This window comes from Meriones unguiculatus, chromosome 19, assembly GCF_030254825.1.
Source record: "Meriones unguiculatus strain TT.TT164.6M chromosome 19, Bangor_MerUng_6.1, whole genome shotgun sequence".
Classification (NCBI taxonomy): domain Eukaryota; kingdom Metazoa; phylum Chordata; class Mammalia; order Rodentia; family Muridae; genus Meriones; species Meriones unguiculatus.
This window is the reverse complement of record NC_083366.1, coordinates 53,540,616-54,117,331: the sequence shown is the minus strand read 5'-3', so window position 1 is coordinate 54,117,331 and position 576,716 is coordinate 53,540,616. Positions and strand designations below refer to the sequence as shown.

At 45.0% G+C, this 576,716-nt stretch overlaps 6 protein-coding genes, 3 long non-coding RNA genes and 1 other non-coding gene across 13 annotated transcripts; 5 read left to right on the top strand and 5 right to left on the bottom strand.

Annotated features, from left to right (window-relative positions):
• Positions 1-68,170: 68,170 nt before the first annotated feature.
• Positions 68,171-82,371, top strand: Eef1e1 (eukaryotic translation elongation factor 1 epsilon 1). Of its 2 annotated transcripts, XR_009587804.1 has the most exons (5): positions 68,184-68,308; positions 71,258-71,458; positions 72,409-72,504; positions 80,115-80,315; positions 80,770-82,371. XR_009587804.1 is itself a non-coding variant. In XM_021633097.2 (4 exons), exons 1-4 carry the CDS (start codon positions 68,222-68,224, stop codon positions 80,253-80,255), a joined length of 525 nt encoding a protein of 174 aa, XP_021488772.1. In that variant the 5' UTR covers positions 68,171-68,221; the 3' UTR covers positions 80,256-80,741. The 2 variants fall into 2 exon arrangements, 1 of the variants encoding a protein (XP_021488772.1); XM_021633097.2 differs by lacking the exon at positions 80,770-82,371 and having other exon boundaries at positions 68,171-68,308; positions 80,115-80,741.
• Positions 82,372-92,262: 9,891 nt separating this feature from the next.
• Bloc1s5 (biogenesis of lysosomal organelles complex 1 subunit 5) lies at positions 92,263-127,911 on the top strand. The gene is made up of 5 exons (XM_021633120.2): positions 92,263-92,414; positions 96,468-96,550; positions 112,188-112,317; positions 118,442-118,500; positions 126,522-127,911. The coding sequence occupies exons 1-5, from the start codon at positions 92,303-92,305 to the stop codon at positions 126,699-126,701; spliced, it is 564 nt and encodes a 187-aa protein (XP_021488795.2). The 5' UTR covers positions 92,263-92,302; the 3' UTR covers positions 126,702-127,911.
• LOC132649402 (U6 spliceosomal RNA) lies at positions 101,330-101,432 on the bottom strand. The gene has a single exon (XR_009587838.1). It is a non-coding gene; the product is annotated as a U6 spliceosomal RNA (small nuclear RNA).
• Positions 127,912-154,598: 26,687 nt separating the features above from the next.
• LOC132649262 (uncharacterized) lies at positions 154,599-205,738 on the top strand. The gene is made up of 4 exons (XR_009587700.1): positions 154,599-154,612; positions 155,078-155,185; positions 160,948-161,035; positions 204,969-205,738. It is a non-coding gene; the product is annotated as an uncharacterized LOC132649262 (long non-coding RNA).
• Positions 205,739-210,110: 4,372 nt separating this feature from the next.
• Txndc5 (thioredoxin domain containing 5) lies at positions 210,111-239,429 on the top strand. The gene is made up of 10 exons (XM_021633098.2): positions 210,111-210,402; positions 214,743-214,892; positions 221,559-221,664; positions 227,287-227,383; positions 229,971-230,086; positions 232,169-232,255; positions 232,822-232,962; positions 235,667-235,749; positions 236,917-237,046; positions 237,945-239,429. The coding sequence occupies exons 1-10, from the start codon at positions 210,182-210,184 to the stop codon at positions 238,065-238,067; spliced, it is 1,254 nt and encodes a 417-aa protein (XP_021488773.1). The 5' UTR covers positions 210,111-210,181; the 3' UTR covers positions 238,068-239,429.
• A 93-nt stretch (positions 239,430-239,522) lies between these two features.
• On the bottom strand, positions 239,523-383,220 carry Bmp6 (bone morphogenetic protein 6). The gene is made up of 7 exons (XM_060372682.1): positions 381,717-383,220; positions 270,489-270,681; positions 254,687-254,835; positions 253,710-253,907; positions 241,926-242,002; positions 240,802-240,912; positions 239,523-240,710 (listed from the first exon to the last, which is right to left on the bottom strand). Exons 1-7 carry the CDS (start codon positions 382,396-382,398, stop codon positions 240,561-240,563), a joined length of 1,560 nt encoding a protein of 519 aa, XP_060228665.1. The 5' UTR covers positions 382,399-383,220; the 3' UTR covers positions 239,523-240,560.
• Positions 383,221-491,556: 108,336 nt separating this feature from the next.
• LOC132649189 (uncharacterized) lies at positions 491,557-499,734 on the bottom strand. Its single transcript, XR_009587631.1, has 2 exons — positions 494,635-499,734; positions 491,557-493,615 (listed from the first exon to the last, which is right to left on the bottom strand). It is a non-coding gene; the product is annotated as an uncharacterized LOC132649189 (long non-coding RNA).
• A 100-nt stretch (positions 499,735-499,834) lies between these two features.
• On the bottom strand, positions 499,835-521,324 carry Snrnp48 (small nuclear ribonucleoprotein U11/U12 subunit 48). Its single transcript, XM_021633114.2, has 9 exons — positions 521,130-521,324; positions 516,691-516,804; positions 516,414-516,474; positions 515,493-515,567; positions 510,211-510,399; positions 509,475-509,596; positions 504,665-504,753; positions 504,039-504,197; positions 499,835-500,018 (listed from the first exon to the last, which is right to left on the bottom strand). Exons 1-9 carry the CDS (start codon positions 521,280-521,282, stop codon positions 499,970-499,972), a joined length of 1,011 nt encoding a protein of 336 aa, XP_021488789.1. The 5' UTR covers positions 521,283-521,324; the 3' UTR covers positions 499,835-499,969.
• LOC132649358 (uncharacterized) lies at positions 515,017-518,973 on the top strand. Of its 2 annotated transcripts, none has more exons than XR_009587795.1 (3): positions 515,017-515,148; positions 518,147-518,216; positions 518,884-518,973. It is a non-coding gene; the product is annotated as an uncharacterized LOC132649358 (long non-coding RNA). The 2 variants fall into 2 exon arrangements; XR_009587796.1 differs by lacking the exon at positions 515,017-515,148 and adding an exon at positions 517,733-517,791.
• A 7,557-nt stretch (positions 521,325-528,881) lies between the features above and the next one.
• Dsp (desmoplakin) lies at positions 528,882-575,360 on the bottom strand. 2 transcript variants are annotated; one of them, XM_021633100.2, is made up of 24 exons: positions 574,910-575,360; positions 561,969-562,071; positions 559,272-559,420; positions 558,236-558,410; positions 554,086-554,214; positions 553,143-553,193; positions 551,851-552,012; positions 550,643-550,747; positions 550,136-550,231; positions 548,268-548,393; positions 547,645-547,797; positions 545,660-545,814; positions 544,782-544,908; positions 543,888-544,089; positions 543,048-543,274; positions 542,095-542,261; positions 541,649-541,787; positions 540,532-540,725; positions 539,570-539,732; positions 538,951-539,034; positions 537,646-537,753; positions 537,033-537,131; positions 533,833-536,127; positions 528,882-532,776 (listed from the first exon to the last, which is right to left on the bottom strand). In XM_021633100.2, the coding sequence occupies exons 1-24, from the start codon at positions 575,134-575,136 to the stop codon at positions 529,543-529,545; spliced, it is 8,670 nt and encodes a 2,889-aa protein (XP_021488775.1). In that variant the 5' UTR covers positions 575,137-575,360; the 3' UTR covers positions 528,882-529,542. The 2 variants fall into 2 exon arrangements, with proteins under 2 accessions (XP_021488775.1, XP_021488776.1); XM_021633101.2 differs by having other exon boundaries at positions 535,630-536,127.
• Between the last annotated feature and the right edge of the window lie 1,356 nt (positions 575,361-576,716).

Below are 576,716 nucleotides of genomic sequence, written 5' to 3'. Positions count from 1 at the left end.
AGCAAGGAAGAAATAAAAGAAAAAGAAGAGCGAAAAGGGGGAGTATCACTCATGTGGGGACAGTTTCATGGGACAGATAGTCACAGCAGCACATGGAGGAGCCCAGCTCCTTCTATGTTTTTTTTCCCATTCTCTTTCACGCCTCTCGTCTTTGGTTTCACAGCCACCTTAGTCCACGGGCTTCCTGACCAGGCCCCTGCTCCTCCCAGTTTCATTTTCATTCGGTGTTTTGCCTGGAGTAGCCTTTCACTATGCCTAACCTTCTGAAATTCTGTCCAGTCTTCAAGACTCCAATTAAACGCCCTCTTTCTCATAAAGCTTCCCCTCTACCTCCTGGAAGCTAAGCTCTCTTTACCTTTTCAATAAAGCTGCACATTGTACTTAAATAATCGTTAACAGTATTGTCCTCAAAAGAGAATTTTCCGAATTAGAAGAAGATATCAGAAGATGGAAAGATCTCCCATGCTCATGGCTTGGCAGGATTAACATAGTAAAAATGGCCAACTTACCAAAAGCAATCTACAGATTCAATGCAATGCCCATCAAATTACCAGCACACTTCTTACAGACCTGGAAAGAAAAATTCTCAACTTCATATGGAAAAACAAGAAACCCAGAATTGCTAAAACAATCCTCTACAATAAAAGATCTTCTGGAGGTATCTCCATCCCTGATCTTAAGCTGTACTATAGAGCAACAGTAATAAAAACTGCATAGAAAGAGAACGGTGGATCAATGGAACCGAACAGAAGACCCAGAAATAAACCCACACATTTATGGACACCTGATCTTTGACAAAGATGCCAAAACCATACACTGGAAAAAAAGATAGCATCTTCAACAAATGGTGCTGGTCTAACTGGATGTCTACATGTAGAAAAATGCAAATAAATCCATACTAATCACCCTGCACAAAACTAAAGTCCAAGTGGATCAAAGACCTCAACATAAAACCAGACACATTAAATCGGTAGAAGAAAAAGTGGGGAAGACCCTAGAACTCATTGGTGCAAGAGACAACTTCCTGAACAGAACATCAACAGCACAGGCTCTAAGAGCAACAATCAATAAATGGGACCTCATGAAACTGAAAAGCTTCTGTAAAGCAAAGGACACCGTCATCAAAACAAAACGACTGCCTACAGATTGGGAAAGAATCTTCATCAACCCTTTTTCTGACAGAGGGCTAATATCCAGTATATATAAAGAACTAAAGAAGCTGAAAAGCAGCAAACCAAGTAATCTAATTAAAAAATGGGGAACAGAGCTAAACAGAGAACTCTCTGTAGAGGAATATAGAATGGCAGAGAAAAACTTAAAGAAATGCTCAACGTCATTAGCCATCAGGGAAATGCAAATCAAAACGACCCTGAGATTTCACCTTACACCCATAAGAATGGCTAAGATCAAAAACTCAAGAGATAACACATGCTGGAGAGGTTGTGGAGAAAGGGGAACCCTCCTCCATTGCTGGTGGGAATGTAAACTTGTTCAACCACTCTGGAAATCAATCTGGTGCTTTCTCAGACAACTAGGAATAGAGCTTCCTCAAGATCCAGCCATACCACTCCTAGGCATATATCCAAAAGAGGCTTAAGTACACAATAAGGACATTTGCTCAACCATGTTTGTAGCAGCTTTATTTGTAATAGCCAGAAGCTGGAAACAGCCCAGATGCCCCTCAACTGAAGAATGGATGCAGAAATTATGGTACATCTACACAATGGAATATTACTCAGCAATGAAAAAATAAGGAAATCATGAAATTTGCAGGTAAATGGTGGGACCTGGAAAGGATCATCCTGAGTGAGTTGTCCCAGAAGCAGACAGACACACACAATATATACTCACTCATATAGACATGTAATATAGGATAAACCTACTAAAATCTGTACATCTAAAGAAACTAATCAAGAGAGAGGACCCTGACTAAAATGCTCAATCCCCATCCTGAAAGGCAAAGAGGAAGGACATCAGAAGAAGAAGAAAACAGAAACAAGCTAGAAACCCACCACAGAGGGCCTCTGAAAGGCTCTGCCCTGCAGACTATCAAAGCAGATCTTGAGACTTATGGCCAACTGTTGGGCAGTGTGCACGGAATCTTATGTAAGAAGTGGGAAATAGTAAGATCTGGAGAGGACAGGAACTCCACAAGGAGAGCAACAGAACAAAAAAATCTGAGCACAGGGGTCTTTCCTGAGACTGCTATGGAGATAACCTAAGACCCCTGCACAGATGTAGCCCATGGCAGTTTAGTGTCCAAGTGGGTTCCATAGTAATGGGAAGAGGGACTGCTTCTGACATAATCTGATTGGCCTGCTCTTTGATCATCTCCCCCTGAGGGGGGAGCAGCCTTACCAGGCCACAGAAGATGACAATGCAGCCACTCCTGATGAGATTTGCTAGACTAAGATCAGAAGGAAGGAAAGGAGGACCTCCCCTATCAGTGAACTTGGGGAGGGGCATGCGTGAAGAAAGGTGAGAGGGTGGGACCGGGAGGGGAGGAGGGAGGGGCTTACGGGAAGATACAAAGTGAAAAAAGTGTAATTAATAAAAAAAAAAAGAGAGAATTTTCTTATCTGCAGTTTCCAGTATCATTTCCTCACGGGATTGTCACACTTCAGGTACGTAAAGCAATGTTTTTGGAGTGACTGAATCAGTAACAGATTATATGTATTTGTAGAATAATTTTCTGTAAACTGTCAATGACAGAAGTTTAGAGTATCTGAATGGAACCAGAAACTATTTTCCATTTTACTTAGTATACATACATTAAAGAATCAACACATGCTTACCAGCAAATTTAGGAAGGTTTTTAATGGCTTCCTTCACTATTGCAAATATTTCATAGTTTCTCATTTTCTAAGGAGAAAAGCAAATTAATTTAATTATGTCACTTTCTAGCACTAGACAGCTCTGGGATTTCATGTATGAGAAATCAAAGTAACCGGCACTTTCATTAATCTGGTGGAAAACATGTCAAAATATCACCTGTCTTTGTACACACTCGTGAATTGACTACATTTTCCCTCTTTTAATTTGTTTGGGGTCCTACAAATGGCATATTAAACACAGCTAATGTACCTAGTTTCCCAATAGTCTCTGTGAATCCTTAAGTTCTGTTTCAATGTCAAAAAAAAACTTTAATATCTTAAAAAATACTCAATGTAAAATTTTCAGAGTTATAAACGGAAAACAACACTTCCTTAAAAAGCTCAAAGACTGGGAAACGGAGCCAACACGTAATTTCTGCCATCCCGACAGAAAGGCATCTCCAGCATCTCGTGTAAGCACAACAGAGCCCTTCTCTCCAACGCACGAAAGTCAGTTCTCTACTAGGACACGGCGAGGAGGAGGATAAAATCAATACCTCCTCCTTGTCCATTTAACCTGCCTGAAGACAGGTCATCAGCACCACACTGTGAGGGTCCCTGGATACAGAATGGAAGCTGGAACGTTATTATTTTTTCCACCACATTGTTCAGGTGTTGCAGGTTGTCCTCAGGGAGAATCGCAGCCCTGTGGTGCTCTTCCTGGGCTTTCTGTGTCTGAGGAGAGTGTTAACAGTCTCGAAACGATGATCCTACCAGCCTGGAAGCTAACCCTGTTTTCTTCTATGCTATAGAGGAATCTACAGCCTCTGACACATGGAGCATAGGATAGTGTCTGTCTTAAAACTCTGGACCTCAGGGCTAGAGAAATGGCTCAATGGTTATGAGCGCATGCTGCTCTTCCAAAGGAATTATGTTTGATTCCCAGAATCCATGTCAGGTAGTTCACAACCACTGCAGCTCCAGCTTCAGGGCATCTGGCGCCCTCCTCTGGACCCTGCAGGCATCTGCAATCTCTTGCACAGCCACACACAAACTATATCACACATAATTTTAAAAGTAAAATAAAATCTTAAAAAAAAAAAACTCTAGGGAGTCATATTTTAAAAGAAGTTGTAAAATATATATTTTAAATGGAATTATTTTTATTGTTAAAACGGTGAAAGGTTTAGGGATTGGTGCCATTTTATCAGTATTGATCTCCATGATATTTGATTGTCCTCAGTCTCTCTTTAGTAATAACAGTGTTTTCTGCAAAATAAAAATAAAAAATAAAAACCCAGTGACAATGCAACAGCTCCATTAACATGGCAAAACACAGCAGTCCACTTGACATCTGGGAGTAGCCCTTTTACATGGCTCTTAAAATTCACCACTATCAGCATGAAAGGAAGACGTGATATGGGCAAGGTGTCACAGTCAGGAATTCCAGGCCTTCATTTGTCCACAGAAGTGCTAAAGAAATAAAACCAACGAACACTTGACAGTGACCTAAATAACCTTAAAGGAATTCTGGAAACCAGCCAAAGATCTAAACCTTATTTGCTCGACGTGAGTATCCGCCAAGATTACGAAGATAATGAAAGATAATAAAAAGGTGTGGCACCTATATCCAACAGAACATTATTCACCCACAGAAGGAGAATAAAATTCTATCATTTGCAGCAGCATGGGTGGAGGTGGAGGAGACGGTGCTGAGTGACTTGATGGGTGGGACAGGGAAAGATGAGCAAGCACATTGTCACTCGTATGTAAAGGACACAAAACCTCACCTCAAACAGACACCAAAATGAATATCAGTGATCGGAATTCCGTGCGGGTTTAGTCAAGGAAAGGGTGGAGAGAGAATGGGTGATCACTGCAGAGATGCTACGAGAGGAAGCAAGAATAGCTTCTAATGTTTTATTGATCTGGAGGGCAACTGTGAGCGACAATAGTTACCTGAATATTTCAAGACATCTGGCCGGATTTTGAATATCTGGTAGGATTCCCCAGTACAAAGAAATGATGTCTGAAAATGACACATCAGCAGTCACCTGATGTGGTCATTGATGTGACTAAGCTGAAATGGCATGTTATACCCTAAGTATGAGTAATGACAATGTTGTAAACATATTTTAAGAAAAATTAGTAACATGTCTTTTGTCAAATATAGACCAAAAAGAAAAAAGAAAAAAGAAAACCTATTCAAAATGGAAGAAAATTGCTGGCATCTTTGCTCTCACTTCTTCTGTCCCCTTCCTGGTGAAACAGTGAGGAAGAAATGCTCCATTCAGCTCAAGGGTGGGCAAGAAGGAGCAAAGTGGAACTTAACTACAACACTGTGACATGTCTGAACCAGACATGAAAGCCCCCCAAAGCCCCCCACCTGAACCAGAGATGAGACCAAAATGACAGCATTGCACATAGCTCATGGCAGCAGAAAGAACAGAAGGTGTCTGTGGGATACTCAGTGTTGGGCAACTGTAAGGAAGTTACAGACATGCACATATGTGTAAAATGAAATTTATCGGCAGAAGAATTCAAGAGCACATCTGAGGTCCAAGAGTGAGACTATAGCTCTTAAGACATTGGAAAGCAGTTATGGATGTGGGGATTTTTTTTTTTAAATAACACACACAAGCCTGGAGCTGGTCCATGGTGATGCATGCCTTTAATCTCAGCACTTGGGAGGCAGAGGCAGGCAGATCTCTGAGTTCTTGAGGCCTGCCTGGTCAGCAGAGTGAATTTCAATACAGCCAGAGAGATGAGTTATTAAAAAAAAAAAACTCAGATGAATAACAAATAAAATAAAATAAAAAATAACACAAATAAGTTATTTTAAAATATGGTCAAATTTGAGAAACAAGAAGAAAAATGGACAGAGCCAAGGGGACTTCTACCATGCAGAAAGAAAATAAATACAAAAACCCAAAAGCAAGGAAGAAAATGGGCAGAGATGTTACTGAAGATGGCTAAAATGCTCTCACACATGAGAAAAGACAAATCTATGAGTCTAAGAGATTAACAAATTTCAAGTAAGATAAACTTAGAAAGTTGTACCAACATGTGTCATAACTAACAGAAGACACTCTGACGACGGGACCATTAGGGGCAACTGGCTCATCATCATGTCTCAAAGAAAATTCCAACAAAATCATTGGCAATTATCCTGGTAAATAAGCTTACCACCCAGAGGCAGCAACAGCAGCATGAAATATTTAATGTGCAGCAATGGAGACACGTCAACTAAAAATTCTATAGCTGTGGCATGTGAGGAAACCATCCTTCAAAGATGAGGGAAAACCCACTACAGTCCCAGCAAACAGAAGCTGAGGGTGTTTATCAGCACCAGACGCTACAGGAAGGGCTATGAAGGAGTCATTCAAGATCAAATAAAAGGATAAGGGAAAAAGTTCTGATAAAGGTAACACTGGACAAATCATTTTTAAATCCATGCCGTCGTAACCTTTATAATGCTTTTTATTGTCTTCATGGGCCAAAAGACAATATCTGTGAGACACAAAAACTGTGAATCTATGTTAATAAATATACACTATGTGAAATTGTCATTGACGACATCATAATATAAAGTAAGCAGACCTGTACAGGGGTGGGGATTTGTATGCAACTGCAGTCAAGCTAGTTTCAGTTTGAAACAGTTTGTCGTAACTTTAAGATGTTATAATGTGATGTTTGTGGAAAACAACATACAGCATATCTAAAGAATATACACAAAAGGATACACATAAGAGGATCCAATGTATTATTAAAATTAAATGAACTAAATGCTGAGAAAGGCGGTAACTGTGGAAATTGGGGGGGAGCAGTATTAAAATCTGTAAGATGAATGGAAAGTAAATACAAAAAGGCTAAAGTAAATCCTTTCATATCTAGCACCACAAAGAGAGAGAGAGAGAGAAATGGATATAAATCAGTAGACTGGACTGAATAAGCAAAAATGGAATCCAGCTATAGGTTCCCTGTGAGAGAATTGTTAAAGATGTAAAGACATGCAGAGACTAAGAGCAAAGGCAGCCTTCAGGCCGCTCTGGTCATCTTCCAGTAACTCACCCAAACGACCAACACAAAGAGAAAGAAGAGAGGCACTGCTGTGCGTTCTCTAGGCCGCTGGAGAAACAGGGCCATTCCTTTGGGCATGCACATGCCAATCTGCAAGAAAGGTCATACTGTTGACATGAGGAAATGGCAACTGCTCAAAAAGGAACAGCTCATAAGTGTTGCCCTGGCAAAACTGGAAGAATTGACGCCGTCACTCAGCATGCCATGGGCCTGGTTATAAAACAAACATGGTGGGTGCTTGTTGGGAGAGCGGGTGTGTGGACGGGGCCTGTTAAGCACTCTAAGAGGCCTTACTGAAATGGATGAAAGAAGATGACCAGAAAAAGAGAGGGAAAAAGACATCTGGATTCATCTAAGTGTGGCCTGTGGCATACATAGAAGCATAACTTTTGAGCACTAGTAGAAAGGAGCTCATTCCCTCTGAATTCACGGTTAATGTACAAGAAGAAATAAGGACCTAGACAGTAAAGTATTTGTCTTTAAAAACAGATGAGAGGATGAAAAAGATAGAACACAAATAATGCATTCAGAGATGGCAATCCTATGCCAGACAAAATAGACTTTTAGTCCCAAAACGCAAGGAAGGGCATCATGTAGCAACAACAACAAAAAAACCAACTAATGCAGAATGCGAATTGTAAATTTTTAAGGATCAAACACTAACAGTTTAAGTTACATGAAGCAAATATCAATAGGTCTGAAGGACAGTCAGCTCTACAGAACTAACGGGAATCTTCCACAGGCCATATTCATTATAAATAGTATAACTAGATAGGAGATTAGTGGGAAAATACTGATATGAAGAGCCCAAATGTACATATTTATGTATATAAGTATATGTATATATATATGTATGTATGAAATGCACCCCATCCAACAACAGCAGAATACACACTTTCCCATGTCCATGTGAGAACTTCATTAGCATAGACCACTCCTAGAACATAAACATGTTTGTGCAATAAATAAAGATGGAGCTGAGTGTGGAAATGTGTTACCCAGCACCTTGGAGGCAGTGGCCAAAGGCTCTAGAGTTCAAAATCATCCTCTGCTCCTAGGGAGTTTGGCCAGCCTAGGCTGCTTGAGACTCTCTCAGAAGAAAGCAAAAAGAGTGGACTCATTCGGGACATCTTTCCTAGTTCCGGTGGGCCAGCATCAGAGAACAGCAAAGCAAGAAAAGCCGTGAAGGTGTTGAGCACACCAAGAAATTGACAACGTGTTCTCACACAATCCGTGAGGCAGAATAGAAATGACAAGGAAAATGCACACTATCTTGAGATAAATAAAAATAAAACACATTATCAATCAAAAACAGCAACTGAGGGCAAAGTCATAAGCAAATACGTCTGTACTAAAATGAAAGATCTCAAACCCGCAATCTAACTCTAGAGCTTATGAACTAAAAAATTAAGTTAAATCCAAAGCCTGCATGACCAAGTAAAGAGTAAAAACCAGAATAAAAACTGTGACTAAAAACAATTATAATAAAATCAAGAATTGATTCTTTAGGAGATGTACAAACTGGCAAACAGATGGCTAGATTCACTAAAAATAAAAGAGAAAACTCATTACTAAAATCAGAAACAAAAACATACATCATACTATGATTTTTACAGAAACAAAAATAATTATGAGAGTTCTAAGAACAATTCATTGACAGCAAACTGGGCAAATGATAGGAAGTGTGAAAATTCCTGGAAATAAACAAAATCTCATCCTAAGGAAACTAAATCAGTAGTCACAACCATCCACAGAGGGTTGGAGAAATCTGGACCATATAGGTACATTGGTGAGCTTATAAATTTATAGAGTTATGGACATCTTCTCTGGACTTTGTGTTTCTCAAAAAAAAAAAAAAAACATACAAAATGGCCAGTGGCCAATTAGGATGAAAGGATGCTAATTGTCACTTGTTATTAAGGAAATGCAAACCCAAAACCAAACCCAAAACATAGCAGCATACATTTTTCTATCCATTTGGATGGATGATTGATTGACTGAGTGATTGATTAGTTGATTGAGTGATTGATTGATTTTGAGGAGGTTGGATAGGGTAGGCAGTGCTTTGTGTGTGGAACTCAGAGAACAAGTTGTGGGAATTGGGCCTCTCCTTCCACCATGCAGAATCCACGGATCAAAGTGTCTTAATGTATAGACCCATCTGGCCAGCCCCTGGATAGTTATACTTAAAAAGCAATTATAATAACAGGAATAGCAAATATTAGTGCAAATAAAGAGAAATGGGAACCCTGCACTCTGCTAGTAAAAATAAAAAAATAGCACAACCAAGCCACTGTGGAAAACAGAAAAGTATACTTGAAAAAAATTAAAAGTTTGTCATCTCACTTCTAGGTGTGTTTCCTGAAGGAGTGGAAAGTGGGTCCTGGGCAGATACTTGCATGTCCACATCCATATCGTTATTCACAACATGCAAAACTTTGAAGCAACCCTTGCCTAGTAACAGATGGATAGGGAATACACCAACATAAGGAATATGCGTGCAAAAAAATATAATTCAGGGTTTAAAAGCAAAGAAATCCTGTCGCATGTTTAAGAGAAACATGAGCAAGGGCCTGACGAAAACAAAATCAGCCTGTCACTGTGTGTCTGTTCGCATGACCATCCGCAGTGGTCAAAGAGTGGTTGCCAGGGTTTGGGAAGGAAGCAGAACGAGGACCCTGTATTGAAGGAGAGCAGAGTTTCAGATAAGGAAGACAGGAAAGCCCTGGAGATGAATGATTGGCGACAGTTGCACAACAAGGAGGTACTCACTTACATGGACACATGAAAAGAGCTGAAATAAGAAAAGGCATTGAAAAAAGACTCACAATATGTGGACCCCATTCAAATTGTCAACATCAGTTATAAAAACACTGCTGCCGAAGAAATTTCATATTACAAAGATTAAGCGTTCCTTAAAAGATGAGCGCGCAGTGGGCTTGTGCGAGCTGCTCCTGGCTGCCTGTGATTTGCATCCAATCCCGTTCACAGAGTGACCTCATCTGCATATTTTCCTCCTTTGCTCAAAGATTTTATTAAGCTTTTAACCTGATGTCAGGGTTTCTAAAACTTGAGAGCAGATAGCTTTGAGTTATTGCAATCAGAATGAATTTGCAGAACATCTCCTTGATAGAAACATCTCTTAGGCCACTCGAAGTTAAGATCTCAATTTCACGAGGACTCCTTGCAAAGACAGTGTCAAGTCATTCAGAAGGCAGCCATGAAAGAGTAGCAGGGGTTCTGAGGAGATTAGGAAACTGTGTTCTCTATGATTGTGGTAACGGGCCCCTGAATCTGTACATGGGCCGAAATTCAGAGAAATGAGTTAGAGTCATCAAAAAGTGACTGAGAGATGATTTGACGGGTAAAGGTGCTTGCCAAACCTAATACTTTGGTTTTTTGATCCGCAGAACTCGCCAGGTTAAAGGAGAGATCAGACCCCTGACAACTTGTCCTTTGACCCCTACACACACACACACACACACACCCCAAGTGTTATATAATACTTTAAAGTGTTTTGTTGTTGTTATTGTTGTTGTTGTTTAATCAGCAACGTTTTTTCAACAGCACAGATCTCCGCGTCTTGCTGGGCCCTCTGGCTGCTAGAGTGACACCTGCCCTTCCAGAGCACGGGAGAGAGCAGCCAACAGTCACCTTCACAGGTCTCACCCTCCTCAGTATCCTTGAGCAGCTGAGAGCCGATCTGCATTAGATGTGTGATACTGCTGCTCCGATCTCGGTCTCTCCTCCTTCCACTATTGATCACTCTCTGGCTTTAGAAGTATGCGCCCAATAAATATTAACCACCAGACACATGCCAGCAGCTCCCTGCTACAGAATATGCCTCTTGTCAGCTCTCCCTAGGAAATAATCAGACCTACACTTAATATACTTGTAACAATAGCGGAGCGCCTCGGGGATACGACGTGAGAAGCAGGAGTCAGAAATCATCTTTGCTTTATTTATTATGCTGTCATTTACTGTCACGGGGTAAAGACCAGAGAATCTAATCCCTTTCCCTCCTGGGAATAGGAAAGCTTGTCTTTTTTTTTTTTTTATGTAGATTATAGATTTGAACAGTGCTTAACTGGGCCCTGGTGTGGTCTTTTGTCGTCCATGTGCAATCTGAGTTTTAACCGGAGAGAAATGAATTTTGACCCAGATCATCTTAGCTTACCTAATATCCTTTATTTAGGCTTTCTATCTGTGGAAGAATTTGAATATAACAGATCTGGGGAGGTAGTTCAGTTGGTAATGTGCTTACCACGCAAGCATGAGGACCTGAGTTCAACACCCAAGGCCCAAGCAGAAAAGCAGGGCAAGACGGCATAGCATGTTTGTATGCTGTGTTTGTATGTGGGGAGGAAGAGGCAAGTGGTTCTTCGGGCTCCCTGGGCAACCAGCCTAGGCAAATTGGTGAGTGCCAGGCCGGTGAAAGACCACGTCTCAAATAAAAAGTGAGGCCATCCTGAGAAACAGCACGTGAGTTTAATCCATGTTTACACCTTATCTCAATACATATGAACATACAAATACATGTACAATCACATAGACATACAAAAAAGGCTTTAAAAAAAACTATAGCTCATATATTTAAGTCTATGTCCCCATTACATACACTTTTTAACATACTTGTGTTGCTTGGATGCTGACAGCACCAAGCCGGGTGATAGTAGGGTTAGAAGAAAAACGTATTTTTTGATGAATCATAGGTTAAATGTGGTTGTGCTTATGTATAATCCCAGAACATGTGAGGCTGAGCCAAGAGGATCACCAAGCCTGAGCAACATAACAAGACCCGGTTTGTTCGTTTGTTTGTTTTTTGTTTTTTTTTTTTTTCACTTTACATCATTTTTTGTACATCCCCCTCCCTCATCTCCTCCCGGTTTCACCCTCCCTCTCTCTTCCCCCATCCTCCTCCACCATCCTCAATAGGGGGGAGCCCTCCTCCACAGACTATCAAGTCTCTTCAGGACTGCCTGCATCTGCTGTGGCCTCGCCAGAACGCCTTACCGGGGGCGGGAGGGGGCAGGAGGGTAGGTGAGTGATCAAGGGGCAGGATATCAGAGTCCATGTCAGAACAGGCCCTGGTCCCCTTCCTCAGGGACCCACATGGAGGCTGATCTTCCTATAGGCAACATCTGAGCAGGGGGTCTGGGTCTTCTCCATGGGTGCATCAGTCTCCACAGGCCCCTCTGGGCCTGTTGGTCTTCTTGTGGAGCTCCTGTGCCCTCCAAGTCCTTCTATCCACCCCCAACTTTTCCATAAGAATCCCTGTGCTCTCGGGGGTCGCGTAACTAGTTAGCATGCCAGAGTCTCATTCGTTATCGGAATTAACCAGACAAATCGCTCCACCAACTAAGAATGGCCATGCACCACCACCCACGGAATCGAGAAAGAGCTATCAATCTGTCAATCCTGTCCGTGTCCGGGCCGGGTGAGGTTTCCCGTGTTGAGTCAAATTAAGCCGCAGGCTCCACTCCTGGTGGTGCCCTTCCGTCAATTCCTTTAAGTTTCAGCTTTGCAACCATACTCCCCCCGGAACCCAAAGACTTTGGTTTCCCGGAAGCTGCCCGGCGGGTCATGGGAATAACGCCGCCGCATCGCCAGTCGGCATCGTTTATGGTCGGAACTACGACGGTATCTGATCGTCTTCGAACCTTAAGTGAGGGGAACAGGGACTATTTCTAACAGGAACTCAATGACTGGCTCTTTGGTCTCCCCACCCCCGAAGGGAGGAGCAGTCCTGTTAGGCCACAGAGGAGGGCTTTGCAGCCAGTCCTGAAGATACCTGATAAAACAGGATCAGATGAATGGGGAGGAGGTCCCCCCCATCAGTGGACTTGGAAAGGGGCACGATGGAGATGAGGGAGGGAGGGAGGGACTGGGAGGGAATGAGGGATCGGGACATGGCTGGGATACAGAGTTAATAAAATGTAACTGATAAAAATAAATAAATAAATAAATAAATTAAAAAAAAAAAAAGAATCCCTGTGCTCTGCCCAAAGTTTGGCTGTGAGTCTCTCAGCATCTGCTTTGATCCCCTGCTGGGTGAAGTCTTTCAAAGAACATCTATGGTAGGCTCCCATCCTGTTCCCTCTCTTCAGCTGCTTCTACTTTATTCGCCCTTCTGAATGAGAATTGAGCATCTTCACTCGGATCTTGTGACTTAGCTTCTTTAGGTCTGTGGATTGTCGTATAGTTGTCCTGTATTGTATGACAGATATCCACTTATAAGTGAGTATATACCATGTGTGTCCTTCTGGGTCTGGGTTACCTCACTCAGGATGATCTTTTCCAGATACATCCATTTGCCTGAAAATTTCATGATGTCTTTGTTTTTAATAGCTGAGTAGTATTCCATCGTTTAAATAGATATCTGGGTTGTTTCCAGTTTCTGGCTATTACCGATAAAGCCACTATGAACATAGTTGAACAAATGTCCTTGTTGTATGTTGGAGAAGCTTTTGGGTATATGCCCAGGAGTGGTATAGCTGAAAACCCCATCTTATTTTTAAAAACATCAGGAATAGAGAGATAGCTCATCAGTTAAGAGTTCACACTGATCATCCATATTACCCAACTTTTATTTCTAGAATCCCACTCACAACAGCTTATAGCTTCAACTCTAAGGATCCAACACCTTTGACCTCTATAGCATCTACCCTCATGTACACATACATTCCTGCACACACACACACACACACACACACACACACAATTTTAAATAATAAATATATAAATCAAAAATTGTATTTAAATGTGAAGACAAATTCCTATTTTCTTCACCATTGTCTTTTGAATCTTTTGAATATTTTCAGATATTTATCCTTTTCACTGCTGTGTTCCAGAGGTTCCTTTAGTCATGCCTCAATAGCTCTCTCTAAGTCCAGATAACAGTAAAAGGTTTAAGTCAATACAGTGAGAGATGACTTACTAGTTCCACCATTTCTAATTGTGCTTGGAAGCCATATTCTAGGGCTGCAATAAAAGAACTCCACAAACCTGATTACTTCCTGATTCACAGTTCTAAGGGAATTCTGGGCTCATGAAGTCCTTGAGGATATATGGTTCTGAAAATTCTAGAAAGAATCCTTCTAGGACCCTGGGTAGGATGATCAGGAAGGTAAGCAGGACAGACATTGGAAGAAGGAGAAAACAGGAAACAGGAGCCTGCCATGGAGGACCTCTGAAAGGCTCTAACTAGCATTGTATCAAAGCAGATACTGAGACTCATAAACAAACTTTGGCCAGAGTGCAGGGAATCTTAGGAAAGAAGGGGGAGATAGTAAGACCTGGAGAGGACAGGAGCTCCATAAGGATAGCAACAGAACCAAAATATCTGCGCACAGGGGTCTTTTCTGAGACTGATACTCCAAACAAGAACCATTCATGGATATAACCTAGAACCCCTGCACAGATATAGCCCGTGACAGCTCAGAATCCAAGTGGGTTGCCTAGTAAGGGAAACAGGAACTGTCTCTGACATGAACTCAATGGCTGGCTCTTTGACCGCCTCCCCGGAATGGGGGAGCAGCCTTTACCAGGCCACAGAGGAGGACAGAGAAGCGAGTTCTGATGAGACTGGATAAACTAGGGTCAGATGAAAGGGGAGAAGGACCTCCCCTATCGGTGGACTTGGAGAGGGGCATAGGAGGAGATGAGGGAGAGAGGGAGGGGATTGGGAGGAGAGGAGGGAGGAGACTATAACTGGAATACAAAGGGAATAAGCTGTAATTAATATAAAAATAAAAATTTAATAAAAAAGAAAAAAGAGAAGCCTTCCTTGTCCCTTCAAGTCTCTGGTGGTGCTAATGACTCTCCAGGCCTTTCCATTTTTCAGCTGTGTCCCTCCAAGCTCTACCTCTGTTGTTATATGGACCTCTCCCTGCAGATCACACACTATTATATGAAGACACCAGGCTTGAAGATCCCACCCCATTCGTGTTTGACCTCTTCTTATCTAATTATATCTATAATGATCCCATTTCCAAATAAGAACACAGTGCAAGGTAGAAAGGGCTGGGACTCCAAAGTGTGTTTATAGAGTCCATAGTTCAAGCCATGACATTAACTAAATCAGTTTATTGCTCTTATTCTTATTTTTTTCTTTTGGATGGCTCTATCATCAAATTGTATGTGTGATATTTGTGTGGGATGTGGTCCCCGTACTGATGACAAATTAAGGTCTCACTGCTCAAGCGATAGGCACAGTGTCCTTTCAGCTGACCGACACTCTCCCTTCGGGCTCTCTCTTGTTTTCTTGATCCTCTTTTCTTTCTCTGCTCCTTCTTTGACTGTTACTTCCTGTCCTCATTCTACCCTATGCTCACTCACAACACAGTCACACATCTCCTGAATTAGTTTATTGGACACCAATGCCAAAGACACATGACGGGTGAAGAACGTGTGGCTGACCTAAATAGTCCATCCTTCTTTGACAAACTAAGTCCTATTTGTGATGGTTTGAAAAGAATGCCTCCCTCCCCATAGATTCATATAATTGAATGTTTGGTCCCTAGGATGGAACTTTTTGGGGAGGGGTTAAAAGGTGTGGCTTTGTTGGAGGAGGTGTGTCACTTGGAGCTGTCTTTGAATGCGCCTGTTCCTTGCTAGTTAACGCACTGCCTCATGCTTACAGATCAATATGTGAGCTCTCAGCTACTGCTCCAGTGCCAAGCCTGCCTCTCTGTGCCTTGCGCCATACCATGAAGGTTGCAGATGTACCCTCTGAAACTGTAAGCCCCTCCCCCCCAAAACTCAAAAGAGTTTTATAAGTTTTATAAGAGTTCTATAAGTTGCTTTGGTCGTGGTATCTTATCTTGGCAATAGAAGAATAACTGAGACAGCATTCTTATCCAGTTTACCTAAGTCTCTTGCTCAATTTATCTGTCTCGGCTTTGGAAAGGCCTGGGTTAGATATGACTAGAGTGGAATCCCATATGGCAAGTCTTTTCCTCTATGTGGAATGCTGAGAAGGGGTAGGGTATTTATGAGGTAGAGCTTAGTACCGAGTGATGAGGGTACTGGTGGCACTGGCGTTAGAAGTGACTACAAGAGCAAGTTGTTATGAAAGGGAGCTCAACAGTTAAGAATGTTTACTCTTCTTCCAGGGGATTTGGTTCCCAGCACCCAAGTCATGTGGCTTCCCACCATCTATAATTCCAGTTCCAAGAGATCCAGTGCCATCTTCTAGTCTCCAAGGGTACACACATACACAGACACAGACACAGACACAGACACAGACACAGACACAGAGAGAGAGAGAGAGACAGAGAGAGAGAGAGACAGAGAGAGAGAGAGACAGAGAGAGAGAGAAACTGTTTTTTTAAAAAATAGAGATTTCCTTTGGGAAAAGTAAAAGCGCAGGCCTGACTCCTTGAATCTTTCTCAGTCTTTCCTTCACAGCCTCACTCACTGGTGCTCCGGCAATGATGATGCCGGAAAGCTCTGGCCAAACTCTGAGCAAATAAACGGAGTTGCTTAACTTGGACTTTCAGCCTCCAAAATGGTTTATCCATCCTTAGGCATTTTGTTATAGCGAATGGAAAACTGACTAATACAAACTTGATTGCGGACCTAGTATGCGTGATGCATTTGCATCCTGTCTGGTTCCCAGTGGTTTATTTCCCTTTTAGTGTGAGCTACTGACTCCAGAGTCCAGAGGATGGACCAGTGAGATGGACCAGTGGTTAAGAGTACTTAACGATCTTGCAGAGGGCTCAGGTTCCACCACTGACCTGGCAGCTTCCAAACTGTTTGTAACTCCAGTTCTAGTGTATCTGACACCTTTCTCTAGCCTCTGTGGTGCACATGTATTCATGCAGGATCAAACACATGCACACGAATTAAAAAAAAAAAAAAGAAAGAAAGAAATCTCTTTTTAAAAGAATCCACAGGAGTGAAGGAAGCCACAGAGGAAAGCAAAGGACTGAAAATGCGACATTTCTCTGCCTTCCCACCATCCACACTCTCCCCATTCGTATGCCGCCACCACCTTAGAGCAGTAAACCATTTGTTTAATCACTATGCTTTTCCCTGACTACAAGTAATAAAATGCTGTACCCTCTAAAATAATTTCCTAGCTACTTGCTAAGATTCATCTCTGACATTTCATTAAATATGATCATTTAGCTGTACAAGTACAAATGCATTTTTAATTTAGCTTGCTGCAGATATTACAGATGTGGGGGAAATGAATTCCTGTTGCTGTAGGAAATATATATCATTCACATATGCATGCCACAAAAGAACAAATTATTAAAAATTACTGAAACTTCTATGAAGATTTATACTTAACTTCTGCGTTTCCAGTCTCTGTGTCATTGTGGAAACATAGCGTTTCAGTTTGTCGCCTGTGATTCTATGAAGAATTGCGGGAGGCTCAGCAGGGATCTTGATCAATGGTGCTCACCTCCACCACTGACACGCTGTAGTACTAAAGGGGGTGGGAACTGAGTTTCGAGTGGGGAGTCACGGAGCTCGCATACTTATCACTAAGCTGCCGGTTATTGGTCTTCTCTGTGCAAAAAAGAAAAATGGAGGGAAACTGGACCTATCCAGGTAGTATAATACAACTGTAGCCCAGGCTGAAGCTTCAAAGGAAAATACTAGGGTGTGAGCTCATGCCCTTCCCTTCGTGTTTATGGTCACTGGGTTCAGAACAGCTGAGGGAAGAATGGGCTGGGTTTTAGCCTTGAGCTATGAAATCAAGAACTTACAACCCTGCAAACCAGCAATTATTGCCTCTTGTGGTTCCAGGTACTTCCTTTACCAGGCCACAGAGGAAGATGATGCAGCCAGTCCTGATGAGACCTGATAGGCTACAATCAGATGGAAGGGAAGGAGGACCTCCCCTATCAGTGAACTGGGGAAGGAGCATAGGAGAAGAAGAGGGAGGGAGGGTAGGATTGGGAGGGGATGATGGAGGGGGCTATCAAAGGGAATAAACTGTAATTAATTAAAAAAAATTAAGGAAAAAAGCAAACTTGTCGACAAAAATCTTTACAATGCATTTTAGAGAGAACCAAAACAAAATAATACAGATGTGAAATACTTACTTAGGAGAAAATCTGTTCTGAGAACATGAGAGGCTCAACACTTCTGTGTATTCATAAGCTAAGGGGAAAAAAAATCAGTGCAAACGGGTAAAACCAATAAAATAAAAATGAAGAGTGAATGGTAATGAGTAGCAAACTTTCTTTTGAGTTTGTGCTTGTACATGTTTTGGGTCCATGTTTAGACTGTACATTCAGTGGGTAAGACTCCACTCCCCTTCTCTGTGTACTTTCTGATGTAATAAGTTCAAGATTTTAAGTTTAGAAGGGACCTTTGAGATTATCTGGGTTAGGTCTGATATTGGCACTTTCTGTCTCTTGATAGACAAAGGCCATCCCTCTTTCCTTTACCAAAATAAGAAGGAGGAGATCTCCAGTGACCATTGGGAAAGCAGAAGTGGTAGGAAGTGATCACCCTCAAGTTTCCAAATACTTAGGTGTGATAACAGAAATTCTCCTTTGTCTTGGTTCATTGTGTGTTGCTATACCAAAAGGCCCAAGCATGGGTAACATATAAATAAAAGAAATTGATTCTTCTCATGGTTCTGATGCTTGAAATTTCCAAGGTCCCTCATGGCACTTTAGGGCGAAAGCACAGGCAAGAAGGTTTACACGGTCAGAGAAGAACCAAAAGTCAGGTGAGGGACCCGCCTTATGTCACAGCAAACAGCTCTCTTAAGAACTAATTTACTGAGGCCTGCACAGATCCTTTAATGAGGACAGTCATGACCCAGTCACCTGATCACCACCCAGCAGACCTCATTTCTTAATGGTTCCCCCCTCCTCCACCTCACTACACTGAACACCAATTCTGCCTTCGAGCCTTTGGGGGACAAAAACCACATCTAAACCACAGCATCTCTGCCACTTGATGAAGCACTTGGGCCAGCCAGGAAGAGCTTTAATTTGTGTGCTGCGGGCTCGTGCAACGCTGCCACTTACAAATGTTATGATGTTAGTCCTTTTGCGAGTGATGGCACGGAGTGGGACAGTGTGCCTTCGAGGAATGTAGCTGATCAGCGGCGGTGAGGGGGAACGCGCCATCCCAAAGCCATTGGGTTGAAATGAGATTATCTTTACAAAGATTTTTCTCTTAACCACAGAGGCAAACATGTCGTTTTTCAAAAGCAGAACCCATAATCCACTAAATCAAATAGCTTTTGAATGCAATGTGTCAAAACATTGAGACTCCATTCTATGTCTGCAAGACCTAGCAAACAGCTAGACTAAGGGAAGCACTGAATAACTCTTCTACTATAATTGGTTTATGAATACTTTTGGAACACACATGTGCAGCATTGAGACACACATGACGAGGTTTGCACTGTCCCTTTAATTCAAGTAGATTTGCACCGTACCTTTAATTCAAGTAAGGCACTCCTCCTTGTCTTACTTAAGGACAGTAACATTTTTTTCAGTTACTTCTAGAATACAGAAGGACTAAGTCCCAGTTGTTTAGGTATTTTCCTTTCTACCATGAGTGAGAACAGAGCCAGCAGCTCTGCTCTGAATAAGGCAGAATTCAAAGGCACTCACCTGACGTGAGATATGACCTTACTCACCTACAGCAATTCCCCAGACGATCACAGTGAGCTCGCCTTTGGTGCGTTTCCACCATATCCTCCCAGGGCTTCTGAATGCCCAGCAAAGTTATGTGTGGTGTATGGCTTGGATGTGGTTTGAGTGTCTGCACAAAGGTTGATATTCTGGGGGCCTGGTCATCAGTGTGGGAATATTAGGAAGTGGTGCCTTTAAGAGACAGGGGTCTACTAACAGATAATTAAGTCACTGCCTATGGGATGCATTAATATTCACTTTGCATAGTTCATTCTCTCAAGCGTGGATGGTTATAAAGGTGAACTCACACTTTGGTTTCATGTAGACAGCCTGTGTCTTTTTTTTTTTTTTCATGGCCGTCCTGTGAAGGTGTAAAGGATAAAAGGAATATCTATTCACCCCAAATAACTGAGTTTATCAGGGTTACTTACACAAGCGTGGGTAACTCATGGATAGACAGGCCCACCACCCAGAAGTCCCAGCTACTGCTCATCAGACTCCTTTTGCTGTGGCTCTAAGTTACAGGAGAAGCAACACACACCTAGCTTGGGAGCAGTGATGACCACAGGCTCATACAACGTAAGACAGATAAAACCTAACACTGAGAAGGTTAGTATCCTTGCTCACATCAGGAATTCTGCAGGCATCTCAGAAAACACTGCCCACCCATGAGAAAGACCACTTGTTTGGTTGAATTTTAGCACATACACCAGCTCAAAGATACCTCCACCACACCTTTGCATTTATTTGTTTATTTACTTACTTATTTATTTATTTACTTTTATAATGTGTTCACTTGCTGTCCCGATTGTAGCCCCTCCCTCCTCCCATCCCCCTTCCCTAGACCACAGAAAGGGGGAGCTCTCCTTCCGTACCATCTGACCCTAGCTTATCAAATCTCATCAGGACTGCCTGGATCCTCTTCCTCTGCGGCCTGGCAAGGCTACCCTGCCAGGGGGAAGCAATCAAAGAGTGAGCAACGGAGTCCATGTCAGAGATAACCCCTGTGTTTCAAACTACATGATGTAGCCAGGATGCAAAGCTGTTTGGACCCTCTGGCCACGAGAATCGTGAGCCAAATAAATCTCATTTCTATGTAAGGGTAGCCAGCATCAAAATAATTTCATAGCACTACCAAATACCCTAAGGCGTGTGGAATGCCAGATTGACCCCTTCGCCATCCTAGTGAAGCGAGAGACAAGCCTCACATTAAGGGACTGCCTGCATTTTCCTGACCTCTGTGCAATTTGTGCCAGGCTCCTGCATTCACCCAGTTACTCTCTAGTCCATATCTTACCTGCTACAGCTCTTCACTCGTTTGTCTGTTGCCTCCCTGGTTCCATGCCTCTCCTAAGCTTGATGAATAGCGTAGCGACCTCCCAGAGTTCTGAATACCCGTCTTTTCCCTCCCTCCAGAGAACACAAGGTCCGTAAGTTAGCCTAGAACCTGTAATGATCTCACAGTTTGGAAGCCACCTCCCAGTGTGAATACAGAGCTGGAGCCTAGATCTTATTAGAAACAAGTCATTCTTTGGACAGTAGGCCAATGTGTTCTCACAGTAGAAGACAGTGAAAGAAGGCTTTCCACGCAATGCAAAATCCACTCTCCCTACCCAGTTAAAGGAGCCATAAGCAACCTGAAAAATATCTAGGAGCCCTGCCACCTTCTCCTGAGGTCCTTCAGCCTATGAAGACCTGCTTCTCCTATCCTGCCACCTCCACTACCAACCCCTAAAGCAGGCAGGCACCAACAATCTCATAGCCTTTCTGCGGTTCCTTCACATTTCTATCATGGTCTGCTCTTGAGAAATAATAACTATCACTCATTCACAGCCCAGTGCAAAGCCAAGTTTCTGGATCAATTCACAGAAATAACCTCATATCCTTAAAAAACATGCCTAAGATAATTAATTAACAAATGTAACAATAGAGCTGAAACATCATATCAAGCAAGAAACCTGACTGCCTTTTTTCAAAGTAATTTCTGCCATGATGCTCTCTCTGTCTCTTACCTAATTCTCATTCTGAGAAACAGCTACAGAGGTGAAGCCATCCTTCCTGCCCTGCTGTGAGTGAAATACACAGCATGTGTCACTGTGTTTCACTTCTCACGCTTGTATTTTAATGTTTTGAGTCAGGATCCCTCTACCTATCCCTACTAGTCTCAAGCTTGTGGTGTAGCCCAGGCAGGCCCTTCCTGCTTTAGCATCATAAATTCTAGCATGACAAAAGTCTTAGCGAGGGTCTCCAATGCAGCGATAAACACCAAGATGAAAAAGCAAATTGGAGAGGAAAGGGCTTATTTCACCTTACAGCTGCACATCACACCCCATCACTATGGGGAGTCAGGACCCCGAAGGGAGAACCTGATGCGAAGGCCACAGTAGAGTTCTGCTTACCCATTGCTTGAGTTAAGCTCCCTGTTGCTTGCTTAGTCCATTTCCTGATGGCACCCAGGAAAACCAGACGCCAGGTGGCATCACCTGTGGTGAGCTGGCCCCTACCCCATCAATCATCAATCAAGAAAATGCAGCACAGGCTTACCTGCAGGCCAGACTCCTGGGTACATTTTCTGGGTTCCTCCTCCCAAATGACTCTAGCTTGTGTCGAGGTGACATAAAACTAGCCAGCATAAGTATGGGCCACTAAACCTGGCACACTTTTCACATTAAAAAAAAAAGAAAAAGAAGAAAGTACTATTTTAAAGAAAATATTTCAATTGTTTTCTGTAAATCTGAGCTCATTTGGTCTCTCCTCAAAACTTGTTTTTAATTTACATTTAAATCAAGCTTCTTTGCCTTAAGTTGCGTTTGTCAGTGAAGCCTGTTAACCCCATTTTTATGGCATGTTGGACGTTACATGGCCTACACAGAATACCCAGTGGTCCTGAAGCAAAAATAATACTATTGAAAACGTGGTCGATTAGGAAGATGAAGGGGATGACAGCTCACAGTAGTCAATGACAAACCCTTCCTCTTCTACAATGTCTGCATCACAGAGCAGCCATTCCCTGTGACTTTCACATTTCTTCCCTTGCTTGTAATAAATATCAAGTTTCACTGAAAGCCTTTTATCTACTCTTTGAGACGATTTGACAGGATGAAAGAAAATAAGTTTTCCATGGCTGAAGAACTCCTGCTTTATCACAAGGGAACTTAGCAAGAAAATACGTCAAGTAGGATAAAAGAGAAAACTGCAGAAGAAAAATACATCCTAGTAAGCCTCAGATGACCTCCTCTGAGTCGAAGAACTATTAAAATATAGAAGAAATATAAATCCAAGAAAGTTAAATGTGGCCAAAAGATGTTTGAAGCTTGTGTCTAAGGAGATGCTGAAGGCGAAGATGAACTGAGCCTGAAAAGGCAGGTTTAGGTCACCTCTCCCATCAGCCGACCTGGGGCTGATTACCCATGGCAGATAGCTACAAATAATTGCTCTGATCATTCCAGTGAGTCCCTTCCCTTGTCCTAGCAAAGAAGCAATGCATTAGCCAGCTTCAGAGGCCAGGCACCCCAAACCTGACATCTCTAAGAAAGGCACATCTATTCTAATGAAAGCATTCCTGGATGCTGTCCGCTGGTGAAGAGTTCTATAATGGCTTCAAAGCTGGCGGTAGATAAGGGTCTCGTTAAATGATTTGGGAATTTGTCTTTGCAGGTTGAGCTGGGATGATGACCAGTGGGTGGAGACTGTTAATAGCAAGGAAGGCGAAAGACATGTCACCCGGAATTGTGTTAAGGATTCCACTCTTGCAGAGAGCACAGGATAATTAGGGCTTTGTGTCCTCAGAACTTTTCATGTCAACAATGAAGCACACCCTCCCTAAATAAGAAACTGTCAGATCCTGTTAAAGCCAGAAGTCGGGACTCCTTTCCAACCTGCACCTTCTCGCTGGATAGGCCAACTTATTCTAGAAGGCTAAGCAAAAAGGTGTTTTACTTGGATGCTTATATGTGTGTTTGCTTTAGTGGAAAACTTTTTTAACCCTTGAGGAAATTGTCTACAATTTGTCTTCTTGCTCAGATCATCTTGACAAAATCTGTACAAGTCATTCTAAACCTGAGCACAAATTTATCTAAACAGTGCATTCGATAACAAGGAATTTTCACAGGAAAGGGAGTATCATGGGGAAATCTCTCTAATGTACAAGACTAATAGTGAACCAGATAAATTCATGAATTTCATGGAACATCGGGAGTCTAGGCACAATCATGTAGCTTTTTTTCCTACATAGAATTTAGCAGATCTTGCTAGAGATACTCACTTCATGTCTATCTCTCGGCGTAAAGCTGAGATGCTGGAGGGCTGAAAACAGTCCATCCTTTTACTCCTTAAAGTCTAACTGCCACTTAGCCAATACTGAACAAATGTCGTAAATGAATTTTTTCTTAAAACTCTGAAGCAATTGCTAATAGTCATTTTAACTAACTTTTTTTTTCTGAACCGATTTTCATTTTCTATACCTATCTACCTACAGCCACTTCAAAATTCCCAGGTAGGAGGAGTTCATGCTGAAAAATGTTTACAGATCCTGTTGCAGAAAACCATGCACACCTACACAGAGCGCCTTTGCCTTTTCTCTAGGGCACATGTAGATTGTAGCTGTTTTTGTAGAGGAAAAGACAGGTGATTAAGGAAGGAATAGGACTCCATCTTTCTTCAGGTAAATCTCTAGCCTGGAACAAAGGATTCTCTGACCCATTCTCTCAGTTTACTTGTAGTAGAAGTTTTGGTTATGTCGTGTGGGTATATTTTTGCTGTAGTCCCAAGTATGGGATCCAAGAATTCTTTGTCCATAGCTGATAACAGCCTCATGAGAAGTGCATGATCTTTGCCAGCTGATAAACAGCCTCATGAGAGGGCTAGTGATCCTTGTCAACAGAAACAGCCTCGTGCTGGGGCAAAGAGGCATGGTTTCAGACCACTGAAAAACAAGATGTGGACTTTAAGAAGATATAAATAGGAGCCCACAGACAGAGATCGCTTTGCATCAAAACACTTAGCATCACTTGGCTACGCTTCGCTCCTAGAGAGAAAAGCCCAAGGGAACTCTTCCTAACACTTCTGCTGAATCATGCTGCTTCTGCTGAACCCTGCTGCTGCTGTTGCTGGACCTTGTTGCTGCTTTGACTATTGCTGTATTGCTTGTTTGCTGTTTGACTGGATTGATGAAGAAGAGTGAACTCACCCCAAGGAACTATGTCTAAAGAGGTCCACATCCTCCATCTCTATTAACCTTCTTTTTCTCCTACCTGGTACTGGAGTGTTGGAAGGGACTGGGGTGAAGAAGGAAGAAGGAGAAATCCCAAATAAAGAAATCCCAAATAAAATAGGTTTTAAAAAGTCAAAGCCTACAATTAGCCATCTGCCCACGTACAGGGCCAATCTCTGCTTCCAAACCTTCTGCAGTTTCCCATAGGGATTAACCGTTGTTGTCAACTTGACTGGACTGAGAAACATCTAGAAAACTGCTCAACCACTAGTTTTCAGAGATGATGGACATATAAACGGAGAAAGCAAGAATTTTTCTGAATGGTGCCATCCAATGAAACAAATTAGAAGAAGGAGGCTTGCACACACGCGCACACACACTTCCTTATGTATACACAGTTCCTCTTGAGCGGGTGCCTTTCCTGATACCTGTGAAGATCAGACTCCACAGTTCTCAGCCTAGGAATGTCAAGTTTCACCAGAGAGCTCTCCAGGAACCTTCTAGGCTTTCACCTTCTCACTGAAGCCACGGCCTTGGCTCCACTTGTTCTGAAGTTTCCAAGTTCTGGTTTCTGCAGCTTCCACTCTGCACCCTTCCACTGTCATGAAAACCACTAATCATGAAAACCAAGCGAACACATCGCTTCTTCTGGTTAGAAATATAAACGTCAGGATGCAGTTCAGTTAATTGAGTGCTCGCTATTATGTACAATAGCCCTGGGTTTGATCCAAGTACTACATAAAATGTATGGTGCTTTATACCTATAATCTCAGCATGTAGGAGGTTGAAGCAGGAAGAGCAGGGATTCAAGGTCATCCTTGGATAAATAGTTCGAGACCCTGTCTCAAAAAATAGATAAATGCGCTCTCTGGGTTCTATATATTTATAGACCACTGACTAATCCTTGTTCCCTTGCTCTTGGCCATGACTATGGTGACCATGGTTGCCATGGTCACTATAACCCATCTTGACTTGGTCCCAGTTTTATTGTCAAGCCTCATCTCTCTCTTTCTTTTTTTTTTTTAAATATTTTTGTAACATAACACTTTTATTGATGTTTTGGGAATTTCACATTTCCTGGTCACACTCATAGCCTAGTCCTTCTGTGTCCACCCCCAACCTTTGTGACCTCTGCCCCCCCCAAAAAAAATAAATGAAGAAAGAAAAAGAACTTTTCTAAAAAGAAAACATCCAATTTGGTTTATCTATATACTCACTAGAGCATAGTCAAACTCTCAGTGGCCTGCTCCATAAATAGAACTGAGTCATTCCCTTCCCGCACCCTGTCAGAAGCCATCAATTGTGGAGAGCTAACTTCCACATCCTTATCCTACTTTTTAAAAGTTCTCTCTGATAAGCCTCATCTCTTAATGTCTCTGTCTCCACCCCCACATACCTTACTTTACTTATCAATCTCTCAAAGAGAAGCAAACCTGCCAATGAACCCTCTCATGTGATGTATGTAGGCCCCATTTATCTGTGGTCTCGTTTTGCATGAGTTTAGTTACTCAAGGTCAACTACTCACTGAAAATGTCAAATAAAAAATTCAAAAACAAGTAGTTGGTATGTTTAGTTTGGATAACATTCTGAACACACTATGAATTCTTGCACATTTCCCCTCCATCCAGCTTAGGACCTGAGTCATCCCTTGGCCTAGTATATCCAAACTGTGCCAGCTGTCTACCTGCCTTCTCTCTGAGAAGCCACAATTGATAACAGAGCAACCCATGGAATTACAGTGCTTCTATTCAAGTAACCCTGTTTGCCTGATAATGGTCCCAGAATACAAGAGTAATTATGCTAGCAATTCAGATATGCCAAATGAAACTGGAAAATGCTTCCTTAGATAAAAAGATGAAAGTATGTGGCTTAAGAAGAGACAAAAAAAAAAAAAAGCCAGTCAGTGGTAGTACACACCTTTAATCTCAGCACTCAGAAGGCAGAGGCAGGCAGATCTCTATGAATTTTGAGGCCAGCCTGGTCTACAGAGTAAGCTCTAAGACAGCCAGGGAGACAGAAAAACTCTGTCTTGGAAGAAAAATATGAAGAAGTAGAAGAAGAAGAAGAAGAAGAAGAAGAAGAAGAAGAAGAAGAAGAAGAAGAAGAAGAAGAAGAAGAAGAAACAAAAAGAACCCCAGGCTGAGATCTACAGTAAATAAGAGATTCTGAAAACCGGAGGTACATTCACATAAACTTACTACAGAACATTGTGATAATTGTCCTATTTTGCAATTACTTATTACTATGCTTAATTCACATATTTAATATAGATATTTGTATAGAAAAGTGATGTTATCCATATATGTGTTACATATCATATGTGCAGATTACATATAATATAATGTACATTATGTATCAACATGTAAGATAGATAGATAGGTAGATAGACAGACAGACAGATAGATGGATGGATAGATAGATACAGTTCAGTTCTAACCACAGCTCCAGGCTCCATAGGGGCAGTCTGGGAATGTGTCTCCCATGAGTAAGTATCCATTGCTGTTGCATGCATTCCTCCATTCCATCCCAAGTCTCAGGAAACGCACCATTCTTGGCTTGGCCAATTATCTCTTACGTATCTCTCAGGTTGCAATTGGAGAGCAACTTCACACAAAATTTGGGCCCAGTGCCCCTAATTTACACACTGATGGTTGGCAAGCATCAGTTTTCACCCAGGACTGGCCAGCTGCCAGAAACAGCACATTATTTACCAATTTTGGAGCCTCCATCTTTATAGATGTGCTTCTCTGCTCAGTGCTCTGTCTGTCTGCATTTTATTCTCACCTCCTTTTCCATCATCTGGCAGTTTCACCAGACTCTTCCTTGAAAGCACTGGGGGTACCAGTGGCCCAGGAAAAGCTTCTGGCAAGATCCAAAAGGATCTTGGTGCTCCGGAAGGATGTTATTCCCCAGCTGGCATTGGAAGAATGGCCAGAGACCACGCAGGACCTAACAGAGTATGGCACTTCTGCACAGGGTAAAAAGTGACCAGGAGGACCAGGATGTCTGAGCTCCCAAGATATTCATGAGAATCTCTTTCCAGCATATCTTGGGGGAAAGGAGTGGGGAGGAGGAGAGAGAATTTGAAATTTTTTAATTGACCCAATTTGTCCAAAAGGGACGATTTTTTAAGAAAAAGAGACCATTCTCTCTAGATGTCAAATGTAAGTCTTTCAGAAATCAATGGAAATGGAATTTCTAGAGTAGTACATGTCCTAGTTAAAAGCAATAAGGGAAACTTCAAATTTTTTTTTTGCACATCTTCATTATAATCTAGTAAATTGGCCTGGTTTTATCAATGAGACAAATTACCAACTCAACACCCCTGCCAAAATTAATATGTGTGAACATGATAGATATTTAGGGAGTCAGTAAATAAATTGTTGGTATAATATTCTTGTGGAATGTATTCAATTTACCCTTGTTCATTCAAATGCTGACTTCTCTACCCCACTATCTGGTTTCAATCTGGACATTGCATTGTGACACTTATTCTAAGCATCACCTGTCTCAAGTTTGTGTAAACATGCCATTTGTTCTCTGTAATTGTCAATTAAACAACCAGCTTGGCAATGGAGAGAATAGGGTGGGACATCCTGGTCCTGGATGGGAAGAGAAGGAAGCAAGTAGTAGGAGGAGAACAGAGATCAGCAGGAGAGGACTTGGAACCAAGAGGAAAGATGAACTGGACCTAAGCTATGACTAAAAGCAAGTATAATGGATGAAAGCTGAACGGTAGAAACTATGCGGGCTTGGAGGTTTAGGATGGAGTAACTATTGCTCAACATTGTGCTCTAGGTTAACTAAATAAACCCTAGTCTCTGTATGGTGATTTAGGTATACAGCCGGATTAGGAATAACTGCTGCTTAACTAAAAGGTAAATCTATAATAAATATTAATATTCAACAACAAGAAATGTTTAACATTCTTAGCTTAGTGGTGGCACACGCCTATAATCTAACCGCCCAGGAGGCTGAGGTACAAGGACTGAAAGTTCAAGACCAGCTAGGTCACAGAGGAAGACCCTTCCTCATATAAGAATTTACACCAAAGGGGCTTGGGGAATGGCTCAGCCTGTAAAGTTCACTGCACAAGCATGAGAGCTGAAGAACTTCGGGCACGGATGTAACTGTGGGATGCTGCAGTGTGTGTCTTCGTCCTTTCTGAGTCTTCCGGGTACAAGAATAACTGCACGACAGAGCCCTCTTCTTCGAGGAACAGGAAGAGGGACCAGAGGAGAACACGCACATTTCACAGCACAACAGCGCAGTATATTGAAGGCCGATGATCCCGTTCGTTAAACCCCAGCTAACAGGAAAGCAACTTTGTTTGATCATAGTTTGCTGTGAAAAACATACTTTCCCTACACTTCACATTGAATTAAGCTGACAAAGATTTAAAAAGAGAAAAAATGGTTGCACAGATAATGTGAACCAAGCCCGAACCATCATAAATATCTGTCACTGTTCTTCAGGATGTCAGGCACTGCCTGTTGGCTAGAGTGCTGTCAGCCAGTGTTAATAGCAAAACGGAACAAGAAGACTTCTTTATGTACTTTTCAGAAAGGCGTACTTGAGGTTAAATCAAAAAATCATTTTTCTTAAAGAAAATGAATCATCGAACACGAGACTATGGCGTACACCTGATTTGTATTTCCTATCTACATTGCTTTTCAGGCCCTCTAACACATGCCTGACGCCAGCACATACATAACATCTTGCCATTTAAAGCACATTTTAAAATTAAAGTGAAAGAGCCATTTCGATAAATGAAACCTAGATAAAGTTTCCTGGCGTTAAAGTTACAGCCTTTGCTCTTTCAAGAGGCAGATTTTCTTAGAAGGTAAATTTGAATTGGACAGCTGTGTGATAAAAAAAAAAAAAAAAAAAAAAAGATACAATATTAAGTAAGGCTGCTGTAACAGAGTTGCTAATAAGGACTGGGGAGATGGCTCAGTGGTAGAGCACTGGTCTAGCACTGATCTAGCAGAGATGGAGGTTCTATCTGCAGCACTGTGTGTACACGCACAAAAGCAAACAAAATTCCTGGTAAGTTTATCTAACAGTGATAGACATAAAAGCAAGTGGCTATGATTGTGTGGATTTAGTTTTCCAGCACACTCCCTGAAGAAGGTGGGCTGGCAGGTTACATGCTGTATTTACTGATTATTCTCAGAAAGCCTCTCAGAAAGAGCAGTTATTTTCTCAAAGTACTATTTCTGCTAAAGCAGGGAGCATTTAGGAAAAAATTAGATTCTGTTTCAAACCTATGTCAGTCATTTACTCCTCAGGATGAATTTTTCCCCTAAAAGCAAAACACTGAAAACATGAATATGCCGTGAGGTAAAGCCAGCAGAGATGGAAAGAGAAGAAGGTGCTTGTCCACAGGTGGCATCTACAGCCCTGAGAGGAATTTTTCTCCAAGACTTGCCTCCTGACGGCAACTTCTCTGACTCCAAACAACCTAACCTACTGCTGAGTGATTTGAACAGTTCCCAAGTAGCCTTAAGAGACATACAATCCATTCTTTACTGTCTACTTCTTTCTAATTCTGCTTATAAAAGTGATTAAAGGTCTAACGTGGTTCTGTCACACTAAAGTTCACCTTTGATGAGTTTTGGGCAAGAAAACCAGAAGGAGCCAGAAACACACACACACACACACACACACACACACACACACACACACACACTTGGATCTGTATCTGATGCATGGTCGTCCATGAAGGAAATGGAACGTCCTCTACCTTCCTCACTGTTGGATGCTCAGCACCAAGAGTAGACCTATTGGACAGTCCTGTGTGGTCATTGGCTGGCCACGTTAACAAATATCAGGAGGCCATCCACTTACACTCTAACCAAACAGTCAGGATAAATATGATTTAGCCAATGAAGAAACTGAGGCTGAGAAAAACTCAGATTTGAATTTGAGTCCCCAAATTCATGCAGGAACTGTCTGGGAGAGGCAAGGCAAAATAAATGTTTTTCATTCTGCCAACAGGCCCAACTCCTTGTTCTCCAGGTGCCCTGCAAATACTTCAGGGACTTTCAGGTCACCTTCGATGATACACCTTGGTCACTTCTCTCTACGCGAGGCACCACCACACTTTGCCACCTCAGAAACTGTCAGATGGAACGCAGATGCACCACTGTTTTATGCACACTAAGAAGAAAACCACTGCTCACTTAGACAGGACACGACGCTTCCTTCTTACAGACCACGCTCTCATCTTCGCTAACGGAGCTTTATGTGATCTATTGGGCTCAAGCGTTGCTGTGTATCATACACAGCCCTGTGAGTGCATTTTAAAGGTAGAAACTTAATGAAGAGAGCTGAAAACATTTGCATTGAGCTCCACCTGCCTGGATCAGTGTTTGATCCCTTCACATTTTTTGCACTTCCTAAAGAGACCACGACCCCACAGGCGAGGGGCAGAGCAGGGCCTGACGGACTCCAGATTGCAGAAAGATGCTGCACACACACACACACACACACACACACACACACACACACACACCCCAGCCTTGGAGAAGTCACTGCTGCCCCTTCTGTCCCATAACCATTTGCTCGTAGAGATCAAAGGAGTTCTCCATACTGTCGCTGGGATTTTTTTTTTTTCAAGCCACTCAGTGACCATCCTGAAACTGTTTACATCTCATGCTTTTGACAGTGATCAACAGTGATGTAAACTGCATTCAACTATCAGAGGCTTTTTCGTGTGGGGTTTTTAATGCATTCGGAATGGATGAGAGACAATGTACATTGATGTTCTGCCTGCGCCCTGTGTCTTCCCACAGGATTCTAGGGCAGGGATTTCATCTGATGCATGCACGACTTTGTCTCCAATCCCAGACAGAGCTGAATGGCTAGGCAAATCAGTGTACGCTTACCAAAAATATGAATAGATTAATTCATAAAGCCCATTAAGTTTCTAAGTTGAGGGCCTTTGTTTACAGTTAAAATTTTTCTTCTCCAGCTTAGGGAGAGTTAAGTGCTTACCTAGCATTCAAATGGGGCCTGAATTCAATCCCCAGCACTAAAAATAAAAGCATGAAATCAGGTTTTATTTTCTTTGTTTAAAAAAAAAAACAGTATTTAGAGGTTCAGTGTCTATCTCAGTGATAGAGTAGCTTGATGCTTAGGTCTAAATGCTTAGCTCTAGATATAAGCTGTCTCTCATATATATAGAGAGAGAGACAGACAAACAGACAAAACAGAAAATAGGGTTGTGAAGATGGTTCCAATAGTAAAATGTTTTCTGTGCACACATAGTGACCTGAGTTTAATCTCCAAGAACTCATGTGAAAATCCTGTAAAAATCTCAGCACTGGGGAGACAGAGACAAAGATGATCGCTGAAGCTTCCTGCGCAGTCAGTTTAGCTGAATCAGTGAGCTCCACGGCTAATGAAAGACCCTGTCTCAATAAATAAGGTGTAACGCGATTGAAGAAGATGCCTGACATCAACCTCTGACCTCCACGCGCACACGTGCTCCTGCCCATACGTGTGCACATATACAAACACATACACAAAAAAAATAAACCAAAAAGTATGTTTTCTTTAGTGTTATAATACAATCTTTTTCTTTTGTACTGTGTTTTGATAGCTAGAAAGAAACGAAGAGGCCGGGCAGTGGTGGCGTATGCCTTCAGTCCCAGCACTGGGGAGGCAGAGGCAGGTGGATCTCTGAGTCTGCAGGCATCTTGGTCTACAGTTTCCAGTGAATCTAGGGCACACAGGGAAACATTGCCTCGGGAAACAAACAAAGGAAGGAAGCTCTACAGTAAGTTGTTCATAGCTGATTTTTCTTCCTTTCGTTTACTTTCTGACATGAGTTTTATTGTTTATCATTTATAATGAGGCCATGTTATCTGCGTGCTATTTAAACACATCTGCCTTATTTTTTATGTATCAGAAAGTCAAAACTCCATATTACAGGCAAAAGCATCTTGTCAGTTATTTTTGCATTGACCCTTCCTTCAATAAGCTAATTTGGGGGCATGTTGATGGGAGGGCGTTTTTTAAAACGCTTTCACGGCCCTAAGATACATGAGAGGAGGCCAACTTAGCATGCACTGGGCTCAAATGAAGCTCCCCACAAGCCACAGGCTTGGGCTGTGTTCTCCCAAGTCTTGGCGTGTGCAGAGAACCTTCCCAGGCATGAGCCGAAATTCTCTTTGATCTCACAGTTCTGATGAGGGGCCGCCGTGGGCTTGCGGCTCCTCTCTCTGCTTTATGCAACTCAAAGAGGCACAGCCAAGCTAAGAAAAATGGAGATCGGCTGGTCAGCATCTCAGATGGGTCATCTTCCACCTAGACTAGGAAGGGGGCATTACAGGTTACTTTTTTGTCAGTGTCAAACAATCTGACGGGAGCAACTTGAGGGAGCAAAGGTGCATCTAGGTCGCGGCTCCCTCCACAGAGGTTTCAGCCCACTGTGGTGAGGCAGGCGCGGCCACACGAGCAATTCCACCCGTGATGGCGGAAGTGCCGGGGTGCAGCTCATCACATCTTGGTGGGTCCACGAAGGACCCACTTCTGCCGACCGAGCTTTGCCCGCAGGGCTTACAGCGCCCCCGACAGGCACGAGTTAGGGGGCCGTGCACTCAGAAGAGGGACCCGTAGAAAACATTTTATACCCAAACCAGAACAGGCGGAGTATTTGCAGAGGGGTCTTTAAAGAGGGGGTTGTGCTAAAAGTGAGGTATTAGTGTGGGCCTTCACCAGAACGGATAGTATCTATGCAAGAAAGGCTTAGGCTGCAGACATGGAGAGGGAAGACCGTGGGAGGGCGTGCAGGGAGATGGCCGGCCACTCTAAGCCACTCTAATACTGTTGGCACCTTGATCTGAGACCCTCAGGCTCTAGGGCTATGAGGAAATCCCTGTGCCATTTAAGCCACCACCCCTATATGTGGCACTTTGCTATGCCAGCCACGCTGATTATTAGACATGAGAGCTTCTGCTCATGCACATGACTTGGGAGATCAAAGCTCTCTAGTAGACGCCATTAGAGACCCGAGTCAACAGGGTCCCTCTTTTTAACAGACTCTAAACATCAAAATGTTTATCTAGCTCCCCATGACCTGCCATATGGCTTTACAGTAGAGATCAAATAGGGAGGCGGCCAATTTTTCTATCAAACATTAGTTTCAAAAGTCTTAGCTGGGCTTTCCGGCACCTTGGACTACCAAGCCCCTACAGTTGTTACAACTCAGAAGTGGAAATTCTAAGTCCAACCACAACTCTTCTGATGATCCAAATAGATGAGGGATCAGGCAAGCACAAGAGGAAATCGGACACCTGGAAAATCTAGGAAAATCTAGCACTTGGTTAATCGGCCCTTTTGTAACTAGCTCTGAGCTCATGGTACCTAACAAGATGGAAATGAAAGGGCATCGCAGAGGAAAAGGGAAACTGGCAGATTCTTAGCTCTCCATTTGCTAAACATAGATAATAGATTCACAACTCTCCCCCCCCCCCCATTCCCTCTTCAGCAGTGTGGGTTTGATTGTCCTCTTGCCTACAGGTAATTCTCCGTCAAAATTAAATCCGTCAGCGAGTTCTCAATTTTATAAACTATGCAGGCAGGGGAAGAGATGAGGTCAGGCAGCTGTGGGGAGGAAGGAGTTTATCTTTCCCAGGGCTACAGCACCAAGCCCAAGCTGTTTCCTTTTTTTTTTTTTTTAACCTGGATGTGGGTGTATTCGTGGTCACACAGTGACATCAGCTGGTCAGATCCCCAATAGCAGCCTCTGAGAAGAGGCGCTGGCTCAGAGCAACGCTGTGCTTTCTCACTCTGCCTGTTTGGATTGAAACATGCGCGGGAGAAGGCAAAGGTGTTTTCGTGTCTGTGATCATATGCACATGGCACAGAACTTTGGCGTTAATGTCTACTTCAGTCCTCAAAACTTAGTGAGATATTGTTGATACTTAATTGTCAACCAGCCTTTTTCTCCAGGACAATTGCATACCCAATTGTCTCCTGGACCGAGGTCAGGGTGCTCTCCCACACAGCCAGAAGACGCAGTTGTGAGAAAGACCGCAAAGCCTTGGGATTTTGTCTGTGCACAATAGGTGAAATTAAAATAATAAAATAAACAAAAGATCAAAAGATGTCTGGACTCTTCCTTCAATTTCAGGGCTACTTGATCTCCAAAGTCCCTCTCTTGCACAAGCCCAAAAGGCCTCCTAAGGATTCCTTTACAAACACATTCACTTTTGCTTCTGCTTCTGTACCCATAATTTTGTAACAGGGTTTCCCCCTTGAAGATGGTTCCTTAGATTATATAAGCTTTAGATTATATATATGTAATGAGATCCATACCTATAACACTGTGTGGGCTGATACAGCTATGAGATGGACATTCTTCTGCCCAATTCTCTACTAGGTACCATAGAGTACACAGAGAAAAAAAACTCTTTGAAAAATGTCCTGCTTCATTAAGGGAGCTGTAGAAGCACATGAAACAACTAGGCTTTAATTAATGACCAAACTGAATGGTTAAGATGATAGACAGGTCGTTACCTGGAAACTCAAGGGACAAAGATAATGGAAGTTACTGAAGAATTGAAAAGCCAGGCACGGTGTAAGGCGGCAGTCGCAGCCCTTGGAAGAGGTGTCTGATGGTCACAAGTTCAATATTATCTCCACTACAAATTAAGAGTCCAGACAATTGGGCAGAGTGCATGGAATCTTATGAAAGAAGTGGGAAATAGTAAGATCTGGAGAGGACAGGAGCTCCACAAGGAGAGCAACAGAACAAAAAAATAATAATAATAAGCACAGGGGTCTTTCCTGAGACTCACTCTAACCAAGTACCATGCATGGAGATAACCTAGAACCCCTGCACAGATGTAGCCCATGGCAGTTCAGTGTCCAAGTGGGTTCCATAGTAATGGAAACAGGGACTGCCTTGACATGAACTTATTGGCCTGCTCTTTGATCACCTCCCCCTGAGGGGGGACCAGCCTTACCAGGCCACAGAAGATGACAATGCAGCCACTCCTGATGAGATCTGATAGACTAGGATCAGAGGAAGGAGAGGAAGACCTCCCCTATCAGCGGGCTTGGGGAGGGGCATGCATGGAGAAGGGGGAGGGAAGCTGGGATTGGGAGAGGAGGTAGAAGGGTTTATGGGGGGATACAGAGTGAACAAAGTGTAATTAATAATTTTTTTTAAAATGAATAAATTGTTTTTAAAAAAGAATCCAGACGAGGCTATGAGAGTCTGTCTTAAAATAAGTAACATAAAAGAAAATAAAATGCTGCCATGAAATTATGCACAATGAGTAAAAAGAAGTGTTTGATCAGGGGAGGAACATGAGTGGGAGCCTTAGAATGCTGAGGAAGAGGCAAGTTTGTATACACAAGTACAGAGCAACGTAGGGGATGCCAGGCAGCCAGGCTGCATGCTGGGAAACCGTAGTGCCACTGGGCTAAGTGACATGTGGCTCAGATGACTGAGAACCAGGGAAGCCTCTCAAGAACTCGGACTTGAGTCCAGAGCAATCTCGAGTGCAGGTGACCTCCAGGATGACCAGCGGCATTGGCCACAACCCCTACATTTTCCTAAGGACTGGACAGGAGCAGCGTGAGTACTGCAGTGTCATGAGACACCGATCCAGTAGGGGGAGCTGGAAAATGCCCTGGGCATTCTCTTCAGCTTTGGCAATAGCACCGGGTGTCTAGTGACCAGGACTAAAGCGCCAGATCCTTAACTCCTCCTGCTGTGTAGAATTGCCGCTGTGCACAGTGACAGGCAGCCTTCGGGAAAGGCCTGCAGGTCCCGGCTGCAGTGTCTGTGGAGACGCACTGCTCCCGCTTCACAGCGCCCACTCCCTTTGCACTGCCGCGAAATCTGCTTGGGTCTCCAAACAGTGCACAGACCCGCAGTCAAATACCTATAACCTGTGCCGATTCTTTAAGGTTTATTTTTACTATGTGGTCTATGTGGTGTGTGTGTGTTTGTGTTTGTGTGTGTGTGTGTGTGTGTGTGTGCATGTAAGTGCAGGGGTCCACACATGCTGGATTTTTTTTAAGATTAATTTTTACTATGCTTTAAGAATATGTGCACATGCACACACACGCGTGCCTGTGTGCATTCACATTCATGCATGTGTGCATGCGTATGTATTGTGTGTGCACACACAGATAAGTGCAGGTGCCCACAAAGTCCAGAAGAGAGTGTGAGATCCCCTAGAGCTGGAGCTACAGGCAGTTGTGGACTGACCAACACAACGTGGGCCCTGGGAACCAAACCTGGGTCCTCTGTAAGAGCAGTACATACCCTTAACCAGTGAACCATCTCTCCGAACTAGGCTTCTAATATTTACAACTAACATCGTGCTTCGTGTTAGATAAGGCCTTATGTGTCGGTATACCAAGATTTGCAAATATTCCCTGAAAAGCATAACTGCCTCCTTTAACAGTACATTGAACGGCTGGGCTCCCAGGGTATCCCATTGGTCCCTGTGATGAATCCAGTGCCACATGCAAGCTTCTTAAAGTCGGAGCTTGTAACTTGTTTTCCGGTATACCCTGGTGTGCTGGTTAGTTTTTGTTGACTTGACAAAGACTGTAGTCACCAGGGAAAGGGGAGCCCAGTTTCAGGTATTGCCTCAGACAGGTCTATGGGTATTGTCTTAGTCACTGTTCTATGGCTGCGAAGAGACACCACGACCATGGCAACTCTTGGGAAACGAAACACTTAATTGGGGACTAAACTGTGGAGATTTAGTCAGTGATCATCATGGTAGGAAGCAGACAGACGTGACACTTGAGCAGAAGCTGAGAGCGTGATGTCTGTAGGTAGCAGGCAGAGAGAGAGAGAGAGAAGGCCTGGTGGGAAGTTTAAAGCCTCAATGCTCACCCCCAGTGACACACCTCCTCCAACAAAGCCACACTTCCTAATCCTTCCAAATAGTTCATCAACTGGAGACTAAGCATGAAAATATTTGAGCCAATAGGCCACATTCTCCTTCAAATAACCACATATCTGTGATGCATTTTCTTGCTTATTAATGTGGGAAGGCCTAGCCCACAGTGGCCAAAGCCATTCCTGGGCAAGTGGTCCTAAACTGTATAAGAAAATGGGCTGATCAAGCAAGCCACAGGGAGCAAGCCAGTAAACCCTGTTCCCCTGTGGTCTCTGCTTCAGCTCCTGCCTTGAGTTCCTGTCTTGACTTCCTCTAGTGAGTGACTGTTACCTATGAGTGTGAACCCAAACAAACCTTTTCCACTCCAAGACAAGTTTAGTCAGTGTTTTATCAAAGCACCAAAGAGGCAAACTAACACACCAAGTGCACAGCCATTGCCCAGCACACAGGCAGATGTGTGGATAGATATGTGGGTATATGGGTCTGGAATAGCTCAAACATAATGAGAAGCTGGAAATCTTCACGGGGTAGTTCTGACAGCAGTGAACCCATCTACAGTAAGGATCAAGATCCCAAAGACATTGAGCAAATGGGACCAAAAAGAGAGGATGAGCAGTAAATACTGGCAGAGAAGACCAGATGGTACGAAGGGAGAACTGTGGAAGACAGACTTCCCTTCTCTGCTTGACCCTGGGAGAAATCACAGCATCATCAGACCACCTCTCAGGCCCACCGTGCAGTGGTGAATGCATTAGTAGGTCCACACCCAGCGCTCAGCACACAGTGGGACAGTGTGGGCTGACCCACCCCGCTAAGCCTTCACCTGCCAGGCTCTGTTGTCCAGGCTCTGTCTGCATGTACACCCACAGGCTTCTACACCCAAGAGTTTCACACCCGCAGAATGGAGCAACTTTAGGTTGAAGACATTCAGAAGCAAACAGCTGAGCCCGTACTGAACGCGTACAAGTTCTTTTCTTGTCAGAAATTTCTAAGCAACTACTCACAAGGCATTTGCCTGCTCTTCGGCATTACAAGTAATCTAGAGGTGGTTTGAAAGACACAGAAGGGTACACAGAGGTGATGTGCAAACGTTAAGCCCTAAGGGGCTTGTTTGTCTCTGAATTTTGGTTTCTGGGCAGGTGAGATCCCAGGAACCAATGCCCCTTGGATACCAGGAGACAACTCTATTAATTCCTTTAGTCCTGGTGATTAATACTATTTCAGAACTATCTCACTGTGCAGGTGAAACAAACGAACAAACAAACTAAGAATTCTTCAGAGATAGGAAGTAACTTATAAGTAGCAGGGAGACTGTAAAGCAATATAAGCCAGATGCCAAAATGTATTTCCTAAAAAGAGAATGGGAAAAGCGCAGCATGCAAATACAAAGGAACAGTAGTCAGCAATCAGCAATAAGAAGGAACAAAGTAATGATACCCAGGCCAGCAGAGGTAAATCTCAAAGAAATTATGGGGAGAGGGGGAAAAAAAAGTAGATTTCATATTATTCTAGTTAAGTCATATTGTAGATGACTTTAATGTCTAGTGGCAGGAAGCAGATCGCTGGTGGCCCGGGGAGAAACGTGGAGGGTTGGGTAGAGGGTAGATAAGGAGACTTTGGGGGTGATGGGTATGTTCATTATCTTGATTGTGGTGATGGATTCATGGGCATATTCACATGTCAAAACACATCAGATCGCACCCCTTAAATATAAGAAATGTAGTGGGTATCATTAGGCCTCAACAAAATGTTAGAATTTTTTCAAAGATTTCTTAGTAAGTGGTGGCCTTTGTGAAAGTTTTGGCAGCAGGAAAAAAAAAAAAGAAAGAAAGAATAAATGCAGTTTGAAATCCAAGAAGTGGTTGATTCCTCTTGGGATGAATGACTAAGGAGATTAACAAAGGGATACAGGTGCTGCCTCCCCATCCAGGTACTGCTGCCGAGACAGCAGTGTTCTGTGGAAGTTGGCTAAATTGAATGTTTCTGATGAACACACTTATCCCTGCACATGCTATCCAGCAATAAAAAGAGCTGAAGATATGGAGAGATGGCTCGCTGGTTGAGAGAACTGGCTGCTCTTACAGAGGACAGGGCTTTGGTTCCCAGCGCCTACAGGGTGGCTGACAACTACCTGTAACTACAGTCCCAGGGAATCTGACATCTTCTTTTGGCCTCCTTGGGTACCAGGCACACACATGGTGCAAACATACATGCAGGCAGAACACCCATTTCTATAAAATAAACATAAAGAAAAATTTAAAAAACAAAAACAAGAAATAGAAGCCAGGTGGTAGAGGTGCACACCAATAGTCCCAGTACTAAGGAGGCAGAGGCAAGCGGATCTCTGTGAGTTCAAGGCCAGCCTGGTCTACACAGTGAGTTCCAGGACAGCCAGAGCTACACAGAGAGACTCTGTCTCAAAAGAAGAAGAAGAAGAAGAGAAGAAGGAGGAGGAGGAGGAGGAGGAGGAGGAGGAGGAGGAGGAGGAAAGAAGGAGGAGAAGAAGAAGGAAGACAGGAAAGAAAGGAAGGAAGAAGGAAGGAAGGAAGGAAGGAAGGAAGGAAGGAAGGAAGGAAGAGAGAAATGAAAATTCTCCAGACAGTATTTTTTAAACCACTCTTATAGTTTAGTGGTATTTTTAAAAGAAAAACCTATTTTCATTGATTGGTTAACATGTGAGCAGCATGAACATGTACCCATGGGCACATGCTTGTGTATATGTGTGGTGTGTGCTGCATGCTCAAGTAAGGGGTAGGAGATACATACACAGAGGATTCTATAACTTTCCCCCTTATTCTATAGCCAGCGTCTCTCACTAACCTGAAGTAGGGCTGACAGTTGGGTATCCCCAGTAAGGGTCCTGTCTGTGTTCCATATGGTGCTGGGATTAAAGCAGGACAGCTGTTTATATGGGTACTGGGGATCTGAACTCGAGTGCTGCTGCAAGGTATACAAGAGAGCATTTAGGCGCTTTCAAAGGTGAGTCCATGACCACAATGGCAGGGAGCGCAGCAACAGGCAGCAGGCATGGTTGAGCAGTGGCTGAGAGCGTACCATTTAATTCACAAAGAAGGCAGAGAGAGCACGGATGGGGAATGGTGTGGGCTTTTAAAACCTCAAACCCACCCCTGGTAACACATCTCCAACAAGACCAAGCCTCCTAATCCTTCCCAACAAATCTCACCAAATGGGGACCAAGTATTCAAATATATGACCCTAAGGTGGCCATTCTCATTCAAAACCACCACTGTAATTTCTTTAAAGGGAGGGAGAGGACATGAAGTTGAAAGAACGTGTGCTGGATAAGGCAATAAGGATAGAAGGAGAGAGCAGAAGCAGATAAGACTAAGATATAATGAATGCATGCTTGAACTTTTCAAAGAACATAAAGTGGGGAAAAGAAAAGAAATCAAGGACTGGACATTGAGTCCTTATCAAGCAGCTGCTTATCATAAACTCTAAGTAGAGAGAGAAACTGAGCTAAAAGAATGTAGGTGTATCAATTACTTATCTATTGCTGAGATAAGACATCATGACCAAGGCAATTTATATAAGAAAACATTTAACTGAGATTATGGCTTCAGAGGGTTAGAGTCCATGATGGTGGAGCAAAAAGGAACAGCCGAGAGCTCACGTCTTGAATCAAACAGGAGACAGAGAACACCCTGGGAATGTCATGAGTCTTTTTGAAACCTCAAAGCCCATCCTCGATGACATACTTTCTCCAGTGAGACCATGCCTCCTAATCCCAACTGGGGTCCAAAAGCCTAGGACTTATAGCGGACACGTCATTCATGCCACCATGGTATGTAGTACAAAGAAAGCTAGGCCTGTGCAGGGAACATTTTGGAAGAGTCTGGGAAGAATAGAAGAACCCAGATGGGACAGGAGCTCCACAAGAAGACCAACAGAGCCAGCTAACCAGGGTCCAGGGGAGACCTGTGGAGACTGAAGTGAGCTGAACACCAGCACCATCCTGTTCAGGATGGTACATATATTTAACCAGTTAGGTGCTGTGATAACTAACCTCATCAGCTATATGACGTTTTCAGTTACCATGGAAACAAACCAAGTACCATGCATGGACGGGACCTAGGCCCCCTACACAGTTGTAGCTGATCGGCAGCTCATTCCTCATATAGGTCCCATAGCATGGGACATAGAGGCTGACTCTGGACTCTGTTGCCTGATTTTTGATCACTTTTTCCTAGTGGGGCTATCTCACCATGCCACAGGGGAAGAGGATGTACTCAGTCCTGATGTAATTTGATGTTCTGTGGTAGGTGGGTGAAGGAGCTTCCCTTCTCTGAAAAGTAGGGGAATGAGAAAAGGGGAAACAGAGAGGGAGGGTGGTACCAGGAGGAGAAGAGGGAGGGGGCTACAACTAGGATGTAACATGAATAAATAAAAATTATAATGAAGAAGAAGGAGCAATCAAAGGAAGAGAAGAAGAAGAATTTAGGGCTGGCTATGCTTTAAAATAAAGCTATTTCTTATTCCTAGACTGTCTGATATCTGACAATGTACATATTAAGAAATACCTTCCAGATTCCCGTTTCTAAGATGGCCATCTAATAGAACAGCTCACCAATATACATAAATATACTATACCTATAGCCCTATGGAATGGTTGCTCTTGGTTGTTAACTTGATAAAATTTAGAATCACCATGGAAACAAGCCTCTAAGCATGCCTGGGAGGGATTTGCTAGAATAGGTTAATTGAGTTGGGAAGACTCACCTTAAATGTGGACATCATGGTTCCATGGGATTAGGTCCCAGACTGAATAAGAAGAGAAGTGATCTGAGCACCAGCGTCCATCCATCACTCTCTGCTTCCTGTGTGCACAAGTACCGGGAAGCGCCACCTCCTGTCTCCTCTCCATCAAACCATAAACCCAAACAAATCTTTCTTCCCTTAAGTTGCTTCTTGTTAGGGATTTGGTCACCGTGATGAGAAAAGAAAATAGCACATCCTATAATGTTTTAAAGGAGTTGTGTTAGCTCAAGTGAAAGGGATGGACTCTACACAATGAAAGGAAACCTTCAAAATTCCCAAACACAAACCAGTAGGAAACAAGTGAAAAGATGCTCAGCTATAAACCACACCTACAGGATGGAGGCAAAGATCACAGTGAAACTGAGCTTTAATTGAGAAAGTGACAAGATGTTTTGGATTTCATCCTTGTATCCTACAACCAGTGTGCTCTCACCCTTTCTTTATGATTTAAATTGTTATTACATTTACCCCTTCATTGTGTGTGTGTACATACAAGCTTGAGGAAACTTCTGAGAGCTGGTTCTTTCCTTCCACCATGTGGGTCTCAAGGGTCAAACTCATTCAAGTAACCAGGCTTAGTGGCAAGAGTCTTAACCCACTGAGCCATCTCATTGACCCTGTTTTTAGTTTTTAAAAAGGTCTCTGGAATATACTTAACATGCCAAACTATACTGTTTAAATTGTTTAGTCTGCTATGTGATCATAAGATCATCGCCACCATCAATGACATGAACATAGACATCCTACAGCAGTCATGGCATGAGCCTTGGTCAGAAAGATAACACATCTCTTCCTCTGCCATGACAGACTTAAGTTCTGACTTCCTGGGGAGTCCATTGAAACCTCACCATCCTGTCCATGATGGTTCACGTACTTAACCAGTAAAATGCTATATGACATTTACAGTCACCATGGAAACAAACTTGTGGGCAAACTTCTAAATTGCATCAATAGAGTTGGGAAGACCTACCCTAAATATGAGCAACACTATTCCATGGACCAGGGCCCTGGACTGAATAAGAAAGAAAGGTGAACATCAGCATTCATTGCTTCCTACTTCCTGACTGTGGACACATGTAGAAAGCCTTGTGCTCCAGCCACCACGCCTTCCTCAACATGATGCGCTGTACCTTCAAACCAGGAGCCAGAATGAACCAATCCTTTCTTCCTTCCTTCCTTCCTTCCTTCCTTCCTTCCTTCTTTCCTTCTTCTTCCTTCCTTCCTTCTTTTTTTCCTTCCTTCCTTCCTTCCTTCCTTCCTTCCTTCCTTCCTTCCTTCCTTCCTTCCTTAAGTTGCTTTTGCTGGGTACATGGTCACATGATGAGAAAACTAAGTAATAAAATTTGTCTCCAAATCAGACAGCTGCTTCCAAGGGTATGTGGTTAAGACACCCTGGCAAGAGGTCTTAAAGCTCACACATTGACCTGAGGCTCACTTTAGTCCTGTCTTCACCAATACTACTACAAAGAATGCTCCTTGCTAGCAAAGACGTCTGGTTTACAAGGTCAATGCTTTGTCTCCTGACTTCACCTAAGCTGATCGGGTGTTTGGTCTCCAGGGAGAAAGCTGATGAACTAGGTTTTTGTTACTTTCTATCATTCTCCTAAACCCACATTTCCCTGGCAATCAGTTTTCTGTTTCAAAGGAAAGTGGACAAAGAGCCATTACAAACATTTCCTTTCAGATCAAGCAACAGTTGCTAAGGATGCTTCAGAGGTAGACCCTCAAAGTCCATGTTTCTTTCAAAGTCTTCCACTCTATTCAAACAGACCTGTAGTGCCGTCCCACACCCATTTCACCATTGCATGTTAGAAGAACATGCAGACAGCTTGTCACTCCCACTGTGAGTCATCTGATCACCAGACACGGATTTCTGGGAAGAATTAGAAAGGAATGACTCAGAGAGACCCATCTACACCTAGACCTGGTTTAAGTGATGGGTCCCTGGACATCCAGGAGGAGGCTGAAAGCAAAACAAGGTGACAGTTTCAGGGCAAATGTATTCCACATCTCAGTCTCATACCCATTGCTATGGCCACAAGATATATACTACAGCAGATTGCATTCTGTAAAAATGGCTGTAGCCCCAGTTCTAGCCCTACAGTAAGTCCACTTCTAGGGCCTTCCATCTCCCTTCTCCTTGATTTGAGTGGCCTTGATAAATAGGACATGATAGAAATGTCAGTGTGAGACTTTCCAGTCTGGGCCATTTTAGAAGTACATCTTTCAAAGTGTCACTGAACTGTATAAAAGCTGCAACTCTCTTCTCATGCATAAAGCTTTAAGATTCCTCCCGTAATACCCACCAGGAAGAAGAAATATAAAACATAACCACGAGCATTGCTTGAAATGAAACAGAAATGAAAGGAAAGGCCGTGTTGAAGCCAGATTTGGATACTCACCATTTGTCTAGAACTGTGATCAAACTAGTAATGACAAATAATTTCTTACTTCAATAGTTCACTAGATCTACTTTCATTAGTTCAGACATCAGGAATATGATCTAGCTCGCCGTTAGGACATAATGTAATAAATAGAAAGATGCTTTCATATAATGCTTTAGACAAGAAACAAGAGAGCAATTCCATTGTTCAGAAAACAGCAATAACTCTATAAAAGGTAAACAATATATTTGAGTTAACTGTTTAAAAAAATAAATAAGAATTTGCCCAGTAGGCAAGGGACGTTCTAATAAATAATAGCTGGGCATGGCTATCTAGGTGACGGAGAAGCATACAACCCACCAAACAATGATAAATAGCCAAAACAAAGAAGTATCTAGAACCGACACCGCAACCTGAAACCATCAGTGAGTTAGGCTTCTTGCTCCCCCACTCTGATCTCCTCGTGCTTCACGGGTGGTTAGTCTCGTATACATTTTAGTTAGCAGAAGAAAAGAAAGTCAGAGAAGGTCGTGTCGCTTTCCTTCTGTAACCCTTGAGACTAAGTCCTATTCATTGCAGCTTAGCTACCCAGAAAATGTTCTTTGTTCTTTTCGCTCGCGAGCCCACATAAGAGCCAATGGTTATATAACTCAGGAGGAAGCGGGAAGTGTGAGAAGGTGGCACGGCTGGAAACTCGGCCTGACCAGAACCCTCCACAGGTAGGAATTCTGGAGCTTTGGCAACTGGTCCTGAGCATCACCGGGGCCGAGTAGTATTGCCATGCTTTTTCCAATTCTGTTTTCCTCAAAAATGCTAACACATACGTTTTCCTGTTAAGAGAGAAGGCTTCCACTGAGAAGTGCCTTTTCTCTTTGGCCTTTTGTCTCAATGCAGAGGTGATGGAGAAATGGCAGCCATCCCGTAACCATGAAGACAAGGGAACCCTGCCCCAGTAATAGAACAGGAAGGCAGAAATAGTCCAAGCTCTGAAGGGCATGGTTAGAATGGCCACGAGTTGCTATGGACAACCCACCAATTCCTGCTGAAGCCAATGTCCTTGGGTTTCTGATATAATCAACCAAATATGATCTTACATGATTGAACAAGCTTTCATAATCCCACTCCTGAACCACAACGGGTCACTCCAAACCATTTCCCTACTTCTGCTCATCTACTCTACCGTGTGTCTTCCTCATATGATGTAGCTGTCGAAGAGTTCTTTTAAGATAAATGCCCCATCACCCATAGGCCTGCTTACAGCTTCTGAAGGTTCCTTCATGTGATGGGAAGGCCCTACCAGGGTCTAGGACAGTGGTTTTCTTTTTTTCTTTTTTTTCTTTTTTTTCTTTTTTGACATGTGGGTCACAACCCCCTTGGAGGTCGCATATGAATTATTCTGCATATCAAATATTTACATTATGATTCATAACAGTAGCGGCATTACAGTTATGAAGTAGCAGTGAAATAACTTTATGGATCAGGGGTCACCATAACATGAGGAGCTGTATTAAAGGGTTGCAGCATTAGGAAGGTTGAAAACCGCTAGCCTAGGATGTCCTGGTCTTTGCAAATCACTCTGCACTTGACTTCCATCACCTTCCTCTCCATTCACAAAGTTCTCCTCCCACTCTGCTCAGTGAAGATCTGTTTGACTTGAGGGTTTTCGCTTACTGTGCCGATGACCCTTCCTCAGAGCTGGCTCTCACAGCCTTTGGATCTCATGACGGGCACTTTATTAGCAAGGACTTTCCTGCTTGCTGTTTAGTTTACTCACAGCCATTGAGATATGTAAATGATTTACTTTTGCTTGTTTGTTATTTCTATCTAAAGACAAAGCCACAGAGATGAACCTACTTTTTAAAGAGTGAAGTTAAAGAAAAACACAAAAAGTTAAAGTTTGCTTGATTTCAGAGATCTCAGGAGCAACCTACTCACGGAAGAGCGTTAACAATCAAGCCCTTGAGTCACTTCTTTCTCTCTGTTCGCTTCCCTGACCCTTCCAGATACGGAGATCAGAAACTGTCTTAGCTAATAAATGTAGACTTCAAAGTCTCATTCATTTAGGGACTTACAGAGGTAGGTGAGTCATCTAGACATTTGAGGTCTGCAATGAGCCTCTTAAAAATATCTTTGAAAGACTTGATCAGACAGACTCGAACACACAGGATATAGACATAGAAATGGACTAATGCTTCTCTGTATAATAAACTGCAGCCAGCACAGAGATGCTCACAGGAAGTCAGGAAAATACTACTTTTCTCTATGGGTTTTTATCTGAGGCCACAAATTAAGTCCATACAGAGGCCACATACAAAAAAGAAATATAAAATAGGGTCTAGCAGGGATAAAACATGGCAGCTAATCCCCTGCCTCAGCCGTGGGGATGGTAGAGAGACGCTGGGAGTGTTGCTGGGCCTGGAAAAGGATGGTCACTCATCCAGGGAAGATGGAGATACCCAGCCATCTGCTTGGCCCAAGAAGGAATGGATCTTTTCCTCCAGAAAAGCTAGTCTGGGTTTTTTTGTTACCTTTCTGAATTAAAAACTTTTATACTGTCTAAGCCAGTATTGTGCTAAATTTAAAAAAAAAGAAAACAAATTTAAACACCTTCAGGCAGAGCCAGGCTCACCGGCTTCAACTTTCTGACCTTCCATTTCAACTCTACAACCCTGAGCCAAAAAATGATGTTGGTCTTTAGAAAACGAGTACATGAGTTTGCTCCTCCAGTTACTCACTGGACAAAACTGAGAACAGCAGAGGATAGTGGCTGCACTGGAGAGGTTCACTTAGAATGTTCATGTCTTCCTGGAACCACGCAGCTACAATCGCAGCATCAGGACGGCGACTCCCAGGCTGATAGCCTAGACTGGAGGATTCAGACTGGGAGAAATCTGCTGATGGCGAGAGGACAGCCCCAGTGACTATCCGTGGGTCTCTATTTGGTTTTTATTTTTAAAAAATAAAGTATATAAGAGATGCAACAGACTAATTCCTCATGGGACTCTATTGTATTATTCCCTCTACTTCTTGCTATGTGTATATAGACATATATATGTGTGTGTGTATGGATATATATATTTAAGAAAATGTCTATTGTAAATAATTTTGAAGGACTATTACATGGACATTTAATGTACAAAACAGACCGTGTACAGAGTTTAAGATTTGTCAGACATCCTTCCAGGATTTTGCATCCTCGCTAAGAATCATTTCCAGGAAGTTGTTGGTGTGTGATTTGCAGTTGCCTAAACAATTCTGATGCACAGGAGCTTGAGAGCTTTGAAAACAGCCACAGCTATTTTCAAGAAAATGAGGTTGGGTGTGGTGGTGCTCGCCTGTAATCCCAGTACCCGGGAGGCAGAGGCAGGAGGATCTCTGTGAGTTCGAGGCCAGCCTGGTCTACAAAGCAAGTACAGGACAGCCAAGGCTACACAGAGAAACCCTGTCTTGAAGAACAACAACAACAACAAAAAGAAACAAATTATGTTTGTCTGGATCCCAAATATCCCTCCCCCACTCCTTTTAACTACAAGAGAAAACGAGATGATCTTTAATTTCAGGAAAGTATTTTTAGCGTTTTAATTTTATCTAGTGCTTTTTCAAATAACTCCGCCTAAGTTTCAGAGTCTGGTCTTCTGCCTCACACCAGCATACACTGCAGAGTCTGCTAGACTGGTGCTAAGGGCTATGTTTCCATCCTCTGGGTCTAAGAGACGTGAGCAAACTGTTTAAACAAAATTAAGATACCTACAGGCAAAACCTGACAAAGCGTCGCACACTGAGCTACATAATAGATTGAGAATTTTTTAATATCATGACACTCTCCATCTTCACCTACCTGTCAGCTCCACATCAGTTGTTATTAATTTAACACCAGAGAGCCTGGCAAGAGCTGCCAGCTAGCGAGAGCGCACAAATCAGGAGCGGGGGTGGCAAAACCTCCTCAGAGATTCTTGAGCACAAACTTTATGGGAATTTGAAAAATGCCCCTCAATTTGCAGGATGCTTGATGGGAAATCAAAATAAAGGTTGGAAACACACGTTTCAGAGCAGGGACAGCTTTAAGACACGGGCGGGCAGGTCGCGTGGTGGAATTCCAAGCAGGGACACCGGTACAGAGACCTGCCTTCCACACTCCTGCTAGCATTACCCCCTTTAATTAAAAGTTCCGCTCGCAGCATCAGCTGGTTCTAAGACACGGCCATCCAGGTGCAACTGAGCTGGACAAAGGGAGGGCAAAAATGAATCTACTCTACTGCAAGCCAAGACTAAGGACCACTTTGAGTCCTGCTGTGATTTAAACATCGACAGTGCCCCCTGAAAATGTCCATGTATTAAAGAGAGATATTGCTTGGAGGCAGTATAATTTTTACAAGGTGGAGCCTGAAATCAGGTCTGGTGGCACACACCTGCAATCTCAGCACTCAGTGGTGGAGTGGGTTTGTTCTTCCCAGCCTCCTTGGCATGGGTACTGGGTATCAAACTCAGGTCACCAGGCTTGTGAGGCAAGCTCCTTTATTCACCAAGCCATCTTGCAGGACTGCTAACCTAAAAAATTTATCATTCTTCTAAGGAACTACTCTTTATATGACAACCTGAAAATCAGTGTCTTCACCCTTCTGTGAGTACCAGTCTCTTCTTCTGTAAACAGAGATAACATTAAATTTGCTGCACCAGCGGTGGTGGTGCATGCCTTTAATCCCAGCACTCAGCAGGCAGAAGCAGGTGGATCTCTGTGAGTTCAAGGCCATCGTGGTATACAGAGAGTTTCAGGGCAGCAAAGAAACTGTCTTGAAAACAACAACAACAATAACAATGATAATAGTAATGATAGTAAATAATAGAATTTGCTTCAAAGGCTGTTCTGAGAATTGATGTGTTGATACCAAAGAGTTTAGAACAGAACCCAACTGACAGCAATGATCAATAAATGTTTGGAAACCCAATGAGAATGACGGTGAGGAGAAAGAGGAAGGAGAGGAGGATGGGGAAGAGGACCATGATGATTGTGATAGATGAATCATGGCCATTCCTAAGTTCAAATGTAGTTTGGGTGGGCCACGAATGACTAATTTGGGGTTTGGTGGACGGAATGAGTTCTTTGATAAACCGGTTACAAACTCCTGGCTAGTAGTTTCCTGAGACACTTTTGTTTGCAATGCTCTACTGCACAGAAAAAAAAGATTTTGTGGTTTTGGGTTTATAATGCTTATCCAAAGATAAGGCTTAATGCTATCTGCACTGTTCATCTCTTCATCCACTCATCCTTGTTCTGTGTCTTTGCATGTTTATTGGTTCATTCAGCAAATGTACTCATCCGGTGCCTACTCTGCACCAAATGAGATGCTGAGCAGAACAAAGTCTGAGTCCTTCGAAGGTTATAGACCAGAGGCAGAGAGGTCAGAAGCAGGTGTTCTCCATGGATTTGGGAAACAGGATGTAGCTCCATGTGTGTCAAGCAGGCATGTTGGTCAGCTTTTTATAACTGTAACAAACACCTGAGATAACATTCTTATAAACAAAGACGGCTGATTTTGGCTCTTTTTTTTTTTTTCAGCATCTTAAGGAGTAAAGGTTTGTTCTGGCTCACAGTTGAAGGGTATAGTCTGTTATGGTGGAGGAATCAAGGCAGTGGGTACCTGAAATAGTTGGTCATGTGGCACCCACATTTGGAAGGCAGAGTGTTGAATGCATGCCAGCATTCTGCTTGCTTTCTGTGTCAGGATCCGGGCAAGAGGAATAACAAACAGCTCTGTAACTCATAGAATGTGGCCCACCTGTCAGCACAACCATGACGAGTGTGCCTCGGGGTGTCAGAACCCCAAGAACTATGTGTCCTGAGGACTTCACGCTGTTATGGAGCACAGCTCTGCTTGTGATCCTTGCAGCCCTTATAATCTTCCTAATATATGAGGACTCTGACCGCACAGTATCACTGGCCCTCACAATAGCAATGCTTGATCTCTTTCAGGCATTGCTGCTGGGGCATATTGATGATTCAACCACCATCCTTGAAGAGAAGCCACAGATGTAGATGATTAGCAATGACCACTACCCTTAGAAAGAATTTGGAAAACTAAATTGTTAAGCAAGGCTAGGTAAAGATGTTTTTCCTAGTGGCTCTGATGTAGAAAATCTTAGAGAATGATTTGAAGTTAAGAAAAGCACACTCTTTATAGTAAAACCAGGGACTTTTTGAGGTTGATGAGCAAAAACCTTACCCCAACTAGCACTAGCTGGTGTGACTCTCTCACTGAAGCTGGACTTAAAGGTGATTAGGTTCTTGTACTCATTTTTGCCCTCAGCTTCCCGTTATGATTTAATAAACATTATTAATGGGTAGACGCTCACCTTAGAGATTTAAAATGGAAATAGCTGATTGTCTTTTATATAAAAGTTTAGATTTGTGATTCTTTCAAGATTTTTATAAGATTACCTTTTAAGATAATTGATTCTTTCTTTGTAACCACAAATTGCAGCCTGCCGGTAAAGAAAAAGCTGGCTGAGAAATTACCTTGCTTGCTCACACCTTGTTAATCTATAACAAGTGTCTTAGTTACAAATGTATATGGGTTCTTAGAACTAATTTGTTTTTCATAATTGTTTCTCACCCGTAACACATAAAGCATCTGATCATGTGAGGGTCCTGGAAACATGTTTTTCTACATATAACCATTGAAATTGTTCACTTAAAGAAAACTAGAATGTAACTACGCTGTGATTTTGGTACTGCGTGAAAGATCTTGTTGGGATATATAAGCTGTGGGAGAAATAATAAATGTTACTGGAATTTATCCTTCGAAGTTTTGTTTTATCCACCAAATGTATATATACAGACATGTATGTATGTAAGGTTGAGTTGGAACTCACTCTTTGGAGTAGGCTCCATCCACACAATGTGTGACATGTGTGTGTGTGTGTGTCTATGTGTATGAGTATGTGTAAAGTAAGAGAAGCTTGAAGAAGCTTGTTGGAACCTACCTGCTGGAGTCTGTCTTACTTCATCAAGTGTGTGTGTAGTGGTATGTGGTCTTTTCTTTCTCTCCTTCTTTCCTTTCCTTTTTAGATGCTTGCCACTACCAGTGGAAGCCTAACCCCACCCTCTCACCCTCCCACCCCTCCACCCCATCACCCGTTCACCTTTTCCCCACCCCTGATAAGATCACTAGCCACAATTAAGTAAGTGGACACCCCCACTAGGTAGCTACCAGCTCTGGTCTACTGCCAAGAACAATTAAATTCTGACCCCTCAGTTTGCTACTATCAGTGGAAGCCACTGTAGGTAATAATCAGTTCTGGCCTGAAAAGTTATCCTCAGAGAAAGCCTTCTGGGTGACCATCCAGCCCTGGATCTATGGCCCGCCTCAGTTTCCCCTGTTGATGTCAAAGCTGGTCTTCAATATTTCTCCATTTTTGTAAAGTTCAGGATCTCCTGCCAGGAAATGGTCCCAACAAGAACAGAGATGGGGTTTCCCACCTCAATGAACATAATAAAGGCAATTTCCTACAGGCATGGTTTGGGGCCAAGCCCCCAGCTGATTCTTGGTTCTGACAAACTGACAGTTAGCACGTATCATCATAGTCATTTTTTGTGATATTTTCTGCTAAAGAGTTATCCAACAAGATCTGAAACATTCTAGGATAAAGTACTTGTATAAATCTGTCCGTATTTTGAGAATCAGGATTAATATTGAAAAAGGGTAAACATGCTACATGGAGAATGGAGAAAACAAGCCCCAGAGGCTGACATTGAAGCCATCCAAGAGTTAATGATTTCTAAAATATATGTGCTCATCTATACATAGAAGTTCTGTGCACAAGGCATATGCCTGTGTCTGTGCGAACATGTTTATGCATATGTACATCCTTACACATATATGGAAACAGCTTAGGGTAAACATCTTAAATGTGTTCTTTAGGCCCAATCCTAGACAAGCACAAGGCTTTCTAGCAATTACCGTAGAGTAAAACTAAAATCTGGCTCCTCATTTTTATCAAGGGATCAATTCCAAGCACTCAGTCCAGAAGGGATGAGAATGTCTTGTGTGGGAGCATTGCCAAAGGCTGCCGTGACAACACACGAACGCAGCTCTAAGAGAGAAATACAGGAAGCTGGCCAATCTTGGTACAAAATCTCGCATAGTCCCAGAGGCCTGAGAGCACCTAAAGTTTCCAGAAGCTGCAAAAACGAGGACTGAGACAAGACCTGTCAGTCAGGAAATAAAATCAACAGAAATAATACAAATGAACTGTGTCATCAGGCTAAAGTCCCTCAAAATTCTATGTCCTATCAGGGAGTTTAGACACCTTTTCCTGCAGTAGAAATAGAATGGTAGGTTGGTGGCTTCAGAAGTCTGGGTGGAGGGCTGATGGCATGGTACTACTGGAACCCCAAGAAACAATAGAGGAATTTCACACATCCTGTGATGGTGGGTGTGCCAGGGCAATGGAGAGGCGGTTAAAAAGGCGGGTATGAAAGGAGAGTATTCATTAGCATGTTATTGCTGTAACAAGCTCCTGAGATAACTCAATCATCTGGCTCAGAGAATAACCAGGTTGTAAAGAGAGGAGCTTGATTTGGGCTCTCCATTATGGAGATTCCGATATGTGGTTATTGCCCCTGCTGCTTTGCGTCTGTGGTAAGGTAGCAAGCTGTGTTGGGACTACATGGTAGAAGAGTCTTGATTATAGATAGATGATTGATAAGTAACAGATGATAGATAAGGAGGTAGATCGACAGATGATAATGACAGATGAAATAAAAACTTATTGTTAGAGAGAGATAAGACAGATAGGTAAATAGATGATAGATAGATAGATAGATAGATAGATAGATAGATAGATAGATAGATACATACATACATACATACATACATACATACATGGATGGATGGATAGATGTGTGGCAGTACACATCAATATCCAAGCTCTTAAGAGGCTGATGAAAGAAGACTGTAAATTTTAGGCCAGCCTGGGCTACATAGTGAGACCCATCTGACAGAGATAAAGTCGGTGGCAGGGAGGTCTTTACATTACCTCAAGTTTCCAGTGACCTAAGACCTGTAGGCCCCAGCTCTGGCAGGGTCTACCACCTCTCGGTAGCCCCAAGCTGAGGAAGCGTCCTTTAAACCCAGAGGCATTTAAGGAACACCCCAGATCTAAACAACAGAGGTCAACGGTGACCCAAAAGCAGTATGGGCCCAGACACAAATCTAGCTTCCCTCAAGACACCCAAGCTTGATGGGATGGTTGCTCATTCCCTCGTCCCCAGTGTCTATAACAGTGCCTGGTGCATAGAAAGGCTCCATAAACAAGTGGGCTAGATAAAAGACATGCCCAGTCATGACAGGTGTCCATGACAGAAATAATAGTATGCACAACACCTGTGCCATCCTCCTTTCATCAACCACATATCTGGTGTCATTTAAGCCCTAACTTTAAAGCCCAGCACAGTCTGAGACAGACGAATAATCATGTAAGATGGAGCCTTGTCAGATGATGGCATCGCTAAGAGCAGTCCGATGCGGGAACAGTTTCTGGCACACACAGCTCATTTTAACACACACTGCAGTGACATGCAGAGAGATGTCATGTCTGCTCCAAAGAGCAAACCATTCAGTTCATGTTCCGCTTGCCAAATTGATTTCATCTGACGTTTCCTTTGTATCCTAAGGTATCGTGGATTTCAAACTTGGTGGTGACAACAGCACATTAGAGCAGTGTTCCATTTGGCAAAAATCAATCCCTCAAATTATCTTTATTATAAAGAAGGCTGTCCTGATAGCCCCAAATCAAATAGACAGAGCAGCTAAAAATATACTTATTGATTCTTGTAAATAAAATATAAGCTTCCTTTCTTTCTCATGTTTTAATATTGAGTGAAGCATGCATCAATTCTCCATTACAACAGAGAAAGAAAGTGTAGGAAGCCAGGGCTCTGTGGGCTTGAGAACCAGAAAAACTAGGTGAAAGTTCTATTTTGTAGTTGGTCTCAAGTCTGGTTGTATGTTAGAATCAGCTAGGATTGCCCCCCCACCCTTAGTGTCCGAGCCTATCCCCTGACTACATAAAATAAGGTCAGTTCTCCAGAATGGCATGACGTCTACAGCTTGTAAAACGTCCAGGTGCCATATGAGCAGCTCTGTTATCTATGTGAGACTGAGCAAATATAATTTAGTGTTATTTATATAAAACGAAATAGAGCCAACATTCCATGTAATTTGTAATTTGGATCTAGAATATATATACATACACACATTATGAGAGGCATATTGCTGTCATTATGGATAATATATAGGGCTACCAACCTTTTTTTTTAATTTTACTAGTTTATTAGAGTCAGGATTGAAAATAAATCAAACCCAAATGAAAAGGTTGTGTCTTATTTAGGGTTTCTACTGCTGTGACATTGTGACCACAGCAACGCTTATAAATGAAAACATTTAATTTGGGCTGACTTGCATTTTCAGAGGTTTCGTACATTGGGAAGCATGGAAGCATGCAGGCAGACATGTTGCTGGAGAGGGACTGAGTGTTCCATATCTGTATCCACAGGGAGCAGGAAGAGAGAGAGACACTGGGCCTGGCTTGAGCTTCTGAGTCCCTACAAGCCCACCCCCCAATGACACACTTCCTCCAACCACCCCACACCAGCCCCAAAAGGCCACACCTCCCATTAGTGGCATTCCCTATGAGCCTATGGGGCCATTTTCATTCAAACTACCACAGGTCCACACACTGCAATTAACTCCATCCCTTAGGACTCTCAATATATAGTACGCTTTCCTAATGTTTTGATTTTTCCTTTAAATTTACTAGATGAAGCCATTGGAATGTCTGGTACATAATTTCTTAACATATTCCTCCTTTTGCATCGAACTTGTTAGATCAAAAGGCCTAGGCAACCCAACTCGATGGTGGGCAGAGTGAGAGACTTTGGAGCATCCGGTCCTAAACAGGATGTCTTTATCAGGACGCTCCCCTCAAGGCTCAGGGATCTATGCTGAAGCAGCATAGAGGAGGAAAGACTGTAAGAAAGAGCCAGACATGGCGATGACGCAGAGTAAACAGTGCCTTCCAGAAACAACAGGACAGAAGCACAGATGAACTCACAGAGACTGTGGCAGCATGCCCAAGACCTGCACACATTCAAGCCAGAAGGGGATCCAACACTGAGAGGGAGAAGTAGACCCAGAGACCCCCCTCATCCCAAAACCAAGAAGCCATCTGCAGCTGATACCTGCTGGCAGAAGGCGAATCAGCCTTTTCCGATGGAGTATCACTGGGCATATCAGTCACTCTCCAGGGCAGACCCCATGCCCAGGAGTGGTGGAAAACACAAAATGAACTCCAGGGTTTGTGTTTGTTTATTTGTTTGTTTGTTTGTTTGGGAGGTTTGAGGTGGGTGTGGAGTTTTCCTTCCTTTCCCTTTGTTGAGCTTTTTTTGGTGTGTGTCTTATTGATATTTTGGTTGTTCATTTTGATTTTCGTTTTTGTGGGGGGGTTGTTATTTTGGGTTTTTTGATTATTTGTTTTTGTATAAGAGAGAAAGTACATAAAATTGGGTGGACAGGGAGGTGGAAAGAATCTGAGAGGAACTGGGGGAGGGGAAAAAACCCAGTCAAAATATATTGTATTAAGGGCTGGTGAGACGGCTCAGAGGTTAAGAACACTGGCTGCGCTTCCAGAGGTTCTGAGTTCAATTTCCAGCAACCACATGGCTCCTGACTATCTATGAAGGGATCTGATGTCCTCTTCTGGCATGTAGGTGTACATGCAGACAGAGCACTCCTACATTTAATAAAACAAACAAATAAACAAACAAATATTTTTATAATTTTAAACTGAAAAATAAAATTAAAAGCCATGCATGGTGGCACCTGCCTTTAATCCCAGCACTGGAGAGGGAGAAGCAGGAGGAAAGAAAAGAAAAGAAAGACAAAGAAAGAAAGAGAGAAAGAAAAGGAAAGAAAGAAAGAAAGGAAGGAAGGAAGACAGGAAGGAAGGAAGGAAGGAAGGAAGGAAGGAAGGAAGGAAGGAAGGAAGGAAGGAAGGAAGGAAGGAAGAAAATTAAGTTAAATAAAAAATGTTAAAGTTCTGGTCAAAGTCAGACTCAGTCAGCAAGATATCTACACAGGTAGGCAGTGCTAAGATGACTCTCAGAAGCACATTGTGTTGGTCAGGGTTCTCTGAGGAACACAGCTAGCAGAATAAATACATTCTGCGTCAGAGAGACGTTCAGTAGGTAAAGGAGCCTGCCACCAAGCCTTACATGCTGAGTTCCAGTCACAGGTCCAAGTGGTAGAAGGAAAAAATTCAATCCTGAAAGTGTTCTCTGACTTCCACACAAGTACGATAGCGTCCATGAGTGTAGAGAAACTCTAAATTAATGATAGATAGATAGATAGATAGATAGATAGATAGATAGATAGATAGAGTATAGCATTAAAATTAATGTATATTATGGGGGTATTTATTAAATTGGCATAAACACTGGTGCTATCTGCAAATTAGAGAAGTTGAAAACCCAGTAGCTGGATGCCTCAGCAGTCCCACTATGGTGCTGACAGCCTGAAGGCTTCCTGGAAAGCCACTGGCTTTTAATCCACATGGGAAAGCTGAAGGAAATTCCTATGTTAGCAAAGCATGGCGACAGCAGAGCAGAGTAGATGCACTCGCCAGCAGGGGGCAAGAGCGAGCAGGCAACGTGGCTCTCTTCCCTCCCTTAGAGCTAATAACGCACAGGCTACCTAGGGAGAATGCAACCCATTCTATAGGACAGTCTTCCCCCTACCCCCTCAAGTGATGCTTCCACAGTACTCTCACAGACTCTTTAGTTGATTGCAGATACAATCACATTGATAACCAAAACTGATGATGACACACATTACTCCTGTCTGTATTGGGGGTGGTGTGCACACACACCCATATAAGGAGTGAGTTCGTGCCCACGGATGCGCATGCAGCCAAGGAGACCAGGTGTCTTCCTCATCTCCTGCATTTCCTGCCAACATCCAGAAGTGGCCAGTCTCCAAAGAGCCCCATAAGTTCTTGTGGGAAATGGCACCTGAAGCCAGAATCTAGTGGCCTGGGGAATGCTCTGTATGCCACTGAGCTGTGTGATTTGAAGCCTTGTGACTAAACATATTGAGGCAGGAGAGACTTTTTCTTTTTCTTAAGACAAAAGCATTCTAAGTTCGTCTGGATATTTTCATTAAAATTCAGGACAAAAGAGTTTGATTTAACCTGGCCTATCTGATGCCTGCAATGCCAAACCCTGACTTCCAGTAATACTCTATAACCTTTGTTTTATCCCAAAGTAGACATGCAACTCTGTCAGAATAACACCTGATACTCTAACACTGTCAAGAGGCTGGTCAAACAGCATCAGCAACAAAAAGACAGAAACATTTTCCTTCATGTATATAGACTTAACAACACACTGTTGATCATTCTATAAAGTCAAACTAAACCATCCCCACTCCCAGGGCTAGAGGGATGGCTCAGTGATTAAGAGCCCATGCTGTCCTTTCAGATGACCTGAGTTCGATTCCCAGCAACCACATCAGCTGGTTCACAAACACTTGTAACTCCAGCTCCAGGAGATCTGATGCTCTCTTCTGACCTCTGTGGGCACATACATACACAAAATTAAAAATAAAATCTTAAAAAAAAAAAAGTTTCACAATGAGATGATCTCATAATTGACATCCAGTGTATCTTGTTTTGCTTTTCCAGAGATTCCTTTTTCAATCTGATAAGTTGATAATAACATAAAAATATACTGCTTCCACAGACAAATCTAAAGACAGGGGATAGCCTGGTTCTGTTTCCCCTCCCTCCACACTTTTGGTACAAAATTTGGTTTAAAATAAAAACAAAACAAAACAAACAAAAAAAAAAACAGTGCTTACATTTGCAGAACACAAAACTTTATTGGAGGGAGATTATGCTCTAAATTCTTTCCTGCCTTGCTTTTTCCACTGACATATCCAGGAAGCCACTGTTACCCATTATAGTAGGGTACTATTATACTGGGATGCTCCTAATTCCTGGTGGGAAGTTCACACCACTCCCAGGATGCTAATGCCAAGGTGGCTTCAGTTAGTCCTTTATTTAGGAATATTTGAATGTTCACAAGCTTGTTTTCATAAGCAGGATAGCATGTAGTGGTCTCACATGGTCATCCTTTTAACAAAACACTGCTAGAGTAACTGTGTCCTCAGAGCAGCCAGCCTGAGCACGCTGTCATTTTTGGACGGCCACCCATCGGCTGGGCGAGTAAGGGTTGCTATTGCTTGTATTTGGTAACTCTACAATTACCCCTTTGAGCACTGTTGGTATAACATTCTTGTGGAATGTATACAATTTACCCTTGTTCATTCAAATGTTGATTTCTCTACCCCACTATCTGGTTTCAATCTGGACAGTGCATTATGATGCTTATTCTAAGTATCACCTGCCTCAAATTTGTGTGAACATGCCACCATTTATTCTCTGTATTGTCAATAAAGCAACCAGCCACAGTGCTGAGCAATGGAGAGAATATGGTGGGACATCCTAGTATGGAGGGGAGGAGAAGGAAGCAAGTGGGAGAGGTAGGAGAGTAGAAATTGGCAGGACAGAGATTGGAACCACTAGGAGAGATGAACCAGACCTAAGATATGACTAAAAGCAAGTATAATGTGGGAAATCTGAATGGGAGGAAACTATGCAGGCTTGGAGGTTTAGGATGGAGTAACTATTGCCCAGAATTGTGCTCTAGGTTAATGAAATAAATCCTAGTCTCTGTGTGGTCATTTGGGTATACAGCTGGTTTAGGAATAACCACTGTTTAACTAAAAGATAAATCAATAGTAAATATCAATATTCAACAACAGAGCATCTTTTTATAACTTTAAGAATAACCGTCTTATGAAATTGCTATCCAGGAGTCCAAGATGGCAGCGGCCAGTGTGCACTGTATCTGAGGAGCACAGGATCTGAAACTCCAAAATCGGTGAGTGGAGGAGCAGCTGAAGCCAGAACATCGACACTGAGGCTTCCTGGGCAAGAGGGGATAAGCCGTGAGCTGGGACAGTTTGGATCCTAGTCACCAGGGGGCATATCCGGGTACTGAAAGTGGCGAATATTCAATCCCCCTGCACTTCCCCTTGCCCCAAGCTCAGGCCTTCCTGCTTGGCAGAGGCAGCAGCGGTTGCCCCAAGCATGAACTTCTGTGCTCAGTGACTGAGACAGCAGAGGAGGTTGCAGTAGGGGCCTCCCGGGTCTGCCTTGCAGCAGCTGTAGCCCAAGCAGGAACCTCCGTGCTCTGGGACTGAGAGGGCAGAGGTGGCTGCCCTAAGTCTCCCTGCGCAGCGGACAACCAGTGGACACCACTGAGCTGACAGATCTCTTACACTCTCATTTGCCCCTGCAGGCCCAAATCTGAGAGTAGAGAACAGGGGAAATCCCTGTGCTTTCCAAATAGGCCCGAGAGCGAGTGAGTGAGTGTGCCTTCAAGTGAGTTCGTGCAGAACCCCAGATCCAGGGTCCCTCTATGCTAGCAGCCAGACATTGGATCCCTCCCACTCACACATGCCTGTGGGCAACATAGGGACCCTTGGGACAGCATTCTCAACATTGAAGCCCCTGTTCTGTGGGTCTACCAGTGGAGTCCAGGCAAACAATTCCAGGAGCCCAGACAAATCTGAATACCAGGAGGACAATATGACAGGCCTATACGCCACTGAGGTTTTCAAGGCACATTCACATGCTCACTGCAGCCATAAAGAGCGCCAGCACCCCCTCCTGCACTTAAGCTCCACCCTCCCAGGCATCTACATGCTCTAGAACCCTGTCCTTCAAGGCACACTTCCACACACACCCATGCTTGTGCACATGCACCTGTGACCTTCCTCCCTTAGCTACAGCTGAAACACCAACATACACTCTCTAACTGGTGGTCCTCTCGCATCTTCCTGAAGAATACTCCAGACACCCAGAAACAGTCGGGCCAAGCCTGAAGTACAGACTCCAGGAACAAATAGCGAAGGTTATGGATAAGCAGATGGTTAGAGGTCAGCATAAGAACACATCCAACATGATAATTTCCTTAGATGCTGAAAAAATATTTGACAAAATCCAATACCCATTCATGTTTAAAGTTCTGGAGAGATCAGGGATACAAGGCACTTACCTAAAAATAGTAAAGGCAATATACAGCAAGCCTATAGCCATCATCAGATTAAACAGAGAGAAATTTAAATCAATACCACTGAAATCAGGGACAAGGCAAGGCTGCCACTCTCTCCATATCTTTTCACCATAGTTCTTGAAGTCCTTGCTAAAGCAATAAGACAAATAAAGGAGATCAAGTGGATTCAGTTAGGAAAGGAAGAAGTCAAAGTACCATTATTTGCAGGTGATATGACTCCCTCTTAATCTCCAAGCCCTCATAGTTTCCTAACATTTAGATTTTACTCATTATACTTGCTTTTTTTGTGAAATCTTAGGTCTGGTTCATTCTCCATGTCATTCCCAGATCTCTGCTACTGCCTCTGTTCTCCCAGCCCTCTTCTGCCCTTCTCTCCTCCTCTGCCTCCCACCTTCCTGTCCTCTGGCTCCTTCTTCTCTTCTTGCTTCCTTTCTATTGCTCAATATTGTAGCTGGTTGTTTATTTTGGCATGTTTACACAAAGTTGAGACAGGTGATGAGGTTCAAGACCAAATAGTCATAGTGCCACATTTAAGCTTAAGTTGTTTAGAAGTTAAGAAATCCTTTCATATAGGTAATACCAATAAGGATAAAAGTTAATTTAGTTAGGTATAGAACTTTAAACTTGTCAAATAGATAGGATGATCAGATACTTTCTCCTAAGTTGCTAAATACACATGGACTAGACATTGCACGTGTAGATCTTACCTAACAGTTTTCATAATTTCATAATTATTATTGTATTGAAAGAAAAGGAACCTTTTATTGGACTTAAAGGGGGAAATGTTCGTATAATGTTCTTTTGAAATGTATACACGTTACCCTTGTTCATTCAAATGCTGATTTCTCACCCCTACTCTCTGGTTTCAACCAGGACTTTGCATTGTGATACTTATTCAGACACATATGGGAAGCAGGAACTATTTAGGACTTACTTACCCTGTCTTGGCAGAGTTTGGCAGTCGACTTGTCCTGCATTTAAGTTTGCCCATTTTGGGCAGAATTTGTCTGTCGTGAAACAAGGGTATTTTCTTTACCTGAGTGGTTTGTTTGCCACATTTAAGGCCATCTCCATATGGAGTTCCTTTGATGCTCATCATCTTCTTTGAGGTAGGCAGGGTGCTGCCAGGAGATGACTTGTCTCATTGTCAAAGAATCTTTAAGATAATAAAGACACTTTTAAATGCCATATTCTGTAGGTCTCTAAAGTTTCTGAAGACTACCTATCTTTATGTAATCGATCTGTCTACAAAAGCATATCTATCTGTTAAACTAGGATGTATACTCCTGTGATAAATTAGACTAGTGTCTGACATGACTATGAATTAAATAACTAGCAATTAACTTGCATTACCTAATACCCTAACCCATTTTTAATAGCAGTTTAAAAGTATTGGAAGTTAACCTTGAAATTGTATCAATATACTAGCACTTATACCAAGTATCAAAAATAGACTTATTTTTGCATCAATATGCAAAATCCTATACCAGAGTTAAAATTAACCTTATTTGGGAATAACAAATGAAATCTTAAGTTGAGTAGATTCAATAATCTACCTTTTGTCTTATTCCTATAAGATATCCCTGTATACTCCTTGTTTTACTCTGAATAAGACCATTAATAATTATAAACAATGTCTCCCAATGACAATGAACATACATAACCATAGAAAATAACCAGAAACATACCCAACCCCCTGTAAGGATATTGGACGTCGTTCTCATGGATTTCTTCCAGCCGACATTTTGGACATGCAGAAATCCTGTTATGGGGCCCAAAGAAAATGGGGAAAAATTGGTTAATTAAGCAAGCAATAACATTTGGGGGGCCAGTCTTTGAATGTTGAGAAATTTCAGGCTTAATAAAAGTCCTCTTTGGAACAGTCTAAAATGCTGGACCAATTAAGATTAGCAGCTTTCTTCAAAGTTCTTTTGGGAGCAGGCTTTGATGAGAAACAGCAATTGAAGCAGTTGAGCAAGAACAAGCAGAATGCTGGAACATGCAAGATGCTGGAACAGATGTGTCAATGTCTCAGCATGCTGAAGGATGAATCCTGTCAGGTTTGATCCAGCATCTCTGGTGTTCAGCTTTTTTGTTCTGCAAACATGTAATTTCTCACAAGTATTATAGAGTTCTAAAATTATAAATGTATGAGATGTGCAGGATGAAAGTAAACTCTAAGCCAATTTTATCTATACAAATTAAAAGGTTAGCATGATACATTTTGAGGATATTATAGCCAAGGATTTATTAGCCAAGTATTGTTGGAGTTCTGAAGACACATTTTTTTTTATCTCAGTTAGTTTTAGAGTTGGTATAATGTTCTTTTGAAATGTATACACTTTATCCTTATTCATTTAAATGCTGATTTCTCTCCCCTCTGGTTTCAATCTGGACATTCCATTGTGATACTAGACATCACCTGTCTCAACTTTGTGTAAACATGCCAAAATAAACAACCAGCCACAATGTTGAGCAATAGAAAGGAAGCAGGAAGAGAGGGAGGAGCCAGAGACAGGAAGGTGGGAAGAAGAGGAGGAGAGAAGGGCAGAAGAGGGCTGGGAGAACAGAGGCAGTAGCAGAGATCTGGGAATGACATGGAGAATGAACCAGACCTAAGATTTCACAAAAAAAGCAAGTATAATGAGTAAAATCTAAATGTTAGGAAACTATGAGGGCTTGGAGGTTAAGAGGGAGTAATTATTGCCCAGCATTTTGTTCTAGGTTAACTATATAAACCCAGTCTCTGTGTGGTGATTTGGTTATACAGCTGTTTAGGATTAACAGCAAGCTTTCCCAGAAGATATATCAATAGTAAATATTAATCACCTACAACAGAGTGAAAACAAGGAACAAGGCAAGAGTCACAGAGGGCCTCTGAAAGACTCTACCCAGCAGGGTTTGAAAGCAGATGCTGAGACTCCTAGCCAAACTTTGGGCAGAGTGCAGGGAATCTTATAAAAGAAGGGGGAGATAGAAAGGCCTTGAAGGGACTGGAGCTCTATAAGGAGAACAACAGAACCAAAAATTTTGGGCCCAGGGGCCTTTTCTGAGACTGATAATCCAACCAAGGACTATGCACGGAGATAACCTAGAATCCCTTCACAGATGTAGCCCATGGCAGTTCACAGTGTCCAAGAGGATACCCTAGTAAGAGGAACAGGGACTGCCTCTGACATGAACTCAGGGGTTGGCTCTTTGATCACCTACCCCAGGTCACAGAGGAAGACAAAGCAGCCAGTCCTGATGATACCTGATAGGTAGGGTCAGAGGGAAGGGGAGGAGGACCTCCCTTATCAGTGGACTGGGGAAGGGGCATGGGAGAAGTAGCAGGAGGGAAGGCAGATAGGGAGAGGATGATGGAGGGGGCTACAACTGGAATACAAAGTGAATAAATTGTAATACATTTTTTAAAATTAAAAATACTCAAGTGACAACGCATGGTATATACTCACTTATAACTGGAGAGAAAGAGAGAGAGGGGCTGATTCTGGGTTTAGCAAGTGCTTTTAAAACCTCAAAGCCCACTCCCAGTGACATACTTCCTCAGCAATGCCACACCTTTTAATCCTTTAAATATTTGCAATCCCATTCACTCCCTGACTTTAAAAGAAAAATTAGGCCATAGGTCATCAATTCTAGGAACAAGACCATAAAATCCCACCCAAGAAACAGCCTAGAGATAACAGTGAGAATGGGAAGGTATTTTATCTCAGAGTGGGATGTCTGTGCTGTGCAGCCCACTGACCTTGTAAGAACATGGCACAGACAATACCTAACATTCCTGAGGTCCATAGATAGCTCCCTCAATGTTAGTTATGTTAGTTAGCCAATCACTCTGTAACAAGCTTGCCCTTGCTGAATGTCACCCAATCGTGTAACTGCTAAGCTGGAAACTCCCAGTCCTTGCTCAAACCCCAATAAAACCCTTCCTTGCAGCTGCTCAGGACTCTCCTCCCTGATCCACTGTACTGGTGATGGTGAAGAGAATGAGCTTAAGCTCGAATAAAGCTCTTTGCTCTTGTATATGTGGTCCATCTCCTGGTTTGGGGACACTAAGATCCAGCATAATACAGTCTCCGCTCTTAACCTCTGCGCCATCTCTCCAGTCCATCTCTCCATCTCTAGACTGCAATCCTCTGTAAAATCAAAATCAAAAGGGAGATCATATACTTCCAACATACAATGGTACAGAACACACATTATCATATCAAAAGAGAAGGAAAGAGAGCATAGTGAGGAAATCCTGGAACAAAGCAAGACCAAAAACCAGCAGGGTAAACTCCACATTCTGCATCTTCCTGTCTGTCTTAGAGTTTCTATTGCTGTAAAGAGACACCATGATTACAACAACTCTTAAAGGAAAACATTTAACAGGGGCTGGCTTGAGGTTCAGAGGCTTAGTCTGTTATCTTCGTGGTGGCATGTAGGCAGACATGCTACTGGAGAGGTAGCTGGGAGTTCTACATCTGGATCTGCAGGTAGCAGGAAGACTGTCACAGTAGATCTGGCTTGAGTATCTGAGACCTTAAACCTCACCCCCAGTGACTCACTTCTTCTAACAAGGCCACACCTACTCCAACAAGCCCACACCTCCCAATAGTGCCAGTCTATGAGCCTATGGGGCTGTTTTCATTCAAACTACCACAATGTCCGATGTCAAAGCACTCTTCAAATCTCTAGCTCCTTCCAGCTTTGTTGACTGCGGCACATTTCTCTCACTTAGGCTGTTTCCACACCTGGTCTGCAGCATTCCTTGCCAGGTATCCGACTTCAACAACCTGGAGTCTACATAATCCAGGCTTTGTTTTCAGAGCTTCATGGAACAGCCGCTCAGGGCCTCCATTTATTTTTGCCTTGCTGAAATTGTGCTTTGTATTGCAAAATATGATTAGGGGTGATTGACACAGTGGGAGAGGGTAAGGAGGAAGGAAAACTATTGGGGTTTTTTTTGTAATGAGGGGGCTTATGTGGTGCTGATGTTAGGATTCCTTTAAATAAAATAACCACTGACGTCACTGCTCAGGCAACCAGGATTATGATTGTATAAATAAAGATGGCTCGAGCTATTCCGGACCTCTTGCTGAAAGTCAATAAGTGGTCAGTGTCTTGACTTTATGCCAACGCCCTTTCCATGTCTCAGGACCTGCACCCTTGAAGCTGGAACTGGTTTCTGGCAGTTTTCATCCTTGTTTAAGCTTTTCTTTAATTTCTTTCACAAGCTGGAGGCTTAGCTGTTTGAGGGTTCTTGCCCTGAGGTCACCACTCCCTCTATTCCATTTAGCATCAGGCTTTTCTTTAAACTTTTTATCTCCTTGAGTACTGACTTGGCTCCAACATGACACATCCTAATCTCCTTTTCTTCTCAAACTGTTAACTTTTGTATTTTTTCTTGTCGGGCTTGCTTGCTCCTTTTCATCATAGATATGCATAAGGATGACCATTAAAAACCACACAACCAATACTGGGCTTCCTTAAAATCTCCTCAACCAACATTAATCCAAAATCTTCAGTTTAGCTTCAGGCAGATTTTTAGGTCAAGGGCACAAATGAATTACCTTCTTTGCCAAAATATTATAAGAATGGTTTCTAGGTCATTTACTAATATTCTTTCTCTCTGAAATTTCTTGACCTGGGTCCCTGAGAGGTCCAAAATTTGAAATGTAATTCCTAGGGCAACATGACTGTGGTCCTGGGTACAAGTTTAGACAAACAAATGGACAAGTTAAGACAGACCCACTTGCCCAGCCTTGAGGGCCTTGAAAAATATCATCACTTGGCAACCAGACCAGAAGACCAATGTCCCCCACCCAGATAGTCCTGCCTAATTAGCACATAACAGGACATTCTAGGCACTGCTCATGATATCTCCCAGATGGCCAGGGCAGACCACTGTGGCCTTGGCACCTAAAACAGACCTGTTATTTTAAAGATCAACTTTCCTAAAGACCCTCTTACCCAGTCCTGTAATGCCAAGGCTTGGACTTTCCTGCTTGCATTTTTTTTCCCCTTCAAAAACCTTGTTCCCCTAGATAGCTGGGCCGCGTTCCTCTCCTGCTTCCACAGGAAGTTTGTGCCCTGGCTCAAGCTTGTAATAAAAAGATCCTCATGTGTTTTGCAGTGGAGTCGATTTCTGGTGGTCTTTTGGGGTCTCACGAACTGGGCATAACACCCCCACAATTTAAATCACCCTCAGCACTGTCTTCCATGCTCCTATGGATGGCCATTAAGTCCCATTTAAAGCATCTAACGACTTGTCTAGTCCAAAGGCCCAATGTCATCCATATTCCTCCAACAAACAGCATAATCAAGTCTGTTATAGCAATACCTTGCTCCTTGGTATCAATTTCGGTCTTGGTTACTGTTCTATTTGCCTTATGGGAGCCATTCTTACTCAAACCACCACATCAGAATTGAACTTGTCTTCATTAGGGTCTCAATTGCTGTAAAGAGACACCATGACTGCAGCAAATCTTATGAAGGAAAACATTTAATTGGGACTAGTTTACAGGTTCAGAGGTTTAGTCCATTATTCTCATGGTGAAAAGCATGGTGGAACATAGGCAGACATGGTGCTGGAGAAGGATCCAAGAGTTCTAATATCTGGACTGGCATGCAGCAAGCAGAAAGAGTGACACTGGGCCTCGCTTGAGCATCTGGAACCTCAAAGCCCACCCCAGTGACACATTTTCTGCAACAAGGCCACACCTACTCCAACAAAGCCACACTTCCTAATAGTGACACTCCCTATTGGCCTATGGAGGCCATTTTCATACAAAGCATCACAGAACTCAACTCTTCTTGCTTGGTCACTGGCCCTTATTTATGTTTTTAACTGAGACTGTTCTATAATTTTTTTTTGAAGGGTTTGGGAATGGATGTTTTCTATTTATAAAACAAAACGTAAAATTGTCTTCTATGTTCTACAATAGCTTCATAAGCATTGCAGTGATTCAGTCTTTAACATTCTGATATGCTGTTCTGTGAAACCACCTGCACTCAGCGTTTTCTGTGGGGAAGGTTTTCACTATCTTAGAGAAGGTATTTGATCCTCGCATGCCAGCGACCTGTCTCAGAACGCCTAGGCCCCGCCCATTTCTTAGATCCTCCCCCTGCCCGGCGCTGACTCCGCCCCTTTGCTCAGGCGCTCTTCCGTCTATCCAGCCAATCGTGGGAGACATCTGTGGGGGCCGGACTTCCTCCTCAACCAATGCGCTAGCAGTTCGGGCTAGCCCCGCCCCTCCGCCCAGGAGCCGGGCCGGAAGATGGCGGCGGCCGCGGAGCTGAGGCTGCTGGAGAAGTCTCTGGGACTGAGGCCTGGGAATAAGTACAGCGCCCAGGGCGAGCGGCAGGTGAGGCGCGGCGGCAGGAAAGCCGAGGGCTGGCGGAGTGGCCCGGAGCCTACGCGATCCGGCCGGGGCGCGAGAGTGGACGCTACTGCCCACGTGCGTGCGGGGCGGGCCGCGTGTCTCGGCGTAGACCGCCAGGCAGATGTCATCCTCGCCCTCGGGGAGCAGAAAGCCGGTTGGTGGGCTGAGATCCCTCCGGGCGGCGGTGGGCCGGGACTGCAACCCTTCATTCAGCGACCGCCCTACAAGCCGTCGCGGCTGTGGGGCGGCTGTGAGGCTGGGGACTCGCCCTCCTGGAAGCCGCCTGGTGGAGAGGACACGGAATGGGGCCCTGTTCGTTTTAGGTACACACCGGCTTGGGTGCGCGGTGTGCAGAGAGTTGAGGAAGTTTCCCGGCGCGGGGCTGTGGAACGCCTGGGGAGATGGAAGGATCCCCCATGCCCTGCAAAGACTGTGCTAGAGGAGGAATGGCCGTGGGGAAACCACTTCGATTGTGCATTTGGGGGAGTGGTTCCAGATGGCTTGTTCTTGTTTGGACCCTCGTGGTTTATTTCCTCCTGTACAGGTTAAGTTTTCGTCCAAACCGTAGCGGTATTGTGAAGTTGACCTTAACTTAACGTGACGCCTGGAAAGGTTAAGCGACTTGCCTGTGATAGGCAGCAAAGGCCGGCCTTTCCCGAAGTGATGCGCACCCTCCTCATCCTGTTTTCTTTTGCCTCAGCCACCACATCCTTGTTTGGCTTAGGAAAACATTGCCAAGACATGGATGTTGCCTTCAAGGCTTATTTAGTGTGAAGCACAATCACCAGCCATTAAGAGCCCAACAGAACAAGCGACAGAGGAGGAATACAGTGAGGAGTGTACAAAGGAAATGGGATTTAAGCTTCAGTGAGACAGTGTTCAAGGGATTAGACTTCAAAAGATGGGGAAACCAAGGGATTATTATGAAAGTTTGGGTCACACAGGTCACGCAAAACAAAGTAGTGCAATGGAGAGTAAACCCAAGTTCAGTATGAGACCAAAGTGTGAGTTCAGAGTCCAGTTTTAGGGTCTTGCTTAATTTAAACATCGTACGGTTAGCTAGGGAGGTGGAGGACAGCCAAGGCTACACAGCAAATGTTGTGTTGAAAACCAAAAAAGAAAAAAAAAATTAGTGAGTCACAGTTGAAAGTTAATGAGAATACAGAAAAAGGATAGAGATGAAATTGGGATGTTTCATTGGTTGAAAGCTAACAGCAAAAACACCAGCAAAATTACCAATGATAATTACAAAGCAAAAACAGTCCAAGGATCCAGCGGTAGGCAGGGGATACATTAAATTACGGTACATCATTACATGAGAAAGTTACCTAGTCATCTATTAAAAGTGGCTCACATCTGAACTTGGGAAGCTGAGATAGGAAGGTCACCAAGAGTTCTAGGCTAGCCTGGGCTACAGCATGAGACCCTGCCCACTCCCCTAAAATATGATAACTTCGAAGACTGTAGAACCCCAAAATTGATGTGAATTTTTTTCTGTTCATTAAATCTTTATTAAGAATATATTAGGTTGTATGGAGGAAAAAGAATGGCCTATTGAAGCCAGGTCCTCTGGAAGAGCAGCTAGTGCTCTTGTCCTCCAAGCCATCTCTTCAGCCCCCACATTTGGTTGGTTGGTTCCTTGGTGGTTTGGGGCTTTGTTCTGTTTTTGAAACAGGCTCCCTGTGTAGTTCTGGCTGGCCTGGAACACAAGTTGATCCAGCCTTTGGGTGTGCTGGAATTAAAGGCATGCCTAGTCTTATTTAATACTTTCTCGGAGTGTGGTTTTCAGCTTTCCCGAGGATCTGAGGGCATCTTCTGGTCTCTAAGGCACCCATGTGGTACACAGGCATACACGCAGGCAAAACACCCATTCACACACACACAAAAAAATTTAAACTAAAAAAAAAAAAAAAAAAAAAAAAAAAACAGACAGTAATCCTCAGTCTTGTGGAATTGTTGGCTGTAAAGGGGGAAAGAAATCTGTTTCCTTTGTCTCATGTAGGGATTCTAGAGTTGGTGGTAGGTGACCTCTGTGAGCGTTCTCAGAGCATGTCTCATTGGTACATTTACCAATTAGGATTACATTTCCCATAGTATCAGTCTGTATAGTTTTGAGTGACCTGAGTAAGTCTGCCTGCAGGAAGAGGTGATGAGCCTTGCTTCAAGCAGGAAACATCTGATTGCTGGTATAGGTCTCTCAGGCCGTTGTGGTTTTAGAGATGCTTTAAGACGATTGCTCAAGATAAAAGATTGCTAGGCCGCTGCTACAGATAGTCTCCCCGAAGTCTCTCTGTAGACTTTGCTTAAGTAACAAGTGAACTTTTATGGGGCAAGGGATGTGGCTCAGTGCAAGGCCCTGGATTCTCTCCCCAACACCACAAAAATAATATATAAACTTACTTTACTAAACCAGTATTTAGACTTGATAATCCTGTATAAACTAATTTGACTGCACAGGTATCATTTGGTTTGTGGTTAAGGATAATCTGTTGTTGTCTTGTTTTTTGTTTTTGAGGCAGGTACTCCCTGCATAGCCCAGGCTAGCCTGAAACTATAAATAATCCTTTTGCCTCAGCCTCCCAATTTGCTGGGATTATAGGGGTGGACCACTTCATGTGGCCAAGTGTGGGGAATCTTGAAGGAAATTAATAAAGTATTGTGGTTTCTGTCTTTGGATGTTATATACGCGTGGTTCTGAATTACTTTGGTAACATTTAGTCAGCTTTTGTACTGTTAATGCCAGTTACGTCACCCAGCATGCTATTACATTATAAACCTAATGGCTGCTGTTATGCTAACTTTCATTCATATATAATTCAGTTTCATAAGAGTATTTCCACAAATGGAGGATTTTAGTGCTCACATCCAGTGTACAGTCATGATGGTCTCTGTTTTTAATTTTTTCCTGAAGCATTTCTTTTTCTTTTTAAGATTCCAGTTCTACAAACAAACAATGGTCCAAGTCTAATGGGATTAAGTACCATCGCGACCCATCTAGTCAAGCAAGCCAAGAAGGAACACTTGCTGGGGAGCACTGCAGAAGAAAAGGCAGTAGTTCAGCAGTGGCTAGAGTTCAGGGTCACTCGAGTAGACGGACACTCCAGTAAAGAAGATACCCACACTCTGCTGAAGGTACCCTGACTGTCTGTAGGCTGTACTGCGGGAGCCGGAGACAGGTCCTTCCCCTCAGGATGCTCATTCCCCTTCACATTGAGTGAAATACGCGAGTCCTAGTACTCGGCATACTCTGCTCCATGTACATGAGGCACCTACATACATAGAGACCTAGCAGGTCACTGGTTACCAGTGCCTGGAGGGAAGGGAGATGAGGAGCCATTTAATGATAGCGCTTTAGTTTTGCAAGATGGAAAAGCTCTGGAGATTGGCTTGAAACTGAACATGCTTAATTCTGTAGGCTCAGCCTTCCAGGTTTTTGTGTTGTGTATGTTATCTCTATTAAAGCATTTAGATAGATGTGTGTATAGCAAAGTGTTTAACATTTTATATATATTTATAGGTATGTGTGTGTGTATAAGTATGTATGTGTGTATACTTATATGTATACACAATCCAGGAATCCACCTGTGTCTGCCTCCTGAGAGTTAGGGTTTTATGGCATATACCACTGTGCCCAGCTTTTGTGTGGATGCTGGGGATCTCAACTCAGGTCCTCATGCCTATGTGCAGGCACTTCCCTGCTGAGCCATCTCCCAAGCCAGAGTGAGCATGGTTTATACAGAGTAAGAAAACATTGCACTCTGACATGGCCATAGATGGTGCCTAGAATGATGCTTCTGTTAGCAGTTTGTTTTCTTTTGCTGCTTTTAGAGGATTGGCATCAAATTGGTGATTTTGAACCCATCTTTGTTATTGTCAGTTTTTTGTTTGCTTCCAAAAGGGTCACCTCAGAGCGCATCTCTCCCCCAGTCCTCCTGCCTCACCCTCCCAAGTTGTGGGATCACTTATGTTTATGAAATGAAGTCTCCGTGCTTTCGTCTTGAGTAGCCTTCTTAAATGTTTTACGTCCTATGCGACAGCAGCTGCCTGTCACTGTTCTTAAATATAAACACTTTTTCCCCTAGGATCTTAACTCCTATCTTGAAGATAGAGTCTACCTGGCAGGACATAGCATCACGCTGGCGGACATCCTGCTGTACTACGGGCTTCATCGCTTTATAGTGAGTATGTGGAATTAGGCTTTTTTTCTGTAATACTCAGAGTCACTTTTTTTTTAATGTTGTGAATTTTAATCATATCTACATTTCAACATATCAAGTTAACAAAATGAAAGTTATTTTAAAACAAGACACCGTAGGCAAAACTTGCCACACAGACTATTTGCCGAGTTGTTCTCTCTCTCTCTCCTACTCTTGACTGCTGTGTTTTCAGCTCTCACTTCTGCCTTCCTCCACAGCTTTTTGCCTCCGACTCCGTCACCCTCCCCTCCAGCACCCCATCTTCTGTGCACCTTCCTACCCAGGCTCTTGAGTCAGGTGTCTTGGTCGCTAATGGTAACCTAATTGGATGACTAGTTACTTAAATGCTTTCCTTGTCAAGTGTCACCCATCCTGCTTAACTTCAGCCGCATCTTACTGCCGCCTTGAGCTTCCTTGCTGGGCCGTGTGCTTACCGCCATGTTAAATGTCTTCATTTCGTGTACAGAGAGAGCTCTGTGTTTGAAATGACCTAAGTAGAGATTGCTAGCCTTCGGCTTTGCAGAGTTGTCGGCCTCCTTCCTCCCAAGTATCTCTAGATCCCTACCCCTCTGACTTTATTGCCATAGAACCATCCTCCTTCACAGCCCCCTCCTCATTGATTGAATTCTTTCTCCTTCAGCCCACCTACTTAAAAATCCTCAACCACCTCCTCTCCCATTTCTGGTCTCAGAAGGAAATTTATCCCAGCCTCTCACCTCAGCTCCCCTTCCCTGCCAGCCCTTCCTGAGTCATCTCCCAAACTCTCATTCCTTCATGTTTCTTCTCTAAATACTTGGATAGTCTCTACATTTTCAGTCAGTTCCAAAATTTATTTACAGTTAGACACTCCCTGTTTTCTTTCCACTATCCTTTATTCTGTCTAAGTGTCAGCTCATTACTCCTGGTAATATTCCTGTGAGGTAGGTACCAATAACCGAGACACGGTGAGGTCAGTCAAGTATCATATAACTAATTGGTGGACCCAAGTCCCGAACCTGGACAGTTTGTCTTCAGTTCTTGCCTTCTTAGATCTTTTTCTCTGCCTTAAAGAACCTCTCAGCTCCCCGCACCAGCAGCACCCTTCTTCCATTGTGGGAAAAGACCTCTTAATGCTTTTCTATATTCTCTACTTCATACACCCATTCAGGGCCTGGGGTTTCCACTTGCTGGGTCCTCTCACTCCTATCCCTTCCTTCCTCAGATCCTGGGTGAATTTTGCCTGATCATCAGTCAGTTTCATTATCTCTAGTCAATAAAAAAGAAATACGCATAAGGCGTCTGTATGAGATGAGCTTAGTGGCCACTAGGCCAGTCTTCCGTAAGATCAAGCTCTGTAATCCCAGCAAGTACAGTTTGGCAGCCAGGGAGCACTCCCACGCCCTTGCTGGCTTTGTCGCTGTCTCCCTGCCTAAGCTGTAACATCCCAAAGCCTGTTGGCTTCTGGGCCTTTCCTACTCGTGTCTTTGCATTGATCTTGTCTATTGCATTCAGATCCTCCCGGCTCCTTCCTCTCAGCTTGTTGTATTTCTTCATACAGTCTCCGGTCCAGCTCTGACTTCTTGCTTAGGGCTGTCTCAGACTCCTGAAGCATACCGAAATGCTCCTTTTGTTTCTGTTTGACCCTTGTGGAGGACTTCCTTCAGCTTGAGTTTATTTTGCTTGTACTATAGTTACCGTTTGAAAATCTCTGTCACAAACTGCTTCAGTCATAGATGTAGACATTTTTCTGTCTCGCATGATTCCTGCCATACCTTATACAGTCAGACTTTCATAACACCAAATATATGTTTTGAACATTATTATATACTGTTCAAGAAATAGGATACATTTATGCACGTGTAGGTTTATTTGTAAGGACAAAGGCAGGTCTCTCCTAAGTGTCGTAGTGCGTAGAGAAGCCTTTATAAACTGTAGGCTACCACAGTAAGAAGTGATGCAGTTAGATTCTGCCCTCTGAAGTAGCGGATTCCACATTACCATACCGAGCCAACCACAGAGCAGAAATACTGGAAAAATTGTCATCAACACTGAGCATGCACAGACCTCACGTGTCTTCACCTCGCCACTACAGTGTAACATGTACACACACTAGCACTCGCTCTGTATTAGATAGCTCCAGCCTGCTGCAGAAACTATTGAATTGTTGTATAGCTAGTCCACCACTTAACCCATACCCCTCGGTTTGAATTTACTTGATTTTATTAACAGTTACTCCCCAAGCTGGGTATGGTGGCATACACACATAACCCCAGCATTTGGAAGGCTGAGCCATGAGGGTTGCCACAAGTTCAAGGTTAGCCAGAACTACACGGTGAGAGACAGGACAAAGGGGGCTTTTTTTTTCCCCACGTGGGTGCAGTCAGTCTTCCATATCACCAAATAAACGTAACATTGTAGTGGCCTAGTTGATTAGCTTAGCACAGGGCTCGCTGTTACACGCTTAGATTTACCAAGAGCCTCTTGTGCGTGCTCACTGTTCTGTATTTGAGAGGGCCATAAAATGAGCATAAACCTTCATTTTCAAGGAGCTACTAATCTCATGGCAGAGATAAGTTGTTTTACATAAAAGTAGCGAATTAGAGAAAACAGAACCAGGTACTGATTATTTCTGTTCAGAATAAAAGACTCATGACAGATGTGTACGGAATATGATTTTTCTTGACTAGCCAAAGGAACTTGTCATTGTTTTATAAAGTTCCTACATTGGCTATAAATGTTTCTAACATGTAGAATGGCCTTAGAGTTTCTCATCAAAAAGCAGCATGTTTAGCTGCGAAAGGACGCTTTTCATCCATCTGTTAGCACAGTGAAATGTAGTGGGTGAATGGCCCCTGATCTTGGAAGGAATATGGTTTATCTGCGCAAAGCCAGGAAATGGTGAAGTGGGTGTCTTATTTGTTTGTCCCCTCCTGGCTCTTGGCATAGTGGCTTATCCGGGAGAAAGCTTGTGAGAGTAGCAGTTTTCAGTATTCTGGACCCATTATGTGTTCCTGTTTTAGGTTGTACATCTACATTAAATGAAGTTTTTGGTTGTGTTCCTCAATATATTTAGAGTAACGTATTTATACATGAAGAAAGTTTCATCAGAGCTGAAACATCAATCACAGCAGCCTCTTTCTATTCTATTCTATTCTATTCTATTCTAGGTTCAATATGTCTTAGTAGCTTTTTGAACTTAGAATAATGACGTGGTACAACTTACCTCATTTCAAAACGAAAAAAGCCTCCAAGGTAAAGAGGATTTGCTACTACAGTAGCTAAGCATCTCCTGGTGGCAAACATTCAGGGTTTCAGCTTGGGGGACCCCTGACCTGACCTAAGCAAGGCTGCGGCTGTGATGCAGCTGCCTTGCCCAGGTGCGAGGTGGTCGCTTCCCACGCTTAACCATGGCATGTGTTTTGCTGTTATTTAATATTGAAAGCTTAAACTGGGAGAAATGCGAGGCGACTGTAAGCAAGCTGGTGATTGTCTGCAGGCCTCTCGGGTCTGGCTTCCTATAGCATGACGCCGTACTTAGGGAAGATTTCTCCCATGTAATTCAAAACAAAGATGATAGTAAACTGTATGGAACTTACACCTTTTCCTCTGCTGGCTCATGCAGATCTTAGACAGGCAAGGTCACTCTACCAGAGCATCGAGCACTGTCACATTTCTGTAATGTGCATAGTCACTTGAGTATGAGTCAGGCATCTTGGAAAGCTTTTGGCTTTCAGGAGACTTAATGTTTCCCTCAGTTCTAAATATTGAAATTGGGCCTATCTTAGTCTTTACCCATCTGTATCTACTTACATTTTCTATTCTGGAATATGTGTTTCCTGTACTTGTAACTGTGTTGTGATTAAAAATATTATGGTTATCATTTTATTTATTTATTTATTTATTTAATTTTTTGGGGAAGGGTTTCTCTGAGTAGTCCTGGTTATCTTGGAACTTACTTTGTAGACCAGGCTGGCCTAGAACTCAAAGATCTTCCTGCCTCTGCCTTCTAGGTACTGGAATTAAAGGCATACACACCATCGCCCAGCTTATGGTTATTATTTTCAAAGCAACATTAAATAGAATTCTTACTAAATCTCTGACTGTTTATACAAGTCAAGGTGTGTGTCCTCTCCCAGTTGAGGGGCAGGCAAGGTATTCACAGGCAGAAAACCCTTCTTAAGGAATAGGCCTCAAACTGAACCCTTGAGGTAATAGGGTTGCACCCTGGTGTTAGGTGACATGGGACTTGGCTCTGAGTGCACACAGTGTGAGAAAGGAGACTGCTGGCTATTGAGTATGCGTACTGAGAAATGCTAAGTCTTCCTTGCCGCCTGCTTGTATGTCTCAGCTTCTCAGGCTTTGGTCACATTAGCAGTATATTAGCCAAGCCCTCATTCCTTAACTTACTCTCTCATGTTGTTAAGTCCTTACTCTGTAATCAGCACAGTGTATGAAACAAAGCCTTCAGTAGTTGAGGAACCTTTGGGTCATCAAATCACCTCTTAGATTGTTCCTATTGGAAGCCCAGAGTTACATGTGTGGTTGAGAAGTTCTGAGGTTAAGTCAGGTCTGACTTAACCCTTCTTGGCATGTTATAGTGCACTTTTTCAGTAGTTCCCGTGACTGTGTTCCAGCACTAGTGACCGATTACTTTCTTCAGTGATTCCCCTGAGAAATGGTCCCTTATGAGCAGATACCTTGAGATTGTTAGAATCCTTTGTGAATGCTGTGGCTGGTGCGTAAGATTTTTCTGAGCTGAAACGCACTTGTGCTGAGCCTGGAGCACCAGTGGAATATGGATTCTTTGAGAAGGAAAGGGAAAGAAATGGCTGTGAGACGGTCCTTACCATCTTGACTGTCCAGGAACAGCCTGGGGCCAGTGAAAGGATAAAGCCAGCACTAACACCAGGCTGCAGAGAGTGGACTTGAGTGTTTCCTACATGTCTTTGTGGAAAATAAGCACATCAGAATGTTATCTGTTTGGCTTTAAGGTTCAAAGTAATCACCGAGTTCCAATATAAACAAAAATGAGTAAGTAGGAGAAAGAGCTGGCACCACCAGATTCACTGCTGTCTAGACCAGTGGAAGCAGGAAGCAGCATTTGCATTGTGTTCCTCGGAAAAATAAAATAAAATAAAATTACTAGGAGGAAATGTTGGAAAGCCAATGTTATACAAATGAAATAGCCCAAGGATCACCTCAGAACCATTTTTTAAAATAGTGACTTTGATAGAGAAAAATCTCTTCCTTAGTTTGTTGACAATTTTACGTGCAAAATGTTTACCAAAAATAAATAACAGAGGTGGTATGCTAAGTTCAGTCATCATTTTCTCAGACTCAGAGGGACAAATTCCAAGGCCTAACGTGTTGAAAGGCACTACAGTGATGCTCTGACTCATTCAGGAAGCCTGTGTGTTTCTAACAGGAGAGTAAGTTAGCTTACTCTCAACTGAGAGTACAACTGAGAATACTATGTAATAGATCATCTATCCAAAATTTGTTGGGTTAAATTTGAAACTATTAGGAGATTAAGCCAGGCATGGTTGCACATTCCTTGTACTTGTAATCCCAGCATTCAGGGAGGCAGAGGCCAGTCTGGTCTACACAGAAAAACCCTTTCTCAAAAAAAAAAGAAAAGAAAAGAAAAAAAGAGAAGATTAGAAAATTTAAAAGCTGTTAGAATAAAAATTACTTCATCCTGAGTTTGGACTGTAGTTCTTAGAGACTCCAGCTGTGAAGTTTGTATATTGGAGAATATTTATTTTGGTTTATGTCAGTTTTAAATAATAGGCCTGAGAGCAACAAATAATGTTTCACAAAATAAATATGAAATACGCATATTTCTTTTGACCTGGTTTAAAAATCTCAGTGCACAAGCTAAAGACCTTAGTGCTTGGGAATGAATGTATTACTATGTATATTAGTTCATCCTGAAAAGCAATGTCCCATGAAATGGCTAAGTAGAGGTTTGTTGTAATGAAATAGCCCTAAAATTCTCAGGTTATTGTTTATTCTTTCATTTTGCAGTCAGTATTGGGAGGGAACCTTAAGGCCACCTAGACAGGAGTACATTCTGCCCCTGAGCTGCACCCCCATCCCTAACTTAAACTTTCTTAAAACCTTGCATTTAGGTGTCTTAATGGCATCTGTCAAGGCCCCATATTCAATCCTTGAACAACCAAAGAACAAAAAAAGAGCAAACAAAAACACAAATTTTTCTTGAAGTCTTTGGAGATACTTATAATATATTGGTAGAATCAGAAAAAAAAAATAATAATCCATTTACAAACTAAATCCCACAAGTGAATACTTCATTCTCTGCTGTGTAAATGTATCTCATGCTCCTTTCTTTCCAACCTAAAAATCAGGAATGTGTGAAACCATGAACTCTTATAATAAAAATTAGTCTTTACACTAAAAAAGATTTTCTTGCTCAGTCGTCTTGACTAATACTTAGGGATGTAATGACTTTCTTCCTTTAATGTAGACCAGCAGTGATGGCGAGGTCTTTGTGATAACTAGTCACAGACCCACTCCTCTTGAAACAGGGTCAGTGCCCAGTTCGGTGTTAGGATTTGTTCCGTGTATGCAGCTCACGTGTGACAGCAGTGAGACTGGATGATTCAAGGAAACTGAGCTGACAAAATGTCAAGCAAGAGGCAGTTTACTCTGTCATTGTTAACATTGCTTTGTGTTTTGTAAGTTACTGCACACTAGTTTGTCCTTCACTCTGCTAGGGCCTGTGACTTGGCACACCTGCCCACAGCCTCAGGACATCCTATGGCTAAAAGTGCCTGCAGGCGTGCAGGCCTCCGATTGGGTGGAGACTGGTGGGGCCCACGCTGTTTGTATTTTTATTTTCTTCGTGAGATTGAGGATCACATGTCCTTTCAGTAAATGTTGAGTTAAGCAGAAGGGAAGGGGCTACCCTGCCCACACTGGGGTAATGCTTCCAGTTCTTCCGTGTTGCTTCTGCTTTACTGAACAACCTAATTCCGAAATCTGTCTTAGAGAAAAATCTTGAGTCGCCACCTTCTTTGGCGTCTGATCTCAGGGGAATGATAAACACCTCTGTCTTTGCGTCCTAAGTGATGTGAGTACCGCTGCACCCACTAAAGCATAGATCTGTACTGCCCACAGATGGAGGTGTGTTGTGTATGTAATCAGCCTCCTTTCTAAGTCACCTGCCACCAGACAGAGCCTTTTCTTGTATTAAACTGTAAGTGCTTAAAACTAACCAGGTTGCAGCTGGACAGATAGCTCAGCAGTTAAGAGCATTTCCTGTTCTTCCAAAGGTCCTGAGTTCAATTCCCGGCAACCACATGGTGGCTCACAACCACCTATAACGCTATCTGATAATAATGTCAATGTTTATATGTATGGAAAGCTTGATATTTTCCTAGAAAGTACATCTGGTTTTGAACTGAACATTAAAATAGTCAACAAATGTATTGCTGTCACAACTGTCTGCAGCTTTCACTTCTGTGTAAATACGTTGGCTTTGAAGACTGGGTAATTAGGTGTTTTTCAGTTTCTGTCAGTCACCTCCCAGTGTTGACAGCTCTGTTTATATATGGTGAATAGTATATGCTGTGTTTTTGATCTCTACCTAGGTTGACCTGACAGTTCAAGAAAAGGAGAAATACCTTAATGTGTCTCGCTGGTTTTGTCACATTCAGCACTACCCAGACATCAGGCAGCATCTGTCTACTGTTGTCTTCATCAAGAACAGACTGTACGCTAACTCCCGCTAGAAGCCCCTGCTGTGCAGCAGCCAGATTAGACGTATGATGGAAAGCGTATTTTGGACCATGGTACTAATGTGAATTAATATGACATCATTGTTTCTTTGCTAATGTTGGTGGAATTTTTAAAGTGTAAGCCCAAGTCGGAGTGTTTCATTTGTCCCTTGGTTGAAGCTTTGCAATTTTTTAATGTAAAAATTCAACTGTTAGCCCAACAAATCACAGTCAGATTACAAATTATCTCAGTTTTTTTAGGCGAAATTGATTTTAATAAAAGTTGCAAATCAGTGGCTCAATCTTTTAAAAAGTCACTCTGTCAGTGGTTCCCATCTGGCTATTTACCTCTTTCAGGTTTTTAAGATTCATTTTCCTCTTAGATATTTATAGTAGTTTGTTAAAACATGGTAAATTATGCTGAGGATTCAGAAAGGGAAGATAGATATATTTGTTCTCAAAATATTTATGTGCGCTAGTAAATGTGGTTTTAAAAATCAACTCTTGTTTGTCTGTCTCTTTCCTGTAGGCACTGTTTACTGAGGTGAAGCTAACTGCTGGAGGGAATTAAATGCATTCCTCTAAAGCTAAAGACTTCCTCTTGTTAGGCATATTGAAAGCTGGAGTGACTAAACTGGGCTTCGCCATCTCATTGTTTCAGCGAGAGCCCACAAGCCCTCAGTCTGCATCACAGCACCGAGCATAGCAAAGACGCTGTTAGCCAAGGCTCCGTTCATGCTGTAGCTCTCACTGGTATAATAGGTCATTGACAGTTAAAGAGTTTGTCTTTCCAAATAAGAGAAGTGGAGTCAGGCATAGCGTGGCCTCTCATGTTTGTGTGGCTAAGTGAGAAAGAACCACAGACCCAAGGCCAGCCTAGACTGGACAGGGAGACTTGCACTTAAAGAAAACAATGAAGAGCTGGAGTGTAAATCAATAATGGATTATGTGCCCAGCATGCACAAGGTCCTGTGTTCAGTCCCCATTGCCAGGAGAGACAGAAGGGAGAGAATTTTAGGTGTTATGATTCAAAGTTCCAGGGAAAGAGCAAAAAAAATTATGAATATTGAGCACTTTGAGTCCTGTTTTTAATCATTAAACATGATTTTAAGCAAAGCAAAATCCCCACTTTGTTTTTGGTCTTTCAAGACAGGGTTTCCCTGTATAACAGCCCAGGCCATCCTGAACTCACTTTGTAGACCAGGCTGACCCCACACTCAGAGATCTGCCTGCCTCTGTCTCCTGAGTGCTGGGATTACAGGTGTGCATCACCACTTCCCACCAAAAGCCCCACTTCTAAACATTACTACAGTAGAAACCAAGTTTTCAACCCTTGCACTTTGGGAGACATCTTAGTTCCAAAGTGTAAGTGTTCTGTAAAATAAATGTATTTAAAAGTTTAAAGACCAAATGAAATGGGTACACACCCATTGTATAGCTCAGTAAAGTAGCTTAATAAATGAGAATTGGACAGACTGCTCTCAGCCTCTCTCAGTGATGGGACGCTGGCTGAGTCAATGAGTCTGATGAAATCCGTCTCTTGAAGCAGAGGTAAAGATCACTAATCTTGCCTCACTACCAATGATAATCATAAAAACTACAGCCAGCCTCTTCCCACCCGCCATCCCTAAGATGCCAGGCTGCTCAGTGTGTGAATCCATCTGAGAGAAGACAAAAAGCAGCAGCACATCATATAATTGTGGGGGAAAAAAAAAAAACATTCACATTACTGCCGTTATAGTCTGGTCCTTGCTTCCTTCAAGATGCCGAACGAGAGACCATACGATTGTCTATAACTCGCTTCTGCAATGTCTGTGAGATGCACCCAAAATGTGGCCACTCAAATGTATGCTGTTCCTTTTTGAAAAGTAAATGCCTCCTCCCACCATTTCTCTCTGTAATGCCCCAAAACCTGCTTCACTGACCATTCAGTGATTGCCCCAAGTGTGTGCTCAGCTCTTGCCATTGATAGGCTTCAAGACTTGGGCATACCATACAGCACATTCTTGCCCTCAAAGAATCTACAGCCTGTCTTACCTGTGAACGGGCCCTGAGGCAGGGCACACAAAGCATTCTTTTTGGGGGCTGCCTGACCCCACCATTCTCTGGAAATAAAATACTAAGTATTGAATGTAACTGTCTACTGTGTTCTGGGCCCTGTCCTGGGAACTTCATGTTAACTCATGCTAACTTCCAAAGCATGGAGGGCAGACGCTGTCATATGCTAAACAGCACCTCAGACTATAATAGAATAAATGGGGATTGTATGGCCTTTCCAGGTTGGTGACAGCCTATCCACCGTATTGTTCACAGATGCTCTTGTCCTTATGAGTGACCTGTCTTTATTCCACGTTCAGTCTTCTGAATCAGATCAAGAACTGCATTGTTCTTCAGTCGGGAGTCCCTGATTTATTCATTCATTGGACCAAGTACTAGTTTAAAAGAAGGAAGCAATACCAAAAAAGACCATTTGTTCATAGACACAGTTACGTGAAATTTATTTATTATGAGCTGACTTCCCTGCTAAATACCTCATCCAGTTAATGGATTTCAGTAAGGGTTTGACATGCATAGTGTCCCCTACCATCTATCTGCAGGCAGATAATGGGAAGGAACCACAGCTCATAACTGAAGCTACAGATAGTACCAAATTCCTATATATATATAATATATATATATTATATATATATTCCTATATATTCATGTGTTTGGTGAAAATTATAAATTAGGTAAGGTAAAAGACAAATGATTGAACAATTACAATAATACATTTCTGCCATAAATTACTCTGGCAACCAGGATGACTAAATGACTAATGGGTGGGTAGAGTATACAGTGTGGATACACTGGACAAGGTAATTGGCTTTAGGGCAGAATTCCATCCCGATGCTCTGAACTAGTCACAATGTAACGTGATAGTTTTGGACTACACTTGGTAGTTGGTAACTGAAACCAGAGAAGGTGAAATCGTTTATAAAGTGGGACTGCTTTATATGGAATTTTCATTTTTTTTTACTCCCTGTTTTCAGCTCTTTATACCTGTAGTTAGGGTCAGAAACAAGCACCAAACAGCGTCGAAGGCAAGGTAACAGCAGAATGAATGGAAAGGATTACCCATTGCCAGCACAGTGTGCTCATTGCCCCTTAAAAGTAAATTTATGAGATCCTTGCTTAAAGTCTATCTACAATAGCTTCAAGATAGAATGATAAAAATTTAAACAGATCTACAATTAGGAAAGTACAGAACTGCTCTGTAATCAGCTGCACACATCACTCCGAAAGATAAAGTGCAAAACTGAATCACTGAACTGTAGCCTATTAAGTTATATTTTTTCCTTAACATTTGACTTCATTTCATAACAACAAAAAAAAAAAACAAGACAAATGTTACATGAACTTTAATATTAATCTAGCTTTGGTGGAGATGTGGTGAGTGAATGGATTAAAGCATTTAGCTCCCCCTTCCCCCAGAGAGCAGCGTTTCTTCTTTCTTTCCATAATTAGATAATCTGCTACTACCCATTACCAGGGCACTAAATTCCAGATTCTCTATACACCTGAACAGGCTGCTACATATCTGGCCATTTTAATTTTTGTCTTGATTTATGGAAGCTGAATTACATTCCTAACCCTTCCTGGAGCTCTGGGTGGATTTTATTGCGAAAGCAATGGGGAGAAAAGTTACTGTCATATATCTCTTGCTGGGCAGAGTCTTAGAGACACAGGGGCCCCCACATCCCCCTGTTCCGTGTCTTGGGTGGATTGATAACACCATAATGCCCAGCTCTAGGGTTACACACAGCGTATCGCAGATGAGTTGGGGAATGTGTTCCTTGCAGTAACGATTACTTGCTGTGGAGCCCAGATTCCTGCAGGCTCTATTCCCAATGCCGCTGGTGAATAAAACTAATTCCTACCATTCCATAATTTAGCAAAACTCATCTTTCACTGAGGAGAGGGAGGCCAAAGGAAGGCCGATGGGAAGTCAGGAGAATCTATGGGGTTGGCCGTTTTTTTGCTGTCATGTCTCAAGGGGCTCTACTTCCGTGACCGTACTTCCTTTAGGAACATTTTGATTTTTAAGGTGTTTGTTCCCTTGTGAGGGATAGAAGCCCTAAACCTTTTCCAGCTCAATGAGTTCATTTGATAGCTCCTTCGTGCTGTCGCTTCCACTTCGACAAGGCCAGGTCCCTAGGGCTTGCCGGTTATATTATGGATCGTGCAGATTTGGCCTGCCGTTCCTGCAGAGTGTCATCTGTCCTTGCAGTCTCGCCGTGGATAAAATTTATTCTCCCTCACATCATCTGCTTGAGAAATCTGTGCCTGGCAGGCCTGTCTGTCCACATTAAGGTTGAGCTACAGTATCCATACAACTAATTTGACAAGGCATAGCTTTAAATAATAAGGCCCCAGGCTTGCTTTGACCAAGATGAGAAACTCCCAGCCCCCAGATTAAGAATTCCAAAGCTCGTTTGGTGCAGTCTCTGAACTGCGCTGTTCCTGTGGTGTAAGCTGTCTGTATGGCCCCATTTCTCCTGCCCTGCTACAGCACTGACAAGCCACGTCTTAAAGATCCTTAGAGGCTTTTAGTTTGCAGACTGGTCTCTCCAGTTGCTGTTTTCAGCATTTGAGCCCCATCCGCTGGATTAAACAAATCACTATAACACTGTCCCTTACCCACAGAAGACATGTTCTAGATGCCTGGAGCTTCAGGTACTGCATAGGTAGCTTTCCATCACACACGACGAAAGCGTAGGATCATTAGCTCAGAAGATAGACTGACGGTGCTTACCAGCTTTGGGAATTCTGGTCCACCGTCACTCGGGCCCTTTGCTCTCTTTGCTTTAGCACCTGGAGTGAGGCAACATAGCAAGGCTGAGAGGGCGTGAGTCAAGCTGCTCACCTCATAGCCAGAGGGTGGGGTGGTGAAGACTCAGGAGGGGAAAAAAGGGAAAGCAAGTCCCAACATTTACTTCAAGCACATACCACCAATGACTTGATGACCCTCCCTAAGGCCCATCTTCTAAAGGCTCCACCACCTCACAGTAGCACTGAGCCGAAGTCTGGAGTCCTTATTGAGTCATTTGAGGGACATTCCAAAACCCAAACTATAGCAGTATGGTGGGGCCAAGGTACTGTGGAAACAGGAGGACCCCGCCCAGAGCAGGAGTGAGGTCAAGTCCTACCCTGGAAATGTCTGGAGAGCAGAGGGAGTGAGGACCGCTCCCTCCCCTATCCTGGGCCTTCATGCCCCAATGCATGTAGTCTTGTGCCCTCCCACCTTTGCCAGCAGAGGAGGTCACGTAGTCACAGCCAGGTTAAACGGCCCCTTTCCTTGTATGGTCGTGTCCAGCAAGCGCCTGGAACCCCTCTGTTGTCAAATAAAGTATTCTCAGCACCTTAGCCATGCCAATGATGCATATTCACCCCGAAAGACTCTACCCACTCCCCGGAGGTTTAAATACCCTTGGTTCACCCCAATTAAAGGAGCAGGGGAAGCTCAGCCAAGCCGGAACGGCACAGTACCGTGCGGACTATGGATTTTTCTTTAATACATGTACATCCTTTATTAAAGTCCAAGTGAAACATTAGACATTATCAGTTGTTTTTCTTTTGCTTATAATAAAAAATATCATGACCAAGACTTCATTTTATAAGCTTATGGTTTCAGGGGAAAAGAGTCTTCATGGTGGGAAAGGCATGGCATGAAAGCAGGAACAGGAAGCTGGCTCGTCACTTTATGTCTGCATTCAGGAAGCAGAAAGTAGGAAGTGGAGTGAGGCTGTAAACACCACACACACACACACACACACACACACACACCGCCCAAATCAGTGAGATAACTCCTTAAGATCCCATAACCTTCCCAAATGACATTAGCAACTGGGGACAAAGTGTTCAATTACCTGAGCTCACGGGGGCATTCAAATCCTCACAGGCAATGGTAAGAAGTTAATCCTAACTAGAAATGCGAACATCGTAATTCATTTAAAGCATGAGTTATTTGTCCGTGGGGCCTCCGATTTTATATTCTCAACCTGCGACTGACTTCAGGGGACTGAAACGGTGGAGCAGCCACAGAAAACGAAAACACTCATCAACCCCTGTGACCAGGGAACTAGGAACAGCCTTGGCCCTCCGCGGAGGCTCTCTGACTCTGGCGCGCTCAGAAACCACCTGGGGCTTCTTTGAACGGTGTCCCAGGTTTTCAATTGACAGCATCTAGAGGAGTAGGGCCTGGGAACGTGTCCATCATGGTCACGCTGGCGTGGTAACTGTCCTGTGTCCTGGATACACTAGTCCGGGTCAGAGGATCGCCAGGCTTGGAGGTAGGCCGCCCAGAACTCAAGCCTTCCTTTCTGTGTGGCTGGGCCAGGTTTTACATTTTCCAGCGTGACCGAGGTGACTCCTTGGAGGACTTCACAGATGCGTTTGCTCGCGGGAGCTTCCGCTGGGTCACCAGAGGCTTCTCTCGGGGGAACCGCTGGGACCCAGGACAGACAGGGTTCAGCATGAGATCTCTGGGATTGCTGCCGCCAAGAAGCCTGGTGACCCTCGTTCGCAGCACGCCGCTTTGCGCCACGCTGGCCTTCACACTGAGCATGCCATATGTGCTTCCTAAACTTCAGGAAGTTAATACATACAAATTTATAGTCTCTTAACCCCAAGACCAAAGATCTTCCCATCTCTTCCCTTGCGTGAATGCACAGGCACAGAGAAATATAGCTAAATAAAATGTAATTTTGACATTTTCAAAAATATTATTAGAAAGCAAACCGCTGATCCAGAGGCAAGAAAGATAATAAAGTCCCTTCAGAGGAATGATAAGGGTCCTCCGCTGTGGTTTTGATGTGACACGTGTCCCCCACACTCCTGTATTGGACACTTGGTCCTCGGGTGGTGATGCTCTTTTGGGAACTTTAGCAAGGGGGGGTCTGGTTGAGGGAAGCTGGTCACAGAGGTTCACTTTTGAAGAAAGAGTATAGGTGGCCTCGCTCCCTTCGCGGCTTGCAGACTTTCTCCTGTCTGCTGTGATGTGAGCTGCCCGCCTGTGTCCTCAGATTAAACGTTTCTGCAAAGCAGAAGGCGCAGACGCATATGCAGACTTCTGCTGTCCCGGAGACCAGGTCAAGTCTGCGGCATAATAAAGTCTGACCTGACGCTCACAGGTCAGGCTCGGGTGAAGCTTGACGCATCAGCATGGCAGGAAAGCAGTCTGTTCTTGTCTCTTCTTGTAGACTGAGTGGGCCGTGAGGGAAGAAAGAGGTGGGATCTGCCTTGGCCTCCACTCTATTTCAGCTCTTATTGTACTGCATGGAGGACACAGTGGGTGTTCAATACGTATTTATTGGGTGTTTACCTCAATTCATGGCACGTATCAAGTGCTGTGTGAACGTTTGCTCAGTGGTGATGCAGTTCTGACACTGGCTATCCAGACTTAGCACACACTTCAGAAGTGGAAAGCACAGTCCTCCACAAATTCCTCATATGTTAGATCGGAGCCACAAGCTCCAGGGTTCCTAAGCCACCCATGGATTTGCTAATTCTCTAAAATAACTCTGTATCTCAGGAACATGCTACATTTACACTGAGTTTTGTTACAAAATTGCGCTGGATTAGCAGCCGAAGGAAGAGGCCCATGAGGAAGCTTGGAAGACTCCCAAAATTGTAACTCAGGCATCCTCAGCAAAGCATCTTCCTCCTGGCACGTGGACATACAATTGCCAGACAGGAAGTCCACCTGAGCTCCAGTTCCCAGGAATTTTACTGGGGTGCCTTTGCAAAGGCACAGGTGATCAAATAATTGGCCATGTAGTTAAGCTTACTTCCCTTCTCTGTGCCCCCTTCAGGAGTGGAGCAGCACATGAGGGTCAAAGCCCCAGCCTTCTAACCCTGGGGCCAATCCTTTCAGTTGACCTATAAGCCCACCTTCAGTCTCCTTGCTAGCATAAATTCAGATCGGTCCTGAGGTCTGTGAATAACAAAGACACTCCCATCACCTGGAAAGTTTAGAGATTTATGGGATTAGCTTCCAGAAAAGAAAGAGAAACACCAGGCAATTTTTTTAAATTAAAATTTATGTCTATGGGCGCTTGCCCGCATGGAGGTTCTGTGTACTGCATTCAGGCTTGGTGCCCAAGGAAGGTAGAAGAGGGAGGGAGTCAGATCCCTTGGGACTGGTGTTACAGACAGCTGTGAGCCACCATATAGGTGCTGGGGATTGAAACCAGATCCTCCGGAGAGTAGCCAGTGCTCTTGAGACATCTCTCCAGGCCCCTAGCCAGATTCTTTACCATTCAACTTGGTGGATTGAAGAGGCAGAGGGAATAAAGAGAGGGAAGGCTAACAAGAAATGTGGGGAAATGGCAGAGCAGGAAGGCCTCCCTGCCCCTGGCTTTTCTATATTGAAATCTAGTCAGACCACCACTTAGACCTAGGCTCTTCTGTTGACTACTTAAGAATGTCATCCTCTCTCTCTCTCTCTCTCTCTCTCTCTCTCTCTCCTTCTCTCCCTTCCTCTTTCTCAGTTGCACACACACACACTCCACACACACATTGTTTAAAATAACAGATTCCCCCCTCCTCAACTGATCTGGCAGTTTCTGACACTGCACAAAGATTATGTGACTACATTTGGCTGGCTGGCTGGCTGGCTGGCTGGAAAGGTCTCTCTCACACCCCTGGGGCGGGAGTGGGGACTGTTGGACTGCCTCAGTTTTCACCCTTGCAGGCTCTCTCTACATGTGTCTAAATTAACAGGCTTCTACACACAATGGCCACTCTCCAGCAGGACAGCCTGAGTATCTTGGCAAGAAAATGAAATCAGAATGCTGGTAGATCCCCTGGAGGTACATTTATGAGTACAGTGTGTTCTGCTGGTCAAAGCAAGCCACAGGGCCAGCCCAAATTCAAGGTGAATGGAGACAAACCCATCTCCTGACAGGAGGTGCTAATAACCTCATGGATGAGAATAGGACCACTACCAAAAATTCTGAGACAAATCTGAAGCTAGCTTTATTAAATAAAAGCCAGGACAATTGACCCTGGTCAGGTCCATACCAATGATTCCCAAGGAATGGCAGCGAATTAAATTAATCAAAGGCTTATAAAGGCAGAATCCACAAGGCTGTGTGCTTTCCACTTTCATCCAATCAGGGGTAAACATATTTACTGATGGACTTCCTGCCTATGTTCCTCCCATGTATGTGTGCTCAAGCATGTCCTGTGGGAGTTTGGGCAAGTAAGCTTGTTTGAATAACAGCTCCCAGGATTCCAAGAAGTTATCTGTCCCTGGGCAAGTGAGGCTTAATAGGTTAAAGGCCTTTTTGTTTTACAGATCTCTTGAGCACAGTAATTTAAACTTAAAACACAACTTTATCCCTCACAGTACATCATGTGGCATGTTTCTACAGAGAAGGCAGGAAGTGCTGGGGCTGATCTGACCTTTGGTCTCATCTGGACATAGGGATTTTCATAACTCAGCCTTCATTATATTCTGCATCCGCAGATCTACTCACACAGAGAAAGTAATTTTTTTGGAGGTGGGGGGGGCAGTTCCAGACAGGGTTTCTCTGTGTGTAGCCCTGGCTGTCCTGGAATCACTCTGAGAACCAGGCTGTCCTCCATTTCACAGAGATCCATCTGCCTCTGCCTCCTGAGTACTGGGATTAAAGGCCCCTAGACAGTGCTCCCACCTCACCCCACCCCCCACCCCCGATGCCACTGACACCACCACCACCACCAGATGAGAACGTATTTTTTAAAAGTCGCGTTGTTGTTGCCATGTATCATATAATTAAGCCTATAATGACTGCAATCTGTACTGAGTATTATCCTTGTTATTCCAGAAATAATAGAGTATTGATGAGAACAGGAAATAGCAAGTGGTGAACAGGGCAGGGATTTCAAAGCAGTGCTTCTAAAAATGGCCCTGCTGGAGGGCAAGAATGTAGGAAGGGAACGCTGGTTCCTGGTTCTTTGCTGTCTCTGCCCCTTTCCTGGAAGCTGTGGGGACTCAAACAGACACCAGAGCATCTCAGTTGGGCCAGCTGGACTGACCAACCCAACCTCATCCCATGTTTCATCCCCCTTTCAAGAAACCCCAAACTAACAGCTCGGTGTTACCCAAATTTTTCGGGACCCTCCTTATATAGGAGCTATGAACTCTTCCTTTCTCCTCCCTCCTCCCTGGCCCTCTCCAACTTTCCTTCTCCATCTCCTTCCTCTTTTCTTCCCCCTTGTCTCTCCTCTGAACCTATAATAAAAATTCTCTCTGAAAATCACTTTCTGTGGTCTGTGAATTTCATTCTTTGAATTTGAGGGGAAAGAACCTTGAGGTGACTGACTCAGTGGAAGTTTTGTGTTACTATGAGCATCTCATGAGTTAAAAGCTCACCCAAGAACCAAGGGAGTTTGCTGTTCTCAAAGGCACTCCAAAACTTTCCTATATCAGTGTAACAGGTTGCATTGTATAAGGTATCATAAGCAATCTGCAGGTGATGTAAATACTAGAAAAAGATATGTACTAGTTCTGTACAAATACATCATTTCTTTCAAGATACTCGAATATCACCCCTCTTGGTTTTCCATGGGGATTCTGTAACTGGTCTTCAGATCCTTGATTAGATTAATGACAGGCTTAGGAAATCTAAGAGATGCCATGGAGTTTTATATATTTTAACATGTTAGAAGATAGTCTAGTGGTGGTGATGCAGAAAGGTGAAGTGGGGGAGGAGGGCTGGAGAGGTGGCTCAGAGGATAAGAGTACTGTCTGTTGCTCCAGCAGTCCAGAGTTCAATTCCCAGCAACCACATGGTGGCTCCTAGCCATCTATAATGAGATCTGGTGCCCTCTCTTGGCGTGCAAGCATACATGTAGCCAGAACACCGTATACACATAGTAAATACATAATTTTTTTTTAAAAGAAAGGTCAAGGAGAAGAATTGAAGTATAATATACAACGTCCTAAAAGCAGACCAGGAGTGATGGTACACACTGCAATCCCAGTACTTGGCAGACAGGGACGGTAGAATCAGGAATTCAAGGACACCGTTAAATACCCAGCAAGTCCATGTCCAATCTGAGCAACATGAGACTCTAAGAGGTTTTTGTCATAAGATATTTTTGAGGTTTTACTTATTATGTGCCAGGCATTACAGTGATTGCTTTGTATTATTTTTGTTGTTGATTGTTTGCTGGCTTGTTTTTGAGACAGGGTCTCATGAGCTGGAGTTCCTTTTCCATGTGTTGGGATTGCAGGCATGAACATTATGTGATTTATCAGACGTCAGGAATTAGGTGCATGGTAACTGGGTGCTTGTCTCTTCTTTTTCCATCAATTCAAGCAGTCAATTCTTTTCATAGTTATACAGATTTTTAGTCCATATAACACATGGCTAAAATTATGTAAATAGGAAAACAACAGCAGACCGTTTTTTTCTTCTTCTTCACATGATCACAATTGAACCTCATGAAAATAAAGCACGGAGGCATAGGGCTGTAATTCCAGGTAACAGGAGACTGAGGCAGGAGGATCCTCAGTTCAGACTAGCCCAGAATGCAGGGTGAATCTAATTTAGAGAGACCATCCCCCAAAACAAAACAAAACCCCAAATCAAACCAAACAACAACAAAGAGTTACTTAACCTCTAACCATGCTCCTTCATTTATTAAAAACTATGATCTGGCTATCCAGGTTGCTATGACGACCCAATGTGCCAATTCATGTTAAAATGCTTTATAAAGTAGCGGTGGCCACTACAATGTAGAAAATACATATATACTATTACTAATGTTATTTTTCTGCACTCCGCTCCCTGCCCCAGCCACAGTGAATTAGTTATTTCCTGCAGGCGTAGGAAGGAATGACAGAAAAAGCTGTTAACTTTCAGGTACCTTCCCTACTCAGACCATCTGCCCTAATCCATCATGGCGGCATCGGCTACGCTCCGAGCGCCTTCCGGGAACCCAACGTCTCCGACGCCTTGTGATGACGCAGCACGCCGCGAGGTCCGGGTTCGCGCCTGCGCCGCGGAGGCCGCGGGTGGGCGGAGCTGGTCGGGATGAGTGGCGGAAGGACGGAGAACCCGGTAGCGTGCGAGGCCGCTCAGGGCGGCCGCAGCAAGAAGCGGGACTCGCTGGGCACCGCGGGTGCGACGCACCTCATTATCAAGGGTACGGAGCGAAGGGCGTGGTCCTCCGCGCGAGGTGGGGGAGCGTGCCGGGCCCGCCCCACCCGGTGCCCCCGGCTCCCCCGCCGCCTGGCCTGTCTCTCTCCGCCCCAAACCGAGGTCCCAGCCCGCAGGACCCACTTAATGCAGTGGGCGAAGGGCGCCCACGCTGTCGCCTAGTAAGGTGACTCGGTCCTTCACCCTCTCTCTCTCTCTGTCCCCTCTGCGCCTGGGTCATGCCAGGAAGAAAGGACGACACTTGGGGAAAACGTCCTGAAACACTTCGCCCAGCACCGATCCGACCTGTCTCCTCCGAGCCTTAGAAGGCTGCGATCTGAATGGTTGCAGTAACTCAACGAGGTTTAATTGCCGAACCGCAGAAGTCCCTGTTTTCCCGCGGAGAAGCCTCCGAAGGCGTTCGCCGCTGCTAACCCCGCCCACCCCACCAACTTTGAGCCGTAGCCCTCGCTGCCCGGGGAATCGGTGCGGTTCCCGTTTCAATCTGACCGGATCTGCGGGCAGCCCCCGCTGAGCTGGCTGTCACTGGTTAGACTGCTTCGTGTTGGCTCTTAAAGTTTAATTTTGGGTCGGGTAGTATTGTGTGTGTTTTAAGACTAAGTTAGAATTATTTCTGTTCGCAGGCGTAGTGAAGAATTTAGTTGTTTTGTGACTGTTGTTGGGCTACCACAATTGTTTTTCATCCGCAGATGTTTTTCATCATACAAAACATTGTGCGTTTTAACTGTAACTCCTCATACCGCCTCTCGGACTAAAACGGATCTGTCTGTGAATTTAACTGCTCCAGTGTCCCTGTGGACTTGGGCAGCTCCATATTTTGCTATTGGAAATAATGCTGCTGCAAACATGAATGCACAAACATCTTTGAAGGGCTCTGTGTTCAGTTCTTGGGGGATATATCTCCAGAAGTGGATCCCTGGGTCATATGATGAGTCTTTAAACTTTTTAAGGAATTGACGCGTTCTGTGTTTGCTACACCATTTCCTTTCCCCCACCCCCACTTTGGTACCGGTCACTCTAACAGGTATGAGATGATGTCCCCTGTTTTGATTTGCATTTCCTACAATATTTGGTTTTCTTATGTACTATTGACTACCCATTTTTAGAAAAATGTCCATTTTAAGTCCTTTGCTCATTTTAGTTGATTCTGTTACTTAGTTGTAATTGTGATATATTCTTGGAAGTCGGCTACGCTGGCCGTTATAGCATTCATCAATGCTGTTCTGTCTGTGTCCTTAGTCCCTGTGAGCAAAAGTTTGCAGAGATTTTCCTCCCACTTGCCTGGTTGCCTTTCCTTGGGTTGATTGGGTTTTTTTGCAGCGAAAGTTTTAAATGTTGAACTAGTGCTGTTTTGTTGTTGCCTTTTCCCCAAGGCCTCCCAAGATCACCCCCAAGGCCTCCCAAGATCACACCCAAGGCCTCCCAAGATCACGCCCAAGGCCTCCCAAGATCACACCCAAGGCCTCCCAAGATCACGCCCAAGGCCTCCCAAGATCACCCCCAAGGCCTCCCAAGATCACCCCCAAGGCCTCCCAAGATCACACCCAAGGCCTCCCAAGATCACCCCCAAGGCCTCCCAAGATCACCCCCAAGGCCTCCCAAGATCACACCCAAGGCCTCCCAAGATCACCCCCAAGGCCTCCCAAGATCACACCCAAGGCCTCCCAAGATCACGCCCAAGGCCTCCCACACGCCACCAGAGGCTTCATCACCCAACACTTTTTTCTGTATCACTTATTTTGAGACTGGTTCTCGCTTTCACACTCAGGACCCAGATACACAGTCCTCCCTTTATTGGGTCCTGAGGGAGCTGCAGCACTGTTTCTTTTCATCTCGTAGCCTCAAGGATCTTCCATCATCAGAGCACTTCTTTGTGTCTTTGTGAGAAGGCATTTGTCTAACTTTCACATTAGGTTATGAACATGTAGAGATCTGAAGATTATATGTATCAGTAACATTTTTTGGTATGCCAAACAGTAAACTAACCTGGCAAGAGTTGGATTTCTATAGACATCTGTATTTTACATATATATGGTTAAACTAGAATTTATATTTAATATTTGGACTCTTAAACACTCCAAAATAATACAATGGACTTGTTTGTTTTACTGTCACTAGGTAATGTTTTAATTTCTGTGTTAATGTGTAGTTCATGGTGTGGCCCCCCTCATGATTTCCCACAGTTGAGGGTTTAGAAGTGACTGATAGTCTACTTCCACGTAGACCTGAATTATCTGCAGTTTTAAGTGGGCCTGTGCTGCATCATCAGGCTGCAGAAGCAGATGTCTGCACACCGGCGAGCCTTAACTGCTCAGTCGGTGGAAAGAGATGGTCCCACATGTGTGCTGTGTAAATGTCACGGGCAGCTCACTCTAGGAGAGACTCGCCGGGGAAGGAGTGACCTGGGAACTTTGTTGTGCATGATACTACCGAAGTGGATGTCCCTGGTGCTTCAAGAACACAGCGTGTGGGTGTTCTGAAACCTAGCAGGAAGCTGGTGAGAATGAAGGACGGTGTCAGGGAAGAACGAGGGCTCAGAAGCTGTAGAGGAAGATGGGCATTAGGGGAAGTGAATAGTTGGGTTGTAGGGTTCCAGGCCATGCATGGCAACTGAGGGAGCTGCATCAGGATGCCTGAGGCAGCATGATGTTTTTAAAAAATAAACTGCAGCTGCTTTGGAATTAGAGAACCTTAGATGGACTTTTTTGGAGCCAAACTGTATGTATCCTGTTGGCCATTATGCTTCAAAGACTCTTGTATTCTCAGGCTGCAAATAGATGCTCTCTCTTGTGACTAGATTCTCTGCACAAAGTCCATGAAATCCTGCATATTCTTGGTATCACCCAGGCATCCATAATTCTTCATACCCTAGAGCTCCAAGATCTGAATAAAGAACTCTGCATACTCTGTTGTATACCGTATGTCTCAATAGAACATTCTTCATTAAACTCCAGATACCTTCTTACAGAAATGATGTGGATAATAACCTACTGAGAGATTTAACTAGAAATTGCCCTTCTGCTTATATTGTTCTCTTAGCATATTCACAAGATATATCCTAATGAAACTTATAAAAACAGAATTGGAATGTTCATATATATATACATGAATAATTACCAGCACATGTACATATACATATAAAATATACATATTTTAATTTGGGCATTTAATTTCTCTAGCTATTTTGGGGTTTATATCTTAAACTAGTTATTGCTAAGAAGAATGATAGACCCACTTACCCAAATAGTTAAAATTCAGAATTCTCTCATAGCTATTGATTTTTAAGACCTAGTATAAAGTAAAGATGCTTAAAACTAACATTCACCACCCACCCTCACAGATAAGTCACAGGTCCGCTGGAGAAACTGAGAATATAGCTCAGTGGTAGAGCACTGGCCTAGAATGCACAAGGCCCCAAGTTCAATCTCCAGTAGAAAAAGCTCCACCATGCACTGTGCTCCACTTAGCTTTCATCACCCTCTTCTCTCTGATATCACCCTCCATCCTGAATTTGGTGTGTTCTAGAGAAAATTTCATTTTACATATCTTTAAAGTTTATGTAAACAGATTTATTCCTTCCGAAGCTTGCTTTTATTCAAGGTCATATTTGTGAGATTTATCCTTGTTACTAGGTGTCAGTCTGGTCTGTACATTTTTACTCCCTGTTCATAATATCCCATTGTGTGACTGTTTAGAGCATTTCCCTTTTAGTTGTTCTTCTGGTGGTACACACATACCTAGCAAACATCTATACATCCATGTTCATTTGTATAAGATTTTTTTTCTAGGATATATATCTCATCATGGAATTGCTAAGGATATGTATCTTCAGCTCTGTTAGGTATCATTAGGTAGTTCTCAGAAGACATTCTATCAATTAAAACACACCGAAGGCGGGGGTGGGGCTCCCTCCTGATCCATGCTCTGGACTGGATTTTAACCTATCTTCACCTGTTCATAGAGAAGGGGAAGAGTAAAACAGGCAAGAGATTGGACCAGTGAATGTGAGTAATCCTCCATTCTAACTTTATCTTTCTAGATCTTGGAGAAATTCATTCAAGGCTTCTGGATCACAGACCAGTAACCCAAGGTGAAATTCGTTACTTTGTAAAAGAATTTGAAGTAAGTATCTAAAACTTGTTTTGTTAAAAGCATTGCCCTAATTGTAAATGACCTGCTATACAGAAGGGTAATTCCTGAGGTTTAAAACCTGACTTTATTTTATGACTTCTTAGAATATATATAGTTAAAAAGTATGAAAAGATAGAAGTACGTGCTAACTGCAAGAGCAGACAACAGGAGATTGCAGGCCACATTCTGGTACCTACTCTAGACTATTTAGAGTTTGTCAATTGCAAACTTTTTTCCCCTATAAAATTGGATAGAGTGGAAAAAACAAAAGAACTTTTAGGAACCTTAACCCTAACCCTAATCCTTAGAACTGTTAGCAGTTTTCAGCATCTTTGTTTTATGTTTAGAATAGTATAGGACACAGAAAACTTACCGAAGGAATGTTCTTTACATGTTATATAAAAATCATTACCAATCCTTACAAACTTGCTATGAATCCTTTGTGTTGCATGAATATGTTTAAAATATTAAATGTTCCGTATGGGATGAGGCCTTAGTTATCCTTAAGTCCTGGCTGAACTCCCTATGTAGAGAAGGCTGGCCTTGAGCTTTTAGAAATCTGCCTGCCTCTTTGTCCCGAATGCTAGAATTAAAGGCCTATGGCACTGTGCCTGGCCTTCGTTACTCTTTTCAAAAATGTGATACATTTGTTTAACTTCAAAAGCTTTTTCAAATTCTAAACATACAGAAAATAACAGTCTTACAAAGCATCTTTGAGGACAGAATGTGCTTAGATACAGCAGTTTTTCACTTTGCTGACCATGACAAACCTACAGCTTGTTTAAAAAGTGTAAAACCTACTGCACTTAACTAAAAAATCTAAACACTTCCTCTGCCAGCTTAGCAGCTGCCTTTTCCCTTTCTCACAGCTAGTAATGTCAGCAGAGTGCTGTGCCGTTGTATATAATAACAAGACATCCTGAAGCTAAAAGGATGCCTACCACAGTATCAGCAGACCCATCCAGTACATTCCATGGGCTATGGCTCCTCCAAAAGTCGTCTTCCCCACAGCTTCCATGACAAGCAAGGAGCAACAAGAGTTCGTCTTAGTTGCTTTGTTTTCTTTACAAACTGTAGATATGAACAGCTCTGGATTTCTATCCTGTAACCATATAGTTAATATCGCCTCACAGAAATACCAGAAACATCTTCAGGTGCTTCCTCACCAACAGAGTGAGGGGAACACAGGAGTGCCTCCTTATTTTAAGAATATTTGGAGGAGCCGGGGAGATGGCTCAGCAGTTAAAAGCGCTTGCTGTTCTTGGAGAGGACTTGATTTCAATTCCTAGCACCCATGTCAGGCAGCTCACAGCCACCTGTAACTCCAGCTCCAACACCCCCTTCTGCTCTCCTCAGTCACTGAATTTATATGCGCAGACACAAACACGTACATAATTTAAAACAAAAATAAAAGCAAAAAAAAAATTAAAAATGTTAGGAGGTATGTATAACTTAAGTAGTTTTAGGGTACTGTGGACACTCAAATAATCCACTGACGCTTTGAGACACTACAATATGATTATGATCAATTTTTAATTAAACCTAACTTGAGTAATAGACACACCTCAAATAAGACATGTTTTCCCATTCTAAGGGATTCATAAGAAGACAAAAATGGTTTTTGGTGGTGGTGGGGTGTATGTATGTGTTTTAAAATGCACCTTATTTTCTCCTCTTAATCGTCCTCTGCTACGTTTTTCCGGGCAACTTTAGCATGACCCTTGGCACCATCAAACTTCCCTTTAGAATTAGAGTTAGCAGCGTCCTCCTCTCTCTTCCGCTTTGTGGCCTTGGTGATGTGTGACTGATCTTCACTGTTCTTCAGTTATCCCACATCTCACTCAGACGTTCTGCCGCATGTTCAGTGGAGATGCCAGGGTTTGTGGGTTTGATGGTAAGATGGAATTCTGAGCAGAGTAAGGAAATGTGGGCCATGGTTGTGGGGCATCAGCGTCCTCTTTCCTATTTCCTCCCTCAGCTGCTCTCTAGTCCTTCATTCCCAGTCACAGTGTGCTTTATCCACCTTTGCCGTTTCGTAAGTGTGCATCCTCTTTGCTGGACATTGTGGTCCACCTCCTACAGCGCTGTTTGGAAAACTGCAAAATTGACAGAGACCTCTGCGTTTTCTTTTCGGTGTACTCTTCATGTCTGCCCAAAGAAGGTACTCTCATTAGCTTTAACGGTCAACTTGGTACAGCTTAAAGTCACCTCAGAAGGGAGTCTCAGCCGAAGAGTTGTCCAGATCAGACTGGCCTCTGGGCATGTTTGTGGGGATTGTCTTGATTGTCAACTGTGGGCAACACCACTGCCTGAGCAGGCAGTTCTGGGCCGTATATAAAGCCAGGGAGGCATGAGCCACAAGTGAGCGAGCCAGGTAGTGTTCCTCTGTGGCTTCCACCTGAGGTTCTTGCCTTGAGTTCCTGCCCTGCCTTGCCTCAGTGATGTACAGTGAGCTGGAAGGGTAAGCCAAATAAAGCTTTTCCTCCCCTCCATGGTCTTCGATGGTGTGCGTTCTGACAGCAACAGAATGAAACTTGAACGACAGACATTTTGTACTTTGGTTTCTCGGGATCACCTTTAGCCATCCTGACTGTAGTGTTCTCTGATTTAGTTATTCTTAAATGTGGAGTTAGAGTGGGTTCCCTTTCCTTCACTCCAGCAACTGCAAGGTCATCAAGTTCACCTCTGAATCACTGTTTGTTTGTTTGTTTGTTTTGAGACATGGTTTTTCTCTGTAGCCTTGGCTGTCTTGTACTCACTTTGTAGACCAGGCTGACCTGGAACTCACAGAGATCCGCCTGCCTCTGTCTCCTCAAGTGCTGGGATGACAGGTGTGCCCCCAGCTTTTCACACCACTTCTTAAACTTTCTCACTCATCTTCTGAGTGGCCCTGCCTCTCTCCTGCCCTCCATCAGCCCTTCCTGGACACCTATCGTCAGTAGATTCTCCCTAAGCACTCTGTACTCAACATTATTTCTGCAGACCAGTTTCACACACTGGGTAGCTCAGACAGTCCTTGCTGGATCCCTGCCCACATAGCTCCTCTTCCCACTTGCTAAATCCGCCTTCTTGGCCATACCTCAGAATCTCAGGTGGCCACAGACTGCTGCACAGCTCTCTACCCACAGTGCTCCAGCCCTCCTCATCTCTGTAATTCCATCTTTCTAAGACCTTTCTTCCCTCTGTTTTTTGAATGCCTCACTCTTCTATTTGAATTATCACCACTGACCTTTACTGCAAAGCAACCGCTGAAGTATTCTGTCACATTGTTCTCTGTGCTACTCTGTGTAGCACCATAATTCTTCCTCCTATCATGTGACAGTCATCACACATTCAGTAGCGTGAAACAGGGCCCATGTATTCAAGTTCTGTAGTAGAAGTCTGCATGTGGGATGGCCCAGCCTCAGCTCAGGAAGCCCAAGCCAGGGTGCTGGCCATGCTGCAGTCTCCCTTGTGGTTCTGGGTCCTCTTCCAGACCCACACGATTGTAGTTCTGTTCAGCGCGCAGAAGCTACCTGCAGTCCTTGCCACATAGCTTCTTCTGTCTTCAAAACTGGGATTGGAGAGTCTCTCTCGCTCAGAATTTCTCTTTGTGCTCTAAATCTCTGCACGAAGAGCTCCATCTGCTCCACACTCCCTTTAAAAGTCAGGCCTCCACCGATAACGAGCAGTTACCTGCTTGGAGACCTTAATACATCCCTCGTATTCAGGTCTAAAACCTTACTTCTTCCTGGTAGCGCAGGAGGGTTGATTTAGCTGGTAGATGTGTGGGCGCTGGGGGAGCAGGATTTGCAGCCGTTCAGACCTCGGCTGGCCAACCTCGTGTGCTCTTGTCATTCGCCTTGCTGGCCTTTATCACCAGTTTTGCCTCAGACCTATCACATTCTCTTCTTTATCCCAAACATCTGCAGCAGTATCTGGCAGACAATCGTGAAACTGCATCACTTTACTGGCCTTTCTCATAAGTCATCCTTTTTGTTAGTTTTACTTGGTGTAAGACAGTATTTATAAATATACTGCAAAGGGCATAACTTACTGAGATAACTGTAGAATTTTAAAATTAAGGTGGTTTCTGTTCACCAGCTTCTTACTTCATGAAGATTGAGCCCAAGGATGGAAATCAGTGAACTAGTTAGGCATTTGGCACATCATCCCTAAGATTGAGTGCCTGCTGCTGTGCCCGTGCTGGTATTCCTGAGGTAATGTAAATGTTTTCTGTGAAAGGACTACGCAAATGAAACAGATTTCTGAAAAGAAATTTTACTTCTATGTTTTTTATTATTCTGTGTTCAAAATGGCTTCCTACTGAAGACGTCAGTGCCTCTTTTGACTGGAATATAAGATAGTTGTCAAGGAAGAGTGGACATGTGACTAAGAGGACATTATTAAGCCTTCTAAGATCTTGTCAGGGAGGCAGTGTAGATAGGTAGGAAGAACATAGTGTTCTGTCATTGGTACCTGGGTTCAAGTCCTGGCCCGCTTTCTTAGTAACTATGATTGCTTGCTTTGCTTTCCTCATCAGTAAAAATGACAACAGTAATATATACTACAGAATGTGAGATTTTATGAATGTTGAATGAGACTTCATTTTAAAAATCTTGAACTGTGGGAGTTGATAAAAATGTCTATGCCATTGTTGAAAGATAGCAATTAGAGCATATAAAAATGTACTAATTTTATGGTTCAGGTTTGTTTGATTTTACAGTTTTAAACTTTTCAGTAATTCAAATGGGTTTGGGTTCAGTATTCTCTTTTCTTCAGTGTGGGCTAAAGAACTTGGAAGGCTTCGCACATTTGTACATCATCCCTGCGTGGCGGCCATGCTCATCTTCTCTGTATCATTCTGACTTTAGTGTAATCTGCCAAAGTGAGCACTGGGGTCGGTTTTAGTTTCTTTATTTTACCTTTATCTGTATGAGCATTTGCCTTCACGTATGTATATGGCCCATGTGCATGCCTGGTGCCACAGAGGTCAGAAGAGGGTGCCAAGTTCCCTAGAACGGGAGTTAGGGATGATTGTGAAGAATCGTGAAGGTGCTGAGAACAGAACCTGAGTTCTTTGCAAAAGCAATGAGTGCTCTTAACAGCTGAGCCACCGCCCAATCCTGGGCTCAGTTTGTAATAACTCTGGATAAAATAGGGATTGCCTAGACAAAGGTGTAAGCATATGCTCCCCTCCTTCTCTCCCCTATGCCACCTCCCCCTCTCCCCCTCTCCCTGTCCTCTCCTCTCTTTTGGTTTTTGTGGGCTCACTGTATACCCCACTATCTAGACCAGGCTGACCTAGAACTCACAGACATCCTCATGCCTCTGCCTCATGAATGCTGGGATTAAAAGCATGTGCCACCTTGACCAGCTTGAATAAGCCTTCTCTTAGAAAATGTTTACCAGAGGCCTGGTGAGATGGCTGTGCGGGTAAGGACCTGCTGCCAAGCCCGACAACTTGAGTTCAGTCCCCCACCCACACGGTAAAAGAGAGAACTGCTTCCTGTAACTTGGTCTCTGACTTCTACATGGGTGTGTACACACATGTAGACATGACCATATATACAGAGAGAGATAAACAAAATACATTGAGCATTGTGTAAGTCACGTGTTAGGAAATAAAACAGACACAAACACATGGTGACCCATCTCCAGGAAATAAGTCACTTAAAAAGGTTCTTTAAAGGACCCAGAAATTGAGTCTTGGCTGTGTTTGATTTGCTCTTTCTGTTCTATTAAAACAAGGACCTCCCAGGCTGCTTCTTCCAAGGGCTTAGTGTAGCACAGAAACCTTCTTGAGTGTCAGAATCTGCCCCCTCTCTGTCTACTGTTCCACAAATTAGAAGGAAAAGGTTGGGGGCCGCAGGGGTGTCGTAGCTGTTGAAAGATCTGACTGCCCTTGCAGAGGACCCATTTCAGGCCCCAGCACCCAGATGGTAGCTCACAGTTACCTGTAACTCCAGTTCCACAGGACCCAGTACTCTCTCCTGGTCTCTTTTGAGTACCAGGCATGCACGTGGTACATGTGCTGACAATAGATGCACTCATGCATACGAAATACAAATAAATCTGAAAAAAAAAAAAAAAAAAAAAGGAAAGAAAGGCTGAAAGCAGTCCAGAGACTGGAGAGTTCAGCTCCATTCCCAGCGTTTGCACGCAGACACTATAAGCATGCTCGGTGGTCCTCCCCCGGGGTACCTTCTCAGTGAGGAGAGACACAGCAGAGCCAGACTGCCGGCTGCTCGGGTGGATCCACTCCTCAGGTGGAATCACTTTAGTAACACCTAATGCTTTTTTTCTCAGTAAAATTTTCTCTCCAAAAGAGGGGAAAGTGCCACATGGTGGCAGCATTTCTCAAACTTCCTCAGGTACTGCTAGACTGTGACACCACGCTCTGTTTTCTTTGGTGTAAGAGAGCAGTTGACGGTCTTTCTCCTAACTTTTTAAGTTTCTCCCTGAATGCCATTGAACATGACGGGCAAAGCTTGGGAAGGCAAGCAGCCTCCATCAGGGCACATTCGCACTCCAACACTTGCAGTGAGGGGCAGCATGACAGTTTGCTGGGGAGAGGCATTGCTCTCTAAGTCCTTGTGTTGCTAGCTGTAGATGAGACATCATAGTCTTTCTGAGAGAAAAGGGAGGGAGGGAGAGAAAGGGGGTTAAAGAAACAGGTTCGTGAGTGTCCTACAGGGTAGGTAATCCGGTGTGTTATTAGGAAGTACTTGGCATATGCCCTTCAGTGCTTTACGGAAGCACTTAACGTACTTACCAAAAGCCCAGGCCTATCAGTAGGAATATGTTTAGTTACTAGTAACAGATACATGGGAAACAGGCCTCAACAAGGGCCTATTTTTTTTCCTTGCATAGTCCTGTGACAGATTTGGAAAGTCAGGGCTGCCATGGTGGCTCCGTGATGTCAGCTGCTTCCAGCCTCTGTGTCCTTGGCGCATTGCCCTTACACTTAAAAGTGGCTTTGGAGCCTCAGTCATTATGTCTGCACTTTGTGGTAAAAGAGAGGGCAGGCAGGAAGCAGGCAGCCTCATTGCAAGTGCTCACTGCTGGGCATTGTCTTAAGCGTGTTAATAAGCACTTGTTAATAATTTCAACTCGAGAAATTAAGGAATGAAAGTAGAGACAGTCTCATGGGAGGTCACACATCAGTATCTTATTGGTATCTTCGTCCAAGAATTTTTACCCTGGAAATAAGGTGCAACTTTCAGTGCACACTTGTTACTATAGCTTTTTCCTTTTGTGACTGATGTAGATAGCAGTCCGCAAGTTGAAAAACAAGTACTTATCAGGTAGGAACTCTCAGCGAAGAGACCATTTACAACACTGTGTAAAAGGTAGTCGCTTCCACAGGCCTCATTAATAAGCTAATTTCTATCATTAATGGGCTGAGAGGCGTAACTACTGATTCACTTGATAGAGCTAGGGATATAGCTCATCATTAGGCTGCTTGCCTAGCTTGTACTTGGTCCCCAGGACTGCAGAAAGCTGGCATAATCTCAGCACTCAGGAGGTGGAGGCAGGAGGTTCAGATGTTCAAGGGCATTCTCAGCTGCAAAGCAGATTGAGGGCTCTCCTGGCCGGCATGAGACTTGTTCTCACAACAGCAACAATGTCACCAGATGTGGTGGCGGCATGCTTATAATTTTAGCCCTTCAGAGATGGACACAGAAGGATGAGGAGTTTAAAGTCATCCTCAGCTCCTTAGTGAGTTTGAGGCCAGCCTGTGAAACCCTGTCTTCAAAAACAAGAAAGAAAGAGAGACAGTGAGTGCCAACCCAGAAAGAAGCAAAAATAAATAACAACAACCGGCTTGCTACAGAGTGATTGACAGTCAATTGTTTAACTATCTCAAGGGATCCTGCTAGTCCTCCTCCCCCATCCAGATCTCTCATGGAGTGAGAAGAGCCTGTGTCCTGTCTACAGAGCTCTGCTCTTTTACCTTAGATACCTTTGCTTCTGCATTGAGAGCATATTCCTCTGCCTGACAATAAAAATGTTAATTTACTATAAGGACTGAACTATTTCCCCTAAACTTTATTCTTCCCAGTTCCAGTGCCATATGGAAACAGCAGCATTAATGGCATTGGTTTTTTTTTAAATTTATTCACTTTGTATCCCAGTTGTAGCCCCCTCCCTCTTCTCCTCCCATGCCCCTTCCCCAGTCCACTTATAGGAGAGGTCCTCCTCCCCTTCTCTCTGACCCTGGCCTATCAGGTTGCATCAGGACTGACTGCATTGTCTTCCTCTGTGGCTTGGTAAGGCTGCTGCCCCTCTTGGGGAGGTGATAAAAGAGCCAGCCACTGAGTTCATGTCAGAGACAGCCCCTGTTCTCCTTACTAGGAAACCCACTTTGACACTGAGCTGCCATGGGCTACATCTGTGCAGGGGTTCTAGGTTATCTCCATGTATGGTATCTGGTTGGAGTATGAGTCTCAGAAAAGACCCCTGGACCAAGATTTTTTGCTTCTGTTGCTCTCCTTGTGGAGCTTCTGTCCCCTCCAGGTCTTTCTGTCTCCCCATTCTTTTATAAAATTCCCTGCACTCTGCCCAAAGTTTGGATATGAGCATCAGCATCTGCTTTAATACCCTGCTGGGTAGAGTCTTTCAGAGGCCCTCTGTGGTAGGCTTCTGTCCTGTTCTCTGCAGCTTAGATTTTTCTTCCTCAAATCTTGTCTGTGAAAACATGCAGCGAAACTTGGTCAGCAAATACAAGCAAGAGCAATAATAAACCTAAATGGCAAGATAGCTCCAGCATAACAAATGGGCAAGTCATCCATAGCCTAAAAGGCCCTGTGATACCAGAAATGCCAGAGGAATTGGGGGCATAGCAGAGGGTCTTGCTACACTCTCCAGGCTCCTCAAAATCCCCATCAGGCCTGTCTGGAAATCCTGATAGGCCATTTGAACAGCAGAGCCCAGCAGATGGAACCACAGGCTCCACCTCCACAGAGTGAGCGCTTAGGCTAAGGCTAAGCGAAGTGTGGAGGAGCTATAGAGCTGAAGACAGGAACAAAGGGAGTTCCAGCCCTGAAGTCGGAAGCTGTTCTCATCCCTCCTGAACGATAGAGGAATGTAAACTCCACTTAGAACCCAACAGAGTCGATGCAGAGCAGAAAATAGTCCTTACAGAAGAAAAGATAACACAGGATTGGTAGAGATCATTGCCTGCTGCTTTCACAAGCTTAGGGCAGAAGAAAGTTACAGAAAAAGTCTAAGAGTCAGAGAAACTGTCTGAATGATTGGGTAAAATGAAAAAATAAAAAAGCGAGGTGAAATAATTTGGAAAAATGAATTTTTTTTTTGTTTAGTTGGTTTTTTGTTTGTTTTGTTTTCAAGACATGGTTTCTCTGTGTAGTTCTAGCTGTCCTGAAACTTTTCTTTATAGACCAGGCTGGCCTCAAATTAGGAGTCCAACTGCCTCTGCCTCCAAAGTGCTGGGATTAAAGGCGTACACCACCATGCTAGCTAGGGAAAAATAAACTTTTAAAAATTATTTTTGAAGTGAGAATTAAACAAAGAGCCCAGGAGTGAATGGACAAAATAGAGAGTCCTAAAACAAGACTGAAAGATTTAACATTGACAAGAGAGGGACTTGAAAGGAAGAAATGTGTGTTGATGATGGTACCAATGACTCAAGACTGTGACAACAAGCCCAGGAAAAGAATCAACACACCAGAAAGAACAAAGGGATTCAGGAACACTTTCCTGAGATTGTTAGTGGACTCATATTGAAGTATATACTACTTTCTGGGAAGATTAACCCAGAGCAGCCAATGCTTGAGACCATTTCTGAAATCGGGAAAAAAATCCTCTGGGCATACAGGCTAAATGAATAGGCACTTTGTAAAGGGAAGAAAATCCAACTGTTAGCAGATTTGTCTGTGTTATGCTAAAACAAAGGAGCGTTGACAGTGGGCTTTGTATCTAGCCCATCTGCACCTTGCTGTGGAGATGACAGACACAGGGCTGCGCTGGGCTCCGGGGATGTTGTTCAGCTGGCCTTTCATCACAAAGCCGTGCACACCAGAATGCATGGCAGAGTTACGAGATACTTTTCTATCAGAGAGTGAGCATTAATATGTGCTCAGTGGGGCCAGAAGATGTCACAGTGGATACAGGTGCTTGCTGCCAAGGCTGAGGACCCCAGTTTGATCCCTGGAACCCCGGTGGTGGAAGGAGAGAACTGACTCCCTCAAGTTGTGTTCTGGACACACAGATGCACGTGTGCATGCATACCCCGACACACATACACCATGGTACATGTTGCCCTACCAGTAAATAAATGAAAACGTGTGTGTGTGTGTGTGTGTATGAATGTATACTTTTTATTACTTTTGGTTTTTGTTGTTGTTGTTGTTTTGAGACAGGGTTTCTCTGTGTAACCTTAGCCATCCTGGAACTGGCTTTATAGACAAGGCTGGCCTCTAACTCAGAGATCTGCCTGCTCTGCCTCCCGAGTGCTGGGATTAAAGATATCCGCCACCATGCCTGGCTATGATTATGGTGGTGATGGTTTTTTCTGTGTAGAATTTTTTTCACATGTTTAGTCATAGAATTAACACTAAGCAGTGTAGCTGGATGGGGTAGTGCAGGCCTGTGATCTTAGCACTGGGAGGTGGAAACAGGAGGGTCAAGAGTTTAAGGCCATCTCTAGCTACACAGGGAGTTTGAAGCTAAGGCTACAGAAGACCTTATCTCAAACAGACAAAACAGAGATAAGGGTAAAGTGAGGTGGAGAAAAAAATGTTTAATGCCTATGTTGGGACAGAGAATGTGGGATATGAGAATTTGGAGGGAGATAGATGAGGCCTGTGAAAAGTAGACTATCCTCTCTCAGTGATTGCCTCAAGAGAATTCGTTGAAAATGAGGGAACACAACTTCAAATCCATTTTGAGAGAAAAAGAAAGACTACAGAAAAAAACAACCAAGATCATCACCTAACACTGATGTGCCTTGCGGTGGGATCAAGTAAACATTAGGTGAGGAGGTGTTCTCTTCTCAGGACGTTAATCAAAATACCAGCGGTGTCAGCCATGAGAACCAGACTGCCAGCCTTAAAATGCAGTTAGTTTCCCGGGCTGGAGAGATGGCTCAGTGGTTAGGAGCACACGCTGAGCTTCTGGCTCCCAGCACCCACACCAGGTGGCCCACAGCCATCCCTGACTCCAGCTCCAGGGCATCCAGTGCGCTCCTCTGGTCTCTAGAGCTGGCCACACACCTGTATTCTTACAAGCATACATTTAAAAACACCTAGTTTGCAGCCTAGCCTTGTTTGCACTTGAAAAGGCGTGGAGGCAGTGCACCCTCAGTACTGGTGACCTGAGGTCCAGTTCTCTCCTGCTGTGTGGGTAGCTGAGGAAGCCATACCTCCAGGCCAGCTGCGAGACTATTTGAGGGAACAGTCCAAACTGCAGTGCGTCGTGTCTCCAAGAGAGGGTGTTTGATGAGTTTGGAGGAGTAAATACATTTTTACTTATGTGTTCAGTCTTGTATGGGTTTATCAGGAGTTAAACCCATCATAATTTGACAGCATCTGAATCAGTCAGAAAGCACCAGAAAAGGGGGTCAGTAGACCACGAAGAGAGCTGTATATGTTACATGTGCGCTTTTGAATTTTGGTAAAGATTTTATTTTTAATTACATGTATGTGTGTGTCTGGACAGATGTGTACAGTTCCTGCAGAGGCCAGAGAGGGCATTGAGTGTCCTGGAGCTGGAATTATGGGCGGGTTGTGAACCGCCCAGTGTGGGTGCTGGCAACTGAACTCTGTCCTCTGCAAGAACAGCAAGCACTCTCAACCGCTGAGCCATCTCTCTAGCCCTGTGCTTATGACTGATATTTTTGAATGATGAAACACATCTCTGTATACTGTTCTGTTTGAAAACAGAATTTAAAACTGTTTGTATGAACTCAGCTGTCTTCGTGTGTGTCATAACCAGATGAGTCTAGACACACCTGTGCATCCAGATGTGTGTCTCCTTATACTTAAACCAGTGGCTAAATATTTTAAAACACGGATAGGGAGGGAAGCTAGATTTCTCTGAATACATGTTGTCTTACAAATGTAACTTTGAAATACATGTAAATAGTTTATATAATGTGAAACAATACTGAATTTCAAAGCGCAGTCCCTAAAATCAAGGCACATAGAAAGAAGTTCATCTGCATCTCTGAGTGGCCTAGTGTTAGACATCATTACAAGCAATACTGAGTACAGTGGCGTGGCTGGTGTGGAGATGCTGTCTGTAGTCCTGGCATTCAGGAACCACACGCAGGAGGATTGTGAGGTCCAGCCTGGGCTACATAGTAAGACCTTGTCTTAGACGAACAAACAGTGATCTGACTGTGCATTTGTAGTGTAATACCCCCTCAGAACAAAAAAAAAATCCTTTGAAAACGTTTAGTTTTTATTAGTCATATTGAGAACTAAGTAATTGAAGAAACTGGAAAGAAAGAGAATAGATGGAGGTAATTTGAATTTGGTCAGTATAACCTTAACATGTAACTTGATATGAAAACTGAGTAATTTCCTAAGCCAATCAATCATGGTAGCTTGTACCTGTGAACTCAACACTTGGGAGGCAGAAACAAGAGAATCCAAAATGACTGAGAAACTGCAGGTATGTGTAAACCTATGGGGTATGTGCAAAGTCTCCTATTGCCCCTGGATGCCAGGGAACCGACTTACTACAGCTGCTGCTCCCAGTACCGCAGAGATAGTGTCTCACAGCCCAGGCTGGCCCGGAAGCGCACCTGAGGATGCCTTTGAACAGAATCCTCTGCCTCTACCTCCCAAGTGCTGTGGTGCTACCATGCCCAGTCCAACTCATTATTTTTTTTTTTTTCAGACAGGGTTTCTCTGTGTATTGCTCTGGCTGTCCTAGAATCACTCTATAGACCAGGCTGGCTTTGAGCTCAGAGATCTGCCTGTCTCTGCCTCCCTCGTGCTAAAGGCATGTACCACCACCACCTGGCTCATTATTTTTTAAATTGGCAAGTAAGGGAAGGGGGGGGTGAGTGCTTTCTTTGCTATTATATGACTGTTGCTCAGAGTAATCAAATTGCTGACAAAAGGCAGTCTTCACTTTCAGAAGTGTCCTTGTTAATAAGTGAAAATGAAATAGCACCCCATCCTGTTGCAAGTGGACATCCGCTTCTGAAAACTTCATGCAAACTGATTGCATAGTTCGTTCTAACTGCTGACTTACAGGAAAGGGGAGAGACAGCCAAAGATGCTAAATTATACCACGGAGAGTCATTCATTGAAACAGACTGTGGGAAACTGTGCAGAACAGATGACTCGCTATTTCAGTGAATTGCCAAGGAAAAATGTGATAGAGGAGAAATCTGTAGACTGAAAACATTAGCCAGCTGCAGCGTATGACTCTTATTTATATTTTGATTCAAAAAAAGCCTGGGTGAAAAGAACGTTTTTAGGATATTTGAGGAACTGTGAACACACCTCTATTTAATGCTGTTAAAGAGCTGTGTTGACTTTGTGTGTGTATGAGAGAAACTCTTAGTATAGTTTTAATTTTAATTTTTAAGAGTATTGATTTTACTTTTGTGTGTGTACCTGCATCCATCTATGTGCATCATGTACATGATACATAGGTGTCCACAGAGATCGGCAGAGGATGCTGGGAACCCTGGAACTGCAGTTACAGACGGTCGTGAGGCACCTCGTGGGTGCTGGGAACTAAACCTGGGTGCCTGGAAGAGCAGCCAGCGCCCTCCCCCACGGAACCATGTCTCCAGCTCTGTCTCTTTTATTCTAAGGAAGAGTCTGCTATAAAGGCACGTGTTGAAATGTTTACAATAAAATGGGATACTGTCTAGGCTGTGCTTCACAGTGCCCTCGGGGAGGCAACAAGTCAGTCTGAGCTAAGCTTTGCTGGGCCTTGGTGATGACGAGGGACATTATGTTCTTCTCTCTCAACTTTTGCATGAGTTTTACATTTTTCATTATAGAAAAATGTGTAAAATATATGAAACTAGGCACAGTCGCTTCATAAAGATTGCTCAGAACCCAACAAAAGCTTCAGCAGTAGAACTAATTCATTATTTTCTTACAGCCAAGCTTAGCAGCCTTCCTTTTTAATTAACATTTTGTTTTATATTAATTTTAGATTTATAGAAAAATTTCAAAGATACTACAGTATTCTCAGGTATCCTTCACCCATTTTCTCATTCTTAATGTCTTATCTTGCCACATTTATAAAAACTAAGAAACAATGCTGACAAATTGCTCTTAATAAAACACTAGAGTTTGTTTGGATTGTACCAGTTTTTCCATGGTAACACCTCACGGTCCAGGATTTACTCCATGGTATCATCTTGCATTTAATTTTGTCCCTGCTGTCACTTTACTTGGTGACTGTTGCTCAGTCTTCCCTTGTCTTTCTTGACGTGAACAGGTCTAAAGTCCTAGAGCCTCCCCACCTGAGTTTGTCTGATGTTTTTCTTGTGATTAGATTGAGCTTGTAACTCAAGAGTTGAGGTAGCCTCGGCTCGTCCTGCTCCTGCGTGCCGGCAGAGGGAATCTCCCTGCGCCTGAGCGCTGCCTTGTTGGCCCGCAGGAGCATCTGCAGCTTCCTCCACCGGGGAGTGAAGTGCCTCACCTCCCTGCGCTGTTCTTTGGAAGCAAGTCCCCGAGTCTGGCCCACACTCGAGTTGGACCGGCAAGGTGGTTAAAAGGCCCTTTCGATGAGACGCAGAGACCACCCAGGCTCAGTGACTGATTGAGACCCACAGGGGCTTGGCGCCGGGCTGTGGCCAGGAGGGTGCTGTGCCGTCACCGCAGAGGGCTCCAAACACAGAGAGCAGGGGGACAGTGGGAAATGCCACTTGGGAAGCTAGAGAGGAGCTTCAAAAAGCCCTCGTTCCTGGAAGAGGAGGACTCCACAGCAACAACTATGACAAAGCGTGGAAACCATAGAGGACCCAAACTGCTTGAGCGGAGCAGCCTAGTGGTACCCTAGCTGCTTGCACAGACAGCTGCCTTGCATGAGCCGAGATAGCACATGCCTACAGAAACGGACACAGGCATTAGCCACATTCTAGTACAAACACCTTGGGCTCAGTGGGCTGCATTCTACTCACAGGTAGAGTCAGAGCAGTGTAGAGACCTGCTTCCTGGGCTCGTGCCCAGCCTTGCAGGGCAACACAGGCCTTTCTAGAGACAGCAGGCCTTCACTGCTCATTTTTCTGTATGGTGAAGTGTCTGTATATCACTACTTTGATCGCCATTTTTATTTTGAAGAGGAAAAAGGCAATCATACAATCTGTAGCACACAGTAATGGAAGTATCATGGCCGTAAGAATGATGAATGTTAAAATCAGAGCAGAGTCTGTTTCTAATGAAACGTGTGGCCGTGTAAGTGCCTTTGTTGCTTCTCTAGTATTTTTCCTGTCCGTTCCTGAATACCACTATAAAAATGTTAGTCCTACTACAACTTTTGGAATGTTTCGTCATAAAAATGCCTCCACGTTTTGACCTCTTCTGCTAGAGAATTAAAAGAAGGCATGTGTGTCCAGTAGTAATAATGTAATAGCGTCACAGTCCCGTCCTCTTGGAACTACAGTCATTGCTAACACTGGAGACACTAGTCATTTACTTTTTCTTAATAGGAAAAACGTGGTCTTCGAGAATTGCGCGTTCTTGAGAACTTGAAGAATATGATCCAGGAAACAAATGAACACATGCTTCCCAAGTGCAAAGAGACCATGCAGGACGGCCTGGCGGAGGCCCTGCAGAGACGTAAGTCTAGCGCTGTCCTGCAGCCTTTGCCTTACATGTCCCCATACCCACGTGTGTTCTCCTGTGTGGGGCTCACCAGAGGGAAGCCAGCCACACACAGCGGCTGTCGAGTGCAGTTGGTCACTCATGTTACTGGCATCACTATTCAAATTAAGATGTGTGTACAAGCATCTCACAAGATGAGCTCTTTGGGATGGGAGAAAATTGATACTTTTTGCCTTTAAAAATTTTTCAGTTTTATCTATAAGAAAATATATGATGACCTGGAAATAAGTTTCTTTTTCAAATGCCCTTTATAAGTGTTTTTACATTTTATCAGTTTCTCACTAAGCGTTACTTTTTAATGAGAAGAGGCAGCTGACAAAAGAATATTTGTCGATGTTCTTCAATATTAGACTTTAACATGAAAGAAACATGTTGTTTCTGTGTGGTGCTGAAATATCAGGCCATCGAGGCCTCTCCTCGATGTCTGTACTAAGGACTTGCAGCTTGCCCGCGGAGGGAGAATCACTGATGACGGAAGTCAGCTGGAGTCAGCTGGTGAGGAAGGGGCAAAGCAGCCTGTGCGGGAAGCAGGAAAGAGGCCCCCTGCTGGAGTGGAGTCTTAGAGCGGCACGTGTACTTTGACAGTTGGGTGATTAGAGAGGGAAGGAGAAGGTGGGGGGACCTATATTGGGAGACGTAGGAATGGGATGCATTATTTTTACAATTTCATTTACATTTTGACAGAACAAAAAATAAGGTAAGCCCAAAGGCAACAGCTGACGACAACTGCTTTTACAGGTCAGGCAGTGGTTACGAGAAGCTTGTACTAAGGAGGCTAATGAGATGAATGCTCCAGAAGATGCACCCCCATTCTTCCCCCTGTTATTGCATTGTCTCAGCTGTTGGCAGCATTAGCGAATGCCTCTCCAGGAGAGCTGGCCGGTTACAGCTGAAGGATGTCTGGAATGGGGCCTTGACCACACCCCTCTCCCCGCCTGCCCTCTCACTGTGGAGTTCAGCTTTGTGCGGCCATGCGTTTGCTTTCTGCTCCACAGTGATAACTTTGCCGGTTCTTGCATACATGACTCAACCCCTTGTTCATTTGGTTTGGTTTGGTTGTGTTTTAGAGACAAGGCCCAGCTATATAGCCTAAGCTGCTCTGAAGGTAATGGCGCACCTCCTAGTCCAGCCTTGAGTTCGGGGTTCACCCTGTGTGCACCACATCTGGACCCTCTCCTTTTCCTCTTCCTTTGCATCTATGATGACACTGCTGAGCTCAGTGTTTCTTTAGCTGTGCAGTCTCATTTTCCCTTTCATCTGTGTTTTGTTGTCACATTTGGTCTCTTACCAAAACAGCATTGTTTAGCATGGCAAGGAAACAATGGGAGTGCTGTTGCTTTTCTCTGTCTTTGCTTTTAAAGAATAGATGACTTGCGTTGTTGTCTCATATATTCTGCTCTTTTCTCACTCGCAGTCGTGGTTCTATAGATTAAAGCATCTTAAAGTTGTAAGAGTTTCATCAACTTGTTTTCTCTCACTAAATTTTTATGGGTGAGTTGCCGCTTTGAGGAAGGATGTCCCTGTCTGAGCTTGTGTGCAACAGTGTAGCAGCTCCACTTGCCAGTCGACAGACAGTCCTCTCGAGTGTTGTAGCTCCCAGCCGAGAGTATCCCTAGCTGGGCTGAGGAGGTCAAGAGCCTCAGCCCTGCTCCCCTCTTCACTTCTTCCCTTCTTGGCTCTTTTGCTTCTTGGCTTCTTCTGATGAGAGAGTCACACCAGGCAGCAAATCTCATAAAAGAGATTTATTGGGAGGGATGAATTCAGGGGTGGCTGACTCTGTTCCCAGGAGAAGACAGGGAACTGAACAGTACGCAGGGCTTACAAAGGATTTCATAGGGGGTAGGGCTTTCCAGGGCAGAGATTTCCAGGATGACTACTAGTGAGATTTCAAGTCCTGAGCTTGGGGGAGTTTAGGGATTGGTGAGTTTTCCTGTTCAGGAATTGGTGGGATTTTTCTTGTAGGGCAGGGTACAGGCGCTCTCTTTCCTGGGGAGAAAATGACTGTTAGGGCCGCAATTAGGAACATTTGGGGAGCAGGGCCTGGCTGCTGGAGCTACTCAGGCCTGGCTACTTTCCTGCCTTAAGGTTGACAAAGTATACAAATTTACAAAGCAAGTCAACAGCAGGGAAGGCTTTCCCTGGCACACTTTTCCCTTCCTCCCCCTACTCATCTTCACCCTTTCACTGTCTTCTCTCCTTCCTCTGTCCTGCCTTTCTGCTCTCCCTCACCTCATGTTTTATTTTATTGCTGACCTCATAGAACCACAGCTTTAAATATCATCCACATGCTAGTTAATGTCGTATTTGTTTTCATCCTGGTCTGCACCCCTCCTCCCACCCCCGAGAATCCCAGAGTCTGTCTCTAGATGCCCTGCACACTTACATGTCTGAGCATTTCAGACGGGGCACTTGTCCACAGCAAACATCAAACCGGCTCTGCTTTGAGAGTGTAACAGGAGCATCCTGCCCACTTCCCACTGGCTGCTCCCACCCTGGCGTGCGCCACCGTCACCCCTCTTGTAGATTCTTCTAGTAACTTCAGGACTCATATTTTATTCTTCTCTTTCTTCCCTGTAGGCTGGTCTCCACATAGGATGTAAGTCGGAATCTTTTCTGCTTCTGTAGATTAAAAACCAAAATTCTCTCATACCCTGGGAGTCTCCACATTGTTCCCCTACTCTGACTGTATATCCTACCACTTTTTCCCTCATTGTTTCCTGGCCACAGTGACCCCCTCACTCACTTTGATGTCCCAAGCACACCCCCATTACAGGGCCTTTGCACTTGCAGCTTCCTCTAGAACATTCTTCTCTCAAGTCTTCTGCGAGTACCTGCTCAGGCATCAATTGTAAGACCTTTCTTGGCCTTTGAGACATTCCTCATACCCTTTCTTTTGGCATTCCTGCACTCTCTGCCTTGCATTTTAACCCGTCCCTCTGTCACCAGCTGACATTGCTAAATACGTATCTGCACATTGCCCCATCCTCTCTGCTGAAGCAGAGATTATCCGCCCAGGGACTTCCCTCCACTGTGCTTGAGCCAGTCGGTGTTTAGCACTTTTTTGCTGCTCTCTATTTACCTGCTTGAAATCAAGGGCTGAGAGCACAGCTCTCATCTGCTCTAATACTAGTCTGAGAGGTTATTGCTGTATGTGTAGAAGCTTCCACATAGAAAGATAGAATTTGTTTCTCTTTTCTGTGAAGCAAATCAAGACATTGCTAGCTAAGTGCAGCATAGTAACTCTACAAGGCTGCATAGTTACTCTTCAGTAACCTTTTGGAAAAATTACAAGACACTTGCCCTATGTAGCAAATGTACTTGCCCATTAGCATAGCACTGAGGAAGCTGATTAAGCCAAGAGCATCAGGAGCTTAAAACCATCCTTGGTGAATGTGAGGATAACCTTGGCGACCTGAGACCCTGTCTCAGGTGGGGGCATTTGGTAAGTGACTGTTGTTTTTCACAAGTCAGTACAGCCTCCGGGAACAGCTAGCAGAAGAGAGTGCTTCCTGCTGAAGGGTATAGCCGGAAGGTGATAGGAAGTGAGGGGAAGCCTCTACAGAGTCGGCCTTCTCTTGGTCTCACTGACCATTGAGGAAGGGAATGCTTAGTCAGGTGACTTTATTTGTTTATTTTAGTTTTTAGAGAGACAAATTTCAAGTTCAGAAAAGCCTTTTCTGAGTTTGTGAGATGGTTCCGTGTGGGAAAGGCCCTTGCTGCTAATCCTGACAACCTGAGTTCGATCCCTGGAACCCATATAGTAGAGTAAGAGAATAAAATTCAGAGTTGTCCTTTGACCTGTTGGAGTGCACGTGCCTACAAAATGAAATTAAGAAAGAAAAGTTTTCTGTTATGCAGCTTCATGGCTGAAATGTGGGTAACTTCACAGGGAATCAAATTCTGAAGATGGGTAGATGTTCTTTCCAAACATGGAAACAGTTCTGTAGAGGAGTGTAGACTTGTCATGTGCGTCTGAAGGAAGTTTTTAAAGGCTATAACAACCCACAGATGAGTGTAGTCTTCAAGCCTAATCCAAGAAACTTCATTTTACAATAGACAGACCACCACAGCCAGCTAAACGCACATTAGTAGAGCCCAGTCCCAATGGGTACATCTACGTAACAGTCCAAAGCTAAGGCCCAGGGAACACTGAAGAAGAAGGGGGTGAAGAGACCGTAAGAGCCAGAGGCTCGGAGCATTTGCTGTGAGACCGTTTCCTGTTAATGTCAGAAGCTACAACCATAAAATCTCGTCTACACGACAGCCTAAACATGAGCTGGACATGGATGACATCAGCAGACATGCCAAGGTGGACTGGGAAAGGCCCACAAGGCCTCAGCACAAATCTACAGGCAGCTAAGGAATGCTGAGAGCAGGAGAAATAGTCTTCCCAGAGAAGAGCATGTCAATTGGTCATTCAATACCAAATGGTCAGGCCTGAAGGAGGAAAGGGGAGGGAGAAATGATGTAATTATAATCTTGGGATGGGGGTGCTGTGACAGGTGGCAGCAAAAGTAACATGGTCCTTCTTCAACTTTTCTTCTAAATTGCACTCAGGGTGATCCAAAAATGCAAAGGACCTGAAGACAGAAAAACAGACTTTTAAGACCTGTTCACAGAGCCAGGAAGGAAAAAAGACTAGCAGGAAACGATAGCACCACGATTATAAATGATGATGTCATACTGCCACAGGAAGAAGGCAGATCTAATCAGCTCCTCTTGTTTTGTTTTCATACTTTTGTTAAGGAGGAAAAAAAGTGATTGGGAAGCTAATCCTCAGTCCATAGATACCTTCTGAGATCCAGGAAAGTTTGTTAACAATCGCCGAGGACGCAGCTTCTGAAAATGAGATGTGCTGACTGCATCCAGGAAGTGGAGGCTTCACAGATTTCTTGGAGAGAAATCACTGTCCCTGCTCTAGTGTGGACCTGGTTGGGTCAGCCCTCAAAGGAAAAGGAAGACAGGCAATTAGATGGCTTCCAGCTTCAGCATCTGTAAGAGCAGGTGTTCCTTTAGGGGTGTGCCTCTGCTGAAGGAGTGTCACAGTGAAAACAGGGACGGAAGGAGAGAGCACTGTGTGAGGGCAGGGGAGGGAACAGGGCGCTCAGCACACCATTACTTGATGCTGAGCGTGAGTGAAGAGCTGCTCTTTGTTTTTGCTTTTGAGATAGGGTCTTTGCTGTGGCAGAGGCTGGTCTGGAGCCCACTCTGTAGACCAGGCTGTTGTGAGTCTGTCGTTGAACCTGAGTCTTGGAGTTTTGGCTAGACTGTCTCTGCCCTCAGTATTGGGCTTGCAGGAGCAGCAGTTAGAAATCCAAATTGGGTCCTCACACTGTGTAGCCATGTCTCCAGCCCTGTCACATGATTCTTATTCATATATGTAATCTCTTAGCCGGCCTGTTTACTATGCTTGCTCATGAACGGTCATATCCACCCTGAAGTCCTGTTGTTAGTTCCTCATTTGTAAAATGAGTATGACACCAGGTTGGACACTTGTAGGAAAATTGACAGAAAATTGTTCTAGGGGATCAGGAAGTGCAGAAGTCCTGCAGTGAGAGTGTGCTTGGAAATGATTTATGAATTTTCAGGCTGGGGAGAGGTAAATGTTGAGGCAGCACCAGGATGAGTTAGAAGACAGGAGCAGAGGAAAAAAGAGTGATAGAAAGCTGTGGAGGCCATCGAGGGGTCAAGCCTTGCCTGTGAGAGAACAGCAGCATGAGAGGGAGAGAGACAGGGAGGGGCTGAGAGGTTCAGACCATAGGCTTAATTGATCTGAATGGGACTGTAAGTTCATCTGGCGTTCTCCCTTTTCAGAGTATCAGTTTAGGTGGCTGTTGCCGACTTGTCAGGGCTTAGTGTTTCTATGCCTTTGAGTTACAGCTCAGAGCTCAAAAATGGTGGTTTTTCTAGCTCTACCACCCTGAATGTGTTGACAAAATGTACTTTTCCTCCTAGCCACCCCCTCCAACTGGCAGTTAATATCTATGTTTAATATATTCCATTGAGATCTAAAGAATCCAAATAGGTATCTTTCTGAGCAGAGGCCACTGTTGAAATCCCACTGTCTGTTTTATTTCAGTGCAAGCAGCTAATGACTCCATCGGCAGACTCCAACAGAGAGAACAGGAAAAGAAAAAGGTAAAGTAGGTGACCAGAGCAAAGGGGCACATAATTCTTGGCATCTGTTATTATACTATTAGCAGTTAATTTTAGTCTGAAAGGCTCTGAACTCATTTTCTATGATACACTGACTAAAAGAGTGAAAGCTGGGGCTGGAGAGATGACTCAGCAGTTAAGAGCACTGGCTGCTCTTCCAGCAGACCCGGGTTCAACTCCTACCAGCCACATGGTGGCTCCAACTGGCAGTTACTCCAGCCCCAAGGGATCCAGTGCCCTCTTCTGGCCTCCTCAGGCACTGCATGCATGAGCTGATGCAGGCAGAGCACTCATGCACGTAACACCTACAGAGGGAATGCCAGCCAGCACAGTGCTGAGTGAACCAACGGCAGGGACTGGAGTGGACACGCCAGCATGGAGAGCAGATACGTTCCAGTCATGTGCTTCACCAGCTGTCACCAGGGCTAAAAACTTTCTTGTTTGCTAAGGTTAAGGCAGCCAAAGTTCTGGAGTCTTAAACCCATGAATGCTAAGAAAAAGAGGCCAAAGCGTGCACCAGGGCCAAGTTACATGAGCCTCATGTGATCTTAGCAAAAGGTGTGGTTAGGAAGCTGTGACTGCCCATGCCTAACCCCAGTTGCCAAGAAGAGTTCAGTTGCTGGTGGGTAGAAGGTGGCTGTGAGAGGGTAAGGAGAGGACATCAGCAAAGATAGGAGAAAGCAATGACCAGCTGGTTTGGATCTAAATGACAGCTCTGGGTGAGTGTGGAGGATCTTGGGTCCTGTGTTGCACACTTTGTCACTGGGGCACAAGAGCATTTCTGTTTGTGAGAAACAGTATCTGGTAGAATGCTGGCTACACATTTTGCTTTGTTTTTTGAGACAGAATCTGACATAGCTCAAGCTGGCCTTGTGCTTGTTCTGTAGCAAAGTATAGCCTTGAACTCCTGATCTTCCTGCTTCTAGTTCCCAAGTTCTGTGATTTATACTTATTCTCCATGACTGACTTTAAATGTGAGTGTTTTGAGGGACTGGAGAGATGGCTCAGAGGTTAAAAGCATCGGCTGTTCTTCCAGAGGTCATGAGTTCAATTCCCAGCAACCACATGGGGGCTCCCAACCATCTAGAATGAGATCTGTATACATAGTAAATAAATAAACCTTTAAACAAATTAGTGTTTTTGAATATACTGAAATGCCATTTCACCAAGGCTTAGTATAGACCCAGTAGACCTTGCATTTTTTAAGGAACTACTCTGGATTTTTTCTTTCCAGGTAGCTTAATAAATAAACAACCTTGAAGTTGTGAAAGAGGTGCATTTTCACAGACCAGCCATTAAATGAAAATTCCTTACATTTTTACAGGGATAAACCTTTAGTCTAAGCCCTAATTTAATTTTTTTTAGTTTTAGACTTGCCTAAGTACCAGAGCATTGGAAGTGTGTGGCTACAGGTTCTTAAAGTTGTTTGTTTGGTTTTACTGCCACTTTACCCCCTCCTGAAAGTTAGACAGGGCTGACGTTTTAGTAGATGCACACACACACATGTCACACACATAACATACATACATATACACATGCAATACATATAACACATTCATACACACACTACAAATACATACATACACACATACATGCACACATAGACATACATACACAAACATAAACACACATATACATACATACACACATACACACATTTGTCACAAAGGTAAAACTTAGTTCCTTGTACAGCAAGTATGTACAGATGAAAAATGACCCTTATTTGCACTTTACTGCCTAATATTATTCGTTGCCTTGGGTTATCCTTTTGGCCACATTTTGTATCTTTGAAAGGCACCCTGAACAAAGAAAGATGGGAGTAGTAATGGAATAAAATAGGCTGTTACCATTACTCAGTAATTCTTTTATGTGAAGACAATTTGTGGAATTCTGTGGGAAGTAAGTTGATAAGCGTCATTTGTGCAAATCCCATTTCCCACAATTGCTATCTAAGAGCGCATTCAAGAGAACAATATGTGCCCCTTCAGCAGTTGTTCAGCGTGTCTCAAGAACGACCCTAACGCAGAGTTGTGTTCTGGGTGCTAACAGAACAGTGAACGGAAAATACAGTGGCTTGTGAAATCTACTTGCTCTTAAAAACGGGCCATGGAGAGGTGAGGCGGCCAGGGACCGTGGCCAGGGCGTAGACTTAGCTCCATGCACACACATGTACTTGGCATGCCCAGCCATCCCAGTGACAGGGAATGGACTGTGAAGGAGGGCTTCTATCTCTTCTTGACTACAGACAAGTTCAGCCAGCTTTCTTTATGACGCTGTCCTGAGAGCAGTGGCGTCACACAGAGCCTTGGTGATAGAGTTTGAATGTGACTGTTGTTCTAAGTAAAACTGGAAAGTGCAGTAACATGAGCACATATGGCTCTAGGAAAAAGACTTGTAATAGTTTTTATACTGACACTTCTTACAGAAGTCATTGTCCTTATGTGTGTTACTAACAGATGTTCAGAATCGTCCTGATCTCACGGGATCCCTCAGGCTTGCCTTGGCCTCCAGATGCTAGGATTACAGGCATTGCCCATCATGTTGGCTTTCCAAAGACCTTCCCAGTTGCCCTGTTGAGAGTTTTCCCTTGGTAGAGTTCCCCAGCCTGGGTGCCGCTGGCACTGTAGACCAGATGTGCAATGGGGTCTCCATGGGGCTGTCCTTGGCACTGGCTTCTGTCTGCCAGCTGCCAGTAACATCTCTCCCATCCTGTGTTTCCATGCCAAACATCTCTTCAAGATGAAGAGAACTTCTGGCTTAGAGTAGTAACACGCAAAAGTGTTTCTCCTGTGCGTGCAGGCCTCGTTCACAGACGTGGTTCTAGATGTGCTTAGTTTCAGGATCATTTTCTACTTAAATGTCTCTAATGTGATACTAGTTTATTATTAACCTTACTTTTCCTGTTGTAACTTAATTCGCTCATTTGACCAAGTAGATAGAAATGTTATGATAGCCACTGACTTTGGCTGCATAATTGAAGTGCATTAACTAATTTTCTAAGCCATGAAACTCAGTACTCGTTAACACTGACTCATCCTCCACCCCCATCCTGGCATCCAGCATTTGACTTTCTGTCTGTTGGTATTAGACTCCTCCAGATAGGTCATATGAGTATACTCAGATGGGCCTTGAACTCACTATATGGTTGGGCATGGCCTCAAACTTGATGTGTAGCGGACGATGACCTTGAACCTCTTGATCCTTCTGCCTCTACCTCTGAGTGGTAAAATTACAGATCTGTATCTCCAGTCTTCTCTGTTCGGTTCTTGTTGTTTTGGTTTGTGGTGGTGCTGGAGATTAAAGCCAGGCAAGCACACTACCACCTGAGCTATCTCTCTAGCCCAGGATGGCTTATTTCTTCAGAATTCGGTTTTCAGGACTCAGTCACATGGTGGTATGCTACAGAATTTGTCATTTTTAAGGCTGAATAGGCACACAGTCATGTATGTATAAAATATGTATATATATATATAAATGTCTAATTGAAGTATTGTATATTTCAGATTAATTTTCTGTAGAATTGAATATTATTTAAAAGTTTATATTATGATAAGCATAGTATTTCTCTTAGCAGAAGATAGTGAGGCAAATTCTGTGCAGTGTTGTAGACCAGAATCCAGGGGGTCTTGTGTTGGAGTGTTTGCTCCTTCTCCTTCTGTGCTGATAGCATTTCTTCCCATCTCATTGATGGGCCCTTTCTTCTTGTTAGCTGGCTACAGTGTGTTTGATATTGGACACTTACGCCCAGGATCTTCTGAAAACGGCAATATTTGTAGTTAGACCACATAGCTTCTTTTTTCCTTCTGCTTTGCAAGTCATAACCTCAGCCGAGCTTCAGTTGATGAGCTTTCCAGTTAGCTCAGTTTCATTCACTAAGAGTATTGTCAGTACATGAGACATAACTAACATACTGAAAGCAGGAGATGAAGCAGGGGAAAGTAGAGTGACTTCAGGTACTTGGTAGGAAAGCCACAGATCTTCATTTGGGTTGGGAGTTGTCAGCTTTCAACTTAATGGTCACCTGCCTTTGAGTTCAAGGAACGGTTGGCCTGATAGCAAAATGCTACTTGTATATTTGTATGTATGTATGTGTTTATATATATGTATATACATAGTATATATTTTTTATATATTTAGTATACAATATTCTGAACCTACAAAATAGAAATACTTGGGGTTGAAGAGATGGATTATTGCTTAAGAGAACATACTCCTTTTGAGAAGGCCTAGTGGTTAAGAATCCCTGCTTGTCTTCCAGAGGACCAGAATTTAGGTCAGCGCTCCCTTCAGGCAGCTCACGCCTGCTTGTTGGATCCAGGGGATCCAATGCCTCTTTATGTCTCCAAGGGAACCCTTACACAGGCACACACACACACACATAAGTAAAAATAAATAAATAAATATATTTGAAAAGAGAGAACACATACCCCGACAGTGCCACTCACAACCTCCTATAAATCCAGCTCCAGGGATCTGATGCCTTTGGCCTCTGAGGGCACTGACTTCACACACACACACACCCACACACACACACACGCACCCATGAGCACACACACACACTTTTTTTTTTTTTTAAGAATTAGAGTGCTGATCTTTGATGCTGGCTTTACTGAGAATCTTTTTTAACAGCCGTGTGGCTAACAGTGTAGGAATTAGACTCCTCCAGATAGGTCATATAGGTATACTCAGATGGGCCTTGAACTCAGTTGGGCGTGGCCTCAAGCTTGATGTGTAGCAGCTGATGACTTTGAACCTTTTGATCCTTCTGCCGCCACCTCTGAGTGGTAGAGTTGCAGATCTGTACATCAGGTGGAGTGAGTTGAACACACAGGTGGGAGGGCTGTGACTTTACCTGAGCTAGCTGTGTTGTTTGAATTGTTACAAAACCCCATCGCTAAAAACTTACATTAAAATGAAGTAGCAAACACTTAACTGGCAGGGGGAAATAGTGGTGAGGTACGCTTTCTAGAAGCTTCCTGTGCCAGGTATAGTAATATTTACCTTTTGGTAAGTACCCAGGCACTGAGCTAGGAGCTTAACAGGCATTGCCTCCAGGCTTCATGAGCCTTGTTCACGCACATGATTTTCTTCAGTTCTTTAACGTGATCAGTGTCATGCAGCTGGTGACCCACGGTCCTAAATTCGAGACAAGGCTCCTGTGCTGCCTTCCATTCTCTCCACCGAGCTGCACTGACTGGCTGTTGTCGGCCAGGGAGGGCAGCCTAGGCAGCAGCTGCCTCATGGAACAAATCAAAAGACCAGCTAAGCCAGTTACGGTTTTTCATTTACAAAGAAAGGAGAAAGCTGACATGTGAGCGTGCGCTAATAGTCCCTGTATTTATTAAACAGAAAGATTAGGGCTGACAAGGTGGCGCACAATAAGTAAATAAATAAAGTTGAACAAGGTGCCATTTCATGAAGTGTTTATATTTTTTCTTCTTAGCATGTGGCTTTCCCTTAGACTCTCAGAGTTTTTGTGGTTTTTGTCTTGTTTTCAAATTTTTCTTCAAAGTAATTTAGCAAACTTTTCATGTTTTGTTCAGTTTCTGGAGAATTCCAGCCTGAAAGACTAACAACTTAAAACAATAATGTGCCATTAAAATGGTTGTTTAAATTGTTTCACAAATGCACTGGACGCTGGAACCCTCATGTAGCCCTCCCTTCCCACCTCTCCACTAGCTGCTCACATCCCAGTGCTCTGTGCAGCGTATTTCAGGGGAACGTTTAACAAAACCGCATCTTCACACTCATTATAATTCTTACTTGAAAACTCTTGGTTCTTGAAAATGTTGACAAACTTGGCAGAAAACCTATAGCCAGAGCCTTTTTCTGTCTTGCAAAGGAATGTTTAGCAGCCTGTGTAAAACTGCCTTTCCAGAGACCTGCTGTTCACCCATTGGCAGGAAAGGCAAGGTTCTCCGTGCTAAACAGCAGCCCAGCTGTTAGGTGAGGGACAATGAGAGCCACGGGTGTGTGCTTAAGCCTTCATTTATTTGTCTGTAAAATGGGATAGTATGAGGCTACAAGAGGGACGTTTAGAATTGGGAGGCTACACCGAGCAACTAGTTTTGGGGTGAATTTCATGGGTGCTGAGAGCATATGCCCCCTCATCCTCAAGATGATATAGAATGCTAGAAACAGTTCACATTTCCCTAGTTTTTGTGTTAGCATTCACGTTTACTCTATTCTCTGACCTCCTTTAAATTATTAAGCTATAATTACACTATTTCCTCTTTTCTTTTTCCTCCCTCCAACCTTCTCCCTCCCTCTCAAATTCATGGGTTCTTTTTCTGATATATATGCTGATACACATATATGTGTGTGCGTGAATAAATATGTAAATAAATAAATATAACCTGCTAGGTCTATTTAGTGTTGATTTCAGGGGTATTGAACACCAATTACAGGGCTCATCCCTGGGAAAGACTTAATTCTAATGCTCTTAGCAGTCATTAGTTGCCTGCAGTTCATTGTCTAGGGTTAGAGCACGATGAGATGTTTCCCCTTTCCTGTCAGCATGTTGACTGGTATTATCCTGTTCAGGTCTTTTTTTTTTTTTTTTTTTTAGGTAGCCGTATTGTTGAGATGTCATGGGCGTAGCTTCCTAGTCATTTCTAGGAGGCACAGTCTCACAGCAGCCTCTCTGGTCCTTTGGCTAGTACAGTCTTTCCATGTCCTTTTCTGAGATGTTCTCTGAGTCTTCGGTGTAGCAGTTGGGCTGTAGATGGATTCATTGGGGTTGGGCACCCCATGGTCAGTTGTCCTCTTCGTTTTGACCAGTTGTTGGTTTTCGCTGCAGAGAAAGCTTCTTTGATCAGGAGAGCAACGATCTGTAGCTAAAGATCAGTTAGACAGCTACTGGTTACGGCCCGGGTGTTAGTCCCACCACTGCACCTTTAGGGTTGTCTTGCCATGCTGGTCATGGCTGCGATTCACAGTCATCAGATGCTTTCCTCATTTGACGGCTTGCGTACGACCTCCGGGAGACCTCAGGAAGGAGGTCAGATCCAGCCCAAACCTTCCAAGTCTGTATCTGAAGTACGTGGCAATTCAGCTTTACCTTCAGTCTTTGGGAAATAACTACCAGCAACAGTAATAACCTGTCTTATTTTGGAAGTCTCTTGGGCTTTCTGGAATTGGTAAACATGGATTTAGAAGGGCTTTACATGGTCTCTCTATTTGTCAAAGGCTCTGGAGCTTGTTTCATAGAACTTAGTCCGAATCCAAATCCTTTTCTTTTTTTTCTGTAGTATTTTATCTGTAATTTTTTTGTACTCAAAAGAAAGCAAACCTTTGTTGGCATAGAAATGTTAAAAAGCCATCTTGAAAATAACTTAGATATTTGACATAAGATGGTGCTATCACTTTAAAAACTAGACTGAACCAGAAAATGTCTTCAGTTCTCCAGCAACTGCTAACCTGTGATTCTTTCTAATGTATCAAAAAAAAAAAAGCTTCAGAAGTTATTTTAACTTCTTACAGTGACTTTTCAGTATAGATTTTTAGACTTGATTAAAACAATATATAATTAATCAGAATTTTGAGAGAAAGAAAAGTGTGAAAAAAAAATTGTTACTTAATGAGACTGGACCCCTGAAGGCAGCTGTCGGCAGAGCACTTGCCCAGTGAGCTCTGGGCTCTGAGCTCACTCCCCAGTGCCAGTTCCAGTGACTAGCACTAGCTGAGCATCTTAGAAATTGTAGAAACGTGAGTATCCATGTTCACTTACAGTAAGGAAAGTTTTACATGTTTCTGACAGCATACGTGTGTTTGTTTGTTTTTGAGGCAAGGTCACTCTGTACCCCAGGCTGGTCTTGAACTCACAGTCCTCGCCTCCCAAGCGGGGTTGCAGGCCTCATGTATAATGCTCTAGTGGATGTTGAAACTTTGAGCTCTGTGACTATCTGCTGCTTGTCACAGTGACTGTCAGTTGATAAAGTTCTCTGTGTGGTTCTGCATGTGTCTGGAAGACGCCATGTGGCTTTCGTGTTTTCTTTTCTCAGGTGATTAATGAGCACTTGACAGCTAGTGAGAAGCAGCGCCTGCTCCAATGGGAGGAATTCATGAAAGGACAGCCAGAGCGGAGAGCGCAGGTGGATGACGAGCACAGGAGGGCCATGGAGAGGCTCAAGGAGCAATATGCCGAGATGGAGAAAGACCTGGCAAAGTTTTCCACCTTTTAAGAATTTGATCTGCAGAGACAGATGGATGAGAAAGCACTGGCTTCCCCCAAATCTCCCCCCCCCCCCCCCGCACCACGTAGCCTCTCCTTCAGGTTAGCAATACACTCAGTGGCACTCTTAGGTCTGAAGAGAAACTGCTGCAGCCAGACAGATGTGCAGTGTAAAGAAGAGTGCTTATGTGCCTCAATGTGGTCATTTGAAGAAGAGGAGGGGAAATGGGACAACTTTATTGCTAATCACATTTGTTCTTCTCTTCAGTGATTAGCTTAGAGAGCTGTGCATGTAGATTTCTGCAAGAGTCCACTTCATTTTCACCAAGGGTAAATGGTTTGTCATTGTGGATTACATGACAGGTGTGATAGCTGCCCAGCCCAGCATCCCTGGGGAAGGGTCAGGATAGCCTCTTCTGTGACAGAGATGCGACAGTAGGCTTCGAACAGCTTGCTTGGAAACACCAGATTTGGCAGTGCAACGCAATACCAGGTGTTTCACTGGGTGACAAGACATACATGATTGATGGCCTTGTAGCACTTAATATTTTCATCTTCTAAACTATGCTTAGGAGAAAAATCTCACCAAACTGTATTTTGACTTTTTGCCGCTCCAAGAACCATTATCTTGCCCATAGTACTTGCCTTGCTTTTGTATCCATTTCACCTTGGGCAAGAGCTCCAAAGATTGACATCTGCTCATGCTTCTCCTGCTCAGTAAGTAGTCAGCAGAATCTGCCAGAAGTTCCCCCAGCCCAGGCTATGGAAGATGGGCTCTGGGTGGGCCAGCAATGCTCACCCACACAGCACATGGTCTGTGTTAGAGGTAAACCTCTTCATATTAACATCTGATCTCCAGCAGGTGTGCTGGGTGGAACGCCACTGCCCGTCACCACTGTGATCCTCTGCACGCCCGCACCTCACCCAAGGAAGAAGCATGCAGAGTTGAATTTGCTGTAAATTAAACAGAAGGTCATGCAGTCATTTGAGGAGATGTGTAGCCAGTGGATACGAGGCGCAGATGAGGCTTTGTAGCGTTTTCTGTTGCTCTCCAGTAAAGAAAGGCAAGCAGGAAAATTCCTAACTCCCCTCTGTTATCTCAGTGTTCTCACAGCAGGAAACTGACAGTGCTGGCCTGTGTGAATGTATGGCCGCCTGTGAAAGCTTCATTCTTGGCTCATGTTGAAATGTGATTAAAGCTAATAGAGGAGATGAAATAAGTATTTGAGATTTCTTTCAGTAACACTGAACTTCTGCCAACTTTCTGCGTCTGCTACCGTGGGCCTGACAGGTTCATCAATCATCCTGTGGTCCCGGACTGAGGCGCCCTTGCTGACACAGAAGCATGCTGGAATTTTCTTAATTCTCTCTCGGTGGATGGAAAAGAACACTGCCAAAAATATCTCACACGTGAAAAGGGAAGGGAGGGGGCCGCAACTAAAAATCCTCTTTGTATCATAGGCACTTTTTGGAATGCTGTTAGTGACCACCAGGCCATTAATAGCTGCTGTCACCAAATCAGAATTCTCTGTGGCCATGGGCATGTGTGCTGTGGTCACCGCACACACAACACAGCAAAGACTTCTGGTTCTCCATCTGAGCCACACACAGATGATAGATCCTGTACCTCCTAAATTTGTATATAGCATATACCTTTCTAAGGAGTGTAGACCAGGACAGAGTTTCTAAGCTTTACTTGTTACCGTATGAAGTTTTGTGTAGCTCAGTTAAGTTTCTACAAGAGTCAGTTGGTTTGCCTTCCTGTTGTCATGTTCAGGGGTGAACCCTTTTCTTGTTTCCCTCCTTTCCAAATCATTTTTGTTACATATTTTTCTATAACAAATTTCAGTTGCATAATTTACATTTGTGCTGTATTGAACACAGATACTGTGGGTTAAGTGTGGCTCACAAGATTACAGTGATCAAATGACCTAATTTTAACCATTAGAAAATGTTGATTTGAGTGTATTTTCTGGTTTTAATTGATTTCTCCTTGACATGTGAGGTTTTCTTTTAACATATGTGGATTTTAAATTTTGCTTTTATTATTGAGCCCTCCTATAGTTGACCTCTGGTCAGAGAATAGGAACATAGAAGATTGAATTGTTCAGATTTATCAGGGTTTGTGTTGTGGTATAGACATGGTCAGATTTCACACCTCTTTCACAGCGCTTAGAAAACAGGCACTTCCGTCTGGGGTCCGTTAGGGCAGACCTGCCCTGGGCAAGTTTCTGTCCCGTCTTCTTCTATGATCTTTTGGATTCTACGGTGTGTTATAAGTTCCTTTTCTACTGGCTTTACTATTTTATCTCTAAAACTATTAATTTCTGTTTCATGTGTTTTGGGTTTTGTTGATAGCTACGTTCAGCCCCACCAGATGTGTTTCAAAACTAAACTGAGTTATTTTTCTAGTTATTTTTAGCTAGAAAGTATAATCCATTCATACCTCTTAAGACTGCTAATATATTGGCATTTACTAATATCATTTTAAACTGTTTGACATTTGTTTATCTGTTTATTGGGGGAGGACAGCCCACCACACACGTGTGGCCATCAGAGGATAATTATGGAGTCAGTTCTCTCTTGTGCCATTTGGGTTTCTGGGGACCAAACTCAGACTCACCTTATTTTATCTTGAGTGTTTTGGTCTCCCTCTCTAACTTTCTCACAGACCTCTTTTTCCATGTACCTCTCTTATACCAGTTTCAAAATCAGACACTCAATTTTTAATCTTTCATGCTCACCAGAAAATATAACACGGATTAGTAGACAAAAGCTAAACTTCCTGTCCTCCCCCTGTTAGACACGAGAGTTTTTGGACAGTGTCTCATTTCCTCCCTCAGCTTAGCAGTCTAGAACTTTAGCTCCGTCTTGTTTGACCCCAGAGCGGTTTTGTACACGATCCGCTGCGACTCTCGCACAGCAGTGTTTGATTCCCGTGGAAAGCTGGCGGGGCACAGCTGCAGGGCAGTGGTTATATTTTTCCCCTCCCTGTTTTCCCTGGTTGTTTCTGAAATGACAGCTGTCCCTCTGGTCAGCGTGTCTTTGTCCTCCCAGGCTACTCTCAAGATTCTTCCCTTTGGTGATAGTCAGACTTTCCCAGCACCACTGATCTCTCCCCCGTAATACTGCAAACTCTGGACCATTTCAAAGCCAGTTTTCCCTCTGGTCAGTCTCCCACCCTTACTGTGTTGGGCTTGAATCTCTGTCCTAAACCCACGTATTGTGATGACAAGACTGCCTAGGACTCCCTTTTACGTCTGTATGTGAGTGAAGGAGCACATGGGTTTCAATGTTTTCCTGTTATCTACTGAATATGTTTTTGGGTTCCCTGTTAAGGACAAGCTCACGTCTTCCCTGAGACTCTGCAGCTGGAGCTGTAATCCCAGTGTGACTGCGTCTGGGGGTGTCCGGGTCTGGGTGCATCAGGACTCCATCATTACCGTTGGAATGTTTCTGGGGAGCTCGCTGGCCGCCATCTTCCTGGTCATCATCCACATCTATGTCAGTATCCCCAGAACTGGCCTCTTATACAGTCTGCTTTAGCATGGGCATGGCCATCCTCAGCCTGCTGCTCAGGTCTTTGTCCTGCTGCTCTCTCTGTCACCGCCGCTGAGACACATTCCCACTTTGATTGGACTTCATTGAACCGTCTCAGGAGATCAGGTAACTGACGTGCTAAAAATGCCTTCAGAGCCTTGGCAGGCCCAGCACACAAGAGGTGAAGCCACCCCTGCACCTGGTTCCTAGGCCTGCATGACCTCTCTGTCACCTGGCAGGATACTCTCAAGTAGTGTCTTTAATCTCAGTAATTATCAGAATTACCCTAGTAAGTCGGGAGTCCTCCAGGGCTTCCCATCAGTAGGAATATCAGTTTTAGTTAGGTTCCTCTTGCTGTGACAAAAATGACCAAAGGCAATCTGGGGAAGAAAAGGTTTATTCCATCTTAAAACTTTCAGCTCACAGTCTCACTGAGGGAAGTTAGAGCAGGAAGTCAAACAGGCCATGGACCTGGAGGCAAAAGCTGATGAAGAGACCATGGAGAATGCTGTTTACTGGCTTGTTCATGACTAGCTCAGCCTGAGACCACTTGCCCAGAGGTGGTAACACCCACATGGAGATGGATCCGTGTAAATGTTTTTCTTTCCTCAGATGAGGGGACTAGATGAGACCCACTCCCAGGCCGCTGTACCTCTTTCTAAATTCTGACTGACTGGTTCGACTCAGCTGTTCTGGCCTAAACTCCTCTCCAAACTGACTGATTCAAACTGGCTTCTCTCAGCTTCTGACTGTGTTGCTCTGCCTGGCCTCAAAACTAATTCCAGCAATATGTTTTAATCTTCTGGCTCCTTCTCATTCTCTGTCTTGTTCTGTCTTCACCTGTGTCTAGTTTGTTCTTTTTGCAACCTGTCTTTGTAAAATTGTCCCGGTAATCAACTCTCGGTAAAAACTCTCCCTCTTTCTCTCTGCTGCTCTTAAGTAGCCTGTTCTTCCTGTCTTGTTCTTGTGAGAGTTGGGTGTATCCTATCTTTGGCTCATTCCGCCAAAGCTTTCTCTGATTTGTCACTTTGCTCCTCAATTAGACATCACTTTCAAACATGGGTGCTTTCTTCTGTAAACTAACTTTACCTTCATTGTTTGGGATTAAAGGTATGTACTAAGGGTGTGCCAGATCATACTGTAATCCAGAGTGTGTTTGCATTCCAGCGAGATCAAATAGACCTAGAATGTCTCTGGATATGATCCCTTGTCAGATGAGTCATGTTGCTGGTTGAAATCCTCCCACATCAATCATCATCCAAGAAAATGCCCTACAGACTTTTCTACAGGCTGGTGTGATGTGGGCATTTTCTCAATTGAGGTTCTTTTTTTCAAAATGATTAGCTGTGTCAAGCTGACATAAAACTAGTAACATATCCCAGCCCCAATTATCTGAGTCCCCTACACACAAACTCCTCTTTTCAAGACACCCTCGTTCCATAGTCTTGAACCATGATCACTTTCCTCCCATGCCCTAACTGTTCATGAAGGTCCCAACAGAGCTTTGCTGATTGTGCAAGGGAGAGCCTTGAGGGTAAGTAATGACACTACCCCCTCACCCCGTGTGTATCCCTAGCTGTGAGTTCTCACCTGTCCTATAAAGGAACAAGATGTGATGCCTCTCACTGCCTGATCGATTGGTGCCCAAGGATTCCAGGCATAGAGGTGGGAGAGTTGAGCCTCTGCAGCCGCCCTTACATTAGCTCTGGCATGAAAGTTATATCATTTTGTAGCAAAAGAAAAGAAAAAGAAAAAGACTTAAAGTCTACATAAGAAGAGGAAGAGACTCCAGAGCATGTGTTCTTGTTTTTGCTTTTTCTAACCCCGTGAGCGCAGGGGAAAAGTCACAGGGGACATCAAAAGAAGAGAGCCTGGCTATCTGATAGCCGGAAGAGGGACATCGCCACGTGTGTTTGAGCCACTCCATCGTGGACATGTTGCCGCCAGGTCTGTGAGAAGAGCCGTTTCCTGTGGTTGAGCCGTCCACCCTGTGGCGAGCAAAGTACATTGACACCATCCCTGTCTTTTCTCTTTGTCGCTCTCGTTCTCATAGACAAGCCCGCTCGAAACCCAGACTCTTCTAGCCAGAAGGGCTGGGTACACTTCAGGGCAGCTCCAATACCAGAGCTGAGTCACCCTGTGGCATTGTGGTGTCTCCTGAACCGGTTTCAGTTGTTTTCATTAATTTCCTATGAACTCAGCTATGAATAAAGAATACAGTTTAAATCATTTCTTGTAGCATTTTTGGAGTATTCCATAGCCAGAGAGATCTCTATATATGGAAACTGCTCAGGAAGTATGCGGTAATTTTGCCGCATTAAAAGTTCCTACAAAAAGAATATGTTCATTTCTTTTGATATTTGTGCCAAGTATTTTCTATTATTTTGCTTCTTATCCATGAATAGATTTGATTGTATCTATTTATGCTGTATTTTTTAACTATTCATAAGCTAATGGAAGTCAAACTGAATACAATAGCCTTATTCTAAGTCTCCATAATGGGTGGGTGAAATGGCTTAGCAGCAGGGCGCCAAGGCTATTGAGCTGAGTTCAGTCCCCAGGAACCAAACAGCAGTGGGAGAGAACCAACCCCTGAAAGTTGTCCTCTGACCTGCGCACACACTGACACACACACACACACTCACACACATACATGCACACAAAATAAATAATGTGACTTTTAAAACTGCTTTTTAAACCTGAATAATTTACGTGAATACTTAACCTTAGATTCCTTCAATTTTTAGGGCTTTGTTGTGGTTGGTGAAAATGCCCCAGGCTACTGCCATAGACATGGAGGGGAAAGGGGTCAATCTATACCTGAGTATGCCAGAAAAGTACGTTAACTCATCCAGAATGTATGAGCCTTTTGTTTGTTTTGGTTTGGTTGATTGTTGGTTTGGGGTTTTTGTTTTGTTTTGAGTCAAGGTCTCCTACAGCCCAGGCTGGCCTGGAACTGATAGTGTAGCTGAGGGTGGCCCCAAACTTCTGCTCCTTTTGCCTTCACCTCCAAGTGCCAAGGTTGTCGGTATATGCTACCATACTCCACGTATGTGGTACTGGGAGCCCAGGGTTACATCGGTGCTAGGCAAGGATTGTACAACCCAAACTCCAGCTTCAGGCCCTGAAATTAGCAGTTAATATCTATCTTTCAGTCAGTCAGTCTTAATTAATCCCTTATGTTCTAGTTTTATTCGGCTGATGTGATGAAGCACAAAAATCAAGTTAGGGGAGAAAGCATCCACATCAGCTGACAGGTCAGTTCTGAGGAAGTCAAAGCAGACACTCATTTGTGTCGTTTTTGTCGGGCAGTAAGTCCATAGGTACACTGCATGCTATGTTCTGTCCTCACTAAAACTCAAGGCTCAGGCCGTCTATGAAATGGTCAAAAACAACTCACAGTAAGGAGACACAGGAATTAATCTGTACCATAGTTTCAATGACTTTTCAATGCCTTATATATAATTTTATATTTCAGCCTCATAACAAGGAAATACTAGTCAGGTTTTTTTGTTGTTTGTTTGTTTTTAAGAAAAAGCAACTTACCTTCTGGTTGAAAAACAAATACCATGTCAGGTAGACTATTTTATGCTTTAAAAAATAAAATTTTTAATTAAAAAAATCGGTAAGTTATATCATAAAAATCTCTTTTACAGGTAGATTCCAGTTTTTTCTTCATAATTATATAGTTTTCATGAAATATGTGTGAAGCCTGGTTTTTCTGCAACATTCTACAATATTAAAGATGGCATCTCTAATGCCCAGTTTAGTCATTCTATAGTATTCATGCATATATCAAAAACATGTCTGGCATTGGGTATAGCCTCAGCTAAGAGACGAGTAAGTGCTACAGTTGGTAAAGACCTATGCGTGATTCAGTCATCATGCAGACAGTCCCTTGATCAGATGGCGCCATGTTTACTGACAGGAAGGCGAGAGCGTGTGGAGAGATATTCATTGGAATGGCTGCTCCCCGTGGCCAGCAGGTCCCCTCTGCAGCCAACAAGAACACTGTTGTCTTTTAAAATTGGAGGGAGTGGGGCTAGAGAGATGGCTCGGTGGGTGAAGGTGCTTGGTGCCGCTCCTTAGCACATGATGGAAGGAGAGAGCCCAGTTTTCCCAGGCTGTCCTCTAACCTCCCCCGTGTGCCCGGTAGCACGTGTGAACCCACACACATACACCATGTGAAAATGTAAACAAGTTAAAGCGAAGTGAATGGGGATCTGTGCTTTGCGTCCCCCCTTGCCGCCTCCCTCTCCGTCTTGATTTAACAAAAAGCATTCGGTGAGATCAGGCAGGAGTGGTTGCCAAGCATGAAGCATGTTATCACCATGTAGAACTGAAATTTCATTTAAAGGAAGCCGGCATGTGAGGCTGTCTAGACTGAGCCTCCGCTCGCGCCACGTGGGCCCGCTTCATGACTGACACATGGATCTGACTTAATGGCTTGCTCATTTTGCTAGCATTGATTTCATTTTTGTTTTTGTTGTGCTGGGAAATCTAACCCAGAGCCTTCTGCATGCTAGGCAAGTACTCTACCACTGAACTGCATGTCTGTGTGAGGCTGCCAAATCCTCTGCAACTGGGGCTACAGACACAGCTGTGAGCTGCCATGTGGGTGCTGGGAATTGAACCTGTGTCTTCTGGAAGAGCAGTCAGTGCTCTTAACCACTGAGCCATCTCTCCAACCTAGATGTGTGTGCTTTTAAAGACAATGGTTCGTGCAGTTAGAGTGAGATCGTTGTAAAATTTAGAAATCATCCCTGCCATTTACATGGTGTCATATATGGTATATTAAAGTTTTAAAAATTCAATGCACATCAGATAAATCATTAAAATAGAAGACAATGTTTAGATGTTGTTTAAAGGTTTATTTTTTTCAAATGTAAGTAATTTTTTTTTTACTTTTTGAAGTTATTTCTCTTTTCCCTTTCCTTCCTGCCATGTATCATGTATTCTTTCTCTCTTTCAAATTTATGATGTGTTTTTCATTAATTATTGGTGTGTGTGTGTGTGTGTTTCCTAAGTAATTAAAGCCAACCTGCTCAGTCTGTGTAATGATACTATGTTTTCAGGGCTGACCATTTGGTATTGAATGACCAGTGGGGTGTATTCCTCCCTGGACAAGTCAATGTTCCTTTGTTGCTTGTAGTTTTTGTGTAGACTGAGGCCTGTGGCCATGTCAGTCCCCACTGCCACTTGCCTTAGTATGTCTATTGTTTAGTTTTATTTGGGGCAAAGTCTCATGTATCCCAAACTGGCTCACACTTGCTACATAGCTAAGGATAACCTTGACTGTCTGCTCTGTCTTCCCCTTGCTGGAGTTGTGGGCGTGTACAAGCTCAGCCTCTAAGCAGTTTTGACACCAAAGAATGTCCGTCACTTAGAACCCAAAATTTATACACTAAAACCAGCAGGTGTCACTGTGAGAAAGGATTTTTATTCCCTCCTCTATTGACAAAAAAAAAAAAAAAAACAAAAAAAACAAAAAAAAACGTATTAAAATAATAAATTTATATTCACATAGCTGAACAAAGGTAGGAACTAATATATAACCTGGATAATTAGGAGAATTTTTTTATTTTTTTCCAGATTTTCTTTGTATCTTTTATTATGTAGTTTGATGTCAGAGTTTTGTTGGGGGGGGGAATAAAGGTTAAAAAAACCTGTTAATTTTCTGGACTTAACTTTATGTTAAAGTTAATAAAGAACACATATTACAAAGCTCCAGTTTGTGTAACCAAAACTGAACTGAGAACATTACCCCTAATGACATAATGACTTACACAGATTCAAGAAACTCAGTGCTTTCTTTCAAATTAAGGAAGAATTGCAGTGCCCAAAGCATCATTTAGGGGCATAAAAATATAATTGGTAGAGTATGAAGATAGGAGTTAGAAAGCTTGTTATTGTTTTATTCCTCTCCCATATGGACGCCAAAGTCGACTTTGATCCACAGTCTTCGCTAGAGCATCGAGCTGCGTCAGCATTAAGCTCTAAACCAAACCTAGGCAAGAACTGTATCCTGTCATTAAGGAGTTTGCAGTTGAATTGCACCCATATAGTAATAAATAGGAAACAGAAGCATGCAACATTCTGATGACCAGGATCAAACATGCTTAAAATAAGTGAACTCTGTGTAGAACTGCCTTTGTGAACTGTGAGTAGGGAATCATTTTCACTGAAGGGAAAACGTGAATTCATGAGGCTCTGGATCATGAAAAGATGGTCGTGAAATCCAGTAAGCATTTATGGATCGACTTACTCTAGGCATTTTTTTTACTCCTAGGGAGAAAGGGATAATTAAATATTGGTTTCTGCATATACCACACACACACACATACACACAGCTGGAAACACTACTGGGAAAATAAAACAATTTATAAACGTATTTAATGTTGAAAAATGGCGGATGAGATTGGAAGGGGAAGAAGTACCCAGTGTAGAGTTGTAACGGCCCCAGACTTAGGCCCCTAGACCCTAGCACAACTGACTCCATGATGGAAGTGCCATTTAGGCTATAAAACTCAGCATGTAGACAGCCCCACCTGCCAAAAACTAAAACAAAGGCCTAATCCATCAAAGTCCATAGTTCAGGGAAAGTCTCAAAATGTACTAACCTTGCTTTTTAGCTTCTGTACTTCTGCTTCTAGTTAACTGTTCTTGTTAACTGAAGGATGCCAACCCAGAATATGGTTTTTGTCCTTAAAAGCTCACCCTGAGAAAGTCTCAGGACTGCACTGGGATTCCCAAAGCCCAGTGTAGTTGCCAGCCAGCTAATAACGTCTTTCTATTGGCTTAAACCCATGTCCGAGCCATCTTCTCTGGTGAGTACCCCACAGCAGAGTAAGAAACCCTTTCAGCCGAGCCTCATCACTAAATTTACATGTGGACTTTAAGCAGCCCCGTTTGCCTCGTTTCCAATCTGTTTATCCTGATACTGGGTAATGGGGCTCCTAAAGCCATTGTCTCACGAAGCTTACTCTGTGGACTTAGATGCCTGACTGATGGAAGAAATTGCAGCCTCTGCGCAGATTTTTTTTTCTTTTCTTTTTTAGAAAATTACTGGAAATAGCTCTTTAGTCTAGACAGACGCAGCCTCAGTAGTGTGCACATAACACAAGTGCTAACAGCAGGCAGCTGCATTTGCTACAACTGTTTGCTGTTACACATGTATCCAAACTGGACCTTAGTTCGCTTTTGCTGCACTCTGCCAGGTAATGCTTCCAGGTGGAAAGCAGTCCCCCAGCGATGCTTCCCAGCAGCATTCTGGAATCTCTTTTGGTTATTTATTCATCCTTCACATCCAACCCATGTGTTAGATAGGTTGGCACTGGCACCACCTTACCAGCTTCCCCACACCCCCCCCCCCATTCCAGGACATCAGCTCTTGACCAGAGTCCTTGCTTTTTGCTTGTCTCCCTCTGCCCAGTTTTACACAGCAGCAGAGATCTTGCAATGGGCGCCGTTTGCTTTCTGAAAACACTCCAGTAACTTATCCCATTCCACGACATCTGGCTGTTTCATTCTTGTCTCACCCCGAGCCCTTGCTTAGTTTCATTTAGCCATGCTGGCTTTTTGACCTTCCAACATGCTTGTTTGCACTAGAGAAGCACTTGCCTCCCAGGTCTCTCCCCTAGGTTCTGTCAAGAGTCCCTCTCTCGCTTTCCTTGGCTCTCTTTACTAATGCTACCTCCCCAGATAGGATGGGAAGACTGATGGATGGGTGACCACAGGAGTAGCCAGGTAGATGGAAGGGGGTTGTCTTTTTTTAAAAAAATCTGTTTTATTGGTTTTTTTTTTTTTTTAATGCCTCGACATTCCTTCCAACCCCCAACACTAGGTAGGAGAGAGATTAGAGGGAAGCGGGACATAGACCACTGTAGGCCACTTCCTGCTGATTAGAGACAAAGCGTTCCTCGAGGCAAAGTCTCATGTTCATCTCTCCAGGATACTCCAACTTCTTCTTGTCTCTTTTCTCCCGACCACCTGACAAACCAGCAGGAGGAACAGCCACACCTCTTCTCTTGCGGCTTTCTTCAGCCCTGCCAGAGGCTGCACGAGGCAAATAGTGTGCTACTGTGGACAATCTGAAGCAGCCTCCTATCCCACACCTGAGATCAAAACAAAAAAACCTACCTGGGTTTTTGAAGACACCAAAACTCTGGCTGCAGGTGGGTGGAATCCATAGGCAGGTGAATAGATTGGGGGTAAATGGATGCCCCGAAGCCCGGCTTTCCTTTTACCCACACATCTTCACCTCTGCTGTTCTTACGCGTAATACAAAAGAGTTGCAGTGTTTCTCAGTAGCCTGACTACATTTTTTTTTTTAAGGCATTGAAAGATAATGCATTAGAACATTTAAAGATAAACTGTTGAGTGATAGTTTTAGGCATAGACACTTAAAAGCGACCCTTTCGAGAGTGAAGCAGACAGATCACTTGCCAGACAACACTAAGCCTACTGCTTGAGGGAAAACAGAACTGCCACACAGCAACTGCATGTTGAGTCGGAATACAACTGAACTGATTCACTTAAAAGTTAGCCTCTAGGGAACAAAAAAAAAAAACAAAAAAAAAAAACAGTGTTTCTCATTTCTCGACATAACAGAGAATATGTTTTGCTAGGATAGCCTTTGCTAGGAGAATATTGGACTATCGTATTATAACTGAGTTAAGACAAAACTGTTGGAGGACCATGAGAGGCGATATGGCAGAGGAAATCACGGGAGTGGGAGCTCAAATCCCAGCATTGTTCCGTGTTGGTGGGGTGACCACGGACAAGTCACATAGCCTCTCTGTGCCTCAGTTTCCTCATTTGTACACTTGAGTTGTCGAAAGCACTGATAGGCACATCACACATTTGAAGATCAGGTGAGACAATAGGTATGATAAGTTTAGAAAGAGCTGACAACGTAGGCGTGATACTCAGTGTTTGCTCAATAACAACTTTACCATCGCTATCATCGGTTCCTGGTGCCCATCTAGAAACGACTTTGTAGTAACTGTTGAAAGGCTGATAGGTCACAGCCGTAAGAAGTTTAAGCTTCTTAAGCTCAAGTCTGTAACAGCTCCCTTTGGAGCACTTAGTTGGATTACACTGCTTTCTGCAGCCTTAAAATACACATTAAAGCCAAAGAGAGACGAGTTTTCTAAATCCTTAGATGGCACACCCACACAGCTGGTGCCACAAATGATGTCACATCTCAGGAAGATCAGCTAATATATTCCATAGGATCAAAGATATTTCTCAGGACAAAACGTGTTTTGCTTCTAGTTCCCAGGCTGCCTTTGATTCAGACCCAAATGAGAGAGGAGTCTGGCCTTCCAAGAAAGTTTCTGCTGAAGCCATTTTGATAGCACTCCTCTTACCAAACGTTCTCATGAGCACATTTGATAATTTTAGTGAAATTTCTCATTCCCAAAACAAGTTGGGCTTACACCCTTTCAAAATAATGAGGTTGGTATGTGGTCAGGTTGTCTGGGGCTGTCTTATCTGCAAACCAGATTCAGAAGTCTGAGTTCAGTGTGGTGATTTACCCCTCACTCCTGGCCTTGTTTTGTTTCAATGTGCTTGGTGCGTCTGGCTGAAACACACCACCTCCCCCATCAGGAACAATGCTGCACACATCACTTCCCGAAGTAATGGAGCTGGAAGGCAATTATCTGCTCAGAAAACAGGCTGAAACAACAGTTCCTGATATTCTCCTCAAATACTTTAACTTCCCCAGGAATCCGGAAAAAATAATTCCACGGGACAGTGTTATGAATGAAGGCATGGATTCCAGTCTCCTTGACCGGGATCCAGCAACCAGAGCCCTGGTCACTACCTGCTTGGCATGATGGAAAGGGTCTCTGATTGGGTTGGGTGGCTGCCTTTTGGGATTCTTAAGATGAGGGTCTGGGAATGCTTTCTGTCCATCTTCGGGAACCATCCAGAGATGACCTACAGTTTATTGGAATGTATTTATTCTATGGCTGTTTTCCTTTTCTTTCAAGACTTCGGTTTAAAACACTCCAGATTTTCTATTTAAAAAAAAAATGCTTTTCAATGAAGAATTAAACAAGTTTTATAGCAGTAAGAGACGGTTTTTCAACTTTTTGCCTTCCTTTGAGTGTGGACTGAATTATATGCCCGAGAGCTGTCTTCTTTGTGACCCTTCATAGTCTCCAAGTCCTGTCAACCTGATGGAATTTAGAATTACCATGAGGAGGCGGGATCTGCAGACATACCTGTGAGGGTTTCTGGACTGAGTTCACTGAGATAGAAATGGCCTCCCTCAATGTGCCTGGCACCATTCCAAGGGGTGAATTGGATAAAAAAAAAAAAAGAGAAAACGAACTGAGCGGCAGCCTACATCTCTCTCTCTGCCTCCTGACTGTGGTTGCATGGGTGCCAGCTGTCTCTTCCAGCTCCTGTCACCGTCACTATCCTGCTGTTGATGACTGTACCCTACAGCTTCGACCCAAAGTCAACCGTTCTGTCCTAAGTCACCTATGTCCGGGATTTTGTCACAGCAATGAGAGAATAACTTAATACACAGTCAAAACACAACCACTGCAGCTATGGTGCCATGGCAAAGCAAAAATGAGACGGCAAATGGTAATCCATTGGCCTCTGGAGTTCTCACCGGAAGGCAAGCAGGCCTAGTGACTATTTCACCTGGCATGCAGAAAGCTTCCTTCCTGATCTCTTTAGAAAAGGCTGGGGACAGTCATCGGGTTCTTTTCAGGGCCAGCTCTCCGGAAACCTCCAGGAGATAGCTGTTTAAGCTTTATCTGAATGTTTGGCTTTGTATTGGTACATCATCTCCTAGCATAAGAGCTCAAGTATAATAATGTGTGCATGTGTCACAGAAGATCCTAAACAGAAGGTAGAGAACCAAGACACCGTGGCATTGCTGAGGGACGGGGAGTCAGGGTTTCCTCAGAGGAAGACCATCTCAACTGTTGGTACTGTGCCCGTAAAGTTCCCTCCCTGGGAGTTCCGTCAGCGACCTGATGCATTGGAATAAACCGCTCTGACATTTTCCTCTGATAGAGAATGTAGACGCACAGTGTAGAGTCATTTAAAATGGCTTCTCTTTGTCTGTGTCAGAAATCAATCCATTGTGTTTAAGTTGTGGAAGTAATTTCATGGTTTGTATGTGCGTCCTCCATATTCCCAGGTGCTGAAAGCTTGGTCCCCAGGGTTGGTACTACTGGGAAGTGATGGAGCCTTCTGGAGATAGGGGCTGGCCTGAGGCCTTTAGATCACGGGGTGTATGTATGTAAGGGGATTGTGGGATTCTGGTCACCTCCACTTTGTCTCTTTTGCTCCTTGATGGACATCTTTGCCATAGCAGTTGGTCTTGAAACAGCCCAATGGACATTTTCTCTTCATAAAGTAGCGATGCCGTGTATTTTATGATAGTGGTGGAATGCTAACAGCAGTTGTTTTAAGGTTTTGTTTTGTTTTGTTTTTCCTTTAAGATAGCTCTCCATTTAGCCTGGCCTTGAAAACTTAAGAATGAACCATGTATTCATTTTTTTTTTTTTTTTAGCTTATATCAGTGGGATCGGTTTTGGCTTTTGTATCTTAGCTCACTCCTGGGATTGGTTTGCCAATTCTATAAATTATAGCTGCCTCTCTGGGCTCTATCACTTGCCCCAGAAGGGACCAGCTATGAACAGTCAACACTTCCATCTTTTTTTTCTATTGGTTTGTTTGTTGGCTGGTTGGTTGGCTAATTGGTTTAAAATTTTAATTTAATTTTTGAGGCAGAGTCCTGCTATGTAGTCTCAGCTAGAACTCCCTCTAAAGATCAGCCTGGCCTTAAAATAAATGCTGAGATTAAAGGCATGCGCCTTCACACTTGACTAAAGCTTTTTAACAAGCTACCACATAGATCCAAGTAAACACATGTTTTCTATATGTTATTTTCTTAATAATGCAGACATCCAGGATATAATAGTATAGTTTTAAATGTAAATACCAAGAGTTTGCTGGCCTTCAACACAAGGAACATTGTAGGCTGCACACAGGCAGAAAGACAAATGACTTTTCTCCTCACTCTTACTTCATATTCTTTCTGAGTAAATAGATTTACTATTTAAATTAAACATACCTACTTATAAACAGTGTTAAAACGGAATGGATTCTTTCTAAAGCAACTGCTAATTTCAGTTGCATCCAGGGGCCTTTCTTTCTAAGCCAGTCAGCATTTGTTTAGATATTTCCATGTGCTTTTCTAAATAACAGCCAGTATAAGTTGGATATAAAACATGGCTGCATCCCTGTGAGATCCTTAAATTGAAAAGACTGAGGGGCTAAAACTTAAATAGCTGGAAAATGATTGAAAACTACACTTTGAACTTTAGGCTTTTGTAAGAGAAGAAATCTCTGGGTTAAAATGGGTCTTTGTTTTCTCCCAGAAGCCTTCATGGAAGAAGCAGGGTATAAAAAATGAGTGCACTGCAACTGGGCAGAGATGAAAAGAGAAACATCCACAGAACCTCCTGTGAGTGCCAGGGTCCTTGCCAGTAGCCCCATGTCCACACTTGTGTTAATCCTGCAGAGCGGACACTAGATCCTTGTTTATACATGAGGATGCTAAGAACTGGAGACAGTAAGTGGTTTGCTCGTGTTTATTACTCTTTGTGTATCATTGGCTCCAAATTCCAGAAGCTCTGAATTTGAATCTGAGCTCCTCTCCTGACTGACTGTCCACCCTCCCTCCCTCCTTTCTTTCCTAACTTTCTTTTTAAGAGTCTTATGTAGCCCAGGCTGGTGTTGAACTCACTACATAACCGAGGCCCATAGGGAGTAGCACTACCAAACCTTGGACCCTTGATTCTCCTGCCTCATGCCTGCCAAGTCTTGAGATCACAGGTCCACACAGCCCTACCTGACATTAGGTGGTGCTGGTCTTCTTGCATGCTAGGTAAAGTACTCTACCAACCGAACATTTCTTTGTGCTTTGGTCCTTTCTTCATCTTGGGAGAAATAATAAGAGCTACCTCAAAGGCCACAAGTAAACTACTTAATGAGATGAAGAACAAATAGTTTCATCATATACTGTAGCCACTCACATGTTTAAGCTAGTGTGTATAGTTAAGCCTAGGAGGAACGGGGCTGTACTCCAGCCCCTTGGGAGGCTGAGGCAGGTGGACTGCGAGTTCAAGGCAACCTAATGAGCCCCTGCTCTCTCCGTAGAGTAATGAGATGCAAAGGGCATTGCTTGCTATGTCAGCTAAAAGGTGAGTGTTGACCCTTTCACTGACACATATGCACGAGTCATAAAGTCATCCACAACTCTTCAGTTCTGTGTGTGTATGCGTTTGTGTGTGCACGAACGCTCACATACGTGTATGTGTTTAGACTTCCTTGCTTGGTGCTGCCGTTTGAACCCAGAACATTGTGCACACTGTGCAAGTTCTCTACCGTTGACCTCTGTCCCCAGGTGATTTTGAGACAGGGTCCCGTCAAGGAAAGCATATGCTCTGCTCCGGAGGAATGGAGTCTCCGTGCCCAAAGCGGAACTGGGTTGAGGGAGATGAGAAAAGGTACTTGGATAAGCCGGTGGCAACTGAGAATGCAGGAGTGTGGAGGGGGGTACTTCAGAGTTGGCACCCTCGGAGCAGGCAAGCCAGTCCGTGAACCAGGAGGGGGCTGATCAGAGCGTCCCAGTCGGTGGTACACGCAGTGCTGGGATGAAAGTCTGCTTCTTGGTGACTGCAGTCAATCATGAATTAGCTAATAGTAATGTATCTCGAGGCCTAACATCTCATTCTGTGTACCAGCTCCCCGCTCCCTGTCTTCACATCTTCACCCTGTGATGCCTTTCCAGTTGTATGCAGTAACAGCCAATCCATTTCCTTAACAATAGAGACTATGGCTTTTACCCGCCAGGTCAGATGCTCACTCACAAAGGCTGGTTAGCATTGTTGTGGTTTGAACAGGAATGGCTCCTGTGGACTTGTGAGTCTGAATGCTCGGCCTGTAGGGAGTGGCGCTCTTAGGAGGTGTAATCTGATTGGAAGAGTTGCGGCCTTCTTGGAGTATGTTTGGCCTTGTGGGAGGGAGTGTGTCACTGTGGGGTGGGCTTTGAGGTCTCCTGTGTTCAGGCTATACCCAGTGTGGTGCTGCTGTAGGACTCTCAGCTCCTTGTCTGTCATCATGTCTGCCTGAATGATGTCATGCTTCTCACCATGATGATCATGGACTAAACCTCTGAAACTGTAAGCTAGCCCGCCCCAATTAAACGTTGTCCTTTATAAGAGATGCCATGGTCATGATGTCCCCCTCACAGCAATAGCAATCCTAACTAAGACAGCACCTGAACACAAAGCATGGAGTGGCACCACGGTTCCTGAACAAATTGTTGTGAAGCCAGACTTGCCATCTGGAAAGGTGCTGATAACATACCAGAAGAGCCCAAGCCTGACAAACTATGAATCATTCCTGTGTGTTCGGCCAGTCACTGGAATTTAAAACACAGTTATAACACAATCATAGGAATAGTTGAATTATTCATTAGGGAAAATGGAGACAATGATTAAGACTATGAGATTGGAACTACTCACGGCACCCAGTCCTATCTTGCTCGGCCCTGGCTGTATAAATTTAGCCTGTTACTGTATTCTCTGTAAACCTCAGTTTCCCCACGTGTTTGCCAGTATCTGGTGCTTCACGAGGCTTCATAAACGCTCATTAGCACTGGGCCCCTCGTTCACCCTGACTCACAGAACCTGCTCACTTAGTTCCTTTGAACTCCTGGGAAGTGGGTGGGAATGCTGTCATCATCCTCATCTGATGCTGAAAACTGAGCTTCAGAGAAGAATCACGTAGACCAGGTAGGACTACAAACCCTGGAGCTTTTCCCTCCAGTCTCCCTGCTGCACCCAGAGAAACAGGGCATCAAGGCCCAGAGCTGGGCAGCCTCCTGGGCAGCCCTGTGTGGTGATTCTCTGCACACTCACTTTTAGTCTTAGGTCGGGCAGTGCTAGGAGTTTACAGTGAGTTTAAATAGAATCATGTTTATCCCACTGAAAGAACTGTCTTTTACTCTTGCAGTTTTAGCTTTCCTGCCTTTTGTACTAAAATAATTGTATGAAATAAGATGGACGTGGTAGCTCTCTCTTTAGTTAGCCTCTGTGCTAACTAAATAACTTGGGGAAATAACAAAGTGGATCATCAGTTTTGTTTTAGAAACCTGTAACCAAACTCTGAGAATTAAGTCGCTGTTTCATATGCCAATAATCCTAATCCCCACATTTAACAGGTGTCAGTAGTTTTGCTGTGGTCAGCCTGAGCCACATAATAAGACCCTAGCTCTGAACACAAGTGTAACAACGAGAGAGAACATAGCTGATCTACAGCGATATTGTTACTCACTTAGTAATAATTTAAGCTTACAGTGTCATTTAGTTTGTCTATATTAAGCTTAAAATTAAGTATTTGTATTTTTATGCAGTTGAAATTTCATCTCCCAGTGCTTTATTTTGCAGGCCACCAATTCTTGTGGTTTGTTGTTATTGTTGTTTGTTTGTTTTATTGTTCACAAGTCATATACCATTCTGGGAATCCGGTACAGTCTATGGATTTCTTATTCCACTTCCACCCCTAAAACTCATACACAAACAATTGTAGGTGCACACTGGATAATTGAAAAATTGGTGACACTTGTCCACGTAAGCCTTTGGTCTGTGTGTCCTGAATATGTTTCTTCATTAGCCATCAGGGTTTATGTGGGTGAGGTTGAGGTCCCAGCAGACTGGGTGAGAGACTCAGTATCAGAACAGAGAGTTGAACTTTGACCCTGGGACTCTGTTAGCATGTGCTGCCACCACACTGTGCCCCCAACCACAGGACCCGACATTTCTTTGCTTACTCACACTCCTTGTATAACCATATTGACAGGGGGCAGAATCAACGTACAATAAATGATTGTGAGGCATGATTAGAATGCACTGTGTTAGTTAGCATGGAAATGGGGACAATGAATGTTTCCATCCTACCAGGGAGTGATACGCTGAATGTTGTAGCTCTTTGGGGGTGAGGGACACCAAAGAAACAACTACCAACATTTAAAATGCATGTGCTTTCATTTATGGGTTAAGATGTATATAAAGCTTGGTGTGGTGTCTAATGCTTGTAATCACAACAAGCTGGCCATGCAGGACGTGGCCAAAAAATTTGAGGCCAGCCTGGGCTAATGGCGAGTTCAAGGCTAATGAGAGTCTGTTAGAAAAAAAAAAAAAAAAAAAAAACAGAAAAGAGGAGGAAAACAAGATGTGTGGGTGTGTACGATGGCGTATGTCTGTAATACCATTTGGGAGATGGAGACAGGAGGATCGAGAGTTTCAGGCCCTAGCCTAGGTAAGACCTTGTCTCAAAAATAAATAAATAAATAAATAAATAAAAGACAAGTGTACAAAGTGCCTATCGCTTTTCACGTATGAGCAAAATGCTGGGAACCACAGTGCCCACCAACATGAAACTGATGAGCTCAACTGTGATGGACTTAAATCAAGCTGTTACACAGGCAGGGAAAACGACAAGGCAACACTGTTCAGTGAGCTATGCAGCGACTTTCAAAACATGAGAGAAAAGTTCTGGGTACTTCTGGAATGTATGCCAGTGTGGTTCTAACAAGCGCCCAGTGGTGGGAGTGAGGCAGCCAAGGGTCTACAGGGCTTCAGTGAGAAATGAAACTTGCTGGGTTTCATTTCTTGAAGTGCCTCAGTATTTGTGGCCAGTTCCTTGCGTCGTGTACCTGGATTTTTAAAGGCTGGTTTTTAAATGGAAGTTTTCAGCACAGCAGATGCCATTGTTCTTAGTTACTCACCAGAACTTGTTGGAGAACCTATTGCCAAAGACATCACAACATACACTGGTCACCTGATGTGAGGAAAGCAAGTTGGTACTGACAAGAATGCTTCCTCTGTGCTAGCTAGCTTTCGAGATATTAGAAGGTCTTTTCTATAGAGGCTACTAAGAGAGAAAAGTCACCGGCAGTCTTGTCTAGCTGTGAACCCTGGGAAATACAGTAATGACCAATGCGGCATGATATGCTCATGCGTGCAGTTGTGGCACTAGTCTTATGGGGATAACCAACCACTTTCTGATTAGGGTTAAGGCCCACCCCACAGGGGGAAACATGTATGGTACTGTAAATGTGGCTGTGTACCCATATTAGGAAGTCACAGTCCCCACTGGTGAGCCTACTATTCTTCTACTAAATGGACATTGTGTCAAGTTGCTCTTAGACCCCATTAGAGAAGTTTCTTTGTGCAGTGAATGGTGGTTAATATGGGAACCCACAGCTGGTCAAAGTGTAGAGAGTAAGTGTCAATGGGGTACTCAGCCACAAATAAGACATCAGCATCACACACGCACTCTAGTTTCAGGGACCGTTATGAAGGAGGGGATAAAATGATTATAAGAGCCAGAGGTCAGGAGGACCTGAGAGAAAACAGTATCTTCTGGACATGACAGGACCTCATGAGCTTATCAAAGCCGTGGTTGGCTCTGCAAGACCCATACAAGACCAAGCCATTCAACAGAGCATCACGGAGGGTGAAGGGTTTACAAGCCCCCACTCCTAACTGAGGAGCTATGGACAGTTCATGGCTTCTGGGGAAGGGAAAGTCAGTTTTCTTCCAGGGTGTGGCTCCTGGTAGGTCAGCCACACTCCAGTGGATGCCCACACCCAAGGATTATGTGGGCAACACAAATTACATTCTGTGTGTTAAAAAGGGGAGGCACAAAGATGGAGGTGGTTCCAGGAGGACTTAGGATTCGAAAAGTGAGGGGTGAATATGATGAAACTTGATTTTTTTAAAAAAAAAGTATTTTTAAATGGACTTTTAAAATGACTGCAGTATGAGAAAAAAGTTAGAGGATATTTAGGTTAAATTTCACAACTGAAATGGGACAAGGAAAGAATGAACTTTCTTTCTTTGTCTCTTTCTCCTTATTTCTCTACAGTGAGAACTGGGAACTGAACAAATGAAAGGAAATAGCTTTTCTCCCAGCGTGTAGCTACTCTGCAGTATTACCAGTCATGGAGTCAAGTATTGTAGCTGGTTTTTTATTTTCTTGAGAGTCTGGTCACTATGACATTCACAGTTAAGCAAGAAAAGATTAGGACAATAAAATCTGATGGGTGAGATGCAAGCCGATCATTTCCACAAATGAAGTAATTGCTCCCCACAGCCCTTTCTTTCCTGGCTTCTCCCAACACCTCAGGATAGCATTACACAATTAGCTAGGCCTGCTTTGAAGAGCTGGCAGGCCTTCCTTTAAAGCAATGGCTGCCGTCTGTGGCCAAGGGAAGGCCTACAAGCCAGAAGAGCCGTGGAGCCCCTAAGACCTTCTGCACACAGCCATGGTCCCTCTGTTCGGAGCTTGGCACTGCGGCAGGAGACAGCCTCCTGCTGAGAGGCCTCCCAGCCACTTGGGAAGAGCACTTTCAAAGCAAAATAATGGGCTTCAGTTTTTCCACTGCTGAGTTGGCAGTGTCCCACAAACAGACCCTAGCCCTCTAAGACTGAACAGATACAGGAAAATCACCCATGCTTGTTTTCTGTCTCTTTCCCTCTTTAGCTTTAACTAGAAACTTTTGTCCACTAGCAGACAGACAGAAGACACAAAGAAAGCTTCTTGCCAACCTCACACTTCTCCCACGGCAGTTTTAGCTGTTTTAACTCTCTCGTTCGTCATCCCCATAAGCCGTGGGGCACTGCACGCATGTACGTCTGCTTGAAAAATGAGAGCAGGATGAGTCAAATGGGCTTCTATTAGAATAAGTCAATGACATATGGAATTGATCCCTGTGTCCATATGAGTAAGATAAATTATACTGACTAAAGCCCACTGATAGCCAAGTGTCCAACTGAAGTGAGACAGGAAGGAGAAATTAAGGGACATGGGAAGGAAGGAAAAGCTGGTTTAGGGTCAGAAATTTTAACCCAGCTGACAAAACCAAGATTACCTACAGAGATCCTGCTGTCTTCCTAAAGGCACAGACAAGAAAAATCCCTGCTTGCTTGTGGTCAGAACACTTGTGGCATTGAGTTTTAGAGTATTAACTATCTCATTCTTCCTTGAATACAAATGACGTGCTTGTAAAATCCCATCTTTGGGGAGGCACAGACAAGATGGTTCCCAGGGGGCTTGCTGGCCAACCATGCTCACTGTTCTAATTAGCAAGTTCCAGGCGAGTGAGAGACCCTGCCTCAAAAATAAAGGCAAATGGTACCTGAGGTGCATCAGCCAAGGCTGTCCTCTGCCCTCCACCTCCTCCCACCCAGGTGTTTCTACTGTGCTTTTAAATTTTGATTGTATTTCTTTGTAGTTAGCTACAATGCCTCTCCTTTTTGACTTCTCAACCCGTTCGTTAGCTTTGTGTTCAATCCCAAACTTTGTGCCTCTGCAAGAGGCTCATGCCATAGGGACATGGCCCAGGAATGAGTTCTTGTGAAGAGAATGGGTAGTGCCTGTGAGAACACAACGAGAAAACAAGACGAGAGTTTGTAACCTCAGTTTCTTCAGAACATGGACTTATTCTTGGAATGTAGCTTTGTGCTCTTCCCAGGTGTGTAGGATAGGAGTGATTTTACTTCAGATTACTCACTGTTGCTTGTTGATGCTATTCAATTAAATGTTTAAACAATACTTTATATGCCTCTATGGAAAAAACATGTTTTTGCTTGTGATTATATACAACTTGCACTCAGGAGGACTTTAGTGACTTAACCCTCAGAGTATAAGTTGTCTGATGCTCTGGATAAAATTCGCTAGTTTTGTCCACTTTATTTCTTGGCTCCATTCTCTCAGGTCCCACCACCTCTAGAGCAGCGACACATTCCACTTCCAAGTTGTCGAGTGATATTCCTGGAATGGAGGAAATGTCCTGTGCTTGTGCTGTGTGGTTTAGAAGCCACTGGCCACACAGGAGTGCTGAGCAGCCTGGCTGGGGAACCAAATGTCTCATGAACTGTAAACAGCAAAGCTCAGGAGCTTATATGCCCCTTGTGTAGCAGCCTGGGCTTGCTTGTTTGTTTGTCTTAACCTTTGATATAAGGCCCTGTAACTTATTATGTAGCCCAGGTTGACCTCAGACTCACAATAGTGTTGCCTCAGCCTCCTGAGTGCTGGGATGACAGGAGTGAGTCGCCGCCTGACTTCGCCAGCTTGTTCCACCTGAGCATCTAGCAAGCATTCCCGAGTAACGTAATGGTGATTTTTTCTTCTTAAAGACCATTGAAAGCAACCCCAGCATGCCATTTTGCTGCCCTTCGCTCCACTGTTGGGAAAGTAACCCAGGCTTATCATTCAGTAAGGAGCTAGTGGCTCAGGCTCTCTCCTGGGGTCAGGCTAATAACCTCACACCTCCACCAGCACTCTCGCCTTGCAGCATTCATGAGGGCTCTTCCTCTCTCTCAGTGGAAGAACCTATCCTTTTTAGATAATAATAACATTTCAAACATCTAATTTTTGCACAGCCAAGAGCAACATGGGAACTAGGAAATTCCATCGGCGAGCCAAACAACTTCTTGGCAGAGGCGGCGGTGGCGGCTCTCTGTTTCCTAGCTCGTCTTCTTGGTTCTTAGCATGGGTTTTAATAAGCGGTCCTCTGGATGGGTGGTTTAGGATAAGGACAGCCCCGTTCTGTGTCTCAGAAGGGATGAGGCTAAACACCATAGCAGAAGTTTGTCCTTGAAGTGCCAAGCACCCCGGGCAGGTGTCCTTAGAAGAAAATACGTTATGGAAGAACATGCTATGTGCAGTTATGTCTTAGACCTGTAAATCTAAAAACTGTGAACATAAAAGGGAGAGCATGTCTCTCAGGGGGAGAGCCCTTGTCCTGCCACTCAAGGTCCTGTGTTCCAGTCCCAGCACTGCAAACACAGAACCCCTCAGGCTTTAGGACTCTATGAAAGAAGTGATGCTGTGTGAGAAAAAAAGAAAGAAAAAAAGAGACCATGGGTTCAGAGAAAAGAAAAGAACACCTCCATTTCCCAGAAATTTGTACTTCTGTTGTGTTCATTAGTTGCAAACAGTGTCACCTTGTCCAGGCCATTTCTCTTCATCTTGTCCTGTTTCTCAGCAGTGCAGATAGTCACTGCCTGCTCTTACCATTACTGTGGTCAGGTTTCCACCTGTTTTCCTTACTGGTCAGCTTGCAGTGATCTGCCAGTTCCCTCACTTGGTCACCTAGCTCAGCCCCACTGTTCAAACTGTAGCTACTCCGAGGATCTCAGAATCTCACCTGCTCCATCGCCACTTCTTGCTACTTACCACACACCTAGACCCCAGATGATGGATAGATACTTCACAAGACCAACAAGCCATAAAGGAAAGAACTTGGTACCCTAGGATGTGTAGAAATGTCTTTAAAAGTCTCTGTGTGACCCTGAACAAGTTATTCCACCTTTCAGGGGCTCAGTTTCTACCCTGTGAACTGTCAGAACAGGGGATGTAATTGCCTTTTAAAAAAAATGTTATTTTTGTTTCTTTATCTTTTTCTTTTTCGATTGGGTCCTACCTATCCCAGGCTGGCTTCAAACGCTCTGTTCTGCGGAAGGGAACACTGAACTGCTGATCTTGCTCCCAAGTGCTGGGATTACAGGCAAGGTTCACCATGATTCGCTCACTGTATCCGCTCGGCCTCTCTGCCCTGTTCCTCTCCCTTCTCTGGCCCACCCCCCACCCCTCCAGTATACAGCCCAGCCTGCCCCGGAACTCCCTGTGTACTCAAAATGGCCTTCAAGTTGCAATCTTCTTGCCTCTGCTCTCCCTAGTGCTGGTAAGGGGCGTGTCCCAGGACACCCGGCTGATCCCCAGCTGTTTTAAGGTGTGTCTGTTCAAAGCAGTTTAAAGGCAAGCCCAGGGGGCGAGCGGGCCCGCGGTGCAGCTGTGCTGTTGGTACCGCAGGTGAGGCAGGGGACCGCTTCCCGCCCAAATGGAGGTGCTCTTCTGAGCATGGAAGAGAACGCTACCAATACATGTGCTGGCTTTTGAGGCTAAGAGGAAACAGAGACAGAGCCTTCACCTATGACCCTCACTACAGGATTAGTGTGAGACAGCCTGAGTCACCCCAGACAGCCCTACTCAGGCTTGGGGCTGTTTTGTAACGCTCCTCTTGGGACCTCGGGCTGTGGTCCGCTCCGTCTCCCTGCAGTACTCCCAGAAACCTGAAGGTGGCATGCCATTTCCAACAGTTACGTTCGAACCTCATGGGGACCTTTGGCTCCCGCGGCGTACTTGAGTGGCTTTTGACCCGCCCAGGATGGTTGTCCTGATACTTGGTATAAGTGCTGCATGGCAAAGGGAACTGGGCCAGGGTGCGGGGTGTAGCACCACGCACTGTCTGCAGGGGGCATGCATGGCGCAGACATCTCCACGTAGGCGCGTCTGCCCCCGAGCCGCAGCTGCCCACCGGGAGGGGCTCCACTCCGCCGCTGTCCTTCAGGAGCACACTGGCAGTTTGCCCTTCCATGAGGCCACAGTCTGGAGGATCCCTGATGGCCTGTGGAGACAAGAAACGTCTTAGTTGACTGGGGATTTCCTAGAATATAGACGTGAATGGCAAAGACAGACGTTTGCAACGAACAAAAACAGTACCCTCCGCACCAAAAATACTTTCCGAGCTATGTCAGCCAAACGTAAACATTACCCCCGATCCCCACTGATAAACGCTCACTTCCCTGCTTCTTCCATAGGAAGGCTGTGGAGTGAGATAAAGCCGGTGGTGCTACCAAGGACAAACATCTCAGCATCCAATAAACTTGAGAATGTTTCTCTTTTTGTTTGCAAGGCTGGTTGCTATTTCCTTCGTGCCTCGCGTTTATTGACGCGCCGGCTCCTCTGGTGTCCAGCAGCCGTTTCCACACCGAAGTGATGGGCCTTGCATCTCTGCCAAGCGGAGTCGGAGCGAGAGATAACAGCCAGCTACAACAATGGCCTTCCTCAGACCCTCGCCAAGAAAGCCCCTGGCACCACGGCCTGGGAATCCCTTATCGGCGTATGCCCTGGAAGGCTCCGAGGTTCTGGAAGCAGAGTGGTGGCTTGCCAGACAGTGATAACAGGCGGGTGCCACCAAGAGCCAGACAGCCGACAGCCACTGGACATCAACGCCCCCCTGGCAGACAAGGAAAAGGAAAAGGAGATAGTGTAGCCAATTCACGCAGGGTTTCCTGGTTGCTGGGGCCACACTGTCAACACAGTTGGATGCCCTTATGCTAGCCAGAAGGACTAAGTTTATTTCTGGATCCTGTAAGGAAGTTAGTTAATGCCTGCAGTTCATCTTGAGGGGAGAATGTATTTTTCTGTTGCTCGTAGAAAAGGCACATGAGCCGGGCTTGATGGTGCAGGCCATTAATCTAAGCACTCGGAAGGAAGGGGCAGAGGCATGCTTAGTCACATAGTGAGTTTCAGGCCAGTGAGGGCTACAGGTGAGGCCCTGTCTCAGAGAGAGAGAGAGAGAGAGAGAGAGAGAGAGAGAGAGAGGGAGAGAACATGATTGTATAACAGGTGTGAAGATTTTTCTATTTTTTGTTTTTAAAATAAACTTTATTGTCAATAACAATTAAATAAATTTAAAAAATCACAAATAAAAGTCTGTGGACTTAGCAAATTTACACAGTTAGAGTTGATGTTCAGAACTGAGCTGAAGCAGTGAAGTTTCACGTTAAATTTTACACTTTCGGTATGGAATACAATTTATTCGCTTATCCACTTAAAAATTTTTTTTTATGTTTGAGAATTTCAGGCACGCATTAATCAGACCCACCCCTCCTCTGCATCCCCCCCCCCCAGTTTCTTCCCCTCCTTTCCCTTCCAACTTCTTGGGCTTTTTTTCTTCTAAACCCACTGAGACCACGTAGGGCTGCCTGTATGTGCATGGGTGCAGGACAGTCAGCTGGAGCATAGAGGTTGCATCCCTAAAGTAAACTTACTCTTCTTCTCCCATAGCTTTTCTGACAAGGGCGGGATTTCATGACTCCCTCTGGCTTCCATGCTAGGACTTTGGCCGGCTTGATCATGTACGGGTCTTATGAATGCCGTCCCAGCCACTGTGAGTTCATGTGTGCAGCAGCTCTGCATGGCCAGCAGATGCTGTTTCGCTGCAGGCTATGAAGGTTTCAGTTCTAAATGTGGTTATATCAAAACCCCTCCCCCTAGGGCTCAGGGGTCATCATGAAAGAGGGAGTAGAAAGAGCAAGAAGTAGTGGGTATCTGCTTTTCTTTTTTTTTTTTTTTCTTTTGTGACAATGTCTCCTGTAAGCCAGGCTTTTCCTCGCTTTCAGGTGAGGCTGACTTAATCACCTAACCTTCCTGTATCCAACTCCAAAGTGTTGGGATTATAGGCGTGTGTCACCAAGTCCAGCAAAGGTGAGGCTTTGGCAGTCATATAAAACCTTCGTTGGCATGACTGACAGACCCTTCATTCTCACAGAATGGAATGGACTCGATCACTCAAAGACAGGAGGCCAGTCAAGTATTTTGACATGCCTAAAGAACATTTCAATTAACACTGACTGTTGACAAAATTCACTGCTTAGTGGGTATGTGGATCTCGAAGTGTCCTCCAAAAGGCCATGTCCTTGGTCCTCAGTGTGGTGCTATTGGAAGATCATGGAACCTTTAAGTGGCGGAGGCTGCTGGGGTGGGGATTTTAGCTCCTTAGCTCTTTGAACATGATTGTGGGAACTTTGTCTTTTGCCTTTCTTCCTTTGTTTTCCTCTGCTGTCCCACACAGCACCCTCACTAGAGTCTTAAAGGCAACAGGTGCACCTGATCATAGATAGAAACCTCCAGAATTAGGAGCCAAAGCAAACGGCTGCTCCTCATAAGCAGGTCATCCCAGGCGTGAAGACCCAGGCACTGGCACAGAGCTGGAACAAGGACTGATGGGATACCGATGGGAAACCCAGGCACCTTCAACTCAAGTCCTTCAACACGCAGGTAGGCATCCTCTTTGAGAGTGTTATTTCTCACCAGACCCACAGAGAATACTCCTCATGGTCTCAGAGTTTCATGGAATCATAACTGAGGTTTCGATAAAGGAATGAGTATAAAACTAGCTCCTTACTGTTGCACAAATCTCGTCACCGTTCAGGTGTCCCATAAATCCTGAATGGCAGAGTCAACGCTATTCACAGGGCTCAATTTGAGCACAGGGGGGGGGGGTAAGCTTGTTCTTAGCAATGACTCAGAGAAACCTCCTAGCCTGCTGAGTTGTTCTAACCAAGAGCCGCACCTAGTTTTTGCATACTGTTGAGTCATCGTAAAAGTGCCTACTTAACATGAGGAAACTTAATTACATTACTTAAACACCCTGGACTGACACCATGCCGCCCTCCTCAGTTACTGTGATACAGCTTCATCTTCTGGAGTATCCATTAGGCATCTGTCATGATGCTCTGTCACCCACCCATCCAAGGGCAGAGTGTTCCTCCCCCATGAGTTAGAGCACTCCTTCCTGGTGCTTGATATGTGGGTAGGTTGAGTTTTTTATGTTAGATACTTCAGTCCTCTGAAGAGAAAGGTCTCATCAAAACACAGGGCTTGCCTGCAGGGAGCCAACCGTGCTAGTTTTGTTTTTGTTTTGTTTTGTTTCCAGCAAGTTTTTGTAAATTAAGGAGAGGTTCCATTGCTCAGGCTGGGACAAGGGCTGCCCAATTTGACAGTACCATATTGACATTGGTCTCTTGGCTGAACCCCAATTGTGATTAAGCGTCTGAACTCCTGAGCCAGGCTCTTGCAGTGAGCAGTTTATTAACCTGTATGTAGACAACCCATGAACCCCCGAGATCAGCAAGACATGAACTTAACTCGCTTGTAATGGAGGGGGAGGTGCCAGTTACAGAGTCTAGAATGTAATCATGAATTTTAATTTTGTTAACATCCTTCCTTTGGGCTGGACTTCTGGAGGAGATGGGGGGAAGTGATGTGGTCATTTAGGGAACAACGAGGACACAACTCTATCCCCTGGACAGGCACCTCTGCTGTGAATCCCATGTCTTGAGGACACTCTGTGCCTCTGTTCTAGCTCACCACCCAGCTTCCTTTTGCCTGAAATCTATCTGGTATTTAGACAAGTGTGTGTGTGTGTGTGTGTGTGTGTGTGTGTGTGTGTGTGTGGCGGGGCAAGTGCCGTGGCATACATGTGGATGTTAAAAAACAACTTTTAGAAGTCAGTTCCCTCCTTTCATCAGAGGAAAGCCAGGGATTGAACTTGGGTCACTGGGCTCGGCAGCCAGTGCCCTAACCCTCTTATGTTGCACAAGACTCTAAGTCCCCTGGAGATTATTACGGCATGCAAGATGTGTGCCAGCTCTATGCAAGCTCTATGCCAGGATGCAGGCCTCAAGCATCCGTGGAATGTGGGTGTCACGGGGTACTGGAAGATCTCATGTGGAAGTGAAGAGAGGACTACATTCACACATATGGCTTCATAACAGAAGGGTCTAACTGAGGACCAGCCAGACAGAAGGGTCCGGGAGTGAGCTTTCATTCTTCCCCCATGTCACCCTCCCAGGACATCTCTGTGTTCACCAGCCAGGAAGGCCCTGATGTCCAGAGGTTTGTTTGTTTGTTTATTTGTTTGTTTTTTCCACTGCTGTTTTCACTATGCTAATATGGCTGATTAAGTTATTGGCCATATGACTGGAGTCAGCCTATGACCCCCAACTTGTCCATTCATGGATTCCTCTACAGACCACCAGCCCCATTCCAACCTTCTATTCTTTCTGGTACCCAGTCTCATCCGCATGCTATAAAGAGATGTTAACATAACGAAGACACCTCACCATTCAAGTTTTGATACAGCGGTTTGTAAGGTTCTGTACCAGGCCCTGGGAATAAAGCGATAAACAATTTACAGTTGAGGATGGCCCGTGACTTAGAACTGATCTTAGGCTCTCATTCAAGGCTCTTGGCCTTCCCTGGCTGACTTGGTGAACAGCACAGCCTCTGTAGGACATCCTGCTGTCACCTGACTCAGCAAGTCCAAAGTCATGGTTGGCTCTGCCCTCCCCGTTAGCTTGTCTTAAGTTCTCCCAGGTAGTTGCTGTCCACTGTCTCCCTGGGTATCACAGCTTCACATCTGAAAGTCATCCCTGTCCCTCTCCCTATGGTGGATCGAATTATTTGGATCACCTTCTAGCGTTTGTGAATGTAGGCCCCCGATAACAAGTGTTAGAAATCCCAAAGCAAACGAAACAGTCAAAGTCTTAAATTCTGTATCCTTTTCATCCGTTCTTCCACAGATTCTCTTGTGTCCCATCTGGTTAAAATTTTCTAGGCTAGAGATGGGCGTGATGGTTCACACCTGTGATCCTAAGGCCACGAGGGGGCTTGGGAAAGGGAACTGCAATGAGTTCCAGGCCAGCCTGGGCTACATAGTAAATTCCCAGCCAGCCTAGGCTGCCCAATAATGAGTAATTATCCGGCTCAAATAATGAGTAAATCATTGGGCAGATAAATATAAAAATAAAAGAATTTGTAGTCTAGATTATATAGCTTCTCCACAGTTTGTATGAGGCTATTTCCTAATAAATACGTCACAATGAAATATCAGAAGTTAGAAACGCATCTAACGCGCCTGACCTACTAACAATCTAGTTTAATTCTACAGTGTGCTACTACAGTGTCTGTTGTCCTTCTGGTCGCTGGCTGGGAGCTGAGGCTCATTGCCAATGCCTGCATTGTAGGAGAGGTACAGTCACAGTCCTTTTGATAGAGTGGGGTAGGGGAAAGAAAGATCCGCATCCAAAATTTGAAATACAATCTCCACCGAATGCTTATCACAAAGCCAAAAGATAAGTCTGACCATTATTAGTCAGGCACCATCTGTAGTTGAATTACAAACGTGACGTTAGTCATTCTCAGCCAGCTGGCACCAAAGTTCACCAGAACCATTTTGAGCAAACCCAGTTTCCTCGTCCCAAAACAAACTGCCACTGAGTTATCTTGCAAAGCAGGTTTTTGGATTTCAGTCTGAGAGATCTGGTGCTTAGAGTAAAAGTGGCCATGTGATATTTGGTGGACAGCGGGTGACTGTGGGTCACAGAGAAACCGATCTTCCTTCCTTCCTTCATTGAATCTACCTATTTCTCAAAGAGAAACTTCCTGGCCTGCTTCTACACGGCATGCATCCATTCATGGTCACTCAAATGGCCCCTTCATTTATTAATTCATCCAGTAGCGCTCCTCAGGGCCAGGCACCACTGGAACACCTGGATTGAATAATGTTTAATAAAAATAGGGCTGTAACTCTTGGGAAAACTCCAGACTAGTAACTGTTTGTAACAAGCACAAAGGGAGCAGATATGCAAGGAGATATCATATCCTGGACTTAGCAACTGGAAAGGATTATTCCAGCTAGGCTTGTTAGTGATGTACACCCCCTTTGAGCATGCAGTGGCTCCCTACTCCTTGCTAGATACAAATCTGCCTTAATTGTGCCTGGTCCAAGGGAGGAGCTACTGTGTATAGGTGGGAGAAGACTAGGGGAGAAGGCTACCCCATCTCATGCCGGTGTGGTAAAGGCTTTCCAGGTGTGGCCTTTAGGGAAGCAGCTCTCACTTCCTCCATAACCCCTTGCCTCGGGTCTGTAAGGAACACCAATGGTTCCCCAGAGTAAACTTTGGTGGGGTCATGTCTCAGTTTGTCATTGGGACCTCAGGAAGGAGGGGTTGATCTTGTTCCCATCTCTCCAAGGCAAGGAGTTTTAGTAACACTCTGGCTCATACGGCCTGTTTTTGTATGGGTTTCTAACCACCCAAGGGGTGTCTGCACATCTAATCTCATCCCCACTTCAAAGCTGAAGACAAACATGAGTCACTGTCTTTAACCTGTGGCACGAGAGCAGAGCCTGCAGAACATGGCCTCAGGATTGACATGTCAAAGAAGCCAGTTGGCAGAAGACTAGAATCTGGTCCCTACCTGAGCAACTTGTAGCAAACAGAGCATGTGCAAGAAAAACATTCAACAAATAAACAAGAGAGGCGGATGCTTAGTTGATGACCTATAAGGGGTCATGACCCTTGTGGCCCAGCACTTTTGGGCACATGTTTCCCCTCATTCATTTCTATTCTCAGAAGCACTCTTCCTTTCTTAATAAGTGTCTCTATTTCTGTTTGAACCATGTGATCCTGGTGTAACCCTTTGTCCTGGGACACAAGAACCTTAGTCCTTCTGGCTAGCATAAGGGCATCCAACTGTGTTGACAGTGTGGCCCCAGCAACCAGGAAACCCTGTGTGAATTGGCTACACTATCTCCTTTTCCTTTTCCTTGTCTGCCAGGGGGGGCGTTGATGTCCAGTGGCCGTCGGCTGTCTGGCTCTGAATAAAGCTCTTCTTACTGCCTTCCTTTCTGTGGCTTACGTGGCAGGCAGGTGATGCCAAGATCCTCTGTCCTGCCAACTGGGATATGAGCTGAGGCAAAGAAATGTACATGGCCACCCCTTCTTAAAACTGAGAGGCAGTTGTGGGAGGGGTTTTCCTTCGAGGACCGCATGGATCCCCTGTGGCCTAGGAGTCTCACTGAGGACCTGTGCCACCAAGTACAGGCAGAGACCAGCCAAGACGGAGACACTCATGTGGTTGCTCAGAGTCCTTAAAGTGGCTAGGTCCCCTGAGGACTACCACATCCCCACACTTGCCCTCATTTTAGGCATGCATCCCAGCCTTCCATACCCCTTCTCAAATCAGTAGAGTGTTGTTCTCATGCCAGGCTTCCTGCTCTGTTCTTCTTTGTCCTGCCTAAAGACTATCCCTCGAACTTCTGCAAGATAACCAGGGAGAACTTTTAGAAACTCAGGCCCCGTAGACTGAGCTATTGGGCCCTGGCTTCTTGATGGTCAACAACGAAGACCTGAAGGAAAGGCCCAGCCCCTGAGGTGATCACAGACAGGACAGAAAGTACCCAGTAAAGTAGACCGACAAACAGAGACAAAGGAGAGATTTCTGGGTGTCCCCAGAGGTAGCCTTGTTCTCTCTGACTATCAACAGAAGTCAGGACTTTTTACCTTGCTAAGGTCACCGTGTCATGTATGTTCTTAGTTGTCTGTACGACATTCCATGCTAAGACAGGCTGAGCTTAAGCTGGTCTTAGAATTCCCTCAATAACTGACTAGCAAGGCTTCTGGCCCCTTTAATTTTTAAAAATTCATTTTTGCTGTGGGTATAAAGAAAAAATATATACATTGGCATACCTGCTTTAGAAAGTGTGTGCATATGTGTAAATGTAAGTGTTTGGGGACATATTAAAAGGCCGACAAGTACATAGCATATAAACAGAGCCATTCTTACCTTCTTAGGGACTAGTTATATGGTATCTTTGGGTCAATTAAATATTACGTAAAATGTTATTTGTCTTTATTAAACAACATTCACTGGGGTCATAAGATAAAGGTTTTATTAGGCTATAAAATTAAACATCAGGTATAAAGATCTTGATGGTGATTTCCTTGCAAACAATTCTATTTCATGGTTTAGTAAGCATGGGTAACATAAAATAATAGGAAATACAAGGTTTTGTCTTAATCAAAGTACCTCTAGGTAATGTAAATTATTAATTCATTTAATAGATTAATTGTTTTGGATTTTTATGAATATACTTACTGTATGAGTATTAAATGTGAGATTTTATTAAGTCTGTGGTACATGCAAAAAAAATGTGTGTGTGTGCCAGAGATTTTTATATTTAATTTCCTTTTCAGGAGAGACTGCATCTTGGCCTCATGGCTGAGAACAAGCGAAAATTACAGGAGACACAATCCTAACAAGTAGCAGCGTTCAAAAGTCGTGGTAAGTTTATTCTGTATGTAATAAGATAACTGTGTTACAGAGTCCTAAAAAGAACTGATTCGGGTGCTGGGGAGTTGGCTTAGCCGACAAGTACCCGTGTTGCTCTTTCAGGGGCCCCAGGTTTGGATCCCAGCCCCTACACTGCAGCCCCCAACCTTCTGAAATTCCAGTTTCAGAGGACCTGACGCCCTCTTCTGGCCTCTGTGGGTACAGCATGCACACAACACAGACAAATGTAGTCAAGAGGCCCATTACTCATAAGATAAAAATAATTAAATCTAGCTGGGCATGGTGGCACATGCCTGTAATCCCAGCACTCTGGGGAGGCAGAGGCAGGCAGATCTCTGTGAGTCTGAGGCCAGCCAGGTCTACAAAGTTGAATCCAGGACAGCCAAGACTATACAAAGAAACCGTGTCTTAGGAGAGTGTGTGGTGGGGGGTGGGGCGTGGAGTAAATTTAAAGTTAAAAATGATATCCTACATTTTCAAGATAAATTTTAGCTTATTATAATAGTATTAAAACACAAAACTATCAGTTGTGACTTGTGTTTTCCTCTTTCAGAGGTTTGTAATCTTCATTTAAAGAGGGAAAAGAAATAAGTGTTTAAAACCCAGCTGTTGGTTCTTGCACAACCTGATTGAAGGCGCTTCCAGGTCAGGCTCCATGTCTTAAAGATCAGAGGTCTTCCTCCTTTATCTGTAGTAAGAAGCATGTCTTAGGGCCAGAAAGATAGCTCAGCAGTTAAGAGGGGACTGCGGTAATGCTCAGGCACAGGAAAAACTGCGGGCTGGAGGGCAGGCGTGACGTAACGGGCCGGGCGGAATGAATTCTGAGACTGTTTTGGAAATGAGGTAGGAGAGAGAGTAGTTATAGATGTGAGGAAAACAGGTGGTGGGCTGTGTACCTATCACCTAAACTCAAGTTTTTTTTTGTTTGTTTGTTTGTTTTTGTTTTTTTGCTTTTTAATGGTGAACGCAATGTGTTTAACTGAATGAAGAGGCCCCAGTTGTTAGCCAGCAGCAGCAGGAGGAGGGCTCCTGGCAATGATGGAAGCAGTTTTGGAGGAGTCCCCAACCTTACTTAGTCCATCACCTCACTGACACTGCATGCATGAGGGAGAGGGGAGGGAACCGAGCAGAGGCCTTGACTGAGAACTGCGCAGCCTCCTCTCCTGAGTTTTGTGCAGGCGTTTTGCCGCACATCTTGGACTGACAGACTCCTGATTGGTCCTTACTCTTTTCCTCATTTGCATACAGATGCCCAGGTACTCAATGTCTCCGTAAATAAACCCTGTACCAGCCTCTCTATCGTGGGACTAACATCGAAGGAAGATTGCCCCATATCCTGTCTAGGGGTCTGTTTGTTTGTTTGTTTTTCCCCTCGGTGACCTACGATTCCTGCCCTCTGAGAGGAGCTGCTTGTGCCACTCTGGTCAGCTGTCTGCTTGCTTTCTGCAGAGCTGTTCTTAGAGCATTTGGGTGCCTTGAGGCCTGCGGAGGGCTTGGAACTATAACATTCACAATTTCCATCACTTGGCATCCCACTGCCGCTGAATGTTCCAGTCTCAGTTTTCTGCTCGAGTCGTCACTCCCTTTCCCAGTGTGGTGACCTTTAATTTCCTTTTGAATTGTTAATTGAAGTCTTCAGTTTGTCCACCCTCCCTGTCTGCCCGCTTCATTCTTGGAGGAGGGGGCAAGACAGGACCCCTGCATTGTCTCATAGCACTGCTTGGACAATGTGGACAAAGGACGCGTACATATATCTATGTGTGTCCTTCCTGTGATAATAGTTTACCATCTCTACATCTGTATTCATGTTCACATTTTTCTTCTTCCTTTTATTCTCCTTTGTTTTTTTTTTTAAGAGACAGGCTCTCACTGTCTAGCTCAGGTTAGTCTCAAGCTCAAACGTATGACTCTCCTTCTCCTCTTGAATACTGAAATTACAGGTGCACACGCCACCCCCTGCCATACTAACATCGTATCTGTAGCTACATTTTATCCTGTGTTTTGTGACCTTTTCCTGAGGAGGCACAAACAGGTGTTTCCTCGCCCCAGACAGGGCGCTAATGACAGACCGGAGAACAGAGTCAAGTCTGACTTGACCAACCAGTGAGTTTACTGGGGCTATTTACAGGAGTACGGGTGGGCCAAAGGCAGCTTGCATCGCCTCAGTGTGGGTGACAACTCGTAAAACCACATCCCTGGAGTGCCATGAGCAACTTCCAGGCAGCACGGGGCCTGAGAATCTCAACCTGAGCAATCACTTACGGCCCTTATATCCTTGGGGAGCATCCTTGTGACTCCTGTAAGTCTCAGGAGCTTCCTGAACCTTGTAGACTTTGCTTCATGAGTCTCATGAGCTTCCATCTTCCTCTGGGAAGGGGAGTTTCAATTCAGAGGACAGAGCCACACAATATACCTCCACTGGTTTCTATTTAAATAGGATAAAATTGTCAGAAATTGGGAGAAAGTTTTATAGCCTGAGTGTGAAATGGAGCTGAGTGGAGCTCATTATGTCACTCCCTTCATATAGGAACTCTGTGATGAGATTACTTGATGAGAACACTCTGAACAAATTTCAAATATCCGTAATTGTTAACTATGGTCCATGATGTGTGTACATTAGGTTTCCAAACTTATCCATCTTATAAGATTGGACCCTTCAGCCAACATTTTCCCATTCTTCTTTCTCATACTCTTTTCTTCTACCACCCTGAAAAAAAAAATCTTTGATTCTCTGCCATTTTTCGCTGCCACAATGAGGATTATTTTTAGTCTTCTCTTTTTTGTATTTTAGCCTTTCTAGATAAAGGGTAGCCATCTCTCTGCATGGGTTTTTGCTTTGCTTCTTTTTCTCCCCCATTTGTACATCCTTTCTGGGAAGTGTCTGTTGTTTCCGTTTTCATGTTCAGCATGTGCTATCCCACTGAACTGAACAGTGAGATTTCCCTAAAGATATAAATGCCTTGTCCACTGACTCACACAATTTCGCCAAATTCTACTTAACAACAGTAAGCTGCGTAAGCATAAGATAGACGTCTCGATGAGCTTTGGCAAATTCACTATTGAAACCGCATTCATCACAGTCCAGGTAGGAATATTTGCACCAGCCTCTTGAGGAGCAGTTTCTTTGGAAACAGTTTTTTTTGTTTTGTTTTGTTTTGTTTTTTAATTCTGAAGAGGCTGTTTTTCCAGTTCTCTCTTGTGGTGAGTATATTAGGTAGGGTTCTGTAGCAGAGATTGCTAGAAAGCATTCATGTACACACACACACACACACACACACACACACACACACACAGTGGCTTACAGCCTATAGAGTGACACAGGGCAGTTTAACAATGGCTGCTCCATGCTGGAGAGACCAAGAACCCTGTAGCTGCTTAGTCCTGAGGCTGGGATGATGCAGCAGTCCCAGGTCTGGTGCTGAGGGCCTGGAAGCTCCTACAGTGCCTGCCACAGGCCAGCGCACACTAGAGGGCAGAAGAAACTGAAGTCTGCTGTCACCAGGGAGTGGTGATTAGAAAGTGCAGAAAGAATACACATACCAGCGAGAAGCAAAAGCAGGCACGAGGCACTGATCAGGGGCCTCTCTGTCAGGGCCACCTACTAGAAGGCCAATGATGCTAGGAGACCGTCTTCGTTCCTCCATTAACCCTCCCTAGAAATATCTCCCCAGGCTTCCCAGGAGACTTGTCTCTCAGCTGATTCCAGATCATATCAAGCTGACAGTCAAGATTAGCCGCACACTAAATGATTTTCATATTCCTTTTAGAAAAAAGCCAGGAAAAAGAGAGCAAAGCAATTGTTTTCTATATTATCTTTTAGAAACCTTGTTAGTTTGGGTGTACGTATTAAGTCCAGTAATCATTCAGAAAAGTAGGATTCAAAGGTCATTTTTCCCCCGTTTTCAGCTGTTCAAATACCATTGGCTGAAAATGTTTTCTCTTCACTCCAGATGAACTCGCTTTGTAACTGTCAAAAACTGGCCTTTGCTGGGGACTTGTAAGATGGCTCAGTGGTTTAGAGCACTGGCAGCTCTTTCCAGCACCCACAGCAGCTGAGGTCCCAGAGGCCACACAGTAGGAAGAGAGAACCAATAATCACAAGTTGTCTTCTGACCTCCATTCTTATGCCATGGCATATCCACGTGCACGCGCGCACGCGCGCGCGCACACACACACACACACACACACACACACACACAGACACACACAAATGTAACAAAATGTAAGGAAAAACAAAAACAAAACTAATTATTTTTGGCTCTTCTATACAGTTTGGGGTTGGCTTGCACAAAGCCCCGGTTTAATCCCTAGCACCGAACAATATTAGCATTGGCCTCACTGACTTCACAAAGCAAAAGAAAATGTAAGAAGGCTACAGGGATCTCTTCAGGCTGCTGTTCATGCTGAAGGTTAAGCCAGAGAGGATGGTTTCCTAGAGTAACTCTGAAAGCCTGGCATGTTTCTCCTATTTAAAATTTCTCATCTGTTTATTTGAAAACAAAATTAGACAGATATAAGCAGAAGGATGAAAATTTAAATGTAAGACTATTCAAAAACAAGCACAAAACAAAACACAGCTCAATGTAGAGGGAAGAGAAAGAACCACGGGAAGGGACCAAGGAAAGGAGAAACCACTGCCCCTGAATGGAAAAAAAAAAATACATAAAAGTTTAGGTGAACACAGGAAGGGAAATGACAAATAAAAATCGTTTCTCTAATTTATATTTAAAAAAAAAAACTACAGAGAAGTGAAAATCTTGCTAGGTTGGCTCTGCAGCCCAGTCAGTTGGAGAGCTTGCCCAGAGCACATACAACTGAACACGCCTGTAATCCCAGCACGCAGAGGACAGAGGGAAGAGGATCCAGAGTTCAAAGTCATCCTCAGTTGCAGAGTGAATTTGAGGCTGGCCTGGCCTATATAGGATTCTGTCTCCACAAACAAACACAACCCCTCCAAATCCTGCCCAGCGTGTAGTCTAAAGGAGGGACGGGGGTGACGGGAGCACGAGCTGCTTAGATCCCTGGGGCTGGCGGCTTCTGTTGTCCCTTCGGCTCCTGCGCTAGGTCAGTCCTGAATAAGAGTCTGTTCCCCACCACAGCCTCAAATGCCTCCTAACGAACTCACGCTTTTCCTTCAGAACACGAAGAGGTCCCTCCTCCAGGCAGGCCACATAGACCTTCTTGCCTTGTTTCCCCTGCCTCTTCATGGGGGAAGCAATTAGTTCTTATTCGTCACCAAACAAACAAGCATCTGGAAGGTAGGCGTCACCTCAGGAGCCATTAATAAGCACTGCAGAGTGACTAAAGCAATGCCACATGCATGAGTGCTTCAACCTAAGGTCTATTTGAAGTGTTTTTATGCCTTAAATAATTAGCACTATTACCCTATCGTATGGGGCCAGCCTGGAGTAACACAACCACGGTCTTCCCAACGCTTCAGCCTCAGTGAGTCAGCCACTTTAAGGACTGGGTGTTGGGGTGTTAGCCCACAGGTGCCATGTCATGGATGTGACTTTTGACTCCTCTCTTCCTATTTTATCTTGATTTACGACTTCGGGGATGGTCAGTGTTTGCTCTTACAGGTCACCAAAGAAGCTGGTCACGGCACGGGGCTCCCGGTCCTCAAGGCAGTCATGTCCTGCATTCTCCCTTGTTCTGCCCCCTTGTTAGTGGTCGATTGACCTTGTTAGAAACTACGCATCAGACGTTTGGACATTAGGCTTTCATTTTCCAGGACTCCGCCTGTTTTTATGCTATTCTTGTGTGCTTTATTTATTGATTTTTTTCCTTGCTCTCCCAACCAAGAGGCTATGGTTTCTTTCTTGGGTGAGAGTGTTTTGTTTTTGTTTTGTTTTTTTTTTTCCTGCTTTATGTAAGCATTCTTCACAAGACTAGAATGCCTTGAGCCTCAGAACTGCTTTAAATGTGTGACTCTCTGAAAAAAAATATAACCTGGTAATAGACAAAAACTGTCTCTATTAGAGCCTTCGTTATGCTGTGGGGAGCCTGACTCTAGTGCCTCCTAAATTTGGGACCTATTTGTTAGAGGGAACTTTCAAAAACTGCGGTAAGGTTGATCTTGTTCCCCGTTTTTAATGTTCAGCCAGTGGCACTGAGCACATTCATACCTCTGTATGACTGTCACCACCCTCTGTTCTCTGAACGCTTTCATCTTGAAAAGCTCTTTCATCTTCCCCTTAATTCCACTTTCCCACACAACCCAGGACTGAGGACAAGCCCAGGGCCTTACATTTGTGGGGCAAATGTACTCTACCATTGAACCAAATCCTCAAACCCTAATTCTACTTCTTAATTCTACCCCTCTCTCCCCAGCTCCGAAGCCATCATTCTGCTTTCTGTTAACAGCTCTGTGGATCTGTTGATCTTCATAAACATGGGGCCATGCGGAGTTTGCATTCCTGAGAGCCGATGGAATGCTGTCCTTATAATCCGAACAGAGTTCACCCATGGAATCATCAGGCCTGTGGGAGGGTTGTTTCATGACTACTGAAGTTTCTGTCTTGAAATTTGGTGGATTTATAGTTTCATCGGTTAAGAAGACCATTTTTCCCCTAGAAGTGTTTTCTGTTTCAGTGACTGTATTGAATGTACTGCCGTCTAGCTAGGTACAGACCTTTCGTAACTTTAGTAAGCCTTCTGGCTATTTTTAGAAACTGAGAAAAACATTAGGGAGCTTGCTCTTATGTATTTGTCCAGCAAACTCAGTATTCTCCAACTCTTGCATTGGTCCAAAGATCCTGGTTCGGAAGAGATCCCTCCCCAAAGAGGGATATAAAAACTAGGCATCGGCCATGAGGTGGCACAGGCCTTTCTGTAATCCCAGCACTTGGTGGGTAAGGCTGAAGGGCCCAGCCTGAGCTACGAAGTGGGACCTGCTTACCCCACCCACCCTCAAATACAGAAGCGTGAACAGTGGCAGAGGGAGCCATGGAAGCAAGGCAGGGTCCAGCTCCAGGGAGTTGAACTGGATCAGGCTGTCACACACAGCCCTCTCCTGGGTTATTGAAAATGGCCAGCACCTCAGCAGGCGGGTGTCTTGTCTGTCCATCCTGATGATCCAGCTGTAGAGCACCCAGGCCAAGGTAACCAGGATCCAGAGAGCATTTCCCCAGTGGGCAGCGTTGACCTATCCTCTGATGCCTGCTCAGGACATTACTGGTAGATACCTATTTCCTGCTGTTTAATGTTAGAGACAAGAAGCCAGGCCGTGGTGGCGCACGCCTATAATCCTGGCAGAGGCAGAGGCAGAGGCAGGCAGAATTCTATGAGTTTGAGGCCAGCCTGCTCTACCAAAGTGAGTTCTAGGACAGCCAAGGCTACACAGAGAAACTCTGTCTTGAAAAACAAAAATAAAAATGTTAGAGTGTTAGACATACATGTAATCCCATCATTCCTTGGAAGACAGGACTGGGCTACATAGGATATTTAAGGTCATCATAGCTACATGAGACTTGTCTCAGAAAAACAGCAAAAGATGAGTGTTAAATCAGTGGATAATCCCAAACATGAGGATTGGAGTTAAAATCCTCAGGAAAGGCATGGTAGCCTCCTGTAATCCTAGTCCATGAGAGGCAGAGACAGGCCATTCAAAATTGCTTGGTGGTTAGCTCCAGGTTCAGTGAGAGACCCTGCTTCAATGCATAAAGTGAAGAGAGACACTTGAACTTTATCTTTGATCTACAAACACACACACACACACACACCATATACTCACACACCACACACACTCACACATAGGAACAAGTAGTACCAACACAAGCTTTAACTAAGGAAAATCAAGGAAAAGTGAGAGAAACTTGTAAGAGTTGCAGGGGTTCAAAGATGTAGAGAGAATCTCTTGCGTACTGAATGGAAGCACCACCTGTCAACAAAAAAGCTGATGGCCAGTTAGCTGAAGCAGGAAATAGGAGGTGAGGGATCCAGCTGAAAGAGAGGAACTCTGGGATAGAGTCAGGGGAGATTCATCCTAGACTCTGAGGAAGACAGACACTTGAAACTAAGGAGAGGTAACCAGCCATGTGGCACACAGAGACTAGAATAAACAGGTAAAATAAGTTGTGAGCTAGTCAGGGAGTGAGGCCATAAGCCTAGGCATTTATTCATAAATAATAAAATCTCAGAGTCATTATTTCAGGAACGGGGGAGCGAAAGGGATAGCCCACAGTTACATTAAGAAAAGGAAAACCCTTTTAGAGGCTTGTCTGGGAGCCTTTTAGAGGACTTCTAAATTACCTTGGACAAAGACCGAGGTACTTTCTGTTGAGACTGGTTATTCTCTGAGCATATCATGGGTTGAGTCAATAGGAGGTTTTCATCGTCTATGCATGTCCTTGTGACCCCCCTGAGCAGATGGTCTACACAGGATGTTCAGGAACTGCTCACCCAGCAGTGGCTGGACGACGTTCCTTTCTGCCTATCTCTGGCTTCTGACTTGACATCTGTTCATCTGGCTTCTGAACTTGACATCTGGGTTCACCTGGACAGTGTTGCTACTCTCCAGCCTTGCAGATGTTGCCGGCCCCACGCCCTGCAAGGCCCACGAAGTAGCAAGCAAAGGCCTCCATTGTCTCTCCTCCGTGGAATGAGGACGAGTCAGGACCAGAGGATGGGATATTGACAACCGCAAAAACTGAGCAAAACTTTCGTGTTCAGAGTTTTTATTACAGGGGCTCCATTCTGTGGGCCTGATTTATTTCCACATGTGATCTCACTCCCGGCCTTTTTCCCTCTGGGAATACCTAACCCTCCCATTGTATGCCACACAGTTACTCTTTTTGGTGTGGCCAGCCCCGTACCCTAGGTCACACTGTTCCCATCCCACCAACCAAAACCAACAGTGCCAACAGTACAAATGTGCCAACTTTGCCATTATTTAATTAATTCCAGGACATTTCCTAACCCTCAGAAAAACTTCAGTTGTGTTGGTTCACTTCTTGTTTTCTTTTGGTGACGGGGCCACATATAGCCCAGGTTGGCCTGGAATCCCCTACACAGCTGAGGATGATCCTCCTACCTCCATCTCGTGGATGTTGGGATTTCAGGTATCAAGGAATCAAACCCAGGGCTTCACAAAAGCTATGCAAGCCGCTACCAAGTACATTCCCAGTACACACACACACACACACACACACACACACACACTTCATTAGCTGCTGAGCATTTGTCTTCACTGTGCAGTTATTATAGAAGCTTCTATACACACTTAGGTTTCTGCATGGCTGAAAGGCTCCCTTCCACATTCTCTGTCTTACGTCTTATGTTTTAAGATGGATGGCTGCATTTATTTGGTTTTCCTCTCCAATCGGCCTCATCAGTACCCCCATTCCATGTTATGTGGAGGTAAGAGCAGGTATCATGTTGGGTTCCCAACCTCAGAGCAGCTTTTGCTCTCTCTGTATATGATAATTCTGCCACGGGGTTTCCTTGCAGCTGGTATTAGCAGATCCCAGGGGTTCTCACCTACTAGCTGTTGAATGCCATTGTCAGAAAAAGAGGTTGTGATTTGCTGAGTTCCTTTTCTGGATCTGGAGAGGGGAATGTGTGGGCATTGTCCTTCCTATGCTACTGTTCCCAGATGATTTTCGTTACTGACATAAACCCTGCTTCCTCATGGTGTATAAAATGCAGTTGCATCTTGCTGGATTTGGGGTACAAATCTTTTGGGAGGACTTTGCACTCATACTCCTAGGAAATACATAGTTCCTTTAACAGCGAGATCTGTCAGTTTAGGACTAGTGTAATTCTGGTCTCAACAAGATCCAGGAAGTATCTCCATCTAATTTTCCAGGAACACTGTCAGGCTGGTGTTGTTCCACTAGGGAAGCACCCACACCTCTCCCTCTCTGTGGGTAGTTGTTACTAACCCTAGTTATGATTGTTTTTGCCTGATCTTCCCACCTGTTAGAAACATATTTGGGTTTTATACTGCTTGTCAGTTTTAGTAGTTTCTGCCTTTCTAGTCATTTGTTAATTTTATCTAGACATGTAATTATCCATGGAGTTTCTTTTGTATCTCTAAGATATGTAGTGATATACTCTTTTTCTTTCAGAATTAGTAACATTAATCCATGCTATATTTTTATTTTGATCAGTCTGCCAAAAAACCTCTTAGCTCTATTTTTTTTTCTTTATTGTTTTTCTGCTTTCATTATTTTATACTTTTATTGTTACGCCTTTTTCCTTCTCCTGGCTGGGGATTAGTGTAGTTTTTTGTTTGTTTGTTTGTTTGTTTGTTTGTTTGTTTTAGAAAAGTCTTTTTAAGAAGCAACCATGAAGAGGAGGGTGGAAAGGGGCTGTTTTTGTTTATTTTACTTATATTTATCAAATTTAGGGTTTTTTTGTTTTGTTTTGTTTTTTGTTTGTTTGTTCGTTTGTTTGAAGACAGAGGCTCAGGTAACCCAAGCTGGCCTCAAATTCAACATATAGTCAAGCCTTGAACCTAATTTTCCTGCTTCTGCCTCCCAAGTACAGCAATTGCTGGCTTGCATTTCATTCCTAGTTTTGTGAGGTGCTGGGGCTTGAACCCAGGGCCTCTTGTATCCTGGACAAGCATGCTACCAACTAGACTATGTTCACAGCCTATTGTGTATCTATTTTAAATGCAGGCATTTGCAACTATAAGTTTCCTTTTAAACATCTTTCCTCTAAGATAGCACCATAAGATGCACCTCATAAAATGTCATTTTAATTTATCTTAAAGAATTACCTCATTTCCTTTATAATTTTTAGAACATAGATTATTTTGGGATCATGCTACTTAACATTTGTATAGTTTAAACTTACCAAATTCCTTCTGCTACCGATCACTAATTTCACTGTATCGTTGTAGAAGAACACACTTTGATAATTTCAATACTCTTCATTTATTGAGATTCATTTATGGTGTAATACTATTTACAGGGATAAACTTATCTGCACTTGATAAGAATGTATATTCTGTTGTTATTGGGTGGAGTATTATATTAACACCTGTTAGATCTGGCGTTTAAAGTCATTCGAATCATCTGTATAATAACTGACCTCCTGTCTCTTTGTTTTGTCCATTGATTAAGGTAGGCTGGGACTGAGGGTGGGGCTCAGAAGGGAAACTCTTTTCTAACTTGTCACAGGCCATGAGGTTCAGCTTCTGGCACCACAGCTTAATGAGTTAATGAATGTGAAAGTGGACTGTCGAGGTCTCCAGCTGCTAACCTGGGAATGTCTATTTCTTCTTCCCGCTCCGCAAGCTTCCGCTTCAGCTTTTTGTATCTCTTGTTAGATGCATACATGTTCATAATTACCACAGTTTTGACACCTTGATCCTTTTATCTCTATCCCGAAACAAGCTTTTAATTACAGTTTACTCTATCTGAAAGTAGCCTCTCTGATGCTGTTTTCTTTCATTTATTGTTTGCCTCATAAGTTTTTCATCCTTTTAGTTGCGGCCTATTTATACCTTTGAATCTAAACATTATGCTTTCATTTTCATATGTTTTTGCCAAATCTCTGCATTTCATTGAAGTATTTCTAAACTTACATCCAATGTAACTTCTAGTATGGTCAGACTGAGATATGCTGATTTCCATCATATATATATATATATATGTTTTGCGTGCTTTTTGTTCCTCTATTTCTTCTTTTATACTTTTCTTTTGTGTTAATTTCTCATCATTTCTACCTACATATTTTAGTTATTTCCTAGTTATTTCCCTGAAGATTGCTGTTCTCTTAATTTATGATACTATCATAGAGATGACTCAGCAGCTAAGTACACTCACTGCTCTTCCAGAGGTCCTGAGTTCAATTCCTAGCAAACACAGGGTGGCTCAAAACCACGTGTGATAGGATTTGATTTCCTCTTCTGGTGTGCATGAAGACAGAACACTAATATATATATTAAAGAAATTTTAAAAAATCATTCCAATTAAATTACAATAGTATATAAAAACTTTATTCTTGCTCCACTGTTCTTGCTCTCCTATTCTATTGTTTTCATGTACATTACATCTTTATCTGTTATATGCATCTCAATACTACAAATGTGTATATATGCATATATAATGTGTAATATACATATCTAATATATGTGTGTATATATATATATATATATATATATATAATTTCTCAGTGGGGTAACCTTTAAATAAAAGGAAAGGAAAATAGTTACAAAAATATCTTTACTATACTGATTTTTACTGTATAACAGTCATATTATCCATGTAGTTCTCTTTGCTGGTCTTTTGTTCTTTGTTGTATTGTGTTTGAGCTACTGCCAGCTATCACTTTGAGTAACCCTAGAAGGTTCTCAATTTCCAAATGATTTCTTAAGTGTTTTGTTTTGCTTTGTTTTGTTTTGGACAGGCTTTCTCTGTGTAGCCTTGGTTGTCCTGGACTCATTTTGTAGACCAGGCTGGCCTCACACTCACAGAGTCTGCCACTGCCTCCCTGAGTGCTGGGATTACAGGCATGCACCACCATGCCTGGCTATTTCTTAAGTTTTTATTACATTTATTTGTTTATTGTAGGGTGTGTGCTGTGGGGTGTGTGCAGGGAGGTCAGACAACAACTTGTGGGATTTGGTTCTTTTCCCTCTACCTCGTGGGTCTGGAGATAAAGCTCAGGTTGCCAAGCCTGGTGACAAGCATCTTTACCTCAACCATATTGACAGTTCCAGAATTATTTTTTTGTAGACAAGTTCCGCTAGTGATATGCCTCTCACTTTCTAGGGAGTATGCCAATCGCTTTCATTTCTAATGATAGCTTTGCTGGGTATAGAATTCTTATTTTGATAGCTATTTTTCTTTCAGCATTTTAAATATGACATGAAAGATCTGAGAATTACTTGTCCACAAGGAAGGCCACTTCTCTTTTGGTACTTTTAAATTTCTCTCTTTGACTTCAATGTGCAACAGTTTGAGTATGGTGTGTTCATATGAGAATCTCTTTGAGTTTATCCTACATAGCACTTTTTAAACTTCACATATAAAAGTTTTGTGTTAAATTTGCAGACTTTTTATCAATTACCTTTTCACTTATTCTTTCTTCTGTTCCCTCTGATGCTCACATTCACGTGTAGTTATAGTTGATGTCCCAAGTCTCTGGGGGGTCTGATCATTTTCCTTCATTGATTGGTTAATGGAATTTTCGATTTTAGAATGGCTGTTCAGATACCTGCTGTATGTTTCCTATCTCTTTATTGATGTTTTATATTTTGTTTAACAACAATCTCAGCCTTTTATTTAGTTCTTAGACATGATGTTTTTCCTCTAAAACATTTTTTCTTTATGGCAGCCATCTCTCTTATATAGCCATGACTGGCCTGGAGCTGACCTTGTAGATGAATGGCCTTGAACTCACAGAACTCCACTTGTCTCTGCCTTCTTGGTACTGAAATTAAAGGTATGCAATTCTATGCCCAGCATCCTCAAACAATTTTTAAATATTGAAACTTTACTATATAAATAATTTATAATTAATTGTGTGCAGGTAGAATAGCCGTTTTGAAGCTGTGGAGCCTCGTGCTAGATTTTATACTTTCAATATTGAATATATTTTTATGCACTTATATACCACCAAAAATGAAAAAAATCATGACAGAATTAGAACTACCTTCCTGTCATATATATGGTCACAATGAGAAAAAATAATTAATATTTTTGTCATGCAGTGATTGTATTCTGTCAAGTGCATATTTTTTGTTCTGTCTGGCCACTGTAGTCCCTCTTCATTTGTTACCTTTGTCAACTAAAGTTTAGAAAGATTTCCTTAAGCACCTGGAACCACTAATTCTCCTAGTCTCTACAGGCTGTGACATGCCTTCAACACTCGGCCTGTTCTTCTTGCTTGTGCAAATCTGGTCATACTGAGAGGCAAGGGCCATCTTGGGTTTTTCCTAAGCTTGTGCCCATCCTTCTAGAGTCCCAGAAATTTTCAGATCTCCACTGACATCTCATTCTCTAGCTTTTCCTCTTTGAGTTTTTTTGGTCACCTTGCTCTCTCTCCAACTGTTGTCATTCTTCAGGCAGCCTCAGTATTAAACAGCAGCCACTAGCTACTTCACTAAAGGTTAGGAAGGCTTTCCATTTGGCATTTGAGTCAAATACAAACAAGCCCCCTGAGGCCAAATGTCATAGAGGTCACATAATGACTGTTATCTAGGAATGTACCTTGGAGGGACCCTAATCTGTTTGTCCTATAGGAGCTTCTTGTGATACTTTCACTGAGAATATAGGGTTTTCATTTTCAAGGTGACCATAGAGAACAGCAAAAAGTAATGGTATGAAGCAAATTAAAACACCTTAAGGTTTACTGTTTCAGCTCAAAGTTTTAAGCAGTTTTTTCTTAAAACAAATGTTCGCTAGTTCACAGTTCCTTGGTTACTTCACTTCACAGAGTTCTTAAAATGTTGACTTGGCATGACTGATCATTACAGAGGCGAGCCTCCAAAGCGCATTCCTTCACCATCTCAACCCATGTCACTCTCTTATAAATGTGTAGTCAACTTGTCTCCAAACTTCCCACAGAGGCTTTTCTTCATAGTTCCGACTCTCCTCCCCATCAGGATCCTCATAACTTCACCCTTGTTGACAGCATCTCATCTTGTCACCTATTGCTCTCAGTTCCCTCACTGTATAGCCACTCTGTCTTTTGCATTCCTTAAATACATCTGTGGTCATTTGAATGTAATCAGCCCCCATAGGCCTATAGAGGGTGGCACTAGTAGGAGGTGTGGCCTTGTTGGAGGAAGTGTGTCACTGTGAGGGTGGGCTTTGAGGTCTCATATGGTCAAGCTACGCCCAGTGTGGCTCACAGTCTCTTGTGAATCAAGAAGTAGACTTCTCAGCTCCTTCCCTAGCTGAGAAGCAAGCATGGCATGCTTCTTGCCATGATGACAATGGACTAAACCTCTGAAACTGTAAGCCAGCCCCAATGAAATGTTGTCCCTTATCAGAGTTGCCACGGTCATGATGTCTCTTCACAGCAATAGAAACCCCAACTGCGACAACATCTCAGTCACAGCTGACAGTCACCAACTCAGAGAGAAAAATGTTCCCAGCCTCTCCATTCCATTACCCTGAATTGTACAGTTATTGTTCTAATTTAGCCCTGAAGTGACTGACCACAAACTAAACGTGAGTGTAGGGTAGAAAACAAGATTTAAGTGTGTTGATTTGGTGACATGTTTCTTCCAACAAGGCTAAAACTCCCTATACTCCTTCCAAACAGGATAATAACTAGGGACCAGCTGTCCAAATACGTGAGCCTATAGGGGACATTTCTCATTCAAACCACCACATAGGTACTAGAGAGTTCAATGGTGCCAGGGGAGGCAACAGGAAGTTCAAAGTTAATGGGGCACTCACTAAGCAGGAGGAAAGCAAGACAGGCAGGACCTCATCTTTCTTTCATTGGCATAGTGTAGTCGTTCATTGTTGAGTGAACTGAAAGCCAGTTCGCTTTGCAGACAACTAAAAGAGACTCATACCAGTTCGTAATGACTGGAACTCTATGACTGATTATGAAACGTCAACCAAAGCTTCTCAAATCTGTGTTTTCACTGGTAAAATGAAGTTAATAAAACTTTGAAGATAATGGCTAAAAGTGCTTGTCCCCAGTCCTGGTCACCTGAGTTTAATCCCTGGGGCCTACAAGGTGGAAGGAGGGACCAACTTCCAAAGGTTTTCTAAACACACACACACATATACACACACACAAACTTAAATGTAGTTTAAAAATAAAGTCTCATAAGAAAACTTTGAGGAATGATTATATTTTACAATTACTCTATATGGCTGGTTATAGTCTTTATTAACTGTGTCCAGTGTATATTCTCAATATTTTTCATTTCTAGCCTCTTAAGACCTCTGTGAACTTTAGGAGCACATTTTATGCATTATCTAAAACAAAGGGTAATTTCCTTCCCTTTATATTTAAAATTTTTATAATAGGAAATTCTAAGGAATCCCTGTCCTGTTAGTAAGGAAACCATAACAACAGAAAAGAATGTGAACTGTAAGAAGCCAGAGAAGGCGTCTACAGTAGGTTGGTGGTATGTTGGGCCCTTAGTTCCCAGAGTGGTTACAGTCAAAGCCTTGGGCCTCTTCGCCCATCAGCCCTGCTCTCCCCATCCACTCTGCCAGCTCTGGCACTTTAACAGGCGAGGCTCAGCCACCTGTCTCTTGCATTCCAAGAATTTAGTGAAAGACAGCAAATGACTTACTCAGTGTGATCACATTTGGAATAGGGACCCTTCCATCCCCGTGTCCTCTTTCTGGGCCCTGACATGAGGTTTATTTAGGTTTAAGTAGAGGGCAAGAGGTATATATAGTAAGCAGTCCTGGTCAAGGAGTGGACCTCAGCCCCAGTCTCCTCTGCACGGTGGGCTGAGGACAGTGTGGGGACAGCGTGAAACCTCTTTCAGGAGACAAGGTCCTTCCGGCAGACACCAAGCTTCAGTCCCCCCCACACACACACACACCAGCATGAGACTCCTGATTAAATCTCCAAATTCATTGGGTTCATGGTCTCAACAGTCTGATAACCAATGGCAGGGGCCCTGTTTCTCTGTTTAGAGTGTTGTCGGTCCTGCCTAGGGTTGTTGCCCCTCAGGGTGCGAAGCTATCATTTACCCAAGTGCTAAACTCCTCTCAGAGAAAACAGACCAAATCTGAGTTAATATAAAAAACGCTCCCACCTTCTCTAGACACTCTAAGCTTTCTTCCTCTCAATGGCACTACTTGCAGAGCTGAAGTCTGCAATGGTGTCCATCCCTGCCTGGCGGCCTAGGTAAGAACTCTGAGGTGTGGCCCGCTGACTCACTGTGTGCTGGCTCCCCTCTCCAGGAACTGAGCCACGTGTACATCCTAAGAGCCAGATGTCAAATGTCAATGTTTTCTTAGGGGAGAAACAACTCCCTGGATGATGAAGACTTAGTAGCAATCTTCCCTGGATGGTTAACACTTAGTAGCAATCTGAATGTACTTCACAGTCCCTGCTCTGCTCTTCAGCTTGCGGTGGGGAATATTTGCTGTAGCAGCGACCTTGGAAGAGCAGCAGGTGATCGCTGCCTGCCTGAGTGGCACTCTTAAACCTCCCCAGGATTGCAGCCGGCAGCTTCCACTCAAGTGTGCTCTTTTGCAAGCAGGGAACAGCTTGCCTATGTGAAAAGATAGCAAATCCAGGAACCGCCTGGCAGTGTTGGCGTGGAAATGCTTTACACAGAGCCATAAGCCTCACCCCACCCAGCTTTTATCATTAACAAAAAAAGAGGGCAAAAGTAGCCCTGTCCTCTCCTTGTACAAGACGGCTCACCCACTTACTTCCTACTGGCCATGTCTGCCCTCACCCACCAAGCTGAGAGACAATAGCAAAAGTGCGTGATTGGCTGACAACTGCATGGTGCTGAGGGGTCAGAGGAGGCTGGTTCCTCTCAAGGAGGTTCGCTTGGATGAGAGGAAAGAACATGTCTGCCCTGTGGCCACAGCATTCTCTTTGGCGGATTCACTACATCATTTACAGCTCTGTTACCAAATCAGATTGTTGGCCCTACAGAAAGAAACCAGTCCATAGAAGCTGCTTTCTAACTCTGGCCTCTCCTTGACCCAGCCTGTTGAGACGTGATAGACAACAAAAAGTGTTTCTCTTCCAAGCACACAGTATGGCATTGACATCTCCATAACTTGATATAGTTACCTGTTGGGGGAGTAATAAGAATACTGCAGATATAAACTGGGTAAGTTTTTAATATACAGCACATTATGATTAATTATGATTACCCACGGAACATTCAGTTAGCAGAAATTACTCATCAATACAGTGTATACTCTTGAACCAAATCTCTTGTTTTGTCCACCTTCATTTCTTGGTAATTTTCCTGTTTCTCCAGGTTCAATTCTTTTTTTTTTTTTTTTTTTAGGCTTATTGTAAAGGTGGCATCAGTATCTACGGGTTGCAAATTACAGATTTCCTTTCTTTTTTATGTTTGAGTAATACTCCACTGTGAACACAGGCCTCTTTGCCCAACTTCCACAATTCTGTCAAGAGAAACTGTTTCTTAATGTGGGTGAAGATATATAATAGTAATAATAATAATAGTTTAATTCTGTACAATAAAAGAATTTTAAAGATTGTATAAAATATATTTAAACATTTGCCAACCTGTTCATTAAATCAGTATGGAGTTCATTAAATCAAAGAATACAAGGGCCAATGAGAAATCATTCCTGCCTTCTAAAAATTTATAATGTAGAGAATTTTTAGTTTGAATTGAGTGATAAAAGCTTTTTTGGGGGGAAAACAATAAACTGAGGTCAAATGAAATTCAGTTATTTTCACACAGTTCTACAAGAAGCTCCTTCCCCAATATATGAAATTTCATTCAGAGGAGTTGGTGTGTGCCTGCAATCCTAGAACGCTGAGACTAAAGGAGAATCATGAGTTTCAAGGCCAGCCTAGGCTACATAACAAAGTCATGGCCAGCCTGAGCTATGTCTTGTCTCAGCAAAGGGAAAAAGGATGGTTAGTGGAGCTCTTGCCTAGCACCCACAATGCATTGGGTGTGAACACCAGCACTACCAAAACCATGCTCTACAAATGAAATATCAGACTTCTTTCTCTTGGTGTTATAAATGAACAACAAATAAGCACCCTGAAGCTTTATTTCTGGTTTGTCCTAGCATATATGTAATTTCACATATAATGTAATTCTAGGCACTTTAAAGAGGGGACTCTAAGTAGATATTTTCTACAGGAACATAGATCTTTGGGCTGGAGAGAAGGGTCCATGGTCAAGAGCACTTCCTCTTCTTCCAGAGCTTGCACCCATAGAACTTCATGATTACCTGATCTTCTGTGACGTGGACGGTATTTGTAGGTGAAATATGGTGAACCGCATGGCTTCTTGCTGTGCTTGGATATGGAATGCTCGAAAAGCCTTGCTCCCCAAAGCGGTGCTTTGGGGTGTGGTAGTAATTTTAAGAGGTGAGGTACGGCCTGGTGTGAAGTCTCAGGCCATCAGGATCGTGTTCTAAAGGGCGGACCGTGGGACTTCAGCCTCTTCCGCTCTGTTATGTTTGGACCTTAGATGAAGTATCCATCACCATCTGCTTACTTCTGTGATGTAGTGCCTCACCACAGACCCCAAAACAACAATGCCAACCAACCATGTGGACCGCAACCTCTCAAACTGTGAGCCAAAGCAAACCTTTGTCTTCTAAAGTCTGTTGCCTCAGGCATTTGCGATAGCTATGGAAAACTCTCAAGCTCCTCTTGGCCTGCCCCTTCAGTGGCTTCCAATTTTGAGCTCCCAAATTTGCCATGATCCTAGCAAAATCATGGGGCGCTTTTTTCTGGGCTCCTGGTAACACTGGGGAAGGTATTGCAGTCGTTGTTATTCCTGCTCAAACAAATGAATTCTGTACATTTTTATGAGTCTGAATGCACAATGAAGATTTTATAAGTTAAAATCCATGATGCATTTTTTCCCCACAGCCCCTTCCTCTCATGACACTACCCAAGTTCTGAGACATGTGGCTGAAGAATCATCAAGAGAGGTGATTAGGAGAGGTGGACCCAGCCTGCCAATGGGCAGAGATGTCGGCATCTCTTAGGACCTTACTCCCTCTTTGGCTGGGGTACCTTGAGGCATCTGTATTCACCACTAGCTCCAGAGCAGTCCTCAGAACGTTCTGGAGGTTTTCAACACTGACAGCAAAGATGCCACTAATGTCTTTTTCAAGCTATAAACGATTTAAAGCAAACTATTGGTCTCTCTTATCAGTTCTCTGAAAGGAGTTAGCTAGGAAACGACTGGTAATGATGCCTCTTCTTGTTTGCAGGCTCGGGCTCGGATGAAGTGCTCTTTATCACCTGCACTAGGCAGGCGCTGCATTAGAAAGTGGGGAAGGAAGAGGTCACGTGTTTACTTGGTCCTCCTGGGGTTGCCACAAGAGTCTTATTGTGCCCCATATTGTATTGCTCATTCAGACTGGGCTTCCTGAATCAATGTATATAAAACAGAAGCACTTAGTTAGAGGCAGTTAGGAATATTTTCTTATGTGATTGTATACTTAAAGCTAAACACTGGATACCATCAATACTTCATGGTATGCAATAACATTTGGTAATAAGCTTGTGGCTTAAGGTGGAAATAAAATCATGAGTTTAACTTAAAGAGGGCATTTTTTCCAGCTTCTGTAGATTTAGCTAAGCCCAGGGGAATAGCAACCATGGTATTATATTTTAAGTCGCAATACTGAACCTTGAGTTATAAATATCGATGCTACTTTTCAAACAGGTTTTTACTATTTTTTTTTTTTGGCCATGGTTTTTATTGCCCCAACCTTATCACATGTTAGAATACACCTACAATTTTATAAGGAAAGTGACTGTCACAACAGTCTGGATAATTTCTAGGTGACCATGAAGCAAATATTCTCAGGGAGCAAAGGAAAGATACACACTTAGAGAGACCAAAAAGTATTTTCTTAACTAGGGAGGTTAGAAAACTGAGTCCGCTCCTGGAGTAAATCAATATCTGAGGCTCACAAATGGAACTGGCCACACACGAGTGGGGTTTTGGAGGTACAGACAGAAGGCCACACAGAGAACGCTGCCCCTGTGAGGGAACCGAGGATCTTCACGTCCTGGGAGGGATTGAATGAGGCTGGTAGTGGTAAAAGAAAGAATGAGGCAGAAGGAAGGAGTTAGGAATTCAGATGGTATTCTGCAAACTGTGAGAAGCCCTGATCAATTTTTGGCAACTTTAGCCCTTAGTCTCTATGAGGATTGATGCCAGGGTCCCATGGCTACTAAAACGCACTTTTCCACATACTTCATCTCTGATTGCTTATGATACGTAATACTACACAAATGTTATGTAAAGAGCTGTTACGCCTGTATTGTTGAGTAAGTAGTCATCCTGAGTTCACAGGAAAATGATTATATGTTTTGTAGAAAAACAAAATGGTTTGGGGATTTGCACATGCTGGGATTCTTCGATTCATGGCAGTAGAAACATGGAGAATAAGTGTTGAGTGTCTGTGGGGAGGGGTTCTAGTCTCTCTTTTTTTTTTTCTTGTAGGCTCCATCCTATGTGGCAAGAATTTGGATATGATTGACTTTGAATTTTACATCTAAATACAGGAGCTAATTCAGCTTCCCTTCATGCCTCCATGAACATGTTAATGTTAATGAGGTCTAAAGGTGAAGTAGAGGGAGGTAGGCTTCTGTCAAGGCCCTGTGAAGTGTTGCTTTGTAGTCTGGCATGGGCTTGCAGCTTTCAGAAGGCTGAAGACATGGGTGACCTAGGTGAGGAGGGTCATCAGGATGTCTGCTTTATCCTTACTGTTGAAAGTTTAAGAAATGAGGATGAATTAAATATGAATAATTTATTTTCTTTTATTTCTATGTGGAATTGAATATGCATATTTTTTCTTTTATTGAAAATGGATTTTTTTTTCACCTAATATATACTGATCTTGGGTTCTCCTCCCTCTATGCCTCCCAGCTCCTCTCTTCCTACCCTTCTATCTAATCTGGATTTGCCACCTTTCTGTCTGTAATTAGAAAATGAATAGGCTTCTAAGAGATAATAGTAAGATAAAATATGATAAAACAAAAATAAACACTGGAAGAGGACAAAACAAACAGGAGGAAAAGAGCCCAAGAAAACACAAAAAAATAGATACGGGTACAGAGACCTACTGGTTCACACACTCAGGAATCCTATACAGACACAAAGCTGGAAATCATAATGTGCCTGTAGGGTAAAAAAAAAAAATAGAAAAATAAAATAAAAAGATAAGATAAGAAAGGAGAGAAAGGAAGGAAGGAAGGAAGGAAGAAAGAAAGAAAGAAAGAAAGAAAGAAAGAAAGAAAAAAAGAAAGAAGAAGAAGGAAGCAAAGAAGGAGAAGGAAGGAAAGAAGGAAGGGAGGGAGGGAGGGAGGGAGGGAGGGACGGAGGGTCCTGGCACAATAGTATGAGATAAGAAACTTCCAAAGAAGCCATTGAGTTCATTTTCTGTTGGCCTTCTACTGCTGTTTATTCAGTCTACTTTAAGAGTAGTTACTTTCCCTAGTAAGACTCGTATGGAGAAAACTGAATCTTCATTTGCAAGCTGTTATCAATTGGAGATAGCTTTTGGGTTAGGGATGGGGGCATGTGTCCATTTCTCCTTTCAGCTCTAGGACCCCATCTGGTACAGGCCCTTGCAGGCCCTGTGCACACTGCCTTAGTCTCTGTGAGTTCGTAAGTGCATTGGTCCTGTTATGTTTAGAAGGCCTCTTTCCTTGGTTTTATCCTTGGTCCCTGGCTATCTAGTCTCGGGTCCTTGGTTACCCAAGTAGTGTCAGGTATGGATTCCATCTCATGGAGTGTGTCTTAAGTCAATTAAGATTTGGTTGATCACGCCCACAAGCTTTGTACCACCCTAGCACTGACATACCTTGCAGGCAGGACACCATAGTAGATCTAAGGGTTTTCAACAGGGTTGGTGTTTATGTTTCTCCTTTGGTAGCATGAACAGAACCTTCAGGTACCAAGAACACTAGCCCATAGGAGTAAAGGCTCTATGTAGGCCTCAGCTTGACTTCTCCATGTTTGGTGAGTTCTGTAGGTGTTGGCTTCAGGAATAGGGCCTTGCCATCCGTTGGTAAAGAACAACCTGTAGTCTTGGCAACAGCTTGGGTTCTTTGAGGGTTCCCTTTGGACAACAATTAATTAGGTGTTACCCAATCCTGGTACTGGAAGCTTCATTTGGAAACAAGAGTTGTCCAGTTGGAGCTCTGTTTTCTCCTTTTATTTGACAATTTCAACCAGGTCACCTTCCTATATGTCTATATTTTAGGAAGTTTCTGTTATATCAGGTTTATATACCACCTCTCAAATGGCCCTTAATTTTATCTGTCTCTTCTTGTATTCCCTCCTTCTTCCCCCTCTTTCCACCCACTCCCTGCTTGATCCTCCCGTTCCAGCCCCACAACACACATTCATCCACAACTATCTACTCTATTTCCCTTTCCTGGGTCTAACTGTTCCTCCTAGTCCCTTACTTTATACATAACTGCTGTGGTTCTATAGCTTACTTATCACTGAATTAACAGCTAATATTCATATATAAGTGAATACATACCATATTTGTCTGTCTGAGTCTGGGTTACCTCACTCAGGATGACTTTTTCTAGTTCTGCCTATTAACCTATAAATTTCATTATTTCATTTTTTAATGCCTGAGTAATATTATGTGAATATGCTACATTTTCTCTTTTCATTTATTCATTGAGTGCTATCTAGATTATTGAGCAAATGTCTTTTTGGGAGGATGAAGTGTCCTTTGAATATATGCCCAAGAGTGGTATAGTTCAGTCATGAGGTAGATCAATTCCCATCTTCCTAAGGAATGGCCCACACTGATTTCCACAGTGGCTGTACAAGTTTGCACTCCCACCAGCAATAGATGAGTGCTCCTCTTGCCCCACATGCTCACCAGCATGAGCTGTCATTTGTGTTATTGATCTTTGCCGTTCTAACAGGTGTAAGATGAAATCTCAAAAGTAATTTTGATTTGCACTTCCTTAATGACTAAGGGTATTGAACATTTCTTTAAATGTTTCTCAGCCATTTGAGTTTCCTGTTTTGAGACTTCTTTGTTTAGATCTGTACCCCATGTTTCCTGTTTTGAGACTTCTTTGTTTAGATCTATACCCCATTTTTGATTGGCTTATTTGCCTTCTTGAGATCCAGTTTTTGGGTTCTTTATAAATTTTGGATATCATCCCTCTAACAGACATATAGTAGGTAAAAATCTTTACCCATTCTGTAGGCTTTTACTCTGTTCAAATGATGATGGTTTTGCCATGCAGAAGCTTTTCAGTTTCATGAGGTCCCATTTATTAACTGTTGACCTTAGTGTCTGTATTAATGGTATTCTGTTCAGAAACATCTTTTCCTGGACCAATGAGTCCAAGGCTACTTCCCACTTTTTCTCTTATCCAGTATATCTGGCTATCTGGCTGTATATTGAGACCTTTGATCCATTTGGAGTTGAATTTTATGCATGGTGGTAAGTATGGATCTACTTGTGTTCTTCTACACGCAGCCATGCAGTATGACCTTCACCATTTGTTGAAGACGCTCTCTTTTTTTTTTTCAGTATATATTTCTGGTTTCTTTGTCAAAAACTCAGGTGTCTATGGGTGTGTGGATTTACATCTGGGTCTTTAGTTCAATTCCATTGATCAGTGTGTCTGTTTTTGTACCAATACCATGTGGTTTTTATTACTATAGCTCTATGGTACAATTTGAGGTTGGTGATACCTTCATCAGGATCATTTTAGCTATCGTGTGTGTGTGTGTGTGTGTGTGTGTGTGTGTGTGTTTCCAATGAAGCTGAAAACTGACCTTTCAAGATTGTGGAGAATTGTGTTGTCATTTTGATTGGGAATGCTTTGAATCTGTACAGTGCTTTTGGTAGGATGGCCATTTTTACTATATTAATCCTACTGATCCATGAGCATGGGAGATCTTTCCATCTTCTGATATTGTTAATCCCATCATTGAGAGTAAGACCCCTACCACAATTTAAAGCCACATTTGAAGCAAATTTAATTAAATGCTGGCCAGGTCCATCTCTGGAGTCCCAGAAAATGGCCATGCTTCCTGCCTTGCAGGGGCTTGAAAAGGCAACCCCACAAGGTCACTGTGTGTCCCATCAGGTCTGATCAGGGGCAGTCATGTACCCTGACGTAATTCCTGCCTTCATACCGGTCGCCATGCCTCCCACACACAGGTGAGCAAGCACATCTGATGCAGATGGGTCAAACAAACATAAGACAATCGGGAACTTATTCTTAACCGCAGTTAAACATGGTCTTAATCTGTAAGGTATATTTTTCCTGTTTTACCCTCCCATTAATGTGCAAGGTTTATTGTTCTTGTTCCTGTTTTGGTCTCTCAATACCGTCTTCAATTTCTTTCTTTAATGTCTTAAAGTTTTTATGGTACACGTCTTTCACTTGCTTGGTTTGAGTCACCCCAAGACAGTTGACATTATTTGAGGCGGTTGTGAAAGGCATCGTTGTCCTGGTTTCTTTCTCAGTCCACTTGTATAATAGAAAGATTGTGACAGTGCATGACAGTGTAAAGGTTCCTCCATCTTGAATTTTTGCTGAGGCCATTTTAGGTTTATCTAGAATTCGATCTCCTTAGGGAAATGACCCAACTCTATTTTAGGTCAAGGCTGTCCTAGCTAACTTATCTTAGCCTTTGTTAAAACTGCCTGTTTGTATGGAACCCCTCCAGCTAACCACTTTTTCTTGCGTTTGGTTTGTAGGTATTTTATTGAGAGTTTTTGCGTCCATGTTCACAAGGAAAATTGGTCTGTGCTTCTCTTTCTTTGTTAGATCTTTATGTGGCTTAAGTATCAGGGTAACTGTGGCCTCATAAAACAAACTGGGCAATGTTCCTTCTGTTTCTATTTTGTGGAATAATTTGAGGAGTATTGGCATTAACTCTTCTTTGAAAGTCTGATAGAATTCTGTCCTAAAACCATCTGGCCCTGGGCCTTTTTTGGTTGAGAGACTTAATTATGGGCTCTACTTTCAGCAGGTGTTACAGGTCTGTTTAAATTGCTTATCTGATTTTGATTTAACTTTGCTAAATTGTATATATCAAAAAATTTATTCATTTGTTTTAGAATTTCCAATTTTGTAGATTAGAAGCTTAAAGTATGTCTTTATGATTCTTTGGATTTCCTCAGTGTCTGTTGTCCCTTCCCTTCACCCCCTGCCTTCTTTTTTAACTTTATAAATTTGGATCTTTCTCCACCTTTTTGCTTATTTGGCTAAGGGTTTATCAATATTATTGATTTTCTCAAAAAAAAAAGACATGAATAAAAAATGAAGACGTGATTACTCTTAGGTATGATTGAGGAGAAGGGTTATATTGCAGACATGAGGGAGAATCCGGTCAGAGGCATCTGGAAGAGTCCAGACTAAACATGGCCAGCAGAATAGGATGGGCCACGAGAGAAGAGACCAGGGGAGAGTGAGAGAAGAGACGAAAAGAGAGAGAGGCAAGTGGACCAAGAGAGTAGCCGTGGACAAATCGGCCAGGAGGCCAAGAGAACACATAGCAAAAATGGCTGAGTTATATAGGGATCAGAGGCTGGGGGAAGGGAAGGAAAGATCCTGAGCTGGAAAGGTTTAGGGTGAGGGTCAGGGTTAGAAGGGCTGGGAGGAGCCAGAGGTACTGAGTGAGCCTTGTCCCTGGCTTCTTTGAGACCTGACAAACCAACTCTTCATTTCATTGATTCTTATAACTGTTTCGTTGTTTTTGTTGTTGTTTCTATTTTATTGATTTCTTGCCATCTACTTCTCTTGGGTGTGAGTTCTTCTGTTCTAGAGCTTTCAGGTGTGCTGTTAGGTTACTAGTATGAGATCTCGCCAATGTTTTATTTCTATTTTATTTTTTTATGTAGGCATTTAGTGCTGTGAACATGTTTCTTAGAACTGCTTTCATTGTGTCCTATAAGTTTGGATATGTTATGTTTTCATTCTTATTCAAATTTAGGAAATCTTTAATTTCTGTCTTGACCCATTTTTCATTTAGCAGAGAGTTGTTTCATTTCCATGAGTTTGCAAGCATTTTGTTGTTTCTTTTGCTCATAGGCAGCTTTAGTCCATGGTGATCAGGTAAAATGCAGGTTGTTATTGCAAATTTCTTGTAACTGTTGAAACTTGCTGTGTGTCTGAGTATGTGGTCAATTTTGCAGAAAGTTCCATGAGTTACTGAGAAGAAGTTACTTTTCTGTGTTTGTGTGAAATTTTCTCTAAATAGCTACTAGGTCATTTTGGTTTCTCATGTCAGTTAGTTCCAGCATTTCTCTGTGTAGTTTTTGTCTGGACGACATATCTGGTGAGAGTGGGTTACTGAAGTCACCCAACCTTACTGTTTGAGGATCAATATGTGATTTAAGCTGCCGTAGTGTTTCTTTTACAATACTGGTGCTCTTTTGTTTAGTGCATAGATATTCAAATAACATAGATATTAATGCCTTTAATCTCAGCATTCAGCAGGTAGAGGCAGATGAATCTCTGAGGTTTGAGGTCAGCCTGATCTACATGTGGAGTTCCAGGACACCCAGAGCTCTGTAGAGAGATCCTGTCTCAAAAAATTTAATTAAGAAATTGCATTGTCCTCTTCGTGGATTATTTTTTAATGAGTATGTAGTGTCTTTTCCTATCTGTTTTGAATAGTTTTGTTTTGAAGTTTATTTTGCCAGATATTAAAAGGGCTACACCTGCTTTCTTCTTGGGCCCATTTTCTTGAATTATCTTTTTCCATCCTTTTAGCCTGAGGTGATAACTATCATTGATATTAAGGTATGTTTCTTGGATGCAGCAGAAGAATGGACCCTGGTTTCACATCTGTTTCTGTGAATTCTGTGAAATTGTGTAGCCTGTCTGCTACAGCGCCCCCTGTGGTGAAGAAGACGCCCAACATAATCAGAACCGACCAGGACTGTGTGTGCGCCTCATCAAGCTGTTTAAGGGTTGTGAGCGCTGCTTCTTCACACCCATTAGCTGACACAGGAAAGCAGAACAACACAGTTTGTTTCTTAGAAAGGAGAAGGGCTCTTCAGTCTTGAACGCAGTCCTCTCTTTCTCCCCACTGGCTTGCTGTCTGGTTGTCATCCTGCTCATTATCAAGCTAATGTAATTTGCATTAAACTGATGAGGGAGTGTATTCCCTATGGGCTGTGAGCATGGCTTCCATTCTTAAAATCCTGTCAGCATCTCTATTCAGAGATCATGTATTCTACTGACTTACGCCCTCTAAAAAAGGATGAGATCTGAAATGCTTAGATTTCCCTTGACTAATCTTCAAAAGGAGCCCCTGATGAGAGTATTTGTTTTATTCATGAATTTAATGTTCGCGTTCCAGTAAGTCATTTTTATATGGAAGTTCCATAGAGATATGGAGGAAATTTTTAACAGTGAACAGAGCTTTGTTTAGTGTATTATGTAGCACAGTTTCAGTATACACGTGGTGAGAAGGGTTAATAAAAGAATAAGACTAGATGCACGAGTCACTTAGGTCTCTTAGACCACCAAATAGGCTTGCTGAAAGTATGAGAAAAGCTTTACTTCACAGATTTTTGGATTCTAGAATAATAAAGGATTGTGGACCTTTTTTTTTTTCCAGGAGAAAAACAATTGATTTTTTTTAAACATTCAATTTCTATAAGTAATTTAAAAAAAAGATTCCTCTTAAAAATATGATAGTGCAATTTCTCTTAAAATTATTCATATTTAGACATATATTCTTCAACTTCCCCCCCCATCCTTTTATCCCAGCCCCCAACTCCAGTAGGCATTCCCTAAGCATCCACATAATACTTCAGCCAGGGAAACAGACAGGCTGACTGAGGCTCTCCACTTGTCCTCCTCTCCTCCAAATCCAATCCCCCAGTTTCCCCCCAGCTCTGGTGCGCCTTCTGTGGCCTCTCCTCACTCTCTTCCACCATTCCTAGAGAACTAAGCACATCCTGGATGGCACCTCCTGCTTTCCTCCCTGCTGTGGACCCCTTCAGCTCCTCCCCTTCTAGCCTACCCCCATCCCCAAGTGTCAACTCCCAATACCTAGAAGCCTTCTTACCCAGAATCCCATTGGCCACACCTGGAGTATCCTAGAAGAACTCTCTACCAGGCAACACACAGCTGCCACAGAAGCAGAGAAGCCAGGAACGAAACACATGCTCAACAACGACAAACCAGATACCACCACCTAGACTTGTAACCATCCCAGACTCAGGTGCCTAGATAACAGGACAAGTCTCCAATAGAGCCCAGCAACCCTTCCACAGTAAGCCTTACTCTTCCAAAGGGCTCAGCCATGAGGGTTGGTAATGTTTAAATTCCGCATCTTGGTGGTTGAACATACAGGTTGTAAATACACACACACACACACACACACACACACACACACACATACAAACACACATTGAATCGAGAATAAGGAAACTAATAACTAAAGAACTAAAAAGGTTTTCTGTTGATTCCTGCCTAGGCTAGACTAAGCTCTGAGTAAAAAGAGAGTGTACACAGATTTTTTTTTTCCTTCCAAAGCCTCATTTGTGTCCAGGGGTGTTTATAGGTTTGGTGCAGATAGTTGCTTCTGGTTTTTTTGTTTGTTTTCTTTTTTCCTTTTATCTCCACATTTAGGGTTTCTGGTAAAAATCGGTCCTTAATACATGTTCTAGGGGATGCTGAAGCACATGTCTTTTTCACCGAAAAGAACCGGAGCCTAGAGAAACATGCTCAGCATCCCCCAAACACACAGGAGCAGATGCAGGCCGGAAATACTCTTTATGACCCATAACAACTTGAGCACACTGAGCAGCCACACTGCAAAGCCCCGGAGACTGGCATTATACTAGAGAAAACTGCAGAAGGAGAGACATAGAGTACCACGTATAATTTAGTCCTTTGTTCCCAGAGCCCCAAGTTGTGAAAGCCCTAATCAGAAGGAGACCTGAGACTCATATGATTCCCACACAGGGGAAGCTGTTGGCCATGGCTCCCTGGGAAGCTAATGGCTCCTTGTCGCAGCTATAATTTTACTGTGGCAGTAGTTGCCAAACCAAAAGAGAAAACAGGGAACAGAATAACATTTTACGAATACACTTCCTTTCAAATACCCAAAACTTGTCAACTTTGTCAGAGTCGTGCTCCTCCGAGTATAAGCCATCTTCTGGGCTGTCAAACCCAAAGCACTGGTGGGTGGCAGGATGACATCATTGCTGCTCAGCAGCTTGTAGTAATTTCCACTCCCTGCCCTGCTCAGAGGTTGTGATGATGGCTGGAAATGGGATTTCGGCTTTCACATGAAAGCCACACTTTTCCATTGCAATCACAACATTCTTCTCTTGAGTAGGATAACAATTGTGCTGTCACCAACATTATGTCATGCTATCTCTCTTGAAACAGCATCGTGTAAGCATGTGAGCACAGCTGTGAAAATAAAACATATTTGCTGGGCGCTCGGTTGAATCCTGCAGGCACATACTAATTGGTTTGGCCTTTTAAGAGCAATATCAAAGTTTTACTGTGAGAGTGTGGTTGCAGCAAGTGAGCTTGGAGAAAGTTCAGGAACTCGGCAGGGACCTGGATCAGGCCCGGATTCCTGTCATGGTTCCTGTGCCTGCTGTGCCTGTATTCCTATAGCCAGCAAAAGCCTCCATGGCCATGCTAACCGACCCATGGCCCCTGAGGTCTGGCTGGGCTTGGGGAACAGGCATATCGTTGAGAATCAAGAGTGGGACCCTCACATGTTTTGTAGTCTGAAGGCAACATTTATGAGTAGCTACTGTCAGGATCTGAAAACCTTGAGTGTCTTTGCAACAGCCTAGAGCCCATCAAATAAGTGTAACAAATGCAAGTGCAAAAGCACTTTTATGTACCAGGGTGTGGGAGTTTGAATGAGAAGTGTCTCTTAAAGTATTTTGTATTTGAATGCTTGCTCCCCAGTGGATGGCAGTTTGTGAAAGTTTACGGATAGGGTTTGGCAGGAAACCTTGGTAGACCAGCTACATCCCTTGGGGTGGGCATTGAGGGTGTAAAGCCTCACCCCACTTCAGTTTTACATCCATTTCCTGGTGTGCTGACAAAGGTGACCAGCCAGCTGCGTGCTCCAGCCACCTGCTGCCACACACCCCCCCTGACGTTATGGACTTTCCCTCTGGAGCTATTAGCCAAATTAAACTCTGCTGTCTATAAGTTGTTCTCGGTCATATTTTTAATCCCTGCAACAGAAAAGTAGCCAAAACACAGGGCAAACCAAAACAGCATCCTGGTGTTGGAAATAAGCTTAGATGTTCCAAGGGTGGATGGGAAAAGATTAGATATGCCTGAAAGTGAGTTGAAGAAACATTGCTTCCTTTATTCTATAAACACTAAAAGAGTTGCGCCTTGGTAATCATGTGGAGACCAGGAGGTTCTTCTTCCTAGACAGAACAGTGGCTGGAGCTCTCTTAGCTTTCTGTCTTGTTCATCCATTATCTTTTGTTGCTTTAGGAAAACTCAGAAAGAGCTGGGGATTTGGCTCCATTGGGGGAGTGCTTGCCAAGCACACACAGGTATCCCTGGGTTAAATTCCCAGCGTTGTATAAATTGGGTATGATGGTGCACAACTCTAATCCCAGAATTTAAGGATTTGAAGTTGAAGGTCATTCCCAGTTGTGTAGTTTGTGGCCAGCCTGGGATATATGAGATGGAAGAGGAAGAGGAGAAAGAAAAAAAAAAAGGAGGAGTAGGAAGAGTAGGTGAAGGAGAAAAGGAGGGTGACTGTAAAAGCCACTTCCTTCACAGAGCTGTGTATCAACAGTCCCAACCTGTGGTATCACCAATCATTCATTCTGGGAATCGATGCTTCCAAAATAGCAGCCTATCCTGGGGGTCTGTATCCAAGGGAAATGGTGGTTTACTTTGATGAGGTCTTCATGATAAAGTATAATCTAGGGAGGGTAACATCAGGAAAATATTTTTATCAGACACTGGAAACTAGAAGTTAAGCCAGAATGCATTCTTCCTGAAGCGTTTGTCCTTGGATTATGGAAGGCATCTTCTCCCTTGTCCTCTTGGGTGACCTTTTCTTCTGTGTGTATTTGTATCTTACACCTTCTTCATATAAGGACCACAAATGGCCTCACTTTAGCTTCCTTTCCTCTTCCATGGCCCTGTCTTCAGACAGTCACATTCTGAGGTTCTTGGTGCTGAAGCTCATGATGAAAGGAACAAGTTAACTTTACAGGCTTCTTTATGAATTCTATACCCCATATTAGATTAAGTTCTCCCAGTACTTTTCCAGAAAGCAGAAGGATGAAAGGAGAAGTGGGTGAATTAAGACAAGACCCACGCCTTTGCAAAGGAGTGCCAAAGGTCTCCACCCCACTATGGAGGAATGTCCAGATCTGCAGTACAAGATAGAGTTGCTTGGCAACCAGTCCAGATGGTCACAGCTCCCCTACCCAGATCGGGGCAGGACTAGATGGACTTGGCGCCTAAACTAGACCAATCATTTTAAAAGTCAACCACCCTATGGCCTCTTCACCCAATCGTGGACTGTTAAGCTTGCAACCACCCCCCCCCCCAGCTTCCCCACACTTTTTCCTTTAAAAACCCCAGGCTTTTGTCTCTTGGGGCTGTTCCTCGATGGTTTGGAGGGCAGCCACATCCCACGATGGCTTGAATAAACCGAATGGGTTTGCATCGATTTGGTTACCTGAGTTCCCTTCATCTACCTTCCTGGAAATTAGGCTCCTGCTGGGCCTAACAATTATAGACAGCAAGTTCAACAGCCCAGGGCTCTGAGCCCAGGCAGAATTATAGCTCTCTGACTAGAAAGGACTACTCCAGACTCCCAGGGACAGTCCCATGTGGGTTTGGCTTCAGACCCCTAAGGCAAAATTCTATCACTGTCTTTGTATTTAAAAACCAGCTCTTAGAGTCTTCCAAGAGGGACAAGCTCAGAACAGTAGAAACGCTTTTCCTCCCTAGGGGAAGAGTGGATTTCTTCCTTCCCTTCTACCAACAGAAGTTTCTAGAGTGTGGAGCATTAAAAAAAAAATCCATTTGAGGGCCTCATTAGCACGCCTGTTTTGCAGTCAAAAACCTCTGCCAGCAAGCCTTTGGCAGAGCCAACCTGTAAGTCAGAAATTCCACACTTGTAAGCCTCAGTGTCACAGATGTGAGTGACCAATTCTGGTGACATGCCCCTCTCTCTGCTGGGGTCCCCAGAAGCTTCCTGGCTGTACCCAGCAACTTGGTATACATATGGCTGCCATGTCACACTTCCTGGTTAGGGGGAGAGAAGCCAGTGGATACCAGGGTTTGGCTGGACAACAGGAATCATGCCATCGTGTCCATAAAAAGAAGAGACTTCTTAATCCCCTAGAAGAAGTCTTCATTACATCATTGAGGTGTGCGCACCATTACATGTGCTTGATGTACTTTATACTATGTCTGGCTTTCATGGGTGAAGCTATGGAATCATCTGTGTTTATTTTAACACCAACCAAGGAGGCACAACTGAGCAAATACCAGATACTCAAGACCTAGAATGTTGGTGCAAAGGCACACGATTTTGCAGCTCTCCGGTTATTTGTAGATCTTAAGACCTGAGACTTTAAAGTAATCCCACTAAAACTGCTCAAGACAAGCAGTTTTAACAGGGTCTGTGATGGTTAAGATTCACTGTCAACCTGGCGAGTTCCAAAACCACCTAGAAAAGCAAGCTTTCTGGATATGCCTGTGAGGGATTCTTTGGATCACATTAATTGAAATCAGAAGACCCACCCTTAGTAGGTAGTAGTGTTCCCTAGACTCCCAGAATGAATAAAAAGGAGAAGTTGAGCCAAGCAGTAGTAACCATGGGCCTCTGCTCTCTAAAAGTGGATGCAATGTGACCAGCTGTCTCAAGATCCTGCTACCAGGACTTCCCTGCTGTGATGGACTGTGTACCCTGGAACTGTGAGCCAAAAGAAATCCAAAACTCAGAAGGTAAAGGAGTAAGTAGATAATGACATACCCAGAAGAGATTAAATAATTAAATATGAACCCAAATTGTGTGTGTGTGTGTGTGTGTGTGCGTGTGTGTGTGCGTGTGTGTGTGTGTGCGTGTGTGTGCGTGTGTGTGTGTGTGTGTGTGCGTGTGTGCGTGTGTCTGCGTGTGTGTGTGTGCGTGCGTGCGTGTGTGCGTGCGTGCGTGTGTGTGTGTGTGTGCGTGTGTGTGTGTGTGTGCGTGTGTGTGTGCGTGTGTGTGCGTGTGTGTGTGTGTGTGCGTGCGTGCGTGTGTGTGTGTGCGTGTGTGTGTGCGTGTGTGTGCGTGTGTGTGTGTGTGTGCGTGCGTGCGTGTGTGTGTGTGCGTGCGTGTGTGTGTGTGCGTGCGTGTGTGTGTGTGTGCGTGTGTGCGTGTGTGTGTGTCTGCGTGCGTGTGTGTGCGTGTGTGTGTGTGTGTGTGTGTGTGTGTGCGTGTGTGTGCGTGTGTGCGTGTGTGTGTGTCTGCGTGCGTGTGTGCGTGCGTGTGTGTGTGCGTGCGTGTGTGTGTGTGTGTGTGCGTGTGTGCGTGTGTGTGTGTCTGCGTGCGTGTGTGCGTGCGTGTGTGTGTGTGTGTGTGTGTGTGTGTGTGTGTGTGCGTGTGTGTGTGTGTGTACATGTGGAGCAGAAATCAGTGTCAGGTGTCTTCCTCAGTTACTGCTCCATCTTTTTTTTTTTTTAAAGCGGGGTCTCTTACTGAACCTGGAGCTCACTGATTAGACAGGTCGAATCCACCTGTCTCTGTCTCTTCATCACTTGGGATTAGAGATGTTACCATGGTACCCGGCATTCATATGGGTGATTGGGTGCCAAACTCAGGCCCTGGTGCTTTTACAGTAGGCTCATGATATAGCTATGGTTACCAGGAAGTTAAATGTGGTGGTTTGAATAAGAATGGTCCCCATAGGCTCATCTATTTGAATGCTTAGTCACCAGGGAGAACTATTTGAAAGGATTAGGAGGTGTGGCTTTGGTTGGAATAGGGGTGGCCTTGTTGGAGGAAGTGTGTCACTGGGGGTGAGATTTGAGGTTTCAAAAGCCCATGCTAGGCCCGGTCTCTGCCTCTTCTGCCTGTGGATCAGGAGATAACTCTCAGCAGTAGCCTGCACACTGTCAAGCTCCCCACCTGATAACAGACTAAGCCTCAGAAACTGTAAGCAAGATCCAATTAAATGCTTCCCTTGGTAAGAGTTGCCTTGGTCATGGCATCTCTTCTCAGCAATAGAACAATGACTAAGACAGCACATTAACCAACTGAGAAATTCTTCACATGAGATCTTGTTTCCATGGAAATATAATTATACCAATAATTGAAGAGAAAAGGGAGCATATATTTGTGTAGGATTTTAAAGTTTAGCTTTTCTTTCAGTTTTCCCTAACAGCTCTGTTAATAAACAACTTGAGAATTTCACTGCCAGACATTTTGGCTCAGACAAAGAAAGACTGAATATGTTCCCTCTATGAAATATGTACAGTGAACAGTGAACATTATCTATCTATCTGTCTGTCTGTCTGTCTGTCTGTTTATTTACCTATCTACTTGCCTATCTGATAGACAGATATTGATATAGATATAACTTCTTTGGAAATTTGGACAATAAACTGCTGCTCTATTAGACATTTGGATGCACAGCCCTGAGAAATTTTTTTTAAGTTTTGTTTTTTAAAGATGTATGCCAATTTAGTGCAAATTGGTAGGCTAAATGAGATTTCTAAATGTTTCTAAAAGCATATTTATAAAATAACACATGACAGAAGCTGAGGTAGCCATATTGCAGAAGGAGACTGTTAACGTTTGCTTTAGCTAATTTATCTAAAGTTTCATTTTTCTTTTATGTTTATATGTGTGTATGTGTGTGGTTATGTCACATGTGTATGGGTACCCCAGGAGGCCAGAAGAGGTCCTCTGCAAGGGCAACAGGTGCTCTTAATTTCTGAGCTATCTCTCTAAGGGTGAATTTCCTAACTTAATTAAAAAAAATCTGCAAATAGATTTTCTCTAATTGTGTGGATGATGTTTAATTTGTAACCCACAGTGGATTAAAGTGGAATAAAGGAGTCTGAAAACGCTAATGTTTCCATTTCAGCGTGTGCTATTTGGAAGGGCCATGTTGTTTAAAAGCAACAACAACACAAGAAAACCCAAACAAACAACATGAACAAAACCCTGCAGTCATCACGGCACCAGAAACCTTGATGCCCTTGCTGACTACAGATGCTCAGGGATGTAATTTGCATCAAACCACTCCTTCCCCACCAAATCCAAATCTGTACCCTAAGCAATATAAAATTGGGGAGAACATCAGTTTTCACAAAAAGATGAAAAAATAAGTCATCAAATCAGCAGCAGTGGACCCCTTTCCTTTGCCTTCTGGAAAGCAAAGGGATAAAACTGTGAATTCCAGGGAGTCTGGACCTAGAGGCCTGGGTTCCAGAGATGAGGGTTGTTCATGAAAGGGACCCTGTGCCCCTAGCTAAGTCCCCTCAAAATGTTTTCGCTAAAGCCAACAAGCTGTTCTAAACCTGGGCCTTGGAGGGTGGGGGCTGCTTGACTGGGGTTGGCTTTTTGTGAATTAAGGTGGATTCTTTACAAAAGGAGTTTTAGAAGGCTACCTGCCCCTCTGTCACAGGGAAGTGATGCCTATGATCCAGGCAGTGGGTCATCCCCAGGCACTGAATATTAAGACACTATGATTTTGGACTTTCAGCTTCCAGAACTTTAAGCAAAACATTACTATGGCTGATAAGCCACTCAGCGCGTGGTATTTTGTTACAGCAACCTCCATAGATGAAGACACTCGGGAAGTGATGTGAGCAGTTTACGTGTATGAACTCGAGGGTCCCCTGCTGTGGGGTCAGTGCCATGTACAGAAATCCATGATTGTAATTAGGGGAAAATGGTGGTAAAAGTGATGGTGATTGCCTGGTAAAACTGGACTGGAGAATCTGGAGGAACCACCTTGTTGAACATGGAGCTGCTGGTCATGAGAACAGCATCCCTGGATGGTGGTTGTGATGGCTCATTTTGGCTATCAACTTGGCACACCTGAGGAGAGAGAGCCTATGAGCATGTCTGCTGGATGTTTCCTAGATTGCTAACTGATGTAGGAGGGACCAGCCAACTGTGGGAGGTTGTCCTGGGCTGCATGAAAAAGCAGGCTGAGCAAGCCAGGGGAAGCAAGCCAGTAAGCAGCACTCCTCCTTGGTTTCTGCTTCAGTTCCTGCCTCGAGATGCCTGCCTTGAATTCCTGCCATGGTGTCACCTGATAATAGACTGACTATAACCTATAACCCAAATGAACCCTTTTCTCTATCTAATTTTGTTTTGTGATTTATCACGGCAACAGAGAAGCAAACTAGAGCAGTGGTCTAACAAAAACGTCTTCATCAAACGGTAACATATATGTAGGGAAACTGGGCTGAGGAGCAGGCATGGCCACAAGCCTGGTGGCCCACAGAGTAACCACAGGAGAGATCACAGGGACAGAGTTCTTTCATCAATAGAGCTGTGGCTCGGATGCTCTCTGCTGTACTCAGACCTGATCACTCACTGTGTTAGCCAGAGAAGGCTCTTGGCTGATCAATGAATTACAGACAACATTTTAAATCTCAATAACACACAAGGAAAAGCTCCCCCATGAAATACAATAGATTGTAGGCGACTGCAGAGGAGTGAGTTGAAAAGGATGCAGACCACAAAGGGAAATAAATGGGGTATTGAACCAGTCAAATAACATCAAGTCTACAAAAAGCATTAAAAACAGCAAAGAAGAGAATCGACCTTGCCAAGAATGATTTCAGTAATGGAGAAGACAGCCTCCATTTAGAGAAGTGACACACACACACACACACACACACACACACACACACAGTCCAGCAAAACACACCCCATAATGCAAAAAGGATAAGAGAATATGAGAGTTCCTACAGTCATGCAATGGAGAACCAATGTATGAATAGTTAATATTTTTAATTATTTTATTTGCCCACTGTTTATGTAACTATTGCATGCAGTATGTATGTGTGCCATAGCCACAGTGTCAGAAGGCAACTTGAAAAAGTCAATTCTCGTGTCGCATCAAGTAGGTCTGAGGATCAAACATAGGTTCTCAGGCTCACTGGCAAGTGTCTTTACCCCTGAGCCATCTCCCAGACTATCTGATGTCTTTTTTTAAAACCACTAGCACAAATGGGGGGAAAGGATTATTTTTAAACATGTACTTAGTTATTTGTTTATTTCTCTGTGTGTGGGTGCACCTGTGGTAGCCAGCAGACAACTTGTGGGAGAGGGCTCTCTTTTTCCACCTCGTCCTGGGGAATCAAACTCAGGCAGTCAGCCTTAGCAGCAGCATGTGTCCTTACTCTCTGCGTCATCTCCCTACCCGGGGAAGCAAGATTTAAAGCAATAAAATTTCCAGGAGCTGAGGAGATGGCTCAGCAGTTAAGAGCACTAGCTGCTCCATGTTTTATTTCCAGCACCCGATGGCAAATCACAACCAGCTGTAACCCCAGTTCCAGAGGGTCCTATGCTGTCTTCTGTCCTCCACACGCACGGCACGCACATGCTGCGCAGCCTTACATGCAGACACAACACCCCTCCGAGTTCAAGGGATAGCCAGGGCTACACAGAGAAACCCTGCCTCAAAACAAAACAAAACAAAACAAAAAACCCCAATAGAATAAAATAATTCAAGACAAAGGTTTCTAGAAATCTAAATCTCCAGCAAATAATACATAGTCCAGCAAAATCAAGAGATTGAAGGACAGAGCACACTCTGGCTAAACTTCAGAAACATGTGTATAAATATAAACATATCAATAAATGGCATCATCCATGCTCTGGAGGAAGCTCCATACAGGGAGAGGTAGAAGGAAACAGGCTGGTTTGGGAGCAACAGAGGCACCCTGATTTGTACAATATAGTGCAAAAGGCAATGGAGCAATGTTGAGGGGGAAGAACTTGTGGTCCCAAATTCCTTAAAGAGTTGCCTGTCCTTCACCTATCAGAGCAGAGAGACTCCAAGAAATTCAATTCAGTGAGACCGGGGGCGGGGCGGGGCTGTGCGTATGCACCTATGTAGTCTTCATGGTGGGAAGGATGGTTAGAGATACAATCTGGAGCCACTCAAACTGCTCCACAGTACAGCAAAATCCTGCCACCTGGGGCTTCTTGGAAATGCCAGGGATCATGTAGTCATGAACTTGGTTTCTCGAGTGATTGGTGCTGCACTCATACAAATCAGGCCCTCTCGCTAGCGAGTCACCAAGGGTGGACAGGTTCATGGGGCCCTACCCCTCACGGTTGAACTGTTTGTTCCTGATAGACTTTGGGAAGGGGGCGCCGTTGTCTTCAGTTGTGTAGACACTGGTAAAATCACCAGGCTCCGATGAATAGATCCAATCCTGAGGTCACAGAGACAACTGTGGTCAAACCCAGAGGGGACACAGAACACAAGCATGTGAATGTGGGAAAGAGAAGAGAAGAGGAGAGAAGACGAGAGGGGGCCAGGACAGGAGGGAGGAAGATGAAAGGGCAGGAGCGAGAGCAACCAGAACACACGATGAATGTATATGAAATTTCCAAAGAACAAATTTAGTTAACTTTTAAAAAGTAAAACACACACGCATGTACACACACAATCCCAGGCATAGTCTCAGACCCACTAAGTAAGAATCTGAAATGTATCAAGCTCTCCATGTGATTTTACATGCATATTGAAGTCTGAGAGCTGGATGGCTCAGTGCGTAGGAGCCCTTGCTGTGCGAGCACGCGGACAGATCTTCAGCACACACTTGAAAAGCTGTGACATTACCATGCACCTGTAACTGCAGTGTTGGGGGTGTGGCAGAGACAGGAAGGCTGCTGGGGCCTGCTGGCTGCTGGTCTAGAGGAAAATCAGCAAGCTCCAGGTTCAATGGGCAGTGGCAGAGGAGGATGCCTGGAGGCCTCCTCTGGCCCGTGGGTGCAAGTGGGTGTGTACCCAAATGCATGAGAGCAGGGTGGGGAAGGTAATAGCAAACCCAGTGAGTGATCAAAATGTAAACTGAGGACGGCAGCAAATTCCCAAAGAAAGTACATAGAACCAACTCTCTCTCTCTCTCTCTCTCTCTCTCTCTCTTTCTCTCGTGTGTGTGTGTGTGTGTGTGTGTGTGTGTGTGTGTGTGTGTTGTGTGTATACAGGGCACATGCCATGACATTTGCGCGGAAGTCAGAGAACAGCTTCTGAGAATTGTTCTCTCCTTCCCCCACGCAGATCCTGAACTTAGGTGTCCAGGCTCGGCAGCAGACCTTTCTCACTGTATTGTCTCACCAGCTCCATAGACTCAGACCTTAATAAATGAGATGGAGGGCTGACTTATATGCTCATAGAACTATAGGACACTTCTCGCTAACTTGGACTACCCCGTCCACACACACCTTTCTCATATACCTCAAGAATACTTGTAGAATGTGCTGGAAATAGTCTTGAGAGAGAGAGAGAGGGAGAGGAAAAAAATAAACCTGCCTGAAATTGCCTCAGTCTTGGTCCTCCAGATGTTCAAGGTGCCATCCTGATTTAGGAACGAGCTTCCTGTGATAGCCCACACTTTGCTCTCCTCTCCAGGAGGCATGGCCTTCAAGGCTCAACCCAAACGAGTCACTTGGATCCTGAGGTATCTCATTCAGGAAGGCTGGCTTCCTCTGTTCTCCTCAGTGAAGCAAGTGAGGCAAGTGCTAATTTGGGGGCCTTGGGTACTGGTACACAGTGGGTGCTAGTCTGGGTACTGTACACAGTGGGTGCTAGTCTGGGGACTGGAACCCAGTGAGTGGCAGGCGGGGGACTGCTGCCCTAGGACGCCAGGCTTTCTTTGTCTCTTCCTATCTGAAAGTAGTCCCCTGCTTTTGGCCACTTGTTGCCTGTAAGGATGTCCTGTCCCCGACTGCAGCAGGTTAGTGACCAGCACACAGCTTTGCAGTAGCGTAAGACGATACCTTGAAAACACGTGTTGTCAAAAACACAGACTAGAGAGGTGGAAAGAGTGGGTGATCGGAAGTAAAACAAACCTGTTCAAAGATGTTCCCCAGAGGTCTTAATTTGGGGGTGTTCTACTCCTTAAGTTGGTAGACATCAATAATGTTCTTGAACCTTTTAAAGGTGAGTAAGAGTCAAATTATATTATCTATATAGAAAACTATTGGAGGGGGAGATACTGTATAATATGAAAATGAGTCGGAACATATTCTTTATAAAGCCAAATGCAAACCAGAGAATAAAAGCAGGCTGATCTCTGTGAAAAGAGCTGTTTTGTTAATCATCAATTCAAAGAATACAGAAAGTATAAGAAAGAAGCCAAAATTCTTCTAAGCTCCCATTATATTCAAATAATAGAATGTTTTAATGATCATTGCTTCCAAAAATCAGCCTAATATTTATTAATAGGATCTTGCCGCACAAAGACTTGAAACCTACCCCTTGAATTTGATGCGTAATTGCATTTGTTGCTGTTATTTATTTATTCCCCCCTCTCTTTGTGTCTGCCTGTCTCTCTCTGTGTCTCTGTCTCTGTCTCTCTCCCTCTCTGTGTCTCAAGAGTGTTATGTAGCCCAGGCTGCCCTTGAACTCCTGATGTTTCTGCCTAAACCTTCCAGGTGCTGGGATTATAAGAATGCACCACAATGCCCAATGATATACTTACTTAAATTTAAAATACCTAATGACAAACAGCAGCAAGAAAATCATCTTTAAAGTTAAAATTACAAAAATGGTAAGAAGATATGTTTATTGCACAGAATTCAAATTCAAGTGTGTATGTGGTGTGTTTGTATCTACACATTCATGAATGTGTGTATGTACATGCAGAGGCCTGAGGTTAATGTTGAGTGTCTTCCTTGGTCACTCTGCACATCATCATCATCATCATCATATCATGATTATTTATTGGAGATAAGGTCTCTTATTGAATGCTGACTTCCTCCATGTCCTTCATAAATGGGTGCTAGGGGTTGGAACTGAGGCCTCACGCTAGTATGGTGAGTATTTCAGTAACTGGGCCAATCCCCCAGCCATGTAGTTGAGGTTTTAATTGTCCCCTGTAGTCCACATGTCAATGCCTTAGTTCCCCTCCTGCACATCCACTGGGAGCTGGACAAAACTGAGGAACAGAGACGGCAGGTCCTTAGGTCCTCAAGGGTGTGCACACAAAGGGGCTGGCAGCCCCTCCCTTTTCCTTCTTCGCTTCCCAGCCATGAGGTGAGTGGCATTGCTCTAGCAAATGCTCCTGCCATGATATCATGACGTGTGTCACTTCAGGCCCAAAGCCAAAAGCTGGCAGAGAGCCAAAACAAAGCTTACCTTTTATAATTAACTTACTTCAAGCACTTGTCATAGAAGGAAGCTGACTAATGCACATAGAATATGATGTCTCAGAAAGCGAATAGGCAGGTGATTCACTGAAAGTTACTAACAGATCAAAGAGGCAATGAACTCACACATTCTATGTTCATGGCAGAGTATTACAATTTCTAAGACATCCATCAATCACATTATTTGGCGGACTTAAATTACATAGTCCAGCATTATCTCTCTTCTCATACATTCACCCTGTTGCCTCTCTGCCTCTGCCGCTCCACTTGGCCCCGTCACAAGATGGATAAATCCATCTCTCTGTATACTCTGGGGATGAACAGTACAGTACAACATAACCTGGCATTTCACAATGGCCTCAAGTGAACCCTCAAAGCCACCCAGCAATAATGTTAAATTACTCTGATCCATTCTCTGCCCCATTCATTTCCAGTCCTCCATTTCATACTTTCTCTGCCCTCCCAAACCTCAGATACTTCCTCCATCTTCAGTTTTCACTCCAGACAGTGTTTCCCATTAAAGCAAGAAAGTGGACGCAAGGAGGACAGATGCGAGCTCCCCAAACCATCATCCACCATCTCTCTGGATCTGTGCTTACCCACTGCTCACATCCCAGGCAACCACGCACCCTCAGTGGACAGCTGGCCTTACCTCCTACTCACCTGGTGACATCCCTGTACACTCATTCAGTTTCGGGTCATCATCTTTGTGATGCAAAATCAAGTGGCTTGACTTTTCCTCCACATTAAGGAAACACCCCCCCCCCGATCTCCTCACTTTCTTTTGCTTAACAAGGTAAGTTCTTGAAAGTGCCATGAACCCTCACTGTCTCCCAATCTTCTCAAAGCTGCTATTAGATTTTTATGACACCTCCTGAAACTACTATTCTCGAGGTCCCCATTGACCTACACATTGCCTAGTCCAGGGTGCTTCTACAGGATGGCCTGTCAGAGTGTTGCCCAAACTGTTCCAAGAGACCCTTCCTCAGACTAAATAAACCTAGCAGGGTTTTGTTTGTTTGTTTGTTTGTCTTCTTTTTTGGTAACAGGGTTTCATGCAGCCCAGGCTATCATCAAACCTGATATGTAGCTAAGGGTGACCTTGAATTCCTGATCTTCTTGCCTGTACCTCTCAGATGCTTGGTTCTGACTACGTAATTTAAGTCAGCCAAAGTGTGAGGGAGAGAATGACACCATACTAGTAGAGTTTATTCAAACAATGCAAAACAAGAATGATCCACAAACCAGGCCGTGAGCAGACACTGCAGCTCCAGCTGACAATGTCATCATACAGCACGTACAGGAAAACAAAAATGAGGCACAGGCTTCGCTGGCTACAGCTTAGTCAGCCAATCAGTCAGCGATTACAGCTTAATTAGATCACTGGCTCCAGGGCCTCCAGCAACCAAAGCTTAGTCACTGTGGCTAACTGCTCTGTTGGTTTGGGCCGTTTGCCCTGTGTCGGAACCCAGTTCAAATCAACAGTCTTCTTCAAGTTGTAATCAACAAAACCAAGTCACTAGGCATGAGCTGGGACTATTCACGGAACAGCAAGATCTGCAAGTAGATTTGAAACAGCTGCTCACAGCTTCCTTGCTATTCTATTTGTGTCTCCATTTGGACAACAGAGATCAGGCCTTCCTCCTAACTTCCTGGTTGCTCCTAGTCAGTCTTCTCCTCATCTGCTGGTCCTGAAACAGTGAGAGACCCCCTCCGGCTTGGCCCTTGTGCCTCTCAGACTGCAGCAGTGATCTCACCCTAACTCACAGCTTTAAATGCCACCTCCACCCTAATGAGTCTCAAATGACCTGCTACACGCCTCTTTCTCGGACTGGAAGATGCGCTTTCCCAGTTTACGAATCTGCACGCGTCCAGTTTTTGTGCTCGGTGCTGAGTAACTGACACCCATCCTTTTTGTGTTTCCACTGATGACAACTGGTCACTGTAACCAAGCCCAGCGAGTCACCGGATTCCCTCTCTGTCTCACAGCTCTTGGCCACATCTGCTCATTCAGCAACCCTGTTGGCAGCTACATCGAAACAGCTTTGGGCTCCAACTCTCGTCACCTGTGGCACAACCGTGACAGCCTCCTCGCCAGTCACCTGACAGCTGCCCTGGTGATGACATTGACGGGGGAGCCAGACCACATCATGACTCGGCTAACACTCCTCTAAGGACATCCCTTCAGTCCTGGACGCCGAGTTCACACTGCCAACTGCCGAGTCCTGTGCCCTTGACCCCTCACTACCTCGAGTGATACTGCCCCTCCATTCAGTCTATTCAGAGCTCTCTACAGTGGCTGTTCTTTGAGCGGAAGTGTTCATTCTCCAAATGCTCTTCTTCCCTTCTTCTCTTACAACTCCAAACCCTGTCATCCTGAACCCCAACCCTTAATGCCCCCTTCCCTACTTGCCCTTTATTTTTACCACCAATAAAATGCTTCCCTCCCTCTGTTATTCCACGCTCCCTTCCTCCCCACTTTCATTCTTTCTTATGTATGGACATAGGCTACATATATGTAAGGCAGGCACGTGACCTCTTGGGCTGGGGAAATGGCTCAGCCACTTAAAGCTCTTGCCTGAGTCTGAAACCCAGAACCATGGTGGAAGAAGAGAATCAAGTCCCCCAAACTGTCCCATGATCTTCAAATGCACACTATGGCACACACAGAGAGAGAATAAAAAATAAATTTTAAATATTTTTTTGGGAATAAACTCAGTATTCACCAAACATGTTTTGAATCTGAACCTGTCTCTTAAGAAAATGCCTATTCTCAGGTGCTCCTTGGTCGAGCCATAACCTTCCAAGAGCACCAGAGGCAGCACCACCAAATCTCAGTGCTTCTCAGCCTTGGGACTTGGGATAGGGCATCCATATTGTTTTCTAGACCCAAGCAATTCTAGGGCAGCCAGAGTGGAGAACTGCCATGTTAGTCAAACCATTTTTCTAGATTCTGAGTCTGGAATAGTCTTCTGGGATTCAGGCAGCCAGCCCTTTAATGCTGTCTCCTATGCAGCACGAGAGAACTGTGTCTGTATGTCAGACCAGGACATTGCAGACCCATGGAGATGGCCATCAACAATGGCTAGCAAGGCCAGTGGAAGAACCCAAGTGATGGTTGGTGAGCTTGTGGGCTGACCCTGTGTGCAGCGGCTCTGTGGAAGGAAGACAGAGGACCCTCCGTGACACCATCGGAAGAGCTGAGACACGGTGGGTGGGAAGAAGAGCCAGCGTCAGTACAGACTCATCGAAGTGGTGGGGAGGCAGCCAGGCTTCTGTGGGCCTTGCTGGGCAAGATAGACCTCAGTGCTCACAGTCCATTATGACAGAGAAACTTTCTTTATACCCTCCTCACTGCCCACAACGATCCCATATGGATTTCAAACTCTTTCTCTTCCATTAGAGTCCCGAATCTATTATGTTATACTGTGTTTGTCTGTACTTATTAACTATTCAGAAGGCTGTGTTGTCCAAGAGCTTCTGTGGGTAATGAGTAAATATTAAGTTCTGTTCGCCATTTTAAAACACTGAAAATAGCACTATATCCCTGAGTGATTCCAGGCTGGGAAATTGCTTTGTTCTTTAGATTTTTTTTTTCTGATGATGACAATAATCTACTCTTTGACCTCCTCTCCATATGCATCTCTAAGCAATCATAAAAGTTGATTTAAAAAAAAAGAACATTTTCCATCTTTAGAGGCACCTTTGATGATGCTCTGACAAAGTTAGAACAACCAGATGTGTTTACTTTCAGTCCCTGCTTAAAAGTAGCATTTTTAAGCCCAACTCAGGATGCACCTGTTAAAGTAGATCAAGTGGCGGCATTTCAGTTTCTGAGCTTTTTGTGGGGTCCTCTCTTCAGAATGCTATTTTAGGAGTACGTGGCATTGTGAGGAGGTGGAACCTCAGCGCTGTCATTTCTCCTGTTTGGGAGCGATTCCTCCTGAGCCAATTCTCACAGAACACCCCAGGACACAGAAAGCTTTGTAACTAGGGGGCTTCACCACAAACGCTATGGATGGACTGCTGCTACCAAAACCCAATATGCACAGTTAGAAGGATAGCATGCCAGTAATGTTCAGTAATGGCCACATGTCTACTGCTTGTTTATCCGGGATACTTTTTCAAAAACATCAGCCTCTGAGAGTAGACAAATAGGAGTTCCCATTTATTCATCTCATAAACAGGTGTCAAATACCTGCTGGGCATCAGACATCTTCCTCACAACCCTCACCCCACGAGCTCACACACTAAGCACCGTCTGCCCCAGAAAGGAAATGATACAACAGGCACTAAAGTTCTGTTAAAGAGCCTGGAAAGGGTAAGGTGTCAGAGGCACATAGCGCGGGAGTATTTTTCCTTCCGGAGTCACCCAAGTCCTTCTTGGTGAAAGGCTTGCAGTGTTGTCTGCATGGGAATTGTGTACAGCTATGGGAATGAATGAGGTCTCCAAGAGAGCGAGTGGGGACAGAAGGTGAGTGGGAGGCGAAGCCCTGAGAAATTACCATGGAGAGGGGCACTGAGGACCGAGAAGTAGTGAATAGAAAAGCAGATCAGAGAAGCTGAAAGGATGGTAGACTTCGGTAGAGTGACTGCAGAGAGACCCGGTGAGGTGAAGAGAATGGAGTGTTCATTGTCAGAGGGGTGGGGTGTTAATCTGCTCCCTGCCACTGCAATAAATACCCAAGACATAAAAAGAGGGAAAAGATTCTGACTCACAGGCTTAGATGATCAGTCGTGTCCGGGCTTTTAGGCCTGTGGTGAGACACCACCTCATGGTGGAAATACACCCTCTCACCTCAGAAGCCAGGGAACGAGAGGTGGGGGGGTCCCACCACCTCCTTTGAAGATATTCCTCTAGTGATCTTAAAACCTCCCACTCCCACCTCTTAAAGCTCCACCACCTTCCATCAGCACCACTCTGGGGATGGATTGCCAACACATGACCCTACAGAGGTGATATTCAGGACCCCAAACCATAGCCCCTTTAATCAGATATTGGAAACGGTCAACACTCCAGATTTCCTTCTCTGAAGGAGTTACAGACGGAAATGTCAATGTGCTATCCAGCTAGATGCCAAAGTCACCAGGAATGAAGACAGGAAAGAGTGATTGGAAAGTCTGTCCACGGGAAGGAAGTGTGGTCTTTAGTGAAATGAAGGGAGTGTCCTGGAAGAATGGCAAAAACTAAAAGAGCAGACAGGCCACACTCAGGAGAATCAATATAATGGGAGCTGAAGTTCTGTAGACAGAAGGGAGCAATTTGGTAAAGGAAGGCATCTATCTTCTGTCTCAGCTCCCAAGCGAGTCAGACAAGCATCAGCCAGTGCTCAGGAGGATTCCAGGCCAGCGGTTCAGCCATCAGCCAGTGCTCAGGAGGGTTCCAAGAGCTATGCTCTAGGCTAGTGGTTCTCAGCTTCCATCGCTGCGACCCTTTAACACAGTCCCTCACGGTGTGGTGACCCCCAACCATAAAATTATCTTTATTGCTATTTCAGAACTGTAATTTAGCTACTGTCGTGAATCGTAATGTTAATTTCTGATATGCGACCCCAAAGAGGTCTTGAGCCCAGGCTGGGAACCAGTGCTCTTTGCCGATGGAAAAGGAGTTGATATTATGAACAGTGAGTATGGGGATCTTCTGTTGGGATTTCTCAGCAGCTTAGTGAGAGAACTTGAGCAGTATGAGGTACTGAGGAGCATAAAGCTTCAGGCTTGACCATTACAGATCACTGGACAGAATCCTTGGAATTCTAGCCGCCAGTAAGTTTCGTGGGACAGGATGCATGGAGGTGAATGTCACAGGAGGCCTTGAATGGCAGACCAAGGCATTTCCGTGATAGTCTATCTGCCAAGGCCACCAGGCAGGGTTGCTGTGCCAGTCTACGTTGGAGCAACAAGCTACCATAGTCAAAATCATGGGAGCAAAGGACGCTCACGGAATGCTCCTGTGACAGGCAAGTTTAAGCCTGCTCCGGTTAGGAAAGTGTGAGGAAGTGCGTGGTTGAAATGTCCTTACTAAGAAGGTGAGGACACAAAGGAAGAAAGAGCAAGCAAGAAATGCTGCCCATAAGTCTCCCGAGAATAGGTGTTTCAGGAGGTTGGTGTTTGGCAAAACACGGTTAAACGTTTTCAGATAGCTGAAACTAAGACGAGAATAGTTAAAGATGATGGGACTTTCCCTCCATTGCCTACCCAGGCATAAAGGCTTTCAGTTTAGGGAGGCGGAGGCTCATGAAGATCAGGTGATTCTCAGAAGTGTTCCTGAGAAGTCCTAATAAAAGATTACCATATACACTTCTTGTAATGTCAATTTCTTTCTTACATCGGCATGGAACGTAGCTCTGGGAACCCTCTCAAGTGTTGACTACTGGTTTATGTCACTCTCCCTAATTTAGCTGCAGGTTCTCAAGGCAGGGCTGGGAGCTTGGATTGCCACCTGCCATCAGATTCTTTTACCGGCTGAGTTAACACATCTCAGCCCAGGCAACAGCTCTCAGCCGTCTACAAGGCCAGTTAACCCACAGCAGCTGTTGGCATTCCCTTTTGTAACCAGAGTGAGTAAGGACACCCAGGATACCAGCCAGGGCTGGAAGGAGGGGCCGCTTTGACTACCCTTCCTTTTCAGCCCAAGTGAAGGCAAGGCTGGGTATCCACTTCTTGGGAAGAGCTTTCCTCACACCACCTGAGGCCAAGCCCTCAAATCACAGTTCAGCTCTGGCTAAGATTCTGACTCATACAAGTGCAAACCCCAGGCCCTTTTGCTCAATTTCTTCCTTTCTGCTGACAGCAGCTCAACTTGGTCCTGAAATCTCAGGGGTCTTTTTGGTGTGTGATTAGCCACTACTCCTTGGCTTCATCGCTTGGCCTCTTCGTTCCTGACGGGGAAAGACTACTGAGGGCTTTGGGAAGGTGAAGAAGCTCCGCGGGATGGACAGGAACTGGACTGGGATGGCGCTGGAGGTCCGGCACGAAGGACCCCAGGATCTAAGTAACCTCTTCCTGGGGGCTTTCAGCAGAACGCAGCAAGTTGGACCCCTTTCCTGAGCCCTCCCCAAAGCGCCCGCAGGCCGGGGGGCGTGACACAGGGGCGTGACTTTGAGATGGAGGCGTGGCTATGCGGTGGTGGGAGGAGCCGGGGCGGGAGGCGGCGCCGTGGAGGGGACCCGCGGCCCGGGCGAGAGCTCGCCAGCTCCGCCGCGATGCCCCCGCGCCCAGGTCGTCTCCTCCCGCCGCTGGCCGGGCTGCCGGCCCTGGCCACGCTCCTGCTGCTGCTCGGCGCTCGCAGGGGTGCCCGGGCCCAGGAGGCGGAGGCGGACGGCGGGGCCGAGCAAGACCCGCACGCCAAGCACCTGTACACGGCCGACATGTTCACGCACGGGATCCAGAGCGCCGCGCACTTCGTCATGTTCTTCGCGCCCTGGTAACTGCAGCTCCTGCAGGCCGGCGGGACCCCGGGCTGGGGATCCGGAGAGCGGGGGCGGCCGCGGGGCCGCGCTGGCTGTGCCGGGGGCGTGGGCCGCGCTCGGGGCCTTGGCGCTGACGTGGCGCTGGCCGCCGGGCGGGGAGCGGGGAAGGGCGGGCCCTGAGGGGAGACCCGGAAAGGCCTCTCCTCCCCGCCACGCTGCTGGAGTCCAGGCATCCCCTGCTGAGTCCCCTGCCCAGCTCCCCAAACTTCCTGTGCTGGCCGGACGCGGCGGGAGCCCAGCGTCCACGTGCCCTGGAGCCTCCCTGCTGGCCCTTCAATAATGGGCTAAGACCCTCCCAAGATGTGATTTCCCGATGAGTGTGTCGAGGGTGGGAAGGGATAGCCTCGGTTAGGAGGGGGGGGTCCCTCCTCCTCCCCACCCCCACAGGAGCCCGGTGTAGTGCCAGTTCTAGAGTCCCGCTGCACACTGGAGTGCATGTGAGCTGTGTTCTCAAGGCCTTTAACTCAAGCCTGTCCTCTGCCACCTCTTAATTCTTTGCTCCTCTGGGACCCGGTCATTTGGAAACTGAGGCAGAACAGTTCTTCGTAAAAGTCGTGCCTTCGTGTTTCCATTCTTCGGTTGGAGCTTTCTGGTGCACCCCGCCGCTCTCTGAGAAAGAACTCTGCCCCAGGAATTGTTCTAGACTTAGCAGGGCTTTCCTGCTGGGGCCTAGATGCCCAGAGAAAGAAGTTCTCCGGTTCACAGCAGAAAGCGGTATTTAGAGCGCAGGCTCTCGATGTGGGCTGTGCTGGATGTGTTTATTGCTGAGCGAAGTACTCTTTCCCCCTGCTCAGTAGGGCCCTCATTAAGGAAAGGGGGTTAAGCAGTTAAGAAAAATTGTGTCTGCGGAATCCAATTTATTCAGTGATTGTGCCTTCCAAAGTGGGAGAAACTTTTGCTCTGAACCCTATAGTGGGCGATTACTGCGTTAAATTTCATTTAGTGTTAAATTAACTTTTGGGGGTCAGCGTGGCTCACAGCCATTGCCTATTAAGAGTGCAGGAACGGAATACATTGTTTTACATTGTAAACAGCCGACTTGAATCTGTAGAACAAGGAGACTGGTAGCCTGCAACAGCCAGTGTTAATAGTTACCCCTTGCCGAGTAGTCACAGAGTAGTAATTCCAGTTAAGTACACCACAGGACTTAATTGGGGCCAATTTCAGTGGAATAAATAAATCTGTGGGTTTTTAGTTTTATGAGAAAAATTGACATGCAGGCAGAGTTAGGTTCCCTGCTGTGCTGATGGGGGTGTTTTACGTTTGGAATATTTCCAATAAATAGCCAGCTCGTCTTGGCCTGTCAGGGTAGGAGGCATCACATAGGTTCTTTTTTCACTGTGTGGCTTTTTTCACATATAGACACTTAGGCCGATGCTGCTCCCTAGAGTACACCTTTAGTTGTTTGCTTCTTGCTAAAAATATTAGAGACATGTGGGTGCCCACCGTGGCCATTGAAGGTGAGGTTTTTTTTGTTGTTTGAGGGGAGGTTGAGACAAGATTTCTCTGTGTAGCCAAATTGACCTTGAACTCATGAATTATTATTAGTATTTTGTCTCAGCCGGTGGAGTGCTAAGACTTCAAAATTAGGCTTTTAAAAACAATATGGAACTCGAGGTAGAATACACTGGGCCCACTTCTCTGGCAGTTCGGGTGTCTGAAAGGTTAGATGCCTACGTGTGACGCGGGGGCAGGGACACTGTGTTGACAGCATTGACGTGTGTATTTGTTCAAAGCATGGTGGCTGCAGGACTGTCTGCTGTTGGTTTTGTGCCGGCGTCAGGTCATGGTGTCTCTAGTGCCAGTTACTGGGTCACACTGAACCTGGGGACAGTGAGGTCAAGGTTAAGGTTAAGTGCCTTTGCTCTGTCATTCGGCCCCTGGCCACCTTCTGAATGCAGCTGGCTGTCTCCACGGTGCTGTTTCCATGAGGGCTCCAAACCAGTAATGCCGGCTAGATAGAACCAGTGGCGCCATCTCTGTTCCAGGGTGCAGAGAGCCGTGCCTGCTTAGCGATGGCCCCAGATGGTCAGTTTAATTTGGGGTACGGAGGAGTAAATCTTTACCTTTTCAGATCTTGTGTTGTTCTCGTAAGAACCCTTTCAAGGAAGCAGAGCATGGGCACAGCCCTAAAATGAGCGCATCAGATCAAATTCCCCAAATGTCAGAACAGCCCTTGAGAGTCCCTTGGGGCAGCCCACCCCACTGTCTCCCAGCAGCATCTCATCATCTCATCACGGGGTCCCATAACCTCCAGTAGGACCCAATCCTGCTTTCTTTGATTAAGCACCAGATGCCACAAAGGGCAGACAGGAACGTGGGCCAGCTGGGGAGCAGCAAGTCCACGTGTCCCATTGTGTACACACTTAAGGGGCCTTCTGGTCTTGGGTTTTTGTTCTTGCTATCCTTTCTTTCCCAACCCACCTGACCTTCCTGCACTCACTTGGCTGAATTCACGGGAGTTAGATCCTCAAGTACAGTTCGCCTGTGTGGGTTCTCACCCTGTTCATTCTGCTTACGTTGCCAAGTGCTTAGTGCACACTGAGTATTCGGATGGGACAGTGCTTGCTTTCTTGGCACTTAGACCGAGTACGTTAAAAGAATACTGATGATCTTTCAGACAGAAGGGTATGATGCTGTGTTTTAGGCTTTTATTTGTTTATGAATTTTATTTTTATTTATGTGCATGTGTATATTCCTGTGCATTTGTGGGCCGTGCATGTGGGTCCCTCAGGAGGCCAGAAGAGGGTGTCAGATTCCATAGAACCAGAGCTACAAGCAGTTGGGACCTGTCTCATGTGGGCGCTGGGTCCTCTGAAAGAGAGACAAGTGCTCTTAAATGCTGAGCTCTCTCTAGTCCGATTTTATGTAGGCCTTTATAAAGTAGGGATTTGTCTTAGCTGCCCAGGAAAGTCCTGCAAGGAAGACAGGTTATCTTTAAGCTGTTTCCAGTGCCACCTTTAGATGTCTGCTTTGGAGGTCAGCTCAATAAAAGAGGCTTCCCATAGATTATATTGAGAATGTGTTTGAGAGAGAACTCACAATTGTCAGTGCTTATCACTTCTGTAAGTGGACATTTTTTTTAAATGAACCCTTCAGAAGGCAGTGTAGCAAGTAGTTACATCATAAACACGAGTAACTTGTTTGTGAGAGAAGAAAGAAAAAACAGTCCCGTGCCTTAATGCCATGGGATTGCGCTCATTCAGAAGTCAAATGTGGTACAGCATGCAGAAGAGAATGGGAGATGAAGGTCAGCCCTGCCCTTCAGATCCTGTGACGAGGGAGAGTCTGATGTTGTAGAGCACTGTGCGGAGAGGCAAGAAGCCACAGTCCTGCTAGCATTGTTTTAAATGTAGGCGATTCTCAAATGTTCGTGTATGACCGAACTCACCCAGTCAACACCAGACATTTGAGTGTACCAGCTGTAGAAGTTTGGGTTACCACAAACTCTGCCACAGCAGTACTTCGTGGGGAGCACTGGGGGGCATGACTTGGGTGGCGCAGTGGCTGCCCAGCATGCCCAAGGCCCTGGGCTGATCTCCAGCACTGCGCACACACAGTCTCAGCACTTGGAAGGTGAAGGTAAGAAAGTCACAAGTTCAGGGCTGTACTCAGCTCCATAGCGAGCTCAAAGCCACACTGGGACACCCAAGACCTGCTTAAATAAAGAAGGAATTGGAACGTATTTATTTTAAGGCCTCTGATTGGAAAAGGTGCAAAGCCGATCCATCTGGAGATGGCCTTGCTTTTGTGTACATTCGGTTGTGTAATGGAGGAGAACCGTCCTCATAAATAATGGAGCAGTAACAGCAGAGCGCTAATTGGCTGGGAGTGTAGGGGAGACTTCCAGCCAAGGAGGAAGAGAAGAGAACGGATGCCAAGTAGCCCAAGAGCTAAGGAAGACTTCTTGGAGGAAGTGATGCACAGACTGGATCTGACTAGAAATCAGGCAGGTGGAGTTTAGGGCAAGTGTCAGTAGGGTGTCTGTCAACCTTGAACTCCAGGGGTACAGCGAACTATAATTTTCAGGAAACTGAAATACTGTCTGCAGTTGTACCCAGAGACCAATTAGAAGCCAGGTTGGGTCTGACATAAAGGTCAAAAAAATTACACCTGGGTACTGGGGACAGTAGCCTGCTGAATTTAAATCAATGTGGAGAGTGGTGTCATCGCCAGCTATCCATCTGCTGCAGAGAAAAGAGGGTGGGGAGTTGATGGCTTGCTCTAGAAGCCTAAGTAATCTGGACCCCTGGGAACCGGGCCTCAGTGTGCTCTTCCTTTGGCCTCCCTGTAGGTGCGGACACTGCCAGCGGCTGCAGCCAACTTGGAATGACCTGGGAGACAAATATAACAGCATGGAGGACGCCAAGGTCTACGTAGCCAAAGTGGACTGCACGGCTGACTCGGACGTGTGCTCCGCGCAGGGTGTGCGAGGATACCCCACGTAAGTAGGAAGGAAGAGAATGCATGCCTCTTTGTGCTGGGCTTTCCACATTTGTGTGTCTGCCGTCTGTGGCCTAGGAACGTCCAAGCTCAGCTTCCAGGAACTTCCATCATAGAGCTGAGGAGCGGAGTACAAGCAGGTGGTCCCTGTTCTTAGGACAAGATTACATTGAACATTGTTCATTGTAGACACCTTTTGTATTTTGCACGGGAAAAGCCTTAATTACTGTTGGCTTTTCCCATTGATGGGAATTTGTGGGGCAGTAGTGGGCTCTGGCTGCCTGAGATCCAGCCCCTGATGATGGCTCACATAGGTTTTACACGGCGTCCTCTGGCTGCGTGATCACTTTTGGTTTGACCTTCTTGTTTGAACTGTGACCACTGCAGCAGTTCTTCTGTTTCTTCTCACCAATTAAAAATATTTCCCAAAGCTACAACGCCTGCAACTGCTACCAGGTCTGTTTCTGTAAAGGAAGGGGACAAACCAATGCAACAAGTCTCACAGGTGGCCACTGATTCCCTTGACAAACATGTACTTGGTTTTATGATACAAATTATGACTCTGTTATAATCTGGGTGAGTGCCCCCCAAACTCACGTATTAAAGGCTTGCCCGGCAGACCGGGGCTCTGGGGAGCTTATAGACCATTTAGGAGGTTGGGCCAGGTGGGTGGTAGCTCCCTAAAATTGCATCCTTGAAATGGGTACTGTGATCTCGGCCCTGCTTTGTTTGTTTCATGTCTGCTGTGAGACGAAGTGCCTGTAATGTGGTACAGACCAAAGGCAACAAATCCAAGTATCTCATGGGCCCAACGGTCCAAAACAGGGAGTCAGAATACATTGTTTCTCTTTCTTAACTGATCTTCAAGCTGACAAATTGACTTAACTCAATTTAGTTCATTTTCTGTTGTTGTAATTACATTGCAAACTGGATAATTTACACAGGAGTAAAGCTGTATTCAGCCCCCAGTTCTGAAGGGTCAAGGTTGATGGGCTCCATGTGGTGAAAGCCTTCTTTGCTGGTAGAATTCTTGCTCAGCAGAGACCTGAGGTAGCACTGGGCCTCACATAGCCTGACAGCACCCTTGCTTATTGCTTCTTTGGGTCTCTTCATATAAAATCACCAATGTAGTCATGGGCTCCCTACAGTATGATCTTCTCTAATCCTAACTGGTTCATAAGGGTCCTACCTTGTGTCCATGTCTCGGCACCTTGCAATAGGAGTTACACTTTCGATTTGGATGGGGACCATCAAATTAAAGCAGGCTGTGGGTGAGCCCCATGGATAATCAAAGAAGCCAAGAGGTCTTGGAGTTGCTTCTACTGTATCTGCTTTGAGGTAACTGAACTTTTCATCCCAGTCTCTCTCTCTCTTCCTGAGGGAGGACTTGGGCCCATGGCTGAGGGACCCTGTCTGGAGGAGTCATCCAAAACCAGCCACTGTGGTACTGACTCAAGATCTTGTAGACAACAGTATCCCTGTTCAGACCATGTGGCCACTGTGAGAGGAAAAGGCAGTTTACCAAAGAGGGTTATGCTGTTCCACAGGCCGGCAAACAGTTGGCTACTTCAACTCATAAGTATTTGTTATAGTTGGGGTGCCAAATCAAATCCCTGTAATTCATAACAGGGCCTGGATTTAAGTATGAAATCTTAACTCTCTGCTCCTTAGAAGCGACAAGGAAAAGTGGAGGAAGCCCTGCACTTTGGGGTGTGGAGGCCACAGTGGACTCCAGCTCTGCCATCCGGAACTGTGCAGCACTGTCCACGTCACTTAACCGCTAAGTGTAAGGATGCTAACCAGCCAGCCGCCTTGCTTTCCCATCAGCTCCACATTTGAGGTTTAGCATTTCCACAAAGGACTCTTGGGTTTTAGTGATTGCCTGCCGATGTAAGTGCCATAGTTCAAGCCTGTTTCAAGTCAGAAAAATGTCCTAGCATGTGTACCTTATAAACGGCACTAACTGCCATGTATTGCAAGTCAACAATGGGGCTGGCCATGTAGCTCAAGGCTCTAGACTCCCTCCCTGGAATGAATGAATGAAATAAATTCTGCTTGGTTCATTTGGAACACTCTAAAGACAGTGTTGGTAAGTATGAGGGAAGATACTCTTTTGAAAGCCTGGTGCTTCCTGGATACAGGGACAGTAGAGATGGGTTGGCTGTGCCCCCTTCCTTTCTACAGTGCCAGCCATACAAAACATGCCACGGGGAGGCTGAAACTGGGGTCATAGTGGGCTGAGGACAGGTGCTACTGAGAGGGAAGCTGTCTTAGTTTGTTTCATGTTGCTGTGATAGACTACCCTAACTAAAACAGATGAGAGGAGAAAGAGTTCATTTTAGCTCTAGGTTGCCAGGTTACAGGCTGTCACTGTGGGGAAATCCAGGTGGAAAGAAGTTGAAGCAGCTAGTCACCTTCTCAGTCAGGACAGAGGGAGAGTGCGTGCGTGCTCGTGCTCAGCCGGGTTACTGAGTAGTTGGAGAGCCTCGGCCTAGGGAATGGTGTCACCCACAGTGAGCATGTTTTACCATCTCAGTGTAATCAAGATAGCCCCCCCCCACCACATACACACACATACCCACAGGCCAGCCTACCCTAGACAATCGCACAGTGGGACTCCCTTCTGTAATGGAGTGTGTCATGCTGACAAAGCTAACCTTTCAGAAGTTTATCAGGGTACTATGTGGTTGTAGTTGGAGGTGTTCTGTACTGTTAGGTCAGCACTCCGTGGATGCCACTGACCAGTTTAAAGATGCACCTTGTATTTTGTGTCTTGACTTTCATTCAGAATATCTAGTTCCCCCGAGTAGACCAGACATTGGTTTGTGTTGTTACAGTAGATGAAAATAAGCTCAGGTAGAGTGAATGTGGTCCGAGAGGGATTTCCATGTTGATCAGGGGCTTGCAGAAGCACACAAGGGCAAGTTTCTGTTTGGTTTTGGTTTTTACAGAGTGCAAGAGCCAAGGGTGTTGCCTAGGCGTATGCATTGAGGCAGGCAGGGCTTTACCTGTGCATGCTTTTCTTGCTTTGAAATAACTCCATTGCAAACACTTGTTGCAAAGCCTCAATCAGAAGATGACTGTAGGTGCCCAGGCTTGGGATTTGTATCAGAACACAGGCTTTAAAAACAGTATTTTCCTGCTGGCACATTTAAATGGAGTGCAGGATTGGAGAGGGAGGCCATGTGGACTTCCATAGCCCTGAAGGTGGCTGACTATGTTCAGGAAAGTGTTTAAGGACTTCTCTTTGAGCTACGAAAAATTGTTGTTTGATAGGAAATGCTGGACAGGGTCTGGGCTGAGTAGGGATAGCGTCTGTATTGATCTCCTGCAGCTGAAAACAATAAAAAGCGATTTTTTTCTCAGTTCTGGAGGCTGGAGGTATTGTGAAGGCCAAATTCCTTCCGAAACCTGCTTTGGAAATCCTTCTGTGCCACTTTCATGGTTTGCTGATGTCTCAGTTTTCTGTCACTGTTGCAGAATTCTCAAGATGCTTGGAAGAAAGGTTATATAGTAATTTCCTGGCCAGTCTGAACCAAAATGAAACTTTGTCTCAACTCCTTTCCTTGCAAGAAGAAAGGTTTGATTGACAGTTTTGCCTGGTTTAGTCTATGGTCAGTTGGGCCCTGTTGCTTTTGGGCTTGCAGCAGAGTAACATGTGGTCATAGCTGTATGAGTACTTATTGTCAGGCAAGAAGCAGAAACAGAAAACAGGGGATGGGGAAGCGAGCCTGACATCATCTCAATAAAGTCTTCAAGAGCACATTCCCCGAATGACCAAGATCTCCCACTAGGCCCCCTTCTTAAAGCTGCAGCAGAGCAGAGCTGCACCGCCCAGCAGCCCCGCAGCAGAGAACACACCTTTGATGACTAGATCCAACTCTTAGTACCAACTCTTTACATCCTTGGACTGTGTATCTGTGTGTTCAAATTTCCCTTCCTTGACCTCTGTGAAGGCCTGGTTCTGAGTGAGGCCACAACCTTAGGTTGGTTAGGCTTTGAATAGCTCTGTTTTGGAGGTCACAATCAAACCCCTAGCACATCAGTTATGGTATACTTTGTCACAGCCTGTACAGAGTAACAACCAAGTGGGGAATTTTTATTTTTTCTCTGTAGCTTCCCAGGAAGAGATAGATCACCAAGAGTCACATATGTCTATGGAAAGCTTGTAGTAGAGAAATTGAGGGCTGAACTGGGGTCCAGTAGCCTTCTCTCTATCTGTCAACTCCTTCACATCTTTGGATTGAGAGTTAAGTAGAGGCTGTAGGTGAATGCGAGGGTGTGTAAACAGCTCTCCAGCTCTCCTTGGGCCCTTTCCGCTTAAGGAACAGTCTCAGACTTAAGCAGCTTGGGAAGTTTTTTTATCCAACAAGAGATTTGTATACCAAATTAAGAACCCCCCCCCAGGGGTGAGGACAGGCTAGATCTTATATTTTAAGTTTAGCAAAAAAACATCAAAATGCTTTTAAGCCCTGGTTCTTTCTGGTATTTTGAGAATCCATGTTTCCTGCACTTTGGTGTGGGGAGGGAGAGGAATGTAGAGCTTCCAGCTTCCAGGTCTCTGTGACCCTGACATTCCTTGCCAGAGCTGCAGGAGGCCCAGTGGTATATATGTGTGTGTGTGTAGTCTTCTAAGAATGACAGTGTACTTTTGATTGCTTAGACTTCGGATTTACTTCACCATATAGTATAGACTTTAGTTTTGCTGGTGGGTAGCTTTTTCTTTTCAGAAAGATTCCCACTGTATTGCCAAGATTACCCAGAAGTCTAGTCTCAAGTCTTGTGCTTAAGGTTTACCTGCCTCAGGCCCCAAAGTGCTGGGACTGTGAATGTGAGCCTCCATGGCTTGCTTTCCTATGTCCTTCCTTGGAGGTGCAGTGTAGCAGCTAATCTACTTAGACGCTAGCTCTTCCTTGTCTCGATGGTCTCAAGTTCCTGATAGTTGGACTTCAGATCCTGCAGAAGCAACCCCATACAGCCACTGCGCTCCCTGCATGCAGCGCAGTAAGGGACAGGAGATGTAGTGTCAGGTCATATTATACATCTGAGGTTCAGGTATGCATTCCAAGCACTCTCAAGCTGGATAGGATGTTTGCCAAGTGATTGTTTTCATCTTACTGTTATTTTAGCTCAGGAAGGTTTGTGAGGACGTAGCCCTTCTGTGAGTTGAGGATCATTGTCCCTGAGCTCCAGAGGAAGCAAAACATATGCTCACATGTTCTCCAGAAGGCCAGTATACCCTCCTCACTGCCCAATCTAGCCAGTGTGCTCTTCTTACTTTCTTTTTTGGTGTTGCAGATGGAGCCGAGTGTCTTGTGTGAGCTAAGCAAGCACTCTGCTGCTGAGCAGCATCCTCACTTCTCAAGACAGGATTTTACTGTGTGTCCTGGGCTTGCCTCAGATTTGCTGTCCTCCTGCCTCAGCCTTTGGACTACTACCATATAGTCTGGTTTCCCTTTATGGCCACGGAACTTCATTTTTAAGTCTTCTGTTTTAAAGCCCTTATTTAAAGGGAACTTACCTGTTTGTGAATGGGCCGAATGTTAGTGTTTTAGAAAACACCATGACAGTCTAACTCCCGGTATGTTGGTATTAGGAGGTGGGCGTTATGAAGGGGCGCCAGGGAGCTCTCCCGGCTTCCCTGTACATGAGGGCACAGGGACAGGGTGCCGCTGGGGAAACAGAAAGCCATGGTAGACATGGACGTATTACACTGTGAATGTGGACGTTAGTCTCCAGAACCATAGGAAATGAATTTCTGCGCTTTCTGGGCCGCTAGGCCAGTCATGGTCTGTCCCTGCAGCCCGCACTGCCTGTGACACTCCATCTGCATCTCAGGTGTGCACAAGTCTGTTTCTGAACATTGTATCAACTCTCAAAATCCAAATCATGACCGGGAGGTGTTGGAGGGTTTTTAGGTAAGCCACGGCCTCATCGACCTTTCCCTGTCTTCTGACAGGAGCTACGTTTCTTAGCGTAGTCTTGACAACTTCTGGGTAGTTTCTTCTAAGGCATGTTATGAGTGCAATGATCCAGGACCCGAGTATGTGAAATTCATCCTCTGCTGGTGTCTTTCGCTCACCACCAAAGGAGTTGCTTCCCCAACTCTGCAGTTTGCGCAGAGGCCAGTGAGTAGAAAAGAGTCTCGCTCTGGGGATGCAAGCAAAGAGAAGGGGATTGGAGTGGATGGAGGAGTGTGAGCAGATAGCAGCTCAGGTGCCCTCAGCAACCCATCAGTGGCTGGTTATCCATCTGCGATGGTGGCCTGGAAATATCCCTACTGCGGAACAGTGTTTTGTCTGCTGCAGCCGAAGAGACCCTCAGGCAGCGGGAACAGTGAGGGCGAACAGAAGCCTGAGGCCAGGAAGGATAAGGAGGACTAACCAGGAGAGGCCTGGGGAAGAAGCACTGGCGGCCAGGTTAACTCAGTCATGCGACCCCAGCCGCATTTTCCCAGAGTAACATCAGATACGTGTGAAAATGTAAGATCACGTGCACACATTGTCTCCTGAGACATGGTTCTGTTTCCCTTTGGAGTTTTATTTGCCCGGCAGCTAGGTGGACGGCCGCAGCCCCAGGCAGCTTCATTGCTGTTTCACTCTCTCTCCACTGCGAGCAGCTTTTCATCGCCAGATGTGTGCTTTCTGATCCGCTGTTGTCCTTTCAGCCTCAAGTTTTTTAAGCCTGGCCAAGAAGCAGTGAAGTACCAGGGTCCTAGAGACTTCGAGACGCTGGAGAGCTGGATGCTGCAGACGCTGAACGAGGAGCCGGCCGTGAGTGTCCCCTCCCCATCCCTGTGCAGCCACCAGAGAGGTGAAACATTGAAGCTGAAGTTTTTTAGAAGTTGTAAATAGACCCCTTCTACCTGTACCACTTCTGGCTGACAGAATGAGTTTAAATCTGTATGCAGGTAAACAAACAAACAAACAACAAAAAACATAGCATCCCAAGCATGTTCTCTTAAGTACAAGATACTGAGTAAACGGGAATTATCAACGCAGATGATGAATTTCCACATTGGGCTCTTCTGTGGGGTATGTCCCATTGTCAGTACAACTGCAGGTTTTCCCCACCCATGGTTTAGAACGGGCAGTCTATCACATTGATCCCCTGAAGAACTGTTCTTGATTTTCTTGGGCAAGAACCAGATACAAATTCCTCATAACAGTCTTTAGTTCTGTTTTTAAGGTTGGTCTTCTTGTTTACTGTGTTCTTTGAGTGTGTGGCCCAGGCTGGCCTTGAACTCGTCTCATTTGTCTCCAGAGCTGGGCTTATGGGTGTGTGCCACCACTTACATCTCTGCTCTGTTTCCGCCCAGTAACTTTCTTTACCTTTCCTTTGCCTACTTTTTCCCTTAGTAGTTCACTGTGATTTCCTTAGAGTTCTGTTAATTTTTAGATGAACGTTTGATTTTCAGTGGGTTTTAGTAGATTTGTAGTCTTTCTGCTCGGTTCTGCATTGTCTAGGAGTAAGGCCAGTCACAGTTCTTGGGGGCAGTTTCAGGTGGCCTTGTCACGGAGGCCACCCACAGCACTTATCTGCTTTCCTGCCTGTCATCGCCCTGAATGATTGCCCGAAGCCGCGGCTGTCCTTTGCCTATAGCAGAGCACCACACGGTGGCCGCTCTTGGCAGCCGGTGGTGTCATCTCAGATTGCTTGGGGGTTTTCTCTACTCCACTCTCCTGCAGGACTAGCAGGCTGCTAGGGAGCCTCTCACAGGCTCTAGAGTCCACTTCTGTTTAAGCACCTTTCTTAGAGCTGACTGATATTAGAACTGGCTGGTAATATTCAAACATGTACAAAAGTACACTTTTCACTGTCTTGCCAGCCTTTACCTCCCCTTCCCCCCGATCCCTCCTGTGTCCGTCCCAGGGAGTGTCATTTGTAAATATTTCAGAACACAGTCTCACAGACATGTCGTTTTTGCTTTGTAGCATAGCCGCTATGTCACCCTCTCATGAGCTGCAATAAGCACCCATGCGCTTGTACCAGTGGCTGTCTTTGACCACCTGGGGTCAGGACCAGGCTTATCCCAGAATCTTCTGTTTGAGCTAATGCTTCCTCCTGATTCTCTAGCTCCCACAGCTTATCTGGGCTTGCTCCCACTGGCTGTCCATAGTGTCTCTCTCCTTTGCTTCTTGGTCCTCAGCTTTCCAGGCCCCAGCTGGCTTTACTAATAATGTAAAACCCTTAGTAATTGCTCCTGTGTCTTCCTGCATCTCTGTGTACAGGCGCCACCAGAACACTGTAAGAGTGTTACTTACAAGGCTGATACGGAAATCTTCATTTTGTTCTAAATCATAGTGATCACACATGATTTCCTCAGTATCCTTCTGTATGTGGATGGTTAGATAACAATGGAGTGGACTTTAATGGTTTATGGTGTAATGTTGGTGGGACTGGAAAAGTAGACAGCATTCTCTTGTTTCACATCTCTGATGATGGTCAGGAGCATCAGGAGATCTGAGTACAACTGCAGTTGAGTTGTACAAGCTCATTGAGGCTGCTGTATCGTACAGTGTCGGAGCTCCACTGGCGTGAAAGGTGGTCTGTGGCTTCCTCTGGTCACAGCACTTGGTTTGAGCCCATTTCTCCTTGGTGCCATCTTCAAGGTCGTGTGTGACTCTTCAGCTGTGCCCACTACTCTGTGGATGTCCCGGTTCATTAGAAACTCGGCTCCCCCTTTAGTGCTTCGATGCCTCACATTTAAAACCTCCACTACCGTGTTGGTGGTGGTAAGGAGTTGCCTGCGGACTGCATTCATTTTAGGTATCTGGAAGCCACAGGCTTCTGGGAGAATTTGCATCTTTGTCATGCTGGAAAGCTGCCGGGATGGGGCAGGGAGGGGGTCCATATAGATTGAAACAGCCTTGTTTTCTCTATGAAAGTGGTCCTTTTTTGGAGGGGTAGGTGTGAATCCAGGGAGAAAAGTTTTAAATAGGAGGTAATTGTCTCAAAAAAAAAAAAAAAGGACTTTTAAAATAAACCTTGCAATAAAGAGGCATTCTTCTAAGGCAGCCTTGCCCTGCAGCTGGTGTAAAGTAGATGGACAGGGAAGCCTTCCTCCCCATTGGGAAGTACAGGCTAGGAGCGTGCTGTGCTAGCCAGGCTCAGCATGGGCGTCTTAAGGGTCTTTCATCCTCAGTCTAGGAGAGAGATGGCTGCTGGGAATCTCCCCTTGGCATCCTAGAGCCAGTCACCTAAGCTTGGTGTTCAGGGTCTTTGAGTAGCCGGAACTCTCAGCTGACTTCCAGAAAGAATGAGAGTGACAGTGTGCTTTCTTGTGGAAAGTTTAAATTGCACTTTTTTTTTTTTTTTTTTTTTTAGGTTCTATAAATTAAATCAAGGGCCTTGAGTCAAGGCAGCTCTATCCCGGAACCATACTCCAGTTCCAAATCTGCAGGCTTCCTATAGATTATTCATGTTCTCATTATGATGTCAAAATCACACGTATTTATTTGTGACTGTGTGTCCTTTTGCTGGGTGTGGGAGTTGGGGGATTATATTTTGAAACATTCATGTATATGTAAGGAGATAGATGGCTCAGGGATGGGCTCGAAGCCTACGGATGAAATTCAGTAATGTTTGCCCAGGACATCATATTTGTACAATGTTTTTAGTGTGTCCACCTTCTAACTTCAACCTGTGACATGAGGACACTGGGTTTTCCATTGTGGTGTCTGCTGGGACTCAGAAAAATCCAGATTGGGGAGTATTTGAGGTTGGGGTTGGGGATGCTGCATTTGTAATACAGACAGTGTCGTGACTGGTTGTTTTGTCAACTTGGCAGAAGCTAGAGATAATCTGAGAAGAGAAATTTTAACTGAGAAAATGCTTTCATAAGACTGTCCTGCAGGCAAGTCTGTGGGGCATTTTCTTGGCTGATGCTTGATGTGGGAGGGCCCAGTGCCCTCACCGAGGGGCAGTGCCACCTCTAGGGAGGGGGATCCGGGTTGTGTAAGAAAGCAGGCTGAGCAAGCCAGGAAGCAGCGGTCCTGCATGGCCTCTGCACCCGTTCCTGTTCTGACTTCTCTCCATGTTGGACTGTAATGTGAAGTATAAGCCAATTAAATCCTTTCCTCTCCAAGTTAGTTTTTAGTCATGGTGTTTATTATAGCAACAGGAAACACACTAGAATATAAACTTTTACTTAACTTAAGAATGAAGTTCTTAAACATCTCAGCTTGACTAGATACAAAGGAATTTAAAAACATTTAAAGATGTGTTGAGAAAAACCAGGATTTTTAAAGCAATGTTTGTCATCACTAAAAAGTCAATGTACTAAAGTGTCCGTGCTGCACAGGCCTCAGAGGGTTCTAGTGTATGTGGTCAGGGCCCAGAGAGTAAGCATTGGGGCGTTCATTTCTTTCATAAAAGTTTATTTACTTCTATTTTTCATTGTGTACATGCATGCGCCTATGTGCACATCAGTGCAGTTGCCTTGGAGGTTGCTGGCGCCTCTGGAGCTGGTGGCGGTGAGCTGCATGAGTTAGTGTTGGAGTCCAGACTCTGGTCCTCTGGAAGAACACTACACACGCAACAGCTGGCCATCTCTCCAGCCACCTTGCTCGTTCCTTATTGCTGGTATTTTATATTTGCTTGTTCTTGCTGAATGACTAAACTGGATGTTGGTAGAAATGGTAAGTCGGTATTTACTCAGCTTTGCCCTGCTTGGCCTTGGGAGCAGACAGGTTCTCAGCCAGAGATATGCCGTTTTTGTCTCTGGCATCTTGTGGTGGGTTCTCTGGGCATCGGTGTTAGCAAATGAATTGGCAGTGACACTTATGATGAGCTCCTTGCTGACCTTGATCTTACCTCCTTAGTTTTTCTTCCCCTCTTGGCTGTCCTTGTAGAATTGTAGACTATAACTCCCATGTGTATTCTGTCCCACTGAAGTAACCTTGCTTTGCTGAACCTGATTGTTAGTACATGTACACACACACCACACACATACACACACACACACACACACACACATTACTCCTCTCTGCTGTTGGAATTATGTGTTCAGTGGATTCTACATATGCAGTAAAGTGGGAACCTTCACCTGTGCTAGGGCTAGTGTTGTGAGCTCTCCGTCCCTTCTTCTTTTCCCCACACTCACTCTTCTAGAAATTCTGTCATAATTGTGAGGACCTCTTCAAAGCAGATAGCGTCCATAAGGGTCACAGTCTGCTGTGTGTCTGCTGCCTTGCACTGGAGCTGCATTAAGTTCCAGTCGCTGCGTCCAAGCTCATTTCTCCTTCAAACACATCAAACTGCAGTCTCTCTCCCACACCGTGAAGGTCCTTCTCAGGTTCTTTATAGTTTGCTGTACGTTCCTGTTGGTGAAAACATCTGCTTATTATACTGAGCCATTTACCATCCTCCAAACCTTCTTGGGATGACCTTTGGTCCTCCCTGGCATACGCTGCCTGGTGAGGCTGTCTGGGCCTCTCTTGCCTGTGGTGCCTGGCTTGGTGTCATGGCTCTGGGCATGGGCTGTGGCTCCTGGAACTCAGTCTCAGTGTTCTCGGATATGAAGTGGCTTTGGCTGCCTGGGCCTCCTGTCAGGTGTGATGGGAATGGGGCCAGAGTTGCTCAGGGCTCTCTCCAATCCATAGGTTTCAAACAGCTTTTATTATAGTATATTGTTGTGATTTTTATTTTATCATTAGTTGTTACTAAATCTCTCATTGTGCTTCACTTACAAATTAAACTGTCACGGGCATGCGTCCTCGGGAAATGCAGTAGATGCAGGGCTTGGTTCTAGCCATGACTCCAAGCATGGATGTGTCACCTACAGTAAAGGGCCGGCAGAGATCTTTGCAAGGCTGCACACTCCTTGCACGAGCTTCTTGTGTGAATTCCCTTCTTAAGGTTTAGCTCACAAGACCTACCCCATCTCTTTCTGTGCTTCCTGTTGCTTGTTGGGTTCTTGGTTCTTATCACTGACCTATCCGTCAGTTTCTGGTAGCTTTTCTTCCCCGGGTTCTCCCTTCCCATGTTAGGAATGGATCAGGACATGCTCAAATGTGATTTCATCTCTAGCCTTGCCTGTTTTGCTCCTTCCTGTCTAGAGCAGGAAATTTACAGTGAATACTGTGGGGAATCTCAGATCAGGTCCAGAAAGAGGACATGGTTTGGAGTATGCAGGCTTCAGCCTGTTTCTTTGTTTGGTTGAGTTTGGGATGGAGAAACTGCCCTGGAGTTCAGTCCTGTACGGTAAGCTTGATAAAGCATCCAGAGTGCTTGGTGGGCGTGACTTCCTGTCTGGCCTTGTTCAGCACAGTAAGGTAGACAGGTGAGGGCAGACAGACATTTTGGACTGTTCTGGACAAGGACAGGGCCTCCTCTATGCCTCTGCATCCTCAAGGACAACCCCCCCTCATTATGGCTTTGCTTCTTTCTATCAGACACCAGCGCCAGAAGCAGAGCCACCCAGAGCCCCTGAGTTCAAGCAGGGCTTGTATGAACTCTCAGCCAACAACTTTGAGCTGCATGTTTCTCAAGGTAAGGATGGAACTGGTGACCGTGGCCCTGGCTGGCTTTTCCTCTTGCTGTGTGAAGGCTCGTGACAGTGTTCAGTTGCATCTCATGCCTCACCAGTAGAATTTGGACTGCTGCAGGATGCAGCCTGCTGTAGGTAATAGATTTCCTCCTTTTTCGTCCACGTAGACGTGCCTAGGTGCACACAACACCCTTGGATTAGAAAGTTTATTAATAGTATTCACGTGTTTACTGGCTGGCAGCAGAAACAAGCACATTTCTGACTTGTTTGAGCAGTGTAGTAGAACTGTTAGAACTATGAGTCAAATTAGGTGTTCTTTATACTCACTTTTTGGACTTGGTCTTCTAAGTATCTACCTACCGTCTCCACTGTGAATAAAACACAAACCTCCCTTTGTTACCACATGGACGTGTTTCAGAAGTTGGCTCAACCACACGTGGCTAGAAAGCAAACACAGGTTCCTTGCTGGCTGCATTATCAAGTGCTGCCGTGGAGAGGAGCCCCCCTCTCCTAGAAGACTGGGTTGCATACACTGTGAAAAAGGATTTAGAACTGTATCTGGCCCTGAAACCTGTGCCTGCCCGGAGCCAGGTCTTCTCACCATCTCTGTTAACTCAAATGCTTTATCATGGTGTCTTCCATTGCTATTAGAATGAGTTATGTAGTCTACTGGGAAGTCAGACCTACTCAGGCTCTGTGTAGAATAATGCACCCAAATCCCTTGTCCTAGACACTCCCCTACAGGCCAGCCAAGCCCCACCCAGAGCAGATGTCTCCTGGGGACACACTCTGCAGACCCCATATGGTGGTGTTCTGGGGCTCACTGGCGCTCTTTCCTCGAAAGGCAGCTGTGGCTTCCTGCCCTTGCTGGCTTCCCATCAGAGCTGCTGAATTCTGGGAATTCAGTTTGCATCCTGCTGCCCAGGTCAGCACTCTACATGTCTCCTGCACAGGTACATTTTCAGCCTTGAAGATAAGTTTCTCATAATGTCAAATAATCGAATCACTATTTCCCTGAAGAGCGTTATTGCCATAGCCTTAGCCATCAGTGTGGCAGGTCACTGTCATACACTGTGGCCACTGCCCAACGTCCATTGGGGGTTCTCTCCTGATTTGGGGCTACTGTCAGCCTAATGTAGAAGCAGAACAACCAGATAAAAATCTCAGTGCCCAGATTATAATGTTGTGAGGACGTGATATTTTTCTTTTTTAACTAGCCAGGAGGGTTATTTAAAAAGAAAAAATCTTCTGGGTTTTGTTTGTTTGTTTTGCTTGCTTGTTTGTTCATTGTTTGTTTGTTTGTTTTTGTCAAAATATATAACTACAGAAAGCAAAATCAGGGCTTAGTGAGTTTTAAGACAGTTTTCCATGACAACTATCCAAATAAACCCACATCCCGGACCCCTCTCCTGTTCCCTCCCCAGAGGCCCTCGCCCCGTGTGTAGAACCTATACCTTTTCCTTGTGACTTCATAGCTCAGGTGTGCATTGGTAAATACTAGACTTTGTTTGGTCATCCATCGTATGACAGTTTAATGCCTTTTTTAATTTTTATTTTTTTTAATATTAATCATAGGTTATTTACTTTGTATCCTAGCCGTAGCCCCCTCCCTCATTCCCTCCCAATTCCACCCTCCCTCCTTCATCTCCTCTCTGTCCCTTTCCAAGTCCACTGCTAGGGGAGGTCCTCCTCCCCTTCCATTTGACCCTAGCTTATCAGGCATCTTCAGTACTGGCTGCCATGTTCTCCTCTGTGGCCTAGCAAGGCTGTTCCTCTCTCAGGGGTGGGGGGACGTAAAGGAGCCAGTCCTTGAGTTCATGTCAGAAATAGTTCCTGTTCCCCTTACTAGGAAACCCACTTGGATACTGAGCTACCATGGGCTATATCCGAGCAGGGGTTCTTTAATGCTTTTTTTTTTTTTTAACTTCAAGTTTATGTTGGATTTTATGTATCTTAAATTCATTTAAATTTTTTTTTTTTTTTTTTTTTACTCACTGAAGGCTGAGGGTGTCTGTGTAAGGCTCTTTTGATCTGTGTGGTCCCAGCATTTTTTCCATGTTGTTTGCTGGAACACAAATGGCTTGTGGACCTGAGGAATATCCCCCACAGTCTGGACCTGTTCATCAAACCTCTGGTGGATTCACACATTTCCTTGCTTTAGGTTTTTCCATGTATGCTTTTGGGGCTGCTGGGGTCCCTATGGCTGCTGGTGACTTAGAATGTCTGTCATCTGTGATTGGCGTGGCACTGATGGCCACTGTCTGGTCCCTCCCTCATCAGATTTGTTGGTGCTAACCTCATTTATCACTTGGCAGCGTTAGGGTGGTAAAAGAGGCAGGGGAAATGTACAATGCTTTCCATTCTGCCAGTTTTCTCTGTCTGAGTTAGTTTTCTGTTACTTTTCAAAGATGACAGATTTGATTGTGAGTTACTCAGATATAAACATGTGCTGTCAAAGTCTTTTTTTACCAGAAGGACTTGAGATCTATAAGCCAGGGAACAAAGTTGTATTCTTCATTCAGTTGAGCATCTGGTCCTGTGGTGTAAAGTGGTTCTTTCCCCTTCCTCTCTGCTTGGCCTTCGCTACAGGCAACCACTTTATCAAGTTCTTCGCTCCGTGGTGTGGTCACTGCAAAGCTCTGGCTCCAACCTGGGAGCAGCTGGCTCTGGGCCTCGAACATTCCGAAACTGTCAAGATTGGCAAGGTAAGTGCAAGCCCTTGTTAAACTGGAAACAGTCTGCTTTGGGCTGGATTAATTAGCAGAGTGGCCTATTATTCATTCCTCGTGCAAAGTCGCAAACTTGATTTATTAATTCCAGTTAGTGTGCCACTTGACAATTCATTTCACCTTCACAGATGGCAGCCTGGTTTTGGAGCCTGCTGGGTTTTCCACAGCCTGGAGATGAATTATGGCCTTGGCCAGTTTATTTTGAAGGGATGGCCAGTTCTGAATTGGCAGCCCTGGAGCTGTGCGAAGATAAGGGGGTAGAGCCTTGTAGAATGTTCACTGATGTCCATGGAGCTCAGCCAATAGCTTTCGTCAAGGGTCCTGTGTTCTGCACTCACACAGGCTCACAGCAGACCCTTCCTCCTGGCGAGGTCCACCATGCACTGCTAGCCACAGTCCCTTCTGGCTGTCCACACAGAGAAGCCAGAAGTAATGGGTAACAGCATCTTTGTGTCCAGGGTTTCTGGAACTGTCGAAACAGCCCCTGGGCATCTGGGCACGTTTAGTCTCATCAGCTTTCCGGTACCCACTGGACGCTCGCTCTTTATGAAATTCCTCCAGTGAAAGTCTCCCTCGTCCGCTTACCATAGGCCTTGTTCGCTGCCGTGTGTCTGGGGTTTGATGCTCAGAAGCAGAAGGTGGGGGCTGGGTAGAGCTAGCAGGCTGGCCCTGGTTGGTTGTCTCCCCTCAGCTGCCCCTTGTATGTCGTCAGGAAGATGAGAGTTTGCTGTTGAGCATGGCCCTGGGCGCGGGGGGGGGGGGGGGGGGAAGAGTGATGCTGAGTAAATTGAAATTCTCACTGTGACTTGTATGGATTTTCTCTTTTTGCCTGCTATGCTTGCAGTGCCATGTTCTGTTGCTGATGATTAGTTAATGGCGAATGTACTGATTATTTCAGCCATTGACCACTGTGTGGAAATACATCATCTTGCATTCTGCCTTGCCCCATCTTGGTATATATACTTACTTCACATTGTTTTGTGAGTTCACATTGTTTTAATGGGAGGTGATTTTATTCAGTAGAGGCTCTGAGCAGAAGCAGGCATGAGCAGAAACAGGCACTGAGGGGCCTTTATGGCTAGGCACTTGGAGCTACTTCAGACAGGACCTTGGAGAGTGCTTGTGCCCCTCGCAGGCCTAGCTAGAAGCTTCCTGGACTTCATTTTAATACTTTAATGGCTCTTGCTGCAGTCTTATAGCCTAACCCCACTCTGTTGACACAGTGAAAACCAGCTTAGTTCTGCTTGGCTAATTTTAATGCTCTTAGAAATTAAAAAAAAAAAAAATGCTTGTGAAAATATCAGGCAAGCAGAATCTTGATTTACATGAAGTAATCTGAGCCAGGCCAATGGTACAGGTCTCTTAATCTCTGCTGTTCTGGACTTTGAGGCATGAGGAGCACAAACTCAAGGCCAGCTGCCACAACTTATTGAGACCCTATCCCAAAATAACAGTATGTTAGCAAAAGGGCAGAGAATGTAGCTCAGCAGCGCTTGCCTCGTATGACAGAGCTCTGGGTTTAGTTCCCACCAAAATAAATAGCTGCTTTAATTCTTACTTGGACAAGCTGGAGTGCTACACTTAACAAATGTTCTTATTAAACACAGACTACTTTGCTCCCACTTGTGTGTCGGGGGTGGGGAGGTGGTATGCATAGGAAGCAAACTGCAGGGACCTGTGCGTGCTAAGCATTTGCTGTGTCCCCAGCCTTGATTTGAATCTGTAACTATGAGTGACAGTAGGTTTCCATGGCATTGGGAGCTGCCTAGGGGGTGTCCTACTCTCAGCAGCCCAGCTCAGAACCTTCTCAGGTGCCAGGTGGGGCCATTTTCAGTTGAGTTCAGATAAATCTCCTCTCTCAAGACAGACCTCACCATGTCTCCTCAGCATGGGTGTATTTGTGGGTGGCTTCTAGGCACAGTCTTTCTAAAACTTGCAGATTGCTGCCAGGGATGCTATGGAATCTGGATTAAAACTTTTTTAAAGTATAAACTGTCTGATAATACCATTTACAAGACAATGAAGAGACAGACCGGTGCTTTTCTGTGCTGTTTTCAGGTTGACTGCACGCAGCATTATGGACTCTGCTCGGAGAACCAGGTCCGAGGCTATCCCACTCTGCTCTGGTTTCGAGATGGCAAGAAGGTATGTCCTCAGCTCCTGTGTTCTGTGTGGGGATCCTTCCACCGGCCATCATGGCTGAGTTGCTGGGAGTTTCTAGGTACAGGGAATGGCCACCGTCACCTGTTGGAGGAGTGTGTTCAGTGGAATACAATGCATGTATTTCCCTTAACTGATAGACCTGGTAGAGAAGAAAACTGATACCTGTCAAACTGTTCCGAGGCATTTTTGGTAGCTTGGGTTTTCACTTGCCTTAGACACCTGTGCAGGCCCATGTTCTGGTATGAATGCTTGCTCCTGGTGGGGTTTTCTCTCTCTGCCCTCTTCCATGCCTTGTCCACGGTCAGCATCTCAGAATTCTCGAGGAAGTAGGAGGGATGAAAGCCTAGCCCCTACTTTAGACTCTGATGAGGTGTAGCGTGGGGGAGGAGAGTGTTGTTAAATCTATTTCCCATCTAAGCTGGAGCAGGCAAGTACCACGAGAGACAGACAGCCGGAGCTGGGGAGCCTGCTGGGGGCCTGCCTAACCGGACAAATGGGATGGCGAGGCGTGCGACGAGAACGCTGACAACATCCCTGTGTTTGGACAGGTGGATCAGTACAAGGGAAAGCGGGACTTGGAGTCACTGAGGGACTATGTGGAGTCACAGCTGCAGGGTCCAGAGGCGGCTCCGGAGACTGTTGAGCCTTCAGAGGTCCCCGTGCTGGCTGCCGAGCACACAGGTGACAAGGTGGGTGTTTGTCAGAATGGAGGGAATATGGTCCCACCTACCTACAGTCTGCTCAGTGCAAGGTGATTTCTTGTCTTTTTATTGTGTGCTTCTCAAGGCCAGGGTCAGCAGAGGTTTCTTTTGAGAAAACCTGAGGTAGATGTGAGAAAATCCTGAGCAAAGGCAGTGTGGTGTCAAAGGCTGCAGTCTGTCCTTCTGGCTCTAGTTGCTTGGGAATGATATAGGTAAAAGTTTGGCATAAGCCTTTTCTGCTGCCCATTTCTGGTTCCGCCAGAGCTGGCTGATGTCATTTTACTTTGACCCTGTTTCAAAGGGGCCTGAGAGATCTGCAGTAGGAAGGGCTATGCAGAAAATTAGGTGGCCAGATTGAAGAATATTTCATCTGTTTAGGCGGCCTCTGTCCAAGGGTGTTGGGTGTTAAGGTTTATATTTAATTCTGTGTGTAGGTGCCTGCAGGGACCAGATGCATCTTATCCCCTAGACCTGGCATTAAAGACAGTTGTGAGCATGGGTGGGTACTGGGAAACAGCTTGGGTCCTCTGCAAGAGCAGCATGCACTCTTAACCACTGAGCCATTTCTCCAGTCTCAAGGGATCTTGGGTTATAGACTTCGTTTTGCATTTGTCAAGCCTTAGGCACAGTCTAGGCACTGCAGTGGGCTGCCAGGAACAAACAAACGCACGAAGAAACCTTGTAACTGTTTCCCCGGCTGTGAAAGGTGCTGGGTCTCTGGAGGAAACAATGAGAAAATATATGAGCAGGTGTTGTGGCACTGTGACAAGCCTGGAGAAAGTAAGCCTAGAGAGAAGAGAAATGAGCAAGTGTTTGCAGAACCAGCAGTTCAAACGTTGCCAGAGGGGGGCGCATGGGAGCCAGATCCAGCCTGAAGAATCTGCTGTTGTGTTCAGAGCTGGACCACAGCCTGGCAGGAAGGCGCTGAGAGGAGCCTGCTCCAGTGCTGCAGTGGGGTGTCTGAAAGTGGGGAGGGATAGGAGCCTTGAGTGTGGAGCCCTAGCAGTTTTGAGCAGGTCAGCTTCAGGAGGATGACTTGCAGCTGCTGGTGTAAGAGGGAACACTGTCGTATTGAGTTCTGGATGACAAGGAGACCGAAGTAAAGGCGAGACAGTGGGGCAGGAGGAGGGGTGCCTAAGGACCCCACCACAGTGAGGACGGTTGTGGGGCGTGGGTAAGGGAAGAGGAGGGGTCCGAGGTGACTCAGATTTCGGAGTCTCTGGCCAGTGGTGGCAGATACCCAAACACAGGTAAAGAAGTGGCGAGTGGGCGGTGGCACCTTTGGTTGCCCGGGGCTGGTTTCCAGGCTCTGTGCATGAGAGGGTAGAAACGAAACAGTGGACCATCAGTACAGGACTCAGATCCAGGCTGGAAGGCCACACTGAGTGATAGGTACCAGTTAAAGCATATGGGAGGTTGTGTACATATCCACATGCCCAGTCATTTCGTGGGAGCAGACCCTGAACTGGGAATAGGAGGTCCCTGGCACCAGCACCCTGTGGGTGCCAGTGTATAACTGTATGCACATTGTTGCTTGAACCCTCACCACTGAGCTCTTCCTTTGACGGTGAGGCATTGGGGCCATGGGAGCCACAGGCAGGCTTTTGGGGCATGTCTTGTCCCCTGGGATGAGGGCAGTGACTCTGAGTACCTCACTGAATGCCCGCTATGTACACCGAGGGTTAAGACTCCCTGGAGCCATCAGTCAAGAAAACCCAGGTCTTTGGAAATTGGAAAAGTCAGTGGTGTTAGCTGGCCCTGTCTCCTGGTCAGGCAGCAAGAGGCTTCCCCAGGCTCTGGGACCCATTCCTTACGTGGACTCCTACTGGTCAGGGATAGCCCAGAGTTTTGGCTTATGAAGTGTGACCACATACAAACGTTAGGGGAGTCTGTGTGTCATCCCCAACAGGGTAATTACACACTGCAAGTGCTGCTGTCACACACCATGGCTATTTATAACAGTTTTCCACCTCTGATCTGGCCTTTCAGAGAGCATGCTGCTTATTCTGGACAGAGGATGGATGGTTGTGTTTGTAGTGGCCCCGCTTAGGTCAGTGTACCGTTGAAGACCCGGACTGTGATGAATGCTCCACAGTGCCACTTTGAGAGGGCTGCTGAACTTTTAGAGAAGTACAGATGAGATCCCCTGAGCTGTCCAGGGAGAATTGTTTTAAAATGCCTGCATGGAATCCTCCAGCCTGAGTTGGTCCACACACATACTTACTCTGCACGTCAGCAGACTTAGAAGCCTGTGAGTGTCGTAAAAGCCTCCTACTCCATCGGTGCTGCTAGGTTCCCGTTGACTAGAGGAGGTACATGCTTGAAGATAGGCAGGGCAGGAGAGAAAAGTGGCATGCAAGTCCATGCGGACCCAGAGTTGGGCCGCAGGTCTGGACTGGTCCACACTACAGAGCCCCAGGGGACGGTCCCTGAAGCCCCTAGGCTGGTCATGGGCTGTGCGGTCTGTGAAGGTCTCAGCGTACTACCCCTTCTGTCACGTCCTGCGCACCCCCTCCCCCAGCAGCTCCTGGGCATGGCACCCTGGGCCTCCCTGGGCCTTGTGCCAGCGTCTCTGCCCATCAGGAGATCTGGCTGCCCTGCACGTCACTTGTGGACTGCTCTGGCCAGGTCCTATCTTCCTGCTCTCCCTTGCTTTAATCAGTGTGTTTAAATCAGCCTTCCTTCCCTGAAGGGCACTGTGTTGGCACTCTCCGAGAAGAACTTCGAGGACACTATTGCACAAGGAATAACCTTCATCAAGTTCTATGCTCCATGGTAAGTAGCTGCTGAGACACTGTGCCAGCGCCCTGTCATAGCGTGTTTCTCAGCCCAGTGGGCAAGAGTCCCATTTACACATAGGCCATCCTGCAGGAAATGATGCCTCTGGACCTTGTCCAGCAACACTTCTTTTATAGAGAAAGACACAAAGTTACTTTAAAGCTCGTTCTACTTAGGCACAAACAGAAATGGAAGTGAATTGTGTCAGGCATAGAAACACTCAGGAGAGCTCAGCTTTCTCGTAGAGCCATTTAGTACATGACCTAGTTACCTACCTGAGCCTTCCTGCTCTGTGGTCCTCAGGGACCAGAATCTGAGTGGATGGAGAGCAAACAGACCTAGATAGCCTGGCACAGGAGTCGATGGGTTCCATGAATGGTTGTGGCTCTGTGCGTCCTTCGATGGCCCTGAATCTCAGTTCCCTTAGCCCTAAAATCGCAGGAACACTTTGTCTTCATGAGTGCAACAGTCCACTGAGCACGCAGAGGACATAGAGGAGCGTTAGATGGTCAGCCCAAACACACAGAGGTTACTGTGTCACTCTTCCAGCTTGTGCACTCGGGTGTACTGTTCATGAGGATCTGACTCATGCCTGAAATCCTAACACCAGGACAGCTAAGGCAAGAGGACTGTGAGTCCATGGCTGGCCTGGGCTACAAAGAAGAAATGCTACCCGATTAAAATTATATTTTATTTATAAAAACCCCAAGGCTGTGCAGGTGGAGTGAGAAAAAGAAGACCCTCTTGTAGGGGGAAAGGCAGAAAGTGTGTCAGGACAGAAGGGAAGATTTGAGCCTAACTTTGTTGTGGCCTCTTTGATGTGGCTGAAACATCAAGGCATCTCCACCCAGGCCGTCCAGTCTAAGCTGTCCTCGCATGGGTGTCCAGTTCACCCCTGCTCCCCCAGTGATTCCGTGTGTCAGCTCCACTCACCACGCTCTGGACGTGGGCTTAAAATCCATCTTTGCAAACCTGCTCGCCTCTGTCAAGTTACCAAATGTGGCACAGCTGTCAATTCCTTCCCAGGAGAGGAAGGGCCTAATGTGTCCTCAAGTGGGAGTACCTGGTGGTGGTTATGGATACGAGGTCACGGTGACTACCCTGTGGGCGGAACAGACTCACCGTGTCCCGAGTCTCAGCACAGCTGCCCCTGTTCTTTTCTAGGTGTGGCCACTGCAAGAATCTGGCTCCTACCTGGGAAGAGCTCTCCAAAAAGGAATTCCCTAGCTTGGCACAAGTCACCATCGCAGAAGTAGACTGCACCGCTGAGCGGAACATCTGCAGCAAGTACTCGGTGAGAATCTCGGGGAAAATACGCCTGGGGAGAGGGGCTGAAGATTCGGGTCAGTGCCCCAGGGCACTGTCACCTGGCATCATGGAGTGAGTTTGCTCGCCGTGTTCAGGTCTCCCTAGAGAGTGGCCTGTTTCTTGAGTTGTGTCTTTTGAGAAACAAAGGACACTGAAGCAGAGAAAAAGGCTGGCCTTTCAGAGTGGGGCTCGGGGTTCTGGCTGTACTATCCTGAGATGCCAGCCGTTGAGAGTGGCCCTTCAGGGACCTGCCTGCCCACAGCCCAGCAGCTGCCTTGTCCTAACCACCCAAGAGTTCAGCCTTCCATTGTGAACATGCATTGTGAAGGTTGGGGCTGAAAGCAGTTGTGATTCTACCCCCCCCCCACCTTGGAGAGCCAATCTGTTGTGAGCTCATCATGCGACATTATAGGCTATGTGCGTGCCATTTATAGTTTGCCTTTCCTATGTGTGGGGCTGGGCATGGAATGAGGGCCTCATGCATCCCCAGTGGAACTACCACTGACGTTAGCCACAGAATTTCCCAGCCTGACTGACAGCAGCTTTTGTTGTTGTTGCTCTGTATGCACAGGTCTATGAGCTCTCAAAGGTTGACATCAGATGTCTTTAGTCATCATCCACCTTAGTTCTTGAGATTGGATCTTTCATTGAACCGGGAGCTCACTGATGGGCGAGGCTGGCTGCTCAGTGAGCTCTGGGATCCTCCACTCCCAACCCCATGGCACGGAAATCACAGAAGAGCTTGCGGGGCCTGTTTTCTTTTTTTTTTTTTTAAACATGGGTGCTGGAGATCCAGCTTCAAGTCCTCCTACTTGTGTTGTGCTTTACTGACCAAACCATCCCTTCATGTGTGATTTAAAGCACCCTCCTTTTCTCTCTTAAAGGTACGAGGCTATCCCACGTTGCTGCTTTTCCGAGGAGGTGAAAAAGTGGGTGAGCACAATGGAGGTAGAGACCTTGACTCTTTGCACAGCTTTGTTCTGCGCCAGGCGAAGGATGAACTATAGAAACCCCCGTGCGTAACAGTGACGTCACACGGACACACGCGTCTCCACTGTGGTTAGTCAGAAAGCTGAATGTATCGAGCTGTGTAGCTCCCTGTGTGCTTCCCCAGCCACCACACACTGTGGACCTTAAGCTTCTCTAGTCATAGCTCCGGGTCCCCGGGCCAAGCGAATATTTTCAGTGGCAAACCGTCCTCTAACCTTCTCTCGACTAGATTAAATTGGGTTCCTCTGCTACTGAAATACAGTCAAGGAAAACCAAAATGGCTGAGCTCTGTTGGCTCCTGGGGGATGTAGGGAGCCTATCATCCAGAAGCAGTTTTGTTTTTTGTTTTTTAATTGCCTGAGTTCTAGAAAGGTGGCCTAAGGCACTGTTGATGTCCCCCTGATCTGAGGTCACAATTGACTCCATAACATGGAGGTCCATAGTGTGGAGATTTCTATCCACAGAGCTTTGAAGACCCCTTCATAGCCACTGTTGGGTTCCTGGTTGTTAATGCTTCTCTAGTTGAGAGGTAAGCCATAACAAGTGGTACTTCTGATGTGTGCCCAGAATATTCATGCTGTTCAAAGGATCCTCTTGTCTGCTTTGCATAGGGTGGGACACATAGATGCCTTCTGCAGAAAGTGAGAGGGTGGGTTCTCGCCATTCTATTTGCCTCCCCGGGCAAAAGCACCTGATAGGCTTTCACAGGTCCAAGGACCAGGGAGACTCTTCGGCTCCACTCAGGCCTTCCTAGAAACAGCTTCTGATTTTCTTCCTAAGTAGTCCCTTTTAGCAGCTTGCTCTATGACGTCCACCTTCAAGGAGGCTGACCATCCTTCTAATAATGTGTGAGCAGTGGGATTCATTTGACCTCAAGACCAAAGACTGCATTCAGCAGGGCTGCCCTCGCCCAGGTATCCCAGGCTTGGATGGCACACTAGCTTCCTTCCAGTTCCTGCTGTCCCGGTTGGTAGACGCTGCTGCTCTCACCCCTGCAGAGATGCAGCTGGGGCCACGCCTCTGTCTGTCTGTCACCATTGAGCTACTTGTCCTCAGAACCACCTTGTGCCCAGACCCTTCACCCACCTCCCGTGAGCAGGGTGAAGTCAACCCCTGGCACAGAATGTGTGGTAAGGAGACCGGAAACAAGGCCACGTCTACTTCCCGGGCAGCAGGAGCAGAGGCACCCGCCAGCCCCTGTTACAGACATTCACTATGAATCATGTGTGGGCCACAGCTGTCCTCGGCCCAGCTCTACCGGCCCAGCTCACAGTGGCTTCAGCTTTGCATCATGAGTCTTGTATTAAAAGAAAACTCAAGTGGTACAATTGGTTTATACTTTCTAAATAAACTTTTTTTTTTTAAAGAAAAAAAAAAAAGTCTGGTCTTTGCTTAAATGTTACAGCAAAATGGATATAAAATAGACAATAAATTATACTTTCTATTTACAAAAAAGCTGTAAATACAAACAGTTACAGATTGTAAATGTATTATTTAATCAGTTTAGTATGAAATTGGCTTCCCAGTACATGATTGTGAAAAAGACATTTAAAAAATATCCTAAGATTTAATCTGAGTCTTAACTTTCTACAAGAGGAAGTTTTGGTTCACAAACAGGGCGCTCACCTCGACAAACCCATTCCTAAGGGGCAGGGTCTCCTCTGTGGGTTTCTGCTGTAGCCCTGAGCCATGGAATGCTACTGTGTGGAAAGCAGAGAGCAGCGATAGGAGCCAGCCGCAGTGCTGGAGCCAGTGCTCCTGATGCTAGCGTGCCTGTGGAGCCAGTCTGCCTAAGGATGCAGGATCGCGCTGTGCTGGTGCATGGTTTAAAGGAAGGCTGCTGCAGGTGCCCCACGGCCCCGCCACAAAGTACAGTCCATCTGCTTTGGGTTCTAGTTGAGAATTCAGCTATTACGGGAGGAGGAGGGTGTGGAGATGCTACAGTTTGTTTGGACCAAATACAGTACATTTTCATACCACCAAGCATCAACACAAAACATGGAACTGCAGCAGCACGCAAAAGGCACCTCCTCAAGCCTGCTGATGGCCAGGCTGCAGGTCCTGTGTGAGCTGGCCTTGCTGGGGATGGAATCTGACAGAGCTTTCCCCGCCCTCCAGCTGTCACCTGCAGCATCTCCCTGCGAAGCTGCTACGGAGCCATCTGGTCTTTCGACCGGGGATATTTAATATTCCTTCAAGCTTATTCTCCGCTTACACCTCAAACAGCTAGATCCTAAAGCTAAAGCTAATCTGGGTGGGACTGGGGGAGGTGAGCATTGTGTCTGCATTTCTCCGGCCTGTACTGCAAGCATCGCAGCTTCTTACAGACCAGCAACTGCTCAGGTGTGAACTGGGGAAGTCATCGGCAAAGAAAATCCTCGTTGGGCTAAGGCACCAGCGGGAGACGCTTCCGGAGTGTCCTCGCCCTGCGGCACTGTGCTTGTTCGTGGGTTTTAAGGCAGATGTAGTTAGGAATCCAGGGCAAAATCACCCCTGCAGCTAGCTCCAACTTAATGGCATCCACACGCTCTCACAACCATGTTCCTGTATTTCTTCAAGATGACGTTGGAGTTATCGTCAAAGTACAGAACCGAGATGGCATTCAGCTTAGTTGGTGCACAGCACGGCTTGGGGACGTACTCGGGATTCATGAGGTGAACCTGTTCCGGGATAGAAGCATGGGAGGGCACTGTTAGGAAGGACAGCTGATCTGGGCCTGCACCCGCTTAACAGCCACGTGAGGGCGCTCACCAGGGTCTGCACGATGGCGTGGTTGGTGGCGTTCATGTGCGCATTGAGCGGGAAGGAGCACTCCCCGTCACAGTAGTTGGCAGCGTAGCCTTTGGGCGCGATGATCCAGTCCTTGAGAGAAAGCAGAAGGAAGCAATGAAAGTTCAGGCACCCCTACACCGTCTGCACTCTTGGGGGCCCCAAGAGAAGGCACTGTTCCTGGGGCACCGTGTGGGAGGTTCGGTAATCACCCAGGTTCACGTTCAGGTGAAGCTCCGGGATGAATCTGGCCTGCCCGACCCTGGAGCCTTCAGTCTCCCCATGGGCTCACATGGCTTAGTTGCTACGGACCTGTTAGGTCTGAAATTGAGCTGGTGGCTGGCTTAGGACAGGGTTGCATCCCTGGTAGATGCCAGTCAAAATGCCCACAGTGTTCCTCACAGACTTAGCATCGTAGCTTAGCACAGGGCGCTGTGGGTCTGACTGCGGACTGCAGCTTGCCGCTGCCACCCAGTGTGTTCATGGATGAAGAGAGGAGACTGTAGCCGAGAGACAGGACCTTAAAACTCGGAGCACTGTGTCTGCCGAGTGCATACTGCTCCTATATCACCGTACAGCTGGGAAGCGGGCAGTTCAAACATGGTAGAAGTCAGGGTCTGTCGTGTGCACTTGGACCCAAAGGATCCTCTGGAGGAGCCCATTATGCTCCTGTCAAAGTGATGCCACCTACGTACTGAGAAACTATTACCTTCTGAGCACATCTAGCTGGACTTGTTAGAGTGGGTGAGCCAATTTAGAGCTACTGGAGAACTTAATCATCAATTTTCTTTTAAATCCTGTTTCAAAATAAAAGTTAAATGTTGAAATAAAGACATGCTCTTGGACTCTGGAAGATGAGCTCAAAGAGAAGCAGGCCTTGAGTGTGAGGGGTCAGAAAACCCTGGAAGGCCATAAAGGAGCCAGGAGGCGCTTCCTCTATCAGCAGGCCGGGTTTTCCTGCCTTAACTCCCGCAGCCTGAGCGTTTGAGGACTACCTGGATTCCCATTGAATCAACTCATTCCAGAAACTGATGACAGCAGCCATCCGTGAGGTAGGAACAAGGTACCCATTAAGGCCCTCCACCCTCCCTGTCCTGAGAACTCACCTGCCATCCCAGGTCCTGGAAGCTCACGTAAAGCTCATGCTTTTTGCAGGCTGTTTTTAATTCACTGCTGTTGTAGTCTGTTGGAGGAGACAAAAAGATACATTCGTGAACTCCCTTGTTCCTTCAATTAAAAACTTGGATTGAGAGTCTTCCTCTCACACATGCCAGACGCTGTCTGAGGCTCAGGACAACTATGAACCAGGCCCCTGCTGACACACATGGTCCCCCCCCCAACAGCTCTGTTGAGTTCCCAGTTGTTTGCCTAAACTTAGCACCACTGGAGAAGGGAAATCATTAGGGTTTGTTTTTGTTTTTTTTAATCTTGTTTCAAAATAAAAGCTGTTTAAGTATTCAAAAAATAAATTCCTCTTAGGCTTTGGAAGAATGAGGTAAGAGTGAGGGAGAGTTGGCAGTGAGTTAGCATGGTCGCGGAGCTTTAGGCCACACTCCACTTTACGCATTCTGGGGTCTGCTTTGGACACCCTGTTGATTTAACCTTTAGACAACAGATGTGCCTCATGGAATCTGCTCCACGCAGGGTCTGCAGGTGGGTGCACTGAGATCTCCACTGGCCTGGAGAGATGACATACAGTCGTTAACAGGCGACTGTGACAGGCAGGAGTCACTGTGTTCCAAGTGTGGACTGCACAGACATGGCGTGGGGGTTTGCAGACAGCTCTGGGCCCGAAAGAATGCCCTGAAGAAGTGTTACGGTCAAGGGCCAACCCGGAGGCTGAGGAATGGGGGAAGCAGACTGTGAGACGTGTTCTCTTGTTCATGGTCCCCTCTATACATTGAGCCCTTTATCCGCGCCCTACCACCATCATTCCAAAGTCAACAGTTTCCCCGAGAATCTGCTGAACCTGCCTGTGCAGTTGAGGAGCCACTGGCCCAGCTGACAGCCATATCAGGCGGCCTAAGAACACCTTGATTCATTTCGGCCTACCAGGGCAGCTTTTGTGTGACGTGCACATCTTCTCCCTGCTGCCAGGGGAGTAGAGAGGTGACTCCCTTAAAGCTGTGTCCTCCAAGAACCCAGAGCCTCCAACGGGTGTGTGAGGAATGTACTCAAGTAACTCAGGCACAACTCAGAATACAGACGCCACAGGCAAGGGTCACGGATCAGCAGCGTCGCTGAGGCTTATTATAGAAGGAACAATGGGGGGAAGAGTAGTTCTGTTGGGATGAATTGGTGGACATACAAAGAGTTGGGAGATAACGTTGGGAAAATGAATGACTCGGAATGATAACAATGATGTGGACTTTTTTACTGGAGGCTGAAGTGAGTCTTCAAAGGGTTTAGAGTCCAGAGCTACGGCTTTAAAAGACACGTGGGTGTGTTCGTTAGGTAGGAGAGGTCAGAAAAGGAGAGGAGGACAAGGAGACAGTTTGGGAAAAAAAGAGTCTTCCCCTGATATGGTTAAGAGACACACATATGCCACCCCTGCCCTTGTCAGTCAATACAAAACAATGAGTTATCTAACGGATGGATCTGAACTGGAATGACACACTTTAACTCTTGGAATTCTCAAGCTCAAATAAGAAGAAGGTGTCAGCTGAGGCTAGTGACCTGGGAAGAGAGATGTTGGTCAAGTAGTTACTGATTCTAAGGATATCCACTCCACCCCCACCCCCTACCTGGTCTCGAAGAACCTCCTCCCTGACCTGTAGTTTTAAGTCCACTTGAGATACACAGTCAGCTCTGGTGAAGGCTACACAGGAAGAGTAAATAATGGAAACGCAGGAAATACTAAAGCAAGAACATGATGGCAAAAGAATGGGGCAGATATGAAAAGACAGGTAATGCAAAAAAAGAAAAAAAAGAAACAAGTAGAACTTCATGAAAACAATAAGCATTGGAAATAGAATGGAAGATGTAAGCACCAGATTAGATATAACTTAAGAGAGAAGAATCAGACCGTTTATTTAAAGAAACCTCTTCAAATGTAAGTGGTCAAAAAGATATGACCATCTACAAAGACACATGGAAGACAGAATAAGAATAAAAATAAAAAAAAAGGCCAACTTCCAGAAGGAGTCCCTGACAACAGTGATGGGGGCAAGGGATATTTGGAGACCTAAAGGCTCTGAGAATTTCCTAGAAGTAAAAGAGAGAACCATCTTTAAATAAAAGAAGGCATGATGAATCCCAATCAGAATAAATAAATTCCTATGATGTCAAAATCTGGTGAAATTAGAATATATTAAATAGAAAAAAAATCTCAGAAGTAACAGGTTAAAGAAAGATTGCTAAACAGACTGATAATAAAATTAACAAAAATATGCATTTGAGTATTGAATGGCATAAGAATAATCCCACTAATCTACAGTTTTATAGACAGTCATAGCCCACCTCACTTTCCTTTGAGCCTCTAATCTTTCTTTCCTGCCAGCTGGGTGTATGAGCCCAGGCTCTTGAAGATTCTAAGGCCCTAGTTTCCCCATGTCCTTGTCAATGATGTGATCCCCTACCTCGGGTCTCATCTGGAATGGCCCTATATAACTAATGCTGGCTTGTGTTTTCCCCAAACTTCCTTCAAAGTCTTTTAGATCAATTTTTAATCAGTGGCTACCTATAAAATGCAGAGATATCTAAATATTTTCTTTTAGAGTTCAGGCAGATAGGAGCCGTGTGAGATAATAATGAATGTATGTATGTGGTCAAGCATGATAGTGCACACCTGCAATTCCAGCATTTAGGAACCTGGGCAATTTGAGGCAGGAGCACTTGCCAGGAGTTCAAAGCTAGCTGGGGCTTCATAGTGAATTCTGGGCCAGCCAGAATATATTATCTGGTTTTTATCTCTATCTGGAGACTGGGTTTAATCGTGTAACTGATGATTTGCTTTTGCACAGCAACAAAATCCCATACTCTATGGCTCACACATGGTATGTTGCTCAAAGGTTTCTGTGCTGGCAACCTTGTCCTCAGTTTAACAGTTCTGCTGGTGGAACTACAATGGGCCTCGTAGGCGGTAATGATGTCACAGGCACCACCTCCCAAGATGGTATATGGCTTTCTAGTGACTAGATCAGTTACCTTGACAGTAGATTCTTATAAAGCAGAGCCACCCATGTTTACTGTCTTTTATATGTCCCATTTTCTGTCCTTGGATCCAGCGTGAGGCTGTCTTCTACACCATGACACTTCCTGAGGTCTTTATCAAATGTAGCTGGCCAAACTTTTCAGCTTCCAAACCATGGGCTAAAATAAGCTTTTCCTTAGACGTACTCAGACTCAGATATTTCATCATAGCAACACTGGATGGACAGAGCAACCACACAGAAACCCAGGGCCACGAGGCTTAGTGGCATTTCCAGGTATGTGTACCTTCTGAGGCTGTGAGAGAGAGGATGGTGGACCTGGAGAGGGCACAGAAACTCCAAGGCCCCAGTCCCCACTCCACCTTGTTCTAGATCTCTGATTTAGCCATTCCTGAGTCTATAACCAAATGGCAATCATAAATTCAGAGCCTTCTGGAGAAAGTTACGAAACATTGAGGAATGGGCACAGAGACTCCTCAACTTATAGGAAGACCAGACACAAGTGGGGGTGGCCTGCTGGAGATTTTGCCTTGGGGAGAGCCTGAAATAGGGTGGGCGTTCCTAGTGAGGACCTTGCTTGAATGAGTTGGCTCATGTTAGAACTGAACTAAAGGCCACCTGGGTCATCAGAACACAGACAGGGACAGCTCCTTCAGCCCTAGATTCCTAGTTTCCTGTCTATGACAGACCCAAGATGACATAGTCCAAGGACTTCATCTCAGACTTTCCAGCCATCCCAGCTGCCTGTGGATCCGACTCCCGCAGCGCTCAGCACAGAACTCTCTGGAAAGAGAAGCTATTTCTTTTACGGCCAGACATTGACGTTTTTGTTATTAAGGACTGGGGCCAGAGAGAGGAAAAGCAGGAATTCAATCCTTCTGTTTCCTTTCCTACAGATACTCTCCGGCCAAGCTTGTGTTTCCTTATAGTTCCATGGTGAGGGCTGGCAAAAAGCGTATAAATATTTGTGGAGGTCACTGACCTTTGGAACGCTTGTTTCTGTAGCTCAGGGGTGGGTGCCCTGGGTTCCACATGGAATGACGATGCTGACCCAATTTTTTCATGTGTTTTGTTTTTACAGATTGACAGATGGCTGAAAAAAACACCCTCTTACCCCAGCCACCCTTGATATCTGTTTACAAGAGGGGTCTGAGGAAGGCCAGGTTAAAAAAAAAAAAAAGTATGCAGCTAAAATTTAACATGAACATACCCACTTCAGTGGGAGAAAAGAAAAAAGTGCACCTTTGTCCAAATGAGGCAGAGAAAGAATTAGAGGCAAAAACAAAACCATGAAAACGCAGGGCCACAACCGCCTCAAGGCCGGTGACAGGGCCCACGGACCCGGTGTTTGACTCATGGGCATCCTATACACAGATCTGAGGAATCACCAGCCCTGGCACTGAAAGGGCACTATAGCTCCATCTAGACCCCAGGTCAGAACCACCAGGAACAAGTGCCATGCTGCCCAGGTAGGTCGAAGCACAGAAGAGCCACAGGTGCTGCCTTGGAGGATCAGAGGCAGGGACACCATTGCTCTAAATAGAGCCAAAGTCTCGCTTTGGTCCTCAGGATGCCAAGGGAGCCCAGGGACACGCTCCCATGAACCCCTGGTATCAAGATACATCTTCAAGAATAACTGGCTATTATAAGCTTAACAAAGCAAGCCAAAACCTGGCCCTCCATCACCCATATGGTTCTCTGCTTGTACAATTAATCTGGTGCTTTCTCAGAAAATTGGGAATAGTGCTACCACAAAATCCAGCTATACCACTCCTAGGCATATATCCAAAATATGCTCAACTATACAACAAGGACATTTGCTCAACATTGTTTGTAGCAGCTCTATTCGTAATAGCCAGAATCTGGAAACAACCTAGATGTCCGTCAGCAGAGGAATGGAAACAGAAATTGTGGTACATTTACATAATGGAATACTACTCAGCTATTAAAAACAAGGAGATCATGACATTTTCAGGCAAATGGTGCTAACTAGGAAAGATCATCCTGAGTGAGGTATCCCAGAAGCAGAAAGACACACATGGTATATACTCGCTCATAAGTGGTTATATATAATATAGGATATATAGACATATAATATAGGATAAACGTACTAAAATCTGTACTCCTAAAGAAGCTAAACAACAAGGAAGATGATAGGGAAGATGCTCATTAAGAAGGGCAAACAGGATAGACATTGGAAGCAGGAAAAGACATGGAACAGGAGCCTACCACAGAGGGCCTCTAAAAGACTCGACTGATTGAGGTATTGAAACGGGCTGAGACTCATAGCCAAACTTTAGGCAGAGTGCAGGGAATCTTAGGAAAGAAGGGGGAGATAGAAAGACCTAGAGGGGACAGGAGCTCCACAAGGAGATCAACAGAGCCATAAAAACTGAACCCTGGGGGCCCTGAAGAGAATGATATCCCAACCAAGGACAATGCATGGAGAGGACCTAAAACCCCGGCTCAGATGTAGCGCATAGACTCAGTCTCCAAGTGGGGTCCCTAATAAGGGGAGCAGGGACTTTCTCTAGAATGAACTCAGTGGCAGGCTCTCTGATCACCACCCCCTGTGGGCTGCAGCCTTACCAGGCCTCAGAGGAAGATAATGCAGCCAGTCCTGATGGGACCTGATAGGCTAGGGTCAGATAGAAGGGGAGAAGGACCTCCCCTATCAGTGGATTAGGGGAGAGGCATTGGGGGAGGACGGTGGGATTGGGAGGAGACAAGGGAGGGGGCCACAGCTGGGATACAAACTGAATAATTTATAATAAATGATAATTTAAAAAACAAACAAACAGGAAGGCAGGGCCAGGGAGATGGCTCAGCAAGTAAGGTACTTGTTGCCAAGCCTTATGACCTGAGTTTGCCTGTCTGTTTGTCTGTCTGTCAATTCATTCTCTCTCTTTCTCCTGCTCCACTTCCTCCTCACCCTTCTTTTAAAGAGGGCATACCTACTCTTATCCTCCTTTCTCCTCAAATGACAAGGGCAAAAACAAAACAGTAGCTATTAAGGTGACACCTGTGTTCAGAAGTCTAGCTGTCCTTACCTTGTCTCTGGGCTTCCAAGCATCATCTTATTCCAAAAAGAAAAAGTCTCTCGCTCCTACTCTCCCCGCCTGTAGAACAACACGCCACTGAGGAGGATGCAGGAGGGACCAGCTCCTTGTGTTGCCACGTTAGGACAAGTGCAGGGGACTCACTGGGGCTCAGAGTTTTGGTTTCAGGAACCACTTAACAGGCCACAGAAGGGTTTGGCTTTCTGTCTGTAACTAGAGGCCCCAGGAAGGCAGGAGTCCTGTGTAGTTCTGGGGTTCCCAGGTTACACCCATACCGCCTAATCAATATGAGATGACTTTGATCTCTCAACTACATGCCTTAAAAACAGACAAGGTTTCCCATAAACACTGAGACTCCATGAGCACCCCACAACCTCCTCACTCTGCCACTTCTTGAGTGAGGTGTCTCTGGCTCCCGGACCCTCCCTGTGGTCGGTGATCACTAACTTTCTGGGCATCTTACACCTTCTTGTTCTGATTTATGGAGGTTGAGAATCAAAATGTTTGATTCTGACCAGACCGGAAGAACATGTTTCAGATTTTGAGGTTCCCTCTGCCCAGATTTTGGAATAATTCCATCAGCTTTCCTAAGCTGAACTTCTTTGATAAAAGAAAAAAAAAAGTTTTTGAGTGCTGACAGGGTGCTCGGAGGGTTTTAGGTGAAGTGTTTCGGTTCTGGAATTTTTGGACTGGGGGTGCTTGTATTGGACCAGGTTTTCCCAGGTTTTGCTGACCATCACAAGGGAGAACTAGGAGGAGGCAGAAGGGAACTTCCTAGCCTGTCACACCCCAGACAACTATTATTCTAAAGCGACTGGATAGTAAAAGCCAGGCATGATAAGGGTTTTGAAATGATTCCAGCTTTGGAGTCACTAGCCCACACCTAGTTTGGCACATCTATAAAAGATTAAGATTTTATTTCATTTGATACGCTCTGACCAAGCCTCATTCTTAGCTGAGGCATCTAGAATCTAAGCTCGAGCTCTAGAACTTTAACTTAGGCTCAAAATGACAAAGTACAATCCCTGCTTCCTTTGAAAAAGCAGAACGTTGGCATTTTCAGACCCAGGTCATGGCTTCTTCTGAACCATGAGTCTCGTGGTAGGTTGACCCGCTCAACATCTGCGCCCTCCGCCCACGGCAGCCAGAGAAGAGGAAGCACCAGGAACACTGTGAGATGAGACACACAGCCCCCCCCCCCAGTCTGCAACTGAAGGTCCCTGAATGCTACAGCAAAGGATCACACGCTGTAATAAAGTAATTGAAGACATGCTTTCTAAGTCATGCGTTCTGACTACTTCTCTTGTGCCTGATGAATACTTCACGGATCCCAGTGGGAAATGTAAGGAACTGGGGATATGAAACAGCACATGGGAAACTACACTTTCCTGACAGGTCTTGAGATGCATGAGCGGGTAGGTGGGAAAGAGATGGAAGGACAGTCTATTCACAGGTAGCAATGGAGCAATGGCAATCATACCCAAGGATGCCAGAGTCCTCAGGGCTTGCTGTTTCATGGGCAGAAACAGTAGAAACAAGAGACAACTGCCGTTTCCTATCAGCTGGTAAAGGTGACTGCAAAGACTGAGCTACAGCTCAGTAAAGTGGTTGCCTAACAGCCACAGTTCCAGCGATCATCTGATACAGAGAGCAGTTCAGAGTCACAGCATCACACTCCCTAGCTGAGTTGAAATAGTATGAATGGCCCTCTCTTCCCCCAGCTGGGCCACAGGCGGTCCTGAAAAAGTAGCTGGAGCAGAACCTGCAATTACCAAAGGAAGTCGTCCATCAGGGCCATCCGTTCACTGACCTGACCATGAATTGGCAGAGTGGTATCACACACAGTCCCCCACAAGATAAAACACCAGAGGCCAAGAGAAATATTATAAGAGAAGGGAGAATGGCAGCCAGCAGAGACTTCAGACTATAACTGAAAGACCGAGGGGCAGGGGCTTGGAGCCCACTAGACTGGCAAGAACAGGGGCTGAAAAACAATCGCCAGATTCATGAGACTCCCCCCTGGGCTACGTGGAGCAGCTTGGCCCAGCACTGTCGAACAGGTGTGAAAACAATAAGGACAGGTCCTGAGGCTGTACAAGCCCATGGGAGAGGCGCAGCTCGGCCAATGTCTGCCGTTCCTGTGGAGAGGACAGCTGTGGAGAAGCCTAGGCATGTGGACACCATGCAGGGAGGCTCTCCCCCAAGCCCGCTGCCCATGTCTGCAGAGTCCAGCCTGAAGTCAGGTGCAGATGTTAGGGCACGTCGGCATGGCCTGTGGGGACCCAGAGGCCGTGGGTGGGCTCTTGGCCACTTCCATGCGGTGTCTGGCCTTTTCAAGAATCCACGGCTCGGTCCCTAAAATAGTCCCTTGTCATGTTTCACTCTGATGACAGATGATTTGATGAATGATGCTAACAGCTTTACTCAGGTGCAAGGTGTCCCTGGTGGGCTTCTTCTAGACAGGGCCCCTTTGGGAGGAAGTGTCAGTGCCCTGAGAGTGCACTAGGGAAGAAATGGGCCGCCAAAGAACAGCAATCTCCTCCTTCAATCTCTCGAAAGGCTTACAGCAGGGAGTGGCTCGAGTCACATTGCAGACAGCACCTTTCCTCAGGATGATTTAGCTCACTAGGGCCCGGCCATCTCTGGCCTCCTCAGGAGCTTAGAGAGGAAGCCTAGAGAGACAGATATCCATTGTCTAAGCAGGGGCCATAGTTCCAAAAATCTTTTTTTTTCTTTCTTAGTTTCCTGTGGTTTGCTAGTTCGTTGGCTTTAGGGTTTTTATGTATTGACTCTGAGAGAGTTTTATGCCGCATCCCATTGTCCTGGCATCTAGCTCTCTACGTAGCAGGCAAGGATGACCTTGAACTTCTGATCCTCCTGCCTCCAGTTCTCCAGTGTTAGGATTATGGGCATGGTATACCATGCCCAATTTATACCGATCAAACCCAGGGCATGCTAGGCAGGTGCTCTACCCAACTGAGCCGCATCTCCAAGCCTAGAAATCCTTTCTTGGGTAGAAATCTGGCCCTCTGCATGTCCATTTCCATTACCAGAAGAAGGAGCCGAGCGCATGAGGCAGAGCTCTGAGGTGCTGCATGGGAGTCACTTCTCATCTCACTGGAGGATCTGGGAAGACGTGAGACGAGAGGCCCCTTCATCTCCATGCTTCCTTGAGGATTCTAAATATGCCAGGCCAGAGGGATTTGGCATGGATTCCTTTGCCCTGGAGCAAAGCAAACTAGAGGGACCGAGTTGGGAGGTGGAGTGGGAGACCAAGGGACAGCAGGAACCCTCAGAACCTCATTACAAATTAGGGTGCTTTAATATCCGTAATTAGTTTTAACTCATCAGATTGAAAGAAAACGACGTCGAAAGAGACTTAGAAAAAAGTAATTGGATGGCTCTGCTGAAGCCCAAATTAGAGACGACATATTTTCTTAATTAAAAAACAAAAACAAAACTGGTCTATATATTTGGCGGGCAGGGTGAGTGTTGAATCAATCGAGTGAAATTATAATTATAAGAAGCAATCAGCATTGCAAACGATGCCTCCACAGTCTGGGGCCCGAGTGACCGAACTGGCTACAGTTCCCAACTGAAGTCTCCCACTGTCTGAGTCCACCACCGGGCCCCCGGGGAGAATGAAGACTATTGATTGAATTCAGCAGACTGCCTGGGGTTGGGGGGGGGGGGGTGAAGCAGGGCAGGCATTCCATTTTATTCTTTATTCTGTCAAGTCCTCAGTCCCGACTATTTCTGTTGGTAAATACAGGAATGCCCATGCTGTGTGTGCTTCTAAGAAACACCAAGACGAGGAGAAGCAAAATGTCCTATCACACTGGGTGGTGGGGACACAAGTGTCACATCCGAGTCACTGGCCTAAGAGGAGGCTTAGCAAGTCACGGCGTTAAATCTAGGAGACGCTTCTCAGAGAAAAGTGGGGTGCTCTGAGAAGCTACGCTCCTTCTTCCCAGGCACCAGAAATGACAGTTGTAATGAGCTGCCGTGAAAACTAAGCGCATCCCCTAGGAGTTATTTCACTTCCTGCAGGTCCCAGGCTCCGAGCACCTACTTCCTCCAAATAGGCAGAAGTACTCTCTGAGGGTAATGGTGTGATGTGTGACCACTGTGCTTCATCCTAACGATCGGCGAGGTATTCTGCCCCCTCACCACACAGAGGGGTAGACTGAAGCTCACACCCGCTAGGAAGATTTCTCCAAAGTCACAAGCCTGCAAGGAAGAAAGTTCTGACAGAGTATCTCACGGCAGGCAGGCAGGCCTCAGGAGCCCTTGAGCTGGCATGAGGAACGGTGGCGGTTAAATTCAGTGCCATCAACAGCTATGAACACCCTTGCACCAGGAGCTTCCACACCCTCCCAGTTCTCTTCAGAAAGTTGGAATTAACCCCCAGGCACCGGGGGGCTGGTTCCTCTCTCGTGCCCTTCGGACATGCTTGTCCAGAATGGAACTAAATGCCCAGTGCAGGCTTGGCCAAGGAGAGCACTTCCTAGGCAGCAAAATGATGAGGGCTGGGCACATGGCGCAAACCAGTCCAACGAACTTCAAGATCTGAATCCTGCTAACACCAGAAAGGGAGAGAACTCTGTGTTTGAAGATGAGGTTGCCAAGGTTACCCCACGAGTACCCTTATCATAGCTTGACTGCCTTTTTGAGGATTTCCCCCAACAAGAAACACAGAAAACACGGTCTAGTACCATCTGTTCCCAACAATCCAACCAAGCTGAAGCAAGAAACCCTGAACTTCCCAGCTGAATGAGCCAATAAAATCCACTAAATCCAATAAAATCCTCTAAAGGCTCTGACTATCACTACCAGCCAGGAGTCATGGTAAATACAAGTCCATAGTACACAAATATACACCAACCGCTTCATGCAAATTTAGCCCCCCAAGTCTGAAATGCACCAAAGCTTAAACCTCAGTGGATGGTTGTTGGTCAAACCAACATGCACTAAAAATATTGTATAAAATGAACATACAGCTATAAGTATGTAAGGAAAATAAGGAATATAAATTATTGTTGTCATTAGATATAGGTCTTGTTCCCGAGAAATCTCATTATGTACATGTGCAAGTATCCCCAAATCCTAAGAAAAGAAACATCTGAAAACTTCTAGCCACAAGCAGTGGGCCCAGGTTTGGTTCCTGACAGCCACACGGTGGCTCACAACTGTCCATAACTGGTTCCAGAGGACCTAACATGTCTTCCAACCTCTGTGGGCACCAGATATGAACACGACACACGTCTCTACATGAGCACCAGGCATGAGCATGGCACACATATACACATGGGCACCAGGTAAGCATGGGACACACATATAGACATGCAGACAACCTGTTCATGAATAGAATAAAAATAAATCTAAAAAATTAAAGTGATTGCGGGTGTTTCCATGATTCTGTGGGAAGGGGAAAACAAAAGAGCTGCGGAAATCTCATCCAACGGAAAGATGCTTGTCTGAACCAGGAGGTGGTGGGAATGTAATGCTTGGAGCCTACACCGAGGGTCCTGGGCACACCATGCAGGTAGCTGTGACTAGGCCATCACGACCATTCCTAGGACCCCCACGAGCCACTGTATCTGCTGAGCACAAGCTGTCTCGCATCCGGGGCCATGGGTACCTTTGTCCTGACGGGGACCAAGGCTCCAGCCACACTCACCTGAAGCACTGGAGCCCCGGGACACATCCTGCGACGGGGTGGAGCGGTTGCGGCTCTGCTGCCGGCGCCGACCGGAGGCTGACCTGGTGGTACGCACGTGGACCTCGCTCACCTTGAAGAAGGCCACCATGAAGGGCTGCTTGTCGTAAGGACCGTCTCTGCCCACCAGGCCCGCCGCGCGGGGGTTGACGTGAAGCCCTTTAAGGCAAACCAAAGCCCACCTCTCTTTACTCCACAGAATCTTAGTCTCAGAGCTACGTGAGGAGGTGACTCTTTCTATTCTTTCACGTACTAGTAAAGTAGTGGAGAGTGGGAACAAGGCCCCATGCGTTCTCCCACCCTGGCTGGCTCCCCTTACGCAGGCAGACTCAAGGTGTGCCTCCCAAAGCACACGATCACCCCCAAGGGGCGCACTGGTTTCTGGTGCCCCTACTCCATCCGTATTCGCACCTCCTTTCTGGCCCTCTCTCCCGCCATCCGTGGAGCAACTAGGTGGCAGGACCAGAAGCCGGGAGCCAGTCAGGAAGGGACATTTCCTCAAGGGCCCCTTGACAAAAATCACTGGACAGTCAGATTCTAAGGGTACCCTCTTTTCTTCTTCCCATGCTCTCCCTTTCCTTCCCCTCTCTTCCTTTGGTGCTGGGGAGAGCCCAGGCACTCATGCTAGGCGACTGCTCCATCACTGAGCTGTACAGTCCCAGCTTCCTGCCTTCCTTTCAGTGTCTCCCACCTGGCTCAGCCTGGGGAAGCTCTCCTCCCATTGTTAGTCTCATGGGGGACATGGCCTGAGCCTTCTTCCAAGTCCTTGCTAGGAGAAAGGTTTTGCTTTTCCATACGGCCACCAGGAAGTAGTAAACAAGGTCATCCTGGCGCCAAGGACTGGGCTGCAAACAATGGTCCCACCACATCAGCGACGGAGGAAATGAATGAAAGTGACCGTGGGGCAGATGCCTGGCGGTGTGCAAATCACAACTCACCGTCCCGCGTCACCACACTCAGCTGGAGTCCCATGTTGTGCTGCGGTGTCACTACCCACAGATTGCTGGTGGCTGTGATGTCAAATTCCAGCCAGCCTTCCTCCGATGCCCACACGACACGGGTGTCCAACAGAAATAGGTCAGAGTCTCTGAAAGGAAGAAGAAATGGCATGGGGGATCACCTGCCGTCCTGCAGCTCATCCCCACTGTGGAGTCAGACCAGACCCATCTGTGTGACCCACCACAGCTCTGTGTGAATGACACCACATAGAATGCAAACACAATAGAAATGGGAAAGACACAGAACATGAGCTGTCACGGGGCTCCTTAAATTCACCAAGACCTACTGCTTCCCACGACAAATCTTTCTTTGAATTAAGGTAAACTTGCAAGTATCTCATTTGTTTCAATATTTAGTTCATTTTCATTAGTGCATTGTTTTGTTTGTGATGCTGTTTATTGGTTAATAGCTTGATTGTGGCTAGTGAACCCTGAAAAGTGGGAGGCATATATAAAACTAAATTAAATCAGGATCCAAATAATTTATAAAAGTTAGGTGTCTCTTGCATCAAATCCCTGTAAATACCATCAGGCCCTGTGTGTAAGATATACGCGAATCAAAAATAAATTCTGCATTTAGGCCTAGCAGCCACTCCCAAGAGATTTCATCATATATGCAAATTAACATACACATACATACCGAAAACACACACTGGCAACACTTTTGGTTCCATGCAGTTTACACAAATGATTTTCAACCTTCACTAGTTTAAAATAAGCATCAAATTCTAAGAGTGTACATTTACAAAGAATTCTCTCCTACCTTGCTTTACTTCGTTGTTACAGTAACCATGACTGCTGGGGTATGGTTATCTGCATTCCCAGCTGGGAAACTGAGTCTCAGACACGAGGTTACGGGGTCAGGATCATGTAGCCAACATGAAAGCCAACCACGTGTGAGGATTTAGTGAATGAACAAAGGAAGGGGCTCAGCTCCAATTTGGAAAGTTCTCCCTAGTGAGCACCTTTGGGGATTATTTCTAGAGACAACCTGCGATCAACGGGGGAAAGTTCACTCCTCGTTCACCAGCATTTTTTGAGGTCAGTGCAACATCTGAGTTTAGAATCTTAGGTTCTGAGGTGGGAAATACACTTTCTTTTTTATTTTATTTTTTTTTCTGCTTCCCAGGGCAGCTTGGAGTGAGACGGGAATGCTATTGTCATCGTTCCCAAGCATAAACACTAGGTAGAGTGATGGGGAGTTTACTCAGCTGCCTGGCAGTCTGCGGGGGCGTCCTCCAGCTTGTCCTCCTCCGAGCTCTCCCCCACGTGGATGTGTCACATTCCCTGTGGACAGCCTACCCCCCCGTGTGACTGGGGCAACAACTTTGAGCAGGGAGATGAGGGGTGTTCATGGAAAACAGCAAGAGGGGACTGTGAGTCCAACGCTTTGAAGTTGAGATGCAGAGAGACAGAAGGTCCACACTGCAAGGTCATAAGGGACCCTCATCCAGAAATAACACAGACGGTATGAACAGCTCTGCAGGGGGTGAGGGAACAGCCCCAGTCCCAAAGCAAGCTGAGGCCATAGTCACATTAGGGGAAGACTTTGGCTGGCACCCCCCAAAACTAAGATCCAGGGAGAGGTTCAAGGTCAGAGGCAGAATGTATGTGTCCATATACAGAGAGCTCCTGCCGGGGGTCAGTTGTTAAGTATAGAGCTCCAGTTATGGAGCAGGCACCTGATATGTAAGGAAGTGCAGGAAGGATGCAGACAGATGCAGTGAGGGTATAGCAAGGCTGGCACACGTAATTGGAATCAGCTTATGCGTTTGCTTCTAAAGAGTGGGGTTCATGAGAAAGAGTGGGGAGCCAAGCAAGCATGGTCGTTCACGCCTGTAACCGAAGAACTAAACATCATTGTCTAATGTGAAGATGGGAAACAGAAAGGGGAGGAAGAGAAGGGAAGGAATGAAAGAGGAAAGCAAAAATCCATGGATCTGGAAGAGAGTAAAATTTGGGGCAACAATGGAAAAAGGCTGGTGAGAAGGATTAATTATTGCAATGTGGAAAAAATTAAGTTTATATGGTTGTACTGGCTAGATTTATGTCGACTTGACACAAACTAGGATCACCAGAGAGTAGGGAGGGGAGAATGTCTCCATAAGAACCGGACTGCAGGCAAGCCTGAAGGACACTTTCTTAATTACTGATTCACACCCCTGGGCTGGTGGCCCTGGGTTCTAGAAGAAAGCAGGCTGAGCAAGCCATGAGGAGCAAGCCAGTGAGCAGCACTCCTCCATGGCCTTTGCACCAGCTCCTGCCTCCAGGTTCCTGACCTGTGCGGGTCCCTTTTTCTACTTCCTTCAGCGAAGAACAGTGCTGTGGAAGTGGAAGACGGCTCAACCCTTTCCTCAGGTTGCTTTGGTCATGGTGCTTCATCACAGCAACAGAACCCCTGAGAAAACGGTTTATGGTCATTAACTGGAAGCCGGGGGCTGGGTTTCTGTCATGACCACTGCAGTTATCTTGGGCACCCAGAATATATGGCTGTTTCTGTGGTACCCCTTGCTCACTATAACGAAGCTCACGGTAGTTCTCAGTGCTTATGAGACCGGCTAAGCAGATGCAGTTCAAGAGCTACTGGTTCAAGGTGGGAGAGGGGACCTTGACTTTAGCGCGCCTCCATCCTCTGTAAGGAACAGCAGTCATTCCCCTTTCTTCTGCCTATGACAAAAATGCTTGATGGACATGACTTGAAGAGCGAGGATTACTTTTGCCTGGGAGTTAAGATGGTTCAGTCCACAAGGGGTTGGACTCATGGGCTTAGGCGGAACACCCTGATGGTAGGCACATGCTATAGGGGAGGGCTATTTACTTTGGTGCTGTCTCTTTGAGGGTGAAGGAGGGAGGAATGAAGATATAGGGGGAGGGAAATAGAGAAGAAGGAAGGGAGACAGGGAGGAAAGAGGAGAGTAGAGAGAAGGACAATATACCCCCCTGGAATATACCCCAAGCTACACTCCAGCTAGGCCTCACCGCCTCCGAAAATGCCACCACCAGTTAGAGGCCAAGTGTGTAACACTCCAGACTGTGGTGACCATTTCATGTTCAAATAATAACAAGAGGTAACTTAGCACACAGACTTTTAGTAACAGGACTAAACAAGATAAAGAAATAAACAAACACAGTGGTTCCACAGAATGCTGGAGTGTGAGTGTGTGTGTGTGTGTGTGTGTGTGTGTGTGTGTGTGTGTGTATGACAGGTCTTCACTGTATAGCTCTAGTTGGCCTGGATCTCACTATGTAGACCAGGCTGGCCTCCAACTATCTGCCAATCTGGTCTAAGAAGCATCAAATAAGATACATTGTCTTAAAGTAAATGGTAAGAACTGACGCCCAAGGTTACCCTCTGATTTCCACACAGATGCCCACACCCCACCTTCTACCTCCCCCACAGAAGAGGTTGTGGCAGGTGGAAAGGTTCAGGTGAACCAGAAATGAAAACCATTGCTTTGGAGGCGGTGGGTTGTTTGTAGGGTTTGACCGCAGCTCATTGACAGAGATGGCCACATATTTACATGTCCTTGTCAAGAAGCTCATCTGGAATGTTCCATCATGAGGAATTCCTCACAGTAGTTCTCAGCTTGTGCACTGGAGGCTCATTCTTCATGGCCTCCATCCCCATCTATAAAAAGCAGAGTCTAAAAATGTCCTCGGCACAGGCCGAAAATACTGAGCAAGGGCTCAAATAAAGTAAGGGATCAAGACCAAGTGAGTTCAAAGATCAGAGTGATCTGCAAAGTCAGCTGTACACAGAAAAGGGGCAGCAATGGGGTTAGAAATCCTGAGCTGGCCTCACACACTGGCCGGGGGGGGCAGACAGATGCAGGCAGAGAGGCGCTCGGGTATGGCTAGCTGTGCTGGAACCCCCAAGGCCTTCCTGACTCTGCTCTGTTCCTCCCATTCAAGGGAACACTGTGCTCAGTGGGATGGTATCACAAACCACTCTTAAGGTCTGAAGGTGCCCCCCAAAGTCACAGCTCGGGGACTTGCTGCCCAGGGCAGCAGTGCTGCCATGGGTCTTTAGGGTGTGACTAAGCTGTGAGGTCTCTTCCCTCGTGAATGGATGATATCCCTATCGCCAGAGGAGGTTCCTGGTGAGAACATGAGGTTCCCCGCACTCTCTCTCCCTCTTCCCCCCATGCATGCACTCTTTCCTTTCTACTTTCCATACTGGGATGACATAGGGATCTCACCAGCTGTGGCTCCCTGATCTTGGACCACCCATCCTCCAGAACTAAGAAATCTCTGTTCTCTGTAAAATACCAGCCTCCCATATTTTGTTACAGTGAAACAAAACAGACCAAGAAAAACCTGTTTACACAGTCAGTGCACGGGATTTTTACAAAGGAATTACAGTCTAAAGCACAACCTCAAAGCATCTAGGAACTCCCTCATGCACTTTCTCTTGGACCCACATCTATTCATTTCTTCAGTGACTCGTGGCCTTCTTTGTTGTGGCCTTCTTTGTCTCCTGTCTCCTTTGAAAATTGTAGCCTCCACCGAGGAGGCATAGAGCTCTCCCTGTGATGAGTCTCTTACCCAGCAGGCACAGGGGTTACAATCCGAGCACTGAGAAAGTAGGAGCTCCCCAAATCAAGGAGGGTGCCTCTGGTCCTCCTAACCACACTTTGGCAGAGCCGGAGTGAAATGGGCTCAGGCACCTGTTGACCATTTTTCTCTACGCCACCACACAGACGCCATTTTGTGTGATGATCAAGGCTTCCTTCTGCAAAGACAGAGTGATGTCTTGTGTTTCAAATCTAGGGTGTGATTTTCCTCAGCCTGATAACCCTGAAAGATGAAGTTTTTAACCAATCAACAAGCCTGACTGAAAAGACCTTAAAATTTTTTTAAAAAATTACACTGGAATTAAAGTTGACCAACTGGCATGGCTCCCTGAGACCCGGAGGGCTCCAGCTGGTGAGCACAACTGTTTCCATGTGGTCCCATGTGACTCAGCTTCAAGGTGCCTTCCAGGTTGCTACTGCTCCACTGGGTATCATACTGTGGACCTTTCCTTCATTGATTCTGGAGAAGGGCAGGAGGTGCCTGATGATCAGTCTTCCTGTCAGACTGTACCCAAGGTCATGGTGCTCTGTCAGAAACAGCTGTGTTTGCCATAACCCATTTTATTAGGTTTTTTAAAAAAGTTCTTGATAATGTAGGGGTGTTTGTTTGTTTGTTTGAGGCAGGGTTTCTGTGTGTAGTCTTGGCTGTCCTGGAACTCACTCTGTAGACCAGGCTGCCCTAAGACTCAGAGATCTCACTGCCTCTACCTTCCCAAGTTCTGGGATTAAAGGCATGCACCCAGCTCAAGTTTTTCTTTATGTAAGGTACATATTTAAATTTTTGCCACTAGAAAGGTAGAAAGGGAATTGTAAGTTTGAAAATAAAAGTACTATAAGACTAGATGCATTATTATTGCTCTGCATATACACAGCTTTTAGCAGTGATGAATAAATTCATAAATTAGTTGTTATAACTGACTTTGTAGCAGTTGGTTGCGCTAGGATTTCACCTTGATGACTATCATATTCTAAGAGGCTGTAAATTCCCACAGGCACCCTTTCATCTTTACCCAGTACAAAACACTTTGCTGTCAGAACACAAACAGAAAATACTATCGGCATTTGCCCTGTGACTGTTTCCAAAGCTCCTCCACATTAGTTCCTCCTGAACACCCTGATAGGAGAATAGGGCTAGCACCAGCACAGATTTGGCAATGGTTTAAGTTCCTTGGTTATCATGGTCACACAGCCAACAGCACATGCTGTAACCGTCTTCCATGCATCTTCCAGGGAAGCCTGCAGCAGACTATGACCCCTCACCAGAAAGATTCAGCCTCAGTGGACTCAGGTGGGGCCTGAGCAAGTGTGTATTCACCAGGCTTGAGAGAGACCCAGATACTTCTGGTCCGGGAGAACACTCCATGAGGCAAGGCTCAAAGCATAGCACCTCTTCTTTAAATACTTCCGTTCTCCCTAGCCTGCTTGGTAGACACAAGCTTGGAGGCCACCTGCTCTCAAGATGCCTGTCTTCTTTTCCTTTCAGAAACAGAGAAAATCATCTGGAGGCTGGGCTAGGAGCTAATGTTTGGTTGTACTATGGATGGGTTCTCAAGTTAGGCCTACAAGCAGAGTCACAGAAAGATCAAGTCCAGAGAAGTTGTGTGTTAGAGAAGGCAGGGAGAGGTATGAAGGCAACTGATTCCGTTCTGTATGGCCAGAGCTTCTTTAGCCACTAAACAAAACAATGATCTAGTGTCCTAGAGTCTATTCCGGCCTGCCCTCATCACAAATGCAAAGAGGACGGAGAATCCCTGTACCTTTGAATAAGCATATACCTAAACTGTACCCATTTTAACTCTCCAACCCTACATTTCTACATCTTTGTCCAATGTAGGGAAATCAAACAGTTAAAATACTGCTAATATGATTGTGGGGGGGGGAAGATGTCTCATAAACTAATCCTAACCACTAATGTAGCCTGCCTCTGCACATGCATGGAGAAGCATGCAATCAAAAGCAATCAGTTTCTAGTAATAAATAATGCATAAGCCACAGTGAACAGAAACAGGAACCCGTTTGCCCATCTTACTTAAGCAGCTCCCAGAGACTTGCTGTGCTCTCCCACCACACACCCCGACTTCCAGACAACATGGGACACCTCTGCGTTCTTCTGGGCGTACACAACACTTTGATAACTTTAATTCTGCACTGTGCCTTACAAGCAGATCATGAGACGTGGAGCGAGGCTTGGGAACTTCTCAAGCTTGGTTTTGCACTTTAGCAGAGAACATTCTGAGGAGAAAGGAGGTGTACTTAGCCAGGAAGACTAAGCCAGCTAGCTACATACCCCAAGCTGTGGATGCCTCAAATTGCCCCCTTTTCAAGCAGAAAAAGAACAAATGCTAAAAGGTTCATCACTCGCCTGAAGCCCACGCTGAGCTGTGAAAGCCAGGTAGAAAACTGAATGTGGCGTGGCTGGGGACCATGATAGAAGGCTTTCTTCTCCACAAACACCAAAACTGACTTTCCATCCTGGTTTTCTCAAATTCGCCCTTCTTTTTTTAGAAAAGAAAGTGTCTCAGGTTCCTAAGAGGGTTGAGTTTTATCTTCACTGAAAACCCAACAGCATTTCATAGCAGCACTGTCTATCTATCTGTGAGTAATGCTGTTCTAAAGAAACGCCTGTCCTGGATCCTGGAGCTGGATTGGCTACTGAACTTGGATCTCTGTATATGTTTGGTTAGTAACACAAGTAACAATATTTGTGGGGGATCCATTATGAGACTTCCAAATTAAAGTTCTAGTTAAGATGCTGGTCGCCTGAGATGGTGCAGACTTCTGTCAGACTAACACACCTCCCCTCCAAAACAAACAAGCAAAAACTACAAAACAAAACAAAATAAACAACAACAACAACAAAACCCAGAAGGGCTGTGTTTACAAATTCAAGCCGGTTTGAAATCACCTCAAAGCAGGAGAAGAGGCAACACATGACGTATCAAACTCAAGACCACAGAGTGGGGCGGGGCCCTGAGGTGAGGTGTTTGCTAACTGGCATTTCAGAGCACTTGTGAATTCCTACAATCAACACACCAATGCAGAAAGCAGCGGCTTGGCATACCAGCTAAGGATAAAAAAGAGAGTTCGATGATGATGATGATGACAATGACAATGACAATGGGTTGAAGGTAGCTAGGACAAGAAAGAGGAAGGCCTCACAAGAAAGAGGAAGCAGCCTTCCTACAAGTGAACATGTAAATGTGCCCTCGCAGGGTTTTGGGTTCAGTTTTCTTCTTTAAGTCCTGGCTGCCATGAAAACCAATATTTTCATTTGAGATATTTGCCAAATATTAAGCTGTGTATGCATGGGGTTAGGAAGCTGAGAAAACAAGCAGAAAGAAGCTATTTAGAAGCTTCAGAGACAAAGAAGATTTTTGGCAGTTTCACAACGCTGGGGAGTTAAATATGAGAGTTCAGAGCCCACCAAGGACGAGGGCCTCGGGTAAGCATCCTAGCCTCAGCTGAAACCTCCAGGGGGCTAAGCTGCAAGAGGAGGAGGAAACCAGAAACAGATGAGCCTTAGCAAACCGGAAGCCCAGCCTCATCTCTGACAAAAGGATAAAGTGCTCTGTTTGCACTGTCTCTGACTTCCAGAAGAAGGTCCAGTCTACAAGAAAGCAACAATGTCTATGGCTGCTTTTATTACATTATGCATAAAATTTAAGAAGATGTAAGGCATGTCAGGAAATAAAACCAAATGGAGAGCAATCAAGAGATTAAAAAGACAATGGAAATAGACCCAGAGGTGATCCAGACCTAGTTTCTGAATCCAAACTTATTTAACAATAACAAATCACAAATGGAACTTGTTCCAAGGTCTAAAATTGCTTCAATATTTGAAAATCATTTAATGTATTGATAGTAGAAAAGGTTAAAAAATCACATAATCCTATCAAATCAGAAATGTATATATATATATATATATATATATATATATGTATATATACAGTCACATGAACTCCTAATCTTAGAAAACATAAACAAAAAAACTTTTTAGGAAATTTAGAGGATAATTTCTTTAGTCTACTTAGTTTGAGTGTTTTTTGTTTGCTTGTTTGTTTGTTTTTTATAAAGAGTTATTGAAGGGACGAATCCAGGAGTGGCTGCCTCTGCTCCTAGGTTTTTCAAGACAGGGTTTTTCTGTGTAATGAGCCCTGGCTGTTCTGGACTTGCTTGTAGATCAGGCAGGCCTTGAACTCACAGAGATCTGCCTTCTGAGTGCTGGGATTAAAGGCATGAGCCACTATGTCTGCCCCAGTTCAACTATTCTATAAAAACATTTATAACAATCATCCTGAACAGCAAAATAGTAAATCTCTCACTCACCCACCCCAAGATTAGTGTATAGGCAGATTTCAAAACTCCATTGGACTTCCTAGCCAGCGAAATTCAACCGACTGCAGTTCTAGATGGGAGCACAGACCAATCGCACACACACAATACACCACTACTTACCGTTAGAATGTAAAATCCAGTGTCAGGATTGGAGAGATGACACAGCGGTTAGCTGCGAAACCACGAGGACCCGAGTTAGGTCCATGAGAACCCCAGGACTTATGTAACAAGCTGAGCATGGTCTCTCTCCCTCTCTCTCTCCCTCTCTCTCTCACACACACACACCTCTGTCACCCCAGAGCTATATATGGTGATGATAAGATTTCTGAGACTTGCTAGATATTAGCTTTGCAAGAATTTGTGGTCTCTGGGTTTTAGGAGAGACCCTGCCTCAAAGGAGTAAGGTGGAGAGTGAGCAAGAAGGACACCTGACACCCTTCTTTGGCTTCTATTAAGCCCTCTCTATCCACAAACTCATATACCACACATGTATGTATTCTCTCTCTTCCTTCCCCTCCCCCCCCATACACACACACACACACACACACACTTTGGTGCTACGTATGCCAGAAAAATAATGCACTTTAAATTTACCAATTTTCACTTTAAATGTCTTCCCCCCAAAACTATATGATATAATGTAGTAAAGAAAGAGGATCATAGTTAAAGAGAATGGGCTGTCACTGCCAAACAACATGGTTGTCAAACAAGGGGGGTGGAATGTCAGAACCAGCACAGGCAACTCACACACTGAATGGCCACACCTCAGAAAGTAAACAGCTCTGTCATAATTTCTGACCGGCTCTCACAAGAATGTCTTGGACTTTCAGGAACACTAAGTTCACTGAATAATAAGAAGTGTTGGCAAAAATGACATTCTTTAAAGGCTGCAACATTGCCTGGTTTATCTAAAGATGCTACTTATGGTTTAAATGTAAAATGCCTCCATAGACTTGTGTTTGAATAGTTGGTCCCCAGCTGCTGGTGGTGTTCTGGAAGGTTGTGGAACCTTTAAGAGGTGAGGACTGGCTTGAAGAAGTAGGTGGGCTTATGGGTTATTGCCTGGCCCTGGTTCCCGCCATAGTCCCCCTCTGCTTCTCCATGTATAAAAAAGTAATGATGTGTGCCCCAACTCCTACCACAGATTAAGTCACCATGCCTTCCTGGCCATGATCCTGTGGGCTAAACTAAATCCCTTCTTCCTTAAGCTGCTCTTTCATAGATAAACTTGGTCACCGTGATGAGAAAAGTAACACAGATGTGCTAGAAAGGAGCCATGTGTGTGGAAAGCAACACAGTACCTTCTTGCTGCTCTGCATGGGGATGGGAGGGCAAGGGGAATGCAGAGAAGCCTGTAAGTGCACTCCAAGCCTGGAGACAGCTGCTGTGCACATCACACAGAGGATCACAGTGAAGAGGTAAGCGGACAGGAGTGATCCTTGAGAGTACAGATGGTGACACATAAATTTATCCTAGTCTTTCTGCTCATTCTCTTACCTCCTCTACAAAACATCTTGATGGGCCATGGTCAAGAAAGCAATTGAAGTATGGAAAGGTTTTCTGTAGGAAAGCCTGAATTCTAACAGACATGCTCTTCCACCAATGGGAACAGATTGGAATATCCTTGTGATGCCTGCATCTGAGCTCAGAAGATGTCGGTATGGGGCATGCCATCAAGGACCGTGGAAATAACCTAGAACCCCTGCACAGATCTAGCCCATGGCAGCTCAGTCTCCAAGTGGGTGCCCTAGTAAGGGGAACAGGGGCTGTCTCTGATATGAACTCAGTGGCGGGCTCTTTGATCACCTTTCCCTGAAGGGGGTGCAGCCTTACCAGGCCACAGAGGGAGACAATGCAGCCACTCCTGATGAGATCTGACAGGCTAGGGTCAGATAGAAGGGGAAGAGGACATCATCCTCTATCAGTGGATGGGGGAGGGGCATAGGAGGAGAAAAGGGAGGGAGGGTGGGATTAGGAGGGGATGATGGAGGGCTACAGCTGGGATACAAAGTGAATAAATTGTAATAAAAATAAATAAATTAAATATTAAATTAAATAAACTTAAATTCAATTAATATTAAATAAAAATAAATTATTTAAAGGAGATATATATATATATATATATATATATATGTATGTATAAAAGGACAGGTGGTGAAGACCTCTCCTGGGTACTTCTTGCTTATCCTAGTTTAGGGATGCTCCCATGTCATCAGGGTAACTTTTAGGAAATACCACCAACAGCAGTTTCAGTGTGATTTAGCCTCGGCAAAATTCAAACGTGCCATGCTTTTTTCTCTCAGATGTGACATCTGCCTCATCTATGAGAGGGTATGAAGGAAAGGCTTTTCCCAAACTGTTAATTTTATATACAATGCAAATTTATATCAGCATTACTGTAAGAATGTATTGGTTTACAGTACCAAATCTTGTTCTCCTTTTATTAATTCCCTGAGAATTTTATGCACATGTAATGTGATCTGAATGAGAATAGGCCCCACAGGCTCCTATATGTGAATGCTTAATCCCCAGTTTGGTGAGCTGTTTGAGACAGATTAGAAGGATTAGGAGGTGGGGCCTTGTTGCAGTGGGTGTGGCCTGGGCTTTGAGGTTGCAAAAGCCTGTGCTCTGCCCAGTGTCTCTCTCATTCTGCCTACTGCCTGTGGATCAGGGTGTAAGCTCTTAGTCCCATACCTGCCTGCCTGTCTGCAGCCATGCCCCCCACTGTAGTGATAATAACTAAACCCCTGAAACTATAAGCAAGCCCTCAGTTAAATGCTTTCTTTTATAAGAGCTGCCTTGGTCATGGTGTCTCTTCACAACAACAGAACTCTGACTAAGACACATTCTATGTATCTTGATTATATTACTTCCCTGCTCCTCCCCTGAACTCCTCCCAGGCCCATTCCTCCCTCTCTCCTACTTTCTCCTTTTTAGGTGCTGGGAATGGAACCCAGCAGATGCTCTATACCGAGCCATACCCCATCAAATTCATCTTAAAATATAAACATTCTCAAGACTACAGAGTAATTTTTACTATGTGCATAATGTGTTTATATACCATGACATGTGAATAGCGGTAAGAAGACAACTCTGTGGAACTGGTACTCTCAGTCCACCTTTATGTGGGTCCTGGGGATAGAAATCAGGACACCAGGCCTATGGGCAAGCACCTTTACCAGCTGAACCATCTTGCCAGCCCACCACTGAGTAAACTTTCAAAGAAGTAACTTACAAAGTGTATCCTGTATGCCTTGGCCTTAGCAGAAGTAATCGAGTTGCTCTTGTGTAATCTACAGGCTGCTTTGAGTCTTTCCTTGACTCATGCACACGCCATCTCAAGATTCCTTCTCAGACTTTGGGTCAAGGACCATGTTTCTCTAGTAAGTACCCTTTACTAAGAAACCAATTGCTGTTGTAAACTTACCTGTTCTGATTATTTACAAGTCACAGAAACACTTGACTTCTCGGAGGCCTTTGGAACTTCCCAATCAGTTCTCCTGGCTGCGTTTTACGTCAGGAGACTCAACACACCATTCCTTCAGCCCTTTAGCTGACGTTCTGAGTTAGCATTTAGAAACCCAGCGTCCCTCCTTCAAGGAGGCCAACTGTTTTGTAACGCAAACATTTGTTAAATTTAGTGAACACAGCAAATGCTACAAATTGTACTTCAGCACAGATTAGATAAATAAGTTTCCTCTATGCTCAGAAAAGCATGTTCAGCCAAGACACCCCAAGATGGTACAGATGGGGAGGTCAAAGCTTCCACAGAAGGAACCCTGCCGCTAAGTCTGGAGGCCTCTGTAAGAACATTTGGAAGTAGCAGGAGGCCCGGGCTTCTGGCCCACAGATAAGAAAACCTCCCCCAGCCAACCTGGATCCCTTCAAAAACACGAAAGTCTCCCCAAATTTCCTAGTATTCTCTTTCTCCTATGCACACAAATCAAACACACCCAACTGCCAAAAGCTCCCATCCTAGAAGACGAATGGATATAAGAGAGCCATCCAAGGCTGAGAGCATTCTGGTTTCCGCTTTCCAGTCTCACGGCTGGCCCCAAGGAAGGATGTCACCACCATCCTGAGCCAGTGGCAGCTGTCCCTTTCTGGCTAGAGTGCAGTACGAACCTCACACAGAGCTTCTGCTAGCTCCCTCTTTAAGATAAAAAAGCTTTTGAAAAATTCCACAGTCGCTATACTTCCAGCCTAACCTTTTCGTTATGACTTTTCTTGTAGGACAGGGAAAATCAAGGATTTCAAGCAGACTTGAGAGCCCACAAAGTACCTTCTGGCCATTCTCAGAGAGAAGGAAAACGGGATGTCCAGTTGGGCAGATTGAAAAGCCAAAGCCTAAGACAGAGCCAAAGACCCACTGAATGCCAATTTGTTCCAGTGCATCAAAAGAGAAATATCTAGAAAGGAGAGATTTTGCCTCCTAAACAAGCTCTCTACCATAAAGCTACCAGATGCACTTGTATTTAAGAGAGACATGCAGACACTGGGAAACTTCCTTGTCCTGAAATTCTGGTTCCTTATCACCATACCCCAATGGCTGCATTTCACTCATTGTGTTACTGTACCAGCTAAGACCTAACCTATAGCTTTAGTGTAATATGTCAGCACCATGACGTGTTCAAAGTGTCTGCCATGTGCTGGTCTCAAACCCGGGAGAAATGGCTGAGATGTCTGTTAACATATGAAGGCTGATGCTGATGGCCAGGCTCTCCCAGAAACTCCCAGTCCCTACTTGTTATAGGGTCTTCCTGGCTGGCATGCCCCGCCCCCCTTTACCTGGAACTCTCCAGCCCAGATACTAGGTTGGGCTTCCCCCAACCTTCAGCCCCTATATAACATAGCCATTTTGGCTACACCAGTCTTTTGGCCCAGGCCAGCCTTTCTGATCTGTGACTCCTCTTTTGTTCCCCCTTTCCAACTCTCTTCGCTTGGCCCTGCTCAATCTGGCCATGTTCACCCTAGACTCTCACAGATGTCTCTGCCTCTGGCTATGCTCTCCCCCCACCCCCTTATCTACAATAAGTCTTCACCTTAGCCCATACCTAGGAGCAGCCATGTCCTCCTTTTCTTTTTTTCATTCATCTGGTGCTGAAACCCACAAATGGCACAAATGACTTTCCTACGGTACGCACAGACCATTTGTTTCTGCTGGCTTTTGCCATCTACCAAATTTGATTCCCAATTCTAGAGTTCAGGTCATATCCTACTTCCTCCCTCCATCTGCTACTCTCCTCCTCATCAACTCCATAAGTCTCTCCTAGCTCTCAGAGCTGTTAACACCCTTTCAGGCATCCACCTGGGCGCTTGTAGCTCTGGCCTGCTACAATTACCTGGTTATTTCTCTCTGCTCATACGGGCACATCTTTAAAGACACATATCCATCTCTCTTTTCCCAAAAGCTTCAGTCTCTCACCTTCCTCTCTCCACTGCAGTCCTGCCTGCGGTGACTACCTATGACCTTTTCCTTGTCTTCTTGCCTGCTCTGTCTCTTCCTTAAGCCCTCCTAGGTACCCCCCTTCCTCTGTTGGAGCTCTAAAATTCTGAGAGTGTTCTTTGTCTCTCAGCTCCCTCCTCCAGCCCCACAGCCACCCACAGGCTCTTTCTCAGCTTCTTCTTGGGGCATACAGAGATTCCCTCCAGTGGAGCGTCCCTGGATGGACTAGAGACTGCCCAGGTGCCAGAAACTGGAGTGCTTTCAAAGCTAAAACCACCCTTCCCCGGGGGCTGCTCCTGTTCCTTGTCATCTCAGTGAGCACGCTTGCCACAGCCCCACAACAGATCCAAATGTCCAGAAGAAACCAAGGTCAGCCTGGAGTCTCTGGAACCTACTGGAAAATCAATAGTTTTCCCAGGTGGGTTAGAGTTGGTTTCTGAAAGCAAAGGAGATAATGGGCTTGCTTTGTGTAACCCCATTATCTGCCTTCTGACTCAGGAGGCAGAAGTTGGAGGACTGCAAGTTCAAGGCCAGCCTGAGCAACATGGCAACCTGCTCAAACCAAGCAAACAAACAAAACAGCCAAACCAACAGAAAACAAAGAGAAGTGTCTCAGGTCTGAGTGTGGGCTCTCCTTCCCTAGGCATTGTCCATCTTTCATGCTTCTCTTTGCATGTGCTTTCTAACTGCTGTAAGCATTATCAGTGGCTCAAGCTGCCTTCACTATCCACCTCCTGTATTCTGTTCTCTCTGAGTGATATGCTAAATAGAGGCCCAACTGTTGGTTTCCTTTCTGACTTGAACTAAATGCTTACTACCTAGTCCTCTGCCTTACCACGCTCAGAAAGATGCTGGGACAGTTTTTCCTTATTGTTAAGAGGCACTATGAATGTACTTTATTGCAGATTTCCCATCAATCAGTCTGAACTCATCTTAGAAAAAAAAAATAATTCTAACATACAGAAAAAAAGCAATTCATCATTTCCTGCATACAAATGGTAGTGTGTTTACATATGCAATCTCTTGTAAGTGCTATTCTATAATTTTGATGTATGCATTAATTTTCGCCACTCGCACATCATCAAAAATGGGGACCAAATGATAACCGTAAACAGATTAGCCCAATAAATCAGAGTCTGGCTGGTCACTAAGGATACTTACGAGGTACTACTTAAGGGCTTGCTTAGGAAAAGACAGCTATTTGAAAAGTCAACTTACTAGGAAAACACCCAGCCAGCTACACACTATCCTTCAGAACACCAGCTCTTCACGTTCAATGGCCCCTGACCTCCCGGGCACCTTTCAGAAGACACCTGAGGTCATATGAGGAGAGAGGGTGAGAAGCGGGGAGTGGGCCCCACCTTTGGGCTTCCTTGAGACTTCATACCTGTGCGGATGCTCCTGTAAGACTTGATAAACGCTGATAAGAAAAGTTTGGTTTTTAAAGCTCCCCACAACACAGTCCTTGTAGACGCGGAACTCTGCAGCCGTCACCGCCTCACCCTCGGGGATCTGGGATAGGTTGAACTTGAACTCTTTGTGGTGCTGCTGGCGAGGGGAGAACTCCTTGTCGTACTCCACTATAGGATTAAACAAGAGAGAGTGACAACTATTGTTACTCGGCTAGGCGGCATGGTCCCCAGTTTGACATCACAGATTACCAGTTACCAGCAGGGGGGTTGGGGTGGGGGATGAGTGAGACCAATGGGCTAAGGGAACACTGGCCGAATTGCCTGGTGGGCAGGGATTGAAATCCTTCCTCTTTGGTTCAGAAACTGGGACTTAAAAAGAAAATATATACGCCGTGCCTGTTAGGCTACCTTCTAAAAATCTTATGTTTATAAATAATGAGTCAGTGCTGCCCTCAGCTTTGGGTAGAAACTTCTTTTTGTAGTGGGGAGTGGGAACCCCAGAGACTCAGGTCTTCTGCAAGTCTGGTGGATAAGTGGCTACCGAGTATCCAGCACGAGTGGGGCATCTGTGTCCACCACCACTTCCAAGGCTCAGCGAGCGCTGCAGAGGCGAGGGCAGAAGGTAAGGGCCCAAGGACGAGGCGGGATGTTGTGGAACACTGTGCCTCGGGTATGACTTGCGGTTGCCCTACGACAGCGGGCCTAAGACCCACACAGGCCCATGAACATCTTGTCATGGAAGGAGTTTTATACACACACCTTACCACACACACACACACACACACACACACACACACACACGCACGCACACACGCACCACACCACACACATACCCACCCCCACGAACATACCCTGCTCCAAGGGTCTACAGGCAGTTAACAGCTGCTGGGAGAGCGGGAGACATCATCTTCTACTAGTGAGATGCCTAGGCTCCTGTACATAACCTGTTGCTCATGTCCCTGCATAACCACGAAACCCTAGGGATAGTTCATTGGGTGAAAAACAAACAAACAAACAAACAAACAGGAAAGTAGCAGGGACAGCTGGAAAGGAGGAGATTAGTGGAAGCAAGAGGGGGGGGAACATGAAAATAATGAGAGACTAACATGATCAGACTAGATGAAAGGTCATCATGAAATCCATCATTATGTAGGATTCATATGTGCTGATGACCTATCCGACCCTTCTAGCCTCTTCCCCCCTGTTGCTTTTCCTTCCCCAGTTCTCTTCATGTGTCACCATCGATAGCTGACACGAAAAGGGGGAGGCCTGAGCTGAACTTGGAAGCCGAGACACGAGTGGAAGAAAAGCAGCACATGTCTTGACATTCCAGGGGTCTCCACATTTTGCTGGCTGTCCCATGGAAATATCTGTAGAACATTACATTTATTTGAGACTTCTGTACAAGTATATAATGCATTCTTGCTCTTACCCAACCCTCTCATCTCCCTTCCACGTATCAACACAGCCAAGTCCCTTTGCTACATCCGTTGTTTCTTTGTTTTGTGACCATGGGTTTGGAACTATCCATCGGAGCCTGGTGTCCGTTGACTTTTGTTGAAGAGTCTAGGGTAATGTCGCATAGAGGATGATCCCCCTCCTAATGGAAACAAGGGCTGAAAAGTAAAGGGAGAGGCCCTGTGCTCCAGAAAGCCACTGGAGCCTTTTCAAATTTGATAGAAGATCCCAAGCAGGATAAAAGGAATGAGTGAAAAATCAACCGTGTCACTTGTTATGAATGGCTTACATAAAACAAAAATTAGAGGGGAATGAAACATACATACATGTATACATACACACACATATACACACAGTACCTGGATCCAGTTTCCCTCCTGTGGATGAATGCATAAAGGAAATGAAGCATAGAAACACTTAAATGACTTTCTGCTATCTGTGGCACACAGATGGACCTGAAAGGTTTGGTGTTAAATGAAATAAGCCAGGCTCAGAATGACAAAGCCGGCTGATCTCATGCCTACGTGGCATCTATGAAAGTCACACTCCCAGAAGCAGAGAGTCGACATGGTTGCCTGAGGTCAGAGGGAAAGAGTAGAAAGGACTGTGGAGAAAGTCCACGAGAGGGCATGTAAGTTAAATTCTGTGTGATGAATGCGATGTACAGAGCCGGTGGGCAGCACAGCGACTGCCCGGTCGTGCTGTGTTGCTTTGAGGACCTGTCAGGTATGTGAGGTATGAAGGGGTTTGTCTGCTACAGAGGGCAAAGAGAAGATCTGTGGCACACCGTCAGCCCAGGTCCCTTTTTCTATTACGTCGCAAAAGAAGCCAGACAAGAAAGTATTTGTCTTTTTTTTTTCCCCTGCATGCAGGCAAAGGCAAAAGAAATTTTCAGTTGCTGGCTATTGTTTATTGGAGTTGGCTTTCAATGGTCTGTATTTATTCCTGGGTGAGAGATACAGCATCAGACCCTGATGCTTAGTTCACAGTCATTGCCAGAGAGCATGACTGTTGCCAAAACTCTGGGATTTTTGTTGTTGTTCTGAGTAAAGAGCTGTTCCTAGGGAGGTGGGGATGGACTAGTTTGTTTCTACTGTGTTTTGAGACAGTCTTGCCATGTAGTTCAGGCTAGCCTGGGATTTGCAATAATGCCTCTGCTTCTGAGTTCTGAGAGCTGAGATTGCAAGTGTGTACCACCCACGCCCAACCTTTTTAGTTTATAAAAATTTACTTTTATTTTTAGTTACATGTACACATGTGGATCCATATGAGCATATCTACACTTGAGTGAAGGCATCTTCAGAGTCCAGAGAAGGACAATGGATCCCTAAGAGCTGGAGTTACAGGCTTTTGGGAGCTGCCCAACCTGGGTGCTAGGAACCCAACTCAAGTCCTCTGGAAGAGCAGTAAGTGCTCTTAAATGCTGAGCCATCTCTCCAGCTTTTTAATTTTTTAATGACCAGCCCAAAGAAATTGCAAGAACTAATTCATCTTTCATAAGGTAGGGGTTAGAGGGAAGAAGCCAAAAGCTAAACTGTTTGCCACCTCTAACTTCCCATTTACTCCCACATCTGTTTTCTGTCATCCCCAGAGGAAAGCTTTGGAGATTTGGCATCGTGATACAAAACAACAAACAAACCAACAAAGAACCAACAGAGCCTAGTGACCCTCTGGAAGGAAAGAGGTACTCAACGGTATCCCCCCAAACTAAGGAAAATTAGATTACTTATGTCTGCAAGGAATTCAATAAAGTTTTTTTTAAATGATGATACAGTTGTGTGACCAATCCTCTAGATCTGAGCTATTTGTTTCCTTTCTCAATTAAAAAACTTAAAAAATTAAAATCTTTAAATGTGTACAAATGCTTTGCCTGTATGTATGTATGTGTGCCATATGCATACCTGGAGTCCTCAAAGGTCAGAAGAGGGTGTGAGAGTCTCTGGAACTATGACACAGACTTGCATGCAGGCCAAACACCCATACATACAAAAATAATTGGAAAAAAATTTAATTAGATAAAGTAATCTTTTGGAAATGACATTGACAGAGACTTTCAGGGGTTCCAGATGCCACCATGTGAGTACTGGAAATCAAACCTAGATTTTCCTCTCTGCAGGAGCAGCAAGTGGCCTTAAGAGTTCTTTCCCCTCTTTCTTTCTTTCTTTCTGGAAAAAGCTTTGGCTTCAGTTAGAGTCAAATGAGGTCTGAGCAGAAAGGAGATAATGGTGTGTCCCCAGTGTGGTGGCAGGTTTGCTAGTCAGTGACTGAGAATGAAAAGCAAGATTGTTGAAGAGTTCACACAAGGACGGCCACACAGAAGGTGGATTACCTTTCTCTAAAGCTGATCCACCTTCTAAATTATCACTGTTGGTTAAAAATGAATCAGATCTGATTTCTTGAAGAGATTTTCTTTAAAAAAAAAAAAGTCACATGTCCTTTCTATGGGACCTTTAGAAGTCTTAATTTTAATATAGTTAAATGAAGATGGGTTTCTTAGAGATTCCTTAGAATATGCATAAGAATTCTTCACAGAATTCTTTCCATCTCTTACTAGGAACAGAAAAAAATATGTACATGAAATGAAATACATGAAAGTAAGATATTTTAGTTGCAAGAAGCAGAGGGACAGAAACAATTTTCAATAAGTGGGAAACGTGGATCGCCATTCTCAGCAAGCCATTCTCAGCAAGCCATGTTACTAAATCTGTAACCTGCTTCTGGCTGTGGACTGGGACACGTGGGAAACTGAAGCATTTCCTATGCTGTTGTAGGTTTTGGGCTTCCTCAGATGCCTGTGGGAGAAAGACAGCTACTGTGAAAGAAGTCTCTCATCCGGAAATGTCCCTGTTATGAGGAAGCCCAGGTTAGGGCAGAAGTGCACAGAGGTGTGGGGGAAGAAGAGAGGAGTAGAAATGATAGAGAGGAAAAGAAAATACGGAGAACTGTCTAGCCACACCACATTTGTTCATTTTTAGTTTTGAGGGCTCTTTAAAGGTTTGTTTATTTAATCCCAGCACCCAAGAGACAGAGGCAGGTGGATCTGTGAGTTTGAGGCCAGCCTGGTCTACAAAGCAAGTTCCAGGACAACCAAGACTACACAGAGAAACCGTGTCTCGAGAGAGAGAGAGAGAGTGTGTGTGTGTGTGTGTGTGTCACTGTATGTGTAAAATGTTCATACAGTACCAGAGAGGGCCAGAAAACAGCATCATATTCCCTGAGTGGCTTTGAGCCACCTAATGTGAGCGCTGGAAGTTGAACCTGGCTCCTCTCAAGAGCAGCAAGCACTTCCTTAACTGCTGAGCCATCTATCTTTCCAGCTAAAGAGTTTTGTTTTTGGAAACAAGTTCTTACGCAGCCCAAACTTGCCTTGAACTCACTATGTCTACTAGGCTGGCCTTGAACTACTGATCCTGCCACCATCAGGACTGGGCTTACAGGCAGGTAACCATGTTCTGCTCAGTTGAGGAAGCCACCTTGGACATCCAGTTCACTGGAGCTTTGGATACATCCAGCCACAGCCATCACCTGACACGAGAAGCCTTGAGGAAGAAGCATCTTGCTGAACCCAGTCATTTCAATCACAGTGCATTGTTGTTTTCTGCTACTACATTTTTGGAGATTTGTTTAACAGTAACAGGCAAATGACTCAAGGAAAAGAAAATGGGAAGAGAAGAAGAAGAAGAAGAGGAGGAAGAGGAAGAAGGAACTATGAAAGGAAGGAGGAGGAGGAAGGGAAATGTGATCCTACTAAAAAGGGGAGGTTACATGTGATTCTTAAGTCTGAAGACTGTCCAATAGAGGGAGGCTCCGCACAGGCATAAGAAAGAGCCCTGACATAGGTGGGTGGTGCATGCGTGTAATCAGGAGGAGGCGGCTAGGGGATCAAAAATTCAAGAACAGCATGGAGAGAGATGACTCAGTTGACAAAGCACAAGCAGGAGGACTTAAGCCTGGCCCCCAGCACCCACATATTAAGTGAGGGGGTGTGCATCTATATAACCCTGGCACTTGTGAGAGTGGGGTAGGAGGCAGAGACTGGATGACTCCTAGCGCTTCCAGGCCAGCCTGTTTAGGGTTCAGTGAGAGACCCTGCCTCAAAAAACTAAGGTGAGAGACAATGAAGGCAAATACCTTAGGTTGATCACTGGTCTCCTTACACATGTACATTTGTGCATATACACACCCACATGCATACACACACAAACACACACAGTATAAGCCAAATGCTCAACTCAAAACAGAAACAAAAAAAAAGGGTAAAGCATCTAGCAAATTCTCTCACACATACAAAGAGAAGGATCCTAGAAACAAGAAGGCATTACTTTATTACGATGTGAATTCACACCCCTTGCCCTCTAGGGACGCTTTCCCTTCTCGGACAACATCAAACATTCTTTTATCCTCTTCAGAGGAGATTCAGTCTCTAGGACCCCGAGGACCTCTGACTATTGCCTGCGTCTTTCACCTCCCCCCACATCTGTACCATAGCATGGGTGGTCCTACCTTCCTTCCGGTAATGACAGTACGTAGCCATCACTACTGAAGTTTGCTGAGAGATCCGTGTTTCTCGGCTATCATTTTGCACAGTGTGTGTGCTCATGGCTTACAGGGACATATGACATAAATATGACTTAGGTTGCTGCCTCCACGTGCATCTGAAGACCTGATAACAGCACAGTTTGAGCGCCCAGCGTCCCCCTCGGGCTCGTGTGTTTCAAGGCCTGACCTCCATCTCAGGCACTGCTTTGGAAGGATGCGGAGACTCACTGGACGAAGTGTATCCCTGGGGCTGGACTTTAAAGTTTCTTAGCCTTGTCCTACTTCCTGCCTACTTCCTGCTTCCTAACTGCAGGTGTGATGTCACTAGTTGCCCGAGCCATCTCATAGTCCTGCTGCCAGTGTGGACTGTGTCCTTTCTTAATCCCGGAGCCAAAATAAACCTCTGCGTGTGGGTGTGAAATCTCGGCTTCCCTTTGTGTTTCTTGGGTGTCGTCTGCAGTGTGCTTGGGTTACAGCATCCACCAGCTGAGTGGGGATGACATTTCCCGAGATCAGGTGAGGCATCTATCTGTCGCAGCCCAGCGCATCGTGCAAACGTGCACAGTAACTGCAGTGATGACCACAGGCAGTCATTTGAGCGTCCAGTCTTGTGAGCACGATTCAGAACGGGCTTTGCCGAGTCCCTCGACAGTGCCAATTAATATTTGCGGTAATTTAGCCTTGTCTTTCAGAATGGTGTACCCTCCCCAAAGGGCACTTATGCCATCACACTCTTGTCCTCTATGGTAAAACAGTGCTGTGCCCTCCTAGGCAATCATTCCGAGAATTTTTACTTCAAGGACCAGTTAAAGAGTTGTTCTTTTTTTTTTTTTTTTAACCTTGTACGAGGTCAACGACTCTTTCTGTTTGTCCTTCGTAAGGTCAGTGAAAACAAAACAATGCACCACATTCTTTCAGCTGTCCCATTTCTACAACAGTATATTTGTTTTAACACCAAATAAAACACAAAGAACACTACTGAAAAACAGAATGGATTCCATCCTTTGAATGGAACAAATTTGGTTTACAAAACTCACTTTATTCTGTTTGCCTCAGATTCTACCTGCTTAGATTTCAGACCAGCCCAGGATCTTGGGCCACAGTAAAAGATCCATCCTCACCCTGGGGACAAAAATGACAGCTTTAAGGACAGCTGGCTCCTGCAGCTTGCGGAGGCAGGCCCTAAAACAGGGCAAGGAAGAATCAATCTAACCCTAGAATGTGACCAGTGCCACCGCACTCCAGCCTGGCCCAACCCTGCCTCGGCCCCACAGTGGCCCAAATCATGAACAGCACGCCTACCACGCCTTGCCTCTTAAAAACAAATACTTCCGCTACATACGTGTGAGTCACTGTAATTCAGACAGTATCGCTCTTCTCTTTCCCCTTGAAGTTATTTTTCTCTTAGAGGCTGGGTGGAGACTTGAGAAGGCACTTAGGAATAAAGGACAGGCATGTTCACAGTGAGAGTGCGGGTGGTCCCTGCAAGATGGCCACCTGCTTCAGATGGGTCTACCGAAAGACACGGGCGTTTCCTTACAAGAGTTGGTGGGCCCTGCTGACTGGTCACACTCTCTTCTTCATCCTTACCATAAATGGATCTGTTTGAAAACATGGGATAGTCCTTACAAGAGCTGGCATAGGTGTGGAGAAGGTGGATGGTACGCTGCTGTGAAGAACGGCAATTCAGCATGCTCACTGTGGACTTACCACAGGACCAGGCATTATGGCCCCGGCACAGAAGTGATGTTTCTAACAGTCAAGGGACAAAAGCCAGGCAAGCATCCCGCAATGTACAAAATATGGTGTGTGACCTCAATAAAATAGTCTTCAGTCTTAGAGGGGGAAGAATCTTCTCACACATACTATGGTATCGATGATTTGAGGCATTGTGCTTAGCGAAATAAACCAGATACAAATGGATATACAGTACATGGTTACATTTACATGATATCTTAGGTCAAAGTCAGAGACAGAGAGGAGAATCCTGTTGCCAGGAGCTGAGGGCAGGGAAACTAGAAATTAGTGGTGAGTGAGTAGAGTTTCAGTTTGGAAGATGAAAATGTTCTGAGGATGGATACAGAGCAACATGAATCTACTTGATACTGTAGAGCTGCATACCCAAAGGTTTTTACTTAGAGGGCTGGGAAGATGTCTGAGCAGTTAAAGCGCTTGCTGCTCTTGCAGAGAGCCTGGGTTTGGTTCCTGGCACCCATAAGGCAGTTCACAACCAACTGTAATTCCAGTTCCAGGGAAACCTAGGCCACCTCTGCCCTCTGCAGACACCACGCATGCTTATGTTGCACATACAAACATGCCAGCAAGCGCTTAAACACATGAAAAAATAAAAAGACACATCTGGGGCTGGAGAGATGACTCAGTGGTTAAGAGCACTGTCGGCTCTTCCAAAGGACCGGGGTTCAATTCCCAGTACCCACATGGCAGCTCATAGCCAATTCCAGGGGATCTGACACCTTCGCACTGATGTTCATAAAATAAAATTCAATTAAAACTGATACATCTTTAAAAACAACAGATTTAGGCTATGTGCATTTTTACCGCCATAAAAAATAGCCTACTAAAGGGAGACATTATATTTGTCACATAATCACACCCAGCTAAATTAAAACATTCTTTACTCTCCTGGGATAACTAATCCATCAAGTTTTCTCAAACATTTCAAAAATTTATCTTTCTATATTTGGCCTAATGGAAGTGGAGGTCCCAGTTGAGGACTTCCTTTTCAATTGGTTGTTTTGTCTATTGAGTCTTTTTTTTTTTTTTTTTTAAAGCTGGTTAACCAGACATAAGAGGAACTCCATTAGACCAAATTAAAAAAAAAAAAAAATAGAGCTAACAACATGAATGGCAACGTGAGAAATACTTCCTTTAAAATCATGGAGAAGATGACTCTCATTTTCAGTGCTGCGCTAGGGGCTAAGTCAGAAGAGTCACAGGGGCGGGAGACCCATGCATCTAACATACAGCCCAGGCTAGCCTCAAGCTCAGGTGAGTGATCCCTTTGCTTCTGGCTCGCTGAGTGCTGGGCTCACAGGTACAGTCCACCACAGCCGACATCATTTGGCATTTCTGCGGTTGTGTTCGGGGGAGGCTTGGTGACACCCTCTCTCACAGTACGCTTTTGGATTCTGCTGGGATTGAACCCTCTCTTCCTGAGACCTGACCTGCTTCTCAGAGCTCTGGCAGATCACCTGGAGAATGTCTCATCCTGGTGGTTTTATGAGGGAAGGTTTGTGTGTACATGCCTGATTGTGTGTGTGTGTGTGTGTGTGTGTGTGTAGGGGCCTGTGTGCACACATGTGAAGGCCAGAGGACAACCTTGAGTGGTATACCTCAGGAGCTGACTGACTACCTTGGGTTGGTTTTTTTGTTTTTGTTTTTTATCTTTTTTTGTTTTTGTTTTTTGTTTTTTATCTTTATGTTGTTTGTTTGTTAGTGTATTTTAGTGAGACCTGGGGCTCACAGACCTGGGGCCTACTGTCTTAAAGAAATAATTTCCTAACTATTATAAATTCCCCATTTCCCCTTTCTTCACTGGTCTCATTAAATATTGTTTTTCTTCTCACTATTGCTTAATTTGATTATAAAAAGATACTTTAATATGGCTATTTTTCCAAAAGGCATCTGTGTCTGAATTATATCTGTTGAGGTTATCTAGAGAGGAGCTAAGAAGAAATCTGAGCTGGTACAGTGCTTGTTACACAACTACAAGGGGCCTGAACAGACTTCTTGGTTCCCACAAATTAGGCCCCATGCTGGAGAGTGGCTCCTATGTCCCTCCCATCCCCGCCCCCTTACCCTTCCCACAGTCCTGGCTGGTCTCAGCTAGGCATGGTGTCTTGTGTCTGTAATCTCAAAGCCGAGGCAATGAAGCCAGGTACATTTCTGGGGCTAACTGGTCAACCAGCCTATCCGAATTGGAAATATCTAGGTCGGCGGAAGGCCCAGTCTTATACAACAAAGAATGACTCCCAAGCATGTCCTCTGGCCTTCACGTATTTACCCATCCCTGTACCTCTACGCCTCTTCACTGCTTCCCCACACATGTGTACCTGCACATGCACACACATGTAAAAAATTGCCTGGAGAAAAATAAAGAGACTGCTTATTTCAACGAAAAGCTCAGAGAGAAAAGGAAATGAAAATGAAGAAAGACAGCAGAAAAACCTGCTTACTATACAACTATAGGCTGGGAGCAGTGGCACACTCCTGTAATTCCAGCAACTCAGGGAGGCAGAGGCAGGCGGATCGCTGTGAGTTCAACGCAATTCTGGTCTACAAAGCGAGTTCAAGGTAGCAATGGCTACACAGAGAAACCCTGTCTCAAAAAACAAAAACAAAATGAAACACACACACACATATTTCTCCCTCACTAACTCGACTGACTTCCTGGGTAATTCTGTCTAGATTAGTCAAAGCAGTTTCAGGAATCCCCATCCAAATGCTCATGTTTCCAGATGCTTCATGTTTCTGCTGATAGTTATATACCAGACTAAAATTCTTAAAAAGGAAAAGCAGCTTTAGTCCATTGTGTTGACTAATGCAAGCAAATTTGTGTAAGATGGCATAGTTAACAATTTTAGGGAACAAGGACATTCCTGTTGTCTAAGGGCTGTGATGGCATCAGCCTTCTGACTTACATAGCATAAGTCAGTAACTAGTAACTTGACTAGTAAAATGACACCAAATTGTACTTTCTAACTCGCTTTTAATGACGGGGAGGTGAAGGGCTTGGCATGGAGGTTCATCAGCCATTTATTAGCTTACTTAGGGATGGGGGTCTCCTAAAGCCTAGACTGGTCTTGAACTCACTACATAGCCAAGAGTTATCTTGAACTGCTGCTCTTCCCTCTCTTACTGGTCTGGTGTTGGCCTTATAGACGTGTGCCACCACATTCAGTTTATAAAATGCTGGGGCTGGAACTCAGGGCTCCCTGTGTACTACATAAAAACTCTACTAACTGAGCTGCCGTCCCTATTCCCACCAAATATTTATAAACATGAATGTTCTTGGATCTCCTAGATAAAAAGAATTCATTTTTTTTTCCTGGCTGTTTTTCAAATACTTCTTTAAACTTTTAAGTTTTTATTTTAAATGATGACTTGACTTGGGGGCTTGAGGCTCCAAAATTACGAGAGAGGTCCCTTCAGCAAGCTTTGGCTCAGTGGTGCCATCTTTCTGGCACAGTGACGCTGATACAGCCCACTAGAATAGGATCTACTATACCTATTCTGATTTCACCAAGTATCTATAGCACGTGTTTAGGTGGGCACATAACGCAATGCCGTGGCACTGAACCGTATGCACAGATTCACATGCCTACCACCAACACACAGGTCCAGATAGCTCTGTTGTCACAAAAGCACTTCCTTGGGCTATCTTTCTGTTCCGATGTATTGGTAGGAATAGTTTAGCAAATAAGTGTGCTTGCACATACATGCTTACACACACACAGGGAGGGTGAGCACATGGTTTAGAGCAAACATTTAGTATCTGCATAGTCACTAATATGAATGTTCTTGGATCTCCTAGATAAAAAGAATTCATTTTTTTTTTTTTGATAAATGGCAACCCAAGCCATTTATTATTAGTGTCATTATTATGATTGTTGTTTTGAGACAGGATATGATGGAGCCCAGGCTGGCCTCAAAGATGGGAAAATACCAGAGCACGACCTTGAACTTCTGATCCTCCTGCCTTTACCTCCCAAGCACTAGGATCACAGGTGTGGGCCGCTGTACCCAGCTCGTGTGCTGCTGGGAACAGAACTCGGGGCCTCGTGCATGCAAGGCAGGCAGGCACCTTAGTGAGTGAGCTATGCCTACCAAGTCGTCAAGTCACTTATCACATTTCGCAACCACTTTCACACACCCCAAATAGGTATTAATGGAAGGTGCTTGGTAGCTCCAACGATTTGTGTCTCACTAGGAAAACGAGCAGATCTCAGCTCCCGTCAGGAAGCACATTTGGCATCCAACAAACCGTGTATCAGGAACTCAGGGTACCGTTAATATCAGAAAACTACACCCTTTGCCCACTTGCAAGTGGAGTAGATAAAGCAACCAGGCCACATTTAGGGAAACCCAATGTGCACAGTATGCTTTTTTTTTTCCACAAGTGATTTAAAAAAAAAAAAATTCACATATTTGGTCAAAACAGATAGAACGACCTAAGAAGAAAAGCAGACACTCCCCTCACCTCCCACTTGCACAGCAGAGCCATGCTGGACAGCATGAGGAACGGGGAGGGAGGAGGGTGAGCCTGGACTCGCTGTGTCACACAAGCAGCTCCTTTTCTCAGGCCTGGTCTCTGCGGAGGCCCCTTCTCGGCTTTGGCTCTCACTAAGAATGCCTTCCAAGTGCGCTCGCTCTTCTTTTATCTCCGAGAAAGTACACAGCGGCGTGTGCACCTGTAGGTTCCTAGTTTCTATCAGTTCTGGGAAAAAAGCGCCTTTTCTCTCAGCTTTAAGCCTCTGCTTCGTTCTCTTTATTGCCTCTTCAAAAATGACAGCTGGATGAATGACAGACTTCCTCTCGTGGACACTCTAAGGCAAGGGGCCCACGGATTATCTGCTCCGAAAACTTCTGTATTTTGAAGTCTTATCTTTCCAGTTTCTACTTTTGGGAAAGAAATTGCTTGGAAATGTTTGGGAAACATTTGGGACACATCCCTCTTAAATCTCAAGGATTTTTTTTTTTTTTTTTAAGAAACAGCTTTAAAAAGAAAAGCATTTACAAAGCAGTACTACGTACTACGTAAGTGAGGTAGAACAAAGACTACCACCACCAATACAATCGACGGGAATCAAAGGCCAAAGGCCACTAATGTTTACAACTTCAGCCACTCTCTTTATGCTCATCCCTCCCGGCTGTTCTTCCTGAAAGGGTGTGTTCGCTCCCAGGCACATGTGTCTCCAGATACACACACACACACACACACACACACACACACGTGCGTGTGTGCGCGCGCGCGCCTCCACTTCCTTGAGGTCCCGTCCTCTCCCAGTAGAGCTAGAGGCTGACAATCGAGCTGCAGCACAGTGCTTTGTTTTTAGAACTTTTTTATTTTTAGCTTATGCTTTTAAAAATTTAAACCATAAGTTGGGTGGCTTCTAGACCATAGGAATTTATTCCCCACAGTTGGGGGAAGAGGCCAGAAGGTCAGGATCAAGCCAGCATATCCAGGGTTTGCTGAGGGCCTGCTTCCCACACGGAACTGTCTTCTTACTATGTTCCCACATGGTTCCCAGGCTGAGACAGCTGTATTTAGGCTCCTTTTCTTCCTCTGTGGTTCTGAGGGAATGAAACCACAGCTACAGGTATGCTAACCATGTATTTCGCTAAACTATGCTCTTTCTCACGCACCCCTTTCCTTTACAAATAGAATTCATTTTCATTTTTGATCACGTGTACACGTGTGTGCCAGGAGTGGGGGTTGGGAGCATGTGCACAAAAGTCCGGAAAAAGTTGTTAGTTCCCCTGGAGCTGGAGTTACAAGCAGTTGTGAGCCACCTGCTGTGAGCGCTGGGAATCAAACACAGGTCTTCTGGATGAGCAGGAAACAGTCCTAACTGCTGAGCCAGCCCCAGGAAACCCCATCTATAAATATGAATTCTAATTCCATTCAGGAGGGCTCTGGCCTGACACAATCACCTCCCAGAGGCCCCACCTTCTCATGCCACCCCATTAGTTATTAGTTACTGGGTCTCAACATGAGAATCCAGAAGGAAGAGGGGACGCCAGTGTTCGGTCTCTCAGAGTGATGCAGCGCTCTTCTGAATCGTCCTTTGAGGGGCTGGAGAGATGGTTCTGCGGGTAAAAGCTTGTACTACGCCTGGAGAGAACCCAAGGTTCGGTTCCCAGCACTTATGCCAGACGGCCAACAACCGTAACTCCAGCTTCAGGGGATCTGATGCCCTCTTATGGCCTCTTTGGGCATTGCATGCACATGTGCATGGCTCACATACACACATAATTAGACAGAATAACTAAATCCTTAACTCTTCCTTTAACACTCAATTGGCAAGCATTCTGCTACAATTTAGATCTTATGTGCACCCCAAAAGTCCATGTGCTAAAGTCTTGGCCTACAGCCTAGTACCAATATCGGATTACTGGATGGCAACGGAACTATTAAGGCATGGACCAACAGGAAGTCTTAAGTCACTGTGAATGAATGAAATCTGCATCTGTTACTTTTCTCATCACCATGACAGAAGGAGGAAAAGTATTTATTGCAGCTCACCATCTCAGAGCATCTGTCCATCATGGCAAGAAGGGTGTGGTGACACAAAGCATTTCACAGCATGGTGGCCAGAGAGCAGAGAAAGGGAGACCGGAAAGGCCACGACATAACGTTTCCAATGACCTACTTCCTTCAGCAAGGTCCTACTTCCCAAAGTTTCCAGAACCTCTCAGAAGAGGACCACTACCCTGGGACCAAGCATTCAAATCATGAGCCTCCAGGGAACATTTCGTAATATTCAGGACATCACAGGATTCCATGTCCTCTTTCACACCCATGAGGTGGGCAACTGTATTCTCCTTGTGATTTTGACAATGAAAAGCTGCCTTAGCACAGGTGTAAAAGTGGCAGAGCCAAGTGCTCATAGGCAGTTGCTCAAACACAGGCAGATGAACCACAGCTGAACGAACCTTTCCTCTTTGTATGTGCATCACCTTTGGTGCATGTTATAGTGACCGACAGCTGCCTTCCCTCACCTTGCCTAACCCCAGGGGTTTTGGTGCCCTCTACTCTACGTTCCCATAATGCCTCCCATGGGAATCAGCAGCAGCGGGTCCCTTCCTTGTAGGAATGGCCATTATCTGCTGCCCTGTAAGCTCACAGGGCAAGAAGCTCCATGCATGTGCACCTCCAAGCCTCCAAGAGAGGGAGGGCTGAGCATTGGCAGCTCAGGAGTAAGAAACAAATGAATAAGCTATGATTGGACATTGTGCCCTGGGCCCTGGAACATGCTCAGGGGTAGTGTGGAGTGAGAACGGAAGCCAGGCGTCTGACCTCTGCCCCAGCGAGCTTTCTCCTGAGATCCAGGGTTAGTTCTAGAAGACAGTCACCTGGCTGGAAGAGGTGGACAGCACACCTGCCCAAGGCGGCTGATTTTAAAGCTGCAATCCTGTAGCCCCAGCTAACCAGTACTTATTTTGCTTCAGGATCCAAACTCCAAGCATGCTAAGTTTTATAAGACAAAAAATAAAAAAAAAATTAATCCAATAAAGTTATTTCAATTATGGTCAAGCGGTAGCACAGGTCGACATGCACGGGAGGGGCGAATGAATCTCTACATCGCATCCTTCATTCATTTCATTCAGAGAAGTAGATTTCTGACTCCTTATTTCTTTCTCTTCCATTTAAAAAAAAATCATTGTGAAATTTATGTGATGTAAAACAAACCAATTTCAAGTAAATGATTTGGCAGCATTTAGGATACTGATATCATACACTTCAACCTTTAGCCGACCCCAGGAAATTTCATCTCCCCAAAATAAAACGGATGAAATGGTAGTTCCGCATTCATTGCCTATCTCAATGTACCGTCAACTGCACAACGCAACCAAGAGGAAAGAAGTCGGGAAATCCGGTGCAGACTGTCAATGTTATGTGCCTGTCTTGGTGGCCAGCACACAGTAGGGTCACCATGAACATGTGTTGACAGAAATGGGGTTAATCTGGAGGAGTCACAGAAGAAAGTGGGGGACGGTGAACTGGATCGATGCTGCAGACTGACACTCAAAAACCCGGACACAATCTCCCTCCCCGATCAGCATCTCGGGAAGGGTGAGGCGGGAGGCTGGAGACTGAGCAAAGACAAGAGGGGGCTCTTCTTGCCAGAGAAAACTCTGGCAGAGTTAACAAGCCAGGAGCCCTCATCAAATGGCTTTTGTGTGTTCTTTTGAAAGCCAGTAACCCAGTGTGCGGAAGATAGGGTAGGCCGATGGTGTGAGATTCAGAGGCATTTCTTTCTGGCTGGGTCCAAGTGGCTTAACTGTTTGCTGTCTCTCTGGGTGGCCATAGAAATCTAGACAGTGTTATGTTATTTTATCATGTATTGAACTCTGGCGTCCAAAGTCGTTTCAGTGGATTTGCCCGTGTTCATTCTTTTGGTGAAGAGGGCTGCCGGTTGAGATGGGGTAGAAGAAGTGACGAGAGCTTTTCTCGCGAAACATAATCTGTAGATGCTGACCACTCCTCTGGGCACAGAGATGCTGTCGTTCCTTTTGTTGTGAGCCTTGTTTATCAGTCTCCCCACCAGCAGGGATTGTGTTAACATCTGCTTATCCGACCAACACATTTCATTGCTTCCAGGAAAACATGGAGGGGAGGACACGTAAAAACCTCCAAAATAGAAAATCATCTCCTGAACAATTAAGAGTTGAACTGTGTTGGTTTGGACAACCTTTTCTCAAACTGGGTGGCAGAAAGAAAGAAAACCCCACCCCCTAGAAATAAATTAAATCCTAGCTTTCGTCACAGTGGGCTTAACTATGACAATGGAGCTGTTTGGTTCAATGAAACATTCAAGTTTTAAAAGTAAAAAAAAAAAAGAAAAAAGTAACCAAGAGGCCAGTCTCCTGCTTCAGTTCCCAGGGTCACCAAGGTTCATATTCCTATCAAATTACACCGCATCAGATAACCTATTATAATCCATGGCACAGCACCCGGTGTGCAACCACAGGGATGTGGGCACAGAGTCCGTTCTCATGATCCTTTCCAACCTCAACTGCATGTGGTTGGCACAGGGCAGTCTAGGCTGTGAGGCGACCCCATGTCCCTAGCCAGAGCCACCTGCACACAGCCCTCCTCATGCTTCATCTCTGTAACACTCGGGACAGTGGCAGATGAAAAAGAAAACACAGGCGTGTCCCAAAGGTGAGGCGGGTGAGGAGAGGGAGTTCTGCTTTGTGTTTCGTCTGGCTCAAGGGGCTCCCCCCACCCTACCCCTTGCCCAGTTCCCAGCAGGCTAGGCTAGGGAGCTATTTGCATCCCACCCCCACACCGTAGTGTCTTTTCATTCTTGGGTTTAGAACCCTAAGGCAACAACACACAACCATGTTAAGACCCTCATCATGTGGTGCCAAGCCTTGGCCTTTAGTGTGACTAGGAAATCTTCCACTGTGTGACTTTGCTGCTGCCAGGTCAGCCAGTGTTTGAGCAGTATAGATCTGCTGACTTCAGGGGCATTGCCCTCTCACTGGACAAGTGCGTGCTGCTACCTGCGAGGGGCTGCTGAGGTCCCGTGAGCCAGCAGGGTCACACCCTGGAAGGCTTCCTAGTCAGAGGAAAGGCCAAGGCTTGGCACCACATAATGAGGGTCTAACCACCTCGGGGGTGCAAATAGCTCCGTAGTACAGCCGTGCCATCTGCACGCAAACAGGACGGAGCCTATCAGTTCCTTTCATAGACAAAACTCGGATCCCAAACCCCTGCAAAAACATACCAAAAGGCTCCTCCCAACACTCTGAGAGAACAGGAAAGCCTACAACAAGGGCAACAGGGCTTCTCTCTCCCTCCCGAGCCGCAGCTAAGTTGCCTCTATTCAGCCCTGTTGGATTCTAAGTGTATTTGAAAAGGTCCCCACGTTGCTGAGGTCTTACAAACCCACCAGGGCCGAGCATGTGACTATACGACTTGAAGCAAACATGACAGAAAACACCCTAGAAAGCCGAAAGACAGAAAAATCGTGTCTTGTCGCTTCCGTTTTGCTCTAAAGAGAACCCGTAGCTTCTGAGCTAACCAGGTAATCCTCACCGGAACAATGCTATTTTAAAGCTGTTTTATCCGTAAGGCCCCCCAGAGATGCCAGGCTACCAAGGCATCTGGGGGCACTTTCCCTCATACGAGGGTGACAATGATGACTAGCATAAAGCCAGGAAGACAAATTAATCTGGGAACCTCTCGAGTGTGACAGATTTGTGGCATGCTCTCATTTATATTTTTCATTTGGTTTTGATTTACTAATTAGCAAGCGGGGCAAGGAAAACACATCCTGGGCTGAGTTGGAGGCGTGCTCTCTCATAGTGCCTCGTCTCTGCTTCGTGGGGCCTTTGATGAAATGTGACTTTTGGATCTGCTGCTCCTCAATAATTTCCATGTCTAACGTGGCTTTGTCATGTCACTTCAGGATTGAGCCTAGGAAAAACCAGGCTGGAGAAGAAAAATTCTTATCCAAGCATATATCTGAGGGGAGGGGAGGGAAGTAATGGGAACAACAAAGTGACCAGCCAAAGGTTTCTCCGTTTCTCCCTCCCTCCTCTAATTCAAAACATTATACTTTATTACTGTGGCCGCACCAGACGGCACATTCTTCGCTCTGGTGATTCACTTGGTTTTCCTGAGAACACAATGGACAGAAGATCTCCGTGTGAAGTGACTGATTTGCCTCCGGGCCAGGTCCAAGCTAAACGGCTTCCCTTCACATTCCATTTTCCCAGGAGCACAGCAGGTCCTCACAGGAGGAGAGGGTCCACAGGATGGGTGGCTCCCCCCTTCCCCCCCCCCCCCCCGGCTAAGTCACAGGGTCTCAGATCCCAGGCTGATGAGATCAGCCAGCAGGCATTTCCGAAGGTTTGGGAAAGAAGCGAGCAGTAAAGATGGGTAGAGAGCGGCAAGCATCGCTGCCTTGACTTCTGACCTGAGATTTCTTGAGACGAGCACTCCAGCCTCTGGGGAGGCTGTACATAATAAAGAATCCAGGTTCACAGAGTGGAAAGAAAACAGATGGGGCTGGTGGATCGGGTGGCTCAGTGGCAGAGCACTTGCCTTGTGCGTGGAAGGCCTGAGTACCACCCCCAGCACTGAATATGAAAGGGTGAGAGACGGAGGTGAGATGAAAGGGAGGGTTGTGGAAGGATGTCAAGGAGCGCGCACCAAGGAGGGGTGTGCAGCATCCGCAAAAGGTATCGTCGGTCGCTTACGCAAACCATCTTCGACCATTGGCATTTCCCCACCAGTTCTTCCACCAAAGCAATGAAGCAATGAGCAACTGATAGTCTCCTCTCAGAACCTTCAAATGCCCAGAAGCCGACAAGAAGGGACCCAGGACAGAACAAACCACAAATGACAACTTGCTGTTGGGGGGGCCCAAGCCTAGGCTGAGGAGAGGTGCTGGTAGATACAGTAGCCAGAGCACTGCGGCACCCAAGAAAACAGCTGGGGAAGAGCTGACCAAGATGGAGGAGAACACAAGACAGCAGTCATGGAGCCTATGCCTCAAAAGATCTGACTGGGATCCCAGGGTGGGATTCCCCCCAACCTGGAGGGAGGGTCCAATTATGTAAAGCACTTTTGAGCCAAGGAGAAACCAACCCACCCAGGGGGAAGAGAGAGAGAGAGACAGAGAGAGGGAGAGACAAAGAGAGACAGAGAGAGAGACAGGGGGGTATAACATGACAACTCTATGGTCCATCATCTCCAGATGTTGCTGAATGTAAAGAGTGTAATCTCAACGCCTGCATCCGCCTTCTCCCTCCCTTCTGTGTTGGAGACCTCATTCCGGCAGAGCTAAATCAGGAAATACGGCGCAAAATTAGATTCTGGAAGGACTGTGTGATTTTGTTTTTGTTGTTGCTTTACCATTGTGTTTGCGGCCTCAAACAAAACGCCAATAGAAACAAACAAACACAACAACAAAAAACTAAAGCTGGGGAATATTTTTGTGGACAGGCTGCCATTTAATCACAAAAGGAGCCTCTGCTAGTTGGCTAGATGAAGCTATATGCCCTTCAAGGCACACCCTGGAAAAACACTTTGTCTTCACATCACTCAAGTTTTAGAAGTTACCAGCCAATGGGCAGCTATCTGGCCAAAGGGAAACCCAGGGGGCGAAAACGGATTGAGTCTTCTCTTTGTCAGGATGCAACAGGCTGGGTGCCCCAACGGTGATGACTGGAGATCCTAGCGAGGCATCACCCACCTCCGTGGGTGGTGAGTCAACGGGGTAGTCTCAGTTAAGTGCCTTCCTCCTTCATCTTCTCCCTCCCAGTTTCCTTGGTAACTCACCTGTAAGTGAGCCATGACTCAGCGTGAGAAAGAACCGCTGTCAGCCTGCTCCGGGACAGGCTGCCACTCCACACTCAACCAGAACTCATCAAACCAACAAACGTTTACTGAGCACTTATTACCTGCCAGAGGTGCTAACTATCCCGCTTTGCAGTCTCAAGTCACAGTCCACATTGCTCACGTCTGCACAGGAAATAAACTCGAAGGCCATCACTGGGCTTTTTAACGACACCACAAATGGACTCAATGGTGCCCCGTCATTCAGTTGAACATGCAGTCAAGGCTTCCCACAGACTCATCCCCAGTGTCCTTGCGATGACGTCAAATATTCTACGGCAACCCAGCCTGCCCCCTCCCAGTCAGAGAAAGTAGGATAGAGGGAGAACTTTCTAGAAACTTCCCAGTGGCCAGAGGGAGAGATTCTCTGCTGTTCACTGGCCCACGGGAACGTGTTCTGGAAAGACGCTCCGGGCGTGTCAGCGGGTCCAGATCTATCTCTAGCCAACCACAAGAGCATCAAGATTGTCATCGCTTCTTGTTTGTGTGGTGCACATCTACACCTAAGTATAGAATTGTTTGTGAAACACGGTTGCTAGGCAACAATTTGTTGAAGACTTTTTTTTTTTTTCACCTTCAACTGCCAAGAAGAGGCCTCACCTGCCTCCTGGAGTGGATTAAATGAGATAATGCGCGCAGACACGTCTGGGGAGGCATGGAGCACAGCCCTGCAGAAATGGAAGGTATGAACGACTCTCATCTTCACCCATCTTGGAACACAGTGGAGGCGACACTTGATCAGCATCACCTCCTGCAGGTGAGCCCCACGGACGTTCAGGGAAATGCCAGTCAAGAGGTAGAAAACCCTCTTCCGGCCTTCAAGGGCACCCACATACTTATGAACATGTATACGCACATAGACAAACATATATGCACTTAAACACAAATAAGACGAATCTGAACTTTTTTTTTTTAAGAGACTCGTTACAGTGGCAGCGGCAGCCCCTCTCGACTTAGAACGTTTTGTGTGGAAAAAAGAAAAAGAAAAAGGGCTAGGGACCTGGGAGAATCTAAGAGGCAACAGTCGGGGCACAAGAGAACGCTGAGCAGGTTGGCTGTGATATGTAATTTCAGCCTTGGAACCCTTCAAATGGACCACTGCCAGAAAGGAAGGGGGGTGGAGGGAGAGAGGCTGGGACGGCGCAGCCCTGCTGTGGGACCCCAGCGGCCCTGTGGTTAGTGGAATGAACGAAGTGCCTGAGGGACTTGTTGCTATGGCTTAAGATTCCATCGAATCAACAAGGCCGCAGAGCCTGGCACCACGATCGCTGAAACTTGTACTTTTGAACGTCACACCAATCTCCGGGTGGGTCCTTTGTACCACAAACTTCACTTTGTGCTGCTGCTCCCAGCATGGTGGGAAGCAGACAGGAGGGTGATCTACAGGATTGGATGGATAATGACAAGGAGTGGGGGGTGTGGTATGGTGGCGGGTCGGGGGATGGGACAGACCCCAGCAACTGGCTACAGGGAGCAGGAAGGTGCTTCCATATAAGCTCCCGGAATGGAACTAAAGCCCACAGAAACAGACCAAGCCCACCACAGGCTGGGATCTGGGGCAAGACGTTAAGACCTGACCCAACCCATAAAGCAATTTATACAAAGACAGAGAAGGGGAAAGCGCCACCCATTTCCAGAGCCCAGTACAATACCCGGCCAGTCCCCTGTCCCCAAGCAGTATTTTATGCTAATCTCATCCCCAGCAGCTTTCCTCCTGTGACAGTCTGAGTCCCATCACATATTCTTTTCTAATGTGATCTGTGTCAGACAGATCTTGTTTCAGAACATGGACCAAATCACAGAGAGCTTGGGTGATGTGTGTACCATGTCCTCATGATAATCACACACGCCGTGGTCATATCACTGTGCTGATGGCATCATTAGGAAAACTGACTTTCAAAAAGGGGAGTGACTTATTCAAGGCCACGTGAGGATTTAGGACCTTGCCCCTAAGCACATATAGAAATTACTATCCTCCAGGGCCCTCGGGCAGCTACCAGGACACCCGACAGTTCAGAGGACAATGTCAGTTCACAACAAAGCAATCTCATCACAGAGCAAGGACCTGAGAGGCAAGTTTTAGCTCTCCTACCCTGATCAGAAGGCATCCCTATTTTGGTCCTGCCTCAGCAGACTGGCCCTACCTGCGATCCATTGGGACTACGCAGAGGGGCTCAGGGTTCCCAGACTCCAGAGCAACTACAGACCTAGAACAGCTGCCACCTGGAAGAGCTTTCTGCAGGAGAGTAACGAAGCCAGCTTGTGGCCACAAGGAAGACAAGAAAAGCCATTCCCCCAAGAGCTGTGCGGTAGCCAACCAAAACTGAGGTCATGTTACTTCCAATGGCTTCCAGGCCAACCACAAACTGACAGGGACTGACTGACCTATTATCTGCAGGTAAGAGCTTCCTTCTTACATCAGAGACAGGGACACACCCAAGGCCATGGGAGATCTCAGGAAAGTGTCTGTAGTTATCTCTCCCCATCCTGGGGTGTTCTAGAACATCTCTTCTAGACACCAGAATCTATGTACACCCAGGTCTCTTATGTAAAGTAGTACCAGGACTAGGAATATAGCCTAGCAGTTGATTGGTTGACTTGTTTTCACAATTCCCAGAACCACAATAAACTAATAAATATCTGAAATCATCTCTAGGTTAATTTTAATACTGAATCTAACACAAATAAATGACTACACACGTTCGGTAGAGAATGAGTGCTGTTTTCAAATTTCTCTCTCTCTCTCTTTTAAATTCATTCATTCATGATTCCTGAGACAAGGTCTCATGGAGTCCAGGCTGCGCTCAAACTCCCGATGTTGCCAAAGCTGGCCTTGAACTCCTGATCCTCCTGCCTCTACCTCTTGAGTGTTGGATGGGAGCTATACACCACAACACCCCCTTGTTTCCGTATCTGATTGGCTCCCTCGATGCAAACCCTCAGACCCTGGGGTTTACTGTATCTACAGAACTACAAATGGTTCTATAGTGCCATCGGTGTGCACACACATATTGAAATCCACACACAAAAGAATATACAATATAAAGTTCCACTTATTTAGAATGGAGCCTTTGTCTTCTGTTGTTGTCTGTACTTTGTAAACGATTCACAACAAATAGATTCTGTTTGTAATAAGATACATGTGTTATTTAAAAACAAAAAAATTAGACAAGCGTCATTTAAACGGACCATCGATGGCCCTGATTTCATTACCTCTTGCTTTTTTTCCTTAATTGGTTGAGCACTCGGATGGCCGGGGACATAGTTGGTAATGCCTCTTTCCAGCTGATGAGAAGATTGTCCACTGTACAAAAGCAGCTACATGAAAAACAAAACCCCAGGCTTGTATTTCTGCTCGAAAACTCACAGGATCACCTCAACTGCAGCTGGAAGACGGAAAACAGCACTTGGGAGGAGAAGACTTTTTTCACTGACTTGCCAAACTTTGGGAGAATTTTGGGGATGGGGGCAGGAAACTAAAGACAGTACCCCAGGGCTTCAGAAGAGTGTTGGTCCCCATGTATGGGCTCACTGGCGCCTTTCAGAAGGACCTAGGGTCTCCCCAGCTTCTTTCTGTGTGTCTGTGTGTCTCTGTGTATGTTTGTGTCTGTGTGTGTGTCCCTCTCTTTCTCTGTGTGTTTTCTCTCTCTCTCTACCTCCCTCATTCCCTGCTCTCCCTACCTCTACTTACTTCAGTTTACCAAATTCAAACGTAAACCCCTGTTTTCTGGATCCGATAGACTATTAACAGACTCACAGTCCCTAAGACCTCGTACATACACTGATTGTGATGCCCTCTGGCCAGCTCAACTGTGAGGAATGTGACCATTGCACATATGTGTCACTAGCACTGTACACTCCTGGTTCATTATCATCAGGCTCCTTTCCTCCAGATGCCTCTCAAGCATGGCTTAAAATCAGGTACAGGTGACCAGTCATCCTGCTGGCTTCCCGGACACAGGCTGGATGAACGCAGGCAGCCTGAGGTGGCCTCACTACTGCCACAGGATGCCTGCTGTGATGAAACCTTAGACTCTGAAGAGCCCTGGGTTAGAGGTGACATGCGTGTGCCACCGCAAACTCACACTTGTGCTCACTCATGCCTGGGATCCAAGCCTCCTCATGCCGAAGCTGAGAAGCTTCTCTTCTCCAGCCAGTTCCCACAATCCATCTTGGAGTCTACAAACACAGTCTTGCTGATTTCATGGTAATAAAAGGTCACCAGCAGCTCACAAAAAGGGTGTCCTTCCCCCAGACCCTGATGACCTTGCTCCTATTTTACCATTGCTATGGTTTGGATAAGTGTCCTCCAAGGACCCATGTGTCAAACACTTGGGTCACCAGACCATGGCGCTGGAGGGAAAGGATAGAACATTAAAGAGAGGCTTAATGGGGGGAGGCTGATCATTATTGGGTGGCGGCACCCGTGGAAGACGAGCCGGGACCCCGCTTGTTTCTTGCTCTGCTTCCTGGCTTCCAGGAGGCAAACAGACTTTGACTTGAAGCTTCTGGAACCACAGACCTAAAGTACTAACCATCCCCCTATCACTGGAGACTAAACCCAGGACCTCACGTGCAATAGGTGAGGAATCTGTAAGACACCCCCTCTACACTTTCATTTTCCATCCATTCATTGTGAGCAGAGGGTCTTACTAAAAGCTGGCCGCGCCTGGCCTTGAATTACTTGTCCTCTCACCTCAGCCTCCCAAATAGGTGATCACAGGCAAGCACTTGCATTCTCTGTCTACTCTACAGAAAGGTGATGGAGCAGGGTCCCAGAGTTCCATGCGCTGAATGAGGCCCTTCGGCTGGAGCCAGCATTCTGGTAGGTTGTGCCTGAGACTAGCGCCTCCCTTTGGAGCTGGTTTGTGATCAAATGCCCTCTGCCAGAGAAGAATCTTTGCAAGCTGTGCAAGCTAACAAAGTAGACTAACAAACTCCCATAAAAGGGAGCCCTGACAAGCGGCTGTCAGCGGGCTCAGGTTGGGAGGAACTTTCCAAATCTGAATGAGAAGGGCTGAAAATATTTCACGAGTTGTGATACTGAGTTAAATAACATGTTTCCATGGGGGAGTAGTAAAGATAATAAAACCTATTTTTATCTCCAGTTCACTTCAGCAGAGGAGGATGTAACGCAACCCCAGCGACTTGGGGTGGGGTTGCTCTGTCCTACTGCTCACTGAGGCTGAACCCAGAAGGCTGCTTTGACTTCAGGGATAGCCTTGGCTATACAGAGGGAGACCTTGTCAAAACAAAACAAATGTCCCACGGGTATACAGCAAGCACAGCGTGGAGACTCTTTCATGTGTTATGTGAAAAAAGGAATGTTTGAAGAACGTTCTTTTATACTCCCGGCACAGATTAGGAGGTCTGGAATGTTTCCCTGGCTCTAATTTGTACATTTTTGCCTTGTTTTTGATCTACTGAAATTCTTTGTAAATTATGAGAAAAATCAGCAGAACAAAACTGTCTCGGCCATGGATTTGGTCTATTTTATGCTTTTTAAAAGTCTTCAAGGAAGCAGTCCAATTATACCATGTGGGCATGGGGACACACGCCGAGTTTATTCACCTGTTAGACCCAAAGCACAGTTGCCCCACACGGGGGGCCACACGGGGGTGGCCAGGCCGGCGGACACTGGGCAACTCATTTCCAGATCCCCATTTCTTCACTTTGCAGTATGAGGGGGCTGAGGAGGATGGTCCCCCAAAGTGAATCCCAGCATCCCATTTCCCCAATGACGGGGCGACTCCAACAATCCGCTTAGATGAAGGTTACACGAAAATGTGCACATTATCGGAACTTTCACTCCAGATTTGAAACAAGCAGCTTGCTGACTTTATGGGTACATAATCTCATCACTCACTAACAACTGAGTATCCTCAGGACACAACATCAACACTCACTAAAAAAGGAAGAAGTGAGTGATGCTGAGTCCTAGAGGACCTAGAGACAGATGTGAGCACACACCTGACGCCTCTCAAATCACACATGTGAGGACGTGTTACAATTGTGGCACTCACAAGCCAGGCTTTTGGGCTGTGTGTGTGGATAGCCCAGTCATTACCAAGCTTTGCTTTGAGTTCGGCATCTGGAAATAAAACAAAGAGCTGGATGGAGGTGGTGGCACACCCTTGTCAACCCAGTCCTGGGGAAATGAAGACCACCAGATCCCTGGGGCTCACTGGCCAGCTAGCCTCGCACACCTGGCAAGTTCCAGGCCAGTGACAAACTCCGGCACACACACAAAAAGGTAGCCAACACTTCTACACACATGAACATGTATATAGTCTCTAGGACATGAGCTCACACATTCTCAATTGCACACACATGAGCATCTGTGTGCGCACTCACAGCATTGTTTTCTTGACGAAATCAGAAAGTTGGTTTTCCCCAGAGTCAAAATGTGTTGAAGAATTGGGGCTTATATCTGTTTGCCTCTTTTTCTGATTCATCTCCTTTTTAAAACAATGTTAAGAAGAACTGATACTCCTGGTTAACTGAAGGACTTGAGCATTAGGGATTGAAGTTGGTCCTAATAAGAAGATCAAGCACCCGCAGGGCCGCGTCAGAAATAGTAGGTTTTGCTTATACACCATTCTAGAGCATTTTACCCTAATGTTGCAGTGCTATCTTCTTTAACCTATGGTAATTTTCCATCCCAATAACGAAATTCCTGGAATAATCAACTCATAAAGAAAAAACGTTTCCTTAGCTCACTGTTTTGGAGGTTTCTGAGCATGACTGACTGGCCACGCAGCAAGGTGAAACATGAAAAGGAATGCTTACTTGATGGTAGGGAGGAAAGAGAACAGAGGGGCTGGACGCCATGTCCCCTTTGAGGGCACTGTCCACGGTGACACGCAGTCTTTCCACTTACGTCACTGTTAAAGGCTCCATCACTCTCGCAGCGCCAGCCTGTGGAGCAAGTCTAACCCATGGGCCTCACGGAGACATTTGATATCTCACATTCTGACACACCGGTGTAAAACACAGTCACGGCTGGGTCTTTCACTGAGAAGTGTTCCTCCTGGAGGGAGGCTTTCTCTCAGCTTCTGCTTCCACTTCGTCTGTTCCCTCAGTGACTCAAGGGCAGAGTGCCCCGAGACTGACTCCCTGGCTGTGATTTAAAATTAGGTCAGAGCCCAAGGTCCCCCCAGTAGCTGGTACGTGGGCTGTATAATCACACACACCTTGGTACTGGCTCCTCCACTCGATCTGTGTGAACGGGAAGAGCCACCGGCAGCTGAGCAGCCCGTACAGAGTCAGGGGGAAGAGCTGCTCTCACTCTTCCTGAATGGAGCGTGAATGTTCTCATGGCCTTTCTTGAAACTCTCCGTCTGGTCAACTGCTGGCTTCCACATCTAGAGGGCCGGCCTCTGCAGGCCACCGACTGACTGAGACAGTCTGCCACAGAAGTATAACCACATGCTCAAGCGTCAGGGTCAGGGCCTAATTTAACGCGCACCGGTGTGGTGCACAAGAGATTAGCAAGTTGTCTCTGCCAACGATTTGGTTTCCAGTCTGCACTGGTATTTCTGCAGCTCTGCTGTGTTCTATTTCCTCTTGTTCTATTTTTGGACCCAGGGATTGTGTTAGGAAGTCCACCAACCAGAGACAAAGGAAAACCTTGATATCCAATGCATCACCCCATTCAGCACTCACTCTAAGTTATAATAGGACCATTAAGCCATTTTTCTTTCCTCCACCTTTAATATTTCGGAGCCAGGAGATATAACTCAATGGTAGAGCCTGAAATGCTACAATTCCCAGCAACACCACCACACACACACACACACACACACGAACGCACCAATCTAAACTGTAATCCTCCTCATGAGCCCTGGGATCATTTTTAATCTTCACAATATTTTCATTAAAGCCACTTCAACCAAGATTACAGCTGAGCATGGCCACCAGCTACAGGGACAGCGTGCCCTAGACAGAACACTTACTATGTGCCCCTCGGAGTGACAAGCTCTACGAGTTTGGATTCGTTTTTCACGGCTCCCACTTCACCCCAGCTGGTGACAAGCTTCCCCTGGTTCCTGAAGTCTATCTGTGGCAGGGCTCTGAGCTGAGCCCGCAAGGTTTTATTCTAAAGTTCTTGGTGGAGGCTGGGAGCCCATACCTTCCAGGAAGGAGGTAATGACTCTCACAGTTCACTGCTAGAAACCAGGACTGAGTCCTTGGTTAAGCCCCGTAAGCTCTTGTGGTAGTCGAGAGAGAGGGGGGGACCCTTGTGAGGAAAGAGCAATTTAGTAGGTGACTCAGGAGCTTGACGTCACACAATATAATTATTTTGAAAGACATAGATAAGCTCATTTTCTACCAAGAACAAACATGAGCCATGAGTCACCAGCAAGGAAACAACAATGACAAGAGGTCAAATGGCATCCTCAGTTTGGGGACTGAGCTGCCACCACGTATATGGGCCTCCTACTTCTTGGACCACATCTCCCTTTCAGAGCCTGATAAAGAGTAAGATACAGGGAGGAAAAGAGAACAGCAGAGAGAGAGGGAGAGAGAGAATTCATGTCATTAGTGAAGAATTCAGAGATGGGGATGAAGGATAAAAATAAAGTGAATATGCACAGAAAGGAAAACAACCCTGAAATAGAAATAAGGACCTCGGAAGCTAGTGAATAAATACATTGCATGTCCTGGATTTCATCCAGGTCACTCTCCTTGGCAAGCATCTCTGCAGGCCTGGTAGGTTTTGAAGAAAAGATACTGGTTTGGTCTTTCGTTTTGTTGGTTTTCCTATGATGGGATCTAGACTTCCTTTTTTTAGTTCACGCTAGATGCTGAAGGAGGATGTAGGAAGCCTCACTAGTGAGTGATGAAGACCAAAGTGGAGAAGATCATAAATGCAGTCTTAAGGTTGAAGGAAAACTGATAGTTTGGGGGCTCTGGCTTCATTAAACAAATTCCCAGAGCTGCTGCCCCCTACCTAAGGTTTCTTAGTGTAAGCACTGGTATCATGCTCTGATGACGGTTAGCAAAGTGACAAAAGGGGTGTTCAAGTTATGATGAAGATTGCTCATCAACCCTCCCCCCAAACAACAACAAAAACAAACAAACAAGAAACTTCAAAATTTAGCCAGACATAGTGGCAATCCCAGCACTTGGGGAGACAGACACAGACGGATCTCTGTGAGTTCAAGGCCAGCCTGGTCTACAAAGAGAGTCCAGGGCAGCCAAGGCTACACAGAGAAACCCTGTCTTGAAAAACAAACACACACATCAAGATTACTCATAGGTACATTTTGAGTTAACCGTGGTGGGAGTGAGTTATTCACTTGGGCCCAATCTAATCTGAGGAGCCCTTTAAGGGTCCAGAGTTTCGTCCAGCTGTGCTGTGCATTGCTGGATCCCCGCAAAGGACTACGCTTCCAAGGCCTATTCTCCAGTCTCAAGAGGCGGCAGAACCCTTAGCATGTGGGCTGCGGCAGGAAGTTCGGTCACTTGGGAACGTGCCCCCAAAAGGCATTCTGGGACTCTGGACTTTTCTCTTTCCTTCTCAGCCACTTCAGGGGTGCAGTCTGCTCTACCTTCTGTCCCCACGCCATGACACTCTGCTACTGCCACTGGTATAAACCGCAACAGAACCAACTGACCATGGACTAAACCCTCCAACTTCTTTTCCTTTTAAGTTGCTTTTCTTTGACACTTTGGTCACAGCAACTGAAAGCTCGTATTGACTCCAGGCATGCTGAATGGCTCCGAGGAAGAGGAGGCTAGTTGGTGTGGGAGATAGGTGGCTTCTAGACTATAAGAGCTTTGGTTAAGCGCCATCAAGGGAATGGGGAACCTCAGACCTGCAACCACAACAAACTCAACGATGGTAGCATCAACAGCTGCAGTTTCCCAGAGTTACCACGAGGGGGAGGCACCACGCAAGAGCGGCGGGTCTTAATTCCGAACCTCCAGTGGCTGGTGGCGGTCTAGAGAGGACAGTGGCAGAAAAGGTGGGCGGAGCCAAGCAGTGCTACTTAATAGCAAGTGACTATTTCCTACTCAGAAACTGTGGAATTCCCAAGATAAGCTGAAGGGGAATAATTTCTGTTCTAAAATGTGGACATCCGAACTTAAAATTATTTGTACTTGGTGACGATGCAAAAGCACATAGGAAGCCCAGTGACACTGCGCTTTCAGGTTGAATGTTGATCTGCCATGGGCTGGTGATATTACCACAGTCTTCTCTGGACCTGCCGAGCATTGTCAGTGATCAGCAGGTCAACCCTCATGACACTGCCCAGTTGACTGTGGCTGAGACAGGGTGTTCCTTAATTCCATGCGTTTTTTTTCAGCTTCCAGTGAGTTTACTGAGATGTAACTCCGCCAAAAGGAAGGGGTGAAACCCAGGCCATGCCACAGAGCACGGGGACTATTTTACACAAATCCAACCGTGCATCATGATTTAAAAAAAAAAAAAAAAAAAAGTGAGAAGACCAGAGAAGAGGTAAGAACCTGGAGACAGGGATGTTGATGAAAAGCTGGGTGTCATTAAGACCCTTCACCCATGCTAAGGATGGTTTTCTGCACTCAGCAATTGATGAAATCACAGAACTACAGTTACATAATTCCCACGGAAAAGTTACCCAGGAAAAGCAGGGACCTATAGGTAGTCCCCTGTAGGGGTGGCTAATATCTGGACAGGGTGTTAAAACTGTAAGTGAAGTCTTTTCTGTACTTTGGTACTTGGTAATGAAGCAACCGATAGCTGAGAACACACAGCAAACATTTACATTTCCTCCTCAGTTTTTTTTTTTTTTCAGTGCTTTGAATATTTTAAATATAACTCAACATTTTTCTTCCATGGGCTCTTTGTAGGCTGGAGGGATGGCTCAGCAGTTAAGAGCACTGGCTGCTTTTCCAGAGGCCCCTGTTTCAATTCCCAGCGCCCTTATGGTGGCTCGCAGCTGCCTGTAACTATAGTTCCAGGAGATGTGACACTCTTGTGGCCTCTGGAGGCACTGCAGAGACATGGTGGCACACAGACATACATGAGGGGAAAACACCCATACACATACATGAAAATAAAAGGCCTGAGTTTGATTCCCAGAACACACATAAAAAGGTGAAGTGCTATAGCACATGCTTCGAATCCCAGCATCAGGGAGGCAGAGACAGAAAGATCTGGGTTTCTCTGGCTCTCGGGGCATCCATCCATCCTAGCCTAACTGGGACCCTAACTGGGTCCCAGGTCCAGACCCTGTCTCAATAAAAAGTGGGTGGCTGCCTTGAGGACAACACTGGAGATTGACCTCAGTGACCCACAAATGCACACACAAGGAAGAATAGCCCTGGCGCTGATTGTCTGCCGTGCTTCCGACAAATGCAGCAAAGGGTTAATCCTGCTGGCGTGTTAGGGCAGAGACGGGGTTTAGGATTAAACCCCGGGGCTCTTGCATGCCAGGCAAATACTCAGCTCCTGAGCTACACCCCCACCTAATTCTGTTTATACTGTGACTGAAGGGGATTTTAACATTTCATCTATTCTAAAGTATGTGTCTATTTATCCCTTATTACAGTTCTCTGATTATTTATACCTAGAGCTCGTAATCACTTTTATTTTCTTCCAGTTTATAATAGATTAATTTTGTAAATTTCTGTTGCCTAAAGGCTATCGTATTTCAAAACGTATCTGAAGTCTAAGCCAACTTTTGTACGCACCGAAATGGAGAGCTCCTTATGTAAACCCGGTGAAACTTTCCCTAAGATTGGGAGTTTAAAATAGTTATGTGAGAGAATATTCCGTCAGTCTTGAGAGCAGATGGATTCGCTTACCCTTCCCTCCCCAAAGTCCTGTTTTCTTAATCCAATTATAACACAACCTTATCAAAGCACACAAAATGGACAAGCCTTGCTCTAACTCGGCCCCACCTCAAAAACAACCAAATTACCGTTAAACCCGGAAACTCCTTCGTGGCTTTGGCACTCTCCACCCTGGTACCTACATTTCAACACTCGCCCAAGTGGACGCCAGGCTCTGGGAGGGACATCGTCTTGTGCGCTCACAGTCATCTTCACAGACATATTTTTCCGTCTCAGAGAGGGGGCTCAGTGGAGAAATATGCTTGCCTCCAAGACCCATGCTCTGAGTCCCACGCCCTGGGCCCATGTGGTAGATGGAAGAAGACGACACCTGCAAGTAATTCTCTACCCCGCCCCCTCACACACAAGTAAATAAGTGTAATTTCAACATCTCTTGAGGAAATGAAAAAAGTCTAGCTTAAAACTCTCTCTCTCTCTCTCTCTCTCTCTCTCTCTCTCACACACACACACACACACACACCACGTTTTCGTCAGCAGGGGCTTCCATTACCCAAAGAGAACATTTGGGTGATTCCAAGATAAGCGGTATCTGCCGCAGGATGAACTGTCACCAGGGCAGAGAAGCCGGCGTGAACTTAACCAAGCGGTTGGGGACAGCTGAGAGACAGTGACGAGGAGGCCTGGAATCAGACAGGTCAAATTATACCACGTTACGGTCAAGGGAAATAGCAGTGAGGGCAAGCCCTGGTTGAGACCCCATTTCAGAACAGCACATCATTAACCCCCCCCCCAGGCCCCCCGGCCCCCAATCCAGTCAGTTCAAGCCAGATGGGGAGGCAGAAACAGCTAACTGCAAGCTTCTCTCAGGGGAACATCCATTTGCCCCACTAGGGGGCTAGTTCCCATGACAACAAGTGGACAAGATGGACATAGCAATGAGTTACCATGCCAACAGAATATTCCTGAAAGTCATACCCTCTTCTTGAAGATGCTTAGCCATTTCCTTCTCTGCCACCAATTGCTTCCTCCCGTCATTTCACCCTGACAATGGCATGCCTGGCTTCATAACCTGCTGCTTTGAGTGCAGCTCTAATGGGCCTCGTCTGACGTTTGCTCTTAGAACCTAGCCCTCAATACCAACTTCATGCCTGCGGAAGGAGCTGGGGATGCCAGGCCGTCTAGGGGACTGCTCTCAGTCTCTAGGACCAGAAGCAAATGGGCGTGGAGAATAGGCCTGTCCTCTCAGACAGAACTTTGAAAACACACAAACAAAAACCAAGGATGGTGTAACAATCATGTTTATTACTGACCTTTGACGCCATTTAGCGCGTGCTTCGTAATTACGTTTTCAGCTGTTTTGACTCTTAAGTGTGCGCTGCCCTGAGGTAACTATGCGCTTATGATGAGGCCTTCCAGTGATGAGCATTTTCCAGTGTGTAGGGGCTGGAGACGGGAGGGGCATTGCTCAAAGGGATTCAGTGTCCAACCTGGGTGTCCAAGCGTAGCAGGGACAGGGTCAGTGCCAGTATTCTGACTCCACAATGTTGCCTTCCCTGTTCTTCTGCAGTGTAAGAATGACCACGCTCAAATATCCAACCATCACTGCAGAAGCACAGAACTCACACAGTGTGAGCGTAATCTCACACTCTGAGAGTCTCCTCATCTTGAGAACCAGTGTTTTTGAATGCTCTGTAAACACTTGGAACAAGATAGAAAGAATGCAATTATGTACTGTAACGAAGCCCCCGCCAAACAATCTCGGGGCCACTAACAGATCCACCGGTTGGATTTTGTACTTCTGGTTTCTAGTTTGTAACACAAGACGGAAGGTTTAAGACACAAATACAGAGAGCAACTTGGGGACAGTGGCTTATCACTTTGCTTCCGGCCGCAGTCCTTAAATGCGGCACAGTGTCTGAGACCAAGTCAGTGCCTCAGTGTGAGGTTCATGAGAGCTAGGCAGTGGTGCACACCTGCAATCCCAGCCCTCAGGAGCCTGGGGCAGGGGGATTGAGCATTAAGGCCAGTAAGGACACTGGGTGAGATCTTGTAAAACAAAGACAGAGAAAGAAAGAGAGGGAGGATGGATGGGAGAGGGAGGAAAAGAAGGGGGGGGAGAGAAAAGAGGGAGGAAAACAGAAGAAAAAGAATTCTGTGCGTGTAGGCTGTCCACCTGAGGAACAAGAACAGGAAAAGGCAAAGCTCCTGGAATTGGCTACCCATCAGCCCCTGCAGCCATAGAAGCCTTCCTGGGATGCTGAGCTGGGTATTTCCTGATTTGCTGGACATTTTGGGTTTCTATGATTCTTTGTAGCTATTACACTTTGGGGAGGGGGGTCAAACAATGAGGGCCACTGTTTTGCTGTTTATAGACAATAAGAACTTGGCCTGAAGAAAATGTATAATTCTTTTTAAGGAAGCCAAATAAATATATTTGAGTTAATACCATTAGAAATTTTCCCTACCAGTATATACAATTAGCCAATGAAGAGACAAGCACGAAGATTTGGAGAGGATATAGAAATTATTCAATTATTTTTAAAACGATTTCAAAACTGTGGGCTAATAATCCCTAACTCTGTACGCAGTTGGAGGTCAGACAACCTCTCAGTGACAAATGCTGAACTGAAAGGCCTCTTGTTGCAAGGGATCGTGGAAAGAGAGCATATTTCTATGATCAGATCCTCTCCCTCCACCCTGCTGTCTCACAGATGCCGACTTCCCTAGAACACCCAATCCCACATGGCTGCTTTCTCCCCAGCTCGGCACAGCTCAAGTTCAAGTACAGCCACACACTGGGCTGTCAACCCAAGTCAACAAACAGCATTCGCAGCTGTAAGCAAGCCAGTCCTCCTCCTCGCGGGGGCTGGATAGCAGTGGGTGGAATGTGGTCAGCCGCCCAGGGCATCCCCCAGATTGAATGTTCTCCGGCACTAATCAGGAGAGGAGCAGTGAGTCTGTACTTAATTTTTAAACCTCATCTCATCCTTTCCTGTCCCACCACAGCCACACACGGGGGGGGGGGTGTCCTGTTGTCCATGATACGCATTCTTCTTCCAATTCTTCTGGGCTGTTCTTCCATTTCTGTTTAGAACAGCTAATCTTCCACAAGCCTGGACTGAGTGCAAGAGGCCCATTTTGCACATCCCAACCCCGCAAACATAAATAAGGCCTAGACACCATTAACCCTCGAATGACAGCTTTTCCCGGCCATAGATCCAAGGACGGTTCAGAAAACATATGATATCTGTTCCTCACTCTCTCCGATGAAGTCCATTACAGATTGCAGAAAGCTATCAGAAATTTCCATTTATACAAACGCAAGCCAAACGCTTTGAAAAGATGAATGTTTAAGCAATCACATACATTTTTTTTTATCAACAGAGACATAAAAAGGCTACACTTCTGTGCTATATACCCACATATGGAATAAGCCCACATATGAAATAAGAGGAACCATTACCAAAGCTCTACACTAAGAAAGAAAGAAAGAAAGAAGGAAGGAAGGAAGGAAGGAAGGAAGGAAGGAAGGAAGGAAGGAAGGAAAGAAAATATCTCCAATGTTCCTGATGGCCACAAGTTTCAACTACCCTTAAAGCACAGACAAGTAATAGGAATTGAAATGATCAGAGCCAGACTGATCTTTCGAAGCAAATAAAATGATCTTGAAATCCATTTTGTGCCCACTGTTGGAAAGGAAGAGAGAAAGCCACCCACTCCTTGTTAGGTGGCCCATGTCTAAAGAACAGATGAGAAGTTTAAAACTGACAGTTCAGAAGTTGTAGTCATATTATTGAGATGCTAACTGTAATGGAGAAATTTGGGATGATTTCCCCAAGAGATGCTGAGCAGAGCCTGGTGAATGACATCTGCTCGGTTCACTGGCAGAGTTCAAAGACCCTTTCCCATCCACCAGTAAGTGATCAATATTCAAGAAGACTGCCTCTGACCAGAAAAGCCTGGAATCATTCACAGGAACTCTGGGGGGGGGGGGGCGCCCACCAGTCATGCCTGCCTACTGCAAGAGCCTTCAAGATGAATTTCAAGTATCAGATGTGGGACAGGGCAGACTTCTTTCTTGTGGTGGATCTCAAGGGTCTACTCACCAAGCATAGGTCAAATTCAGCATCCATTCCGGATGACAAGTGAAAAGTCCAATAGCTGGGCCTCGTACCCAATGCTCTGACTGACCAGATCTGATGTAGGCTCCCAGAGCCACACTTAGCCAGTCCTCAGGGGGACACACTGATCCTGCAGGCCACACTTTGAGAGTCAATGTGTGTATCGAAAGGCTGGAGATGGAACATGGGGTTAAGCATTTTGTAGGGTACCACTCTCTCAACTATGATTAGGAGGCTACTATATAGGACAATAGCCCACTGGTTTCTATTTCTTTTCAGATATAGTGCTTTCATTAATTTGTTGAAAGTTTCATACATGCACATAATGTATGTTGGTCATATCTCCTAACTCCTCCTGGATCTACCCCTCATACCCACAACTGAATCCTAAATTTATGTCCTTTTTTTTTTTCTCTTCAAATAACCTCCTGAGTCCAATTTTTCCTGTCCATACATGCACAGGTGTAGGAGTAGCCACTGGAACACAGCTGCTCTAGCAGAGGCAACACCCTTAAGGAAAACCCTAATAGCTACCAAATGTCACCAGCCCCTCGTTGTGTTGGGGTTCATTCATGGGCTCCTTCTTCCTATATGCTATACTGCTGACTGGCTCCATTTTATGTCCCACACATGTGATCACAGCTGCTATGAATTCATTGGTAAAGCAGCCCTGTCATATCCAGAACATACTATTCCCCCCCCCCAGTCTTCCCTGATTTTGAGCTCTTATGGTTATTTTCATTGCCTCTTCCATGGTGACCTCTGAGCTGTGTGGGGAGGGAATATGATATAAATGTCCCACTTATGGCTGAGCACTCCGCAGCACTTATCTTTTGCACTCTGACCAGTTGTAAAAGGTTGGTGTTAACTGCCGTCTACTGTACAAAGAAACTTCTCTGAGGAGGACTGAGGACGTCACTCGTCTATGGACACAGAGATGTGAATTTAGAGGGTGGTTTGATGCTAGGTCCATTTAGTGAAATAGTTGTAGCAGGTTCGGTCATGGGTTCTTGACCGGATTAACTTTACCGTGTGTGTGGATCAGGCCTTAAATCTCCTCAGAGAGTGGCTAGTTACTTCCATAACATTTGTGCCATGATCGCACCTACTGGTATATCTTTCCATATAGGGCATTACCACAGCCCACCAATTCACAAACTGCAGATGACTTTCCCCTCAGTATAGCCTACATAATACCTTCCAGGCCTATGAACACTAGACAGCACGGGGAAGCTTCTTGGTCAAAACAAGCTTGATTTCTCCATGTTCTATGACTGTGTGGTGTCTCCAGCAAAAGGATCTTACCATAGAGTCTGATGGGCAACCAAGAACAAAGGTCATAGCCTGTATTGTTTGGGGGCGTCTTTTGGACAGCCATGACCAACAACTCAAAGGAAGAAGATTCAGATTCACCACACACCGAATTGGGCTTTTTGTTCATCAGCCTATATTTTCCAGGTGGGGTATTTTCCCATAGTTTTTGTTTTGTTCTGTTTTTTTGGCTGTGTGTGTGTGTGTGTGTGTGTGTATGTGTGTGTGTGTGTACATGTAGCTTATAAACTAAGCTGGTTTCCATATTTTTTTTCAAACATCCTCTCCCAGCTTCCTCCTGTGTCCTACCACCCAACATATTTTAAAATTTTATTACATTATTCGTTTTTAGTGAGTTTTGAGAAGAGCACAGTATGTGAAGATCAGAGGATGGTTTCGAGAGTCAGTTCTCTCTACCACGTGGGCTCTGGGGATTGAACTAGTTCATCGGGCTTTACATCAGGCACCTTTGCCCACTGAGCGAGCCATCTGGCTGGCTCACCGACTTCTATTTTTAAGCATAAAAAGAAGACTGACAGACTGAATCAAGAGATGTTCAGATCAGAGCTAAGATGGGGTAGCCGGTAGGCAGGCGGCAGAGCCCTCTTATCAGAAGGTTGATACTAGAGACCATTTAGAATTCAGTATTAGGACTACACTGGACAAAGGGGCTAATAAATTCACTTTCATCCCAGCTTAGATGAATTGTTTTATTTCTTGCTCCTCACTGTGCTAAAATGAACTGGCCTCTTTATAATGTGGAACTTTAACTCAAAACTGTATTTTTCTTTAAAAAAAATTAGTAATCCAATTTCAGCTCATAGAAGATAAACTAATTTTAGACTTAAGTGGAAAGCATTAATTTCACTGGGATATAAAACACTGAATGTCAGCCAAGCCACAGCAGGAAACAGCTCAGGAAAGAAGAGAGCAGTAAAAGTGTCTGCTGACCACTTCCCTGTGCTTCTGTAGCTTAAGTAACTTAGCTCGTTAGTTGTCTGGACCAATAGGTGGGATGCGGCCCTAAGAAACAGTGAGCATCACAAGCTGAAAGAACACATTCTCGTGACAGAAGTCTGCCTTTTCTAAGTTGAATACCCGGGTAAGGGAAGGGAAGGGTCCACAGATCCACAGGATGAGAACCTTAAAGGTTCACAAAGAGAGCTGTATGGGCAGCAGGCTGTCTGGAAGTCATGGCAACAAGACATAGAGTTTAACATACAGCTTTCCCACTACCCACCCTACAAAGTAATCGCCAACAGAGAGAACAGCTTTACCAAGCTGGGTTGGATTACAATACATGCCATCCTCCTCTAGGGGCCTGGAGCTCTGAAACAGGAGGCCCAGGTGCTAGGAACCCGGAGGCAGCACTCACCCTGGGAGGGTGATTCCAACTGGTCGGTTTAACACGTGGAGTATGCTCTGTGGAAATATTTGGTGCTAATCTCCTGAATCCTATCGCTGACCCGTGTCTCAAGAGGCAGCAGTGTTTGTGTGTGAAAGGGTGCATTCTTTCCAAGCGGACCCTTCACACTTGAGCAGTAATGAGACTGAATGTGACTGGAGTGGTGTGTCAGCCCAAGCAGAGATAAGCAGACTCGAATGGGCCTTCCGTGTTGACCCCGCTCAGCCTCACTGGGACATTTTACACACTGTGTTTTTCAGAATTTAACGGCCTTCTGACTTCTGTGCTAGAATAATTTAATGGCCTCACTGACACTGACCCTCAACATACTCTTCGTGGGGTTTTATTTTTGCTTTACATGGTCCCACAAAGGCCCTTATAAAACTACAAAGTTCTTGAAACAGATAGTGATACTGTTTTTTGTTTGTTTGTTTGTGTGTGTGTGTGTGTGTGTGTTTTTTCAGTCCTCACAAAACCCAAGCCCACCGATTCTTGCTCATTTCTGTTTTGGGGACCTGTCCAAACCTCTAACAGGGCAGGGGCATGGCTGATGGAATTAGGTCTCTGGGGCCAGGCTTTTGGATGGTTATCTTATAACATGGCCTCATTTGCACCCTAAGTTCTCTGCATCCTGATCCCAGGAGACATAAGCACCCCGTTCCCCAGGCTCTGCCTCAAACTGAGCTATTACAGCCGCCACACTGCGATGCACCGCCCTGTCCAGAAGCATGACCCACAGTAAACCTCTCTGCCTTTAAGTTGCTAAGAGAAAAAGTTGACTAACATGATGACAAATGTGGGCAGCTTCTTTCTTTTCGCTTAAATCTAAGCGGCAAGAATGAAAGAAAAGAAGTATCCGCAGTGGAGGTTAGCAAATGTCCTGGTTAGATTTCCCTCCTTGACACAAGCCAGAGTCATCTGGGAAGAGGAAACCCTCAACTGAAAAAAAAAAAAAAGTCTCCAGCAGATTGCACTTTCTTGATTAGCGATTGATGGGGCAGGGTGTAGGCCACTGTGGGTGGTGACAAACTTCGGCAAGAGTTCTTGAGCTGTATAAGAAAGCAGGCTGAGCAAGCCACGAGGAACAAGCCAGTGAACAGCACTTCCCCATGGCCTCTGCTTCAAGCTCCGCCTCCAGGTTCCTGCCCTGACTTCCGCCAGTGATGCACTGACTTGGGGGGTTGTAAGATGAAATAAGCCCCTTCTTCCTCGAGGCGCTTTTGGTCACGTTGCTTATCACAGCAATCGAAAGCACACTAGGACAAGAGTACGGGTCCTTTATGCTCTGTTTTAATGTCCCCCCTTTGTATTTGCCTCTAACTTACAGTCTGGGCTGATTCTGAGGAGAGTAGTATTCTCTAGCATGGCCTTTGGGCCCTCTACAGCCCAAATGATCCATGCGCTCTAGATAGCTCCACTTTTTACAATGAATACAGCAAAGCCTACCATGTGGCCCCCAAGCTCAGAGTTTTCAATGCAGAAAAATGCGATTACATCGATTCTTTTAAAGAAAATAATTTTATATGCTTTAGTGTGAAGGTGTCGGATCCCTTGGAACTGGCTTTACAGACAGTTGTGAGTTGCCATGTGGGTGCTGGGAATCGAACCCCAGTCCTTTGGAAAAGCACACAGTGTTCTTAACCACTGAGCCATCTTTCTAGCCCCTATGTTGATTCCTTATAGGTTGAAATTAATTGCTGTATTTCATCTAGTTTAAGATGCCACATTCAATGAAACACGTTGAATGTATTCTACACGGAATGTAACTACTCAGAAAGGGCAAAGCCTCACAAATCAAACTATGATATCATGTGACTACTATGTGCCACTTGAATTTTGGTCTAGCTTCCAAAAAAATCAGCAGTTGTGGCCCTGCAAGTTTAACTTTTGGCCCTGAGTACACCAAAGAAAACTGTTCATCCTTTATAGTCACCGGACGCTCGTTTTTAATGTGAAGAGACATTGAACAATCAGAGAGTATATAATAAATAGCAAGTACATTTGCCAATGGAGATCAGCCTCCAAGCCCTTTCTCCAGAGTAGATCACTCCTGTTTGAGCTTTGTATCCCCTTTGTGTCCCCCTGCAGTGCACACACATAAACAGACATGTTCCTGTATCTACTCTTAATAGAAATGACAGGTTCTTCGAAAACATACAGATTGAAGTTAATGGACTATAATACAATATAATGTCCTGAATTACAAAGGGCGAGTACTGAAAAGAAATCACATCTTGACAGAGAAGCAGGTGAAGGCCTGGTAGAAGGTTCAACACACGAATGGAGCCCTGAAGGGGGTGGGGGGTGGGTTGGGGGTTTCCAGTAGGTCTAGCTAATCACGAGTGAAGGCTTGAGGAGGAGCATGGAAGAGCAGACTCTGACATCAAGAGCTGAGCTTACTTTGCATACTGGGAAGAAACGGGAACAGGAAAGTCAAAGGACACTGAGCCCCAGATGGAAGGCGAAGACCTCAATTTTAGTGCAGCATCAGCTCAGAGAGACGTTAACCTGACAGTGTTATCTAGGACTGTGTATTCAGACCTCTGTATTCAAACTACTCCGCGGATCCTAGTTAGACCTCCCAGACCCTTTCCCAGCAATGTTAACGCACCTGATAGCCAGACTGGTCACCCACCCCCTTCCCCGCCCAGTCTACCTCTTCTCCCCCTTGGCTGCTCACTGACCCATCTGTGTCTGAGCTGGCCAAGATCTCTCAGCCTAGGCCAGACCCGTGGATCATGACCTCTTTGCCCTCAACACAGGGGTCACATATCAGATACCCTGAACACTGGATACTTATACCTCGACTCGTAACAGTAGCCAACTTACAGCTATGAAGTAGCAAGGAGATCATTTTATGGCCGGAAGTCACCACAACATGAAGAATTGTGTATTAAAGGGTCGTGGCCTTGGGAAGGTTGACAACCACTGCCCTAGGCTCTTCTTTCATTGCTCCTCGCACAGAAAAACCTCTCACCCTTCAGTGTACTCACCTGTGCAGAAGAGACCTACCCCAGACGGACCCGTCAGGTCTGTGTGTTTCCTACTCAGCTTCTATGTTCTTCCCTAGCATCCATCACAGGCTGAATTGAATTCATCTCTATTCTAGTTATACGTTAAGCTTGTTCTTCAGGATAGCGAGTGGGCCTCGCCTCTCTTCTGATTCATCCCAGGTACCTCGCTATGTAATAAAGCGGCCACACTAAGGCCTGTCCCTACCTTCCTGAAACAGGTGTCTTCTATGCCAGAACTCCATATGGACCCCTCAACTGCCTTGGTCTTGCCATCTGGAACTAGGGCATTGCCTAGGAGTGTCCCTGGGATGAAGGAAGCATAAAAATCTGACACTGAACAATCAGAAGAATATATGATTGTCAGGTGACAACCAAAAGTCTAGTTCACCCAAGGGAACTGACACCACCTCCCCCATTTCAGTGGCCTGTTCAAGCGGGTCATGGAGAGGGTGGCAGCATCCTTCTCTCCCGGTTCAGTGACTGTCTTGCTCCTCTCTGTTGCCAACAGGTTACAGTAGAAGCTGAAGGAGTATTCTCCTAACTCCCAGGGTCAGGCCAGAGTCGCTGTGCCTGGATACTAACTCCAGGTGCCGTATCGAAACCCCTTAAAGCCTTTATCACAGCTGTGTCCAACAGATCCCAGGGCAGGGAAATGACAGTTGGGGCTACCCCAGTCTCCAAGTAGAGGTCCATCACGTGGAACTGCAGGCCATTCCTGTTTTGTTCACTGGCTAAGCAAGGCTGAGAGCACAGAGGAATCTGATACTTTCCCCACTCGATCCAGAAGCATCACCTCTCACACTTTCCTTTTAAATCTGAATTATCAGTAAACAAGCAGGCATTTCCTTTCACAACTGATGGAAAGAGATGAAGTGAATGAGGGCAGTAAATGAACTAGTTCATATCGGGGTCACACACACACTACAGTTCCCCGGGAAATGGTTCCCCACCAAACACTTTTTCATAGCTGGTGTGTCCAGGAGCCAATGCAGGATTTACCTTCTAAGCTTCAGGCTGGTGAAGGATGTTCCATGTCACTAAAGTAAAAGGGATCTCCTCACCAAGATCAAGCTGGCCACATTCATCGCCTTCAGTATTGAACTATCACCATCCCACAAGATGTGATAACCAACAAGCAGATGATTGTTTCTGTCAAGAAACGCCTCAGAAGCTTACAGAGGTGTCTACGTCAACCCTCCTTTCCTCACACCCACTCCAGTTCGGCACACATCTCGGTTCAGAGGAGAAAATCTCCTCTGACCCTGCTCTGGTATCTAGACAGAGCCCGACAGTCCCTGCGCTATGTCAGCGAGGGGCCCGAGGTCACTGAGGACAGCAAGGCTGGCAGGGAAGTATGACTTGGCAGCCTGCAATTGTCCTGGGCCGCACCACTTGGTCACTAGGGATCTCAGAGCTCCGTGCTGACCAGACTGTAAGGACTTCCTGTTCACCTGCATTTGCTCTTGGGGATTTGTTCAGGTTCCTCCTGGTAGAGCCTGCCCGAACAATTGCGTGTCACTCCTCGCAGGTGCTTCTCTATCGAGTTTCCCAGTGCGTCACTGCTCGGCGGTGGAGGGCTGGGTTGCCGTCCAGCGGTATCAGGCAATGCCAAAAATAAGAGGGCTGGTCTTCAGAAACACAATAAACAGAGTCATTGGGAAATTTCTGCAGGAAGGTTTTAAGAGGGCATGGTTTGAGTTAATAAACACTGTATTAAAAAGCCAATGCTAGGCAGCCAAAAGAGTATCGTTCAGGAGCGCAGGAGGGAGCATCCAGTTAGAAATGTTTTGCTTCATCATCTTTGACTTGATTGCTACATTCCAGAAGTGTGATACATTTCTTCTTCTGAAGTAAGTGGCCAGATGAGAACAGTCTTGATTCTGAAGCGCTCCCAGACGGCTCCCTCCAACCTGCCAGCACTGACCCTTTTCCACAAAACTGAAGCAGAATCTGGGGACTGGCCTGCTCAGTGGACTGCAACCAGGGTCAAGGACTTGCAGCCTTCTCCCATTTGCTTGGTTTTATAGCCACCCTAAAATGACTGATCCTGTCTCAGCTAAAGAATCACTGAAACTGGAAAATGTGGCTGAATGCGGTTTGCATTGTTAAGGGATATTTATTGATAAATGAGTGTGGTCAGCAGCTTTATAGAATGAGCCACTCCAACAAGCATTTCCACTATGCTTCTGCACATAGAAATGAAAATGCAGTAACATAGAATGCTTAAAAAAAAAAAAAATAGAATGTAATTCCCAAAAGTAAATATACAAATGTAACCTCTAGGTCAGGGTTCTCAACCTGTGGGTCCTCACCTCCTTGGTAATCAAATGGCTTCTTCATAAGGTCCACCCAAGACCATCAGAAAACAGACATTACGATACAGTAGCAACATTACAATTATGAAGTAGCAACTAAAATAATTTTTATGGTTGGGAGGGGGTCACCACAACATGAGAAACTGTGTTAAGGGTTGCAGCATTAGGAAGGCTGAGAACACCACTGCTCTAGAGGGAGGGGAAAAAAATGCCTATAAGTAGCAAGAGAAGCTAGTGCACAATAAAGTCAAACTAGAGCGCCTGCCATCAAATGGGGTTTAGACCTGGCTTCCAAGCCTCTGGGCAAGCTAGGAGAGATGTTTCAGTATTAGAGGACACACAGGCCATGGAGACAGAAGCTTGTGAGATATTTTATGGACATCATTGACTATGTACGAAGTTTTTCTACTGGAAATATTTGGCTTTACAAGGCAATTTTTTTTTCAAACATACATTTAAACTTTCTCTCCTTAAAATGTCAAGGAGCATTCATGTCTATTATCTTTGTATCTGTTGCTTGAGATGAGGTTAAGGAAGAAGAGGATTATCCCATTTTATAGCTGAGCATATAAGGTCAGAGGTTCCGGTAAATCTGATTATGACCGAAGGTTTAGACGAGGAGGGATGATGCTACCTGCCAAGTGGGAGCTTTAAACAAAAAACATAACCTTTCACACAGGTGTTCTCACGTGCCCTTTCCTCCTCTTGGTTAGAAGGCATACTGGTACAAATAACAGCAGAAAAGCAAGGAACACAAAACCCTCCAAACCGCCCATTATGTGCCACGTTTTAGTCAGCTTTTTGTTGCTGCGATAACGTAACTGAGACAATGAACTTATAAACCCAAAAGGGCTGTTTGAGCTCATAGCTCAGGGAAGGGCAGTGGCTGTTGACCCATTGCTTTGAGCCTCAGATGGATATTGCCAGATAGCCATGACAGGTGGTCTATAAAGAAACAAAAAAGCAGAACAAGGAACAGGAAGGGGTCAGGTCCCCGTTATCCCAAAATGCATCTCCTAATGACCTTAAGACCTTGCATTCTAAACTACCCATTACTCCCAGCCTGGGAGCCATACCTTTAACACACAGGCCTTCAGGGGATATTCAAGGTCCAAACTATAGCACACCAGGAGTCTCACTGAAACAGGCCGGGGCTGTTTAGCAACACCAGACAGTTCAACATTAACCATTAATCAGTGAGCAACTGGTTCCTTAAGCAAGCAGACAATGGCTACGTAAGTGAACAGACTCAATTGTTAACAGGGCTGGAGACTGAAGCCAAAGATTTGATACTTAAAATACAAAACAAAATAACCAAGAACAATAACAACCCGCCCCCAAAAAACCCAACAGTATAGCTGTAGCAGAAGTTAGAGTAGATTTGTTCTGGTGGTACTTTACTTCACTTGACATAACAGTTGCTTGTTTTGATTTAGTTTCTTTTCAAGACAGGGTTTCTCATGAAATAGCCTCGGCTGTCCTGGAACTTACTCCATAGTCCAGGCTGGCCTTGAACTCACAGCTATCCGCCTGCCTCTGCCTCCCAAGCACTGGAATTAAAGACATGTGCCACCACAACCGGCTTCACAGTCGCTTGTTTATTAAGCTACAGTGGTCAAGATTATTTGATCACTTTGTTTCATTACCATTGGCCTTTTAAAATAACGTCCTGTATTTATAGGATGTCAGCACTGGAGGAAACCTTAAGTTTTATCATAGTATTACCCTAACTTAAAAGAAGATTCTGAGGCTTAGAAAAGGAAGGCAATTTGCACAATAATGATTGCCCAGACTCAAACAACCCTATTTTTCAGAGAGAGAAAAAATTAACATTAATCCCTTTAGTAGTTTCAACAGGCCTTCCCTGTTGAATAATCCATGTTATTAGCAGTTCTCCGAATCCTGCTTTATACACAATTACTGATTTAGCATCTGACTCTATCCCCTGCTTTGGTTGGCTGTGACAGGGTGATCATTGACAATCCTCAACATAAATAATCCTTGAAATGCATAATTGAGAGCTGAGTGTAGTAATTTTAGCAAATGAGCTTGGCTCTTGGGCCTTCAAATGAGGTTATTCTGTTGAACAGGCCGCCCTCTCCTCTTTGCCTGCTTTGGAGTCCTTGCCAGGTTCTGCCATCCAAAACCTTGAAATCTGCAGTAGCCCAAGTTTTCCTGAGCTGTGTTGGAAAGTTCGAGTAAGCTTGTTACTCTTCGGCTACTGACCAATTAAAACCAGTACATGATGTGGTGAGGGAGAGTGAGTGAATGAGGTCAAGAGGTAATAATTAAAAATGAGGTAATGAGATGATTCAATCCCCTCTGCCTGCCAAGAGGGCCCACTGGTGACCACGTTCCCAGTTTCCCTGTGTTTCCCAGGCACCTAGCCACAGAGTCTGTGGAATAAAGTCACCTCCAACCCTAGCACAGATTCCTCTGGTTCCTACATGGGATATTATAAAGTCTGAACATAAGGGAATTCATGTGCAGCATTTTCTTTATGCTATACATAATTCAAAATCCAAAGACTATTTTCAAGTATTTCCCACTAACAGGTGAACAATCCGTCCTGTGATACGTGGCAGTGACACGCAGCAGTGTCCACTGGATGATTGTGGGACACCCAAGACGCACCTTCAAGATGAGGGAAGAGTGTCTCTGGTTTGAGGAATAGGAAATTTGAGTCCTGGTGCACTTTGCTCATTTATGACAATAATGCAGAATGTTTGTGGAAACATCCATTCACACTATAGCAGAAAGAGCTCAGTGCAGAAGTGTGGCCACCCAATACAAACTAGAAGAGGCTGTGAGGCTTTGCACGAACTTGCTTCATATAAGGCCTCAGTTCATCCTTTTTAGGGTAAGGAAAGTGGCCCAGTTAATCTGGGAGATTGCTTCGGCTTCAGTGTCTTTTGCCCTTGTAACTGATTCTATTCCATGACTCACCTACAGGTATGCATGGCCTTTGGCTCTCAGTTGTTAAGACTCTCCAAACATAATGAAGTCTACAGCGACACATTTTTAGGTTAAAGTATAGGGTGCTTTGGGGCACTAGTAAATTCTTAGGTTAAAGAATAGGGTGAGTTTTGGCGTTAGTAAATCCAACTCTTGGACTCCTCAGTACTTCAACCAAACAAACAAGTCAACTAGTTAACAGTCTAAGATTCAAGTGCTAGAGGATTCCTTACACACATTAACTCAGGGGAAGCAAACAATAGAAGCAGGAGACCCACAACACAATTACAAGCAAAAGCCACCCCACCCCACAAAAAGGATGAGCCAATGGACACCTCCACTGAGGTGCTAGTTTCCGTACTTTTCATCACATCATGATAAGACTAATCCTCATAGAGAAGGCCAGTTAGTAAAATAGAAATACACATAAAATTAAAACACAGAATCTAAAATATCTTTTTCTATGTTGATGTCTCTAACATTTATTTTGTTGCTGTATTTAATAAAGTTGAAGTCTATGAGATGGATCAAGCCATCTCTGGGCACATGGAACTTACTACTCATGCAATCTGGAATCCAAGAAAGAGATTTACAGACCCATGGAGAAAAATAAATCAAAAGGTACACTCATGAATAATGCCCAATAAGAACAGTTTTGTGATGAAATGTCCCCATTTGCAGGGTGGTGGCTTATGCTCCTTCTCAACACCCACTCTTGTTCCTCAACTACAATCCAATTTCACATTGACAGAATTTATAAGCCTCAGTTTGCCAAGGCCAATTGCTAACCTTAACTTCTTACTCAATGGATTCTTAGATGCTTATTAAGATTAAAATACATCACCTATTAGAATACCCACTCCTTAACGCTAGATGCCAAGACAAAGTTGGAATGATTATAACACTTGGTTGCTTGGGATTTGTAACGGCCCACGTTCTGCATGGTGGATGAAGAGGGGGTGCTGCCCACACTGGATTTATTTTGGAGACTGAGAACTTAGGGACACATTAAATAGAGCATATGTTCAAAAATAAGCACTACCTGGAATTTCCAGTATGTCACCTCACAAAGAGTGTGACGATGTATATTTGTTGTAGTTACTGCAAAATTTCCTGTTGGTTTACCAAAAACTCCTCATCTTTGGATTGGCTCTTCTACGCTGGGAGTGTATTGTGAAGAGGTGAGACTTATAAAGAGGCTTACGCTCAGAATTTTATACTTATGTTGACAAATAACAAAAATAAACCCCAGAACACATGACAAAAAAAATCAAAACAAACAAAATAAACCTTTGGGTTCTTTTTATGAGCCTAAGACTAGGCCAATGAATTTAAGACAGAACCAAGTGTCTAGACAGATTCTGGTACCACTGGATAAAACCACTATTTCCCACATTATTTCACTAATTTAAAAATGTAAAGATTTGGTTCTACGGGAAAATGGCAATTTTGTGTTTAAGAATCTGTATTAGTTTGCTTACAGATTAAATCTTGTGAGATAGAACTAAAATTCCATGTGTTGACATTACTAAGCAATATAGAATTGGCTACGCTAAAACAATGAATGGAGGAAAATCACATTATTTACTAAATATTGCTTGCTCTAACACAAAATGACTTCATCACAAGGAAACCTTGCTTTCCTAAGAATCAAGACACTGGAGACATACAGATTTTTCTCTACCTAGAATGTCTGTTTTGTATCTGGTAAGAATCCAGGCAGGATGGGTTCAATCTCGCTGCATCAAAGATTAATCTTAGCTCTAACACTCTTGTGCGTAAGGAAGAGGGCATGCCATTTAGCCGGCCTTAAAGCACCAATGTGGAAAATGGGGTGGAGAAACAATCATGTTTCCATCTGGCCCCAAACGGACTTTCCTATAACAGGACCAGCCTTTCTCAGGCACCATGGATACTTCTGGCTTCACCCTCACTAACTGTGCCAAGATATCCCTCCCTTGTGCTGCTACCATGGATGGTTGGATGGATGGATGGATGGATGGATGGATGGATGGATGGATGGATGGCTATATTCCTCTCCCTCCCCTTCCCTCTCTCTTTTCCCTTCTCTCCCTGTTTGGAAACACAGGTGGAGTTCTTCTCTGCTTTTTAAGACCTCTCTGCAGAACAGCATATTGACTCCACTGGCCTTTGCTGGTGGAATGTCATATCTTTTTCTTTTTCTTCCCAGGGTCCACTTCATTACCTACCTGCTTCTTAGTCTAGCCCAGTAACTATCTCATTTTTAATCTCAGGTACTCTTCTGGACAATGTCATTTATGTTTACTAAATTATGTATCAATCAAGCCTCAACTCTAATCTTGGCCCTTCTTGAAAATTCTTGTTGCCTACCTGATGGATTAAAAAAGTTCCTCTAATTCAGCATATGTCAAACTGTCTCTTTCACAAATCTGTCTCCCCTCATTCTCTAAGTCATTAAGAGTCACCCATCCACCAAAGTTTTTTATCCCCTCCCCCCTTTGGTTTTTTGAGACAGGGTCTTTCTGTGTAGCCTTAGCTGTCCTGGAGCTCATTCTGTAGACCAGACTGGTTTCAAATTCACAGAGATCCATGTGCCTCTACCTCCCAAGTGCTGGGATTAAAGGTGGACACCACCACCGCCAGCTCCATCAAAGTTCTTAAGATCTATGATTGGGAGTCATCCTTCACACCCCTACCCCTAGCCCTGCCAACTGTATCCTCTAGGTTGGTGTTTCCCAACTGGTAGGTTGCGACCACCAGGGAACACATATTTCCAATAGTCTTAACAACTGAGACACTGCTCAGTAGAAAATCTAGTTACAAAGCAGCAACAAAAATACGGTTGGGGCTTCCCAAAACTATTGGAAATGTATGGGTTTTGATGGATGACTGCGATCCACAGGTTGAGAACTGATGCTTGAACTTGTCTGCCTAAAACCAACTCTTTCTTTATTAGGACTTGCCTCTGAGTTTGATAATCTAAACCAACCACCTCCATGGAGACCTCTGCAGCTACTCCATAAGCTTCTTTCAAAATCACAGGCCAAGTAGGAAGTAAAGCCTCCCAACTCCATGCTTCTCCTCACAGAAGGTTACAGACACGAAGACAAAGTTTCATTCTCACTGGGTCTCCCAATCCCAGCACACAGTAGGTGCTTCAGCTGTAGTGACTAAGAAGAGATGGTTCCATGTGCCTTTTTTCCCTTTAATATGATGACTATTGTGCTATGTTTGCAGCTTACTCAATAAACCACCAGCAAATGTGTTTTCTGGAGAGATCCTTATAATTTCCTAGACAGTAAGGTGATCTTGAGGTACAGAAAACTTTCTCTGTGGAGTAGGGAAGGTCTTACCTGAGTTAAATACTTCACACCATAACAGGTGTTATTTGGAGAATGACTTTTCTTTTTTAACAGCACAGTGATATCAGTCAACCCCTGTCCAAGTCCTCGTCCCACCCCTAGACCTTGAGTAAGTGTGATGGCTGCTGAAACGTTGCATCTAATTTCATTGTCTTCTGTTGCCAGTGACAGTACGGTCTGGACTGTTGTGACTGTAGCATATTTACCACAAATTATCAAATGATGCATTATTTTTCCAGACCCATGATATTCTTCTCTTTGTCCTAGGACTATCTTCTATGTAGTCTATGACGTACGAAGTAGGCCATTACCACAAAGAAATCATCAGAGCATAATAAGAGAACCACACGGTTCAGAAGTCAGGACCCTTTCCCAAGGGAGCAGTTTTGATGGAGTGTGTGCTGGGCCGGGTTTATCTATCTCCCTCTACTCTTTCTGTGGCACCAGACAAAGCAGGGGAACTTGAGTATGGGCCCGAGAAGACGAGGCTCCTCCTCAGACAGAGCTAATGCTCAAAAGTGACAGTGCATGGTATGTTTTCAGATCCTGTCTGAGAACCCTGGGAGACATAAACATCCCACAACACTCAGAGGCAGAAGGGTAGGTGTAGCTATTTGCATAACTCAGAAAAAGTCATGGAGAACAAAGACCCCAGAGGGTGGAGGGGATTGCTGGTATCTCCAGCGTGTGCTCAGGAATGAAATTAACTGCTAGATAGCCATATCATCTTAAAAGACCTTGTAAGTGGCATAGGTTGGCCTGGACTATGTGCCTGAAAGTCCAGGCAGACCACTACAGCACTGAGGCAGTTTCTCCTCCAAAGGTTAATGTGTTGGCAAATGGGTCTTCAGCATGGTAATGTAGAAAGGTTGAAGGACCTGGAAGGGGTGGGGCCTAGCAGGAAGTAGTTGAGTGCATGGCCTAGTCCTATTGAGAGGAAGTTATAATACAATGAGACAGTCTTTTTTTTTTCTTCCCTGTGTTTTGAGTTCTTCCCTTACCAGCTGACACGTCCCACAAATTCCCACCATCATTATCCCGCCCACCCTGGGAGGCCCTCACTAGAGGCTGAGTCTGGGAAGCCACCTGAGCTTTGACTTTCAGCCTCCTTTGCTATTTGGGAAGAACCCAGCACAGAATTACAAGACAGACTGTTAAACAGACACAGCAGCATTATACCAGAGTGGGAAGAGATCAGAGTACAAAGTGTGAAAGCTTAGACCAGTGGGTTTGCCTGGAAAAAGAAAATGATGACCAAGGACGGATTACATCCTCGCCACTCACTTCCTGAAGCCATACAAAACTCAATAAATGAGATACAACCCTACGCAGAAAAGCTAACAAGATTTCTAATCTAGAGTACAGAGGAGGAAACAGGCTACGAGGAGGAATTTGTAAAGGAAAAACCCCAAGCTTATTTTGAAGTCATGGGGAGGAATCTGCAGACAGGTGTGTTTGACCATGAAAGTGGGAAGGGATGGGTGGATTTGTGAGGCAGGCAGGGGTGGGGTAGGATTGGGCTGACACACTGAGAATTCTCTGATGGCAATGGTGGGAACTAGCCCTGAGGGATGCAGGTCACATCACACGGGGTGACAGAAGCTGGTGGTTTGTGTCCCATTCAATTCTGTCTGTACTACTGATATCCCGAGAAACTCAATGGCCGCCAAACGGTAACTGTTGACTTTGCACTCCCCACCACACGTTAGATAAAGTCTCACAAAGCGGAAGGGGCAGAGAGACAGGGACATGGTCTGAGACCCAGGATGCTCTCTAGTCCCACAGCGCTGTTCCTGGGCAGGTGAAGGGTGTGCAAGGCAACCAGATTCCATGGGCTTGCTGTAGGTTGTTCAGGCTCAAAGGCTCCCAAGAACCTCCTTCATCTTGACAAGACAGAAAGGCCATTTGTAAAAGGACAGGTAGGGGCTGTCTCCTGGAGTCTCCCAAAGGAAGGCAGAGAAGACTGTGCCCCATGTATGGCAGGCAGAACATGAATTGGCTGCTTAGGAGCAAGCCGCCCATTCCCAGGAGACTAGAGGCATCTGCCATCCTATCCTGTCCACCTGTCTGTATCTCAACATCATCCACACAGTTTCAATGCACACATCCAGGTGAACCAAGGTCTCATGAGGCTCATCCCCCTTGCACTGTCTTCCCATCTACAGGCTGCCTTTCGTAAGTCGTCAAATAGAAGAGTTTTTATCTTTCACAACACGAGAAGTTTTCCCTCCACAGCGGGGATTCACGATGGGGTAGGTATTTACGACATCATGGCATGGACATGAGTGTAGGTGGTTTCTAAAAGTTGACTATGTTTCCAGAAGTTCACTGTCAAGGTGAATGCTTTTCCCGTGTTGGGGCTCAAATGATGACACCCCTAAGTAGCAGCCTTGGGAGCAGAGACTTTGAACTTCTGCCCTCATGTTGTTGGTCTCACATTCTCCCCACAAGATGGGTCAGAGCAACTCTTCCACAAAGCTAGCCACAAAGGCTAAACACCTATTCCTGGAACTTTTCGTCACGGAGACATTCCCTATCAACCTTGGTTGATGACAGGACAGAGGGGAGATGCAGACCAGGATGCACAAGTCTCGGCTCTGTGTAAAGTGTTCAGTTGCTCAAGCCTTCTGACCTAATGCACCATGGTGACAATGGTTAGTAAGAGGTACCATGCTCTTGAAATCTACTAAGAAGGCAGATTGTGAGTGATCACACAAAAGGAGGAAGGTCAAGTGATAGGTAAGTTACTTGACCTCGGTAAATGCTTCATGTAACATTTCCTCTTGAATACATCAAATCAAACTGGACACTTTAAACATAGACAATCAATCATCAAAGATATGCCGACAAATCCATGGGGGAGAGTTGTGAGTGCTAAATCCAAACAGTAACCTAAGAACACGTTCCCAAGGAAGAGCTCCCGAGGACAAAGCATAGAGCATGTCTTCTGAAAACAAACAGAGATAAGGATAAGCTGTGACAAGGGTTGGCAGGGGATATTATTTCTTCCATGGAACAAATACTATAAGGTCCTCACTGCCTCTCCCTTTCCATGTACACATATATTAAATTTTAATACAGAATTTCATACAGAATATTGTTGGTTGGGGTATCATACACACACACACACATATATATGTGTGTGTTTATTTAAATTCAAAGCAAAATAACCATTCCTGACCTTTTTGGTTTTTTCTAGAAAGAAGACTAACTATGCCATCATCCATAATTTGCAATGTTAAGAGTCATGGGGTGTAACATACAACCTTGAAACTATCCAAGTTTTTTTTTATCTTTAATCTTCAGTTAGTGGCTTAAAAACATAAAAGGGTTTATAATTGTTCAACAAATGCACTGAAAGTAGCCAATTGTTTCTCCATTTTGCATCGGTATACAACAGCACACACCTTTGACACAGAAGTTAGTTACTGCCTGTCTGAAGTCCAGCTGAGGAAGCTGATCTATGACCCTGCTACGGCATGTATCTTCAGTGTCACTCAAAAACTCTTGTGGTCGCTATGGTAGCAATGACTGTGAATCCTTTAAGAGGAAGGGCCTAGCAGGAAGTCTTCGAGTCAGGAGAACATGCCCTCAAAAAGAATTAGGGACCCCAGCCCTGCCCCACTTCTCACTTATAAGCCTGGGCTATGAGTGCATGGTTCTGTTTCCCAGTATGGTCCTTAACCTCAGTGTTACCTCAGACCCCACACAACAGGACCAACCAATTATGAACTAAAACATCCAGAGTGTGGCCAGTGCCATTTTGTCTTAAGTATTCATTACGGTGACAGAGTGCTAATCTAAACAGACCTGATTCTTCTAATGTTGGGTACCTGGGGTGAGTTTTTGTTTTGTTTTGTTTTGTTTTGTTTTGTTTTGAGGTATGGCTGTAATTTGAGGTCTGTTGCCAGCTGCTATGAAGCCACTGCAAAAGAATACCTTAGGGTGTGAAAGTTAACTGATTAAGCCTCTGGAAAGAGATTTCAAAAACCTTCATTTTACTCCAGTGATTTAAGAAATAAGTTCCAGAGGTATGCAAAGACTGCCCATTCTAGGAGACTGGACCATCCCTGCAATCACACCCCCATCACTCGTTAGTGGGCTCTGTGACAGGGTACGTTTATTGTATGTGGTCTAAAGCCATACATTTAAAACTATTCCAGGCTGGGTGCCCATTACGTCAAAAATGGCTTGGTTTTAACTTCTTTCTTGAGATGGGGATCTTATCGTGTTGCCTCGGCTAATCTGGGACTCAGAATTCCCCTGCCTCAGTTTCTCCAGTACTGAGATAGGCATACACAAATACACCACAGTACAGAAAAAACAAAAAAAACAAAACAAAACAAAAAAAAAAAAAACACCCAAAACTTTTTTAAAAATCTAAAAAAGCAGGGTACAGTGGTTTACATCTGTACCCCTAGACTGGAAGGCTGAGGCAGGAGGCATGGGCGTTAAGGCCAGGCTGGGCTCACAGGGTGGGTTTCTGTCTCAAAAACAAACAAAACAAAACAAAACAGTAACAAAATCTACCAGCCAGCAATCCAGAGGGTGGCCCAATCTTGCCAGATATAAATGTGAACTCACTTATCAGCAAAAAGGAAGGCTAGCTTTGGAAGGGAAATGTCAAGGGCAAGTCATTTTGTGGGCTTCTGAGTTAAAAAAAAAAAAAAAAAAAAATCTTACTGCTATAATGAAAGTAATAAGCATTCCATAGGAATTAAGAAACACAAATTCCAGAAGACTTATACCAGTGTCCAGGATTTAGCAAACAGAGGGCTCACTCCAGCCTAACCCAGGCACACACCGGCTCTCAGTGGGACCTAGGCCTCTCCAGGCTGAGCAGCTAAGGCTGAGCAGCAGCCAAGTGGCTTATGACTCAGAGCACAGGGCACCTGGGTTTGCTAGCCGGAAGGCTGCAAGCAGACAGAGCCCTGCTCGGAGAGAGGAACAACAGAACAGATTCCTTGCAGAGCTTTTTCACAGTCTGTAACAATTCATCTGTCAAAAAAAAAAAAAAAAAAAAAAAGAGCATGAATGGGAAAAATCCAGCATCAGAGCCAGGGACTGTGTTGCAACTGTCTAAGATTTTTGAGAGCTGGCCAAAGCCGCCTTTATAGATTGTTTTCACTCTCGTGGCTTTGCGGCGCTTCATGCCTAAATACTTGATAGCTGCTCGGGAGGTGTAACTCCGTCTCGGCCGCTGACTCACTCTGGTGCTCCTCCACGCACGTTTGCGGCACAGATGGTCAGCTTGTACTTGTCTAACGGGCAAAGGGACGCGCAGACACACTTCCCCCGTTCTAAGAGTTGATAGACAAGTTATCCCAGGAAGGGTTTCTCTACCTTTTTCCATCTTTCCTCCCCTGGTTGGACTTTTTCTTCTGCCGCCCTCCCGGCCCCCACTACCATTTCAGCAGAGGATTAGTGGGGTGGAAACAAGTGGAGGGTGCATTTAAACTAGCTCCATGGGGCAGCTCCGGAGAAAAGGATCCCAGGCCTGCCATGGATGTGAAAACCATTAACAAGATTTAAGGATTATCTGTGGCTCTGTAATTCCTCCTCCTGTTCCTATCTCTAAAGGTCACAGACGCTGACAGCTAGCTGCTGGCAAAGGCTGACCAAACCGGGGTATGCTTAAGAAACTGCTTCCCTGATGGGCTTGGTGGCAAACACCTATAATCCTAGCACTCAGAGAGGCAGAGGCAGGAGTATCTCTGTGAGTTCAAGGCTAGCCTGGTCCACTAAGCAAACCCAGGAAAGCCAGGGCTACACAGAAAAACCCTGTCTCGAAAGCAAAAACAAAAACAAAAAGAAACTGCTTCTGTTAAACCCGGCACCAATCACCCGCACACCCGAGGGCGTGCGTGCGTGCGTGCGTGCGTGCGTGCGTGGTGCTTATGCACGCATGCGCTGTCCTACCTTCTTCAGTCATGACTGCAGCTCTCTGTGATCACCGCTGTCTATCCTGTCTCTCAAGACTGCAGGAGGGGGCGGCCCATCGAGCAGTGACCTGCGGAAGTGGAGGCTCCTAGTAACAGGTGCTAACGGGAGTCTACCACGGCAGCGAACCTGAGAGCTTCTCCGAAGCGCTGTGCCATGGATGTGAGCTGAACGGTTTCCGGAAGGATTTTTATTGGTGGGGGAGGGGAAGGAAGAGAAATAAAAGAAAAACAGACTAAAGACGGGGGGGGGGGGGAGGAACAGCTGTTTGGAAATAAACTATAAAACATCTGTACCACACGACAAGAATTCTCTTGAGTGTGACCGTGAGTGAAGCTTTACAGGAACTTTGGACTTTAGAAATGAGATCCCAGCCCACCCAAGACACCTCAGGCTATAAACTGTCCCAGGTGTCCCTGATAGGGTACAAGAGAGGTGAGTCTCTGAGCACACTGTCGCTGTGCCCACTAGAGCTGGCCGCGGGAGGAAGAGGGAGAAGAGCCTGGCGATCTTTTCTCATCGCACATGGAGTCTGGAGAACTGAATCCTGTGCTGGGAAAGCCTCAACTTCTGCCTTGAGCATTTTTTTTTTTTTTTACACTCTTTGGGGGCACACAGCTAATCAAGGAGCAAAGACGGATCCAGCAGTTCCTTTCGCTCCCTGCACATCACTACCATAGAAATCAGAACTGTTGGTTCGTTTGTTTTCAATCAAGCTTTAAGGATCTAAGTAGCTCAATGTATTTTTCAGTAACTAAGTTACCAGAAACTTGTAGCATTGGCTGTATTTATTCTCCGGAGGAGGTTCCAAGTTGCTAAAAGGGTCCTCAGAAGGGCATATTTCTTCACGTTCTCTTGATCTCCGTGTGTGGAGATTTGCTTAACAGCTGTTCTATGTACAAGTGTTTTGTTTTGTTTTGTTTCAGCCACATCCTCCCCTCCCCCTCCATAAATAGCCTTTTTTTTTTTTTTTGAAAGGCAAAAGACATAACGGAAAGTTAATATTGTCCTCACAGTCCTGCCACCAGTAGGCCTGGTAGGTCATGAGAAGACAGTAAAGGAATATCATCCTGCCCCGTGGCCTCCATTTATTTCTTTAGTCACTTAAGATGGAATTGGAGTTGAAAGCAAAAGACAGCTGTGTGTGTGAAGTCAGCAGGACCCTCTGCCGGCCCAGTCCAGCCCAGCAGAAAAGGGCAGGCACTGTGTAGTAAGACAACCTGTCTTTCTAAGTGCCTGGCAATTTGAACGCCACACACTCAAAACCTCTTTTCTTATTCGCGGAGACAGCTAATAGCAGGAATGCCAGTTATGATACAGGAGAAGCCAGGACAGGAGCCTTCACAATGAATGAATGAATGAATGAATGAATGAATGAATGAGTGTCAGCAATGGTGCATGTGTTTACACCATCACTTCTGAGTAGATATGGTACCCTCTTTTCTTCCAGCAGCATCAATGGGGAAACCACAACTGTCTGTCATAACCACAACTATGTCATAGTTGCTGAGAGAGGGTCACTCCAGAAAAAAAAAAAACAAAAACCTAGCTGGCACAGCGCTGTACCCATAAACCTCAACTGACCCCCTCAAGCTACCTAGGCAGGTGTTTGGCATGGGGGTGGGGATCGGTTTTCTCTAGGACTGACCTACATTTCTCGTCACCATGACAACGTTTCTTGGTTTGTAAGCACAGTTGAGCATTCCTAGTCTGAAACACTGCAAAATCCAGAGCTGTGAGTGTTGACATGATATCACAAGTAGAAAATTCCACGCCGTGAAACTTTGTCTCACGCGCAGAACTATTTAAAATACTGCATACATCACTAACAGGCTATGTATATTAGGTGTATGCAAAACGTAATTGAATTTTCTGTTTAAACTTGGGTCTCATCCCCAAGATAGCTCATTATGTCGATGTAAATACTCCAGCATTGGAAACAACCCAGAAGTCGAAGCACATCTGGCCCCAAGCATGTGGATAAGGGATGTTCCATATGTGTTAGACTCACAAAGTGGAGAGAAGGGCCTGGGGGGCTCCCCCTTCCTGGAGTCGAGAGTGCACTCCAGCACGCGATTTCCACGGCACACCCTGGAGTCCCAGGAAAAAGATAGTGATCACGTGACAGTTCTTTCACCCCAGAGGAGGAAGTAGCCAAACTGTTCTGGGACACCCCCCACCTCCGCCACCTCCGCCACCTCCGCCATTTCCCTTGCTGCTCCTAAAACTCTGGGTTAGCCTCCACCTTAGGAGTGGAGTGACCTCCAGTGCAAACCAAGAGCAACTTACTGCATCTTTTTGACTTGAAGGTTAGATCTCCTATGCCAAACACTGCAAGTTAAAGTCTCAAGGATTTTACCAGAAATAAAAAAGTAGATGTCACTAGGGGCATAATATTTTCTATTTTATTTTATTTTATTTTATTTTTCATTTTTCAAGACAAATGGCTGTCGTGGACTCACTCTGTAGACCAGGCTGGCCTTAAACTCATAGAGATCAGTCTGCCTTTGCCTCCCTGAGGGCTGGGATAACAGGTGTGTGGCACCACGCTCAGCTATAATTTTTTTTTTTAATAAAAGGCATTCTGGGAAAAATACTTAAGTTTGAGACATAAATTTAAATGCCTTTGTTTTATTTTGTTTTGTTTTCCAAGACAGGGTTTCTCTGTAACCCAGGATATCCTAGAACTCACTTTGTAGACCAGGCTAGTCTCCAACTCAGGGTTCTGCTTGTCTCTGCCTCCTGAGTGCTGAGATCAAGGGTATACGACATCACGCCTGATCCAAATGGTCACCATGAGACACAAATTTGAAGAAAAATCTCATTTTTTTTTAATAATTATTTTTATTTTATGTGCGTTAGTGTTTTGCCTGCGTGTATGCCTGTGGAGCTGCCATGTGGGTGCTGGGAATTGAACTAGGGTCCTCTGGAAGAACATCATTTTCTAATAGCACATATGATATGAAACACATCACCTTCAGGTGACATGAGCACAGACACATACATGGACCCACTGAGCTCTAGTAACAGGTTTATTGACAGAAATCAACACTAAAGAAATAAAGGAGAAGGACTTAGGCTTTAAGCAGAAGAGATCCAAGAAGATACACCAGAAACTTATTTTCCCAGTTGAGGATCCCTCTCTGATGACTCTAACTTCTGTCAAGTTTGACATGAGACTAGCCAGGACCCTACCCCATGCCAATTTGCCCCAGATCTCTCCACTAAAGGCTCCCAATAACCACCGAATAGCCTCCTGGATGCCAAGATCTATAACCAATGTCAAGTTCCCATATACTTTCGAAGTTCTCATATAGGTAGTATGCCCTGGGTCCAAACATTAAAGATGCTCCATAATCAAGAATTATAACAAGGGACAATGCCTGATCCCATGTGATAGGTCACAGTCAAAATACGTATATGTATACAAGCTAGGTTTCATGAACCATTCTTTAAAAAAAAAAAAAATACTGTGCAACACAGAGCTGAGAGATGGTTCAGTGAGTAAAGTGCAACTGTGAACGCATGAGACCCTGAGTTCACATCCCCAGCACTAACATAAACGCCAGAATCAGAGCTGTGCCATAACCCCAGTTCTGGGGGACAGGGGCACACGGGGGAATCCCTGGAACTCAGTGGCCAGCCAGCATAGCTGAATCAACAACTCCATTGAAGATGGGCTCAGTGAGATCTTGTCTCAAAAAATAAAGTGAGGAGTAATTGAAGAAGACACCTAATATTGATCTCTGGTCTCCATACACACACATCCCCACACGAACATGTATATACAGTGCACACACACACACACACACACACACATACATACACACAATTTTATGATACAATCTTTGGCCAATGTATATAAACAAATTTTGTGTTTAGACTTGGGTCCCACACTCAAGGTTCCCATATATATGTGTGTGTGTGTGTGTGTGTGTGTGTGTGTGTGTGTGTGTCTTCCAAAATTTCATAAAAACCCCAAAGCCAAAATACTTCTGGTCCAAATATTTCTGGTAAGGGGTGTTCAAATTGTATAGCTGAACCTGACCACCATACTGAAAACTACATCTTCCCTGTCCCTTGACATGCCTCTCTTCAGCATTCCTGATCCCCCACCTCAGTCCTAGCCGGGTCCTGAGCTTTCACCCTACTCCACCCACTTACCCTGCCTTTACCTCCATGCCCTCTGCTTCCATTTTCTGCCCACAATGATGGCACCAAGTGCCACTCTCTCTCCCTGCTTTGCTCTTTAGACCTCCAGAAGTCTATCACCAATGCCATAGTGACAGACAGCTCCACCTCGGCGTCTCAAAGATGCTTCCAGCCCAACGTAAGCATGAACAACAGTCTTCCTCGATGGCCTGGTGCGCAGGCGTCCAGGGTCCCCAGTCTCTGGGAAGAACATGCTCTTTAAGAAAGACTCCACACTTCCTTCTCACGGGCCTCTTCAAACTTTATCTGCCACCACACCCTTCTCACTTCCCTCTTAAGTGTCTCACATTCATCCACTCCTCTTCCTCCCTGCTGTTCACCATTACCCCGTCCAGCTACGGAAATAGCTTGGCAGGGCTCCCCCTACCCCGTACCCATATTACGTCTTTTCCCCACACAAAAAAAGCAGTAGTCTTTTTCAATTGTTCTCCTCCCCCCCACCAGCTTTTTAGTTTTGTGAGACAAGGTCTGACCGTATGGCCTAGGCAGGCCTTGAACTCTTGACTTTCTACCTCAGCCTTCCAAATGCTGGGACTACAGGTGAGAGCTTTGGGACCCAGAGATTTGCCTCTTTCGGGAGCTCTAGCACTCCACCCAGCATGAAAACATGACAGTTATCTGTTGAATATGGGAAAAAAAAAGGAATAAGCAAGTGAACAAAAGCGCCAAGCAGCCCTTGAAACAATGCAACATTCCATACTGTAAACCTAATTCTAAGTGGGCCCTCCAGCGATGCTGGTAAGAGCCCATTATAGAGCGGGTTCCTTCCAGGGATCTCATGCTTGAATCACAACAGTGACAAGGGATAAATGTGCTCTGAGGATCAGGAGGATGCACACAGGACACCCTGCACATTATTCTTTGGGGACACCACAGTGGGATTATGCCAACTTAAACACTGCTAAAGTACAGCCTGAACTTGAACTCCGTAAGAACCCTGCTGTCATCACTTGGAGGAGGGAGAAGGAATGGCACAGAAAACAACCTGAATTCAGCAGGCATACACACACACACACACACACACACCTACTATGTGCAATGCAGCTACCTTATTTACCTGCCCAAGAAGGAGGCAGGCGGCTCCTGCCACCAGGATAGCAGACTCGACAGTCGAAGATAAATACAGACAGAAACATCTAAAGCTAGAGGGAACTCCAGACTGATCCACCTTGTCCTCCATCAGTCTACACTGAAGCCAGGACCTGCTAAAGGACTCGCGGAATGAGGCTGTTGGAGCCCAGTATGTTCCCTAAGATACCAGTTGGCCCGGGCTTTGCGCAAGCCTTCAACCTGCTGCTTAAGCTTTCTCACGAATGTTGTGAAACGATTTCAAGAAATTCTTGGATGCGTATGCTTGCATTCTTTCAGGTTGCCCGAGCATCCAGCAGAGAGAGAGAGAGAGAGAGAGAGAGAGAGAGAGAGAGAGAGAGAGAGAACAGCAGCAGGGTTCTATGCAGCCCACAGAGTCACCAAGTTTTTGAGTCTTGTTAGAATTACTCGTCACTACCAGGACATTGGCACTGGTGCTAAATGGTTACATTAGCTGCCACCTCCTCTCTGCAGGTAAAACTAAGATGCATTGCTGCTAAGAACAGGTGTGCTAATGGGGCTTGCCGGAGACAAAGGACCCAGACACCCACCATAGCATAAACGAAGGGTCGTCAATATCAGATTCTATTTTTTGTTTCCAGTATCTGGGAGGGATTTTCTTCTGGTAAGAAGCTTCAGCTTTGCTTCCGCAAATCATGGATATGCTACCAATTCACCCACACAGTGAATTCAACTATTTTAAACATGTGATCCCAAACCTTTTATAAATCTAAACTTAGCCAGGTGTGGTAGTGCTCTTAAGAGGCAAAGGAAAGTGGATCTCTGAGTTCAAGGCCAGCCTGGTCTACACAGTAAGTTCTAGAACAGCCAGGGCTGTGTAGAAAGACCATGTCTCAAAAAAATAAAAAAATATAAAAAAATAAAAAAATCAACAAAAATAAATAAACTTATTTCTTATAAACTTGTATATATGTTATATGTTGTATGTTTGCATATGTGTATGTGTGTTTATGCATGTGAGTGAGCTTGTGTGTGCTATCATATTGGAAGAAAGCAGGGGAGAAGCAGAGAGATGGTTGAAATAGTTCTGTGAGAGTCAGCATTCTGCTTGTTTTGCAGTCCAGACAGTAAAAATATTCGGGGGCCAACATGTACTGACTCATCTATATCAGGTTACAGATGCAGGTAATAAAACCCAACCACATGCATGGGGTTGTAGCTCAGTGGCAAAGCATTTACCTGGTACATATAAGGCCCTGGGTTGAAGGATGGCATTGCAAAAACCCAACCTATCAACTTGAAAAGATTTTTATATATAAACATACATATATATAAATTTGAATGTATTTGTCTTATGCATTACTCCCCCTCATACATAAATCATGAATTCCTTGAGGCAAGGCTATGATCTCCTCTTTATATTTCTGTATTGGCAGCACACTATTGAAGTTTGGGGGTTCTCTCTATTCCTGTTGCATAATTTAAAAAAACTCCCCAAAGATGCAATGGTAGGAACTGACTATCCGGATGCACAGTTTCTTTCCCTTCCCTTCTTTAATAAGCTCTGTGGACTGTCCAGAAAACTTTTTACTCTTATCTCAGGGTCTTAAATTGCCCAGAAAGTCGTAAGTAGCCCCCCCTTGGTTCTTCATAGTAGCTGAGGAAGCTCCAAAACACTTGATGACCAGACCTCTAGTATTATTAAAAATTAATTTGGGTAACTGGGTGCTTACTAAGCCAAGATAAGTGTCAGAGGATGGTCCTCAATCATGATGCTCTAGAACAGTGGTTCTCAACCTTCCTAACCCTGCAACCCTTTAATATAGTTCCTCATGCTGTGGTGACCCCCAACCATAAAATTATCTTCATTGCTGCATCATAACTGTAATCTTGCTGTTATGAACTGTAAAGTAAATATCTGATATGCAGGATATCTGATATATGAGTGAAAGGGGTTGTGACCCACGTGTTGAGAACCACCGCCTTAAAACAACATTCCAGAGGTGGCTTTCTTAAGAGAACTGTTGCTACAACGCTGGACAATCTGGAATCCAGTGTTGCAGCCCTGGCCCCACACATCCAGGGAAATGGGAGGCTGCTAGTGGACCAGATAGACCATGCTGGGCTTAGAAGACAGCACTACCAGCAAATGCACACTCCCACACCCCTTCCTAGCTCCCGCCTCCTGAGGCGGTTCCAAATCCAAGGTGTTCCTAGGCGCAGCCAAGTAGGGAAACGAGAACCACGCCAAGAGCTGAGGCTGGATGCAGCTGGGCCTGAATAATGCAGAGCGCAGCAGGGGGGTGGAGCAACATCGAAGGACCAGCCTGCTGTCCTTACAGGCAGCAAGAGGGCCAGCCTTGCTCTGAATCATCCCTGCTCTAGAGGATAAAATCCAGGGCAAGCCCGGCCCGCAAGTTATTATTAAAATATCCACAGAATAGCAAATGCATCCGCTGCCTTGCGAGTCCACCCACTATACATTCCCTCTGTCCCCACACCCTCTGGACAGATTCCTCCCCGACACTGCTCTTCAGGAAGACAGACTGGCTGCTCTCTCTGTAGTCTTCCTCGATGACGTGAGCGGAAACTGACCCCTCTGCTCACTGCTGATGCAATGAAAGGACCCAGGATTTCAGTCAAAGAAATCCAATCATGCTCTGCCACTGAGAGCCTAGGGAATCTCCAGGAGAGTCCTGTGTTGGGTACTCTTCTCCTTACTGTGTCAGAACACCGGACAAGAAGCCAATTAAGGGGGACTGAGGAGATGGCTCGGTGGGTGAAGTGCCATCGTACAAGCCTCCAGTAGTCACGTAAAAGCTGGAAATGTACACAGGTGTGAATCTGTAACCCTAATGCTGGGGGAATGAAAACAGGCAAATACCTTGAGGTCACTGGCTAGCCAGCCAGCCAGCCCAGTCAAATCAATAAGCGGCTCTAGATTCAGTGAGAGATAAAAGAAGATACAGAAGAACATCAATCTCTGGTCGGCGCGCGAACACACACACACACACACACACACGCACACGCACACGCATGTGTGTGCTCGCTCTCACATATACAATTAAGGCATGTTCATTTTGGCTCATGGTTTGAGAGGATACAGTCCCACATGGCTGGAGTAGGTGTGGTGGCAGGCAGCTCCACGGGAGTGGGAGTTGCAACCCTCACTCCTCACCAACTCATCTCTCAGCACAACAGAAAGTAGAGAGAGGGATAGAGGCAAGGCAGAGCTGAGCTATCACCCTCAAGGCCCACCTCCAGCAGCCCATGTCATCCAGTGAGGCTCTACCTCCTCAAGGTTCCACAATCCCCGAGACAGCACTAGTAGCTGAAGGTCAAGTGTTCAAACACGGGAGCCTGCTGGGAACATTTCACATACAAACACCTTCAGCACAGAGGGCTGTGGTTTTCTAAATGGTACAGCAAGCACCCAGGGGCGCTAACAGATCAAGTGAGAGAGAGGTCAAGTTCCAGGTAGTCCAGGTTCACAGTAGGGACTCGGGTATTTCTCCTCGTGCTTTGACCGAGGTTCTTGCCTGTTTTCTTGCAAAAGGTTTACACTGTAAGTAAAGCAGACGAAACCGAGCTTGCCTCTGTTTTAGCGCCAATATCATTCACCTCCTTGCATTTTGGTGTTGCTTCTCCGTGGTGTACAGTATGGCCTCCCAACCTCCCTATTCCAGTCCTGTCTGAAGGATGCTCTCTACAGTGAGCCCCACTCTACTGCTATCCCATGGAGTTTCCCCAGCCACCTTCTCTAGGAAAGTGTATTGTGGTGAGTGAATGCGATTGATTCCAGATGTTCTCTGGTCTCCCGTTCCCCCCTGAAATCCCTCCTGGAATATGGGATCTCCTCTGGCTTTGCCTGAAACACCGCAATCAAGCATAAACCTGGTTTTCCTGGGCCGTGTCCACACGTGTGCAGACAGGCAGGAGAGAGGGGGGACCATGCCAGAGCTTTACATGCACACTGGGGAGCTCTCACACACAGACACTACAGAAATGGCACCAGTTAGTCAAAGTCCTTTGGAGACAGAATGTACTAACTACTTCTATGTTTTTCTCTTCCATTATTTTCCTGACTATATCATGGGGGACTATAGGGAGAAATCTCCTCTGAGAATCTGGAGATAAAATTGCCCTTGGAAAATTAAATTTTGGAAATCAACCCATAATGAATCCAATTAAGACAAGTTAAGCCACCATAAAGAGACAGATTAGCTCCCAGGCCTGCAAGGCATGGGAGTAATCAGATCAAGTGTTTCACAAAACATGGAAAGACAGAACCTAAGAATGTGGTAATCGGCTGGGGAAGGGGGTGTTCCTGTCACCTGTTAGCCACCAGGCCTTAGAAAATAAGACCCAAAGCCAGGCGAGGTGGCTCATGCCTATAATCCCAGCACTTGGGAAGCTGTGGAAAAACAAGAGTGTGGGCTCTAGATGATTGTAGGCCATCCAAGGAAGCCCTGTCTCATTAGGGCAGAAGGAAGGGAGGGAGAACAATAAGCAGGATCCACAGGTAAGTTCAGACACAGGACCTTCTGAAGCACTATCCAGAATAAGGGAAGACAGCTTCAGAACTTTAGAACAAAAGTCAGATTTTGAAGGCTCTAACTCACTCTAGTGTTCTGCTTCCTGCATTGTGTAACCACTTTCCCCTTATAATATGGCTCTGTGGCAGTAGTGCCCAGGGAGACGACATATTGGCAAAAGGACACAAGGGCTTCGTCTCTCTGGTAGCCATCATTCTCACTGTATGTCAACAAGCCAGCACTAAGTTTGGCTTGTTTCAGCGTCACCTACATAGAGGGAAAGTTCCCACATATAACTGGAGCTGTCTGTTGCCTTCTGTCATCGTAATTCCGTTATTAGCCAGTAAGCCCAAGGCCAATGTCAGACTGTGGACCTTCAAAACCATGGTACTAGTTTTCATGGATTCACCAAAGAAAACCATCCCTAACCAATACAGTGCTACCTGCGAATGGGAAAGGTAGTGATCCTGGGCTTGGAGTGTCCAGGAGGACAGGCAAGTCATCTCGGTTAGCTAGAAGCCGTCCTGCTGGATGAGCCTGGTCACTGAGTCAAAGAAAAAGTGCTCTGCTCAACAGAGGACAGAGTGTGTGGTGTTCCCAGGGATGATCTCAGCAGGAGACAGGTTGTCATACCCAGCTACCCAAACCAAGCGGCATGTCCCTGGGTCACATGACAGCAAAAGAGGGTGTGAGAAAAAGGGACCAATGGATATTCAGTTGCAGATTGCTACTCTTTGCTCTGCTCTGCCCCTCCCCCCCAGGTGACATCCTTTCCCATGCTGGGCTCCTCTTCAGAAAAACTGACTGCCCGAAGTGTGGTGGTAGAGGACTCAGCAAATTTCAGAATGGGATGACTTTGCTCAGTGTCCTGGTCCATCACACATTCACCGCCAGATCTTAGGAAACGTTCTGAAATTTCTCTGCCTCAGTTTCCTCACCTGAAAAAGGATACGATAAAGCAGTGGTACCACAGAAGTGCTACAAAAGACAGAATTATCGGGAAGTTCTAGGCATGGGAGGGACGCTTGCTTGTACATCAAAGCCAGCTGTGTACAGAAGACAACCCGGAAGCAAAGGCCAGCAGAACCCACAACACTGACTTGGCAGCTGTCTCCAGGGCACGGAAGAACAGTCCCACACAATCAGGCCTCAAGCCCAGAGAGCTGGATGGGCCTGGATGACATCTGGAATCTACCAGCGATGATTAGTGTATATTGAGCATTTACTATCTGTCGGGTACACATCTGTTTCTCTGCTAAGGTCTAAAATGGTTGACCAGTAGGATTTTTAAGTAGAATTAGATCCAAAAGGACAATGAAGTGCCATAAAAATCAGAACGGAATGAAAAAGTTTGGTGTCATTCATATTACATAAAGGCACATCATGCTCCGTTATACTCGGTCTCAATCTTCCAATGAGCCAAAGAATCGTCAGTCATCTCAAAGAATATCAGCTGGGTCTCAGGAATGCTGGAAGTCAATGTCTCAACGCTGGCAGAACACACTGAAAATCCTGATGCCCAAGGCTCCTTTCCAGAGATGAATTCACTTAGCAGGGAAGGCCAGGACATCGGGCTTTAAGCTCCCCCACGGATCCTAGACAAGATTTAACAGCACAACTATAATGGACTTTAAATTATTTCCACCAAGACAAGGTTTTCCAAGCTCCCCTCATAACAGGGGGTCAACTGGGGTAACTTGGCTACCACACATCCCCCCAACCCCTGACATAGAATTTCTGAATGATCCAATCTAGAATGGGATCCATAGTTTATATATGTCTGCAAGCACCTTGGGGATACAGTTAACCAACAAGGTTCAGAAAGCAAAGGGGAATTATTAGGAAAGAATGTGGATAATACCATAAAATCTGCAGGAAGCTGAAAGTAATGACATGAAGTCTTACATTTATATCCACAACCCAGAGTATCTCCCCTTGGGAATTTTTTTTTCCCCCAGCTCTAACCTATGTCTTGGACCTAGATGACAGATGAAAGAAAAAAGGGGGAAAAAAAGTTCCTAAGAATCCTTCTAACCTCACTCAGTGGACCACAAGGCCCAGAGAGGAGAATCAATTGTTACATGTGGTTTCCATGGCTCCTCATGGGATTCCCCGCCCCTTGATATAATTTGAACAAAGTACCAGGACCCAGTGTTCAACCATGATATTCAACCATGATGTCAGCTGTACTCACACCACTGAATAAGTACTTAGATAATGGTTCAATTCAGAGCATGTTCAACTGCTTCAAAACAGGATGTGGCTTATTTTGCTATTTTAAATAAGTCTTATAGTGTGTTGTTTAGACTAGTCCATGGCATTAAACAACAACAAAGCAGAAAGCTCCCAAGCACATTTTGACTCCATAAATAGATATGCAACCCCATGCCAAAACTCAAGAAACATGGAAAAAATGTAAAATAAATTCATCTGATTATACCTCAAGATTCTAAGATAGCAGTCTGTTAAAATACTCATAGAGAACCAGTAAGGGTTTACTGCAGGGCGCAACCATGATTTGACGGTAGAAAATCTGCATATATATAAGTTACTGTTTTCAGGTGATTTCAATGGTGTCCTTGAAGACATGAGAGACCAAGTCGGGGGGGGGGCGGACTTAAAAATTTCCCAAATATCTACGATGATAAACCTCAGAAATCAAAGGAAACCCAATGCTTCTTTAAAGAATCGCTAATCACAATTCACAACTGACATCAATAACTCTTTTGCAAGTATTCGTATCTCCTTGACGTCCTAAAACTCCCTCAGAATGACCGTGCAGATATTTCCACACTTGTGTGGAACGCACTGGTTAGGTCTCTCAACTCCCAAATTTAAAACCTAGAAAATGCAGAAAGCACCGCCCCACAAAGGATTAATAAGGGTAAGGCCCTCCGAACACACACCTGTGTTGAGCTCAACCGCGGCTCAGCACATCTGCTGTGTAGACGCCGCTGGTGGGTGGCTCTGGGCTCCGCTGCACTCAGAGGATCCCCTGGAAATCTCTTCAAGATTCGGAGCTCCCACACCCAGACATCGACATTGAAGCTTGGGAACTGCAGGACACTTTTTAAAGTGGTTCTAGTATGCCACGAACTCTGGGAACCACTGGCTTAAAACAGCTTTCAGGATGCCCATCTGACGGGCAACAAGCTTGCCAGCCAGCAAGGACCGCTGGATCCCTCCCACCAGCTAGCTCAATCCCTTTGCTCTTAAGCACGCTCCATTCTTAATTCAGAAGCTACGTGGGACTCGTGGTTTGCTTTGGATTCTGTTCTACCGTGCTAACGCATCGCATGCTTTGTGACTTTTGGGTTGGGGGGGAAGGAGTGCACCCCCACCCCCAGCACCAAGGAAAGCTGCCGTGTACCGTACACTGATGGCAGTGTTCTTTTCCCGACACTGGACAACACAACAATGAGGTTTCCATCTCTGACCTCCTGGGTTTATAGTTTACGACACGGAAGAAAAGTATTCAAGTAACCACAGCATTCGACGAACCACAATGAAACACACAAATAAAGCATAGAGGGAATTCAAGGGACAGAAGAATTTTTTTTTAACCCCTCAGACTAAGGCGGGATGTGACCGACATTCCTGCTGAGGGGATGAAATAACTAGGAAAGATTCCTCGGGTCCCCAGACAGGTGATCTGGTGAAGTGGCAAGGTGATGTCAGACAGGCTGAGGTGACTCATTTCCAGAGGAACTGCTACAGTCAGCAAGCCCAGGACAAAATGGAATGCGGTACACATGTGTTGAGGAAGCCGGGGGGGCCTCATCCAGGCTGGAGTCCTGTCTCTGCTCAGGAGCAGGTGGCAAAGTAACGGAACCCAGGGCAGCCAGGCCTGACTGGGCGAAGTGTAAAACTCAAGTGACACCGGTCAGTTCAGTGACTCTTCTCCAGTGTGTGACACCCTTGTACTCACACCGTCTTAACAAGCTCTAAGCTGAACAAACCAAAACCTCAACAACCCTGTCCAGGTTTCCAGGAAATGGACACACTGGTGCACACGGCTGCCAAACTGAGGGGGCCGTTGGCTGAGTGTGGAAGAGAACACCTTCCCAGACCACAAGGGACCCAGCAGAAAATGCCTCAGGAGCCAGTGCCGGGTCTGGGAAACTGATGGGTTGCTTGAGGATCCCTGTAGAGAAGTCTTGTGGGTAAAAAATCAGGGACACCAGCCGTGGCCATAGCATTTTTGGCAACTCTGCCTCCAGGGACCGGAGGAGTCCTCACAGCAAGTAAGAAAACAGAATTCCCTTCAGTTTCCAACCAGGGGTAGGAAAGGGGACCATTTTGACAAGTACAAGTGCTGCTGGGCTGTAAGGGTGCCCACAGGAAGATGTACTCCACGGAAGCCTCGTCAGCCTTGGGAAACACAAACCTCCAACTCTAGCCCCTTCTAGCCTTCTGCTCCACTTAAGAGCAGGAAAAAAAGATGAAAGACCTTTGGGAAGGTCACAGTATCATTAATAGAGGCTATGACCTAATAGGGACTTCACTTCAGAATGTCTCCCGTCCCCAAACACCTACCTGCCACATCACCAAAGGCCTATTTACCATAGCTTCTTTGAGCAGCACAAGGAACTGATTGATGAAGAGGAATCGGCTCTCAACAGAGAGGATGAGGCTTACTAAAAAGGCAAGAAACCAAGCTTCGAAGGACAGAGCAAACATCAAGACAGACTCAGGTGGAGCCTTTAAGGAGGCCGCAGTGATCAGATCGGGAAGCTGAAATAACTACGACTCAGTGCCAGGGGCAAGAGGCTTGCCAGCCACTTCCTGAGTAAGGATTGTCTTTGGCCTGAATGAGCCCACTGTATTAAGTTTTCACCTAGGATAATAAATACAGAAAAAGACAGCTTTGTATCTGGGAGGAAAAATAGCTAAGAACTGAGTTTCCTCAGCGTCCACCCCCGCACCTACTGGACCCAAATCTCCAGGGTGGGGCCCAGAAATCTACATTTTGCAAAGTACCAGGTTCTCTGATGATCAGGCAGTTTAGGAAAAGCTGCTCTGTGCCAAAAGAAGCTTAAAAACTCGGAGACATACTCTCCCCAAACAGAATGAATGACCTACTTGAAATGTTTTTGCTACCTTCTACAATAAGCACAAGAGGCACCGAAGTATCTTCAAAATATTATGATGTTCCATACCTGTTGGCTCGTATCCTACCCTATTTTTTTTTTTCCAATTATCTGAATATTTTTGCCATGGCCGGGATGTCTCCTCCAAAACTGGTGTTAAAATTTAATTGCCAAAGTAAAAGTATTAAGAAGTGGGGCCCTTAAAAGCTGATCAGTTCATGGGGGCCCTGCTAAGAGAATATGTTGGGTTTAAGCCTGTCCCCTCTATACTCCATATTCTTCTCATCCTTTGCCAAGTTATGAAGGAGCAAGATGGCTGACCTTGAACTTCCCAGCCTCCAGATCTGGGAGCAATGTAAGCCTCTACTAGTGCTTATGAAATTATCTAGTCTGTGGTATCCAAAGAATAGGTGAAGATATAATAATTTTTCTTTTGACTTTTTGTTTTTTGAGACAGTCTTGTGTAGCCCAGGCTGACCTCAGATTCTTTATGTAGCAGAAGACAACCTTGAACTTTAGATCCTCCAGCCTCCACCAACCCAGAGCTCACGATATAGATCTGTACTACCATGACCAGCCTTCTTGGACTTATTTTTAACTATTTATGAAATACAGTAGTAAAGTAGCCTAGAAGATAGGAGTGATGACTAGAATGTCCTTACCTAGGCCATGAGGTTATAGAGGAGATACCTTCAAATTATGCATTAAATATATTTTATCATTCAGGTAATCCTGATAAATATCAGCCTATGACTACCTATCTTCTAATTCATGATTTCTAAAAATACCTTTTATTTAACTTATTAAGGATAGATTAAAAAAAAAAACTCAGAAAATCTACAGACATGATATAAATTTCAAAAAGTCCACAGCAGGGTTTCTCAACCTGTGGGTCATGACTTCTTTGGGTGTCAAACAACCCTTTTACAGGGGTTGTCCAAGATCATTTGCCTATTAGATATTTACATTATGATTCATAACAGTAGCAAAATTACATTATGAAATAGCAACAAAAGTAATTTTATGATTGAGGGTTACCACATGATGTGCTGGATTAGGGGTCCGAAGCATTAGGAAGGTTGAGGAACTCTATTCCACAGCATCTTTCTAAAACTTGATAAAATACTAAATACAGAAAGATCCGCCCCCCTTTAGAAGTGGTGGGAACCCTAAAAATGTCAAGTCTACTGTGGCAGGGCTTCTTCCACAAAGATGTCTTCATCCTAGTCCCTGGAACCTGTGAGTAGTTTACCTAGAAAAACCAGACAGACTTCAAACCACCCCAGATAAATGAAGGACGGACGAGATGGAGCACTGTGTAGGTTACCCAGTGAACCCAGTTAACACACAGGCTCTTACAAGGGAAAGGGAGAGACAGGGGAGTCTGCGAAGGGGATGTGATGAGCAAGGTAGAGTAAAGAGAGTCAGGGAGGTTAGCAGATACCCACTGCTGGATTGGTTTTTGTGTTTGTTTGTTTGTTTGTTTGTATTTTTCTTTTTTTCTGGTAATGGGGGTTGAACTGTGGGCCTCAGGCATTTGAGACAAGTGTTCTACCCATAAGCTACATCTCCAGTCCTACACTGCTAGATCTGAACATAAACAAAGGGGCCATGAACTACCAACCAAGGGATACAAGTGACTTCTAGGAGGTGGAAAAAATACATGGGATATGGATTCTTCCCCGGCCTCCAGCAGGAACAGAACCTACTGCAACCTTGATCTTAACATGTTAAAACTGATGAACTCACATCTAACTGCACTGAAAGAGAATACACTTGCGTGTCTTAGCCATAAAGTCTCTGGTAATTTGTTCTAACTGCTATCCACTTCACTAAAGGTGAAGTTAAGCTGAGGAGTTAACAGAGAAACTCCAGAATCAATGTTCGTTCTTGGCAGATGCTGTCAACACACTGTAAGAAGTGCATGTTGGCTGGTGTGACACGAGTGGCCCCTGTGACTGCATTCGTCAAGTTAACCTAACTGAACCAAGCCGGAGAGGCCATGTTCTATGTCTTGTGTTTCCTTAGACTATGGTGGTGAATGTTGATGTTAGCACAATACTGTTACATTGTTCTTCATTCCTGAGGTGGGGAGGCAAGATGGGCCTTGGGAACAAGCACATACTCCTAGCTCCTCATGAGGCTAAGGATGGATAACTGCTTGACTAAGAGTTGAAGAGCAGCCTGGCAACACAGCACAACCCTGACTGCATAAGGAAGGGGACAGAGCATTCATTGCTCGGTGATGGAAGCTTTGATGAACATGCACATGGTCCTATTTCTGTCCCCAGCCTTGCAATAATCACTATTTCATCATCATCATCACCACCACCACCACCACCACCACCACCACCATCATCATGAGGCAGCAGGTGACAAGAATGGTCAAATAAACAAAGAGCTCCCTCTCTGAGAAACTTGAACTTTCAGAGAATGACCCCACAACCTTAAGCTCATTAGCATCCTTCAGGGCAGCCAACTATTTTAACCAATGGCAGGTGGAGATGAAATAAACTAATGATTAGGAATATCAAAGCCTTCAAGTCTCAAGAGTTGTCCACGCCAGAGCACTTGAGATGTTTCAATACGTTTTACAAGGTATAATGACCACATCAGGCCAAGTATTCTTTCCATCGCTTATCATTTCTGTATGTTAGCATACAGAAATTATATCACAAGAGGGGAACAGGAAGGAAGATGACAAAAAAAAAAAAAAAAGACAAAACTCAATGAGGGAGGGGCGTTCAAGACAGGGTTTCTCAAATTGAACACAAGCTTTGAAATACCGAGAACAGATAAGGCCATAGAATCAACTATCTGTTTTAACTAAGTAGTTCATAAATGTCTGTTAAATAAATGAAGGCAAAAATGGAAGCCTCTAGCCATCACCTGCCAAGGTCACCAGCTGTCCATGCACAAAGCCAACCAGTATGATCCTTGTATGTTATCAAGATCATACCATAAATGTCACATAAAACATACAATATACTACATTTTAGCAGCAGAAAAAGGAACGAAACAGAAGACCCAAAACTTATTCTAAGCAAGGGCTGACATCGCACACAAGCTGCTTGGTTCATGATTTTCTCGTGTTCTTACTCAAAATTCTAGATTATTCTAAAATGAGAGTAAGTAGGAAGGAGAAAAAGTTCTCCCTTCACCTCCAGAAAAAGGCAGCTGCAGTCTTGCGTATGAAAAAAAAAAAAAGTTTAAAATGAAGAAGGCAGATGTAATTTGAGACTCTTTTTTCCCCAAAAGCCTTTCCACACTCATCATTCTGACCCCTCCATCTGCCTCAGCTGGACACACAGAACTGGCCCTGCTCACACCCAGCTTTCACTGGAAGGCAGGGAAGACACATGGACCAGGCCTGTTGAGCCTCGCCAGTGCCCCTGAAGTCCTGGAACAACACTCTCCCGCTGTGAGCTCCCTGGCAGGGCAGGGCTGTTTTTCACCATTTCTGAGGACCGGCCTTCACTCAGCAGCTGTTTGTTTACAGGCCTAGAAATGAGCACAAAAAGCACTGGCTTGATCCAGCTGAGTTTCTCTTTTGGCATTTCCCCCTCTAGACTACACAATATATTGGTCTATGTCGCCCGGTTATAACTTGCCATCAGCGAGAGCCAAGAGGGCGGATAGACAGAAGGCTGCCGTGTTTAGGAATCTGGCAGTATTTACTTAAAATGCTATAGACAGACTTTTTTTTTTTTTCCCTTTCGGCAGGGCCAAGGGCCACACCTATGGTCACCGTCCACACCTGTCCTTTGTTTACTGTTGATGGTCTACCCACTTCTCACACACTGGAGACAGCCCAGCAGGAGCGAACAGGTATGTCCGTGAGCACAAACCACGCTTTTATAGCCCATGCATGATTCCTGGGGGCAAAGAGCTTTGTGCATGAAGGCAGTCACCCTCTATCATTTCAAGTGGCATAAGGATGAGGGAAAAGGCAAGGACCTGAAGAAAATGGGGCTGCTTCCCTGGAGTCTCTGTTTGGAAAAATACTTGTGTTTTCTTTTGGTTTTGGTATTTCGGATTCCCACGAGGACGCCTTCTCCCCAATGCTTTAAAATAAAAACAATAAGAGGATTATGATTCTTCACAAAAACAAAAAGCTTAACTTTGGGGTTTTTTTTAATGCCTTCTTTTTTTTTTTTTTTTTTTGAAACAGGATTTTTCTGTGTAGCCTTGGCTGTCCTGGAACTTGCTCTGTAGATTAGATTGGCCACCAACTCAGAGGTAGATCCACCAGCCTCTACCTCCTAAATGCTGGAATTAAAGGCATTGACAACTTTGGTTTTTTTTGTTTGTTTGTTTGTTTGTTTGTTTGTTTTAAATAATGCTAAGAGACTTCTTGTAAAATAAAAGCATATCTTAGACTTTTGTGCTATCCCTCCCTTGGAGCTGGCCACAACCACCAGAGACTGAACACAGACACACACACAACACACACACACTGGAAAACTTTATCCAAGTTCAAAACTCATGCACACTTTGTACTTCAACACACAGGCTTCTGAAAATTGAACTTGTGTATCCAAGGCTTGCAAGATTCTCAGTGTCTCTGCTGAGCAGAGTGTGGGATGTTGCAGTCATGGCAGTTCAGGGGCCAGGCAGAATACAGGGTCCAAACTGCACAGTCACACTGAGTGACAGTGTAGAAGGCCCCCAGGATGCCCTAAGCTCAACGTGCACTTGAGCTGCATGTACTCCTGTATCCCACGTGGCTCCTTCACCAAGCCAGCGCTTAAGATCCAGCCAGCTTCCTATTGCCTAATCTTCTAAAGGGGAAACGTGACTGCGTGGATGTGCAACCCAACAAATTACAGGTTGAGTGTGCCTTATCCAAAATGGTTGGGACCAGAGATATTTCCAAGTTTCGAGTTTTCCCAGTTTTGCAACATTTGCAGACTGTATATATAGGGAAGGAGACCCAGGTCTACACAGGAGACTTATTTATGCTTCCTGTACACTGGATACACATTTCTGAAGGCACAATTACACCGTGTCTTCAGCATGCCTTTGTTTTGACCCTGTTTTTCACACCAGGCCACATATGGAATTTTCCACTTGTGTCTCCATGTGGATGTTCAAAACATTTTGGATTTTGGAAGAATTTGGATTTCTGATTTTCAGATTAGGGGATGTTCAACCTGTAGGGCCACTGGAAAAATACTTAAAACATGTGGACAGACACAGTAGGACATGCACACTGTCACATTTCCTAAGTACACCAGAACCTGAGAACAAATGCCTCCATGCTCAGAGCTAGAAAAAGCCAGGAAGCTGTGAAGTAAGACTGAGGTCTACATTTCTGTAGAATTTATTGACTAGCTTTTAGAACATGATGTCGTCCATTTTTCTTTTGCATTTATTATCGCCCCCCCCCCCAACAGACTGTAAAACTCTAGGAGGGCAATGCTTACTGCAAAAAAGTTTAACTCTACCACAGCATGTCTTAGCAATAGCAGGTGTGAGATAGTTCATTACTGAGGCAAAGGTCTACTTAGGAAGTCTCTGGCTGGACCTGGATGTTTCTCTGGAAAAATAACAGTGACACATAGACAGCCTCATCTAAAGAAAGAAGCTTCTTTCTGTGACAAACCCAAGCTAAGCAAGACACAGGCCTCACCCCCCACACACACACACACCCAAAAAAACGTTACAGACAAATGAAAAGTGAACAAATAAGACTCCAGTGATGAAGGGGGTACAAACAGGACACTAAGACTTGCAGAAACAGGAAGCTGACTATGAAGATGTCAAGAATGAAGTAGCTCCCATTTGAGGCTGAAGGTTGGCCAAGCGCCAGTGTGAAAACACATCTAAGACAGCGAGAGACAGCCACAGACAGGCAGTGTGCTCAACTTACTATTTAATCATCTCTTCAAGAACTGGGGATTCCATGAAATAGCAAAGATAACTGGGCCTGTATCTGCAGTCCCCTAGCTGTACTGCAAAATGTCTGTGCTGTTAATTGATCACACTGAGGCCATTACAAGATAACACATGTCCTCGGCCTTAAAGAAACAGATACACTCAGAATTCTATGCTAAGATAATAAATGGTGCTCCTCCTATCCACTGCCCAATGATGGTGGAACATTTGACTGGAAACTTACTATCATGACCAGCCAAGAGCAGAAGGTCAGAATGTTTTGATTGTCAAACAGGTTGTACATGATGCAAATACATGACTTCAGAAGTGATTTCATAAACATGTTGGTAACAGTAATCTGACTCATAAACTCCAACACAGTCTAATGAAACAGCTGTGTATATAAGCAACCAAAGATAGTGCTGTCGAAGTGTTACATAGAAAAGCACGAAATTAGAGGATAAAGTCTGAGCCTTGAAGAGAGTACTGTATCGTACTAGAGCTTTCTATCCCGTGTAAGGCAAATCCACATTTCAAGCAAGATGCGTCATTGCTGTCCAGACTGGGCAGGGAGCAGGTTAATCATGAGAAGACAAATGTACAGAGGCTTCTGTCTGACAAGTTAACTGAAAACATTCTACCCACTGCAGCACTGTGCAAAGCAAAGGCACCTGGGAGGCACCACGAGGCGGCAGTATTTACTTCAGAGAATCATTTGTGCACATATGTATGATATGTGCACATGTGTAAGTCTGTGTAGCTGGCTAGACTGTTTGGTCAGCCAGCCCACGCGCTCCTATCTGTCTCTCCAATGCCGGGATTACAGGTATTCACCCCGGTGCCAGGCTTCGTGCGGTGAATGCTGGCAGTCTGAGCCAGATCTTCATGACTGTATGACCTTACAGCATTTCACCACGCTGTCCAGAGAACTTCCTGAAATGCCCAAAGCCTTGATTTCCATTTTCATCTTATCCACCAGACCCTCCCTTCAACATGTGAAGTCACACAGGCCAGGACATTTAGGCAACTCGCCCAAAGTCACCCAGCGACAGAGTCAAGGTGGAAACAGCTCTTCCTTTCTGATAGTTCTTCTTATCCATGTGCAGATTGACAGGGATATTCTAGAAATGGGTCAAAATAAGTTACCTTTCTACGCTATGTTTCAATGTCATGAGTTTATCGTACCAGATATTTTTAAGGTCTCATTTAAAAAAAATTAATTGAAAGCTGAGAGGCATGGTGAACATCTCAAATCCCAGCACTTTAGAAGCTGAGGCAGGAGTGCCCAAAGCCCAGGCTAGCCTGGGCTACACAGTGAGTACCAGGCCCTATAACACCCTATCTAAAAAAAAAAAATTGAGTATTTCAGATTTTCTTTTTTTGAAACAGTTTTATTATGTAGCCCATGATGGCCTAAAACTATCAATGTAGCATGGGCTGGCCTCAAATTTGAGATCCTCCTGCCGCAGTTCTTCTAAATGCTGACATTGCAAGTTTACACAGGTAACATGTCCCCTGCCATGAAAGTCTCTGAAATCCTATTTGAGCCAGGGATGGGAGCACATGCCTACAGAGGCAGCTGTTTGGGAGGCAGAGGCAAGATGTTTCCCGGGGCCCAGAGAGTCAGGTGCATCCTGGCCAACATAGCAAGACCTTGTCTTTAAAAATAAAGAAGATCATCAGTAGTAGAGTGCTTACTCAACAACACTGAGCCACTGGTACCAATCCCCCTACACGTATCTATTACTTAGAACTCAGAGCGGAAGCTAGACCAGAGGTCAGAGGTAGAAGGTTCCTGAAGAGTATATGCTTCACTGATGAGGCAAGTGCGACCCCAAAATGTCATGTGACTCTTAGGTCACCAGTTCGTAATGACAAAACCAGGCCAACCAGTGCGCTTGGGATTTCAGTTCGTACACAGTTGGTGAGTGGAAAGTGTCCTAAGTGCCCACAGTATCAGGCACATTGGTTTCACCCATTCTTTTTCATAGATCTCCTCATAGCCATTCAAAGACGGCCCGGTTTTGCCTTCCCAGGGACGCTGAGCTCCTGATCTGACTTGATGGTATCACAACTCTCAAGCACACTCACATGGAGTGGAGCCCTTACAGGATATAAAACTGCAAGGACTGTCTTATTGGCTCATTAAATTTCAAGTCTCCAGACCAACCAGCACCAGAAAGACATCCAAGGCAAGCCTTCTTGGCACTGCTTAAGCCATTCAGAAGAGAACTCTGAGGGTGCTGTTCCAGCACTGTGGTAGCCATGACATATACAAACAGGAGCAAGAACCCTGGCTTCTCAGAGCTCTCAGGTTGTGAAAAACACCATGGAGAAATGGACTAAAACATGGATCTACTAAGGTCCTATATGGACCTGATAGAAGCCTGGATGAATGTCTCTAGGTTTTTGTTGTTCCATTTTTGTTTTATTTTGTTTCAAGACAGGGTTTCTCTGTGTAGCCCTGGCTGGCCTGGAACTTGCTCTGTAGATCAGGCTGGCCTCGAACTCAGAGATTCTCCTACCTCTGCCTCCCAAGTGCTAGGACTTGAGGTGTGTGTCACCATTCCTGGCCGAATGTCTTTGGTCTTCAAGAAAGTATCTGATGTTGAATAGTAAGTAAAAATTTGTGGACTCTATTCCTGGGCCTGCTAGCTGTCGTATCCTTGCAGGGGGATCTTTATTTATTCACACAGTTCTGCCTGCAGAACTGGCATGTTGATTATCCAAGAGTGGTGGCTACTCAGCCTGAACCCACATTCTCATCGACTTCACAAAGACACTAGACCCTGGGGCTGGGGTGTGGCTCAGTAGTAGGAGTCCTGGGCTCCATCCCAGCACCAGATAAAAAGGAAAGGGGGTCGGGGTGACAAAGGAGGGACAGAGTCTGGATCTTGTGCAGACTATGATAGGCTGAGCCATACCTCGGCACAGTAGAGAATGAACCATTCTTGAAAATGGCATCTTACCTACCTGGTTCTATTCCTGCACAACGGTGCCCTTCTCCACCAGCAGGAGTACAATTTGGCATGATTCATTATTCTGAGGCTTTGATCTAGAAGTGGAGTCAGAGCTGGGGAAGGCACCACCAAGAAAAACCCCGTACGCATCCTCTGAGGCAGGGTTCTAACATGTGTGAACTTCTGACAGTGTCTACGTTGGCGGGGTTAAGGAGGCGACCAGCAATTATGACTAAGGGCCATGAAGAGAAAAAAGAGAGGAATGCTAGATGCGATATCCGCCCTGCTCTGAAGTTCAGGGATAGCTGGGGGCCTGCAAAAATCAGACATTCCTGCTGTGGGGAGATGGAGCTTTGGGTACATTGTGTAATACAGAAAGCACCGACCGATTGCTGGGCAGGGCGTGGAGACGCGGGAGGGGAGGGCTGGAAAAGAAGCAGGACGCGTATCTGAAGCAAGTCTTGTTTCAGCATAAAAGGTTTCCTTATCAAAGGATCAGATGGAGGCTGGAACTCACAGGCACCGTATGTGCTGGGCTGAATAGTGTCCTTCTGTGATTCACGTCCTCTCTAGAACATAAGAGCATGGCATGGCTTGAAAACAGTGTCTTTGCTGATATAATCAGTTAAAGATGAGGCCATACTAAAATGGGGATGGACCCTTAATCCAATATCATTAAGATCCTTTTATGAAAGGCGACATAGAAATGGGCCCAGGGAAGGCAGGGACAAGAGAGGGGGAGGCTGAAGTGACGCTCCTACAAACCCACAAATGCCAAGGAGTGACAGTCACATGGGAGGCAAGGAGAATGCTCTATACTCTGTAACTCTAACTGGATCCCCAAGGCACAGTTGCTGCAACTCCACAGGCTATGCTCATTCACGAAGCCTGCTTGGTAGGTGCACTAACTAGTATATACATACTTTCTCTTGTGTCCCATCCCCTCCCTCTCAGAAAGTGCTGGGAAAAGGTCAGTGGGTAGCTGGGGTAAAGCGACTCACTTCAGAGAGAACAGAAATCACCAGTGACCACTGCATCAATTAACTAGCAGGTGTCCAACTGAGGCCTGGACTAGTTTTAATTACTGTTGCTTAAAATGCTCCGAAAGCTTTTATAATATCTAAATCTACTTTGGACTCGGACCAGAAAGAATTTTTTTTTTTTTTTTTTTTTAGATTGGTAGCGCTCTCACCATCTGTAACGGGAAGCGGTGCTGAGTCTGTGCTTGCCTGCTTCGGTTGCATCACCCACCAGAGCTGACTCTTGTCCTGGTCTCTCGGGCTGCACAGAGCTGTTTATTATGCCCAGAGGTTAACACTCTGGCAGTCCTTTGTTCCCACAGAAGGTGCTCAGTCAGTAGAGAAGTATGAAGTGGGACAGTGGGAAAAACATACGCGTTGAGCCCCGTGTGGTTATTCTGTGTTGCTATTCTGAGTCTGTGTTCCAATCGCCGCTGTAGCCCTGCAAGCACGGCTGTATGCAGAACCATGCCCACAGCCTGCCCTTGTTCACTGGCAGCTCCCTCTACTCCGCTGAGCCAACTCCAAGCATGATGCTCACCCATGAGTACAAGCACTTTTTAGAAGCTGTACACTCCTTGCATGAAAATTATGTAGCACCTCAACTATTCTCTTAAAAGGAAAAGCGAAACAAAACTAGGGCTGGCTGGCCAGGTGATCCCATGGAAGGTGAAGGTGCCTCATATTGAATCCCATGACGAAAACACTCATATTCAGGACATCAGATAGCTCTACTTACAGATTCGTCTACCAGGATTTGCCATGGTTTGAACATGGCTTGACCCAGCAAAACCCGTGTTGAGCCTCAATTGCCTGCTGTAACGGCACTGGATTTGGAGAGCTGTTAAAAAAGGTTCATAGGCACGGAGAATCCGTTCCCATGAATGGACCCAGGTTCTTGTTCAGGGTCAAGGCTAGTGCTTCTAAGATTGGGTTAGGCATATAAATTAAACATTTATTAAGTCTTTAGTATGCACATACCTTCATCATTTACAGAAGGCGAAAGCAATTTGCTTACAAATGAGATGGAAGCCTTTGTTTTTACATAAAGAACTAAATCTTGAGCAGGGAGGTGGGGGAGAGGACGGGGGGGGTGTTTTAGTAGTAAAACATACTGTTTGAAAAATGCCAGAATAATATCTAATACTTTGTGTGCTATTTTAAACTCTCAAGATTTCAAATAAAGAATTCTTTGGCTGAATAATACAAAGAACGCAGAGCTTTTTGGTCAAAATATCAATATTTTGATTTCATAATTATATTTTGATTGTATTTGAGAATGACATTTCACATAAACACATAGTACAAAATGACAGAGATGTGTTTACGGCCGTTTCAGGAACTGTTGGAAACTCTTCCTAATGTCTGGCCAAAACAGATTTCACTTCTTTAAGTGAATCCTGGGTCAGCAACGCAGATAGCAGATAGTTTTTCAAATCAAGCATTCTGACACAGTATACCTCAAATGTATACTCAATGTACTAATTTGATACGAACATGCTGAGGATAGATGGCAGGAAAATATTAAGTCTTCGTTTCCTATCATTAAATCCTTACGTTTCGTAAAACCGGAAAACTTAGTGTGCGTGGTAAAGGCACTGCAATTCATGCCAGAAGGCAGTCAAGAACATGAGTTGCTGTGTGCCCAGGTTTCTGGCGGCTTCGCCAATGTTGTGCGGGCGCCTGCAGCACATCATTGGGAGAGCTGAATGTTCGAAACCGTGAAGTCCTGTGAGGCGACATGGGCGGACACTGCCAGGGATCCCTCAGTCTCGGTACACATTCAGTTTAAAGTTAAGCTGGTCCTTACACTTCCAGAAACCTTTCACCCTTGTCAACATTCCCGTGACTCCCGCATTGAATTCCTCGACCCCATGTGGGGTCACAAACCTCAGTTTCAGAAGTTGACCAAGGAGTTAGACGGTGTAGAAAGGTGAAGAGTTTCTCAACGGAGCAGAAAGCTATGAAACATCACAGCCCAAATTCTTACAATGTCTCTGTCAAGTGCTAAGCATTACGTACGTGGGAGTGTCTAAACTGCTGGGGTATATGACTGCAGCCCTGAGGCCCGAGGTGGAGCCTTGGGTGAGGTGATGAATGTGACGTTTGAAGTGGTGCTTCAATCACTACCAAGCCCCGTGCGTCGCTGCATTGCCGTCGGCTGCTCAGGGATCCACATGAGCCCTCTTGAAAAGCAGGCTCACTTGAGTAACCAAGAAAAACGTCTGACATTATACTCTAGCTTTATAGGGTTGCAAAGAAAACTTGCATCTTTCAAAGGAGAAGCCTGGGTCCCTTCTGGTGGCCAGCTCCTCAGTAACTGTCTCTGAAGTAACCCCGCTGGACAGAAGCCACGTCTAATGCTGTGACCAGTAAAGCTCTTAACATGCTATGTGATTGCTCCACAGAGACCTGTAAACGTGATTTAATAATCTATCTATGCAGTCCAGAGTGCCAGATCCTTCTAGCCTTCCCAAGGAAGCGAGACAAAGAATATATGTGTCAACCAAACATATACTCTGAAATACCTGCCATTCTGCTCACAGCATTTAAAACAAAAGCACTTTTTCTAGAAGTGGCAGATAAGTACAGAAATGCTGAGGTTGCCAGAGGTTCATTTCTTGAGAGAGAATTGGAAGTTTCCAATTAAAATGTTCACTGTGTCTACTATATTTTAGTTAGGGAGCCTCACGAGGCTGATCTGAGCTCTGCGTTTCAGCCAAAGGGACGAACTCTGAAATTCTCAAGCCAGTCTCTTCTTTGACCAATTTGGCAGTGTGACTGGCCAAGCCTGCAGGTAGTCAGTCCAGCAAGCGCTCTTGGTAAAATCTTCATTTTTATGGTGTTGGCTTCCACCTAGGGAGCAGTGGGAGGGAGGGAAGGAGGCAGTGCCACTTGGTCCAGTCTGCCTTTCAGCTACATCAAAGGCCCGAAGCTTAATGTGGCTGAGGAGAGAGTAATCCAGCAACAGTCACAGCCCTGGCTCACAGCCAGCAAGAAGTAGGTTGCGAGCAGAGCCGTCAGCCCTCCTCCAGGCTCCCAGCAGCATCCCACAGTGGCTCCTCCACCCTCACAGCGAAGGCAGCTCAGGGGAGAAGCAAGGTAGAGGGAACTCAGGCCTGGGGCAGCGCAGAAGTGGGGCAGAAGCAGGGCCGAGGAGGTTACCTGACACTTCACCTCAAAGTATTTGATGGCCATGGAAACCAGACTTGAAAAGAAACAGTAGCCAAGTTATTTTTTTTAAAAATTGCCATTTTTAATCTTTCAAATAAAGAATGTTCGCTTTATATTCTTAAAATGGGGGAATGAAAAGTCAAAGAGGCTTTTGATTAAAATAATAATAATAATAAAGAATTCATGTTTCAGAACCTACCGGGAAAAAAAAAATCTCAAATATACCTAGTCAAGGCCACTATATCTTAAAGTTCATTAAATTTTAAAAAGGCAGGTAAAACACACATGAACTGTCCAAGAAAAATAAGAAAGTTATTGTTATAAAAGCTACTGTGGGAATCCCAAGCTGAATCACTGCATTATGAGACTTTTTAGAAACTCAAAAAAAGCTCAACTTTCAGTTTCAGAACTCCTCTGCTTCCTCATCCTGCCCTTATCATTTCCGAATTGATGCGTGACCAAGTATATTTCTGTGCTGGTACTTGCTGCAGCGCGGAAGTCCTTCGACTGAGCAAGCAACCCCTCTCTCCCCTCTAAACCAAATTCTCCAAGAATCAATGGGTATCATTGAGACCCATCCAGGCAGCTGGCAAATGGTAGATCCTCAGTATTTAACCAGGACAGGGCATATTAAATATTTAAACTGGTAGCTATGGTTTGAATTTGAAATCTCCAAAGGTCCATGTGTCAGAGGCTTAGGAGATAATGAAACACATATATGTATATATATATATATGCATGTATATGTGTGTGTATATATGTATATGTATATATATATATGTATATATATATATACAAGGAACACTAACGTAATGCAGCATTGTATTTATTTATGTGTGTGTGTGTATTTGTGTGCTTTCAAATGTATATATTTTTTCAACATGCATATGTATAACAAAATAAAGAACAAAAGGTCCTGAATTTGAGGGGGGGCATGGGAGGAGTTGGAGGGTGGAAATGATGTAATTATATTTTAATTGTTTTTAATCACATGTTATACTCTATCCACATGTACAACATGGCGTGGCATGTAGGAATGAGAACAAGAAAGGCTACATGTTAGGGGATGAGGGAAAACTGAGTGCAGGTAATTGATGTGAGTTATGAAGATGTTAGAAAGACGGTGTTTTTCTAATTCTTTCTGGCTTTGACATAAGTATTTTCTGTGGTAGATGAATGCATAAAAAAAACATACTTGAAGCTAAGCTTGGTAAGATGCCCCCCTTTAATCCCAGCAATGGTGGGGCAAAGGCAGACAAGATCTCGGAGTTTGAGGCTGGCCTGGAGTGGTCAGCCAAGGAGATACTGTCTCAAAACAAACATTTTTGGTAGTAAAAATGTAAGTCGAACATGAAGCTCCACATTTTCTGTTCCAAATGCCTTTTCTATCCCTGTATAGACACCTATGGAAATGAATAGGCTTTGACTCTGGTTAATTTGTATGTGGATTGTATTATTTGCAATTTTTATGAAAGTTTGTAAAAAAAAATAATAATTGAAATAAAAATTTTAAGCAACAAAAAGAAGTGAGGCCTAGTGGAAGAAGTTACATAGATGGGGTGGGCCTTTTTATAATAATGTGTGCTGGGCCCCTGGGCCCCTTCCCCTCTTTTTTCAACTTCCAGGTAGCCATGAGCTGAACATGCTGCCTCATTACACCCCAAGGCAAGAGCTAACTGACTAGAACCGAAGCCCCTGAGACTGTGAGCTGAACTCTTTCCTCGTTTTCATTTTATGCACGCTTGGGGTGTTGAAAATGATCATGTTCTTTGGGGTTTCCCTGTAGAAAATGCAGAAAGACTATTGTAGAGTCACAGCAACATGAAACTAACACAAACATCAAGGAGATGTAGAAATGAGAACGAACAGGAAAGGGTTCGAAAAAAATAAGACGTGGTTAAGATGGGCGCATTAATTGTAGGGTTTTTATTGCTATACTCAAATGCCTACAGGAAGCAACTTCAGAGAAGGATTATTTTGGCTCATTTTGAGGGGGCCAAGTCTGCCGTGGCGGGGAAGGAATGGAAGCGTGAGCAAGAGGCTGCTGGTCATGTGTACCCGCATTCAGGAAGTGGGAAACAGGATCATCTTGGGGGTTCAGCCTACTTTCCCCCTTTTCCCTCAGTTTGGGGGCCTAGCCCATGGATGCTGCTACCCACCACATTCAGAGCAACTTTCCTCTCCAGGGGCATTACTGAGACACAGCTCTGGAAACACCCCCACAGACACGTGTAACGACGGACCTCAGTCATGCCCAGGCACGCCTCCATCCAAGCTGACAAAATCCACCATATCTTATAGGCAGATGCAGCTCAGATGATAAGGAGAGGTCTTTAAACCCGGCAGAAGTTTGTCATCCAGCAAGCCTCAGTCTTCATCAGGCTAAGCAAAAGCTGGTTAGAAAAATCTACTGGGTTTCTCAGACAGTGGCAGCTGAGCATCGGGGTCCACAGGGCACAAGAAATCGCTATCACTGCAATCACGCTGTCTGTGGGGGATTTTGGCTAGCTTGATCTCACAGCTGCTGTAAGCTCACCATAAAGAGTACGTGTGATCATATTTCATTGTAGAGATGTACGAGAATGTCAAAAGTTAAGAAAAATTCCCCATATATCCATCTCCACTAACAAAACAATGATCTATTTTGTCCCTTCTATTCTAGAAATGGTCAGATTACGTGTGTCATTAATAAAAGCATACTGGCCCCTATTTACGTTAAAAAGAAGAAGAAGAAGAAGAAGAAGAAGAAGAAGAAGAAGAAGAAGAAGAAGAAGAAGAAGAAGAAGAATTATTACATCACTCCAATGAAGATGGAGCTTTGCTGAGTTCTCAGTGGTTGCCTTACATGGATAAAGCACACAGGAGATGAACAGCAACAGAAAATTCTAGACCCCTATACTGAAATGTGACAATGTGAGAATACAAATTGAATACAAATTGTGGTTTGGGCTGAGTATTAATACTCTGAAAACTCAATATCCCTTTTGCCCCTCCCCCCAACCCTGTGTGTTTATTTGTGTGTGTGTGTGTGTGTGTAGGGCAGGAAAGACTGATGGTTGAATGGAGAGCCAAAGCGTGCTAGAAACTACGCTACTACTGAGCTGCACACCAAGACTGAAATTCCAAAACCTGTAGGCAGTAATAGGAGACCATATGAGGGAAACTGTACATTATGTAATCTGCTTCCCCACACAAAAATCATTTCAAATACTGCATCGGCATGTGGGGAAGGCAGAGGCAGGGGGATTAGAAGCTTGAGGCCAGTCTGGTTATATATCAAGACCCTATCTTGGAAGAAAGAAGAGAAATAAATAACAACCTTCGGTGTGTGGGGAGGTGTGTATGAAAAACTAATAAACTTTGTATTCACACTTGGGCATATATTCAGCCTACCCCACTGTGTTTATGGGGTAGTCCAAAGCACTTGCCATTACAAGTGTCCTCCACAAGGGATACTCAACAGTATTAGAGGTTTTTCAGGTCTTTCTAGGATTGCCGATTGTCTAAAAGAACATTCAGGAACATTGGCAGCCTCAGGACTGTTTTAAGTTCCTTCTCAACTGATTCCGAGGTGGAGGCATCCTGAATGAAAACACAGCAGCACTCTTACAGTCATAGAGACACTGCGAGATGCAAGAACGCCATAGGACCGTGGGATTGTGGGAGTGTGGAATTCCAAACTTCCAGGCCACTGGAATGGTTCTCAGTAAGTGCTGGCTCTTCAGACATTAGCAGTGCATCCTGGTGATTCCACTCCAGTTAGCTCAGTAATGCGAACATCTCCACCCGGGCTTATGCCCACTGTAGCCTCTGACCTAGTTCACAGGGTCTTCCTGGTACCCACAGCTAGGGCAGCCCGAATATTCTGCTCTATTTTACCACACATACTGACATAGCCCTTGAACTTATAAGTGTCTTTCATTATCTGCTCACATTCCAGAAATTACAAAATGTGTAAGTCTTCCAGAACTTTAAGACAAACAGGAACCACTTGAGGTTTTCCGGTTTTCTGTTGGACGCGTCCCCACCCTGAGCACAAGATGATGATGTGCTAAGTAATGTAAACAGGCAAGGAGCATGAAGACTTGGTTTCATGTGGCGCTTTTATTACAAACAAATCTAACAATACTTTACAACTACTGAGTGCTTAAAATGTACTATGCCTTGTGATAACCTCCCTACATGTAATCTCTTTCCTTTTAGGAAGTGAAGGGGTTAAAGCAGGATCTTACTGTGCACCCCAGACTAACCTTGAACTCGGGGCCCATCTGCCTCAGCCTTGTAAGTGTTGGCACAACAGGCATGCGCCATTACTCCTGACTACGTGCAGTATTTCAGCCTTGACGGCTGCCTTGACAACTACATGCATTTTCCATTCTGTGGGTAATAAGTGGAAGGCCAGAGAAAGCAACTCGCCTTAAGCCACACCACCTTAAGAGCCACGTTCACATCGTGGCTGTTATTTAGTCTTTATATCTCATAATCATCACTTTCATTTGGCAATCTAGCTAAACTTAAAAGTCAGTAATCGAAAGGACCACATCAAGGATGAAAACGAAAAGGCAAGCACCAGGGGCAGGGCGGAGCCCTCCAGAGCAATGGAAGGAGTGACCTGGTTATTAAGACACAACAGGCAGGAGGGCAGTGGGGGGGAGGGCGCGCAGAAAATTGCAAAATAAATGATTTATGGATTGGAACGTCACAACGAGATCATTTATTTTTGTGCTAACTAAAATTGTAATCTAAAAAGTGACTAAAACATACAGAAAGAACAAGACACAATAGAAGTCAAACATAGTAGCAACTTCCAGGCAATAATGATGACCTTGCTGAATTTTAGCACAGCTGGACCCAGCACAAGGCACTGCCCATCATATTCTTCCCCACCTTCCCACTGCCCACATGTTCATCCAGCCCCTGAGTATTGGTGCAGACGAAAACATGGGACGCTCGTGTTCATCTCTTTGGCATTTCCCATGTGGGTTACAGAATGGCATTCTCAGCACCGAATAGTATACCATCAGGTGCCAACGTGGCACATGAAGTCACCACCAGAGCACATGCCTCCTGGAATGTTCCTGCAAAAGCAGGATCGCTGGCAACAAAATCTTATCCTGCAGTCTTCAGGACACAAAAGTTTCCGCTGTCTTCGAGGACTTGGCAAACAGACCAGAGGAGAAGCTACCCAAGAGCTCACAGCCAATACCAGTGTTGAAAACATGGCGGTGTTGACCATGGCTGATGGCAGTCCATGGCAGCAGCTTATTCAAACCCCAGTGCACAGGCTGATTGAAGCACCTTCACTCCAACAGCTGCTGAGCCCCACCCCACCCCCCGCCACCCAGAAACATCTACCAGCTTAGGCTACTCTAATAATGAAGTGAGGCCAAGAGAATACACTCCGTGCTGATAACACCGCTACTCATTTTTCACTGCTGCCTTCACAAACTTAGCAACTCACAGTGACACAAATTTATCCTCTCTCAGTTCTTTAAGAGAGAAGCCCAACAGGTCTACTGGACCGAAGTCAAGAGGTCAGACAATCATTGTACTCCATCCTCTCTGGGCTGCTGTAGGGAGGGGAGAATCCACTTCCTAGCTCATTTATTGAGCCCCTGGTGACCCCCATCTTTGCTAGCTGCCAGCTCAAGACTATTCCCAGCTTCTCGAGGTCATAGTTTTCCACAGCCTATGCCTTCTCCATCTTTCATGGGACCTGACCCTTTTGTCTTCCTCTGTCTAGAAGACCCCTGGGAAGGATAGTTTGGAAAAACCATCCCTGATTTTGAGGTCAGCTGTTGAGTAATCAAAATTTGCTTTGCCATGTAAGGTAAACACAGTCACAGATACTAACACCAGGAGTGAAAATCAAGAGGCTGAAAATCCTGCTTTCAGAAACAAGCACCTCAGCTGTTGGGAATACGGGGTGTCCTGCAGAGAGACACAAATGTTGAAGGCTTGCTTCCCTGCAGCGCTGTTCAGAGCCAAGGCTTTGGAAAGTGATGGGACCATGAGAGCTTTGAGTTTAGTATCCCTTCTTGGAAGTCACGTGACTGCATCTTTGGAAGGAGGTAGAAAGCAGGAAGTAAGGCCTCCTAGGAGGGTGCCACGGGAAAGCTGTATCCTGTCACCAGTCCCTTCCTGTTTTTCTTCCTTCTGCTTCCTTGTGGCCATGAAGTGAAGCGAATAGTCTCTGCCACTTGCTTCAGCTGCCGTGACATGCCTTACCTCAGAGCCAAAGCAATGAACCCGGACAACCACTGAATGAAGCCTCTAAGACTGAGCATGAGCCAAAATAAATTTCTGCTCCCCATACATTGATTTTCTCAGGTATTTGTCATGGCAACAAAATGTCTAACATAAATATCTAGATTTCTCTATACCATTTCCTACATATGTGGTTGTCCTTATTTTTATATGCCATAGTAATGAAGGTTTGGGAACCGCAGCCTACAAACAAAACCTTCATGGGATTAATCAAGGTGTGATTAATTGGGGAGGTATAAATGAATCTTCTCAGTTGTCATTTCACAACACCTTACTTCAGCTGGAACAGGTGGATCCCAGCCCTTGGAGACAGTACCAGGCTTTCACCATACCTAGGGTAGGTGTGGGCTGGGCAACAGGATGGGGACAAGCCAGGCAGAAAATGAGGCTGAACTTCAGTTCAGCCAATTAGCAGCCTGCGGAAGAGTCCCAGATCCCTCAAGTCTCCTTGTGGGCCAATTAGATTCACGATGGGAATCGTCTCTGCACCTAGACCGCAGATGCCAATTCTAAGCAACCAGCTCCCAAATGGGTGTTTTTAATAGTAAGGAGAAATGAAGGGACGAGTTCCAAGAAGGCAGGTCTGTTTAAATCAGAGCTCAACAGATACTAGTTACTGGAACAAGAACTATTTCCACAAGTCACAATCTCCTGGGTATTAGCCACAAATTTATCACCTGCTTTCACCTACTCGATTAAAACACTCTAAATGTTTTAGAATGTTTTTAAACAAGAAAGTTAAAATGCAAACGATTTTAAGACTTCAAAAAGACACAATCAAACCTCGCAAATAAAGTTTAAACTGGGGATGGATCTGGGAAGCAACCTAGGGAACTGCAAACATGTCCTAGCTAACGTCCCCATTTCCTGGCTTTCCGAAACATCTTCCACAGCCACACAGCCACCATTTCTCAGGCTTTCTGAGGGGTCGTAAATAGTTTCTCACTGCCAACAAGACAAAACCTTGGATGCTCAGGCTTGCTTCCAGAGTGCCCAACTTGCCTGAGCTTGCCTCTGCAATCTCTCCTCGACCTGCCTCATGCCACCACCATCAACAGCTCACCTTGGGAACCAGGCCCCTGAGACTGCTTGCCATTCCTGAATCACCAGTGCCAAGGTCCCTGATGCATTCCTGAAGCAGCCTTCCCCCTTTGCCCTTATGTAAGAAACCCATCTTTTCTTTCCACACTCAGCCTGACTGTCACATGCCCCTCCCCATAAATAACCACATCCCCTGGATGCTCCTGGCACATCTGACCTCAGTAAACACCAACATGTGTCTCTGAAGTCAGAGGCAGTTCACCTTCTCTGCCTCCCTCTCTCACACCAGTGATTTATTCCCTGCATTTTGCATCCTTAACTTGATCTGTCCCTACCATAGCTAGGGCTAACCCAGTAAGATCGGAATACACAAAACAGAATAAAACTGTCGTATACAACACAGAAGACACTCCATGAACTTGAGAAATCTTCTCTTCATACTAGAACTGTGGTTCCATTTGGCTAGGAAACACTGTTACTATCTTCTGGAGTGTGAGCTTTGTGATAACAATGTCTATCTGCTGTTTTCCTCATTGACTGATGATGGTTGATATACACATCTGATAAATATATCTTAAGTTTAAAAAATCACAAGCTGAAAATGCACTGAATACATGCCACCTCCCAGCTCTTTCAGCTGAGCATCACAGCACACTATGGAGTTGTAGGTTGTCACCTCTTAAGACCATAAGCAGGGGAGGAGCAGAGGCCTGCCATTGCCACTAATAATCCAAAATCAAAATCCCAAGTATGACTTCTACAGAGTACGAATGGCTTTTGCACCAGGATAAAGTAGAAAACTTTGAAGTCAAACCACCATCATGGCTCCTACGAGACATTAGACTCACAAACTGTAAAAGAAATGAAAAGCATTTTAATACAATTCCTCATGTCCTGGTGACCCCCAACCATAACATTAATTTTGTTGCTACTTTGTTACCATACGTTTGCTACAGTTCTGAATCATAATGGAAATATCTGTTTTCTCTGAACCCCTGTGAAAGGATCGTTGGAACCCCAAAGGGGTCATCACCCACAGGCTGAGAAGCCCTGCTCTAGAGGCTGACCAAAAGCTGTCATATCCTTGGGTTGGTACTTAGGAGTGGGAGGGGTTTCCTTTTCCTTTTGACTTCTGGGTAAAGCCAGGCCCAGGCTGACCCCAGATGGATCACCAACAGGAGAGTCACAGTCCTGCCTGAAATAACCACAGAATACACACAGGCCACCCCCACAAAGAAAGGGTCCCCGGAAGGGAGAGGCAGGGAAGTAAAACCCTAAATTCTTAGGGAACCCTTTAAACCAGCCACACCCAAAACAGCAAGTGGCCTCAAGGAACTTTCTAGGTGTTGGTAGCAATGTGTATCTTAATGAGAATATGGGTTGCACAGGTGTATGTATATATTAAAATTCACCAAATGGCAAACAAAAAAAAAAACAGGCATTCCGTGTAAGCACTGAATTTTAACGACACACAAGGAGCGGTTCTGACATGGCGCTATACTGATGCCTATAAATTTATTTTAAAATGCATCAAAAGTAAAGGGTGGGTTTGACATGAATCGAAGCATAACCGAACAGATTAGGACAGGTGTAGCCACAGGTGACAGTAGAACCTAAGTGCCAGGCTATAAAGCATTTCTTGAAACTTTTCACACACACACAGAGAAATACATATATATGTATATATATAAATATATTTTCCCAGCACATACGTGTGTATGTGTGTGTGCTGGAAAAGTGGAAAGATGCACGCCAACTCAGAATTTAGTCCCTCCAAACAACTGTGGAAGCCCCACATTTGCAGGAGTCGCTACGAAGGAAGCCAGGAATTTATTACAGAGTAGTAAACAAAGATCACTTAGGTAAGAGTTTGGTAAAACAAGTTTGTGTCCAATAGGAAAAAGCATGTCCTCGGGGTGACCTTAGAGAATCATGGAAAGAACTCCCTCATGCCCGTGAAATGCTCTGGTGACATACTTTATTTTTGGTAGTGTCAACAGGGCTATCCCAGGAGTCTGTGTGGTCAGTCGCATTAGGTGGCACCTCAGGCTTCAATCCTGAGTTCAACTTTCTGTGAGCCAGACCCGAAACTCCTAAAGTGCTGTGAAAACAGAATGCTGAATGAGAGCAGGCAGCACTTTGATGACGAACGAGCATTTAAATTAGCCTGAAGGGACCCCAGATAGAGCACCATCGTGGAGCACCAGTTTGATTTCTCCAGGACTGGGTTAAAAGGTCAAAGGGATGATGGATCCTTTTGTCCTAGAAGGGACCACCCCGCATCCTCCAACACTGAAGGGTGCTACGGCTAGATTGCATCCTACAGACACAAGATAAATGGTTCTAATAAGAGCCTGCCAGCTAGAAAAAGAAGCCACACGTATGTCAGAGGCCAAGACAAGTAAACCCTGAAAACTGTGAATGACGCAACACCACCCATCAGCATGTGTTTCAGGGTGTGAAAACTAAAAATCAAACACAAAACACAAAACTAATGATTTGGGGTGGGAGGGCGTAGGGAGTACAAACCATTCAGAAGCTTCCCTCAGTGTTATCACGCATTCTAAAAGCGTGAAATGCCCGATAAGCAGGGATTGTAGCTCAGTAGCAGAGCACATACTTAGCTAACAAAGTTCTGGGTCCCATGCCTGGCCCCAAAACCAAGTAAAACAGTCAAGATAGGGCTTACAACCATGAGGAAGAAACTGCTTTCGTACTGTCCTTCCATCCCACTCCCATCAATTCAAACGTGGAAGGCATCTGGACTGACCACTGCGTCAAGGCCATCTCCCTCCCTCTTCTTTTTCTGCATCCTAAGGCTAATGCGTGTCCTAGAGATGACCGTGTTTACACCGTACAGACTCTGGTAGAGAGAGGAAAGGGTTAAGTGAGACAAAAGGAAAAGAGAAACACCCCCCCCTTCAAGACCTACCTGTCTCATTAGAGATAATTTAAGTACTGAAAAGTTGTTTAATTTTAAACACTTTATAACAGCCTATAAAAAGAGAAACACCACATCTTGCGTGCACTCACTCTCATTTGACATTTGTTTTTCCCCCAACCTATTTGGACATCCTCACACTCACTGAAGCAGTCTCTCTGGATTGGCTTCTCCGAGCTCTAACTCCGCCCGATTCATTTCACCAGCGGTCTGGAAATAACACTGAGGCAATAATGTACGTCTGTTTCAGGCACCCAACCAAGGGACCACACTCCCCCCCTGATCGGGGCATCTCAACCCTGCTCAAGGCTTTGATCTGCTTTCAGTTTTTAAATGTTCCCTGCTGCCTGGTGGGGAGCTAAGTGACTCTGCTTCAATAGACATTATGTCACCCCTCAACCCCTTACGTAAACAGGATGTCTAACACCTTCACAGCACAAGCCAAGCGAGCCTAAAGCTGAAGCTGACAAGATAAGTATTTGTATCTGCACCTGCGGGAGCCATGCCTGCTCTCGAGAGAGCTTTCCGCCTGGCACAAGACAGGAATTTAATCTGCGTCTTGGTGGCAACCTCTGATTCCTATGAATACTTAACTAAACTCATAATGATATCAGTTAGAAGGAAAATAGTATTTCTTCTTTCCTGGAGACCGTTGTTTCAACCATGTAGAAAGTTAGTGAACATACACACAGAAAAAAAAAAAAAAAAAAAAAAGGAAGGCAACTTGTCTCTTTCATAGCAATTGCTGTGCATGGAACCTAACAAGCACTTCCCCTCTCTAAACATAGTGCTTCTCAGCTTATAATTTTGCCACTCCAAAGTTTGGTTTTATTAGTGAAGAGAGAAAAGAGCACGGTGCACACCACTGCATTGTTAGAGAGCCTAACCTCTAAATTAGCATTCACAGGTGTCAACTCACTCACCCCCATGCTAGGAATGTCAAAAGAGAGGTGTGCCAAAGAGGAATGAAACAGAGGAAAGGGCTGGGGATTTAGTTCAGCGATAGACCACTGGTCTCGTATGCCTGAGGCCCTGAGCTTGATTCCCAGCAACCACAAAACAAACAAAACTGAGAGGGTGGTCATCAGGAGTCAATCTTGAAGGAATTGGAAGAGTTCATGCCATGGATGAGTGGCAGAGACAAGAACTCTGGGCTGCCAGCTCCTCATCCACCAGCAGGGATCTGAGTTTGATTGCCATCCAGGTTCCCTGCACTAAGAAAGTCCTCTTTCTTTTGGAGCCAAAGTTCTCCTAAAGAATCTTGGCATAGAGATATGGGAACTTCAGAGATGCCTCTAGGATGCGAAGGTGGCATCCGAGCTGGGTTTAAAGAACCGGGTAGAACTGAGAGTGTGAAAGCAGAGAGCTGTGCATAGTAGGCGGGCAACGTCACGGAGCAGAGAACAAACGGGAGAGTGTTTGCAAAGACAGACCAGCGAGTGGAGGAGAAACAGATGGGGTCGTGGGGAGCCAGAGTTTTGGCTTCCTTCAGTGGACCATAAGGATCCAATGAAGGTGCTGGAGGGCGAAACAGATCACATCTGTGCTACAGAGAAGCTGAGCTGGCGGGGATGCAGGGAAGGATTAGCAGCAGGGAGGCCAGGGCAGAAGTCAAGCCAAGGACCATAAAGGCTTCATCTGGAGAGCTTGAGAAACAATGGAAAGAGGATGGGCAGATGATGGGAGTGAGAGGTTTCCGAATCCGAAACAGTGAGCCTGGCAGTCGGGTAGATGCGGAAGTGAGGGCAGATTAGACTTAAACCTGAAAACTGCGGTTCTCACCCCTTACTTGGCAATCATCGCCAAGAGTTTGCTATCGTGCAAAATCGAATGCTCGCCACCCAAGTCAAGGGCAAATGTAGGAGGCTACACATCACAGCGTGTGTGAGGGTTCCTAGCTCTCCATTACTGGCCTGCCCCTGAGATCTGGACAGACATGGAGAGCATGTGGACAGCTCGATGGCAATCTGACTAATAACTTTATAGGAATGGAATCTAATAATTCAGAACTGAGGCTTGCTGGTGTACACATTTGGCTTTTCTCTGTCACTTTTCTAGTAATTCATTTTTCATGAATTTCGCAAAAAAAAAAAAAAATGGGCCCGCAGCTATTACTATCTGCTAAACAGAACGATGTCGTTCTTGTACTAACACAGTTATGAGAAATGCTAAACTGTGTGATTCTGGCACAGGAGTATCTTAGGTTATTCCCAGAAGAGATGGGTCAGTAGAGAAGGGTGAGGAATGTCTTCAGTATATACTTATCTGCATGCCAAGGCAAAGGAAGGAGACCTCTCTGATGCTGACATCAGCTTTTTGGACACACTGACTGCCACAGCCTCCATGGTAGGTCACAGTGACCATCACAGGACATAGCGGCGCCTTCTCTTCACTCCTGCACCCAGGTATGACCTTCCTCTCCCCCCTCCCTTCTCTGGGCCCAGTGTGTAGTTCTTCTGCCTGTGGCTCTTGTAGAATCTCTGTTATGTTTCAGAAATGTCCAAAACTGCAGCAAGCTATACAGCAGAACAGAATAAAGCAACCAAGGCCAGCGGGTCTTGTGAAGAAGAGGATGGGGACTCAGGAAAGCCATTAGTTGCCATCAATAAGGCAACATCAGCAAAACAACTGGACAGAAACCAGGTTGCAGGGGATATGCCGCCTCCCTGAAAGGCAGGCGAGTGGGAGGTGTCAAGTAAAATCTACAACCAATCCATGAACCGGGCATGGAGCCACATCTCCAGGAGTGCGGGGGGGGGGGGGGGGGGACGGGACACGTGGGTCTCCAGAGCTCACTGGCCAGCCAGTCTAACGAGTAAGGTTGAGGCTATCCCACACTGTAAGGAAGAAAAAACAAAACAAAAACAAACAAATGAGTCTCTATGTCTAACGGCCACAAATGAACGTCATTCCAGAAATACTTAACTTTTGCAGTCCTGTGAATTTTTGGATTGGAACGTCTAAGAACCACAGGACTGGGCTCTGCATTCAATTTACCATGATCTGAGGAAGAACCAGAAGAAAGTCTCCATCCAAAGAACAAACTCCTTGGCCAGATTCACCTGTGCCAGCTTTGCTGAGGAGGCTTTACAGGTTATGTTGTTAACTGATTCAATGCTATTTTAAATAAATTATTTAACAAATGACTCATCTTCTACATTATAACTTTTGTATTGGTTTTGACTGATTTTCTAAGGTATTTGTCACACTGCATAGTTCATATTGCCATAGCTTTATATGTTCTATGTAAAGAAAAAATTGGGGATATAGCTTGGTAGTAGAGCCCTTGACCAGCATGTGCCCTTAGTTTGATCCCCAACACCTCAAAATTTAAATAATGTAAATGGTGTTTTTATTTACTCAGATGAGAACCGTTTTCAAGCCTTTCTAGCTCTTTCTGAACTCTCTCTGGGTGGTTCAACTCAGCTGTTCTGGCCCAAGCTCCTCACCAAACTGGTTCAAATTGAATTCTCTTGGCTTCTGTCTGAATTGCTCTGCCTGGCCTCAAACTAATTCTGGCAATATATCTTCATCTTCTGGCTCCTTCTCATTCTGTGGCTTGTTTTGTCTCCACCTGTGTCTAGCTTGTTCTCTCTGCCATCTGTCTCTGTAAAACTGTCCAGGTAAAAGGCTCTCAGCAAAAACTCTCTCTCTCCCTGCACTGCTCCTAAGTACCCTCTTTTCCGTCCTCTACTTGTGAGAGTTGGGTATATCCCATCTCTGACTCATTCTGTCAAATCTTTCTCTGATTCATCACTTTGTCTGCCCCTCAATTAGAGGGTCCCTTACAAACATAACTGCTTCCTTCTATAAACTAGCCTTACCTTAATTGTTTGGGATTAAAGGTGTGTACTAAGGGTGTGTCTGTGTTCCAGCCAGATCACATAGACCTAGAAGATCTCTGGATGTGATCCCTTGCCAGAGCAGTTATGTTGCTGGATTAAAATTCCTCTACAAAATAAAATAAAATTAGAAATTGATCTCTAAAAAAAATAAATAAATAAATATGGTGGAGAACAATAGAAAACACTCAGAGTCAACCTCTGGTCTCTGCACTGCGCATTCACACATAACACACGTGTGCGCGCACAATAGGACTTAATGCTATTTGGACATGATGGTTAACATTGCCTTACGTATCATTTTCTACCGAGCCTTCCAAATTCTTCCCTTACTCTGTGTGTACGCACAGCTGATAAAGTCTAAATTTCAGCCTTACTGAGATAATGGGATAAAAAGTAGTGTCAGTTATTCCGTAAAGCAACAGATCATAACAAAATACAGTTATTCATCTTGTTTCACAAAAACCAAAAGCAGCAGTATCTGCTTGTGCTTCCAGAACCCTTGGAGAAGGGTGAGCATGAGGAGAAAGTTGAGAGTTGATTGGAGCCTGCTTTCTTAAAGTTTTTGGACTTGTGCCCTCCCTAAATTGCCCGAATTTAAAACAGAAACCCATAGAAGCATCTTTGTGCCGTTTTCCAGCAGGATCCAATCTTTTAAACTCAGCCCTTTAGAAACAAGATGCTGACAGGGTCACTAACAACCCCAAAGTACCCCAGATGTTTGTTCTCAAGTTTTAAAAAGAAATGCGCCCACTTTTATCATTATTTTCAAACATAAATAGAAAAAGTGAAATATCGGACCTAAGGCCGACCACAGTTGCAAAAAGCCAGCTTGATCCCACACAGACCCAAGCCCAGGGTTCCCTGATCCAAGAAAACCATCTTCAGCACATTCACATTTCATACGTACGGGTGGCTAACATGCTCTAGACAAAAGCAAGTGAAAAGGCATAGATGAATGACGGGGTTTTGAGTGTCACTTCTCATGTGTAAGGAATGGTCATTCGATGCCCTTAGGTGGATAATCACTTGGAGTAGCTCAAAACATATTATTCTTTATGACTGTAGTGACAATTTCTCTGGTACCTTCTATGCTAAAGTTGGCTCTATCTCCGTAGAGCTGTTTTGGGGGAGAATATTTCAGGGGAACACCTTAGGGAACAACCCTCGAACAAGGTGGGTTCTAGGCTAGTATAAGATTTCTGAACTGTAAGAGCCATTGGGGAGCCAGAGAGATGACTCAATGGGGACAGTTCTAGGCACAAGCATAAGGACCCGATCAGGATCCCCATATACCACACAAAGCCGGATACGGTAGCACGTGTCTGCAATTCTGTCGATCCTATGGTGAGATGGGGGTAAAAACAGAGTTCTCAGAATCCACCTGGCCTGGCATAGCCCAAAGAGACTTGGGGATATTCTCTGACCTCTATATGTGTGCCATGGTATATGTAGGCCCACACTCATGGACAGGAACACACAAATCACATATAAACCTCTACCCCCCACACACACACGTTTTCTTTTTAAGAAAAGCTATTAGGGTGTGTAATAGCTTGGAACTAAAATGTTCCCAGTAGCCCATGCTTTAGAGGTTATAGAATTCAGCTTGGAGCCGTTGGAAGATGGTAAAACCTTTAAGAGGCAGAGCCTGGTGGGAAGGTTTTAGGTCCAGGGAGGAGAACGTTAGCAGGGCTAGGAGGACCTTCCTCATCCTCTCATTTGTGTCCTGGCCACAGGGCGAATAGTTTTCTACCACACACTTCCATCATGGTGTGTGGCCTCACCACAGACCCAAAGGCAAGGGAGACAACTGACTGCGGATTTAAACCTCCACAATGATAAACCTGTTTTCTTTGGAAATTTACCATCTCAAATCATCTGTTACAGTAACAGAAACTGACTAACACAAGGTTATTAAACTAGAACCTGGGATGCCCCCCAAAGGCTGTGTTGAAAAGAGTCCTCAATACAGCAATATTTAGCAGTGGGATAGATACGGCTCTACCTCAAAGGGCTAATCAACTGAAGGGTTCACAACTGAGCAGACTATTGGGAGGTGGAAGAACCTGGAAAAGATGAAGGTTAATTGGAGAAAGTGGGTCTCAGGGTATTCCTTAGAAGGGTATATTTCAATCCTGGACTCTTTCCCTCATTCAGCCTAGACTCTGCCTTTCTCACCTTTCTTACCATCAGAAGGGAACTGGCTTTGTTCTACCATATCCTCGTTGATAGGGTGGCCTTCCTGGACACAGGCCACAAAACAAGTCTAGTCACCACAGAGCAAAACCTCTGAAAATATATGCTAAATACACATACACACACACACACACACACACACACACACACGCACACACATGCACACAGGCATAGCCTTCTGTTAAGTTGTTTGAGGTATTTTTTAATAACAACGGAAAAGCAATCAAGGAGGATTGTGGTGGTGTGAAAGAAAGTGGCCCCCACAGACTCACAGGGAGAGCGCTACTTCAAGGTGTGGCCTAGTTGAAGTAGGAGCGACATTGTTGGAGAAAGTGTATATCAGTCATGCCCTGATGCCTGCTGATCCAGATGTAGAACTCTCAGCTCCTTCTCCAGCACCGTGTCTGCCTGCAGGTCACCATGTTTCTTGCCATGACAATAACAGACTAAACCTCGGAACCTATAAGTTAGCCCCATTTAAATATTTTTCTTTTTAAGAGTTGTCGTGGTCGTGGTGTCTCTTTACAGCAATAAGACAGGGATCTACTAAAAAGAGATGGTGGCATGGGAGTGGGGAAGCTAAGACCGTGGAATGGAACCAACAGACAGGCAACAGTAGGTAACCACTTCCTTCAGGAGGAGGAAAGGAAGTCCACAGATCACCTATACAAGATAGGACAAGGAAGCCTGCTTAGAGCTAAAGTCCCAGAAGGGCAGGGACAGTTGGAAATGGGGCCTCAAGGGGTCCCTGCCCTCCTCAACCTAATAATTAGGAAGGGCCAGGAATGGGCATGGCAGTAAGTAGGTTCGGTCTGACACAAGGGAACTTTCATGGGGAAAGGGTTATGTAACAAAAGCAGGTTCAACAACAATGACATCAGTAGGCCGATTCGCTGTTAGCCTGGTCATAGCTTCAATACCCTGACAGGCACGTACATCTCAGGGGGAGGAACCTGAGTTCCTCCACGATCCTTTTTTTTTTTTTTTTTTTTTTTTCACAGATCATTTTGTAGAAGGACTCTCTTATGGAATACTTTTTGGAAAATGCTGATCTAGCCCAATATTTATACAGACAAGGGAAGAACCCTAAACATTTGATTAAGTGGCTTCAACTAGATAGGAAAAAAAAAAGATACTTTAAAGACTAGAGTCTAAATTTGTGTCTCCAAAGAGCCCTTAACCAAGGGCTCTTCTAATCTGTAAGAAAAAGTCTATCTAGGTACCTTTAGCACCCTCAAGAAACCAACAACATAACTGTAATAGTTGGCAGTGACTTGCAAAGCTCTATGGAAATGTATGTCACCTGCCCTATTGGACCAATGGCAAATGCACCACACTACGGGGAAAGTACATACATTCAAAAGAGAAAAGGGGGCAGTGGCTCACACCTGTAATTCCAACACTGGGAGGCAGAGGCGGGTAGATCTTCCTGAATTCAAGGCCAGCCTCAGCCCAAGAGAGCCAAGCCTACACAGAGAAACCCTGTCTGGAAAAACCAAGAGAAAGAAGGGGGTGGAACGGTGAGGGAGAAAGGGGGAGAGGGAGAGAGGCAACACAGACCAAAAACTAAAATCCACTAAATATCACCTACATCCTCCTGGTCACAATGTTACCACATTTATACCAGTGACACACGTGTGTCTATGTAACAATGTAACAATCAAATAACTTTCATGAAGCGAATGTAACTAAGGGCCAAATTTATAGGAGTCCCCAAGGCTGGTATTAAGAGAGCCCTACCCAGTACAAACTCCATAAAAATGAAGCGCCTGTTCCATGGTCCTCTGAGGGAAACATCATTCTGTTTTGTTTGCTTGTTTTCAGCTGAAGGTTCCTTACCACCTTTTTACAGTTCCCCCACAATCTTTTGCTTCGTTTCTCTTTTTGTTCAAGTATCTATCCTATCACCCAGAACACACCCTCAACCATATGGTAGGGAACTGCAGGTGAATTCCTTGAACCAAACTATACAGCCATGGCCCCAAGCACTTCCTTCTTTAAGGAGGTTTCCTCTATGCAGGTGAAAGGTAAAATGGGAAATGAGGGGTGGGTAATCTGGCTATAATTAAATGAGAAAATACCCCTGCCTATGATGAGTGTTCATATGAGAATACTCAACCTGACACACCTCGGACAAACTGCTGTGAATTCAATACCACTCTTCAGACTTGCCATGTTTCGTGCTAGTGTTGTCATATTTTCTCATTTATTTACCAGTAATCTGTATAGCCCTTCTTCACAGAAGTCAGTTAAAGGCCAAAGAGCCTTCTCTATGTATTATTTACAAAGCCCTTAGAAGTATGGAGCCTCGGTTAATTTAGATTCACTACAGCATAAGTAGTCCCAAGGTGGGCTGTGATCTCACCTCTACGTCCAATATAGTTTGTTTTGTTTTGTTTTTTGTTTTGTTTTGTTTTGTTTTGTTTGGAGGGAGGGCTTAGGGAGAAATTTTTTGAATCCCAAATTCACATTGTTTTAAAATAAGTTTTCAGAAAGGAAGGAAAAATATTTACCCCCTCCCCTAACCAATTTCAATAATTTACAAGCATAAAATTCCAGTAATTCCTGCTCACTCTTCAGGACTCTCTATTTTACCCCTTCAAATCCTGCCGAGCACGGATCAAACAGAGCACAAGCCAGGGAGAAATTTAATCACTCACGTCTCTCTCTGCCTGAGGGACTGTCTAGGTACTATGGTGACAGACACCTCAGTGAAAGTATGCAGAGGGGGGGAAATAGCTCCTGGACTTTAAAAAAGGGAAGAAAGATTTCTGATAGATTTGTTGTCAACACGTAAAAAAACACTCTAAGACCCGACTTGTCATATACAATCAAAAGTTTTTGTCCAGCACCAGGTTGGGGCTGTGGAGACAAAGTAGTATTCAACAAAGTTATTTTATTGTTCTTATCCCCAAAGGGCATATTTTGAATTTGGGTATATCCATGGCGGTTTTCTTACCCATTACATGGACAGCTTCTCCATTGAGGGCAATGAGCTGTTCTGCGTGACACTGGGATGGTGGACAAACATTATACATTTGTCCAAACTCACAGAATGTACACCACAGGAGTGACCCCAAATGTAAGCTGTGGGTGCTAGGTAATGATGCTGTGTCCCCCGTGATAACAAATGGACCACTCCTGATGAGGGATGTCCCTGAGGTGGTGTACAAGTGGTGGGGCAGGGAATACAGACAGAATTTCTGCTCTCATACATATAATATATTACATATTATATATATGATTTCTTTTTAGCATACTGCCTCTGTTGTTAACTTACTCTGATATGGGAAAGTACAAATAAAATCTGGAAGAAAAATTAAGTCAAGTAAAAATTTGTCATTTTGTAGTTGGAAAAAAAGTCAGCCTTTGGACAATTTAAATGCAATTCACAGACTTTTTTAAAAGGGAGGGGGAAAAAAATAACTCGTCTTGGAGAGTAAGCAAAGCCAATTTGTAAAAATATCCCCCGGCCTCATCCGCACAGTTTGCACCAATGATAGAGCTAAGCTCCTCCTCTTCTGAGACACAAGTTGGAATATTTTTCCCAGCCCACGTTCGTGAACAGGAAACCAACAAGACTGTAAACACGGGAACAACAATCAACGGGCGCAGATGTTTCAGGCTGGAAGTCACATTCTGGACAAGGTGAAAGGGTAAGTGGTGAGAGTGATAATCAGGACCACGGCAGATAGCAAAGGTCAGCTCCAAGTGGGTCCTCAGGGGACACTGTCCCTGCCTGCCCTGAGTCCACTCTCCCCCTCCCAGACACAGCTCCCAGTGATGAGAAAACAATCTGAACATAAACGGGCACTGGGGAGCACAGACAGTTCAGGGCGAGGGCAGGCCCAAGCTATCTAGCAGGATCGGTCATCAAGGGCGTATGCCGCCAGCCGTGAACTTGAAAGTCAGGAAGGCGAGCTCCCGCTCAGAACCAAGAGCAGAAATGTCAGAGGGAGACTCTTCAACCCAGAGGCATCTGGGATTGTGTTTGACACAACTAGGCTGTGGGGAGCCATCAAGGAATTACCTGATGTAATTTAGATACCAATTCCATTACGGGCCTGAGCTGTGGAGAATGGAGCTGGGAAGGGCAGGAAGAGGATCTCCTGGTGCCTATCAGTGGAACAATGCTGCTAAGGGCAGCATGGTTTTCAACTCAGTTTCTGAAAGAAAACAATTCTTTGTTGGTGGTCAACAGTCCTCCAGCATACCAAACAAGACACATTCATAGGCATCCTTAACTTTTTTTTTTTTCCCAAAAAGCAGAGTTCCAAGAGAAAATGTTACTGGCCCTGAAAAGAATCCAAATTGTTGCCTCCCTCACCACTTAGCTGGAAGAGTGCTTCAGGATGCCTTTCGCATTTCTCCATCATCTAGTCCCTCTGCCCCACAGCCCTCCCGCTCCAGTGCCCTAGGAACGGATTCTTGGAATTTCCTCCTAACGTTGACGTCTATCAGCAAAACAGAGGAAATGCTGCTGAATAAATCTAACGAATGAAATTACCAGCACGGGAGACCAGGTAGCGAGTGAGAGCTTTCCAAGCTCTAAATTCTTCACTTAACAATAAGTTACCAGTGATCCCAAGCCAGGGTACTCAATAAACTCAAGAGCCAGTCATCTGTGGCAAGCCATGTTTCCTCAGGAAAACAAACAAACAAACAAACAAACAAAAATATGTTGTGAATAGTTTCCAAATCATGCTGTGAATCCTAACTCTAGTCATAGGGTGCATAGTGGACCATCTATTTACGTTAAACAAACACCTTACAGAACATCTGCAAAACTTGTAACTAATTAAAAAACCTATAAACGTCAGTGTGCATTATTCTATAGGTGTGGTGGCAAGTGCTCACAATCCCAGCAATTAGGAAGCAAAAACAGGAGAATTAAGAGTTTGAGGCCAGAGTCAGCTGGGCAGAGTGGCGAATGCCTGTAATCCTAGCACTCAGGGAGGCAGAGGCAGGCGGATCTCTGTGAGTTCCAGGACAGTCTGGTCAGCCAAGGCTACACAGAGATATCCTGTCTCAAAAAAAAAGTTTGAGGCCAGAATGGATTCCATAGAGAGACCTTTTCTCAACCAATCAATCCAAAAAGATCCCACAACTCAGGGTCCATTTCTAATGTTAATAGAAAGAGACAGCAGGTGGAACTTAGACCCTGAGAATTTCTGAAATGCTCCAACACTTGAGAGTTTGATAGCACTGGTTGTTCAGTGACTAAATTACTAAAATGGTGGTTTCCTCTCCCCCTTAATCCAACTGTCACTCTTTTCATATTCCAGGTGAGACTGCATTTGTTTCCTTTTCCTGGCTCACAAATTCCAGGTACACAAGAGATGGGCCACAGGTGAGTGTCGACAGGAAGCTGGGGGTTTGAGGACAGAACCATGTGTCTGAATGAGGTGAACTCAGCTGTTTCAGTGGTGAGAGAGGGAGACAGGGACAACAGAACACCACTCACTGGTTCTTTGATAGTGACAGGAAAGACACCAGCCCCAGCCACTCCCCTCCTCAGCTCCAGGGTGACAGCCTGGGGCCTGGGAAGCTGGGCTGGATTGGCAGCAAGGGGTTGGGCTGTACTGCAGCCTCTGGAGAGTGGGACACTTAATGTGTAACAGCTGTTTACTTTCGTGGGCCCTTGTAAATTGCCTACCAGCATCTCACGCCTGTATTGATTTCTACTGCTTTAAACTAGATATTCACGGCAGCTTCTAATCAGAAACAAAAAATCACCCCCTTAAAATATTGCCTACTTTCTTTCCATTGCTGGAAGCCAACAAATGGTGAAACAGATGAAACCCAGAAAAGAGAGAGAGCAAGGGGAGAGGCGGGGAATGGGGAGTTGAAAATGGTATTTAAAAAAAGAAAACAATAACTTTACATCAAGTTATAAAATACGAATCCTGTAGAATAACAGGGCCTCTTCTGACTTGGATGGAAGCAGAAGGCAGGACTGATGTGTGACAAAGTTGGCAGAAGGGAGACTCACTCTCCAAGTAAGACTGGAGACTCTTCTCCAGTAAGCTCAGGGTGTGATAAATGGAGCGGTTATCATTGGAGTGTCTTCCACTATTCTCAACAGCAACTATTCACAGCCTCCACCCATAGCCATACTGCCCCGGGCTGGGTGTAGCTCCGTGGCAGCGTGCGGGTTTAGCAAGTGTTGGGCCCTGCCTTCTATGCCTAGCGCTAGAAAACAAAATCTAGCACATAAAGCAGCTGGACTCTTGAAGACACCCAGACGAAACGCAATCCTGACTTGTAAAGGAAACGCTGAACATCACCTTTTTTTTTACCACAGAGATTCCCACAGCCCCGGGGAAAGCCTTCTCCTGATCAGATGCAAGCTCTTAAACAGAGGAACTAAGCATGATTCAGCACGTTTAAAAAAGGATTTATACCCATTCTTAGAAGGACAACCAGAGGAAGCCCCATCCGAGCGCTAAACAATCGTATCTGCTTGCCCTTTGATCTTGGCTGAGGAACACTTTGTCCGGCTTCTCTGTTGAAAAGCCCCTGAATCTCACTTTTAAAACTCTACCTCTTCCCTGGACCAGGCTCTTTCACACTCTCCCAGCGCCTTTTGCTGAGGAGAGCTTACAGTCAACAAATTTATTTTCTGTTAAAAAAAAAAAAAATCTTTCTAAGTACAAGCATCCCAAATGAAAAACTGTAGCACTGATCCTCTGTTTATGAGAGCAAGACAGTAGAGTGTCTCTGGTTACAAATACAAGTAGGGAGTATTCCATTTTTCTTCTAATTTATGTTTCCCAAGAGTAATTCTGTTGAGAAGATTGCCAATATTTTCAGTACAATAAGTTTCTTGTTTCTTGTACTAACACTTACTGATTCCCTTACTGAGCATGTGAGCTTTTTATTTCATTTAATCCTAGCATCTGGAGATCAACACCTTATTAATTCAGGATAAGCCTTAAGTACAGAGATTTAAAGAGGCAGTTTCTACTCTCACACATGTAAAGATATTACAAATTAATACACATGTGGATAACTGAATTTAAAAGGCCTATTAATAAAACATTTATTTACATGAAATGCCTCAGTGTCCTAAATATCTTCAAGCATTTTACTAAGCAAAAACCAAGAATATCTTTTCTAAATAATTGGAGTGTGCAGATCAGTGAGAATTTAAAATATAGGATATTGTTTATTTTCCTCAGTTCGCTCTTTCTGAAGCGCCGTCAGTGTCTCAGCATTTTGTGGGGCTAGCATGTGGTTTCAGCCTTTGAAGGCTGACCTCCTGAATGCTACATACACAATGAGTAAGCAATTTTAAAAACAGAGACAGTCAGGGAGAGAAATTCCGTGGGATCAGCACAAGGAAGGAAAGGACCAGGGCGCTGTGATGATAAAGGAGACAGTAGAGCAGAGGCTAAGAAGTAAGAAGGCTTTGGGAGGAGGGTGAAATTTTAACCTAAGACCTAAAGGATGTGTCAGGGTATCTCTCCAAGGTCACCAAATTGGCAGGCTTACATAGCAGACTGTCAAGACATTTTAAGCAGAAGAAAAAAATGAATAGCAGGTGACATCCGTGGCCCTGATTTGATGTAAGTTCACAAGCTCACCCAGGCACTCAGCTGACACATTGTATCAACAGCAGACAGCCCCTCACATCCCAGCCTGTTCCCAAGACAGGATTTTAAACAGTCAACATCAACAATGAGGTGGACCGAATGACCAGCGTTCAGGCTATGAGAGATTCATCCTGTTGATTCATACTTCCTGATAGTCCGGCCGGCTGACAGAGCTAGGGTGTTTCAAATGTATTTCATGAGCAAATTTTCCTCTAGTGCCAGGGAAGAGGCATGTTTACAGAGGTGGGTAACTTTCCCTTCCGCTTCTAATGCGTAAAACCTCCTTAGTGCAGAGGATAACGTGCAGACACGGTGCTGTCTTTTTACGGGTTCTTTAACAAATGAGTCATGTACTACATCAGTCAACATGCCACCAAAGGGAAAATAAGCAGAATTCTCGTAGCCTCCTTAGGACATCCACACTGCCGAGCTTCAGACCCTTTCTCTTCAAGTGAACTCTCCTGGTGTCCACAGCCATGCTCAGCAGGTTTTATCACTTTCTAGCCTCTGGTGAATTCTCGTCTTCCCCACTGCTACACAGAGTAAGAGGAATGCAACTGCCTTTATTGGCAGGTGGGATGCTTGTTGCTGGGATTCTCCCTGTGAAGAGGTTTTCTCCTCCCTGCAGGGCGCCCTATGATAGGATATAATGGGCTTGGGACAAAGAGTATCCTTCAGTTCCATGTCAGACTGTCTAGGGATCCACTTGTCCTACTGGTGTGCTCCCTTGGAACTTTCAGTACTTAAAAACATCGTTTATAAAATAAATAAACAAATAAATAAATAAATAAATAAACAAACTCAGATATGGTCGCGTGTGCCAGTAATTCCAGTACTCTGGAATTTTAGGCAGGAGGTTTTCCAGCTTCATCTCAGCTTGGGCTACACAGCATAGCCCTGTCTCAAAAAGGAAAGATGGGATAGAAGAGAAGGAAGGAAAAGGACAAGGAGGAGGAAAGAATTTTGGAGGGGGAGAAAGAGAGAGAGAGAGAATTAGGACGGACCATATATCTAGGGAGATAGGATGCTAAACAATATAGCCATAACAAAATTAGTTGTCAACCACCTTCAAACAGTGTGTGTCGGAAGCTGTGTGCATTTGTAGACCACAGAAGGTCAGAAAAGCAAGGAAAGAGAGGAATTTGGAAGTCACTCACACTCACACTCACACACACACACACACACACACACAAACACAAACTTAACAAATCTGCCTCAAACCAGATCTTTACATTTCAGTTACCATCAAAAAACAATGGTTTCCGAACCCTAGAATTCTTCTGAATTCCGACCAAACCTCCACGTGCTGACTGAACTGAAATGGAGTGCCACCAGGGGTTCTGAAAAGCCTGCAGGTCATTCTGGTGTGGCACAGCATGAAGAAGCCTTTGGCTTTTCTCTCTTCCAGATATGACACAATGATTTCTTTCAGACATCTCTACCGTGGCGGCACAGATGTCTGAGCTCACCCACAAGATTCTCTCTCTCTCTCTGTGGGTCTGAGTAGGACCAGCCCCAGCACCGTAGTACTTTATAGGCCCAAAGTGGCACTAAGGTCAGCCAGGGCTGGGGCCTATGAAATTAAAAGAATCAGGCATGTTAGAACAACACAAGCAATACTGGCTCTCTGGCCCCCTGACCACCCCATCATCACCAAGTTTTAGTGACTGGCATGTGAAACAGTTTCCTTAGAATGCTCCCTGGAGGTGGCTCAGCCTTGAACTCGATTCCAATACACTGTGAGAATTCTTGTCCAATCAGATTCCCCCCTGGCAGAACAAGCAGCCAGGTTGGCAGGCCCTGAGACTCCACTCCCTGTGAGAGTCTGTTTCATGAATTTCCCAGGAGGATTTCAGCCCTGCTTGGATGCTGGTCATTCTGCCTCCACACCTTCCTGCTCCGGTAGATTGCCACCCTCCGCACACCGCCTCCACCCAGGCGGAACTAAGAATCCTAGGACTCAGGTATTTGACACTGGGTCATCATTCCTGTAACTCCTGCCTTGAAAAAACGAAGGACGCCTCTGACAGGCCTTGCAGCCCTCCGTCTGGCAAGCGCGCGCTAACCCGTTCTGGGGCCTGGGGACAGGCATGGGTCTCCCTGGGGACAGAGACCCAGGAGCGGCTGCAGCCACGCTGGGTGTGTCTCCTTCCCCAGGTCTGTTCACTGCGGACGCGCCTCCTACGTCCCTGGTCTATACTGAGTTTATGAATCAAGACAAGCAAGGATCGGAAGCAGTGACTCGGCAGTCTTCCTTACCCCCTTTTCTGTTTACAGATGAGAGAAAACTTCGGGGGGTAGGGAGGGAGGAGGGGGACGTGACTCTGTCCGGGGTTTGCCACAAAACATTTGTGGCCGAGCCCAATTTAGCCGCCCTCGACTTTCCATTCTGTTGCCTGGCAACGGAGTTCAGTAGGGCTCGGCGGCCAGCCCTGGCCCCTACCCCGCACCCTTTTTTCTCTCCCCGAGAGGCTTGGGCAGCCTTGATTAAAGGGTCAACCTTTTGGGACAATGGCCAAGGGCACTGAGAGCTCAGGCACTGGGTGGATTACCCCAATTGCGCTGGAATCTCGCCTCGCGCTGACGCAAGCCCCGCCTTGGCTGGGACCGTCACACCTTCCACGGTCCTGCGGGACCTTCCTCGGCCACCAAAGCCTGCCTTCCTCAAAGACCCGCGAGTTTCCCATAGAGCACTCACATCAATTTCTCAAAACTCCCCAACTGCCGGTGGGGTCCCTGACCGTCACGGTGGGTTCACCGAAACTCCAAGCGTCCAGGGGGCCAAGGAGGACAGTTCAGAGGGGAAAGAGTGAAGCAGATGGCCACCCTAGAGCGGGAAAGGAGTTGGGGTGGCCCGAGCTTGGCAGAAGTAAGAATACAGGCAAAGCGTCCCGAGCCCCATCCCCACCCCCAGGAAGGCATCCTCGGGCACCCCGGCGCGCCCCAGCCCCTCTCTGGCTGCAGCGGAGCGCACCCGGCAGCGCAGGTGGCAGGCGCGCCGGCCGCCCCGCACCCCTGCCGCGCGCGCCCTCCTCCGCCGCCCGCCACCACCCCTGAGCCCCGAGGGGCCGAAGAGGAGGGACCTGTCCCCCGCGTGACCCCAACACACCCCCCCATCCTTACCCAGGTTCACAAAGCTCATGACCATGTCGGCGTCGTTGAGGAAAGCGCTGTCCTGCGCGCTGGTCAGCGGGGACGCGCCGCCGCCGGCTCCCGGGGCCAGGAGGCCCTTGCGGTTCAGGGAGTGCGCGGCGCCGGGAGCCGGCTGTCCGAAGCGGGACGGGCTGGCCCCTCCGTGGGGCCCGGGCCCCCGCGGGTCCCCCCCGGCCGCTCCGTCCTCGTCGTCTTCGGCGGCGGCGGACAGGGCGTTGTAGAGATCCAGCATGAAGAGCGGAGCGGACTTCAAGCGCCCCGGAGGGGGCTCCTCGCGGGCCGCCTGCTGCTGCTGCTGCTGCTGCTGCTGCTGCTGCTGCGGGAGCGCGGGAGGCTGCGGCTGCGGGAGGCCGTGCAGGGGCCGCGGCCTGTGCGGGAGCCCCAGCACCGACAGGATCTCCTTCTGCATCTCCCGCTTCTCGTGAGTCTTGAGGCGCCGGTACAGGAAGCCCGAGGGAGACGACTGCGGCGGCGCTGGCGGCTGCTCGGGGCGCCCCGGGCTCCCGCCGGTTCCCAGCAGCTGCCCCCCGGCGGCGGCGGAGGCGGCCGCCGAGGCTAGCGACAGGGGCGGCCGGAGCGGCGGGGGGCCGCAGCTGCACAGCAACCCCCACCACCAGCACAGCCACTGCGCCCTCCGCCCCAGCCCGGGCATCCCCGCCCGGCCCGGAGGGCCCCCCGCGGGCCCCGGGAGGCGTCGAGCGGCGGAGCTGTGGCCCTCGGAGCGGGCGGCCCCCGCCACCTCTCGGCGGCCTCTCTTTCCCGTTCCTGGCGCTCAGTCCTTATCTCTCATGGTCATCCGTGGCGCCCCCACCACCACCACCACCAGCACGAGCCCGGGCGGAGGAGAGGCGGCGGCGGGGCGGCGGCAGGTCTCCGGGGGCGGGCGCGCGCGCGCGGCTTGAGCCAGGTGTGTCCCTAATCGGCAGGACCGCGCTGCAGCTGGCGCCCCCGAGCGGGTCACGGCGCGGTCACTCGCCGTCTGCACGCGTGCACTGCCCTGTGCCCTCGCAGGACGCTGGCGACAGTTCAGGAGATGGGGGCGATGCCGGCCACCATCCCTGCGCACGCCCCTCCTGGCTTGGAGGACGGTCGTGAAGTCTGCTCCGCGGAGGGTCCCGGGCTGTGGCGACCCCGCGTCCTGAGCAGCCGATCTCCTCCTTCTCCTCCTCCTCCCGGCTTCAACTTCTCTCTGGCCCGAAACTCAGCGCCCCTCCGCCCTCGGGCACCGTCGCTCCCCCTCGGAATCTCCGCGCGCCTCTCCGAATGGAGGCGGCCGGGATCGAGCTTTCCCCGCTCGGCCGTCTCCTAGGGTACCCGGAGGATCCCGCTCTCCGAGGCGATGGGAGAGGAGAGGAGCCGAGCGCGGAGCGGAGGCTGCGGCGTCGGCTCGGGAATTCGCAGTCTCCCGCCTCTGCGCGCTGCGCTCCCGGCCGCCGCCAACGTGGGCTTTCTGCTGCGCGTCTCGCTCAGGTACCGCACTCAAGCCCGGGGACGCCCCGCCCTCCTCGGTAACGGACAGGCTGTCGGCCAATGGAGAGGCGACGCTTGCGGGCTATTTGCATAGGCCCACCCCCTTCTTTCACCCTCTCTCCTCCCGAGGCCTCGCCTCCGCCGCCGCGCGTAGGTTTCCAGCACACAGAATTCTTGGAGGCACCAGGAGTTTGCTTGGGCGGGTAAGAAAGGCAAAGAGGTCATTGCTAAGGGAGGAAGATGTGGTCGCGACCCCCGTCTAAACTTTTCTCTGCTAAATAAAAGTAAACACTGCTATTTAATCCGTACCGTTACCGAAGGAGACAGTAATGTGACAGTTTTCTCCTTCCCTTCTTGGTTTCTCTTATTGATGGAATGTAGGCGTTTAGCAGACACGTGGCTCTCAGAGGCAGCTGCTGTAAGTTAAGACACACCCTACACACACACACTAGCTGCAGAGAGGGCGGAGGACAAGCAATATCAGAGGCCTGGAGGTTTTCAGTAGGGAGTTTCAACGTATCTCTTCATTTGGGCTGCATTTGGCTTCTTAAACTAAAAACAAAAACGGGAGAGGCCCCAGTCTGCTAGTGTCACCAGCAAAGCCTTCCCGGCGTTCCTGCTGCTCTCTCAATGCAGTTTGGCAGTTGGCAGTTGGCATTGTACTGAAATACGATGTAAGTTACAAAGCGCCCGGTAAAACGTCAAGGCGGTGGTAATCTCAATGAGGGCAGAGTCCTGGGAAGTATAGAAAACAGCCAGGATAATAAAGAGGTCGCCGAACACAGGTTGCTTCGATCCCTGAACCAAACTGGGACCGCTTCCAACACCACCTTCTACCAACCCAGACGCGAATTCATTTTCTTCTATACTCAGAGGCCCGCTCATATGTGGATGGTAGAAGCAGCTGCGTGTGAAACATTGGAGTCTTTCACTTGGCGAGAATGTAAGGATTGAGAAACAAAAACTTCGCCTACTTTCAGTTTTAGTTTACGCGGTCCAAAACATTTTAGGTCATCCATAGTTGGAGTGGGAGGCCAGAGGAATCAAAGGCGTCCGCCGTTTCTTCTGACTACGAATCGCTGCTGTGCTGCCCAAGAGGCTAGGAGCTCTGCTCAGAAGGCCTGAAGTCCAACAAGGGCACATAAACTTTAAGCTAAGGCCATGCTCCCTGCACAGACGCAGCCTCACCTTCTCTCTAGGAGGTCTGGCCAGGCGTATGTGGGCTAAAAGAAGCTCAAGTCACAAGGGCAGTAAAGACAGCACTGAAACCTGTGAAAAATAAATAAGCAAATGAACAAATAAACCCTACAGGGTGCCCCATAGGACACGAACGTGGGGATGAACAAAGTGGCATAACCCTAAAACCGCAGTGACTTCAGATGGGGGCCACAGCTTCTCTCTGGAGCTCAGGGGAGAGAAGGAACCTTGTAAGATCTGTGTTCCTCCCACTCCCTGCTTCCCTGGACACATCCCATCAGAGGCTCCATCTCCCGGAGGTCTTGGGACAGGGGACTACACAAAGCACGCACATGTGTGATTTCAGTGGATGCAGGATGGAGTTGAAGGGACTTGAGCAGGTCTCGCTTCTGAGCTCACTGGAATCCATGAACACTTGGAGAAAAATCACAGGTCACTTCGCCCCCTGCAGGACACCAAAATATTACTGCCCCCCCCCTCCCTCAGTAAACACAGACAGGCTTCACTAAGTTCTCTCTGAGCATCTCTCAGGCATATGGGGGAAAGAGGAGGAATTCCCGTCAAGAAGCCAAATGTGAGAGCCAACCCATAGCAAACATCTGGCTGCCTGGCTGACATTTCATGCAGATGGCCTCAGTCTCTGGAAATAGGTTGTCTGTCCCACCCTTGCCCCATTTCATGAAGAAGTGAAGATGGCCTCACCATAAAGCACAAATTTGTTCCACACGTTCAGGGATACCAGGGACAGGGCGGGAATCCCCACTGGGGCAGAGTAAATCACAGAAAATACTCAAAAATGCCGATTTTCAAAATTGTGCCTTGTATATTACAGAGCACATTAGATGTTTACAACATGCTTGACCTAATAATTTCTGATTTGAAAAGATACTGCTTATTAACTTACTATGCCAAATATTCTCATTTTGAAATGATACCACTTATTCATTTAATATGCTAAATACTCTATTCTTCCCCATGAATTACATCCATAACAATATACTACAAGTGGTTCGAGGCCAGCCTGATCTACAGACAGATTTCCAGGACAGCCAGGGCTACACAGAGAAACCCTGTCTTGACAAAAATAATAGGAACAGGGACCGTCTCTGACATGAACTCATGGGCTGGCTCTTAGATCACCTCCACCTGAGTGGGGAGCAGCCTTACCAGTCCACAGAGGAAGACAATGAAGCCAATCCAATGAGACCTGATAGACTAGGGTCAGATGGAAGGGGAGGAGGACCCCCTCCCATTATTGGATTTCAGGAGGGGCATAGGAGAAGAAGAGGGAGGGAGGGTGGGATTGGGAGGGGATGGAAAGGGGACTACAGCTGGGATACAAAGTGAATAAACTGTAATTATTATAAAAAAATTAAAAAAATTTTAAAAGCCACTACAAGGGTACTCTTTGATTTTGTATTAAATCACATCAGTTCCATTCACTGCCTTTCCTAAAGCTGAAAGTTGTTGCCTTCAGAATCCAACATAAAAAGTCCTATCATACGTGGCTGTGTTTAAAAACCTAAGTCCTGCCCTCCTTGAGTCCTTGGAGAACTCCACTCGAAATTCTAAACTCTCATCCTTATAATTAGCACAAGGTTGAAGGAGTTTAATTCCAAAACATAATAACTCACTCACATTTTAAAAATACCAGGTTGGGATTAAGTGAAAAGGAACTATGTTAAGTAAATGTTTGCTGAGTATGAGAAGCGAATGTTTGAGTGTTAAATACATATCGCTTCTGAAAGCTACACCTGTAAGGCAAACTTCAAAATATGTGTCTCATCCCAAAGTCTGCGGCCACATGTACGCTCCCTCATACTCTCCCCTCACTGTCTATTCAAAAATGCTGGGCATTCACACTTCAAAATGTCATTCAGACCATCACATTTTCCTACTCGGAGGACATCTGGTGGCAAAGTGAAAAACTAATATATAAATCTGTTTCCAGAGATTTTTCTTTCCACACTGTAACTCAAATAGTAAATCTGTTTTTTATTGAATTTCACTTTTCACACGCACTCAGGTCTCCAACTCCTCGAACCCAAACCGAACACTGAAGTATTAGTGGAATCCAGTCAGTTTGTTATGTCAGTTCTGAGTTTCTCATTGGCTAACTGGCTTGTGTAAATGAAGTCACATTTTTGTCTTTAAACTGAGCCAAACAATACCACATTTGCATTTCTAGGTTTAGTCTGCCCTAGAAGGTTTATTCTGAGAAAGCACTGGACATGTGTTTGGTTGGGTAGAGCAGGGGTTCCTTGAACTGTCAACTTCTGGGTTTCCTGGCATTTTATGACCCTGTATTTCAAGTGTGTCTCTGTCTCTACTAACAGGCTACATGAAAATATGGCATACTGTGCTATCAATCCTCTTAAGCAGCAAAACCATACTGGTGACATGTGGGGGCCAGCAAAACACCACACTGAATAAACTCAGGTTAGAAGGAAAGTCACATGGGCCACGGTACAGGATAGGTAGCTGCAATCCCAGCACTGGAAGGCTAGTCAGGATGGTCTTGAGTTCCAAACCAGCCTGGGCCACACAGTGAGTCCTGTCTAAAAGAAAGAAAGAAAAAAAGAAAGATCAATAAAAATCTATATCATTGACTTTCAGCTTTGAAAGAAGATCAACACTATGCGTCCAGCTATCCAGTCACTCATTCATTTCACAAATATTAAAATGTCTGCTGTGTGGTGGGCAGTGTCCTAAATTGGAGACGCCAGAGACCTGTGCCCACCTACAGTCTCAAGGGGGACTCTGACAAAATAAACTACAGTGGGATCAGCAATGTACCACGAACTTGCTGGGAATTTTACTCCAGGTGCTACTCCTACGAAAACAGTGTTTCGCAGTGTGTTACAAAGGGGACTTTGAAGATAGAGTTAAAGTTTTTAACAGGTGGCCTAAAGATGGTCCTGGTTATCCAAGGGGCCCAATACAATCACAGGAGTCCTTAAAAAGAGAAGACACCGATAGGAAGGAACAGACCAAGAGAGAGCTTGGCTAGTCTCGCCAGCTTTGAAGGTGAAGTGGCAACAAGTTAGCTAATGTTAGGAGCACAGCTGACAGTGTTAAGCAAAGAGCAACCCCGGCCTTGATTCCTAATCTTGTCGACAACCCAGACAAATTTACAAGTAGATTACTGGTCAGAGCCTACAGATGAGTTCAGGGCAGAGACCTCTCATCCTCAGCACACTGGGACCTTTCCACGGAGAAAGGATCCACATTAACCAGACCCATCCTCAGACCCATGAGAAGAAAGTGTGTATTGTTTTTAGCCACCAAATGGGTCATATTTCAGCATCAAAACGAAAACAAACAAGCAAAAACCCATGTATTTATTTGGATGCTAAGTAATATGAAGGATGTGTAGACAGGGAAAGGGCTGGAAGCATATGGATGCTCAGGAAAGTGGCTTTATGGACGCCCTGGTAGAGTAAATGAAACCCCCTAGGAGGGTATCTTGAGGAGGGGCTTTCAGTGGTGGAAGCAACGTGTGCAAAGGCCTCATGGCAGGGATATGCCTCGAGAGCCTGAAAAAGAAAGAGCAAGAAGGCTCATGAGGCTACAGTAGGGGACATCAGGAGGAACAGCAGCAGGAAATTCTGTCAGAAAATCAGTATACCAACATGGTGCAGGAGTATGGACATCCTGGGAAGGATGTCAGCTTTCATATACTAAAATAAATAAATGCGAAAGTAAAAACATTGAGATGACATAACACATAGACACATCTCGCCAACATACAGGTGAGAAAGAACACATCCTTATCATTGGTTTTTACAAAATTCAAACACAGTTGAATGAATCTCGAAGTCAGTTAAATAGCTCCCTTTCAAAAAAAAAAAAAAATCACAAGAGGAACGATGGCATGGAACCAAGCCAGCAGGGCTCCCCTGACTGTTGATTCATTTTTTCACCTGGGAGGAAGACTTACAGATAAGGTCAATTTTCTTAACTACAGGAGGATTTTGCACATGGTAACACACTTTTCCGTACACAGGAAATAAGTTTTGATTGAAAATAAAGCAACAGCATCAAATAAGTGAGCTGCAAAGGTCACTGGGTGGCTTTGAGCAGACGGGAACTACTGTGAGCAGGATCTCTTGGGCCACTGAGATAGAGTAGAATGTTCTCGGGGAAGGGCAAGGAAGATGAGTGAGGAACCTCTCGTTTATGATCGGGAGGGAGAGGACAGTGGCTCACGGAAACCCTTGGGAGGAAGCAGAGAATGCAGGGAAAAGGACATGGGTCCAGACAGATTCTGAAGACAGAGCCCTATGCCAAGTAGATGTGCTATCCTCATACAAAAACAAGTCATTGCAACCCCTACTCCTTGTACAAAACCTGGGGTGATAGATAAATTTGCTGAAGGCTAAAGTCAAGGTCCCTAAAGGTTATTGTCATGCTAAGGAGCTGGAAAGAGAGTGTAACCACGCTCTACATCAGCCCCTGGAGCACAAAATATGCCCTGAATACACAGAAGTTTGCCATGCAAGCACGACTTCAAGACCATCAGACAAGACCTCATCTCAAAGTTACAAAACAAATTAAAAGCCCAGTGGGATCCTGGATGGGAGAGCATAGCAGAAAGAGAGAGAGGGAGAGAGAGAGAGAGAGAGGATTAAGGGAAAGCTGATAGGATTAAAGGATAGAGTTAATAACACTATAGTCGTACTGGCTTATGGGATGTGATAAATACAGTATAAATAATGTAGGATAATACAACCACAGGAGACCCGCACACAAACTTATTACTGGGAAGTTAAAAGTTTCTGAAAAGTCTAAACTATATCAGGGACTGGAGAGGTGGTTCAGTCACTAAGAGCCCTTGCTGCTCCTCCAGAGGATCTGAGCCCTGTTCCCAGCACCCACGTAAGATGACTTGTGTTCTCTAACTCGAGTTCCAGGTGACCTGACGCCTCAGGCTTCCAAGGCCACCTTCATGTAACTACATGCAGAGACACACACCTACACACAATTAAAAGAAATAAAAATAAAAGTCTTTTTAAGGATACTGAGCTCGTTTTTGCTTTGTTTGGTTTAGGGGGGTTGTATGTTTGTTTGTTTGTTTGTGACGGTCTCACTCTGTAGCACAGGCTGGTATGACACTGACTATGTAGACCAGGCTGGCCTCAAACTCACAGCTCTTTTTCTGTCTCAGCCTTCTGTGATTAAGTGCTGAGATTAACTTTTATAAAACCCAGATAAAAGCTTTAAAAAAAAAAAAAGAAAAGAAAAGAAAAAGTATTTCTGTGGCTTTAATCTGAGATCTGACAGGTTTCGCTTTTTCCTTTGCTGAAAAAAAAATAATACAGACCTTTATTCTTATTTGATTAGTCACAGGTGACTGTATCACTAAGCCTTTACGCCACTTACTACGAGTGATTAATACCTTCAGCTGTGCAGGAGGCACAGCTGTATCCCACTGTATCCACACACTTGTACCCCACTGCTCTCAACCTTCCTAATGCTCCGGCCCTTTAATACAGTTCTGCATGTTGGGGAGACCCCCAACCATAAAATTATTTTTGTTGCTACTTTGTAACTGTAATTTTGCTACTGTGCAGAACCTAATGGAAATATTTGATTTGCAAGATATCTGATAGGCAGCCCCGGAATGGGTCACAACCCACAGGTTGAGAACGGCTAGATTCTAGACCCCTTCACCTTCCTGTTTTTGAATTCCATCATTTCATTTTCTTACAAGTAATACTCTAAAAGTAACAAAAGTATAATTTTCATGGTCATCATCAAACAAATTTTCTAAAACCCATTAGAAAAACGTCACTTTCTGGTGCACAAGAACCCTTCTCCTTTTGGTTTTCCTTCCTCCTTCCTAATGCCTGCAAATCTTTTATTATTTGCTTCCCATGGATGATCTTCCTCCAGTCATTTTTTTTAAATCAATTTATTAATTAATTAATTTATTCACTTTACATCCTGGTCTTAGCCTCATCCCTCCTCACCTCCCAGTCCCATCCTTTCCCTCCACCTCCCTCTTTCCCCTCCCCTATTCCTCAGCATAGGGTCGACCCCCTTCCCATCCACCCCAGCTCATCAAGTCATATCAGGGCTGAGTGTGTCCTCTTCCCCTGTGGCCTGGCCAGGCAGTTCCTCCAGGGGGAAGTGATTGAAAAGCTGGCAAGAGAGTTCATGTCAGATAGAATCCCTGCTCCCCTTATTAGGGAACCCACATGAGACCTGAGCTGCCCATCAGCTACATCTTTGTATGGGGGATAGGTCCAGTCCATGCAAGGTCCTTGGTTGGTGCTGCAGTCTCAGCAAGCCCCTCTGGGCCCTGGTTAGTTGGCTCTGTTGGTCTTCTTGCAAAGCTCCTATCACTCTGGGTCCTTCCCCCCACTTTCCCGCAATGCCTTGCCCAATGTTTGGTTGAGACCTAAATCAGGGTAGGCTCCTGGGGGGATATGAGAGGGACTCTAGCAGAGACTCAGAGTAGAAGAGGTCGTAGAAATGGAAGAAGGCACCCTCCAACGAGACAAGTCTCCTAGCAGATGGAGGGAGACACCAACATAGCCACAAAAGCTTCAATTCAAAATTCTCCCTCCCTACAAGATGTTCAGAGATAAAGATAGGGCAGACATAACAGAGATGGAGGAAAGGTTCAACCAGTGCCTGGCCCACCCAAAACCTGCCTCACGGGAGAGAACCAAGCCTGACACTATACTCCGCTATGCTTGCAGATGGGAGTCAAGCAGAGTTGTCCTCTGAGAGGCTTGACTCAGCAGCACCTCGAAACAGATGCTGATACTCCAGTCATTCTTTAAGGATAAGCCTGCTTGCAATAAGCTGTGGGTTTCCCTTTGAGAATTACAGTTGGCTCTCCTATTTGCAGGCTTTGCATCCCCAGATGCAGCCCACCACAGGCCCAGAATATTAAAAGCCAGATCTCATCTGCACCAGGCATATGCAGATTTCTTTCACCTTCATTTCCTATTAAACAATATCTGTATTTACATTGCAGCAATATTAATCTACAGGTAATTAAAAACATGTCGGAGGGTGTGCGTAGATGATGCACAAACAGCATTCCATGTTTCCTTTACGATGGACCATATCTCCTCAAACCACAAGCCAAAAGAAAGCCTTTCTCCCTTTAGTTAGTTCCTGTCAGGAACCAAGACAAAATACAAACATCTAAGGCCTTAGGTATATGAGAAATTCCTGGATCACTCCCATTCAGAAGGGACTATACTTTGTTTTCCTGCCACCCCTTATTGCCCTGATATTTCTGTGGCTATGATAAACTATCCAAACAAGAAGCAATACAGGGAAGAAAGGCCTAATTTGGTTCCTAATTCCAGGTCATTCATACCCCATCATTTCAAAGAGGTCAGGCATAAACTCAAGCAGCTAATAAACCCCATCCGTTGGAGAGCAAAGAGAAACAAATGTGTTCATGTTGTCTGCTTGCCCCTTTTGCTCAGCTTGCTCTTTTCACTCTTGCATAGTTCGGAGTGTAGGGAATGGTGCCATCCGAAGTGGGCTTTATCCTCCTACATCAATTAACAGTCAAGGCAATTTCCCTCAGAGCAATCTGATCTAGGCAACCCCTCAACTGAGACTGCTTGAGTGAATCTAGGTTGTGTCAAGCTGACATTTAAAAACTAACCAGCACGTTTATGGACAGTTTTGCTGGAGGTAAACTGACAGTAGATAGCTCATTTCTCTCAGCATCTGAAGCATTCTGTGCCGCTTCCACCATAGTTTCAGATGATTTTCTATTGTCCTTGCAAGGGTTTTTCCCTAAAAATAACGTATGTTCCTTCCTGTCTTCATTCAAGACTATCTCTCTGTTTTTAGTTTTTAGTAGTTTAATTATGTCTTTGAGTGAATTTATTTGGGTTTATTTTATGGAGGATTTTCCTCGGCTTCCTAAATATGCAGGTATGTGTTGAGACATGTGGAGGCAAGTTTGGAATGATGGCATATACCTGTAACCCCTGCTGGGACAGAAGGATCACAAATAAAGCTAGCCTTAGCTATATTGCCAGACTTGGGGGTGGGAACGATGCAGACATAAGTGGATCCCGAGGTTTGTAACTAAGTAAGTAGAGTGCTATCCAAATATACACAAAGCCCTGGATTTGATCCTAGAACCACATAAGCAACCTGACGATGCAAGCCTATAAATCCAGTACCAGGGAGTAGAGGGAAGACTATCAATTCAAGGTCATTCTTATCTACACAGAGAGTTCAAGGCCCATCTGGGATACCTGTGTTCCTGTCAGAATAAAAGAAGGAGGGATGGGGGATGAAAAAGGGAAGGGGAGGAGGAGAAGGAGGAGAAGAGGAAAAAAAAGAGGAGGAAGAAGAAGGAAATTAGAGACCTTTCTCTTCTTTCTGGGAATAGACAACAAAATGTCACATCTTTCATGATTGTTCCACAGGTCTCTAGGGTTCTACTGATTCCCATTTCCTAGTTTCTCCAGGTTATCTGAACAGATGAATTCCACTGGTACCTCCAAAGATCTGGTCCTCTTGACCACACCCTCTGCCCTTCAGCCTAATTGGCAAATTTTAATTTGTTTCTGCAATAGCATAAAATTAAAAAGAGAAACTACTCTTTCTGTTGCCAAGACTTGTGACTCTTCATCTGTTTTAGAATGTGTAACTGACAACGCAAGTGTTTTGTCTGTGACAACTAGTTGAAAACTCCTTGATTCAGATCATGTGGGGTAATTTCTACATCTGCTTGATTTCTATGCTGTTGTCAATTTGTCTAAAAAAAAATAACTTTAGGGTATTTTCAGGTTTACTCCAAAACTGAAAGATACAAAAGTTTCCCACATGCCCCTTGAACTCCCTACAAGAGTGATACATTCGTTACAGCTGATAAACCTTCTTGACACATCGTTGTTACTGAAAATCCATAGTGACATCACTCATTCTTGGTGGTCTACCTCCAAATGCAGTGACAGAAACCCACCACTGTATCCTCACATGCCAGGGGTTCTCCCCGTCAGGACTCCTGTGCTCCACTCATCCCCTCGAGTATATCCCCAGAAACGTGATGGGTTGTTATTGTTGTTTTGTCTGGTTTTACTGTCTTCGTGGTTTTGCATTTTTCAGTCTCATGCAGAGTTGGAATAACAAACTCTTCAGGCTTTTCAGGCTGGGTTCTTTAACTCAGGATGATGAAGTGTACTTCAGTTTGCTCTGTGCCCCATTTTTGTTGGTGTTTTGTTTGTTCGTTTAAAGATTTATTTATTTATTATGTATACAATGTTCTGCCTGCATGCCAGAAGAGGGCACCAGATCTCATTATAGATGGTTGTGAGCCACCATGTGGTTGCTGGGAATTGAACTCAGGACCTCTGGAAGAGCAGACAGCGCTCTTAACCGCTGAGCCATCTCTCCAGCCCTGTTTGTTTGTTTGTTTGTTTGTTTTAAGCACTGAATGATAAATATTTCACTGTTAGCCAGGTCTGGCGGTGCACACCTGTAATCTCAGAACTCAGAGAGGTAGAGGCAGGCATATCTCTGTGAGTTTGAGGCTAGCCTGGTCTACAAAGTGAGTCCAAGACAGCCAAAAAAACAAAAAACAAAAAACGTGTGTGTGTGTGTGTGTGTGTGTGTAATATACACACAGGGAGCACTCACAGCTCTAAGAGTTTCTTGCTGAGTGTGGTGGTTTGGATGAGATTGGCCTCCATAGGCTCATCTATTTGAATATTCAGTTCTCAGCTTATGGACTGTTTACGAAGGGTTAGGAGTTGTAGGCTTGTTGGAGAAGGTGTGTCACTGCGGTGGGCTTTCCAATCCCCCCACCCCCACCAGTCTAGCTCTCTCTGTTTGCTGCCTGTGGATAGGACGCGAGCTCTCAGCTACCGCTCAGGCACCCTGCCTGCCTGCCTGCCTGCCTGCCTGCCTGCCTGCCTGCCTGCTAACCTACCTGCCTGCCTGCCTGCCTCTACACTCCCAGCTATATTGATCATGGATTCACCCTCAGGAACTGTAAGCAAACCCCAACAAAATGCCTTCTTCTATAAGTTGCCTTGGTCTTGGTGTTTCTTCACAGCAGCAGAACAGTAACTGAGATACTAAGGTATAAGGGGGTTTCAGAAATAGTTAGGCTCTGTTGTCTTGCCTGTGGGGATGGGGTGGGGGTGGGGGATAGAAAAATTATGGCAACCTGCTGGTTCCTCAGGCTGAAAGCACAAGCTGATCTTCTCCATGCTCTCCATGGATGGCTGCCATGAATCAAGTCCCAAAGACTTGGATGCAAGTCTTCAGGGATGGTCCAGGGTTTAATCCGTAGGGTTGGTCTCCCTAGGCCTCACCCAGCCTGTCTATACAACAGTTAGCCCCTCCCAGACTGTGGTAACCACAGGACCTGGGGCCAGGCAGGTAAAGAAGGTCCTTCCGGTTGGTGTCCTGCTCCTTGACATGACCTCCTGCGACCTGCATGAATTCCAGATCACCAAGGTGAAATCCCTGCTGTTCAGAATGCTTGGTGAGCTCTCCCACAAGCCCCCACTGAACCCCATGTGGCTTGATAGTGATAAAGGCATATTCATTGCTGGCCGTGGTCCACAGTGGCTGCTTGAGCACTAACCTGTTTGGCTGTTATATGGCATGATTTCCCAATCTTTATAGGGAGGCTGGTAAGACTGACTTTACTAACAAGCGAACTGAGTGGACAGAACAGGTAACCAGCAAGCCACCTTCTCTGTCTCTCCCAAGGTCCACCCTGATCCTTATAGGGAAGAAACCCACTGCTCCCCACTCTCACCTAAGCCCAGACTATAGGCTCTGTTGTTTCCTAGTACTTCGAACAGTGCCTGGAACACAGTAAGGTGCTCAATAAATATTTGTTCAATGATGGAATTTTCTTGGGTAAGACCTTGGGTGGGGAAAGAAAACATGGATGTCTCCTTCATCATCCTCTGCTCCTAACAAGAAGATAACATTAAAACATGGATGAGCACATCTGTTTACAATGCTTAAAATAAGCTTCAGTCTGTGATGACAACTACTAAATTATTTGGTAAACACTACAAGAATGTCAGGACTTTTAACTCACATTACCCTCTTTCTATGCGGACATTACAACAGGATGATAGAAACTAATTTTAACACTCACTTCTGCTACCTAAATGTGTACAAATCACACTTCTAAAAATGAGACTTTCCTACAGAAATAAAACTAAAATTTGCCAATACACCTCAGAGTAAAATGTTATTTAAGGATTAGTAAAACATTTATTTTCCTAGCCTGTGAATAGGACACTTGTTCTCATAATTTTCCTTCACGTCCCTCACCAGAACCAAATCTCCTGGCATGGGAAGCAGATTCCTTCACACACCCTCTGGACGCATACTCACACCTGCCTCCCATCCCCGCCTCCCCCGGCACAGGCAGGAGAGAGGACTTCCCGGCAATGCCAGCAGGACAGGGCACACTCTGCTAAATGAACCGTGGCATCTGCCCGTGCCCTTAGCTGGGAACTGAGGGGAAAGAAAAAGCTGTTTGTATTTGGCTAATAAAATGAAGACGTTATCACTCCCCAGTTCAGGGAAGTGCCGGCTCAGGGTGAGCCTGTTAGTCTAACTACCTCGTCCATCCTCCGCCCTGTGTCATTTTTCTCTACTTACCTTTGAGCAGACAGACTCAGTGAACAGCCTTTGCCAGAAAGCTGTTGTCCTCCCTGCTGTGAGCATGTTTCCTTCAGCAAAATCGCAAGGCTTGAAGGAGTGCTTCCCAGAGAGGTGCCAATGTCACTTCAGGTTACTACAGATCCCAGGGGGAGGAGGCTGGCAGAGGAGTGAGGGAACCAGGTTTTGTGCCTGAGCCAGGAAAAGAGCTGCCATCTTCCCTCTCATCCCACAGCTGGGGCAGGGTGTTAAACATGTACTGTCTCAGAACATCCCTAGGCACACACGTGTCAGTACCAGACAGCATAAAGAAGGCAACAATCCCGGTCCATGAGTGTGAGGCCTACTGATGACAAGGATGAAGAGCAAGCAAGACCTCCAGCAGCTGCTACAGGAGTGTGCGTAGGCCTAGAAATGTCCAGGTGAGCCCAGAGGAATCTGGGAAGGTTTCACTGGATACAAAAATTGTGAGAAAGGCAGATTTTTTTTTTCTTGGCTTTTCAAGGCAGGGTTTCTCTGTGTAGGCCTGGCTGTCCTAGAACTCACTCTGTAGACCAGACTGGCCTCGAGCTCACGGAGCCCTACCTGCCTCTGCCTCCCCAGTGCTGGGATTAAAAGCGTGTACCACCACGGCCCAGAGAGAGGGGTAGATTTAAGCTGAGGCTTAGAGCATGGCTGAAGGTTGTTTCTTCTGATAACGAACATGCTAAGTGACTGGCACTAGGTTGACCACTGAGATCAAGGCAGGTTTGATCTCTCTCCTTAAGCAGCTTCCAGTCTCACAGGGTAGGCCGTAACTGAACAAAAGGAATGTAACTAATAATTTTGGAGTAAATGCACGAGCTGGCCACTGTAAGAGACAGAAGGAAAAGAATTTCAAATGGGAAGGAACAGGATGTTCAAAGGCCCAGGGAGAACTGTGGTGGGGACCCTGGCATTCTTCAGAGCTCCTGGAGGTGACAGATGACAGGAAGTACGGTAAGTAGTGACAGTAAGTCATGATCCAAGCTTGGAAGGACAATCTGGGGACACATGAGTCTGAGAGACTGGAATTTCCAAAGGACAGAGGGAGGGCACCCAGAAGGTTTTGCTAGGCAGAATGTGGTCTTAACACATTATTTTTAGCTATTTAATTGGCCGTTGTGCACAGGATAAAAGCCAGACGCTCAGCAACGAACCGGTGGCAGAGGGGTAAAGAGAGCAAGGAAGAGGGCAGGAAAATGAGAGGTGGCTTGGTGGTGGGGGGAGTCTACAGTAAAATAAGTTAGGGGAAAGGGCAAAAACAGAAGTTCTGTTGCAGGCATTTAGTTGGAGGTCCCTCAGGGATATTCCAGCAGGATCCCCAAGTGAGCAGCAGAACCAGTCCACAGATTAAAGGTATTTACAGGCTCAATTAATTTCCTAAATCACAGTGATGGATACCCACCATCCCAGCCCTCAGAAGGCCACGGCGGAAGAACTGCAAGTTTAAGATCCCATCTAAATAAAAAACAGGTCAGTGAGGGGGCAAAGACACTTGCCACACAAACCTGGCAACCTCAGTTTGATCCCTAGAGCCCATGTGAGGGTAGAAGGAGGGTACCAAACTTTACAAAGTTACCTAACGACCCTCATGTATGCTCTGTCACACACACACACACGCAAATTGAAAAAGGAAAAAACAATCTCACTCTTAAAACCAAAATCTACGTACATGAAAGTGTACATTATTCCCTTTCTGACGTTCTCCTGTCATTTCACTTAGCGGTCCTCAACCACAGTAGACAGCATTAAACTGGAAATTCCATAATTAAGTAATTCCTAAGTTTTAAGCTGTGTGCCATTCTTCATGCTGGGATGAACGGTTTCACCATCCTGTCCTGTCTGGCCTAGTACAGAAGATAAAAGATAATGCTATCATCTGTTTTCTTAAAGAACTTGAGACCACATTATTAGGTGAGACCAGGTACTGAAGAGAGAACACAAGAAACAATGAAGTATGAGGTTAAACAGCCAGAGAAAAAAATGGCTGTTGCTGATCCCCATCATTCCTGCAAGTCACCTCTAACATAAAGAAAGGAATTCCTCTTGTGATTTGGTTACGAAAAACACAAAAAGCAAAATTAAAACAGAACTTCCCCTCATCCTACCCATTTGCTCTGAGGAAAACCAGCTACCATGTTAGGGACTGTCCTGTGGAGAAGCCTATCAGTGGAGGAACTGAGGAGGGCCTCTGGCTAACAAGCCTTAGTCCCACAGCCCAAGAAGAACTAAAGCCTGCAAGCAACCACACAAGGGAGCTCAGAAAGGATCCTACCTCAGTGAAGCCTGCAGGCGAGTTTGTAGCAGAGCTGGCGGTTTGACAAGGAGCTCATGTGTTGAGGAGTTCAGGACTCTCGGCTGAGATGCTCTCAGATTCTTGACCCTCAGAAACCATGACATAGAAAGCCTGTGTGTTCCAAGATGCTAATCATAGGGTAAGTCATCACACGGCAATAGAAGCAAATTAAAAATCCAAACCAAAAGAAATCAAGTTAATTATTCCACTCTAGCCTCTGTTCCATAAGATCAATATGTAAAACCCTACAGCCTTTTTTTCTCAAATCTATGCACTTAAGTGCTTCCAAAGGCCCATCTTCCATCTCTTAGCAGAGATGGGAAAGGTTTAGTGGCTTAAGAGTCCATTTGGTTCAATCCTCCAAAGTCCTCATCAAATGCTTAATACTTTGAAGGAGGACCCCAAACCCAGTGTTCAGTTCCCAGCTTGAATAAACAGTAGTTAAAAATCTCGTAACAATGTTCCACAAAGCTAATCTCACAGAACATCATTGTTCCTCAGCGAGATCTTCTCGTTCTGCTCCAATAAAGCTTGGGAGCCTAGCACCAGGAGAAGGAAGCAGCTATAAGAGGAAGAAAACCAGTTCACTGCCATGAGGAAAGTGGATGTTTCTTGATTCTTGGCCATCTGCCTTTTAAATACGGTATTCAGAGAAAAAAAAAAAAAAGCCCTGGAAATCCATCAACATGACTATCTTGTAAGTGGCACTTGGCCTGTCCACTGATATATGCTTTGATGTGATAATCCCTTATTTATTTACCTTTTTAAAGTCTCTACTTTTATGCTTTGTCCTTCATCTTGGAATAACTCTAACATTTAAATGGATGTCATGTTTGGGATGGTATCATGGAAGAACCCATTCATCAGTGATGAAATATTCTATTCCAGGTCTGTAAAAGATTACAAATGCTCCCTGTGTTATTTGGTAGTGCAGTTCAGTGACGTTCTCCACCTGAGGAATCCAGGAGTGGGCTCACCCACAAGGACTTTCGAGCAATGGAATTATTTGCGTCTTCTTCTTCCAAATATATTTTCCTGACTGCTCTAATCCTGTACGTGTTAAATTCACGTATACTTGTGTTTTGTGCTGTTTGTCTTGCTCTTTCCAGGATGGAGTGCTGGGAGGAAATGCCTCCATCCTCTTACGCCAGGACTAAGGACACACCCCTCTCCTCCCATCCCATAGTACAGTCATGGCATGCCTCTCCTACCAAAGAGGCAGAATGAGTTCACACAAAGGCTTCCATGTGTATTCTGGCCATATGTTGTGACAGCTCAGGTCTTTGGGGGGTGGGGGGAAGGGGTGTTTGTATTTTGGTTTCATCACTGAACTCTCCCTCCAATGGAGAGGGCATTCTGTGTCTGGTGAGGAATTTCTGGTTCATAGATGTTCTTGCTGTGTCCTCACATGGTGGAAAGGATAAACAAGCTTCTTCCATAAAGGCACTAACACGATTCACGAGGGCACCATCCCAGAGACCTAACCATTTCCCAAGGAGCTTCATCTCTTAATATGTTACTTCAGGAACGGGGATTCTAATATTCAGTGGGGACACAGACATCCAGAGCACAGAACAGTCGGGCAAGCATCCTCTCCATCTTTTCCTTTTCCCAGAAAGAGTGGGAAAAGAGCACCTGCTATCTCCACTTTATACAGACTGGCTTCTGCCTTCCCCCTTGTGGGCCAAAATTCACCCTAGCTTGTGAAAACCAGGAACTCTGCAGATTCCTCAGAGGAACTAACACACATGCCCTCTTCCCTGTTCTTGAAACACTCTTGCCTCATGACTTGAATGAAGTCCTCCTCTTCTGCCTGTATCCTATCTCTTTTTCTAGTCCGTGGCCTCTCCTCTTTCTAGAACACCCATTCTTCTACCAGCAGCCACGACGGTCTTGAAATCTCAGTTGTATCCCTTCTTCCAGCAGTCTCCTAAAACACTACCAACCTTCGCCCCTCAAAAACCTGCCACACCCTGTCATTCACGGTGGGCCTGTTATCCTTAGGCTGCTTCCACCTCCTGAAGGTCTCAGTAGCCAACCTTGGGGACTTTTTGTTTTGTTTTTTTTTTTCTTCCCTCTATTTTTTCCTTCGGGAATAATCCTCTTGCCCCCACCAAAACTCTTTACCACCCCAAGCCCTGCCTTAATGCTTCTATGTCACTTTCTCCAAAAAGCTTTCCCTGACGCTAGGTAACTCCCCAGGAACAATTGTTCACAGTGCCCTCTTCAGTTTTCCTGTTAGTATTTAGTATAGTTTAACCATGCCCTGTACCTGTCAGTCCTCCACCTATGGATTCAACCACCTGCGAATCAAAAACATTCAGGAAAAACCCTGCATCTGTACCGAACATGTACAGACATCTTTCTTGTCATTATTCCCTAGGCAATACAATATAGGTTGTATTAGGTATAAGTCACGAGAGATTGTTTCAATACACCAGAAAGTATGTGTAGGTTCTCTGAAAATACTACACCATTTTACAGAAGGCTTTTGTGTATGGAGGGATCTGGTGTCCAAGGGGAGTCTTCGTACCAACTCCCTTTGAATACCAGCAGACCACCGCAATTATTTGTGTGCCCTCTGTCTTGCAAATAACTTCATAATTGTCAAGAAGGACCATGTACATTCTCCCTAGAACCCAGCATCCTCTGATACTCCCAGGGGATGCTCAACAGATATCTGTAAAATAAAAAGTTGATAGAGGCAGTATATCTCAGTGGGTAGAGTATTTGCCTAATACGCTAAGACCTTGAGTTCCATCCCCAGTGCCATGGGGAGTGGGGGGAAGGCTGGGAAGGGATAATGAATGTTCTGCAATAAAAATTATTTGCAAACTTTTTTTTTAAAAGAAAATGTTTAAATATTTTTTTTCTCCTTTAGGGAGAGAATAATTATACCTAACTAGTAGTGAGAGAACTACTAGGAAGATTGAGAAGGAAAATATTACAAGGGCTGTTCCCTGTAACATGCTAAATAAGTCTAGTTATGAACATCACATGGCACTGGCTTTCACTCATTAGCATTTCTTAAAAAGAAATAGGCCAGCTGACTGTTTCCTGCAAAAACACAGAGAGCAGGCACTTTCATTTGAAGTGTACACATTCCACTGAGGACAGATCCAGAAGGAATCTGCTTTGGGAGAGGGTGTTTATTTATGCAATGATTGGATTCATTTATTGAAGGCGTCCCATTGGAATGTGAACCCACCTACATCTTAACTTTTGTTGATTCACGCAAGACATGGGGCCATCAAACGCTGAGTGAACACGATTCCCGACCAAAGGATTCCTTTGTTATGGCTACACTAAAAAGATAGCTAGCTCCAAGCTCACAACTGTCTGTAACTCCAGTTCCAGTGGACCCAACATCCTTACTAGTGCACACTGGAAAAAAAAGAAAATATAACTAGTTCTCCAAAGTGCAGTACATTTTCAGAAAGTGCCAGGTCCTGTTTCCTTGGCAGTCTTTTGAAATTGTCTGCTTCTTAAAAACACACTGGCCTTTTCTGGGGAAGAGATGATGTAGGAAACTGATACAACTCTACCCACGAAGCCTGGAGGGATGTCTCAGAGGTTAAGAGCACTGGCTGTTCTTCCAAAGGTCCCGAGTTCAATTCCCAGCAACCACATGGTGGCTCATAACCATCTATAATGAGATCTGGTGCCCTCTTCTGGTCTGCAGGCACACATACAGCCAAAATAATGTATAAATAATAAATAAATATTTTTTAAAAACCCTCTACCCAAGAGAGGTTTTCAGCTCAGCCTCTGATAATCCAAGTATCAGCTATTTCCCTCTAAAGTTTCAGCTATTTCCCTCTAAAAAGGTGCTTGATGCTTCTGCTGAACACAAATTAATATGTGTAAGGCTAAACATTCCTTCTAAACAGGTGGTCATTTGGATGTGACTTTCCAAAACCAGTTTGCCAATTTGGAAATGTTATCCCTCCACATGTTTAGTGAATCACGCTAAAAGTACTTCCATAAAACTGGCAGCACAGGTCAACTGAGCAACACTGCGGTTTATTTTCTGCCAAGGCATTTTCAGTTTACAGAGCCCGCATGCGCAGGCGCCCCAGCTTTGCCATGTGTCATCCTGATGTCTAACACATGCTTCGTAACTGTCAAAAATGTGATAAACCTGTCAGGGGTCTACAGAGGGAGCTGCAAAAGCCACGAGGCATTCCAAGTTCCATCTAGCCAGTGACAGCCTGAGCGCTGCGAAAGCTTAGCATTTACGGAAAGTAAAAAACCCCACCCTGATGTCATTCTGTAAATGATATAGGAATTTTTCCCCAAGCATTTTAAATAGCTTTATGTTAACTCTTTCTGTTCTTATTATGAAATTATATATATATATATATGACACTCAAAACTCAATACATTTTCACAAACTGAATCTTCATTAATAACCAGCACCTAGATCAAGAAAAAAACAGATAGCCCCTCAAGTTCCCATCCAGCAACTCCTAACAACTTCTAGAAACTTATCCCATGAATGGCCAGTATCTTGACTTCTAACAGTCTGAGTAAGTCTGCCCGGTTTTGTGCTTCATATAAAAGGAATCAAGACAGCAATGGTAGCTCAGCCTGTAAGCTCAGCTCAGCTCAGCATTCAGGAAGCTGAAATAGGATTACTATGAGCTCAAGACCAGTCTGGGCTACAGAGTGAATGAGTCTCAGGTCAATCTGGAGTAGACCTTGTCTGAAAAAAGAAATTAGATAGATAGATAGATAGATAGATAGTCACATGGTATGCTAATTTATGACTGGCTGTTTTTCTAAACTCCATGTTTTAGACATCTTATTAATATTTCTACAGTCAAATACACTGCAATTCTTATTCAATAATCCAACAAATATTTACTGAGCTCACATGTACCAGGAACAAATGGATCCTTTTCACAGATAACATTTTGATGTCCATCTGTTTAAAGAAACTCAACAAATAAAATCTTAGTTTATTAACATGTCTTTCAAGGTTAATTGCTTTCCCAAACTAAATGTCAACAATTTAAAAATAATCTAAAAATCATTACACACGTAAGAGCAGAGGAAGCTTTTTTTTTTCTTTAAATAAACACAGTTTCCATTTACTCCAAAATCCCCATTGTTTGCAGATGGTTTCAGTGTTAGCTCCTGACACTTGGTGATTGAAATAATATTTTTTAGGATTGAAGAATCCAAATTCTTTGGAACAGTCATTTCTTTGAACCAATCTGTTCTTAGTAGCAGGGTGATTCAAAGGAAATATTCAGTCTAGATGCAAACCCAGTTTTGCCATGAATCCACCATGTGACCTTAGACAATTTCCTTGACCCCCCCTCTGCGCTTCTTTCTTCCTCTACAAATAAGATGATGAACCTTCAAGGTTTCTGCAGTGTCTCCCTCAGAAAACTGCAGTTCTGGGGCTGGAGAGATGTCCCCGTGGTTAGGAGTGCTTGAAAACCTTCAGTTCCCAGCACTCCCATCTGGTGGCTGCCCGTCACTCCAGCTCCAGGGACCTGACACCCGAGTCTGGCCTCTGTGCGCACGCAAATGCAGATGCACACACAAATAGAGGTAAATCTTCTCATTATTGTTATTGTAGTTCAGTTTTTTTGAGGTGAGAATTTGTTAAATAAGACAACAGCACAAGCTGAGCAAATGGTGGTATACAGCTTTAATCCCAGCACTCGGGAGGCAGAGGCCGGTGAATCTCTCTTAGTTTGAAGCCCAGCCTGATCTACAGAGTGAGTTCCAGGACAGCCAGGGATACACAGAGAAACCCTGTCTCAAAACAAAACAGAAAAATGGGGGGGGGAAGACAAAAGGAAACATAAGTCTCTTCAGTGTCAATTAAGGGCACATAGCTGCTGTCCTGGGCTGAAAACCAGTTTCTAGCCCAGTCCACAAGCAGATATTCCCCTCACAGAGTACCTTTCCCTTTCAGTAAAGATCTGAGTAGGGTTCCTGAGGGATTCACACGTGTGCCTTCGGGAGGTAGCTCTCTACCACAGCCAAAGGGCACAATATAGTACATTTTCCTTTAGGACAAAATCCTTCACATCTGAAAAAGTCAGTTTTCCATCACTGTGACAAGATATCTAAGGTAATCAACAGATAAGCTTGAATGGTTGACTTTGGCTCACGGTTTCAGAGACTCCAGTCCTCAACTGCCTCATCCTGCTACTGCAAGCCTCTGAAAACACAACCTATCATAGCAGGAGCGCATGGAGGAGAAGGCTACTTGCCTTATGGTCACCAGCAGGCAAGACACCATGACACTCTCAGTGTCCCTTTCAAGAGTGCATCCCCAATGACCTAACTTCCTCCCACCGGGCTCTGCCTCTTGAAGGTACCACCACCTCTCAGTAGTGTTAAGACCTGGAAACCAAGCCTTTAGAACAAAGGTCTTTGGAGGGTGTTTAAAAACTAAACTGCAGCAGGGAAAAAAAAAAAAAAAAAAGTCCAGATTGGCTCCATATTTCCGCTCGCCGTGATGATAGGATGGACGTCTCAGTGGCAATGCTAAAGCAATGAGCAAAATTACCAGACACAAACTCCCTCCGTTTTCCCAGAGAGAAGTTGCCCAGAAGTATTGCCCTATAAACCATTCAATGAATGAGTGTGGCTCCCCACCCCTTCTCTCTCTTTCTCTCAGAGATAGGGTCTCTTGTGGCCCAAGCTGGACTTGAACTACACAGCCACAGGTAGCCTTGGATTGCTGCTCCTCCAGCCTCTACCTCTCAGTGCTAGAATTACAAGTGTGCAGCACCACTTAGAATTTTAAGCTTAAAAAAACTATATTAAAATGTGGTGGCGCCACCTTTAATCCCAGCACTCCCATAAGCAGAGGCAGGAGGATCACTGTGAGTTCGAGGCCAGCCTGCTCTACAAAGCGAGTCAAGGACAGCCATGGTTACATAGAGAAACCCTGTCTTAGAAAAATAAAAACAAAAATAAAAATAAAAATAAAAACATGACTATACTTAGGTGGTTGGAGAGATGGCTCAATGGTTAAGAGCACTTACTGCTCTTCCAGAGGACCCTGGTTTAATTTCCAGCACCCACGTGGCAGCTCACAACTGTTAACTTCACTTCCAGGGGATCTGATGCCCTCTTCTGGTATCCACAGGCACTGCATGCATGTGTTGCCCAGACATACATGCAGGGAAAGCACCCATACACATAAAAAAAACCAAAAACTATACTTAGTACACATGTAATGTACAGTTTTTTTTTTCCTGTACCTCCTCCCATGTGCCCTTGGATGGGAAAGATGATGTATTTATTTCTCATATTTAAGCAGTAAATAATAAAATGAGAGGAGCGAGGATACACCTCAATGGTAGAGCGCTTGCCTAACATGCACAAGGTTCTACCCCCAGCATTGTAATACATAAGTAAATAACAGAAAAATGAAAGAAAAAAATCCAAACGATGTTTACAATGTTACTAAACACAGGAAAAGATTCCCTGCTGAAGCCCAGGCCTGCTTTCCATTTGGTAAGGTCTAAACTTGTAGACTCATTTTAGGAACATCAACGGGGAAAGCCAAAACAGACATAGAAGCAGTTGACGGAGCTACTGTCATTATCACGTGGGAAGGTGCAAACATTTAAATCAACCCCTGTCCTATTTTGGGTTTATTTGAGAGAGAAATAGATCAACACAGATTTTTTTTTCTAAGTCTGAAAAGGCAGTCACTACTTACGTAAAATAAACATCCAAGAAGGAAAGCTCCCGGCCTCAGCCTGTAGTGGGGTCGGAGGAAGGTGTTGACGTAACTCAGAGATTTCATCTGCCAAATGACAGCCCAGCTCGTGTGTATGCAGGGAAGACCCGGAAAGGTAAGCAACAAGGCACATTGCGTAATGACCCACAACGGGGGAAAAAAGTGCTTTCTGGGGCTGAGGTCTTTCAACTCCGAATTCTTGCTTCAGCGGTTCTGTTGAGTCACAGCTGTTCTCCATGTTGGCACGAACCAAAAATAACATGACTAACTGCAAAAGGTGACAGGGTTTTGGCCAGCTTTTTATGGCCACACAGCAGTACCTTTCTGTTGAGTGGAAATGTAACATTTAGCTTGTAAGAGAAATCTTTCTCAAGCAGGCTCAGATTCAAAGTCGTCTGAGGCTTGCCCGGAACGTCCTTTCAGCTCTCCTGTGAACTGGAGGGGGCAAATTGCTGAGGTATAAAGACACCCAGAGTGCAAAGAGAATGCCTATCTAAGAGGGGCTCCGGACATCCTAGGGTAGACACAGCCTCTAATGGAGAGAATGAGGCACTCTATGGGAGCAATGTAAATGAGCCCCACATCTGATTTCCATTAGAAAACATAAACCCTTTTCAGAATCTTTTCCTTGTCTGTCTGCCCCCTCCTTCCCCCCCAAATGGCACTACAGAGCACTTCATTTTTTCCAATCATACAGTGATATTTGGAAAGTTCCATTTGCTTCCATTAAGAAAAATACAGAGAAGGGAAAAAATACATAATAGACATCTATCATTTTGTATGTGAGGCTTGCTTGGTTATGGGATTTTCCCTCTCTTCCCCACAAAAAAACAAAAAACAAAAAAACGTCCTGTGTTAGTGCGTGAATAAGTTGGGTATCACAGTGGTCAACCTTCTTTTCTGCCTAAACAAATTACTTCTATATTCAAATAATGCTTCCCTTTGTAATGGCTCAAAAAGGAGTTCATTTTCTGCCTTCATCTTTCCCTTATCCAATGTTGTCATTTATTCACTTTATCTTATAGCTAACAAATGTTGATTAACTGGAGAAACAAAAGCAAGTGACATCATACATTGTCCCTGCCCTGGTTGAAAATCTAGGAAGAACAACCACAGGAATCAAAGAATCACAAAATAAACTTGGCAATGATTTTAGCTTCTGCACTGTGAGGGAAAACACATGTGCTTATCTTCCTCCGGCTGGCTCATTTCACTTAACAGCATGGCCTCCAGTTCTATCCATGTTGCTGTCAATGACAAGATTTTATTAATTTTTTTCTTTGTTTTTAATTTTTGAAGGGTAGTGAACAAGTTCTCATCACATAACTAGGCTGTCCACAGACTCTTGGATGCTAGGCTTACAGCATACCACACCATGCCAAAGTTTTTGGTTGTTGTCGTTGTTTGTTTGGGGTTTTAGAGACAAGCTTTCTCTGTGTGTGGTGTTGCTCTTGGTTCCTGGTTGTCTGGAACCTGCTTTGTAGACCAGGCTGCCCTTAAACTCATCATGTCAAGTTTTATTTCATTCTTAAAAACAAAAACTTATGAGTATGAATGTTTTTGCCAACATGTATGTCTGTGCGCTGTGTGTACCTGGTACCTTTAGAGATCAGACATGGGCATTGGACCTACTGGAACTGGGGTTAGATACAGCTCTGAGCTGCTATGTGAGTGCTGAGAATCAAACCTGTGTTCTCTAGAAGAGCAGCCAGTGTTCTTTACTGCTGAGTCATCTGTCCAGCCTCTTTTATTCTTTTAATGGATAAATAATGGTCATATATATGTATATATACATACACACATTTTAAAATGTATTTATATGTCAAGAAAAACCTTAATTGGCCTATTTGGCTAACATAAATAAATTCTGAGCCAGGTGTGGTGGCACATACCTTTAATCCCAGCACACAGGAGGCACAGGCAGGCAAATCTGTGTGAGTTCGAGACCAGCCTGCTCTACAAAGGGAGTTCAGGACAGCCAGAGAAACCCTGTCTTGAAACACACACACACACACACACACACACACACACACAGAAAAAACTGAAAAAAAAAAAAGAAGAAAGAAAGAAAAGAAATTCTGTACTGGACACAGCAGTGCATGCCTGGATTAAGAGGATTAAGAGGATGAGACTAAACCAAAGGAAAAACAAATTATTTATTCTGAGCTAAACATAATAGATTATATGTGTGAAACAATACAATAATATGATACACATATAAAAATTATTTTTTTTCATTTCTAGCAAAACAACTGGTATTAGTACCCCAAAGGGAACCTCAAATTTTTCTAAAGAATGCTGTCTTAATTAGGATTAAGCCTAATCAAGGTCAGAAACATCATCTTTAAATTATGTGGTATTCAAATCAAATACCTGAAGGGAAAGAAAGGCAGAGCTACCTGACAGGAAGGAAGAGGCTCAGTTTAAGTTCTCTTTCCTGAGGCAAAGACCCTGTGCAGAAGAGTGTGTTGAATATTTGAATTTCTAAGGCCCAGGCTGTCCAAGAGCAGAGCAGGGAGAATGTAGGGCGAAGGCTGGGAAACAAACAAGAAGGCCAGACACAAAGTTATACAGGCCTTCTCGTTAGTTAGTCATTCTCCAAGGGAATCAAGAAGCCATTCAAGGTGCTATAACTATGGGTAATTTCATACTTTGGTTTTACTTTTGTCCATATGAACTATTGGTTGAGTAAAAATAAATAAATAGCTAACACACTCAAGGGTGCCCCTGAATGAGCTATTGTCCGAGTTACTGATTGCTACATGAAAATCCTAGCAACATGTGTTGAGAATAAACTTGGCCCATGCCAGATTCTTAGCAAGGACAGACAATGACTCTTGTCTTCATGGCTACAGAAAGCTGACCAAACCCTGGTAACGTTCTTCATTAGTCATGTTGGTTTGAGCCAATTCTGACCCACCTGTTTCCAAAACACAGGGGAGGTGCTCTAGCAAGACTGGACCAAAGCTCTCAATGAGCCAAGGAGCCCCAGGAGCCCTGGGTGTTGTAGAGGAAATCCATGAAGGAAAATGCAGAGGCAAAAGACAAATTCCCAAGGCTAGAGTGCTAGCTATTTATTTCTTTTCACTCAACCAATAGATAAGATTCTAGCTAGAGACATTCTCTCTGAAGGTTGAGAGTGTTCCACATTTTTTTTTTTATTTTGACAGAAGGACTACAGCTCTTCCAGAGTTACAGGGCACGCATTCTGAAATGGGATTCCTCGATGACTTCCACTCTCCACCCTTTGCATATCCCATGGTCCATATTACTGCCCACACCTTGAAGTTTTGGCTTCTAGTATCTTTCTCTCTTCCTTGTCTAATTCCTTGTCACACCCACAACATCTCCTGCCATTGGAGGATGTCAATAGAATTCTTAAAAGGGTAAAATGCTTTTAAATTTTTAAGCTTTTTTTTTCCCCCACAAGGGCCAGTGAGATTGTTCAGCAAGAAAAGATACTTGCCACCAAGCCTGACAACCTGAGATGGAACCCCGGAACCCACAGGGCAGAACCAACTCCAAGAGAGAACCAACTCTGGCAAAGTTGTCCTTTGTCCTCCATACATGGACCACAGCATGTGCCTCCTGCTCTGCAACACACACACACACACACACACACACACTAGATGATAGATAACTAGGTAGAGATAGATAGATAGATAGATAGATAGATAGATAGATAGATAGATAGATAGATAGATAGACAGACAGAAGTAAATGCTCAGGGCTGGTGAGATGGCCCAGCAGAAACAGGCATCTGCCTCCAAGCTTGATAACCTGAGTTCTAGCCCCAGGACCCACCTGATGAAAAGAGAGAATCAACTTCTACAAATTGTCTTCTGACCCCCACTTGCATGCCATGGTACATGTGTCCCCACACAAACATACACATACAAAGTAAATAAAATAAGACTTAAAAAAAAAAAAACTTTCAACCCAGATCTCTGTCCTCCCTGGTTGACTAAGAAGTTGGTTCATCTCCCATATCACCTGGCCCACAGGACAGCCAGGCCAAAGATGTACAATAGATCCTGGCCTTACAATAGAATACTATAATTAGGAACATATTAGGACACTCATGGGACCTCAGCATTGTTGACCTTCTGTGCTATCCTCCCCCTAAAATAAAAAGAGAACACACATACACACATACACACATGATAATTGTGAAAAAGAGTACCCACTTCATATATGTTTATTGAGTCCATGTAGAGGACTGGGCACCTTCTGGATGAGAAAACATGCATCAAAGATGCTGTTGCTCTGAGAGTTCTCAAGGTAGCATAGAAATGTGGTAGTTGCATTTGTCACAAGTCTGTGACAAAGGTGTGTGAATAACATGTGCACACATCCATGTGTGTATCTATATGTCCTTCAGTGGGCACGATGGATGATCAAGTCTGTCTTGGTTGTGGACCTATTGCTGTGACACCATAACCACGACAATTCTTATAAAAGAAAGCATTTAAAGGAGGGGTTGCTTATAGTTTTCTCTGTGTTTCTCCCACCACCATGGGAGAAAGCATGGATGCACACAGGCAGACCTGGTGCTGAAGAAGTGGCTAAGAGTCCTACATCTGCCTCCGTGGGCAGCAGGGAGAGGGACTGCTCAAAGCCCAGTGACATGCTTCCTTCAGCAAGGTCACACCTCCTAATCCTTTTAATCTTTTCAAACAGTTTCACTCCCTGGTGACTTAGTGTTTAAAATATCTGAGCCTATCTGGGGGCCATTCTTAGTCAAACCACCACAGACTCCCTTACTGAAAACTGCATAGTATTGGATAATACCTATGCACATCTTCCTGTATGCTTTATTATTTAAAAATTTTTACTTATTCATCCAGTTACTTATTTTTATTTAGCACGTGTGTGTGCGTGCATGTGTGTGTGTGTGTGTGTGTGTGTGTGTGTGTGTGTGTAGGTGCCAGCATGCCACTGACAGCATGTGGCAGTCAGAGGACAGCTTTTGGTAGTCAGTTTTCTCTCTCTACCTCATTTTAAGGCAGGGACCCTCTTGTTGCTTTTTGTAGCTGTATTCCATACTGACCTGAGAGCTTCTGGTCAATTTTCCTGCCTCTGCCTCCGATCTTGCCGTATAAGGTGCTGAGATTATAGATGCAAACTGCCTAGCAGTCAAGAAGGACTTGGTGAAGGCTACGAAAGAAGTGAATTCTACGGGTTGGAGACAGGGCTCGGCTGAGATGCTGCAACACTCTCTGAGGTGAACGTGCCTGGGGTCCACATTCAGAGCCATTTCATGTGGCTGTAACTGGGCGTAGTGATGAAGAACAACAGGACTGGATTGGACTCTCTGCGTGATGCTGTACGGTCATACAGAGAAGGGAGAATCTCTTGGGTTTTCAAGATTCAGTTTTCCCACCATAAGACAAAAGGTGGTAAAACTGTGTTAAAAGCCATACAGAGAAAAGAAGACCATGCAGAGAAGTTAGGCCAGAGCCTTGTACACAATCCATCTGTAATACTGTGTTTATAGTGTCTCTCTGTAGCAGGACTTTTGGCTACTTTATTGGGTTCTTTTTTCCTACTGCCCTATACCACTTCTATCCCTTCCAACCCCCAACACTAGGTAGGAGAGAAAGAATGTGAGAGGAAAGCAGGTGTTGATATCGTTACACTACTTCCTCCTGAGTAGGAGCATCTTATACCTTGAGCCAAACTTAATCTTCGTCTTCTGGATATTTCTAACCAGCAACAACAACAAACAGCAACCAGCATCAGGTGGAGCAGCAGGAGCAGGCGGGGACAGCAGCTGCCCTCTTGGGTCTCTAGCATTTATACCCTCTGAAGAGTCTCCAGAATTCCAAAGGTAATCTTCAGCTGGCAAGATCACAGCGCTGCCACAGCAGGAGGCAAATCATAGCCAGCTGCTGTGGACAGTCTAAAGCAGCCCCATAGCCCACACCTGAGATTAAAACAAAAACATATCCCCATAACATTTCTATGCTTTTAAGGAAACTAAAAATTCTTACTATATTTCTCCTCATCTGCATAACAGAAATAAGCAAATTTGTACTATCATTGTGACTATAGAGTGAAATGATAGTGACTGGTGTGCTTTATTGAGATACAGCAAGAGAGTGTCAACACGGTATAACGCAGCAGAAGAACCGAGTCTGTATTCCAACTCCAAAATTCACTACATAGATGCTATGGGTTGGGTCTTGGGAGACTTCCAAAAGAGCCATGCATTGAAGGCTTTGTCTCCATTGGAGAAGCACTAGGAGGCAGTAGAACCTCTCAGATGTGGGGTCTGCTCTCCACAAGATGGAGCCCATACCCAGTACTGTTATCGTGGCCAAGAACCCATAGCCAGACAGGTCATAGGAAGCCTGAATACTATTACTCTGCTAAATGGGCATACCATTAAAATGATTCCTCATGATATATTGCTATACCTGTAGACTGGAGCCTCTCTCAGTCTTCAGTAGAACTCTGACGTCTCTGGAGAGCCTCTGAGCTTGGTCTATAATGGTGGACTCCCTTTCTCAGTGGGGTTCTCTCTTTGCCTGATCTGGGGGACCCTGGATCTTGGAAAGAACATCACACAGCCCTCAGGGAAGACTACAGGCCCGACCCTTTCCTGAGAAGCAATCCCATTTAGCAAGCACCTCAGGATTTCTGGAGATACCCACCTATGCTAATGAGATGTCTTGACTTCCCACCATTTATCTTTGACTTTAGCTGGAACTCTTCCTCCACCCATAGGTCAATCAAGTATTGATTTCCACCACCCCCCACTTACGAAAGGACTGTTTTGGTACATGTAGATTAAGTATCCCTGGCACCCCTGACCCCAGCCAATCAAACACATTCACCCCCAGAACTCCTCCCACTGCCCAAGGTTTGTATTGTGCCTGATTTCACACAAAATAAATGAACATGCTCTCTTCATTCCAAGAACATCTGAGGTTCATTTATTCTAGGGAAGAATCACTGCTGGACACCCAAACTTGGTTGTCAATCAAGCAGTTACCTGCTGGGCTGTTTTGACTTTCCGGACCTCCTGGGCTTGACTGCCAGTAGGTCGGCCATGGGAAGAACTGCCTTGGCAGCCTGTGTCTGGCCGGGCCTTCATCTCTCCGGACCTGCCTTCTGGCAGCCCTGATCCTCTGTGGTGCTTAGCACAGCAGCTTAACCAGGGAACTGGTATGGTCGTAGGCTTTGGTATTGTTATAAACTTTGGAACACCGGAGTTTCCATGGCCGTCTGATATCGGCAATTTTATTTAAAAAAAAAAAAAAAAAAAAAGCTAATTGTAACACTCAGTGGAAAACGCTTTCCACACCCTGGCCTGGCACACAGGCCTTGCCCTAAAGCGCTCTAGCCATTCCTGGCAGCCCCTGTACCTTGCCGAGCAGCGGCACATCAGCTGGCAGCTTCGTCCCAGGGACCATCCAGGCTGCTGCTGGCCCAGAATGACCACCCAGGCTCCTGCCTAACGGAGAACTACAGCACATATGAACTCACAGAGATTGTGACAATCCACACAAGATCTGTGCAAGCTCAAGACAGATAATCCTAGTGGGGAGGTGGACACGAAGTTTCACCCTAGCTGAGACACTATTGGCATTTGATCACTACTGAGAGAGAGCGAGGGAGTGAGTCAGTTTCTTTAAGACTATGACCTCTGGTAGGTTACCAATGGTCTAGAGCAGGCCCCACACTAAGAAGATTTGGGCAATACAAATTGGACTTGATAATTTGGGGGGGGAGTTCTTTCGTTTAAGAGAGAGAATACGAAACACAAAGTGGGGTAGATAGGGAGGTGGGGTGAATCTGGGAGAAGCTGGGGATGAATATGATAAAAATACATTGTATGAAGTGATCAAATAATAAGAATATTCTATTCTAAGAGACCAGGCCTGGAGAGGGGAGGGGCAGAGGTGAGGCTTAGAGGGAGTGCGTTAGCTTATTGGATGTGTAACATCTCGTCAGAAGAGATCGTGAGAGTTCTTCCTGTCTCGTCTCTTATGTCAGCCTCATGGCTGACGTGAGGTGAAAACACCTGCTCTGCCACGTGCCGTCACTATGAGGTATTAGGATACCAGAGGCCCAGAGCAACAGCGCTCATCAACCATGGATCGAAACCTCTGAAGCCAAGAGCCGGAATATGCCTTTCCTCCTAAAAAGTTGATCATTTCAGTTTTTTCCCCCCAGCCCTAGAAAGCTGACTCACCCAATGGAATATGTAAAATATTCGCCCCATCCAGCCTCACTTTATATACTCAAAATGGAGATGATGGCTATCCCCAGAACATGTCTTTGGCATGCACCAATGCCTTGCAGGTGAGTTGAGGAGGTTTGTCAGATCCAAGGTACTTTAAGGAAAGAGAAACAAAACAAAACAAACAGACAAACAAAAGACAACTCCGCCTGAGCTGCTGTTGACAAGCGCCAGGACCAATCGATTTGCAGTGTCAGCTTGACAGCGCCAGTCATTGGTCTCATCCCCTCTCTTCCCACCCTTTGGGGTTCTCCTCGCCTTTATCTTCTGCATCTATGGAGCTGCTCTTGGTTCTGGCATCGTTTCTTCAGTGAGGTGGACCTTGGGTTTGGCTAATCTGGGCCCCTTCTTATATGTACCCTTTGCTAGCCTTAACCCTATCCTGTTTGCTAGCTTGAGAACTCTCAAAAACGACCATGTAGGGCCGGAGAGATGGCTCAGCTGTTAAGTGCTAGGCTCACAACCAAAACTATAAAAATGACTGTGTTTTTGTGAGAGATTTGACATCACCTGGCAGTATTAGACTACCCTAATGTTTCCCACCTCTCAGGATGACCTCTGCGGAACACACGCACACGCACATGTCTATTTATAAGGTTATTAGTCTAGGTTTTAATGAAAGTTGTATCAATAAAACAGAAAAGGACTGTGGTGGGTTTCTCTGGGACGGTAAGATTGAAATGACTACTCCCCTCACCACAGAGGAGGGTTTCAAGCCCGTAACAGTCACCTCTGGCTTGTCTGTACGCTCAGACACTGGCAATCCAGGGCAGTGACTCACCCTCCCAGGGGAGAGGGTGAGGTTGCTTAATGTAAACAGAAAGCAAGCAACACCTGAGCTGTCTCAGGAAGGAACTTTGGGCTCCCAAAAGGTAGTGTGGAGACCGGCTTTGAAAGACGCCGTTGTGAGCTGCCTCCCACGACCTTGTCAGCTGCAGTGTCAAACACTGTCAAAGCTGTCCTACGGCTCGGCAGATAGCTCCTTCCAGTTTTGTGGCTACACGTGGAGATTCCCTCTTGTTTCGATAGCAGCCATATTGAAACAAGATTTCTCTTCCAGCCCATGCCATCTGCGCCCTCCTCTCCCAGTATACCTACTTCCACACTCCAGACCTGCAAACTGGGAAGGGGAGCAATGGACTAACTAGCAGATGTCTCTCTCACCATTAACTACATCCCAGATCTGGGAACAGCCTGAATGATGACCACTATGAGGAGCTCCAAGTCCCAGTCTACTGGTTCCCTCGGGGGGCTGCCTTAGCCATGGTCCTCTGCTAACCAGGAGCAGGAAGCCCACCCTCCCCCAACACACACATCCCACCAACGGGTCTGCAGCCTTATCTCCACATAGTGCTCTGCTCATCACATCATGGGCACTAGTCCAAGATAAGAAATCTAAACAGATTCTCTGGGATGAAGACTTAGAAACCAGAGATGGCCAGTTAAGAGGAGCAAGAGAGAAAGACAGGAAGTGGGAAGAGGGAAGGGTGGGAGGGAGGGAGGGGAGGAAGAAGGAAAGGGAGAGAGAAGAAGGAAGGAAGAGGAAGGAACGGATGGGGAGAGGTCAAAATGGAGGAGAAAGAAAAGTGATAGGAAAGAAGAGGCCAGGGAAGGGAAGAAGGGAAAGAAGCGATGATCTTGGCTTAGGCTCTCTGGCTCATGACTCCCATATACCTCCTCTTTGCAACATGAGACCAACCCATACCTGTGAAGGAATTCCCACTCTGACAGTGCACCTATAGCAAACTTTGGCTTATTCCTTCCCATGTGTTTCTCCTTTCTTGCCATCTACCTCTGTAGTTTGTTCTACTAACTGCACTTTCTCTGAGGGGAATGTGATTCCAGAATAGAACCCACGATTAAGGCATTTATAAATCAATATTACCCAATCACAGTTGAGCATTCATGATGGACCGATCATCCATCAAAACCAATGTAATATAAGAAGAGGCTTGAAGAGAACATCCAGAACTTTCCAGAACACTGCCCTCACTTACTTCTTGAGTCTTAACGGGGAAGTATGTTAATAGTTGCATTATAAACACAAAGAATGACACCATGGAAGACCAGCTAGAAAGTAGGAGAAGAAGCCTTATTGTGGAAAGCATCGTTAAACCGTCAAAGCGAAGCACTGTTGAAGTCTACTTTCCTCACACTGTTCAATGGACCCCTCTAATAAATGCTTAACCATGTTCCTGGATGCTGTTCAAACACGCATGCTCTCAATTGCTGGAGTCAACCTACTTCGGTGTGTTCCAAGAGAATGAAAATAATACAGGAAAAGAGTCTTTGACTGGAGAATGGGAGCCTCCAAGATAATTGTTTTCTTTGCTCCTAATTACCTATGGAACCTCAGGCAAGTGATGTGCCTTCAAGCCCTGTCATTCACTTGCAAAAGGATTTGCTTCCAGTACCAAGATTCTATAACTTTTCCTGTAGACCCCAAATACCAATATTTACCAAATCCCATGTGGGTAGTTTACAATTATATATCTGAATTATACCAGCTTCTCACTTAGAAATAAAACAAGAGCAAAAATAGAAACATTTAATTTCCATTAAAACTCTTTACCATGAGGTAAGAAACTCACAACTACAGCAATGAAAGGCAGAGAGGGGAAATGAGAGAACCCGTTTGAAAAACCTTCCGGCTGAGCCCTTTTTATAAAAGCCAATTTACAAAAAAAAAAAAAAAATCATCATTCTTGACTTACAATAACCAAGAAATCTATGGTGTGGTGATCCCGCTGGCCACACACAGCTGGGAAACGTCCTTCCCTGAAACTGTGTGGTTGTGGTTGGCTCTAACAATGGAAGGAGTGACCAGCCCTTCTCCTGCTCTGTGAAAGAATCTCAGGGTGCTATATTGAATTCGGCTGAGTTAGCTGGAGGAGGGCCTCTTTGGAGTTAGCATTTCTTATTGGTATTATTTTTCAAGGCTTTTTTTTTTTATTGTTAGAGATTGTTTGGTTTATTTCTGTTGTGTCTTGGTTACTGCTAAGAAAATAAAACCTGTCCCAGCCCTGAAACTCAGAGCTGAGACTCCAGGTTCTCTGAATGGAAAGAATAACAAAAACCAAGCCAGTATAATTGACTTGTACCACAAAGAGTGCGTATAAGCTGTGTGTGTGTGTGTGTGTGTCTGCATCTGTGTATGTCTTGGACCCCACTATACAGGAGTTAAGCTAGAACCAGACCAGGCATAGAGATTACTTTTTATCAGAAACTTCCAAATATTCAAGTGTAGAGCAGGTTTTACTACACACTCTTCAAGGAGTCTCTCTCCCCCAGCTTTAAATATCACTGAGCAGAAGATCAAATATGAGCTTAAAAAAACAAGGCAGGAAGAGTTCCCAGATCATTATTCGGTTGCTTGGCAAGGATGTACCATCTGATAGCATCAATATATCAGGCCAAGTTTAAGACTGACGTCTAGCTATGCTTGGGAAAATAACACTTGAAAAAATATAAATAAAGAAGCAATAGGATGAACATTTCCTAAGTGCGTTTAGTTTTGTTTTTTTAAGATAATTTTGTTAGACAAAAATATTTGTAATTCTCTTAACTTTCAGATTCAAAATTGAGATCTAGAAGAAACTGGAATATTAGCCAGTCGATGACAATCCTTGTTGTTACTTGACATATCTATACACATCTATTTAAAAAGTAGTTTGAAATATAACTAAACATTACTCTTGGGGGTGCAAGAGTCATTGCTACATGGTTCAATTCAAACACAGGTTCAAAACCAAACGTAAGCATAAGAACACGAGTTCTTGTGCTGGCTAGCATTATGTCAACTTGACACAAGTTAACCTCATTTGAGAGGAAGAAGCCTCAATTGAGAAAATGCACCCATAAGTTGACTGTAGGCAGGCCTGTAGGGTATTTTCTTAGCAATTGATGGAGGAGGCCCCAGCCCACTATGGGTGAGCTGATGGCCCTTGGTTCTATGAGAAAGCAGGCTGAGCAAGCCATGAGGAGCAAGCCAAAAGCAGCACACTTCTGTGTCCTCTGCTTTAGCTCCTGCCTCCAGGAGTTTGCCTCCATCAGTTCCTGCCCTGTTTGAGTTTGTGTTTTGACTTCCTTCAGTGATAAACAGGGATATGGAAGTGTAAGACAAATGAACCCTTTCCTCCCCAACTTGCTTTGATAATGGTGTTTCATCTGAGAAAGGGGCTGGTGAGGGGTTTATGAAAGGTTCTACCTCACCACCTGAATGGGGAGAGCGAAACTTGTGACAGCTGTGGAGGTTCAGAAGCCCTGCCCATGTCCTGCTTCACAGTTTGCATTCTTACACATCAAGCTATAAGAAGTTTGTCTGGAACAAAAGAGGAGAGGGAAGCATAGGTCGTTAAATCTAAGGTCCTTGTTTGCCTTTCAAAAAAGATCAAGGATGCACCTGCAATGCTAGCATTTGGGTGGAGGCAGGAAAATTGGGAGTTTAAGGTCATCCCTCACCACACAGTGAGTTCAAGGTCAGCATAGGCCAGCGGCTCCCCATCCTGTGGGTCTCAACTCTGTCGACAAACCTCTATCTCCAAGAAATATTTACGTCGTGATTTATAAGAGTGGCAAAACTGCAGTAATGAAGTAGCAAGAAAAATAATTTTAAGGTTGGAGGGAAGGGGGGCATCACCACATGAGGACCTGTTTAAAGGGTCAGCATGAGGAATGTTGAGAACAACCACCATAGGCTCTAAGACTTCTTCTCACGAAATGGATGGAGAAACTGGCAAGGTGGCTCTGTCAGAAAAGCACTTGCTGTGTAATTCTAAGGACTTGAGTTAGAGCTTCTGGGACTCAAGTTAACAAAACAACAACATAAACTGGGAAGGCAGAAATGGGAGCTTGCCAGCTAGCCAGTCTAGATGAGTTGGTGAGCTCCAGGTTCACGGAAAAACCTAAGGACCTCAGCCCATACAGTGGAAGGAGAAAACTGACTCCTGTAAGTTGTCCCCTGCCCTGCATGTGCATGCTAAGGCTGCTATCCACCCACGCGCATACACATACAAAAGAAAAGGAAAATAAAAATAACACTGACCTCTGGCCTCCTCTGCACATGCATTCACACATATACACATAACCCCCCCATACACACACACACACAATCAATCAATAGATAAATAACAAAAGAAGATGTACTTACTTTCAATTGAATGTTTATGAACAGATTAGTCTTCTATTCCTATTTAATCAGTATACAATAAAATTGACTTTGGGGCTGATAAGATGGCTCAGTGGGTAAGGATATTTGCCACCAAACCCACATTAAAACAAACAAACAAACAAACAAACAAACAAAAACACCTGACATTTTGGGGTATAGACGTCTATGAGTCAGAATGCTGACATCAAGATTCAGAACCAGACAATGCCAAGAGGATCCTGACCTCCTGGCCAGTCTGAACTACTCTGTAAGATCCTTTCTAAAACAAGACAACAAAGATTTAGAACCATCCATTATCCCCAGTGTCCCCAAATGTTCCCATGGCAGTCAGTGCCTCCCCCACATTCAACTCTGGGCCACCACTGATCTGTTCCTACAAGTTAAAGTTTTCCAGACTGTCATTTAGAGGAATTATACAAGGTGTGGTCTTTTGAAGTTGGCTCCTTTTACTGAACACCATGCATTTTGAAAGCGACAAATATTAATACTTGAATCGGTAACTTGCTCCGATTCAACTTGCTTGCAGAATGATAACCCTGGTCCATGGCTGTACCATTCTGTTGATGCATTCCTCAATTGGGAAGACAGCCTGGTATTTTTCATTGTGGCATGATTATGAATCAATGTGCTACGAACACCCACATATAAATTTTATGCGAATGAAAGTTTCCTGGTCTCTTGGGGAAAAACCTAGGAATGGCTTTGCCAGACTGTAAGGTTTATTGGCTATGCTCCTTATTTCTGCATGGTGGGTTTTAAACTAAGGAAGAGATGATACTACCAGTATAATTCTGCAAGCCAGCAAAGTATCATTCTTCCTTAAAAATAAAGCACTGTGGTGCCACAGCATGCATGTGGGGGCTGAGACAATTTGTAGGGATTTGTTCTCTTCTGTCATATAGGTCCAGGGGCAACCTCCTGGACCATACAGGCTTGTGGGCAACCTCCATCACCTAACCAAACTCCAGTGGCATTCCTTTTTCTGTGAATTATCTTTGTACACGCTCTGTCCACGTTTCTACGAGGATTCTAAGAACTGACTCCAAGGAGCTCTTGGCGGTGATTGCCCTTCTGTTGTAAGTAAATCTGTTTGGCTTTTACTTCATGTTATACAAATGTTTTAAAATCTACAGTAAAATTTATGGTTTTTCTTGATGAATCTCCATCTTAGGATGATGGCTAAAAAGACCCTTTCTACTGAAAAATTATAAAATAAGTTGTCACCATAAAGATAACATGTCCAATTACCTTGTGGCGCTTTACTGGGTGTCAACGCTGGTTTGTCTGGAAGCACTTGAGATAAAAATAAGAACCTCAACTTACTGAGGCTAAAGTTAGAAGAAGTTGAACTTGGCATGTGACAACCTTAAGTACGAATGAACCGACTTTAATCTAGCTGTCCGTTGTATGTGTGTGGGTGCACGTGGGTCATGGCATCCTTGTGGTCAGAAGACACTTTCTGAGAACCGGCTCGTCCTGTCACATGGGTTCTGGCAGCAAGCTACCCCACCCTTGTATCATCTCACCAGCCCCATTTGATAAGCCTTCTTCAAGTTATTTTATTCAGTTACTTCTGTTTACTGTTGAATCGGGGTCTTTCTGTATATCTCTGGCTGATCCAGCACCTGCTATGTAGTCCCAGCTGGCCACTGCCTTGTGGCAATCCTTCTGCTTTGGCTTCGGATCACAGGCGTGAGCCACCAGGCCTGGCTAGCAGCTACTATTTTTTAACTTAGACTTCTCCTGTTTCTTTGACTGATAGGCTGGTGTTTGCAGTTCTGGGTATTGAACCCAGGAACTTTCATGTGCTAGGCAAGCACACTAGCACTCAGTTACACCCACAGCCCGAATTTAGGTATCTTCAGGCATTTCATTTATTAATTTTTTTAAACCATACTCCAGCTTTATAATCTTTTGAGACTTTACCTTTCAGCTTTCATTTAAACGTAATGTAAAAAAAAAAAGTCTTTGTTGGGGGTTAGGAACACAGTTCAGCGACAGAGGCTCACTTAGAAAGTGTGAAGGCCTCGGTGCAATTCCCAGCCCTGGGGAGTGTTGGAAGGGAGGTGTTGCTTCTTGGTAGAATGTGGTATCGATGTCACTTCCTGACTAGATTATTAGAATGTAAATTCAAGCAGCATGGTTTGATTTGGGACAATTAAGCTGGATCCTGACAGCAGGTGCACAGAGAGGTGGCAGAAACAAGAGATCCTGCCTCCAAAACAAGTTACAAGGAGAGAACTTACTCTCTTAAAGTTGTCCTCTGACCTTTACATGTCCATGGCATGTATACCCATGCCATAGTCACACTCACAGCCTTACACACATATACACAATAAAAAATTTTAAGTGAGTTCAGGATCTGCCGAGGCTACATAGTGAGACCTTGCCTCCAACAAAAGATAAAAACATCACAAATTTTGTATACATAAACTGTAAACAGTGGTTCTCAACCTTTCTAATACCGAAACAGTTCCTCATGTTGTGGTGATGCCCAACCATAAAATTATTTTTCATTGCTACTTCTTAACTGTAATTTAGCTACTGTTATGAATCATAATGTAAATATCTGTGTTTTCCACGGCATTAGGTGACCCCTGAGAAAGGGTCATTTGGCTCCCAAAGGTGTTGTGACCCACAGATTGAAAACCACTGCTATACAGTAAATCAAATATAGCAAAAAGAAGCCAGAAATTATGAGAAAGAAACATACTAGTACTGGTGATCTAAAATTGGACACCAAATTTTGTCCCAATTTTATTTAACCAAGACTAAAAACAAAATGCTTGATGATTCATGTAGTTCCCCTCAGGCAGAAGGAGGCCCATACTTTTATTGGGCAAAATATGTGGTTTGCTGGCCATAATGTTTGACAATAAAATACTATGGGACACTTACACAGTTTGAACATCCAAAAACCTCCAAATAAAAAATTCCAACCCACTAGTCAAGTCTATGCAAGCATTCTAACACCTGAAAGACTTTGAAATCTAAACATTTCTGGTCCCAAACATTTCAGATCAGGTATCCTCAGTATATGTCCCTTGGGTGGCTGGACATCAGGGTAGCTTCTGCTTACCCTAAGCAACCTTTGAAGTTGGAATACGAAAATGTCAACAAATGTTACTAGCAGATAGTAAGGATGGGATTGGTGGTTCTATGAGATAAAGAATATAATATAATCACAGACCACATAGGGCAGTGTTCTCAACCTGTGGGTCATGACCCCCTTTGGGGGTCAAACAAGCCTTTCACGGGAGTCATCAAAGACCACCAGAAAACCTAGATATTTGCATTATGATTCATAACAGTCACAAAATTACAGTTGTAAAGTAGCAACAAAAATAATTTAATGGTTGGGGGGTCACCAAAACCTGAGGTATTAAAGGGTCACAGTATTAGGAAGGTTGAGAACCACTGACATAGGGCAAAACCGCATCCGACTTCACTTTGGAGATCCGTCCTCCATCGGGGGCCTCTTCACTGGTCTCCTGCTCTATTCTGCACATAAACTCTAAAAACTCTCCAAGCAACTCGACTTCTACTTCCTTGCCCACCTGACTTGGTGGAGTCAAAGCTCAGTGAGGAGCCACATGACCCCATCAACAACCCCTCTAGTCAACATGAGAGGACTGTCAGGTTCACTGGCTACACAGGAAATACTGAGATGCCATTTTGAATCATTAAAGACAATGCTGCTGGAAAAAAAAATCATTAAGTTATAATTTAGTTAAAGCAACATTTTGCTTTCTGTAGCTGAGTGGGGGGTGGGGTGGGAGAGGTACCAAAGAAGCAAACACGTTACTTTTCTCCTAGCTGTAACAATGAGAACCTGACAAGAAGCAACTTAAAGGAAGAAGGTTCTGTTCTGACTCACAGTTTGAGGGGATACAGTCCTTCACAGTAGGAAAGGCACAGCACTAATGATCTAGTTCCTCCAGCAAGGCTCCACCCCTAAAGATGCCACACCACCACCAGCTGAGAACCAAGCATTCAAATACAAGAGCCTACCAGACAGGGGGGACCAGTAGGTGTCATGCTCTAACAACTGTATGGCGATATGATTCTTCTCTGGGAAGAATGTTTTGCAAATTAAATGGTGTTGGGCTATATAATGTTTAATATTAGCCCTGCGATTATCATGGTGGTAGTATTTAACCCACTCTCACAATTAATAAGACACAGACAACTGTTAGATTTTATAATTGCTTCTGTTTACCTTGGGCTACGCAGATATAGCCACCTACTTTGTCTCAATAACCTCCCCATCCACCTCCCAGCCCCCACCCAATGGCATCTGCCTTAACCGTTCCTATCAGGCCTAACTTCCATTCTTAACCTTACAAATACTTGCTTGTATTTTTCATCTTGGTGTTTTTTCCTTACACCATCCTCGGAGTCCTTCCTCCCAGCCCGCATGGTCCCTTCTCCATGCTACCCCATCAGCCTCCTTCCTCATCTCTTCCCATCTCTGTCTCCTTCCTGTGATTCCTCTTTCCCCAAAACCCTGGAACCTTAGCCATGCCTACTTCTTGCCCAGGTACAGACCATTTTTAATTAACCAATTAGGAATAATGTGAGGGCCAGTAATTAGCATCAAAATACAAGCATCAGATCAAACCCCGCCCTCCCCCCCCCCCCCTGCAAAAGAAGACGCTTCCAAGTTCTTGCATAGGACATTCTATTCCCAGATCTACAGCTGGTGACATCTGAGGCCCAAGGACCAAGAAAAAGGATGCCCTCCCCCCCTCACAGAGGACACTAACAGATTCATGACTCCAGCATGAATCTGTCTGAGCCACTCCATTAAGCCACCCCACATCCCTCCTGACCACAGACATGGAAAAAGAGGCAGAAATTAACAGTCATCTTAGTAGCTCCAAACCTAGTCCCCTTTCTTTGACTGCAATTGGGCCAATATCAGTCACCAAATGAATTCCTATGGAGCGGTGGTTCTCAACCTTCCTAATGCTATGACCCTTTAACACAGTTCTACAGGTTGTGGTGACCCCCTCCCACCATAAAATTATTTTTGCTACTTCACAACTGTAACTTTGTTATTGTTATGGGTTGAACTATAAATACCCATGTTTCTGGTGGTCTTAGGCAACCCCTGTTGAAAGGGTTGTTCGACCCCAAAGAATTGCAACCCACAAGTTGAGAACCACTGCTATGGAGTGATAGTGATAGCATTCTGTATATTTTAGAGGAAGGAAGGGAGAAGATACAGACATCAGATTCCCTAGCCCTAGCAGAGAGAAGAGAAGTAGAAGCTTATCTGGATACCAAAATTACAGATTTGTAGAACTTGGGAAAGACTCCAGCATCTATGTTGAACAGCTCACTGCTTTTCATGAGAGAGGGGACACTGTAGTTCAAGGAAGTTAAGTCATTTTTCTGACATCACCAACAGGTTCAACGCAGAGTCAAAAATTCAAAGTTACCTGCAGCAAGCATTATTTAAACCAGAGGCCAGCAAACTGCTGGTATGTCCTTTCTTACATTTTTTTAAAAATTAATGGCTAAAAATCTTTAAATGATGATAATTTACTGTCACAAGCCTGCATTTCTGATGACTTCTAACAACATACTGCTATGCCCGTAGGCCAGTGCTTTGCTGAACGCTCATCAGCAAGTTCCTTCTTGCAATCAATGGTAATTAACCAGAGACCTATGACTAGACGATGTTCAGGGATTGAGCCTTTGGGGAACACAGTCCTAAATGGATGACTGTCTCACATCCCTTCACTCAAGGCTCAGGGATCTATGTGGAAGAGGAGGCAGAAAGACTGCAAGAGGCAGAGGTGATGGCTGACTGTAAGGAAACAGTGTTTTCAGTACATATGATGCACACATGAACTCACAGAGACTATGACAGCATGCACAAGACCTGTACAAGTTGAGCCAAACAAAGTCTCAGCATAAAGAAGGGAATCCCACCCCTAACCAAGAAGCTGTTTTGCAATTGATAGCTGCTAAAAAAAGGAAAATCAGCTTTGTTTTTGTTGTTGTTGTTTTTTGTTGTTGTTTTTTGTTTTTTGTTTTGCACCAGAGTGACTCTGGGTATATCATCCACGGCAAGTCATATGCTTGTAAGTACTAGGCCAACACAAAATGGACTCTATAGCTTTCTTTTTTGTGTGTGCATGTATGCTTTTTTATTTTTATTTATTTATTTTTTGGTGCTTTTTTGTTTGCTTTGGTTTTTGGGTTTTTTTTTTTGTTTTTTTTTTTTTTAAGAGCTAGAAAGATTATGAAGTTGGGGGACTATATAAGAGGAGCCAGAGAGGAGAAAGAGTATAAGCAAAATATATTGCATGAAAACATTTAAATGAATAAACAAAAGAAAAAAGATTTGGAGGTGGAGAGATGGGCTGGCAGTTGAAAGCACTTCTTGCTTTTCTAGACAGCCTGAGTTCAGTTCCCAGCACCCATACTAGGTAGCTCACAACTACCTATAAATCCAGTTCCAGGGGATCCAATGGCCTCCTTGTGGCCTCAAGGACACAAGCATGCAAGTGGCATACACTTGCAAAGACAAATGCCCCCACCCCCACCCACCCCCATCCCAAATTGTCCCGATCTGCGGAACTTCAACGGGTTCCTAAGGAGGGGGGTGGAAAGGATGAGGTAGAACAAGAGACGCAAGGCTTTCTCCCTGCTGACAGATGAGTATGTAGCTCTCAGCTACTGCTCCAGTGACGTGTGTGCCACCATGCCTCCTGCCATGGTGATAATGGACCAAGCCCCCAGCTAAATACCTTCCTTTATAAGATTTGTCTTGATTGTGGCTTCTCTTCACAGGAACAGACATTGTCCATCTCACTGCCCCAAACATCTTAGAGCAGCAAACTTCCACCTCTGTCAGAACTCATTCTTCCATGCTCATGGTTATATTGGCACCTTTCAATTCTTCTGAGGTACCAAACAGCCAACATCTCTCTCTGATAGGGCCCCCATATTATTAACTCTGTCACCCCTTGCTTCTGAGACAAGCAAGTGTGCAGAATTGCTGAACGATCAGGAACTCTACTTGGCTGGGGCTGTCTACATACCACTCTCCTGCCAATGCTCCCAGAAACTGAGGGACCTCCTACCTTCACCAAGCTGCCCATAGGCTTCACTCTGAGCAATGGAATACGTTTCTCTTCCCTTACAATCATCAACAGTGTTAATACAAATGTATTCTAGAATATGTCCACATACAAATACGAGGGGAACAGTCTGGCCTAGACTGGTTTTGGATGCATATACCATAAAGCAAACTTTGTCCTCTGAGTGGACTTTCAGGGGGGAAATCCCATCTTATGCCTATCATAATTAGGCATGCCTCTGATTGAAATCAGATGCGTTTTGGGGAAGGGTGCGTGCAGTAGAGAAAAGCTTACACAATCCAAGCTTGTCAATCAAAACAGAAAACAATTCATACAGTACCCATAGTAACCAAATTCCTCCTCCCAGATCTCAAAAAGGGGTCCTTGGGCACTCAGAAATCTTGGGGTCTGCCGCTGTCTCTAGTGGTGACTCTTACCTGTGCTATCACTTTGCTTATAAATAAAATTCTCTTGCTACTTTGCTTTCTCAAATGCGTGTGCTTTTTCAATGCTTTGAGTAGGAAGCCAAGAACCCAGAAATACCTGATCTGGACAATGACCACCAATACCATTTTCCAATGTGCCAGTCTTTAAGCCAGCAAGGGACAGGCCCTCAGCATTCTGTCCCTCTCTCATCTCCTGCCTGCCCGTACTTCCCTCTGACCAGAATCATTTATCGTTTCTCAGGCTTAAAAAGTATACTGTGTTTGATCATTTCACGTCACTTTGCACAAACATTTTAGAGCCCAAAATGTAGAATTTGGCAACTTGTAGCAAATATCCTAGTTTGGAGAGTTGTTGTTGTTGTTGTTTTTCCCCTTTTCCTTTGGTTCTGTGTGATGTAAGTGTGATGTAAGTGTGACGTGTGACGTCCTCCTCCCCTCCCCCGTATAAAGCTATGTCAGCGTTACTGGAAACTGCTAATATGTCCCTTCTAAAGCAACTGTCAAGACAAGCGTGACTACCAGAAACTGAGTTTTCCAGCCTGCTACTCAAGCTTCACATTCAAGAGGGCTGAAAACAGAAGTCAGCTCTAGGGGTAGGGAGAGCTCACATTCTTCTACAGAGTACCAAATAGAGAGAGAGAGAGAGAGACAGAGACAGAGACAGAGAGACAGAGACAGAGAGACAGAGACAGAAAGGTGTGGAGAAAGCAGCAAAACAGGGTCACCTGCAACTGCCTGGAGACAAAAACAGAGAAAGAGAAGGGATCAGTTAACTAGATGGTGCTGGCAGCTGCCTGGAGCTCAAGAGTAAACAGGGCTTAATGCTCATACTGACCTCCTTTAAGCTCCTCCTAGAGTCTGTCCCTAAAGCACCCAGGTGCGTCCCTCCATCCAGGGCTTTTGTCCTTATTCCTTGCTGGATAAAAATGTAGAGGCCATGATGTCAAGAGGGCATTCAAAAATGCTAGAGATTGCTTAAAAAAAAAAAAAAACAAACATAAGAGGAGGGAGGTACTTAGCAAAGAAGTAAATACCCCCCCCATCTGACACTAATGGCCATGTAAACCCCGGCTTTAGAATAAATAGTGGAGAATGTATACAACAATCCCATTTGTAAAAAGAAAGAGAAACAAATCAACAATGAAAGCCAGAAAACATCCTGGCTTTCTCATTCCCACCCCTGCCTTGTGTCCTGTAGGAAGTAAAGAAAGGACCATTGAGAACCACACCTTCCAGGGCTATTTTACCCGGACATGTACCTGGATGGGAGGAAAGCCAAACTTCCCCACTGTGGGCTGCGTCAGTGACAGGCTTAGAAAACAAAACTCTTTCCAGGAGATTCCCTAGCAAAACAAGCAGACACGTTCAGAGAGGCAGTCAATGGGGACAATGGTATCCTTCTACCACACTCGTTTACCATATGCCATTTTTATAGCATGATCCACTGGCTTGAAGCGGGTCACGGGTTAGGAAGCTGCCCTATCCCTGCTGTCTTACTCAGTGGGTGTGGCCCTCGTCCTCTCTCCCTGTGTATTTTCTGACTGATCTATTTCATAACATCCTCTATCGCCCTTCCTCAGAAATGATTAGTCAGTTAAGCACAGTCCCCGTGTCTGCTCCGAGGGCCCTCGGCAAACTGCCTGCATCCACTAGTTCCATCCCATCTTCTCTCTCCTTCTACTCTGAAATCCTTCGTGTCTTACTCCATTCTGCTGAGCTGTTGGGATAAAATAGCTGAGACTAGCTACTTTGTACGGAAAAGAGGTGTATTCTGTCTCACCATGCTGGAGCCAAAGTCAGGCCACCACATCTAGTTTGTTGTTTTTTTTTTTTTTGGTTTTTTTTTTTTGGGGGGGGGTCATTCTACAGTGTAACAAAGTCAAAGGTATCATGAACTTGTCCCCTGGAAGGTCCCAGGCTTTAAACCGACCTGCTCTTACATCAATCTACTTAGTTCCTCAAAACCTAGCCCACTCCCAAGGAAAAGACATCAGGTCTTTCCTAAGAACAGAGCCGCTGTGGTCAGTGTTCAGGGATGAAGACTGACTAGAACCCCTAATAGTTCCTGCATGCCATGTGTGTACATCTCAAACCGTCATTATCCTTGGAAAGCGGGAAATAGTCCAGTAAGATCACCAGTCTCAAACTCATAGAAATCCCCCTGCCTTTCTCTGCTTCCTGAGCTTTGTTTCCATTTGATTTTTGTTTCTTTCTTGCTTGCTGGGATGAAAGTCACTATGGAGACTGGGCTGGCCTTGAACTCATAGCAAGGCTGCTTCTTCCTAGCTTAACATCCCTGCGTGCTTTCAGTTAACCACCTTCATATATCTATATATACACATAAGTTTTTTAATTTTCTGTTTTTATAATTTGTTTTGGTCTTACTATGTAACCTTGGCTGGTCTAGAATTCACTATGTAAACTAGGCTGGCCTCAGACTCAGAGATCCCTCTGCCTCTGCTTCCTGAGTTTTCTTTTCATTTTTTTCTTTCTTTCTTTCTTTCTTTCTTTCTTTCTTTCTTTCTTTCTTTCTTTCTTTCTTTCTTCCTTCCTTCCTTCCTTCCTTCCTTCCTTTCTTTCCTTCCTTTCCTTCTTTTTGGCTGGAATGAAAATCTCTATAGAGACTGGGCTGGGCTTGAACTCATGATGGTGCTACTTCGTCTGCCTTTGAGTAGAGGGATCACAGAAGCACATACCATCAGGCCCAGCAGAAGGCTTGCTTTTAAGTCACTATCTTCAGTTGGCTTTCACTTTCAACTTCTCTAACACCAGCCCTGCCTGGCCCCAGCTGCATGCACTGTAGACACTCCCTTTCATGTGGATGACTGATGGCACTCACATTGCTAAGATTATGAGGTTTATGACAGGAATCTCAGTCTAGAAGATATACACTCCTACCCCAGCTTTCAAAGAAGGCAGGAAAGGGGGAGTACACAAAAAGGGATTTTAACTCCTAGCCTTCCATTTCTGCCCTGCCCCACCCTTTCTTTTTAATCTTCAAATTTACTGTCTGCTAACATGATAAGGAAAAGAGCAAGGTGCCTCTCACCAACATTGGGCACCACCATCTGTGTCCCTCCTTACTGCTTCTTTCTTGTGCTTCATTTGAGCGTCTATGAGCCTCGGGTTCCTTCTGACAGCGTGAGGCGGCTGTACAGGCGGCCCTCCCACTTTACAAGACAGGCTGGAGTTCTCCTGTTCATGTTATTCAGGAAGTCATCCTCACAGAGTACAAATCACCTCCATAAAGCTGACACTTTCTTCTTTGTGCAGCCGGCTAGCTCAAATGCTCAGCCATTCTCCTTGCAGAGCATCACCCCGTGTGTCAGAACTCCAGCCAAGCCTGGGCTGAGAGGAGCAGGCTGGAGACAGCCTCCGTCGTATTTCACACTGTCATTTCTTCCATTGGCTTGTGCCCAGGTGCTATTTAATACTGGCCAGTGCCGGTTCCTTTTGTTTCTGGGAATGTATCTAATGTGTATTAACATTCATTTAATTCCTTATCAGAGGTGGAAGGAGAGTTCAGAGCGAGAAAGAGCTCTGCCCATGGAACGAACGGAGAGCAGAGAGTCCTGGTTTACCTGCCTGAGCCTAAGAGGGGTTAGAGAAAACAGAAGTGGGGCGAGGTCACAAAGGAGGACAGAAGGCAGGAAAGCCAGACGATGGCCTAAGGTATGTGAGGAGGTGTTCCAGTTTGCTTTCTGCTGCTGTGGTAAACACCAAGACCCAAAGCAACTTAGGAAATGAAAAGGTTTACTTTTGCTTCTTCTTCCATCTAGCAAGTCCATCACTGAGGGAAGTCAGAGTTATTCTCCACCAGAAGCAAAGCTGGGAACCATGGGAGAAGGCTGCTTCCTGCCTTGCTCCCTAGCTTCTGCTCACCTTGTTTTCTTACATAGCCCAGGGCTCCCTGCTTGGTCCTGGACGACCAATTAGCAACCAAGAAAATGCCCTGCACACATATATCTGCAAGTCCATCTGGCAGAGACAATCCCCTAATTGAGACTCCCTCAGGTAACAGGGCTGTGTCAAGCTGACAGCTGAAGCTCACCCGAGTAGGAGACCTCAGGTTCCTAAGTGGATTCTAGTTTCTCAAAGAATATTTTGTAGGTGTGAAATTCTAAATGGCTTTCAGGCAAAATAATGGATACTATCTGTTTTCTTTGAAGAAAAAAAAAAAAGTGAGTCATGATTGTCCAGAGAAACAAATCCATTCGATGGAGACAGAGCAGAAGTGCTGTCTCAAGTACGTAATCCCTGCATTTAGGAGGCTGAGGCAGGAGGATCACCATGAATTTAAAGCTGCTTGGGCTACATAGTGAGTTCTACAACAGTTTGGGCTAGAATAAGGTCTTATCTCCAAAATAAAATAAAGGATGCAGATAGATAAACTGATGGATTGAGTTCAAGGAATCAAGCGATTTAAGATTTTATGAAGGGTCACCCACTGTACTGAGTCTATTTAAATTATTAAATCTAAAGTAATATAAAATCTAAAAAAAAAAAAAATGCCTTTGTGGCAACATCTAGAGGGACATTTCGTCAGTTACGTCAGTACCTTACTCTAGCCAGGCTGACGTATAAAACGACTCACTGCAAAATCACGTGTTCCACCCAAGGCCCTCCACAAGAAAAGTAAAACGCCACTGTTTTCTGTGTGATCTTACTGTTTTAAGCAGCGTCTTGACTCTGAGACATCATAAGAAAATTTACTGTTTACGCTCTTGGACATTGGAAGGAAAAGTCATTATTGCAAAAGTTTTGGCCCCTTGCCTCGCCTTCATAGCACAATGTGTGTGACAGCTGATATAATAAATAGTTTCATTTCTCCTACTTGATCCATCCTATGCTGGAAAAAAAAAAAAAAGTGCAAGGCTGACGGTTTTCTCTGGGTCACACCTCACCATTGTTTGCGACCCTCTGTCTGTGGAAAAACACATCCTAGCCCTCAAAACAGCTGTGAGGGCAAGAGCAAGCTGTGAAGTTGAGGAATGTACACTAGCTTACAGTTAGCTAGGGTTTGGTGTTGCGCAGCTCATGGACTCTAGATAACAGCCAGAAAAAGAGTCATAAATGTTTTTACCAGGAGGAGAGGATGAATAATTGAGGGAACGCATTTAACACATTGTGTGTGTATACTCGTATATTTGTAGGGAGACATCGCATAGAATCTTCATTATTATATATAATCTTTACGTTCCTGAGTAACGGCTTAGGAAAGTAAATAAAGAAGATGACCCTTGTGATATTTTGCCTGTGGCAGCCTACCAGTTGATTAGTGGGATTGTGAAGAATCCAAAAGACCAGAAGTGGGAAAGCACCCCGGCCTTGTCCACAGAACCCTGCGTTCCTACTTGCGTAACCACAAAAAGTAACTGCGTCAGCCTGGTGTAGAGGTGCACACCTTTAATCCCAGCACTGGGGATGCAGAGGCAGGTGGATTTCTGAGTTCAAGGGCATCTTTGTCGAGGTGGTGAGTTCCAGGGTAGTTGGAGCTATACAGTTGGACCACAGACAAACAAACAGTAACCACCACTGCCTTTTTATCAGCCAGCATCAACCTAAGCCACTTAGCGCTTAGGTATTTATCCTGGAAGAGTGAGCTCACTCACCAGCTCCCCTATTGGAGGTGTTTATTAATTTGGATCTTTTTCTGGGCTGGTAAGAGGTGGGCTGTGCTTTCTTCTCCTCCTTGGGGCAAACAGCCTTGAAAGCTGATCACACACAGCCCCGTCGTGTGCAGCGTGCTGTGTGAATGTTGAGCTCTTTGTTCCGACGTGACAGTCTGAACACATCACCCACTCAGGATGTTTCATTACCGGCGGTGGGAGCATCTGTCATAGAAATCGTTCTTCACGTCCCGCCAAGCATGAACACAGTGGCTCTGTCACTCAGTTGAGCTGTAAATTACAGCTCCTAAGCTGACAGCAGTGGCAGATACGATACTACATGTTCATCAAATCCCACTTCCTGTTTTTCTTTTCCAAACCCATGTTGTCCAGCCTGCTAGCAGTTAGGGAAACATGCCGGGGTGCCATGCATGAGGAGCTGGTAGAGGTTATATAAGCCCCTTCCAGGTCTGCCCAATGACCAATGCCAGTCTGATAGGATTCATTCCCGCTACCATGGTGTTCCCTCTCTTGGCAATCTCTTGGATCACGTATGAAATACTTCAATGTCAGAGACTGACAAGCTTTAGGGGTGACGTAACTCAGGGGTAGTGTTCCTGCATGTACCAATCCCTGGGTTCAATCCCCAGGAACACACACACACACACACACACACACTGAGCTGAGCTGAGCATAGAGGAGCATCATGGTCCTAGTACTCATAAGACCAAGGCAGGAGCATCAGGACTCACAGGCCAGCCTCGGTTACCCTGTCTCATAAAGCAGAGACAGTAGAGTCCAGAGACAGCACAGTGGTGACACTCGGAGCAGCACAACATGAAAATTTCTTTATGGCATAGAGCCAATGACATATGTAGTTTGCTCATTACTCTTAGCTTGTCTGTTCTTATCACTCACATGTCCCATAAAGACATTTTGGTTAATGGCAGGTGCAAAAAATGATGAAGGTGATAACGGAGCTAAAATATCCCCATCATCTAGAGTCACTGAAGCCATTACTACACAGCACAGCACTCATCACGTGTCTGTAGTCATGCGGTGTATCAAAGTAAAACACACCCATGGCAGCCACGAGTGACTCCATTACTGTCGTGCATATTTGCTTTAGTTGTATCGTTCTTCCAGCCTGCACACCTACTTACGAAACATTGACTGTAAGGTCACCAGCCATGTGACTCAGATAGCAGCCTCGTCCACGTTGCGGTTAGCATTTCTCGGCTGCATCAATACGCCAATAAGGACTGGCTTATTCCTTGCAGGTTTGTGTAAGTGGTCTGGGATGCTCACGCAGGGACAAAGCGCCACCCACCCCCACACCAAAAGTATCTTTTGTGTCCTCGTCATTAAGCAGCGCCTGACTGGACAGTTCCTATTCCTTGTGCTCTTCCCATAGGAAACAGCATTGCTTAGGGGGAGCACTGCATTTGAAGGCTGCATCACTGGGAGCACAGAGAGGTCAGAGGAAGTGTAGGCATGGAGGTGGCTTTCTCCTCCCACCTTATTTGTTTTATTTAGAAACGGGCAGAGATGAGCAACAACAGTCTGTTTGTTTGTTTGTTTGTTTTTCAGAACTCAGAAACTGACAGCATCTGAGCCTTTCTTGGGTGCCAGGGCTAGACAAGGATTGCATAAGATGGGTATCATAACCCCCCAAGGAGGATGCAGCGCTCATAAGCAATCTGCCCACAGCTGGTTCACATCACAGGTGAACTCCCAACTCACTGCTCCCTGGCTGGGCTGCATTCACTACAGCGGGACGTACTGTAGACAGCAGGTGGCTGAGAGGGCCCTGTGACTCACGGGGGGTTTCAAGTAGAAGCGAAGGAGGTGGCGCCATCCGCTGGTACTTGAAAAAGACCGGGCTGCTTATAAACAATCCTGCCTTGGGACCACACCCTCCTCCTACGCCATAGGCCTTTCCTGGCTGGATCTAACCGCCTAGGTCCTTCCCTGGGCTGGCCCCCCTGGGGCTGCCAATGGGACCCACAAATCCACGCTTTCTACTCGCACCCTCTTTCTTCCTCCCACATCCCCTAGGCTGACTCCGACTGACACTTGAGCTTCCGTGCTGTTACACGCCTACCCCGCCCCACCCCACCCCCAACAGGACCCCAGGGGCCGTTCAGCCAGGCCTGATTTCTGCTGTACTCTTCCATTGTGACCTTCAGTATCTGGTATGGGCTCGCTCGTGAACTTGCGACCACGAGTGAGGTGTTCTTTGGACTCAGAGGAGCTTGGGTGTTCACCCTTCACCCTTTTTACTGTGCTTACTACATGAGAGTCCTAGCTACTTAACCCCTCTGGACCAAGTATCCCTCACCCTTAAAAGGAAGACAGCACGCACTCCTTGGCTGGTAGATTAAATGGAGGCAGAGCAAACAGCCTCTGGAAAGCCTCCCGGTGAGCTTACAACTTTCAGCTCCCCCCCAGGCAGCATGGCAGGACCGGAACAACGCACCTATCACCTATCTGCAGACCACTTCCTTCTAAGATCACAATGCACTTCATGTGAGTACCTCATTGCCCGACCACCCTGGAGGTGGGGCAGCCTCTACCATTTGCAGCTTCTAGGTCTCACAAAGATTTCTGTTAGAGCCGTGTGGGCAGGTCTCTACAGACATTGGAGACTCCGTTCCCGACTCTGAGGAGTTCCAAAGTTTTTCTTAAAAACAGGCACTTGGGTGGTGTACGCAAGGGGTTAACGGCTGCCTTTTCGGCCTTGATGCAGTAGCTGCTTCAGGCAGTAAATTCTCCTCTGACCTATAACTGACCCCAGCACACAATCATGTTATTCATATTCTTATAAACAGAGGGGGACGGTATGTATAATTTCCTAGATTTCTGGGAGATGGATCATAACGAAACTCCCAACTTTTCCTTTGGAGAAACGGACCCATTTGTTTCTGGTTAGCTTCAAAGCAAAAACTCATTTTTTCCTTGTATGTGTCAGTAACTTGAGTGAAATTTGTCACTTGTTTTTATGAAATATTCTTTGCCATTGCCTTCATTGCTTTGAAAAAAAAAAAAAAAAAAAAAAAACACCCATGACAACTCACAGTCCCTCTTCAGTCCATGAAGTGCCGTGACAGAATGGTGGTGTCACCTGGTCATGGACCCTAACAGGAGTCCCCCAGAATGGCCTAAAGTTTATCCATCCAGTCTACTTTCAAGAGCCCACTATGGGAGCAAGAGCACGGGTGACATCTTGTTCCAATTTAAGCAAGGTTGAGCTGTGGGCCAGCTCCTTCAAATCATAACCAGCGCAGAAATTACCTCCTACCAAAAAACCACAGGGTTTAGAGTCTGTAAGAATGAGGCCCACTAAAGTCGGAACTCTGGAGGCCAGGCATTTTTTTTTTCCTGAAGCCATTCCATCATGAACAGCGATTTCATTTTCTTTAAATGGGGAGGTGGGGGGTGACTTGTTTGTCCCAGGATGAAGTCGAAGCGTGGTTGGAGAGGATGAAGAACTGCTTTATTTTGCCTTGAAGGGAACTAATAACTCCCTTACCACTTTACCTTGAGCCAGGGTTATTTAGAAAACGGCCCGCCTATTTTTACCTTTCTACACAAGTACTTAACAGAGAGCATTTCATTAGCAAATCACCAAAAGACCCAGCTGACACACTCTTCACAAGTGACTCATGGTGAACAGGATGTCTCTCTAACAGCGAAGGCTTCCCAGGAGACCTCTTCCCCGCAGGCTGCAGTTCCTAACTGGGGCACGCTTTAGTTCACCTAAGACTAGCAAATATTGTGGTGCTTCAGGGAAGGTCCTCGCCTGAGGTTGAAACTCCAGATCTTGTAATTGGCACGGTCGCTTTGAACCCTGCCTGAGCTCCAGGTTCAAGGGATTGGTGAGCAAGGAGTGGTCCTGAGGGGATTCCGAAATGTCAGGTACACCCAGCGTGACCGAGGAGGGCATTCAGGATCCCAGAGGGGGACGCATGTGTCACCGTCAGGAATGACACGGGGTAGAGGAGGGAGGGTGCTGAGAGCCGTGGTCGATGGTGGCCATTTTGGTTGAGGCTACCTGCTGTGACTCTTGCAATGGACGTGGGAAGTATTGGTGGTAGGGGCACCTGGTAGGACACGCCCCATCCCTCTGAGGTGGTCACCAATGTCGCAGGTTGACTGGTGTTCCCCTGTTCATAATGGGGAAGTCTCACCTCAAAATGTGGCGTATTCTTGATAGGGCCTCAAAGAGGCAATCAAATTAAATAGGCCATTAGAGTTGGCCTTAGTCCACTTGTAAGAAAAACGAGTTAGGGCACAGATATACCCAGAAGGCCTTACACAAGGTCACAAAGAGAAGACACCACCAGCCGACCACAGAGAGAGGCCTCAGGAGACTGAGCCACGCCTCGCCTTGACTTTAGACTGCTAACGTACAGAACTGTGAGGCAATACCAGACCAGCCTATGGCCCTAGCAAACAAACTGACTGACTGCCATGATTTGCTCCTGGGTCTGCAGCTTCGCTTAGGCTCAGGATTCACCTCAATTAGGCAGAGAAAGGTCTGGGGGATCCGAAAACTAAGAAAGGTAGTAAGCTTTGAGGCGTATCATTAGGTAGTTCTAACTTTTTTGTTTTCTGTTTCTGTTTGTTTTTTTGAGACGGGGTTTCTCTGTGTAGCCCACGCCAGTCTTGAACTCACAGAGCTCTGCCTGCCTCTGCCTCTGAAGTGTGGAGTGCTGGGATTAAAGGCATGTGACACCACTGCCCAGCTAGTTCTGATTTTCTCTGCCGTCCCTTTGTCTAATGCTGGCCCTCCTCAGCCCTGAATTTGTCTCTCCCTTGGCCCTTTGAAACCCCCCCCCCCGTCCACAGCCTCACCTTCCCAGCACCCCCTGAACATGTCCTGAATCTTGATTCCCACCCCTCCCACTTTTTTGTTGTGGTTTAAGCAGCAGAAATACTTGCTCTTCTGTGACATATTTTACACTACAAAAGCCTGTGGAGATAAAAATAGGACCTATTTAAGCCAGTGAGGTGGCTCAGCAGGTTAAGATGCCAAGCCTGGTGACCTGAGTGCGACAAATCCCAGGACTCCACATGGCGAAGAAAAAGAATGGACCCCCTCAAGTTGTCCTCTAACTTCCACTCCTGTGCTGTGGCACACACCTGCACACACTTGAACACTCATATATGTAATCACACTTTTAGAAAAGAGAACTGCCTGAGCCTCTTTGAAACAGAGACGGACTCAAAACCACTCGCACTTTTGTCTTGCTGCTTTTCCTCAGCACGTTTGGTACTGTCTAGACGTAAAGGGTTGCGGTGTCTGGTGGGTCGGTGGCACACAGTACTGTCACCAGTACTCGGGGGCATGACAGCTGCTAAGCACCTGGCAGAGCGGCCTCAAGTCAAAGCTGTATCGGCCCGGATGTCAACCATTAAAGAAACCCCACCCCACGGTAGGCTAAAAGTGTGTCCTACTGGAGAGATGGCTCTCGAATAAGAGTTCTTGTGCAAGCAGGAGAACGAGGGTGGAGATGGCAGCACCGATATAAAAAGCAGGGTGTAAGCCCAGTGCTGTTGGTGGGGACCAACCGCAGGAAAATCCCTGGGCTCTGCTGCAAACAGCCAGCTCCAGGTTCAGGAGAAGGCCCCGTCTCCAGGACATAAGGTGAAGAGCAGTAGAGCATGACACTCCGTGCCTTCCTCAGGCCTCCACAGCCACATGCATGTGCACAGACACACATACTCTCTCTCTCTCTCTCTCTCTCTCTCTCTCTCTCTCTCTCTCTCTCTCGTGATTTGAACGTAAAATGTCTTTGACAGCCCAGCTGATGGTACGGAGGTCATAGAACCTTTAGGAAGTGGTGTCTCAGTGTGTCACTGAGGGAACACCTTTGACGTTTATAGCCCCACCCACGTCTTACCGGATCTTGGATTCCTGTTCCTCGGAGATGTGAGGACACGAGGAGTTTCAGCTGTATGCTTTCATCACCATCCAGTTGCCTGCCACCAGGCCTTCCTCACCATAAGCAATGATGTCCCTTCAAACCATGAGCCAGGATAAAACTGTCAGGTTTTTTTTGTTGTTTTGTTTTTTCCTTGTCTGGCATTTGAAAAGAGTAACCACTACATTCTGAAATACTCGTGGGCAGATGATAAAGGGCCAAAGGTTATAAAACAAAAGATTTCTGGCTGAGATAAAAAACTCAACTGACAGCACATACTGATGAGGATGTGGAACAAGGGGAACCCTCCTCCACTGCTGGTGGGAGTGCAAACTTGTACAACCACTTTGGAAATCAATCCGGTGGTTTCTCAGAAAATTGGAAATAGTTCTACCTCAGAACCCAGCTATACTACTTCTGGGCATATACCCAAAAGCTGCTCCACCATACCACAAGGACACTTGCTCAACTATGTTCATAACAGCATTATTCATTATTCAACAGCCAGAAACTGGAAACAACCTAGATGTCCCTCAGTGGAAGAATGGATAAAGAAAATGTGGTACGTTTATATAATGGAATACTATTCAGCTACTAGAAACAAGGACAACATGAAATTTGCAGGCAAATAGATGGAACTAGAAAATATCATCTTGAGTGAGGTAGCCCAGACCCAGAAAGACATACATGGTATGTACTCACTTGTAAGTGGATATTAGCCATTGAATACAGGATAGCCATACTACAATCCACAGACCCAAAGAAGCTAAGTAACGAGGAGGACCCAAAGGAGGATGCTTGAATCTCACTCAGAAGGGACAATAATATAGACATTTGAAGTAGATGGAGGGAGGGAACTTGGTGAGAGGAGGGTGGGGAGGGGGGTGTCATCTGTGGGACAGGGGAGGCTCCGGAGAATCTGTGGTGGTGATCCTAGCTGAGACCTCTAGCAGTGGGGGAAATGGAGCCTGAAGCTGCCGCCTCCTATAGCCAGGGGAGACTTACAATGGAGGGAGGGGGACACCAACACACACACACAGAACCTTTCGCCCAGCCAATCAATGACTGGCCCAACCTGAGTCTCATACCATGAGAGCCCACCACCGACACTACCAACGCTATGGTGCTATTTTTGCGGACAGGAGGCTAGCACAGCAGTCATCTGAGTAGCTTCACTCAGCAGCTGGTGAAAACAGATGCAGAGCCACACAGCCAACATTGGGCTGAGCTCAGGAAATCTTATAGACTGGGGAGAGGAGGGGAGGGGGCTGAAAGAATCAGAGAGGTGTGGGACACCATAAGAAAACCTATACAATCAACCTAACCTGGACCCATAGGAGCCCACAGAGTCTGAACCACCAACCGGAGAGCATCCGTTCTAGGTCCCTCACACACATATGTAGCAGATGTACAGCTTGGTCCTCACGTGGGACCTCTAATAGCACGGGATGCTTCTGACTCTGCTGCCTGCCTTTGGATCCCCTTTCCCTAATTAGACAGCCTTGTCTAGTCTCAGTGGAAGAAGATGGTCCAGTCCTACTTGATATGATAATGTGGGGTGATACCCATGGGAAGTCTCCCCTTCTCTGAGGAGAAAGGGTGAGGGGCACAGGGGGAAGGGAGGGAAGGTCTGAGAGGGAAGGAGGAGAGGGGGAAGGGGAACTTCCTATTGGGATGTAAAGTAAATACATTAATTAATCAACAACAACAAAAAAAAAAAAAACAGAACAAACGATTTCTGGAAATCTCTTTTTCAAGTACAGCCTAAGTGACTTCTCTTCAGCATGTCAGAGCAGCTGACACTGACCCTCATGATGCCTTGGCTGAGTCTGAAACAAAAATTATCTTACCAAAACACTTAGGATGCCATCAGCCATAAGGGATACAAACCCTAACTTCCATTCAGACAAATGAGGGAGCTAGCTGGGCATGCTGGCAAATGCATATAATACCAGCTACTCAGGAGGCCGAGCAGGCTGGCTGGAGCCCCAGCGGCTCGAGACAAGGCATAGCCAGATTCTAAGCCAACGTAATAACAGCAGATGTGATTTCTCATATAAGAACTGTCCAAATAAGTCAGACCAAGATCCAGAAGAAACACGGTTGGCATTGGGGTGACATATTTGGACCTTGCCCTCCCTTGATTATCAGTAAATAAAACTCATTATTTTATGCACCAACTTAACCCAAGGATTCAGAAGGCCAGAGTCAAGAATCAGTGGCCTCACTCCTGATTGTTGAAAAGTAGACCCTCACCAAGCAATCCCATCTCACCACGTGACCATGCCTTCCTGCGTCCATCCCCATGCTTTCTGCCATGATGTGACGCAGCCAGAAGGACCTCATTAGGGCCGCCCGAATGGCACCGTCACACTCTTGGACCTAACTATGAGCTAATAAACTCCTTTATAAAATATCCAGCTCCGGGTATCTCACTGTAGCAACAAATGATGGACTACGACAGCCACCGAGGCCGTGTATAGAGTGACTTGGCTTACTCTGCTTCCTTAGCTGCCCCTTCTCCGCATGCAGCGCATTCGAACTCTAGGTTGAAAGGAAACAAATACGTGTTTGTTTGTTGCTGTTCTTCCTTCCTTCATCAGTTAACAGTGCTGCATGCAAGGCACGTTCAGTAACTTAAACCTTTCCCAAAGGAGTTATGTACACGTCTGCCACCTGTCCTCACGTAAACACTCTATCTACCACAGATAGGGCTGTTTGTAGTACTCTCGTTAACTGATGCTGTCACAGAGACATTGGAAACATGATCCCTCCTCTGTATTCTAGAAGCAACAAAGAACTACAATTTCCCTCAAAACTAACCTCGACCGGAATTTTCTTCCACCCATGAGAGTGTAATGTTTATAAACATGCAGTTCCAAGGCCCATGAAAACAACATTCTAAAGCAATGGTTTGCTTTGATTATCACATATAATAAGCATTTGCTCCCTTAAGGTTTTATTAGTTTTGGAAAGTTCTTATCCTGCTAAAGCCAAGGCCTCTTCCCACTCCCATGTAACACAACTCATATGGTCAATGGAAGCCCACTATTACAATGTGCACAGAGATATAAAAAAAAAAAAAAGGTGATAGTACCCCACCTCTTGAAACTAGTCCAGGCCAGAGAAAAACGAAACTCTTCATACAAGTTCCATAGAGATCGGAACTGATCCTGGTCCTGGGCAGACCCACAGAGCTACATCTAGCCACTCAAAAGGGCCCTCTGCTCCCTTCCACTTTCTATCTAGAAGTAGAGAATAAAACCCAGAGATGACATAGAAGCCCCCAAACAATAGTCATGTGTAGTCCCTTTCCGGAGAACTTTCTGGAGTCTTTTAGGGCCTGAATCAAGAGTTTGAACAATCTGAATTTTACCGGATTAGCTGCCTCATGTAGAAAGTAGATATGCTTCTGCTGTCTGTCCCAGGATTCTCCACAAAGGAATTGTAGGTTTGCTGTCGACCCCGGAGTAACGTTGGTGGCTGGCTTAACTGGCAGGTTAAGCAGACACCTGAGACAGGGCCAGAGATGCTCCGTGTCTTCTCTGTGTAGGACAAGACCTCACAGCAAAACACCGGGTTGACAAAACACTGGTGGCCCTTCGGAGCAGGGGCCTACGCCCAATAATTAAATCAATTAACTACCAAGTTGGATGCTAAGACTTCTATTCCATTGTGGGCAGGTTATAGTCACCCATGGACCATATCCTCCTCAGAAGTCCATCCACTTTGGGGTACATACTTATGAGGACTTGTCTGTACCTGAGGTCCTAGGTGAAGTCTTAAAGACCCTCAAGAAGTAATGCCATCACCTCACTTCTAGCCCATGCTCTGAATGTGAGCCTCATACTAAAAACACCTAGAAACCAGTTTCAGCAAAGCCATGTCAGGAAAAGAAAAATTAAGAAACGAAACAAGTCTAACATGGAGCAAACGAAGACAGTCTGGGAAATTATCAGATGGATGAAATGCCTGCAAACCCATTTGTGCAAAAGATGTTTACTGCAACTAAGGATCCTGGTCTAAAGGCTCTTATCTGTCAACAGTTATTAAATTGCTTCTGCTCATAAGCAGACGAAGTCCTATTTTGTATCTCGACTTTGCATTTCTTATTGCTAAAATTAAAATTGAAACACTTACACAACCGAATATAAGCCAGGCTAGAAGCTGTGAGATGCAAAGCTTTTGAGAGATCTGACCTCTGGTAGCCTTGGGCAGAAGGGATGAGGAATGAGGAAGGGACAGTCAATACAATCCCACATACCACATAAATTCTGTTTTAAAGCAGTGCTCTAAGTTTAAAGGGGTGAGGCCTATTTCATGTCATGCACTAGATGTCCAAGAATGTTATCAATGTGTACCAAAATATGTAAATAGGGCCAGGAGATATTTTAGTCAGTAAAAAGCGCTGTGGAACAAGTATAAGGACCTGAGTCTGATCCTTAAACCCACATAAAGAGGCTGTGGATGGCCATGCAAATGCCCGAGATCTCAGCAGTGGGGAAGTAGAAGTTGGTAGATCCCTGCAGCTCACTTGCCAGCCAGCCCAGCCTATTCAGCGAGCTCCAGGCCAATGAAGAGACCTTGTCCCCAAAATAGCGTGAATGACGACATTTGAGAAACAGCACCCAAGGATGACCTCCGGCCTCCACACGCACACATATGTACATCCATCTGCGTACGCACGGGTACCTGCACACACACCTACAGACATGAAAGTGGTATTTAAGTAAATGGGTCTTTCTTGAGTCCTACCACACGCATATGCCCTGGTGCCAACAGAAGCTGGTGTTCTGGTCCCCCTCCCTAGCAAAGGCAGATAGTGATAAAGAAGGTGAGATTATGATAAAGAAGGCTCAGAGAACTGGAGACAGTGGCTAAAACAAGATTCAGGGTTGGCGTTGGTTGCTCTGTGAGCAAGCCCCATTTTTGGAAATAGCCTTCTGGCCATCAGCCAAGAAGGGCGACATGGATGGGACAGCAGGAAACTCAGCAACATCTCCCACGGAAGCCATCCGTCCTGCTTTCTGCAACCTTGTGCTTTGGAGAGGTCTTGGCGCCCCTCACCCCTGTCATGTGCTGTAGCTCCTCTTGGGTGGGCATGCATGACTCCATGCTGCTAAAAGACTGACTTTTGTCTGTCGCTAAACAGTTGTTGACATGGTGGGATTGGGATGGGGCTCGCCAACCCTGGGTCGTAAACCGCAGACCATAAGAGAATGCTTAGGATGCAGTCTGAAGCCAAAGCTTGTATTCATTGGCACAAGACTAGCATCTTGGAAGATGGTAGGTTGTCCTAAAATCTAGAAAGTAACTTGAAGTCCGTGTGAACGTTTCCAGCAGCGTTTAGAGATCAGAAACGAAATTAGCTCCTCTGGGTCTGCTGTTGTCCTAGAGGAAACTGTCAATAGTTACTGTAGCAAAAGGACATCATCTTAAAGGCAGAGCTTCCAGAAAGTTCTGCAAGCCATGACCAATATTTTGCAGGGAGGGGTCAGGGCATAAATGCAAGTCTGCAGTTTGGCTCTCCTTTTTCCTCGGATATCTTAACTGCTTATTTTGTCTGAGCCACAAACAATAAGAATATCACATGGACTTACAATAGTGAGGCTGATGTCTAAATAGGTTATCAGGGCAAAGGTTTTAAACAATCTCGTGGGTTGAAAAGACCTCTGCTCCCTCCTACTCTCTAGCCAGGGGATGGTGGCACTCACCTTATCCCAGCACTCAGAAAGCAGTGGCAGGCAGATCCCTAAGTTCAAGGCCAACCTGATCTATATAGCCAGTTCCAGGATAACCAGGGCTACACAGAGAAACCCTGTCTGGAAAAATAAATAAATAAAAATAAAAGGGAGTTGTTTAATTCCATAGTAGATTCTGCAGGTTGCTTGCCCCTAGCCCAGGTTAGCCTGGAACTCAAAGCCTTTCTACATCAGTCTTTTGAGTGCCGGGAATACAGGTATGCATCAGCATCGTCAGATGACAAGATTTTAAGTTGTCAATTTGTTTTTATTAAAGACAAACTTTCATGGCAACATGTCATTACTTTTCACTTTGACTGAGATTTTTCTTTTTAAAGCATTCGGATAATTAAGAAAGAAGACGTAGCTGGCTTTATCAATAACACTTGAGGGTCATGACTCCCTATTAGAGCTATCCTCACTAATACTGAGTAAGGAAGTAGCCAGAAAGAAATATCTGAGCTCTCTCTCTTTCTCCCTCTCTCCCTTTCTCTCTCTCTCTGTCACACACACACACACACACACACACACACTCACATACATATACACACGCCCTTCCTCCCACTTATGAAGCACCTATACATATTTAAAATGCACTCACCCACTTTTTCCAAAAGACCCAAATACAATTAGCAACTCTTGATACACTCAGTGTGCAAAGATGGACGCGAACAAGATCCTCACCGTAAAGCCATCGGCTGAGAAAGGCAATAATGGGAAGGAGCTCATAGTGCCCACCAAAATGAAGCATGCCATGATGTGCTCATCAGGGATGATAGGATCTACTTTTTTGGCTAAGCGTCTGGATGATTGTGGCTGCCTCTCCACAATCAGTTTTCTTTCATGACCCACGGAAGCAATCCCTGCTAACACAGGACATCTAATTGGAAACTATTTGGTTGTAAAGAACAAAAATTCCAACCATCTAGGAAATGAGTGGGGAGGGAGGGAAAGGAAGACAAAGAAGGAGAGGGAGGGAGAGGAAGATGGAGAGGGAAAGGGAAGGAGGGAGAAGAGGAAGGGAGAGGAGGGAGGCGGAAAGGAAGGAAGGAAGATTAGCTAGATAACTAAAAACTCAAGGTGGTATTAGTCTAGTTTACTGAAAACACTCAGCAATATCACCAGGACTGTCTCTGTTCCTGACACAACCCATTAGCCACGGCCTAGTCTGCCTAGTCTTTATTCTCAGACAAACTTTCTTCCTGGGGCAAAGTCTGTGCAGAAGCTTTAGGTGGTGTCTGTTCTAGGCTTTGAGCTGAGCAGGATTTCATTTTATTTGCTCTGATTGTATTGCAGTTGGTCCCTGATACAGGGAACAGGGACATCCTGGCTGCCTAAACCTGAGCCATATGCTTCATACCCCAAAGGAGTCAGAGCCACCTGAAGGAGAAAGATGACTGAGCATGAGTGTTCGTTAGATCCCGGAAGGGCATTGGCTGTGGTTATCAGAGAAGAGTGAATGCACGCTGAGCAGGAAAAACATCCACCGGATGCAGAGGCTTAGGAATGTCCCGACTCTTGTACACACCCAATGTAGCCTCTCTACATTGGCTTTGCAGAGTAATATTCAAAGCTGACCAGGACAGTGGTGCTACATTCAGCTGGGTGACTCAATGACTCTGGTGAGGCCAGCAAATACATGACATGAATGTCCCAATCAGGGGTTGTTAAAAGAAGGTATGGGCACTGTATGCGCCAAAGGTTGTCGCTATAACTTGGACCTGTTGAGCTTGTCTGGAAAGCACTTTTCCATTCACAGTGCTCTATGGTCTAGATGAGGCTGTATGTTCAATTTTATAAAGCCTGAGCTCCCAAAGTTTCTCAGGAAGACTGGAGGCAGGGGGAAGGGTAGTGAAGACTATAATTCCTTGTGACTATGCTCTCAAACCCATTGCCAAGAATTACTCAAAACTACAGAATAATTGGAAAATAAGATAAATATGACGTATCTTTTCAGAAAATCTACTTTTCCTCAATAGAGAGTAATTTAAAACATTGCTTATATAGTAGACAGACATAACAGCGTAGAATGAAACGCTGACATTAACTTTCAGATAAACCATTAACTTCAAAGTGTTGTCAAACGTACCACGGATGGCCCAAACTAAAACAACCTACATAATGGAGAGAAGGAGGAAACCCAAAACTTTTCCAGGCAGATATGAGGAAGCATGGTCTTCATTTATGAACTTGATCCTATAACCAGAGAAAACAGTGTACTAGCAAGCCATATTCAGCCATTCAAGGCAACGGCCATCGAGTATGGCCGAGTGATGGGCCTGCGTGCTGCTCCCTACAGATCTGTGGGGAAGTAATTTGAAATAGAAAAGGAAAGGCCTTCTGTTTTAAGTAGGACGTATAACTGTGGAACTGGGAGAAGACTGTTAACCTTTCTTTCTGCTAGGCATATCGAATTAGGCTGCAAGTCAACACTGGTAGGCAGAATGTGACAATGTCTTGGTAAGTTGTCCGGGGAAATGTCATAGCAAACTCCAAAACTGGACAGGTGAAAAATGGTGGCGGCAAAACCAACGTCTGGATAATTCTGGACAGCTTGGGTGTCAAAAGCCACCTACCCCCGCCAGCTCGTCGCTGCGGCCTGGGATGCTTCTTCTAGTCTGGCTCACTGAGATTTTTAGGAAGGTGGGGTAGAGAGCCGAAGGGTGATTACTCATAAAGCTTTTCAAGGTAGGCTGTAACGAGAGGGTGTCTTACTGGAGCCGAAGCTAAATGGGAAATGACAGGGCTGCCCAGCTAGCGGTGCTGGGGTGGGTGTGTCTCTACCCTCTCTCTTCTTTTGGGAAATGGCTTCACTCTAATAGGTGTGAGCTGAAAGGTGTCCCACCTTCCCCATCCAGCGCAACTCTCCCATCAAGGCTCTTAACACAGCAAGGCTAATCATATGACCCAGAGGGCAAGGGAAACCAATCAGAATCATTACCCTATTTGGGCATCCCTGTTCCTACTTGCAAGACAAGGGGTCCCCAGATGGTCCAGTCCTGCCGAGAGCTCCCTCACTGAAATGTATGACGAATGTAGTATCTGGGGCTGGAGAGGGTCTGTCTGGGACAGCCCAGACTACAGCCCTGCCCTTCTTAGTACGGAACGTCTTTCCGTACTTGTTCTCAGAGGTCCCCGTTTCAACAGATGCATGAAATCCAAAGTGGGCAGCTTTGGTGGCATCTAGCCACAGTATGGCACAGGGGATGTATAGAGGACACCCTATTTTCCTGGAAGCTTTCTTGAGCCTTGAGAGACTGGCTCTCCATACTCTAAGCTTCTGCTTATCCTTGACGCCTACCTGGGAGGAATAAATTGATTTTGCTTAATCATATGATTGTTCAGCCTCACCAGACCCAAGAGGATGGTTGGTTAGGATTGTCTATTAGTTACTTTTCTCATTACTGTGATTAAAGAAAAAAAAAAAAAAACTAGGAAGTGGGGGAGTCAGTTTAAGGCAAGGCACGTTAGTGTGTGCCTGCAATCCTGGCTGAGGCAGACCAGCCAGCTCTAAAAGGATCCTGTCTCAAGAAAACAACAAAAGCAGGTATGGTGGCACATATCTGTATCCTTAGGCCACCCTTACATACCAAGATCTGGAGCCAGCCTGGGCTACATGAACCCTTCTGAAACCCTGTTGTAGGGTTTTATAGGAGAGGGGAATTACTTTGTCCCACAGTTTGAAGATAGAGTTTATCATGGCTGCAGACTGCTCGGTGGTGCTGGGAACACACAGCCTGGAAAACCACTCTTCTTCACATCTTGCTAGGTCACGAAACAGGAAGTGGACAGGTAATGAGGACACATTATAAAACCTCAAAGCCTGGGGCACTGGGATGGCTCAGGGGTTAAGAGCTCCAGCTGCTCTTGTGGAGGACCTATTTTCGTTTCCCAGCACCCATTCTGTGGCCTACAACCATCCGTAACTCCTGTTCCAGGGGATCTGATGCCCTCTTTTGACCTCCATATGGACCAGGCCCACATGTGGTCAACAGACACACATGAAGGCAAGATAATAAAGATAAGTAAAGATATAAAATTATATATAAAATAACCTCATGACCCACCCTCAGTGACCCATTTCCTCCAGAGAAGCGATGCCCCCTAAAGGTTTCATGACTTTCCAAAGTAGTAGCACCAGCTGTGGGCCAAATGATCAATTACATGAGCCCATCCAATTTCAAAAGTCTCCATAATCTTAACTATTTCCACGCTGTTCAAAATGTCAAGGTCCACCCTAAAACTTCATAACTGTGAATTACCTCTAAAATCAAAATACAAATCTCATCTGTCCAATATACAACAACACAAAGGAAGCATTCCTATTTGAAAAGGGAGTAACAAGACGACAGAAAGGAAAGATCAGACCAAAGCAAGTCCAACACCCAGCAAAGCAAACACAAATGGTGCAGGTTCCTGTCTGATGTCTGATGTCTGGGGCTCATGGTAGCATCGCCTGGGCTCCGTTAGGCCTGGGTAGTCACATTTTTCCAAATCTGCTACCTGCTGGGCACATCACCTTTGTCTTGGATTTTATTTGGTGCCTGCAGCATTCCTTGGCAACTCCTCCCCACCCTCCACCCACCCCGACCCCCACCCCCACATCCTGGGATCTCCAGTATCCTGGGGTCTCCACCAGAACCCCCTACTCTTGGAGCCAGTTTTCTCTACAGTTTTCCCATCGCTGTGATAAAAATACCAGAAAGGAGCAACGTAAGGAAGAAAGGTTTATTTGGGAGTACAATTTGAGAGCGCACACAGACCATGCTCATGGGGAAGGTACAGTCGCTCCATGGCAGTGGCTGGGTACAGCTGGGACTCCTCACCCCTTCATGTCTCCGAGGAATAAGAAGCAGAGACCAGATGAGAGGCGAGGCTGGGGGATGGGTCTCTATGAACCCTTAACACATGCCTCCTGTGACCCCGCTTACTCTGTCAAGGCTCTACTTCCTAAAGGTTCCACAACCTTCAAAATCGGTGCCACCAGCTGGGGACCAAAGTGTTAAAACACATGAACCTATGGAGTACATTTTACATTCCAACCGTAACAAGAAGTCAATACATTCCGCCTTTCCCTAAGTCAGTTGGTATTGATTACAATTCTTTCAGTTGATGTTCTTTCACATGCATGAACGTGGCCACTCATACACACTCCAGGAAGACCAAGAGCAGTGTTCTGGACTGAGACCAGATGTGAAGGGGGTGGGACCTGGAGCAGAAGGTATGGGAACCTACTCTGATCTCTCTAATCTGAAGAGATGGAAGACATCCCTACATCCCAACTCACAGAGGTGCCTGAGTTACTGTGCTATTGTTGTGAAAAGAGACTGTGACCACTGTGACCAAGAAAAAGCATTTAACTGGAGGGTGGCTTACAGTTTCAGAGATCTGGCCCATTATCAGCACAGCAGGGAACATGGCTGCACAGATGGCAGGCAGGGTTCTAGAGAAGTAGTTGAGAGCTACATCTTGATCCACAAACACAGAGCAGGAGACATGCCTGGCCTGGTATGGGTTTTTAAAACCTCAAATCCCAACCCCAGCAATACACTCCAACTAGGCCACACCTACTCCCACAAGGACACACCTCCTAATTCTCCTAATTCTTCTCAAATGGTGATACTTCCTGATGATCAAGCATTCAAATATGTGAGCCTGTGGGGGCCATCTTTATTCAAATCTCCATGAGAGGGAAGGGACTTCTTAAAGGTAGAAAAGCAGACCGTTTTGATTCCCGAGCTCTAGAGCCAGAGCCTGCACCCTGAGTTTCCAGTCTTCTAAACATCCAGACATCTAGACTAGCCCCTGAGCCATCTAGATTAGAGCTCGGTCTGCAGCACTAAGTAGACCCCACAGAAGGAATTTTCAATGTTAATAAGAATGTGTGCTTACAGCAATGACATGTGACTAAGAATGGCAGCAGGAGCTGTGAGCACTGGTGGACAGGGGTCAAAAGGACCAGTCTTTGCTACATACAAGACCATATCTCCAAAACCATGATAATCACTAGCAGTCACTGTCCACCTCCGGGTAAGTTTGACATCTAAGAGATCAAGTAGATTTTAATCTTTTATGACATGCAGTTATTATCTAGATAAATATTGACATTCCCGAGAAATCACTGATAAGAATCACTTCAGATATTTAAGCCAAGATTCTAACAAGCAACTGTTTTCCTCAAAGTGTTCCAGAAATATCAAAGTTTGGATTTTTCTCCCACAGGAGAAGTACCTAGGAAAAGCTGTCCTCGTCTGAAGGGTGTCCCTCCGAAACCCTGAAGTCTCAGTCCCCAGGGTGGTATTTCAAGGTGGGGCCTTTGAGAAATAATTGGGGTTAGATGAGGTCATGAGGGTGGATCCCAAGGATGGGGCTAGGGCCCTAATAAGAAAAGAAAGGGAATCGAGATCTCTCTCCAAGTGCACATATGGAGGAAAGGCCATACGAGGACAGAACAAGAAAATGGCTGCAACCCGGGCAGAGGCCTCAGCTGCACCCAATCACCTGCCGCTTCAGATCTTCTGCCTGCAGACTGTCACTCTCCGGAACTGTGAGAGATGAATGCGTGCAGTGTGAGCCCCCTCCTCTCAGCCTCGTCTGTGGTGCTTTGTTGTAGCAGCCCTTGCTGACAAAGACGTAGGGTCACAGTTGCTGCCATGAGATGTCCTAGGTTTTCTGGCTCCTAGCACAGATTCCAATACTCTAACATATTGTCAAGTAAGGCCCAATCATACTCCAGGACATTTGAAAGAGACACGGGATCCACCCTGGGTCTGGACGCAGATGTGATGAGTTGTGAAGATCTTTGGGGAACACTGGATGAAGATTCCAGCCTTCCTCAGGGCCTTCCCTTTGTGAACTCGGGATCTAGAGAATACTTAGAAGAGTTGGACTTTTTAAAAGGTGATAAAATCCTTTCTTTGGAAAAGTAAAACCTACGAAACTAAAGCCAGACAGAAGCTTCTGGCCTTCCAAGTTCTCAGTCACTGAATGTTCAATGTTAACTTGCCATAACTTTGAAGGAAGTGGGAAGAAAGTCTCAGTTGAGTAATGTCCTTACCAGGCATGCATGAGGGATTGCCTTTATTGCTAACTGGTACAGGAATACCCAGTCCATCATGGGTGCCATCATTCCCCAAGCCAGAACTATAGGACATGAGAAAGCTGCATGCAGCAAGCAGGCACCATGGGTACATTCTTTGTTCTTGACTGTGAATGTGAGTTCCTACCTTCAGTTCCCCATAATATAAAACTGGAACCTGGGATTACAAGCCAAACAAACCCTTTGTTCCCCTAAATTGTTTCAAGACAGGGTATTTTGTCACAGTGACAAAAATGAAACTAAGACACTGGGTCATATAGAACTTCCAAAATCTATCTGTCTCTTCATTCTCCCTCCCTCCCTCCCTTCCCTCTCTCCCTCTTTCTCTCTCTCTCTCTCTTTCTCTCTCTCTCTCTCTCTCTCTCTCTCTCTCTCTCTTCCTTCCTTCCTTTCTTTCTTCCTTTCCTTCTTTCTGTAATAGGGATTTAACCAGAGCTTTCTGAATGCTGGGAAAGCACTGCCACTGAGCTACATTCCCAGGTAGTTTTTTTTTTTTTTTTTTTGGCATACATGTATGTGTACGTGTGTGTGTGTGTGTGTGTGTGTGTGTGTGTGTGTGTGTGTGTGTGTACATGTGTGTGGAGAACAGAGGTTGGCACCAGGCATCCTCATTGTTCTCCAACTTATTTTGTGTGTATGTGTTCAAGGGCATGTGGGGGGTATGAAGAGGGTGATATTGGGTGTCTCCCTCCTGGTTTGTTGAGATGGTCTCTCACTGAGCCTACAGCTCACTGGTGGCTAGACTGCCGGCCAGCAAGCCCCAAGGATCTTGTTCTCACCACGTTTCCTGCATGGGGAATATAAGTAGGAACCATGAAACCTATCTTTTGCATGGGTACCAAAGATCAGATCCTGGCTCCTCAAGCTTAAGCAGAAAGCACTTACTCACAGTGCCATCTTCCTGGTCCCTGATTTGTACTTTTTAATTTGAGGCAGGGTCTCACTAAGTTGTCCAGGCAACTTGAACTCACTGTGTGGACCAGGTAAATCTTGTACTTGAGATCCTCCTTGCCTCAGCCTCCCAGACTGCTATCACTAGAGGCCTAGCAAAAGCCTTCTTAATATTCTAAAGCATAGCTGTTATTCTGCTATGGAGAAGAAGGTGGGTTTCATTAAAGTGTGAACTATTAAACACCCCAAATAAATCACACCAGTTAAAAATGTATATTTTTAAGACCTGAAATAAAGTTACGGACCTTGATATTCTGGTCTTACAAGCTGCTGTTTTCAGGTTTGTCTACTGACCCTCTGTACTCATATTAAATAGCAATATTATATCTGAAAATTAGTTGTAAATATAAGCAGTGAAGGAGTAACCAACTGTGAAAAAACTCATTAAAAAAGCTCCCACTTGCTTCTGTGTTTTCTTTTTTATGGTAAACTGCATCTAGAAATCCATTCACACCAAAGGCTCAGGCACACTATTATTCTGAAAAAGTTACAACCACATAAAATTATCATAAGCAGCTGTGGCACTGGTGTGTGCCCACCTCCAGCTGTGAGAGCTGGTCTCCCAAGATCCCCAGCGTACAGTTCAGTTCCAAGCAACTCTAAGGCAAAAATAAGGTAAAAAAAAAAAGAAGGAAGTAAAGAAAATATAGACACCATTATAATAACATGTGATGAAATGTAAGCATAAAACAGCACACGGGGCAAATAGGTCATCATCATCATCACTGATGATCATTATCATGGCGAAAACCACATCACATGAGCTTTTTGCTCACTTATTGTGATTCTTGAGGTAAGGTCCTGCTAGGTAGCCCAGTATGACCTCGGACTCTCACTATGAAGCCCAGGCTGGTCTCAAACTCATGATTTTCCTGCCTCCAACCTCTCAGGCGCTGTGATCAAAAGTGACACCACAAATGGCTCATAAGATCTCTGACATTTGTGACACATGATTACAGCAGATCTCCAGACTTTCTCGTGACTGAAACTCAGTGCTCACTAAATGACAGTCCTCAGTTTCCTCCCTTTCTCCAAGTCCCAGAAGCCTCCATTCTACTTTTAGTTTCCGAGTTTGACTACTTTAAATACCTCATGAAAAAGAAATGATGTGCATTTCTTTTTCTCTGTGACTAGTTTATTCTAATAATTCCTCCTGAGTAAATATATGTCATAGCATTTGACAGGGTTACCTTCCTTTTATGGCTGAATAATGTTTCCTTGTATGTAAGTGTAACATTTTCTTTATCCAGTCATTTATTGATGGGGACGTGGGCTATTTCTATCTCTTGGCTAGTATGTTAATACTTGAAGAACATAGAGATGCAGTTGTGTCTTTAGTTCTTTTTGAGTCTATATCCAGAAACAACATTGCTGTATCATGTGGCAGTTGTACTCACAATTCAGCAATGATTCCTTATGCATATTAAATCCACAGTAATGGTTTTTTAGTTGTTTGGGGTTTTCAAGAGAGAGGAGAGAGTTTTCTGTATCCCAGACTGGCCTCAAACTCACTCTGTAGGTTAAAATAACCTTGGTCCTCCTGTCTGCACCTTGCAAGCATTGGAATCCCACACAATGGTGGCGCACCACCACTCCTAGCATTACGTGGGTCTGGGGATTAAACCCAGGACATAGCACAAGCAATCAACCAGCTGAGTGTCATGATTTGCTGCTTCTTAGTTATTATATTCCCATCCTGTATTAACTAGAAACCTAGCACAGCCCTTCCGGTTTAGTGAAATGTTTTCTGTTTGATGCTGGGGTTTGAACCCGGAGCTTTCTGAATGCCAGGCAAGCACCCCACCGCTCAGCTACATCCCCATCACACTGAGTTTCCCAGACTGGCCTTGGACACACTCTGAAGCCCAGGGGGGCTCAGAACCCTCAGTCCTTGCTCTTCAGCATCCCACTGTTTGGGTCTCAGGTGTGGGCTGTCAGGCCTGGTTGTCATTCTTTATTACAGTTTGTGAATGCATGGGAATTCTTTCATTTTCTGTTACAGTATGAAAGCTGTCATTCTTTAGTGAGTCTAGGGGCACTGGCAAAACAGGCTGTTTATGAAACTCGGAATAAGTCCTTCTGTGGATGGGTGTGCCGGCATTTCATAACACAATTCCCATCATTTCAAGGTAAATCAGGACCTGCCAGCTTCCTTAATTACTGTCTCTTTTCCCTCTTCTCCTAGGGACAGAAAAGCATACTTTTGATAACCACATTAAAGTTGCAATACCTCCGTTCATTTTTCCTAAGTTTTAATGGGGGAAAAAGCACCTTTCTGTTTTTCTCATTTTATCTTCCCCATCCATTTCCAAGCTCCAGTGTCACCCCTTTTCAAACACATGAGTTTGAGAGATAAAGTTATAAAGAAGGTAAGAGGAAGCTACATAACACAGCTTAGGTGGGGAAGCAATTGCTATTTTCTACATGTGGATTCGTGTGTGTGTGTGTGTGTGTGTGTGTGTGTGTGTCTTTGTCTAGTCTAAATGGAAGATGTTCCCAGTGGTACTATAATTTGATATGCTAAGATGGGTTGATATCTGTGGGAGGCCATCCCTTCTCTGAGAGAAAGGGAGAGGGAATGGGGGAAGGGTGAGGGAGAAGGAGGAACTGGGAGGAGAGGAGGGAGGGAGGGAAAGCTCTGATCAGGATGTAAAGTAAATAACTTAAATAATTAATGAAAAAGAAAAGAAAAAAAAATCAGATGTTCTAAGATACTGTCTCAAAAACAAACAAAAAAAAAAAACAAAACAACAACAACAACAAAAAAAAAGTGTGTTAAAGAAGTAGCTGAAATCTACCTAGTATGTAACACCTATTGAATCCACAAAAACTGCAGAGACTACTCACCCGGAGAAAACTCGTGAAGAATATACGGATTTAAAATGTCACAGGTTGGACACCCCAAAGATAACCGCAATGACGCCTCATATCCTTACAAGCTCCTCTTTTGATAGGACATTTACATTCCCCTGACAGAGAGGTGTGTTCCATGTTTCCAACCTTACTGCCTTGGCCAGTAAATGCTTAAAGCGATGTTGTGCTATTTCGAAGACAAGGTCATTCACGGTGACCTAGCTTTCCTCTCAAGACATTTGCCTTTGCAATGCTGACCCACCACGCCAAACTCCTGCCGGCTGAGGTCATTATGCTAGGAGGGACCTTGAACCATCCCCTGTGGAGACCAAAAGGGGAGTCACTGGGACATCATATAAACAGATGTCAGGCCAGCGCCAGCTGCCGCAGCTCTGGCCACTGCCTGGTCACGAGCACATGGAAGCCGAGCAAAAATTACTAACCAAGGCCTTCCAGAGGTCCTGAGCCACAGACCCATGAATGATAAGCCACAAAGCATGGGTGGATAACCAGAAATGACTCATTTTGTCTTTCGTTTGAAAATAAACCCTTTTCCATTTCTCTTTCTTAACAATGAATGCTGAGTACATTGGTGTTTATCAAATAATATTTGGTTGGGTATGGTACATCTGTAATCCGAGCACTTGGGAGGCTGAGGCAGGAGGACTGTGAATTCCAGATTACCCTGACTACAGAGTAAGAACAGAAGAAGAGGAGGAAGGGGAGGAAGAAGGGAGTTGGTAAGATGGCTAAGAGAGTAAAGTCACTCACTGTCAAGGCTGATCATCAAGTTTAGCCATCCAGACTCACATGGTGGCAGAAGAGAATCAATTCCACACGTTGCTCTCTGACCTACGCACACACATGCGCACACACACACATGAACACACACATACACACTCATGCATATACACACACACCCCACACACACATACACACACAGCAATGACAAGGGTTTAATAAATTTATGTGTGTGTATATATATATATATGTGGACTAAATCTTAAGTATTATTTTGTGAAACTGTAAGTGAAAACAAGCTTAGAAACTAAATTCAGACAAGCACAGGCAGTGAAAGTATACATCTATGTCTGGTTACCACGTGGCCATTCGGTTCATTCAGAGGACGCTGATACCAATTGTTACGAAGAAACAGAAATTCTTAAAAAGCGATATAAAACGTTCACAGAATTTGTGAGCCTCAAAACAAAACAAAAACCCCACTGTCATAACAGAGCCCCCAATGTCAATCTTCTGTCATCTAGGACACTCCTGCTGAATGAACACAGCAAATCGCTGGACATCATTTCCAGAGAAGTTAAAACAGCCGAGTCTTCTGCTTTTCATCACGAAAGGCTTCGCACTAGAAGTTGCCATATAGTTCAGAAAAAGTCACGCATCACCACCACCAACAACAACAATAACAACAAACAATGGCTGAAGCATGTGGGGAAATGGCTCAGTAGGTAACAGTACTTACTGTGCAAACATAAGGACCTGAGTTCAAATCCAAAGTGCCTACATTAAAATCTACACAAGGCTCCGTGTGCCTGTAGCTTAGGCATTGGGGGTAGGGGGGTGGAAGCAGGTGACCTCGCCACAATGGTGAGCTACTAGTTCAATGGGAGACTCTCTCTCTCTCTCTCTCTCTCACACACACACACACACACACACACACACATTTTACTTGTGTGTGTCAGGGGCCTGTAGCACATGTGGATGTCAGAGGTCTGCTTGTGGAAGCTGGTTTTCTCTTTCTTTCCACGCTTACCCGCTGAACCATCACACTGGACACCCCCACCCCCACCCCCACTCCCACAGCAATAAAGAAAGACTCAGGACAGTCTCCTCTGGCTGGAATAGGTGTTGCACACTGAATCCCCACATACACGCACATACACCCCACAGCGCCCCATAATTAACTCTTAAAAAGGATTGAGAAAAACTCAGTTTCACAACACTTTTTTTAAACAATGGAGAAAAGATTAATAAAATTTCTTAAATAAGGTTCACTACGTTAATCAGTGTTTGCTTCTGCTTTTAGGGGTTTGGTTTTGGAGATTTTGGAGACAGTCTGGTTCTGTAACCCAGGCTGGCCTTGAACTTTTGAACCCCCTCCTGCCTCAGCCTCCCCAGTGCTGGCCTCACAGGCATGTGCCACCACTCCCTGCCTATCCTCATCAATTTAACAGCATCTCTCTGTGAGGGTTTGTTGCCTCATAAAGAAGACTGCCTAGGACTTTTTCCATCCTGGTCGCAAGCACAGTAAAGCTATTAGGGGCTAAAACCCACTTCCTGTGATCATGGTTCCAGAGGCAGGGTCATCCCTGATAAGTAAATGCTGTTGCTGCTGCTGCTGCTACTGCTGCTGCTGATGTTTAAACTGTTGCCTGTGTGGTGTCTACCAAGCTTGAGCAGCTGGTACAATTTTTCACTTGTTAAAGACACTTCGTATCCTTATCCACAAAGCCACATTCCGCTGTGCTTCTTTCTCTCCTTCTCTCCGACTGGAATGGCATGAGACTTACCACAGTACAAAAGACACTGTGGCATAGCCGAGGCTTGCGTTTGACTGGGGAACAACCTTACCCGCTGCTTCTTCGTCAACACAGAAATGGGGGAGCCATTTGATTCACAGTGAAGGAAAAGGAACATTTGACGAATCAGAGCATTTGGCTTTGGGAATGGGAGAGATGTTTGTTTGGTAACAGGTCCTGGTGTAAGCCGTGTGCACCAGTGACTAAACCACATAATTTCAGCCTCACCATTCAACATCTGTTTGCAGGTGTCTGAGGTTTAGCAAGAAGCACAGGAACTTAGACACATGCATGTGACCAGGGCACTAATCCAGTTGGATTTGAGCATCTGTGATGCTTTCTCTGGAGAAAGGTGAAGTGTTAAGAGCATTGTCTCTTCTGGGCTTGTTTCCTTATGAGAAATCACCACCAACATGCCCCAAGATGGTGTCAACACCTTTCAAACTTCCTAACTGCACCATGCTTTCCTCCGTTTATTTGTTTTGCAGTGGCCTGGAACAACCGTCGCTTTCACATGAGCTGAACTCAGCCAGGTGAGCCTTCTGACTGTGCAGTTCATGGGTCGCTGGATGGCCTTGGTCTGGAGCCATCACAGGCCAGGTGACTCCAAGGACTGGCTGAAGACTTCTTGCTAGGTGAGACCCCTCTCCCTTTTGACATGGTCCTGGGGCCTTTCCATGAGGGCTCTTCAAAGGGTAGGCGGATTGCTTACCTAGAAGCTCAGTCCTCCGCTAGATCAGGAGGGGCACAGCAGTTGTCCCAAAGCCTGCATTCAGAACTACCAAAACGCTCCCTCTTACCCTACCCCGTCACAGGCCTACCCAGGCTCTAGAAGGGGAAGTGATCTCACCTTTTTGGTAAGAAAAAAGATAATGGTGCAGCCATTACAGTGGCGACCATCACAGTTTCCTCCTACAACCCGATCGACACAACCGGATTCCGAGTGATGGCCCAGCTCAGAGAGTCTATGCTCCGGAGCTCATGAGTGGCTGAGCCTAGACAGGATTGCCAACTGACCGTGCAGAGCAAAGATCATGTTCTGGATGACACCACGTTCCTACACACCTCTCAGCAAGGCACCCTGGGTCATTAGCCAGTCCACCACAGGCGGCTTTTTCATTCTCCCCTCACTTACCCAAATCTTCCCCAGGTTAGACAAATTAAGAACTCGGAGACTCTTTCACTCCCTCAGACGAAGTCTGACCCATCAAACAAGCCTCGACTGTCTTCTGAGAGGAAACGGCAACAGTTCGAAAGAAGTAATGCGAGGCGGAGGAGAGGAGGAGGAAGAGGAGACAGAAGAGGAGGACAAAGGAAGAGAAGAGAAAGAAAAAAGGGAGACGCTGAGTGCTTCAGGAAGTATAAACACTTGGTCGGCTTCCGCACACAGCTTCAAAGTAAGAATGTTCCTAGCCGCGGCGCGCACATGAAAGGAGATAACATGATAACGCTCGCTGCGCATGCCCATCTTCCCCACGCTGATGCGACCAGGCAGCTGCACGGCCTTCCTTTGGGGGTGGATTGTAAACGCTGGGCCCTACCGACATGCTAATTTGCAGACTGTTTTATTACTGTGTACCTCTGAAGGCTAAACTGGAAACATCTGTCTTGCTGAGAAGTCACTGGGAAGGGACTAGATCCGAGCATGACAGCGGGCACGGACAGTGGGGTATGAACCTTTGCGTTCCCCCTGGGTATCTGGAGCATCTTCCATGGACATTTTGAAAGCTGTAGTTAAAAATGTAGCGTAAGTATGTGACTCCCTCCTTATGAAAAGAAACATAAGCGAGTTATTGAGATTATTGCCCCTCCTTGGTCAGAAAAGCCCCCATGTTAACTAGAAAACCCAGGACTCATTGTCCTGTGCTGATGTGACTCATGTTCATGACCTCTGTCTTTAGGAGCTCGGTCTGCACTGGAATCGTTGTCTTGAGTCCCAGATGGCCTGCCTCTACCCAGCAGGACTCCGAAAGGATAGACATGTACAGTGTTGTCCTTTAGGGCTTCTCAGCATCTTTTCTCTCTTTCTATTTTCTAGACAGGGTCTCCTATGACCTTCAACTTTGAATCTACCTCCCAAATCCCAAATGCTGGGACTGCAGGTGTGTAACTCCAAACTCGGGTTTTATGTGGAACCGGGGACTGATCGGGGGCTTCGTTCATACTATGTAAGCATTCTGCCCACCAAGCCTCATCCCTGTCTCAGAAAGTGTCTCCACAGTCAAGACTGCTACCTGCGGCCGCCAGACTTTCTGTTTAGGGTCTATTGGTTAGTTCGTTATAGCTGCCCTCCAGCGGTCTCTCCTGAGCTGGCTATCACCAACCGGAGATTGTCCTCACCATCAAATGCCATGAGCCTTTTAGTCCTCCAGTCTCTGGGGATCTCCTCATTTGACCTATGAAAAATATTTCCTCAGCTGGGGATGAAGAGATGGGTCCGTGCTTAAAAAAATTACTTGCTGTTCTTGAACTCTGACAAACGTTCTGTTCCCTTCCTGGGTATGATTGTTTCTTCTGTGCAGCACGCTCAGGCACAGAGTCCAGACAGAAGGGAGGGCGCTAGCAGACAAGGTGCCAGCTGCTGAGGTTGTCCCAGCACAGACAACTCCTTACCCACAACAGCTATACCTTGGTCACCCAATCGGGATTCAAGGCTCCTTTCTCACTTTCTCTACAGGTTCTAGCTCATAGTGTGAGGAGCCTAAAGAACCAAAGGACAGGCTCTCTCTTCCATGGTACAGGTACCCAGGACTGTGGACTGCCCACTCACATAACTCCGTGCTCACTTCTAGTGCCTGCAACCCTCTCATCTGGGTCGCTCCTCAGAACAGTGACTGTATCTCTAATACATATGGCCTAGACCTAGGATGGAGCCAAGAGGTCACTTTCTGCAGGGTGCTGTGGCCTGAGCTTGGACATAGAGTCACTATCTGTGTGTCTGAATCCTCGTTGTAAAGAAGCCAGGCGTGCAACCACCATGAGCTCTGGAGAACAACGTACCTCACGCTGCCCTCCAGCCCAGCAGGGGCCCTCAGCCGCTCCTAGCTCTGGCCCACCAGATCTCCCTTGGCCCGCTTTCTGAGATCTTGATATCCACAATTTTAGTCACCTACAGTCAACCAGGGCGTACTGGATAGTTTTATGTCAACTTGACACAGAGGGAACCCCAATTAAGAAAATGCCTCCATAAGATCAGGCTGTGGGCTGGCCCGTAGAGCATTTTCTGAATTAGTCATTATTAGAGGAGGGCCCAGCCCCTTGTGGGTGGGACTAACCCTGGAATGGTGGTCCTGGGCTCTATAAGAAACAAGCAAGCCCCAGGGAGCAAGCCAGTAAGCAGCACTCCTGCACGGTCTCTGCATCAGCTCCTGCCTTCAGGTTCCTGCCCTGTGTGAGTTCCTGCCCTCACTGCCTTTGAGGATGGATTATTATATAGAACTGTAATGAAAGAAACCCTTTCCTCCCAAGGTTTCTCTTGGTCACGGTGTTCCATCACAGCTATAGTAACTCTCACTAAGACACAGGGTGAGGAAATAGAGACACTTGTTTCAGGTTATGTGTTATTACCTGAAAACAAGCCTAGGGAGAGACCCTAACAGCAGACCTAATGACCAAGCCAGCTCCAGAGTGACTAACGGCAGGTGTCTGGTGCGAGGCATAGATACTGGGCAAAAGGATGACTCACATCCTGGGTGGGATGGAGCAAGACCAGAGCCAGATTTCATCATGCTACTCTGAACAGCTTCCCAGGAACCAGTGGAAAATGTCAATAACAGCCTCACACAGAAGCACGGTGCTCACACCATTCGCCTTCCTCCATCTCATCATGGAGGCGCTTGAAAGAACAAGGGTGACTATGGTCCCGTTAGATGTTCTGATAGAGAGACCACAGTCAGGAAACTTTTACTTCAGCCTGTTATTATCATGGCTTTGTTTAATTATACTTATTGTTACTCTCCTATTATACCTGAAAATTAAAAGTTACATAGTGTAAGCAGGCTGGATGGACGGACGGACGGATGGATGGATGGATGGATGGATGGATGGATAGATAGACAGCATCCACTGGCTATCTTAAACACAGCTTAGACAAATAAAGGGAAATTACTGTTCTTAGAAAGACTTTTTTAAAAAGAATTATTTATTTATCATTTATACAATATCCTGCCTGCATGCCAGAAGAAGGTGCCAGACCTCATTATAGGTGATGGTGAGTCACATGTGGTTGCTGGGCATTGAACTCAGGACCTTTGGAAGAATAGCCAGTGCTCTTAACTTCTGAGCCATCTCTCCAGCCCCTAGAAAAACTTTCTTTAATATGAGGACTGCCATTCTCCAGAACCCAAATCCAAATTCTTTGGATGCTCAAGACCCTTTATGAGAGTATGTGATGTTTACATGGAACCCACACTCCTCCTCCTCCTACACCCTTGAAATCATTTCTAAATTTTTGTACTACTCAGTGCAGCCATTCCACTGTATTTTTGTTTGCATTGATTTTAATCATTATCTTATTTGTCTTGATATTTTCCACTTAAAGGACTGTTTTAAATTCTTATTGTATTTGTCTTGCTATCTTCCATGTAAAGGATTTAAGGCTTAGATGCAAAACCCAGAACCCAGAGAGAGAGAAGGACAGATAATATATGAGTAAGAGAGCCAAAACACTGTAATCTCTTACAGAAGAGTCAGGTGGGCACATCCACAAGAGGAAAGGCCTAGAAAAGGCTCAGAGTGGCAGAGACTCTGCAGCTGGGCCATGCAAGTAGACATGAAGAAGCCTCAGGGTTGTCAGTGGCAAAGGAACAGCAGTGAGGCCAGCATGTTTATTGGGTAACCAGGAAAGGCAAGATAGACAGGATCAGCACCCAGAACTAACTGGTGTGAGTAATATGCTGGGCTCTGGGCTACAGTGGAAGGGCCTGTTTGCCTGGCCCCTGGCCCTGGGATGGTTGGAGCAAAGTGGACTCTTGGGTTACAGGGCCCAGGCAGAGAAGGTTGGCTCTAGACTAGCCAGTTCCACATCGATGTTGCACTCCTGGCTGAGACTTTCATTTTCTCTAAGAATTGTCCCAATTCCAAAGACACTGTGTCTTTCTTGCCAGAATGATTAAGATGTCAGAAACATCATAGCAAAACAAAAAGGACAATAAGAACAAAGCGCTAACCTCGAATGCCTTGCGACCTGAGTTCAAGCCCTGGAGCCCCCCCTAAAAAAATACCGTTGCAATGATGCCCACCTGTGACCTCGGTACTCCTGTGGCAAGAAGAAAGGTAGGGACAGAGAGGGGGAAGAAGTGCATGGGTCAACTAGCCTGGGGCAATGGGACAGCAGCAGAGATGAGAGAGACACGGCCTCAGCAACGGAGAAGGGAAGACCCAACCCCTGAAAGCTGTCCTCTGACCTCCACATGCGCCCATGCTTTATACTAGTACAAACATGCTCGAAATAGATGGTAGACGGCAGATATAATGGGCTACTCTCTGAAGGCCTGAGAACATGACAGATGACTGGTGTTCCAGATCAAGCAGTCAGGCTAAGAGAGTGAATCAGTCTCTTCCACCCCCTTCCCCTTCCCTCCCTTTTCCTCACCCTCTCCCTCCAGCGTGCTCTCTCTCTTACACACGCACACCCCAAAACCTCCCAAACATATCCTTACAGACACACCCAGAAATAATGTTTAATCATATATGTGGGAAGAAAAAGAGCAAGACAGTTCCCTGGGGTCCTTTTATTAGGGCACTAATCCCATTCATAAGGGCTCCACCCTCATGACTTAATCATGTCCAAAGGCCCCACCTCCTACTACCATACGCCTTCATCGCGTAAATTTTAAGAGGATGGAGCATTCAATCCATCACACTGCAAAGCAAGCTTTCAAAATAGACTCACGACTCTTGCGTCCCCCGGTTTGGTGGGAAGTAGGAGCGCAGCAGATGCTGATAAAGACAGAAGAGGGAAAGGGTTTATTATCAGTGTGCCTTCAGTGAGTGCTTCTCACCTCACACCTAGAGAGAAGAGCTCTTGTGGGATCAGGTTTTGAGAAGCACAAAGTGAGTCCTCTACAATTTGGGGGAATAAGAGGACTGCTATCTCGTTCAGACTTTTTAAAGGAAACACATTTGGCTCCTGAGCTGTAAGCAGAGGCAAGGAGGAAGCCTGTTGCACTGGGTTTGGACTGAGCAAACTGAATGTGTCATGGTGACAGAAGTGTGATGGGCAGCCCACGAGTGAGATAGGCCTGAGTTTGTCTAATACCCTGCTGAAAATGGGCTTTATTTCGAGGAAGGGACCCTCACTGAGAAGAAAACAGTGAGTGAGGGGATGCGTGCCTAGGAGCTGTGAAAGAAGGCAGGGAACCAGCGGTGACAGAGATGAGTTTGCTTTCTAGAGAACTGGCATCCAGCAATTGTGCTTAGGAGGCAGAAGCAGGATTGCTGGGGGTTTGAAGCCAGACTTGGCTACTTAGTGATACTCTGTATCAAAATATCTAAAAAAGAAGGGAAGAAAGAGAGAGAGAGAGGAAGAGAGAGGGAGGAAGGAAGAAAGAGAGAGAGAGAGAAAGGGAGGGAGGGAGAAAGGAAGGAAGGAAGGAAGGAAGGAAGGAAGGAAGGAAGGAAGGAAGGAAGGAAGGAAAAGAAAGAGAGAGAAAGGAAGGAAGGAAGGAAGGAAGGAAGGAAGGAAGGAAGGAAGGAAGGAAAGAAAGAAAGAAAGAAAGAAAGAAAGAAAGAAAGAAAGAAAGAAAGAAAAAGAAAGAAAGAAAATGAGTGATGCAAGTTGAGGGGGCTCTTACAAACCCCCCCAAAAAAAACGAACCTCAAGAGAAATGCTCAGTTTTATATACCTTCCAGTTCTAGAACGCATCCACGGTACCTCCAAGCCACATTGTCCAGGAAAGCCACAGTCCTGTCCAAGTATTCATATCTGGGAGCAAGCCCAGAACCATCTCACCATGAAGAAGACACAGAGATCAACCTAGGAGCTGAGAGCGATAGCTCAGTGACTACAAGATTGAGGACCTGACTTCGACTCCCCAAACCCACATAAAGTCAGACACGGAAGCACACGTCTGCAATCCCAGCACAACTAGGACGAGATGGCAGATGGAGAAAGAAGACAGCCACAGGCCAGCTAGTCCAGTCCGTGCAGCCACAAAGGAGAGAAAAGGAGACCTTGATCTCAAAGGAGAAAGCTAGAACTCAGGGATGTTTTCTGAACTCAAGGGATGCCTGCACACACATACAAGGGTACAACATACACACACTCCCCACAAAATCAACCCACTTTCTGATAACTCCACAATGATGACAGATTTCCTCGAGATGCTGGGGAGAAACAGTTTTCATTTCAATTCACATCCACACATTTGGCCAATTTTGAGCACTTACTCTGAGAAGAACAGGCTTTGTATCATGTGGTTGTTTGCTTGTTTGGTTTTGTTTTGTCTTTTTTTTTTTTCTGAAGTGTTTAGGTTCATTTTAGAAATACAGGGAAAGAGGTTCATGAAAATGAAAGCTACCTATGTGTGTTCCCCTGGCAGGCAAGACATAAAGTGAGAATCTGAGTGTCAGGAGTAAGCTTGGGTTTTATCCAGCTTTCCAAGGCCCTGTCCAGAAAACACAGCTGCAGAAGGATGACGTATGAATTGCAAGACCTACTGGACACATCCCATGAGTGTTAACACATGCTCCACAAGCACAAAGCCTAGACTCTGCACACCCCACAGACCCGAGAGTCCAGCATTAAGCAGGCCAGCATCCAATACAAAAGGGAAAGGTTTGCTCTGCGGGATCCTTTGCCTTCTGTTGTGCATTGTACATATCAGTCAGGTAACTTAAAAACTGAGAGGCTTCCCGGCCACACACGGGCCTGCACAGTGTGCATGTCAGCACTTGGAAGCCTGACAAGGGAGGATTGCAAGTACAAGGCAAGGCCCTGCCCCCAGCCCATCAATGAAGACACCCAGTAACACAGGTACCACTCCCAAGAGTACACACAGTCATCCACTTTAGACATTTTATCACTTTAGAGTGGCTGTGTATTCCATGCTTGGGTCTCTGGATTGACCTTCATGTTTTCTCTCTCCCCTCCCTCTCTCATCCTCAGCCCCCACCCACAAATTGCCATCTCTCCATCCTCAGTTCCATCCATACTTCCTCTACCTTCCAAAGTCCATCATAGTCAATTATTTTTCACTTTCTCAGTATCCTTGACTTCAGTACTTTCACCACCTTTTTGCTTTTTTTAAAATTAATTAATTCAATTTACATCTTGGTCATGGGTCCCTCCCTCCTCTCCTCCCAGTCCCACCCTCCATCCAGCAACCCCTCTCCCCTATTCCTCAGAATAGGGGGTACCCTTACCCAGACACCCCAGCTCATCTATTCACAGGAGGACTGATTTCATCTCCCTTCCCTGTGGCCTGGTAGGGAAGTCCCATCAGGGGGACGTGATCAAAAAGCAGGTAATATAATCTGTGTCAGAGATGTCCCCTACTCCCCTAACTAGTGGGCCCACATGAAGCCTAAGATGCCCATCAAACTTAACTTCTTGGGGTCTGTGCATTGTAGTAGTCTACCCTGTACTATATGACTAAAATCTGCTTATAAGTGAGTACATACCATGTGTGTCTTTCTGGGTCTGTGTTACCTCACTCAGGATGATCTTCTCTAGTTCCATCCATTTGCCTGCAAATTTCATGATTTCCTTGTTTTTAATGGCTGAGTAGTATTGTATAAATCTACCACAGTTTCTCTATCCATTCTTCATTTGAGGTACATCTAGGTTGTTTCTAGTTTCTGGCTATTACAAACAAAGCTGCTATGAACATGGTTGAGCAAGTGTCCTTCTTAATCACCAGAAAACCACCCTTCACTCCACTTTCAAGGTAGGTAAAGCTCTACCACACATTTTAATGGTCTGCTTGCTTGTGTAAGCTTCGTAAGAGAATTCTATTCATTCATCCATTTAATCAACACTAGGTACTCTTGTCCCCACCTCGGTTCTGAATTAAATACCATTTAGCTCCCTCAGTGGCACACTGTAGGAACCTTCTAAAGATTGCATAACAAGATGGATGGATGGATGGATGGATGGATGGATGGATGGGTGGATGGATGGATGGATGGATGGATGGGTGGATGGGTGGATGGATGGGTGGATGAATGGATGGGTGGATGGATGGGTGGATGGGTGGATGGATGGGTGGGTGGATGGGTGGATGGATGGATGGGTGGGTGGATGGATGGGTGGATGGATGGATGGATGGGTGGGTGGGTGGATGGATGGGTGGGTGGATGGATGGGTGGATGGGTGGATGGGTGGATGGATGGATGGATGGATGGATGGGTGGATGGATATGGCAATGGGGAATGTCAATTAGGCAATAAGCAAAAATAAATCTAAAGTCTGGTTTAGATGAAAAGGGATCTTAAACTGAAGGTGGTGGTTCGTTCCTATAATCTCAGCACACAGAATACTGATAGACTAGAATCATGAGTTTCAAAGCAGCCAGAGCTACATAGAAATACTAACTCAAAAATGAAAAGGAAGGAAAGAAGAAGTAAGGGAAGGATGGAGCAGGAAGGTAGGAAGGAGGTGAGGACAGAGGAGGGGGGAGAAGAGGAAGAATTTATGTGACTTACAAGAAATCATAAGTTTATAAGCTAATTAAAATATAATTTGAAAAGCTGCTTGAACACAGGTATCCTGCATGGACAGACAATACTTTCCCCCAGAAGATGTGGATTATTAAATGAAAATTCAATGCCATAGCCTCCCTGTGAGTATGAGTCAGGAAGGCCCCTGAAGCCACCAAAACAAAAGAGGCTACTGCCATTGCTCTTGGTTGCCCATGAGAACTAGATGGTAAGACCCTACTGCTAAACAAAACAAAACAAACAAAAAACCCAAACACACACTTCAGTTGCAGGCCACAGAGAAACCGAGTGGGAACTGACCTGAAATTTTCCTCCCGCTGCCTAGCTCTCACAGTGCTCAAAGGTGCTGTGCAGACCACTGGAGAAGAAAATAAGAAGTAAACCTGAAGCTATAATACCAGTTTGCCAGGAAAGATGTACCCCCGAGCATGAGGGTTTTGGGGGCAACCAACCACTTTCTGATTGGGTTTGAGGCCTGCTCCACAGGAGGGAATTCGTGCCTGCTATTTTAAACCTGGCCAAAAGCCCCTGACTGGGGAGGTCCGAGGTCTTATGGGAGAGAAACCACTACTGTTGTCTTGCTAAATGGACGTGTTTTGCGTCAGACTGACATATCAGTGTAGCGTCAACCAAGGCCGGAGAAGCTTCTGTCTGTAATGGGCAGCAGTTAATGGAGAGACTCACAGCTAGTCAAAGAGCTGAGAGCGACTGTTGGGTGCTCAGCCCTAAAAGGGGCGTCTATATTAACCACTCTCCCCTTACGGCTCAGGGAAAATCACAGATGAGAAAGCGGAAAGAGGGAACTGGGAATTTCATTTAGTAGCCCATAGCTCCTGGGGGAAGCACTGTCCATCCATGCAGGATGCCTGTGTTCAATCTGAATTTTAAATTATATTTTTTAATTAACTAGCCAGATGTGGTGGTGCATGCTTTTAATCCCAGCACTCGGGCAGGCAAAGGCAGGCGGATCTCTGTGAGTTCGAGGCCAGCCTGGTCCATGGAGCAAGTCCAGGACAGCCAAGGCTACAGAGGGAAAACCTGTCTCTAAAAAGAAAAAAAAGGAAAAAATAGCTTGCAAACTTATGCCATCCTGTGAGTCAAATAAATTCCTCTCTTCTCCCTTTACCTCCTCTGTCCTCCCCTTCTACCTTCCTTCCCTCCGTATCCCCTCCTTCCCTTCTTGTAAGAGGCAGAGGATGAGGACGAGTGCTGTGCAATAAATGTCTTCTGGACATGGCCCCGCCACTGCCTTCATGAACTCACTGCATCTGTGGTCACCTGCACAGGGATAGGGCAACAAGGTGATGCAACATTCCAGCAGGCAGCATGATTAGAGACTGGGGGTTATTAAGGTAGAAGGAGAAGAGTTGGGCAGTGTCCAGGAGAGTGAGTGGGGCAAGTTGAGGAGACTATGATCAGGACCTATTAGATACATGCATGAAATTGTTGAAGAATAAATTGTATATATAATTATATATATGAGGTCATAAGTAGGCCACCAAGGTTGAGCACAAGGTTTACAGAAACTTCTATCTTGTTATTCTCTGCCCTCAGTCTGTTTTATTAATTGAATCTTGATCTCCTAACATACACCCAGGTCCTAGCCCCTAGCACCTAAGTCTGTGCTTGGAAATGGATATATGGTTTGTAGATATAATCAAATCAAGATGAGGTCATGCTGAAGTAGTGTTAACCTTAAGCCCAATGTGACCAACACACCTATGAGAAGAGGTACAGGCAGAGACTGGCATGGTAAAGCCCAAGGCTCGGCAAGGATTGCCCACAACACCAGAAGCTAGGAGGAAGCCAGGAAGACCCTCCTCTGATGCCTTCAGGGAGAGAGAGTGGTCCTGCAGATAGCTTGCTTTCTCTCATGGCTGTGGTCAAACCTGAAGCCAGTCAAGGAGCACTTCTGGAGAGAATTGCTGGCCTACCCCTCATCCCACTTGGGCCCCTTCCCCAGCTGCTGCCACCATCCTGATGAGTGCTCTTTCTGGTCCAATAAAACCTGGAGCCAATCATCGTGTCTCTAGAGAAACTGCCCACAAGCCAGGCCAGAGGCCTGCAACCCCCTCAGCTACTACAATATTCTTACATTTATTTCCTTCCTTCCTTCCTTCCTTCCTTCCTTCCTTCCTTCCTTCCTTCCTTCCTTCCGTCTTTCTTTCTTTCTTTCTTTCTTTCTTTCTTTCTTTCTTTCTTTCTTCCTTTCTGTCTTCCTTTCTGTCTTTCCTTCTTTCTTCCCAAGACACAGTTTCTCTAAAATAACCTTGGCTGTCCTGGAACTCACTCTGTAGATCAGACTGGCTTCAAACTCGGAGAACTGCCTGCCTCTGCCTCCTGAGTGCTGGAATTAAAGGCATGTTCCACTACTGCTCAATATTCTTAAATATTCAACAGCTTGCACAACAGAAATAATAACTCTTCCTACGTCAGTATACTTCATCCTTGCATACATCAACTATACCCTGGTAGAAGTAACCATTATTAACAATTTTTATGTTCCTCCAGTTGCCCATTTATGCAAACACACACACCCCACATATTTTGCATTTTTTAAAAATGAATTTACACTGCCACCCATCTGTTTCATTTTATAATCTGTCTTGTAAGGACTTTGGGGGATTTATACAACAAAACTTATGGGTTGTGTGGTAAGCATCACAAATCGGGCTCCTGTCAGATTGCTGGGCTCAGTTCCACTTCCTCCTCCCACTAGCTGAGCGACCTCAAACAGCCTGTACCATTCTGTGCTCCTGTGCATCCTCCGAGGACAGGGGACAATCAATGTATTTGCTCACAGGGCTGCCCTGGAAGTCGAGGTTTGTGTAAAGTTCGGAAGACAAATACTGAATCAGTAATGGAGACAGTGGTGTTTCCAATGGTTGCCATCATGAGGGAGCTTCCTGTGTGGGCCTGTCTCGTAGTCCTAAGGGATGATCCCCATCCCTAGCGGTGGAATACTAACTCAAATGATAGACACATTTTCTGTTTGCTCGGCACTGCTAACTTGGGCCTCCCAAAGGCAAAAATAGGTTCGAGGGTGCGTGCTTCCTTGTAGGTGCCCCAATACTGGGTGGCTGAAACGGCTTTGCATGTGTACATTTACAGCCCCTGACAACCATCAAAAGTAGGTATTGACATGTCTTCAGCCACATCCTACCCCCTTCTCTGACTCTGTTAACCATGATCTTTGCCAGTTTTGCTCCTGGCTTAATCTTTCTTTTCTTTTTAATACAATATCTTTTATTTGTTCTAGGACAACTTCATACATGTAAAACAGTGTATATTGATCAAGGCACCCCAACTTCCTCCTCACCTCAAACACCGCCCAACACCTCCTCCCACTTCGTCTCTCTCTCTCTCTCTCTCTCTCTCTCTCTCTCTCTCTCTCTCCTAATTCTCCGAGTCCAGTTAGTGCTGCCTGCTGGAATGTTAGCTGATCTTGTTGGCTTGGTCTTGTGAATAAAATTATAGCTGTGGTGAGTTCATTTGCGGTTGTGTCATGTCCAGAAGACATTTCACAGCACCGTCTCCATCTTCTGGCTCTTACATTCTTTCCACTCCCTCTTCCATAATGTACCCTGAACCTGGGGTTGGAGATTGATACAGATGTTCCGTTTAGGGCTGGGCACTCGACAGTCACTCACTCTCGGTGCTTTGACCAGTTGTGGGTCTCTGCATTAACTGCTGCCCGCTGGAGAGAAGTGCCTCAGGGCATAACTAATCTAAAGCATAAAGATTTACAAGGTAGTTTAACAACAAGTCCATTTAGCAAGACGACGGTAGTAAGGTTCTCCTCCGGGCTTAGGACCTCTCTAGCCCTGGGCTTTTGACCCAGTTTAGAATACCAGGCATGAATTCCCTCCTGTGGAGCACACCTCAAATTCAATCAGAAAATGGTTGGCTGCCCCTATAACCTTCATGCTACTCTTGTGCCCACAGGCACACCTTGCCTTGCAGGTCCGTATTACAGCATTCAAGATTAATGGCTTTTCTCTCCTGGCAGCCTTGAGCACTACGGAAACTAGCTAGGAAAGGGTCTTGTGTGTTTTCAGGTCAGTGGCCAGCTTTATTTTTCTACGTTTCACTTGACCAAAGTGTGTTTTATTTTTCGAAATAGGTCTTACCATCTAGTTCTGGCAGGCAACAAGGGACAGTGACAATAGCTGGGTTTTCCAGGAACGTCTGGCTACCTTATTCTTCTTCTCTGTCTTTGCTTTTTCTGTGTCAAGGTAATTGGCCATTTATGACTTGGCCATTTATGATTGGTCATGTATTACACACATTTTTACTCACTGAGTTGCTTCATTATCTTCAATTTGTTACCCAAAAAAGTATCAAAATGTTGATGGAACATCCTGTCAATGTTTTCTATTGACATCTTGATCATAGGAAAAGTCATTTCTACTCCAAGATTATGGGAATCAGTCCTCACTGTCTGAGAGATGGATTAAAGGTGGAAGATGTGTTTTCATACTAATAAGGGGAGAAAAAAAAAGTTTGAGCTGAAAATTTATCTGGGAAAATTAACTTAAATGTGTTGGTGGTCTAATATTGAACAGGATCTTTGTTACTACTTCAAACATCCACTGACCTTCAAGATGAACACAAAGGAAAGCTTCTGTGGTGTGTGAACACTGCCACTCTGGCAGCAGCCATCTTTACAAAACTATCCTGGCTCCATCATCTTGCCCACGCGTCTGACTCTGCCGTTGCAGTCACTCCCTCTTGAAGAAACTCTCTTGCGGTCCTCTGAACTCTCTCTTCCTCATTCCTTCCCTGGCCCTGGCTTCCAGAACCTTCTTGGCTAAGCACTGACGTGCTGTCCCTCCCACCAGCTTCCTGGGAAGCTTGTTTGCTTTGCTGTGGCATCTAAAAGTGTTTCCGACAACACATCCGGGACACGGGTTTGAGTTTGTGTGTGGTTTGTTTTTAGTTAATAATTTTTTTCTTTGTTATTTTATTTTATTTTTTGAGTCAGGATCTCGCTGCATAGCCCTGGCTGTCCTGGAACTCACTAAGTAGACCAGGCTGGCCTCAAACTTCCAGAGATCCACCCGCTGAGATTAAAGGCGACACAGTGAAGGCCTGCATCACCACGCCTGGCTTTTAGTAAATAAACACTTTTCACCATGTGGGTGGCTTTTTAGTTTTTGGTGCCGCTACCTCTACAACTTTGGGATAACAAGCATGGGAACCAGAGGAACCCTTTGAAGCCACCGTTCTATTTCATTTATCCTGTATCAAGGGCATAGGCCGAGCATGACTCAAAACCCAAGTGAGGGGACCTCGATAGCTGTTCTCCTATGTCTGCTGCATGTTTCTTTGTCCAGACAAGAACAGGAGATGCTCACAAACGCCTGTATACTGCCAATCCCACCAGCCTTCTCCCTGCTGGTTGCTCCCACAATAAGCTGGTTGTTTCCCAAAACAAGGCAAACTAAAGTCAATGTCTGTGGGTGTGAATGTCAGTCAGAGTTTAGAGTTTAGGGGTTAGCAAGAAGGGGCTGGAAAGTTGGCTCAGCGGATAAGAGCCACTGTCTGCTCCTCTAAAGGTCATGAGTTCAGCTCCCAGCAACCACATGGTGGCTCAAAACCATCTAGACTGGAAGCTGATGCCCTCTTCTGGCATGCAGGTACACATGCAGATAGAACTCTCAGACATAAAATAAATAAAATCTTTTAAAAAGGGGCCAGAGAGATGGCTCAGTAGATAAGATCACTGTCAGCTCTCCTAGAGGTCCTGAGTTCAATTCCCAGCAACCACATGGTGGCTCACAACCACCTGTAACTTGAGTTCCAAAGGATCTAATACCCTCTTCTGATCTCTGTGCACGTAAGGCATGTACATGGTACACACATATGCACAAAGGCAAACTATTCATGCACATAAGATAAAATGTATACCTTTGGTGCTGGAGAGATGGCTCAGACATTAGGAACACTGGCTGTTCTTCCAAAGGTCCTGACAAGTTAGCCAGAAGATAAACATATGATCTTGTTCTCTCACCTGAGACATGGGGGGGGGGGGGTGGAATGGGACTGTGAAGACAGCTTCAGTTCCCCCTCCCCACACCCTACCCCACCCCGCTGCCGCTTACGGCATCTACGCCTCCAAGTCTGGCTGTCATGAGACAGAGACTGGCATGTGCCTGACTGGATTTCCAAGTGTGTTGTCTGAACATCTGTGCCGGTCGGTGCCCCCTATCACACCGGCCACTGGGTCAAGCAGGGGAGAAGATGGAATGGCTGAGGCCCAAGCCCTCAAGCGTCCTGCAAGAGTGTGATAAGGAATGTTGTAGCAAAATGCACGGAGGAGTGATCATCAGCATGAAGGGGACAGGATATCCAGATGGGAGAGTAGATATCACACTGAAATACAGGACCCAAGAACGCTGTAGAACTTCCTTTGGAGGTCCCCGGCATGAGGAGGGCTCTTACGTGCCTCCCATTTGCCTAAACTTGAGCTGGAACCACGGCCGAGACTGGGTTTACACGCTGAATATTATTAAGATGACTTGAAGGAAACATCCTGGGTGGTGGTTTTCTTTTTTTTTATTGTAACCTGGGGTCTAGGGCTGGGGTCAGCAAGCTGCAGCTCAGGCTGGCCAAGTTTGGCCCATCACCCATCTTGGTAAATAAAATTTTATTGGACTGCCTAGGGCTGGCCTGCACTATGATAGCAGGGATGAGTAATTGCAACAGGAACCATATGGCCCACAAAGCCTAAAGTATTTACTTTTGGCCTTTTTCGAAAAGGAGGTTGCCAACCCCTTATTTAGAGGAAAGACATCTGAACTCAGACAAGCCCAAATGTTTGTGCTTCCATGGAGGTGGTGTTATGTGTTAAAGGCAAGGCAAGCCCAGTAGCCAAAATCTTCCTTCAACATTCAGTCATCTGTTAAAATGCAAATATTGATTCATACTCTTTACCTACTCCAAGACTGCTGTGGTGGGGCCTCACCCTCTCCCTGTTCTACCTGCATTCTTTCTCATAGAGGATTGTGCCTTGGGGCCTAGAACCTTATGTTCAGGGTCCTTTCCAAGATCTAGTACCGAGATTTACCAGCTCCTCCTCCTCCTATTCCTCCTATTCCATGTCTCCCTACTCCCCCCTCCCTCCTCCTCTTCCTCATCACGTTGCATCTCCTCCTCCCCCTATTCCACCACCATCCTCCTCTTCTTCCTTCTCTTTCTTCCTCTGTTTCTATTCCTCTCCTGCACCTTCACCTCCTTAATTCTAAGGATGGAAAAAACAGCTTTACACATGTTAGCAGGCACCTCTACCTCTGTTCTTCTTCTTAAAGAAGGCCTCAGGTATATGGGATCTGCCCCCAATCTGAATGAACATGGCTAAGGTGGTACCTGCCCCACCCAGCATGACTTTGGTGCCTCTTTTAGAATCCCAAGTTACCAGACAGTGGTGTCTCCATCTGCAGCATCCTGTGGAACCCCATTTCTGATAACCAGAGCTTCTCATCAAGAAAGGGGTCATCTTTCTGACTCCCACAGCCAGCTGCCTATGCTGGTCAAATTTTTGTTTTTGTTTTTGTTTTTGTTTGGTTTTGTTTGTTTGTTTGTTTGTTTTTATGTGACAACTTGACACAACACCTAGATATTTTGTTTGAAAATATTCCAATATTTTCACAGAATCACTGCGAGGGTGTTTTTAGATGAGATTAAGGCTGAAATCAGCAGACTTCGAGTAAAGTGGATTGTCTTCTCTGGTGTGGGTGGGGCTCATCCAGTCGGCTGAAGGCTTAGACAGAGCGAGAAGGCTGACTGCCACTGAACAAGAAGGAAATCTGTGAGCCAACAGCCTTAGGATTTCATCTGAAAATTAGCTTTTCCCTAGCTTTCCAGCCTGCTGCTGGTCTACCCCACCCACTGGTGACATGCCAGAATATAACTACATAGGCTGGTCGCTCTCTCTCTGTCTCTGTCTCTCTCTCTCTCTCTCTCTCTCCCTCCCTCTCTCTCTCCTCCTTGCTCTCTTTCCCCTGTATATATATATTCTCTGTCTCCTATATATAGGCATATATATTTATTCATATAACACACAAGGAGAGAGAGAGACACTTATAGGTTCTGTTTTCCTGAGCTCTAGCTCCTGTGACTGTACACAAATTCAAACTAGGGAAGATGGGAGAAGTCTCAGGAATAATCTCCAGTCTGGTATTGTGGGGACAGGTTCTTTGAGGTTTAAAAAGCAATTGTCTTGCGGCCATTAACACAATGTCTCATTTGAGTCCCTTGGGTTTGTTGTCTGTCACTTAGAGGAGAATGATGGACTTAGATGTTGGTACTTTTAATCTTTTTTTTTTTTTTTTGCTTTTTAATTATTTTGTATCCCCCCATAAGCCTCTCCCCCCTCCCCTCCTGGTCCCACCCTCCCTCCCCCTTCTTCACACATGCCCCTCTCCAAGTCCACTGATAGGGGAGGTCCTCCTCTCTTTCCTTCTGATCTTAGTCTATCAGATCACATCAGGAGTGGCTGCATTGTCATCTTCTGTGGCCTGGTAAGGCTGCTCTCCCCTCAGGGGGAGGTGATCAAAGAGCAGGCCAATCAGATTATGTCAGAGGCAGTCCCTCTTCCCGTTACTAGGTACTTTTAATCTTTAACATTAATCACAATAACTTCTTCAATGGGAGTCTAAAATCCCTTCACAAGTGACAGCAGGCCATACTATTTCCTCAACAATCTCTGCTGCTCAAAAAGGAACAAGTTGGCCAGATGTGATAGGAAAGATTTTAATCCTAGTGTTCAGTGAGTAGAGGCAAGAGTTCAGATCTAGAAAGGATACTCTGCTAAAACAACTTTTAAGTAGAAACCTAGAGGGCAGCAATGAGCTTTTCGGACACACGAAGGAGCATAGGAGATCGCCAGCTGGGGGAGAAGCGGGAAGCTGGGAAGTAGGAGGAGTGAGGGAAACAGTGGTGGGAGGTAAGATGAGAGTGTGGACACAGGACATATGAGCCTTCAGCATCCTGGTGAGAGCAGTTCCTCTCTCAGCCCGAGAAGGGCAGTGCTACGGTTTGAATGTTCTCCAAAATGTATGTGCTGGGAATTAACTCCTTCCTATAACATCGCATGAAGTATCCCAAAAAACAACTCATAGGCTGAAGGCTTGGTCCACAATGCTCTGTTCAGAGGTGGGGTTTGGAGGAAGTGATTACATTCTGCTGTTTCTGAGATAATCGCTGGATCAGTGCATTACTGGATTCATTATTTGAAGTCGGAAGTTGATGGAAAGTAATAGGCAAAGGCCAGCCGGAGAAAGTAGGTCGCTGGGTCTATGCTTTTGAAGGGTGTTTCTTGTCTCTGGACCTTTCCACCCCGTCCCACTTCCTGAGCAGCATTCCTCCACCATACCATGTTAAAGCAATGGAGCCAGCCAACACAGTAGACTGAAACCACTAGCCAGAAGAAATCCCTCTTCCTTCTTAGGTTGTGGTGCTCTTGGGTTTTGGTTGCAGCAGTAACAACAATAAGTAAGAAACCTGATCTAGTCTTCAAAGTCATATATGATATGATATGATATGATATGATATGATATGATATGATATGATATATTGGCACTTTAAAGTGAGTGGCTTAATTCTCACTAGAATGGGTCTGCTGCTGAAGCCAGTCTGCCCATCTCTCGTGAGTCTCCTCGAAGGTCGTACACCTCAGGACACTGCAGAGCGTCTTTACTGTCAAGAAGCCCTTCACCAGGTAGAGCCCTGAACCTGGGAACTTCCCAGTCTCTGGGACTATAAGAAATAAAATTCTTTCCTTTGAGATTTCCCAAGCTTTTGTAGTTGGCTATAACAGAAAGTCAACAAAGATTCAAAAGAAAGTTAAGGTAAGTTTGAGATAGCAAAGAGAAGGGATCTTACTGCGATGTAAAAGGACCATGGAGGACCCTGACTCCTGCACAGAGCAACAGGCAAGACAGAGAAAGGAAAACCCAGCGGAAAGTCTTTCTTATGCTTGGAGGGTGATGTTGTCTCTAACGAGGTAAGGGCAGATGAAAGAAATGGTAAAACACCGAAGTTGGTAGAATATGATTGTAGCTTGGGTATAGACAGAAGAGAGGAACAAAGGATGAGCTACTGGTGGGGAAGAACTGTAGTTTGCTGAGATGTGGAAAACTAGAAAACGGCTGGTTGGGATAAAGAGTTGGAAGGAAATAAAAGTTTGGCTTTAAACATATTCATTTAGAGATACTCATTAGATATTCAAGCTAATGAGATGTAGGAAATGCTGCACCCAGACAGTACCTGCCACACAGAGCATTTAGATGGGAGGTCTTACAATTCTCTCATCTTTGTCAGACTTCAGTATGAAAATACACAGATTTCGCTGGGCTCCCATGTCACAGAGAAATTTGGCTAAATAAGTGTGATGTGCTTTTCTTGTTTGGTTGGTTTGGGTGGGTGGTTGTAGTTTCTTTCATATATATATATATATATATATATATATATATATATATATCTTCTCTCATGTATCCCTGGCTGGCCCATAACTATGTGCAGAGCAAACTGGCTTGCATGAGTACTCCTGCCTCTTACTCTTAAATGCTGGGATTACATGCATACACCATCACACTTGACTGTTCCTTGCTCGTTAATCTGCCTTTCGTTATAGGCATGTCTCTGCAATCTTCTAAAGCAAACTTGCATCTCCCCTCTACCTCCAAGTACAGGAGAAAAGGGTTAGAATCATCAGAATAGAAACAGGACTTAAAGCAGAAACCCTGGAAGTGATACAAATAAGAGATTTTTTTAAAAAGTGAGTCCTGAGCATTCCAGTATTGAAACTCAGAAGAGGGATGGATCTCAGATACCAAGACAGCCTGGGAAGTAGAAGAGAAAACCAGAAGAGTAGTCTCAAAGTCAACAACACACAACCACAGTTGGGTCACCATTGGTGAGGGGTCACAGACACATTCCTCTGCTGCCTGAGGGGTTCCCTTATGGGAACTCAAGTCAAGCAAACCCAGGATTGGTGGCTTCAATAGAGAAAGAAATTTCTGGACTAGCCAGAATGAAGCAAAATTGTGGTTTTAACATTATTTTAATATAGACTTTAAACACCAGGGTTGGGAGAGAGATGCTCAGGGGAAAAAATAGTGTGGGTATGGGTTCCCAGGGAGACTCATAATTAGCATTGCTATATATTCCATTTTGACGGCTCTCAAGTTCATTTTTAAAAAATGCTGAGAAACTTTTTTGCTTGTTTGTTTGTTTCTGTTTTGATAAGTGAGGTTATACCGTGGCTCCAAAGGTACCTTGGATGAAATTTCGATATGCTAAAGTAAAACCAGGGTTGTACCAGCCAGTTAATTCATGTCCTTTCCCTACAATAGAAACCTATTAAGATTTCTAATAAGGCTCCTAAAAGGTTGCAAGTTTATATCTGGGCGTAGAAAATGTATAAGCTTTGTTAATTGTGCCGCAGTTCTTGCTTTTCATCTGGCGTAGACTTCAGCTGGGTTCTTGAGAAAGGAATTTCTCCTTGGTCTCGTGTCCCCATAATCACCCTGTCTTTCTCTCCTGCCTCAGGATCAGGCTGAAGCAGAGAGTTAACAGTCAGAGTTAGCAATGGAGGTATCTTTTTGTAGACTTGCCTTGGCCAAGAAGTTTAGAGGCAAAATATATGCCTGAGAGATAAGAAAAGAGAAGGTAAGAAAAATATTTAGAAAAGAGGGGCGGGGGAGTGGAGTGACGAGAAAGGACATAGGGTTATAAGGATGGATCTTGGAGATTCTGTTTCGCCCCGAGATGTATGCTTTATCAGCTGATCTGCGTGCGGAGGGGAGTGAGTGACTAGGGAAACTTAATGCAAACAGAGGAAAAGGTTATGCCCCTTGAGTAAATGAGGGAAGGTGGTGCCCTGCATATAAGAGGTGACGGGCTGGAGAGGTGGCTCGGTGGCAAAGAGCACATGCTCCTACAGAGGGCCAGAGTTGGTTTCCCAGCACCTATAGCATGTGGCTCACAATAACTCAAGCTATAACTCAAGCTTCAGGAGACAAGTGCCTCTGACTTCTGTGGATATCTGCATTCATGAGAACATGCTCCACACACTCAAACACAGTCACACAATTTTAAAATAAGGAAATAGCCAGATGTGGCCATGCACACCTGTAATCACACACTCAGGGAGGCAGAGGCAAGTGGATCTCTGTGTGTTTGTGACCAGCCTGGTCTACAAAGCAAGTCCAGAACAGGCAAGGCTACACAGAGAAACCCTGTCTCGAAACAAAACAAAACAAATAAATTCTTTAAAAAGAAGTAATTTTTTTTTTTTTTTGAGACAGGGTTTCTCCCTGTAGACTTGGTTGTCCTGGACTCTGTTTATAGACCAGGCTGGCCTTGGATTTGCAGAGATCCGCCTTCCTCTGCTTCCCAAATGATTAGATTACAGGAGTGTGCCACCACACCTGGCTAGAAGTGATTTTTAAAAATCAAATGTGGAATAACAATTTAACGTTTTTTGTGTTTTTTTTTTTTTTCCAGGACAAAATGAACTGGAAAATGATCAAGCTTTTAAAATGCACAGAATTTTCATGTGAGAGGCTCTTCTCAATGTTTTTACCATAAGGTGGCAGTAAACCACTTCATCTATAGTCACTGCCTTTAAAGAACACCTCTGAGAAACAGGCAAGGGCTGAGGATGATTTTGAATATATATATATATATATATATATATATATATATATATATATAACAACATGTGTTCTAAAACATGTTTCTGCCTTCTTGTCTTTTCCTATTGCACAAACCCACATTCCTACGCAAATACCTACACATAATTAAAATGAAGTCTTCAAAAGAAAACAAAAGCTGAACACATAATTGCAATAAAACATGGCAATTTCACAACTAAAATTTTTACCTAAGCGTTTGAAAATGCACGTATGCACACACACACACACAAGCACCAATGGACAAAGACACTTTAACAGCTTTACTTGGAATTTCGGGAGTGTGGAAGCAGCCAAGGTGCCCTCCAGTGAGTGAGTGTATAAACTGAAGCACAGGCAAGTGGCGGAGAATTATTCTGTGCTGAAAATAACTGAGCTGTGAAGCCGTAAGTAGGCATGGAGGACACTTGAGTGTTTGTTACAAAAGGAAGAGGCAATCTGAAGTGGCTACGCACAGTGCTGTACGACTCTGTGACGCCGACATTCTGGAAATGACAACACACTATTGTCAGGGTTCTGAATCTGCTTTTTTTGGGTGCTACGTGTCAATTACCCATTTGTCCAAACCCACAAGATGGCCCACACCAGGAAGGAACCTAATGTCAAGCATGGATTTTAAGCGCTAATGGTGTGTCAGCACGATGTGAACTGAGGTCCTCCATGTTGTCCTTGGCCGAGTAGAAGACTGTGACGTGGAGGGATGGAATGTTGAAGGTTGAGAGCAAAAGTCATCTTAGGCTTATCTCCAGCCCTTTAGTGAGCAATGCCTTAACTTGTATGTAAGCTGACGTTCTCGTGACCAGTAGGTGAATCACTCAGGGGTATCACTAAGTTTACTTGACCTTTGGCTCCCACAAACCCTGACGCCAAAAGAACAGCTGTTAGGACCAGCCTTCCTGCCTGGTCCTCCTGGCATTCAGGACGTTTCTGTTTTGTGACTATAAACGTTTATGAAACCTCTTCCGTGGTGAGACACGTTACTCAAGGCAATGTGAGGGTCACTCACAACACAATCGTAATCATCCACTGGCCCAGATAAGCTTTTCTTTTTTCAACTCTCTTTAAAGCAAACTCATTTCACACCGCCATCTGTCAGGGTGTATGCGGCAGGAGGAGTACCTTGGTGGACATGCGGAGCGACAGACACTGCAAAGATCACACTACGAGAGGCCACCTTGAAGCGGGGGCAGGAGAAAGCAAGCGACAGAGAGCAAAAGAGACAGACAGACGAGAGAACAGGCCATGATGGTGGGGAGGCACGTGGCTGCTCGCGCTGAATGGCGGAAGGCAGGCTGGGGCTAACATCGTCAGCAGGATTCTGGTGGAGATACTGACAGTAGGAATGCTCTCCGTGTGTTGGAATGTGGAGTTACATGGACTATCTCTGTAATCTCTACTTTGCTGTGAGCCTAAAGATAATAAAGTCTTATTAATAAAGTCCCCCCAAACAAACTCCGACATTACTGAAGAATGGGAGAAGAGCTGGCGAGAGGAGGCCAGACAGTTCCTTTGGCACCTGCCCATAGGATTGACCTAATAATGAGGAGAGTTAGGTGATTAGTTAGGAGAAGGCTGCAGCTTCGTAGGCAAGAGATGCTTGGTAACAGATCCAGGGGGAGAGAAACACGAGGGTGAGACATAGGAAATACATCTGTGTATTTTTGTTTCGGGGCACTACTCTGGGGTAGTATGCCCCTCTGAATGCTACTACAGTTTGAACGTAAAATGTCCCCTGTGGGCCCGTGTGTTTAAACACTTGGTTGTAGGCATAAGATTATTGTGTAATTCAAGTGCTGACTTCTGTATCCCCCAAATCTGGTTACAATCCCTGTTCTGAGAATCTCCTGTCTCAACGTTGTGTAAACACGGCTCCCCAATCGTCCCCTAATGTGTCAACAAAGCCACTTACAGCCAATCACTGAGCAGGGGAGAGAATAGGGATGGACTTCCTGCCCTCCAAGGGAGAAGGAGTTAAAAGTAGGCAGGGGATTCATCCAGGACTGATGTCCAGGAGAGATCAGAGAGAGGAGCTGGAATAGAGAATGCTATAAAGTGCAAGTTTCTCATGGATTTACACTGAGAGAAAGCCAAACTAGCCTAGAGGGTTAAGAATAAGAGCAATTACTGCTCAGTTGTTAGGCTATGAAGCTTCATAAACAAATAATATAATAGAGTCTCAATTATGTGGGTGATAGCCGGGTTAAGAGGAACTGAGAGACATACAATTTCATAAAAATAACTTTAACGCTTGGTCTTCTGTTGATGGGTCTGTTTGGAGAGGTCATGAGCATCGTGGGAGAAAGCAGGTCCCAATACTGCTTTCTAATTGTTGTGAGGAGATGAGGAGGCCCGGCTGTGTGTTCTTGCCATCACAGAATTACCAGAAGAAATCCTTCCCCCCTAAGCTATTTCCTAGTAGGTGTTTGTCACACTGAGGAGAAAAATAACTAATAGGAATATTAATGTACTCACTGGGTGGGCCAACCACAAAATGTAGGGTGTTACCAGGAAAATCAACCACGTCCTTAGAGAGCTGGGATTTTTAACCCTACCTCCTTCCACCTCCCGTAGAAGACAGAAGGGGTGAAGATGGAGTCGATCATCACTTACCAAGGATGTAATCAACTGTGCCTTTCTGTGAAGGCCTCCCTAAGAACCCAGAAGGGCATTGCTCGGTGAGATTCCAGATGGCTGAACACACCCATGTTTGGAGTGGGTAGCACATTCCAATCCATCAAGGCGTCTAAGCCCCTAAGCTCTGAGCCTTCCAGACCCTACCCTACGGATCTCTTTGAGTAGTTATTTTCATCCTTCAAAATATCTTTTGTAACAAATCGGAACAAGTGAGCTAAATCCTTCTGTGAGTTTCAGGAACCATCCTAGCACACACTGTCAAACCTAAGCATGTTTCAGGTGGTCGGGGTCTGGGTCAGATGCTTCCAGGGTCGGGGCCTCTTATCCAAGGAACTGAAATGAATGTGCAGAAGAAGCAAGATAACTTTACCTGGATCAAACTGTGCTGGAGAGTTTTATGTCGACTTAGTACAAGCTAAAGTCATCTGAAAGGAGGGAGCCTCAATAAAGAGATGCCTCCATATGATCAGACTGTGGGGCATTTTCTTATTCAGTGATGGATGGGGGAGGGCCCAGCCCAGAGTGGGTGGCGCCATCCCTGGGCTGCTGGTCCAATGTTCTATACCATCACTGCCAATCATTGCCAACACATAAAATTAAATATTATCCTCGACCTCCAAACTCCTTCCTATAGACTTTCCAGTTTCCTCAGGTCAGCTGACTGTTGTCTGGTGAGGCAAACTGATTTCAGAAATGTTCCCCCCACTCGTCAAGTGTATTATTTCTGCCGCACTCTCCATACGCTGCTTGATAAATTCACAGTCCATTTTGACCCGTTTGCTATTAAATATGCTTTCACAACAGAATCTATCTAGGCTACAATGTTTTAAAAACATTTTGTGTTGTTGTTGTTGAGAAGATAATTTCTCAGTCTGGCTCTTTCGGATTTTTGTGACACAATCTGTGATACACACCAAATTTGGTGGCATGGTTATTTGTTTGTTTGTTTTTTCATATTTTTTAAGTTACAATCTTTAAAATTATAATTTCTCATATTATAATCTTTAAATTTTATGAAGTTCATTATATTAAAGAAAACTTGAAAATAAATAAAAACACCACACACCAAAATGTACCAGACCCAAAGCCTATGCAACTCAATGAGCTTTTAAGTAATTCCGATAGGCTTTGGAATAGAAGCTGCTGAGCTTCACACTAACTTTTACATCAAATTTTAATCTTTGACAGCTTGCATAGATCCCCAAAACATTGAGCACAGTATCTTGCTATTTACTCAACAAAAAGTAGTCACCTGACCATTGAACATCTTCCTTGTCAGATAACTGTCTTTTGTTTACTTCATGTTCTTTTATGTGCATTTGTGTTTTGCCTATAGGTATGTCTGTGTGAGAGTGTCAGGTCCCGGGAACTGTAGTTAAAGACAGTGTGGGCTGCCATGTGGGTGCTGGGAATTGAACCCGGGTCCGCTGGAAGAGCAGCCAATGCTCTCAACTACTGAGCCATCTCTGCAGCCCCCCAAATTTTTCCTTTTTGGAGTTCTGTTTTCTTTTGAAACCCTCTTGTGAACAGGCTTTTTAATATATATATATTATTTATTAAAATTAAAATATAATTACATCCCCTTTCCTTTCTTTCCTCTAACATTTCCCATGTACCCCTCTTGCTCTCTCTCTCTCTCTCTCAAATTCGTGGCCTCCATATCTTTAGGCTGAACACTTGATACTGGAAAGCCAATTTGGGGCTCTTCTCTAGGAACTAGTATATCTCCTGCTCTTAGTGTTCCTTAGCTGCCTTGGGATAAGCAATTGCATTTATGCCTTTTTTTTTTTTTTAAGCTCACTAGCCCGCTCCCATTCTCCTGCAGGTCTTTTCTTTTTGCTAATAAATGTCTTTATTTCTGTTCTCTTACCAAGTGTCCCTGCTACAGGTCTTTGTGTGTATCCACAGCAACTCAGTACCAAGCCTAGAAGGTTCACGGACTCTGCTGCTATACCAGCAGTACACGGACCCATAGTCTCACAGACCAAAGACAACTCGGAGAGAGTAGCCAAGACGGTGACACTCACATGGACTACCAAGATGGTGCCACCATGGGGTTACTCTGGTGCTACCTAGGTCCCCTAAGGGTGACTGTGGCCCTCCCACTTTCCTGTGATGCTGGTACGGGATGACAGGACCCAAAGCAGAGGCTCTGGAGCAGAGATGCCTGCAGCTTTAGCCCCCATCCAAGATAAGTTCCCAGTGACCAAACCTCACCTTTGTGGCTGGATACTAAGCAAAGGCAGACACCACAGCCCATAGGGTCCCACCACCCACCACAGCGGCCTACCACCCACAGGCTTTGTGATGACTCTGCCAGGGCCTTAGTTAACTTTGTCCCCCAGTGTTCTACTGTAATGCGTCATTATATCCTAACTCTGTTAAAGTCTGTGTTCCTTGACTGTAGGCTGTACTGTTGCTGTGGGAATGGTTCTAATTCCCCAGGTCAGAGGCCATTCCCTTGGAAGTGAGTTCCAAAGGGAAAAACAAAACAAGACAAAAATGACTAAACTGAACAGCAACTTAAAAAACAACAAAGCCAAAAGCCTTTCATATAAACAAGCCTCTTCTCTGAACCTAGAAACCTTGGGTCTTTTAAGAGCTTCTTAGGAAAAAGACTTTATTCCACCGAATAAAAGAAATATCCTCCGAGATGCCTTGAGAGGGAATAACACACTACTGGTTCACTATTTAGTCCTGGAGAGAGATAACTCAGGCAACCTGGTTTAACCCCAGCCAGGGGGAAGTCCGGAACAGTCTGAAATGCAAACCAGTGTTTCAGAGTCCACTCTGGCTACTCCCATATCCGTTCAAGGATGCCTGGCTTGAACTGAGGGGAGCTGTCACCCAGAAGATCTCATTGGGAACTTGGAATGGAGGAGACGATTTTCTCAACTCTACTGGCCTTAGTATTTCCAGTGTTGTTGACTCATGTTATGAGGCAGCCTAAAGAACTGGAATAGGAGAGATGATGCAGCAGGCAGGCAAACATCCTTACTGCTCTTCTAGAGGACCGGAGTTCAGTTCCCGGCAGGCAGCTCACAACCACCTGTTGCTCTAGTTCCAGAGGTTCTCATGCTTCTGGCCTCCAAGGCAACTGTACTCATCTGCACATGCGCGCACACACACACACACACACACACACACACACACACACGCCTTTTACAGTATTAAAAATATATATTTAAAGAATTGGGCCAGGCAGTGGTGGTGCACGCCTTTAACCCCAGCACTCAGGAGGCAGAGGCAGGTGGATCTCTGAGTTCTAGGCCAGCCTGGTCTACCAAGTGATTTTCAAGACAGCCAGGGCTGTTACACAGAGAAATCCTGTCTCAAATCAAACAAAAACGAAAACAAACAAAGAAAAAGAATTGGAATAGAGTTGATCCTGAGAATCTAAAGAAAAAGAGGCCAAGGTTGTTCAGTGACAGTCTAACCTCAAATACAGGTTGGATAAAGGGGAAGTTTGGCCAATGGATGGAAGCTTAAACCATACCATCTTGAAACTAGATCTACTCTGCAGAAATGAAGAAACGTGGTCAGAAGCATCTTACGTGCAATCCTTTGTGGCTCTCCACTAAAAAAGGGCACAGAGACCTTTAAAGACTATGGAGGGAATACGGCAGCTTGCAATACCTGTCTGTGTCTAAACCTTGCTGTTCAAAGTGAAAACAGAGAATGATGTATCTGCCTTCATTAGGGTTTTATTTCTGTGAAGAAATACCGCAACCCAGGCAACTCTTATAAAGGAAAAAAATTAACTGGGGCTGGCTTACAGCTTCAGTGGTTTAGTCCATTATTGTGATGGCAAAAAGCATGGCAGAGTGTAAGAAGACCTGCTGCAGGAGGAGCAGAGAGTTCTACATCTTGAAGGTGTAGACAGCAGCCAAGATCTATGTCACTGTCATAGCTTGACCTCAGAACATAGCTCCACAGTGACAAGTATCCGTAACAAGGCCACAGCTCCTAATAGTGCCACTCCCTATGAGCCAAGCATTCCAGCACATGAGTCTATGGGGGCCATGCCTGTTCAGCATATCCTCCTACTATGCAGAGCTCTACCCATCCATAGTCATCTCCTACCCCCCCCACACCTTTTAACCCAAGCTACCAAAGGAAAGGAAAGCCATTTCTACAGGCTGTACCAGGAGAGGAGCTGTAATCATCCATCCACTCTTTTGCTCAAAACACTCACCTTAAGGAAAAAAAAAAATCAAAACTCAAGGACAATCATAGACCTCAACAATACAAAGAAATGCTAAAGTTTCCCTAAGGCCTTCCAGCATACCACTGAGCAACTAGTACACATGAATCATCTAGGTTTAAATCTAGCTCTGTCACAGTCTTTCTAAGTGCTATACAAGGCTAAATTCTGAACCATGATTTGTTCAATACTGGTATAACTGACCTTTTCTGTGTTCTATAGCCATACCAGGAGACCAAATCCAGTGATGATGTAGGGACTAAAAACCAATATTTTGGCCTTCATCTCAGCTAAATCACAAAAAATGAGGGAACAATGGAACACCTCTAAAAGGATCCTAGAGCTGCAGTGAGTTACCTGTCCTTGATCAGAGAGGCCATAAAGACCTCCAGACCTTAGACTCCAAACAGGAGGGTAAACACAGAGGAAAACATTGTCAGTACTCCTGAGGGAAACATGGTCAGCAAAATCATAACCCACCCCAGAAGATGACACAACTAAAAAAAGAAAACTAGAGATACAAAGGGATCATCCACCTAAGTCCCTAACGGTAACCCCCAGAGAACCTCAACTAACCTTAACAGTAAAAAGGGAAATGGACAATTTATGGCCATAAATGTTAAGTATGGCCAATGAACAAAACAGTTAACAATGCACACAGAGAGAGAGCGAGTTTAAAATGGGACAACCCTGAGTACAAGTTTCTGTCAGGTAGGGCATGAATGTCACCCAACTAATGTAAAGATGAGTTTCTATAGTGTACACTCACTTTTTTTGTTTTTCTTTATCATTTTTCTTTGGGCACTATTGCCACTCTGTCTGTTTATTTGTTTGTTTGTTCATTTTTAGTTCTCTAAGAGATCATACTCCTTGAGAGCAAGCTACAAAAGATGAATCTTCTGGGACAAACTTAAGCACAGATTTCCTTCCTCAAGCTCTTTTGGGGGGCTTTTCATTACTCTTCTGTTGGTATAATGTTCTTTTAAAATGTATATGCCTTGCCCTTGTTAATTCAAATGCTGATTTCCCCACCCCCAACTCTCTGGTTTCAACCCGGATATTGCATTGTGATACTCATTATAAGCATCCTGTCTCAACTCTTGTGTAAACAGGACAAAATAAAGCAACTAGATACAATGTTGTGCAATGGGAGGAGCCAGAGGACAGGAAAGAGGGGAGGAGCTAGAGAGCAGGAAAGGAGTGGGAGGAGAAGGGGCAAGAGGAGAGCTAGGAGAGGAGAGCTAGGAGAGGAGAGCTAGGAGAACAGAGCTGGAGGAGAGATTTTGGAGGACGTGGAGCATGAACCAGACCTAAGATTTCACAAAAAGCAAGTATAATGTGGGAAATCTAAATGTTAGGAAACTGAGGGCTTGGAGGTTTAGGAGGGAGTAAATATTGCCCAGCATTGTGTTCTAGGCTAACTAAAAACCCAGTCTCTGTGTGGTGATTTGGTTATACAGCTGCTGAGGATTAACAACAGCATTACTAGAAGATAAACCAATAGTAAATATTAAAAACTCCTACAACACTTTTCCCTGGACCTTATACTCTTAATCTTATAAAAATCTGTGTGTCTTCTAGGATATGTGACCCAAACTAAATAAAATCCACATGGGGTACAAACAATTCCTACCAGAGGAAATCCAAAGTCTCCTCTACTGTGACAGATGTAGTGTTGCATGCCTTTGATTCCAGCACTCGGGAAACAGAAGCAGGCAGAACTCTGTGAGTTCAAGGCCAACGTGGCCTGCATAGTGAATTCTATGATAGCCATGACCATGTTAGAGAGAACTTGTCTCAGAAAAAAGAAAACCAAATAAAAAACAAAAAAGAAACCTAAAAGATTTCTGAGACAACAGCCCTTACCGGGATTTGAAAGAGAGAATAGGCATGAGGGGAGAAAGCCTGAGAGCATTGTGAGAGACAGTGAAGAGAGCGCTGTGACCAACAGTAGGCATGTGGAGAGAGCATTGTGACAGAGAGGTGGCATGTGGAGACAGAGCATTGTGATGAAGAGTAGGCTTGTGGAGAGAGCATTGTGACAGTTGACATGTGGAGAGAGAACACTGTGACAGACAGCAGGCATGTGGAGAGAGAACACTGTGACAGACAGCAGGCATGTGGAGAGAGAACATTGTGACAGACAGCAGGCATGTGGAGAGAGAACACTGTGACAGACAGCAGGCATGCGGAGAGAGAACACTGTGGCAGACAGTAGGCATGTGGAGAGAGAGAGAGCATTGTGACAGAGAGTAGGCATGGAGAGAACATTGTGACAGAGAATAGGCATGTGGAGAGAGAGCATTGCTACAGAGAGTAGGATGGGCAGAGCACACAGTGACAGACAGTATCCATGTGGAGAATGCACTGTGAGAGACAGCAGGCATATGGAGAGAGCACTGTGACAGACAGGAGGCAGGTAGAGAGAGCATTGTGACACACAGTAGGCATGTTGATAGAGAACATTGTGACATTTAGTAGGGATGTCGAAAGAGCATTGTGATAGACAGTAGGCATGGGACAGAGCATTGTGAAGACTGTAGGTAGGTAGAGAGAGCATTGTCACAGAGAGTTGACATGTAGGGAGAGCGTTGTGACAGACAGTAGGCATGTGGAGAGAGCATTGTGACAGTCGGTATGCAGGTAGAGAGAGCATTGTGACACACAATAGGCATGTGGAGAGAGATCATTGTGACAGAGAGAAGGCATGTGGAAAGAGCATTGTGACCAACAGTAGGCAGCTAGAGAGAGCACTGTGACAGACAGTAGGCATTTAAAAAAAGCATTGTGAATGACAGTACCTCCTTGGAGAGAGAGCATTGTGACTGACAACAGTCATATTAAGAGAGAGAACTGTGACAGACAGTAGATTTGTGGAGAGAGGTAAGTGAGAGACAACAGGCATGTGGAGAGAGCATTGTGACAGGCAGTAGGCATGTGGAAAGAGAGCATTGTACCAACAATAAGCAGGTAGAGAGAGCATTGTGTCAGAGTAGGCATGTGTAGAGAGAGCACTGTGAGAGAGAGTAGGTTTGCGGAGAGGGGATAGTGAGAGACAGCAGGCCTGTGGAGGGAGCATTCTGACAGAGGGTAGGCAGGTAGACTGATTAATGTGACCGACAGTAGGCATGTGGAGAGAGAGCATCTTGACAGAGAGCAGGCAAGTGGAGAGATCAATGGGACAGACTGTAGGAACGTGGAGAGAGCACTGTGACATACATTCGGCATGTAGATAGAGCACTGTGACAGATAGTAGGCTTGTGGAGAGAGCATCCACACATTTATGATTAACATATGAATTATGAATGGAACTGGTTGATAGGAAAAGAGTAGAAAGCTTTCTCCATCTGCTACATACAATAAGCAGAACATGCATCCAAAAGGCCCAGTAGTACAAACCAATGGCTTGGTGCTATATGAACAACCCACAAAGAATCCTGCCTGCAGACCCAGTGCTTTGAACGCTTGCCTCTTTCCTGCTCACTAGCCCACTCCCATTTAAGGACTTTTTTTAATAACCTGTCTCTGATTCTATTACGTTAAAAATAGTAACAGTTAAGAGACGATATTTACTTTTACTGTGAAAATTGACAGGAATATGGCAATATTTGGGCCATTTCACCTTTTAGCTGTCAATGTAACATGAAGCAGAGAGCCAATTAAACAGTACCGTGGGCAAAAGCGTGAGGAGTGGACAAAGCATGGAGTAGTCTTTCATTATTATTATCATTATTCTGTTGTTATTATTATTATTATCTTGGTTTTTCTGAGAGAGAGTGTTTCTCTGTGTAGCCTCTGTGTGTGCTGGAACTCGCTCTGTAGACCAGGCATTCCTTGAACTCAAAGATCTACCTGCCTCTGTCTCCTGATTGCTGGAATTAAAGGTCTGGGCCACCAACCACGCGGCTGAGTAGTCTTAATCAAATAAAAAGTACCTAACTTCTAAGAAACATCGTGAATCTATGATTTGCAATGTTAAATTATTATTTATAACTGCTGAGTGTCACTCACCAAATGACCATGGCCCACGTTGACAGTCCAGAGCCCAGGGTCCACTTCCCCAATGTGTCCGGGTGCTCTTCCGGTGTTACAGTCCTCTTAGCAACACTGTTCTGCCAGGGACACAGCAGCTCCCTTACTCTTGGGGGAGTAAGGGCTGAATGAACCTTGGAGAGGTGGGTAGGGGTTTTCAGGTGAGTGAACATCACGGGCTGGGGCTGAGGGGCTGGGAATGCTTCATTTGCATGGAGAGGAGTTCCAGGTGCCAGGCCATGTGACTACCTTGGGAATTGCAAGAGTTGGGGGTTGCACAGGGCATGTAGGCACAGAGCAGAGAGAGACTGATCCTTACTCTTGCCGGCCGATCTTGAGACTGAGATTTTTTTCAGGGTCTGGACACATCCTGACCTCGCTCCAGACCCACACCAGTTTCCCCAGGGGCACAATCCACATGCAGGCACTGCACACACGTGGTACTAAAACATACATGCAGGCCAAACACCCAAAATACCAAAAACTACAAACAAAGACCAGAAGCCATTCCAGTATACAAATAGTGCCAATGCACACACATTTATTTTGTATGACGGAGACATGACATCATCGACAAAGGTAACTCTTGAGAAATTATTTTTAATTTTTAATTTTTAGATCTCACAATGTTTGAAATAAATTTAAGATCTGTGTTACCCCACATTCACACCTGTCCCGGGCTGCATGTGGCTCAGGATTAGACACGCATGGTCTACAGGATGGGAAAACATCTGGGCGTCCACCTGAGACTAATATCTAGAATCTACAAAGTAAAACACACACACAACACAAAATCAGCCAACCTACAAATGGACAATAACTGAACATTAAAAATTATTAATAGTCTCATTCCCCAAAAAGGAATACAAATAGCAGAAAATACAGAGGAAAATGTTTAACCTCCTTAGCATTGGGGAAATACAAATTGAATATATTAACCTTTGTCTCACCCCACTCAAAACAGCTATGAAGACAAGGTGGGGTGTTTATCCACCGCTGGTGAGAATGTGATCTAGTTGGCTACTGTGTAAGTACCGAGGCTCTTCAAAGATGCCAACTACCACACGACCCAGCGGAACTGCTTCTGATTGTATGCCTGACAGAATAGAAGTCAGAATATCACAGAGATATTTGCATATCTGTGTTCATTCTTGAAGTATTCACAATAGCCAAGATGCAGCCAGTGTAGACCAATAAAGAAAGATGAGCCACACACATATTAGCGGAGTTTAATTCAGCTGTAACTTATGTCTTTTGCAGAAAACATGGTTGAAACTAGAGACTATTATAGCAAATGAAATAAACAGGAAGCAGAAAGATAAATGCATGTTTTTCACATGCAGAATTTGGATTTGTTAAGTGTCAAGCCCTGGGACCAAAGCTGAGGTGCCTATTTAACCTGTCACATTAGATCTAGACTCCAGGTCCCTCCAGCACCCCTCAGTCCCTACCTGTTACAGGGTGTGTCTGGCCGACTCTGCCCCCTACCCTACACTCCAGCCCAGGGGCTGGGCCGCCCTGCCCCAGGAGGCTCTACCCTGTATAATTCAGCATTCTGATTACCTATCCTTTTGTATCTTTGCCTTCTGGGCTGCTGCAGCTGGTTTCCCTTTCTCCCCTCTCTCTTTCCTTGCTCCTCTCCCCACTTAGCCCAGCTCATCCTGGTCACGTCCACTTTGGACTCTTTCAGATGTCTCTGCCTCTGGCTAAGCTCTCCCTCTTACCTACAATAAACAGTTTCCTTCCTCCTCGTACCTAGCAGCAGTTGTGTCCTTTTCTTTCTTTTTTTCATTCAGATACGAAAGGAGAACTAGGACTACAGGAGGAAGCAGTCTGAAGAGTTGAGGAGGAGCTCACAGTAGGGCCACCGTGACTAAAGACTGGTGGTCCCTTCTCCACCCACAAGAAACACTAGCTGGCTGGCCAGCCACTGCTTAGAAGCACACATTGAGGTGCCTAGGCCACCGGGAAGAGCCTCACTGTGACCTTAGAGCTAACTAGCCTCCTGCCTTGGAGGTTTCTCGAGATCTTCACTCACCACTGTCAAAAGCAATGGTGTGGCCTGTGCTCATACCTACCTTCAAACAGCAGGGGGCGTAGTCCAAGTTTTGGTTGCTCTAAAGACTCGGTTATGTTACGTAAACAGGTTTTTTGTTTTAATCCCAAGTGTGGGATATGGGGCTGCTTCTGGTCATCCACAGCTGATAATTACCTCGTAGGCCTCAGAGAGGGGCGTAGTCTTTGCCAGCTGCAGATAGTTTAATTCTGAAAGAGGCTTTGAGGAGACAGTCAGAAAAGGAAGAAGGCTCGGTCCTAATGACCGAGATTGTTATTGTCCCGAAGAACCCGACCACCCTCACCAGCCAGAACTAAGTCTAAAGAGACCTACGTCCCTTTCCCATCTAACTTTCTTTCTCTTCTACCTAGGGTTGGGGGTTGGAAGGGACGTAGAGGCTTAAGGAACCCCAAATAAAATAGTTAAAAAGTAGCACCTACAAGGGGTGCCTGTTACCTGTTAGGAGCAGGTCACTCACCCAATGGAGGTGCAGAGCTGGCTAAACAGATGGAGTGCCTGCATTGCTGCAGAAAAAAAGGATAGCTCAGGTCTTCCTCTGTGTGCTCAGGAGGATGGGATCAGGAAAACTGAGAAGACAGCAAAAAAAAAAAAAAAAAAAAAAAAAAAAAAAAAAAGCTGGTCCTGCCAAGTTGCTGGCCTTTCCAAGCCTTGGCAGGAAAATACGCAATGCTTGATAGTGCTCAGGGTCTGCGAAGTCATTGGTGGGGCTGCTGCCTCTGTTAAACCGGCTCCACTGCTTCTCCAGCACAAGCAGGACTGTGTGCTCATGTCACCCAGGACAAGCGGCAGAAGGCTCATAGCTCAAATGTTGTAGCAGCAATCCCACAGGACAGGCAGATGTCCCTAAGCTGAAGAAGGGAGCAGGCTGGAGCTGTGCACACAGAAGAATGCACAGACGGCCCGCAGTATGGCAACATAGCCAGGCACAGAGCAAACTGTCTCCAGCAGTTGAAAAGCAAGACCAGCAGTGTCTGCTGGGGGATGTGAGGGAATGAGCCACACAGGAGTCGGCACAGTGAACGTGTAGAGAGGAGGCAGTGCAGACATGACCTGGGACTCTTCCGCACAGTCGGCATGTGGCAAAAGCCTGTTCAAGCCTCAGCGACTTTCCTGTGCAAGACTGGGCCTGCTGTGGAGGGTAAGGGACTCAGGAGACCCTATGTGGCTGAGGGGGAAGTCACTGTCCTCACTGTGTGGATCCCGGTAGCCCACCATGCTCCAGTGAGATAGTTCCACTCCCAAGGGGCAATAAAGCTAGATAACCCATGAGTACTACCAATATGTGTGACCTACGACACTTGTTCATTCATACTAATATTATTACCATTGTATTAATAGAATAACACTGTTTATTAATATGATTCCTAGCGAGGCATGGTGAGCATGCCTATATTCTCAACATTCCAAAGTCCAAGGGATAGGATCAGCATGATTTCAAGTTCTGAGCCAGCCAGGGGCTGCAGAGTGAGACCCCGCCTCAATTAAGAGTTCTGCAGCGCATAGCTGTGCACATTTTTAATTCTAGCACTGGGAGGCAGAGGCAAAAGATTCTCTGAGTTTGAGGCCAGCCTGGACTACATAGTACCTGATGTCAGAGGTCAGAAAAGGGATAAAGATCTCCTGGGACTGGAGTCCTGAATGGTCATAAGCCAACACGTGGGTGCTAGGAACTGAAGCCTGGTCCTCAGGAGAGAACAGTAGGTTTTCTTAACCAACAAGCCATCTCTCCAGCCCCTAAATAGTAAAAAAAAAAAAAAAAAAAAAAAAAAAAAATCAAATGGTCCCTTTTCTCAAAAGGCTTGTTTGTTAAGTTATTTGCTTGCTGGCTTCCCCATTAATGTAGCAAAACACCTGAGGAAATCAACGTCAGCAAAGGACAACTGCTTTATTTTAGCTTATAAATTCAGAGCTTTCAGTCCATGACTGTTTGGCCCCACTGCTTTAGCAAAGAGTAAAACAGGGATGGGCCAGGCTCCCAATACCTCCTTCAAAGGCACACTTCCTAGCCTAACTTCATCTAGCCCTACCTCTTAAAAGGTTCTACCCCTACCAATAGCACCATGAGCCGTATAGGAAGGCCTTTAACATGCTGGCCTTTGGAGTGTAGAGCATCCAAACTAGAAAAGTACACAATCTAGGGAGTAAGGTTATACCCGGTCAGGGTTAACTGCATGCTACAGATTTTGGTAAAATAAGTAAGTTGTGTGACTATGCAGATGTTTGGGTAGGACTGGAAAATCAGCATCATCTATTTAAAGGAAGTGGGAGATACTACAAGTCAGGAAAAACACGAATGTTATGCTTGGTGGAAAAGTCCATCTGCTTAATAGCAGTAAATTGCTCAACTAAGAAAAAGGACGTTCTGTTAGTCTGTTACTGCCACAAAACGCCAGAGGCTGGGACTACACAGAAAGTAAAAATCTGGCTTGTGATTCTGGTTGTTGCAAAGGTCAGATAGCATGGTACTGTTGAGATGAGAGCCAGCTAAGGTTGCATTACAACATGGGGGATGCGCAGAGAGGAACCAGCCAGGCCATGTGCTGAAGGGACAAGACAGTGGCACAAAAGAGCCAGCCTTGTTGAGAACCCCTTTTTCTTTTTCATTTCTTCTCAAGATTTATTTTTATGGGCATTGGTGTTCTGACTGCATCCGTGCCAGGGTGGCAGATCCTCTGGAAGTGACAGTTACGGACAGTTGTGAGCTGCTACTTGGGTGCTGAAACTTGCACTCAGACCCTCTCAAAGGCAGCCGGTGCTCTTAATCCCTGAACTACCTCTCAGCCCCTGATCAGCCATTTTTGAAGGAAAATGGCTAATCTCTGTGAGATCAGTGTTGATCAAGCCCCAAGGAACTTATGCAGAGGACCTAGGGCTCTCCCTGATGCCCAGTAGGTGCCTAGTATCACCACCTTGAACAAGGGGGAATATAAAAAACGGTTCATTTGTTCCTCAATAGCCCGGAAAAGAATCAACAAGAAAGGCTAACCTGTTTTTCTCCTGTGTGGCTTACGACCTCAAACAAAACTGACCCGGTAAAAACACAGATGGGTTTTTTGAAGTTGCTGGCTAACAAGGTAGCTGAGAAAGTGAAATTCCTAGAGAAAGCAATGGCATGGCGGGTTCAACGAGGACAGGACAGCTGCCTTCTGCAGTTCTCACGGCAGATTCACTGCAAGCCGCGTGCCCAACACTTCTGCTCCGTGACGATCATTAGGCCCCAGACTTTCAGAAATGTTCTGAAAGCCTTTTCTCTTTGCCTCCCAGGAATATTTTGAAGACTTTATTTCTTTCACCAGGTGAGCACATGCTCACAATGGCATATGTCCAAAGCCAGCCCCTCCATCCACTCAGGAGGCTAGAGACAGGAATCAAGACTGCAAGTCCAAGTTGGCAACATAGTGAGATCTGCTGAGGAAGCCAAGAAGAGTGAGCAAGAATAACGAGGGTTCTCTCAACCGAGCCAGCCCTGCTGAGTGGCCCTCCCCTGCACAGCAGCCTCGGGTACAGGAAGTGGGAGCTATTTCAGTGTCCGATGCTCAGGTCGCCCTTCAGGCATAATCCTGAACATATCTCTTGCCAGGTCTCTCAATGTCCTCTCCTTAAAAACGAGAGTTAAGTTTATTTTCCCTCCCAAATGTCTGTGGATGTTCAAGAAAATCATGGAACATGAGTACAAGTTGTGCCCAAACCTCTACACATTAAAAAACATTAATTAAGGCAGTAGTTTTCCTGTCAGACCTCTTGCTACACAACATGGTTTTTAAACTCTTGCTATCCCCTTGGCATTTTTAAGTCTATACAGTTAGTATTTTTAAAATTCAGTTTAATAAAGACACGATCTCACTGTATCGCCTAGTCTACGTTTGCAGCTCAAGTAATCCTCTTGGCCCCAGCCTCTGGTTAGCAGTTATTTGAGGAACCTGCCACCTTCTGGCTCTAAAACCAACTTTTGTCTGCGTTTATCATTCCACCAGAGAAATCCTTACTGTGACTGGAATCCATACCTTGCCTCATCCTTCCTAAGAAAAGAATACAATACTAGTTACCCAGAATACAGCACCCACACCCACGGGTTTCCCTTTGTTCAAGCAATCTTCCTGCCTCAGCATCTTCTGTGCATGTGCCCTCAGACTAATGTTGGCCACTAGGTACACAAGTGAGCATTAACTATTCTTAGCGCATTCAACAAAATTCAGGGAGAAAAAAAAATATTGTGAGAGACTGGAAATGTTGGCGGGTAGCCCGAGCTACCCAGCGAGACTCTTTAAAACAACAAGAAATACTGGGATATGACTGGCGGTAAAGCACTTGCCTAACGTATGTGTAAGACCTTGGGTTTAATCACAGCGTGCACAAAGGGGTTAGGGGAGGGGCTGCTATAGTAATGACTAACAGCAGCAAAGCGTAAGTCAGTGCTAGATGCTGGGTCTGAAGATGCTCCTGTTTAAAATAACAGATGGACAGCCACCGGATGCTGGCCACAGGAGCTACAGTTGTGGAAGCCCCGCTCTCAAGTGGCCCATAACATAGCAGTCAGAAGCACAAACAGTACGAAGACTGGTCCAAGCATTTCTTGATCTCATGTCATCTACGTCTGCATTCCATTTTCAGCAGCTGACTGTGTGCTTGGAGCCCTAGACTGTGGGGAGCTTTAATTACATCTTAGCTCTTTCCCTTTCTCTGTCCTGTTCTCCGCACCAGTTCCTCCACACCACCCCTTCCCACTTATTTTATTTTTTCTGAAAAGTATCTAAGTAAGTGATCCAATCTTATTCTTCAGTTTCTCCCAATTCGTAGAAATCATAATTTTTTTAAAAAATAAGTTGAGCATATAATATTACACTGCTAAGAATTTGTACGGTCTTGACTCACAGAAACAGCAATTCTGTATTATTAAGTTTAACTGACTCCTAAGTCCTTGTATTCTGTATGTGCACGCATGTGGAGGTCAGAGGTCAAGCTCCAGGAACCATGGACCTTGTCTTTTGTTCAGTCTCTCAGTGGATGTGGAGCTGACCATGTAAGCTGGGCTGGCAGGCCAGCAAAGCCCAGGCATTCACCTATCTCTGCTTCCCTGGAGCTGAGATTATAAACAGGCGCCACCACGCTTGGATTTTTTGACATGGGTTCTGGGATGGACTCAACATGGCGAGGACTTGACTAAATTATCTACCCAGCACTGGGTTTTTAATCTCAGGGACAAGTGCTGTTGTGGAAAACCTCAGGCTTAGCACACACAAGGTCTGATGCCGTTACCAGAGAGAGGATGCTCTGAACCTCGATTCCATACATACAGGAGTTGAGTTCAGTGGACCTGAGCATTAAAAAGCCGTCACTCCTGACATGAAGAACAGCTGTGTGTAGTGGGCACAGCTGTAGCCCACCACTTGATGGACTGAGGGAGGACTGCTGTTGAGTTCAAGGCCAGCTTGGACTACACAGCAAAAGCACATATTAGAAAACCAAAAAGGCAGAGCTGAGCCCATCTCTTGTGCACAAACCCTAACTTGTCAACCTGATGAAAAGCCAATCAATCTCCGTCAACTATTTATTTAAGGAAGATTCTGCTTCTGTTTGGAAGTGAACTCCTTAACTGGGTTTTAAATATCCAAGCTAGTGCTAATTTAAGTGGGGGATGCTTAACACTTAATGCACTGGACTCAACTGAACGTTCTAGATAAAGCAGAACGTAGTGTCCACCGACAATAAGGAATACACTACCAACGTACACCACAGGATCAATACCAAAAACCTGGAGTCACCAAGCATGGTCGATATGCCTATAATCCCAGCACTTGGAAGGCTGACACAGAATTCAAATTCACAGCCAACCTGGGCTCAAAGACAAAAAATAAACATAAAACATCCCCGTGTGAAAGAGGGCAAAGCTCACCCCGGAACATCCCACTGCCAAGAGCTGTAGGAAGAGAAATCTAGTTGGTAGTAACCAAAAGCAGAGCTCTGGCTAACCTAGGCTGGGAGCAGAGAAACCGTTTGGGAGGTACAAAACTTGTGAGCAGCAGAGCACCGTACACCCTGTAGTGGCCGTGCAGAGATAAGCCAGTCACATCCCGTGAATGTATTTAAATGAGCACACTTTGATGTGTGCACACAGTACTTCGACGATTTACAACATACGAAATGAGAGCAACATTTGGTTATCAAATAAAACATGAGTGTGTATCACGGACAGAGCCAAAGTGTCCTCTGACCAACCTGCCAATCCTTTATCTACCCAACACATCCTTTCCCACATGTAATTAGGAATTTGGAATGGCTCCTAAAGAACCTTTAAAAATATAATCATATACATATATCTGTATGAAACACAGTTGTTTTTTTGCACATGGATCTAATGCTTACTTAAATATCCCTACCACTTGCAATTACCCTTTAGCATTACATTTTAAAAACCTATCAAGTGACCACAGATTGCAGTTTTTTCCTTTGAACACCAGTACAGTAATTTAACCTCTGACTGATTACAGTTTACTTACCCAGGCCATTCCCCATTCAGAAAGACCCTTAGATTGTTTCCCCTATTACATACAACTCTCCAGTGTAAGGAGAAAGTATTCACTGCTAGGGTGGAATCTCCCCTCTAACTCCTATCAATGAGAATTTTTCATATATAATTTATTATAATCTATTTTGGTACTGTTTTGGTACTATTTTGGTACTATTTTGTAAAAAATAAAACTGATATTTAAATTACCAAAACAATCAAACAAATAGTAATATGAATCTATTAAAATCTAAGGAAATCATAAACATGGAGGGTGCAATTTTGTCTCATGGTTGGAAACATTTATTAAAATGATCATTACATGATCATAACAGCCACTTTCTCCTATGCAAAGATTACAATTAAAACACCAGCATATTTATTCGTAAGCGTAATTAATGCATTTACATTCTGTTCATATTTTTTGCTTTCTTCTTTTATGACTATGATGTCTTTCTCCATCCCTGAAATAAAGAAGTATAAAGTTATAAATGAGAGGCACTTTAATATTTCAGCTTTGTAATAATTCAACAGTAATATATTTTCACCAGACATAAACAATAAGTTAAAGCACGCATTTAGAACTGAACAATACTTTTTTTTTTTTTTTTTTGAGACAGTCTCACTGTGTAGCCTCACCTAGCCTAGAACTTACTATTTATTTAGAACAGGCTGGCCCTGAACTCAGAGATCACCTGCCTCTGTCCTGCTAAGTGCTGACATTAATGGCACTTTAATTAAAGTCTCTATAATTTATAGATTAAGGTGCAGCACCACTTCCAGCTGAACAATACTTTAAAAGTAAAAGGGAAAAGTCACTTATTAAATTAAGATCAAGATTAAAATACAGGTGAGTAAAATTGGGGGTGCTAATTAGGGAGGGAAAGGGAAATACAGAATAAAGTAGGAGGGTAAAAATAACAATAAAGATGTTTGAAAAAGTCATAAGGACTCATACTATTAACTACCTTAAAAAAACTCACAATACATATAAGTCTATTTAAAAACAAGCCTGTTTAAAGAGACTTGTTGAGGAGCATAGGAGAAGAAGAGGGAGGGAGGGTGGGATTGGGAGGGGGTGGGGGAGGAGGCTACAGCTGGGATACAAAGTGAATAAACTGTAATTAATAAAAATAAAATTAAAAATTAAAAAGAGAGACTTGTTTATGGATATGAAATCTTTTCATCTGAGCTGACAATGCTCCCTCTAAGAGCCAAAGACGACTTAACAAACACCCTACACAAGGCATGAAAGGCCTTCTTTAGAGCTGTTGGTCAGGGTTGTCGAAGAAACCTGCAAAACATTGCAGGTTATTGCTATTGGAAGGTAAGTCCCTATTGCTGAAGACAGCATGCACTTCAGACACAGGCCCCTGAGCTGGAACTGACGGGAGTGAAAGCCTCCTCCCTGAGCACTAGCTTTCATAGTACCAGAAGGCACCATGCAAGCTTCCAACGGAGGAAAGCAACCAACAGTCCTGCCCAGCTATGATGCTCGTGAACCACAACGACCAGCATGACACAACAGCCGTAAGGGTGCAGTAGTGCACAATGCCTTGTCAGTAAGCAAAAGCTCTCTGGACTTAAGACCTCCTACAAGGGGGAAGTCATGCTTGCTGCTGGAACCCTAGCCAGCACCCAAGGCTAGTGAAGGCACCGATCTTGGAAGAGAATCTTCAACCACCACTTTACTAAACTAGCAGAATCCCTAACTGCACTCAAAATCTGTGTGCTTCTACCCACAGTTAACACCCCCTCATGAAGAAAACCCTTTATAACAGAGGGCGACCATTACAGAAAACCACAACTAATCAAAATGTAGAGCTGTGGAGCCCTGTACCAATGGACACTTCTATAAAACCCACACTTAAGACTCAGAGAGCACTGCTGAAGAGGGGGCAGAGAGACTGCAAGATCCAGAGGACCAGACAGAGCCTGTGTCTCCTAGTAATTTCAGAAGCTATGCCCATCAAGTCTCTCTAACACAACTGCCTAAACAGGACGTGGACAAGAATAGACATGCCAAACTAGACTGGAGAAAGCCATGAGGCCTCAACCCTAGAAAATAACTACAGGCAAATAAGGAATTCTAAGCGCAGAAGAAACAGTATTATGAACAAAGAGCTACCACTTGATTATCCAATCAATACCAAGCAGTCATCCCTGAGAACACATACACAAGTAACATACAGACTAAACATGCTATATTTAGAAATACTTATGTGTATATAGGTATACATATATACATGCATGTAACAACAATGAGTGGGGTAAAAGGCAATGAATTTCAAACAACAAGGATGGGTATATAGAAATTTGGAGGGAGGAAAGAAGAAGGCGTATATGGTATCTTAGAAGCAAAAGAAAGAAAAAAGGCAAGCAAAACAGATTTATATTTCAGAGGTCTGCTTTAAAATTAACTCTGAATATATGTTAATGTTAGCTAAGCAAAGATTCCATTTCAAAGAGAACATTAAAGGAACAGGAAAAAGCATTACATTGTCTGACTTATTCTGGCTGCTGTCTCAACTTTGTACAGCTCGGGAATGACTGTAGGAGTCAGCTTACTCTAGAAAGAAGTGCTTCCTGCGCACACACTGCTAACCTCTAAGGAGACCACCTCACGTCCACACTGAAGACCCCCACTGTAAGCTTACAGAGGCTGATTAGGGATGTCGCCTCTGAGAAGCGGCAAAATGCAGTTTCTGCTAGACGGGCAAGAGTTCATTTGTGGAGTCGGGGGGGGGAGCTAAGCAAGTGTTATCTTCAGAAGAGAACTGTACTACAGTTAGCTTTAGACAACAGACCAAATGACACAAATATAGCAAAGCTGCCAGGCCAATACAAAAAGCTTTACTAGGGCTAGAAAGATGGCTTGAGCATTTACTGTTCTTACAGAGGATTAAGGGTCAGTTCCACCACCCCAGCAGCACACAAGTGCCTGTAGCTTCCGTTCTAGGGTATCCAGTGTCTTCTTCAGGCCTCCACAGGCACCTGCGCACACTGGGCGCACATACACTGAGACAGGCACATACTCTACCAGTGTCCCTGGAAAGACATGCCATGTAAAAGCCTGGCATCTGACAGCACTGCCCACAGTTAACTAAGTAAGGGCCAGAAGTGTGTTGCACACCTGCAATCCCAGCACTTGGGAGGTGGAGGCAGGCAGGTCTCTGTGAGTTTGAGGCCAGCCTGGTCTACACAGTGAGTTCCAGGACAGCCAGGACTACACAGCGAGACCCTGTCTCAAAGAAACAAAACACTACCAACAAAAAGTCCTAAGTAGGACATGGACCCTGCCCTCTAGGAGCTAAGACTCTAGTGGAGAGGGAAGAACTAAGTGTGCCAAACAGTTACATGCTGGGTAAGGTGAGCCTTTTGCTCGAGTAAAAGAGCAAAAGAAAAGATACGAGTTTCCAAGAAATCCTTAAAAAAATAAAAAGAATTAAAATTAGGTAGCAGGAGATAGGACAAAATGGCATAGATGTGGATGAGAAATGCAAGTCAGGCTACCCAGGAGAGACTCTTCACTTCATGGGTCATGGAAAGTTCAAGAAACAAGCAGAAAGTAATCCTGAATGCTAAGAGCCATCCAAAGGAATGTGAATTTTGCTACTGCTGAGTTTTAAGAGAATTTACTTGGGCAGTGGTGTAGAAGTGCTATCACAGCAGGTAAGGTTAGAGACACATACAGCAACCATTATCCTCTAGACAGACAGCAACAAGAACAGAAGGAAGGCAGATGGCTGAAAGGACAGGAATTTGGGCCTGACCAGATAGTAAGCAGTAAGTAAATGACTATCTTTTCCAGCATGGGTAAATTTGGGAGGGCCATCCCTCTAACCACAACAGGAATACTAGGCAAGAAGGACAGACTGAGGAACAGTTTATCTAGAGCCTGGTGAATGTTACAACCAGGGGATGCCCAGGAAGCAGCTGGCATACCAGATTAGACCGCAACCGGCTTAAATTTATTATTTAACATTCATTCATGTCTCCTAGTCATCAATACTAACAAGGGTAAAACTGATTGATAAAGCTGGAACATCTCTGGTTCTAAAAATACTTGAACTGAAGAATTAGCTTGAAGAATGAGAAACGTGAGAGGACAATATGGACAGAGAAGGTCTAAGCAAGTACCATAACACTTACTGCTGCATCCAGACATTACTCTTCTACATCAGGTTAAAAAGAAATTTTTAAAAAAGGAGGGAGGCACCAAGCTGATTATGTGGTGGTACAGGTCTACAATCCAAACTACTTGGCAGGCAGAGGCAAGAACATCACAAGTTCAAGGCCTGCCTGCGTCCTACAGGGGGAGGGGGCAATGTGTTATCACGCACACAGAATGAGGAACTATGTCCCTATGGGGGTAGTCTATGAACTGAACCATGGCGAGTATGAAGAATTCCTCGACCTTAACTTATCCCTACAATTTATTTTCCTGCATTCTACAACAAAGACTCAGGGATAGGCACACTCACCTCTCTTTCCTTCTCCTTGACTCAGGATTTTTATCCTTATTTCTTTTTCGTTTGTGTGGGCTCCTACTCCGACCCCTTCTATGTCGTGAACTTTCAACATCCAAGTAACTTCCACCAGACTGTCGCGAGTCTACCGAAGCTGATCGCCTTTCTTCATTCCTGCAGTACAGAAAGGAATTTCCATCAGCTCCTTTCACCAATGGCCTCCACTGCACACACAGACCTCCATCTAGGGTCTAAGTCTATATCACACCAATGGTATATAGAGTTAAATACACACGCAGAGACTTATATTCCACAAAGGCAGCGGTCACACAAACAGTCCCTATAATGTGTCTTACTTAATAACTACTTCCCTAACATCTGCTCATCCCTAAGATTGGCAACGGCCTGACTCTAAGTACAGCAGTTCCGAGCACTGACAATAAACAAGCAGCAATGAGTCACAGAATGTCACCAAGAGTCTCAGAAATGCTAAAAGCTACTTTAAGCCACATACACATACTGCTGCACATCCATGGTTATAGCACATGAGAGGCACACTACCAAGCAAGTGCATGGCTGAGGCTCAATATAACTATAAAATCAGGTGGACAAGCATTTCATCAGTAAAGACAACGGCATACTTTTCAGCACCATCTTCTGCTCTTCCTTGTTCTTCTTGCCAATGGTTACTGAGTTCTTCCATGTGCACCTTTATCACATCCCGAATTACCTTGGAAGAAGTAAAAACCAAATGTCAGATCAGAAAGTTGTTCTAAAACTTTAGATCGTGAAACCAGAAAAATAGGGGCTGGAGAGATGGCTCAGTGGTTATGAGCATTTATTTGTTGCTCTTCCAGAGGACCAGGTTTAGTTCCTACCATCCATGCTGGTGGCTCACAATCACACAGAACTCAAGACTTGGGGATCTAATGTCCTCTCTCGACCTCCTTGGACACCTGCACTCATGTGGACATACCCACATATACATGTAATTAACAGTGAAAGAAAAATTACTGTCATTACTCAAAAACTTACAAAGCGTTATGACAAAATGGACTACGAGATGCATGTATTTAAGAACTATTTTAAAAAGGCACTGATGACACTGTGAATAAAAGGCAGATGGCAGTATTACTTCAATGTTAACCTTGAAGTTGGAACTATGCTATGACTATGCAAGACAACAGCCTTAGTCTGCAGAAATACATTTTGGATTAAATACTATTTTGGGATAAAGAACTATGATGTATAAAACTTACTCTCAAATAATTCAAGAAAAAATATGTACAGGTACAAAATAGAGAGTAAATGATGTACAGAAAGGATAAACGGTGGCTATGCCTATAATCCCAGTACCAAATGAATTCAAGAAGCCTGAGCTACACAGTGGGACACTGTCAAGAACAAAAGGGTAAGAAGATAAAATAAGATAGAATAATGGAATATATGTGACATGAAGGCAGAAGTAGGGACAATGAGGGAAGGGAGAGGACCTGCAAAAGGAGCAGAAGCAACAGAAGACAATGAGTTTTCGAAAAAGAGCAAAGCATAACGGCTCATGTACTGAAGGGGGTGAGTGGAAATGGTGAGTACACAAGGTAAAACACCCACAAAGGTGATCCAAGTAAAGATGTGCAGAATTCTTACTGTTCTTGGTTTTGTAACTCTTCTGTATGATGATATCTGCACATGATTTTTAAAACCTAATAACTAAAACAAGATGAAAGACAGTATGAACTATTACAGTTACTTCACAGATGCTCTCCCAAAGAAAGATCAAATCCCTAACCTAGGAGAACCACATGAAAGTTTCTCTTCTATCTTACCCACATTATCAAGCACAGGTCTAGTCCCAGAGAAGACAGAAATAAAAACCAAAATGTGGTTCTGTTCCCCCCTGGGGGCTATTGCCCATCAGCCTATGAAGGCAGGAGGATCAGAAGGTAAGGTGCAGGGCTTGGAAGCCATGAGAATGATGGAGAATAACCACTCCAGGAACCACTTCAGGGAGCTAGTTCAACCTTAATTCTGCAGAACTAAAGCTATACCCCTTAAGGAATGAGTGGGGCCTTCAAGGATAGGTGTACGTAACTGGTCAGAACTAGGCACTTCAAGGATGCTTGATTTGCATTAAACAGCATGCTCCTATCATATGAATGGGAACACAGTGTCTCAATATCATATAGGTGGAGGGAGGGGAAAGCTAGCAGGGAGCTGTGTCAGAGGCCATATATCAAATGTGGGTGAGCCATCTATGTCTAAAGACACTCTCCAGATGAAGTCAAGCAGAGAGTAGGAGGGGAGAGAGAGTCCTGCACCTAACATCTAGCTCAGAATGGCTACCTGGACTAGGGGGACTGCAACCTCAAACAGCAGGGTCCTTCCAACACCAAAAGAGAACTGACATTTCCCTCTTGCCTGCCAAGAAAATGTTTCACAGTACAGGAAATAGGGGGAATTACCAAAGAAGACACTACAGAGCCAGGCATAATAGCCTACACCTTTACTCCCAGCATTTAGGAGACAGAGGCATCGTAGGTGGGTCTCTGTAAGTTCAAGGCCAGCCTAGTCTACAGAGAGCAAGTCTCAGGAAAGCCAGAACTACACAGTGAGATCTTGTCTTGAAAAATAAAAATTAAAAAGAAAAGAGAGAGACACAGACTACAGTTAGGACCTGACTGTAGTTTTCCCCTTCATCAGTGAAACTTTCAATAGCTCCAAAAGGTAAACATAGAACAATGCCAAACTCCTCAGTAAGGCCTGGGAGTCCTTTCTGACACCAGAGGAGAAGCCACAGAAATCACCTGGCAATTCCCACAGAAATCCTAAGCCCCAGCCAGTCCCCAAAGACCCTCAGCTTTGTTTTTGCTGTTGTTGTTTGTTTTTAGTCTGTACTCAGAGCTTTTCATCTGGAAATGGCTTATTTCCACTTCTTGACCACTATATATTCTCCGTGGAAAACCCAATGTAGCCCAGGCTGTGCCAGTAGAGGGCATGAGCCACACACAGCGCAGCCACATTCCAGCTCTAGGACCTCGAGCAGCCCCGTCTGACTACCTCTGGATAGTTCTACCAGGGTTCCCTGAAAGCCATCTAGAAGCCACCTGGCACAGGTCCGCCACCCAGCACACAGTCAGGAGTTTCCTTAGCTTGAAGCTGCGCTTTTCCTCAGAGCTGTGGTATCTTAGACCTCACACCGATCTAACCTTTTAACAAGAAGCAACCACTGCTCACTCCGACTTTAGCACAATCTGTAACGCCACTGCACAGAGCACAAAGATGCTATCTCGCTGCCATCACCTCTGCACATCCCGGCAGTGTACTGTGCATCGTATCTATAGTATGTAACTTTCTGGCTGAAATTTGTCAAAATTCAGATCCTAGTCCAGAGCAAACCAAAAGTACATATGGCATGAAATGGAAGCTAGGAAAGGGTAAAATGCAGACAAAGCCGTAAGATGGGGTAGACAATCAAGTCTAGAGGCAGGAGGCAGAGTTAAGGAAATGTAAACTCCTTATACTATGCTGATCAATTAAGTATATTTAAGTATTTCCGTGAGAAGAGGTCAGGCATGAAATGGTAAAGAGCACCAGTATCAACACGATCCCAAAGATATGAGACCAGAGGGGACCTAGAGAATGACCAAAGATTTGAGGGCCTGTAAACACTTCTCCTGGGAGAGGTATGTCTAAAATAGACTCTAATTATAAAGAGTACTCTAAGAAAGGCCATGTTGGGTGTGTGGCAAAGTGTTAACAATGACTCAGAAGCATCCAGAACGGGCTGAGTGACCTTTCACCTACCAAGACTCAAAGTGACAGAAAAGATCATTTCATATAAAGTGGCAACATGTGTCAGAGAATGGAGGTAACATATGTCAGCAGACAGCTTCAGAGACGTGCTGGATGAAGCAAAATAAAATCCTGACAAAATGAGCTTACCCTGTAAAAACCTCTGAAATCAGAAAAGAAATCATATAGAACAATTAAGAGGTTAATATGGAAACTGGGTCTAGATAGAGTAATTTATGTACCAAAAAATTCACCAGTCTTCCCCACTAAATGACATCTAATAAGTCTAGCTTTTATCATAGACAGACTGACTTACAGTAAATATCAAGACATTTCTCACTAGGCGCGGCTACCCACACACAGTGAGCCTAGCACTCAGGAGGCTGGAAGGAAGAACCGCTGAGCATGAGTCTACCCTAAGCTGCACAGTGAGCTCCAGACAGCCTGAGCTCTGGGGTGCAGTGAGAGAACCCATCTCAGTGGATGAATCAGTGAATGAATTAGTAAAAATTTCAGCCTAACTCTTCAGTAGAGCACATCAAAATTTCTACAAAAAAAGCTGGGGAGAAAGTCAGTGGTTGAGAGATTGGGTTCAGTTCCTAGCACCTACACGGCAGCCCACAACCACCTGTAACTGCATCTCCAGCAGATCCGACACACTCTTTGGCCCCGTGGACATTGCATACATGTGCTGCACTGACACAAATGCAAACAAAATACTCATGCTCATAAAATAAAAATAAATCTTAAAAAAGTATGCAAAAAGTGACAGCTAATATTTACTCAGGAATTTCTATTAATCATCTTAACTAATAGATTCTCATGATATCCCTGCAAAGGCTGTACTATCATAAAAAGAGGGAAGAGACTCCCCCAGAATTTATGAAAACTCAACAGGGGCTGGATGCTCTTAAGCATCTAAATGCTGGGCATGGTGGAACACACCTTTCCTCCTAGCACTCAGGAGAACAGGCAGGCAGATCTCTAAGTTTGAGGCCAGCCAGAGCTCCACAGAGAAACCTTGGCTCACAAGGACCTGTAACTCCAGCTCTAGATCCAACATACTCTTCTGGCCTCTATGGGCACCCATATATATATTTCTATGTATGTGTACACACACACACACACAATGAACATATTCAGGCACACACACATCTACATAAAATAAAGATAAAAAGCAAGTCACACGCAGCCAATGACATACAGCAGAGTAGAAACTAAAGCCAAAGAATGGCGCATGGTGGTGCATGTCTTTAATCCCAGCATTCAAGAAGTTAAGCGGAAGACCTCTGTGAGCTCAAGGCCAGCCTGGCCTACAGAGCAAGTTCCAGGTCAGGGAGGACGACATGAAGACCCAGCCTCACCCCATTCTCCAACCACTGCAAACAAACCCTCTTAAGCCAAGGGCCGCTGAAAGCTCAGATTTATTCTCTTATCACAACCCAGTACCACTTTCTGAAAGTCTCTAAAAGGTTATGCAACCTCCAAAGACTATGTTAGCAGAAACGAAAACAGGTAGGCCTACGAGCACTGGGCAAAGACAAACAGGTGTGGCATTTTCAAGACACTTCAGAAAAAAAACCTCCAGGGGCATAAAATAGACTTAGAAAATTATGGGAAATTTTCAACACAAGCACTACAAAATTATGTGAAACTTACCTCAGTATAAGATTTTTTGGTTATATGAACATTCTTAGCTCTGTAGGACTGGCGTCTTCTTTTATAATCTCTCACTTCTGCCAGGATTTCTAGGTAAGATTTTGGACTTTTTCGGCTATTATCTAATGAAAGAATAAAAATATTATAGCCTTAGAAACTTTTAAATTATTTTTAATAATGTATATGTATATCACTATATGTAAAACATGTACGTTTATGGGTTTGTCCATGTGAGTGAGGGTGTCTGGGGAGTCCAGAAGAGGTCATTTGATCCCCTGGAGCTGGAGTTAAGGCAGCAGTGAGCCAGCCAATGTGGGTGCTGAGAATTGAACTTGGGTCCTCTGCAAGAACATTATAAGCTCGTATAAGATCTATCTCTCTATCCCCACTTTTAAATTAAGAAATTAACAGGAATAATCCTATTTAGTATGTTTCAAAGTAACATACAAAAAAATTCCAAAATGTTCTCCAGATTAAACAAAATGTATGTACACAGACCATTTTATATCACTTTTTCTTCAGCATAGAGGTGCTCTCTGTAATTGACAGAACATTGTGCTTACAGTAGGAGTCAGAATAAACTCCATTCATAAGCAATACCATTCATTACTAACTAATGTCAAATGAGATACAAAACCACCTTACCCCACATCAAGTGGCCCAAAAACGAAATCACTTTACTGACATTCATGATAAGAAATGACAAGAAATGTAAAAAATGATATTCATTTCAAACCTTGATTGACTTTAGCAGCCAAGTCTACAAACAGATCACTGTCATTTTCAATGACTTGAGAACCAGAACGCTTTTTCTTTGTCTCCTCAATGACAAAATCATAAAGGGCAAGACGATCTGCTTGGGTAAGGTCACAAACAGATCGTTTATGATTCAGAGGAACTTCAACAGGCATTGAAGAATACATTCCTAAGATAAAATAAGACAAGAGTAAACGATGGATAAAGCATGTGGACTTACACTCTTAAATATGTGCTATAACAATACAATCTTAACCCAAACTACTTTTACATATGAAAAAATGCATGTGATAAATGGTCATAATTCATGGATGTCTGCTATTCTCTCCAACAAGGTTAGGGCAGACTGCCCAAGTCAGGTAGTGATAGCCATGAAAAAAAGACCCCGAGCATCAGAAAACCTGTCTTTCTTTTTGATGAGGTCTGGCCATGTTGCCATGGTAGCCATGCTGGTGCAGACTCATGGGTTCAAGGGATTCTCCTGTCTCAGATTCTCAAGTAGCTAGGACTACTTGGTACACACCTTAGGAACATGTGAAGAAAACCTCTGTGTAATAATTTCTTAAATACGACCTCTATTACAAAAGTAGAAATTATTTCTGTGTATATGCTTTTTCATAAAAGCTGAAAATACTTTAGCCCTTCTGAAAACAAATTAAGAGACCGTGAAGAATGAGTTAAAAAAAAAAAATCCTTATATGAAACATTAAAGTGCAATGACTAAAGTGGGGAATCAAAAAAAAATTGTTTTTAATTAAGCCAACGATGGTGGCACAGACTGGTACTCTTAGTCTTCAGGAGATGAGACGGTCACAGGCAGGCCTACATAGCAAGAGGAAAAGCTGGGCTGCACAGTGAGGCTCTGTTTTTTTGTTTTGTTTTGTTTTTGTTTCTTTCTTAAAGTAGAAACCCTGAAATTCCTAAGGAAAAGACAACTTAAACTTGTTTTAGTTTCCTAAAGAAGAAGTATGCTGGCTTAAATACATCAAATGGAAAAGGTAACCGCAGTGTCCCTAATAGTTACAGATCATTCTAAAGTCTGCTCACGAATGAACAATAAATATATACAATACCTTGATATGATGTATTAAAACATGGAAGAAAAATTGTTTTGAGATTCAAATATTCTCAAAGAAATAAAATGAGTATAACTGTAAACAAAGCAATTTAAAACAAGTCTTCCTATCGCAAACAGAGAACATCACTACTTGAGGAATGCTAAGGTTTGCTGGGTAGCCTAAGGGAGCTAAAGCTGGCCCAGAGCCCGGTGAGGATTCACAGTAGCTCTCCCCAGACCTCACTGACATCTCAGGTAAGAGGAACAGAAGTTGAGTAAGAGCACAGAACTGACTTCACACTTGTCCACACACTAGAGAGAGCTGCAGCGGCCCTGAGGCTGTGGTTTATCAGATGCAGATAATGACACCTGGACATTGGTACTGGTCAAGGGGTTGGAAATGAAGATGGACTCCCTCTTAAATCAGTCGACCACACTGACGCCAAGGCACTATCAAAAGATTTTATGCAGCCAGGGGCTAAACACAATCATACAATACAAGCTTGGCTTTGATAAGCCTAATTACTTTGAATATAAGTATAAAAATCTGACAGGAAAAATACAAAGTTTAGAAAACAGTATAATAATCAAGCTCAAAGTTTCCTTGTAGTAATCTTAAGTTTCTTTATGATAGAGACTAATACTTAAATTTCTTAAAATTCAATCAAAATTCCAAACCAAGACTTTAAGAGCGACAGTTACTGAAATAAAGTCAGAAGTTTGAGTGATACTTTTAAAAGGATATCATTTGCAAAAAGGATACTGCATATCTTTAAATAAGGAGTACATTCAGGTTCCTAATTCCTCTTTATACTCACCCCAATTACTGAAAAAGAAAAAGTACAGAAAAGGTTAAGCAACAAACTGCATTTCAAAACTCTCATAACATTTCTGATTTAAAAAAAAAAAAAAAAGGATAAGCACACCTAAACAAGCTTCATTTACAGGAGGCATGAATTTTCAAAGTGCAAGTTTCCATGTGGCTTATGTGCTGTAACCACTTTAAGTCCATGCTCTCTTTTGTCACCTTTTAAATTGTGGTAAAATATAAATGAAACAATTCATCCTTATCATTTTCCATTATACAGTTCGGAGCACTGTATCAGACTGTATCAGACTCATCACCTCTACCCATCTCCAAATCTCATATCACTCCAAAATCAAACTTTAACTTACTTTACTGTGCATTCTTCATTAGTTCCTTGCGATTCACAAGAAAACTTACCCACCACACATAAAGGAATTGTCTCAATGTGACAGTCATGCATGAACTGAGTACCCACAGAGACAACTGCTAACATTAGATAAAGGAAACCAGACCCAGAGAAGAAAAATAACTGGACCTCCAAGATTCTTTTACAGGACACTGATTTCAAATCATGGCCATGTCTCAAGTATGCGACATGAAATTTACAACAGTATGAATATTTAATGCTGGAGGAAAAAGATAAACCACTAAGTACAAAATTATTACTGATGATAAAATTAATAACTTTGTTATAGAACTGGTCAAAGTAGCTACCAAGAAAGTAAACACTTGGGCCGAGGCTGTTTGTCCACTTTACGTGAAGGTTAGCAGAGTTTAGGTTTGACCTCACACAACAGGTGCAGTGAAAACATAGTTACTGCCAAGACTTCCATCTTAGTGCACCTTAAACTATTAATCAGATGAGGAAATGACTATTGCTTTATGTTCACATAAATAAATCACTAAGAAGATAATTGAAGAGATTCTTGTCCTTAGGCCAAAGGTGTGAAAACACCCAAGATTTAAGTGGGCCACAAAGATAATTCTGATAAAAAACAATGTAGAACTCTACATGGAATTGAAACATGTTTTTAAAACAGGGTTGCAGATCACATTAAAACAGTTATTAAAAGCATTCAAATATTAAGATAGAAGACTTCAAAATCAGTTTCTCTACTCTCCTGAAGAACTGTTCCAAGTAATTTTTTGATGCCTAAGTCCAATCCCCAGTACCACAATATAAATAAATGACCAAAATCACTGTTTCTGTGATGAACTGAGTTCAATGCCTAAATCTTACTGTCTAGTTCTATAAAGTCATACCAGCTGACAGTTTCTAAATCATTCACACCTATAAAACTCACTCATGTCATAAGAACACTTGGTGCACATTAGTTTTTTTTTCTTAAATAGTGTAGCTACCAATTAATGTAGCTAGCCCCAGTCTAGCTCTTGCCATGTCTATTCTCACAATACAAGACAGCTGCTCTCCAGACACAGAACAAAAGCTCACAGGTTACTTATGCAGGGTGGTCGCACACGTACTTCTTCAGACTGACAACAATGGTGAGTAGCACTAACATGCGCACGTATGTGCAGCCTCTTGTGCTCGCAATGACATGATGAGACATCATCCAGAACCCCATCCACAACTTTCACTATGTCATTTCTAACCCAAAGTAGAAGAACTCAATTACGAGCCCGTGCCACAAGACAGAATTTCATTCTGGAGTCAGCCTTGCTGTTACCTAGCAAAGGTAAGCCTCTTCCCTTTGTGCTTCTTGACCTAATATGGAAAGGAACACTTCTCCAACATAACACAAGTTTGCTGAGGAAAAGAAGTGTTAAAAGGCAAAAGGATTAGCTAGATGTGTGGCACAAACCTAGAACTCCAGCTGAGGTAGGAGTACAGAGTCAGACTGAGGGCAGCCTGGGCTAGAGACCCCGACTCAAAGAAACAAAGGGGAGAGGTGCAGCGGGAGAACATTACTAAATACCAAAAGCACTGAAGACCTTTAGAACACACAAGAACTTTATCAAACTGGCCCTATCTGCCAGTTTCTTTCCTATCTGTAAAACACAGACAATGGATTACATGATCCAAGTAGTCTTTCAACTCCAAAACAAATTAATCTATCTAAACCAGGTAAGAGAAAAAGTCTTAAAAGCCAAGCCTCTCAAAAACAAACAAACAAACAAACACAACTTTTTTTTTCTCCTAAATTATTACTACTGGTCTGTTAACAGGGCCAACAAGTAGAAATAAGAGATCACAAAAGATTTAAGTGATCACAGATCAGTAACCTGCAAATTTAAAAGCTGAGATGAAGCCAACAGACATGAAAGTGTGAGTTTTGAAAGGAAATACAAGAAATGTACTTTGGCTGGCAGGATGGCTCACTGGTTAAAGATGCTTGCCACGAAACCTGACCACACATATTCAACCCTTGGAAGCCACACTGTGGAGTGAGAGAACTGATGCCCAGACATTTTGACCTTGGACCTGTACACATTATTATTAATTCTCATGTGCCGCCAGACCTCACCCTGCCAGACAACCAAACAAACAGAAAATGTTTCTGGGCTACTAGAAGTAACTATGGAAAGACACAGGCCAAGGACAAAACAATCTTCAGTCTAAACCTGCAGTCACCTCAAGAGAGATAAAGTCCAGACAGCACACAGCAGCTTCTTAGAACAAGGGGAAACTTGCGGTCACTACCACAGGAAGAGTGAGAAAGGAGCGCTCCACCTTCCACAGAAGGACAACTGGTAAGTGGAGCCAGCTGCTCTGACTCAATGCCTACTCAGATTCAAAAGTCTAAAATCTTATTAACTTACTTCCTTCTGTTTAGATTTTTGAATCTGCCAAATTCCAAGGCAGAAACATTTTAAAACAGCCCCGCTAGGCATAAGAAAACCCACAAATGCTCTAAAACTACAGGTAAACCACCATGCTTATGCTTTCTTTTCCAGAGGCACCCAAAAATCTCAAAGAGGTCAAATCCAAAACGGGTACAATTACAGACTTGGGAGGGAATGTTCTGAGAGAAGCAATGAAGATTGATCTTTAAATGTTATGCATCACGTTTCAATATTAAGAAACTCTCAAGGTCAGTACTTGCACCTGAGCAGAACAAAACAACAAGATACCCTTATCCAGTATACTTATTCACTACACAAAAACTTACCCACAAGGCAACCACAGCTATTAGATAATGCCAAAACAGCACCCCGGGCTGAGACAGTGTTTGAGGGAGACTCCAGAGTATCTGAGTAAGAAATAGCTATCCAACAAGACACAATGTAAGCCATCCCTCTGTTAAATGTAAGACTGATCCTTTTCCAATATAACCTTTTCACAAGGGTTTTCTTGAAAAGCACATACAACATGTGCCCATATGAGGAAAAAAAATACCTTGATTCACCAGTTAGCTGAAACTGCAACAACACTTACTTTGACTGTAACAATCACCATCTTTTCCAGCTGCAGTTCTAGCTTGTTTGATTATCTGGAACTGTGAATCCTTATCTGAAAAAGAAAAATTAGCATCATCCTCTATAACTCAGTAAGAATTCCTTCAGAGCTAGCTACACCCCAAGAAATTATCAGATTTCAATTAGTTCAGAAAACATTCAGGATTAAGACGCACAAACTGAAGTAGTAACCAGTATCTCTTAGAGGCCAGACACCATTTGAAATATATTAGTTACATTTTAAAGTGTGGGGATAGGGTGCTTGCACCGGCAAGTAAAGACTCTAGGTTCAAGCTCCAGAACCACCAAAAATAATGAAGAAACTTAGGTAGTAAACAGGGCAATATCTCATCAAAAGTTATATACATATCTGAATCAGGACATTGTTTCTTGAGGTGAATCAAGGTCAATTTGTACTGCAAATAACTGAACCACGTTTCTGTCTGCCCTTGTATCGTCACACTATACAGATCATGATTCTACCTTCTCTCATATCTTTGGTCATATTTTTGTTATAACCAAGAAGGGAGGCATGTACCCTACGGTGTAATTGTCTGTTTGTATGTTTTTGTAAGACAGGCTCTCTCTATTATTTAACTCTGGCTGTCCTATTCACTATGTAGAAGACCAGCTTGGCCTCAAACTCAGAGAGATCCATGTGCCTCTGCCTTTCCACCATGCCTGGGCTACTATTAAAATTTTGCAGGACCTTCATTCCCATTTAACATAAATGCAGTCTATTTTTACATTAAACAAAGTGTCTTCACTGTATGTTAATTAATCCTATTATTTAAGGTTCTAAATCACAAGCACGTCTATAATACCCATTCTTCTGCTAATTCAAAAAAGAAAAATTAATACAAAAATAGTCTATCTTTCAATTAATATCTAATATACTTACTCAAAGTAACCGAAGGAATCTTCAAATTCTCATAGAAAAAAGCAGGATTGTACATATCATTCTAGACAGTAGAAAGAACAAAAACAGACACTTTAGTTAGTATTCTTAAAAACTGCACAATTGGCTGTTTGAAGTTTTGTCATAAAAAATACCACAATGTAAATATAGTATCTGTGATGTCAGACAGAGTACTATCTATTCTACACAGGCTCACAATACATTCTCCTGACTTACTAAAGAATGAATTATATAATATTATGGAATAAATAAATGCTACCTCTTCCTCTTTGTCATAGCCCAGTTTCCTCAATCTGCAAGACTCCACGTGCTTTGCTAGTGATGATTTAGGCATGTGATGATTAGAATCATAAGGGCATATGGCGATTTCATCCTGCAAAAATCAAACATATGGGGGAAAACAGTATTTAAACAACAGTCTAGTACTTCTTTTATGGGCCTTGCTCCAATGTGGATGTCTGTATTAAAAACAAAACAAAACAAAACAAAAAAAGCCACTCCTCACCTCCCCCACTCCACACCTCGACACCCACAACTTTCCTGATACTGAAGCCAAAGAACATGTCATAGTTGTTGTTTTTGTTGTTGTTGTTTTGAGCTCCCGGTCATGATCCACTGTCCAAAGCTGTCATCCTGGCACTCCTGGTGAACTTTATACTCTTGTTGTAGTTCATATGTACATATGTGTGTAGGGGCACATGTGTAAAGGTGCATATGGAGGCCAGAGATCAACATCAGATGTCAGTCTGTCACTCTCTACTAAATCTGAAGCTCACCTATTTGGCTAGACTGGCTATCCAGGAAACCTTCTTTCCCAGGACTGAGGTTACAGATATTTTTACCACTTTTCCTAGCTCTTACTGGTTCTGGGGATTCCCATGCTTCAAAAGGAAGCTCTTTATCACCTGAGCCACCTTCCCAGCCTTTGCTTTGTTTTGTTTTGTTGAGACCGGCTGCTACTTTGTAGCCCAAGCTGGCTTTGAATTGATAGGAATAGTCTTAACTCATCCTCCCGAGTGCTGGGATTACGGCCATTCATCACCATGTCTAGCTCTTGATAAATGTTCCATGTTCTTTCCACTCCTCTAGTTCTTATTCGGTCTCCTGCAGTTGCCCCTTTTAAGTGCTGGCATCTCATGTAATTCTAATCATTAACCTCCTGTCATTCCATAGTATGCTTCCTAGCAATATTCTGGCTTCAACTCTCACTACGCTTCAGCTTCCCTGATGATCCATTTCATCAGACCATGTTTCTCTCTTACTGCCTTATCCTAGGAAGCACAAGGTGGCTCAGTGGATGAGGCACTCACCAAGCAAGTCTGACAACATGAGTTCAATCCCTAGAATCTACACAAAGGTGGTAAGAGAAACAGATTCCACACAACTGTCCTGACCTACCTCCACATCATACACACACAATAATTTTCTTTAATTTTTTAATTAGTAAGTACCTTATACTCAAAGTCCAACATGAACAAACATAAATCACATATATTCATTGAGGTCTATGTGATGGTTAATATTAACTGTCAAATTGATAAAATCTAGGATCACCTGGGAGGTGGGCCTCTGGGCCTATGTCTATGGAGAATCATCTTGATTAGGTTAACTGAGGTTGAAGACTGGCTGGAACTACTCCCTAGGCTGGGCTCCTGAACTGTATAAAAGGAGGAAATGAGCTGAGGACAAAGACTCACTGCTCTTCTTGGTTGCAGATGCAGTGATCAACTGCCTCGCACTCTGGTACCTCTGACTTCCCTATCGTGACAGACGCCACCTCACACTGTAAGCCCTCGTTTTGTGTCTGTTATTGCGATAAGACATCTGCAAGAACAACTTAAAAGAGAGTTTGTTGGGCTCACAGTTCCAGGTTACAATTCATCCTGAAGAGAAGTCACAGTGGGAGAAACCTGAAAAAGCTATTCATATCCACAAGTAGGGGCAGAGAGAAGGAACATGTTCCGCTTACTTTTCCTTTTAATTTAGTACAGGGCCAGCCCATGAACTGGCGCTATCCACCTTTAGGGAGAATTTTCCCACCTTAATTACCCCAATGAATAAATCTCTCCCTGGTTTGCCCAGAGGCTAGCCCAATCTAGACAGTTTTTTACTGAGACTCCCTGCCCAGGTGATTCTGCAGTGTGTGAAGACTAATCACCAAGCCTTCCTTTCTTAACTTGCCTTGTTGGGTATTTTATCACAGCGATACAAAAGCCTCCTAGCACCCAAATGTGCCTGCTTCCCATTTCAGTAAAAGGCACCACCTGCCCAAGCAAGGACTCTTCCCTGATAACCCACATCCAAGCAGCCACCTAGTCCTGACATTTTTACTCCTTCCTATGTGTCTCTGAAATCCTCTTCATTCTCTCTAGCCCCACTGCCACTTGTAGTCAAGATGTCACATTCCCTCTCTGGATTACAATGACTAATTGCTCTCTCTCTCTCCTTCCAGGATGGCTGCTTCCATTCTCCACCATCTGGCCATTTTTTAAACGTCGGCTCTCCCATTTACTGACTATAAAAATTGGGTGACTAATTAACCTCTCCTTGAGTCAGCGTCTTCATCTGTAAATAAGCAATAGACCCTCATCTCACAAAGATATCATGGAGATTAAGTAAATATAAATGTGAGCTTATAATCAGAAAACATTTGAGTAGGGCCCAGTACATAACAAGCACTAAATAAATATTAGTAGCCGTCTTACCAAAACACAAATGTGATTTGGAATGTTCTGACTTAAAATTTGTCCATGCCTCCCCTGTTGCCCACATTTTAAAAAACAAATAAACAATAATAATAATAATAATAATAATAATAATAAACCATCTCTAATATGACTGACAAGGACCTTCAGAAGGCTCTAATCCCTAGCCATTATCACTCCCCTCGCCATTTATAGCAAAGAGCCCTGCTTGGTCTAGAACTCATTGTGTAGAGAAGGCTAGCTCAAATTACAGAGAGCCACCCACCTCTGCCTCGAAGGTGCTGGGATTACAGGTGCACACCACCACGCCTGGTCACCAGCTCTCCTCCTGACGTTTTACCCATCCTCAAGTACTTCAAGCTCTCTAATGATTCAAGCCTGGACGTCTAAGTGGGGATGCTTTCTTTATGCCTCACCTAGCTAATTCTACTCATTTTATTTTTTTTTAGTTTTGACTTTTTTTTTCTCTTTCTGGTGAGTGCTGGGGAGATGACTCTAGTAAAGGAAGCATAAGGACCCAAATTCAAATCCTTAGAACCCACGCAAAAATATCAGAATATGGTCAATATGGTATCTGCAACTTCAGTGCTGCCACTGTGACAGAAGATAGACAGGGCTGACTCAAATGGTGGAGGCAATATCAAGACAAGAGACCCTAAACAAGGGAAAAGTTGAAGACCCATAACCCAAGCCATACGCCCATAAACACCCATGCACAGTTTCAAGAATATAAATTTCCAGACTTCTTCTGACCCACTATAGCCTATAATAACCAGTACTACAAAAATTTCAACTCCGCCCATCACAGACTCTGCCACCCAATAGCGTAACTGTCCTCTCTCTACCTCCCTCCCTGACACCATAAGCTCACGAGGACACAAACTACGAGTGCTGTCCACTAAGCACTACTGTAGAAACATGAAAATTGATTAACTATCCGGACTGCATCTAGCCTAGAAACTATCAAGGTCATTTGCCAGGATTTGTAAGCCAGTTACTCTGCTGAATATCAGATAATCACGTACTCCACAGCTTACTGTCTTATTTGGGGGTTTTACATAGAGTTTTTACACAGCAATCAAGTACACAAACCCTCGGACGCCAGAAGGCCTGCATTCAAATCCCAGCTGCCAATCCCACCTTGATGTTTTGGTTTCTTCATCTGCAAAATGCTGCCAGTCATTCTCACCTGGGCGGGTCATGATGCATTTTAAATGAAGTAATGCTGTGCCATATGTGAGTATCGCGACGCTGAGCAGACTTGAAAAGGTACAGTGGAGGGTTTGTTTCTTTCCATTCCTACTCTAACTTTAACAGAACAGTAGGTGGCTTATATGCAAATCGAATACATCTTAAATATCGCCATTGACGTATGACTTAAAGCTTGTTATTTCATCACAGTAAATGATGAGAGTTTAAGAAATCACCGCGCAGCGGGGCGCCGCGGCGTACACCAGTAGTCCCAGCGCTCTGGGAGGCAGAGGCGAACGGATCTCTGTGCGTTCGAAACCAGCCTGCTCTACAAAGCGAGCCCGGAACAGTCAAGGCTACACAGAGAAACCCTGTCTCGAAAAACCAAAAACTAAACTAAAACAAAACAGAAAACACCGCGCAATGTAAATTCCCTTTATCCTGCACCCATCAGAACAAAAGTCAGGATAATTCACTCAAGTACACTTAAGGGTCAGCTGCTAGCTGCCGTTCTTTAGCGGCTTCCTTTAATCGCCCCAGAATCGGTACTGTCCGTCCGGGTTTAAGGTAGAGAAGAGTGAGCCCGACCCCAGCTCACCGGACACTACAACTAACGCAATGCGGAACCCTAGCGACAAATGACGAAGCGAATCGCCAAACCGACCAGCGGCACCCCCGGGACAAGCACCCGGCGAGCCCTGCCCAGCCCTGCACGGCATCGGGACGGTGCGCTCGGAGAGGCCTGGGCCCCGCGGAGAGAAGCCCACAGCCCCGGCCAGGCAGGGGCCACCTCGCCCCTCACCTCCGCCGCCTCGTCCCCGGGGTCCAGCTGATCCAGGCTCCATCCCAGGGACGCTGTCACCTCCTCCAGCGTCCGGCAGCAGCTCTCCACGAACTCGCTCAGCTCCTCCTGCAGCCGACGGCGCTCCTCCAAAGGGGGCGGCTCGGCGTCCATGGTCTCAGCGCACCTCAAGCAGGAAGTGGCCGAACTGCTGGCCGCGCGTGGGCTTCTGGGAGCCGTGGGCGGGGCCTCGGGTTGGTGCCAGCCAATAGGGAAGGGCCGCAGCCGGGGCGGGAGCGGTAGTTTTGAAAGGTGCCTTCCGGGCTCTTCCGGACCTGGCTTCGTTTGCCTACTTGGTCTGTCCTTGCATCCAATCTTTGAGCACCATTCCCCCACTTTTTAGGAAAAGTGATTTACGTTGACAGGAAAGCTTAAATAACAACACAAGATGTAGCCTTTCTCCAGCTGGTTAGCAGTGTGCCACTTCCAGTTACTCTAAATGCCTTCATAGCTTCTAGATTCCTTACCGCAAATGTCAGTGTGCGCATCCTCGGAACATTTTCCTACGTAACCGCAAGGCATGATCAAACAGAAAATTCATAAAATTGTTGTCTTCCGAATTTCTTTTCCTACAGCAATTTATTAGGTTCTAACCGATTGACGATAATTAGATACAACCTCTTAATTTAGGGCGGTCTCCTCTCCTTTACCTCTCCTCCACTCCTGCCGCTGGTAACTGCCTCACCTCTTTGAGACAGCGTCTCACTATGTATGTAGCCCTGGCTCCTGGCCTCCAACTCACTTTGGAGACCAGGCCAGAAATCTGCCTGCTTCTACCTCCCAATCGCTGGGATTAAAGGCTTGCACAGGCAGCCTGGCCTCTCTCTCCTTTTAAAATTGAGTCATTGGATTTGTGATGGGCCTAGGCCAGTTGTCTTGTAGAATATTCTTCCTCCTGGATTTATCAATTCCCCCGGCCGCTACCGCCACCACTTCATAATTAGATGAAGTTTTAACACCACACAGAAAAATGTGTCCCTTTTCTTACGCAGGGACATAGATTCTGTTACTGATGCTACATGGGTGAAGGTGGTAGCTACATCTCCACTGTCACAGTGTGTTTTCCTCTTGGTAATTATTAAGTTGTCTGTGGCCATGACATCAAATGTCCTGAGAATGTAAGGCAGAGGTTATCAAAATTCCCGTTTCTTCCACCCTTTAATACAGTTCCTCATGTTGTGGTGACCCCCCAACCATAAAATTATTTCATAGCTACTTCATAACCGTAATTTTGCTACTGTCATAAACTGTAATGTAAATATATGATATGCTAACCCCAAAGGGGTCACGACCCACGACCCAGGTTGAGAATCAGTGTGTTAGGGGCAGTGTTTCAAGCTCTGGACGCAATCCTTGTGCTATGCCTGAGGGACAAGTTAAAATCTTCCAGAGGGAAGAGCCCTGCTATAGTCTTTAGCAAAGCTTGAACTAAACAACAATGACATTAGCAGTCTGTCCTGTCCATCGGGAAATCTCCATTTGAAGTCCCTGGCACTAAAACGTAATCCTTTACAAACCATCCAAAGAGAAAGGGTAAGAAAGAACCCAAAGAGTTCTAAAACACCTACAAAGTAAAGTTTTAAAAATGGCCGACTGTTCCTGACACTACTATGACACTACCAATGAATCCAGACTTGGTGACCACACCACCGTCACACGAAAGCTGTTAAACTGGATGATGCATTAAAAATTTCCTGTCTGATGCCATAAAATCATCATCACTTCAACAGTAAGAATCATCTGTGTGAATCTACAGAGAGAATTTGTAGGGATTGAAGGACTGGTGAAGGATTGACATCTAACGTCAGGCTCAGTTTTAACAAGCTTTCCTTCAGATCCTGGGAGTTAGGCATCCTTCACCGTTGGATGCATTTAGATCTGTGGAAGAACTTTTAAAGCTCTTAGACTGATGAAATGAGCATCACTAACAGAACTTAATTCAATACTTATTCAATACTTATTGAATGTTCTGCATGAATTAATGATATATGTTCTACCTAAATAAAACCACAGTGCCCTGCTATGTTCCTTTCTCTGGAGTGATGGGAAACTAGAAAGTCCCCGCTACAGGACCAATTAAATTAAAGGTCAGTTAGAAAGACCTTGTTTAGCTCATCAAAATGATATAATGCTGCCTCCCCCTGCTTCCTATGCCTGGTTACCTGGTTATGGTTTTTCTTATAAAAAGCCTGCCCTAGAAAAAGACCAGCGTCACAGTTTGGCTCTTGAGTCCACTGTGTCCCCAACCATGGTCAGTCAATAAGCCATTCATATCTGACGGAGATTGGTGCTCAGTGGTTCATGTGGCTATTTTTGTACTACAACAGCACCACATTGATGCTTGCTGCCTGCAGAGGCCAGAAGGGATGCTGGACCGCTGGAACTGGAGTTACAGACAGTTGTGAGCTACCATGTGGGTGCTGGAATTGAACGTGGGTCTTCTGAAAGAGCAGCCAATGCTCTTAATCTCTGAGCCTTCTCTCCAGCCCCTGTGTCCCAAAGTCATGCCCTAACAAAATAGCAAGAAATTGTATTTAGTGGGATTTAATGTTTTTCATGGTGATAAAGTAATCATTTTTATAGAAGCGGGATTCCTCCCTCTTGTTTCTTTTGTAGTTCATATAATGTAACGTGAACATAACTATCCAAGTACGGCTTTTTATTAGGGATAAAAATCAATTATTTTATTAAATTTTATTCTTTGAAATTTAAAAGAAAACATGACTTTCCATCACCACCTCTGCTATGACTTTGCTATGTGCTTGGTCTCAGGACACATTTGTGTTTGGAGGTTTTTGTTTTGTTTTTTAACTTAATGTACCTTGTGGGTGTCTTTCAGTCCAATCTGGTGCATCTTTTTATTCCAGTACATTAATTTTAAAATGTGCTTACAGTAGAGGTCAAGACTAGAGCAGCAGTTATACGATCATTTTCCAAAAGGGAATTTGATTTAGGTAAGCTTGACTCAATGAGAACCGAATATAAACGGTTTTTTGGTTTATAATAAATAATCAGGTTTATGAGGCATCCTGGATCACACATCATGAGATTGCGTCAAGCGGCCAATTTGGCCGCAGGTGTGTCAGCATGTGGAGACCTTCTGGATGGTCAGGGAGTATTTATCTAAGGAGCGGTCATTGTTAATAACGACACATCGATGTGTTCATGTTAAAAATAGCATGAAAAAACACTATCCCTCACAGGCATGTTAAGAGGCCCATGTCAGGTGATTCTTGTCTGTCAGCTTGAACAATAACTACCATAGCACTCTGTCCACACCTTTAGTTTGTTACTTATTTCACCATAGAATGGGGGTGGGGAGGGGGATACAGAAAAACTTAGGTTTTAAAAATCAGTATTAGTATTTCATTATCATTCTAATCCCTGCTACTATCCAAATTATTCTAAATTTGGCCAATGGAAATCATCTCCTTCCCCCACGAGTTTGACACATCTCTATTATTACAGAGTTGTGTGTATCTCTTCTCTTGTAAGACGTCAGCTTTTAGTCTTCCGGTATTGTTTGGATCCCCAGAAGTGAATCTTATATGTGGAAGCCTCATTATCAGATATGTGCTTTCCTTCCCACTTTGTTAACCACCAATAAGAGCTATGGAAGGAAAGTCTCGTTGCAAATAAGTTCCAAGCATAGTTTCCACTGTTTAATTAAAACAAAGAGAGAGTAAATTCATTCACTACAATAATAAGAAATGAGTATTATGAAAAAGACCTGGCACCGGTAAAAACCAAAATGGGCCAGCAGCTCCAAGCAGATTGTGCAGTTAGGGCTGAGTTTCCAAGTCATTATTCACACTTCACCCATAGTGCTTTCGCTTTTTATTTTATTTTCATAGCCAAGCGTTAGGTGTTGGATCACAGATCCGATAGCTTCATCCCTTTCCCTCCCTCCTTCTGCCCCCTCCTTGTTTCCCAGAATTCAGGCTGCAGCTGACAGATCGGTGCTATGGAGGTTAGAGCACACAGATGTGGTGGGGCAGGAGGCAAGCCAACCCAGCCCACTCCCACACCCACGTCTGCAAGATCAATTGATGGTTCTACCCAGTGCCGGTCTCCTTGGCACATAGGCTATGCCAGATTAAGTAGCGTGGTGTAGAACCCCATGCCGCACTCTCAAACTAAAAGTCGGAGGATCTCCTTTATCTGGGGGATTTCCCTGAAGGTTTGTGCTCTGCCTACTCCAGTTCTCCCGGTCCACGCCTCTGTAAGCAAGGGAGACCGTCTCTACTTTTCCACTTTAAGATACCCCTCCTACTGCTGTCCCACCCCAAGGCCTGATCATGCCCCCTAGTGGTTGTGAGGCTTTCTCTCCAGTAAAGCTCATTATGAAAAGGAATAGGTCTTGGCTTCCTTATTCATCAAACCCACAGCTTCTTTTTTTTTTTTTTTCCTCTTGGTTGTACCAATAGGGGAAACGTGAGAACAGTTTTGGAAATGCCATGATGACTGTTGTCGAGTTCCTGTTTCTATGGCTGCCTGGTGATTGTAAAAGAAGTCAAAACTCAGCCCAGGTCAAGCACGTGCTGTCTAGGGCAGCCATATATGATACATATATATATATATATATTTTTTTTTAATGTATTATCAATGTGTGCTAGTTAGGTTTTGTCAACTTGACACAGACTAGAGTCACCAGGAAGCAGGAATCTCAACTGAGAAACTGTTTCTCTCAGGTTGGCTTATGGGCGTGTCTGTGAGGCATCCCTTTGATTAATGATTGATGTGGGCAGTGCCACTCCTGGGCAGAAAGTCCGAGATCATAAAAGCAAGCGAGCTGAGCAAGCCATAGAAAGCAAGCTAGAAAGTAGCCCCCCCCCTTCACAATTCCCACTTGAGTTCAAGCCTTGGACTGTAACCTGTAAGGTGTAATAAACCTTCTCCTCCCCAGGTTGGCTTTGGTCAGTTCCACAGCATGTGTGCAGAGGCCAGAGGACAACTCTGTGGATTCAGCTCCCTCTTCCCACTTTTCATGGCTTCCAGGGATCAAACTCTGGGCTTCAAGCTTGTGTGGCAAGCACTTTTATGCACTGAGCCATCTTGCCAGCCCAACAGTCCCGCCAGGGTTTAGTGACAACTTTTACAGAAACCTGGCAGATGTCGGAAACATTTGCCAGCTGACTCTACTTCTCTGGTTGCTGTTTTAACCTGAGGAACTACCACATTAATGCCGTTGATTTGTTTAATCATCACCTCCATTTTGCTGCTTATTTCACCATGAATTGAGTTTAATTAAACAAATGTAAAGTTCTAAATTTTAGTATTCTATACTTTCTTGTATAAAGCATATTTATATCATGTTCCTGCTGATACTAGAATCATTCTATATTTGTTCAGTGGAAGCCCTTGTCTTTGGTGTATCCCCATTAGTCTTTTATGTTAGGCTTCTACTATTGGCTGATATGTGTTTTCCAGAAACGCCTATATTCAAACAGTCAAAATGTGGCTATATTTGGAGACAGGGCCTTTAAAGAGATGAGATTAAACAAAGGTATAAGGGTGAGGTCCTAATTTAATTTTTTTTAAGTCTTTATTAAAAAAGACACCTCTTTCACGCAGCACGGTGATAGAGATTATCATGACCCTTGGGCAAGAATGAGAAGCAAACCCGCAAAGTATTCTATGCTTCTTACCACAAAAACAAATGCACATCCATGCTTACTGCTGCGCTATTAACAGCTAAGATATGGGACCAGTCTAGGAACCGACAAACGAATGGCTAAAGAAAGTGTGCTACATGTACACAATGGAACTTTACTCAGCTGTGGCATGTGTTGAGGTGTGGGGAAGAGGATGGAACTGGAGACCACTGTGTTAAACAAAATAAGCCGGATTCAGCAAGGCAAACGGCAAGTTCTCCCTCGTACTCAGGTTTCAGACCTAAGTGTTTGTGCGACAAGAAAAAGGATTGAGAGGCAGGCGTGAACTAAAGGGAGGGAGAGTGATAGAATACACGTGACACACGTGACATAAAAGCAGAAGGGGCTGGGTGGTGGTGCACGCCTTTAATCCAGCACTTGAGAGGCAGAGGCAGGCAGAGCTCTGTGAGTTCAAGGCCAGGCTGGTCTAGAGTGAGCTCCGGGACAGCCGGCACTATTACACAGAGAAACCTTGTCTTGAAGAAAAAAGAAAAAAAAGGCAGAACGGAAGTACTATTTTGGGGGAGAACAGGAAGCAGCAAAAGGGGGGAGAAGGGAGAACAGTAAGGGGGATGAATAACAATATTGATATGTAATGATATCCATAAAAAGGCCATGATGAAAAAGATGACCAGCCGCAAGCCACAAGTCTCGTCAGAAGTTAACCCTACAGCACCTGAGCTGGAGCCTTCCAGCCTCCAGAACTCGGGGCTAATACATTTGCTGTCTGCGGCTCATGATGGAAGCCTGAGGTGATTAAGAACCCAGCAGGCCCAGCATGAGAATTTCCCGGATATCCTTTCTCTCCACTCCATCATCATTGGTTTTCTTCTTCCTTTTAGACTTACAAGGGCTGTGTTTTTCCAACCTAAGACCTATGGCAAGGCATGCAGAACTCATTAGTGATAAAATTAACTTCAAGTCCTCTAAATTAGGAGATGGGGACAAAGAAAAGATGGACTATGTAAAAGAAAAAAAAAAAAAAGGAGTACTACTATGAAGGAAAAATACCCTGTTCAATGAAAATAAACGTAACTTTCAATTGGTACCAAAGGTCGCAATAACGTTAAGTATATCTGATCTTGTTCTTTGTGTTTATAACGTTAAGTATATCTGATCTTGTTCTTTGTGTTTATTTGCTGTTCTATAGTCTATCTACACAAAACCTGCCTGATTGTGTATTTCCTGTTGCTAGGAGGAAGGTGCCCCACTGATTGTTTTGTGTGTCTCCTGACCCAACCCATACTGCAAATGTCTCACAGTCAGTGGACTTGTACAGTCTATTGAATTCTTGAGGTACTTTGCCCAATACCAGATCCAATAGGTCTTCCTTAGGCCTGCTGTGGAAGCCCTGGTCCCCAAATCGTAGAGTTACTCAGATGGTGGAAAGTTTAGGGGGTAGAGTCTATGTAGAGGAAGTAAGCCAGTGGGAGCATGTGTCTTCCTTCCGTATCGCCACCCCTCCTTTCTGCCCCACCCAGAAGTGTCCGCTACCATCTACCTCAGCCTCCAAAACCAACAGAGGTAAGGGCTATGAACTAAAGCAAGGAGGCAGAGTCAATCATTTCTTATACACAAGCTCGTTATTTCATGATTATTCAACGAAGAGTCAAGAACTCTTCCGCAGATTCAAGAACAGCATTCCCCCCTTAGGTGGATTAAAACATTGTTTTGAGGATATCCAGAGAGGAATTGCCACCATTTTATTTTTTTTTCCCCCAGTACTATGATCCTTTGGTACTTACTACCCAGAATAAATCAGAGCAGGGCTTGGGTCTCTAGAATGATCTATTTTCAGAAGTTTCTTTCCAAAGAGCTAAATTCAGAAGACCATCTCTTCTTAAGAAAGAAAGAAAGAAAGAAAGAAAGAAAGAAAGAAAGAAAGAAAAGAAAAGAAAAGAAAAGAAAAGAAAAGAAAAAATCCAAATTAGTATTTTGAGGGGGTTTCTTATTCGGTTAGTTAGGAGACAAATAGATTAGACCTATTTTATGATACATAAAAAAATCAGACATTAAGTGTCCTGTATGAATAAGGCATTATTAAATCAAAACACAAAAGTTTCCAAAGTCTAAAACTTTATTGCCAGAACAGCAAACTTCATAAAGACCCTTTTTAAAGCACATGGAAAATGACAAGCCAAATCAACAGGAACCCTTGACTGATAAAAAGCAAAGATTGCTGCTATTGTGGACATAGTCAAAGTAATACCAAACCAGACCAGGTCATCCAAGAGCATATGGGTAATACAAATCTATGTTCTCAAACTAAAGGAAACTTGGGCCAAAATGCTTGGAGTGGGGAGGGGATGGTTTTCTCCTAATACAGAAAGTGGAACAATTTAGGTGAGAAACAAAATGAGGACTAAAACACCAGCAGTCAGTTTAATTTCTTGTATCTCCAAAGACAGAAATTGGACCTTACAGGCCAAGGAAACTTACAGAAATCAAAACATAGAAGAGAAGAAATAAACTCCAAATTCAATCTGTGCTATCCTTACAAGTGATTACTGTTTCTCATTCAGTATATGGAAGCATACACTACATTAGTTGAACCAAAAGCTACGGAGCCAAATGAGCCGTTCCTACTTGAATTTTATTGCAGCTACATTTGAAGCATAGAAACTACTGCTAAACTGCAAGTACCAGGTTGTCTTTTGTTATTTAAGATGCAGGAGAACTTCATACAAATGATACTAAGCCACGGCAACCACCTCTGACCTCTAGTGCCCAATGGAGCTACTGCTAAATGAGTAGGAATAGGAGTAGGAGGAATTCCCTGTCGCATCGAAGCTTCCTCTCCGAGACCCGCTGCGGGAACCGGAGCGGGAGCCTGAGCGAGATCCCGACCTGGAACCAGAGCGGGAGCCTGGGGCAGACATGTTATAAGGGCTAGGCAGACCCTTGGAGGACACCGAGGCGGCTTCCAGGAGGCGCAGCCCTGTGATGTCTTCCACCATGGAGCGATTCATGGCATCCTTGTAGGAGATTTTCAACTTGGTTTTGGGGCAGGTGAGGATTTTGGCATAGCTGCTGATGTCCTGCAACCTCTGAGCTGCACGGCCATCGATGAAACCTTTGCGGATGGCTTCTTCAATGCTGATCCTCCCATGCACTTCCGGGTCGACAAGGCCTCCAGTGAGGAACTGGAACTCCAGGAAGCGCTGGCCTGCCTCGTAGGGGAGCCATTTTTCTTTCACTGCCTCGGCTGCTGACATCTTCTTCTTTCCCTTCACACCTTCAAAGCCAATGAAGGCCTTCTGGGCAGGCTTCAGCCTGGTGGCCATATCTTGGTCAATGAGACCCTGGGTGACTGCATCCTGAAGGGACAACTTCTGGCCGGTGGTAGGGTGGATGATGCCACCGGTGCAAGCCTGAGCCTCCAGAAGCCGCTGCCCGGTGATGCTATCCACAATGCCCCTCTCTATACCTTCCGTAATAGAGATTTTCTCCAGGTTTTCTGTGTCAAAGATGGCCGCAATGGGGCTCGACTCCTCCAGGGGATCAGACAGAGAGCTGCTTCGGATGGTCAGATTCCTGACGCTGGATATGGTGGAAATCTTACTCACTGACTCATGTCGGGAGCTACTAAAGACATCATCGTTGACACCACCGCTCAAGCCACTGCTATTGCCGACGCCGTTTTTCAAGGAGATCATGTCAGCAAACTGTGTGAGGCTAAGGCTGCCGGACCGGTACTGGTCGAAAAACTTCCTGTCAACGAAGCCTTTGTCGATAGCATCTTGAATGTCATACTGGCTGCCCGTCTTCCTGTCTACCAGGACCACCCTGGTGGAGCCGTCTGATCCCGTGATGGTTATTTCTTCCCACTCACACTCCTGCTCGCAGAGCTCTTTGAAGGTCTCGTAATCGATGAGGCCTTTCTTGTAGGCCTCCTGGACAGACATCTCCCTGTTGGTGTCCGGGTCCACTATGACCACGCGCCGCTTCCTCAGGGTGTTCTTCTGGGAGGTCTGTACCTGCTTCTTCTTTTCTTTCAGAGGCAGAAGACAGAGCCCCGTCTCCTCATCTTTGATGCATCTTTCTTTCAGTTGCAGGTAGGTGAGATTTTCTTCAGTGTTCGGATCAAAGAAGCCTTTGGTGTCATCGCTTGGGTCGGAGAGGATTTCGCTGAGCTCCTCATTAAAATAGCCCCTCTTATAGGCCATGTCAACCGGCAAACGGTGGCTCTCCTTTGGATCGATGATACCGCCGGTTGCAATCTGGGCTTCCAGTAGGCGGATGCCGTGGCCCTTTTCGATGAGCTCTTTGTTCATTGCTTGGAACAAAGAGATGATGTTTCCGGTCTCGGGGTCGTTATAGCCGGTGACTGCTCTCTCGGCGGACAGAAGTTTCTCTTTGAACTCGATGCCCACCAGGCCTCTCTTGTAGGCTTCCTCCACTGGCAACCTCAAATTGCTGACTGGATCCACTATAAACCCAGTAGCTGCTTGGGCCTCCAGCAGCTCCAGAGCAGTACCGGGGCGAACCAGGCCGATTTTCATAGCCTCGTAAATGCCAAGCTTCTGTTTAGTGGTCTCATTGTATATGCCTGCTATGCAGCTTGAGCCCTGGAGGAAGTCCTTAATCCTCTCACCGACCTCATCATAGGAGATCTGACCAGATTCCAGTTCGTTTACAGTGGATGGCCTCAATATGCCAGAATCGACCAGCTCAGTGACGGTCACGGGCTGTCTGATCCCCTGGAAGGACATGCTTCTCTTCTGGACAGACAGCAGCAGCAGGCCCGTGTGGGGTTCGATTCTGCACCGCTCTCTCAGCTGCATGTAGCTGACCTTCTTCTTGGTGATCGGATCCACGAAGTTCTTCTGACTATCTCGGGGATCGTTCAGGGAGCGATACAAATCTCTATCAATCAGGCCCCGGGCCAAGGCGACATCTTTTGGCAAGAAGACGCTGTTGACCGGGTCCACCACACCCCCCGAAGCAAGCTGGGCTTCCAGCAGGCGCATTCCGGTTTCTCTGTCAATCAAATTCTTCTTGATGGCTTCTGAAACGGAGACTGTCTTGCCTGAAAATGGGTCATCAAAACCGGTGATGGCTTTCTCCGCTGTGTAGATCTGCTGGCGGTCATCAAAGTCAATGAGATCCCGAGCTATGGCGTTGTCCACGCTGAGCTTCTCGTTCCGATGAGGATCAATGATACCTCCCGTGGCTGCCTGGGCCTCCAGAAGCATGACAGTGGATTCCGGGGTGATGAATTTCTTCCTCTTGGCCTCCACCAAAGAGTATTTTTCCTTAGGGGAGGCAGAAGCCCCGGCGATGGCCCCTGCGCCCCGCAGGAAAGGCTGGATCTCTGCGGCCACCTCCTCCACCGACTTCTTCCCCTTCAACAGCTTGTCCAAGGTCGTCTTGTCGATCAGCTGGCACTCATAGAGCTGCATGGCCGTCACCTTCTTCCTCAGCCCGTCGAACACCAGCTTGGAGGAATCAACAGTCCACTCATACTCGGTCTGGGTCTCCCGATGGGACCCATAGGGGCGCTGCCTGAGTTTGTCAATCTCCCTCTGAAGCCGGCAGCGCTCGTTTTCCAGCTGGGACTGAGTGTCCCTGGTGGAATCCTCCAGCTTCCGCCTGCACCGCTCCTCAATCCTCTTGATCTCCGCCTGGAGTCTCTCAATCTCGCTCCTAAGACTGTTCTTCTCTCTCTCGCTCTTCTCTCTTTCTGATTCTATCTTCCTAATGGCCTCCTCCTTGCGGGAGTACTGAGTTTTCCACTGGTTCAGGTCGTTCTGGATCTGCTGTTTCTCACACTCCAGGCGCTGCTTCACCCTGCTCTCCGCCTCCAGCGTCGCTTTGGCGCGGTTCAGCTCATCCTCCAGCCGCTGCAGCCGGGCCTTGTCTTGCTCCAGGACTTTAATTTTCACCAGCAGGCTCTCTCTCTCCTGAACCACTTGAGTGCACTGACTCTTTGACTCCTGAATCCTGTTCGATGCCTAGAATTTAAGAAGAAAGAAATGGGGAAAGCATTGCTTAGATGCTGACATATGATCATTGGAATTTAACCGCCTTTCCTATGTATGTATTTTAAACATAGTCTCAATTTTCCCTGTCTGTATTCTCCCTGCATATGCTGCTCATCTGTTACCTTGCACATTATTGGGAAAAATTATGAAAATGTAGAACGCCACGTTGGTAAATGGCTTCATACTTACTCTTTCATATCCCTTTTTCCATAGCCAGACTAGAAGCTGTAGACCTGCCTTACTTTAAACAGTAATTATAACCTGAAAAGAGGGGAGTAATTTTCTTCCACATTGGCGCCCTGCTGCACCTGCATCTCACCTGGCATACTATACTGACACATTTAATAAAGCAGTACCAATACACAAGTACATACACACCACCCAGCACCACACAAATATTGTCTCCAGAAGCCAAACATATTAGAAGTTATTTTTAAATTAGGGCTTGTTAAGAAGAAGAGTCAAGCAGGAAGAAACGTCATAACCAAAAGACACCAGAATAATGCATGCAGAAAAGTCATCTAAGCCAAGTGGAAATTTAAAATTGCGTGAGAGATAATACATTTCACTGGGGAAAAAATTTTTTTTTAATTAAAGCTGTACGTCCAGACCACTAGATGAGACCACCTTCTATTTTAGTATGTTAAAATTTCAATGCTGGGCACTGAACCCAGGGCCTTGAGCATGCTAAGCGCATGCTCGGCTACTCCGTGAAAGCCCCAGCCAAGAAAGGAGAGTGGGACGTTCATGGGAAATATCTTAGATGTTTTTCTCATGCCAAAGTGTTTAAAAGCAGAACCAAGCACAGGTTTCCAACAGACTGGCATCCAGTGCAGTGACAGAAGAGAAGAATAAATGGCACTGGGAATGTTTTAAAAGCCACAGTGCGGCTCTGACAAGTAGTGAGCACATGAGCAGTGAAAAAGAAAAATTAGGCACTCTGGCAGCAGCAGAGAGTAGTTTAGGCTAGATGTGGGGTCAGTTATTTGAGAAACAGTGAAGCTTTGATCAAATATTTGTGAATACCTCTAAAGCCTGCTTTTGGAATTTCTCAATTTCCTGTCTCAAATTTTCCCTCTCTCTCTGTAAATCATTAATCAGCCCCTGCAGTTCCAGGGTTCGAGCGTTGCTGATCTGCAGCTGGCTCCTTAGATCCGAGATAGTTGCGTTTTTATCGCTGTCAGCTTCGCTCCGGCCCCTGCGCAGGTCATCATATTCCAGCCTCAGATTCCGCAGTTCCTCCTCCAGCATCAGGTGTTCCTTGGTCAGGTTCTCCGTGAGGGACTGTAACCTCTCAATCTCTATTTTACTCTCGTTAAGGCTCCGGCTCTTGTCTTCGATGGCCTTCTGGAAATGCTCGTTCCTCACGTGAGCCTGCTTGACGTTCTCCTGTTCCTGCACGAGCTGCCGCCGGAGAGCCTCCACATCCAAGGAGAGCCTCCTCAGCTCCTCCTGAGTCCTCTGCTTCTCCCTCAGGTGGCCGTCCAGCACATCTCTCTGCTGCCTGAGGTCATCCTCGCTCCTCTTCTTAACAATGGATGCCTGCTCCAGCTGCTGGGTCAGGTTGGTGATTTTGATGGCTTGCTCTTTCAAAGTCCTCCTCATGGCTTCCAGCTCCTCCTCCAGCATCTTCCTCTTGGATGAGTCATCGGAGGCTGTCCTCTTCAGCCTGCTCAGTTCCTCTTCCGCTTTCTGCTTCTGCAGCTGCAGCTCCTTCAGGGAGCCCTGGAGTCTCGTGATGTCCTGATCCTTTACTGTCCTCTCCTGGGAAACCCTTTCGTAGTCAATGCGCAGGCGCGTTAACTCCTGTTCCTGCACCTTCAGTTTGCTGATGGTCTCGGTGGCGCTGCTGTTGGCTTTCTGCAGATCATACTGGACTCTCTGAAGCTTGGAATTCTCATCCTCCAGGCATTTCCGCTCATTGGTTTCTTTCTCTACCAATTGTTTGAGCCTCTCGATCTCCTTGTTTTTATCTTGGATGGTCTTGGCCGCATCATCCAGGGACTGCTTGTATCTCAGGCTCTCCTCATTTCGCATCTGAGTGACCTGTCGCAGTTCGATCTCCAGCTGCTGTTTCCTCTGAGACATCTCCGAGCCGGTGGCCTTTTGCTGCTGGACATTTTCTTCAACCCTCCTGAGATTCTCGGTGGTCTGGGCCAGAGTGTTCTTCAGCCTCTTTACCTCCTCAGACAAGCTCCTGTTCTCTCTGGTGAGGTTGTCTATTTGAGCTCGGTAGCCACTGGTGTCCTCTTCCTTTTGCATGGTCAGCTGGTGGATGGTGGTCTTGGTGATGTTGATCTCCGTCTCAAACTGGTTTTTTAGGCTAATGATCTCCTCATCGTAACTGTTCCTTACCTTACTCAGTTCATTTTCATATTCCCAGCGGCGCTTGGCCTCATCCTGAAACTCAGCCTTGAGCCTTTCGATCTCTTTATTTTTGTCCTGAATTGTCTTGGCAGCCTCCTCCAGGGATTGCTTGTGCCTAGCATTGTCCTCCGAGCGCTGCTGGATGACCTGCTTCAGTTCTATCTCCAGGTGCTGCTTCTTCTGCATCATCTCTGAGCCACAGGCTTTCTGCTGAAGGGCGTTCTCCTCCGCCCGCCTGCGCTGCTCTGTGGCCTGCAGGATGCTGTCATTGAGCCTGACTATCTCATCCTTAAGATCTCGGTTCTCCCGGGACAGTCTGTCAAGCTGGTTTCTGAGACTCTTGGAGTCGTCCTCCTTCTGCATGGATATCTCCTTGATGGTGGTCTTCGTAATGTTAATCTCTGTTTCATACTTGTTCCTTAAATTACTCATCTCCTCATTATAGTGGTTTCTTACCTTTGCCAGCTCATTTTCATATTCTCTCTTCCGGGCGCCCTCCTCCTGCAGCAGAACCCTCAACCTCTCTATCTCGTACTCCTTCTCCTTGATGGCTTTCTCAGACTCCAGCTTCTGCCAGCCAAGGTTCTCTTTTTCACACTGCCGGGCCTTCTGCAGCTGATCATAGTCATTCTTCTGTTGGTCGAATCTGTCTTCCACGACCTTTCTCCTGCGTTTTTCGTCTTCGATCTCGTACGTCAGCCGGGTGATCTTTTCATTGAGCTCCTTGATTTGGCCGTAACACTTGTCAAGGTTCTGCTTGGCTGACTTTCCATCTAGCTCAGCCTGTCTCTTCAGCTCCTCCAGGCTCGCAAGCTTTGCTTTGAACTGGGAACACTCCGCCTGGTACTTCTGCAGGTTCTGATCCAGAAACTTATTCTTATTGCAGTTTTCAGAGTTGGCATCTCGGGCCAGTCTTAGCTCCTCTTCCAAAACTTCAATCTTGGTATTTTTCAGCTGTGGATACGAAACCAGAAATCATGTTGAAAGGAAAGCACTTTGTACCACAAGTAAGACACAATAGCTTTTCTCTTCAGACCTATGTGTATTTATTTTCCTTACACATACACACACACACACACACACACACACACACACACACACACACTGATATCAGAGAAAAACTACCAGAAAAAAAAAAAATCAAAGACCCTTCATGCCTATCATAATGCTTCCATTGGCTGCTCATTTATGATTTATGATCTTAGGGAATGATATATCAACTTTGAACTTGAGTCTTCATTTTTAAAAAAATGAAGTAATTTCCCCTATTATCAAACAGATACGATTAACTGTGCATAGCGGCACATCCTGTAATCCTACACTATAGAGGCTGAGGCAGGAAGATTGTCAGTTTGAGGCCAGCCAAGTTCTTGTTTACGTTGTTTTTGTTTTGTCTAAAAACAAAACTAGAAAACGTATGATCTGATACACCACACACCATTTACTCAAAGAGATAGCACGAAAATTCATATGACTCAATTCTACCCTCAAAAAGGGAGATTAAATCGAATAATTACTTGACCTAAAGGTTAAAATCCAGCTAGTTTTTGGTGAGCTTCTCTGGAATTTTACAGAAATAAATAAATCCCTCAGCTGGGCACCGAGGGATTTAGGTTTGGAAAAGTGATGTCACCACCGTCTGACTAAGGCTACCAAAGTCTGTGTGCAGTGTCCACTCAAGAGCATGACACTGAGCCCAGACCCAAACCGTGTCCTACCAGCTCTTTTGGAGGAAATGCAGTTTGATCAAACTGAATTATAATGAGGCAAAGATAACAAGGATCTTTGCTAATTCTTTCTTTAAAAAAAACAAAAAACAAAAACAAACAAACAACAAAAACGCCAAGGAAATGAATTACCTTCAGATCTTCCAAACTCTTCAGCATCTCACTTAAGAATCTATAGTAGTCTCCAGACCTTGTAAGTAGTTCTATATATCGTGCATGAATATCGGCAGCCTTGGAGGGAAAAGAGGAAAAAAAATTATCTTGTATACTGCATTTTTTAAAAAGTTCTGTGCAAGTTGAAGAATTTTGTTTTCTTAAAATAAGTGCAAACAGCAAATTCCCTTCTGTCACTTCTGCTGGATCCAGAATCTGGAGACACAGCAAAACAAAGGACCAGAGCCGTTTGTGTTCCCTTCCCATCGCTCCAGTTGACATCCTCTGATGTCTTTGGGGAAAGCTGTCTTTTAACAATATACTATATAACTTCCACTTAGGAGTCTACCTCACCAAATACAGCAAGTTAAGACTAATGCAGAAAGGACAGACCGGGACTTCCACTGATGATCTCCTAAACCGTATCATGTGTAAATGACTCACACCAATGGCGGACCAGAACCACTAATAAGCCCTGGGATGTACACCAGGGATGTATTCCGGCATGGCGGTAAAGATGGGCAGGAAACAGGAAAGAGACAAGCAATGACTTTTGACGGCAGACATTAAGAGAATGTAATGACTTATTTACCTCTTGCAGAATCACCCCAGATGGGGACTGAACCATGGTCCTCTTGATAGGTATGTTCAGTAGAGTTTCCAGCCCTGAGGTGTATGAGGCCAGCTGGAGTTCATAATCCTGGAGAGAAACAAAGTTTAATAGAAGCATCTTTGTTTGGGTGGATACTGAAACCCAGGATCCTGCCCGATAGGCAAATACTCCAGTGGAATGCTAATACCCCAGCCCTTAGAAAACCTGTCTTTGTTTTCATTTTTGGAGATGAAGTTTCACTATTCCTGAATGGTCTGGAACTGACTATCTTTTCCAGGCTGGCCTTGAATTCCCTGCAATACTCCTGCCTCAGCTTGCTGGGATTGCATATGTAAGCTATCATATCTAGTTCAAAAAAAAAACCAAAACCAAAAACAAACAAACAAAAAAAGTCTTAACAGCCACAAAAAAGAGTCACTAGCAGTTAAAATTCCACAGATTTATATCATCAAAATATTTCTAAAAATCACTCACCAAGGCCAGTAACAACAATCAGATAATACTGTAATTAAATGAAACATGTTCATTTTTGCACAGAGCTCCAACCTTAATGAACAAATATCCCCTTTCCACGGGGATATTTCCAAAGTGCAATGAGTTCAAGCAAATGGGACCCAAAAGTCTTGCCATTTAGAAGTGTGACCCTTGGGGGAGATGGCTTGGCTGTTAAGAGCACTAGATGTTCTTCCAAAGGGCCCTTGTTCAATTCCCAGCACCCACATGGCAGCTTACAACTGTCTGTAACTCCAGTTCCAGGGGACCTGACACTCTCACACAGACAAACATGCAGCTGGAACACCAGTGCACATAAAATTAAAACAAACAAACAAACAAACAAATGTTTTAAAAGAAGTGTGAGCCTTGAATGGTTGAGCTACCTCTCCAGCCTGAGCACAAGTAAATAAATAACAAACTTTTCACAGGTTCCTCGGGACAGAATGTATACGATCACAACCCTTAGTAAGTTTATAGTCTTTAACGCAAGACAACAACGAATGTAATTAATATTCTGATGAAATACCAATATTCTCTACATTTTAAAGCACTTCTTTTGAGTGCATACACAGGGAGTTCAGAGGGCAACTTGCAGTTTTCTCCAACGTGAGCTCTAGGGCTCAAACTCAGGTTGTCAGACTTGGTGACAAGCACCCTTGCCTAAGTGAGCCAACTTGCCAACCATCATGTTTTTTTTTTTAATTCTTTAGTATTTTCATACATGAATAGAGTGAATTTAGATGCTATCCCCTCCACCACTGTACCCACATTCCTAATAAAAAAATATACCTTAATTGAGTTTGCACAAAGTTCAGCAATTTTATGTACTTCTTCTGACTTGTCTCGCTTGCCAGATATTTCGTTGTGCAGGTTCTACACAGAGAATAAAACATTTCAAATGTTACAGCATACAAATGTAAGGGTTATTTCACTTTTATGGTGGTAATTTTTTTTTCTTCAGTCTGTTACTATGTGGACTCATGTTCAGTAATGGCTGAACAGAAAAGAGAACAAAGCCTCCAATTTACTACTTACAAGAGGATACTTTCAATCAGCACTAATTTATGGACCCATCATTTCTTTTTTTCCTTTTCCTTTTTCTTTTTGAGATAGGGTCAAGCTTGGACTGGAACTCAAGAGCCTCCTAGCTCAGCCCCCCAAGTTCTGGTATTACAAGCAGGCGCTGTATCAACTCAACTATAATGATTTCATGAAAACAACCGCCACTGTTACTATTTCCCAGTTGTATTTCTTTCTAAACACCCCAGCTGCTTCTCCTCTGTGCACGCTGCAAACATTCACAAGGTGGATTTATAGTATGAAATAGTCATCCTGCGAAACCAGGGGCAAGCAGAGCTTAAACCCAGTTAATCTCGACAGAGCTTTGGAATGACAAGTGTGGCTATACCTTCTGCTCATTCAGAAACCGCATGACGGTGCTGGAATCTCCAAACTTCATGGATTCTAAAGAGTCCTGGCGGCGTTTGGCGTCATAGAGCCACTTGCAGAAGCTTTGATAGTTATCTCGGTAATTCCTCAGCTGTTTTATTTGCTTCTCTAGGTCCCACAATCTAGGGAAAACGTATAAAGTTATTTTTTGGTTTTTGTTGTTGTGTTTTCAAGACAAGGTTTCTCTGTGTAGCCTTAGCTATCTTAGACTTGCTTTGTAGACCAGGTTGGCCTCAAATTCACAGAGATCTGCCTGGCTCTGTCTCCCCAAGTGCTGGGATTATGAGCGTGCGACACCGTGCCTGGCTATAAAATTATTCATACACTCTTATTACACGTCAGAATATGTAACACATAAAGTCAGCCGGCAATTCTCCTTGGTGCCCACCTAAAAGGAGTGACAACATGCAAGCACAAAAACACACATGAATATTTATCATATCATTTTCTCATCACATCCCCAAACTCAAACCCCGAATAGCCATCAACCATACAATTTCAAACAAAGGAATAGCAGCCAGCCACAGAAAGAGATGAAAACTGGGGGTGGTCCCAGTTGGGAGGTAGAGGCAGGAAGATAAAGAGTTTAAGGCCCATCTTGGCTGCATGGGGCAGCAGTACACTTGTCTAGGAGGGGGGACGGTCATGGGTTCAATCCCCACTACCACATAAAGGAGTAAAGATGAGTAAATAAACAAGGTGCCCAAAACGTGCCACCACAGACACGAAGCCAGGAAGCTACACACCGTGCGGAAGCCACTCACAAAGGCTGTGCACAGTAGGAGGACAGTCGTGGAAAACTGTTCAGGACTAGTCAAAACCAGCGACAGAAAGCAGGCCGGCCAAGTAAAGGCACTGCTTTTTGGCAATGGTGGCCTCTAGTGGCAAACGGGAAGATGATCGGGAAGGAGGCCGACACACCTGAAGTCTATCTGTTTGTCTATCTTCTGCCAGCGGTCTGTCAGCTGCGTCACTTTCTCGTTGAATTTGCCCAGGTCCAGGTCGTAGAGTGGATACTGCTGCGAGGACTGTGAGTGGATCTGCTGGGCCTTCTGCAGCTCCGTCTTCATGGTGGCCAGCAGGGACTTTTTCAGGTTCAAGTCATTTTTTATTTTCTGCAAGTTAAAGGGGGGAAAAGGTGCACACAAGTTAACCTCTCCCTCCATTGTTTGCTACCCCAAAGTCACTGTTTATTTTATTCACTTATCTTTTTCTGGTGCTGTGGCGAACAGCGTTCTAACACTGAGCTACAGCCTGGCTCATACCATTGACTTTAAAAGAGGAAGGCCTGGGGACACAGCCCAGAGTCAGAGCAGAAGCTTAACAGTCACAAGGCTCTGGACTTGATCCTCAGTATCTCAAAGATGGCAATCCCCTTGCCTCTGCCTCTCAAGTACTGGGATTACAGGCATGAACTACCATACTTGGCCCAAAGTGAAGAAATCATTCTAACCCAGCACTCTCCCAATGATTTCCACTACAGATCACTTCCATGCTGTCCCTGCTAACAGACACTGGAAAACCGAGTTTCCTGTCAATGGCTGACATTAGTCATGCAAAAAGCCTCAAACACCATGAAGCCTAGTTACATGTCTGAATAAAGTGTGGGCTGTGTGTGGGTGGGGTAGTGCATACCTATAATCCCAGGGTCAGGAGGTGAAGCAAGAGCTCTGGAGTTCTAGGACAGCCTTGGCTATATAGTGCTTTTGAGACCAATGTGACCTATGTGAGAACCTTTCTTTAGAAAAAACCGAAAGGCATGGGCTTTAGCCTATACTAACATGACATTACCAACTCACCACTTATACCAAACAGATCACACAAATGTATGATGCTGACACTAACAGAAATGCAATGTTTGTGAGCTCTATCCTGTCAGTTTTCCTATAAACCTACAATAATTCTAAAGATAAGGTGTGTTTTCAAAAAGTGAAACACAATAAAACACTCATAGAAACTTAGTGAGGCTCCGTAGCCGAGGGCCCAGTTCGCTCTCACGTCCCAGAGGCCAGGCTACAGACAGGACCCTCCACGTTACCTTCAGCCCGCAGCGGTAGGCTTCCACTTTATCCAGGTCCAGACAGACAGTTTCCTCCTCCGTCAGCCTCGCTTCATAGACCTTCAGCATGTCTTCCGTTTGCAGAATAGCCTGGAGAAGAGCTCTCACGGAGCACAGGCTGGAAAGAGCAAGAGAGGTGGTTACAGTTTCCAGGGACATAGTCAACCAGTTACTACTGGCCTCGGCCACTTTCGGGAAACCAGATGGTGTTAAAGATCTGGGGAGGGAGGGTGGGGGCGTCTATAAGGCACAAGCTCCGACAAGCCAGGCAAGAATGAAGCTTGATAGGGTCAGGGTTGTAGCTCAGTGAGAGAGCAGTCACCCGGGGTTCTACTCCCCGCCCCCCCCACACACACATACCAACAGGGAAAACAAAAGAAGTTTGAAAGCGCAAACTTCTCTCAAGACAGATTAGCTGTGCTCACCTGTTTAAGTAGCCATCCGTGACGCCGTTAATATTTTCCAGCTTCTGAAACAGCCCAAATATCTCATTCTGTAGATAGCAGTATTTTTCAGACCCCCTGAAGTTGGCAAGCATGTCTTTAAGCTGATTGAGAACCTCCGCGATGGCCTGCGAGTCATTCTGCACACTCTGTCAAAGAAGAGGGGGAGAGCATTTCACTGGGTGTGCAACTGTTTTAAACTCATTTTTATCACATGCTTTTAAGGTTTTGCAGCAAACATTTCTGCTCTGCATGAAAACAAAACAAAACAGAAAAACCATTGCTCCTGCCATGTTACTTGTATGTATGCATATGGTAAGGGTGCCCAAAATCCACTCTCTTAGCAAAATTTCAATAATTATTATTTCCTGTGGTCCCCTACTCCATGCCGGATCTCAGACTTACGTTACTGCGAATGTATCCCCTTTGCCCTACGTCTCCTCCGCATGCCCCATCCCTCCTCATCACTACGCATGGGTTTCTGTGTGTTTGATTCCTTTTTAAATTCCACATGTAAGTGACATCACATACTGTTTGTCTTTCTACACTTGGCCCACCTCTCTCAGCATAATAGCCCCCAGCTTCACACAATTCTCAATTTCTCTTTCTGTCTCTCTCTCTCTCTCTTTTTTAAACCAAATAATATTCCACACGGGGCTGGAGAAATGGCTCGGTGGTTAGGAGCCTGTAAGGCTCTTGCAGAAGACCTTAGTTGGGCTCCCAGCATCTACCTGGGGCAGCTCACAGCCGCCCGCAACTTTGGCTCTAGGGGACCTGACACCCTCTTATGTCCACTGTGGGAGCCCACACTCATGTGCCCATATCTCCCTGACCTTGCCATAGTGTAAAATAAATATATATTCCATGAGTTTACTCTGCACTGTAGCTGTGTGGTTCTTATGAGGACTCAAGATTTCGATGCTGGCAGATCCTACCTTGAGCTCATTGATCTTCACCGTGATGTGGTGTGTAGAGCCTTGGTCTGTGAGCAGGAGATTTTTAAGCGACACCCTGCCCTCACAGTGCTCCATCTGCCTGCGGATCTTCTGCAGCTCCATCAGCAGCCATGTCTCCTGTTTGTCATTTTCTCTGTTGGTTTCAATTACTTTGTTGTGGTTGACATCTTGGCAGGCGCCCACGTGAGTGATTTCAGTTTTGGTGACTGTAATAATAAGTTAGGACCATAGATATGAGAGACTGCCAAGCTGGCCCCTTCACTGTATAAAAACATGCCTACTCCCTGTGGCTTGAGTCTAGAACTCTGGCAGACAAATTATTTTATATACCTTCCATGTAATAGATAAGAATTATTGTCTCCCAAGTATTCGTGTGATGGAAGACTGGCCGCTAATGTAAAAGTACTGATGCAGCGGGGCCTGTAAGAGGTGGGGCCTAGCAGAAGATGATTAGATTAGGGGGGTATCACTCAGCAAGCATGAATGCCCAGCTCCTGGGGGTTGATTAAGTCTCCGGCCCTGGCCAGTCGTCCACAGAGTGACTTATTCTAAAGTTGCCCAGGCATTCAATCTTTCTGCATGAAACCATTCCCTTTCCTGCTTCTCTGCTGAACTATGTCAAAAGCCAGGTTCCACATTACTTCCCAGCTGTCAGAGTAATGAATTAAATAAACTTCTTTTCTTCACAAATTATCCGATTTCGGGTAATTTTGTTATATCAGCACACAGCATACTATGTATCTTTCAGAGAAACGGCTTTCCTTTTCAAAACAAGGGTGTGACTGACTGCTACAAAGAGAAGAGACTGGCCCGGCTGACCTGTCTGGTGCTGGGGGTGGCCTGGGAGCTGGATGACCAGGGTCTGGTAATGCTTCTGAGCATCAGTGAACTGAGACTGCATCCTCCGTTTGTCATCATCCCCAAACATCTCTGAGCCTTGGCTGTTTTTGATGAAGTCTTGGTAATGGAGCTCAAGGTCTTCAATGGTCTTCATGTAATCTTCCTGTCTCATCGTTTTCAGCTGGAGGTGAACCCGGCACAAGTGAGTTGGGAAGACATGAATGTCCTAAATGCCCCTCCCCCCAAGTAAGAAGAGTGCAAGACAGAGTGGCCAGGGCAACCCTCATAGGCTGACTAAGACAGAAAAGCTCGTGGGAGCTTTGTCAGCGTTACAAAGGGGCACAGCAGTAGCTTGCCAGTGGCTTTTTCCTTCACAGGATATTTTTCTTCAAACACAATTATTATGCAGAAACTCAAATGTAAATAAAGCACAACGAAGCACAGCCATTCTACAAAGACAGAAGGGCTCGAGGCCCCTAAAGCTCCCTATCCTGCTTCCTTCTCCTCACTTACCACTCCACTAAAGGACTCCTCAACCTAAGGCTCTTCCAACCGCATCTTAAGGACCACTGACTTAGAGAAATGCTTTCTTTTCAGAGTTCTTGCAAGCATTAATCCTGACTTTCCCAAGGGACATTCCAGTGGACATGTATGACCTAATTCCCATTACCTCTAAGGAGATTCCCTCCCCCCGCCCCACCCATGCATGCTAAGCAAGTTTTCTACCCCTGAGCCCCACCCCATTCTGTATGGTAGAGGACAGACCAGTCCCATGAAAGGCTAAGAGGCCTCACGTGGTGAGACACAAATCCTCATCTGTCCAGGGAACAGGTCAAGCAGCGAGTGACCCTCTAGGCAGTCCCGAGGACATACCTTGGCGATAGTCATGGCCCTGATCTTCTCGATGTCAATCATGCAGTAGTGCCAAGACACCAGGCTCTTCATGTTGATGTACAGCTGGTTCCACAGCGCCAAGATGGCTTCATAGTACTGCTCAATCCTGGAAGGCAGTGAAAGAAAACATTCCAGCCCAAACAGAAAGCCTGGACAGGCTGGCAACATCTGCCCAGAAATCTAGACCCAACCTTATGAAGTGATTGTGTAATTTTCAAAGCTGTCAGCATTTCAATGGATTCAGACTACCCTACTTCCCAGAAGTACACTCTCCGCTTTATCTACAGCCACACGGATCATTCAAATCATTCCGGTTGAGAAAGGCTATCCAACGCAACTCTGTTGTATTGACCGTTAGCAGTCGGCAGGTGTCTTAAATGCTGAGCGCCCCTGAACTCTGGACAGGAGAGGGAAGGAGGGCATTACCCAACACTCCCCATTCTGGGTGGGGCTCAAGGTTTCCAATCTAAGACATTTGAAAGAATCTGTATGTCCCGGCTCCTGGTGAAGAAACGAACGCCTCAGGAGGGGCATGTCATATCTGTGACTATGTTTGAAATAACCGATTTGCTTTAAAAAAAAAAAAAAAAAGGAAAGAATTTCAAAACAGCAGCTTCAGAGGGTGTGGCGGGTGTCACTCATGCGTGCTCCTGACTCTCCTGTATGGTCATATGTTCTCTTTCATCCATAATAAAGTCTTCAACATAAACTTGCAAAACACAGTAGAGGCGGCTTCACCAAGCTCCTTTTGTCGGGGTGGTTACGGTAAGAAAGCTCTGCTTTAAGCTCCTTGTTCAGGCAGGAGCACTCCCGCCCGACCGTCCAGTGTCGCAGCTGCCAGGAACTTCAGAACTTACTTGCAAGAAAGGTCCACAGCCAGAGGGTTTGGAGGAGGGATGATCAGGCCCACAGAAGGCACGAGCATGTCGACGCCTCCGGGACCCGTCACGTACCACTTGCTGCGCTCATTGTTGTCCTTCAGGATGCATTCGTCCCCTTTGTGGATGATTTTCTGCCAGGCAAAGAAACGAAGACGGAAATGAAAGCATGCCAACCGCTGACGCTCTTACGCTCGCCCCCATCAGATGGGGACCATCACGGTACTCCCAAGCAAGACCTGTGGGCAAGTTCTACATGCGAGCCACCAGCTTATCCGCAAAGTTAGCTACCTCCTGAGCGGGGCGAGTTAGGCAAAGACACTGTTCGAAGATCGCGGAGGAATCTGAGAAAAACCTCTGCCACAAGGCACACCCTTATTGTGTTTTCTTCCTGTCCTGAATTCATGCTTTACATATTTACACTTCAATAAGGGGGAGTCGCGTGACCGACTCATTTGCTCTTAAATTGGCATCAGTCTGTAAAAAAGACAACCCTCTAAGTGAACTTCTGCCTGGCCTGGTGGCTCAGGCCTGTAGTCCCATAGTCCTGTACTCATAAGGCAGAGGCAGGAAGGTCAATGACAACCCGGGATATGATCAAGATTAAGGGTACCCTGCTCAATTTAGCAAGATCATATCTCGAGATAAGTACAAAAGGCCTGAACATAGAGCTCAGTGGTAGTGTGATCCCTGCCATGTGTGAGGCCCTGGGTTCCGCGGCCAATACACTAGAACCTAAATCAATTCAATTAAGTAATTCCAGCTCTCTCTCTTTTTGTTTTTTGTTGTTGTTGTTTTGTTTTTTGTTTTGTTTTTTGCATGTGCTACCACGGTTGGCCCTGTAGAGCTTCTTAAAATGGCTGCTAAAAAGCTAGAGGTGCAGCTCAATGACAAAGAGCTTTCTCAACCCTGATTCCTAGCACCACAGAAAAAGACAAAACCTAAAACAAACAAGCATAAAACCAGCCTACATTGTAAGGCAACTGTCTGTCTGAACCGACAAAATGTAAGAATTGTTTTCACCTAATATTTCAGTCTAATCTTCTTTCTTGTAGGTTTTTTTTTTTTTTTTTTTTTTTGGAGGGGGGTTGTTTTGGGTGTTTTGTTTTTGGTGTTTGTTTGTTTTGGTGGTGGTGGTTTTTGGTTTTGTTTTGTTGGTTGGTTAGTTGGCTGTTGCTTGAAACAAGGTCTCACTCTGTATCTTGGGTTGGCTTTCAATGTGAAGGAATTCTGTCTCATCCTCCCAGGTTCTGGGATTACAGATGTGGGCCACCAACTTACTTCTTTCTCCCCACACAAGTTCTTAGAACATTCCACAGGGTAGAACAGACCCCTGTTTCATCAGGCTCTTCTAACTAGGTAACCACATTTTGCTTCTTAGATCTTTCAGAAACTTATTATAAAAAAGCAGAACAGTGGAAGTCATATGGATAAGTATGGAAACTAACCCATCTCCCTATAAAGCTGTATTTCCCACAGAGCCTACAGGATTGACATAATTGAGAACTGCCAAAAAAAAAAAAAAATCTGCAGGAAACTCACTTTACAGGAGCCATGATAGTATCCTGTCCCATTTCCATTTATCTTGTCTGAAACTTAAAGATGGAGGTGATGACAAATACGTGTTGGGTACCACAAGAAGGAAGTGGTCACCTTAGAAAGGTCTTTAAACCTTCAAGTTAACCATTGTCCGGATGAGGGGTGGAGCTCAGAGATACAGTACAGGCTCGGCACAGCATGAAAGCTTTGCCTTCCTTCCCAAACACCCAAAGGAAGCGGCTCTTGTCCTAATTGTCCACAGTTCCAATGACTCAGCTCAGAGCTGCTGCATTTGTGCAACAGCTGATCGCTTTATTTAGAAAAGACATGATTGTGCTCACTGAAACCAAGATTAGTTTTGCCCTCTTGACTAACAAAAGCTTATGTAAAGAAGGGAAGGCTCTTCTCTGAGTGTGGAGACACACCTGGTCTTGTTTGTAGTCGCAGAGAGCCCTGAGAATAATGGGCTTGTTGCTCCTATAGTCTGGGTTCCGAGGCTTCAGCTGCACAATCTTCTTGGACTTGTTCACCAAGTTCTGCACCTGACGCTTGTATTCGAGGATTTTCTCCCGTTCTTTCTGCAATTGCAAATACAATCTGCCTTTAGCACGGGTGCCCTTCGAGTTTTAGAGACCTCTTGAAGAAGCTGCCACGACCTCAAAGTTAAGTATTGCTACTGTTCCATTAGTTAGCCACACACTCTTCACGAGGGAAGATAACCTTCCACGGTAAGCCTTCTGAATTAACTGGACAGGAAAGACTATCTCCACGAGAGGACCGCTTTCCCAAGGGACCTGTCAAGTTAAGTCATGGCGTTCTCTCGCTCTTGTTTTCAGTAGATTACTGAGACACTGAGGCAACGGCCCTTCCCTACAGTAGCTGGGAACAGCGGAGAAGCCAATGAAAGATGAGGAAATTGAGGTGTGGCCTCTGGGTATGAGCTGTCTTCCCCGACAGCCACCCCGCGTCTGGGGTGAATCAACACCCCCCCCCACCACCCACCCCCGGCCCTTCGAGTGCTGCTGAGGGTCTGGGTGCGGCACGGTACCTCCAGCTCTTTGATCTGCTCCAGCAGGTGCTGCAGGGGCATGTTCTTGTCGCAGGGGTATTTCTTCCTAATGGAGTCCTGCAGGCCCTTCAGGTAGGCTTCAGTTGACTGGGCCTCTTCAAAAAACTGTTAGGGAGGACAGTCCCCGTCAGTGAAAAGGAACTTTAGTCGCCCAGAGGCTTGGGTGTTAAAGACTGGGTTCCCAGTGTGGCATCGTGGGGACTGTGGTGGTTGACCTGGAGCCACCTCGTATTCAGATATTAATTGCTTGCCCTCCCCCCAACCCCCGAGATTCTAACTGTTCTACATGCAAACCCTCAAGTAACCAAAATGATGTTCATGGGCTTTGCCTCCCCAATTATCCCTGATTGGCTAAATAACATTGCCTATGTACCTGGGTTGGGCAGAAGTGAGGCAGGTTGAGCTAAGGTTCACAGGCTTGGAGGACAGAGGATCAAGGGAGGGAAAGAGACGAGTAGAAAGGTACAGGAGAGGAGGAGAAGAAAGAGGAGTCCCACGGGTTATCGTAAAGAAGGACCACGTGGCTAAGAGGAGCTTGATCTGAGGATCAAGAGATGAAGAGAAGCAGCCCAGATGAAGAGCATAAGCAAGTATTTATGAGAGTTTTGGATGGGAATAATTAAAGCACAGGGCATGGGATGTGGGGCTGAGGTTTAACAAGGCAACTTAGGGGGTGGTTTCTGCCCAGTTCCAGTGTATAGGTACATTATTAAAAATCTAATGGGTGTCTGTGTCTTTTATTGATATGATGGCAGGTTGACTAATAACTGCCATAATAATTGTATGAATTAACAGTAAATTTTAATAACCATTTTCTACAACAGGGGACGATGAAACCTCTAGAAGAAGGGGCATCATGGGGGTCTTTGGACCGTGGGTATACCCTCAGAGAGAATCAGGAGACCCTAGCCTCCTCCCCTTCCTCCCCTTGCTCTCTGGCGGCTCTGTTCTATCCTGCGCTCCCCACCATGATACGCCAATTCTTCGCTGGCCAGAATAATGAGGTCCGTGGGCCACAGACTGGACTGTCTAAAACTGTTGACCAGTTTAATTATCCTGGGTGTTTTACTAACACCCCGGAAAAGCTAACCAACACAATCATTTTAGTAGTTCTGCTTCAAGAACCATCACCCTCCCTCCCCGAGCCTCTGTGAAGGAAAAGAAGGGAGCGGGGAACATTCACAGACTAGTAACTGCTGACCCTGTTACAAATCTGTGTTGCTCTAAACTAAGGACTTACACTATACCTTCAAGATTGCTTCCTTGCTGTAAAATCATAATAATAATAATAATAATAATAATAATAATAATAATAATGTAGTGATGGCTTTGCAATGCACATGACCCCGTTATTTCCATACATGTATAGCTATATGCGCTTATTAACATCCATACAATGCATGTGGCATATTATCTCAGACTAGAAAAAGTTCCCTGGAGATCACCCTGCGTCTGCTCTCCTTATTTTGTACACAAGAAACCGAAGCCTGGAGTTTTGACTTGTTCTGAAGTTACACAAATCCATGGTTAGAAGGGCTGGAGGCAGACTTCATCACTGACACCAGCGTTTCTTCTCACAGTCCCATGGCCACTCTAAAACATCAGCCCGGGCCAGCAAGATGGCTCAGTGGGTACAGATTCCTATTGCCAGATCTGACAACCTGAGTTTTAGCACCAAGGCCCACATGGTGGAAGAACAGGGCCAACTCAAGCAGGTTTTTCTCTAAACAGCACATGACCACTGTGGCATGCGACCACCACACACACACACACACACACACACACACACACACACACACAGGTGAATGGAGATTTTTTTTTTTTAAAGATCAGATATGTCTAAAAACCTGAAAGTAGGCAGCGTTTTCTTTGAGATGAACATCAATGCACTTCGTGATTTGCAGAATCCAACTCCACTGTGTCTGAAGTGTGTCCATATATGCCTGAAACAAGAAAACATCAAAACGTGAGCTGCCTCATGTCCACTCAGACGCACAGAGGGCTACCTCCTGCACAGACCCATGGCTCACTGCTCTTATTTATAAATAAAGCTTTATTGGAACAAGTCCATGGTTGTTCATGGATACAGTGCTTTCATATAAATGCTTTTTACAAAAAAAAGGCTGCTTTTGTGATACAATGACAGAGTTAAGTAATTGTGACAGAGATTATCTTAGGGTCTAAAATATTTCCGATTTTCCAGGGGAAAAACAAAACAAAATGCCGATGGCTGGCCTAGGGTGCTGATCCCAAAGGAGAAAATAAAGTGGAGAAGAATCATTCACCCACAAAGAGATCCCTTATGAAAAAAGGTTTATTTTCCCTAATGAAAATGTAAATCCCATAAAACCCACCTCAATTTTGTCTGAAGCTGGGTGCTGATTGAGGACAAGTTGGTCACTCTCTTGCTTAAGCTTGTTGAGTTCCTTCTCCTTGACTTCCAGTTGACTCATGCGTATCTGTGAAGGGAAACACCAGATCCTTTACAGCAGGTCACAATTAGGTGTCCATTGCCTTACACCGCTTAGAGGTGGCTAGGTACAGATCCACATTTTGGAAACGATTGGTTCTAAGCATTTAGCATTTATACGACATTCTTGAGTATCCTCAGGAACCACAGCATGGGGGCATGACCAGGCCAAGACAATGCAGGTAATCAACAGCATTACCACTAATACATGTTGAACACTCCTAATTCCAAATGTTTGGGACCACATGGGTTTCAGATTTAGGATTTGCTATTGTAGAGCATCTGCATATACACAAAGATATTTTGGAGACAGGACTCAAGTCTAAAGACAAAATTCATTTATGTTTCCTACCCACACAGCCTGAAGGTAATTTTATATAATTTTTTTAGGGGTTCCCTGGATTTTTGACTACCACCTGAAGTCAGAATATTCTACTTAGGGTACCATGGTGGCACTCAGATAATTTCAGAGAAACCATTCTGGATTTCAGATTTCCAGACTACATGTGAGCAACACATTCTGTTTCCTAATTTCAGGTTTCGATCCAGTGTTCTACAGGGCCATCCACTCCACTGGAGGGTTTCTGGACAGACCTACCTATGAATCACTGCCTTCAGGGACATTAAGCAATGGAATTGGGGAAAGGGGGTTGTTTAGCCAGCAATGATAGTCCCATCTACTTGGTAGGATAAGGCAAGATGATTATTTGAGTTACAAAACATAGTGGTGTTTCTGAATAACAGAGGGAAACCCTATCTCTTTGAAAAATAAAGGGGTGAGGCTGGGGAGACGCTCAGTGATTAAGAGCGCTGACTGCTCTTCCAGAGGACCTGGGCCTTGATTGCCGGCACCCACACTGTGGCTAACAAGCACCTGCAACTCCAGTTCCTGGGAATCTGATGCCCTCCTCTGGCATTTGTGGGCACTGCACGCACATGGTACACAGATACACACGCAGGCAACACACATGAAGCAAAACCAAATAAATCACACATCCCTGAACAGGGCACCCGCTTGCGGCTGATCAAAGACCTCTCCTCCCCCCCCCCCCCCCCCGCTGCCCAGGCGAAAGGCGAGGTAGGGCGTCTTACGGAGAAGGCCTCCTGCTTCTGAGCGATGCTGGTGTTCTTGTCGCTCCAGTCGTACAGCAGCTCCTCCTCCTCACAGTCGTTGATCCACATGATCTCTCGGGAGGCGGTCTGGATGATGTTCTGCAGCTGGCGCAGGTGGTCCATCCTCTCGAAAGACGCTTTCTGCAGACCGGGGACAGCGGGAGGGCAACGACACAGGTTAGCAGCGTGCTCTGCAGACTGTGCAGATAAACCTGTGCAGTTCTTTACCCCCAACCCTCCTAACCTGCTGCATTCACCTGGTACAGGAGAGACAGACAGACAGACAGACAGACAGACAGAGGCCCTTTCCTGGGGCCGTGGCAATCTCAGATCCAAACATTCCGCAGGGCCCTTCTCATCTTTCTCCCTAAGGCTGGGGAAACCCACGGCCTCCCTCACGCTAGAGGAGCACTCTGCTCTTGAGCTACGTCTCGAGCCTCTGAAGCATCTTAACTCAGACAATGATGTCTGAGGCCAGCCAGATGGCTCAGCAGGTAAAGCATTTTCTGGACAAGACTGACGACCTGATTTCAATCCCCAGGACCCACACAGAGAAACGACCCTACAAAGTCGTCCTGTGACCCCCATTTGCACTCTAGCCTATGCCTACCTACATACACACAACACACACACACACACCAATTATAATAAATAAAAATGTAGAAGATAATGATGTTTGAGTTTAATGATTTTAGATAATTAAAGGGAACTATACTCTTTTGGGATTTGCCCACACACATTTAAGGTGCTGTCAATCTTATACCCTCTGCCAACAGGAGCAGTAATGTGTTACCAGTAGCCACACTATTTTAAAAGCACTGTAGCCAGCAAGGAAATATAGAAAATGCGAAAATAAGATGACACAAATATATAGAAAATGGAAAATCTCTGCTTTGGAATCAAGCAACTGATGTAGCGTCTATCATGAGACAATGACAGGCTGGTAAAAATATGTGAGGAAAACATATTTTGTTTGTGTTTATTCTCCTTCAAAGGGGCACAATCCTTTATCACTTTACACGCATATACCAAGAGCCATTGATGTGAAATTTAACTTGAAAAGAGAGTAGTGTTGGGTCTTCAGAAAACAAAACAAAAACTCTGAAACTTCAATTCTAAAAGAAAATCAGCAACAACAAAATGATAATCCATGGACACGGGGGCCAGTGCCCACCCAGGCTCTTCGCTGAACACTAAGCCATGTATGGTCCCGGGGAGACAGTTACCACTTAAGGAACCGAACTGAATTAACAGCGGCTAAATGCGCTTACCAGAAGGTTTTCATACTCCTCCTCCAGCTGGTAGATGGCTGACTTCTCACGCTGAAAGAGAAGAAAATGCAGGTAATTACTTAGCCCTCATTATGGATGTCCTACAGAAGTGTAGCCTTTGTATGCCTCCTTCTAAGGCGCTGGCCTTGGCCCGGTCAGTAAAAAGAAGTGATTGCTCTATGAAGTCTTTTGCCCATGGTGACCTTTCCCCGGATAGTCTGAAGGCCCCTCCCCGGGCACTCGTCCCTTCTCCACAAAGAAATATTCTGTCATTTAAAGAGTTGCCATGGGAAATATATTGTTGGATCCTTCAGATCTTAGAGACGTGAAGGAGAAAGCTGAGCAGATACTCAAGTGGGCAAGAGGAAGGTCTAAGCTGTAAAACAGCAGGGCAACAAGAAAACGACAGCTTTGGTCTAAGTATTACAGTTGGCAATTTCATGCACAGGAACGGGGTAGGGCTGGGGACCAAGCAGCGAGATCAGACAGCTATCTGGTGCTGTCATTCTCCACTCAGCCCAAGTCTGGCTTTTCTCCAGCTCAGGAGAGGTATTGATAGGAGACACAATTTCCTTCAGGACAGATGTGACTTTACTCCCACCCAAAAGAGGACCCACCAACTCGCCAGTGATATAGTAAGCTACATGATAACTTCGTTTTCTTCTGGCCAGTGATGCTTTGCTTTCTGCGGTAATTATCTACCTAACACCTCTGCGAATACTTATTTCTAAACCTTAAACTCATGTTATCCTGCACATACTTGGCATTCAGTTCAAACTACTGCTCCCATTAATCTGTTTCCACTTCCCTTTTACAAAAGGTAGTTTTCATGTTTTGTTTTAATTTCTAGTCTCTTGGGAAGAAAATAATAGTCTCATGTTTTGGACAAATCTTCCTAAATGCTACACCCTTCTATAGACTCCCTGATGACCATGACAAGTACCAGATCCGCTTTGATCTTGTCCAGCTGCCAGCGGTAGTCTCCAATGGCGTTGTGGATGCTCCTGTGGCTGTTGATATGCTGTTCCACTGAGGCAGAGTCCACACCCCAGGCCATCAGTTCCATTTCCGCCTGCAGAAAGAGGGGAGCACACTCTTTATTGGCCCTCCTCTGCAACAGAATCATTTCTCTGTACCATCAGGGATCAAGGTACCATGCACAGCCCTGCTCCAGATAATGCTCAAAACATACAGCCACCCAGGCAGCTAAAGCAGGAAGATGACTTGAACACAGGTGTTCAAAACTGGCCTAATCTCAAGAGAAAAAGAGGAAGAAGAAGAAGAAAATGTATGAACTATGTCTGAAGCCAAAATACTTTTCAAAGGGTAGAGATTACCAAGTATGAATCACCAAATACATCCTCAATTAATTTGCCTCCAGTCGTCCAAGATGAACTGAGGAAAAATTTCAGTAATGGGTTCCTTGCAATCTAGATCATTCTTCTGAAAGAGAACCTCTCTATATATATAAATGCAGGTATAGGGGTGAAGCTAGCAAAATGGCTCAGCGGGTAAAAGGGACCGCTACACAGCATAATGACTGGATTTCCATTCCCAAAACCAGGAAATAGAGAGGAGAGAAATGATGATCAAAAATTGTTCCCTGACCCCCATAGCCGTGTCCTGCACACAATAATAATAATTGCATTTTTAAAAGGATAAAAAATTACTAGATGCTAGTATGCATGTGATACATTTTAAGTACTAATAGACATTTCTTTATTCAATCATTTTTAAATGCATGGTCAGAAACCATTAATGACACAGTCATGCGCTGCAAAGTTGCCATTGTTTATTTCGTTAAATTATCTTTTGTTTGTTATTGCTATATGGGGGGAGGGAGGTTTGAACCTACAGCCTCACAAAAGCTAGGCAAGTGCCCTACCCTTTGGCTGCATATCCAGCCCTACGTTATGTTAATGAATGTTAATGAACGACAGTTAGCTGTTGGCTCAGAAATACATCATTTTCAAAATTTCCTTCCAAACTGAAAACTCTATGATCTGCTTCCGAGGGAAGAAACTATGCAAACTCAAGATCCTGGCTCATGCTGGTAAAAAATACTATGATTGTGGGTTTATATTAGCTTTCTGAATGTGAAATCTGGCTAGATTTATCACTTGAGTATGAAATTTAAGAATGTTTCATAATAAGAAATATTGGGGGCTGGAAGGGTGCCTTGGAGGTTAAGAGCACTGGCTGCTCTTCCAAAGGTCCTGAGTTCAATTCCCAGCAACCATGTAATGGCTTACAACCATCTATAATGAGATCTGGTGCCCTCTTCTGACTTGCAGGCAGAACACTGTATACATAATAAATAAGCAAACAACCAAATAAATTTTTTTTTTTTTTTTTTTTTTTTAAGAATCAAACATGGTCTCATTTCCTGGCAGGTCTCATTCCGGTCAAGCCCAGCCTCTGTTCCTCCTTTTGCATGGGCACATGTAAATTTCTGAATCACCTGTGTCATCTCTTGGACATGCCGAGGGCAAACATCCTGTGCTGGGATGGCAGCAAGACCAGACCGCAATTGTCCTAAGCCACACCCACGTTCTAGTGTCCTTGGCAAGGCTTCAGAGAAGAGTCCTTTCAGAGTCAGAGAACTGAGGGTTAGCAGGGACTTTGGCCTTGTCCCGCAACTGCCTGTGCTTTTAAAACAGAAACAGCAGGTGCCACACTGGGCCGGTGGAGGTGACCCAGGGCCAGCTCACACTGCTCATTACCTGCCAGGTGTATAGTATCTGCCTCGCCCATCAGCAGCAGCACAGATCAGGGAAACAAAGCAGAAACCTGGCAGGGAGGCGTGTGTCTGCCCCCTGAACACGCTGCCGGGGAACCAAATCCCTTATCAGTGGAGGCCTCAGCTGGGTCTCCTGGGAGAGTGAAAAATTCAGACTATGTGAAGGGGGAGGTGGGATGAGAAGGAAAAGGCCACACAGAATCCCGGGGCAAACCCTACAGTAGGAATCAAACAGCTTTTGGTTTGCTGGGAATTCTGAGATCCATCTGACAGTATCAAAAGCATGGTTCATGGATTAGGAAATGATGGAACAATACACCCGTTTGAGAATGCCATTTCCCAAAGTTTAAAGATACAGAGGTTTTGTTTTTTTTTGATCAATTATTTTTTTGTTTAAATTATGTGTGTGTGGTTGTTTGTCCATTTGTTGACCCTGGAGACAGTTTCCCTATGTAGTCTAGGCTGAGATTATAGGCATGTACAGCCACACCCAGCTCTACAAAGCATTCTTACAAAGCTACACCCACAGCAATACAGAAAATGACTAATTCTGAGCTGTCACTTAATATAACTGTCACGCTGTCTTAGACATCAGGGGATATGGCGTCTCCTAATTACTTGGGCTCAAAGTTTGTCTTGCCTCCCATCAAGGGACAGTTCAAGCCCCATTAACTCAAGTCCTTTCAGGACTACAGTTGTCACTCTCTCTCTACTCCTAAGCAAGATTTTATTATAGCTCTCACAAGGTAATTATTTGGCATTTGGGGTGTATCTTGTCTTCAATAGTATCCATCCTCATAACTATGGTCCATAATTTTTGAGCCCTCGTTTTCTGGCATGGTGCCACTATAGGTAACCCTCCAATACATGTGTGTTCAGAGGTAAAGGCTGGGGCCTCGGTAGCTCAAAGTCATCCCGAGCTACATAGCTAGTTCAAGGCAGCCTGGGCTCTACAAGACCCTGTCCCCCCCCAAAAAAAAAATAGATTTTCAAAAGCCTTTAGGGAATGTGAAGACACGCAAACCAGCTTATGGTTAAGTTCCTGAGATAATTGCTGACTTTTCACCACTGTCTGCTCCACCTTCTAATAGTTTATAGTCTTCATGATAAGTGTGGGGTCGGGAAGGGCACAGTAGAACACATTACAATGTCAGTATCTTGGAGGATGAGGCAGGAGGATCACAAGTTCAAGGCTTGCATGAGATACAAAGCAAGAAAGACCCTGTCTCAAAAACAAACAACAACAACAAACAAAAAGAAATTACGGTCTGGAGAGGGGTCTCAATGATTAAGAGCCCTAACTGTTCTTTTAGAGAACCTAAGTTTGCTTCCCAGCACCCATACGGCGGCTCACAACCACCCGTAACTCTCCTCCCGGAGATCCAATGCCCTCTTCCGGCACTGCATGCATGTGGTACACGCAGACAAAACACCATACACATAAAAATAAAAATAACAAGTAAACGTATAAAATAACTGAATGAGTGAGTGAATGGATGATTCGTGGTAAAAAAAAAAAAATCACCACACAAGAATACATGCAGCCTCGAACTCACAGAGATCTGCCTGCCCTTGCCTCCCAAGTCCTGGGACTAAAGGCATGCGCCACCACAACCAGCTCACCCAAAGCCTTTTAAAGGCAGTGGTACTTGTCTGTGGCCCTAGGTATTCTCGGAGGTTGATCTGAGAGAATGGCTTAAGTCTGCGTGTTCACAACTAGCCCAACCGACACAATTCAACCTAGACTCAAAGAAAGGGGTAGCGGAGAGGTTAAAGGATTTTACGTAACCATCTCTCCACAATGTATCATCCTAAACCCATCCACCACTCAAAGAAGGACGGCTCATTAGAAGGTTTTCATTATAAAATTCCCAGCTACAAGGTGACGGCATGGATCTCCGGCCACCTGTTCATTATCCCGCTTAATTACTACATAAAACAACAAAACAGTAATTAGCATTGAAAGATACTTTGTAGAAATTCCAGTTGCAGGGAAAGGATCGGCACATACTTCTTGTGCCATCATTGGGCTCCACGCCCACACGAGTGACGTGAGACTTGCACGGCCGGACAACTGAACTTCAAAAAGCAACCGAGGAGCCCAAACCAGAACGCCCGGTGTCACGGTGTCCGACTCCTCCCACATGATAACATTTTATCATTTTTTTTTTTAATTTTAATATTTCTCTCTTGGGTTACTATTTCAAACGCCGGAGGATGGCCTTCTCAGCCTACGTGTGAGCCAGATGAGGTCAATTGCTATCAGTGGGGGGCTGGGGCTGGCTGTGCCGCCACTGTCTACGGCTGAACTAGCTGGGTTGGGGGCCTAAGCAGAAGCCTGGGCACCACTTACCCTCTGCTGCCTCATCCAGCCCAGACACTCGCCCGTGAGGCGTTTGGTGAGCTCATCCCAACCGGAGCCACTCTGGCATGTGTAGCCTCCACCTCCCTTGGAGCTGACCCTTCGGACTCGAGGCACACTGATGGCCTTGTAAAGGGCTCGCATCTGTTCCTGGAGCTGAAGCAGTCTGAAAGGAAAAGGAAACAATGATGCCACTGCAAGGAAACAGCCCAGGACAAGTCTCCCTGTTTCTGGGTTTCCTTTGAAAGAGGATGGCGCTTTGAAAGATTTCTTCTTCTTCTTCTTCTTCTTCTTCTTCTTTACCTCATGACTTCCTACTTGATCGCGTGGAAGTATAAATGCTAGGAAGCCACTCACAACCCAAAACATCATGAAAAGCATGACTGCCTTTGCCACTCAGTTTCTCTTGAGTTTCATCCTGGGGATTTATCTTTCTGGGACCTTGGTAGCAGGACAGCAAATTCAGACCACACACCTCTGCTCTGGAGTGGCCACTGCCAACTCTAGGAGTCTCGCTTGATTAGATAACGCTTGGCATTAGCCTCTTGAAAAGTCAGGTGCTGCACAAGAGACCTGTGCTGCTGTCTAAACAGAGGGGAGGCTCAGGACCCATGCAGCTCTTTAAACCACCCTGGAGTTTTTACAGCCCTGGGGTCTGAACCCAAGACTTCCTGTCTGTATGCTAGGCAAGCACTCCACCACATCCACTGAACTGTCCAGGCAAGCCTTGAACTTGAACATCCTCCTCCCTCGGCTTCCCAGATACCCAGGACCACAGGGCTCTGCTACCATTCCAGGAAGAGCCAGAGATTTTGAATGGCCATTTTTCTTTCTGGAGGTCTATTTAATTCTCATAGCATCTCTGGGGGTCCACAGAAGACGAAGTTTGCAGTTTTATATTTGAAATAGATAAAGCTGCAAAATCCCAAGTAAGGAAGGTGTTCTTGGGGAATGTGTGTGCGTCCTCTGGATTAAAGGCCTAAGGTCACCTGCCAGAGGTCCCCCAAGTATGCCCTGCAGGCAATACCTTTTCTGATACGCATCGCATGGCTGGCCCATCTGCCGCAGCTCCCGGATCAAGCTATCTGTGGTCTCCATCAGATCATTGGCTTGTGTAAAGCAGTCATCCAGCTCTCTGTCCCTCAACAGCGTCATTCCGTCTCCATACTTCAGCTCCTGGCAGAAAGAATTTACGTGAACATCCGTAAGCCTGTAAGGGAAGACTTCATGCGCATCAACGGGAGCAAGCCTTCTGCTGTGACACAGCAGACAGTATTGGCGCCCTGGTCAAACAGCTTATTTTTAACTGAACCAAGAGCGTAGTGGCACACACCTGTAATCCCACACCTGTGGAGAGTGAGGCAGGAGGATCAGGAGTCTGGGGCCCACTTGTGCTACCCAGAGACCCAGTCTTAAAAAAGAAAAGGCGGGGGGGGGGGGGAATGAAATGGCTCAGTGGGTAAAGGCACCTGCCACCAAGCCTGGAAATCTGAGATCAATACCTGGGACCCGAGTGGCAGAAGGAGAGAACCAACTCCAACAACTTTCATTGTTCTTTGATGTCCACATGCATCTCCCTGGCACCCACTCACTCACATACACAAGCATGTGCACGCACGCACACACACACACACACAAAATGTAATAAAAACAGTTCAAAATCTTTTAAATTCTGTATTATTTAGTGTGTGTGTGTGTGTGTGTGTGTGTGTGTGTGTGTGTGTAGGAAAATGATACCCTACAGTTATGACAAAAAGATGTTACCACTGGAGGGGGAACTTGGTGGCAGGAACATGAGACACACTTTTGTAGCTCCTCACGAGTCTCTGCTTCACACTAAAGTTGTTTTTTTTTTGTTTTTTTTTAACAGAAGGCCCCCTCTCCGCCTCGGAACCCTTTGGCAGTCACCCCACCCCACCCCCGTTTTCCACCCGCTGCACTCTCTCCTAAGAGGGAATCTTACTTCTGCACACAAAGATGTTAGCAGATGTGACACTGCCCCCCAAGCACCCACCTTAGCATTTGACTGCACATCAACAGGAAGGAACGGGGGTGGGGGCTGTGGTATGAAAATGCACCCACAGTTGCTCTAGACTCCACACATCCAGGTCTGCATGTGTGTTCTACAAGAAGTACAGACACCCGGTGCCTGCTTTGCATGAAGGAACCCAGCCAGGTTTGGGAGGAGGCAAGAGAGCATGTATCAAAGTGAACTAGTCTGCTGACCCCTAACACCCTTTTACCATGAGCTAAAAATATGTATTCTCCCCTATCTCCTTCCCTCCTCTCTCCTCTGCACCCTCCTTCCCTTCCAGTTCATTAGCAGAATTTCAATATACAGCTCAGGCTGGCCTCAAACCTAGACTCCTCTGCTTCCCGAGTGCTGGCTGTGGTCCTCGGGATGTGACAGCACATTCTTTTAATCGGGTATTATGAGAACCTACACAGTATCTAAATTAAGAAATTAGAACATCACGATAGCCTTCAAACTCAAAACAAAAACCACACATGAACTTTCCGGATTAAAATGTTTACAGTTTGGCAGGTTATAGAGGCGACCCAAGCATGAAGGTTGGGGCCCCGGAGACACTAGATCTCAATTCCTGTGCTGAAAACATCACCACTCAGAAGAAATAGACAAAGTGATTACCGCCCATCATTCGCTGGTCAGCTTTTGGACAATCCAGAGCCGATGTAAGCCCTACTGCGTTTGGAAAGGACTTAGGGCTGGAGAGATGGCTCCGTGGTTAATGTAACACACAGCTCTTCCAGACGACCCAGGTTTGATTCCCAGCACCCACACAGATGCTCACAACCATCTGTTACTCCAATTCCAAGGATCTGACACCCACTTCTGGCCTCAGCAGGAACCAGGCATGCGGAGCACAGACATACAGGCAAAACACCCAGACACAGAAGATAAAAGCAAAAAGAATCTTTTAAAAAGTGAAAACTTGCTGGGTGTGGTGGGACACACCTTTATTCTCAGCAGAGGCAGGTGGATCCCTGAGTTCCAGGCCAGCCTGGTCTACAGAGCGAGTTCTGGGACAGCCAGGGCTACATAGAGAGAAACCCCCTCAAAAGTGAGAACTTCATGAGGTGACTAATCAATTCATGTGATTAGTGGATGAACAGGTTATCTTCAAAGTGAGTCTGTTAGAAAAGCCAAGTTGGCTAGGAGTGTTGCGTGCTCTCTGTCTGTTGCCATGGGATGCGTTCTGCCACCCGGGGACTCTGCCAAGAAGAAGGTCATTGCCAGACGCTGCCCTCAGCTCGGGCCAGAACCGTGAGCCAAAACAAACCTCTTTATAGCTTCCCCAGTCTGTGGCATTGTTACTAGCAACAGAAAATAGATTAGGGGGGCTGGAGAGATGGCTCAGAGGTTAAGAACACTGACTGCTCTTCCAGATGGACCCGGGTTCAATTCCCCAGCACCCACGTGGCAGCTCACAACTGTCTATAACTCCAAGATCCGACACCCTCCTCACACCACAGACACACATTTCAGGCAAAACACCAATGAACATAAAAAAATAAAAATAGATGTAATAAATAAATGAGAAAATAGATTAAGATAATGCCCCTGTCTCTTCTGGTCTGAAGGGACCATCTCTCTAGACAGATGTGAGAGGCCCGGCAACACCGCTATATGGGCTGTGACAAGGGTCTGAGCTCCACAGAAGCAAGAGTGGGTGAGGACCAGCCTCTGGAGAACAGAGCTTACCGGCTGGGCGATCAGCTCCGCCCGCATCAGACAGTCCGCACAGGTTTGCAGAAGCTCTTGGATAGTGTTCTGGTTCTGATGCCTGGACATGGTGCCGGTTTGACTGTGGAGACAGAGAAACCCAGACATGAGATGACTTTTATCAAGCTAAAAGGAACACCAAACTTTCACAAAAGCTGCACTAATGTGGTCCTGCGAAACTCTTCACCTAGATACCACAATTGTTCATGCGTTGATGCTTCCCCATTAAATACGTGTGAGGGGCTATATCACCCTTTCATGACCCACTGGACCATGACAGTGCCCTTTCACACCAAAATATTTCAGCATATATTTCCTGAGAATGAAGAAAACTAATTATATAACCATAGTACAATTATCAGGTCAGGGAAATTCAAATAGGTATCATATTATTTTCTAATCTACACAACTCTGTTCTGGTTTTCTTAAGTTTGTTTGAGACAGGGTCTCACTGTATATCCCTGGCTGGCCTGGAACTTACACTATAGACCAGGCTGGCCTCGAACTCATAGAGTTCTTTGTCTCTGCCTCCCAAGTGCTGGGACTAGAGCATGTGCCACCAAAAGTTCATGGATGAACACAGAAATGTCCTTCAAAGTACTTTTCCCTCAGGTCCACATGACCAGCAATGGCAGCCAGTGATCTCATCCGGTCTGTCATTCTTCCTCCTCCCTCCTGACAGCCCGGTCCCCGGCACATGTCCTTCTATGGCAAGATGTCAGCAGGTCAGGCACAGTGATGTCACCAGCAAATCCAGCCATAGGAGACAAGAGCAAAGCTGGTTCTACAAAAAGCATTCCCACAGTCACGTTAAGAGGCAGCAAGAGTAAAGAAATCCCGGTATAGGGAAACAGGCAACAGCTCTCGAACAGAAGTTTCTTCCCACAAGGAGGCTCGGTCTATGTTCTTAATTTGAGGAGAGAAATCAAGCTGCAGCCCCACCTACTTACTGCAGCTTGGTTGAAGGGAGATTTAAAGCACATCAACTTATGTTCACTGTGTATGAAAAGGACAGATGAATTCGCTGCAAGATGCTAGACTTGGGGGGATACAGAGCCAGCTCAGTGGTTAAGAGCATTCCCCACTCTCACAGAGGACCCGGATTCAGTTTCCAACACCCACACCTCGCATTTCATACACAAAGTATCTGTAACTCCAATTCCAAAGGATCAAGGACACCTGTGTATGTGCACACACACACACACACACACACACACACACTTTACACAAACTTCCTTATAGGGCTTTAGAAGAACCAAGTCCTTCAGCCAGCTCCAGTTTGCACCTGCTTCTCTCAGTGTGATGTCTCCATCTATGTCTTGTTCTGAAGGTTTGTTTAGTTTTAACTTTTGGAGGTGGATGTGTGCCTGTGCACCTGAACTTAGGTGCCCGAGGAGGCAGGAGGGTATAGAACTGGTGCCGAGGATGGTTGTGAGCTGCCCGACCTCGGTGCTAGGACCTGAACTTAGGTCCTCTGCAAGATCAGTGAATGCTCTTTACAGCTGAGCCATCTCTCCACACCCCAAAGAATCCCACTGTTTAAAAAGGAGGAGATGGGGGTAATTGAGCTAGGGATGCCGTTCAGTGGCACAGCACTTGTCTGGCATGTGCCCTCGGTTATAAGCTTAGAACTGAGGGGGGAAAAAAAAACAATAGCTATAACACACCCAGGTGGGGAGGCCCACATGAACGTGAGAACCTCTCCCACAGTGCCTGTGACTTCATAGTACCACACCACAGGAAAGCATTTTCTTCCTTTTTCCCCCTGCCACTTCTTCGGGGTTCCTCCCTGCAAGTAAGTCTCCCCAGCAAGCCAGCACTAGCTAGCCGTGGGTGAGGATCCCAGCCTTCCCTGGGAACCGCTCCCAAATGACGACACTGGCTCCCCGAGGCAGGCCCAGGCAGCGCACTGCCTGAGCGTCCACCTGTCAAAACCTGGGCAGCGTTCCCCACTCCTGCGCCATGAGTACAACCCATCTCTTCCGCTCAGCATTACACAGGAAAGCTGGCGTGATTCCCACACCGCCGGGACACAGACAAGACTAACATCTGTTGTCCTAACTTGTACAGAATTCCAGCCGCCTTACAACACTTTCCCAGTTACCTGCCAGAAAGTGGGAGGAAACACAAGAAACAAAGGAGAAAATGGAGAAACACTGGAAACTCATTGAGAATTCTAGGATACATAGGAAATCATGAAGGTCTTTTGGGAGGCTGGTGGGAAGATGGCTTCAGTTAAGGAGTTCAGAATCAAGCTGGGCAGTGGGGAGATCCTACATAAAATAAAGAGGGGAGAAAGGAAGAAAGGAAAGGAGGGAGTATTTGGGAAATTCCCATATCATTACAATTGTTCTTATTTTTCTTCTCTTTTTTTTTTTCCTCTCCTTTTAATATTTTGGTTATTTGAGACAAAGTCTCACTCCAAAGCCTAAACTGGCCTGAAATTCACTATGTAGCCCAGGCTGGCCTCACTCTTATAAGTAATCCTCCTGCCTCAGCTTCTTGAGTACTAGGATTCACAGCTTGCTTGTTTCTTTCATTGAAAGGCTGAGTAACTTTCTTCTGAAACATTTGGAAAGTTCTGTTCAGCAAGGGGGCTCAGACACTGGTGTCCACAAAGAATGCCAGTTCTGAGAACATCAATGAATGAGTCATCTCCACTCCCTAAAAGCCAGACTTTCTTAACTGATTTAACAAGGTGTGCCATGGTAAAAACTACCATAAACTAAGCCGTAAGACAGACAATTAAGGGCCACTGGGTACGGCATATTTAAGAACTTTGTACCATCGCGGCAACTTTCCTATAAATCAAAATCTATTTCGGGATAAAAAAGTATTAAACAGGGGTTTTGGCTGGTAAAGGAAGTGCTTAATAAGAGTGAGGCTGTGGGTTCATTCATACAGTGCACATGTGCACACACACATACACACACACAACACACACACATACACCCCACCCACAACACACACAGTATACACATACACACACACACCACACGTCACACACATACACACACACATACACACACACCACACAGAACACACACACTCAAACATCACACACATACACACGCACCACATATGCCCAGGAGCAGGAAGTTCAAACTCAATTGTGGATAACTGTAGCTGAAGCTTCGTACACATTTTAAGTCGATTTACAAGATGAAATCCTGTGAACAACAAAATGTAAACTCTGGACCTCCCAAAACCCCGCTCCTAGAGGATGCTACACGACAGTCACCTCCAGAGAGGCGCCTCCAGAGAGAAGGAGCTGGGGGCAAGGACAGACCAGGCCAAAGCTGTGGGTCTGCTTCCTTATGCCCTGCTCATTCTGGAAGACAGTTCTGTTTTTAGAGAACTATTGGATCCTACATAAGCCAAGACATCTTTTTCCTTCTCCTCAGCCCACACATGCGTGAACAATCTATCAAAAAGTAAATTCCATGTGCTGTAAATAATTCTTAAAAAAACAAAACAAAAACCTCCTCTCCCTTTACTAAAGGACTTGCAAAATGTTTCCCCACGCCTCTGATACACTAACCCTGTGTTTTGCCTTGCATCTCAGTAAATGAGGAAGCGAGCAACGCAGAAATCAAGTTTCTTTAAGGCTGAAAAAAAAAAGACTAAATCATTTGAATAATGAAAGCAAGAACATCTGCAGTTGTTATTTGTCTAATTTACTATTTCACCTTTATCCAGTGGCTGAGTGCCAAGACTCTCCGAAGGGTGTCTGAAACCGTGAAGAGTACTGAATCCTATGTGTTGTTGAAGAAGCGTCTCACTCTATAGCACAGGCTAGCCCAGAAGTCACTGTTGCCAGGCTGACATCAGACTCATGGTAATCCTGTCCTGGCCTTCCGAGCACTGGAATTACAGCCACCAAACCAGGTGTGAATCCTGCTTATAAAAATCTGTTTTCACAAGCTGGCATGGTGGCATACCTCTTCAATGCCAGCATTCAGGAGGCAGAAGCAGATGGAGCTCTGTGAGTTTGAAGCCAGCCTGGTCTACAAAAAGAGTTCCAGGATAGTCAGGGCTGTTGTTACACAGAGAAACTCTGTCTTGGAAAAAAATTTTTTTTCACAGTACTGATTATATGGTGATGTTTAATCTATAAATTGGGTACAATAAGAGAATAAAGTAATAAAACAGAACAAATATAACTACTTATAAATATAAGTAGTAAAGGGCATGTCAAACTTTGGAATGTTTATTTCTAGATTTATCCACTGTTTTGCTTGTTTTGTTTTGTTTTTTTGTATGGTTGGCTTTTGAGACAGGTCATTAGTCTGCAGCTCAGGCTGGCCTCCGATCCTCAAAGCAATACTCCTGCCTCAGTCTTTTGATAATAGGACTAAGCCACTCTCCTCACCCCAATTATTTTTATTTTTGAGACAAGATCTCATGCTCCTGTGTTAGACTCAAACTGGCTCCAGAGCTAAGGGTAACCTTGAGTTTCTGATCCTGCCTCTATCTCCCCAGTGCTCAGATTACAGGCACAAGCCACCACCCCTGCCTGATGTCTATTTGGTATTTTTGGACACTGGTTGACCAAAGGCAACTGAAAGAGCAGAAGGAGAAACCATGGGTAGCAGAGAGAGCCCTGTTATCTCACTGCTAAAGAAAGCCTACGTACCCTGTCTTCATCTGTAAAAATCACACTTCTGAGGTAAGAAGAACAGCTGGGTGCACAATGGCCCTGTCCAGATCAAAAGACGGATTCCGGACAGCTGAGGTTAGCCATGGAGGTCAGGGAGAGCATCCATCCTGACATTTCAACCCCGGAGGATGTTCTACACACAGAACTGGCTGTGCTCAGCCAAGGAGAAGTGCAGGCAGAGAGGATTTGATCCACTAGGTCAGGCATCCATTTTCTTGGCTTGCAGTGAGTGAGTGCAGATGGCTCACAACGAGAGTTGGGGAGCAGCTTCAGAGAACACACTCCTCTTTCCCTTCTTCTTCTCCTTTTTTAAATTTTATTTTATTTTATTTTATTTTATTTTATTTTATTTTATTTTATTTTATTTTATTGTACTAGGAATTGAACCCCAGTCATCAAGCAAGTTGGGCAAGGGTTCTACTGCTGTCTTACACCATCAGCTTGGGCTCAAGCTTACTCTGTAGCCCAGGCTGGACCTTGCAATTCTCCTTCCTCCACCTCTGAGTGGTAGGCTCACAAGGCTATGCCAGTGTCATGCTAGGAATTTACCCAGGGCTCTGGCCTAGGCAAGCACTCTGACATCTGAGCCTCATTCCCAGCCCAAAGTGGGAAGTTGATACACCTCACTCAGAATTGAACTATTGAGCATCCAGCATCTAGGTTCCAGTTAAAAATGTGTTTTATTTTATAGATGGAGAACATAGAAGGGGTGTGTGTGTGTGTGTGTGTGTGTGTGTGAAGCTTATTTGGGTTAAATAATAAGACTATTGACTTGTAAGCTAAAAGGTATAGCTATTCCTGGGAAATTAAGAGTCATCCTTAGAAGATTAAGGCTACTGGCATCGTTTTATCCTCAAACTCAGAAAGACAAATGACTCATCCGGCACAGAACCCGCCTGCGCAAACATTTTTAAAAATTCATTCTAAAACTTGTTTAAACAAGAATGGCCCTAAGCTTTTGTAAAAGGATCCCTTCTTCAGGGGATAAAAGGAAAACACATTCTGGAGTTAACTCCAAAGACAGACCACACAATTATGTACGTGAACAGCAACCAGCTATATTTTATCTTAACATGTTCAAATACCATTCTTTTCTTAAAAGAAAAAAATATATTCCAAAATTAGCTATCTTAAGGCATTAGTTGAACATCTGCTGCCAGAATATTATAGAAAGGAAAATTTGATGACAGGCACGCAACATTATGAGGTAAAAATGCTTTGTTTTACAAAATAACTCCATAATAACTTTTATTGCCCATTGGACATCCATGCCTCCTTTCTGTGTGTATGTATTCTCTTCCACGGATTACATCTTTCCTTCCTCTCTCTCTCTCTCTCTCTCCCTTCTCCCCTTGTATTGTTTGGAATCTTGCATGCCCAGAATCAAGTGCTATGTTTCTCTGTATTCAGGTTCATCAAATAATACCTCCAAAAAGACCTCAGTAAATGTCTGTGGAAATTATACTACATAATGCTTTAATCTTAAACCCTAATCAATTCTTTCTTTCTAATATTCAAAGTGTCTTTAGTGTATCATACATCATTAGTTTCCTCAAAGACTCTTAAGTAAAACAAACAAACAAAAAAAAGTATAATTTTATCTCACTTAAGGTTGACTCACTACACACCCTAGCCGCCAGCTGAGTTGCTGGATGGCCATTCCACCCCAGGGCTTACCTGCCCCCACTTCTTGGAGACTTACTTACACACAGGTGTGGCCACCCCACACCTTCGCCTTCCCCCCACACCTTTGCCTTCCCCTCCCACATGCACCTAACAACACGAGGCTTTGCACACTGCGGGTGCCCAGCGCCTGCCTGTTTGGCTTAGTAAAACAGACGAAAACCAAAGGCAAACCATGACTATTTGATGACATTAAACTGATCACCCTGACTCAGAAGCTCAACCAAGCATCTACCCAGTCTCTGTCCTCCCACCCCAACCAAGGAGTGAATGAAGGACTTCTCCCTATTGATTGAGATGAACAGGTCTCCTCTGACCTTAAATTTTGTCCTAGCATAACAACTGTGGCCAGGTGGCGGTGCACACATTTAACCCCAGCACTCTGGAGGCTGGGGCAGGTGGAGCTCTGTGAATTCGAGGCTAACCTGGTGTACAGAGCTAGATAGAAGGCGTGCAGGGCTACACAAAGAGACCCTGTCTTGGGAAAGGCAGAAAACCAAAAACTGTGGAAACAATATTCTATGTTTCAGGCGGCGACTGCAGATTATGGGACAAAGCAGCCCCACCGCTACAGTCCCCGAAGAGACTCCAAAGTTGGCACCAATGGAGCTCACTCCCAGCTCAGCCACTCCCAGCTCTACAGTCTGTGACTTTAACCAAGCTGGACCAGCACGCAAGCTGTATGTCCAACAAGTGGGAACACCCACCTCCAGGGGTAGGTGAGGCCTCAGTAGGTAGTTAGGTCCTCGGAGTGCAATAGACATGAGCTCTGCCTATCTGTCTCCTGCGGTTAAGACATCGTTCTGAAATGTCCTTTTTGCGTTTCTGTCTTTGCCCCAAGCTACTATTTTAGGGACGGTGTACAGAAAAAGTAGACACAAACCTAGAGGAAAACAAAGAAATGATTGTGGGTTCATACACTGGAATTCTGCAGGGTACTCTGATACACACATTTTTTTTATGCTGTAGCGTAGCCATTAAAATAAACTAGTATTTAAGAAGGAAAAGAGAAAGTATCAAGTATGGGGCATTTTCAGGAGTCCTCTAAGACTCAAAAACAGCTACTTCAGGCAATTAATTAAAAATGATATATTTTAGGAGTATGAAAGAATTATTGAAGGAGTAAAAAAATTTCAGAGAAAAATTACTTCCTTATTTGTTTGATTTTATTGTGATGTCTGTGTGTCAAAAATCTTATTTCCGAGCAAATCCTTCAACTGTTTGCTATTACTTTTCAGGAAAGGGTCCTCATTTTGATGAAATGTAGAGTTCTCATTTATGGCTGCAAAGTACAGGAACTCCTCCAACCCAATGCATCCGTGGCAAGACATACATTGTGGGTGTGAGCTAGCATCTTTTAGGATGTTGCTTCCAATGATGGCTCACTGTCTTGTTGTTTTGGTCCTGGGATCTTCGGGGCTGTGGCTTCAGCTCCAAAACCACATCTAGCCATTTTCGGTTTTTAAAAGTCCGGGCCACTGGGCCCCAACAGGACAGAGAAGAAGAGGCGAGCAGGGAACAGAGCTCCGAGCCTCTCTTCCAGACTGAAACACTTCTAAAATCTTCTACAAGTTCCTCATCTGGAAAGACTGGTTGCCCAAGTCAAGCTGGACTCTCTAAGTCACACCCGTTTTTCTCTTTGCTCCACCTTAAGAAGTCAGCTCTGAGACATCCAGAATGTCAGCAGCCATCTCAATCTCCTGAATGACAATGAAACCCAGCCCGAGTTTAGAAAAAAATAATAATAATAAAAATAAACTACTGTTGAAAGCTATTTTGTCCCATTAAATAATAATAAGATGGCATAATACAGAATCAACAATTACTCTACATAATACAGACTCCCGTTGGGTGGGGTTTTTCTAAGCCCATGAAACTCTTCATAAGGGAATTAATAAAATAAAATAATGCATTAGGAAATAAGTATCTCACAGAATGCAGAATGAAGTAAAATGAAGTAAAAAGTTGTATTGGCTAGAAAAAGGTTTGCAAAGGGAAAAGGTGAATTCTAAAGGCAGACATTTTCCATCTTTTCTCAGATGGTGATAACCTCGAAAACAAATTCGACCACTTGTTAGCTGTGAGACCTTGCACAAAATTTTTTTAACTGCTTTAACCTCAGTTTCCCATCTGTGAGTTGGGATGCTGGTTGTGAGGTCTGAGATTCATGAGGCTTGCACAATACCTGACTTATCACAGGTGCCCGGTAGTGATGGGAGCTATCATTAACCAGGATCTGACATTTCATAAAATACACGATTTATCCAGGTTTAATAACAACGTCAGGGTTATCTGTTGTATATTGAATCTATCTGAATCTTATTTTGCCATCACTTCAATATGCCTCCTCTGAGTGGCTTAGGTTCTGGGCTTTGTGTGTCCTTATATTCTCTGAACATCTCACACCCAGGTGTTGGCTGAAGCTGTCACTCCACCTAGGCAGCGTCTACTTTCCCACCCACTGCACCACCCAGACCCAGACTTTCCCTCCATCCTCCTGCAGAGGAGCATTGGAGGCCGGCCATCTCACTCAGACTCCTGGCAGGTTGTGCACAGGGCACTAGGCCCCACAGAGCTGTCACAGAGGAAACCCTGCTGAGGCTCAGCAACCACCAATCTCCCTGAGCCCTTGAGTGGAGGAGACTCTGGTGGCAATGAAAACCTGCCGTGGATCCCACCTCTAGCCAAATCCTTCTGCCAGGCTAGAAGGATTTTCTAAAAATCTAGGAGGATTTTTTTTACCTCCTAGCAGTAAGGATTTTTCTCCTTACTGCTTTCTACTTTTCAGTGACTGTTCAACAAGGAGCCTGCTCTAATACCTCTTGAACATTCCCCCTGCTCTGTACATCCATCTATATCAGCTGAATCACTACACTAAGAAAACACCATTTCCTTTCATAAAGTCTCACCAATTCCACCATGAGAGATGTTATCTCTGCCTGTGAAAGCTTTGAAGATACACCTCCTCCCTCCCTCCCTCCCTCTCTCTTCTCTCTCTCTCTCTCTCTCTCTCTCTCTCTCTCTCTCTCTCTCTCTCTCTCTCGTGTGTGTGTGTGTGTGTGTGTGTGTGTGTGTGTGTGTGAATTCCACCCTTTTGCATCTTTGCATTTGCGCAGTCTCAGAGTACACACTACTCTCAAGCTTCTGTTTGTTCACCTTAACTCCCCATAAACATCACACATGCATGCAGCAGTTGCTCAGAAGATACTTGCTAAGTCAATAGGGGAAAAAAATGGAATTTTACATTAAATGTAACAATGGCCTGGCTAGTGCGGAAGTGAGCGTGGGAAGAGCAAGGTGAGGCTGGGCAATCCTTAGTGGTCTGTTTTACTCTGAAGCTTAGAGGCTTGCCTCTTGGGTTGGTCCTGGCTTCTTTTACTGCTATTATCATTTATTGTTGTTATTATTTTGTTTTGCTGTGCTGAGGATGTAGTATGCCTAGCCAGGGCTCTTCTCCTGAGCACATTCTCAGCCTCTGTTTTGGTTTTGAAATAATGAGATGGGGACATGGACAAGAACAAGCCTTAACGTCAGAAGCACATATTTCTGAAGCTTAGTGCCTCTCGCTTTTAATCCACCTACAAACACCTATACACCTACACTGTGACTGGTGGAAGAACTCAGTGTAAGATCTGGCTACCTCGTTGACAAATATATTTTTGTGATTAGTATTCTATTTTAGCTAGAAGAATAAGACTGCAGAACTTCTACTTTAATTGAAAAGAACATTAATACGATGTCTTCGGTAAGAAAAAAAAAAAACTCCAAAGTTTATTTTCAAAATTCATGCCTTTTATATTACCAAGCAGGTAACACTTACTAAGCATTAATTAAGTGGAACGCAAGGAGAAGTTAAAGTAGTTATAGATCCGTCTAACCTAAAATAAAGACACACAGGACAGGTGGTGCCAGGGGAAGGAGAGGGTATTACAGTGTAAATGTGATCTAAAACTGTTCTGAAAATGGACAAGAGCTAGACCGAGAGAGAGAGAGAGAGAGAGAGAGAGAGAGAGAGAGAGAGAGAGAGAGAAGAGACACTTGAAGGTGATTTCAATAGCAAAAAAAGATCTGAGTTCTCTACAGGCAGTGATTGGTTTACACAGGAAGGGCTACACACACTTATTTCAAAAATCACCAACTAATGCAACCCATAGACACAAATAAGTTTAAATTCAACTAGTAGTTTCTACACTGATTTTTGTAGAGAGAAAAAGGAAAAAAAAATCCAGAAAAAATACTTATTAAAATTTTAATCGTTCATTTAGCAGAGATCCCTAGCTCTCCTGGGCAGACAGGACCACCTAATTCTGCAAAACCTGAGCGATGAGCAAACAGCTCCCTCCACACAAAATTAAAATGCTACCAGAAAAACAGGTCCGGGCACACGGTCCGACTCCCCACTCAGTCTCCATTAACTGAAAATGCAGAAGTCAGCATTTATGGGCCATTTTCTACTCAGCAGCACCAGGACAGGTCCAACAGGCTTGGGGGAGGGGGCTCTGTCACCTGGGTCTCCAGAGAAGAATGACAAGCCTCTGACTCAAGGCTACCCATTGACACCCTGCAGGGAGGCGCCACTGACCAACATCAATCCTTAGTGAAAAAAAAAAGAAAAAAAAAATCCTTTCTCAAAGTGAGGTCATTTTCCACTTCAGTCTGCTCTCCCGTCCAGAATATACAGCGCTTGACAGGTTTATAAACAGGCTTTTCTTGGGGGGGGGGGGGCGGGGAAGGGGGCACGGTAGAGGGAGATACAGAAATACTGCACAATGGAAAAACATCACCCCTCCTCCAAATTAAGTGTGTTAGGGAAGAATCCTAATAAGACAAGTACCTTTATGCGGCTCGTGTATCAATGAATAAACTGAAAATATTAAATCTCTATAAAATTATAAGCCAAGGAGTAAAATAACCAATTACTAGGCGCTGGTGGTTATCAGTTTAAGAGGAATGGGGGTACAGATCAGGAGGAGAACACTTGTCAACTGTGTACAAAACCTTTGGTTTGCTTCCCAATAAAGTAAAAATAACAAAGATAAGAAACCTAGGCTGGCAGAAGCAGGCTAATAAAATTAGTAATAAAAAATACTTGATTTATAAAGTGCTGAAAAGAATTACTAAAAAGTCTGTATAACCCACACATTTAAAGGAATGGGTTCCTTAATTCCGAGAAGGCTCAGACAGAAAAGTAATTCTGAGACTTAGGTGGCTGGCTAATTTTTAAAATAAACTTTAAAAACCAAGTTTTTAAGCCTGCTGTTACCCGACGCAATCGTTTCTCAAAATTCCCCGGGCACGTTTTGTTCAGAAAACAAAGGTCTCTAAAAATGAGAAAAGGCATCCTGATGGCCGAGCAATAAAATAAATACACAGAAAACAAGTTGCAACTGGAAGGCCGGCCCGGTACCTAAAACTGCTGGCAAAACAAAACTCCGCCAGAGCCATCAGGTTCCTCCTCCTCCGCCCGCGGCCACTGCGCCGGGAAACATTAAGGTATTGGGGCGGCCGCCTCTTTCCCAGGGGCGCGACCAGGGTAGGGCTGGGAAGGGGCGGGTCGCCAAAGTCTCACGGCTCACGTGGGCTTGCAGAAAGCAGCTCTGGGGAATGTGTGAAAGGATGCTTATTACCTTCTCCCACCCACCCGCGACTCCCTCGCTCTATTTACCTGGCGATCCCATGGGGAAAAAAAAAAAAGACCCAGCCCTCTGTGCCCGGGGTTCCTCCAGGGCTCCCCGGCCTGGGCGCCACCGTGCTTTCTCAGGGGTCACCCTCTCAGCCAGCACCCGAGCCCCCTCTACACACATCAAAGAGATGACTAACAGGGAGCCCTGAGCCACACTTACTGCAATCACCCGGGAGACTCACCCAAGAGGCGCGGGGCCCCGGGTGCAATCGGGGTTACCAAGTGGCCAAGCGGAGCGGGAGAGGGAAGAGGCCTGGCCAGGCCGAGCTTGTACCCCACTCTCCACAGGCCATCCCTGCAAGGGAGCCCCATTTGCGTGACCGGATTTTCAAGCCGCGAGGGGGGCACAACCTTCATGCGCGCCGCCGCCGCCGCCCGGAGGGTGCCCGGGAGTTGCTCGCCCCGAGTCCCTCCCGGGCCACCGGACAGCAGAGGGGACTCCACCCCTTCCCAAAGTTTTACTTTTCACTAGTTTGCAAGCCGGGTGCCGTGACCGCAGCTCCGCCTCGCCCGGCCTCTCACCCGACGGCAGGAACAAAGGCGATCACGGCAGGGTCCACCTTGCAGGGGACAACCGGGGGAGGGGAAGGGGAGGAGGGACAACCGAGAGACCTGGGTCCCCGCCGACCATGGCAGCCCTCCACGGCGGTTGTGGGAGGAGGTGGAGCCTCTAGGGCCACCCTCCAGGGCAGAAGCGAGGTGGGGGACTAAGGCTCTCGGTGGGGCCGTCGCCGGGGTCCCGTGCACACCCACGCTCCCCGGTGCCAGCGGCGAGCGCTGGACACCCGGGCGTGCGCTTCCGTGACCTCGGGCGAAGCACTTTCCTCGGCCTGGACGCGGGTTTCCTGCTCGGCCCCTCCCTGGCCTAAGGTCCTGGCTCGGGCCGGTACCCACCAGTAGCCGTCGGAGTTCTGGTCGTTGGTGACGGTGCAGCGCCGGGAGTAGTACATCCTGCTGGTGCCACCGCCCCCGCCGCCGCCGCCGCCGCCGCCGCCACCACCGCCGCCGCCACCGCCGCCGCCGCCGTAGGTCATCTCGTAGCGCAGGTCGGGGCCGGACTCGGCGCGGGTCATGCGACCCAGCGTGTTGATCCGCGGGTGGGAGCCGCCGTTGCAGCTCATGTCGGCGGGCACTCGGGAGAGAGCCGGCTCAGGGCCGCGGCATACGCCAGGCGTCGCCTGGGAGCACGCGAGGGGCTCCCGGAGCGGGAGCGCGGGGCGCGGGAGAGCGGTGGCCGAGGGCGCAGGGCGGAGATGGGGACGGCGAGTGGCTGGGCGGGCGGGCGCGCGCGCGCGGGAGCCGGACCGGAGCTGTGTGGCTCGCAGGGCGGCCGAGGCTCAGAGGAGCTGGGTCGCGCCTGGGTGTTGGTGTTGGTCGGGGCGGCGCGAGTCTCCTCCCCGCTGGCACCGGGCGCCCAGGCCACACCTGGCCGGCTGCTTCCCAGGGCGAGGTGCGGCCGCCTCCCCCTCCCCCCTACACACACGGTGTCACCGACGCCTGGGGCCGCCCTCCCCAACCTGCGGCTCCGCCCTGCGCCACCGAAGCCTGTGCGGCGGAGAGGGGCGGGGACCCAGCCGCCAGGTCCCCTCTGGGCGCCGGGACTCCAGGGACTAGGAGCCAGCCTCGGCCACGCGGCTACACTTTTGGAGGATCCCTTACCTCCCGGGGGCGGAAACGAAGCGGGCAGGAAGGACGGCTCGTTTGGACGACTTTAGTGAAATATTGACTTTTTGCTTGTCCCAGGAAGCCACGCCAGCTTCCATTTAAATTATCCCAGGTGTTTCTGCTGTGTAAAAACAAGTTTTTACGGAGAATCCTGAAAAGGGCTTCTCCAGAAATTATTTGTCTACGGGGATAAAGATGCTTCCGTTGTTTTCCGCAGGACAATATAAAAGTTACAGTTTATTTTTCCCCTTGACTCTCATTTTCAACACGAAGCTGTGGAGATTTAAGACATAGGACCCTGGGCTGGAGAGATGGCTCAGCCGTTAAAGGCTAGGCTCACAACCACGAATAAAATACAGGAACCAACTTTTCAACCTGGTGTGGTCCTGTAATCCTGGCACTCCGGAAGCAGGACGGAGTTCAAGGCTGGACTGGGCTACATAACAGGACTTTGCCTGAACCAGAAACAAGGCATGGCTTTCCGTTTCTCTAAAAGAGCGTGCTTGTCTCGCGTAGGCTGAGCCCCAGCCTGGGTCCCTTTCTGTGCCCAAGAACCCTAAACAGATTGGTCCCACATGAGTAACGCCCTGCCAGAACATTCCACCGCTCCCCGTTAGTGGATATCTACACCGCAGTCTACGCGGCCTGGCTTTGGAGACAAACCCCATACACTAGCCACTGAAGGCTGTTTGGATGACTTGAGACAGAGTTAAACGCTTAGGTGGTGTAAACAGATCTTGCTTGCACTTCCGCTTCATGGTTGGCCGGAGCAGACTTAAATCCAAGGATTCGAACACACAGGGAGAACACAGCTCACCACTGTTAGCTCTCCTGATCGTTTCTACCACCAGTCTACTACCATCCGCTTCTTCTCGTTTCTAATTTAAAATTCACCCGGCCAAAAGCGTGAAGACAAACGTGCTTTGTTTAGAAATAGAATCAGTAGCTGGAAGTCAGCTTCCACGCAAACAACCCGTAATATCCCGAAGACATCGGTATCGGTAAATAATAATGCACGGAGTTTGATCTGGAACGT

Excerpts from the sequence above, each read along its gene's own strand:
- Eef1e1 (XM_021633097.2), top strand. The coding sequence starts at position 68,222 with ATGGCGGCGGCCGCGGAGCTGAGGCTGCTGGAGAAGTCTCTGGGACTG. Across the intron at positions 71,459-72,408 it reads ATACCCACACTCTGCTGAAG|GATCTTAACTCCTATCTTGA; the intron begins GTACCCTGACTG and ends TTTTTCCCCTAG. Across the intron at positions 72,505-80,114 it reads ACGGGCTTCATCGCTTTATA|GTTGACCTGACAGTTCAAGA; the intron begins GTGAGTATGTGG and ends ATCTCTACCTAG.
- Bloc1s5 (XM_021633120.2), top strand. The coding sequence starts at position 92,303 with ATGAGTGGCGGAAGGACGGAGAACCCGGTAGCGTGCGAGGCCGCTCAG. Across the intron at positions 92,415-96,467 it reads GACGCACCTCATTATCAAGG|ATCTTGGAGAAATTCATTCA; the intron begins GTACGGAGCGAA and ends TTATCTTTCTAG. Across the intron at positions 96,551-112,187 it reads ACTTTGTAAAAGAATTTGAA|GAAAAACGTGGTCTTCGAGA; the intron begins GTAAGTATCTAA and ends TTTTCTTAATAG.
- Txndc5 (XM_021633098.2), top strand. The coding sequence starts at position 210,182 with ATGCCCCCGCGCCCAGGTCGTCTCCTCCCGCCGCTGGCCGGGCTGCCG. Across the intron at positions 221,665-227,286 it reads CGCTGAACGAGGAGCCGGCC|ACACCAGCGCCAGAAGCAGA; the intron begins GTGAGTGTCCCC and ends TCTTTCTATCAG. Across the intron at positions 227,384-229,970 it reads TGAGCTGCATGTTTCTCAAG|GCAACCACTTTATCAAGTTC; the intron begins GTAAGGATGGAA and ends CCTTCGCTACAG.
- Bmp6 (XM_060372682.1), bottom strand. The coding sequence starts at position 382,398 with ATGCCCGGGCTGGGGCGGAGGGCGCAGTGGCTGTGCTGGTGGTGGGGG. Across the intron at positions 270,682-381,716 it reads CATGAGCTTTGTGAACCTGG|TGGAGTACGACAAGGAGTTC; the intron begins GTAAGGATGGGG and ends TTAATCCTATAG. Across the intron at positions 254,836-270,488 it reads TTACAGGAGCATCCGCACAG|AGACTCTGACCTATTTCTGT; the intron begins GTATGAAGTCTC and ends TCTTCCTTTCAG.
- Snrnp48 (XM_021633114.2), bottom strand. The coding sequence starts at position 521,282 with ATGGACGCCGAGCCGCCCCCTTTGGAGGAGCGCCGTCGGCTGCAGGAG. Across the intron at positions 509,597-510,210 it reads GGCTGCTAAAGTCAATCAAG|ATAATAGCCGAAAAAGTCCA; the intron begins GTTTGAAATGAA and ends TTCTTTCATTAG. Across the intron at positions 504,754-509,474 it reads CCAAAAAATCTTATACTGAG|GTAATTCGGGATGTGATAAA; the intron begins GTAAGTTTCACA and ends ACTTCTTCCAAG.
- Dsp (XM_021633100.2), bottom strand. The coding sequence starts at position 575,136 with ATGAGCTGCAACGGCGGCTCCCACCCGCGGATCAACACGCTGGGTCGC. Across the intron at positions 553,194-554,085 it reads ACAAGATCAAAGCGGATCTG|CGTGAGAAGTCAGCCATCTA; the intron begins GTACTTGTCATG and ends CTTCTCTTTCAG. Across the intron at positions 537,132-537,645 it reads CTGGGGTGATTCTGCAAGAG|GCTGCCGATATTCATGCACG; the intron begins GTAAATAAGTCA and ends TTTCCCTCCAAG.